Here is a 412,447-nt window from a genome sequence, read left to right on the forward strand (position 1 = left end):
AAGCTCTTGAAGTGATAAAACACCTCCAGGAATTAAGGATAAACAACTCCAGTGATTGCAGGAAAGACTATTGATCAAGGATCACTTAAAATGGCTTGTCTTGTTGGTCTGTGCTTCTCTAGCCCTCTGGCACTTTGCCTTCTTATTAGCTTGAGTCCGTTGTGGCCCTTTGCCAAGTGTAATGTGGACAGAGCATCGTAGGACAGGGGTTTCCAGATCTTCCACAACATCGATAACTAGGCAAATAACCATGGGCCAATTTCAAACTCACCAGGGACGTTGAAAAGGAGGAGGTTCTGATGCTTTTGTCAGTTCCCAGCTGGTTTCTGACACCAGTAAGACTATACAGCTGACTGGCTCGATGTCTGAAAATTTCACACACTCTGCTCTTCTTTAGATTTATACATTTATAGACTTTTTCTCCCCTTTCATCTCAACCCAGGTCTTTATCATGTTTTATTTATCCTTCTTTGAAGTCACCCTCTTCCCCCCTCCCTTCCCCCTCCCCAGGATGCACAGATATCAATATGCAAGTTGCTAATTTTATCTGGGAGAGAAATAAACAAGCGCCCATCAAAATTTACAAAATGATTAGATGCCATGCCAGTTGTTCAGGTGCTGGGTGAGCATTCCTTGAGCAAACAAACGAGAGCAGCCTCTCGAACGGCATCCATCCATCAACAGCAAGAAGACATGACGGTATTAAGCTACCCTGTGAATTGATCAGGATGCGGATAAGCGATACGGTCTAGAGAGATTACTGAAGTCTGTAGATACAACATTTCCAAGCAAAAAAAAAAATCCCCTTTTTGGATATTGATAGGGTTGCCGGCTCCGAAGCGCACAAGCCTAATGGAATGCCCTATGGTCCACCCTCCAAAGCAGCCATTTTCCCCAGGGGAGCAGATTTTTGCCGTCTGGAAATCAGTCATGAGAGCGAGAGATCTCCAGTCCCCTCCTAGAGACTGGCAGCCCAGGACATTGGTTTCTGGTGTGAAGATCTTGAGTTTCTTGCCTCCCACACTCATGGAAGCTCCAGATGCCACCTTAAATTTTCCTCCTAGAGGACAGGGAAGAAAGGGAGGAAACGGGAAGGCTCACAACAGTGACATATGGGGGGGAAAGACCTCAAGTGGCTGAATTGGTATCTTTTTTGACTTGGACCAGTACAACTGCGAACACCAATAAGAGAGTGCCTTATTTGGTCTCATTTCAGAATGCTTTATCTGTCCTCTTCATCAAAATTAATGGAAGAAGGAGAAGGAGAAGGAGAAGGAGAAGGAGAAGGAGAAGGAGGAGGAGGAGGAGGAGGAGAAGAAGAAGAAGAAGAAGAAGAAGAAGAAGAAGAAGAAGAAGAAGAAGAAGAAGAAGAAGAAGAAGAAGAAGAAGAAGAAGTGGGCTTTATAGCCTGATTTTCACTGCACCCTGTGAGGTAGGTGACACTGAGAGAGATCTGACAGGACTGCTCAGCAAGAACAGCACTATCAGGGCTGAAACGAGCCCAAGGTCACCCAGCTGAGTACATGTGGAGGGGGAGCAGGGAATCAAATCCGACTCACCAGATCAGAAGCCACTGCTCTTAACCACTACTACCACGCTGGCTGGAATTGGTGGGTTACCTGATTTTCACAGTGGAACCATTGCATTCTGAATGCTCCACTGTTGTGGACTTTCTATTTCTGGTTTTTGTACTTCCGGCTGTTTATGCACATTTCATAGCTGCTACTCCATGTCTGTTCATTGCCATCTCTCCCTCTCCTGCTTTGATATTGATGCACATCAAACACTGAGAAAAATGCAGTCATGGTCATTGTCTGCCCAATGATATCAAAATTGATTTTTTTTGGGGGGGGGGTGATTTCACAAAGCAAAGGAGGGCATGTAGACTTCACCCTACCAATTCTTTTTCTAAGTTTTCTTTTCTCCCCCACTATGTTTTCACAAGGTACATGTGCTTCGCCAATACCAAGATCCAGTGTGGTGTAGTGGTTAGGAGTGGTGACCTCTGATCTGGAGAACTGGGTTTAATTCCCCACTCCTCCTCCACAGGCAGCCTGCCTGCTGCTTGACCTTGGGCCAGTCACAGTTCTTTCATAACTCTCTCAGCCTCACCACCGTCACAGGAGGTATCTTGTGGGGAGAGGAAGGGAAAGAAATGGTAAGCCACTCTGCGGCTTCTTCAGGTAGAGAAAAGCCAGATATAAAAAAACAACCCTTCTTCTTCAGTGGAGGGATATGCTAATGAATTGACAAAGCTGTGGCAAATGGCACATATTTCAACCCCAGAAATAATTTCCAAAATCCTACAAGCTAATCTGGAAACAAAGGGCAGTGAAATGTAGTGGAATGTAACACAAAGAATGGCTTGTATCCAACTCTGAGAGGGTGCAGAGGAGAGCGACAAGGATGATCCAGGGTCTGGGGACCAAGCCCTATGGAGGAAAGACTGAGGGACCAGGGCCTATTATGCATGTATCAGGGCAATTCTGCACCCAACAAATGTAGAGAAATACTTACCTTTTGCAGACGCCATACATATTTTAAGCATTTTGCATGACATTACCTACATCCAGTATCCCAGCAGCAAACCGGCAGCTACATCCTCCATTTTAAAGTGCTAGCTGGGGGAATTACATAAAGTGGATTCCCACAGCCATGTAGCGTGAGGGGGAGGAGAGCACCCAGCAAGCAACACACCAAGGAACTGTGCAGAGCCAATGTAGCGCTATCTCCACCTCCAGTGCATGCCCACGCCTCCCTTTCCTTTCTCCCAAGGATGGGGTTTCTTTTTTCTTTAAGCAAAGTGCCTGGAACAACGAGCATGATTTTAATCGTCCAGGCAAAGCAAGAAAATAATTCTACTCCAGTTAACACATGAAGCATACCTCTCTAACCCCCCCCCCCCCCCGTTTCAGGAACAAGATCAATTTGTAAAGGCTATAAGGCTCATGAATACAATAGGGATGGATTACAAATAAGCACTATGCATATTTGATTATATGCATAGGTATCTAAACAGAGAAGTATGACTTTAAAAATTTTTTAGCTTGCCTTGTGGCCCCTTTAAAAAAAGGAGAAAGGTGATTGGCTGATTTGCAAGGCTGACAGGTGGTGGAGAAGTGTGTTTATAGCGTAGCTCTCTTCCACCATTACAGGCAGGCGTGCAGAGTGGCAAGTTGCGACAGAAGGCAGCAGAGGGAAGTGAGAGAGCCAGGAGGTGAGGAATGGCGGGAGGTGCATTATTTTTTAGCGTTACGCCATTGTGCTGGCGTAACGCTTATTTTTTCAATGTGCGGAATTGCCCTCAGTTTTCAATGCAGTCCGTTCACCAACCATTTTAAATCGTCTTTTTAAAAAATGTTTTTATAATATTCCCGTTTATGCATGAGCTGGGATACCATGTTGGGTTTTTTTCCCAGCGATGATGCACCTCAAAAAGTTCCCACGGCAACTCAAGGAGCGGGTTGAGAGTTTGAGGAGGGAATTCCGTTGCCAGGCAACATCATTCACATTCCAGCTACCGTTGTCCGCAATTAGCATTTTAATTGCAGCCCGTATCTTTAAGACAGGGAGCTATGAAGGACTGATTTCTGGGGGAAATCGCTCTAAACTGGCTGCCAGAGAGCCACCCAAAGTTAAGGCAAAGCCCCTTCCTTCCTAAGAAAAAGCCACATGGAACACTCAGACTGTCCTCGGCCTATTATGGGCAATGGGAGACTAAATCAAATTGCAAGTTCACCTGATCGCTGACACTGAGGAGGCAGCAATCAGCAGCAGGTGACTCAAGAGCCCCCCCCCCCCATAGTCTCAGGAGCCTTCGCAGAAGGTTGTGGAGGAAATGCATACCACAGGGTAATTTCTACTAAAAGTTGGCTGGGTGCTAGGGCAAAGGGCATGTTCACTTGAACACTGACAAAGGCAGAGTATCAGCAGCAGGCGCTCAAGCTCCCATTGGTAGATGCGGGACTGTGAGCAGAAAAGGGGAGGAGACTAAAAACGAATAGGTCCTGGTTTCATACAAAACTCTCTCCAATTGAGCTTGCTATTGCACCAATTCATTATCGCTTTGAAACAAAACACAGCAACCAAAAGGAGGCCCTGAATTATAAGTTTAGACTTCAATTATAATTTTTAGACTTAAAACTCTTCACCATGATGAGAAATAAAAAGGAAAGCGGGAACTACCTATTGAAAAACAGACAGCCAAGTCCAATTAAAATGAACAGAAGCTGGACAGAGAGATAAATTTAAGGAAGCAATTGTAAGTTATTTTAGTCCTGGCTGCCCCTGTACGAATTGGTGAAATTTCCTTCTTTTCATGCCTTTTTAACGTTTGTTTATCGTTTTTCCAACCTTTTCAACTCCCGGCATTTATTTAAAGAGCTAACAAGTCTCACATGTGTCATGTACACATGCAGTTCATTTTTTATGCACCGCACACACAGTATTTGTGTGTACAAAGAACGTCATTAGAACATAAACAATACCCATTGCGTATAAGGGATGATAACATATATTTTATGGGGAGGAAATTGGTCTGAACAAAAAAGGAAACGGCATGAAAATAAAGAATTGCAGGTTTGAGTCACACAAAGTAAAGTGAAATGTAAGCCACAGAGATGAGAAAGTTGTAATCTGTTCAATTGGAGACTGGAAAAAAACATCCGTGTTGGTTTTTGCCTTTTTATTAGGTACGACTAGAGTAGGTGACACAGATTGTTTTTATGGGAATACTAGCTTCAAAGCCCATTCCTAAGAACAGGCCCTGAAAGTGTCCCCTCCCCTGGCCCCTGGCCAGGCAGCTTAAGGTGGCTTTGGGCCGCAGCTCGCAGCCAGATCAAGTGGGGCGGGCAGGGGCTGGGCAGCTCATTAGCAGGGCCAGGACAGTACTCCTTAGCAGGCAGTCAGCAGGCCGGGAGGCCCTCATCAGCAGGCCCAGCCTTGCAGTCCAAGAGGCCCTCGTTAGCAAGCCCTCCACCAGGACCCTTTGCCCAGGGCCCTCTCCCCTTACCTGCTGCTGGCTCCAGGCACTGAGGTGCCTGAGAGCAAAGAGGCTAGAGTCCAGGGCTGGAGGGCGGGAGCCGCAGGGGCAGGGCCAATGAAGGCAAAGCTGGCTGCACCATGATTGGCCCTATTCCAACTTGGAGAGCCAGACATGTCCCACCCTCCAGGCTGTTTCAGAAATATATAGAGGAACAACAATGGATAAGGATGATTTGGAAAGGCAGGAGGAGATATGGAATTGCTCCCAGGGTATGTGCATTTCTGGCCATTCTGATTCTACATACAGGAAGACACAACAGGGTGAAATTCACAATCAGAGATACAGAAATTTCCAGTTGTCTTTAAACCAGCCAAGAGAGATGATCACATTGCATTGGGGCTCTGCCCTTTATGGCTCGGGGACTTTGCCCTTCTCTCATGCTGTCCCCCCATGATCAAAATCATACCCACTTCCATTGTGTTTTTCAACTGTGTGCTTTGTGGCTGGAACTACTTAGCAGCACTATTGAAGCCGTTTTTTCACTGCAGTTTTGCAACGCAGCAATACATGCTGCTTTCAGGCAGTAGCCGTTGCTACCGTCAATCTGAAAGAGGTCATGAGCAAAATCCAAAGATAAAATCAGGACATAAATGGGGGGGGGGGGAGTTCCTTTCATATTCTAGGGGTTTTCCTCTTGATCCATCATCAGCATTCTTATCACCTTCTTCTTCTTCTTCTTCTTCTTCTTCTTCTTCTTCTTCTTCTTCTTCTTCTTCTTCTTCTTCTTCTTCTTCTTCTCACAGTGTGCTGTCAAGTTACCATCCTATGGTGAGCCAGGGACCATTGGGTTTTCAAAGCCACAGATGAGTGGAAGCAGATTGCCGTTGCCATCTTGTGCATTGGCCTGGCCATCCTTGGTGGTCTCCCATCCAAGTTCCATCTGTGGCCAACCTTGCTAGCTTTCAGGTCAGGCTGGGCTATTAAGCTGTCCCATTTAATTTACCAAGGATGACTTGGATGGCCACCAGTAGCCAGGAAGAAGCAGAGTCAAACCCCAACCAGTCAAACTCCTTGACCTTTCAAAGACAATGTAGAAAGCTGAACATGCCCAAAGACTGCTGCCAATCTCCTATGCGAAGGTGTTGCTTCCTTCATGGTGCCAAGTGCTAAAAGAACTCACAACAAACTTCTGTAAAAAGAAAGCTTTAATGGAAGTTTACTTCAGTCACTATAACTAGCAAAGTCAAATCTGCCTTACAATACAAAAGCAAGCCCTTTTCAAGACAATTCTCCTGCCCAAAACTTGAAGGTTCCCAGGGCTCCAGGTGCCAGTCTGGGCAATTAGCCAGGGAGTGTTACTTCTGGAGTGTCCTTGGACCGCTTGGCGCCCATTGACAAGATAAGTATTTTTGTTACATTAAGCAGAGCTAGCTGGCCGGGTTCAAAAGACAAACAGTTCACAGTGGGCACTGCAAATCATGATCACAAGCAAACAGCAGACAGGTTTCGTTTTCAGGCAGACAGCTAATATAACGGGCCAGGGTTACATAGGGGCCCAGCAATAAACTAACAATTAAGAAAACATGGAAGAACTCTGGTTTGAATAAAACATGGCAAAGAACAGGCACTGATCCTGACACATGGGAGGCCATCTCAGTTGCTCCACGCACCCTTGTCTCCCCTGTGGGCTCTTTGGAAAGCTTCCAACTAGCTGTTTCAGTGGCAGGGTCCAGTTTCGGTGGCAGTTTGGTGGCTGAGAGCCAGCATGGTGTGGTGGTTAAAGAGTGGCAGGTTTGATTCCCCACTCCTCCATAGGCAGCCAGCTGAGAGACTTTGGGTTAGTGACAGTTCTCTTAGAGCTGTTCTCACAGGGAAGTTCTCTCAGAGCTCTCTCAGCCCCACCTATCTCACTAGTTGTCTGTTGTGGGGAGAGGAAGGGAAAGTTGTTTGTAGGCTACTTTGAAACACATGAGGCCTGCTGGCTAACCTTGGGCCAATCACTGTTCTCTCAGGGCTCTCTCAGAGCTCTCTCGGCCCCACCTACTTCATAGGGTGTGAAGGAAAAGCAGAAGAGAAAGGTGTTTGAAAGCTGCTTTGAAATGCCTTCAGATAGTGAAGAGAAAGGTATAAAGATCAGGTCTTGATCATCATCTCCTTCTTCATCTTCTTTTTTTCTTCTTCCTCTTCAGGTAGTGAAAAGTAAGGTATAAAAATCAGCTCTTGATCATCATCTTCATCTTCATCTCCTTCTCCTCCTCTTCCTCCTTCTCTTCCTCCTCCTTCTCTTCCTCCTCCTTCTCCTCCTCCTTCTCCTCCTCCTTCTCCTCCTCCTTCTCCTTCTCCTTCTCCTTCTCCTTCTCCTCCTTCTCCTCCTTCGAGAGCAGCTTTGTAGCAGTGGCCAAAACAGGTGGCCACCTCCCTTCCACCCCATGCAGTTCCTGGATAGGTCCAGAGCCACCCCCATCCTTAGACGGAGCATTCACAATCCGTAGACACGTGCAGAAATGTGCCAAACGGCCCTAACAGAAGTAATCAGGTTAAACATTTATACTGGTACGATACGAAATGCAACATGCCAGAGACAGAACATTAGAAGTCACAGCTGGAGTCCTCGAAACGACGTCAGTGAGATAATTTAATTCTCTCTCACTCATAATTTAATTATTAGCCAGCGTCAAAGAGTGACTGATGTCGCAATTGAAGCTGTTGCAAACTTAAATCGCTTTCAGACGTCACTTGAAAGAGCTTTCTGAATCTCAGCAGAAGTTTTTTTTTTCTTGTGGGGGGGGGGTAACTTATTGTTTTATTGAGAAGATTTATATCCCTCCTGCAGATTGAACAATCTCCATGCTGGCTTATGACGGAGTATGTACAAGCTTTGTACATTAAAATACCAGAAAGATAGTTTCCTACAGACTGTAATGGTAATGTGGCAGAGAGAGGCCATGGAAAACAAGGAGAGTTTATCCCCATGTCTTCTGCACACATTGGCTAATGCGGTTTCAATGCTGGAGTTTTCTGTGCAAAACCAGAAAATATAATTCTAAAATGCATTGGAAACGCATTATCCAACATGTGTAGAATGATAGCCATTATCCAGAGCAAAAACACTCACTCAGGAAAGTCCATCTAAGTGGGTAGCCAAGTTGGTCTGAAGCATCAGAACAAATTTGGAGTCCAGTAGCACCTTTTAAGAGGGTGTGACTGGACTCTAAAATTGTTCTGGGAAGTTCACTGTCTGTTGGCTCCCAGCTGGGCTGAATCTGCACTTACTTTTTTTTTTCGATTGTGGATCCTACTGAATTCAGACCGATTTGAACTCGGGTCTTCCTCTATTCCCTCCCCCCCCCCCCAGTTAAAACAGAAATATGTTCTGCACTCGATTGGGAAAGCTCAGAGCGGGGAGGGGAATCAAGCGTAGCAGGAGGATTTTTCTTTCTTTTCTTGAATGGGGGGGGGGGGGAGATGATTGGAGACAGCAGCTTCACAGGGGGAAATAAATCCAAGAGGCAAATCTCTGCTGAAAGAAGTTAGGGCTTCTGGAGCATAGTCACTTGCAACCAGGAAGTCTTTGAACTGACACCCTGGCCAATCAGGGAAGACTGCTTTGCTACAGCATTGGAGGCACGAGGCAGAAAGTTAATTTGTAAGATGCAGAGATCTGCACATTTACTGATGCCAGTTTTTGAAATATCAAGGCTTATATCCACTCCATGATATCGCAGCGGAAAGGTAGGGTCACTCCAGATCAATCATGCATGTTGCAGAGAGAAAATTTAAAGCATCCAAAATCAAAGTGGAAATTGAATTCAGTGTAGACGGCAGGGATTTATTCAAGCTAGCAGTGGGTAAAAAGCCCCATGCAGACTACACCCATGTCTTCCCTGTGCTGTCTTTTCTGTCCTTAAGGGGCCACTGTCATTCCTGGGGGGAAATAGTCACTCTTGGAAGTAGGCTGTCAGTGGTCATTCTCTTTTAATGGGCATGGTTCCTCACCCAAGCCTGATGGGACATGACCGCCAGTCTTAGCAATAAAAGGATGCTGGGGTATGCAAGACAGGCAGTGTGCATAACTGAGCAGAATACAGAGGGTGTCCTGCAGGGAGCATTAGAAGAGATGTATATTTAGCATAAATAGAAAAGGAATTTCTGGATGATTTTCAAATTATTTCCTCTAGTGTCCTGACTGGCTCAACAAGAGACTTCCTGCCTTTTTAGTGTACTTCCTCCCTGTTTGCCTCCAGAACAGCAGTTGAACAAAAGAAGAATGAATGCAGATAGCAGCCAGCTAGACAGTTAGCACTCTTGTCCTTGTTCTCTTCTTTCCTTACAAAGTTGTTTCTCTTCATATATAAAACTATGTTATTCTTTAAGCAGCCTGGTTGTCCACTCTCTACATATTCAAACTCTGCCAACAAGGGTGGCATTGAGGGCATGTCATTTAGAGGTTTTGCATAGCTCTCAATTGTCCCCAGTGCTGTCCTTAGGATTGCCAGTGTGTTTTCCCAATACATTTTATCACTGAGCCCAGAGAGTGCTTTGGTCAGATATAGCTAACTGACGTGATCCCAAGCCCTGAAGAAATGTGGCTGGCCTCAACCAGAGCTAGGTCCTTTTTGGCCCTGGCCTCTGCCTAGTGCAGGGGTAGTCAAACTGCGGCCCTCCAGATGTCCATGGACTACAATTCCCAGGAGCCCTTGCCAGCATTCGCCAGCGAATGCTGGCAAGGGCTCCTGGGAATTGTAGTCCATGGACATCTGGAGGGCCGCAGTTTGACTACCCCTGGCCTAGTGGAACGAGCTCCCAGAGAACATCAGGGCCTGATAGAACTAGTATAGTTCCCCAAGGCCTGAAAGATGGAGCTCTTCCACCAGCCTTATGGTTGAGGCCAGCACACCAGTGGGAAAAATATCCAACACCATATGGGCCTCACTTGCTGGTACACCATCTCCCTAAACTGAGAGACCTACCACATAATCAGCTCTGTATAAATGCTAATTAATGATGGTGAGCAGTCAGTATAACCGCTGAGGTGACTGGAATACAATGTTATGAAATTTTAATCTATTTATTGCATTTTTTTAAACTGTACCCTTATCGTCATATGACGTTACCCGCCCCGAGATGGCAGGACCAAGGGGGCAGGCTATAAATGTAATTATAAATTAATTAATTGTGGACATCACATTTGCAGTGCGGAACTGACTGAAATGGCAGCCTCACCCGCCACTATGTCCTCCATGTCACTTGCCTTCTCAGCAAGGCAAGATGGTTCTGAGGGAAGGCTAGAAATCCACAGCGAAGATTTCTCAGCATCCTTCCAAAACGACAATTATTCCTTGGGGAAAGATCTCACTCTCTTGAAGACGAGCGAGTTTAATCGCCGCAGCTTTCTCCAAGGAAGGTCTTTGAGGGGAAAAAGACGTTTTTTTTTCCCTGCTAGTTTCACATCTCTGTAGGAAACCCACCTAAAATCACTGGGCGTGTGTGTCCTCAAGAGAGAAGGAGGGGGAGACAGCACCTGAGGAACTCACCTCTGGGCTTTGCCTTGAAGCTAGACAAACTTGACTCCCACGCGAGCTCCCACATTGTACTTCCTGATGACAGGACTGCTCATACTTCCAGAATTCTCCATGTCTGCCTGTCTGCCTGGATTTTGGAATCCCAGGTTACCTGGTTTGGTTTTTAGGTGGAACCATCTCTGTCCCCCACAGTTTGGAAGAATGCCGGATGATTCCTCATGAACTTGCTTGTGGGATCTCTCACAGGCTGTGTGGAAAGCTGGGCATGCCCCAGGACTGCTGCTGACCTCCAATAACCAATTCAGTGTAGTGCTTAAGAACAGCAGAACCTCACTCGACTTCCACATGAGTCCAGCTGGGGCCAGTTACAGTTCTCTCAGGGCTCTCTTGGCCTCACCTATCTCACAGAGTGTCTGTTGTAGGGAGAGAAAGGGAAGCATTGTATGCATCTATGTTTTCAACGGGTTTTCCAAAGGAATTTGAGGGCAGTCCTGTGGGTGGCAATATACCAGACTAAATGGACTTTGGTCTGCTACAGCAGGCATTTTCTTGTTGTCTTCCACTCAGTCTTTGGTAAAGTGTCCAAATAGTTATCAGAATATGAGTTCTATGTTGTTTCTTTTCACAGGGAGCCGGAGGCCAACAGAACAGTCTTTGTGTATCTCTCAGTTCCAGATCTGGGGGGAGGAGGATCTGTTGCCCTTATTCTGTTCTTGTGGGCTACCTAGAAGAAGTTTGCTTGGCCCTGGATAGTGCTTGGAAGGGTGACCTCCAAGGAATACCAGAATCCTGTGATGCAAGGCCAGGCAATGGCAAACCAACTCCAAACATCTCTAGCTTGTCAGCCAGACAGTCTTAGGATCTCCTGGCTATATTACACCCAAGCCGTACGATAAATATCTAAACCCTAGAAGAATCAAGTTGCTGTTGGAAAATGCCAAGAAGAAAAGATGACCCAACAGGGGAACACCTTCCCTCCTTTTAAGTGTCATTCCTTGTCTGTCTCCAGATTGCTACTCTGGGAAATTTCCTCCTTCTTCTTGGAAGTTCCATACTTAGACCTTTTCCGCACCAGGAATTCAGCCTGACCCGGCACGCATCCAAGCACAGGGCTAATTCCCGCTTCTGGAGAACATTGGCACTGGTCTGGGGCAGTCTGAGGCCTGGCGCAACCCAGACCCCTAGTTGGCCCATGGCAAGGGAACACAGATAAATGCCATGGGCTGATCGAAGGCCTCGGACTGCCCTGGACCGGCATTGACGTCGTCTAGAAGCAGGAATTAGCCCTATGACTGGACAAACACCGGGCTGCAACAAATTCCTGGTGCAGAAAAGGTCCTCGTCTCTCTCCCCCCACCAATTGGAGATATAGTTAGGAACTTACCTCTCTCTCTCTTCTTTACTATCAAGTGTGTTAGTTTCTAAATAAACTTTTATCTACTCATTAATCAAGCTGTGCACCATTGCTGTGCTAATGACTCTGCCAATAGTTGGAGGGTGTGCTAAACAGGATGCCGGACTAGGCTGACCCTTAATCAGATCCAGCAGGGCTCTTGTAAATTCCTGGTTGTTAGTGCTGGGTCACCTCTCCTCTGCTTGATGGGATATTTTGTATATTTCACGCAAATGCTTTCTCCTAAATCAATCCACAGTCTTTAAGTGCATAGATTTCCAGACATTTTAGACAACAGTAATTAGACATCTGATCTCAATTCTGCATGGCCTTGTGCTCCAATCACTGACCTTTACGGTCTTTGCACAAAATGCATTCCTAAAAATATAATATCTCCCCCCCCCCCCAAAAAAAAAGAATGAATTTCTTAATGGAAAGAGTCGTTTGTTAATTCACATCCATCAATTGATCAGTTGATTAGGTACATTTGGCCTGAAAACAGGATAATATGAGTCCATATAAGGGAATGAATAAATGTTTTCTATTTTGTTCCTTTTTATGTTTTTGTCATGGGTTTCCATTCCTTTGTGGGTTTTTTCCTCTATTCATTTTGTAATTTCATTTGTACTGTCTGTATATCTTGCATGACTTTTTATGCAGTTTATGTGGCATTTATATATTCAATGTGCTTCATTTATACATATAATGCATGTATAATTCTGAGTTATTGATTCACAAACAAGACTAAAGAATGTTTGTACCTGGGAAAACATTTAGGGGAAGGAAACAGAAAATAATGTGAAAATAAAGAATCTCACATACAGTTTGAACAGGGGGGAAATACAATCAGAAGCGGGGTTGAAATAGCTAAAATGAGAAATCAAGAATCATCCTTTAACAAACCTGGAAGGCCCTTATTCCAGAATTTTTGGGGGAAATGGTCTATGTTGATTGGCATTGAGCTCCTGGCTACCATGTGGTTCAGACTAAAAATCAAACACTCAAAGTGCATTCCTAAAAAGAGCCACATCCTTCCAAGGCTATCGGAGTTTCCATGTATTTATTTAGTCATTTGTTTATGTTTCATCATTCTCCTAATGGGAAATCCAAAGCAGCTCACAAAACAAAAATAACAGTAACAATACAGAATAAACAAATGGAACCATTCCTCCTTCTAGAGGTCAAAATCATGTAATCACAAGTCTTTCCCATGTTTTTTGCACTCATAAATTTGTATTAATTCTCATGTAGTTAAATCGTTAGAATAGGCAATTGTAATCCCATATTTTTGACATGTCTGTTTTTTGTAACATAGCGTTTACGGAGTGCTCAGGCAGGCAAAATGAGCCAGAATAGTTTTCTCCCTGACCTTGGGACCAGAGGCAGTGCTGTGTCTAATTAACTTTTGTTTTCAGAGAAAGTGATGGGAGAATGAACTTCAGAGGTTTTCATGCCTAAATCTCAGTTGGGGGGGAGGGGAAATTGCTGGGCGAGAGGATAGATAAAGGGAACTATCCTGAGGTGCAATAGTCTTAGCAAGGATTCAGAGATGCCTGTTTCGTTTTTCTTTATCAATACAGAGGTTTGCTTTAACAAAGTCTGCATATTGGGAGGCTTTGACGACTTCCATGCTAGCTTGTCTTCAGAAGGTGAGATGCTAACATAAGTACTTCCAGGACTTCCCGTAATAGAAGCGCTGGCAAAGACAATGTCTGGTGTACAAAGTCCTGTAAGGTCCCTAAGACCAAGAAGGTTTTATTCAGACTTTGTTCTGCTGCTTCAGTCCAACATTGCTACAAACCTGAATCTATCAACAAGAATGATAGTGAGGTTAGCACCTTCTCTCTCCTGTTAAATATCATTCTTTTCCTGTCTCCAGTTTGCTGTTCTTAGGGCAGTTTCCGCCTTCTCATAAGTGCCATACTCAGGCTTACCCTCTCAGCTAGAGCTGTAGTTAGGAACCTATCTGTGTCTCTCCTCTTTCCTATCAATTATGTCAATTCCTAAATAAACCTTTATCAACTCTTTAATCAGGTTGTGCACTGTAGCTGTGTTAATTACTCTGCCAACAAGTAGGACTGGTATAAAATGCTCTCAACTGCTAACAGAAAGCCACCAAAATAACAACGAAATTACCTGGCTCTGTAGTCCTATTGACCATGTGGACACTTCTTTTGTCCTTCATAATCAAGTTCTCTTTCTCTACTTTCTCTACTGTGCATTGATAAAACTTTCCAAAAATTATCCTTGGTGATGCCCAAATGTATCAAGATTCTTTTTGCATAGTGCTTTAGCAAAGCAAGTTAATATGAGTACACGAGGGCTTGCAATGGATTTAAATCATCAGAAAGGCCAAAGCTGAGAGTGAGCTAAGATTGGCCAGGGAAGCCCATTGTAACAAGAAAAGATTTTTCACTTATGTGAGGAGCAAATGTAAAGTAAAGGAGGCAATAGGTCCACTGTTGGGTGCGGATGGACAAACTCTAACAGAAGATGCAGAGAAAGCAGAAAGACTTAGTGCCTATTTTACATCTGTTTTTTCCCACAGGTCAAAGAGTTTAGGCACATCTAGAGATGGCAGTAGCCAAAGGATAGTGTCTGGGTGGCAGGTTGACATGGATAGAGAGGTTGTCGAGAGGCCTTTAACTGCACTGGATGAGTTCAAATCCCCTGGGCCGGATGAAATGCATCCGAGAGTGCTCAAAGAACTTTCCGGAGAACTTGAAGAATCTTTGTCCATCATCTTCGGGACCTTTTTCAGGATTGGAGATGTCCCGGAGGACTGGAAGAGAGCAAATGTTATTCTGATTTTCAAAAAAGCGAGGAAGGATGACCCGGGAAACTATAGACCAGTGAGTCTGACCTCTGTTGTGGGGAAGATAATGGAGCAGATATTAAAGGGAGTGATCTGCAAACATCTGGAGGACAATTTGGTGATCCAAGGAAGTCAGCATGGATTTGTCTCCAACAGGTCCTGTCAGACCAACCTGGTTTCCCTTTTTGACCAAGTGACAGGTTTGCTGGATCGTGGAAATTCGGTTGATGTCGTTTACTTGGATTTTAGTAAAGCTTTTGATAAGGTTCCCCATGATGTTCTGATGGATAAGTTGAAGGACTGCAATCTGGATTTTCAGATAGTTAGGTGGATAGGGAATTGGTTAGAGAACCGCACTCAAAGAGTTGTTGTCAATGGTGTTTCATCAGACTGGAGAGAGGTGAGTAGCGGGGTAACCTCAGGGCTCGGCCCGGTACTTTTTAACATATTTATTAATGATCTTGTGATCTCCCATTGAAGGACAAACCAGGGCTGACCCTGCTTAACTTCTGAGAGCAGATGAGATCAGACAAGCCTGGCTCATCCAGGTCAGGGCTTTTGCTCCTCTGGTTCAACAAAGATCAACAATCCTCAAGACTCAAAAAGAAAGAAAGAAAGAAAGAAAGAAAGAAAGAAAGAAAGAAAGAAAGAAAGAAAGAAAGAAAGAAAGAAAGAAAGAAAGAAAGAAAGAAAGAAAGAAAGAAAGAAAGAAAGAAAGAAAGAAAGAAAGAAAGAAAGAAAGAAAGAAAGAAAGAAAATCCCTGGATCAAATCCCAACAAACAGATCCCTGATGCAAATTAATGGAAGAGGGTGACAGACCGCACATGATCCAGTTCGAGAATTAAACTGGAACATTGTCCTATTTAAGCTATAGCTACAGTGGAAGGGAGGGCACACAGAAATAACAAAATAACAAGGGAAAGAATGGAGGAAATTCACTTCCCCCTCTCCTCTAAAGCAGCCTGATATCTGTTCAAATATTAGTTTTCAATTTCAGAGATTTAAAAAAACATGATCAAAACAGGTGCTTCTTTCTGTAACAGACGTAAACGTCAGCACAGAGAACTTCATATTCTGTGAATGATATCCCTGGTTAAAAGTACTTCCCTAAAAAGAGAACATCCTGTTCAGAATTCTCGAAACTGCTTGTTCCTGCCTTGAGAGTCTGACCTAACCCCAATTTTGTGGGGAGGAGAAGAAAACCAATGTTCAATGTCCTTCACTGTTTACGACTCTCTGGCTATGGTGATAGACAGACTTTGATGGTAATTGCAGACCCAGAGCAGAATGGATTAAAAACAAACCAGCAACTAAGCCACATTAGAAGAGGAATAAATCCTTTTAAGTGCCCGGCTGGGTCCAAAAAATGAGACAAGCTAGACAGGTAATTGATACAAGAATTAAAGTGGACTATTGTTGACACAGAAGCAAAGAATGTGATGTGTGTGCATTTATATGGATGGTACAGGGGTGCAGGCCGGGGTCAGGGAGAATTTTTAAATTATCAGCATTCTCAGGAGTTTTGCAGTTAGAGCCAGTCTGTGTAGGGCCAACGGATATTTCACTGCGCTCAAAAGAGCTGTATGTTTCAGCCAGAATATTTTTACCATGGTGTAAGAAGTCGTTCTTTCCTAGCTACTTTTCTTGAGGCATCTACTGTTTGTGAAAAGGGCCACTGAGTGCTGGCCAATTTACGGCAGCCCTTTGTGAGGTTTTCTAGGAAAGAGATGACAAGAGGTGGCTTGCCTCTGCAAAGAGATTTTGGATTTTCTTGGTGGTCTCCGCCTCTCCACCTGTGCCCCCTAAAGAGTTAGCCACCAACAAACTGGCAATCCCAGGGAAGCTCATGCATCAATGAGTAGAGCCAGGGCATTCTCAGTCCTGACCTGGACCATTTATGCACTGGGAACTTTACTGCCCCAGCTCCCATGCAGGAGCACAAATAGGGGGCAAATGAAGTGCACCAGGCCAAATGCTCCCCCTTGTGGGTACAGGAAGAGGTGGGGCAACCTGCCATGACTAAAATTCCAGCCTGCAGCCCAGCATGAAACCTCCAGTTCATAAACAGTCCTGGTGGAACGAGCTCCCAGAGGACATCACGGCCCTGTCGGAACTAAAATAATTCTGCAGGGCCTGCAAGAAGGAGCTCTTCCACCAGGCATTTGGCTAAGATAGTTGAATAAGCCTCCAACCATCAGCCAGAAGCCCCATAAATTGCACAAAAACAGAGACACAGGGCAGTCAGACCAAAATGTTATTTACTGGGTACTGTTGTTGTTACTCTGTTGATGCAAATATTTCATTGTTAAATATGTTTCTTATATGTTTGTATTTGAATATTTTGCTGTACTGTTGATAAGAGCTATAGTGTAAACCGCCCTGAGCCGAAAGGGGTGGTATAGAGATAGAGAGATAGAGAGATAGATAGATAGAGAGAGAGAGAGAGAGAGAGAGAGAGAGAGAGAGAGAGAGAGAGAGAGATAAATAAATAAATAAATAAAATTCCAAATACTCACCAGGCTGACCCTGCTTAGCTTTTGAGATCTAATGATGTTGAACTAACCTGGGCCATCCAGGTCAGGGTGATATATTTAGTATAAGCTTCTAATTGAGCCTAGGATGGCCATTGGGCTAGAACCTATTCTTTTTAAAGAGACACAAGGTTTCATTGGCTGGCTGGGATGGTGCCCTGCTACTGCAAGTGCTAGATGGGACTGCTAACAAGCTGGTGTCACCCTTTTGGTGTAGTTATTTACTTCCATTGTTATGATCTGCCCATTTTTACTATGTGGAGGAGTAGCTGTACACTTTGGGGCCATGCAGGAATTTGGGGGGGAGGTCCCTTCAAATTGGTACATAGGGTTTATGTGCTGAATCAGTGCTGATTCCCAAGACATGGTATCATACAAACAGACCTGCTTTTGACTAGTTAGGCCATAGTAATAATGCAAGGAATAGGGCAGGTTACTGTACCATGGGAAGGGCTAAACACGGTGGACATCATAATCAAACATACAGAATACAAAAATATATCCAGAATAAAAATTATTCTCATTGAAACTCGCAATAATAATAAAACTAAAACTGCACTTAAGCAGCTGTCCGGTCAATTCCAGCTGATCACAGATGTTCCCCATGGGACATTCCTGAGAGATAGGCAAGTGCCATTCCAAAGGGAGGCTGGAGCGAAAGCCCCAAGGAGCAATGAAAATGAGACCTGGAGCACAACGGTTGAGGTGGGATCCCACAGTCCCTGAGCAAAGGGCGCACCACCGGCCAGTCTCACCCACCCTAACGGAGAGGTGGAGCATGAGCACTGTGCTAGGACCCGAAAGATGGTGAGCTATGCCTGGGCAGGGCAAAATCAGAGGAAACTTGAAGATACATTATATCTCCATGGTTTCATGACTGTTATATGAAAGTTTCTAGGGGTTGAAGAAAGGATCATTAGTGATTTATAGCCATAGTTTCATATTTTTGTAATGACTCATTCAGAAACACAAGCTTAGCTGGGGGCCAAAGACCTCTCCTCTCAAGCCAAAAGCTGACATCTCTAGCCAAAGGCCAGGTTTTAAGAATCCTATAAGGTTGTTGAGGGCAAATTCTCAACCAGGTCTTATTCATCTGACTCAGAAGTTCCCAGTTCCTTCATAGCAACGGACTTGGAGGGAGGAGTCAGTATGTGATTTATTATAGTCCAGTGTAAATCCTAGCCTTGTCACCCTTTTTTCTCTTCAATTCTCCATTTTTGTTTGGTTATTTTACACAAAATACAGAGGTATAACTTAATTTTGCCAGTGAATTTTGCAGCCTTTCAACAAACAAAAATTCCTGTTTTGCTATATCTTTTCTCTGTGCACGTCAAGCATTTTGGTCCCCATTTCCCATTTCCCCATCCTGGATTTTATCTCCCCCATTAGATTTACACAATTAGCAACATTATTTCTCCATCAGTTACATATATGCGGTGTAGAACTGACGTATAATGCATAAATGGTGTTAAAATGCCATTAAAATGCTATAAAAGCAGGCGCCAAATGGAGAACACCAGCATGGTAATAGGTGGAATGAAAACACAATTACATCATGTGAAAACAAAAAACAAAAATTTGGAAAGGTCATATTCATACATCTTTGCTCTAAATATACTTATTTTCTAGGGACAGCCCCACTTTTCTGATTTACCATAGAGGCTTGGGGAAATTTCTCAAGCACCCTGTGCAGAGGCCAATTTTTTTTGTCCTCAATTCCTTGGAGGTGGGAATTGATCATTCCTCACCCTGGGTGGATAAAAAGGAGGCCTTGCGGTAATGTAATGATTTTTCATGCGCATGCATGAAAACGTATATACATGAATATGTAGAACGGTCTACCATTACCAACGATCCAGCAGCTGAGAGATGGTTAGAAAAGGATTTTCTAATATATCTTTGATTACAAGGAAAATGACCTAGTATCATTCCTTCAAAATGAGTGCATGGCATGTTGTGACACTAAACAAAAACAGATGTGGATGTAAAACCTTCTACAAGATAAAGCCACTCGAAGAATCATGCAAAGATCCTTGATGAGGATAAGATTGTCATGTCCATCTCTCTCTTTTCTTCTGCTTAATGGTGGAGGACTCAATATAAATATTCTGGTGGCTGATATGGCTGGGAAATGGCGGTCATAGTGATGTTCTAAGAATTTTGCCCTGTCTCTGTGGTCTACCACAGAGATAGGGACAAATTCCTAGAGTGTTGTCCAGCAGCAAACATACATCCTCCCTACCCTTATCCCTCCATAGGCCAGCTTGGTGCTTTGGCTAGTCACAGTTCTCTTAGAGCTCTCTCTGTTCCACCAGCCTCACAGGGTATCTGCTGTGGGGAGTGGAAATGAAGGCAATTGGAAGCCATTTTGAGACTTCTACGAGCAGTGAAAATCAGAGTATAAACTCTTTCTTCAAATCTTTAAGCATTTGTCAAGACAACTCTAAACAGGTTCACTCTAACGCTCATCCACAGTTACACTGCTTGCATATCATCTGTCTTCTGGACCATTTAACATGGCTGCCTGTAATTTAAGTGTCCTTATTCAAAGAGCCTGGGAGGGAAGAAACACAATACAGCCAGATCTGATCACATCCCTGAAATTTAGCAAGGCTGCTACTTGAAAAGTCATGGACGTGTAAGGAAGATTCTGCAAAGGAATGTGATGGTAAGCTGTCACTGCTTCTCATCTTGAAAGCCCCTGGCTGGGATCACTATGACCGTTTATGCACTGGAGGTTTTATACTGGGCTGCAGGCTGCAGTTTCAGTCGTGGCAGGTTCCCCCACCTCTTCCTGCACCCACATGGGGGAGCATTTGGCCCAGAAAGCCTCATCTGCCCCCAATTTGTGCTCCTGCATGGGAGCTGGGGCAGTGAAGTTCCCAGTGCATAAATGGTCAATAAGTCTATGATAAGCAAGTTCCCTGATAGAATTACCTCCGTTCAAAGTACTCTGTTCAGGGATTGAAGGTCACGTATTCTGAAGAATTTGTTACCGACCAAGTAGCCATATTCAAGGGAATAATGCAGTTTCCTATAGCCGAAGGAAACTTCTTCCGACCCAAGTGGCTCTTCTGTTGGGGGAAAAAGATAATTAAGTTGGCAGAAAGCTCCTTTTGTTGTAAGAAGGCCTTAACCTTTGCTCAGTAGCATCTGAGCACCTGGAGAATTTTGGGGGAAAGTTTTAAGAAACGTTATGGCTTAGCCATCCTCACTAAATGGGGCTGCCCCACTTCTGAGTGAAGACTGCAAAGAACAAAACAGGAAGAAATGATTTCCCTATAATGATTTCCTTATATAGAAGAGGTACTTATTAAATTTGCAGACAGGGGGGGACTTCTGGGGGGACAAGGGACCACTAGGACCTGCATGGAAGAGAAGCTAGATCACATTAGGAAGGGTGAACGGGTGAAAATTATCCCCCTTCCATCTGTAGAAATCCTCCTATGGATCCAAGCTACGATAGACTGAATAAGACTCATTAATTTTAAGGGGAGAGGCTTTTGCCAATTTATATCGAACAGTTTCCCTCAATCAATGATTACTTCCTCCAATTACTCTACTCCTGATCATCCCTGGAAGTCATAACGAATTTTCATTTCATTGCTGGTTTCTTTGTGCAATTATATTGATGTTTTATTCTTTTTTTTTTAAAGAATTGTAACCTACTTTGAGTCCTCATTGGGAAGAGAAGTAGAACGGACATTTTTAATAGACATTTTTTTTAAGCCAAAACAAACAAAGAAGCTAACATTGGGCGTTGGCATCTAATCCCTTGTGAAATGTTCAAGAATATCTCACTGTAAGTGAATGCAGGCAAAGAAGCCGTTAAAAGCCTGGCAAGTAAAGAACATTGACGTGAATCTGATTGGAATCATCTCCCCTTCTCCAGCTGGAAGTGTTGATCGGCACTAGAATTTAGGACAGGGGTGGTCAAACTGTGGCCCTCCAGGTGTCCATGGTCTACAATTCCCATGAGCCCCCTGCCAGCATTCGCATGACCATCCCTGATTTAGGAGGTACACCACCCGGTTTCTCCAGGCCTACACGTCCATGAGCTGTGATCAACATCCATAGCAGTTCCGTTAAATGATGCTAAGACACCATGAGCGAGAAAAGAGGAAAGGAGACGTGATAAATATGCTAAGAGTAGCCACAAAGATTTTTATGGCAAAGAACTGGAATCTTAAAACCACCCTTTGAGTCGAGATCGGCTTCTGCCAGTTGGACGTGTTGCGCTCCTGTCTCTTTTCATATTTGACCATGTGTTTGCCTCCGTAACGATGGCGAATTCCTCTCTTGGTAATTGTGTTTGCAATCTGGTTTTAACTCGATTTTAATATTTTGCTTGGCAACGTCACCACTTTGTCAATGGCTCCCAGCCAAAACAAATAAAACCAAAAGGCATGTGTGTAAAATAACGGCAAGACCACATATGCGGTTTGGTGAGGCAGGCAGAAACTCAGCAGTGCCAGCTGATGATTTCTCCATCAGAACTAGAAATAGCAGAAGGAGCACGTCTGCAAACCCGTGTTAATTCTGCAAGTCGGGTTTTGATTTCTAACTCTGCTTAGTGCCGAGTTGTTGATTTATTTAAATTCTTCTGTGTATCGACAAAGGAGAATCCAAATGGCTAGTGAACTGATCCAACGCTACATAAAAGTCAGATACCACCTGCGGTTACATCCAAATTGTAAGAACACTAATCTAAACTGCAGCACACATCTCTAGGAGCATATAAGTGGAATGAATGATAAGAAGATCAGGAACACCAAGAAACAAAATGACACACATTTTAACTGTCCCTTACAGGGCAACTGCCCTTCTCCCTTGCGCATGGAGCCCCATGAGTCTTCGTACAAATGTCGACAGTCCCTGGAAAGAGATACGGTTGTATAAAGCCTTATGAAGTTGAAGCTGACTTATGGTGACTCCAGCAAGGGGCTTCCCAGACAAGTGAGAAGCAGGGGTGGTTTGTCATTGCCTTTTTTGCAGAGCCTTCCTTGGTGGTCTCCCATCCAAGAGTATGGGGACACCTGCAGGGGGCTTTCAAGGTTAATGAGAAGCAGGGGAGGTTTTGCCATTGTCTTCCTGCAGAGCCTTCTTTGGTGATCTTCCATCCAAGACTTATGGTGACCCCTGCAAGGGTGAGGTGGTTTGCCATTGTCTTCCTCTGCAGAGCCTTCCTTGGTGATCTTCCATCCAAGACTTATGGTGACCCCAGCAGCTTCATTTTGATTTGCATGTTTATGATCAATAACTTATCACTTTCCATGTCCCCAAAACTTTCCACAGCATAAGAAGACATGTCTCTGTGACTAAAGTTGCCAACACTGGGGAGCAGGAATCCTGTCCCACTGAAGAGGTTTAAGGTGTACAAATGAGAAGATGAAGATTTCCATGGCTAAGGGTGCTTGTAACACCTGCTGGTTCAACTCACCACCTGTTCACCAATCTCAAACAGGGACTCGGGTTTTACAGCAAGTCAGTTTGAAATTTTATTGGTCTTCAGTGTTCAACAGATTGCTTCACTATATTCTTTTACGGTATTCCTTCCTAATGTGGACAGGATGAGAGGGTACAGAGGACAGCGACAAGGATGATCTGGGGCCAGGGGACCAAGCCCTAGGAGGAAAGGCTGAGGGAGTTGGAAATGGTCAGACTGGAGAAGAGGAGGTGGAGAGGGGACATGATTGCTGTCCAGTAGGGTTGTGCACTTACCTGCTGATCTGGACTTCCTCGGCTTTGGCCAAAGTTACCTCAGGCAACCTCAGCTTCAGCAAAAGCTGCCTTGAGCTGCCTCAGAGATCTCCGAAGCCTTAGAGATCTCTGAGGTGGCATTTCAGAGTCCATTAAAGGGCCATGGAGACAAGGAGAGTGGTGGCAGCAGCGGCTCTTGCCTTGCTGTTGGGACCTGGGGTGGGCAGGGACAGGGCTTGCGCTGTGCAGGTGAATCACCACTCGCCCACCCCAGGACCTCCCAGCAGATCTGTGAGGCATGTCAGCTGCAGCAACCGCATGCTGGAGTGGAGCCCAGCTGTTAAGCAGGTGAACCATGTAGGGGGGGGTGTGAGGGAGTGGAGGGGGCTAGCAAGGCAGCAGCGTCCTAGGGGGGGCATCCCCCCTGCCTTTTCAGTTTCCTTTAATTTACCCCACTCGGAGTGACCGAAGTGCATCCGAGGCAGCCTGAGGCACCCCAGAAGGCGCACACCTCAGAAGGCGCACTTAGGATCTGTTTGGACAGGGACACTATGGGGCTTTTTGCACGCCTTCAAAATAGCACAATGGTTGCCAATTGAAAACGCTACTGATTTGCTGTTTTGCACAACGTCGTCGACAATCTGCCACACACCTGAAACCAATCTGCAAAAAGCGCTTCCTTGTAGCGCTTTCAGGGAAATCCCCAAAAGTGGATTCACCCTCCGGAAAGCGATACACTCCTGCAACCAATCTGCAACACTAGCGAAAAAGACCTGTGCGTTAACATTGTTGCGGTTTCTACAAAGTCCCTCCCCCTGGCTCTCCTCTCTGATCTTCCGGCGAAGCGATCGCCATTTTTTTTTCTCCGAGCGAGCGGGGATAAACGCACCAGCGAGCCTCTTTCTGTTTAGAGGCTTCCCTGGCTTCAGTCCTTCCCCTTTAGTCACTAAGCACAAACCACAGAAAAGCCCGTTTGCTGATGTATTTTCCCATTAATTTTTACACATTCATTCAGCCGAAAATCGGGCCCGTGAGGGGGGGGGGGATTTTTTTTTTCACTCGGAGGCAACGTGGCAACGATCAAACGATCAAACGACAGCTCAAACACATTAGGCAGCTGGATGGGTCTCTCCGTTGCAACGAATCTACACAGATTCGTTACAATGGGTCTGTTTTTTTTTTAAAAAAAACCTTTCTTAAAGGGAAAGGGGCTGTTTGGGAGCATGCTAACGGCTGCCCATTGGCTGCTTGACGGCCAGGGGTGGGACGAGCTTGGCAATAGCGCTTCCTTTCTAGCGATTTCTGCCGAGACCGGAAGCCTGTGGGAAACGCTACAAAACGCAACTGGATTCCACTACAAAGGCAGGTATGCATAACGACGAATTCCACTATTTTAAATGGCGATTTTTCATTCAGTGACCAATTTGCTACAAAGATCCCGGTGCATAAAGCCCCTATAAGTTGCATGATGCTGGCCCAGCCTAGGCTCCGATAATGACCATGGCACCACAGGGAAGACGGGAAAATCCGCATTCCTTTACTGCGGGCCATCCGAGGGCCTGAGTCGGGCCAGAGTTGGGAGGGGGCCAGGATGGCTTTGGCATCATATGCAATCGGGGAGTTGCCCCACTGCCCTGATGCCTCCAGACCGGTCTTCCCACCCAGTCATCATGGCCAATCATCACCTCTGGAGGGCAAACAAAAGGTGGAGAAAGGGCTGCAGCAGTTCACCCTCCATGTCTGAATGCCACTACATACCAGCAGAAAATTAGCACAGCAGGGAGAAAGGTTTAATACTTTGCCTGCTGGGCTGGTTTTCTGCTTTCAAGGAGTTTGAAACAGAGCGAGCATTGCAACAGGTGACCTCCTTACCTGCATTGGGTGAAAGTGACAACTATCTTATTAGTACTCTCTGGTCCCTGGAGGCTAGAAGTGGCCTCTTCTTTATCCACACTTCCTTCCAGCCCATACCAGCTCACTTTCACCCCTGACTGCACTGCAGAATGGTGCCATCTCTCACATCCCTGAGCTGGGAAATACCTGGAGATGGGGGGAGTGGGGACTGGAGAGGGTGGGATTGGGGGAGGGGAGGGAGTTCATTGGGGGTAATGTCAGAGTCCACCTTCCAAGTAGCCATTTTCTCCAGGGGAACTGATCCCTGTCACCTGGAGTGCAATTCTACTTCCAGGAGATCTCCACACTCCACCAGGAAGCTGGCAACTCTAACCACCTCTGCCACTTTGTTGCATGTGTGAACTAGCTGTTCATCTCCCTAGTGGTGTAGAAATAAGGGGTTGTATTGAGCAGGGACAGAAGGAAGGAAGGAAGGAAGGAAGGAAGGAAGGAAGGAAGGAAGGAAGGAAGGAAGGAAGGAAGGAAGGAAGGAAGGAAGGAAGGAAGGAAGGAAGGAAGGAAGGTGATTACTTGGTAGTGATTTTACTTCTTACCTGTGTGTGGCTGGCTATGTTCCCTTCTCCTCCTCGTTTCGGTTTTATTGCTGCTAAATGAATTTTAAATGAACCTGAGGTTTATCTATATCCTGCTATTTTATCTGCTGCCAAAGTGCTGTTTTAAATTTTAACGGCTGCAGTTTTCATTGTTTTTCGTGTTGTTACCGCTGGTGGTTTATTGGGTTTTTTTTTTATTGATCTCAGGGACTGATTGGTTTTCCTGGTTGTTTTGATTCCCTCTGTGGCAACCAGGTGACACACGCATCATGGAAATAACTTGAGCAAGCAAGGGCCTCCGTCTGCACACGGAGATTTGTTTCTGCAGATGCACAGCCCATCATTATAGCTTCACAACTAGATGTGTGCCATGATGTAGACACAATGATTCCCTTGATGTCCCTTTAATGGGCCTTCTGTAATTTGCCAGGTTAAAAATCTAACAACCCTATTAGCACCTGGGATCAAAGAGATACCGGTTGGGATTTCTCTGTTCAGAGGAATTCATGTTGCCCTGCTCAATGGGAGGGAAGAAAAATAGGTTTCTGATCAATGCAAAGACCTGCGGCCTCCCGGGCTGTTTCCACAGTACATCAACCCCCACCCCACCCCACCCCGCTACTGCTTTCTTAATATATTTGAACAATGTCAAAAGCTTCGCACAAAATTTCCCCTTTCTGGGAGTGAATTGGAATGCCACGGCTACTTACCCCGCGGTTTCCAAAATCCTCATTTCCACCAATTTTATTTTTGCTTTGGGAGGTAACTCACCATTTTCCAGAGAGGAAATCCCGCATCGCCAGCCTCCCATTCACTTCAGGTGGCACCACAGTTGCAGTGAGTATTCATCAGAAGCAGGGGGAAGTCAGGGGTAGTCAAACTGCGGCCCTCCAGATGTCCATGGACTACAATTCCCAGGAGCCCCTGCCAGCATTTGCTGGCAGGGGCTCCTGGGAATTGTAGTCCATGGACATCTGGAGGGCCGCAGTTTGACTACCCCTGTCTTAGACAGTCCTTTCCTCTCATTCTGACCCTCGCTCGCAAGCAATTCCAGAGGGACGGCTGACCATCAGGAACAAAATTTACGGATTATTTTTCATCGGATTTGCTCTTATTTCATTGGCCCCTTTCAGAGCTTCCTTGGAGGGGTGTGTGAAGGCAACCAAGCTCTCTACAGCTATCCATTTGGTGAAGATGGCAGGAAAACAAGACATTTTGACCTTTGGCCATTCACTATCTCTCAAAATTATCTGTCAACTGCAACTTGACAATATTACAAGAATCAAACAGGGGGAAATGTGGGATAAGTCCAAGTCAAGTTTTATTTACAGTCATTTAGACCAAAGTTCAAATACATAATTAAAATGCCAAATGAATACAAAAGGAGATATTTGAATACAAAAGGATAGCTTAAATAAAAAATCTAAAATATGTCAGGATTAAAACTCATCACTGAGACATCACTGGCTAAGTAACGTCAGAATTTTATTCAGTTAAAGCGGCAGCTTTCTGACTTACGTAAATACCATGCGATTTAATGACGCTGAGCAAAATTTCACAATGTGCGGTTATTTGATTATTTTTGTCAATGAGAAGTTTCTTCAATATATCCTTTGAATATGGTCTAAAGTTGGTTATTGGCTTTTAAACACTGCTTTTCACTGCCGAAAGGAGTCTCAAAGTGGCTTACGATCGCCTTCCCTTCCTTGCCCCAAAACAGACACCCTTGAGGGAGGTGAGGCTGAGAGAGCACTGATATTCCTGCTCGGTAATATCGGTAGCACTATCAGGGCTGTGATGAGTCCACAGTCACCCAGCTGCCTGCATGTGGAGGAGCCGGGAATCTAACCTGGCTTGCTAGATTAGAAGTCACCGCTCTTAACCACTATACTACGCTGGCTTAAAACCTGATTATCATCATGGTTCCATTCTACCATTGTATCAACATTCTTTTTGTACTGGCATTTTCCTGATGCACTGAAAGTCAAGAGAACATGTTGATGTGAACCAACATAGAAACACATCTGTTTGAATTACTTGATTCAGATTAGTTTAGACAACAGACAAATAGATTCTCTGCTGTATAACCACGCCCCACCACTTTGCATACTAATTAACCTATTTGCATAACCACGCCCCCTGACATCACCGGAAGTGGCATAGCAGTAGTAAAGGGGTACACATATTATAATGAGCATAACCACGCCCCACCACCTTGCATACTAATTAACCTATTTGCATAACCACACCCCCTGATGTGACCGGAAGTGGCATCATAATGCCCCACTGCGTGCCCCATGCCCGGGAAGTCTTTAACATCATCAAAACAAGACTAGACTCATGTTATCAGTTATTTTTTCCATATGTGATGGAGGACACTGCTCCTAGGCAATCACTACACTGATCTTTTCCTGAAGAAAGAGGAAGTGGGTGGGAGCCCACCTTAAACAAAAGAATCCCCAGGATATGTGCTCCAGGCTTTTCCTTTACAACTTCACTTGTGACCACTTGGTGCACTAGTGAGTACATGGGTACAGATCAGCTACTTAAATAGCTTAACAACAGCCTTTCAAGGCTGACTTCACTAAATTACTTGCTGATTGCAATTCCAACAGAGGACATCTTTCCTAGATGGAATCCTTTACTAGGAGATGCCAGGAAATGAACTCTGGTGAAATGATGTCCTATGTGCATAGCTTGGGATTTACCACTGATCTATAGTCCTCCATAGGTCACTCCTGTTGTGAAGCTGCTGCATTAACAGAGCCTTCCATTTAACTGCCCCAAACCCAATATCTCACCCCTAAGGAGAAAAAACAGCTGGCACACTGTGAATTTCACCCAGACGTAACATCACATCCCAGCCAGGGACCACATCTCCCAGCATTTGCCAAGGCAACGTTTGGAACCCTAACATAGAAAGCTCATTATTGTCTGCCTTGAGCAACATCTGCTCGTCAGAGTCTTGGGCCTGGTGGAATGAACTCCCTGAAGAGCTGCGGGCCCTATTGGAGCTCTCCAAGTTCTGCAGGGCCTGTAAAACGGAGCTCTTCCACCAGGCGTTTGTCTGAGACCAGGTAGCAGTCCCAGGGACTAAGATCGGGTTCTCCTCTCCCCTTAGGGTCTGGTCCAGTATTAGATTGGCCTAACTCGACAAGTCCCCAGTGACAACATCCCAAACTCCATCGGCCATCTTTGGTCCACCCACCGGGCTTGTCTGGGATATAAATTAAATTGTACTTTGCCATTGCTTGGGGTTGAGTTTTAGAATGTTTTTAACGGGTTTAATGGGTTTTTTTATTTTATTATATGGATTGTATCTTAAAAATTGTAAACCTCCGCAAGCCAGCTTTGGGAGCGGCGGTCGTACAAATCAAATTATAAATAAATGAATCAAATAAGAGGACATTTCCTGCATCTGCTGCTTAAGGTTCTTTCAAGTACCAATGCTCAAGGTTGATCCTGGGACTCTCCAGTCACTGAGCATAGCCTTAATCATTCCCCACTGCAGCTCTTGAGAACATTCCTCAGTGCTAAGGGGCCATAAGCCCCACTTACCACACAGGAAGGCTCTGAGAGAGGGAGGGAAGGAGGTTTTAAGGTGCCTTGAGACTCCTGAAGGTAGAGAAAACCAACTCTTCTTCTACCATGATTCAAATTCAAAAATGTACAAATTCAGGAGAAACTGGATCAAGGCAGTTAGTCACAGTTCCTTCCCTTTGTTTGTCTCTCTTTCCCCCTTTATATAATCAATGCCTTTAAGTGTATTTATAGCAACACAATTTTTTTTAAAAAAAGAAAAACTAACCTGGATGTGGTTCTTCGCTTTATTTCAGAAAAATCTATACAGCACAGAATAATTGAAGTTAAAATACAAGGAAACAGAAGATTATTTCTGAATTTAAAAGAGAAACAAAGTTGCATGTTTTTTAAAATAACATTGATTAAAATTCCATGAAAAAAAAATCAACAGGCTTGTTTCTTGAGAGGTTCCTAACACTGAATTAATGGCGAAGGTTCCAATTTTAAAAGCAGATGCTTTAATATATTTGGCAACAGCAAAGGTGGGGTGATTACATTTTGAGTTGGGAGACAAAGCATGTGTCCATTGGCCACAGGCAGGTGGATGTCTTAGAAAAATGACCATGTAGATCTAATATTGGTAGTGAGAAAGCAAGAATTTCTTTTTGTGCTTAATATGAACCTCTAACAGGAACACTGGAATCCTTCTATTATTGAGTCACACAGGTTTTCCCCTTGATTGTACGCAGCCTCCAGGTGGGACCGGGTGATTTCCGGAATTACAACCATTCTCCAGTCAACAGGGCTGCATTCCCCTATGCATTGGAGACTGTATTGAAGGGTGGACTCTGTCATTATAGACTACTGAGGTCCCTCTACTCCCCCAACCCTGTCCATCCCCAGGCCCCACCCCACCCCCCACCCCCTATTTCCCCACTCAGATTTGACAACAATAAGGAAGTCTCATATATCCTGGGAATATTTTTGGATTATTAAACAATGCCCCAAAGGCAATGGACATTCAGTGACCTAACCTACAATAAAACCCAGTTCTTTCCCTTGGGTGCAATGGATGAACAATCCCCCAGAGCAGGCAGAAGAAACAGTCAGATGGAGGCTGCTTGGCTCTTTCGCCTCCTTAGACAAACTAATGTTTTTTTTTTCCCCCTTCCCCTTTTGAAGGAGGCTGGAGATAGTTTGTCCGCAGCAATCTCCTCTCTCTTTTTCAACTGACATTTCATTGATGGGCAATTTTTTCTAAACAAGGGTAAAATTGCAGTGGCAACTCCTCTGTCAATAAATCCCATTATTTCACATGGAACATGGTAGCAGAGCCTCCAAATGCCAAAGAGATTACACAGATGAACTTGCGGTCTGAGAGCTCTATAGATCTAGAGATGGGTAAAAGTTTGATACAGCGAGATGATACTTCTCTGAAGAGGCATCCGGGGAGATTGACGGAGGTTCACCCCCATTCACCCCAGCTCGCCCCCTGGTCCTGGTTTAACTAATGCAGCTGCTGTTTTGGCACAGATCCTATCTATTTCGAGCCAATCAGGAGACTCGCAAAATACTGATCTTTTCACACCGACGTTTCCCCTTCATTTTATATATACCTATATAGGCTACACTCCTAGCTCAGGAATATTTTAGAAAAGGAAAGAGGCATTCAGAATTATCCAAGAAGTGGAGAGAACCTTTTTTTTTTTTTAACGAGCCTAGGACTTTATCAAGAAAACAAAGATCATGGCATCCAGCCCTCTCAATTCCTGGGAAATAGATGGGGAAGAAATGGAGATAGTGACAGATTTTATTTTCCTGGGCTCCAAGATCACTGCAGATGGGGACTGCAGCAAAGAAATTAAAAGACGCTTGCTCCTGGGGAGGAAAGCTATGGCAAATCTAGATAGCATCCTAAAAAGCAGAGACATCACCCTGCCAACAAAAGTGCGTTTAGTCAAGGCTATGGTCTTCCCAGTTGCAATGTATGGCTGCGAAAGTTGGACCATAAGGAAGGCCGAGCGTCAAAGAATTGAGGCTTTTGAACTCTGGTGCTGGAGAAGACTCTTGTGAGTCCCTTGGACTGCAAGGCGAACAAACCGGTCAGTCCTAGAGGAGATCAACCCTGACTGCTCTTTAGAAGGCCAGATCCTGAAGATGAAACTCAAATACTTTGGCCACCTCATGAGAAGGAAGGACTCCCTGGAGAAGAGCCTAATGCTGGGAGCGATCGAGGGCAAAAGAAGAAGGGGACGACAGAGAATGAGGTGGCTGGATGGAATCACTGAAGCAGTAGGTGCAAATTTAAATGGACTCCGGGGAATGGTAGAGGACAGGAAGGCCTGGAGGATCATTGTCCATGGGGTCGCGATGGGTCGGACACGACTTCGCACATAACAACAACAACAACAAAGGACTTTATCTGTTTAGACCAGGGATTCCCAACCAGGGATCCTTGGACCTCACAGGAGCTCCAGAGGGGGATCTGTGATCCTTCCTCTCCTGCCTTAATGGACTCAGACCCAAGCGATGGAAACAACTACTTCCATTGTTCCCCCTTCCAAGCATGAGTGAGTTCCCTTCCAAGCACGATTGAGTTCTCTTGTGATTTCTGTGCCTGGGAAGGTGTGGAGCCTGCCTGTCAAACCACCTTCTTCCCCTCCTCCTCTCAGTCCCCATCAAACCAGCCTGTTAACACAGGTGATGACATCACTTCCAGGAGTTCTTTGAAGACTGAACAATTATTTCAGGTGTCCTTCCACAGTCAAAGAGTTGAAAAAGGCTGGTTTAGATAAATATAACTATAATTGAGGTTCATAAGCAGTACTTGAATCCATTCCTGTATAGCAGTGCCAACTGTATGTTAAATTGCTACCAATCACCTCTAATTAATGGCCACCCCAGCAAGAGGCATTCCAAGCTATTGAGAAGAAGAGGTGGTTTATACTTAAATTTATTTTAATACAGCACTGCAGCCAGATAAAACAGAGAGAAGAGGTGGTTTGCCGTTGCCTTCCTCTACAGGCTGTTCCTTTGGGGGAACAGGCAAATACTTGAGAGCCAGCTTGGCCGATTCGGAATGGCCGATTCAGGCACCGCTGTGCACAACTCTAGATGGCTACTCTACAGAGGAAGGCAATGGCAAACAACCTCTGCTTCTCACTTTTGAAAGCCCCTTGTTGGGCGTTGCCTGAAGTCAACAGTGACTTGGCAATGCATTTTACGCACACACACTTTGCATACACACGAGTCAGCTAGCCTGGGAGTGGCAGGTAAGAAATCCAAAATAATAATAAGAAATAATAATAAGAACAACAACAATATGCTGTAAAATAATAGCTCATTGATAATAACTCGCATACTATGGGCCATTCCGCACTCGTCCAAAATAGCACAATGGTTACAAATTGAAATCGCTACAGTTTTGCCATTATGCACAACGTCGTTGACAATCTGCAACATTCCTGAAACCGATCCGCAAAAAGCGCTTCGTGGTAGCGCTTTCAGGGAAATCCCAAAAAGTGGATTCACCCTCCGGAAAGCGCTACACTCTTGCAACCAATCTGCAACACTAGCAGGAAAGTTCTGTGCATTACCATTGTTGCGGTTTCTGCAAAGTCCCGCCCCCTAGCTCTCTCCTCTGATCTTCTGGCGAAGCGATTGCTATTTTTTTTCTCCGAGCGAGCGGAGATAAACGCACCAGCGAGCCTTCGTTTATCCAGCAAGGCTTCCCTGGCTGCAGAGCTATTTTAAGTCACTAAGCACGAAACAACACACAGCCCCGTTTGCTGGTTTATTTTCCCTTTATTTTTTACTGTATTTTCGGCCGAAAATTGTGCCCGTGCCGGGGGGGTTATTTTTTTTTTTACTCAGGGGGAGCGTGGCAACAATGAAACGGCAGCTCAAACACCACCTGCTACCTAGATGGGTCTCTCCGTTGCAACGAATGAACGCAGATTCGTTGCAACGTGTGTTTTTTTTAACTTCCTTAAAGGGAAAGGGGCTTTTTGGGATCATGATAACTGCTGCCCATTGGCTGCTTGATGGCCAGGGCCGGGACGAGCTCGGCAATATTGCTTCCTGGCTAGCGATTTTTGCTGAGACCATAAACCTGTGGGAAACGATAGAAACGCAACTGGATGCCACTACAAAGCCAGGTATGCATAACAACGAATTCCACTATTTAAAATGGTGTTTTTTCGTCCCGCAACCAATTTGCCACATAGATCCTGGTGCGGAATGGCCCTGTGAGTGGGGTGGATCCAACCATCTTCCAAGGAGCCTTCCTCCAGTCTAAGTTATCTTCCTCCACCAGAAAATCCACTAATGCGGAGGGAAAGCTGCTTAGCTTGGAGCAGCCTTTCTCAACTTTTTAACCATTGAGAAACTCCTGAAACATCCTTCAGGCTTTGAGAAACCTTAGAAATGGTGTGCTGGTGAAGAATATGGTTGGGAAGCATAGCTATGGACATCCCCACCCGGGTCCCCTCCCGTTCCTGCCCCCCCCAGGCCCATCATTAGTCATTTTGGTAGGGGTGGGTAGGTTGACATGACCAGATATGTTCATATCACTTGATAAATGCTTAACAAATTTTCAGGGCTGTTAAGAAACCCTGGGGTTTCACAAAACCCTGATTGAGAAAGCCTGGTTTGGAGGTAGGTGTCAGCTGTTAGCCAAAACAAAAGGTAGTGTATACCTATTTTAATAAATAATAATAAATAATAAACTTACCCAGTGGAGTGCTAGGATAAGGGAGTGCTAGGATCCACCTCATTGTTTTTCTTTCATCCTGTTTCCTTTGCTCTTGTTCACAGCATGATAGGCCATTGGTAAGTTATTTAAGGACCCTTTATGGCAGTGGTTCTCAACCTTCCTAATGCTACGACCCTTTAATACAGTTCCTCATGTTCTGGTGACCCCAATCATGAAATTATGCAAGTGTTCTTTCACAGAAATTAAACCAAAGCTGACTAATGGCATGAAGATCCATTGTTCATAATTGTATATAAATTTTTCCCCAGGGTTTCTCAGTTCAGTTCTGCCTCTTGTCCCACCATGCCGATCTCACTCTTTTACGCTGTTCCAGGCAGACGAACGCTCTATCTTAATCTACCCCGCAAGGCTGTTGTGTGAATGGCATTCCCCTGGCCAAGCTGCTTGCCCTGCCACGATCCCTGTGAAAGGATTGTTTGACCCCCAAAGGGGTCCCAACCCCCAGGTTGAGAATCACTGCTTTATGGCATTGACAATAAATGTCATATATGCACTCTTTCTATGCAAAACCAGGCATCAATTTTTCAATTACTTTGACCATGCTATTTCATTCTTTGAATCAAGAATGAGATGACCACTATTTCCATCTGAGCACTAAGAAACTCTGCAAGTAACTGGGCCATCCCAACTGAACCACAGTCATTCCAGAATTCTGTAACACCTTATAGCAGCAAGTACATTGATGAGAAATTCAGTATTATCCCAAACTAGCTTCAAAGCCCGTTCCTAAGAACGGGCCTTGAAGGGGTCCCCTCCCCAGATCAAGTGGGGCAGGTGGGGGCTGGGCAGCTCGTTAGCAGGGCCAGAGCTCTTTAGCAGTCAGCTAGTCAGCTCCTTACCAGTCCTTAACGAGCAGTCAGCAGGTCGGGAGGGCCTTGTCAGCAGGCCCAGCCTAACAGGCCAAGTGGCCCTCATTAGCAAGCCCTTCACCATGATTCTTTGGCTAGGGCCTCTCCCCTTACCTGCTGCTGGCTCCAGGCACTGAAGCATCTGAGAGCAAAGAGGCTAGAGTCCAGGGACGGAGGGCGGGAGCTGCAGGGGCAGGGCCAATCAGGGCAAAGCTGGCTGCACCCTGATTGGCCCTATTCCAACTTGGACAGCCAGACGCGTCCCACCCCCTAGGCTGTTTCATAAATATATAGAGGAACAACAATGGATAAGGATTTCCTTTCAGATTAATGCCTACAATTAAGGGCACCGACTTTTACCAGGCTTTTCATCTTCCACTCTTCTCCCAGTCACAAAAGCTGATGGAAAAGAAATTGGGATCCCCTAAATTAAGAGAAGGCTCAGCCTCCAAAAGTTCCCATTGGTCGTAAGTCATACGACAATAAATTTCCCCTGACTGACAACAGTATTAACAAATGGAAAACATGATTGATGGGCACCTGGGGTCTACGAATGCAAAAATAAAGAGGCAAAAAGCTTGCTAGGAGGTGATAGGCAAAATATAAATATGTATCACTTGGCTCTAAAGTGAGTTATGATTACATTTTCCTACTTGTACCTGAAATCTGTAGAGGTTATTCATCTTGTCCCTGTATCATCCGAGACAGTTATAGCCAGGCAGTGCATACGCCACACATCCCTGAACAGCAGATAAATCAGGAAGCATGAAGGAACCCGTTTTATCAATTTGATCTCGTGAATAAATATCCAAATATATGTACAGTATTGTTGTCAACCCTGGACAATTACCTTCTCCGAGCTGGTACATTTTAAAAAGAGGCTGTTCTGAGAAATGCGTTGCAGGCATGAAAGAACAAGAGCTGGGGAAAGAAAGGTGATCAGTCACGATTTCTTGCTTTATGGGAAACAGATGAAGCTGCCAAGATTACAACTGGTCATTCCGGAAGAAGTTGGTTTGTTCCACTTACCCCTGCTCTGCCAAGTGCTTAGATGTCCCTGCTATGAATGAACATGTAACACAGGGGTCGTCAACCTGTGGTCCTCCAGATGTTCATGGACTACAATTCCCATGAGCCCTGCCAGAGTTTGCTGGCAGGGGCTCATGGGAATTGTAGTCCATGAACACCTGGAGGACCACAGGTTGACTAACCCTGATGTAACATATTTGTGAATTTATTTGCTATATTTATAGATCACCATTTATAGTGGGACTCAGGGCTAGGAGGATGGATAGGATTTATGCGGACAAAAACTTAGATGTCATCATTCCAGTGACCTCCAAACAACATCCTGGAATTTTTACAAAATCTCTATGGTAAAACCGGTTTCTAGAATAAACTTTTTGCCTAAATATCAGAGTGTCACTCAGATGTTGCTGGTATGACATCACTTCCGATGAGACGCGAGCAATGAAGCCTTCTACTTTTTCCTAGTAAGTCCTACCCATCAGCCAGCTGATTAGCAATGGGGGTATGCTCTGGTGGTAGGGGCCCCCCACCTCCACCAGGGGGTCTGACAACCCTACTCAAAGCTGGTACTGAATGATCTCATTGGTATTCTGCTCTGAATGACAGCAGCTTTTGGGGTCTTGGGAATAGAAGCTGGATAGTGGTTGGAAAGGCAGAAACATCATTCTCCTCTGTGGGTTGCTAGTACGTGGAAGAGGAAAGTCTGAGAAGAGGTCCAGAACATGGAATGCTGTGTTGACATGATTTTGGAAGGGTTTCTCAGTCTTGTTGTCTCCTGCTACACCATCAACGGGATCCATCGGTTCCAGGCCTCATCCTTGGAGGATGTTTGTGGTGAGCTTCAGTCTGGTTTTGACAACTCACTCGGCCGCTACACCGGTCCCTGGCTCTTGACCCCCAGATGGCACCTATCAACCTCAAGGCCAGGAGGGTTAATTTTGCATTAAAGCATCGATGCGAAGCTTGGCAAGATTCTGGCACAGGGCATCTTTGAGCCGGTGCCAAATGCACGTTGGGAGACCCCAATCATTAGCCCCATCAAGCCAAATGAACAAGGCACTGCAACAGCACTCTTACCCAGTGCCTGTTATCAGCAACCTTTTGGCATCTCTAGCAGAGGACAAGGTGTTTGCCAAACTTGACTTGGCCCAAGCTTGCCAGCAAATGCCTGGTGCTGGCTCAAGTCTTTGCAGATCCTGCCACAGCTATGGAGGTTCTGCTGCTTGACTAGTTCCCACAGCCACTGCTGCACTTTGTGGGCATTGCTGCCTACTCCACCAAGATCTCTACTGGATCTGTAGTCAGGATCCTTACACTTGGTGCTGGGGATGAGTAAAAACCCATCCAGCTACTCTGCCATGATGCCCCACCCTCATCTCTGATGGTGGGGCATCATGGCAGAGTAGCTGGATGGGTTTTTACTCATCCCCAGCACCAAGTGAAAGGATCCTGACTACAGATCCAGTAGAGAGGTGGGGGTGTGCAATTCCCCCCCCCCTGAATTTCCCCCCAGCAGCTTCCAGCACTGGAGGTTAAACATTGCGAACCAGCAGGACTTCATAATCCCTTTTAAACAGGGGTAGTCAAACTGCGGCCCTCCAGATGTCCATGGACTACAATTCCCAGGAGCCCCCTGCCAGCATTCGCTGGCAGGGGGCTCCTGGGAATTGTAGTCCATGGACATCTGGAGGGCCGCAGTTTGACTACCCCTGCTTTAAAACAACATGGTTACTTAAGCGCCAGGTTGAGACTCCAACCTCCTGCCCAAACCTTGCACCTCCTTTTATTTTCTTTGCCCTTATAAGAAAAGTCCTTGAGAACTGGCACTAAAAAACCTGTCTGGTAAGCTTGATGACCTACTGACTTGGTTTATAACTCAAGTCCCCCCTCTTTCCTTTGTGGTCTTTTTTTAAAAATTCCCTTTCCCCAACTCACTAATGACTTACTTGATGGAGAACTGGGAAAAGTGAAAAAGTTGAATTTGATGTGACAGGGAAGAAAAAATTTTCTCACACACACACACACCCTTTGGTTTTTTAACACTTGTTTATACACTTGACCCTAAGAGATTGGGAATTTGGCACAGAGCATAAAGGTGGGGGCTAAAGCAGCTTCTCCCAACAGGCCTAGAGGAGGTCAATAACACCAACAAGAGCATTGTCCCTAGACAAGCAGGAAGAACTGAGCCCACTATTGCAGACCTGTCGACCTGAGATCTTTGGGTTACAATTCTGTGAATTACATTCTTTTGAAGAGTTTGGCTGAGTCGGCACTTTTAAGCTAATGCAGGTGCCTGGAGAATGGCTCCAACCTAAAGGGAAAGAGGAAGTAGCAGACAGAAGCGGCCAGAAGAGAACAGAAGAGGAAGGACCAAGCAAGCCAATATAGATTGACAACAGTAAGGATACTCCAGAGTTAAAGTTTGGTTAATTGTAGTAACACAGCTAAATAAATAAAATTGATGCATGGTTGATAATTGATATTGATATATTTAAAAGATGTACTTGAATGAATTGCCTCTTTAATTAAGAAATATATGTTTTAAACTGAGACAAACATAAATATTAATGAATTGAAGACAGTGATATTTGTTGGAGTAGTTGAGTGATGAATGTATGTTGACAAATTTTTTAATTAATGTCTGTTAAATTAAAACACTTTGCTAAATCACCCAAAAAGAAATGCTTGGTTTGTTTAATAGCCTTCTGGAGAAAAAGAAAAGAGATGCCTCGCGGCAGGAAAGTATTGGGAGCCTCCGGCAAAACCAAAAAGTAGTAGAAGAACTGGAAGAGGAAGAAGAACAAACTGGTACAGCTCAGGTAATGAGAGGAATAGACAAACACACTAAAGAACTTAGAACACTGATTGAAGAAGTAATCAAACATATTGGAGAAGCCGAAACAGACCTGAGAGCCAAAATTGCTGTTTAAAACAAAAACAACTCTAAGCAGATAGTAGAAAACCAGACAAAAGTTTCAAGAGTCAAACAAGAAGTGGCTGACTTAAGGGATTGGAAGAAACTGGCTGAAGAAAAGTTTGAAACTCTGGAGCTGCGGCCCAAAGGTCAAGAAACCTGAGACTGAAAGGGGTCCCCGAAGAATTTGGTAAACAAGACCTATGGCTAGAAGTCACAGAATGAATAAAATACTACTAGACTGATGATGAAATCCAAATACAAAAGTCCTTCTGGATCTTCTCAAGAGCTGCACTCCAAAGTTAACAACCAAGAGACCTGATAATCAGTTTTGACAGTAATCAAGCAAGAGTCCTCCAGAAAAAAAACTGTACTGAACTGTTGAAAATAAAAGGTCAAGGTATTTCAAGATCTTCCAGCAGATACCCTTCACAAAAGAGCTGAATTTATTTTTTTATGGAAGAAATTGCTTCAGAGAGAAATACATTATTTTTGGAGGATTCCCTTTGCCCTAGAAGTGTAACTACCACAAGGACGACGAGTTATCAAGACAATTCAACAAGCACAAGAACTAGCAGACCAGCTTGACAGAATTCCACCTAGATGTTAAGATAGGAGAAAGGACTGTTCTCTGAGGGACTCCACATGTGAGCTGGTACTCTCACTCCTATTTCTACCCTCTGTCCACAACTCCAGAGGGCTGTCCCCCATATTCCGGTGTCAGCGAGATGGTAAGCTAGGAGCTCGTGATCAACTGTGTCAAACGCTGCTGATAGATCTAATGGTAAAAGCAGTGTTGACCCGCCTCAGTCCAGCTGGCAGTGAAGGTCATCAGGGAGACTAGAGCTGTCTCTACCCCATGGCCAGGTTGGAAACTGGACTGAAATGAGTCAAGAGTTGAAATTTCCTTCAGGAATGTTGATATCTGGTCCACAGCAGCCCTTTCGACCAACTTCCCCAGAAACTCTGAGACGGAGCAGTAGTTGTCAAACTCCTGCAGATCCAGAGATGGTTTTTGGAGCAACAGGCATACCATTGCCTCTTTTAATCCTTCCAGGAATACATTGTGAGGGAGAGGTTGACTGTTTCCTGGAAGGGGGGGGGCTATTCTTATGTCTGTTGTTTTTAGGAGCTACAATGGGCATGGATCTAGTGAACAAGTGGTTGGCCTCATTGCTTTTAGCATCCAGACCACTTCAGCTAGTGAGAGTCATCTGAAGTAACTCAGAGTTCTCTCCAAAAATGACTAAGGGACCTATAGTTCATTTTCTGTGTCTAAAATTGGAGGGAGGTTGTGATGGAGAGTCTAGATTTTACCTGTGAAGCAGCTCGCAAATGCCTCACAGCTAATGTCCAACTGGCTATTGTTTTGGTGCCCTTCATTGAGGGCAGTGAGGGATCAAACTATCCTGAATAATTGAGCTGGGCGTGAGTGTGCAGATGTGATGCAAGTCGAGTAAAAGTTGAGTTCCACTGACTTCATTGCCATCTCATAGGCTGTCATCTGCATTCTTAAAGATGTTCTCAATTCTTCATAATGAAACTTCCTCCAAACACGCTCTAATCATCTCAGTTCCTGTTTCTTCCTGCAGAGTTCCTTGGTATACCGGAGGGCTCACTTGAGACGGGAGTGAAGAGAACATCTGGGAGCTATCTCATTGATGGCAGCCAACCTTCTGTCATGCCAGTCACTGGCCAGTCCATCTAGAGAAGTGCCGGGAGGCATTGGGTTTCACAGAGCATTCAGAAATCCAATTGGATCCATAAGTCTCTGCGGGCGAGCTGAAATCCGTTCAACACCCAACTGAGGTGGAGTTGGTAACGTTAGCCGGGTCTTCAAGGCATAATAGTCTGACCATGGCATAGCAATAGCCATGACCAGATCCACGTCCAACCCTGTGCCAAAAATGAGGTCCAGGGTGTGGCCTGCCTGATGGGTAAGGCCAACAACAAATTGCAAGAGCCCTAGTGTTGCCATGACTGACACCAGATCCAGTCAACTGCCAGCAAATGGTAGTTCTGCATGGATATTAAAGTCCCCCAGAATTAAAAATCTAGGGAACTGAAATGTCCAGGAAGCTACCACCTCCAGTAGGGCTGGCAGGACATCTGGAGGTGCATTGGGTATGTGGTACACCAGCCAGATGGCCACGATCTCAGTTGAGCCCCACCCGAGGCCAACACATTCAATTCCAAGGATTGTCAGCACAGGGAGAGCCCTGAAGGAAATCTTATCATGGATCAGGATTGCCACTCCCCCATCCTGCCCCATGGTCCATGATTGATGGTGGACAGAGTACCCAGCATGGGCTAGTTCTATAAGGATGATTGTTTCACCAGCATTGTTCCAGGTTTCCATCATGCACGTGGATTATAAAGTAACTAGTAATATAGCCCGTTGTATAAGGAATACAGCGGGCGCTAGGAACTTACAGTTGTGAGTGTCCGCCGGCGGCGGTCCTCTGGTTCGGCTCTCTGGGTCGGCGGCTCTTTGAGGGGGCGGCCTGATGCGGTGAGAGGCGTTTCGCGCCTCTTGCCGCATCAGGCCGCCGGGCAGGGAGCCCCCGGCAGCCGCGCTCCGTGCGATTGGCGGGGGCTCCCTGGGGCGGCGGCCTGATGCTGTGAGAGGCACTTCGCGCCTCTTGCCGCGTCAGGCCAGGAGCAACTGTGAGCCGCGGCTGGGAATCAGAGGGACCAATCGGCAGGTGCTTTGCACCTGCCGATTAGTCCCTCCGATTGTCTGTCCAGAGGAAGGATCCAATCCAGACCCTTCCTCATCATGGACACATCCCGCCCCAGAACCTCTTAGCGATTTATTTAGTCCATGGAGCCCGCGGCGCGCGCGGGTGGTGTTTAGATATTTATAATTTATAATGTGAATTATAAAATTATTGCAAAAAGTCTTAGGTGAGAGACTCAAAAGATGCATAGGCAATGTTGTAGAGGAAGATCAGACTGGTTTTATCCCAAAAGGTCTCATGAAAAATAACATAAATGCAATGGGTTATATCTGGAAAAAGAATGTACAATCAGCATTTGTTTTTCTGGATGCTGAAAAAGCTTTCGACAATGTCCAGTGGGACTTCTTACAAGCAGTGCAGGTAATGGAATGTGGGGACACCTTTTTGAAATTTATTCAACAAATTTATTTCAAGCAATAAGCAAGAATCTTAGTAAACAGAATGGTTACAGAAGAGAAAGTTAAAATACAACAAGGAAAAAGGCAAGGATGTCCTCTCTCATCACTACTATTTATTCTAGTAATGGAAGCTCTCACAGCTAAGATACAGACTTGACCACAACTGACAGGAATCCAGATTCTGGGAAATCAAGAATTCAAGATAAGGAGTTATGATGTAGTCTTGATGCTAACTAACCCAGAAACTACCTTTCCCACTTTGGTAACCTGTGCAGAGACATTTGGGGGTATTTTCAGGTTACAAAATAAACAGGATTAAGAAAAAGGTATTTTTGATTGCAACTACTATAGAAGAAAGAGCCTCTTGTGGCGCAGAGTGGTAAGGCAGCAGTCATACAGCCTGAAAGCTTTGCCCATGAGGCTGGGAGTTCAATCCCAGCAGATGGCTCAAGGTTGACTCAGCCTTCCATCCTTCCGAGGTCGGTAAAATGAGTACCCAGCTTGCTGGGGGGTAAACGGTAATGACTGGGGAAGGCACTGGCAAACCACCCCATATTGAGTCTGCCATGAAAACGTTAGAGGGCGTCACCCCAAGGGTCAGACATGACTCGGTGCTTGCACAGGGGATAACTTTACCTTTTACTGAAGAAGAGACTGAAAAGTTAAAATCCAAAATACAATGTGATATAACCCCCCCCCCAAAAAAAAAAAAACACCTAAATGTCTTGGAATTATGATAGATAAAAACTTGCAAAATCTTTTTCAGGATAACTATAAGAGAGTTTGGAATGAAATACATGAAGATTTAAAGAGATGATCTAAAATTAACTTTTCTCGGACTACAAGAATGGCAACAATTAAGATGAATGTCTTTCCCAAATTAAACTTTTTGTTTCAAACAATAACAACTGGAGTTTAGCATTTGAATTTATTTATGAGTTTATTTTGGCCTGTGACAAGTAGTAAGAAACAGAAAACACCCCACTTCTGGAGAACTGTGCAAAATATAAAAGTAGAATCAAACCAAGTCCCTCACCATTAAAATCACCAGTTGAAGCACATTTGACTAGGCGACAATGAAAAAGACTACAGCAACTGAGATATAAGGATATGCTAACTAAAAAAGCTCAAATTAAAAGCCGGGATCAGTTACTGAATTAGGGAATAAATATTCTGTGGCTTGAATACCTCTAGCTGGAGCTAGAGATGGGTGATTCTAATACTTTGAGAACAAAAACCCAGCAGAGCTATTGATGGGCCAGAGACTCTGCACCCTCCTGGACCGGTTGTACCCAGGTCATGACACAACCTGGTCAGCATACCAAGATGTCTCCACTGAACCCCACACCTTCACCCTGGATGACCTGGTCTACATCTGGAACTACAGCAATGGCCCCAACTGCATCCAAGCCACAGTCACACAGGCAACTGGACTCATGTCCTACAGCATCCAAGCCTCTGATGGCTGCAACCTCTGCCAGAACATGGACCAGGTATGCCACCGCAAATCAGGACCACCCGTACCAGAGGCACATCCGAGCCAACACCTGCAGCTGCAGCCACCACTGACAGCCACTTCAGCCTGTCAGAGCACCAGGCCTGACTGTGCAGACACCTGCTGAGCCAGTGCCTAGGGTTACAGCAGCCCCTGTCATTCCACAGGACATTGCCCAGCTGGCTCTATCATCTGATCTACGCCGGTCTACAAGGGTTTGCACAACAGCCTGCAATTTACAGGACTTCATACATCATTTGATAAGTGACTATCTAAAGGGGGGGGGGGATCCGCCAAGGACTGAGCTTGAGGTTCAAGGCAGGATCCAAGCGGACATGTAACTGACCAATCAGTTTAAGCCAGTTATTAAAATTAAACTAATTTGGCCAATAGTACTCACTAGCAGGGAGACCTATTGTCTGTTTTGTGTATATAAATTGGGTTTTCTTGTCTCCTGGTACAGCATGTACTCACTGCTGAGCTCACCAATAAAGAGCTGATCGTTTGCTCAGTAGCCAGGCATTCTTCCTATGAACCCACATATTTTGCACACAGATCACCACCCGAAACACAACTATTGCACACTATGTCTTGGCCGTAGATTGAAGGGCTCTGGATTTATGCTGCCGGTGGACTGAAGCGACTTAGAGCTTGCTTCTCGATGGATAAATAAACCAAGCGCTTGGATTCAGAGTGGCATGAGCACATCTCCTTCATGAAATATTCAGACACAGACTATGTACTGTCAACGACACCGAGAAGGAATCAACAAGGTTATTGTGTCTGAGAAATGTGATACTTCTCGGGGAAAACAACTGCTGTCCGTCAACTTTAAGATCTATTTCTGAATTAGAATGTGAGGGAAAGGCAGTGAAGAAACCTTATTAAACAGCTGAACTAATTTCAGTCATAGTCTATTTTCGCGAACAAGGAAGATTTAACCATATCGTACATCTTCATTAAAATATGGATTTTGCCTCTCACAAAGTTATTCAGAGTGAGGGCCCTTAGCCTTCTTTATTAACCTGCGGAATGCCTTAATGAACTTGTGGGCCTTGTTGTCACTGGACGCAGAAGCAAGGGTTTTAAAAAAAAGAATCGGACAGATTCCAGGAGGATAGCTTCATCAACAGTTAGTTATGAATACCTGTGCTTCTGAATACCAGTTGCTGTGAGGAAGAGCAGCAATTATGGGGGAAGGATTTAGCCTCTGTGCTCCTTCTGGTGACAAACCCAGTTTTAAGGATTCACAGACCCTGAAACACCAGAGGCATGTTAAGGATTTGCAGCTTGCCTTCACATGGCATGACTATCTGCCTGCATTCAACAGAGCGGGCTCCTGTGCATGGAGAAGGGGCAGCAGAACACAAATCAGCCCCCAGCCACTGATTCACACACACCTTGTCCCAGATTTGCCTCCAGCACAGTCACTCAGGAACCTCCCAGTCGGCAGCTTACCCAGCTGGCAGCACAGCTCCTCACCTCAGTCAAAGCTGGTGAGGCAGAGCATGCTGCTGAGCATGTTGCTGCATTTGGGCCCTCCTTGGGTCTCCTTTTGGCACCATAAACATGTACATCCGCTCTCTGGCAGGCTGCCTGGCATGCAATTCAGGGGCTTTGAGAGGAAGGCACAGTGTGGGGCCCCTGGAACTGCAGGGCATGTAGCATGTTCTACAAGTGCTATGCAGATATACCACTATAGTCTGGCGATCCTTTTTTGCTTGCCACTGCAAACAACCTGATGCTGCATGCAGCTGAGGAGAAAATAATATTCCTGCTTGCATATGTAGACTGCTCTAGGACATACATGGCAGCCAGAAAATATGGGTGAGGGTATCTGAAACATAACATCTGTAGTTTTGTCACCTAATTTAACTGTGTGGCATTTTGTCTTGCTGATTGTTTTGATTTTTCCTATGGTTTATCTGTTTTATTCAGACCAACTTTGTAATGGCCTTTGGCCACAGAAGCATTTACTTTACTACATGGGGCTGGACTAAATGGCTGCCAGCTCTGGGTTGGGAAACACCTCGAGATTTTGGGGGTGGAGCATTAGGAGGGTGTGATTTGGGGAAAGGAGGGACTTCAGTGGGGTATAAAGCTACAGTAGCCACTTTAAAATGTGGCCATTTTCTCCAGACGAACTGGTATCTATCTCCTTTAGTTGCAATCCCAGGAGATCCCCACCCACCAACGGGAGGGTTGGTGCAATCCCAGGAGATCCCCACCCACGAACTGGAGGGTTGGTGCAATCCCAGGAGATGCCCACCCACCAACGGGAGGGTTGGTGCAATCCCAGGAGATCCCCATCCACGAATTGGAGGGTTGGTGCAATCCCAGGAGATCCCCACCCACCAACGGGAGGGTTGGTGCAATCCCAGGAGATCCCCACCCACGAACTGGAGGGTTGGTGCAATCCCAGGAGATCCCCACCCACCAACAATACATAGACTTTAGGGAATTTTGAATGGCTCCAGCATGACTCTTCTTATGAAATGAACTCTGAAAACTGCCTGGATTTTCCACGGAAATCTCAGCATGATGGAAATGTTTTAATTAATTAAAACCTCCGCTCAAAAATGTTGTTGTGTTTTATCAGAACAAAAAAACAATTGGTAATATTCAGAAATATTTCCATTGGTCTGTCGTTTTCATGCCTGGCTTAGAGTTCAGAGAGGCCAAAGGAAGGGTGACTGACAAGGGCATTTACCAATCAGCAGAGTGACTGTAACTGACCAAAACATTCTTAAATTCGTTCCAGAACTGTGGAATGTGTCCAGTTGGCCACAATTTTCAGTTCCTAAAGTTTATTGACATCTTTTCCCCCTCTGCACAATGCATACGTGAGCATTAAAACAATGCAAAAAAAAAAAGCAATCCTGATTTGTTTGAATATACTACTGTGATCAAAAAAAAATCCACTGTGTTTTACTGCCTTGCATGTGCATTTCTTAATCCTGATGCAACAACTGATTCAGTCCTATCAAGATTGCTCTTGCGTAGTACTCTTTCACAGAAGGGGGAAATTGCATATAAAGTCGAAGAGTAACCAGGTGCATAGGCACTGCTGCCAGGGCTGCGGTATTTTCCCAGGAGCTGGAAGTGCTGTCAGCATGTCTGAGACATCAGGAGGCAACTCACTGGCACTTGGGCAAAACTCTATGGCAGAATTTGCTTCAAACCTTAGTGTTTTGCCTCAAAACCAGAGTTTCAAGGCGGTGAGATGCGTTCAGAGAGTGGACCAGTAGACTTGACAACCCTAACAGTGTTCTGGGCAAATTGCAAGCAAAAATTAGATCTCCTTATGTAGCAATCCAACTTCAGCAACAAGGCCCATTTAGAAATCCGGGGAGGAATTGGATGAGAATTCTAGAGACCAAATTGTGGTCAAATGGTCCATCTTCCTAATTTCAAGCAGATGCCTGCGGTGAACAGCTCTAATTGGCCAGCACTTGTAGCATCTTCACCTCAGCTGGGCATCTGTGTAGATGTCTCATACCCTATCCAGTGAAGATCTAATCTATATTTAGCCAGTGCTGCTTGAATCCTTCTGTGATTGGACAACAGCTAAAGAGGCTATGGTGTGCGTGTGTGAAGGGGGGTGGGGGGATAAAACAGTGTCAGTAAAGGAGGCCTGCCGCTAAAGGCAGCTCGGTGAACATCATAATATTATTGCTTACAGCTCGGCAAATAATTCATAACAAATAATGTACTCAATCAGTCCTATCACACTTTCTGCTCAAACTGTCCGCAAGCAGATGGTTACTCATTCTTGTTTGGCTTACCGCATTCATATTTTTTTTTAGAAAATTAATCAAGATCATTTGAATCATGTCGGTGACTAATAGTATGCCTTGCGCCGCACATGTGAGTGATGGATCAAGTACAAAGCGTGTCAGCTTTCCAGGGCATGTCAATCTAGCTTCATCCAGGGCAGTTCTGTCTGATTCCTTGAAGTTATTCAGTATTATTACTGTATGACTTCTCATGTAAAGCTGGCTTGCCGACCAAAGAGACCCCTGTGGATACCACGGCACTGCCAGGAACAGGAAGACCACCAAAAGTTGGTCCTTGCGGCATTCAGCAGGAATCCCTGAAAACCAGATGCAGTCAACACATTCTTTATTTCAAATATATTCATATAGTTGATTTGGGGGGGAGGGGTGGAACAGGTGAGGTTCCACACTGGCTCCACACTGAAAAGGCCTGGGAAGGTCAAGAGACTTGCCCTCAACTATGATCCCTCTTGTTCACCCTTTTTTTCTTTTGACAGGTTACAGCATTACAGAGTTCTGAGAATTTTGCTACAGTTCTGCCACACTTGGGTTCAGTTATAAATATATCCCTTTCTGACAGTAGTTAGTTGCTGCATCATCATCTTAAGGACACAGGATGAAAGTCACACTACTTGTTTAGTTAGTTTGCACCAGTCTAAAATTCTGCCCTGAGGAAGGCTTATGAAGGTGGTATAGAAATCTTAACAATAACAATAACAATATTCCAGACAGTTGAGTGGCAAAGAGACAAACATGGGTATGTCTCAATTTTGTAATCTACATGTTATTAGATTTCCATTTTGATATTTAGTGCTTTAAATTTTCCCTCTACAACATCTATGACTGATCTGCAGTGACGCTACCTTTCCCATACGATATCCAGGAGCAGATATAACTTGCTACATTTGAGAAAACCACTTCCAAAGCCCCAGTATTAAGTGCAGATGTTCTGTGTTTTGCCTCCCTCTCCCCCAGGCCTCCAATGCTGACATAGTGAAGTAGTCTGTTGCTGATTGGTCAGGAAGTGAGTTCAAAGACTGCCTGGTTCCCGGTTGCCATTCCCTCCCAAGACTTATTTTTGCCTTAATTTCTAAAGTGACTGGGCTCCAAGCCTACACTTCTGTGCACTGAGATTTGCATTTTGAATTGTCTTCTCCCTCCTGTTCCTCCCCCCCCCCCCCCCCGCTTATTCAAGGAAAAAAAATAAACAAGCAGTCTCCTTCTCCATTCCCCCCCCCCCCCACGCCTGCTTTGGCTGTAGAACAGCAGGAAATAAACCCTTCTCCAGCCTTGTGCTCCGTCAGTGCCGGTTCGAACTTTGCAACCACTACTCTTTGCAGTCTGTTTCAATCTGGGAAAAAGGAAGGAGGAAGACCCAGGTTCAAATCGATCTGAATTCAGCGTGATCGACAAATGGGGGAGTGGGGGGAAGTAAGTGCAGAACCTGCTAAGGTGTCTGTTGTGGGGAGAGATTGTAAACCATTTTGAGACCCCTTTGGATAGTAGAAAGTACAAAAAGTTCCAGACTTCTACAATCCTAATGCATAGATTACTGAATGTCCCATTTTGTCAATTGAACTGACTCATTATGTGTAATATACCTTGAGTCCATGTCAGAAAGGTGGACTATAAATAAGTTAAATAAATGAACAAAATAAATCATCCCTTTTTGTCCAGATGTATAATCTCCTATAGGGGAAGGAACCTAAGAGAAATTGGTCCTCCTGGTTTTCAGGAACAGCCTGTTGTGTACAGCACTGACTGGCTAGTACTTGTGACAGCCCATCCTTCCACGGGACAGTTTGTGTTGCATAGGCAATCAGTTGGGTGTTTAAACTCTCTGGTGGTGTTCTTGCCTGTGGTCTAAATTATTAGTGTTTTTTAGAGTTACTATTAATATCGTGGTATTGTAATTCAAGCAAAACTGAAAGAAGGATGTAAATTTTTCAAAATTAATATGAACATACATTTTATGTGAATGTTTTATTCATTGTTTGCAATTTTATATACGGCAATGTATTTTATGGGAAATGGAATGGTATAGTGCAGCCTGATCTCATCAGATCTCAGTAGCTAAGCTGGGTAAGTACTTGAAAGGAGACCACCAAGGAAGACTTTGCAGAGAAAGGCAATGGCAAACCACCTCTGCTTCACACTTGCCTTGAAAGCCCTTTGCTGGGGTCACCAGATGCTAACTGCAACTTAGAATCATAGAATCATAGAATTGTAAGGGACCTCCAGGCCGGGCCATCTAGTCCATACCCTTGCAGAATACAGAAATCTCACAACTTAACAGTACCTTGTGAAGTAAGCTTCCAGAGGCACACTACACCAAAGTCAGCTGAGCATCAGAGCAATGGGAGAGAGGAAATGAGCCTGCTCAAGGTCCCAAGAGCATAAGAAATCATAGAGGAGTTTCCAGGAACACTAAAATCTTCCTTCCCTTGATACAAAAGGTATGCCATCAATATAAGTTTAACTACCATGATATGTTGAACCAAACAGGGCTGCTAAGTGACAGATGGGACCTGGAGATCTCTGGCTCTTACAACTGATCTTCAGACAATAGAGATCAGTTCCCCAGGAGGAAATGGCTGCTTTGGCAGGTGGACTCTATGATATTACATCTCACTGAGGTCCCTCTCCATAGGGTTGCCAGATCTCTCCTGGTTTCTGTCTGGGAGTGCAGGGATAGGGTTGTCAACTCCAGGTCGGAAAGCCTGGATATTTGTCAATGAAGCCTGGAGAAGTGGAGTGGACTACAGAGTCCATTCTCCAAAGCATTCATTTTCTCCAGGGAAACTCATTTTTGAGGGCTGGAAATAAGCTGTAATTCCATGGGATTCCTAGGCCCACCTGAAGACTGGCATCCTTACCTCCCCAGGTTCTACTCTCAAAATCTCCTGGTATTTTCCAGCCCAGAGCTGGCATCCCTAAGCCCATTCTTCTTTTCCAACATCCAGAGGTAATTTTACAGCATCTTCAGAGACATTTACAGCAGACATCCTTTCCTTTCAGAGGTAATAGCACCACTGACAAAGATGTTCACATTTGTTGCAATTCTAAGCAATGTCACAGGGGCTATTGTACGCATATAATGTCACTAGACTATTCATCGTCCAAAGTGAAAAGCCCATTTTTCACACGCACACAAAAACCCTTATGGCGAATCTAAGGATATTTTTGAAATTCTGCTGTTCCAACCCCAAAATCCTTGATTTGATTTTGCTTCTCTGGCAACCAAATCAGTCTTAATTTTCAATCCATTGTATGTTTCCTTTCACTGTTCCTCCTGCCCAGCAAAATGTACACAGTTTTCAGTGTGTACATTTTTGGCCTCAGTAAATCAGGATTCTAAATAACGCAGGTATGTAGGTTATGAGCCTCTTGTGGCGCAGAGTAGTAAGCAGTAGAAATGCTGTCTGAAGCCCATGAGGCTGGGAGTTCAATCCCAGCAGCCGGCTCAAGGTGGACTCAGCCTTCCATCCTTCCGAGGTCGGTAAAATGAGTACCCAACTTGCTGGGGGGTAAACAGTAATGACTGGGGAAGGCACTGGCAAACCACCCCGTATTGAGTCTGCCATGAAAACACTAGAGGGCGTCACCCCAAGGGTCAGACATGACCCGGTGCTTGCACTGGGGATACCTTTATCTTTACCTATGTATGTTATAGGCATAAATACAGTATGTCCAGTTGAGAAATATCTTTTATGCCGGAACTGTACAGCATGGATACACAATACAAGCAAATGTCCAAATTCACCGATAAGATACAGAAGGTAGAAACTATGGAAAAATATAAATTAATATAAAATACATTCACTCACCCACAGGTAAATTTAATCTTTCCAGTGGAGTATTGCACCCATGAATCCCACAGTGGCTATAAGCCCTATGCACAAGAGACAATGATAATGCATACAATCTGTGTACAATATATGCTTGATTTTTCTTTATCCGTGCATCAAGTAATCTTGTTACATTCAGCATGTGTACAGCTGAACATGTGAATGAAACTGCAAACTTCTCCAGGTTCTGGTCCCTGGTGTCATTTGCCAAGTCAATGCTGATTGGCTCCTTCTTATAGACTAGGGGCCAAGCCTGCTGCATTCAAAAACACAACAGGTGCTAGATTGGGGGATGAGGTGAAAGAACTCTGCGGATGGCCTCTGCCTCCCCTCAGGACCTGGAAAGTCTGCAGGAAGCTGTTAGGAAGCTGTTAGGAAACTCACCAGCAGGGGCAGCTCTCATGTGGCTGGGATGAGGAGGTGATCAGGGGTGGGGGACAGAAGGCAATTGGCTGGCCACTGGACAGACAGGCAAGCCGGTTGGAGGAGGAGGCACTCAGTGGTGGGACAGCCACCCTGAGTGGGTGTTAAGTGCTGAGTGGCACTTAAGCCATGAGACATGTTCCTCCTTCCAAGTCCTTACCAGAAACATATTATATGGAACAGATGAACACGTGTATGTGAAGGATGTGTTTGCATTTACTATGTTGTGAAAAAAAAATGCATTTGGGGGGGTAGAAGTCTGACCTGGGCAGAGAACAGTCCAGAAGGGAGAAGTCAGTTCAATCGCTTTCCAGCCTAATCTCAGCTACCTCAAGAAATGCTAATAAGACTAGCTCAAGACAAGAGGATGGTCAAGTCTCCCTCCCATTCACCAGGCAACAGAGATTTGGACATATTAAAGACTAGAAGAATTTCAAGAAGAAGCTTCTGGAGACATCATGAAAAGCTCTTTTGACCCATCCTGACCGAGTCAGTGAGTGGGGAAAGGAAAAAGATAAAATTCCTGGAAGCAAGGAGGAAGCTGTATTTTGTGCTGAGTCCGTCAGAGCAGACAGAACTCTTAACTGAGGTCTGGAGGAGGCAACCATTGCCATGTTCTGGCCGGGACAGCTGAAGGAAGCTACAAAGGAAGGAAGGAAGCTACAAGGGAATGGAAACTGTAGACATCTGTAACATTCTAAGCTGTCCTATATTTAACAAAAGCTAGGGGGAGGGAAAGAGAAATTACACTTTACACCTTTCTTTTGAATCCCTTGCTCAATCTGGTGCTATGATAAATGTATGTATGTGAACCTTTTCTGTTTAATAAATACTTTATAACTTTTTATTCTGGTAGTAGTTCTCTCTACCACACAGACCTCCACCATCGTGGATATGCTATTTTAAATGGAACACCAGAGGGAAGGCAGTCAACTGGGAAGTGGCTATTCCTCCAGGGGCACACAAGGCAGTAAACTGTCTCCCTGGTGACCAGATGCTGAGCAACAGGAGGCTTAAAGGCAAGGTCTCAACACTTGGATGCTGGGAGTCCTGATCATCCTAGTGGGCAATTCCTACAAAGGTAAGGTGGTGATGGCAGGTTACCAAAGAGACGGAAAAAGCCTCTCCAGGTGTTGGGGAAACCTTGGAGGGCAGGGTGGAACAGGACAATTCTGCCACACACATGAACAAGGCCATAGCCTGAGTATTGAAGCAGGAATTCTAAGAACATTGTGCATGTTAAACATTTTTAAAGGCATCTTCGGCATCTCCAGGGTCATCAGCTCAGGGATGGGAAAGTCCTGGTGATTTGAACAGGTGCCTGAGGAGGGTGGAGTTTGTGAGGAGAAGGGCCTCAGGGAGGATGTGATTCCATACAGTCCACCCTCCACAGCTGTCATTTTCTCCAATGGAACTGACCCATGAAGTCTAAATAACAGCTGTCTTTCCAGAAGAACTCCAGGCTCCACCTTGAGGTTGCAACCCGTCTCTCCTAAAAGAAGTTCAAGAGAATCATAGAATCATAGAATCATAGAGTTGGAAGGCGCCATACAGGCCATCTAGTCCAACCCCCTGCTCAACGTAGGATCAGGCCAAAGCATCCTAAAGCATCCAAGAAAAGTGTGTATCCAACCTTTGCTTGAAGACTGCCAGTGAGGGGGAGCTCACCACCTCCTTAGGCAGCCTATTCCACTGCTGAACTGATATCTAGCCTATATCGTTGTACGTGTAGTTTAAACCCATTATTGCATCTCCTTTCCTCTGCAGCCAATGGGAACAGCATCCTGCCCTCCTCCAAGTGGCAACCTTTCAAATACTTAAAGAGGGCTATCATGTCCCCTCTCAACCTCCTTTTCTCCAGGCTGAACATTCCCAAGTCACTCAACCTATCTTCATAGGGCTAGAATGTTTTACTATGGACAGTTATTTTTTTAAAAAAATGGGACAACCCTTATAAATAGGGGAAGATGAAGCATAAGATGGAGAGGATAAAAACCTTATTAGATTAACATTTTCCTATGCTCTAAAAGGGGGAAGCACTTAAATCCTTATGACAAATCACAGGTTAAATGGGCGAGGGAATTGGTGCTAATGGTTTTTGATTCTTTCCACGTTTTTATTACAGTATTCCTAGATAATAATACCCTTAATCTGAAACCTATCTTTCTTGTCTTGCAAAAGCAATTCCTCTACAGCAGTATCATACAGCTTCATAGAGTAGCTGTGTCTGATATTAGGAAGGACTTTACATTTCTACTTGCTGCTGTTTTAACCTGAAAATCCCGGGTTTACTTAGTAGTGGAAAGTGCTGTCAAGTCACTGTTGACTCATGGTGACCCCATAGGGTTTCCAAGCTAAGAACAGAAGTGATTTGACATTACCTGACTGCAGAGCAACCCTGGATTTCCTTGGTGGGTTTCCTTCTGAGTACTAGCTGTGACCAACCCCATTTAGCTTCCAGGGTCTAAAGAGATCAGGGTAGCCTAGGTCAGAAACTTCTATTTAGCTCAAAACAAAATACTGATTCTGTATCCGGTTTTGAATTTTTGTTACCTTACATCAAACATTTTTGTAAAATGTAAACATTTCTCACCATTTGTAGAGATATAAATGAACATCATATGCAATATGCATAGATGGTGTCCATTGTTAATTATAAATAGCATATAAATTGTACAATACAAACAAGCCTTAAAAAAAACAACAACCAAAGGCTATGAATCAAACCTGTTGACTACAATATAAACAAATACAAAAAGTAACAACCAAGCAACATTTTGTCATCCCTCGCTTATATCCTTTGAAAACTTTTCAATCATTTTCCATTTTTTCCTTAAATTATTTTATGGGAAAGAAAACTTCTGAAGTTGCATTTTAAAGCAACTCTATTGCTAACGATTTTGTTAATCCAAATATGTCCTGTATGCCCTTCCATGTATCTAACAGCAGCCTTAAAACTCACATTGCTAAACATTTTAGGTGAGAAAAAAATGTTTTAGCAAAATAACTTGAATTAGAAAAAAATTGAGAGTTTTTAACCTTGTTTCAAATCTAATAAAGATACCTGATATACTAGAACAGAGGTAGTCAAACTGCGGCCCTCCAGATGTCCATGGACTACAATTCTCATGGGAATTGTAGTCCATGGACATCTGGAGGGCCACAGTTTGACTACCCCTGTACTAGAACGTGGAATTTATAAACTAAAATGCCTGCTTCACAAAGCATCGTGGGACAGTTGCCAGGACAATATCATGTAGAATCATTGGTGCTTATTGTTTGAAGCCTAGGCTTCTAATTGGCTAGATAACAGAACATCTCAATTCATCCTGCATTCTGGACATCCTGGTTGTTTCTAGGGTTGCCTGGTTCACCCTGGCCAGCAGAGATTTAAAAATGGAACCTGGGCAGACAGGGGCCTCAGTGGGGTACAGTGCCATGGAGTCCCCTCTCCAAAGCATCCATTTTCTCCAGGGGAACTGATCTCTCTAGTCTGGAGATAAGATGTAAATCCAGAGGGTTCCCAGGTCCCACTTGAAGACTGACATCCCTACTTTGATCCTACCTGTTTGATTGCAGACCAACTCTAACTTAGGACTCAATGTGAGCTTGCTAGGAAAACAGCTATGAAGGATTTTTGTCAGTTTTGTATTCCTTTCTTTGTTCAATGTGAATACAGTTAGGAATACCATTCACTTAAATCTCTGCAATTTCCTGACTGGAGCATTGCACTAACCAAACCTTTCCTGGGACTCTTCATGTTGGGACCTTTGGACTCGGCTTGGTCCTGAGTCCCTCCAGAAAAGTGTTTTGAAAGTATGCCTCCACCTTTGTGGATGAGGTACAGATCCAGATTAATTGTACTTTGAGTTTCAAAAGAAAGATAATATTTCCTGAAAAGATTATACATGAAATTATATGATATTCATCAGCTTCAGTCTCCTTACTGAAGCAGAGTACAAAAGCTTAAAAGATTGGTACAAAGAGCACATTGCAAGTCTCTTGTGGCTAAGCTGCAGGCAGACAACATGTCAATACATTAGCAGAGAGCCTTAATGGCTGCTGCTCCTTGGTTGAACAAAGCACACTCTGATCTTCCTAAAGAAAGAGGAAGTCCACCGTGAAGGAATGCCTAGGACATTATTCCTTAAACAAAGGAATCCCCAGGACATTTTTCCATTGCAACCTCACCTGTGACCACTTGATCCACTAGGGAGCACAGAGGTACAGCTTAGCTTTTTAAACTGCTTAACAACAGCCCTTCAAGTCTGAATTCACAAAATCACTTGCTGATTGCAATTCCAACATTTTTTCCATCTGTGTTTGTGCTGCCAACTGTTCCTTTGGATTCTACCATCCTGATACCACAATTGGCCTTGCAGGTCTTCCTCAGATTCTACATTTTAATGCACTTCTGGGCATATTTCTTTTTCTCAGTAGCTACTATTGAAGAATACAGTTTCTCATGAGCAGATATATATTATCTTAGATTCGCAGTGAAAAAAGGTTGGTCCAGCATGATTCACATGGCCCATGGCCACAAGAAACCCCACCCTCAGTGGCCAGTGAACAACCCAAGGGCTTAGTCTAACTAATTTATAATAGTACCCTATTGCAGACAGAGGTGGAATGACCATTGAAACATATTCCATCAGCATTTACTTCTGCAAACAGTTCTCTGCTTACATACCCCTCTAGAACAATCTTAAAATCCTGCTCAGGGATGAACATTGCATCTCTTTGACAGTGTCTCAACCTTTGCCATGCTCCTTGGATTTTTCCCCTCCCTCCACAAAGTCTTTCCTTGCCCTTAAAATGCTTTGTAGTCCAACAGTTGTGCACACATTCTCCTGCTCCTCTCACCTTCCATGGTACTGACTTAAAACTATTCTTAGGTTTACTGCCAAGATGTGAAATTGTGTTATTCCCAAAACCTTCAGTGAAGCATCTGACTCATGTATTTGGCTTGTTGTTACACAATGGGTTGTTACACAAACGGGAGGTGGTCTGATTAGTTTGGGGAGTTTTGCTTAAAGAGATACAGTGACAAGGGGTAACTCAGGATCTCCACCAATATCTATGGGAACTGTTACTTGATAGAAACATAAAATAACCAGCCAGATGTTAAACTGGAAATACGTTTTATTAAGTGGGAATAAAAGGGGTACAGCAAACACATGAAAAACACATAAGGCTGGCTAATGGAGGAAAAGGGAGAGAGAGTTTGGGAAAGGTGTTATTTATCAATCATGATGTGAAGAAAGGTCCACAGATTCAGCAGTATTTCATGGAGAAATGCAAGTATGTTTATATGTATGATGACCAGAACACACATAGGAAAAATGTTCTCTGGGGCAATACTGACATGTGAGCCCCTAAAACAATGTGTTGGTGTGATCTTTGGAATTTGGCAAAAACGTTAGGAGACATATGATTGGTTTGCCTGGAGAAGGACAATGCGTTGGGAGAAAACCCAATGGAATCCCAGGAGATAGACAATGGTTGTAATTGCTGTACTTAGGATCACTGTAGGTGAAAAATGGTTCCTGATGACCTTTTAATTACTGGACAGGAAAGCTACCAAGATTGGGAAAGGTGTTAAGATTTGCTAATTCAGGTAGGCAGTTGCAAGGGAAACATGACTGAGAAATTGATAAGAATAGTTGTTAGTTCCTGGGAGACCTAATGTCCAGGGAAGCATGACTAGGAAATTGATGACATTAAAGGAAAGGTGTTAATGGGTATAAAAAACTGCCCCTCAGTGTGAGGAGAAATCTGCCTGCTAACACTGACTCATTCACTTGGTGCAAGTTGACCTATGTTATTTATTTATTTATTATTGGATTTCTATATTACCATAATCCTATAAGGACTCAGGTCAATTGCAGAAGAATGTCTAATAAGGGAGAACATGGTTCTGCAGAATTCTCACAATGAGCCAGTATAGTATAATAGGAGCCCCATGTTCAAATCCCCAATCTGCCACTAAAGGGTCATTGTGAGGATAACATGGATGGAGAAAAGAACAATGTAAGCTGTGTTGGGCTCCCAGTATTGGGAGAAGTAGGGTATAAATGATGTTAAGTAATAAATAGGCATGTTTCTGAAATTCTCCTGACCAAAATTGCTATTGGTATTATGATGCAGCTCAAATCCCCCAATCTGATTTCTAAAGTGGAAGTCAATGCTGTGGGAATATTCCATTTTTGTTTTGATATTTTATACTGTACACTGCCCCCTTCAAGGATCGCTGCCTTGTTGTGGCAAGGGGGCTTGCGTAGTTCAGTGAAGCTATGAGCTATGCCGTGCAGGGCCACCCAAGACAGACAGGTCATAGCTGAGAGCTCTGACAAAAGGTGATCCACTGGAGAAGGCAATGGCAAACCACTCCAGTATCTTTGCCATGAAAACTCTATGGACAGTTCCAATAGGTATAACGATATGACGCTGGAAGATGAGCCCCTCAGGTCGGAAGGTGTCCAATATGCTACTGGGGATGAGCAGACGGCTAGTACGAGTAGCGCCAGAATGAATGAAGTGGCTGGGCCAAAGCCGAAAGGACGCTCAGTTGTGGAAGTAACTGGTGGCGAAAAGACAGTCCGATGCTGTAAAGATTTTTATTCCATAGGAACCTGGAACGTCAGATCCATGAATCAAGGCAAGCTGGACGTGGTTAAACAAGAAATGAGAAGACTGAACATCGACATTTTAGGAATCAGTGAACTAAAATGGACAGGAATGGGTGAATTTAATTCAGATGACCATCAGGTATACTACTGTGGACAAGAATCTCGCAGAAGAAATGGAGTAGCATTCATAATCAATAAGAGAGTAGGAAAAGCAGTCTTGGGATACAATCCCCAAAATGACAGAATGATCTCAGTTCGAATCCAAGGCAAACCATTCAACATCACAGTGATCCAGGTCTACGCCCCAACCACTGCTGCTGAAGAGGATGAAGTTGATCAGTTCTATGAAGCCCTACAACACCTTCTAGAAGCAACGCCCAAAAATGATGTGCTTATCATCATGGGGGATTGGAATGCTAAAGTAGGAAGCCAAAAGATAACCGGGATAACAGGCAAGTTTGGCCTTGGAGTACAAAATGAAGCAGGGCACAGGCTGGTAGAATTTTGTCAAGAGAATACAATGGTCATAGCAAACACTCTTTTCCAGCAACCCAAGAGACGACTCTACACATGGACATCACCAGACGGTCAACACAGAAATCAGATTGACTATGTGCTCTGCAGCCAAAGATGGAAAAGTTCTATCCAGTCAATAAAAACAAGACCAGGAGCTGATTGTGGGTCAGATCATGAGCTTCTTGTTGCAAAATTTAGGCTTAAATTGAAGAAAGTAGGGAAAAGCACTAGGCCACTCAGGTATGAACTAAATCATATCCCTGACGAATACACAGTGGAGGTGACAAATAGATTTAAGGAATTAGATCTGATAGACAGAGTGCCTGAAGAACTATGGACGGAGGTTCGCAACATTGTACAAGAGGTAGCAACTAAAACCATCCCAAAGAAAAAGAAATGCAAGAAATCAAAATGGCTGTCTGAGGAAGCTTTACAAATAGCTAAGGAGAGAAGGGAAGTGAAAGGCAAGGGAGAAAGAGAAAGATACACCCAATTGAATGCAGAATTCCAGAGAAAAGCTAGAAGAGATAAGAATGCCTTCTTAAATGAACAGTGCAAACAAATAGAAGAAAACAATAGAATGGGGAGGACCAGAGATCTTTTCAAGAAAATTGGAGATATGAAGAGAACGTTTCATGCAAAGATGGGTATGATAAGGGACCAAAATGGTAGGGACCTCACAGAAGCAGAAGAGATCAAACAAAGGTGGCAAAATTATACAGAAGAACTATACAAGAGCGAGCTTAACATCCCTGATGACCACAATGGGGTAGTTACTGACCTGGAGCCAGACATCCTGGAATGTGAAGTCAAATGGGCCTTAGGAAGTCTGAGCAACAATAAAGCTAGTGGTAGTGACAGCATTCCAGTTGAACTATTCAAAATCTTAAAGGACGATGCAGTAAAAGTGCTACACTCAATATGCCAGCAAATTTGGAAAACTCAACAATGGCCACAGGATTGGAAAAGGTCAGTTTACATTCCAATCCCAAAGAAGGGCAATGCCAAAGAATGTTCAAACTACCGCACCATCGCACTAATTTCTCATGCTAGCAAAGTTATGCTCAAAATCCTACAAGCTAGGCTCCAGCAATATGTGGACCGAGAACTTCCAGAAGTACAGGCAGGATTTCGAAGAGGCAGAGGAACTAGAGATCAAATTGCCAACATACGCTGGATCATGGAGAAAGCTAGGGAGTACCAGAAGAACGTCTACTTCTGCTTCATTGACTATGCTAAAGCCTTTGATTGTGTGGAGCACAACAAATTGTGGCAAGTTCTTAAAGAGATGGGAATACCAGAGCATCTTATTTGTCTCTTGAGAAATTTATATGCAGGTCAAGAAGCAACAGTGAGAACTGAACATGGAATCACTGACTGGTTCAAAATTGAGAAAGGAGTTCGGCAAGGCTGTATACTGTCGCCTTGCCTATTTAACTTGTATGCAGAGCACATCATGAGAAATGCGGGATTAGAGGAGTCACAAATTGGGATCAAGATTGCAGGGAGAAATATCAACAACCTCAGATATGCAGATGATACCACTCTAATGGCAGAAAGTGAAGAGGAACTAAAGAGCCTGTTGATGCGGGTGAAGGAGGAGAGTGCCAAAGTTGGCTTGAAACTCAACATCAAGAAAACAAAGATCATGGCATCCGGCCCTCTCAATTCCTGGCAAATAGAAGGGGAAGAAATGGAGATAGTGACAGATTTTATTTTCCTGGGCTCCAAGATCACTGCAGATGGGGACTGCAGCAAAGAAATTAAAAGACGCTTGCTCCTGGGGAGGAAAGCTATGGCAAATCTAGACAGCATCCTAAAAAGCAGAGACATCACCCTGCCAACAAAAGTGCGTTTAGTCAAGGCTATGGTCTTCCCAGTTGCAATGTATGGCTGCGAAAGTTGGACCATAAGGAAGGCCGAGCGTCAAAGAATTGAGGCTTTTGAACTCTGGTGCTGGAGAAGACTCTTGCGAGTCCCTTGGACTGCAAGGCGAACAAACCAGTCAGTCCTAGAGGAGATCAGCCCTGACTGCTCTTTAGAAGGCCAGATCCTGAAGATGAAACTCAAATATTTTGGCCACCTCATGAGAAGGAAGGACTCCCTGGAGAAGAGCCTAATGCTGGGAGAGATCGAGGGCAAAAGAAGAAGGGGACGACAGAGAATGAGGTGGATGGATGGAGTTACTGAAGCAGTAGGTGCAAACTTAAATGGACTCCGGGGAATGGTAGAGGACAGGAAGGCCTGGAGGATCATTGTCCATGGGGTCGCGATGGGTCGGACACGACTTCGCACATAACAACAACAACTGTACACTGTGCATCTGCAATTTGCTGCCTTTCCCTTTTCTACACTCCGTGCGCACATGTGCCTTCCCTGAGCCTTCGGGGAGGGCGGTATATAAATCTAAAAAATTAAATAAATAAATAAATAAATAAATAAATAAATAAATAAATAAATAAATAAATAAATAAATAAATGTGCTATGACATAAAAGTGCCCCCCTCAAAGTGAACCACTTCTCGTTCTTTTAGACCATACAGTTTTTCAGCACCTTTTTTCATACTGAAAAAGCCTTCCTTGGTTTATATGGGTATATACAGTAACAGCCAATTGTTGCTCTGGCAACTTGTAGGACATGAACGGTTTGACTGAGGGACTCTGATCTTTTTTTTTCCTTTTGCCTTCACTTCTTCCTCTTCTTAATCACTTCTTCCAAACTATTCTTTTGGTTTCTGTGGGTGAAAAGCGGGGTACAAAAACCAGCCACTCTTCATCCTCTTTTCTGTATTTGTTGCGGGGGGGGGGGAGCCTGGATGGGAGAGCCTGTGATGATGGAGCATTTCCCACCCTCGGCTTATATGCGAATCAAAACGTTTGCCCAGATTTTGTGTTAAAATTGGGGGCTTCGGCTTATATGCAGGTCAGCTTATATACGAGTATATACGGTATGGTTGTGAGTTATGGATGAGTCTGATAGGGGGGTTGGCATATGAGGTCACTAGAGTGGGAGGCATGCTCATCAAGTAGAACAATACCTTGGCTAGGTGTAATGTGTACCTAATGGCCCTGTATTGTTTAATCAGGAGGGACTCTGGGGCGAGTACAAGGGAGACATTTAGGGGCAGGAAATGTAGCTAGGCAGAAATTGTACTGGACAAAAGACAGTTGGAGAGGAGAAGGCAGGACAAAAGAAGTACCAGTTAGTTCCTGAAGGGAAATACCTTTCCTATCGATAGTCTAATGGTCTTTGGCTGGAAGGGGTTAATTTCCATAATGTGCACATTTAGTTCAGTCAGTTGGGCAAGCAGGAGGTAGAAGGAAACATTCTTGTCCAGTTCAGACCAGATGGAAATCTGGCCTGGCTCTTCTAGGCATGAGTAAGAAAGTCAGTGAAGCCAAACAAGATGGAGACCTGGCCTAAATTCCTAGATTTGTTGAGGGGCCCTACTGACTCCATAGTCAGTCTCTGCCAGGCTGCTTTCTGCATGTACCAACCTGCTCAGAGTCCAATCATGGGATTCTGTGCATGAAAGTGTCTCTGTGTGAGACACCCTTACGGACACAAAGTGGGACTTGCCCTTGCTGATGCACAGTGCTGCAGAAATCCCTGCAAAGCCACCATCAAGCACATTGCTGGTAAACACCGCAAGGCACAATACATGGCACCAATTCTCCATTTTCATTCAATTGCATTCTCCATCTCCCTCGACCCACTGGGTGGAAAGTGATTTCTCTGGGCCGCGGGCCAACTTCCCTAGCCAAGTCTATAAAGGATATCAGATCAGCCATTCCTGGGCAGGTTTTCTGGGTAGGCTATGTTAATACCACCTATTTTTATTATCCCACCTAAAAAGATATTTCATTTTACCCATTTTTACTACACATTTTCAATAACTGGAACTTGTTTAAAGGCCCAGAGCTCCAGGAAAATGCATTCCGTCTTGCCTTTTAAATTTGCCAGCTCCCATTTATGGGTATTAATAATACATCAGCTACATTGGTCTTTTCCTTTTTATTTTTGGCCTCCTAAGTAGGAGGAGAAGTGGGATGACATCTTTGCTTTTTTCGTTGTAAAAAAAAAAAGAAGAAGAAGAACTGTCAACTTCGCTGTTATATAAAAGCAAATATGGTTTTAATTGCCTGCAAGGATCATTTGTTAAATAAAGAGGGGGCGGAGAGTCAACATAACTTTCTCTATTGCGCACAAGCTAACACTCTCTGTGAGGGGGAGGGCTTCCTTTAATTGTGAAGAAAATGCCCAAATTATTTTTCCATTTAAACATATTTCATCTCTAATTAATAAACGTCACCAGCGGAAGAGGAGTCTGGGTAAAAGGCTAATGTGATTATTTGCATAAGTGAAAATACGGCTGCTTCTTACTGCTGAATATTCTCTTAAAGGCCGACTAATTGCGGGGAACTTTAAAATAAAAACCTTCAGGAAGTCAGAGCTGTAAATTATACATATTGACTCAAGAGGCACGCTGCGGTAAGTTCAAATTGCAGGAGGCAGTCAATTGGACAGGTATGATGCCATTGATAAGTCTGCTGTAGGGTTGCCAGCTTTGGGTTGGGAAATACCTGCAGGCTTTGGGGGTGGAGGTGGGAGTGGGTGGGATTTGGTGTGGGGAAAGGACCTCAATGGAGTAAAATATGATAGGGTCCACCCTCCAAAGCAGCCAGTTTCTCTATGGGTACTGACCTCTGTAGTCTGGAGATGAGCTGTAATTCCAGAGGATTCCCGGGTCCCACCTAGAGACTGACGTCTCAAGTCTGCTGCATTCAGAACATGAGCTAAAAAAATCCCCCCAAAACAGTCTTTGGGGGAGGGGGATAGTTCAGTGCAGGCTGCCATGTGTGGATCCCTAAAAGAAGAAGAAGAAGAAGAAGAAGAAGAAGAAGAAGAAGAAGAAGAAGAAGAAGAAGAAGAAGAAGAAGAAGAGTTGGTTCTTATATGCCGCTTTTCCCTACCCGAAGGAGGCTCAAAGCGGCTTACAGTCGCCTTCCCATTCCTCTCCCCACAACAGACACCCTGCGAGGTAGGTGAGGCTGAGAGAGCCCTGATATCACTGCTCGGCCAGAACAGCTTTATCAGTGCTATGGTGAGCCCAAGGTCACCCAGCTGGCTGCATGTGGGGGAGCGCAGAATCGAACCCGGCATGCCAGATTAGAAGTCCACACTCCTAACCATTACACCAAACTGGCTCTCAGTATAAAAGGCCTTGATCAGGTTAAAATGAAAGGTCATGAGCACTATTACTCTTCGGACAGAGCAAAAAGGAAAGCTAGAGAGGAAAAATGAAGAAAGAACTAGCACTGTGACCAAAATTTGGAAGTTACATGTGCAGCACAAGGAACAGAGCCAGTTGTGTTCCGCTAAAGCCCCACGTGGCCTTAAATTGGCTCTGGTGGTATTGGTCCCACGAATCCTTACACCGAGCCTGCAGGTCTGATGGGCATCAATAGAGGTCCCTTCCCAGCCCCACAAGCTCCCCTGTTATCTTCTGCAGGCAAACAACAGGTTCTTCCACTAAGGCACGACCCCTCTGGAAATCAAATGCTGTGTCACTGATCCCCTCCCCTGGCAGGATCCTGTTAGCCACGCTGACATAATTGACAACGAAGCATTCATTTCCATTTGACTTTTGACCTTACTCTTCTTCTGTCCTTTAGAGGAAAAATAAATGGCACCTGGCTGATCCTTATTGCATCACAATGGCACAAAACGTACTGTAAAGCTACCATAAAGCACATGGCAGGGGGGGGGGAGGAATGCAATATAGCACAATAATTCAGTTTCAACAGGATCAAGGAAAGCTCTGAGGTCCTGAAGAGCTGCCATTAAATTGGAGTAGTCAGTAACGGTCTGGATCCCAGCTCAGTCATGAACCAATTGATGCTTTCAAGTCATCTTCAAGGGCAGTCCCTCACGGAACACTTTACAGCAGTCCAGCACATACGTTCAGTATTGTCCTTTCCTTTACTAATCCTCAGCATATGCTGGAGGGGGTGGATATATTTTCCAATGTTCCTTTTAATCAGAGGCGCAAAAGTGGTCATGATCCAATAGCTGTTACCTTTGCTCTTTTCCCGTTCCTTCTTGCCTGTCTTAAGAAGCAGCGTGACACAAAGAAATGAGGCTCCTTATAATGGTGATCAAAGGATGGGGGAAATGTCACTGCTTTAATTTGTTTTGGTACCAGCTGCTGTTTCAAGCATAAGAGCAGAGCGAGAAGTGAGATCTGGCAAGTCTACAGAGCCTGTAAAAAAGTATCTTGGTGAACATCAACTCCTCCCTTCCCCCCCCCCCCTTAGATAAAGGACCGGCTCCTTGTGTAAATCACACCAGCCATTGATTCTTCCCCTTCTACTGTTAGAATATGCAAGATCTGCAGCATGCATAACTAAGCAGAATATAAAGGGTGTCCTGCAGGGTGCATTGCAAGACATGTATATTTAGCATAGATATTATAGGAACTTTCTGATGATTTTCAAATTATCTCCTCCCATGTCCTGATTGGCTCATCAGGAGACTTCCTGCTTTTTGAATGCACTTCCTCCCTGATTCCTCCCTCCATAACAGCAGTTGAAGAAAAGAAGAATGATAGCAGACAACAGCTAGATTGTACATGAGAGAGAGAGAGACAGCATGGTAGAGTTTTGTACTCTGCTTTTTACTACCTGGAGGAGTCTCAAAACAGCTTACAATTGCTTATCCTTCCTCTCCCTGCAACAAAAGTAGGTGAGGCTGAGAGCTCTGAGAGAACTGTGACTGACCCAAGGTCACCCATCTGGCTGCATGTGGAGGAGTGTGAAATCCAGTTTAGAGGCTGCCATGCTTAGCCATTATACTAAGCTGGCTCTTGTTAGGTCTCTGTCTCCTTTCTATACACATAGTTGTTTCTCTTCCAAATAATAACTATTTTATTCTTTAAGCAGCCTAGCACTCCACCCAGTGTGCACATTCAAACTCTACCAACACCCCCTGCCTGCCCCATTCAAATTTCCCAGGATGATTTTCCACCACCTAATATCCAAGGAAGCAGGTCATGACTCAGGACTGTTTACGCACTGGAGGTTTCATGTCAGGCTGCATGCTGGAGTTTTAATTGTGGCAGGTTGCCCCACCTCTTCCTGCACCCACACGGGGGAGCATTTGGCCCAGTGCACCTCATCCGCCCCTGATTTGCTCCTGCATGGGAGCTGGGGCAGTGAAGTTCCCAGTGCATAAACAGTCATCCTGAAATCAATGTTATTTGTAAGTTGCCACTAGGTTTATGTTTTATTTAGAGAGGGAAAAGCTCAACCTAGCTTTTCCTTCCTATGCCTTTAGCAGCAATCTGATGCGCAGAAATCGGGGTGGTGGTGAAAGTTTTCATGGCCAGAGATCACCTGCCAGTTGCTGTCGACCACACATTCAGCAGAAGTACCTACTTGAAAAGTTGGCAACCTTAGCTTTGGCCATGATCTGGTGAAATTTTGGATTCTCGGCTGGCAGAGCACACCTCTTAGAGACAATGTTCCATAAATGTTCAGAGCTGCACTTCCAGAGGTGCCGTCCAATCGAAGAGCAAAGGCCCATTGGTTTTAATGGGAACGATTAGAGCAGGAGCTTAACTCTCCCATTGAAATCAATGAGTCCTGAAAGCACTGCAGATTAGTTGGATCAAACCCTGCGTGTTTAAGGTTGCAGCACTAGGCATGTTAACACGGAAATAAATCTGAGTAAACCTGGACAAAGTTGGGCTCAAGAGCTCCAGTCCTATCCACAGACAGATCGAGATGAGTAGCCACGTTAGTTTGTCTGTGAGCAAGAGTCCAGGAGCACCTTAAAGCCTAAAAGGAAGAAGAAGAAGAAGAAGAAGAAGAAGAAGAAGAAGAAGAAGAAGAAGAAGAAGAAGAAGAAGAAGAAGAGTTGGTTCTTATATGCCGCTTTTCTCTACCCAAAGAAGTTTCAAAACGGCTTACATTCGCCTTCTCTTTCCTCTACCCACAAAAGACACCCTGTGAGGGAGGTGAGGCTGAGAGAGCCCTGATATTACTGAAGAAGAAGAGTTAGTTCTTATATGCCGCTTTTTTCTACCCAAAGGAGTCTCAAAACGGCTTACATTCACCTTCCCTTTCCTCTCCCCACAACAGGCACCCTGTGAGGGAAGTGAGGCTGAGAGAGCCCTGACATTACTGCTCGGTCAGAACAGTATTATCAGTGCCATGGCAAGCCCAGGGTCACCCAGCTGGCTGCATGTGGGGGAGCGCAGATTCAAACCTGGCTTGTCAGATTAGTCCGCACTCCTAACCACTACACCAAACTGGCTCTCAAGACATAGTGAAGAGAAGGCTTGTTTACTGCAGGTTTAGAGAGAAAGACTAGGAGCAATGGGTTCAAATTGTGGGGAAGGGGGTTCCAATAAAATATTAGAAAGCGTTTTCTGCTGGTGAGAACTGTTTAAAAAATGAATACGCTGCCTCAGAGGGTGAATCATAGAGTCATGGAGTTGGAAATGGCCATACAGGCCATCGAAACCAACTACCGGTTTAATGCAGAATCAAGGCGGTGGAGTCCCCTTCGTTCGAAGTTTTTAGGAATAGTTTGGATGAGCACCTGTCAGGAGTGTGTTTTTTACGTCCCCAAGAAAGTGGGGGGCTGGACTGGATGGTCCTTTGTGGTCTCTTCCAGCTCTATAGGATTTTAAGTCTGACTAACAAAATCTGTGGCTGTGTTATGCATGTGGACTTAATAGTGCAAATACTGATCACTATGCAAATGAAGAATCATAAGTGAACCAATCACTGACTCTTGCTCAGAGGACTTATGAACCAATGAGTAGCCTGTGAGAAGGACCAATCAGACTCTTTGGTGGGCTTTTTAAACTGTATATAAGTTCATGTTGTTTCTGTGTTTTCCGTTCGGTGTTTCTGTCTGGAGTTTGGAGTTAATAAAGAGCTGATTGTTTTCAAAGAGCTGTGTCTGTATCTCCCTAACCCACAGAGTTGACAGGCAGGGTAGGAGCGTTTGTGAGTCACTGATCACTTCTTCAAATACAGTAGCTCGCAAAAGTCCCTACGTTGCCACAATTATTGCTTGTCTTCAAAGGGGCTCCTGAAATCTTGCTCTTTTCTAATGCTATCTACAGCTACTTGGGAACAAATTGAAATCAATGGGAATCAGTACTGACCCCTACATTTGCAGCCTCCATCTAAGGATGCTTCCACAATTCCCATCAGCTAAATTTCTCCCCAAATTTGGGGGGTCCAGATCGCCTGATCTTGTTCTGCATATGGAATCTCGATTTATGTCTCAATAACGTACAGAGCTCTGAAGCTCGCTAGATTTTTCAGTTTCTTCATGTCCTTCCTGTCCCTTTCCCTCCTCCAACTCTATGGGCATTTCCACACATCAGAAAAAATAGCATAACGCCAGCTGAATGGCATAATGCTAAATATTATCGCGCTTCCAAGCCCCTCCTCACCTTTTTGCTGGCTCAGTTTCGTCTACCGCCTTTTCACGCTTCTCACCCTCCACAAGTGCTGCTGGAAATGGTGGAAGAAAACGCCTGTCAATCAATCCAGGTAGCCAATCTCCTTTCTCCGTGTTTTAAAGGACCCGTGATGCCTGCTAATTTTTTAAAATTCATAGTTCTTCACTTAAACGCCGATGCATATAACTTTTAAATATTAATCTCATTCCTGATTTGGGGGGGGGGGGCTTTAGAGAGGCATGCTTTGTGTTACAACATTGGGGGGGATTTATTTATGCCATTGCCTGCATGCTTGTCCACCTATTTGTTGCTCCAGGATGTGAGCCATTTTTAAAAAGACATTCCCATCCCTGGGAACAAGGGGAGGTGGGTACAAGGGCAGGATGTGGGTACAAGGGCAGGATGAGGCAGGCACCTTTAGCGCGTGTGAGCCTCCATGCCTTCCCTCTGCTGGTTGCCTGCTGGTTGCTCTCCCTTAGCTAGCGCTAAATAGGTTGGGGATTCCACTTTATGTGATTCCCCAACTAGCGCTTTAAAATGGAGGATGTAGCCAGCCGGTTACTGCCCAGATGTTGGTGACGTCACATGGAGGGGCCGGAATATAACGACTACACGAGGTAAGCATTTCACTACACTTAATGGGTGTGGAAATACCCTATGATTCTTTGACTCCTCCTTTGAACTCACTGATAGCCGTTGGGAGGAGGGGAGCTCTCAGCTGAAGCTAAATCCAGACTTGACCAGAGGGTGCCAGCGGCCACCTTTTTACCCTCAAGCCCTGCTGATGGAAGTCGGGAGGAGAGGAGTTCTCAACTGGATCTCAATTTAAGCTTGCCAGCCTCCAGGTGGAACCTGGGACCCCAGGGAATTACAGCTCATCTCCAGACTTCAGAGATCAATTTCCCTGGAGAAAATGGATGATTTGGGAGGTAGACTAGCATCCAGTGAGTTTCCTGTCCTCTGCAGGCTCCATCCCAAAATATTCAGGAGTTTCCCAGCCTGGAGCTGGCAACCCTATGCTCCATCCCTCACTGGTGGCAGGGAGGCACCTCCCAACTCTAAATCCAAGCATGACGGAAGTATGCCTGCCTGCTACCTTTTCTCTCTAGGTGGGTTTAGTTTTGGGGGAGGGGGGGAGAGTGCAGTCCTTCACATTGTAGGAAAACCTCAGCCCTTTGTAAACACTTGCAGGATCCGGCTGTGAAACTCTTTGTTTCCAGCTCCCTACGGCGCTAATCAAAATGTATTCGTGCATGAGGCAAAGTGAGGAGGAAGAGAGGGGGAGAGATGGAAATTTTGTGGAGAGGCATATTTTTCCCCCTTCCCTTGCATGGTATATAAATGCAGCCTCTGCATTCTTGTTCTGGAGCTGGGGCCCTCTCTAAGCAATTACTTCAGAGCATATTAGCGTTCAAGCCCTAAATACTAAAGTGTTTATTCAGTGTATTGCAGGATCAGGTTATTGCTGAGTCTGTCCATCATGCCAAGAAATCATTGCTGTAAGTGCTTTAAAAGTGGAGTCATTGCAGTCTCAGATATACAGCCAAGGAGGGGCGGGCTGCGGGGTTGCGGCTTGGCTTCAGCAAAATAACCTCTTTCCTTGTTTTTTTCAGAAAGGGGAGGGGGGCTTCATACAAAGCAGAAAGCTGAATGTGATGTGCATCTGTCTGAGCGTTCTAATTTGAGTTATGGCCTGGCTGGGGCCAAAAGTCCTCAGATCTACCACAGAAAGTTCCAAAGACAGGCATTTTAAAGATTTGGGACCTTTCCCTTGAAACAATGAGGACTTCACATTTATTATTATTAATATTAATTGTATATTTCCCACCCTTCCTCTTCACATAGCAGGGCACATCATCATAAAAACATACAGAATAAGTATAAAATATATATAGATGCAATATACAATAAATAATTAAAGCGCTAAAACCTCTAAAAACAGTTCCATCCTTAATTGCCTATTATAAAATTCCGAGGCGAGGAAGGGAGGGGGCAGAGGAGTCTTGTCGGCCCCAGGTGACATGCAATTGGGGTTTGGATAGGGAGGCCAGCTCAATTCAGCGCTGTTTTAGGCCTCTCAAAGCAATTAGTTCAGAACATATTCAAGCCCTAAATGCTTGAACGTTAACCATAGGCCTGGTGGGAAAGCTCTGTTTTACAGGCCCTGAGGAACCATTCAAGGATCATTTTTGTTTAAAGAGATCAGGGTTCACTGGGACTCTCCAGGGGTGGGACTGGTTCAAAGCGCACTCAAGCTTCTCCCCCATTTTTCACGATTGCCTTTCCATAATTCCACATGCACCTCAGATCCCTGTCCCAGGGCAAAGGGTAGCCTCTCATAATCGTATTTTTATTATTTTTAGAAACAGATAACCGGACTGAAAATAGAAAGAGATAAAGATTATACATATTATTATTTTAAAAATATTATTATTAAAAAGATAGCCAACTGATGGAGAGGATAATTGTATGAAGGTTCAAGGGGGTGGTAGGTTACAGTGGATGAGCGATATGGTTGGGAGTATAATTGCATAGTGCAGGGTGTTGGACTAGATCAGTGGTCCCCAACCCGCGGGCTGCGGCCCGGTGCCGGGCCTCGAAGGCCTCGGCGCCGGGCCGCGGCTCCTTCTTCCCTCCCCCCCAAAGCGAGAAGCTCGCCAGGCCGCGAGCAAATCGGCCGCCAAAGCGGCCGATTAGCTCGGGGCCCGGCAAGCTTCTCGCTTCGGGAGGGGAGGGAAGAGAAGCTTGCCGAGCCGCAAGCTAATCGGCCGCTTTTAAAACTGCTTTAGTGGCTGATTTGCTCGCAGCCCAGAGGGGCCGGGAGGGGAAGCCGTGGCTGCCGGCATGGCGGCGGCGCAAACGCGCATGTGCTGACTGCCGCGCGCGCGCGTTTGCGCCCCTGCCGGGCGCAAACGCACATGCACGGCAGTCCGCACATGCGCGTTTGCGCTGGGGCTGCCGCGCGTGCGCAGGCCCCCGGGCCACCCTCTCCGCCCACTACGCCGCAGCGGTCCGCAGCAAGCAGAAGCTTGCGGACCGCTGGACTAGATGACCCAGGAGGTCCCTTCCAACTCAATTATTCTATGATTCTATGATTCTGTGATTCTATCTAAATTAATACGTATTTGAATTCCCCCCTTCTCCTCTTCATCAAATTCTTGACATAATTCTCATTGTCTCCTCATCATCACATCATAATTCCATTGTTTTACTGTTTAACTGAAACTTACTGGTGTGTTACTGCTGTACTGATAGCTTCATTATTGCTACTTATGCCATTATTTTATTGTATGTGCTGCCGAAGCAAGCACTTATTCCATTAGATAGCGAAGTATTTTCACAAGTCCAAAGTAGATATTAAAACAGTGAAATTATTATATCATTCAGAACAATGATTCAGCACGTATCAAATATCAAGGAAAGATGAAATAAAAACTATAAACTGTTATTATTTAATTTCTAAAACTAAATTATATTTTTAAAGTGTTTCTCGTCTATTTAGCTTCCGCATTTATGTAAACCCTCCATCTTTCCTCAAATTTTGAAGTTGATTTATTTTTCAAATTTGACGTTCGTTTTTTAATGGTTGTTAGATTTCTAGGCTGCCTCTTTCCAAAATGGTCCCAGGGCCGTTTACAATAAACATAGATAAAACCCCATGCAATAAAAAGTCCTAAAATTCTAAAAATTAATCCATTTAAAATTATACACTGATCACTTGCTCCATAAAATCATAATCCCCACAGAGCCTTTGATCAGAAGAGACAGAATTCCTATTTCCAGCCCAGCTCAGATGGGGGGGGGGGGCGGTTTACAGAACAGGCCAAAGCCTGTACTACATAGAAAGCCATTTTATCATTTTATCACAGTCTTCTAAACTTGGGCAAACAACATTTTTCTATTCCACTGAAGAAATAGTTCTAGCTGCAGTCACCATTCGAATATCTCTTCCCAGACTCTTGGTAGTTTATTGGGTTACATTCGAATAACATATTATTAAGGCCCATAAAAATGAATTTAATTTATTTTGAATTCTTTCATTTATTCCTTTGCAGAATTTATTCCCCTTTTTGCACATTTCAAGATTAAATAAAGCAATACACTCAGAAGGTAGAGCCTTAAGAAAAAAGGTTGAATTTCAACAGCATAGAGATAATTTGTTATGATGGATATGTAAGTTACTTCTTAATTTTGAATTAGAAAATAACAAGTGGAAAAAGTATGATTAAATAGGTACGAAATTTTAGAGACCAAATACCTGTGTCACAATGGGAATACTTATGAGATACACAAATTAAGTATACAGCCAGTCAGATGTCAAGTGAAAACTGGTATAAATTGTTTTTCAGATGGCACATCATTGCAAAGGAGATAATGGATGAAAATTACAATGGAAAAAGTGGGAAATATCAAGATGTTGGTGAAACTTTTTATCATATATGACAAACAGCAGCCCCACAATGTTCTTAATTAAAAGTATATGGTGGGAAAGGGGGTGGCAAAGGTAACTGAAGCTGAATTGAACTAACAACCAAAGAGGTTAAGAAGATCTCCGTGTATAGTAGGGGTGTACAAAAATACCAAGTCATTTTGAGGTTTATTGAACCAAAAGAATATCAGTATTTCCCAGTACTCCCAAATTTCAATACCAGTATGGTATTCTTCAGGAATACCAAAATATTTTGGTTTTATTAGCTTGAGTCACTTAAAAGGACCGAGACCACTTTAAATACTTTGAACTCACAGTTGACTCCAAGCTGCAATCCCTTTAAATGCCTTCACTACTCTAAGCTGTGAAGTCATGGCATGGAGTGAACTCTGAGTTAAAAGGCATTTAAAGGGATTTCTGTTCCTTTAAATGCCTTAAGTCTGGTGGTCCTGAAAAATCCAGAATATTTTTGGGATTTTTCAGGCTCATCCCTTTTGGTAGAAAAGAAGAAAAACAGAACCGATGATTGCTGTACAATAAAGTTTTAAGGGAAAATGTTGTTTTTTATTGAACTTTATCAACAGGTATAAACCCCAGGCTGAATAATTCTAAGAGTCAAAAACGTAAAATATTGACAGCTATAAAATATATACATGTATTGATTACAAAGTAATTTTTAAAAAAAAGATATAGGCCCCTTGGTCTGGCAAATAAAAAAAACAGTATATAAACCTTACTAAGGTCAAGACTGCTGTGCACAGAGAGTCTTCCTCTTAGGGTTGCCAGCTTCCCTGTGAGGCTCACTACCCCACCTCCCTCATGTGGAGTCTGCTATGGGGAGAGAAGGGAGAGATGATTGGAAAATGCTTTGAGACACCTGAGGCCTGCTGGGTCACTGCGGTCCATTCCCAGTTCTTTCAGATCTCTCACAACCCCACATACCTCACAGGTTGACTATTGTGGAGAGATGAATGGAAAAGGTGTTTGTAAACCGCTTTGAGACTCCTTTGGGTTGTAAGCAATAGGGTACAAAAATCCGTTCTTCTAAGGAGCAACCATGAAAGAAGCATGTGGGCACATAACATTTTACCAACAGTGAAAATATGGGAGACAGAAGGAACAGGGTGGACACCTGTGTACTGTGACTACCCCGTGTGTATTAGGGCAGAGAGGCATTTTGGTGAATGTGGCCTAATTCACACAAGAAGGGAAATGACTCAGAACTGGGGGGAATTGGTTGCCATGTAATCTTCCCCTAAGAAGAGTCTCCAGTCTGATTTTCCCTTCACATATCTGAGGACATGGCTCTGGAAAGCTCATCTGTAACCACTATGCCACGATTCCCAAAGGTCAGTCATCTCCCACACTCAACGAACATTCCACACCACAGGTTCTTGACACCCATCTTTCCACACCCATACCCTCATTTGCCATCATGCCACCACAACCTCCCACACAACACACACATTCAACCCCATGCCCTTACAGACTGGACAACCCCTCCCCCTTCCTCTTCCCACTGCCAAGTTCTAGCGCCCGTTGTATTCTTGGAGACAACAGGCTTTGCCCCTAGTTTCTTATAATAATGAAATATAAGATGAAATATTTTCTGGAGGAAAAAGGAAAAATAGAACAAATGATTAATTATTTTATCTTATCATTTCTATTGATTACTTAATAGTTTGTTCTGGTTTTCAATTCTTAATCTAAATGCATAGTGCCTTTTAACTAATCCTGGGAGATTTTGCCCTTCAAAGTCCTGATATCAGCTAGAGCTACAGCATGGCATAGGCATCACATTAGAATTTATTCATCCAGTTGGTATTAAGAATGTGCAAAAAAAATGTTGTTTTTTCCATTTTGGGACTATTGGACACACACACCCCCATAAGTATTTTTTTTTTGCTCTCCTCCCTCTCTGCCTACCTTTCACCTTCCCTCTCTCCCTTCATCTCTCCCCCCCTTTCTTCCCCTCTTTCTCCCCCTCTCTCTCCCTCCCTCTGTCCCCCTTTCTCCCTCCTTCTCCCCTCTCTCCTTCTTTCCCTCCATCTGTCTCTCATCTTCCCTCTCCCCCTCTCCTTCCCTCTCTTCTTCCCTCTCTCCCTCCTCTCCCCCACTTTTTCCCCACTCTCTCTCTCTCCCTCTCTCCTTCCCTCTCTCCCTCCTTCATTCCCCCTTTTTCTCCCTCTCTCTCTCTTTCTCCCTCTCTCCCCATGTTCACTCCCCCTCTCTCCCTCTGTCTTCCTTCTTCCTTCTCCGTCCCTCTCCCCCACTCTCTCATTCACTTACCTGCCTCACAGAGTTTTTCTCAAGAAGAAATGTAAAGTCAAGATGTCAACCTGCGCTCCTTGAATGAAGGGTGGGATAACAATGTAATATATATGTTTTTGACACTAACAGCTCAGAGAAGCTAAAATACAAGTAGACACCTGGGTTTATTGAGAGGGTTCTTCCGGGAAGAAACCTCTGTTTTCTCCATTCCTTTTCTTTAGAAACCTCACCTGGGAATATCACATACCTACCAAGAGAGGAAAGTTGGTGACAGCCTCACTTATAATGCAGAAAAATATCCTCGCAATTTGATAATGCTGTGAATATTTCTTTTTAAAGACAAACCAGTTTTTTTCCCCTCCCTCCTGTTTGGATTGAGTAGATATTGGGTTAAGGAAGGAGTAACGGAAATATTCTTTGTTTTCTTTTTTTCCCCTCAGTTCCAGCTGCTCACACAGTGAGATGTCTGGGATTAAAAGGTCACATATTACAGCCTTGAAGGATAAGAACGCAATAGGAAAAGCACAATATGTTTATTCAGTAAATGTTTGAATGCAGAGCAGAGATTCCTTCCCAAGTGTTGTTTATATGCTTTTTATTTACCTGGGATGATCACAGAAGAGCAATTATCCCCACACCCTTGCCATCTGCTTCAAGTATGACACAAAGATGTTAATTTAATACACTGCTTAAGGTTATATTAAGGCCTAATTCTTGCAAATGACAAATAATGGGAAAATTACATGGCTAGACAATAGTACTTGGAATTTTGGGGTGGGGGGCCTGGCCCCTGCCTGGTAGAATGGGCTCCCAGACGAGCTTAAGAACCTGTCGGAACTATCCCAATTCCACAGGGTCTGCAAGACGGAGGTCTTCCGCCAGGCATTTGATCAAGATCTATGGGCCATCGTCACTCAAGAAGAAGAAGAAGAAGAAGAAGAAGAAGAAGAAGAAGAAGAAGAAGAAGAGTTGGTTCTTATATGACACTTTTCTCTATCTGAAGGAGTCTCAAAGCAGCATACAATTGTCTTCCTCTCACAACCGACACCCTGTGAGGAAGGGGAGGCCGAGACAGCCCTGATATTACTGAAGAAGAAGAGTTGGTTCTTATATGCTGCTTTTCTCTACCCAAAGGAGCCTCAAAGCGACTTACAATCTCCTGCCCTTTCCTCTCCCTACAACAGACACCCTGTGAGGATTGTGAGGCCGAGAGAGCTCTGATATTGCTGCTTGGTCAGAACAACTTTCTCAGTGCTGTGGCGAGCCCAAGGTCACCCAGCTGGCATGAAGTAACTTGATCTTGGCCACCAGGGACATATCCTTATGTTAATTGGAGACATCAGGGATTGAACCTGGGACCTTCTGCATGCAAAGCCCATGCTCAGTTCCGAGCCATAGCCTTCCCAAATATAGTTGCATCATCTATGAGCTTTTGGTCCCAGTTCTGTTTGATCCCTCTTCCATCTTCCACTTAACAACAAAAGAAAGGAAAATGCTTTGACTGTTATATCTGACTATTCTTTACAGGGCATCATGGGACAGAAGGCATAATTCTCTCTACAAATACTGCTCTTGAGTGTCAGGGACTGCAAATGATGGCCACATCCCAACCCAAAGATGGCAGGGAGGGGGGGGGGAAGGGAAGAATTGTACAAGGCCTTTCTGGAATTACACTTTAGCTACACTCACGCAAATTGCATTGCGTAGCCAATAATAACAAATGAGTAATAAACACCCATTTATATCGGGAAACAGATATAGGATTTTAATTATGGGAGTTAATTTTCAGAGCAGAAAGTCGGCTTTTGCACACTTAAAGAAAGCTAACTTTTAATTAACTTTGAAGAACTTTCTCTTTTTTAAAAAAAATCCAATTAAAATACTTTGAGGCACCATTAGCATAAAATTTTTAAAAGTTAAGGCAGGACAAGAGAGAAATACGCAACAACATATACATTTACAAGGCATTCTCTTTGGAGAGAATGATCGAGCTCTTTTTTGAAAGCCAAGCCAAAAAGGAGGGGGGAGGTCAGGCAATCCTGTGCAGGAAAAGAGCAATGGGGCAAAAGAAACCCCTGAAAGATCAATCTAGAAGTCCATTTTGCCAAATCGCTGTTGCCAAGGTCAAGGTGAGGTATGAAATCTACTCAAAATTACAACTTCTCTCCAGACTAAATAAAGCAACCCTCCAGGACCAAAACCCTATTCTTGGATAAATATTGGGCAAGCCAGCAATTTATTGGCATCATCCCAAATCTGTTTACTGATATTCATTTTCAATGTACCCAATGAATGACCCTCTCTCCCATCAAAAACTCAGGCATGGTTCTGACCATGGACATCTGGAGAACCACACAGCTGGAGAACCACATTTTGGCCACCCCTCCCCAATGCAGTCAACCATAGATCAGCTGTGATTTGACAGCCAGCTCTGGGTTGGGAAATACCTGGAGACATTGGGAATGGAGCTAGAAGGGGGCAGGATTGGGGGTGGGGAAGGACCTCAGTGGAGTACAGTGCTATAGGGTCTCCTTCCAAAGCAGCCATCTTCTCTCTGTTGCCTGGAGATGAAATTTGGAATCATAGAGTTGGAAGAGGTCTTATAGACGATCTCATCCAACCCTCTGATCAATGCAAGATCAGCTGTAAAAACAGGGGAACCTCAGGTTCCAGCCAGAGATTGGCATCCCCAATCTGGGCAAAGAGTAGGGGTCATGAGGGAGTGGAGAGAAGATAATTGTGAATTTCCTGGGTTCTGCAGGGGGTGGACTAGATGACCCTTGAGGTTCCTTCCAGCTCTACATTTCTTCTGAAGAGTGATGGATCGAGACTGACCTTATCCCATCAATTCCACATGGCTTCATCTTCCACCCCAAACTCACTTTCAGATGGGCAGAGTTTTTCTGCCCCTCCAGGAAGAGAGGACAAGTCAGACAAATGACATTTTAAATTCCCAAGCGGAGGCACAGCAAGCCTCAGCCGAATAACACCTAAATATTTCTGGCTGTGACGAATATAACCACAAAGCAGAGCTCCAAAGCCCATATTTATTACCATCCAAATCTTGTTTTAAACCACAACACTAAATAGAGGGGGTTGGCATTAAACTGCTGCATGAGTGCAGAACGAACAAGGAAACAGCATTCTGAGCAGAAATAGTAATGCTACACTGGCCTCCAGTGGAAATAGAAGAAATAAATCCACAGGACAACCTTTTCCCGGCCTGATAGAGCACAGTCTTCATGCACACATGCACCCATGCACAGAAATTCCTTCCTGATTCTGCATTGTTTTATTTTTTTCATAACCCTTCTCCGGTCTTCCTTGCGGATCAGAGAGCTGGCGATGGATAAGACCTTTGCTTACCAGTCCCTCCCTAGCATTTGCTTTCTGCTGCAGATGGGTGACTTCGCAAGGTCACTTGGAGGAGATGTTTCAGGCCCTCTCAGTTCTCACTGCCAGGAAGAAAACTGGAATGGGAAGACGCCTGTGTGATTGCATTGCCAGCTGCCTGGAGAAAAAATGACCTGTCCCATTAACAGCATGTTATTTTCCAGACAATGTAATTATTTTTCTCTGTGTCATGAAAATCCTTCGCGCATTATTAAAGGCTCTGGATGGATATTTTTCTCCAGGCCAAAAGACTGACAGAGTTTGAATGTCCAGAGAGAGCGGGGCACCAGTCTGCTTAAAGACTAAAATAGTTTTTATTCAGAAACGAAACAGCTCTGTATGTATAACTGAGCCGATGAAATACCCCTTTTTGTCATATGCAATACCTTTAATTGCTTGAAAGTTCGACCTTCGTCAAGGGAAAGAAAAAGAAATAATCTCATCCGTCCCTTTTTGTGCAGTTGAATTAATGCATTCAAGAAAAAAAAATGAACACACGTGCTTCTCTCCATCCAATGTTCTAAACTTTAATTTCATACTGTCTTTTTAAAAGTTTTCCTGCTGTTTCTTCGTGTTCAGTAATAAGTGGTTTTCTGTCTATCTGTTCATGTCATCTTGTATTCTTGTTTCACAGGGATCCTTGGGACCTGAGAAGAGCTGCTAAAAGGGTATTGGTTAAAAAAAAAAAAGTTTTGGTCTGACTGGTCTAAATAACAGTTGTCTGCACTCATTCCTCAGCTGTTCAACAACTGGTCTGGAGGCAAGTAGGGAGGAAGTGTGCTCACACAAGCAGGAAGTCTTCTTCTGAGCCAATCCAGACACTAGAGAAGATAATTTGAAAATCATCAGGAAACTGCTATTCCAACTATGCTAAATATACATTTCCTACAATGCCCCCTGCAGGATATTCTGTATATTCTGCTCAATTATGCACACTGCAGATCTTGCAGTTTCCAACAAAGACTCCCCTAGTCAGTGTGTCCCATTGAGAAATGACAGCAGAAAAACTTCACGTCTGAACCTCAACATAACTCCCTAGTCTTGCATTCTTGAAGGTCACTTGAAGGCAGTGGAAGATTCAGCCCTGATGTGAGCATTCAAGCAAGGGTTCCATAACCCACATCAGAATTTGAAGTGCTGGGTTTCCGCCATCCGGGGCAGGTGGGGACGTAAAAGATGATGATGATGATGATGATGATGATGATGTTATCCATTCTGTCGTGTCTGACCCTCAGTGATTCGATAGGAAAGTCTTTGCCATGTGCCCCTGTCTCTGACTGCTTATTTTAGTTGGTTCAAGGTCATCCCTGTATGGGCTTTGATCATGTTGAGCCAGTGGATCTTTTGGTGACCACGTTTCCTTTTGCCGCTGACCATGCCGAGCATTAATGATTTTTCTAGCGAGTTTGAAAAGAAATTAAAAGACACTTGCTCTTGGGGCGGAAAGCTATGGCAAATCTAGACAGCATCCTAAAAAGCAGAGACATCACCCTGCCAACAAAAGTGTGTTTAGTCAAGGCTATGGTCTTCCCAGTTGCAATATATGGCTGTGAAAGTTGGACCATAAAGAAGGCCGAACGTCAAAGAATTGAGGCTTTTGAGCTCTGGTGCTGGAGAAGACTCTTGCGAGTCCCTTGGACTGCAAGGTGAACAAACCGGTCAGTCCTAGAGGAGATCAGCCCTGACTGCTCCTTAGAAGGCCAGATCCTGAAGATGAAACTCAAATACTTTGGCCACCTCATGAGAAGGAAGGTTTCCCTGGAGAAGAGCCTAATGCTGGGAGAGATTGAGGGCAAAAGAAGAAGGGGACGACAGAGAATGAGGTGGCTGGATGGAGTCACTGAAGCAGTAGGTGCAAACTTAAACGGACTCCAGGGAATGGTAGAGGACAGGAAGGCCTGGAGGATCATTGTCCATGGGTTCGTGATGGGTCGGACACGACTTCGCACCTAACAACAACAAGCGAGTTTGATCACATGATGTGTTCAAAGTCAGTGAGCTTGAGCAGAAATATCTTGCCTTCTAATGACATTGTTGGTTTGCTCCTCTCTTAAACTATCTTGTTGGTAACTTTGGCTGTCCATGGTATTCGCAGCGTTCGTCTCCAACACCCTAATTTGAAAGCATCTCTTCTCCTCCTGTCTTCCTTCTTCAGGGTCCAGCTTTCGCATCCATAGCTTGTTATGGGGAAGACAACGGCGTTGACTAGCCGGCACTTTGGAATAAGGCTGGTATCCTTACTCTTCCATATTTGGTTCATACATAAAGGATGACGTTGCCCAAAGTAACTTCAGATGCAAAAACGGAAGTGGCATCGCCATACCAACGTGATGCTCTGGAATTTGAGAGCAATCGTAACAACCTAACGGCTGATGGGCATATAGCGGTTTGCCCCAGATAAAATTGAAAGGGTACAGAGCAGAGCGACGAAGATGATCTGGGGCCAAGGGACCAAGCCCTATGAAGATAGGTTGAGGGACTTGGGAATGTTCAGCCTGGAGAAAAGGAGGTTGAGAGGGGACATGATAGCCCTCTTTAAGTATTTGAAAGGTTGTCACTTGGAGGAGGGCAGGATGCTGTTTCTGCTGGCTGCAGAGGAGAGGACACGCAGTAATGGGTTTAAACTTCAAGTACAACGATATAGGCTAGATATCAGGAAAAAGTTTTTCACAGTCAGAGTAGTTCAGCAGTGGAATAGGCTGCCTAGGGAGGTGGTGACCTCCCCCTCACTGGAAGTCTTCAAGCAAAGGTTGGATACACACTTTTCTTGGATGCTTTAGGATGCTTAGGGCTGATCCTGCGTTGAGCAGGGGGTTGGACTAGATGGCCTGTATGGCCCCTTCCAACTCTATGATTCTATGATTCTATGATTCTATGATCCTGCGTTGAGCAGGGGGTTGGGCTAGATGGCCTGTATGGCCCCTTCCAACTCTATGATTCTATGATTCTATGATTCTATGAAATTGCACATCTTGCAAAATATAAGGGAAGCCAAAGCTACTGGGGGAAATGAAGAACATTATTTTCATAGGCAGCTAACATGAAACCAGGCATCAATGTTAACAGTTGTATTTCAATCAAATTTCATTAGCATTGGGGAGCGGTGCAGTTCCATTCTGAATAGAAAGAGCCCGCGTCAAGCACTGAAATTGTGTCGCCATAAAATTCAGTACCATCTGTACTGCTCGCTACGCAAACATTTCACAAACATTCCCAGGAACGGAGCTTTAGTGCGTGCCTGGCGCATGAAGGGAAGGTGCATAAGTGATGTGCACGGGGAGCATAGTCCCTGTACATATGCACGGTGTGTGTACAGGATCTGTGATGTCACAAGCACACCGTACAAGTCTTGCACCCTTTGTTACGGATGAGGGTGTCATAAAGGTAACAGTTCTGACGGGGCTCCTTAATTTCAAATGGAAAACTGCACCCAGCTGGATTTTCCAAACACTGTAATGAGAAAAGCTACAGTGACAGTCTATCTCATGCGTAGTCAACCTGTGGTCCTCCAGAGGTCCATGGACTACAATTCCCATGAGCCCCTGCCAGCAAATGCTGGCAGGGGCTCATGGGAATTGTAGTCCATGGACCTCTGGAGGACCACAGGTTGACTACCCCTGGTCTATCTGATCAGAGGACCAGTCTTCACAAAGCATGGTCAAATTGCCCTGAGAAGTGAGAAAGCCAGGAAGGGAGAGGGGCAAGTGTAGGGATTCTTGGGGAGACAGTATGCATCAGTCTAGCCCATGGAGATCAACAAGAGATAGGTAGCTCCACGTTCTTTGAGACCCAGCTTGAGGTAGTGGCCAAGAGCAGCAGCCTCTTATCTGGAGAACCAGGTTTGATTCCCCACTCCTCCACATGCAGCCAGCTGGATGACTTTGGACCAGTCTCAGTTCTCTCAGAGCTCTCTCAGGCCACCTACCTTATAAGGTGCCTGTGGGGTGGAGAGGAAAGGAAAGTGATGGTAAGTCATTTTGAGGCACGTGAGGCCTGCTGGTTGACTGTAGCCTAGTCACAGTTCTCTAAGAGCTCTCTCAGCCTTACCCACCTTGCAGAATGCCTGTCATAGGGAGAGGAAGAGAAGGTGATTGTAAGCTGCCTCGAGACACATAAAGCCAGCTGGATGATCTTGGGACAGTTCCAGTTCTCTCAGAGCTCTCCACCTACCTCCCACGGTTTCAATTGAGAGGAGAGGCAAGACAATTAAACACTTCTTAAATTCTCTCTTTCGACATCAGAGACATAAAGGGGGGACATTTTATAAATCACTACACCTACTATGCTTTAAACTCACCTTTCCTGCCCAGAGTTTAGGATTCTTCCTGCTGTCACAACCCTGTGAGATATGCTAGGTTGGCAGAAACTACCCAGTATGCTTCTTGGCTGAGTCAGGATTTGAACCCAGGTTCCAGGATGGCAATGTAATCGCCACATTATTTCCCTCTCCACATTAACATTTGGATCCTTAATTAGACATTGAATAAAGGCCTGGCATATCTCTTAGTTGTTTTTATATTATTCTTATGAAAAGAGTCGGGCTGCTCACAGACAAAAACGTAGAAATACTGACATGTTCAGGATTCAATGAGTGTTTCTGAAAACAGCATCACCATTTCTCTCCCTTCTACCCAGAACTCTTCCTAAAATAGCAAGCAGCAGCTTTCTCAGTAGGCCTTGGGTCAAATGCTATCACTCGGCGTGAGGTAAAGATGACTGGAACTAACCAGCCCTGGAAGATGCTTTTAACAAAATTAATTCACAGCTCTGGCTTAACACTTCCAACCGTTACGATGTCATTTAGACTCCAGTAATAATCTCTTCTGCTATCTAATACTGCTAAAGTGGGGAAAAAGTCTTTCAGAACCCAAGATGAGCTGCCGTTGTCATCTCTGATGGCACTTGGCCAGTCACAACATGCAAAGTCTGAAGGGGCAGATGGCTTTCTGCTTCAGCCACTTTTGTGACAAGCCTCAACAGGATTCGGGGGGCAAGCTGGAAGAGTGCTTTTCTTATCACTGCACCTCATTCTGAAAGTGGCCAGTTCTGCAGATACTTGGGGCATTTCCGCACATGGGTAAAAATAGCGTTACGCCAGCTGAATGGCATAACGCTAAACATAGTTGCACCTCCTGGCCCCTACTCACTTTTTTGATGTCTTGCTCTTCTCTGTCGCTTTTTCACACTTCTCACCCTCCACAAGTGCTGCCGGAAAAGGCGGAAGAGAGCTACATGGTTTATATGCGACTCTTCTGCCTGTCAATCAAGCCAGGCAGCCAATTCCCTTTCTTCATGCTTTAAAGGTCCCACAATCCCCGATATTTTTTTTAATGCATACTTCTCCATTTAAACGCCTGTGCATCTAATCATAGATGCATCGCACTTTTTGAATGCTCAACCTTATGGAATCACGAGTCTTGATAATTTAAAAAATTAATCTCGTTCCCAATTATTTGGGCAGGGGGGCTTTAGAGAGACATGCTTTGTACTACAACGTTGGGGGAAAATTTTTTCTGGCACCACCTGCACGCTTGTCCGCCTATTCATTGCTCCAGGATGTTAGCCATTTTTAAAAAGACGTTCCTATCCCCAGGAACAAGGGAGAGTGAGGCGGGTACAAAGGCGGGATGAGGCAGGCGCCTTTAGCATATTTGAGCAACCATACCTTCCCTCCGCTGGTTGCTCTCCTGTATCTCGCGCTAAATTAGTTGGGGAAATCCACTTTATGTGATTCCCCAAATAGCACTTTATAATGGAGGATGTAGCGAGCAGTTTGCTGTCTAGATGCTGGATGTGGTTGACGTCATGCAGAGCATCCATAATATAACAAGTATGTAAGGTATGCATTTCACTACATTTAACAGGTGCAGAAATGCCCTTGCATCCAGAGACTGGAACTGTGAACAGACTAGGTAGATCTTCCTACAAACTTGAAAAAAGCTCCAGGTTTGCAGAAAAATCTGAAATCTTTCATTCAATTTCTGGAAGAGAGACCAGAAAGTTCAGTATTCCTAAATCCAGAGAGGAATTCAGAAAGGGAGAGTTTTCAAAGTGTTCATATACTGACATCGTGTATTTATGCTAACCAGACTTTCTCAAACAACCCATTGCTTATGCATATTCTAAGTTGCTTCCATTTGAGGAACATGATTCAGTAGTACTATACATGATTATAATGCAGGTTCAGTCTCTAATATCCCCAGTTAAAAGATCTCATGTAACAGACTTTGGGAAAGATCTTTGTCTGCCTAGAGATCCAGAAAAGCCACCACTGGTCTAAGCAAACCATTATGATACTCAATGGACTCATGGTCTAATTGGGCACCAACCAGCTTTATATAGAAACTAGAGGGAAGGAGGAAAGCAGGTAAGAGAGAGAGAGAGAGAGAGAGAGAGAGAGAGAGAGAGAGAGAGAGAGAGAGAGAGAGAGAGAGAGAGAGAGAGAACATGAATTGACCATGTCCTTCCAGTGTTGAGATGGAGATTATGGCGGTTCAGTTTCCCCCTAATCACTTCCTTCTCTTTGAGAGCCAACCCCACTCAAGGTTTTTATAGTGCTCTTAACCAAGTCTTATCAGTTAAGCTTGAAGTTTGTTGCTATCTTACCGTCTTAGACTAATCACTGTAATAAAGGCATTGAACGGAGGCCTTCGGAGGTGGCATTTACCACTGGTTGCCCGCCGATAACAAAAGCTTGCTGATTACAGTCAGCTTTTATCACTTCAGAGCAAATCTACTCCACGGCGGATGGGCTAATAAAACCCAGAGAAGCAACAAACTGGAAAGAAGCATCCCAGCAATAAAGGCGCACAAGAGGGAGATTGGACGGCTTTCGACACTGTTATCGCTTTCCATTTATTAACATCTAACTGATTTTTTTTTTAATATGGAGCTATTGCAGAGGGTTAATTTAATCTCTCCAAGTGCCAGATCTAGGTCACTTTCTAGTAATGATTTAGACCAGGGGTAGTCAAACTGCGGCCCTCCAGATGTCCGTGGACTACAATTCCCAGGAGCCCCTGCCAGCGATAGCTGGCAGGGGCTCGTGGGAATTGTAGTCCACGGACATCTGGAGGGCCACAGTTTGACTATCCCTGATTTAGACACAGCACATATTTCACTTAAACGCAGTGAAACATGCTGTTCCATAGCTATCCTGAGCAAGAGAGAGCAACCATGTGAAGACAGATACAGCAGGGATCAGTATAGGAAGAAATGTTCTTCTGGATTCTAGATCTGAGATCAAGGCAGCTGCTGCTGACCCACATCTAGAAGGTGGGGGGGGGGAAGGAATCTCAAAGCAGCTTACAATTGCTTTTCCTTCCTTTCCCCACCATAGACACCCTGTCAGGTAGGTGGGGCTGAGAGAGTCCTATGAGAACAGCTCTGTGAGAACAGTTCCATCAGGACTGTGACTAGCCCAAGCTGGTTGCATGGCGAGGAGCAGGGAATCAAACCCGGCTCTCCAGATCAAACCCGGCTCTCTAGTGACATTATGTGGGTCCTGCTCATTGATTGATTCCCCACTCATGTTGTGTCACCTTCTGACCACCAATGTGACGTAATGGTCAGGATTTAGGGGGTGGAGCCTGAGAAAAGCGAGATTTGGGGAGGGAAGGGACCTTAGCAGAGTATAATACCACATAGTTCATCTTCCAAAGGAACCATCTTCATCCAGGGAAATGGTCTCTGTTGGCTGGAGATGAGTTGGAATTCCAGGAGATTTCCAGCCACTACCTAGAGCAGGGGTGGCCAAACTGTGGCTCTCCAGATGTCCATGGACTACAGTTCCCATGAGCACCTGCCAGAGCATGCCTGCCTGCAGCATGGACACCTGGAGGGTGTGAACCCAAGTCCTTTACTGTGGAACCTCATTGGGTGACCTTGTGGTTGTTGTTGTTAGGTGCGAAGTCGTGTCCAACCCATCGTGACCCCATGGACAATGATCCTCCAGGCCTTCCTGGCCTCTACCATTCCCCGGAGTCCATTTAATTTTGCAGACTACCTTGTGGAAGTCTCTCTCAAAGGAAGGGGAGAGCAATGTTGAAAAATACTTTGGGTCCCCACTGGGGAGAAAAGTGGGATAGATTCCTTTATTTGCCTCTCCCCCATACTGTAGCTCCACCACCGGAAAACCAGTCACCCTTTTTAAGAATGGGAGAGCTCACGGACAAAGTGAACAATTTCTCTCTCTTGTATTATCTCTCTCATGGTCTCTGTTTCCGTCATTGCACCAAGCGCTTTTGTCCACAGAAAGTGGCCAAAGAGGCAGCGGAGGAGGCCCCACCAGGCCATGGGTCTCAGCGCATCCATGGCCAACCCTTGACACACTGGCCCCTATTATCAGGCCTCCCCTAAGACATATGCTTCTGCCGCAGCCGTGCTGTTCTTCACATTGGGGTCTGCTTTGTAGGTTTCAGCATTCCTGGCAAGGCGCGCCCTTTGCTAACGAGCACGTTTTGAAGAGGCGAGCATATTCGTAAGGCTCATCAGCTTCCATCTGCTATTTCTGATGACTTGTAATTTCAAGCAACCCCTTGAAAGCCATGCATGTTACAGCCCTCTCTCTCTCTCTCTCTCTCTCTCTTTCCCTCTCTCTCTCTTTCTCTCTGTCTCTCAACCAGGGAGTGGTACTTAGCCAGCAAAGTAAAGGACGGGAGCTAATGAGACTAATGCAGATGGCGACTCAGTTCCTTTGCATGCTGAGTCAGCCGACAATTAAAGCTAAAAAACAAAACCCAAATCCGACTTTGTGGTCTGTCCACAGAATCCGTTGGAAAGTGCCATTCTGCGGTTGCACACGTCCAGTCTCAAAAGAATTATTGCTTATTAATGGCTCTTGCGGTTCTTTCTCCACCGCAAACGGTCAGAATGCACTGGCTTCTCATTTCCAATGTCCACGAACTCTCAAGGACCCAAAACAAGACCATCACTGAAATGCAATGAAAGGCAGCAGGTTTTGAGAGCCGGTGTGGTATCGGACAGCTTACAGCAGGGGTAGTCAAACCGCGGCCCTCCAGATGTCCATGGACTACAATTCCCAGGAGCCCCCTGCCAGCATTCGCTGGCAGAGGGCTCCTGGGAATTGTAGTCCATGGACATCTGGAGGGCCGCAGTTTGACTACCCCTGGCTTACAGTGCTGGGAAGATCTTGCTGATGGATGGAGATGTGTAGCCATGCTAGTCGTCCAGGAGCACCTTCGACAAAATCTGGGGCAGGGGAGGAGCTTTTGGAAGCTGCAGCTCACTTCTTCAGATCTTGGTTCAAGCTCCTTGGATGATCAGAGCGAGTTACTCTATCGGCCTCAGCTACCTCACAGGGTTGCTGTGAAAATAAAATGGGGGAGGGGGTAACTTACATAACACTCTGAGGTCCATTGAGAAAGAAGGAGGAGCTCTGAAATCCCCACCAACTAGAGATCAGGCTAGCCTGGGTGTCCTGGGTCAGTCATAGAATCACAGAATCATAGAATCATAGAGTTGGAAGGGGCCATACAGGCCATCTAGTCCAACCCCCTGCTCAACTCAGAATCAGCCCTAAGCATCCTAAAGCAAAGTCAGGCTTCAGCAATAGCGAGGACTCCATGGAGGAGGAAGGGGTCGGCATAGTTAACTCAGAGGTGGCAGAAACTGACCAACGGACAGGGAGAGGAGATGCAGGCAAGCCAAGATTTACAACTGAGAGCTTGCACACAATCGTCTCCACCACCCAGCTCTGAGCTGCCTGTTGAAGACCAGATGGCCACTCCCAATGCCCTTTGTTCAATGGCGTTAACAGAGAAGCATAGGCATTGGTTGAGAGCGGAACTCCAGATCAAAAGGAAAAGTGCTTGGCTCATGGCCCGATGGCAGTTACTAGCAGAAAGCAGTGCCAAATTGTCATAGGACTGTCGCCACACAGGAGTCGGATTAATATATAACAGCATGAGAGACATTGGGGAAATGTGGAAGCAAAAGTAACCAAAGGCTGATACTCTCTTGTCTTGAAACTGTGACCTTCCGGACTGGACCTGTGTTTTGACTGATCTCTGGAAACTCCACTTGTTGGGCTGATAAGGATGCTGTAGCTCAACCCTGACACCTGGGCCAGGTCTTCTAAAGAAAATGGCCACTTCAGAAGGTGGACTCCATGGCAATCTAGCCAATTGAAGTCCCTCCCCTCCCCAACCCCTGCTCACTTCAGGCTCCACCCCCCAAATCTCCAGGTATTTCCCAATCTGGAGCTGACACCCCTAGCCTCCATTTAAAAAAAAAAACAGAATAGTTCTGCAAATCTGGATTTAGAACAGCTGTTCTTTCCATCCCTGTTCTTATTAAACACAGATTTTAAGTGCACATACATTAACATGTATAATTTTAATGTATATTCTGTAGCCAAGTTCTGAATTATATAAACAATATGCATTATAGAAAAGGCCTGAACCTGTCTGGGCATTTGCTGTTGTTAGGTTTTTAATGCATTACCGTTTTCTTTGTTAAATCTCCCCCTTTGGTTTCATTCTCGGTCTTTTTTATTTAAACGCAACTGATACAGAAACAAGCCGCTCGCATTAAGAACATGATCATTATCAAATGTTGTCAACTGGTTGAGATAAAAGGATGGTGACACTCCCCTCCTAATCATGGTTTTGGAAGTGTTCATTTTTATATCCACAACCTGCTCCTGCCCTGGCAAAATTGGCTGGCCCAGTTTCGGAGACTGTCCAGTTGAAGCCCTTATGGTGCCAATAACTTTGAATTTCCACATGGGTCACAAATGCCTCTTTTATGCCCGGTTAAATACCAGCAGTATCATTACTTATGTCAATATATAATGTTTATTTCCTTTCTAATAGATTTTTAAAATTTTTACTTGGAAGGGACGAAACCTCGGCGCACATAAAAATAATGGCAAATATTAAAGCGGCCAGGCAAATGGTCCCGGATCCCTCTCCTAATCCTAAATTTAAATGCATTACTGATCCCTGAAACATTAAAGGTCTGATAAGTTAAATTAGGTTCCTCGTAAGCATAATTAGTATCCTCTCTCAATGGAGATATTACCAGCCAGTTAATTTGAATCCCCAAAGGCCTTTCGAAAATTGAATTATAAGATAAAGCAAATATTTGACTTTTTACAGATAATTACCAAAGGGGGGGGAATCAATATGCAAATGAAAGCAGCCCTATTAACACAAATGATGTTTATTTATACACGTGAACACACAAAAAAAGCTGCTTTATATCGAGTCAGACCATTGGTCCATCCAGCTCAGGATGGACAACTTTGATTGACATTGGCTCTCCAGGGCCTCAGATCAGACAAAGGTGCCCACCAAAATTGGCAAATTGGAACTCTTGGACCAGACATGGCAATACGTCAGTTGTGAGTTGATGACACACAGAAGAAGAGGAGTTGGTTTTTATACCCCGCTTTTCATGACCTGAAGGAGGCTCCAATCAGCTTTCAATCGCCTTCCCTTCCTCTCCCCACAACCCACGAGGTAGGTGGAGCTGAGAGAGCTCTGACAGGACTGCTCTGTGATAACAGCTCTAACAGGACTGTGACTAGCTCAAGGTCACCCAGCTGCACACGGAGGAGTGGGGAATCAAATCTGGTTCTAAATTAGGGCCTGCCAGTCTTAACCACTGCATCAAATTGGCTCAGATTATGACAGGGGTCTGCCCCAATTTGCTCACCAAGGACAACTAGTGAATTTGTGGAAAAAGTGAAATTTGAACCAGGGACTCCTCATAACCGAGCTCTTTCCCTTAAGCTAGCTTATTGGTCAGGAATTCCAATAAGGAGGATGCAGACCTGACCAGTAAGGAGGTCGAGGGTATTCCAGAAACAATTTCAGTCCTGTAATGGGGTTTAAGGTAGTAAGTGAACCCACCTTGCCTCAAAGATGCTGCCAGTCAGAATAGAGTATATTGAGGATGGACCAATGGCTTGACTCAGTGTACAGCATTTTCGTATGTTCAAGTAGCTGGATGGGAATTCAGGCACATTATTGAGCAATGACTCTACTGCTTCCTACTGTGTCTCCAGCTATGGGTTACAGTGGCTGGGCAGAGTACTAATTAATGTTGCACATCATCATGTCAATGTCCTGTTGTATCTCTCATCTCCATGTTTGTTGAGTCCTCTAGGGCAGGGGTAGTCAACCTGTGGTCCTCCAGATGTCCATGGACTACAATTCCCATGAGCCCCTGCCAGCAAATGCTGGCAGGGGCTCATGGGAATTGTAGTCCATGGACATCTGGAGAACCACAGGTTGACTACCCCTGCTCTAGGGCAGCTGGTTGGCTGGTGCATGGGTCTCATGTCCATCCGTTACTTGAATCCTGCCCATAATTTCAAATCTTGTCAAACCAATTTCCCCAATTCCCCTCAACCATTACATTTAAAACACTAGCATGAGGTCCTTTTCTCTTCTTTCAAGGGCTTCTCTACTCCAACCATGAGGCCAAGGTCAACACTCACTTGCATCATAGCTGCCCTGGGTCAAGAGACGTTATCTTTCATGCAGTACAGAGTGAAACATTCTCCTTCCCTCTTTCTTTTTATAGAATTCATTTCTGCAGATTTCGGCCAATTTGTCACTCATTAATGGGGAATCCAGCAATATGTATTGGATGGGATCCAGTCCTGAAGTGTCTACTTTGAAAGGAGTTTTTCTGGTATAAATTACTGTGGGGACTTCAGCCCGTACTGTTCAGCCATTACTCCAAAAAGCTCCCAGAGATTAACCACCAAAAAGAGAGAGAAAAGATACGCTCATAAGCTGTCCCTGATGAAAGTATTCAGAGTCAATTAATTGGATAAGTTTTAATGAATGAGTGAATTAAATCTGCATACATTTGCATAGAGGCAAAAAAAAAGAGCATTCTTCCTTGGTTTCTAGATGATGTATGCATTCCCTAGCAGGTTCTTAGATGAGGCATTCCCTTCTATGTGAGATGGAAAGAGGAATGCCCCTTCTTCCAAGTACAATGAACTGTTCCATTTTGGGAAATTTCTGAGGGTGGTAACATGGGAGGGCAGAATTCAGGGGAGGGAGAGAATTTAGGGGGCTTTGACGTCATTCTGTGATTTCTGTTTCTGCCTCTGGTTTCTGCTTCCTTCAGGGTCTCTCTCACGTGGGCCTCAGTTGTAATTCTGGGAGGAATCCTGGTAACTGTCTTTCCAAGATGGCGCTCACCACTCCTAAGATATCTTTTTTTCCCATTTGTTGTAAGAATGTCATGTTCACCCCAGTTCATATCAGCTTGACCAGAGTCCAAAGATGCCCCTCAGGCTTCCGGTTGTATTCCTCCAATTTCCCCCCTCCCATTTTCCCAAGTCATCCTCTCAACTTTTTTACTATTGAGAAACCCCTGAAACATTCTTCAGGCTTTGAGAAATGCCAGAAGTGGAAGAATCATGCAGAATATAGTTGGGAAGCAGAGCTTTGTACATGCCCACATGGAGCCCCTCCCCACACCCATCATTGGCCATTTGGGGAGCGGAGGCAGGTTGACTTGGCCATATCACCCAATAAACACTTAACAAATTTGAAAAAAATATTAAAAAATTAATTCCCACCCATTTGCATAACACTTCCATGACTGTCAAGAAACACCAGCATTTCACAAAAACGCTGGTTGAGAAAGCCCATCCTAAGTGCTCTCCAGTCCCTGGGGCCACCTGGCTTCTTGTTGTGTTTTGAGTGTTATGACTGCTCTTCCTGCTCTAGGAGCTTGGGGGTACATTCTGTAAGATCACAGACTGTGTGAAACCAGCTGGCATGGGAGAGGGCAAGCTAAGTAAGCTCTATAATTGTCTCAAACTCTGTATGTGGTCAGTTTTGGCAACAGAGCATTCTATGTGGCCGTCAGTATGTCTCTCCAATAAACTTCTGAAAGTTATTTTCTAAGACTCAGAGTTTCCTTTGTGGGGAAAATTGCCACGGAACATGACAAAGAATAATTGGGTCAGCTTTTCATGAACTGTAATATGCATCGGAACACTGCAGTTCTTTAAATTATGCCTGTTGTCACCGATATTGAAGCCAAATGTGAATTTAGCCAGATTGGATGAGTGGGCCGGTCAAAAATCAACAAAAAGAGCACATAGGCTTCACAACAGAGCTATGCCAACTTCAGATAATAGTCCTGTTTTGTCCACACGGAGGATAGTCCACATACTCAATGCTCTTCTGAAGTCACCTGGCCCAGTCTTGGCACTAGAGATTACTTGGCAGTGTTATAATCACTCAGGGAACCTATTTATTCATCCCACTGGCAAGGACTGTATTCAGTTCTTTCCAGCAGAACATAATATGTTTTGTTCATTCATGAGGGCATAGACATAGTAACTAATTGCTGTGTGACTGTGCTGATTGCTTTATAAAAAACAGTGATGGTTGGTGTGAGAAGTGGGATCTTGTCTCCTTGACAGAAGCCATGACTCCATGCATATGCCATGCTGGGACAAAACATAGCGCTCTTGAACTGGAAGCATCTGAGCCAGCCTTTCTCAACATTTTTAACATTGAGAACCCCCTGAAATATTCTTCAGGCTTTGAGAAGCCCCAGATGTGGTGCAATCCCTTCCCACCCCCTCCAGGCCCATCATTGACCATTTGGGAAGGGCTGGGTGGGTTGGCATGACTAGATATGGTCACATCACCCGATAAATGTTTAACAAATTTTTTAAAAACCTCCTATTAAAAACCTCTTCCCAGGGTTGTCAAGAAACCCTAAGCACAGGGGTGGCCAAACTGTGGCTTTCCAGGTGTCCATGGACTACATGCTGCTAGCATGCTACTGGCAGGTGCTCATGGGAATTGAGAGCCACAGACAAGAGCGAGACAGCAGAAAGGTGAGGAAGGGCTTGAAAGCAGGATAATGTTTAGTGCTACACCATTCAGCTGAGGTAATGCTAGTTTTTCTGATGTGTGGAAATACCCCACTCTCTTCTTCTAATTCTTGACCTTCAGCCTCCATCTGGAGAAAGGTGACTCTAAACTAGAGGCTGTTACTACATCTCATGAATGCAGATCCCAGATTAATTTTGTGCTGAAGAATGAACCAAACCACAAACCTATATGAACTGGGATCCAAACCAGTTTAGATGGGTTCATGGCCTTGGCTTTCTAGTCCCTGCCACTTTTTGCAGGGAACAGAAAACAGTCATTTAATTGGCTCCCAGCCATTTAAACTAAACAGCAGAGCTGTTTTTCATGGTGAGCAGAAAGCATGAACAGCATTAAAATTTGTGAAAATTCGCAGTTGTTCTTCAGTTTGCAAACATCACTTCATGAACTACCAAAAGTCCCTATGAACTTCAGTTCATAGGACGGTTCGTGCCCATTTCTAGTAATGAAATACTTCTTTCTGCTTATCTTAAAGCTCCAGACGTGTGTGTTAAGTGCCATCAAGGGCAGTGAATTCATGACCTCCCAAATGCCCTATTGTTAAGAGCCTTGCTGAAGCCCTTCTTGGGGGGTTATGCTTGTCAGCAAAGCTGAGAGCAATACTTTAAGGGGGTCTCAACTCCTAGCAGAGTCACTCAAGGTGGAATGGGTACGGCTGAGAAACTGCACTAAAATGCATCCACTCACTTCAGGGACCAGCAGCCATTTCAACAGAAGAGAACGGATGGTCTTAATGACAATAGAGGGATCTTCAAAAGAGCAGCTGTAGTGGAAGGTGACACTGGTGGAAGATCTATCATTGACAATGGTAGTCCCACTTCCCCTAACCCCGGTTAATAATGCGAAGGAGAAGGAGGAGTCTCAAAGTGGCTTACAACCCAAAGGAGTCTCAAAGTGATTTACTTCCTCTCCCCACAATAAACACCATGTGAGGTAGGTGGGGCTGAGAGAGCTCTGAGAACTATGAATGGCCCAGGATCACCCAGCTGGCTGCATGTGGAAGAAGAGTGGAGAACCAAACCTGGCTCACCAGATTAAAGGCTGCTGCTCTTCACCACTACATCAAGCTGGTCCTTGACAGCAGTGGTCAGCTGCTCCTGACCAACTCTTACCTTGAAAACTCTATGAGGAGACAATCTTGAATCTGATGACAATGTTAAACATTCAGTCGTGTGATATCTTGGTTATCCGATGGCTCAGCTGTCTCCACATCTTTTGATCTTGCACCAGAGCTTTCAGTTGTATAATGTGTCCATTTTGATCGTGTCTAGCCATCATGGTTTCCTTTTACCACTAACCAACCCTAGCAGTTTACCACAATGAATTTCATTGTATGATCCTGAGATTTAGAGAACTTTCTGTAAGGGCAAGAGTAAATAAAGTTGGAGTCCCACCAATTAGCATTTTGGTAGGACAAGTCCAAGTCTGGATGACCACTTTCATTTCCCCCCTTCACCTCCATGTTATCTGATCAAGTTTTCATCTGTTTCATGAGTCCTTTTCTCATTAGGGGTCCTTACCTCTCTGAACTCCACCGACTCAGTTTTCCCCCCCAGCATGAAAGACATTTAAATCGTCTTGCTCACCATCCTTCTCTTTTGTCATTATTACATGGGAGTTTTCTTTCTTGAGATTGGATTAGAATTGAATCTGGTTGGGAGAAATTGAATTTGTACAGTTCCCTAATCAAACCATCTTCAAACACTGAACTTTCCTCGTAGCAATTACCCTGCCCTCTTGAGAGGGAAGTTTCTTGTCAATAGGGGTGAAGAAAGCCCACACCTGACCGGGATCACCAATTCATAAAACATGAAAGCAGTCTGCTGGAATTTATTTATTTCCTCATTCCAGTAAATAGAGCAAGTGGCCTTTTCTGTTGCTTGAAATGCCTTCTGTTTGGTTATAGCCATTTAAATTTGCATCAGAGACACCCGAGCCCACATCCCCTCTCCAGCCATGAAGGTCACTGGATGACCTTGGAGCAATTGCCATGTCTCAGTCTGACCTACCTCACTGGGTTCTTGTGAAGAGGAGGGAGGGAACTGCGTATGATGCTTTGAGCTGCCCGAGGGAAGTCATGTAGGCAAATGAGATGTTGCTGCAGAAAAAATCATACCTGGGAGCCCTACCAAATGTTTTCTTCTGCCCTTCATCCAAAGAGTTCAGGTCACCATGCACAGTTCGCCCTTCCTCTCACAACATGCCTGCAAAGAAGGTTGTGGAGAAGAAGTGTTTTGCCACAAGTATTAGGGCAGAAGGTTTTGTACCTGAGAAGAAGAAGAAGAAGAAGAAGAAGAAGAAGAAGAAGAAGAAGAAGAAGAAGAAGAAGAAGAAGAGTTGGTTCTTATACGCTGCTTTTCTCTACCCGAAGGAGGCTCAAAGTGGCTTACATTCACCTTCCCTTTCTCCTCCTCACAACAGACACCCTGTGAGCTAGGGGAGGCTGAGAGAGCCCTGATATTACTGCTCAGTCAGAACAGTTTTATCAGTGCCATGGCGAGCCCAAGGTCACCCAGCTGGCTGCATGTGGGGAAACACAGAATCTAACCCAGTTCGCCAGATTAGAAGTCTGCACTCCTAACCACTACACCAAGCTGGCTCTCCAGAAGAAGAAGAGTTGGTTTTATATCCCGTTTTCTCTTCCTGGAGTCTCAAAGCAGCTTCCAATCACCTTCCTTTCCTTTCCCCACAATAGACACACTGTGAGGTAAATGGTGCTATTAAAGCTCTGACAGGACTGCTCTGCAAGAGCAATTCTAACAGGACTGTGATGAGCCCAAGGTCACCTAGCTGGCAGCATGTGGAGGAGTGGGGAACAAAACCTGTCTCTCCAGATTAGAAGCCACCACTCTTAACCACGACACATTCAGGGTCCAGTTTGTTTCCTGTGTAAAAGTTGAGTTGTGAATAAGAAGGAGTTAATTTCTGAGGAACATCTATTATGAAAGACTTCTGAGGAAGACCAACTGTGCAATGTGCTTGCATCTATATCAACTTTTCTCAACTTTTTTACTGTTGAGAAACCCCGGTAGCATTCTTCAGGCTTTGAGAAACCTCAGAAGTGGCGCAATTGTGCAGAATCTGGTTGCAAAGCATAGCTGTGTACATGCCCACCTGGGGCCCCTCCCCTTCCCACTCTCTTCAGGCCTATCATTGGCCATTTTGGGAAGCGGGATGGGTCAATATGACTATATGTCAGGCTTTCTCAACCACAGTTCTGTGAAACACTTGGATTTATTGGTGACCCTGGAAGGGTTTCCTGATTGGGTGGCAGTTATTTTTGTTGTCAGCTGATATGATCATATATGGTCATGTCAACCCACCCATCCCAAAATAGCCAATGATGGGCCTGGGGGGGACAGGAAGGGGAGGAGCTCTGGGTGGGCGTGTCCATAGCTATGCTTCCCAACCATATTCTGCACCATCCTCCCACTTCTGCGGTTTCTCAAAGCCTGAACATTCCAGGAGTTACTTATTGGTAAAAAAGTTGAGAAAGTCTGCCATATATGATCATATGATCCAATAAGTGTTTCACAAATTTTAAAAATATGGTAAATAATTAATTCCCACCCATTTAGGAAACTCTTCCAGCGTTGTCCAGAAACCACAGGGTTGCACAAAACCCTCATTGAGAAAGCCTGATCTAGATGCTCATCAACTTCCTACAACTCATTTCAGAAGTTGGTCTACCATATCACAAGAATCAGGATTTTTTTAATGCTGTTATACATGATCAGATTATTTTCTTTTCAATATAATGCGGAAGGACCATTTGGATTCTTCTTAATTATAAAATCCAATAGCCATAAATTATATGGGGCCTGGGAATAGGGTTGGGTGCTTTGTCCACCAAAGCATGCCCAAAGCAGCCAGTGCCACGGCGTGGGGGGGGGGAGCGGCAGCGCAGGTGCTGGCACGGCAGTCTGCACCTGTGAGCACGCGCCGACTGGCACCCTGGTGCCCATGCAACCCCTCCCCCACGTGCCACGGCGCTGGCTGCTTTGGGCGTGAACGGTTGCTTTGGCAGCCAAAGCACCCAAACCTACCTGAGGATTCCCAGTTGAGTGCCTTTCCCCCCATTTCAGGGGTTTAAGAAACTCGGGGCAATCCCCTTTCCACAAAGAGAACAAGCAAGAAGTCTGAAAAAAATATGTCACCCAGAAGTGATGTAGGGACATCACCGATGTTAAGGGGTAATGCTCTGGTTTTTGGGGAAACCTCTATGGTCAGAAGCTAATTTTACCATAGAGTTTTGCCTTAAAACCAGAATATCAACCCCAATGTCATCCTGTGTCACATATGTATGATAGAGAAACACTGTAATTTTCCCAGGCTTCATACCTAACCACTCCCACTAAGTTCCCTCCATCCTTCATCCTCTGGTCCAACACACTTGGCAACCCTAAGAAGGAAGCATGGAAAAGGAGAGCAGGGGCTTCAGCCTTCTCCAGGCACCATATTTCTAAGTTGAAACAGCCTGAGAGGGGGCGTAATTCGTGCTATTTTGGAGCAGCGTGGCACATGTGGCTAAACCGTGGAACTTTAAGCATTTCTTTCCCCATAGCTGCTGTTTGACATCAGGGAAAGTGACTCAGACCTAGAAACCCCATCAACATTTGTAACGTGTAATTTGGCATCAAGTTAATACATTATGGGCATCAGTAACTCTTCTTAAAGAGCCTCTTGTGGCGCAGAGTGGTAAGGCAGCAGACATGCAGTCTGAAAGCTCTGCCCATGATGCTGGGAGTTCAATCCCAGCAGCCGGCTCAGGGTTGACTCAGCCTTCCATCCTTCCGAGGTTGGTAAAATGAGTACCCAGCTTGCTGGGGGGTAAACGGTAATGACTGGGGAAGGCACTGGCAAACCACCCCGTATTGTGTCTGCCATGAAAATGCTAGAGGGCGTCACCCCAAGGGTCAGACATGACCCAGTGCTTGCACAGGGGATACCTTTATCTTTACCTTTACCTCTTCTTAAGGAACTACGTTTCCTGTGTTTTGTGGTTGTGAATCACAGTGCAGAGAGTTGATGATGCAATCATCCAATGCTCATGCCCTGACTCCTAACTCCTAAGCTTATATTGTGAGCAAGCTATATTGCAGGGGCTCATGAGAATTGTAATCCATGGACTTCTGGAGATCCACCGTTTGAGATCCACCGTCCACTGCTCTATTGGCATCAAGGGGTGTACAAATAGAGAAAATCTATGAGGTTCTTTTGCAGGAGGTACTCCTTATAAATACACATTACATACAATATCTGTCAGCAATATTGGCAATTACGATGACGATTTTGTTTACCAAGGCTGTCAAAACTATCATTACCTCCAAATCGTGGTTATTTATTATATTATATTAAAAATCAAGAATGGGCTCACGGGTGATGAATGAACCAATTAATTATAAAAGCAATGATACCCATTCTGCAAGGAAATATTGTGAGCTGTGTGACATCAGAGATACACAAAGGAATGTCTTCACCATGGCATGCAGCACTATGCTTAACAGTAATATGTATTTTCTGGGTTTCACTTCCAAGCTTCTGGTTGTTGACAAGAATGAGGCATGAGGGGGATGCCCCTTTTTCAGTTGGTTGCTGCTACCCCCTGCCATTCTAGAAAGGAGAGAAGCTTTTGTAAATGAAGAAGAAGAAGAAGAAGAAGAAGAAGAAGAATTGGTTCTTATATGCTGCTTTTCTCTACCTGAAGGAGTCTCAAAGTGGCTTACAGTCGCCTTCCCTTTCCTCTCCCCACAACAGACACCCTGTGAGGTGGGTGAGGCTGAGAGAGCCCTGATATCACTGCTCGGTCAGAACAGCTTTATCAGTGCTGTGGAGAGCCCAAGGTCATCTAGGTGGCTGCATGTGGAGAACTACGGAATCAAACCCAGCTCGCTAGTTGGCGCTCCTAACCAGTACACCAAGCTGGCTCTCCTACTGCTACCCTACCCCTCCAATGAGCAAAATTCATTTAGCTCTAATGTTTATTTTCCACTTTCCCCTTTGTCTAAGGTTCGAAGTCTGGTCTGAGGAGATTCCCCACCAACTTAAAGAGGAAGATCCATTTCAGTAAGAGGAAGAGCTATTACGCTACCACAGTGCCTGCAAAATGGAGCTTTCCCGCCAGGTCTTTGGTTAAGGCTAATGCTAACAACAACGTGGCCCCTCCTCAGGCTTGGTGTGCTATTCCATCCACACACCCGCCTCTAGAGAGGTCTGCTCAGGGGACTAGGGAAGTTTGGTCGCCAATCTTGTGGCTTGTAGGGGGTCTTATAGACTTAAGGCTAAATGGGGTTTTATCTAGGGGGTTTAATGGGGGTTTTATGTTTGTAAGCTGCTGTGAATCTTTGGAAAGCGGTGGAATATAAGTTCAATTAACAATAACAACAACAGGGTGGTTCCTCTTGAAAACTTACCAACTCCTCCATGATATGCCTGTGGTGTCCATAATGCAGTGCAGAAGTCAGGCACACCGACTGTCCCAAGAACAGCCCGGTTCCTGTGTCATTGGACAGTTGCTGTCCTTATTTTGGTCCATTTACATAAAACGTTTAGTTTTACATAATTTTTAAAGACTTATTCTTGCCTTAGAGAATTTTGTCCATGAGAGTTTCTAGAGCTGCCTTTTGTCAGGGCTCAGCTCCTTCCTTTGGGCTCTAGAACAGCCTTCCTCAAGCTTTTTACCATTAAGAAACTCCTGAAATGTTTTCCAGGCTTCAAGAAACCCCAGAAGTGGCTTGACTATGCAGAATATGGTTGGGAAGCAGAGCTATGTACACACCTAGGGCCCCTCCCCTTCCCACCCCTCCAAGCCTATCATTGGCCAGTTTGGGAGGATCAATATATCCATATATGGTTATATCACCTAAGAAATGTTTAACAAATTGTAAAAATATCCAAAAAATAATTAACTTCGACCCATTTGACCCCTCATTGAGCCAATCAGAACACTAGAGGAGATAATCTGAAAAACATAAGGAAGTTCCTAGTCTATGCAAAATTCATATCTCCTCTGATGCCCCCTGCAGTACACTCTTCATATTCTGTTCAGTCATGCACATAGAATCATAGAATCAAAGAGTTGGAAGGGGCCATACAGGCCATCTAGTCCAACCCCCTGCTCAACGCAAGATCAGCCCAAAGCATCCTAAAGCATCCAAGAAAAGTGTGCATCCAACCTTTGCTTGAAGACTGCCAGTAAGAGGGAGCTCACCACCTCCTTAGGCAGCCTATTCCACTACTGAACTACTCTGACTGTAAATTTTTTTCCTGACATCTAGCCTATATCATTGTACTTGAAGTTTTAACCCATTACTGCGTGTCCTCTCCTCTGCAGCCACCAGAAACAGCATCCTGCCCTCCTCCAAGTGACAACCTTTCAAATACTTAAAGAGGGCTATCATGGCAGATATTGCATATTCCAAGAGTTATACCCGATTGAGGTGTAAAGGAAAGTATCTGAATGAGGAAACATCATTGTCTGATGAAGCATTAACAGTTCTGCATATGCACCGGGCACAAAGAAGGCTTTGTGTAGGGATGCCAGCCTCCACATGGCTCACAGGTAGAGCACTGTTTGTTTTGCAGAAGGTTCCAGGTTTAATGCTTGGCATTTTCATTTAAAAGAACCAGGTAAAACATGATGTTAAAGACCTCAAACTGAGAACCTGGAGACCCACTGTCAGTCTGAGCACAAGTATCTGACCTTCCACACACATTGGATAATACACTTTAGAAGCAGATTTTCCCATTCCGCACAGGAAAATCCAGCATTAAAGGCACATCAAAAGTGCATTATCCAATGTGTGTGGAATGATTCAGTGGTAGGTAGCTTCAAGAGCCAGCTTGGTATAGCGGTTAAGAGTGGCAACTTCTAATCTGGCAAGCCGGGTTTGATTTCCCACTCTTCCTCCACATGCAGCCAGCTGAAACACCTGATTGTCCTGATAGTGCTGTCCTGACCAAGCAGTAATATCAGGGCTCTCTTAGCCCCACCCACCTCACAGGGTGTCTGTTGTGGGGAAAAGGGAAGGGAAGGTGACTGTAAGCTGCTTTGAGATTTCTTTGGGTAGAGAAAAGCGGCATATAAGAACCAACTCTTCTTCTGAGAGCCAGTTTGGTGTAGTGGTTAGGAGTGCGGACTTGTAATCTGGCATGCCAGGTTCGATTCTGCACTCCCCCATATGCAGCCAGCTGGGTGACCTTGGGCTTGCCACGGCACTGATAAAGCTGTTCTGACCGAGCAGTGATATCAGGGCTCTCTCAGCCTCACCCACCCCACAGGGTGTCTGTTGTGGGGAGAGGAATGGGAAGGCGACTGTAAGCCGCTTTGAGCCTCCTAAGAACCAACTCTTCTTCTTCTTCTTCTTCCAGTGTTCATGGGGGCATTCTACCAGTTCCTCCAAGAGGCCGATGAAACCCATTCTATATTTATGCTACACTCCACGATATAAGCGAACTCTACCCCAGCCTGCCCTCAAATGGCTAGGGTCTCTCTCTTTGTCTTCTGTCTGTGCATCATCCCCACCTGCGCAGAACGTGGATCTTGGTTTTATATCTTTTATCTTTTCTTTGCAAATCCCCAGATGCTCAGCAGATGGGAAACTTGAAGGTGGGGGGAGGACCCAAACCTCCAAAGCCAGCAAAATCCTGTGCTCACGAGCCCTCCGATTCATTTCAATCTGCTGTTTTGCCTCGCGACTAGACTAATAAGCAATTACGCCAGCATCTTGAATGCTTATCTGGTGTAAGTGCATCTGTCAGCCAGATTCAACATCATCAATAAAGCTGCCAAATCTCTTTATAATGCCGTGATATATGAGCCGAACATCTTTTTGGAATATAATTTAAAGATAGCAGTTCTGTGATTCCGAGGTGATTGTGTTTGTGTTTTAATGACGGAAGCCGAGTCCCGACGCCCTGGCATTTCCTTGGCTGCAGGTTAGCAACCTCCAGCTTTGCTTAGCTCAAACCGCTGTGAATTCCTGTTTCTGGGCTGCTCAGCCTACCTTTGCAGAGATGACTGTCCCTGTGATCAGAAGCAGTTGTGGAGGCTCCCCCCTCCCCCGTAAAGGTTAGTTCAGAAAGCCTACCTTGCAGACAAGAGCAAGACCCTTCTCTAAGAAGCGATCTGAAATGGCAAAGGTTTATCCACCCTCCGAGCATAATCTTAAATTGAACACAGACACATAACACACCGGCAGTACTCTGAGATTTCTATGAGAATTGCTTTTGGGAATGTGGAAGATGAGATATCATCTTGTATACCCAGCTACCTTAAATCAGGTTCGGACATCAGTTGATCTAATCCAGTGTCCAGCTATTCCGACCGGCAATAGTTCCTTCAGTCTCGGGCAGAGAGGGGGTTTACCCCGATCTCTTACCTGAGATTCTTTTAACAGGTAAGGCTGAACCCAGGGCCGTCTATACAGACCACCTGCGCTTTGCGCTGACTGTCAGTGAATGTGGCTAAAGGTGGTCAGTCTCCAAGTGGGCCTACAGACCCCCCCAGAATAGAACTGATCTTGAATCTATGGGAATGGCAAAGAAGAAGAACTGAGTTTTTGTACCCAGTGGTTTACTACCCAAAGGAGTCTCAAAGTGGCTTACCATCACCTTCCCTTCATCTCCTCAAATTGAGAGAGCTTTGAGAGAAGTGCTCAAGGTCACAGTTTTATCTCAGGGAGAAACGATTGTGTAGAAATGAAGGCACTTTCCAATGTACTGATGTCACTCCAAAGTGATATCCGCACGATACTCTGGCTTTTGGGAGAAAGCTATGGTAGAATCTGCTTCAAACTATAAAGTTTTGCACAAAAAACAGAGATGCCACCCTACTTTGGTCAAGACAGCAGATATCCAGAACAACCTCCTGTGAACTGGTTGAACCCATTCACAAGTCTTATTTTTGTTTCGGTTTGAAAAGCTAAACCAGTAACTTTTGTTGACATCAAGGTATAGTCGCCTTACACACCATCTCCTAACCCACAATAATATGGGTGCAAACTATTCTTAAACTACCAGCCTTGCCGCTTTTGCATGGCGATAAAATCAACTCTTTTCATCTTTCTCATCTGCTGCACCAGCCTAGATGGTCACGATGACACAGAAAGCAGGTCTCTTGGTAGAAGAAAAGTACCTGGCAATTGCATCTGTTCTGAGCTGTAAACAAATCCGTAATACTGATTTCCCAAAGGACAATGCTTGTTTGGAACCAAAGGGAGAAGAGGATTTGCCAGCAATTAATTGGAGCTATTTCCCAGAGAAGGAGGCAAATGGGCTTCTTGGACTGGCCAAAGATAAGGGTTTCCAGCCAAAGGGATACGTTGCTGGTTATGGACAGGGAGTGAGCAGAATAGTGAGGGGTGACACATATACTCGATCATCAGAGATGACTGGACAGAACATTCCAGCTTTCTTCTGGGAATTATAAATGACCTGCCACACTAAGGAAATGCCCTGCTCATCACAGACAGGGAGTAAGTAGTAGGATACAAATAGATGGCAGAATATTGGAAAGGAGGCTTTTCTCTGAGTGGATATCATTTTCACACAATAATCTCAAGGAGGTGTATAAGGAGTTGGGCCACACATGCTGTTACTGTTTGTTTTTGTTTGTCAGTAGGAATGGGCATGCATCGGCTGACGAACTAGAATTTGTCATGAATTTTGTCCAGTTCATGGTATATGAAGCAATGTTCACAAACTGACGAACCACTATGAACTTACATAAATTTTGATGCAGTTTGTGCCAGTTGGTAAAGAGCATGCTCTTCCTGAAAAAGAGTTCAGCTGATATAAATGACCCCCCAGAAAGCCACAGGGACTAGAAAGCAGGGGGTTGAACTTTAAATGGATCACAAAGACCAATTATGCATGCAGCCAGCCACTGTGCACCAGCCCCAATTCCCAGTGGCAGGGCAGCATGCTCCTGGCACACACGGTCTACGCACACCTCTAGGGCTGGAAGGGTCCGCAGCACCTCACGGCGGCAGCAGGGGGGGTAGGGGCATGGGATCCCAATGCAGGATGGTGGGATAGTGCAAAGCTGAATGGGACATTTTGTGTCCTCACGGGGGACACCATATGCACAGGCCTGGCCCAGCCAGGGCTCTTATAGCCACTGAAGCAAGGAAGGGAATGCGGAAAAATCAGTGTTCCCTTGCCAAGGGCCATTAGAGGCCTTAAAGTGGTCCAGGTCCAGGAGGGGCCCAGACAGCACCAGCGTTGTACATAAGCTGTCATGCAGGTGCCGGCCCACCCTTCCTTGCCTGTGCATAATCAGTCAAACTGATACGAATTTGGTCAGTTCATAAACTAACCTTCCGGTTTTTATGGGTTTCTGGGTCAGCCACGAACTACAAAAATGCGGTTTGGGCTATCAGTATTTGTCAGTTCTGTTCTTATCTCATCCCTCCCTCTTTTGAGGAAAAAAAAAGCACATTGTGAGGACAACCCAAGCAGAATACTGGTATGAGCAGATAAGAACCGGACAACTTGTTTTGCATGCTTATTTAATTGGGGCCTTGGAGGCTGGTAAGATGGTTGAACATTTATGCAAGGTCACCATTTACAGCACTGGATTAAAGAGGAAATAAGGGGTTCAAAGACATCTCAGTACCAGAATCCTTCATTTACGCATATGATTGTTTTCATATACCTGGACTAGGTGTAGGTTTGCTAATTCCTGGTTGGGTAATACTTTAAGGAGATTTGAGGGGTGAAGCCTAGGGAAGGCAGAAGAGGGATCGCTGCAGGTATATAGACCATCCTCTAAAGTAGACCTTTTCTCTAGGTGAATAAATCACCTTTGTTTGAAGATCAGGTGTAGTTCTGGGTGCTCCCCAGGTCCCATGGCGCCTTGGCCCTTATAATCCCCCAAGAGCACAGTCTTTGGACCAACATCTTCTCAGAGAAGGGAAACTGGTCTTCTCAGCCCTGGGCCCAGCCTGGTAGAATGTGTTCCTGGTAGAGATCAGTGTTTTGTGGTATCTGAACCAATTCCACAGGGACTGTAAGATGGAGCTATTCCTTCAGGTCAAAAATATCATCTAAAACAACACTGAGGTCCAAAATAACATCAAAAACCCAAACAAAAACCTGTCGGGGAAATCTTGTTTGGGGGAATCAGGAAAAATTGTAACGTTTTAGAAATTTTTATCTTTGTAAATGTTTAAAATATTTTGAATGTTGTTACCTGCCCTGAGTGATGAGGAAGGATGGGATATAAATGTAAAAATATTATTATTATTATTATTATTATTATTATTATTATTATTATTATTATCATCATCATCATCATCATCATTATCATCATTATCATCATTATCATTCTTATTTATTAAAGAAAACCTCTTCTGTCTGATTTAATCAAGAGTACTGTTTTAAGCCAGTCAAAAGGCTTGTCAATCACTTATCATACCCTACCTTGGGCCAGTCACAGCTCTCTTAGAACAGTTCTCTCTGAGCTCTCTTAGACCCACCTACTTCACAGAGTGTCTGTTGTAGAGAGAGGAAGGGAAAGAGGTTTGTAAGCTCCTCTGGGTAGTGAAAATAAATAAATACTATTAAATAAATAATTTTTCCCAACCCTCCCCCCTTGAATATAGCTCAGTGCGGGTGACAACTTTATTAATAAGTGATGTTAAAATATAGACATCATTTCATTCTCCTCAATTAATACATTATAGAATCATAGAATCTTAGAGTTGGTAGGGGCCACATAGGCCATCTAATACAACCCCCTCCTCAATGCAGGATCAGCCTCAAGCATCCAGGATAGGAATCCTAGAATCCTAGAGTTGGAAGGGGCCATACAGGCCATCTGGTCCAACCCCCTGCTCAATGCAGAATCAGCCTCAAGCATCCATGATAAGTACTGCAGATGAGGGGGCTTCTAGTGGGGTATTAAAAAAACAGCTCTTCAGCCCCGCCATCTGTACCTGTTGGGTTTTCCTGACACCATGTTCGGCATCTCCTTCCTGCTGCTCGCTTACTGGCAGAAGGATGGTGCCTTTCCAGTTCTGGAGGACGATTGTTTTCACAATTAGGGCAGCACGTCGGATCCATTTGACACGGCTTGAACAAAAGTTCCATAGTATCGGAACGGAAGGCCATTAGGAGTTTCCGCGCAGTAAGCGGTAATGAGGCTTGGGAGAGCTGTCGATACGGAACACAAATGGTGCCGTTACTGAGCAATCCCACCTTGTACAAAATTATCTGCCCTGGGCCAGCCTACAACACCTAGGTGGAAAAGAATCTTCCTGTACTGCTTTGAAACGGTCAAGGAAAAAAAGTTGCTCCACAGCCTTGAACATTCAGCAGGTCATTTAATCGTGCTGGGAACAATTTGCCCCTGGCTGGCCATTTAAATTGGTCGCTCTCTCCTGTTCTCTCCGGCATCTAGGAATATTGCTCATTTTTGAGACAACCCTGGGGCCACTGCAAAGTTTCCTTTTCTTGTTTGATCTTTCACAATCTGCAGTCGTCTTTCCCCTCCAATCATATTGCTGAAAATCAATAGAGACTGCGGTTCAAAGCAATTTCTGGTTTTGCATCAATGGCATAAAAATGGCGTAAAAGGAACAAACAAAACATGCATGAAATGGGGAGGGGACACTCATAATTGTACTTCCCGATTTATGTGCTGTAACACCTCCAATATGAGCCTCTTGTGGCACAGGGTGGTAAGGCAGCAGACATGCAGTCTGAAAGCTCTGCCCATGAGGCTGGGAGTTCGATCCCAGCAGCCGGCTCGAGGTTGACTCAGCCTTCCATCCTTCTGAGGTCATAAAATGAGTACCCAGCTTGCTGGGGGATAAATGGTAATGACTGGGGAAGGGAATGGCAAACCACCCCATATTGAGTCCGCCTTGAAAACGCTAGAGGGCGTCACCCCAAGGGTCAGACATGACTCGGTGCTTGCACAGGGGATACCTTTACCTTTACCTTTAACAGCTCCAATTAGCCCAGCCCACCACAACTTCATCAGAGCTCAGAAGCTAAGCAGATCATTACTTGAATGGGAAGACTGGGGCTTTTCTGCCTTGAAAACCCTGTGAGGTAGAATTTCATGCAACTTTCTTTCTTTCTTTCTTTCTTTCTTTCTTTCTTTCTTTCTTTCTTTCTTTCTTTCTTTCTTTCTTTCTTTCTGTTTACACCTGCATTCCTCCCTTCCCTAGAGACACATGACAAACTCAAAATTCAATATCCAAGTACAATAAATTAAACTTACAATAGTAGGCATTTTCAAGTCCAAATGATAAAATTTAAGATTTAAAATCATCTAAAAGCGGCCTCCTACGGACTGAACTAAACTGACCTGGGCATTGGGATTTCGGCATCTAATCTGAGACAGCCCTGGCTCCAATTTGGATGGGAGACCACCAAGGAATATCAAGGCTGTGATGCAGAGGCAGGCAGTGGCAAGAAGAAGAACAAGAAGACGAGTCAGTTTTTATACTCTGCTTTTTACCGCCCAAAGGAGACCAGTGGCTTACTATCGCCCTCCCTTCCTGTCCCACAACAGAAACCCTGTGAGGTAGGTGAGGCTGAGAGAACCCAGACAGGACTGCTCAGTCAGAACACCACTATCAGGACTGGCTGCATGTGGAGGAGTGAGGAATCAAACACAGCTTTCCAGAGTAGAAGTCACTGCTCTTAACCACAACACCAAGCTGGCAAGCCACCCCTGAACATCTCTTGCCTGGAAGGGGACCCATGGGATCACCATGAGTCAGCAGTGACTTGATGGCATTTTCCACCATCCAATCACAACATTGTTTAACTTTTATATAGCATTCACTACAAACTCTGTATCATTTCATCATACTTCGTACAACCGCCTTAACCAGGGGTAGTCAAACTGCGGCCCTCCAGATGTCCATGGACTACAATTCCCACGAGCCCCTGCCAGCGAATGCTGGCAGGGGCTCGTGGGAATTGTAGTCCATGGACATCTGGAGGTCCGCAGTTGGACTACCCCTGGCCTTAACCTTACCTTAGCCAGAGTGGTGTAGTGGTTAAAGAGCACTGGATACTAATCTGGGGGACCAGGTTTGATACCCCCCACACCTCCACATGCAGCCATTTGAGTGACCTTGGCCTAGGCACAGTTCTCTTAGAGCTGTTCTCTTAGATCAGAGTTCCCTTAGTGACATCTATTTCACAGGGTGTCGGTGGGAGGGAGGGGGGAGAGAAAAGAGTTTATAAGACTTTTTGGGATTCCTTCACGTAGTGAAAGGCAGGGTATAAAAAAACTCAGCCCTTTTTCTTCTGTCACTGTTATTGTCCCCCATATTGCAGAAAAGTGTTGAACTGGGGACTTCATAGATTATTTCCACAAATGCTCTTTACCACAACACTGGCAACCTGTGGATATTTCTATATCCTCCATATAGAGGATGGAGCAGAGTTGTTCTCTCTTGCCCTGGAGGGACGAATCAGAACCAATGGGATGAAATTAATGCAAAAGAAATTCCATCTAAACACTCGGAAGAAGTTCCTGACAGAGCGGTTTCTCAGTGGAACAGGCTTCCTCGGGAGGTGGTGGGTTCTCCATCTTTGGAGATTTTTAAACAGAGGCTGGATAGCCATCTGATGGAGAGGCTGATTCTGTGAAGGTTCAAGGGGTGGCAGGTTACAGTGGATGAGTGATAGGGTTGTGAATGTCCTGCATAGTGCAGGGGGTTGGACTACATGACCCAGGAGGTCCCTTCCAACTCTATTATGCTATGACTCTATGATTCTAGGACAGTGTTTCACAGTCCTAGTGGCCAGCACAGTGAAGGCCCTGTGCTCAGATGCCACACCCTTCACCCCAAAACATGACACCCAGACAGAGAAAGGTCTGGGAACGCTCAGTATGAAAACTTGGAAGCTGTGGTCTCTTTTCTTATATGCAGATCGAAGAATGGATTTCTTCAGCTCTCCATAAAAAATTGTGGAGTGTTTTATTAATTTTAATCAACGCACTTTGGGGGAATTGAAGCTGGAAGCCCTTTCAGAGTATATAAGAGGTGAGGACAGGGCGTTCATTTTCAGGATATTAATTTCCCCCCATAGGCTAGCTTGCTTTCCAACGTTCTAAGTCTGCTGTTATTTGATTAATAAGAGGGATCCATATTTAATTTGACAAGTTGTGTAATATCTTTGGGGATTTTTAATACCTAAATAGATAATCTCTGCCATTTCAAGGCTGATGTTTAAAAGAGCACTTGTCAGGAATTTGTTCCAAGGGGGCATTGTTCCGACTTAGTCCAATTCACTATATATGTTCAGACAGATGTAATCGGCTTCCTTTTTATTAAAAAAAATTGCCTAATCTCAGAATCAGTAAGGTTGCACTTCATCTACCATCGCTCCTGCCAGCGGCTCATTCACATTTAGCAGCATTAACTATTTGGACGGAAAGGTTGGAGGTACATGAAGGATCTTAGGGTCAGTCAATAATCAATTAGGCAATCCCTCACTATGTCACAGAATAGAAGACGACCAAGAAGAACCGTTGGTTTTTATACCTAGCCTTTCTCTATGTTGTCCCCATCTTCAAGAAAGAGGAAAAGGAGCATCCGGGTAGCTACTGACCCATCAGCTTGACATCTGTAGCTGGCAACATTTTGTAACAAATCATCAAACACTCGGTCCTTGAGCAGCTGGAGCAGAGAGGTGTGATTTCTCAGACTTAGCACGCGTTTCGCAAGAACAAGTCATGTCAGACCAACCTTATCTCTTTTTTTGAGAAAGTGACTACCTTGCTGGATCAGGGGGATGCCATGGACATAGTTCATCTGGATTTCAGTAAAGCTTTTGGTAAGATTCCACATGATATTCTTGTTGGCAAGTTGGTAAAATGCGATATGGATTCTAATTCTGTCAGGTGGGTCGATAACTGGCTGACAGATCATACCCAAAGAGTACTTGAAATTGGTTCAGCATCCTCTTGGAGAAGAGTAACAAGTGGAGTGCCCCAGGGATCTGTCCTGGGGCCTGTGTTGTTCAACATATTTATAAGTGACTTGGACTTATTACATTTGCAGATGATACTAAACTGAGAGGGGTAGCAAACACAACAGAAGACAGAATCAGAATACAGAATGATCTTGATAGGCTCAAGAACTGGGCTAAACTAAATAAAATGAAATTCAATAGGGACAAATGTAAGGTTCCGCATTTAGGTAGTAAAAACTATATACACCAATATAGGATGGGGGAGACTTGTCTTGCAAAAAGGATCTAGGAGTCTTAGTAGACCACACATTGAACATGAGTCAGCAGTGTGACTTGTTGGCTAAAAAGGCAAATGGGATTTTGGGCTGTATCAAACGGAGTATCATGTCCAGATCATGGGAGGTGATGGTACCACTTTACTCTGCTCTGGTTCGGCCTCACTTGGAGTACTGTGTTCAGTTTTGGCCGCCCCAGTTGAAGAGGGATGTAGACAAACTAGAGCATGTCCAGAAGAGGGCAACAAAGATGGTGAGGTGTTTGGAGACCAAGACATATGAGGAAAGGTTGGGAGAGCTTGGTCTGTTTAGCCTGGAGAGGAGATGACTGAGAGAGGATCTGATAGCCATCTTCAAGTATTTAAAAGGGTGCCATATGGAGGATGAAGCAGAGTTGTTCTCTCTTGCTCTGAAGGGATGGAAGAAAATCAATGGGATGAAATTAATTCAAAAGAAATTCCATCTAAGCATCTAAAATAAGTTCCTGACAGTTAGAGTGGTTTTTCAGTGGAACAGGCTTCCTTGGGAGGTGGTGGGTTCTCCATCTTTGGAGCAAAATGGGGATAAAAACCATAATGCACCAAGCCTGGCCACTCTAAATGTGGGTCAAGTAGTAGAGACGGAAGAAAAGAAAAGCTGTCTTTTTATGCTCTACTTTTTACCAACTGATGGAGTCCTAAAGCAGCTTATAAACACCTTTCCCTTCCTCTCTCCACTACAGACATCCAGGTGGGGCTGAGAGAGCTCATAGAGAACTTTTCTATTATTATTATTATTATTATTATTAGATTTATAGCCCGCCACTCCCTTGCGGCTCTACTAGAACAACCCTAAGAGAATTGTGACTAGCCCAAGGTTACCCAGCTGGCTGCATGAGGAGGAGTGGGGAATCAAATCTGGTTCTCCAGATTAGAGTCTACCACTCTTAACCACCCGGAGGGGGGGGTGTCAAACTGTAGCTCTCCAGAGCCTCATGGGAATTGGAATCTATGGACATCTGCAGAGCCACAGTTTGGCCACCCCTGCATTACATCAAACCGGCATAGAAACCATGTTGGCTCAGGAATTAAATCTCAGAGACCACAAAAAGCGCTCTGTTCATTTAAGGTTCACAGCTATCTCATGTGTTTATGTTCCACCAAGCGATAGTACTACATGCAGGAGTTTCCTAAGGCCTTAGAACTTCCTGGTTTAAAGATCTCTGTTAGCAGGGGTGGAAATAATCCACAGCTGAGATCCCAAAATCCACTGCTAGACAGAGAAGACTGTGTTGGTCTAGATGATCCAATAGTCTGACTCGCTGTAAGAGCTTCATAGAGTCACAGCTGCACCCTATTACTGTTCTGACCAAGCAGTAATATCAGGGCTCTCTCAGCCTCACCTCCCTCACAGGGTGTCTTTTGTAGGGAGAGGGAAAGGAAGGCAATTGTAAGCCACTTTGAGACGTCTTCTTCTTCTTCTTCTTCTTCTTCTTCTTCTTCTTCTTCTTCTTCTTCTTCTTCTTCTTCTTCTTCTTCACGTCATTAAAATAAGTAGACAAGGAAAAACTGTGTGGCTCAGTAAATCCTGTATATATAGGTTCCTCCCAAATACTGTTTCTGTTACTCAAAAGATTTTGAGCTCTACCTGGATTTATCTTGGTCGCCTACAATTAATATACAACTGAGGAAGACCACAAAACTCATTTGTACCTAGGACAGTAGTTTTGGTTGTGTTTGATGGTTACTTTGAAATTTTTAAGATATTGAAACAAGATACTTGTTTTCTTGCTCAGCTTAATCTTGACCTATATATAGACTTCTGTTTCAACTGAAGGTCAATATTAAGCCAAGTTAGCACAGTAGTCTCCTAGGTATAAAATAGTTCTGTGGTCTTCCTCAGTTGTACATTAATTCCATGCAACCAAGATACATTCAGAAAGAGCTCAAAGTCCCTTGAATAACAGAAACAGTATTTGGAAGGAACCAGAAGCAAATCCAATTTCACTTTTAAAAAGGAATAATCTGTTCTTGCCAAGGTTGCCAACCACCAGGTGGGACCTGGACATCTCCCAGAATCACAACTGATCTTCAGATTACAGAAAGCAGATCACTTGGAGAAAGTGGCTTCTTTGGTGGATGGACCTTGTGGCATTGTGCTGAGCTCCCTCTCCTCCCTAAATCCTATGTTCCCCACTCCCACCCCCATCACCAGGCATTTCCCAACGGAGCCATTGTCAAACCAGAGCATTCAGGTCAGAGCAACTGGGGCAATGTTACAAGCTCAAAAGAACCAAAAGCCTCCAAGTACAAACACAACTAACAAAGCAAATATGAAACTAGAGAATCCCAGCTGAAATATATCCCAGTCTTGCAAGCACAGTAATTGCATTGCCAAACAAAATCATCCAAGCCAGCCAGCTTGAGCAGGAGCCAATGTGCAAAGCCCAACATAATCCATGACAAACTGGAGAATCGTCCTCATGATCAGGCATAACAGTTCTAGCACTCCCTTTAACATCTGATCCCGCTGGCTGGGAGACCTGCCTCCCTGCCACTGCCTGGAGATCCCATAAAAATGAAACAAAACTGGTTTGGAAGCCTTAAAATGCCAGCCTTAAATATTCCCAAATAATTTTGGAATGTTTCATGTCCTGATTACTTTTATTCTGAAATACCTGACTATTGCTCCAGCTACCTGATCAAATTTGGGGGGGGAAAGTCATACTGTAATCATAGTTCCTCGGGAGGTGGTGGGTTCTCCATCTTTGGAAATGTTTAAACAGAGGCTGGATAGCCATCTGACAGAGAGGCTGATTCTGTGAAGGTTTAAGGGGGTGGCAGGTTACAGGGGATGAGTGATTGGGATGTGAGTGTCCTGCGTAGTGCAGGGAGTTGGACTAGATGACCCAGGATGTACCTTCCAACTGATATTCTATGATTCTAAGGCAGTTTTTAAAACCTATATCAGACTGGAACTGCACAAATGCACATCCTTTGTAGCTGGGGTCCTGAATATGCCAAGCATGTACTCTGTCTATGCCAGGGGTAGTCAAACTGCGGCCCTCCAGATGTCCATTGACTACAATTCCCAGGAGCCCCTGCCAGCATTTGCTGGCAGGGGCTCCTGGGAATTGTAGTCCATGGACATCTGGAGGGCCGCAGTTTGACTACCCCTGGTCTACGCTATTCTTTTCCTTTACAAGATGCACTGGTTTCCTTGAAGACTCTTGTACAGGCAGAGCAAAAAGGCTGCTAGGAGCCCTGCCTGCATGCATGCAAGAAGAGATGAAAGGGGGGGGGGGAGGTTGAATGACCAGAGAGTACTTTTGTCCCATGAAACATCCTTCTTGCTTGGCTGCCTCATTCCATGATTGTTTGCATAAAGGTAAGGCAGTCAGTCACTGGCTCCGGAACACAAAGCAGAGGCTGTTTTGGGGGGCCAGATCCACTTGATGAGCACAGTCGAGGAAGCAGCAAACAAGTATAGCATTCTAATGCCATCTAGTGGGAAAACATTTGTTGTGGGACCAGGAATCTGCATAAGGTTTGACTCCTCAGTCTTCCTTGGAATCTTGTGGTGGGGACTAGGGATAGGCACAAACTGAACCATGAAGCAAAATGCGACATGAATTTTGTCCTGTTCGTAGCTTGCAAACTGAAGATCTTGATGGGTCACCTATTACAAACTTCCATAAACTTTTACAGCAGTTTGTGGTGGTTTGGGGACAGAGCAGAATGCAGGGATTTAAAGAGACTCGGAGTGGCTTTAAGCCCGTTCTTGCGCCCTGCTAAAGCTGTGAAAACAGCTGAGGGGCAGGGAGGACTTTGATCCCTGATGCTCAACTTTTCCAGGTTGCCGTTTGCAGTCCCTTTAAATTTTAAAGGAACTGTACAAGACAGCCTCAAAAAAGCTGAGCAGTGGGGAAAATATTGCCCTCCCTTGGGCGGGACACAACCAAGAGTGTGGCTGTCTGCCTGGTGTACCGCATGCCCAATGCACCTCCAGATGCCCTGCCAGCCATGCTGGAGGCAGTCGCCCACCAGACATTACTGTTCCCTAGACCAGTGGTCCCCAACCTGCGGGCCGCGGCCCGGCGCCGGGCCGCAAAGGCCATGGCGCCGGGCCGCGGCTCCCTCCCCCCGCCCCGCAGTAAAAAACTTCCCAGGCCGCAAGCTTGCGGCCCGGGAAGCTACTTACTGCGGGAGGGCGGGGAGAGGGAATCAGGGCCGGGCCGTGCCTGCGCGGCCCGATCCGCGGGCGCGGCTCGCGGGCGCGGCCCGATCCCCGGGCGCAGCTCGCGGGCACGGCCCGAAACGTGGTGAGCTGGTGGCAGAATGGCAGGGCAGCCCCCGAGGTAGCAGCCGGGGAGGAGGACGAGGAGGACCCGCTGCCCGGTACCGACTGATCTATGGATCGGTACTGGTTCCCAACCTGGGGGTTGGGGACTGCTAGACTATGAATTCTGGGGGACTTTAATGTCCATGCAGAACTACTGTTTCCTGGCAATGGGCTGGATCTGGTGTCAGCCATGGAGACACTAGGGCTCTTGTAATTTGTTGTTGGCCCTACCCATCAGGCAGGCCACGCCCTGGACATTTTCAGTGCCGTGGTTGAATGTGGAGCCATGCTCTGAAGACCCAGCTAACGTTACCAACTCCACCTCAGTTGGGTGTTGAGCAGATTTCAGCTCGCCCACAGAGATTTATGGATCCAATTGGATTACTGAATGGTCTGTGGGTCCCCATGCCTCCTGGCACTCCTCTACATGGACTGCTTAGTGACTGTCATAACAGGACGCTGGCCACCATTGATGAGATAGCTTCCAGATGTCCTCTCCACCCCCGTCTCAAGTGGGCCCCCTGGTATACTGAGGAGCTGCACTGGAAGAAACAGGAACTGAGATGACTAGAGGAAATTTGGAGGAAGACTCGCTACGAAGAATCAAAAGCATCTTATAGAATGCAGATGAAAGCCTATGAGATGGAGGTGAAGTCAGTGAAACACAACTTTTACTCAACATGCATCACGCCTGCAGAATCACAGCCAGGTCGCTTATTCAGGGTACTCTGATCCCTCACCGCCGTTGATGAATGGCACCAAAATAATAGCCAATTGGATATTAGCTGTGAGGCATTCACAAGTCACTTGGCAGACAAACTCTTGACTCTCCCCCCCCCCCCCCAACTTTGGAAACAGAAAGTGAAGTTGAACACCCTTGGCTGTCCTTGAAGAGAACACTGAGTTATTTCAGAAGACTCTCATTAGCTGAAGTGGACAGGATGCTAACAGCTACGAGGCCAACCACTTGCTCACTAGACCCATGTCCATCATGGCTCCTAAAAACAACAGACATAAGAATAGGGGCCCCCCTCCGGGAAATAACCAACCTCTCTGTCTCAATGGGAGAATTCCTGAAAGGACTAAAAGAAGCAATGGTACATCCGTTGCTCAAAAAAACATCCCTGGATCCACATAAGCCTAACAACTACCACCTTGCACCTAGCATTCCTGGGGAAGTTAGTTGAAAGAGCTGCAGTGGACCAAATATCAGCATTCCCGCAGGAAAATTCAGCCCTTGACCCATTTCAGTTGGGTTTCCAGTTTGTCCATGGGGTTGCATAGTTGCCCTGACAGATGATATCCATCGCCAGCTAGACGGAGTCGTGTCAGCACTGCATATGCTATTAGATCTGTCAGCATCTTATAGAATGCAGTTTGACACTGTAGATCACAAGCTCCTTGCTAATGCCAGGATAAGGGGGACAGCCCCCAAATGGCTTATCTCCTCCCTCTGGGGTTGTGGGCAAAGGGTTGAAATAGAGTATCCAACCATTAGTATCCAATCATCAGCTCACATGTGGAGTCCCACAAGGAGCAGTCCTCTCTTCTATTTTATTTAACATCTTCATGCGCCATCTTGCTCAGCTGGTGTGGAAGTTTGGGCCAGGTTGCCACCCATATGCAGATGACACCCAGCTCTTCCTCCTAATGGATGACTGCACCGATCCCCCCCCCCCCAGAAACCTTAGCCAGATGCCTGGAAGCAGTGACAAAATGGCTCAAGCAGAGTCGTCTGAAGCTCAACCGTTCAAAGACGGAGGGCCTGTAGCTGAGTAGGAAGGGACCAAGTGAGGAAGCGCGCTTCCCAGATCTAGACGGAGTGCGTCTAGCAGTAGCCCATTCCACCAGAAACCTGGGTGTGATCCTTGAGGCCTCCCTCTCCATGAAGTCACAGGTCATGAGAGGAGCTCAGCAGGCCTTCTACCATCTATGCCAAGCCAAGCTACTAGTGCCTAATTGGCACTAGAACACCTAGCCACAGTGGTACATGCGATGCTCACCTCTAGACCGGATTTCTGCAACTCGCTCTATGCAGGCCTACCCTTATCCTTGATCTGGAAACTACACTTGGTTCAGAACGCTGCTGCCAGGATTCTCACCAATACACCACGGAGATCCCACATCCAGACTGTACTTCAACAACTCAGTTGGCTCCCAATCAAATTCCGGATCAGGCGTAATATTTTGGTTCTTACCTTCAAGGCCATATGCGGTCTGGGCCCAGTGTACCTAAGAGACCATTTCTCTGCCTATACCCCCAAAGGAGCACTATACACCAACACTGCCGACTGACTGGTGATCCCTGGCCCCAAAGAAGCACATTGGTCCCCAAGAAGCACAAAGGACCAGAGCTTTTTCTTTCCTGGCCCCAACCTGGTGGAACAAGCTCCCTGAAGAGATCAGGGCCCTGCCCGAACTCCCACAATTCTGCAGGGCCTGCAAAAGGGATCTCCTCCAGCAGGCATTTGTCTGAGACCAACCAAACCCAATAACATCCACAGGCATCCCCTCCATGGCCTGAACCAGACTGATCTCTCAGGGGGCCTTATCTAAGTTGCCATTCCTGTTATATTGTTGCTGATCAAGACCATTGAAACTGTGTTTATTTAGAACCACAGTTGTATTATTCTTGATGTTACTTTTGACTATGTTATACGTTTAGGTCGTTCCATGTATCACCCTACAACGTTATATGTAAACTGCCCTGAGCCGTATAGGAGGGCAGTATAAAAATGTAATTAATAAATATAGACTGAGGTTTGGATGCGCGCAGGCATTAGGAAAGTACGGCTGTAGCATGTATCAATTATTTACATGGATGCACGAGCACCTCTAAAATAAACATGCAAAGAAATTTACAAAGGATCAGTCGAAGGATGCGGAATGGAACATTTGAATCTTTGCAAGAAAACAGACTAGTAAGCCAACAACTGATGTAGCAAAACTTTGGAACAAGTCCCTGTCTGTCAAAAGGAAATTGGAGAAATGTATAGAAGAAAAACAGCTGTTAGTCATGGCAGCTAAAGGAAATCTCCAGCTTCTGTAATACCTGTTGCTTGGAAACAAGGAGCAGAGAAGGGCTTTTAATTAAGCCCGGATTGTGGGTTTCCTGGGGGACATCTGGTTGGCCCCTGTAGAAAAAGCGTGCTGGATTAAATAGTCTGATCTGGCAAAAATCTCCTTTAGGCCACCTCTAAATGTTCTGCCAAGGGATGTTTGACTGGGACAGGCCCCATTCGGATATCGGATAAGGCCATATCTGTTTGATATTCTCTTCCCATGATTATTTTCTCAGCAGTCGACATTTTCCAGGGTTTGATGCCTGGTGCTCTTTTCCACCTTTCAATCATTGACTTAATTATGCATTATATTCATATTGTTTGCAAGTGTTCGAAAATGCCTGGGATCCCAGCGGGGAAAAGAAGGGATAGAAATGCTTTCAATAATTTTGAAACTGTTGACTTGGAAAGTCTTGTTGGCTGAGTTGTCCAGCCTAATAAGTGACATCCTAATAGCACCCCCTCAGTGGCTTGGTAGTCTGCTAACGCTTGGGATGAAAATGACCAATTGACCCCCAAGCATTAGCCAGAGGCGTTTGTGAACATCGTACCTTCTGTGGAGGCCAGATTCATAATGATGACATCTAAATATTGCTTACCTTGCACTTATTGAACGTCAACCATAAGGGAAGTTACTGAACTTCATAAGCGCTCTGGTTCCATCTGAAAGTTCAAGTATATTTTATGGTTTCTCCAAACCAGGGGTAGTCAAACTGCAGCCTTCCAGATGTCCATGGACTATAATTCCCATGAGCCCCTGCCAGCATTTGCTGGCAGGGGCTCATGGGAATTGTAGTCCATTGACATCTGGAGGGCCACAGTTTTATTATCCCTGCTCCAAACATTGGATGAAACAAAGTTTCCAAGTCCCACCCAGATTAGAAGAGTCTAGAAGAGTGCTGGTACTGAACGCTGTCAGAAGATACCAGAGATCCAGCAGAACTGAAGTCCTACTCTGTTGATTGGCATGGGCCAACCAGTGGGTTTCTGTACCATAAACACCGTAGTTGCCAGCTTGAAAGTGTTCATTCATTAATTCGTTCATTTCTTTATTTAGGATCAAGATCAAATGACATGGTAACAGCAGAGTCTGCGTCCCCTTGCTGGCAGGGGCTCATGGGAATTGTAGTCCATGGACATCTGGAGGGCCATAGTTTGACTACCCCCACTCCAAACATTGGATGAAACAAGGTTTCCAAGTCCCACCCAGACTGCCTGGTCTAGAAGAGTACTGGTACTGAACGCTGTCAGAAGATACCAGAGATCCAGCAGAACTGAAGTCCTACTCTGTTGATTGGCATGGGCCAACCAGTGGGTTTCTGTACCATAAACACCGTAGTAGCCAGCTTGAAAGTGTTCATTCATTAATTCATTCATTTCTTTATTCAGGATCAAGATCAAATGACATGGTAACAGCAGAGTCTGCGTCCCCTTGCTGGCAGGGGCTCATGGGAATTGTAGTCCATAGACATCTGGAGGACCACAGGTTGACAACTCCTGCTCTACTTGACAGTCCTAACTACAGCAAATAATAAAACAGGGCTGCTAGGGAAAGGGAAAGAGGGAACAAGGACTGTTTCCAACTGAACTTATCACTTTCTTCTATGACAGCGATCTTGCAGTGGTTGGCCTCAAACCGATTGGGAAAGTGGTTTCAGTGTTCTTCCACTGTCAATTTAAGGAACAAGGCTAAGGAGCGTCCAGGCTGAGTCCCTGTCGTCTCTAGTTTAAATGTTCTTAAGACCGCAACATCTGGAGAGATCTCAGTCTAAGACCCTGCCTACAACCACTACAGGGCTGATACTCTACATACCGAGCTGCATAAACATCACTAAATAATGGCAGAAACCCGCCCCTCACATACAAGACTTTGGAGATCTGCCATCAATTCAGCAGAAAGCAGCTTGAGGTATCTATAGTGCCGGGAGGGGGGAGGAGTATGGAGGGATGGAGAGGGGGAAGAATGGCTGTCACTGGGACCTTGTCTTAGCAGCTAATACCACTGGGACGCCTGATCTAACAAGATGCACAGAAGGCGTGAGAAAACGCTGCAGTCAGACATGAAAAATGGATCCCAGGTTGTAGTTAGAGGCTGTCCCCCAGTGCTCTAGAGGATGTGAGGTGGGGGCAAAGAACAAACGGCACAGTTGCCCGCCATCCAAGTCGTAAAAATTAACCCCCTTGGGGTGTGTTTGTTCAGCTCTATTTGAGCTCACAGTCTTGTGTCGAAGACTTGACTTGGGCTAAAAAGAGGCTCGTGTTTCAAGTGTACACAAAACGAATCGGATGCTAATGGGAAAGTCTTCACACAAAGATGAACAGCTGGTTCGCTTCGCTTGAGCGTGAAGTGGGGACGAAGGAGTGTCTTTCTGCTTTGCATCCCCTAATCAGGGAAACTTTGAAACTCTGAGACAGCCATTGGAAGACTCCGTAGCAGCCTTTCTCTTTAGCATTGAGAAACTCAGGCTTTGAGAAAGCCCAGAAGTGGTACAATTGTGCAGAATATGCTTGGGAAGCAGAGCTGTGGACACGCCCACCCGGGGCCCCTCCCCTTCCCACCCGCCTCCGGGCCCATCATTGGCCATTTTGGGAAGGGGTTTTTTTTTTCATGTGACCATATATGGTCATATCACCTGTTCAATGTTCAACAGTTTATTTTAATATATATATAATGAATTAACTCCCACCCATTCAGGAAACCCTTCCAGGGCCTTCAGGAAACCCCAGAATGCCTCCTGGATAGATTCACAGCAGGCAGGGCTGGCATTATGAGGCAGGGCTGGCATTATGGAATTATACAGCACCAGCAAAGCATCCTCCTTTTCAAACATCTGACTAACAGAAAAAGAAGTCCCAGTACAGCAGGCACTCGAAGAATACATATCCATGTATAACTTCTTCATTTCCCTTCCCAGATGTCCTTCAAAGCTTAGGGCCCCGGGCGAGTCAGTTTAGAAGACCATCTTGCAAGCAGACAGGAGACAGAGTCCATGTTTTCTAAAATCAGAGTCCAGGAGCACCTTTAAGACCAACAAAGATTTATTCAAGGTGTGAGCTTTTGAGTGCAAGCACTCTTTGTCAGACTGAGAACTGACCATCATAACAGTAGGAATATATAAAGGTAAAGGTATCCCCTGTGCAAGCACCGAGTCATGTCTGACCCTTGGGGTGACGCCCTCTAGCGTTTTCATGGCAGACTCAATACGGGGTGGTTTGCCAGTGCCTTCCCCAGTCATTACTGTTTACCCCCCAGCAAGCTGGGTCCTCATTTTACCAACCTCAGAAGGATGGAAGGCTGATTTGACCTTGAGCTGGCTGCTGGGATTGCTCCCCCAACCTCATGGGCAGAGGTTTCAGACAACATTTCTGCTGCCTTACCACTTTGCGCCACAAGAGGCTCTAGGAATATATAAGCAAAAGTTAATCCTGAGTTACATGTGGCTGTGTTTGGATGTTGTGACACAGTTTACTAATGTAACAGGAATAACTTTTGCTTATATGTTCCTGCTCTTATGATGGTCAGTTCATATTCTGACAAAGAGTGCTTGCACTCGAAAGCTCACGCCTTGAATAAATCTTTGTTGGTCTTAAAGGTGCTACTGGACTCTGATTTTATTGTGCTACTTCAGACCAACACGGCTACTCATTTGAATCTATCCTTGTTTTATGTTTTGCTTCAGAGTGGGTATCTACTGTTACTACACATCAATTTTATGGCAATGTAACCCCTAGGAACAGAAGTCTGAGTGCCTGGCGAGGTGCAGCAGGAGGAGAAAGCCCCCTTCTGCAACACTGTGGATTGTTGTATCTGTGTCATGCAGTACAGGTTCTCATATCTGAGCCCCTTGCCTTGTATCCCCTGTGGCTCCATTTCCTGCTCTGCTTTCAACCCTGGCAAGACATAGCAGATCCCGATCATTCTGCAAAGAGCTGACATTTATCTGACTGACAGCAAGCAAGCCGGAGAAATGGAAGGCAGGGGGGGCTGTGATGGGGAAGCCCCTGCTCATGCCAGTATTAAGGGACACCGATTAAGGCAGCTGGTGAGGGCTGTGGAATTAGAAGGTAAATCTTGATAACAAATTTCTGTTTCATCCTCTCCATGCAAGCCGCTTTCACACCCAGTTCTATGCACAACTCTTTGGATAATTGTACCATTGTGTTCTCCAAACATCCGATAACTCCAGGTTAGTGCTCATTAGACATATGCTACTCTTTTCACAACCTATGCTTTGTTTTTCCTGCCTAGTGCGCTAATTGGTTTTAAAGATCTATTTAAACTAATTGGATCAAAGTTTTGCCGGGGAAGAGGAAGTCTTTTTGTGCCAGTTTGTCCATCTGTAAGGGGCTTTTAGTGTTTACTGTGCATTCAAAATGGTTTGCTTCATTAAGAGTTTCCTCTTAAGAGTTTCCTTGGTTCTCTTTGCCTTCTTTTGCTTGAAAGAAGACAGCTCTCTTTGGCTGACCCAACTGCAGTGCAGGATTCCCCTACCCCAGGCTTTCTCAACCAGGGTTTTGTGACACCTTTGGGTTTCTTGATGGCTCTGGGTTTCCCAAATGGGTGGGAGTTAATTTTTATACACACAGAGACGTATATAAATTTGTTAAACATTTATTTGGTGAAATGACCGTATATGGCTATGTCAAACCTCCCCCCCCCCCATGGCCAATGATGGGCCTGGAGAGGATGGGAAAGGGAGGGGCCACAGGTGGGAGTGTCCACAGCTATGCTTCCCAACTGTATTCTGCATTATGGTGTCACTTCTTGGGTTCCTCAAAGCCTGGAGAATGTTTCAGTGGTTTCTCTATGGTAAGAAAGTTTAGAAAGGCTGACCTACCCTTAAAAATAAAAAGCAAGATGCTCAGACCAATGAGTCAGAGACATCTGCCGAGGACAACAGAAACAGTATTTTACAGGGCCGAGATGGAGAAGAGGTTTAGGAGAAACCATACTTCAGACTCTGACAAGTGTGGCGAATGTGAAATACAGATGGTGTGAATAAAGAATGCGGGAAAACAGCGTGAGATTGGTGCTCTCTCTCTCTCTGTAGAGATCCAGCCACTTCTTTCAGGCGCCGGGAACTCCGCAAAACATAGCGTGATTAATTCTGAAAGTAGGAATTTACATCATTTTTTGATTACCTCTGAGTGTCTATAATTTAGCTACTTAGTAAAACCAACTTGACGTTTCTTGTGAGATGAGAAGACAATGTGTGAAGAATGAGGAGTGCATGCACTGAGAACTTCATCCCTCTGAGAGGAAATCTAAAATTAAACTTTCATTCTTACAAGCCTCTTTTCAAATAGAAACAATGGCTCCAGCCAGATCTTTGTGCAGTGCCCAGAACGGGCCAATTGACTGTTGGGTTAAACAGGTCAAGGGACACGCAAGGCAGAAGACAATATGACAAAGGAGATGTTTTTGCTCGCTCCGCAAAAAGTAACTGATGTTTGTTGACTGGTCTTCCCCTCCATCCAGCTGGCCAAGGAAGCGTGGACTCGTTTGCTTTCCTGCTCAGACTGACCAAAGGAAGGCTAATGTCAGCATGTGCGTGAAGAACCAAAATGCCTGACAAAGTAATTATGGTGATAGGGAAGGTTCTCAGAGGCTAGGAGGGGAAGAAAACCAAAATATTAATTAGAATGTGGTAGAAAGTTACACCAAGTCACAGACGACTTATGGTGACCTTGTAGGATTTTCCCCAAGGGGATGCTCAGAGGTGGTTTGACACTGCCAGCCTGGGTGGTCTCCTGCCCAAGGACTAACCAGGGAGGACCCTGCTTAGCTTCCAAGATCAGATGACTCTGGACCATATAGGTCAGAGCAGGAGTGGACAAACCGTGGCCCTCTAGATGTCCATGGACTACAATTCCCATGAGCCCCTGCCAGCATTCACTGGCAGGGGCTTATGGGAATTGTAGTCCATGGACATCTGGAGGGCCACGGTTTGCCCATCCCTGGGTCAGAGCAATAATTATAATACCTAACATTTACTCCACAATGTTCAAAGCACTTCAAACATGCAGTCTCAACATGGGGAAGACAGTAAAGATTTATGACTGTTTCTTAAATAAGCAATTGTTTAATTTAGGTTGTTGCCTGCCCTGAGCTAGCAGGAAGGGCAGGATATTATCATTAGGACTGGATTTATAAGCCATCTCTCCCTATAAGGCTTAGGATGGTGTACAACGTATTAAAACTGACATAACAAATTCAATAAAAATCATCCTTAATAAAACATTTTAAACCATCATTCCAGTGTGCTGCAGTTTTCTCCGTGGTCAAGTGGTGGTTTCTAATCCAGTGAGCCGTCTTTTTATTCCCTGCTCCCCCCCCCCAGGCAGCCTTGGCTTGTCACAGTCCTGATAGTGCTGCTCTCACAGAGAAGTTCTGTCAGAGTTCTCTCAGCCTCACCTTCCTCACAGGGTGTCTGTTGTGAGGAGAGGAAGGGAAGGCAACTGTAAGCTGCTTTGAGACTCCTTTGGGCAGTGAAAAGTGAGCTAAAAACCCACTCCTATTCCTGACCTAAGGAGAGAAGAATAAAGATCATTAACCTGAAAGGTAGGGGAGTAAATGCAAACTTAAATGGACTCCGGGGAATGGTAGAGGACAGGAAGGCCTGGAGGATCATTGTCCATGGGGTCGCGATGGGTCGGACACGACTTCGCACATAACAACAATAACAAGGGGAGTAAAATTATCGCCACATAGCAGATGACTGGGTGTCATCTGCATAGCTGGGTGTCATCTACATATTGATAATAACCTAGCCCAAACCTCCGTACCAGTTGCGCAAGAGGGTGCATGAAGCTGTTGAATAAAATAGAGAGGACCGCTCCCTGAGGGACTCAACAAGTAAGCTGTCAGCAGTTTGATGTTCTCTCTCCTATTGTAACCCTCTGTCCACAATCCCAGAATAAGATCAGCCACTGAAGGGCTGTCCGTTGTATTCTGGTGTTTGCAAGGTGGCAAGCTAAGAGCTCATGATTGACTGTGTTGCTACTGAGTCGTCTAGTAATATCAGTAGCACCAATCCACCTTGGTCCAACTGGCAGCAGAGGTCGACCATCAGGGCAACTAGCGCTGTCTCTACCCCATGGGTAGGCCTGAAACCTGACTGAGATGTGTCTAGGGCCAAAGCTCCTTCCAGTAATGTTGTTAGTTGATTTGCTTCTACCATCTTTCCCAGAAATACTAGGTTTGAGATGGGTCAGTAGTTGTCCGGCTCTCATGGGTCTAATGATGTTTTTTTTTTGAGTAGCGGGTATACCACTGCCTCTTCTCCAGGAATTCTCCTGTTGTGAGAGATAGGCTGATTATCTCCTGGAGGGGGACCCTTATATCAGATGTTTTTAGGAGCCAAGATAGGCAGGGGTCTAGAGGGCATGTGCTTGGTCTCATTGCTGTTAGCATCCTACTTCAGTCAGCATGAGTCGTCTGAAGTAACTCAGTGTTTTCTCCAAAGATGGCCAAGGGGCCTGTAGTTCACTTTCTGTATCTAACTTAGGAGGGGGCGGTAGCCTTACACGAACCTTCAGGGCATAGTGCTCTGACCATGGCACGGCACTTGCCGTGACCAGATCCACACTGAAAATGAGATCCATGGTGTGTGGGGCCAACAAGCTGTGAGAACCCTAGTGGTTGACACCAGGTCCTGCCCAATAGTCTGGGGAACTGTAGAGTCCAGGATGCCACCACCTCCAGTAAGATTGGCAGGGCATCTGGAGGTACACTGGGCACACGATACACTAACCAGATGGCCACACTCTCGGCTGATCCCCATCCAAGGCCACCACATTGAATGCCTGGTATTGATGGTGCGGGAAGGGCCCTGAAGGAGAAAGCCTCTCGGGTTAGGATTGCTGCCCATCCTCCCCACCCTGCAGTCCGAGATAGGTGGAGGACAGAGAATTCAGCAGGAGCTAATTCTTTAAGGGCAGCTGTTTTGCCCTCCCTGGTCCAGGTCTCTGTCACACATGCCAGGTCCGCTCTTTGTTCTGCAAAATATTTCTGCAGGGTAGAGGCTTTGTTTATTTATCTGGCGTTGCACAGCACCAATGTCAGAGGCGGGTTGATCATCTTTGCTTCCAGCCGTGTCGGAAGGGGTGGGGTGGGGATTGGAGGGGGCCCGGCCGTGATTCAGTTTCAGGCCCCTTGATTCACGCCTTGAATAAATCTTTGTTGGTTTTAAAGGTGCTACTGGACTCTGATTTTATTATGTTGGTTTTGTTAGTCTTAGTTACTTTTGTTTTGGCTAGTGTTGTTCTTGATCTTGGTTCTGTACTTACTGGGGAATTGGTTTCTTATTGGCGTGTAGTGGGATGTGTGCTTATCGAAGGTTAACCCTGATCGTTATCTGTGGCCTGTCAGGGTTGCCCAGTTCCATGTTGAAGCAATCCACAAGTCAAAAGATGAGAGATGAAGACAGGTGTGGCCCAAAATGGGCAGTAGGAAAAGAACACACTGAAACAGTTGTTGCTTTTTTTGTTAAAGAGATCAGTTTATTAAATCAGTATTTAAATCACACCCATACTATCTCTTTTGATTCAGTTCAGCCCATTTTTTTACATACATATCATACTGCTATATACAACATATCAGAAACATCAGTTCCCACTTAATACCACCACCAATGGTGGTCTTTGATCACTGAAGCAACACTTGTAATTCAACTCAAAAGAAAACGCTGGAGAATCCAAAAAACATCTATGAACCGTTTTTGTTGGAACAGTCATTTCCAGAACCAGAATCCAAAAACAGGGACACCGGGGAGCTGGTCTGATTTATTCTGCCTAATGCTTGCAACTTTCATCTTCTGCTGGCTATTCATTTTTCCTAAGTCTAGATAACTCAAATGAGATAATGCAATACTCGGCAAAAGGCAAAACCTTGATGTCTGTTCTCTTTGTACATTCTGCTTTTTGTTGTTAATGGATATGAGGTCAGTTTGGATTGGTTGGGGGATCACTGGACTAATCTCCGGGAGCACCTGTCTGCAAACCTCTAAGTAACACAGGATTTTGGTGTGAAGGAGTCTCTTGCAATCTGGCCAACAGAAGACATCAGGTTGGTTCCCACCAGTTGTTCTTCTGGTGGAAAAGGGAGGAGGAGTCCCTTTTGATTTGTAGGATCCTGATGGACAGGGGCTGTAATGTTGGAAGGGATACAAATAAGGGAATGAAAAGTAAAGCTGAGCCAAACAAAATTGGCTGGATCCAACCTATGGTTGATTGGGCATCTCTGGTTTCTACAGTCTTCCAACTCTATCCCAAGCTACTCTCTAGGGTTTAGAAAGTTAGGAAATCCAGCCTAATAGACAGACCTTTCTCACAGGCAAGCCCTAATCTCTTCACAGTACTCGAGCATATTTTTACCCTGCCCCTTCCTCCAAGGAGTGCTAAGGGGCCAACATACCCTTAAATCATTCATTATTTCCAGCTTTGCAGTGTGACGGAAAGAAAGCTAGAAATGCTTAACTCGGTGCTTGGATTTAAGCAGTCCTTTTTCTAGATTAAACCTTCCAAGATCTAAAGTGAGTTTTCAGGCTTTATCAAGATCAGGTAATTCTTCCTCCTACAACATTATGTTATTGTTCACTGCTGTCGTTGTGGACGGTCCATGGGTTCGTTGCATAGGATGGTCTTTGGCAGGGCGTCTTACGTTTCATGGCTTCCCAAACCCCTACTTAGAATTTATTCTTTACTCTCGTGTAATATGGGCAAACATTTATGCTGCAAGAAATCTATTTTGCCTCTAAAATGCTGCAAGCTTCTCTTTCCTCAGGGCTACTTCATGGGTTACTTTTCTTCAAGCATGATCTGAGATACCAAAAATGAGATAGGGAGAAAGTGGACATTTCTGTAACGTCTGTTAGGAGCCTATGCATTTTTCCCAGGGTTCCTATCTTGCATTTTGAAGAAGAAGAAGAAGAAGAAGAAGAAGAAGAAGAAGAAGAAGAAGAAGAAGAAGAAGAAGAAGGATCTCCTTGGGGTGGTTTCAACAACAGCAAGAGTAACAAAAATTATTCATTCAGGTTACTTCAACAAAAAAACATCTATATTTGAGGTTTCGTACTGCAGAAATATACACCTGCAATAGGCGCCACATTCAGCAAAAATATTCCTCGTTCAGAGTGAAAACTATCATAAAAGCCAGTTTGCAGAATTTATAAACAGTCTCTAAATGGGACCTCTCAAAGCCCACAAGTACACAAAACCTCCCTGGGTGAATGAGTCTGACTGCTAAGGGGCTCACCACTAAAAAGTGATGGCCAAACATTTCTCTGGGCCTGGTACAAACTTGTAATGCAGACCTCAACCCTCCCCAGTGCCACCCCGTACCTATAATCTCCAGTCATGAAAGGAATAAAAACCTATTTTATTTCTGAAATGTCAGAAATAGATCATACCTTGGCCATGGGCCTGTCGCCCAAACTGTACCCCAAGAAAATGTACCTATGAAGGTCTTCCTCTCCTTCTGCACGTATATTTCCAGACAAGGGGAATTGAAGCAGCAACTACTGCAGAGCGCAGTCCTCTAAAACTTAATTTGTTCCCCCTGGGACATTTTTTCTCCAAAAAAATCTGCCATTACAAAATAAGCATCTGGTTCAGTGAACGTTTTTCTAACCCGGCATCAGATTATCGTGAAAGTCCGGATTAGAAACTTTTGCATCCGGCGCTTTCCCACTAAACCCTTCAAGCAAATAATCACAACACTTAAAAATATTATTCAAGGTTTCCCACATTTCAAAAAAAAAAAAAAGAAGAAAAGAAAAACCCATCCAGGCACAACAGACCAAAATTAAATTGCTGGAGCACAGCCTCTCTCGCTGTTTGCCCTGACAAGAGATCTGTATTTTGCACAGTGATTTTCAACATTAATAAATGTGGTACCTTGACTTAAAAAGAACCTTCTGCTCACAGCCACATCTCATTTTAAATTCTTCTTCTTATCGTTACCATCTGAATACATGTTTTGTAAACTCAAATGTAAAATAAGTTATTTTTTTCCCACACCCTTCCCCTCACAAGCAAGTATGGGAGGCACACGATAGGCTGGGAAAGTCAGTATCAGGGGCAACAAATAACAAGAAAGGAAACAGTCGGAAGAAGAGGGTCGGTATGGAATATTGGCCTTTATTGGGCAGCGCTGCCTTCACAAAACCCTCTTTGTGTTGAAACAGGCGGTCGCAATGTTGTTTTCGGCTGGCTGGACCTGGGGAAGAAAAAAAGCAACTGAAATGGACAGAAGTCACCGCGATGTCTCAAAGCTGCAGTTGATACTGGATGACTTCAAAACGACAGCCTCGCATGAGATGCACTTCAAAGCTACAGCCTCACACAAGAGAGAAAGGTCTTGTGATGTTTCAGGCAGTAGGAGAAGTATCCCTCCACATAGAAAACTAGCATGGCAGGTTTCAGGCCTAGCTTTCTCTTGACCTGATACCTTTCTAATGCAGTGTTTTTTGGGGGTGGGATAGGAGAGAATTTCATCATGAGATTCCTCACCCAGTTTGAAGTGGTACAGCCTAGATAGAGGTGTGTCACTTCAAGGAGAGCCCAATGAAAAAATACAAGGGGACTGGCCAGTGTAAGGAGAGAGAGCCCACATTGCCTACACCTGTTCATTAGGGCAGGAGGGAGCCATGCCCTGTTGCTGCTGCCTCTCCTGGAGCCCCTCCTCTCACAGTTTGGAAGTGGGAGCTGCATTTGTCACAAAGGCCTCAGAAGCGATTTCCTATTTCCAGCTTCTTGGGGGAAGGAGCTGACCATGGGTCTCTCACTCTCCTTGAAGCCCCACAGCCAGAGCCTGAAGAATCTGCACTTCACTGCACTCCTTCCCAGGGGATGCACTCCCACTGAGGGAAGACCTCAGGAGGCCAGTTTACCCTGGGACTGGATAAAGATGCCCCTGACTGAAAGACAACGACAGAGACAAACAAATGACTGTTCAGACTGGGACCGGCAAAGGAGAAGATGCCCTGGGACAGGCAACTAAGGACAAGAAGGGGGTCCTGAAGAGCAGTTGGAAGCAGGAAGGGGAAGCAGCTTGAGCAGTTCAGGGAGAGGATCCAACTTCATCTATGATTGAGGCTGTATCGCCCCCCCCCCCTTTCCGTCCTCTCAGCCTCCGAGAGACCCAGGGAAAAATAAAAGACCGAGCCAGCTTATCTGGACACAGCCATGCCAGATCTCATCAGCCTGCAACGCAAACATTAAATATTAAGGCCTGCTTGTGGAATCCAGTGGGGAGAAACTGAACTTATCTTCCCCTGGCGTACGGGCACGAGATGCATGCTGGGCCAACGGCCAGCCATTTTGCGAAGTCTGTAATTAACAAGGTAATCAATGTCGCTTGTACAAATGAACGGGCTGCAGCAGGAGGCAGGGAGAACGGCACACGCTAATTAACCAACACAAGAGGTTTTACTCACTTCCAGGTTTCCTCTCGCCTTCCTCAGAACATCGTGAGTTAAGGCCACTGCAAAGAGAAAATAAGGGGCAGGGAGTTTACAGGCTGGTTTTATTTCTCGCAGGGCTCTGTGAACAGGGAAGGGGCTAGAGGAGAAAAAAACACAGGCAGAGCATGCCAGTTGTAACCAGCCAGGACATGCGTTTTTAGATTCCAGGTCCTGACATGGTTCCTCTGGTCCCAATACCAAGATGGAATGTGTCCTGTATCCCCAATATCACATCCCACCCATAAGCAATGAGTGTCTGCAGTTTCTGCAGTGCAACATCTCCTCCCTTTATCTCTGTCACAAAAACAGGTTTGTTCAGCACCCCCATTTCCCACCCCCACCAAGCTTATTTTGCATAATGTGCAGCCCCCATCCCATGCATGCTTATTTAGAAGGAAGGGGACTTCCTGCTACATCAGAGTGTGTACAACTATCTTTCTATGCCTTTGTATCTATGGCTGCCAACCTCCAGGTGGCACCTGGGGGTCTCTTACAATTATACCTAATCTCCTGATGAACAAGATCAGTCACTTTGGCCACTTTGTGGTTGGACTCTAGGGCCTTATGTTTTAATGAGGTCCCACCCCAAATCCTGCCCATTCCCAGCTCCAACCTCAAAGTCTCCAGGTACTTCCCAACCCCGAGCTGGCCACTTCAAGCCCTGTCTCACGTCAAGTCCTGAACAGCCCTGGTTGGAGTTCGAAACCTTTACTGGCCACTGGATTTCGGCATGTTTGGGGGGCCCTGTTAATTTCCAGTTGTGTCCAGGCCTCAATTGTTCTGCGTGCCACACAATCATGCTTCATTGGGCCATGTTAAATTCCCACACGCTTTCTTTTTTAACCAGCCTTTATCAAATCCATTCCCTCCATATGTTCTAACATACTGCTCTGACTGATGAATGAACTGGCTCAGGGCGGAGGGAATGAAGGACTCTTGATAAAACCGCTTGGTCCAGGCTGAAGGGATCCGCTACCTGGGTCTATAAGAAGTTCCTGCTGAGCAAGCATCCAATAACCCACCTGTGCAAATGACCTGTCTAGGGAACAGAGAGCTGATACAGGGCAGAGGTGGCTGTGTATAGGAAGAAAGAAAGGGACAACAGACACAAGAGCCTGGGCTTTGATTTCTCGAGTGTGGGGCTCTTTTAAATAACAAATTATCATAATAAACAGTCTATAAACTCAACAGCGTCCCACCCCCCACCCCCATGCAAGAGTGGAGATGGTGCTGATAAAGCCCAATTTTTTTTTGTTTGTGCTGTTCGTTACTGGAGAAGTTCCTCTTTTTAAAAAAATGGGCTTGAAAGGACAAGCCGATGGGAAAGGATGCGTGTTAACCTTTAAAAATTGTATATTTGCGAGGTTTTGTGTCTAATAATTGACATCAAAAGCAAGGGCATGTTTCATTCCAGTGGCTTGAGTAACTCGCGACATTTATGCAGGTTCATTTCCTACACATTTCAGGGGAGGGCGTAAAGATGGCATTTTCAATTCCAGATTAATTACTCCTAGAAACGTAATTGCACGCTGGCCGAGTTCACTAAGCCAGTTAGTCCCTTCAAGCAGATGCCTTTGAAAAAGGTGAAAAATTCCTCCTCCGTTGCAAGGGCGGGGGAGGGGGGAGGTTTGGAATGGGACAGGATGAATTTACCTTTCTTTCTTTTTAAAATCAAAGGTGTGGGGAAAAGGAATTCCTTCCCATCCAGACAACTTGCTCAATGCCAAGAGGGGATTTTTAGCAGCAACTTCAGGGCTGCTAAAATTCCATGCCCCATGAAATCTGTCTCACTCTCACCTTCCCAAAATCTGCATAATGATATTGTACTCAGGATGGAAGGTATATTGTGATGAGGTTCCCTGACATGCTCATTTCTTTTGCATTTTCTCTTCTTCTTTTTGTACTGCTAATTTCCTTGCTGGATATCATTTTTTTAAAGTCTGTTCACTGTAGTCCTATCACTGATTTTGTGCTTGACTGTACTTGTACTATTTCTGGATAGTTTGAGATGGGAGCTGGGTAGGCTGTAGCATCAGGACAAAAAGAGTAGCAAGTGAAAGACCAACACAATTTTTTCAGGGTGTAAGTTTTTGTGAGTCAAGCTTATTTATTGTATGAGCAGTTTCTCAATGGAACAGGCTTCCTTGGGAGGCGGTAGATTCTCCTTCTTCAGATGTTTTTAAACAGAGACTAGATAGTCATGCAACAGAAATGTTGAATTTATGAACTTAAGCAGATTGTGAGTGGGTGGTCAGGAAGGGTTGTATAGTGGCCTTTTCCTTGCAGGGAAATGCCAATCACCATTTTGGGTTTGGGGGGCAAATTTCTCCCAGACTGGTCAGGGAGCCTGGTTTTCTTGAAGGAGGACATCAAACTGGGGTGACTGTAGGTAAGTTGATAGCCAAGATTTTCCTGCATTGTGCAGGGATTTGATGACCCTGGAGGTCCCATCCAACTCCATAATTCTATGATCCTATGTCTTGCTAGGAGATCTGAAGATTGTCTAGCGGCCGTTTTCCCCATTTGTCTCTTTCATTGTTTAGCATTGTTGTTCTGTTGTGCTGATGACTATTACTGTAAGCTAGATTGAATATTGTCATGCCTTCTCGGCCCCGAGCCCAGCTTAGCAGAACGCTCTGCCAGAGGTCATCAGAGTCCTGCAGGACCTTGGACAGTTCCGTTGGGCCTAGGGTTGAGGCCAGATGTAAGACCTAATTCTGCCGGCCTCTCTACCTGACCCTCACCAAGCCAAGACACTCTACTTTAGATCAAATCACTCCCACCCCAGAGACACTTAATGTTTAATATTGATTGCTAATTTATAATTTTAAGATATATGATTTGCAAGTAAATGTTTTAATTTGTTGTTTTAATTTGAACTAATTTTAATTTTATCCAGGGATTGTATTGACTCACAAAATGTAACTTGCCCTGAGTTCCCAAAAACTATAAATCCCAGCAACTCAAAGGGGAAAGGAAAGGGAAGCTCACTTACACTGATTGATGATGACTTTCTCCATGTTTTCTTTCAGCTGGTTGGTTGAGCGCAAGCGCATCATGGTGCTGTGCAATGTCTTCTCCTGCTCGGTCAGTTTCCTCCGGAGCTGATGCAGCTCTGCTTTCAAGCTTTCGTCCTTTGGAAGAAAATGGCAAATGTGAACTTTCGTCGCCAGGTTATCACTGGACATGCACAGAACTCAGGGCAAATGGGGCTGCCCCGCTCACTTCAGTACGGAGTCAGCAAAGCTGCTTAAATTAAGCCCCATATGTGCACTGGAGCACTAGCAGAGGCTTTAGACCAGGGGTAGTCTACCTGTCATCCTCCAGATGTCCATGTTGTGCTGGCAGGGGCTCATGGGAATTGTAGTCCATGGACATCTGGATGACCACAGGTTGACTACCCCTGCATTAGACTATGCAAGTATAATTCCTCTGAAATCAGCACAGCTAAAAATTAGCAGCACTCTTTGGCCGCCCTGATGCAGGCAGTATTTTACTGGTAAAATTTCGACACACTTGGTGTACTGAGAGCCAGCTTGGCATAGTGGTTATGAGTGGCAGCCTTTAATCTGGAGAGTCAAGTTTGATTCCCCATTCCTCCTCCACATGCAGCCAGCTGGGTGACCTTGGTCAGTTACAGTCCTGTAAGAGCTGTTCTCACACAGCAGTACTCTCAGAGCTCTCTCAGCCTCACCAACCTCACAGGATGTCTGCGGTCGGGAGGGGGAGGGAAGGCGGTTGTAAATCACTTTGAGACTCACTTTGAGACTCCTTGGAGTTGTGCTAAGTGGGGTATAGAAACCAACTCTTCTTTTTCTTCTTCTCTTATACTCCACAGTATTCTAACAGCTCAACTACACAAGGATGACTTCTGGGAACTCTACTCTATGGGCACTGGCCCTCAAAAACACCTTCCTGGATCAGACCAGAAGTCCATCTAGTCCAATATCCCTGGTTCAGATGCGGGCACACTTTAGAGATCCTGCTTTGTTCTATGACCCCCTCATGGTCTGAGACAGGGTATGCAAACATCAGGAAGAGGGACTTTTCTGTCATAAAGCCACCATTCTGGAATCCCCTTCCCATTGGAGCTATTGTGGCCCCAAATATTTAGAAGTGGTCATCTGAAAACATTTAATTCTCTTGAGTTTCCATTTAATTCTCTTGAGTTTCTCTCTTTTTTCTGTCATTTTATTCCCTTGTTTTATCTTTGTTGTTTCTATTTGAATCATGTTTTCTATTTTTAGTGTGTTTTTTGAAATCCATGCTATAGTCTCCCCATTAACTATGCGTGGGCATGAAAGTTGAACAATGAAGAAAGCGAACAGGATAAAGGTGATTCATTGCAAATTTGGTATTGGAGCATATTTTTAGAGATGCAGGATCTTCTGAAGGTCATCCATTCACAGGGTCACTGACGGCACTTAAAACATAGATGGCTTTGGTCGCTCTTTCAGATTTCATTACTGCATGCTGCCATCGTGGTGTGGCGGTTAAGAGTGACAGCTTCTAATCAGGCAAGCCGGGTTTGATACCCGGTTCCTCCACATGCAGCCAGTTGGGTGACCTTGGGCTAGTCACAGTCCTGTTAGAACTGTTCTCACAGAGCAGTTCTGTCAAAGTTCTCTCAGCCTCACCTACCTCACATGGTGTCTGTTATGGGAAGAGGAAGACAAGATGATTGTAAGCTGCTTTGAGACTCCTTTGGGCAGTGAAAAACGGGGTCTGAGAGCCAACTGGTGTAGGTAGGGTTTGTAATGAAAGAGTTTTTCAACAAATAAAGAAGGACAGCTCACATTCTCAACACTAGTAGCTTTTGTTTCCTGTACCTGAAAAGAGTAAGCAGCTTGATGGACAACTTTCATGGGTAGCGAGACTCTCCAGAGGAGCTTCAAGAGGCGAGCCGCTTCCTCCAAATTGTGCTGTGCAGCACAGACGGCTGCGGAATGTCTGTCCGGAGATGCCTGGCAAGCAACCTGCATTGCAGAATTGAAAAGGGGGAGGGGGAAAAAACTTTTCTATTTTATTCTTAAAAGATTATGAAAGCGCAGGCTTTAATTAATGGCATAAATCCAACTTGCTATGAATTTTGGATTCATTTTGATGAACAAGTGTATTGTGTGCCAGGCAAAACTAATTTATTAGGTTAAAAAGGCTGCGGAATGATACATTATTCAAGAATTTGGGGGGGGGGGGTGTGGAGCGAACGGCAACTTAGCCTAATCAATAACAGTAATTAATAAAAGGTTACATTTACTACATTTGCTGTGCCACTTCGAAAAGACTTTTCCTCACCCGATTTGCATTTCATGGCACGGTATTTGAAATTCAAATGACTCCCGACATTAATTTAGGCAATATAGATGTTTCTTCCTTTGCCAGCCCTTTAAACTGTCCCATTTAATGTTCTGCTAACTCTTGGGGCCAAGGCAAAATGTTTTCTTCTGCAGACAGATGAGAAAACAAATGGCAGAAGCTGCCAAGATGAGGAATGGGGAGGAACGCACAGAGAGGAAGTGTTGAGTGGGACCAGGGCAGACCGGGATAGATGGTGTAGGATTGCTTTTACAGTAATAAGAAAACCCTCTTCTTCCCATGAGCCACGGAGAAAGAAAGTGAGGTTGCATGCGGAAAACCGCAAGACGTTCGTTTTAATAACATTCCTACTTTTTTGTTTTGTTTGACAAAAAGCCTGATGTGAGATGCCAATGTGAGATCCTTTAAACCAGTGGTCCCCAACCTTTTTATCACCGGGGACCCGCCAACGCTTGACAATTTACTGAGGCCCAGGGGGGGAGGGTAGTCTTTTGCCAAGGGATGTCGCTGCCACCCGAGCCCCTGCTCTGTTTGCTTTCCCACTGACGCCCCTGACTTCCCACCACCCGCTAGGAACAGCTGTGCAGTGCCACGCCAAGGGGGAACCCCAGCCATGGCGGCCACCGGAGAGCACCAAATGTGTCCCGGCAGCAGAGTGGCAGGGCAGCCCCTGAGGCAGCAGCCGGGAAAGAGGACGAGGAGGAGCAGCAGCCTGGTACCAACTGATCCACGGACTGGGACCGGTCCACGGACCGGGGGTTGGGGACCACTGCTTTAAACTGGTAAGAGATTCAAGCTGCAAGTATTATTACTATTATTATTATTATTATTTTTTATTTATTTGATTTATTTCCTGACAGCTCGCGGCAGGTTACATAAGTCTGAATAAAACCCCATAAAAACCCATTAAAACCCCAGACATAAAATCACAAATCATAAACCAAGACCAAATGGAAAAGGGTCAAAAACTTGAAGGAAGAAGCTATGGTGGAAAAAGACAAAGCCCTCGCTATTCTCATCCCCCCCCCCAATATATCTCCAAGATGAGGGTCCAGATGTCACATGCGAACCATCACTACTCCCCCAGGCCTATGGTTGAAGCTAGGGACCATACCACCTTAGAATACCACATTGGCTGGCCTCCTTCCCACCCCCAGCAAAACACCTATGGGAAACATATACTGGAGCACCAAGGGTGATCTGTCAGCTTGAAGAAGAAAACCCTCTTAATGTTCAACCAGCTAGTATACATCTTAGTATCCATCCATCCATCCATCCATCCATCCATCCATGGAAAAGGGGTTCACCTAGGAATGCTGTTGAGATGATGATTAATCCTGGTTTCTAGCCTAATGGACATAATTTCTGGGGGGAAACCACTATTCGTCTTTCTCATCAATGGTGCCAATCACAAGCTGGGTTAGAGTCTGATGTTAACTCATTTTCTATTTATTTAGATTACATGTTGACCTGCTTTTCCACTCAAAGGGGCTCATGTTACAAATTAAAAAGTCAGTTATCATGCCTGAGAGATCCGTCACAAGTTGCCATACTGCATTAGAACTTGGGCTTTTTGATCCAGTATTTGGAGAGAACTTTGACTAGATGTAATGCTCCATAATTAAGCAAAGAAAGGTGTGTACCAATGCTTCCTAAGATCCTTTAAGTGGAGACACTGGGGGTTGCTTGAATTTATATCTGCTCTTGAACTCCTTCCCCCATCTCACTGTGCCTTTGCTGGACTACAACACTCCCTGTCCGAGAAAGGGGCCTTCCTAGACGAATTCTCACCCATCTGCAAAGACGGCTGATTGGGGCAGGCGCTGCAGATGCTCCATCGCTGGAGCACTTAATCGTCAAGGATGAGAATGTGCTTTTAAAAAAAGATCCATTTTATTTAAAAAGAAGGCTCTTCTTACTTACTTTGTAATCTAATCACTCAGAGATTGCATTAACAGCTTAAAATCTTGGCACCGTGAAGCCAATTCAATACGCCTACGTGATGACATCTCAAAGCAAATGGAGGGCAATGCCTGAATCTTGTTTATAAGAAGATTTTGTTTTTGATATATTAAATGATCTATTGATGACCTAAAGAGGAGCAGACATATATTCTCCTGCCTCTTGGTCTTAAACTCTCCAGCCTTGAATCTCTGCTTCTGGGGAGAAAATGCACTTTTTTTTCTGAAAACCAGTTTCCTCTATTAAGTGTTTTATTGAAAGTACAATTAAAAAATAGTCACACCCATTCATGCTCGCTACAGAGCTGTATACCTTCATTCCAAGCTCCTGCTGTTCCATGGCTTTCGGCGGAAGCTCCAGTGCAGACAACTGCTTTCGTGTTTCAGAGATCTGCTTCCGTAAAGAATTATAGTCCTCAACCAAGCCAAGGACATGTCTGCCATTTTTGTCTGCCCAGACGCAATGGCCAGGAATGATGCGAGGCTCGTGAGGCTGACTAGCTGAGGAGCTGAGCTGGGAAGATCTGTCCAAATCATCGAACGATAGCTCCGCATCTAATGCACAAGAGACCAAAGGACAGATAAGGTCTGTAGTCCTAGGCAAGATGGCTAGCTGCTCAAATCTATAGCTCTAGGTCAACTCATTCCCCATCCCACTCTGCTTTCCCTGGCTTGCCACCAATCCCTTCTGCTGGAGGAAGCTTCCAAGATTTGGCTAGCCTGGGCAACCTTGGCCAGCAATGTACCTTTAGGCATTATTCTTTTACTGAACTTTTGCCCTACTATTCAGCCATATCGATGGCTCTCAAAGAGAACAGAATTTAAAAAAAAACATTAACAGAAACATCAATTAAAATGATGTTTTGAAAGCAACTGGAGGAAGAGGTTCTTTGTTACATCTTGCTTCAGGCAAGATGATCATGTGCCCAGCTTCCACCTCATCCCTCACGCCGGACCTACAGGTGCCATGTAGGTGCTGGGCATTCACGACTGCAATTGGCATGATGGAGGGATCTATCTAAGAATCTCTGGCCTAGAGGCAGAAGCAGGAAGGTTCTCAGCTGTACCTGGATCCTGTCTGCTTTTGTCTTTTCCCTTTGATGGGCTCATCAGAATTTCTCCTTCCCCCTTATCTTTCCAGAGCACAGCTTGAAAACGACCAAATTCACCAAGTGCCTTCCAGGAGGCCCCTGCCACTGGTTCTTCCCATGAACGCTTCCCTTGCCGTCTTCACAAGTGACTGTAAGCAGTTATTGCATTCTTTCTTCTCATTGCAATCTATCAGTACCCAGAGTGTGGATTAGCCAGAGTGGAGCTACATAAATGAAATGATTTGTAGGTATCATCAGGCCACATGGAAGGTGTGTTAAAAACCCAGAACTTTGGGCGTCTGTTGTAGTACCTGCTTTGAATGGTGACGTGCAGCACCCGTATTTCTGCTGTAGGTCAAGGATGTTGCTCTCCGCAGTGGGGAATTTGAACTCTGGGTATCAAAAGAGAAGGCTGTTAGTAAAAGGGCAATGGCACAGCTGTGTATATTCTACACATCCATAATTGTGTCTTGGCATATCAGTGGAGGGCACGAGAACCTTGCAAAAAAGCTAAGAAGAGTTGACCTGGTCAACACCTGGAGGTCCATGTAATGCAGGACAGAAACGCAACCAAATAAATAAACAAATTTGTTTCCAATATGGAGAAGTCTGTAACAGATCTTGACATCATGAGTTCTAATCATGGGCTGGAGGGCAAAGTCTGCAAGGTTTAGATACTATCTTATGAAATATCCAATATCTGGATTAGTTAAGGTAGCATTTCCCCTGGTTAAAGGAGTAAAACCTGCAAATCTATTTGTGGCCCATCTTCAAAGCCTCTAAGCAAAAAAAAAAAAAAAAAAGAGAGAGAGAGAGAGAGAGAGAACCATGATCAGGCAAGTCAATACTCTGAATTCCCATTGATGTTGGTGGGGGGAGTTAAGAATAGGTTTAAACTCTTCCCACTGAAATTGTTGGACTTTTAAGGTACAACCCTAAGCAGGCTTACTCAGAAGCTACTTAGATCTATCCAAATGAGTTTTTTATAGGACTGCGCTGTAAAGGGCTCAACTTTGACTTGATATGTCCAATATCTTTAAAATATTCATAATCTTTAAGGATAGCTTGTCTAATTGAAATAGCAGCATGGCGGGGGCGGCGGCCTCGGTGACCCAAAGGGCGCCGTGCCATCAGGTAGGCTGAGAACCACTGCTCTAGGTTTTCTGGCAAGCCTACAAAACAGGGTTATTTTATCCTATTGTTTTCATATTGCTATTAAATATCTTGGGTCCTGACACGCTTGGGAGATATAGAAATATAAAGGCAGGTATAGAAATAACTGGAAGTAACCTGATGACAAGAGAGACCTACTTCATTGCTTTTTTCTTTGGGGGAGGGGGTAACAATTTGGTCCTCTCCACAGATTATACCCAGATGTTACAAACAAACTAAGTTTGTGATAAGAACAAACCTGGTTTGTCCTTAGGGCTTTCATGCTTCTTCTCTCATTCCTTTGTGCACAGTGCTGAGAGGGAAGACCTCAATCTAACTTCAGTCTGTTATGATGTTCAAATCCATCAGGAAAGACTAAGTTCTTGCCCATAAACTTGGAGGTTTTGAATTATGCATTGTGGACAAGAAACATCAATGTATCGGTGCCCAATTCAAATATTGGCTACTAATGCTCCTAAACAAGGGAGTATTTGAGCATGGTTCTGTGCTAAATGTAAGGAAGGCACCCAAGAGTGGAACAGACTAGGCCTCCTTTCATTACCAACAAATGGGTGACAACATTTGATTACTGTCCAATTCTACAGAATAATTCCAAAATAAAAGTGAGCAGAAATACCCCAACCTCCTCCACTTAGTGGCCCTTCAAATATAAACATTAGATCCTTGGATGCAGAGGAAAGGATGCACAGTAATGGGTTTAAACTACAAGTACAACGATATAGGCTAGATATCAGGAAAAAAAATGTCACAGTCAGAGTAGTTCAGCAGTGGAATAGGCTGCCTAAGGAGGTGGTGAGCTCCCCCTCACTGGCAGTCTTCAAGCAAAGGTTGGATACACACTTTTCTTGGATGCTTTAGGCTGAACCTGTGTTAAGCAGGGGGTTGGACTAGATGGCCTGTATGGCCCTTTCCAACTTTATGATTCTATGATTATGACCATTTGCTTGCACCACAAATATCTGTTTTCAGCACTGGACTTTCTGCAAAGGAAATTAAATTTTATTGCCAATTTGAATGGTATGAGAAAACTCAAATGACACTGGGCTGAAACAGGCTAAACCACTTCTGCACATGTTCCACCTGTCTATTTGTTTCACCTTGGCTCAACACAATCAGAGAAACAAAAAGAAAACAGTAGGGGTGCACATTCAGCTATATGTGAGAAAAATATTTCTATGTGTATTTTCTGGCTATTCTTTCAGCGTGATATAGATTTGGGCATTATTTCCGCTATTTGAAATAGCCACACCCCCAAAATCCCCCAAATACTTAAGATTGCAGTGCTTTTAAATGCCTTCCAGGTGCTCACTGCTCTTTAAAGTTCACTCACAACTTGGAAAAGGCATTTTAAAAACTGTGTTCATTTTACATTCCTTTCTTCCCCCTTCCACTGAAACCAATGTAGGATGGGGACACTTTCTTTGGGGCCCCATTGGAATGGATCCCCTAGTTCAAGTTTTGTTAAACTTGGGGAGTTTTTTGAGGAGAGGCATCCGCAGCTACACCAGAAATTTGGTGCCTCTACCTCCAAAAACACCCTCCCAGATCCCCATGTACCCTTGGATCGATTCTCCATTATACCCTATGGAGACCACTGACTATAATGGTCCCCAAAGGGTATAATGTGGCCCTAAAAAAATCAGATTTCCAAAAAGGCCTAAATCTGAATACCATACTGGTATTGGGATTTGGGAGTTCTGGAAAATACTGATAAGTTTTGGGTTTGATATATGCAAACCTGAAAAATACTGGGTTTTTTTGCACACTTCTAGAAACAATGATCTACAGAATTGGTTTCTGTAGCATTCTGAACCAAGAAGCATTCATTTATGTTGCATGGTGTTGGAAACCTCTGGATGTCACCTTATGAGGAAGATTTCCATGCAAATATTTTCTGTCTCCTCTTACATTTTAAATTGCTAGCGTCCTTCATTTAACAGCAATGCAAATGGGGGGGGGGAATATCCCCCTAGGGTACAAAATTTATTCTGCTGATTTATTCACAGACCATCCAAGGCACATATTGATCCTTGGTGAGTAATGTGCTGCCGCCTGGAGCAAATACTCTATGCTTGTGCATTAAATAAACCATTCAGGTAAGCAAAAAAATGCATGGAAATGTAACCCAACTTTTTTTTTTTAATAGTCTAAAAAATCTTTCCCCCCCCCCCCCCCACATACACCCACAGCTGTAAGCAACAGGAAGGGATGGATGGAAGTTTCTGAGATAAAGACCAGAGAGTCCTTCTCAAAAGATTGTCTCGACGGAGTTAAATTTGTCAAGAGAGAAAATCAGCACAGCCTACAGACATGCTTTTTGGTGGACGGGCTCTGACGAGACCCCTTTAAAGCAAAGTCAGGCATCTGAATGTGCACTGTACCGTACCATTTATCCCAGTGTAATGCTGCAGTTCTTGTTTCAAAAGGTAGTTGATATTCACAGTTGACCCTGAGCTGGCTTTCTCTCTCCTGCCTCGTGAAAGCTGCTCTTCCAGTTTCTCATGCAGTGCCCTGTTTGCCTGGATGCTCTTTTCAAGCTGTGTTCTCAGGTCCCGTATTTCAGTTAATAGTTCGTGCAAGTCAAGTGGGCTGTTTTGATCTTTCCAGCACTCATCTGATCCGTCGCGCCTGAGATCTGAGGACATTTAACAAAAATAAATCACCGTTGCAAACAATTAGAGTAGTCATTATTAAATGCTGAATGAGCGCATTTGAGCCAGATATTAAGAACTAACTACAAACAGTAGGCAGATAATGGCCTGCGGGGAGGGGATCCACCAATCTTAATTGCTTCTACCCTCCGAAGATTTAATAAGAGCCAAAATTATTTTTCAATTTGTCTATAAAAGCTAATGTTGCATACCCAAGGCGAAATTATGGATAATAAGGAACTGGAACCAAAAAGATTTGTAAATTCTGAAGGGCATTTGAAAGCATTGGTTGGGGGGGGGGCAGTGAGGAAAGAAAATAGAAAGAATCGAGAAAAAAGAAAAAAAAAGAAGAAAAGGAATAAACCGAAAAGAAACAAAGAATATTTCAGACAGGAAAATGAGAATCGTGAGGGGCTAGATTGCAGAAAGATCCCATTTGAAACTGAGGACAAAAAAAGAGAATGTTTTCATTATATGGTTACAATGTTGGATATTGTGACTACATGCAGGAGGATCTGGGAATTAAATGATTTAAGAGAATTCTCTCACTTAGCCTTTTGCTTCACCCCCTCATCAGTTAACTACTGAGTCTCTCTGACTGTTGCTATGTCTTATCTTATTTGGGATTTCTCTCTTACTTGAGCTTGGAGCTCCAGCAAATTAACTTTTTTGAAATTCACACTAAGTTCAATGCACCTACATTTAAAATATAAACACATAAACGTAGAAATTATCACTCCCTCCCCAAATTTACCTACTTAGCTGCTTTTTCTTTTCAAGAATGCTCAAGGCTGTTTACAACCACTTAAAATACAAAAAGCAATAATCTGTCTGTCTATCTGAAATCATCATGAGCCAAACAGAGCTGGGGTGGGAAATGTTCTTAACGTGGCAGAATATCATAGTTTATGACTGGCTTTCTCAACCAGGGTTTCTTGACAGTCCTGAAAGGGTTTCCCAAATTGATGGGAGTTAATTAATACTTAATTTTTAAAAAGTGTTTTTAGGCCAATCTTGGTACAAGAAAGGAGGACCGCGTCATCCGCGTACAAAAGGAGAGGCACCGGAGAACTTCCCAGTGTTGGGGAAGATGTATTAAAAACACAATTTGGCGGGGGGGGGGGGGGCTGCTGTCCCCAACAAATTCAGTGCCACTCCACCAAAAATGCTAGGACTACTTGACATCCGACAGAAGATAGGTATTATGGATGTGCTCTAAGATTATGTTGCAAGAGAATATTATGCTGTCCCTACGTTTTCATACAGTTTTTTCCTCTTTTTCTTCCAATGGAAAACTTATCCCACCTGGGGAACTGGGCAGCGAATCATTAGAATTGAGCTATATCATTGCCTGGAAAAAAGTCCACTAAAATAAGTAGCCTGCAATTTTTTTTACTAGCAGATGTCAGTCATTTTGCATCCTAAACCAGCAGATGTTTGTCATCTGGAAGAACCAACATTTAATAGCTTCCAGACGAGTGGCTATATTCTTAACAGCATGAAGAGATGCTAACTTGGAAAATGGTTTTTCTCAAGTGACACCAGCCATGTGTTGTAGGGTAGGATCAAATCTCAAATGCTGTTGTGGCTTTTCCCCGTGTATTTTGCCACTTTACAAGCACCATACAAAATGTCCAGGCCCTGTGATGAAGAACCTACCATCTAAAATTTAGGACAAGATCACAAAGGGAAAGAAGAGCGTTCAGTGGAGAAAAAACAAAAATGTACATACATTTCAATTAGGGATACTAAAGCAGCCTTTCTCAACTTCTTTACCATTGAGAAACTCCTAAAACATTCTTCATGCTTCGAGACACCCCAGAAATGGCATGATTGTGCAGAATATGATTGGAAAGCATAGCTATGTACACACCCACCTGGGACCCCTCCCCTTCCCACCCCCTCTAAGCCCATCATTATCCATTTTTGGAGGGGGGAAATTTCAACATGACCTTATAGGTCATGTCACCTGAAATGTATATTAAAAATCACCTGAAAAATATATTAAAAATTAATTAATTTCCACCCATTCAGGAAACCCTTCCAGGGCCATCAAGAATCCTTGGGCTTCATGAAATCCTGGCTGAGAAAGTCTGTACTAAAGTTTAGTTTTAAGTAGGGTAGGGAGACTAAGAGGTTGTGACACACATGGTAAAATGGGGTATGAGAAAGAATTTCAAATCAGTGAAAGGTTTTCTGGAAGTACTGAGGGATCAAGGGAGAAAGGGCAGAGGCAACTGAGATAGTACGGGAGCTTTGAGCAGCAGAGGAAGTGGAGGAGAAAAGGTCACAAGCTATTGGGAATTGTGAATGAAGACCATGGCAAGCAAGGGCATAGAAGACTCAGAAGGTTAAGATGAGCATCTTGCCGCATCTAGGAGTGTGCAAGAAGCAGATTAAGGATTTAAGGTATCAATTTGAAAGAATGGCAAGAGATATGTGACTTAATTTGGTGGCAGAAAACAATTTTCAAACCCCCACCCAACCATAAAGCTCCTAGGGTGATCCTGGTCCAGTTTGGTCCAGTTCCTCTCTCTTAGCACAGCCCATAACAGGGATGTTATGAGAATAGTGGGGAAAGTTAGAATCAGGAAGGCCACCCCGGGATCTGGAGAGGAAGGGCAGGATAGGTGACTGATAACGTAGGTGAGAAGACCAAGATGTCCTAATGGAAGCCAAAAAGTAGACAGTCTGAGTCAAGAAAAGCAGGCCTATGGCTGAGGCCAGGTTAGCTGAGACACAACTGCTGGCCTTCCCCTGCCTTCATCCGTTCGGATGCCTTCTCTCTATTTCATCTCCATACTGATCCCCCAAGCCTGTGGGAAGTCTATTAAGACCAAGAAGAGGGATTGAATGACACCGGGGCGGGGGGGGGGCACTGCGGAATGAAATGTTAATTTTTTTTAATGTTTTAAAGGTAAAGGTATCCCCTGTGCAAGCACCGAGTCATATCTGACCCTTGGGGTGACGCCCTCTAGCGTTTTCATGGCAGACTCAATATGGGGTGGTTTGCCAGTGCCTTCCCCAGTCATTACCATTTACCCCCCAGCAAGCTGGGTACTCATTTTACCGACCTCGGAAGGATGGAAGGCTGAGTCAACCTTGAGGCGGCTGCTGGGATTGAACTCCCAGCCTCATGGGCAAAGCTTTCAGACGGCTGCCTTACCACTCTGCGCCACAAAAGGCTCTATTTTAAATGTTTTATTATGTTTTAAATATGTTTTTATGTGTTGTCAGCCACCTTGAGGCCACTTGAGGGGAGGGGTGGCCTGGAAATTAAAATATAAATTAGTAGAGCATAACATGAACCATGCATTTTGCTGAGGGAGTGGAGAGAGATTAAGGAGGGTCCACCTCCAGGGGTCATTCAGGTCATATGTCCCCTGGAGGGTGCTCCGTTCTGCCACAGCAAATCGCCTGGTAGTCACAGGCCCAAAAGAGGTCCAACTGGCCTTGACCATGGCCATGGCTTTTTCGGACCCTGCCTGGTAGAATGATCTTCTTGAGAACATCAGGGCCCTAATGGAACTTCCATAGGGACTGCAAGATGGATCTCTTCTGCTGGGCTTATGGTTGAGGCCAATTTGGACAAACATTTGAACAATAGCAGCTCTTATTGCCTGCCCCAATGAGAACTAATGAGGAAATCCTCCCTAGAATCATAGAATAATAGAGTTGGAAGGGACCTCGTGGGCTAGCTAGTCCAATCCCCTGCATTATGCAGGACACTCACATCCCAATCACTATCTACTGTAACCTGCCACCCCTTTGCCTCCAGGAGGAACCTGGAAAAGTTGGCATGGCACATGACAGATGAGGCCTGCAGCAAGAAAAAGCTATGGGCAAGATCACACCGATTCATACCTTTTGGACTTCTGATGGTTTCATCTAATTTTTCATACACCTTGAGCTCCAGTTGCAAAGAGTGCAGCAATTTGTCGTTCTCCAACTGCTGGTGCTGTTTGGCGTTCAGCTCTGTCTGCAGCCTGTGACATTCCAATTGAAATGATTAGTCAGAGCTTAAGACCCCGGCAAATGCAGTAGAAGAGCAAGATTTCTGTGGAACCATCTCTTCTATTACACCCCTCCAAAGAGTGCTAAGATCTAGCAACTGGAAGATTTTAGTCCTGTGGCACCTTAAAGACCAACAAGATTCCCCGACTCTCCCAGTATTGTATAAAGGGAGCTTTGATTCTCAAAAGCTTAAACCCTGGTGCCACTGGACCATGATCTAAAGCAGTGGTTCTCAACCTTGGAGTCCCGATCCCAGTTGGGGTCGCCTGGCCCCCTCTACGGGGGCGCCAGGTTGGTGGCCATGGCGGCTGGTGGCTGGTAACAGGCAGTGGCAGCCGGAGGCAGAGTCATGGCACTGGCTGCCTCCAGATTGTTGTGTCCCTGGGCGTGCCCGTGCGCGCCGCCCCACACTTGTGCGCGTTGCCCCTGCTGCAGTTAGGGTTGTGGCATTGCATCGGTTGAGAACTGCTGGTCTAAAGGGAAAATACCTTCCTTACTGCTAAGCTTTCTATCCTGCAAAGGGTTCACCTGCAGAGAAAAGGGGCAACCGGTTAACTGTTATATGCAAACATGTCTTTCAAATCCCTGATGGGTAGATTGATTCTTCCCTCAAGTGATTTTACTCCAGTGGAGTTCCAAATCCTGTTTGTATGAGGAAACATACACCTAGTCCACCATGGGCAGTGGCTATTTGGAAGGCAAAAATGGTGAGCAAAGAAGAAGTTACACCAGCCTTTCTCAACTTTTTTACCATCGAGAAACCCTGAAACATTCTTCAGGTTTCAAGAAACCCCAGAAATGGCACGGTGGTGCAGAATGTGGTTGGGAAGCAGAGCTGTGGACATGCCCACCTGGGACCCCTCCCCTTATCACCTGCTCAAGGTCTAACATTGGCTATTTGTGGAGGGGGGTAGGAAGGTTGGCATGACAATATATGGTCATGTTATTCGAGAAATATTTAACAAATTTGAAATAGACATATAAAAATTAATTAACTATGACCCATTTGGGAAACGCTTCTAGGGCTGCCAAGAAACACCAGGGTTTCACAAAACTGTGGTTGAGAAAGCCTGTGTTACACATACACTGTGTCCATTTAGAGGCCAATGTAGCATAGTAGTGAGATGCTGCACTCTTTTCAACCTGGGGTCAAATCCATATTCCACTATGAAGCTAATGTATCTGCTTCTCTCTTTCTGTCAAACCTGCCTCAAAGGTTGTTTTAAGGACAAAATGGAGCAGAAGATGCAGTAAGTTACATACAATGCTGAGAATTTGTGTAAGGAAGGAGAGGTAAACAGATGCCCTACCCATTGTGAGAGACTCCACATTCTAAATAACTCTTTGAATTAAAGTTTCTTTATTAGAAATACAAGCATCTAATTTGAAGGCATAGTCAGAACTGTATAGGGTAGGCAATATAGGGGCTCCCTCTTCCCTGGGAATTCAAACCAGGCACAGTTCAAAGGGAGTCATAACATGGAGATAACAATCTAAGCTTCAAGGAATGGGAAGATGTGGGAAACAAGGAACCAAACAGGGAGGGGAACAGAGAGAAATAAGGGAGAGGAGGTGAGGAATGTTTCGGGAGGTTGGTATGCATAAAATACAGCAGCAGGAAATCAACCTTGGGGTGTCAAACAAAGCCATCTGGGTAACACACTAAGTACAGCAAAATATAATCATGGCAGAAATACATGGGGGTTTCTGACATCCATTCACCCCAAAAGGTTATTTTAGAGGGGGGAGTGGTTGCTGGGTTTTCAAAATGGGTTTACATATAATATCCAGTTTGGCCTACAGTGGGAAACAAAGCTTATCCAGGGAGTCACATAAAAGATAATAACACTGGAATAGAAATTCACTTTACTCATGCCTACAGTTCTGGCCACTCCAGCTTAAGAGGGACCATCATTTTCACAGTTACAGAAAATTGGCTGCCTCACTCTAATCGACAGAGAGTTAAGCAATGACAGGATTATTACCTATTTAACTCATTTCTGATGTTATAAACTTCACAGGTCAGCTGCCCGTTCTCTTCCTCCCTCTTGCCTGCTTGCTTTTGCAGCTTCTCATTTTCCTTCTTCATGCGCTCATAGTCCTTGTGAAGGCGCTCTATGATGGCATGCTTCGTGGAAAGGGACTCACGCAACTTTTCGTTCTCCTTTTGCTTGTCTGCAAGAAGAACCACAAGTTGTTCAAAGGAGCTTAAGAAGCAGATGGAACTCAAGATGTGCTTGCAGGGAGGAGGACCCCAAGAAAACAAAATCAAAACCAAGGAAGTCATGGCTGAAATTAGATACTTGTCCGATGCTTACAGTTTTAGCATTTTTTTTTGGACTTCTGGAATGAAAGTTATTTGATAGGAACAGAAAGGTTTAACCCATGAGATGCCTTGAATGGTTGTACTTCCGTAACCATTGTTCATTGACGTCTTGTTTGCAGATACACAATGGGACTGTGCAAGTGCCGGCCGGCTATAGAAAACTGTTCATCACTGCAAATGTGCCAGTCATCCCACCATGTGTTTTGAGGGTGGAGCACCCCCTTCCCTAACTTCTGACATGCCACTGCAAGCCCCTAAGTGGCAAAAACAGAGAACCAAACACAGTGCAGCTGAGACCGGCCCAACAAACCAATTGGGCTCACAGCGGGGATGGAGGGAAGGAATGTGTGCCTGCACACAAGACATCAATGAACAACAGTTACAGGCAAGTGCAACCCTGTTTTCATTATCCATCCTGTTCTGCAGCCCCACATTGGGACCTTCACAAACTCTTACCATGGAGGAGGGGTGAGCCCTTAACCGAATAAGGACTAAAGGACCTTTATTCTGCTTAGTTCTATTTAGTTCCGCTCCCAAGGGTATGAAGAAACGGGTACGTATATATATATCAGAAAGAAAGAAAGAAAGAAAGAAAGAAAGAGAGAGAGAGAGAGAGAGAGAGAGAGAGAGAGAGAGAGCCTGCCTGCCTGCCTGCCTGCCTGCCTGCCTAGTGGTAACAAAAAGCTTTTTCCCATCCTTATTCACATGATAGGCCCTCTCCAAACTTTGTCATGTTCCCTTAGCATTGAGTTGTCTTATCTCACCTCGAGATCCTTTCGCCAGCATTACATTCAGAAGTTGATTTTGCTTCCTCAGGAAATGAATTTCAGAAGTCAGGGAATTATGCTGCTCTGAGCCATGGATACAAACGTTTGCAGAACCTATAAATATATACATAAAAATGATTTATGAGTCATCTCGAGGTCAGTAAAGATTAAACTTTCCTAGACAAGAACAATTTAAACAATGCAGGGGCAGGGGCAGGAGGAGAACGCCACACACTATGAAAGCTATTTATCCCCTATATATTCTGAAGGTTATCATCACTACAGAGAGAAGGTAATTCAGGTAGACTCTGAGCAAGCCCTCCTAACGATGCTTCTCATGCTAGGCGAATATCAACAACATTGCAAATTATCCCTGGCAAATAATAGCGTGAGTACAGACACTGCCACACTTATCTTGGGCCTCCAGCCAGAGATTATGGAAAGACAGATTGCAGGCATTTTCAGTGCCTTGTAAATTACTGCATTTTCAAAGAAGGATGTGAGTTCTCTGCCTTGTAAGTCCTGGCTGATCTCCCTGCTGAAGGGAGTGGGGGAAAGGCATCTGAGGTTGTGCAGACTTTGTGTGGAGTGGCTTCCAGGGTTAGGGTTGGAGACAGAGACGGTCAGCCTGAGTAAACAAAGCTTGGCTAGATGGTTCACAGCTCAGTGGCAGCTCTCACGCTTTGTGGGAGTTGCATGTTCAAGGATGTTAGGTATTGAAGAGTGAAAAGACTTGCGTGAGATTTCAGGGAGCCACTGCCAAGCAGAACACCCTGGATCAGTACTTTTGGAGCAAAGCATCTTTTATAAGAAAGGGGACAGGGATCAGTTGTGAAGATCTGTGTGAGGAAGATCCCTGGTACCGATTCTACACGGGTGGAGAAAACTGGGCTCGTATGGCAGTGGGGCTAATCTCCGCAGCCATATAGTGCACTGTTGCCCCATGGCATGGATATGCAGAAAGATCTATGTTCCCTGGTCTGCCGTGGGGGCCAACAGGGCCTACCCTGATGCAGTCCCATGTAGATGGGGGAAGAGCTGAGCCTAGAAGAACCAGCTCTGCCCCCTCCTACAGCAGCCCAGAGGGGACAGAATAGGGTATTAAAAAAAATTGTACAAAGGTGAGATTGTGATTCCACCTTTTTGAAAATAACACACACACACACGGGCGGCAGAACTGTTTGGCCTTGGCTGCCTCAATGAGGAGGCAGTAATCCAGGGCGGACCTTGTCTGCTGGTAAAAAAATGTCCTCCATGGGGATGCAGGAAGACCACCTCCATGCGGAATCTGCACGGCTTCATCAACTGCATCTCCAATTAAAGGGTCTCAGGTTGGAGGCTAGAAAAAAAAATTCCTTTATAGCCCAAACAGAGGAAAGCCAGGTGCATTCCACTGAACTCAGCTGGAGTAGTGATTCTCCTTGAAGCTGCTCAAACTATTTTTTCATGACTCAGTTTGGGAGCCTTGGCTGATGATAAATAACTGAAGATGATTCCAAAGTGCTGAGACACCCCGCTTTTATTTGTAACCAGCAAGCCAGTGTCTAGGCTGCAGAAATGTTTGAAGATGTGATGGATCGAAGTGACAATAGATCAAATTGGGTCTAAGGAAAAGCGGCTCACGGGTTTGCTGTGTTTGTCAGCTGTCATTATTTCTGCTCTGCTATGAGTTTCAGCTGTATATACCAGCTTGTATATAAAACCATGTTCTAAGAGAGATTCTGTGTGTGTGTGTGCGTGTGCACATCTACACAGGCACGTTCATTTCTCCTTACATGTGGGAATTATACAATTTCAAAAAGCCTAAATTCCACATTCTGAGTATCTCTATATCTGGCAGAACACAAGAGCCCTGTTAGATCAGACCAAATCCATCCATTCCAGCTTGCAGCTTCCCACAGTGACCAGTAGAAACTTATAAACCAGATTCTTTGAGAGCAGATACTCAAATACCAAGGCAGTAGGCCAATTTTCTGTGTGGACTCCCTTGCCTGGTTAGAAAACGAAACCCATCTACTCAGATAAGACCTTCTAGTAGAGTGTCTAGGTGCTTTAAGAAGAACATTGGCTACTTGGTTGGCGAACCAAAACCAGGATCATTCAGCTACCAAACTGTCAACTTGAGCCTTTTCACTTGATGGGGGACAATAGGACCCCAGTGAAGTAAATATGCAGTTAAGGGAAGGTGTATGTTGGGGCCCTCAGACAATGATAGCAGGACCTGACACCAGGCTTGTGTGGGCCAAAAGGGAGTGATCGGGATATACCACGTATGCTCTTCATGAATTTTGGCCAACAGGAACAGTTGAAAGGCATAAAGCAGAGTACCAGTCCAGTGTATTTGAAAGGCTTCCCCTAGAGTTGGAACGTAGAATAAAATCATAGAATCATAGAATAATAGAGTTGGAAGGGATTTCGTGGGTCATCTAGTCCAACCCCCTGCACTATGCAGGACACTCACATCCCTATCGCTCATCTACTGTAACCTGCCACCCTTTGGCCTTCACAGAATCAGCCTCTCCGTCAGATGGCTATCCAGCCTCTGTTTTAAAATTTCGAAAGATGGAGAACCCACCCCCTCCCGAGGAAGCCTGTTCCACTGAGAAACCGCTCTAACTGCCAGGAACTTCTTCCTGATATTTAGATGGAATATCTTTTGAATTAATTTCATCCCATTCGTTCTGGTCTGTCCCTCTGGAGCAAGAGAGAACAATTCTGCTCCATCTTCCATATGGCACCCTTTTAAATATCTGAAGATGGTTATCAGATCCCCTCTCAGTCGTCTCCTCTTTAGGTTAAACAGACCAAGCTCCCCCAACCTTTCTTCATATGTCGTGTTTTAGAACAGAATATCAGGGCTTTTGCATTGGCACGGGTGGCAAAAAGATCCACTCCCAGAAAACCCTATTGCTGTAGTATTGTCTGTAATGACCTGAATGACTTTCTCTTTGGTGAGCTCTACAAATGAGATAAGGGCAGATGGTACTGCATGTAACTCTAAGAGGCTAATATGAAGACCCCCTTTCCTCTGGGGATCACATGACTGTTAGGCAGGAAAATGGCCTCTATCAAGCTCTGAAGGGGAGGGGCTGCTGCTTTCCCTCAGTTAAAGAAATACCAGAATCTGTAAGAAGATGAACGATCTGATTCTAGAAGCAGAGCATCCAAATATGTCTCCAGCCCTCCAGAGATTCCATGTCTCTGTGAGTCTAAACACTACGAAGCAACGGTCAATCTAGGATATAAGACTCACTCCACTCCTGAACTAGAACAAAATGGGCCAGCAAAGAAAACTACATTGAACACATGTTCCGCTGTAGGCATGGGAGTTAAGATATTATGGGAGAGCCCCATGGTTGTCATGGAGGCCATGAAATCTTATGTCACACCTATAGGAACCAGTATGCCTATTCTTTGGCTTTATGATCCACCTGAAAAATGTAGGAGCCATTGTTACAAAAAAGCCCTAATTCACAGCATGTTATTTTTTTTACAGCTTTAACAAAAGTGTCATAGCATATAATTAAATATGGGGTACAGCTCATTGTCACGACAACAAAAAGCTAACCTCTTCCCCTTACCCAAATAAAATTTGAACTTCTCTTAAGGATCGTCAAGAGGCTCTTCCAATAAATGACTGATGAAAATAATAGGCACTGCAATGGAATTTCTGTGTGCCTTGGTGACCTGGTGCCTGGGATTTGCTCAGCCCTGCCTTAAGGAAATAAATAAATGGATTTGGCCCATCTCAAGGGCTACCTGCACCGGTATAAACTCCTTAATAACATGCCATTTTTCAAGGTGATGCTCTACAATCCACCACTATTGCAAATATTTTTTAAATGATATTGTTGTTAGTTGTGAAGTCGTGTCCGACCCATTGGAACCCCATGCTTTGGGAGGAAAAGACACTGTCATAAATTCAGTTCTTTTGTCAAAAATGCGTGTTTTTTTTTTGGGGGGGGTGCTGATCAAGAAAAAAGATGAGAAAAAGAACAAATAAAACAAACAAAAAAAACGTGTTTGCAAAGCCGTGAGGGATCTAAGTTAAGGAGATTCCAAGATACTAGGCAGACAAGCTCAGGGACTACACCAGGGGTGGCTAAATCGTGGCTCTCCAGATGTCCATGGACTACAACTGTCCATGGACAACTGGAGAGCCACAGTTTGGCCACACCTGGATTACACAGCTTCTGTTCCTCCCAAAGCAACCTTGGACTTGTCTTCAGTTTGCACTCAGGCCTTTAAAATCCCCTTGGCGGGGTGTATGTAGTATTGTTTGAGCTTTTATTTCTGTCTACAAATGGGGGAAAGAATTATATTGAAAGGAGATTCTACAGATGTGCTGAAGGACATTTTACATTCTGAGCTGTAGAGGAACCTCCTAGGAAATCGGGGGTGATGTGTAATTCATCCCAAAATTATGAGCTACATAAATTCATATTACACATTTCAGTGACATCACTAACTTTCTCATGTGGCCGTTACTCCTACATATGCAAGAAGGTGAGCGGCCAAATTGAGGTCAAACACATTACAGTACCGGAATTTGCCATTTGATCTAGCCACATGCTCAGAGCCCGAAAAGCAAGAGGGTCATCTCTTACTTATCATTAGGAGCTCTGTTCCTTTCCCCCTCTGAATTTTTCCATCAAACAGTGATAAATCTGCTAAAGTAACAGAGAGATGGATGTAAGGCGTAAGATAATATACGCATGCTGCATTAACAGCCATCTCCCCCACCCCTGAATCTTTATGAAGCTATAAAGTAGCTGGAACCATTTCAGGTATTGCCATTTTGTGAGAACCGTGTGCCTTTCCAACAGCGGGTAAATACTTCAGGAACAAAATCAGGGGGTTTTAGATATATTTTTCCATCAGTGTAAATTACTCCCGTGAGGAACTGTCATTTGCAGGAGCAGCCATTTAAACAACAAAATAGATGGAGAGACAATGTTCAAGGGTTGCACTTTTTTTCAACCCCAGTAGGGGCATGAAAAATGAGAAGAGGAGGGGCTCATTTCTGTCTTCTCATGCAGGTAGGCTTGAAAAATCAGTCTGGTCTCAGGCATTCCCAGCGACGTGTTATTGTCCTGCTCCAATAAAGTGGTTATGTTTCTGCCCTGCACTATGTGGCTGAAACAGGTGTTAGTACTTTGGGATTAAAACACCCCATGCCCTAAACCGGTGGTCCCCAGTGCCGGGCCGCGAAGGCCCTGGCACCAGGCTGCAGCTCCCTGCCTCTGCAGGAGTGCTGCACATGCGCGTTTGCGGCCGTGCATGGCGCAAACGCGCATGTGCAAGAGTGCCACGCATGCACGGCATGTGCAGCCGGGTGGTCGCCGTCCCCGGTCCGCAGCCTGAAGAAGGTTGCGGACCACTGCCCTAAACCATGCTGTCTCAACCAGGGTTTCATAACAAACATGAAATGGTTTCCTAAATGGGTAGGAATTAAGTTTTAATATATGTTTAAAATTCTTTAAACGTTTAGCAGGTGATAAGACCATAGATGGTCATGTAAATTGCCCCCCCCCAAAAAAAATGATGGAGGGGATGGGGAGGGGAGGGGAGGGGAGGGCCCCTGGATGGGCATGTCTACAGCTCTGCTTCCGAAACATATTCTGGAAAATCGTGCCACTTCTGGGGTTTCTCAAAGCCTGAAGAATGTTTCATGGGGTTCTCAATGGTAAAAAAATTGAGAAAGGCTGCCCCAAACATTTATGTAACTCCATTTGCTTGCAAAACATTTATTTAACTCCATTTGCTTGCCTACCTTTCCATCACAAAGCCCAATGTGGAATGCCTAGAGTTGCCCGGTAGTTCCTCATGCAGGTCCTGACCAGATCTGAACCTGTTATTTTCATGTTTTCATAATTACATGCTTTCCAACCATACTCTGGGTGCCTCCTAATTTGGCACTCATACATCTATGATTCTGTGGATCCCACATTCTGCACCAGGTATTAGAAGAAGAGTTGGTTTTTATGCCTTACTTTTCACTACCCGAAGGAGTCTCAAAGCGGTTTACAATTGCCTTTTCCTTCCTCTCCCCACAACAGATACTCTGTGTGGTAAAGTGAGGCTTATAGAGCTCTGACAAAATTGCTCTGCGAGAACACCACTATCAGGACTGTGACTAGACCAAGGTCACCCAGCTGGCTGCTCGCGGAGGAGGAATGGGGACTCAAAACCGGCTCACCAAATTAGAGGCCGCAGACACAATTCAAGCTTAGTATATTTTACTATTTGCACTGAGATATATATTTAACCAAGTTTTAGAAGTAGTACACAATTAAAATCAAGACAGTTACCAAGCAACGGCTATATAAAATACCAAGTTTTCAAAAAGATCTAAAATTCCACAAGTCCCAGGAGATTAAGAAAATGTTCTTGCCAGCCTTCAAAAAGAAACCAGTGAAGAAGATGGATATGCCTCTAAAGGACAGCGAAATTTGCCATGTTAAGGCAACCACTAAAAAGGCCCTGTTTCAGCTGTAAATCACTTAAGCCCCAAACTGAAATGGAATTTGGAGGAGAACATCACTGGCAGACCGCAAAGAGAGGGAGAGCTGATTCAGGAGCAGACCGTCCAGAAGATACTCCGGGCCAATGATCCTGAGGGTGTCCCAAGTCAAATCCAGGACCCTGAAGCATACTTTGAAACCAGTAGCCAGCTCAACTGATGAAGTATCAACGTAAAATGCTCTCTTCTGCAGGCATTCCTCCCTCCCCAGTTGTAACCCCAGTCTGCCCATTCAGGTTATAACTTGATTAATCCAATAGGAGGGAGTGGGAGAAGCCATCAGTATTATTATGGCTGGATAGATGCTCACAATGAGGTTCAATCAGCATCTCTTCATGCTTGGGGATTTTATCTGTCCAGGAGCCCATTCTCTGCATAGCTCCACTTCCCTCTTACTTCATGCCCTAGTCGTGAAATACACATTACCTTGGTCCAGGGCAGAGTCTGCCACCTGCTGCTCGAGCTGCTTTCTCAAGCTTTCATTGGTTTTAATGGATTCTTCGAGCTGGTGCCTCAGCATTCGGATCTCTTGGAGATGCTCCATTAACAGCTCTAAATGGCACAAAGAGCAAACACGTCACTTAATGCCAGGCAACCATTTCCTGTCCTGAAAACTATATATAATGCCTCTTTAGCTGCTGTTTGTGAGTTCCAGTTTTACGTTTAGAGCTCCAAGCCTCTCTGTGTTTTGTTTTATTTTATTGCTTAAGAATGATCAAACGAGGTGAGGAAAACAAGGTACCCGTGAATGGATCTCCTGACTCCCCCAATCTTCAGGCTCCCTGACTTATTGTGGTGCCACATGTACATGTATTGAGGTGCTGGCTCTAACCCTTTCCTCCTGCAGTCTTGGCAATTTCAGCTGGCCCCTGGAATTGCAATTTTCCCAAGGGGGGGGGGACAGACAGCACCATGTGATGCACCTACCCCCACCCTACCCTCACTCCCGGAATGGATAGAAGCACAGAGACTTTACTGAGATTGTGAGATTTGGGGTTTCTTTGCCATCAAGTTGCAGCCCACCTAGGGCAATCCTGGAGCGGGTTCAAGGCCAGGGCTGAGTAGAGGTGGTTTGCCTGTGCTTGCCTCTGAGCAGTAACCCTGGACTTCCTTCCTATTCAAATACCAACCAGGGCTTAACTTCTATGCCTGGGGCACCTAGAGAATAAGAATCATTGAGGGGTTAAAATCCCACCCCCAGTGCTGAGCTTCCTTGACCCCTCCCAGATATTCACGGAAGTCCATCATTATGTGCATCGTGTTCATACACAGTCTCCCATTCCCACATTATCCTCACAAGAGCCCCTTTTCAGGTAGGTTAGGCTGAGAGAGTGTGACTGGTATAAATCAGGCCCTCGGTAAATGTATTGCATCGAGCCTAAGGCAATTGCAAATAAAAATAAACACAGATACATGTAAGAATACAGTGATTTCCCTTCACATACCATACTTGCAGTCTCAATTAAAGTACATGTTAAACTGATCCTTCAGAAAAATATCTACCCTGGTTTGAATTTACAATAATGAGCATATTAAAACAGGGGTGGCCTAACTGTGACTCTCTGGATGTCCAAGGACTACAATTCCCATAAGCCCCTGCCAGCACGGTAACTGTAGTCCATGGACATCTGGAGAATCACAATTTACCACCCCTGCATTATTAAACATTATAAAGCCAAAGATCCAAAAGGTATGCTCTGTAAAGAAATAAATTTTGCCCAAATTTTCATAGCAGCCAAGGTGAAGAGTGACACATTGGAAGTGGGACAACATCAGAAAGTTTTTTTTAAAAAAACAACACAAATCAGATGAGCTATGGCCCATTAAGAGCTTATCCACAAATTAGGACCTTGGATCTGAGTACAAATAAGATACAATGTATAGGGATTGAAACCGACAGCTCTAGAGTCAAAATCCAAAAACCTAGCTCTTATACCACATTGGCTCAGAAGGATGTACAAGCATTAAGCTAATTCCTGTTTTCATGAAACTTCTTGCATGTCTATACACCCCAAGGCCTATTTTTAATCTGTTTTAGACCCTCCCCCATTTAAAATTTGCATATGAAAATCCTTGTGTTTCTGATAAAATTATTTCCAGATTAAATGTACTGCTTCTGCACAATTCACCAGGTCTTCCAAAGAGTCACTGGGAGGCATTGGGTCATGAAGAGCATTCAGGAACCCAACTGGATCCATAAGCCCCTTCCCATACAAGGTGGGTGTGGTATACATAGCCAGGCCTTCAGGTCAGAGTGATCTGGCCGTGGCACTCCATTTATTGACATCTGATCAACCTCTACCCCTGTGCAAAAGATCGGATCAGATCCAGAGTGTAGCCTGCTTGGCAGGTGGGGCTGGAAATACAGTATGAGAACTGTAGTGCTGCCATAGAAGACACCAGGTCTGAGGTTTCCTTAGTTGCAGACTTGTCCATATAGCTGTTAAAGTCACCCAAAGAAAACAGTCATTGGTACTGTAACATCCAGGTGGCTGCTGTCTCTTGCAAGCTTGGCAGGGAATCTGCTAGTGCAGTTGGCGAGTGGTACACCAGCCAGATGGCCAAGCTCTCAACCAATGCCCATCTCAGGCCCACACATTCAATCCCATGTATTATTGGCACAGGGAGTGCCCTGCAGTAGGCAAACCATGAGGCATTAGATACACTAGCCACTAGGAAGGGCACTTTCAAGGTAAGTTTATCCAGGGAGCAGGTGGCTAAAGTGTCAAATGGGGTTTATATTTCAAGAGTTAGTACTGGGGACAGGGACCACTGAGGTACAATGGGTGTCCTCTCAGGATACAGATTGCTAAAGTCCTTGAATAACCTCTTTGAAACCTCATGTGAGAAGACATACTTCCCTTTTACTGGAGCCTGAAAGGCAGAGATTGCTATAAATGGACAGAAGATACTGAAATCTGAGCTCTTTAATAACAGTAAATATTCCAAAACAAGTGACAATGGACAATTAGCTGGGGAGAAATCTCAGTCTTCCAACCAAAGGGTGAAACACTTACATTTGTAAGAATAGGACAGCCGCGTTGAAGGGCTGTGAGCACTGACAAGAACTGACCTCACTGACTCAGAGTAGGGTTATTCTCTGGAGTTAGCAGTCAGGTTCTTCTACACCTTTGGGTGGGAAGTACCCTGTACACTCAATAGGTCTGGAACCTGAATAAATAAATATGCCCTTTGGCCCATGTAATCAGACCTGAAATCAGGAGTTGTGTCTGACTCATTTGGCCACTAGGGATAGGAGAGAAGGTGCAAAATAATTCCAATTAGTTGAAAGATATCCTCTAAAAAGAGGGGATCTTGACTCACTCTTGGTGTTGAGCCTCGTGGCTAATAGATCCAATGTTGGGGAGTCCTACTATGCAAAGATGGGGGGAGAGGTAATCCTAGTTCATGGACCATTCATGTGTTGGTTCTGTGAAGTGAGTCTGTTGTGATATTTTCTGAACCAGCCATTTGGATGGCTTGAAGGGATGTTTGGTTTGTAATTGCCTATTTCCAAGTAGCAGTGGCCTCCTGGCATAAAGGGAGGGAAGCTATAACCTGCTGCTTGTTTATATAAAACATGGTTTTAGCATTGTCCATCTGAATTTGGACCACCTTAGGAGTTGAGGGCATAAGGAACAGTCCTCAGTCCCAAGAGGTTAATATGGAGACCTCTTTCACTCTCAGACCATGTCTCTCTGACACACTTATTCCCCCCCCCCAAAAAAAAGAAATGAGCACCCCAACCTGAAAAGGAGGCATCTGTTATCAACTATGACTTGTGGGGGGAAAGAACCCAAATGGAGCACTGGGCAGAAGGGTAGAATCAACCTAAAGTGTTGAGCAAGCACTTTTAGACTCCTATCACCACCCTCAGAATGGAGAACTGCTGGTTCTGAGAATGAATAGCGTGGCTAAAACCCTGCAAAAACCAGTTTTGTAGAGGCCACATCCTGAGATGGCCAAAGAGAACCACAAAGGCAGTGTGGGGAGGCCATTAAGTCCAAAAGTCTCAGAACAGTAACAGTCCTTTGAAATCCAATTGAGATAAACCAGTTAGCCAGAGTCTTGATGGTTAAGGCCTTGTCACATGGCAAGAAAACTCCTGCTGCAGTGGAGTCTAGCCAAGCTCCAATAAAGGAAGCTTGCTGAGAGGGAACAAAGTTTGATTTCTTACAATTAATTTGTAAACCCAGCTTCTGGCATGTCTCCAGGCCTAACGACAACTGTGTCTGTAATTCAAGTTTAGAAGAGGCAGTAAAAAAACCCAATCGTTCAAATAAGGGAAGATGGAACTTCCCGGAGACCTTAAGTGAGCAACCACAGCTGCAGTACATTTCCTAAGAACTTGACATGCAGAGGCTGAGCCAAAGGGGAGGACCATTGACTCGTACAGAGCTCCTTAAGATTTAAAACATATTTCCTATGCTCACTTGAATGGAAACGTGAAAAAACACAGCTTAAAGGTCCAAAACAGTGAACTAATCCCCTGGGTTGAGCAACTGTGACACTGAGATCAAAAAGACCATTCTGAATCCATGAATTGGAGGAAGAATTTGAGACCACTTAGATCCAAAATAGGGTGTAAGCCACTGTCTTTGTTATTAATAAGGAAAAACCTTGAATAATAGCCAAACATAGGACTAATGGGAATTAAAATCTTGAACTGTGCCTTTTTCTAATAGAACCTTGAAAACAAGTCAGAAAAAACATTATCAATTCCCTGGCCAACTGCTGTTGGCGGTGGCAATTGGGCAAACTCATGGCAGTAGCCCCTCCCAATAATGTTTGTCATTCTGGCAAATGGTTGGCTGTGATGAAGCTTGGTGACCTGCAATGAGTCTTTGGAAGGGGGCTGAACAGGACCAGGCCTGGGTCTCAAGCCAGATCTATCTGTTGGAGGGACTCATCTGTCTTAGAGGAGAACAAAGATGTGCCTTGAAAAGATAAGTCTTCTGAGCAAGCACTTGTCTCTGGCGTAACCAGGCATGCCTCCTCAGAATTATGGAGAAGGCCATAGTGTGAACAGACGCATTGGCCACATGTCTGTTAGCGTGCAAGTGTTATTTAGCATGATGGCTTCTGTCTGGATAACTTTGGCCAAAGCTTTCTTGTCATCAGGAAATTCTCGCATAGAAAGAATTGGTAAACTGTCATAACAATCTGGTAATGTGCTATTCTGAGGTTTAAAGATGATGGAGAGTAAGTCTTGCTACTCAAGGCATCAATCTTTCTGCCCTCTTTATCAGCTAAAGGTTAAATGTACACCCACTCTCTGCCAAGCCTGCATCTCTGCTATCATCAAGGACGGATCAAGATGTGTAAAAAGGAAGTGACAGGATTATTGTTGAACTCGGATGACTTTACAAGATGTGGCAGATCCCAAATAGATCTTGCCATTTTTAGGATTCCTTCCAGGAGTGGGAAGGCTACATACCCTAATGTGTCAGGGTAGAGTCACCCCAGTATTTTGTCCTTGGGTCTACTATCAACTGAAATAACCTATATGCCCGAGACATTCCACCCAATGCATCAGCTCACAGCAGAGATGCAAGTCTTCACTTGAAGACACTGGGTTTGGAATGGTTCTGAATCTACGCTGGAATCCATAGTCCTCCTCCACAGAACCATAGACAGCTGGACCCAAATAGGGAGTCCAGTAAGTAGGTCTATCTGGTGTCTCCATAAACCTTATATTATGACTTTTCAGTTTCATTTCTGGTTACAGAGAGGCTGATAATATAGACCTATGCCCCCCCCCTGGGATTTGGGATTGGGACCTGAAGTAAACATCATCAGGACCTCCTCTCCACCCGCCAGTAGTGGGAAGGGGGGGAAGTTGAGTTGCCGATCTTGCCATGTTGGTAATGCTGGGAATGTTATTATTGTTTTAATGGGGTTTTAACAGGGATTTTAGGATGTTGTAACCCGCCATGAGTCGCAAGGGAGTGGTGGGGAATAAATCTAATAATAATAACAACAACAACCCTGAGTGGAGCAGCAGCATGAATAATGATGTTCTGGACCCAGAGTTGCCCTCAAAGATAGTGAGACTGGAGACATAGCAATGTGTTCTAAAGTGGAGTTATTCTGAGTAATTAGGTCACATACAAATGGAGGCCATGCTAGAAGAGTGGCCACTGGGAAAACAAATCCATGGGGTAGTGTGGCCACTGACCTCAAGAGCAGATTTTGGAACTGGTTCTTTTGAATCTTCCCCTTTTGATTCTGAGTGAGTCAGATCCATCAATACCAATTGTAGATTTTGTGTTTATTATCCAATTTATAGACCTGCCATCTCAGGGCAGTTTACAACATTTAATAAATACAATATGAATTAAAATAATTAAAACAGTTTTAAAAAATCAGCCAACCAATAGGTGACATCTCCATTGCTGTTCTCCTCATTAGGAAGCAGACGGGAAGAGCTATCTGGATTGCAGCGGAGGAGACCCTTAATGTTAATATACTATTACTCACTTGTCCAAACTGATCTCAACCGTAAGCCGGGCAAAAGAGTTCTGGCCCTGATGTTCTCAGAGAGCTCATTTCACCAGGTGGGGGCCAGGGCTGCAAAAAGTTCTGGCCCTGGTCAAGACCAATCAGACTTCTTTGGGGCCAGGGACTACCAGGTGGTTTGTGGCCACTGGATAAAGTGCTTGTGTTTCTTTGCTGGTGGTTCTGAAGAGTAGCGATCCCCAACCTGTGGGCCGCGGACCACATGTGGTCCTTCGACTAATTGGAGGTGGGCCCTGAGGGACGCCTTCTCCCCCCCCCCCGGCCCTTTACAACACACTTCATTGTTGTGGTGTGCCTGTATCTTATTTTGAAGGGATGTTTAAACATTACCATAGCGATCAGAGAGTGTTAGGGCAGTGGTTGAGAGTAGAGGAGTAAACTACCTCCCCCACCGGGCCTCAGTAAAAGGCGTTGAGTGGTCCCCGGTGAGTGGTCCCTGGTGATAAAAAGGTTGGGGACCACTGCTGAAGAGGACCTGACTGGGGACCATTCTGGTGTCCCAAAATGTTTATGGATTCAGCTCCAGCCTTGGAACTGATTGGCCCGAAATGACCTACGGAAGGCGGGAGATGTTATCAGAGAAAAGAAAGGTTGTTCAGTCAGGGCAGATGTTTTGGCTGCTGGATTAACCAAGGTGAATAACACCTCCCACAAAGCAGCCTTGAGTCAGGAGGCTCAGCCCACGTGGGATCTTCGGGGTGAATTTCTGGCAGATCTTAAATGCTGCAACTTTGTGGTTTTCCCTGAGGCAAAGAAGACAGATGGAAAGTTCATCCATAAGAAAAGGCAGAGCTAATTAAGAATGTTCTTCTCAAGGCAGCGGCAAAGAGAAAACTGAGGGAGGGAAAGGGGCCCCTCACCAGAGTCCATGACCATTAGGCAGGAAAATGGACGAAAAGGCTCCAGTTGGGAGGGGACCCACCTGCTCTCTTAACTAGGCTAGCTAAAAAATCTTCCAGTGGTTGGCCTTCACATGTGCACAGTGCACAGAACACCGATGACGAATGACACATTTAAAATAAAACAGTACACATTGGATTGGCTTAATATCCACGAATGAACTTTCCACAAAAAGGCCTGCTCTACCGGGTTTCTGGAACGTACCTTCAATCTTTCGTTTGGCAGGCCCACAGGTTTCCCCCCACCTGTTGTACATTTCTGTATCGCTCAGGAGCTCATCTGTTCTCAGACCATTCTTATTTGGCAGCAAAGCCGGCGGAGAGATGGCTGCTTTTACTTTTAATGGTGCTTTCAGAATGCTGCCTGCTTTCAGCTGAGCCTCTAGCAGAACAGACCAGCAAGCGTCAATTGCACTGAGAGTATATTTCCAGGTCAAACCTCACTCCCTCTATTAATTATGTAGCATGTGCTAATCCCAAGGAAACTCTACACCCGCCTTTCAGGTACTAGGAATCAAGTAATTTAATCATCACTTGCCGATTGTCTGTTCTTCAAGTCTTTGTTGGTTTTTGTTTTTAAATCACCCAGAAGACTAGTTTTAGAAAGAGAAAGAGAGCATAAAAGAACAAAGGTGTGGGGTGAAATAATGGCCTCTTCCTTCTGGTTGGAGGAAAGGGGCAACCAGAAGCTGTGTGTGGGGGGGGGGGTAGCCTCCTATTTACCTGAGCAGCAGAGCTTCTGGATAGCTTAGCAGGAAGGACAGCTCCCTTCTCCTTCCTGACCCCATGCCAACTTATTTTGCACCGGATGAAAGCAGCAAACTGTATAAACTTGTGCTTCAAAGAATAAAGAGAACAAAAGACATCGGGAAGTGGGGAAAGGCATCCTTGGGAGCAAGCTGACTTGCTGCCTCTTCTCATGGCTAATCCACCTTCGCAAAGCAAGGAAAACTAGGTGGGCTGAATGAGACTTCACAACCAGAAGGAAAATTCACATGTCCCAATGGCCAGACTCTGGTGTATTATGCATGGCAGGAAATCTCACAAAAAGGCTGCCCAAAAATACATTGTTTTTTATTTCTCCACATGGGATTATTTTCACTGTGCAAAACCCATCGTGTTATTTTTGATTATGCCTGGCAGCCCCTCCTCATAGCGTTATCGGCGTTTTTGCGGTGTAGAATCTAAAACTAGCTTTGCAAATACTTTTCTTGTATGACGATACTGAGGACGCTCTTTCTTTGATGCATAAATGTTAGCATGTTTTTGGTTACAGTCCCTCATCCACCAATCGGAACTCAAGGCACCTGCTGCTTATTTTCAGCCTCCTCAGTGTCAGCAATTAGACTCCCTGGCAACCCAGCAAACTTTATTGTTTTACTACACAATAGCCTGAGGAGTACCTCTGCTGGTATGCTACAACAGCCTTTCTTGAATGTTCCTGAGACCATAAAACTATGCTCTCTGTAGAACTATATCATACAAGTAATTATTTGCAGCAGCAGTCTACCTCTCATCAGTGACCATGGTGGAGGGGAGGGGACTGTTGTCTGACAGTTTATCAGGCTGGAAAAGCGGAAGGGTCTTCCCTGTGCCACCTTGCATTGGCTCAGCAGCTGTCTGAAATGCCAGTTCTGTCTTGCAGGAGAATGAGGAAGCAGAACTGCCTCAGGCTATGGGCAAAGGCTCCCATTTTAGGCTTACCATATATATAACAAGTATACAAAATAAAACTTAAGAAATTCCTTCGATTAAGATATATAAGATAAGAGTGATCAAGGCATCAGTCAATGTAACCGAATCTTTCTCTGGTAAACAGCAGCTAAAAATTTCACAACACGTTATTTCGGGGATCTTATAGGCTAATAAATACTATTTCACATCTACAGTTAGATCTTTTTGGGATTGCAAAATGAGCCCGAGGAGGTGTGACCACTGTTTGAAGAATAGTGGGCAGATTAATCATAGAATCATAGTTGGAAGGTATCTCCAGGGTTGGAAGGTATCTCCAACACCATGCACAATCCAGGAACTCACAACTACTTATCCACCAACAGTGACCCCAATTTCATGCTCCATGATCCCCCCACCAAAAATCTCCAGAATCCAGCCTGGCCTGGAGGAAATTCATCTACCATCCCACAGTGGCAATTAGCAATTCCCTGGGCATGCAAGGAAGGGCTACAAAAGACACCCACTCACAATCTGCCTAAGTTCATAAAATCAGCATTTCTGTCAGATGACTATCTAGCCTCTACTTAAAAACTTGCAAAGAACCTACCACCTCCCGAGGAAACCTGTTTCACTGAGGAACTGATCTGCAGACTCCTTAAATTGCTTATTTATTATATATTTAAAACATTTAATCAACTTATCCTGGAGAAAATGGCTGCTTTGAGACTACCTGGTATTCTACCATAAACCCTAGTCTCCCAAGCCTCCAAATTTCCAGGCATTTCTGAACCCAGAGTTGGCATCTAGGTGAAGATGTATTCAAGGACCAAAGCAGTTAAGATCCAATGTGGATGGGAGGTTGCATCTATGAAATTCTGAGGGCATCCTGGAGAACAAGAAGCGGTCGTTTAATGAAATCTGAATTGTGAGATGCATCATTAGTGTGCTGTCCAAAATGAGAGGAATTCTCAGTTAGCTCCTTCCTGACCTCCATGTATGCCGCTCGATCTTCCATGGAAACAGTAGTTACCTGGGGGAAACTTGGCCGGCACAACTGCCTGCTGCTCTGTTACCCACTCTACGCCTTCTTGTTTATGCTCTGGTGAGTTCAAAACAGGTGACTTTTCTGTCATCTCAAAGTGGGATGAGCTAAGTGGAGAAAAAGACACGAGACTTTGTTTTACTGTAAGTTTTCATACATTCTGTACCCTTTGGGAGGCATTCTGTACCCTTTGGGAACGAAACCTTGGCTCCAGAAACACGGCCCTGCTTTCAAGTACATGCACACTTCTTCAGATACCATCAGATACCTTGAATAAAACTTTTTTGGCCTTCAAGGTGCAGCTGGACTCATACTTCCTTCTGCTGTTTCAGACCAACTTGGTGGCCCACCGAGATCTATCCTACAAATAACTGTGCTGGTCCATTCATCCCCCTGGGCATGAAGTGAAGTCCTATGGGGCTTAGAGCTGACTGGCATCAGGAACACTGCAGCTATCCCAGTCCCTGAACAGATTTGCCTGTTGTAGACCAGAGCTACACCAGAGCCACATTTTTCATAGCCAGCATTTCTACACAAAACAGAACGAGGGCACGACCGAAATATTTGCTTCCAACATTTGTTTCTGCATAATGCTACTTTGGGCATTTACTTTTGGCATGGAAGGGTCCCTTCTCACAGCTATATGATTCAACCTATCAAGTATCATGGTATCATGGCGCAGCTGAAAGGAGACAAACAGGCCATTTAGTCCCAGCCCCTGCTCAATGCGGAATTAAACCTAAAGCATCCATAAGTATCTGTCCAGCTACTGCTTAAAGACTGCCAGTGAGGGGGAGCTCACCACATCCTTAGGCAGCCTATTCTACTGGTGAACTACTCTGTGAATGTGTCCCCCCTGATATCTAGATGGGACCATTCTACATGTAGTTTAAACCCATTCCTGTGGGTCCTTTAATGCCAAACAGGAACCTCTCCCTGCCTTCCTCCAACTGACAACATTTCAGATCCTTAAGGAAAGCCATCCTGTCCCCTCTCAACTCCCTCTTCTCCTGGCTGAACATTCCCAAGTCCCTCCGCCTGGCGTGAAGCCAAGTCAAAGCAAGGGCAATCCATCCTGGCTTCATTCTAAAGTGGAGACATGGCCTCCCATTTTGGCATATGTATGGCCTTCACTATATTTTCTTCTGGAACTGAACTAAAAAAAAAAGATAGCTTCATAAACTAAGCTTGTTATCCCTGTTAGGTTCTGGAACCTGTTAAATATTTTCATTATGCTGTTATGTTAACTTACTGCTCACACTTTACCTATAAGTACAGGCTGGTAACTCCCATTTGACTGTATCTGAAGAAATGTGGGTGCACACGAAACCTTATATACCTCAAAATAAAACTTTGTTGGTCTTAATGGTGCCAGTGGACTCAAACCTTTGTTCTGCTGTGTTGGACCTACGTAGCTACCCACTTGAAACCGTCTCTCATTGACAGGGATCTTTCAATCATTTTAATGATGTATTACACTTAAACCCTGAAACACATCCTGAAACTCAAAGCATTCTCTGGAGCCCTCCCGGGGGAGCACAAGCAATGCAAACCCACTCAGATCTGTCTTCTGGTCACACTCTGTGATCCTGGCTTCTTTGTCACCCAAGCCTATCAGTTTGAAAATCTGCCATCAGAAGACACAGAGACAATGATCTGTAGCATCCAGGAATGCGCTAAGAGTCCAGGATCAGCACGTCCTGTAGGATTCTTAAATGGCTGGAAAACAATGGCTAAGGAAGAGCTAGATGTGTGGTAAGCAGGTTGACTCTCCATCCCTCCCTCTCTCTCTCTCTCTCTCTCTTATTTTAAATACAAATGCTGCAATACTCCTTCAATTCTAAGTCCAGGAATGGGCTGCCTGCTGGCATAGCTATCAGCGAAAACAAACAATGCTCTTACCTTTGGGCCAATCCGCAAAGTTTAATCATTTCATCATCTAATGACTCTCCTGCAAAAGGGAAAAGATGGATGCCCTTCAAAACAATGTCAAGATGATAGATGGTTCATGAAAGTGACTTCAGTTAACAGAGCAAAGAGGAAAAGAAGGACGGGCGAGGGAATGCTGAAGCACAGCAGCTACAAAAGAGGGACTTGCCACCCTCGTTTGTAACAAGAATTTTGTTCCATCAGGTTATCTTTCTACATTAGAATTCCCCAAAAACTGCAGAACCTTCACTCTGGCCTGGTTTAATGCTCTCCCACCTGAGATAGGCACGCACCCCACACGTACAATGCCTCTGCCTGTGTCAGTCAGGAACAGGAGAAACAAGAGAACATGTCATTGTCAATTTTACCAGGACGTTCAGAATATGTACATTACTCCAATTCTGCCCAAATATCCAAGTAGATGAAATTATTTTTATACTTTTCTTATTGCCAACTGTTTCAATGAAACAACCCTTCAGGTGGGTTAGCTCAGGCAAGCCTGATCCCCATCAGATCTCAGAGCTAAGCAGGGTTGACCATAGCTACTATTTGGATGGGCGACATCCAGGGAATACTAGGGGCTTATATCTCCAAGGAAAACTTCAAAAGCTCCAGCATTTCACATCATGCTGGAGCTTTTGCAGGAGAAAAAAAGGACAGCAATTCATTCCAACTCCCCCTTCCCCAATTGCAGTGACAGAACCAGTGATTGCTTGACAGTCTATAGATCAGTCTGTGCTTAAGAATGGTGGCTTCTAATCTGGAGAGCCAGCTTCTACATATGCAGCCAGCTGGGTGACCTTGGGCTCATCACAGTCCTGATAGTGCCATTCTCCGAAGAGCAGTTCTGTCAGGGCTCTCTCACCCCCACCTGCCTCAAAGGTTGCCTGTTGTCAGGAGAGGAAGGGAAGGTGATGGTAAGCCAATCTGAGACTCCTTCAGGTAGTGAAAAGTGGGGTACTAAAACCAACCCTTCTTCTTCTTCTATTTTACTGTAGAGGAGTTCCTAAAATAATTTTTCAATCTTTGAAGAGCTGTAGAAGTGATGCCACCTGGCCACGCCTCCCTGTCATGACCACACGAGGTGGCATGTCACCAGAAATGACATCAACCATCCACTTTAACAGGCAGGCTCAAGAAGGACTGAGGGGGTGGGGAGAGGAGGCGGTTTAAAGCAGGGGTGCAAGCTCCACCCCCTTCCAGGCCCAGAAACCACAAGAGAACTCACTCATGCCCAGAGGGGAAGGGGAGCAATAAAAGCAGCCAGTTCCCTAGCTCAGGGGTAGTCAACCTGTGGTCCTCCAGATGTTCATGGACTACAATTCCCAGGAGCCCCTGCCAGCGTTTGCTAGCAGGGGCTCTTGGGAATTGCAGTCCATGAACATCTGGAGGACCACAGGTTGACTACCCCTGCCCTAGCTTGTGGTCAAGTCCATTAAGGCAGGACAGGAAATCTGCAGCCCCCTCTGGAGCTCCCACGGACCCTTGGGGGTCTCTGGCTCCCTGGTACGGAATCCCTGTGATAATGGCAAGTTATTCTTTCTAATCAAAAATTGAGGCTTGTTTTTTCAAATGTAATCTCCCTCATTAGGAGGGCAAAAGATTATTTAAAGGAGACGACAGAAATTACATTTGTATGGAGGTCACCCCAAGCCTAATCAGTACCTCCTACAAAACCCTCTTGTAAAGCGTTGGGCCGGCGATGCTCTTCCGTGACGACCTAATTCCTTCGAATTCTTCAACATTCTCCTCGAGCTCTCGTTTTATTTTTAACTTGTGATTCAATGCAACCCTGTTGTGCAAAGATATATTGAATTGTCTCAGTTGTCAACAACTTCATTAGTATATATGATACCATCTGCTGATCTGAATGGAAAGGCAATTTAATGTTTATTTGCCGGAGAAACTTATTTGTAATGCAAAGGATTTGATATATGATAATAGAATACACTCAGTCTTTTGAGGATATTGCTAGGACATGCTAGCTGTAATGTCGTTTTGCAAATTGAGCTCCCTTGGTATCAGCAACCCAAACTTCCTTAGACCTTGAATCATTTGCCCTTAACGTCATCCACTTTCTGTGGACCCTAAGGGGCATACTTGGGAGAGTGCATGCTCTCACATTGCAGTGTGATGCAATGACTCCACATCATCGGGGTCAGAGGGTTCTTGCCCACCACCATTGGTGCAACATGAACTGGGTTGTGCTACTATGCAGCAGTGGGCTTCTGGCACAAGCAAGAAGAAGAGTTGGTTTTAATACCCCACTTTTCACTGTCCTAAGGAGTCTCAGTTGCTTACAATCACCTTCCCTTCCTCTCCCCAAAAGAGACACCCTTTGAGGTAGGTGAGGCCCAGAGAGCCCTTCTGTGATTGGCCCAAAGTCACCCAGTGGGCTGCATGTGGAGGAGCGGGAAATCAAGCCTGGCCCCCCAGATTAGAAACCGCCACTCTTAACCACTCTACCAAGCTGGGCCACTAGAAAGAGACAGTTCAAGAACATCACAGCAAAGCCACTGGACTACGAACATGCAGCTTCAAGAAGTGCCTCCTCAACGCCATGAGGTGGGGCCATGGCTCAGCAGCAGAGCATCTGCTTGGCATGCATAGGGGTTCAATTCCCAGCATCTCCAGTTAAAAAGACTTTTTAGAGCTGTGGCTAGTGTGAGAAGACAATACGGACCTTGGTGAACTTACGGTCTGGTTCAGAATATTAAGAAGGGCAGGGCTTTTTACTGCCTGAAGGAGTCTCAAAGCAGCTTCCCTTCCTCTCCTTACAACAGACACTCTGTGAGGTAGGCAGGGCTGACAGAGCTCTGAGAGAACTGTGACTAGCCCAAGGTCACCAGGCAGGCTGCCTGTGGAGGAGGAGTGGGGAATCCAACCCAGTTCTCCAGAGTAGAGGCCACCACCACTCTTAACCACTGCACCAAACTGGCTCTCATCAATACGGCAACGTCATGTACCGCAGTACCAGAGGAAATTTTGCTCTAACTGAAATGCACATGCAAGAATGAGCTGGGACGCTCCTGCAACGCCTCGGAACAACCCTGATCTTGAGAGGAAAGCAGCCCCTTTAAAGGGAGATGGGGAAGAGGAAGCAACAAGATTCCATCACATATTTTAATGCTATTTTGCTACTTCACAGAGGCTCTTTCTAAGGTCTCAGCGAGACAGAGGGAAAAAAAGTAGAAGATGAATGCAAGGACCTGCTATTGAGCACCACCAGGGCAGTCTGGAAAGACGGGAGAGGAGAAGAAGAATCCCCCTTTCCACCTCATGGCTCACACAAAGCATGCAGAAGAGGCCATGCGCAGAAGAGCCGTGCATGAGTCCATTTGCTGTGAGATGTGCTGGCAGGCAATTAAGGAGAAGCCGCAGGTACCCACCGTACAAGCACTGCTTCTCCAGCCGCTCAAAGAGCTGGACACTTTGATTGAGCTGCTCGCGGAAGCCCTCAGCAACATAGTAATCCACTTCGCTGTCCTGCAGGAGATCCTCAAAGGCTTTGATCAATTTGGTGAGGTGTTGGCGGTAAGTCACACAGATGCTGTGGCTGGCTTGAAGTCTCTGGCTCTCGCTGGAATGCTCCTGCACCAGTGAGAGGATCGGAGAGTCACACCTGAAAGAGAGGGGTCAAACTGGAAAACAAGTGTTCAAGCTTCCCTTGAACTTTTGGAGGCTGGAATTAAGGGCCCGACCTTATAAGGTTGCCAGAAGCCATTTAATCTTGCCCTTGCTATCTAGGTTCCCTGGACTTACAGATGATCATCTAATTAACATCTTGCTTGCAGATAAAGATAATTCTGTCTCTTACATGGTGGCGAAATTTCGCTACGCTGCCAGCAGAGTGCGGAAATCTTTGGTTACTGTTGATGCTGAGTGACCTGACTGTCAAAATGCTGTATTAATGTTTTGTGCCTTTGTTAACTCCCTGACGCCGAGTGTCCTGTTAAAACGCTGTAACAATGTATGTGGTCTGTAGATACTTTGATGCTGGTCAATTACGGTAATAAATAATCTAATCTAAAAGGGCCAGACCTTTTTGGGACGGCTGTGGTGCCTTTGGATATCTGACCCCGCATGGTGAGCACAGGCAAACAGATGCCACAAAGCTGCCACAAGAGGCAAAGCCAGCTGTAAGATGTCTGCTGCAGCTGAGTTTCAGTCAGACAGTGAACGTTCTTAGGCTGTGGGGGCAGCTCCTGACAAAGCAGTCTTTTAGAAAACCTGACCAGCAATCAAATCTCCAAAGGCCAATTAATAGCCTTGTTGGGAAAATGTCCCGCTAGCCCCACCTATTTTCTCAAAACACTTGGCAGGCTCCAAGAATGATGCTCACAGACACCAAGAGCACCACATTGAGGACCCCAGATTTATACAGCAAGGTAGCCTTCCTCAACCTTTTTACCACTGAGAAACCCCTGAAACCTTCTTCAGGCTTTGAGAAACCCAGAGGTGACACGATCATGCAGAATATGGTTGGGAAGCAGAGCTGTGGACACGCCCACCTGGGGCTCCTCCCCTTTCCATGCCCTCCATGCCCATCATTGGCTACTGGGAGGCGGGTGGGTTATCAAGACCATTTATACTACCCAATACATGTTTAACAAATTTTTAAAAATATATTTAAAATAACTCCCACCCATTCGGAAAACCCTTCCAAAGCTGTCAAGAAACCCCAGGGTTTCACAAAACCCTGGCTTAGAAAGCCTGCTCTACGGGAACAACAGAACTGAGATCCCAAGATTGGCTTCCACTCAAACAAAGGAAACTTTGATTGACCCTTCTCTGGACAACTGAAAACCCTTGCATTTGAGAAGGGGGCATTAGCACTGCAGAAAGCAGCTCCCTTGAGTGACCACAAGGGCTGTCTGCTTGTGTAATGTGTAAGCCAGAGTGATGCCCTCTTTTTTTAAGTCATTGCCAAAGCATCTCTAATTTCCTTAAAAAACAAATGTTTGTTTTAAAAAGATATATCATCCAGAGTCCAGGATTTGCATATTTAGACTTCTTTGCTGCAGAATTAGGAGCTTTGTTTTGTTTAAACAGAACATAAGCAGCTTGGCAGCATTTTTTAAAATGTGATGAGAAGCCAAGCGCAAGAGACCGAACATCACGTGCGAAGTTCAGAAGAAATAAGTTCATTCAAGAAAGGGATGGGGTGTTTGAGAGAACTAGCAGAGTCTATCATGTTGGAAGGATCTGAAAGACCGCAATTCCCACCATACTGGGTGGGAGAGGAAAACAATACTTCCCCACATCCCATGGGTTATGTGCCCCTCATGAAACCAATGCATTTTCTCCGTGTAACCAAATCTGTGGATACTTATTTCAGGAGACTGGAGAAATGAACCAAGGACACAGCCCTCTCTAAAAATCTGAGAAAAGCCCCCAGTTTGCAGAGAGTTCTGAAATCTAAAATCAAATACATTGGGAAGCTATACCCTACTCTTTTAAGAAAGAAGATTCCAGTGGCTAGAGATTACCAGGCAACCACAGCAGTATAGCCAGTCTTCAAGCCTTATTTTCCTTCATTAAAAGAGACGGGACTGCTCACTCAATGTTATTCAGTAGAGATTCTACCAGCCACTTTCGCTGACCATTCCCCCATTGAAATAATCTTAATACAACGAAGAATGGACACAAGAAGATGGAGAATCAATGAAATTGTTTTAGAGAACCCTGAAATGCTGAAAAGATGTCAAGAAGACCTCAAAGAATCTTGTAGATTCAATAATACCCCTGAAGTCACTAAGATGGCTATCTTGGAAGCATGTTAAGTGTTTATGAGAGGCAAGTTGCTAGCTTATTGCACTACTCTGAAAAGGAAGGCCAGAGAAAAAATGTCCAATATTCTGATGAGGCTGCAGGATTTGGAATTACAACATCAACACCTGCAAAGAAACTTCTGAAGAAGATAAAAGAACTACGCCTGGAAAGAGATCTATTCCAGACAGAGGAAATGAGGAAGAAGCTTAACTTGTGGATTGTAAACTAAACATGAGCAGGCAGTGTGATGCAGCGGTAAAAAAGGCAAATGCCATTTTGGGCTGTATCAACAGGGGCATCACATCAAAATCACAAGATGTCATAATCCCATTGTATACGGCACTGGTCAGACCACACCTGGAGTACTGTGTACAGTTCTGGAGGCCTCACTTCAAGAAGGACATAGATAAGGGTACAGAGGAGAGCGACGAAGATGATCTGGGGCCAAGGGACCAAGCCCTATGAAGATAGGTTGAGGGACTTGGGAATGTTCAGCCTAGAGAAAAGGAGGTTGAGAGGGGACATGATAGCCCTCTTTAAGTATTTGAAAGGTTGTCACTTGGAGGAGGGCAGGATGCTGTTTCTGTTGGCTGCAGAGGAGAGGACACGCAGTAATGGGTTTAAACTTCAAGTACAACGATATAGGCTAGATATCAGGAAAAAAATTTTCACAGTCAGAGTAGTTCAGCAGTGGAACAGGCTGCCTAAGGAGGTGGTGAGCTCCCCCTCACTGGCAGTCTTCAAGCTAAGGTTGGATACACACTTTTCTTGGATGCTTTAGGATGCTTAGGGCCGATCCTGCATTGAGCAGGGGGTTGGACTAGATGGCCTGTATGGCCCCTTCCAACTCTATGATTCTATGATTCTAACTTTCTAAAACAAAAGAATTTTGAATTTGCAGATAAACCGGGTAGATGGTTAGTGCAAAGTGTAAGAAAAGAATCCGAAAGAAAGACTATAATGATGATAAAAAAGGGAGTGATGATTTGTTGCTCAGAACAAGAAATTCAGGATTGTTTTGGCGAATTCTACAGAGATTTATACAAATGCTCACAAACAAAAAAACAAACAATTCAAGAGTTTCTATCAGACATCCCAACTCTAAAGATTTCAGAGACGCATCAAAGAATCTTAAATCAGAGAATCACGATCCAAGAGGCCAACAAGGCAATGGTATCACTGAAGAGTAATAAAGCGCAAGGACCACATGGTCTATCACCGGACTATTATAAAAAATTGATTCATACAATAACTACTCTGTTATAGCAAATAATGAGTGAGCTGGTGGAACAGACAGGGACAAGCTGCCCTAGTTCTTGGTGTCAAGCTCATATATCATTAATACATAAAGAAGATTTAGACCTGGCTGTTCCACAATCATACAGAACAATTTATCTTTTGAATATGGATTATAAGGTATTTACAAAAATAATGGCAGAAAGACTGGAGAAGTGATACATGAAGATCAGACTGGATTTATGCCAAAAAGATATATGAAAGAGAATGTGAGATTGGTGCTTAATGCGATGGACTTTGCTAAAAGCTCTAAAGTAGTGACTACTCTGTGTTTTTTGGATGCAGAGAAAGCTTTTGATAATGTCTATTGGGATTTCCTCGAGATGCTGCTTCGCAAGATGGACTGTGGAAATAATTTTCTAAGATGGATACAGAAAATCTATACCAGCCAAGAAGCAACAGTTTTGGTAAATGGAATGATCTCTGAAGAAAAAATTCAAATAGCCAAGGGAACAAGACAGGGATGTCCATTATCACCACTGTTGTTTAATTTGGTGTTAGAGACTTTAGCCCAGGGGTAGTCAAACTGCGGCCCTCCAGATGTCCATGGACCACAATTCCCAGAAGCCCCTGCCAGCGAATGCTGGCAGGGGCTTCTGGGAATTGTAGTCCATGGACATCTGGAGGGCCACAGTTTGACTACCCCTGCTTTAGCCAATAAAATAAGAGCAGACCCCAATATTTATGGACTGCAATTTGAAGGAGAAGAATACAAAATTAGAAGCTATGCTGATGAAGTGGTTCTATTGATGGAAAAGCCTGAATTGTCTTTGCTAAGGCTTATGAACTGTCTGAGTGAGTTTGGTGCTATGTCTGGGTACAAAATAAATAAGAAAAAGACTAAAATTATACTATATGGCCAAGACCAAAAAATTAAATAGACTGAAAATCTCACAGGCTGTGAAGTGAATCTGAACAAGGTTAAATATCTGGGAGTATACCTAGATAAGAAGAAGAAGAAGAAGAAGAAGAAGAAGAAGAGTTGGTTCTTATATGCCGCTTTTCCCTACCCGAAGGAGGCTCAAAGCGGCTTACATTCGCCTTCCCATTCCTCTCCCCACAACAGACACCCTGTGAGGTGGGTGAGGCTGAGAGAGCCCTGATATCACTGCTCGGTCAGAACAGCTTTATCAGTGCTGTGGCGAGCCCAAGGTCACCCAGCTGGTTGCATGTGGGGGAGTGCAGAATCGAACCCGGCATGCCAGATTAGAAGTCCGCACTCCTAACCACTACACCAAACTGGCTCTCTTAAATAAGGATTTAAATAACCTAGTGTCAAATAACTATTAGGAAAACTGGCTTAAAATAGAAAAGGATTTGGATTATTGTCTAAAATTAACTCTTTCCTGGTCAGCAAGAATGGCCTCAGTCAAGATTAATATTCTTCCATGGTTGAATTTTTTATTTCAAACAAGACCAATAGAACCAAAAGATCAGAACTTAGAAAAATGGCAATGCCATATTAATAAATTCATATGGAACAACACTGGACCACGTCTCCCTCTCCCCGCAAAAGCGGCCGATTAGCTTGCGGTCCGGCAAGCTTCTTTTTGTGGGAGGGGGGGAGAGGGAAGCAGGTCCGCATGTGCAAATGCACATGTGCGGCAGGTCTGCGCATGGCGTAAATGCGCATGCATGGATCTGCCGCGCATGCGCGGCCGCCGGATCGCCCTCCCCACCACCACCGGTCCGCAGCCTTAGAAAGGTTGCGGACCACTGTCTTAGGAGCCAGGGACCACCAGCCAGTTAGAATTGGCGAAGTGCAGAGCTCAACAGTGTGGGCATAATGACTCATGATAATGAGGATTCTAGGGTAATGCTAGGGTAAGCATACATCTCAAGAGGCAAATGAGACGTTAATAATGTGACATGCAAGACTATGCCCAAAATCTTTTAGAAATCATGTTAATGAAACCTTTGCAGGCCATGTCCTTTCAAATCACTTTGCCCAATGTGAGCCCCATAAGCAATGTTCCACCCTGACCCTACTGACAGTTTTACAGACGGCAGGCCTCAGACATTATGCCACCTTATGAAACAGGAACTTATCAACACCTCTGTGAGAGATGGAAAAGCACAGCAGAAACTGTGTCTAGCCATCAAGACAAGTGAGCAAAGTGCCCATTACCTGGAAAAATTGTGCCAGAAGGACACCCCCCGAAAGACTGCTGATACCTGTGCAAACTATTACACTGAAGTCGCAACTGTGTTCATACCTCTTCTTACTATTACCTGGCAGTCCTGCCTGAGGTTTGCTGTTCCCTCTCTGTGGCCAGTTACAATGTAATTATGAAAAAGATTTTTGATCTCTACGTTTGGAAGGTCCTACCCAAACATGTCCTGAACTCTGTGTGGTGATTTCAGAACGGCTGCAAATTTCATCTTGTCCGACACACATTTGATTTATGTGGGTTCTTTCAGTGAGGTGTAGTTTTCTAACTTGTAGTCCTGCGACTGCAAACCGCTTTGAAGTATTCTAGAAAATGGATCACCTCCTCTAAGCTGACCCACTGGAGGAAGATTCCCCCCATCCCCTATCAGGGAAGCAGCCCTTCCTTCAGAAGAAGAAGACTGTTCACTCGGTAGAAAGATACTGTGTCATATCCCATCTCCTGGGTGGCCCAGGAAGGTTGGCTTAGGGCGTAGTTGGGTCAGTTCGACCTCTGCTTCAATCCCCCTCCCCATCTGTGCACTCTTGGTTCCTTTTAATCTGTGGTTTACAACAAGCTAACAAATATGCCCCCCCCCCACAACTCAGTCATTTTTATCAGTGTCCTTGGTTCACAGAGGCGAGTGAGCTCCCCCTCACTAGCAGTCTTCAAACAAAGGTTGGATACACACTTTTCTTGGGTGCTTTAGGATACTTAGGGCTGATCCTGCGTTGAGCAGGGGGTTGGACTAGATGGCCTGTATGGCCCCTTCCAACTCTATGATTCTATGATTCTAAAACAGCCAGCTGTGGGCCATCTGGATTCCGGGGAAGCAGACTAGATGTCTTGAGAGTTCATGCTTAAAAGATCAAAGGCCTCCCCCTGTGTGAACCCCTATTCCCGCCTAAACCTCCAGACCTATATAAGACCGGGGAGATTATGGTCCCTTGTCTCTGTCAGTGACTCCTGTACCTATCTCTGCATGTTCTGCTCTGCTCTTAATAAAGACTGCTTTCCTTGACACCCCATGGGGTCGTATTGGATTTTCATCTGAGAAAGGGTCTCTTCCATGCACCGGAATCCTCCGTGTGTGACATACTGTTGGCGCTAACCAACTTTAAGCCAATACATCCATGCACGCTTCCAAAGACAACTCACCTCAGGGATGAAATGCCTTTGAGCTTACTTTGCAGACAGTGCACTTCATCCAGGAGGTGCATATTTGCGATCTGCTCATTTTCAAGCTCAGCCTCGTTTTCCAGGAGCAGCTCTTTCAGCTTCTCAACGGTGACATCAGTCTCGCTTTCGGTGGCTCGAGAAATCGGATTCTCCGTGCAGATTTGAGCATCTGCCTGCTGGCGGCTGCCGGGCACCAACGTTGCCTCCTGACCATTAAAGTCCAGCCTCGGGAGAAAGAGGCTGTCCACAGCCAACTCACCGTCACTCCGGACGATACTGAGAATGTCGCTGGAGAGGAGCTGCCTCGGAGGCTGCAAGTGGAGCACCAGCATTCTGTACTTTGCCAGGTCAGCCTTGAGCTCTTTAACTTTTTGTCGCAGTTCCTCAATGTCGTCTACGGTGTCCCCATCGAAAGCATCTGTGCTGGTTGTGCTCAGCTTGAGGGAGAGAAAGCTCTTGGAACCGGAATACACAGTGGCTGAATCTACGTCTGCTTTCTCCAGGAAACAAACCTCTTGATTTTGCGCTTCCAAGGCAGGATGATAAGAGTCTTGTTCAGTTGATTCTGTTTCTGAGGGGTGGGGGGAAACGTGTACATTCCTTTATTTAATTGAATATTTATGTCCTGCCTTGCTTCCCAGTGGCTAACAACATCGCTCTCCCTTTCTGTATTTTATCCTCACAACAACCCTGTGAGGTAGGTAAGTTTGAGAAGTGTGTGACTGGCCCAAAATCACCCAGAAGAAGAAGAGTTGGAGTCTCAAAGTGGCTTACAGTCGCCTTCCCTTTCCTCTCCCCACAACAGACACCCTGTGAGTGAGGGAAGGCTGGGAGAGCCCTGATATTACTGAAGAAGAAGAAGAGTTGGTTCCTATATGCCATTTTCTCCACCCAAAGGAGTCTCAAAGCGGTCACCTTCTCTTTCCTCTCCCCTCAACCGACACCCTGTGAGGTGGGTGAGGCTGAGAGAGCCTTGATGCATGTGGGGAGTGCAGAATCAAACCCGGCTAGTCAGATTAGAAGTCCGCACTCCTAACTACTACACCAAGCTGGCTCTCTCCCAGCAAAGTTTCTACAGCAGAGTGTCGAGATCCTGTGTTATGATCTTGCCATGTAATGCCTTTTGAGTTTGATTCACAGGGCATGTTCTGCTTGACCTGTTCTATGCTTTGCCTGAAAGTTGTTACCTTTGACCTGTCTTAATCCTGTGTCTAATTCAGCAATGCTTGCTCACAACTCTCTTGCAAGTGTTTATGTTCTGACCTTGTGGGGCTGAACTGTGCCACGTGATGTCTGGGGAATTAATGCATGCTTCTGAGCTTGGGAAAAGTGGTCTGAGAAAATGAGGGCCTCGTATGCTTACAACGCCTCATGATTTGAATTAGGGGAACAGCCTACGAGGGGCATAAAAGTAAGAATGTTTCAGTTCTGGCAAGGAAAAGCCTTGTCATCTGTTCGTTTGCTTTATACAATGAAGAGATTCTTTCTCCATACGTTTGTTTACTGAGGCCTGGACATGGACTTGACACAGAGTAGGGATTAGAGCCTGGGTCTCCACATCCTAGTCCGACATTCTCACAAATACCGTATTTGACGGAGTATAAGACGACTGGGCATATAAGACAACCCCCCAAAATTTCCACTCAAAATATAGAGTTTGTTACATTACATTACAGTACTATGGGCCACTATGGGCAGCTATGTCTATCCCAACTGAAGTGCACCCGGCGTATAGGACGACCCCTCCACTTGGAGGCATGTTTTTCAGGGGAAAACAGTAGTCTTATATGCCAGCAAATACTGTACACATTAGTGTCAACAAGCAATGCTTTCATTTTATATCACAGAGAAACGTACACATTTCTTCAAGACCACATTAAATCTTTACTGAATAAAATTAATAAGTGTTAGCCAACTATGAAAAAAAACATTATGTTCCCCCTCCCCGTCTCTAATTTGCACACATTCACATTATTGCAATGCTCTAAACTTGGTTTCTTTGACAAAAAATAAAGTTGGAGAGCTGGAAAGCTATCAGAAGCTTTGCAGAAGTCATTAGCGTAGGAGTTAATTTATAAGGCTCTCTGCTTATATTAATCATAAACCACCACAATGTAAAGTTTTTTTTTTCAAAAGGAACCCCTCATTTCTCCTATCTACAACTAAACTACCCTGAGTTGTATGGGAGGGCGATATAAAAAACTAATAAATAAATAAATATATAAAACAACTTTACACAATCTCAGCAACAATCTACAGCTAAACCTAAAGCAGTTAAACCAACTTTCGTGAATACTGTCTACAACAGGGGTAGTCAAACTGCGGCCCTGCAGATGTCCATGGACTACAATTCCCAGGAGCCCCTGCCTGGCAGGGGCTCCTGGGAATTGTAGTCCATGGACATCTGCAGGGCCGCAGTTTGACTACCCCTGGTCTACAACCTTCAACTGCTGCATGGGGTAGTGGTTAAGAATGGTAATCTGAAGGTTAGATTCCCCACTTCTCCTCCACATGTGGCCAGCTGGGTGACTTTGGTCTCGTCACAGTTCTCTCAAAGTTCTTTCGATTCCACCTACCTCACAGGGTGTCTGTTGTGAGGAGAGGAAAGACACTTTGAGAAACCTTCAGGTCGTGAAAATCAAGGTATAAAAAACCCAACTCTTCTTATTCTTCACCCAGTTGCTTGACTCTAGAAAACCCAATCAATCAATTCATTCCTCACTGTCAGCTAAAATGGCTGAAATGAAAGGGAGGAAATCCGAACAATATATTTTGGATCATATTCCGTGCACCTATTCAGTTCTTTTGGCAATTGTGTTTTTTGGGCTTTTTTGCCAAGGAGAAGAGAAGAACAATCTAGCATTCTGCAGGCAAAGAAGCCAGCCAGATACTTGTATAAGATGTCAAGCAGAATGAGGGCTGTCATGAGACAAATTCAGAGTCCAGGGGCATCTAAGACCAACAAATTTCTATTCAAGGGATGAACTTTCATATTCACGCACACTTAAAACCTGTTAAAACTATTGAATCACCTATCAGCCCAAAAGATTGCTCTTCCAGAGCTGCTGTCATAGCACACTTCATGATTTCTTGGTTTGGGGAGGGGTGGGGAAGGAGCCCTGGAATAGTCATGCAGTTTGTTGATGTTCACTGGCCCCAACCAAATACCTGGTGGAAGAGCTCCATCCTGCAGGCCCTGAAAAACTGACTCAACTGGGTGCTTAGTTCCTCAGGATCTCCCTCTACAGGTGGGGGCCAGGACTGAAAATGCCCTGGCCCTGGTTGAGGCCATATGTACCCCTTGGACCAGGGATCACTAGCTTGTTTATGTTGGCAAAGTGCAATGATCTTGTGGGGGGGGGGGCAGTAGTCAGTTAAGCAATCCCTCATATACACTGGGCCCAGACGATGTATGGCCTTAAAACAGATTGAGAGCTGATGCACTTTCTTCAAGGCCAGCTGAATGTGAGTCCTCCAAGATATTCTCATGACGACTTGAGCTGCTGTTTCTAGATCAGTGTCAAGGGTAGGCTTGTGTAGAGTGAATTGCAGAATTCTAACCTGGAGGTGATCTTCATTGGATCACTGTGGTGAGATGCTCGGGGGCCAGGTAGAATGCTAGTAGCTTCGTCTGGTGGAAAAATGCCAGTTGAGCTACCTTTGTGACCTGTGCCTCCACTGAAAGGGATGCATCAAAGATCATGCTCAAATTCCCAGCAGATTGTGCAGTGGACAACTGTTCACAGACTAGGCTTTCTCAACCAGGGCTTTGTGAAACTCTGGGGTTCCTTGATGGCCATGGAAGGGTTTCCCAAATAAGAGGGAGTTAATTAAATTGTATAGGTTTTTAAAAATTATTAAACATTTACTGGATGATACAATCATTTCTGGTCATGTTGACTCTCTCCTCCTTCCCAAAATGGCCAGGTGGGCCAGGAGTGGGTGGGAAGGGGAGGGCCCCTGGGTGGGTTTGTACACAGCTATGCTTTGCGACTATATACTGCATGTGCGTGCTACTTCTGGGTTTCTTGAATGGGGGTTTCAATGGTAAGAAAGTTGAGAAAGGCTGGTCTAGGCAGTGCAGTTGCACTTCCTTGCCTGACCCCTTCATACCTATCCACAGGACCTCCTGAGCTGAGGTGTCACTGCTTCCAAACATCTGGTGAACATTTCTGAGAGAGAGTTCGGACAGCTGTCCATCGGGAGATAGACCTGGGTGTCATCAGCATACTGGTGACAGTCAAACCCAACCTCCTGAACCAGCTAGGCTAGAGGGCACATTGTAGTTAGGTGCGAAGTCGTGTCCGACCCATCACGACCCCATGGACAATGATCCTCCAGGCCTTCCTGTCCTCTACCATTCCCCGGAGTCCATTTAAGTTTGCACCTACTGCTTCAGTGACTCCATCCAGCCACCTCATTCTCTGTCGTCCCCTTCTTCTTTTGCCCTCGATCGCTCCCAGCATTAGGCTCTTCTCCAGGGAGTCCTTCCTTCTCATGAGATGGCCAAAGTATTTGAGTTTCATCTTCAGGATCTGGCCTTCTAAGGAGCAGTCAGGGCTGATCTCCTCTAGGACTGACCGGTTTGTTCGCCTTGCAGTCCAAGGGACTCACAAGAGTCTTCTCCAGCACCAGAGTTCAAAAGCCTCAATTCTTTGATGCTCGGCCTTCCTTATGGTCCAACTTTCACAGCCATACATTGCAACTGGGAATACCATAGCCTTGACTAAACGCAATTTTGTTGGCAGGGTGATGTCTCTGCTTTTTAGGATGCTGTCTAGATTTGCCATAGCTTTCCTCCCCAGGAGCAAGCGTCTTTTAATTTCTTTCTGCAGTCCCCATCTGCAGTGATCTTGGAGCCCAGGAAAATAAAATGTCACTATCTCCATTTCTTCCCCAGAGGGCACATAAAGATGTTAAATAAGGTGGGAGAGAGAACCACACCCTGCAGAACTCCACAAGAGAGCTGGCAGTACCTTGATTGATTCTCTCCCACTTGATTGTTTCTGGGTTTCTGTAAACTCAGCATGTCATTACATCTGATATGATATGCATCGCATTTTCTGGGCAAATCAGAATCAAACCCATGCTTGTGTAGGGAAAAGGTCAAGCCACAGCTTATACTGTCATTTTACAGTATCGAAACACATTCCTGACGTGATCACATCCCATGGTGCCTATGCAACGTCCCATTCAAGAGGGATCTTATTATGTCCAGCAGAATATGCAACTTTTTTCAGTGACTCCTGATAAAGAGAACACAGAAGCTTCCACATTAAAACTCACAGCATAGGCATTAAGCCCATTTATACCTGAATTAAGCGATGCGGTTTCATTTAAGAGACTTCAACAGTTTGAGATCATTTGGGAGGGAGGGAGGGAGGGAGGGAGGAAGATGGGGGTGGGGTGGGAAAGCTGGCGTTCCAAGGCTTCAGAAACGCAAGCATTTTTCGAATGTATTCATGAACATTTCTAATTCAGTGGCGGGATCAGAGAAATGCTGTCGCGCTGGGCGCAGAGGGAGTTGGGCGCACATCTCATTATTTTTATTATAAACCATGCTCATAAATCTTCGTGACCCTTCCAAAAGAAATACTCTGAAGAGACTACCGTGAGCTTCTCGAAGACGGCTCTTCCAAATTAATTAAGTAAACAATATTTAAAGGCTACGAACAATGGTAAAAAGGGGGCCATTAACACCAATAAGCTAACAGTTAAGATGCAATTATTTAGAAGAGCAACACAAAACAGTCGGCATGAAAAACTTTTGACTCTGCAAGCTCCCCCTGCCCCTGTTTGAAATGGCCGTAGGTTCATACTCCACCTTGGGTGTTGCTCTGGTCCTTGCTCGACTCCTCTTTGCTGTCATCACTGACCAAACTAACACCAGCTGCCGAGCAATCAAGCTGGATCAAAGATGCAGCTACAGAAAAGAAGAAAAGAACAGAAAGAAGGGAAGATGCATCTCAGCAGAATACATGTATACATTTCAACTGAAAGACAGAGAAGCAACTCAGCAATGTGTAACAGCAAAAATTGCCTGCAACAGGACAGCTCTTGAGGATCTGAGGCACTCCTTTACACAAAGCAATCCTTCTCAGCTACATGGTATGCATTTCCAACATGTGCTGTTCTCCATGCGCAGTTCTGCACACAGCAGAAGAGGGGGAACAACAGGCTAGCTGCGCAGATGGCAGAATCTACCCAGGATGTCTTTGTCAAAGGAAGCTTCACATATCATACCTTTATTTGGGGGGAGATTTCCCACGCTGGTGGCTTAGCACCAAGCTGTACAATATATTGCACTGGAAAATACCTGGGTGAGGAGGTATATACATTTAGGGCCACCAAACTGTCTTGCAGATTCACGATTGCTTCAATTAAACTGGATCCAACTAGAGGTTTATTGATCCAGGTTTCCATATGCCTGGGTTGATCAGATCATGAGTCATAACTTGCTGCCACCAGTTCCCTCTAGCTATGAGCATGAGTGGCCATTCATTAACACAGGAAGTCCTGTTCAGCAGCAATCTGGGGACATACTGGGTCTTGCACTCCCCATTTTTCAGAAGTTATATTCTGCTCAGGATGTATGCTGCTCTGCTCAGTGGAGGGGACGGGAGTCAGATTAGAAGGAAGACTGACTGCTTGTCCCTATTAATCCCAAACTAAACAAACCATGGTTTAGTTAAAGGTGAAAGATTTATGCAATCAAGTGTAAGTAAATGGCTAAGATCAAGTGCAGTAACCACGGTTTGCCATTAAGATAAGTCCTTGGATCTGCATACTTCCTCTTCCAATGGGAATTCACTGCTGAGCAGACCAGCTATGCAGCCTTATAGAGTTCTGCTTGTGATCCTTTCCTCCTTTCACCATTCCTCATTAAACTGTGGTTTGGAATCCTTGTTTATAGACAAGAGAGAAAGTACGGTCTAACGTTTTGTCCAGTTCTGAACATCACCATTTGTTCCCTGCCCTTCCTCCAAGGAACCTGCAGAGTTCTCCCCTTCTCCATTTTGTCCTTTCAACAGTCCCAAGAACATGGCTAGGCTGTGACACACTGACTGGGCCAAGGTATGGCTGCATACCATACAAGCTCACAATATACAAGCTCTCCGTTCAAGTTTCCCAACAAACTTGCTCCCTGCGATCTAGTCCATGTGGCATATAAGGGCAAGGGGATCCTCAGATTCATTTCATCTGGACAATACCATACATCCTACCCTTCAATTCCCCTTCCATTTCAGCCATTTTAGTTGACAATGAGGAAAGAATTGATTGATTGGGTTTTCTAGAGTCAAGCAACTGGGTGAAGAATAAGACAAGTTGGTTTTTTTATACCTTGATTTCCACGACCTAAAGGTTTCTCAAAGCACCTTGCTTTTCCTCTCCTCACAACAGACACCCTGTGAGGTAGGTGGAATCGAAAGAATTTTGAGAGAACTGGCCTACCAGGTATTCAAAAACACCTGTTCTGAAAAACCAGAGTCACAGTCAATACTGAGATCAATAGATCAATGATGTGACATAGCATAAACCAGCTTCTGCCTCTTTAATGTATGCACACTGAGCTTTAGGAATCTTGAGGTCATCCTATAATTTTCCAGGAGTCAACATATCAATTGGAAGCTGCAATAATGGTGGTGGTGGATCCTTCAGATGTTCCTTGTTGTTTCTTAGGGAAAATGGTATTGCTATTTGGTCTCATCTTAAGTCTCCTCCTGGTTTCAGGAAGGTGTGTTAGCCTGGCTTTCAGAGTAGCTTTAGAGTAGTTTCCCATTAAAATGGAAGATGGGTTGTTGTGTTTTTTCTGGGTTGCATGGCCATGGTCTGGTAGTTTTAATCTCTGATATTTCTCTAGTAACTACGGTTGGTGTCTTCAGCAGTAGGGCATGGAAAGATGGGAATCTCTCCATACGAAAGTCTACGGAGACTTCCCTCTTGCCGTGTCCTACCTCTGAAGATGCCAGCCACAATTACTGGGGAAATGTTAAGGACTAAAATTACCAAGCCACAGCCACACATCCTGGAAAACCCACAACTAGTTGGCTCTGGCCGTGAAAGCCTTTGACAATTCAATGGACTAATGATGGTTTATCTGAGTTGGTTGTGAGGCAACAATCTACAATGCTGAAGAGGGTGTCTTCTTTTTACTGCCCATTTTGTTGTGAAATCCTGCCTTTTGACATGATAGTGGACTCTTGGAAGACATGGTAGATGAATTGCCAGGGAGCAAATCCGGTTTGTCCAGAACACTTTTAAGCCACAAGACTCTTTCACTTCAAGTCTCAGAAGTCAATTCTTGGCAGTTCGTGCAGGTAGACACATTATGCCTTTCTCCAAGGCAGACAATATGTTTATGGTGCTTGCTTCATGGGGCTACTTTCACGCCATAGCGCACAAGGAAAGATCTCTTTATGCCATTCAACAGTGAAAACAAGCAACTGTTACTCCTTTGGGAACTCAAAGCCCTCTGGCTACGAACAGTATCTGGCTGTGAAGTAATTAGTTCTCAGCTGATAAGGAAAACACACAGGAGATAAGATTGGTCAGAAGACCAAATAAACAAGGAAGCAGGGGGAGAACTCATTAAGTTTCTTAAAAAAGATGTTTGTGACTGGAAAATCAAGGAGGATTAACTGAGGAGATGATCAGTCTGTGGCAGCAGAGAAAGACCTGGGTGCCTTGAGGGAAAAGTTGAAAAAACATATTTCTCTGAGATTGTTTCCACACTAGCAATATCGTTAAAGGGACAACTTTTCCATCTGTTTCTGCATTAAAATCCACCTTTCCATGGGGAAGCCCAAATTGCTGTCCGATTTACCAGCCATTATGGAAATACCCAGTTACAGCAATTTCATCCAGCAAGGCAGAATCTAATTCAGGGCTGTTCAATGCAGGTTCTCCCTCATGTTTGCCACATTGAGACCTTTGGGCACGCTCCTTTTCTTGTCACCATCTTCCCTCCTCCTCCCTCCTTCCATTCTGAAAAATCTGCCCTTTTGTTAAAAAGAAGAAGAGTAGGTTCTTATGTGCTGCTTTTCTCTACCCGAAGGAGGCTAAAAGCGGCTTACGTTCACCTTCCCTTTCCTCTCCCCACAACAGACACCCTCTGAGGGAGGTGAGGCTGAAAGAGCCCTGATATTACTGAAGAAGAAGAGTTGGTTCTTATATGTCGCTTTTCTCTACCCAAAGGAGGCTCAAAGCGGCTTACATTCACCTTCCCTTTCCTCTCCCCACAACAGACACCCTCTGAGGGAGGTGAGGCTGAGAGAGCCCTGATATTACTGAAGAAGAAGAAGAGTTGGTTCTTATATGTCGCTTTTCTCTACCCAAAGGAGGCTCAAAGCGGCTTACATTCACCTTCCCTTTCCTCTCCCTACAACAGACACCATGTGAGGCGGGTGAGGCTGAGAGAGCCCTGATATTACTGCTTGGTCAGAACAGCTTTATCAGCGCCGTGGGGAGCCCAAGGTCACCCAGCTGGCTGCATGTGGGGGAGTGCAGAATCGAACCCAGCATGCCAAATTAGAAGTCCACACTCCTAACCACTACACCAAACTGGGTGGATCACCACTACAGCAAAAAGGGGGTGATCACATTACAACGCTGTTTCTAAGTAAAAAAAAAAAAAAAGTGCAGTCTTACACAGCAGCACTGTACCATGATATCCCAGTGTTTTTTTTTTTAATTACATTCAGGACCCTTTGGGCAGAAGCGGGGGCAGGCGACCAAGGGTGCAGAATGGGGGCATTAAGAAGTACAATGAAAACAAAGGTGCAAGCAGGCATCATTTTGCAAAAAAAAAACAACAGTTTTTGAAAGGGGGAAGGAAGCAAATCATGATAGGATTTGCTCCATCGGACACAGTGCAGAAAGACTATTGCGAATTTCATCTTGGGAAATGAAGGAAAGCCCAAAAGCATAAAAGCTAGACTCGACTTGTAGCATCCAAAGAACATCCAAAGCGAGGCTGAAACAAGGTATGTTTTCTTATGCGGAAATGGTCTGAGGAGAGGCAGGAAGAGCCTTATACACTGGAGAAAAGTCCTGGAAGGTTTTGCAGCTGACCAGCAAATGTGAAGTTTGAAACATGGTCCTGAAGAAAAGCCAGTCAGGAATGTTGGAATGTTGTCAGGCAACAAATATGGGTCAAGGGAAAGACAGGCATGGTTTACCGAGTTCCAGGGGCATGTGACCCAGGCTCTAAACTTATTATAGTTATAGGATCTTTGCATTGTTATTTCAGAAATAAAATTGACATTTTTACTTCATCACCCATGTGACTGTATCTGTGGAACATAGCTGCGGGGATTCTATAGCATGGAAAAATCATGGTGAATAATGCCTACTGTATTTTATAATAAATAAACTATTACATTACATATGGTCCTTACGTTAATTGGAAGAATTAAAAGAATATCACAGTTGATGTCATCCTGTAATGTAAATCTAGGAATCTCTTAGCCTTGTGATATTGCAGAACAGCTTATGTAATAAACTTCAGACAAGCAGACAGAAGTCTAAGCTTTGTGATGCTGCAGAAAAGCGACTGTGATAAACTGTACAGAAACAGGCTAATAAACAGTAAGCAAGCGACAAGCATCTAGATGTAAGTCTGTTTTGTAGTTGATCTTCCTTAGAGGTTATTCTTACTATGTCTTCTTCAGGAATTACCTCCCTATTATTTATAACGAAATGGTTATATAGGAAGCAGTGTGCCGGCTACTGTTAGAACAGAAGGTTCAGTACCGGATTAAGAAAAGACTAAAAAACTGGCTCCTTTCCTGGGCTGGGGCTGCCTTCCTTGGCAGCCCAGTTTAAACTGATCTATAATGGGAGGCTACCTGGGATTGACTGGCAACCCAGAGGCCTCAACGTTTGTACCCAGGTTAATCCTGGCTTTTTAAAAAAATGTTTTTTTTTCTTGAGTTTACTGGACTCGGAAAAAAAATTGTAATTTCTGGAAAATGTGGGATTTTTTGGGAATACCAAAGTTTTGGGGGGATCTAACCAGGAAAGAAATGATTGTCTCTGTGTGTGTGTTTGCACACCCGCGTGTGTACACACCTAGTTAAGACCAAAGAATGGTCCGTATTAGCTCTGTCTCAGAATGAAAGAAAAACAAATCCTAACCCCGCCCGCGGCGCCGCAGACTAAATAAAGCCGTAAGGGCTTGGGGGGAGGAGTTAGGGCGGGCTCTGTACGGGATGAGGAAGGGTGCTGATAGGCCCCTTCCCCTGGACTGACAAGCGGAGGGCCCAATCGGGAGGCGCAAAGCGCCTCCCAATTGGCCCCTCCGCTTGTCAGTCCACCCCCAAGCTGCCAATCAGCAGCCGCGCACAGCGCGGCTGCTGATTGGCTGCTTGCCCACCCAACAACCAATTGGGAGGCACGAAGCGGGCCTTGGGGAGCGTTTTGAAACATCCCGCGCTGCCTTAAAACACTCCCCAAACCCCGGGGAAGGCAATCCGCTGCTCCCAGAGCCACAGATCGCCTTCCCCGGGGCTTGGGGAGTGTTTTAAAACATCCCGCGCTGCCTTAAAACGCTCCCCAAGCCCCGGGGAAGGCAATCCGCAGCTCCCAGAGTCGCGGAGCACCTTCCCCTGGGGCTTGCCGAGTATTTTAAAACATCCCACACCGCCTTAAAACGGCGTTCCCCGGGGCTAGGGCCCACTGTATTTTTGTTACAGCGGGCTCTACTACTAGTATGGACATAAAACCAAATGAGGGGAAATGTTGGAATTCTACCAGTGTGAGCTTGCATCTGCAAGGGCAGAGGAACTGTCTGCAGGAATTGTGAAGAGGCCAGTGTACAAAATAGCCAAGGCAAAGTTTAAACCAGTCTTTCTCAACCAGGGTTTCATGAAGCCCCAGGGTTTCTTGACAGCCCTGGAAGGGTTTCCCAAATGGACGGGAATTAATTTTTTTATTGGTAAACATTTATGGGGTGATATGACCACATATGGTCATGTCAACCCACCCACCCCTCCCAAAATGGCCAATGATGGGCCTGGAGGGGGTGGGAAGGAGAGGAGGCCTGGGAAGCCATGCTTCCCAACCATATTCTGCACTGTCATGCCACTTCTGGGGTTTCTCAAAGGCTGAAGTATGTTTCAGGGGTTTCTTGATGGTAAAAAAAGTTGAGAAAGGCTAGTTTAGACAATAAGCTACATGTTCTGGGCCTGACCACAGTCAGGTAACCACTTTAACTTAGAAGAATGATTAAAAATCACATTTTTTGTCTGTCCTGGAGTAGTACTGAACTGAATTATCTAATTAATGGGAGATAGGCAAGCTTCCCTCAAAGGAGACACTGGGGAAGATCTTGGGTCTGAACTCACAAAGTGACATAGATGCAAAATGAATTGTAGTAAACCTAGTGGACAAGCCAGCAGACCAAATAATGTTCTTGTTTATTTTTCCCTTGGAGAGTAGATCACCTATAACTTTTGCATTCTGGAGCATTTGTACATATGCACACGTGTACGTATACGTTCTCGCAGGGGGAAAAAAAGTTAATACCATCTTACTTATGTTGCACATTATCTCAGGTCTTCTAATGTGCTTTCGTCATAGATCAACTAAGGTACATAAGAAAATACATGTAATAAATAGGATGGCTGCAGAACACTAAACTGTTTTTACGGGGACATAGAAAGTAGATCATTTTAACTTTGCAGGGGTGGGGGAGGAAGATTTAACGTTTTCATTCTGAATGAAGGCATGAAACTGTTACATTCAAAAAGAAACTGGATCACTTGGGGAGCAGTTATACAAGCCTTTTTTACGGATGGCTGGCTGAAGGAATTTCTAACTGGACTGCAGGGCTGGCAGTGTTCCCCCAGTCTCTACTGGGCCTTTAATGCAATGTACAGCTCACTCCTAACAAAATTTACAGGAACATTTGCTAGCAGTGGGCAGCTATTTCGCACTGGCACTTGCCGCATATAGTTGTGCTCCAAGCCCTCTTCCTGCTCTCATTTTTTGGATTGTGCAGTTTGATTAAGCGGCCTTCAGTGGTGAGCCATTCTGCATTGCATACACAACTCTCCTAACTCTCATTTCTGTAGTCTGGGACAAAAATACTAGAGCATCTCCTCACACCCACAGAGCACAGAGTCCTGTGGCAACTTTAAGATCTACAAAGTTTTGGTATACTAAGTCAGGGGTAGTCAACCTGTGGTCCTCCAGACAACTACAATATTATATCTTGCTGCATTTTATGGTGGTTTCACAGCAACACTGAGATTTAGCAATGCCACTCTTCAGACAGTAGCCAATGGGTGTTACATCTCAAGGACTCAAGAGCGTGGCAAGCCCAAAGAAAGATAAGGAAATGTATATGGGGAGGGGCTTGTTATTTCACTGCACAATCTGTGCTTACAGTAGATCTTTCTAATGGGAACGATTTAATTCAGGAAGCCAGTATGGTCTAGTGCAGGGGTAGTCAAACTGCGGCCCTCCAGATGTCCATGGACTACAATTCCCATGAGCCCCTGCCAGCGAATGCTGGCAGTGGCTCATGGGAATTGTAGTCCATGGACATCTGGAGGACCACAGGTTGACTACCCCTGCATTAAGTTGTAGTCCTAAACGGGGCCCTGGACTCAAGTTTTGCTCTGCTGCTTCAGACCAACACAGCTACACTTCTGAATCCATCCTCACATCCAGTGCTCTTGGAAAGCGTTTTCCCTAAAATGGGGAGAAACCATATTGATAGAAACTGGAATGAAATATTAAACGGACCAACGCTGTGGCACACCCAGCACACTCCCTGTAACCACAGTTCATGGACTCCTGATGAGGAGGATCTAAATCTTGGGCTGCTGGTGCTGGGAACCAACGCTTCTCTGCCTGAGACCTTGGACAATAAGTACCACACAGAGCAAACAAAACTGAGCCTCATGGACAGATGGTCTATCTCAGTACATGTCAGTCTCCTAGGCTTGCATAACTACACTGGATATGATGGGTTTGCGCAACATCCAACTTGCAAGCTGCTTATGGAATGCTAGCCATGAACTGTGGCCCAAAAGGTACCCCAAATCACTACCAAATCCCTAGTTTTTGCGATCTCCCTCCAAAGTGTTTAATCCAGGACATGTCTACTATGTTGCACATAGCCTGAGGGGTCTGCACAACAGCAAACAAGAGGAACTAAAAGCGAGTGAGTGCATATCCAAGGAATGAATGGGAGTGTACCTGTATCTATTTGTAAAATTATTTAGTTAGTTACATGGCAGGTGTAGTGTAACCAGGAGATACGAGGACTGTCTGGCAGCCAGCAAGGGATGTTCAAGGTGGTTTGCCATTGTCTGTCTCCACGTTATGACCCCTCGTGTTCCTTGGAGGAACTCTATCCAAATCCTTGGAGGTCTCCCATCCAAATCCTCGCCAGGATTGGCCCTACTTAGTTTCTGAGATCTTACGGGATTGGGCTGGCCTGGGCTAGTCAGGTCAGGGCTATTTGAACAATTCATGCTCGCAATTCAAAGCCAGGGACAGAACTGAATGGTCTTTAAGATGCTTCTGAAGTCCTGCAACCTAGAAAGAAAACTTATCCTGGATGTTACCGTGGAACCAAAATGGGATGCAAACAAAACAAAAGCCAACAGATGCTTTCTGTATCACTCCCACCTACATTGGAGCTGCTTACCTCCTACCAATATCCCTTCTTGTTCGGGTCTCCCACTTGCAGTTGTCCTCTGCTGCAATTCATCTCGAAGTGACTCGGGTTGTTCGTTTTTATCTTTCAGCTCTTCATCCAGGGATAGGATGCGGTACTGAAAATGTACATCGTGCTTCTGTGTGCGGAGACTTGCAGGAATGTTCCCCAGGGACCGCGACGATTTCAGTAAAATGGGTAAACGGGATTTCTTGGCTGGATAATGGGAATCGCTCTGAATGAGAGAGAGTAAAATATGCATGTAAGTTGCAGGAAAAGGGATTCGTAGGAATATCAGGACACACATATCCTTTCTCTCAACACTAAGAATGCTCCATAGAAAGGGAATTCTGCAGGCTCTTCTAAAAACCACCACCACTGGCTTCTGGTAGAAGGCATAGCAAATTAGACTTCTCTCTATATATATTTTAGGAGTAATGCTTTCCTAACATTATCCTTCCAAAAACCTTGCAAGTTCATATAAGGATAATAGGGAAAGGAAGTATATTTCTTCATGCAATGCATCATTAACTTAGGTAATTCATTGCCACGTTGTGTTGTGATAGCCATGAGCATAGACGGTTATAAAAATGGGTTACGTATTCATGGAATATAGTTCTATCAATGGCTTATTAGCCATAATGGTGAAGAATGGAACCTCTGCATATGGAGGCAAAATGATTCTGATTGTCATAAGAATATAAGAAGTACCATGCTGGATCAGACCAAGGTTGATTTAGCATAGATTCCTACCAGTGGGCAGACAGATGTCCTATTCAGATTGAAAATATTATGGAATGGCAGTTGCCACCTGGCACCCGGCATCTAGCTAGATGTGCTGAGAACCAACAGTTGGACTCCATAGATCTTGTGACTGATCCAGGAAGGTAGCTCTTATGATCTTATGAGCTGGGTATAGCAGAGAGAGATTGACTTGCCTGAAGTCATCCCATGAATGAGCAGAGCCTTGAACCTAGGTCTTTCTTGTTCAAGCCCAACACTACATAGGATCGATTTTCAACTGGTAGCTTGGGCCCTATAAGCAGGTCATAGCTTGACACTAGATCGGTCACAGCAAGGGCCCTACTCAATGAAGCTTCCACATCTGGAGGAACTATTTGTCTTGTGGGGAAACATCAGAGATCACCTTCATGACCTGCTTGTGGCCTCCTGAGAAGCATATGGTTGTCCACTAGGATAAATGGAATCCTGGACTAGATGAATTTTTAAACTGATCTAAAGGGGCTCTTGTTATATTCTTATCAGGACCACAGTGCAGGGGAGGAAGAAAGGAGGTTCAACTCTTCCACCCCAATGGATTTGGCTAATCCTAATAGTGCTCTAAAGGAACATGCAAACATCATGTCTTTGCCCATCTTTTTTTTTCCTTTAAAGAGAGGGGAGACAGTTTTGATTAGCAAGCCTCTGTTGTTGGAAAAACACAACCCCTTCTCTGTCCCCACACTACAGCCCCAGTCCTAATCAGGAAACCCCCATGGCTGCAATTGATCTATTCTTTGGAAGAAAGAAAAACTCCCTGGGAAACCCAGTCCCAAGTCTCCCAGTGCCTCAGCTGTTCTGACCCTAACTGCTGGGTGCAGGAGTTGATTTGGGCAGTACAGCTTTCCTCAAGCCTCTGCAAACTCCCTCCTCATCCACTAGGGTTAGAAGCCGCAGTGGATGGTGTTCTAATATTATGAATTAATGTAATACCATTTCACGCTATGGGTACAGAACAGCATCTCCAGGGACCCCACGATCCAATCTAACCCACAAGAGCTGCTCTCCACTTATTTCACTGACATGCTGTCAATTGCCTGGCCTCTCCACCAAGACCATGCTGCTTCTCAGAAGCAGTTTGTGAGGCCATTTGGCCAGCAGACTAGCACGTTTCAATACTGCTGCACAGGGAAGCAGAACCACCGGGTCCCAATGAGGATATAGCAACACAGGGGCAGAGGCATGACAGTGAGAAGCTCATAGCGCTTCATTCTGACAACTGTTGTAGTGCTCCTCAACAGGCATAAAGCCAACAAGGGCAACCTGCTATCTAGAGACAGCCCTACCCCGCAAAGTTCTAGTACAACGGAATCGGAGTGGAGAAGCGGTGTGTTAAATTCAAAGGCCTTTCCATCGGCTTCCCATGACTTCAGCTACCTGGGTAGCCAGCGGAGAGCACAGAACCCACAAAGAGTGTTCCACGGCAGCACAAAAGCTGGCTGCTGCATGCACAATCACCTGCAACATCTTTGATCTCTGTTCTCTTCACCTAATTTTTGAAAAACCACACAACCCCATTAGAAATTAACCGCTCTTACATCTTCCAAGTGCCAGCTCGACGATCTTCAATAAACTTACTTTGTTTGCTCTGCTCGAGGTGGAGAGCTTCTCCCGTCGGCTGCCCTTCAGATCTGATGCTTCTTGCCACTGTTCCTGCTTTCGGTTTAATTGTGTAGACTTGCTTTTGTCTTCAGAGCTTGCGAGATTGCCTTCATGTTTCGGTCCCATGCCTTTCCCCTCAACAGCCGCCGTCTGCGTTGCTGAATCTTTCACTTCTGCTTTTGACGATTCAATATTTGCGATAATCCCCAGCTCCGGAGCGGGATCAAGCAGTGCTTTCCCTGCCAAAGTTGATTTCAGTTCCACCTGCTGCTTGAGGAATTTATTTGCCTCCGTGCAGTGCTGGAGTTCAACTCTCAGTTGAATAATCAGTTGCTTAAGATCTTTCTCGTCTTTATTCTCCAGATCCTCACTCAACTTGTCTTGCTCAGCTGTGCTCAGAAGATCTAAGAGCTGATTTGCAAATTTCGTTTGTTCTTGTCTGCTTTTACCCCTTGGGTGGAAAGAAAAGGGGGAAAACACCCATAAGATAACACAATTGTCTTCTACCTGAAATGCCTTTGTAGAGTCAACGTCAAGTGTAAACTATTAATGCATTCTTTTTATTTTCGTAATTCCAAACACGATTGTACAAAACAACTCCAGACACAAGGAAGTCACAAAAAACCAAACTGACGCATCAAAGTAAGAAAGATACTTGTTGTAGCATCGCTGCTTCTTAGAAGGAGGAAAGGAGAGGAGGATGGTGGCTTTGGAGCAAGCCTAAATTATGCTTCTAAGATACCAAAAAATGATAGTCAGGTACTACCTTTTTATTTACTTCCTTTTATTAGGACCAAGCAAAATATCTCAACATTGCAAGGTTTTGAGTTCCATCACACTGGTTAATCAGAATAACAGAAAGGCGGGTGGGGTCATGTGCACCAGTGAGATGCATCTAGTTTCCTCCTTCCTCCCACTTCCCTCCTCCACAATTTGGACATTCAGTCTGGCGAGAAATGCTGGGTTAGTCAGCAGTTCTATGCCAACAGCCAAGTTTGTAAGCTCCATGGAAGTGCTCTGTGCCTGAATCTCTTTACAGACCCACACAGTCACTTACAGAGTAGTTCTATGATTAGATTTCCAAGGGCCAGCCCACAAGATGCGCTCACTCTCCAGCTTCTGCAATCCACATGGTGCTTCTGCTTACCAGACACCAGTCCTCTATGTGGGCTGTGCAGCCCAGACACCAGAAAGCAATACGCTCATGCAAGAAGCCTCATGACACACGGCAATTTTATTTTAATAGGGCTTCTCCACTGGCACCTCCAACTAAAAGGGTCAGTGAAATACCTCTTAAACATTAATTGGGTAGTATGACCACATATGTTCATGTTGACCTGCCCGTCCCCTCCCCATGTGGCCAATAATGGGCCTAAAGGGGGTGAGAAGGGGAGGGGCCCTGGGTGGGCATGTGCATAGTTATGCTTCCCAAGCATATTCTTAACAAATGTTTGACAAATTCCAACCGGTTGGTTGTCCCAGACCCCAGGGAAGTATGTCTGGTCTCAACCAGGGCCAGGACATTTTCAATCCTGGTCCCTATTTGGTGGAATGAGCTCCCTGTGGAGATCAGGGCCATGTTGGAGCTGGCACAGTTCCATAAAGCTTATAAGATGGAGCTCTTCCACTGAGGTTTTGTCTGGGGCCAATGATCGGGTAACATCTATCCCACCCTCTGTCAAGAAACATCCCTTAGTAATATCTGGCCAGGGATAAATTTATTGGCAGGGATGAACCTCCTGGTTAACAATAATACATCGCTGCTTATTGTTGCTCTAATTTATTAACTGATTTAATGTTTTGATATTTAATGTTTTTATTGTTTTAACTATGGATTATTATGCATGTACACTGCTCTGAGCCAATTTTGGAAGGGCAGTCTAGAAATTTAAAATTATGATGATGAGGAGGAGGAGGAGGAGGAGGATGAAAGGAAATCCTAAGAGCAGAGCCTTCTTGGTAGCTGCCCCAAGCATGTGGAATGCTTCCCCCCCCCCCTAAAAGTACATTATCCCACCTTTTGCCTCTTTCGTGAAGCAGCTGAAGATGTATCTCTTTTGCCAGGCCTTTGGATAAGCCCTCCAATTTGATTCAAAATCCCTATTTAGTATGAACATCCACCCTTATGTTTATTTAGGCTAATGATGTTTATTAACAGATCATTCTTATCATTATCATATTCTGTATGTGTTTAAGCAGAGGCAAAGGGCCTTTTACGACTGCACGTCCAATGGGATGCAACCTCGGGAGCATCCATCAGAAGGCGACAGCCAACTTTGCTAACTTCCAGCCTTTGCTTTTGCTTCCAGCTAACGGCTCCCAGGCCACAGCTTGGAAAACAGTTTTACAACCTGACAGAAACTAAATAAGGGACGTTACACTCTAAACAAATCCTGTCATTAATTTCACGTGTGTCAATAAAGAAACGTTTCGTGCCATTTAAAATACAATCTGGTGCTGAAAACAGAAGCATTTAGAAGCCTGGCATTTGAGAGAGAAAATGCTAAGTGTGCTTTTAATGCTTTCGCGCTGGCATCTAATGCCATTTGCAAGAATTAAGTTACCCACCACTATAGCCTTGGCACCAATTGAGCTGGGAAAATTTACGCCAAAACATTAGCAAGGACTGCACAGCGGAATGCTAAAAGGAACTTTGGGATGGGGGATGGATTATTGTTTTCTGTAAAACTTTTAAGTAAGCTTGAGAAATACAAAAAAAAAATTCGAGACTGGGGCGGTTAGATGGTTAAATGATCCAGGGTCTGGAGCACCTTTCCTATGAGGAAAAGCAGACTAGTCTTGAGACTTTCCAGTTCAGAAAGAGCTAAAACAATTCCACAGGGCCTGCAAAATGGAGCACTTCCACCAGGATTTCGGTCGAGGCTCATGAAAAACTACAGCCCCCAGAAGCCCCTCCAACCAGCGCCAAAGGGCAACCAATCAGAAAACCACACAGTACTACTCCCAGTACGCACACCCTCGGAAAAATCATACTACAGTTATGCAGTTAACGGCTGTACAGTTAAAGTTATACGGTTTAAATTTTAGAAATGTTACACATTCCTAATGATAATGCTTCCTCCGTATTGTTCTACAAATTCACGGTAAACCGCCCTGAGCTGCAAGGGAGAGCCAGATAAAAATGTAATAAAATAAATAAATTAAATGCTACAGAGGGGATGTGATAGGGGTTCATCAAATTATGCATGGGATGAAAAGAGAGAGGTTTTTATCCCCAAATACTAAAAAAAAATGGGGGGGGGGGGAAATCACCAAATTTGAGGGCGTCCAATGAAGCGGATGGGCCCTAAATCTAGGACAGACCAAAAGGAAATACTTCTTTATACAATGAAGTGATTAAAACATGGAATATGGTCCATTGGTGGCTGCAGCCCATAGAAACTAAAGGGAATCTCCATATCCAGAGGCAATAAACCTCTGAACACCAGTGCCAGGAGGTAACATCAGGGGAGGGCCTGAGCCTCTGTGCCCTGTTGATGGCCTTCCAGGGCAACTGATTAGCCACTGAGACAGGATGCTACGCAAGGGGGATCGGTGATCCAGCAGAGCTTTTCTTATGTCTTTATGCTCTGCCATCCGACATTCATTCATTCTGTTCTGGTTGCCCTGAATATTGATGAAGACAGAATAGCAAGCATTTGACTATATTTGGGCTATGAACTGTCTCTCACACAAATTGATGGTTCCCTACACTCTGACATCAGAGAATAGCTTGTGAGCTCTGAAGAGGGGATATAATCCAAAAGGACTAACTCATTGGCTGCAGCAACCTCACAGGAACCTCCGGGGGGGGGGGGGGGGATGGGGACAGTGATGACACAAATCAGTTATGCTTGCCTGAGTGGAAACTACCCAGAGCAAGCAATGAGGAGGATTTCAGAGGGACAGCGTAAAGCAAGGTTTTTCAAACTCCCTCCTGCCCCCAAGCTACCTTTTGAAGCTCTGTTCCACCAGTGATGGTTCAAAGATTCTCACACATCGTTGTGGCACATGCTACACTGTCTGTATGCAAAGATGCTAAACCCAGCACTGATGCCAGACAGAAATGGAACCTTCTGACATTTAGTGACGCTCAGTTTGAAGAAAGATTCCAGAGCCTTCTTCTTGTCCAATCACACTGGGGATACAGAGCATGGAGGGTCCCATCCCAAAGCCAAGGTGGCTCAGAGGGGATCCTCTGCTAGAGGGGGCATTATGTCCACCAGGTCCTAGGTTATGAAGCTGTAGGGATGCCAAGCCACCACCATTTGGGGCAGTGGCCAGGGGGAAATCCCCCTCCAAAATATATATATAGCTCTGCTGGATTTCGTGCTTGTAGTCACGAAATTATGACCTTCCTATAGAATCTAAGCCTGCTGGAAAAGTGGGCAAATGAGAACAAGATGCAACTCAATAAGTGCAGAGTTCAACATCTGGGTCACAAAAATGAGATGCATGCATCCTGGATGGGAGATACCCTTTTGGGTAGCAGTGTATGCGGACCAGATCTTGGGGAATTTGTGGACTGGAAGCTAAATATGAACACATAGTGTGATGTGGTGGTAAAGAAGGCAATTACAGTCTTGGGTTTTATCAACAGAGACACCACACTGAAATTGCAAGATGTCATAGTCCCACAGGATACCACATTGGTCAGGCCCGACCTGGAGTCCTCTGGAGGACTCACTTTGACCCATTATGCACGGGGGTTTTAGCGCACATTTGGGGTGGAATGGCGGCGACTAAAATCACGGATAACGCACGGAGCCGGCTGCAACTGGCTGCAGCTTCGGTGCATGCCGCCGAAAAAGCCGCGTCAGTGAAACGCGGAAGAAAGCACAGCTTCCGGGTGAGCGGGGCGCAACCAGAAGCGGCGCCCGGATCGGCGCGTGCATAATCGGTTACTCTGGGTTTTGCCGCCGTCGCGCCCCGCCCCGTGCATAACCGGTATGCGTCGCGTCTTCCCCCTCCGCGTTTTCCACGTGACCCGAAATCGCCGTTTCGGCGGCCGTGCATAATGGGCCTTTAAAAAGAATGTGGATAAAATTGAGAGGTTGAAGAGGAGAGCGACAAAGATGATCCAGAGCCTACGGAGCAAATCTTATGAGGAAAGGTTGTGAGCTCCCTCCTCATTGGCAGTCTTTAAGCAGCGGCTGGACAGATACTTATCCTGGATGCTTTGGGCTGATCCTGCACTGAGCAGTGGATTGGACTAGCTGGCCTGTATGGCCCCTTCCAACTCTAGAATTCTAGAATACAGAATATTTGTGCCATCTTCCCCTTAATCTAGGAGCTTCCTCCAGCAGTGACCTGAACAAGACACCCTCAAGAATAATCCCATTCTGCAAATTTGAACAGTATTCATGCTCTTCCATCTGCTACAGTCCCTCCTCCAAGAACACTTTGCATTTTAAAGCACAAATCCTGGGCTTCCCTGTATAGTAGAAAAGGCTGAAAGAGAGAATACAAGTAGGCCACCTAATGAACTTTATGGGTAAGGGTTTGAACCCAGACCTTCCCTGTCATAGCTCACCACATCCCTGCTCTGCTGTGCCCAGATACAGCTAACTTAGCACGGGATGTGGGAGGAAACATGGGCTGGCAAAAACAGGACTAAGAGCGCCATCCTAGGCAAATCTTTTCAGAACCTCACTCCCAGGAAAGTCTTTTTAGGATTGCATGCTAAGACTCCTTTCGAGGCTCCTTCCCCACACGGTTGACATAATCCTTGAACCTAGCAAATGATCTGTTCGGCACCAGCTGAAGAGCTTCATGGGCTGCCACAATCTAAAGTCCATATGGATTTTAAGGAACTTGAGGCTATTGCTTGTAAAAAGGCCTTTTCTAGCTACACAAAGATGCATAGAATTGTGATGGCAAAGGGTGCTCAGGAGCCATGTAGCAAGAGAGAGAGTCACCAAAAAGTACATTGCTCTTCCTTGGCTCCCCAACTGATTGCGTTAGCATAACCTTGCAATCCAAACCAATCTAAGGCGACCTTTTTATTTGCTTAGCAAGCATTTAGAGAGCTTTACTGCGCCACTTTGCACATCTGCCTTAGCCCTTTTACCCTCCCAATAGCTACTTGGCGGAGGAGGCTCGCTCCCCATGCCAACGGCTGCCAAGGAGGCTTCACTCGAAGCCGACTTCTCCTACCGAGCGTTGCATCTTCTAATTGCCTAATTGCAGGATAGACAGAGTTGCGAAGGAGGCTTGCCAGTCTCCCAGGTAAACCAGAGAGCTCCATTATTCAAATTCACTTTCAAACTCAATTGTCACCTTTTCTTTTCCAGCAGAGCTACCGTCAGAAGGGCCGTGTCTAAGCCAGCTGCTTACCGGGAGTCGAGTGCTGTGGCACTGTTTGCATTGAAAAGAGGCCCAAACAAACTCCTTCCTTGAGCTTCACGTTTGCCCGCCTCATTTCCCCCTAAGCAGTCTCCGAAGGCTGGATCACGTTCAGGCCCAAGCTTAGTGGAATTCCAACTCTGTTGGTCCGAAGCATCTGAAGGGATTACCTGCTGGATTGAAAAAGTCATGTTGTTGAAGGTTTAAAAAAAAAAATTTCAACAGGTACCCATGTTCTGTTTCCTTTGAGGCCACTATCTTTGGGAAATCAAGGCTGATCATATTGAGGAGTCTCAATCAACGTTACAAAGGTACCACCTGCAGTTGTTTCACAACACTCTTTGTTAGCACAGAGAAGGATGAACATGAGTTGGATAAGGTTAATTTTTTAAAAGAGGAATTGTGCAATAGTAGCTGGGTTTCCCAGAAAATATCTGCATAAAAAGTGCACACAAAACACCTTGTGACAGCTCCAATCCTTACATGACATTTCTTCTATCTCTAACAAAACCTCGACAGGTCAGGAAGGCAGGTGTGTCATGAACCCGTAGTTCTTGCCCCATCGTTCTCTTTCATGTGTAGTGACACTCCTGGAACTCCTGCCCTGCTCTGGGATCTAGCTGGAGCCCAGGAGCACCCCCCTCCCCTTGCTCTAGTTAAGCATTTCAAAGGCTCATCCCACTTTCCCCAGCTAGGCAAAATAACAGATGTGAGAAGCGCTTTTCACATAGCAAAGGTTTCTGTGATCCTGTTTTCCTGTGTGAATGCCCAGTTCTCGCCCCAAGTAGTTTATTGCCCTTTCCTAATGGCCCAGGTGTATATGCTAAGCCAGCCCTTTCCCTGGAGTCTCTGTCAAAGATCCTGTCTGTGAACATATGCAAAGTGCAGACTCTGGATGCTGACTTTCACCATAAAGACTTTTGGTTAAAGCTTCGCCCTGAAGCCCGATAGTGATGTCTTGGATGTGAGTTTGCTGGGTCTCAACTGCTTGGTTCCTGACAAGGTGAGGGAGGGTGCACATTTTAAGCTTGGTTTAAAACAGGCTTATCCAGCACAGCCTACTATACTGCGTGGAAACTCATCTGAACTACAAGGAAGTGACTTCCCCAAAACAGCTCCAGCATTTGGAATGTAGGCAGGCAGCAAAATGCTGTGCATGCCTTTGAGCTAAGAAGAAGAGCTGGTTTGTATAACCCACTTTTCACTGCCCGAAAGAGTCTCAAAGCGGCTTACAATCGCCCTCCCTTCCTCTCCCCACAACAGACGCCCTGTGAGGTAGGTGGGGCTGACAGAGCCCAGACAGGATTGCTCAGTCAAAACAGCCCTATCAGGGCTGCGACTAGCCTTAGATCACAAAGCTGGCTGCACGTGGAGGAGCAGGGAATCAACCCTAGCTCGCCATTTTAGAAGCCACCATTCTAACCACTACACCACACTGGCAGTGAAAAGACAACCTGCAGATACCAGGACTGGGGAAAAAATGAAATCCAAGAAGGAAACCTTTCAACCTGCCATCTTGGATTTTTCTGGATACACATGTTGTGCAAGAACTGACCAAAGGAGCAGACAACTGACTCCTGAGCTGGACAAAACAAGGAATCCAGGACTATGTCTACAGCATCATGGTTGCTGATACAACCGTAGAGGTTGCAGCGGCCCTAGCTCAGCAGCACAACTAATCCAGTGGGAAGTCAACATAAACCAATGAGTGAGTATCCCTAGGCAAACCATGAAGTGCTGCAAAAGGTGACCCAGGGCAGAGCAGGCGCAACAAGAGAAGGCTGATGGTAGAAGAACCAAGGCAGTGGCAAGAAAAGAACAAGTATACCTTCTCCTATTTGCCACTGGAGTCAGAAGCCTAAGGAAGCCGCCAGTGAAGAGCTGCATCCTTAGCAATGTCCTGAAGCAGGAAGAAAGGAGAGACTTGGGTGTCTGTAGAGGAGGATCGGACAGGGTCCTGTATCTGCCCCAGTGATCTTGCAAACTTTTGAACTTACTGCACCCAAAAGAGGGGGTTGGGAGGGGTGGGAAAGTAATTCAAGTAACTGAGGCCTGACCCTCTCGCCTTATCTGTGCCGCTTGCTGATTAACACACATCATCAAAGCGATGGTGTGCCGCAACCTAGGTCTAATTTATCCAGGCTGCAAAAGCAGAAAGGGGCTGTGGCTCAGCGGCAGAGTATTTGCTTGGTGGACAGGAGGTGGCAGGTTCAATCCCAGGAATCTCCAGTTCAAAGGACCAGGCAGGAGGTGATGAGAAAGAGCTCTGCCTGATGGACCAAGGGTCTGTTTCAGTATAACGCAGCTTCCTGTGTTCATGGGAACAGTTTTACTGGGCTGCACAACTTCAAGCTGCTGATGGGATTTGGTATTTACGTACTTATTTTAATTTCAATTTGGAGCTTCTATGCCACCCTTCATGACAAAGTCATTTCGGTGCGGTGTACAACACAAACTTGATATAAAATATATGAATATAAAAAACCAAGATACATAATTAATCAATAGAAGCATGGTTTAAAACTTCAGCAGTACAAAGTAGTTTAAAAACGCTGGCCTCATATAAGTAGGAGGGAGCGGGAGATCCATATCAGTTCCAACTATGTTTCTGTGGGACTCAACCATAGGTTTGCAGGAGAAGCTCTGCCTTGCAGGCCCTGCAGAACTCTGATCTCCCCGGGGAACTCATTTCCCCAAAGATGAGGGGAGCTGCGGACCTCCAGCAATGGCTGATCGAAGAGCCCTCCAAGGGATGTATTCAGATAGGCGGTCCCTCAGATATGCTTCAATGCTCCTCCACAAAAAAATCTCTCCATGAAAAACACCAGTGCAACAGGGAAAAGGGTAGGGGAGACACCTTCTCCCTGAAGTGCTAGTTTTCCACATGTAAACAAGCACTGGGAAATGACAAGGGAATATTCAAATAAGTCTGTCTCCAGTTGCAGTCTGAAGAGATAGAGCCCAGGAAATCTTGTTGCCTGCATAAAACTAGGGCTTAGTAATAGCAAATATCAGCTGTAGAACACGCTCACCAATTTATTTACACCTTACGTTTCCAAGCATATAAATGCATTACTAAAAGTTTTTTAAAAACATTTATTTATTAAATTCCAAACTAACAAAACTCCAGATTGTTAATTATCATGAACTCGTGGATCAAAACCATGTAATCAGTGAAAAACAAAGCCCCCCAAGCAAGCAAAGGCTAACAGGATCCATTCTATGGATCTGTTTCAGCCATCAAAAAGTGTCTGAAACAAATCTGCTTTCGCCACTTCAAACGTCAGCCAGGATGCAGCCCTGAACAGGCCAGTTCCCAAGTAGTGAAACGGCCACCAAAGAAAGCCCTCACACACGCTTCAAATGCAGGCGAATCTTCCCCCTAAAAAAGAGGGCAGCTTTTCACAGAGCCTCTCCTACTGATCACCGACTTCAGGGCAGTTCTTATGGAGAACAGGCACAGCACCCTTTTCAGAGGACTGAAAGAAATGTCACAAAAGCTTCCTAGGAATAAGCCCTGGGTGTCCTGAGGTTTGCAGACTGTGTTCCCCACCGCAACTTGCCCAGCTGAGAGACTGAACCAGGCTGGGGTTTAAAACCAATTTATCTACAACCATGAACAATGGATCTTTGGGGGTCACCACAACATGAGGAACTGCATTAAAGGGTCGCGGTAATAGGAAGGTTGAGAACCACTGATTTAGACATTCTAATTTATGCCCCCAACTAAAATCTCGATGGGGGAGGTTGTGGCTGGAGCACATCTTCAGAATTTCCTTCTCTCACCCTCTCCTTGCGGTCAGGCTAGCCATATATAGTAGATGTGGTGGGAGAAGGAGCATGTCAGTTCAAGGGCTTCCTAGGTTTGTCCCCTAATAAATGACGAATATGGCTTTGTCTAAATGCAGCCCTGTAAACCACGCCATGGGCTGTATTAACAAATAAAGCCACTCCCAACTAACTCGGTCTGCACAAGAATTTAAATGCACCCCTTGAGATTTAGGCACCCTCCCCGATACATATCGTATGGAATATCGCAGGAATAAAAGTCACTGTACCGCACAAGTATTGACGATATCCTCCTCGGGATGCTGGGAACTCAGAGTGGCCATCTCTTCGTCATACGCTTCCGTCTGAGACTTGCTCTCTTCTGTTCTCCCAAGAAACTACACAAAAGTATGGAATGATATGAAAATGTGGGGCTCTCAAAATAAAATCAGGTGGCATGAAACGTGTAGGAAACAGTGTGTCTTTTTAAACAAAAACAAAATTCCAGAAGCCTGCAACAGAGTAACAAATGTTCATTTTAGCTAGAGCCCGTGGGATCCCAAAAGACATGGGTAGTCAAACTGCGGCCCTCCAGATGTCCATGGACTACAATTCCCAGAAGCCCCTGCCAGCGTTTGCTGGCAGGGGCTCCTGGGAATTGTAGTCCATGGACATCTGGAGGGCCGCAGTTTGATTACCCCTGCCAAAAGATGTAAACACAGAAACAACTGTGAACGTTTCTACTGCATTATGAATGTTTCTAGCGCCTTGTTGGGCAGCGAGATCCCCTGACATTATGCGATATGTGGGAAGGCAAACTTCCTGTGGCCAGGAGGGAGAACCAGCGATTGGTCCTGCTCTCATTCATTTTCGGCAAGATGTACAAATATCCTAGCTGGGCAGAGGTCAGGAGCCACTGTGTGGAGTGACAACTAGCCAGTCTCCATGATAAAACCCAGGTGGAGCACTTGTGGGCCATTTTTTTTTGTAATCCAGCAGTCATTCTTCCCATACCCACAGAAAATACTAAAAAAAAAATGCATTTCGATCAATAAACATGCTGGGCACCTGGAAGGGAAAAAAATTAAAGAAAAATGCCTGCAAGCAACACAGAAGGAATAAAAATCCACACTAGGGCAAGAGATACTAGGGCACATACCAGCAGGAGAGTGGGGGTGGAGAGAAGCAGAGCATTGCCTACAGGAGGGGGGGAATCCCCCAAACCTGCAGCTGCCAGTCTGTCATTCCATCTTGCTTTTGCCTCACCTACCCTATTCACCAAAGAGACCTAAGCCGAGAGCTTCCTTGGCTCACCTCTCATCTCTGCCATGAAGTCATTAGGTGGACCTCAAAGAGCCACCCTTATAGAATCATAGAATCATAGAGTTGGAAGGGGCCATACAGTCCATCTAGTTGCTTGAAGACTGCCAGTGAGGGGGAGCTCACCACCTCCTTAGGCAGCCTATTCCACTGCTGAACTACTCTGTGAAATTTCCCCCCCCCTGATATCTAGCCTATATCGTTGTACTTGTAGTTTAAACCTATTACTGCACGTCCTTTCCTCTGCAGCCAATGGGAACAGCATCCTGCCCTCCTCCAAATGACAACCTTTCAAATACTTAAAGAGGGATATCATGTCCCCTCTCAACCTATGCTATCTCTTTCTGTATTCTGTTGGTCTTTCCAGTGCTTTCCTCTATTACAGGCCTACCGTAACATAAGGATTATGAGAGAATTTAGGTGAAGGACCTGAAGTGACCATATAAATGGCCAGTCATGATGTGGCTGCCATACCAGTTCAGCTGAAAGTGAAAGGCCAGGGCCCCCCACACCCCAGGGTCTCCCTGGTTGAAGCCCAACATCTTTACTACTATACCACCCTTTCAGATGAACATGGGGAGTCTGGGTTTCATCTCTCGCCTAACAAGGCTATTGAATAATTTCTATATCCTACAGTGTTTATGGATTCAGAAATTTGAAGTAAGTGCTGCCTAAATGGTAAATGATTCTCCAACAGGCAAATCTTTCCCCAACATTCTGAATGAAAGCATCAGGTTGTTTTTTTTAAAGCAATAATAACCCCCCTGGAAATTCCTTTGCAGAAGTAACAGCTGCAGTGCAGTGACATCCGACAACACTGCCATGTTTCATCTTCCCAAGTCATGTTCAAAAGACTTTGGTTCTTCCATTTCCTTGTGCAGCCATGATAATAGCATGACAAAAGCAGACAAGGTTCAAAGACCATTTCCATGTCCTAATGAATCTCAAGGAACTATCCACATAAAGCCATGTTTCAGCACGAGAGGGGGAGGCCATGTACAATTGGGTCCCTTCTCTGAACAAGGAGTGGTCACAGGGAGCCCTTTCAAATACACCCAAGATCTACTGACCAGTTTTTGACAGGGACAATGATTAAGATTTGATTCATCTAGTTACCTGCTCCTCCTCCGCCCAAACAGCTGGGTTCACTAGAAGAAGAAGAGCTGGGGGTTTTAATACCCCACTTTTCACTACCCAGGGATCTGTCCTGCGGCCTGTGTTGTTCAACATATTTATAAATGATTTGGATGAGGGATTAGATGGGGTACTTATTACATTTGCAGTTGATACTAAACTGGGAGGGGTAGCAAACACAACTGAAGACAGCAACAGAATACAGGATGAACTTGGTAGGCTTGAGAACTGGGCTAAACTAAATAAAATGAAATTCAATAGGGACAAATGTAAAGTTCTGCATTTAGGTAGGAAAACCCAAATACACCAATATAGGATGGGGGAGACTTGTCTTGGCAGTAGTATGTGCGAAAAGGATCTAGGAGTCTTAGTAGACCATTCACTGAACATGACTCAGCAGTGTGACTCTGTGGCTAAAAAGGCAAATGGGATTTTGGACTGTATCAAAAGGAGTATTGTGCCCAGATCACGGGAGGTGATGGTACTGCTTTACTCTGCTCTGGTTTGGCCTCACTTGAAGTACTACGTTCAGTTTTGGGCACCACAGTTGAAGAGGGACATAGACAAACTGGAGTGTGTCCAGAGGAGGGCAACAAAGATGGTGAGGGGTTTGGAGACCAAGATGTATGAGGAAAGGTTGGGGGAGCTTGGTCTGTTTAACCTGGAGAGGAGATGACTGAGAGGGGATCTGATAATCATGTTCAAATATTTAAAAAGCTGGCATGTAGAGGATGGAGCAGAGTTGTTCTCTCTTGGCCCCAGAAGGATGGACCAGAACCAATGGGATTAAATTAATGCAAAAGAAATTCCATCTAAACATCCAGAAGAAGTTCCTGACACAGTGGTTTCTCAGTGGAACAGGCTTCCTTGGGAGGTGGTGGGTTCTCCATCTTCGGAGATTTTTAAACAGAGGATGCATAGCCATCTGACTGGGAGGCTGATTCCGTGAAGGTTCAAGGAGGTGGCTGGTTACAGTGGATGAGTGATAAAGCTGTGAGTGCCCTGAATACTGCAGGGAGTTGGACTAGAAGACCCAGGAGGTCCCTTCCATGATTCTATGATACCAGAAAGAGACCCAAAGCACCTTACAAACTGCTTTCAATTCCACTCCCCACAACAGACATTCTGTGAGGTAAGTGGGGCTGAGAGAAAGGCTCTGTAAGAACATTCCAAGAGAACTGTTCTGCAAGAACAGCCCTAAGAGAACTGTGACTAGCCCAGGGTCACCCAGCTAGCGGCATATGAAGGAGGAGTGGGGAATCAAACCCGATACTCCAGATTAGAAGAAAAGTTGGTTCTTATAGGGTGCTTTTCTCTACCAGAAGGCGTCTCAAAGTGGCTTACAATTGCCTTCCCTTTCCTCTCCCCACAACAGACACCCTGTGAGGTACGTAAGGGTGAGAGAACCCTGATATTACTGCTCAGTCAGGACAATATCAGTGCTGTGGCCAGCCCAAGGTCACGCAGCAGGCTGCATGTCAAGGGGGAGCACAGAATCTGGTGAACCAGGTTTGATTCTGCACTCCCCCATATGCAATCAGCTGGGTGACCTTGGACTTGCCACAGCACTGATAAAGCTGTTCTTCCTGAACAGTAATATGAGGTCTCTCTCAGCCTTACCTACCTCGCAGGGTGTCTGTTGTGGGGAAAGGAAAGGGAAGGCAAGTGTAAGCTGCTTTGAGACGCCTTCTGATAGCAAAAAGTGGTATATAAGAACCAACTCTTCTTCAAATCCAGCTCGCCAGATTAGAAGTCTGCACTCCTAACCACTACCCCGCTCCACAAACAGTCTCCCCAGGGAAAAGAGGGCTGTTCTCCTTTCCTTGGCCAAGCCCCCACGTTTCCAACCCACCTGGGAGAGGGCTTGTCCCACCTGGGAGAGGGCTCTGCAAGGGGGTGCTTGGGGGGACATCCTGACATAACCACTCTCAGCTGTCCAATGGTCCTCTGCTCCCACTAACAACTCCAGCTCTTTATGCCTTGGACCCCATTTCAAGAATTGTGCTAAGCCCTTTGCTTCCTTCAAATCTCTCCCCCTACCTTGCACTGGGGTGAAACTCTTGGTACCACCACTCAGTCATCCATCCCTACTGAAAATGAGCCTTGGAGCTTGGGGCAGAACAAGTGCATCTTCTTTCCTTCCTATTCTGCCCCACGCATACCTCTCCTCCTTTGTTCTGTTAATTTTTTTAGATTCTAAGTGCCTTTAAGATAGGATGCTTTCTTCTTGTACTCCAAGAATACATATTGAGGGGAGTATATAAAAATAAATGCAATCATTTGGAAAGTCTTCAATCAAAGGTTGGATACACACTTTTCTTGGATGCTTTAGGATGCTTAGGGCTGATCCTGCGTTGAGCAGGGGGTTGGACTAGATGGCCTGCATGGCCCCTTCCAACTCTATGATTCTATGAAAGAGTTCCTTTGGAGAGTTGGCCTTCAGTCTTAGCAACATTTCCATGATATCTAGTTTAAATAGATGTTCTTTCAATAACAAGCTTTCTTTTTCATAAATGAAGCCTGTTCATTGGGAGTAATCGAAAATCTTCACACACAAGTTGGTGTTTTCCCAGTTTGAAGCAGTGACCCCATCCAATGCTAGCATCACTTTGGAAGGGCAGCCTGCTTAAAATCATTCAGTGGGATGAGAGGGCCAAGCAAGTACTTTGGTCTCTTTTGGGAGAAAGTTCGACAGCCAGACTACCAGATGCAGATGTTTGCCTGAAAGGTGACTTTGCCTTTCAAGTTAAGGAGGGCATCATCAATAATCTTCACCAGGTTCTGCAGCATTCTGACACACTACAATCCAGAGAAATGTATTTCTCTAAGTCAGAGTTTCCACAAAGTGATCACCATAATCTAAAGCAAGTTCTGGATGAAGTCTGGTGAGAATCTTGTTCACATGGAGATTTTTTAAAGTCAGTTTTGCCTTGAGTTCTTCAAACGCCTTCCAGTTGACACCGTGAGTCAGTCAGTCAATTTAGATCAATGATACTGCTACTCCCAGCCAGGCGCTTTATGGCCATTCTGTGCTGAAGATACTCTGTAGATTTCACACTTCTGTTGGCAGCTGCATATAAGACATCATGGAGAAAGTAAATCCCTTTCCCTTCTGGCGGCCTCATTCTTCCTTCTCTTGGATCAGGCTCCACAAGAAAGTGGGTTAACAACAGAGCTGTGCCATTTCTTCTGCTGCTTGGATTTTTAGGTTAAGCAGGGAGGGTGATGATGCTTTCTGGGAAATTCAGTTGCCAACAGGTAGTTTCCTGTGACAGTGACAGTAATGGGAAATGACAGTGCTAGTTGACAAGAATCAGGGGAGCAAGAGCCAATGTAGACTACTGGTTTGAGTGCTGGAGTAGAACCCAGGTTCCACGTCACACTCAGCCATGGAACTGATTGGGTGTCCACATGCTGAACATAATCTCCTTGAATGACCATCATAGCGTGGCTTTGAGGATAAAATGGGGAAGGATTTGAACAAAATGCCCTGCAAGCTAAACTCCATGATGAAAAGGCGGGTTCTAAATGTAGACAGTGGGTGGCAGAGGGTCAACAGGGATGAATTGGGTTGTTGTTAAAGAGACAGGTATTGGGGCCATGCCCAAATGGCATGATAATGTAACTCCCACTGTACCATGTTTGTCTAGGATACAAATGTATCCTGTCTCTTACAACGGGGGTAGTCAACTCGTGGTCCTCCAGATGTCCATGCACTACCATTCCCATGAGCCGCTGGCAGGGGCTCATGGGAATTGTAGTCCATGAACATCTGGAGGACCACAGGTTGACTACCTCTGTCTTACAAGATACCTTGTAACATGCTAGGATTGGTCAGTGGTAAAAGGAAACCTGGCTGACACAGAATGTGATGGTTAGATAAGGTCAAAATGGACACCATCCAGAACATTACAAAACTAAAGGAAGTGGTGCAAGATCGAAAATCGTGGCGACCGCTGAACCATAGGATGGCAAGAGTCAGACTCAACTGGATGGCTAATAACATCACAAGATACCTGAGAAACTGAAGACTTCTACATTCTACAGGTTGGGTCAGCTGCATTTGAAGAATAACTCTTAAGATGGACGGATGGATCATTGTATAGAGTATGGTTCGTACTCTTCCTACAAACCAAGATTCTAAACTACAGTTTCGTCCTACTTTGGAATCCTGTTCTGAAAGCAAGCAAGCAATCCACAATTTGTGGCTTAGAAGTAACAATGCAACTACCTTTGTCATCACATCTGAATGCTGTCTTCTTCAATGAAGCTTTGAGAGAGATTTAACTGTGTCATTTAATATGCCCTTGCTTTTCTGCTGCCTTTTACCCTTGCCTTGTTTCCATTCGCTATAAGTTGCCTTGGAGATCATTTGATCGAAAGGCAGGATATAAATCATTAAAACAAAAAATAAAATACACCAGTATTAATACCTACAAACATGCCTTCTGGAGGACAGAACACAAAGTTCAATTTAAAAAGCAATTCTGTTTTTCAAAAAAGCATTGCTGCAACTTTTAAACAGCAACCAACTCGTACTTCCAGAGCAAAACGGGCTGAGCAGTGTGAAGAGATGGCATTGCCACCATGCAAAATTTAACGAAAGCAGCTAATCTCTTTCTTTTTACTCCCTTTGAATAGTGCACATCGGCTGGAAGGTAAGCACCACCTGCCGACTGGACAGAAATGGAAGTGCAAAAGCAAGAAAGGACTGCAGGATGAGCCAGAGGAAGGACAGGAGAGATCAGCTGCTGCTGCAGGAAGTAAGAGGATGGATCAGGCAGGAAAACACTGCCTTCAACAAGTTGCAGAATGTTCAGAGAGGCAGCTACTGACTGCTGCTGAGACTTTGTGGTGTCGGGAAGAGTTGGCAGGTGTTCATGCTCCACATGTGAAGGGAAGAAACCGGGATCACCGTGTAAGGAACCACAGTGAATAATGGGTATGTTTTATAATATGTGCAATTACATTAGATATGGGACTTAACATACTAATTAGAAGAAGAATAAGGATATCACAACACTTAATGTGATCCCGTAATGTAAATTTAGGACAGTCCTAGCCTTGTGATATTGCGGAACAAGCTTCTTAATAAACTGCAGACAAGGAGACTAATAAGGACTAATAAGGACTCTCGTTCAATAATGAAACCTCCTACTTTTTTTCTAATGGAATGAGTGGACATCAGCCTAAGGAAAAATGATGATGAGCAGTTTTATCATCAAGTTAAGGGAGTCACACTTGCTCCCAGTGCGGCCAATTTGTTTATGGCCTCTTTGGGAGAGACAATAATTTATCATCAGGTGAGAAATCCTTTAAGAAAAAATTGTTTTACAAACGTTACGTTGATGACATCTTTACTATTTTAACAGATGGTAATAAACCAGAAGGATTTTTTTCCTGGATCAATACAATTCATGATAACATTAAATTTTCTTTTCATCATGGTAGGACACTTCCATTTTTAGATACAGACATTCACAGGAATAATATGAATGAACTGTCTGCTACACTGGACTCCTACAACTCACTCTATGCAGGCCTGACTTTAACTACAGCTGGGCTGACAACTCATCCCCCACAGCAACCCTCTGTGTTCTGTTCCAGAGAAAGGAGACCAGACATTGCAGTGCAGTCCCCCTGATCCTGGTCCTGGCAAGGCAGTGGACCAATACCTTGTAGTCAACCATGTCAAACACGGCCAACAGATCTAAAAGCACGAAAACCACCGCAGTCCGGCTGCCACAGGATCCATCAAGGCGACCAGCACAGTCTCACCCTGTGGCCAGGACGGAAGCCAGACTGGTATGGATCAAAGCCGAAGTTTCTTCCAGGAAAGCAATCTTGTCAATAGCAGCCAATAGGTGGGACTGCCAGTCTTCCACCAAGGCCGCCAACGAGATGCTGGAAGACATGAGGTCCCACAGAGCATTCAGGTATCTCTCAGAATCCATAAGTCTCCGTGGGCAGACTAAAATACGTCCGTCACCCAAATGGGGAGGGGATGGTATACTTAGCCGAGCCTTCAGGGTATGGTGGTCTGACCATGGAACGATGTTATTCGCCACCAGATCTACCGTTATGGGTATGGCCAGCCTGATCGGTGGGACCGGCAATAAATTGCGAGAACCCTAGTGTCTCCATGGCAGACACTAGATCCAGGCCAAGTCCTGAAGACATGGATGCGCATTCCCTTAAACATGTTTGGAATAGGCTACTTATTATTGATGCTGCAAATTTTGGAAAACATTCATGGTTTGAGTTTCTCCTTTTTATTCAGCAACGTGGGATTATGGCTGTCCTTGCGATGGAGCTCAAAGGCGAAACAGTTCCCAATAAGAAGACAACATAGCTAATACAGTTCTCTATTCACGGTCAGGAGTTTTAATTATCTTTGCCTCCTCCCTACTTCCTGTTCCCAAAGTTAGGTTGAAATTCCACCATTTGATCTCCCAAGTTCCATAGCTTTGGTGATGACTTTCCTATCATTTGTTCTTTCCTGACTAGGTTGCCTGTAGGTCTCTGGACTGGATGACTGTGGTGGCAGGAAACAAGTCATACCCACCCTGCTTTTTCCCTCATGGACACTGGAGCCTGTAAAAGGTACTTTAGCCCTTGCTGACTCACTATGAATTTAGGCAGATCATGACAGGGAGAGCAGAGAGAAGCTAGTGCTCATCTTTTGTGGTCATAGAATCAGAGTTTGAAGGGGCCATACAGGCCATGTAGTCCAACCCCCTGCTCAACGCAGGATCAGCCCTAAGCATCCTAAAGCATCCAAGAAAAGTGTGTATCCAACCTTTGCTTGAAGACTGCCAGTGAGGGAGAGCTCACCACCTCCTTAGGCAGCCTCTTCCACTGCTGAACTGCTCTGACTGTGAAATTTTTCCCCCTGATATCTTGCCTATATCGTTGTACTTTAAACCCATTACTGTGTGTCCTTTCCTCTGCAGCCAATGGGAACAGCATCCTGCCCTCCTCCAAATGTCAACCTTTCAAATACTTAAAGAGGGCTATCATGTCCCCTCTCAACCTCCTTTTCTCCAGGCTGAACATTCCCTGGTCCTTATATACACAAAACAAACGAAACTAATAAGCAAAAGGTTGTTTCTTCTTGAGAATTATTAAATCCTGAATAATTTTGCAACCAGAACGGGGTCCCAGGTATTCAATCCCACTTTCTATTGCTTCTTCAGTGGTTGCAATTTGTAGTCTTAATATAACATCATATAACATCACCAGTATTACAGGTACAGGGTATCACATAGGCAATAGCTTTTCAGTAAAGGGGGTCACTTCTTCAACCTTTTGCCTATTGGTTTCATTTGCTTTGGGTGTATTTCTACAAGAAACCAATGGTGTTTCTTCATTTGTCCTTCTTATATGCCCAGGGAATTGTCAATTGTCACTTTGGAGCAGACTTCTTTTGTCAGATTGATCCAGGAATCCTGGAGGGTTTATTGCCTTTCCCTGGGCATAGAGTAACGATGCCTGGGGGGGGGGGGTGGCAGCGGAGCTAGCTGTGAATTTCCTGCCCTTGTGCAAATGACCCTTGGGACTTGACTAAATGACCTTTGGGACCCCTTCCAGCTCTATGCTATTATGTTTTCTTTATACAGAATGTAGACCCTATTGTTATAATTTTGACACAAATTCCGGGGTGCAAAGCATTGTACCACACTTGGTAATGAAATCATTTTGCCAGGCTGGTTTGAATGTTTACAACAATATATAAATCAATGCTCACCCTTTCATCCGTTTCCTCCCAGGCTAACTCTTATTAAGCAGCAGTCATACCAGCGGACGCTCTGTATTCCTGCTCACCTTCATGTCAAATTTCCACTTGCAAATTTCCCAGGGTATGTAAAGCTGTCTTTCCAAGCCAAATCCAATTTATCTCAGCCACTGTTGATTCAAACACCAGCTCCAAAAAAAATAAATAAAAGCCCACCCCCAAAAGAGGAAAATGTATGCTGCTTCACTTGAAACTTTGGGCGCTAGCCTTCTGACTGATGGAGAAACTGTCTTGCCCCCCGAGGAACAGACTTTAATGTTTGAATAAAAATATTAAATGCAAAGTAAGTGGCTCAAGGCCAGGAGAAGGTCTACTGAGGATAAGCTTGCCTCTTGCAAATCTTCCCGTGGTGGCTCAAAACCTTGAGAATGTGTTTTTCCTAAATGAACCGCTGATATGCTTGGTTTGCAAAGGTCCCCGGAGCCCGAGAGGCAGGACTCAGCACTGCGGCTTCACTGGCTGAAAGCAGATGTTCAAAGGACAGTTCAAAAACAATCCTCTTTATCTCTCTTTTGGAACCCAAAGCTGCCCCTGAATACTTGGAGCCGCTACACCCGAGAGAGATGGCTTGGGAAGGATAGAGCTTAGCTGGATTATGTTCCTGTTCTATCGACGGGAAGGAGAAAGAGGAATGTTTTAACAGTAGTGAGAAAAACCCTGGGCTTTGCTGGACTACCCTGAAGTCCTGGTTGTCCTAAGCTGCCTAAAACAAACGCATTCCAAGTCAGACAGTGTGCAAAACGCTAAAATAAGCCCCAAGATCTTCTTAACTGAGCCTCCACAAATCCAGTATTATATTCTTAGTAAGTTTTTCGCTTGCTTTTTCCGACAGAAGAGGGAGGCTTTCAAAGTAATTTACAACAATTAAAATTCAATAGACTCTGCTGGTGGCAAGAGCTGTCCTTAAGTGGAAATAGGACACAGTTCCTGGCTGTACAATAGAAAGAGACAAAGCACACCAAGGATGTGGACGGTAGGAGATCAGATCCCAAATGACCAAATGGAGCGGCAACTTGGTAACTGATGTTTACCTTTGAATTCCCATATTCACAGAGTGACTGATGTACCGGAGATCTGACTCTTTATTGCTAAATTCAGAAAAGAAACAAAAAGTGGCCTAGATCTTAATTTTGGAAAAGCAGAATCATAGAACCATAGAGTTGGAAGGGGCCATACAGGCCATCTCACCCAACCCCCTGCTCACTGCAGGATCAGCCTCAGGCAACCAGGATAAGAATCTGAGAACCATAGAGTCGGAAGGGGCCATACAGGCCATCTAGCCCAACCCCCTGCTCAATGCAGGATCAACTTAAAGCAACCCGGATAAGTAGCTGTCCAGCCACTGCTTGAAGACTTCCAGTGAGGGGGAAGCTCACCACCTCCTTTGGCAGCCAATTCCACTACTGAACTATTCTATGAAATAATTTTTTCCTGATATCTAGCTGCTACTATACTACACGTAGTTTAAATCCATTACTGCAGGTCCTAACCTTCGCTGCCAACAGGAACTATCCTCTGCCCTCCTCCACATGACAACCTTTCAGATATTTCAAGAGAGCAATCCTGTCCACTCTCAACCTCTTCTTCTCCAGGCTGAATATTCCCAAGTCTCTCAATCCTTCCTCATAGGGCTTGGTCCCAGGCCCTGGATCGTCCTTGTTGCTCTACTCAGCACCCTCTCAACTTGGTTCATGTCCTTTTTGAAGACAAGCCTCCAGGATAGCACACAGTACTAATGTCATACAGTAGTATGCTATCTTGCAATTCTGATGTGATGCTTCTATTGATATAGCCCAAGTCTGCATTCGCGGTTTTTACCACCCCATCGCCCTGTCTGCTCATATTTATATTACAATCCACAAGTACCTCAAGAAACCTGGGTTGATGACACCATTTCCAAATATCTTTATTGCTAGAGCTGTAGCTGCTCAGCCTCCAGGTTCTAATAGCCAAGGTTGGGGATATAGTACCATCACGGGAAAAGGTAGTATGAGTACTTGAGAGGCCTATCTGAGAAGGTCTGGAAATGGTCATCTTCTTGGCCAGTACAGTGCTATTAGAATAAACTTTTTTGACTAGCATTGTTTGGATGGTCCTGCAGATGGGAGGCAGGTGTACATACGGGCCAATCACCTGCTATTCATACTTTCCTAGGAACACCTGCAGTAGATAAAAATAACTGGGCAACCAGTAGTTGTCCAGCAACATAAACTTCATCATTCCAAATTGACTGTAGATCTGGTTGAGTAGCTGGACATGCAACTGCCAGTTCAATCTGGCCCAATGTTTTTTTTTTCCCCCGGCTGAACTTGTCTGCTGTATTTCCTACTATATTTTATAGAAGGAAGGGCATCAATAATTGTAACAAATCATATGTATAACACAACAGCGTCTCTTGGATTTCAATGTATCCTACTCCTTGCCAGTATAGCTCTATTCAGGGCGACACACTCCTTATCTGGAATCCCGATAAGTGATTCTTTCAAATATCCCTTGGGCTTTTCAGGTAAAAAGGAGATCAGACTGTATTCTCCTTTCCTTAAAGGTCTGAATAGCGAATATCCTGATGCAGCATTTAATGTATTTCCTGCGCTACCGGCACTTTCGCAGCATGTGAGCTTACATGTGGGTGGCTGCAGCCTAATGACGGGAAGTTAAATGCACAGAAGGGATTCTTTACCAAACCTAATGAGGTTCCATTTCACAAAGAAACACAAGTCTGGGTAAATCTGGTTTTGCGCACGGCTTCTGAATGGTCTGCGTTAGCATAAAACTGTGTGTGTGTGTGTGTGTGGGGGGGGGGGTAGGGTAGAACAGCAAGCTCCAGGACTGTCTCCTTCTTCCAAATGTCAATTGAATACCCAGTTCTCAAAGGGAAAAGCGTGTCTGGTGCTAGGTGGATAAGAACAGACGGAGCTGTCAGCAGGCCGCTCATGCTGTTGGTTGGCTGAAGGTTACGCTGATAACTGATCTCAGCTTCAGGTCTATAACATGGAGTTCAGAACCTCGGGTCATTATAAGACCAATATTTGAGGATACCACTATTAAGGCAGAGCCCATAGCTCTTGAGGGCATCTGCTCTGCTGGAGTACAGATTAACTGACAGTTAAATAGATCACTACATTGTAGCAAATAAAACAAGGAGTCCTGTAGTATCTTAAGCTACCAGATCAGAGGAGATCAGGGTCTTCCAGGATATTAATTCCGGAGGGCCTGCAAAGCAGCAGAGGTCTTCTACCAGGCCCACAGTTGAGGTCAGGAAAGGCCATCGTAGACACTGACCTCCCTGCCTGCCAGCCCATCCTCCAAAATAAATAAATAATTTTTAAAAAATCCCTCCTAGTCTCTGACCAATGCTTACAAATGTTCTAATTATCAGGGGGAAGAAGAAGAAGAGTTGGTTTTTATACCCCGCCTTTCACTGCCCGAAGGAGTCTCAAAGCAGCTTACAATCATCTTCCCTTCCTCTCCCCACAGCAGACACAGCAAATGAAATCATCATCATCATCATTATTAAACATTCATAGGCAGTGGCTGCAATTCTCAGGCCAATTTCCTGGGCAGGAGTCTCACTGACTAACGTGGGTCTTACTTCTGAGCAGAACTGCTTAGGATTGCTTTCCAGGGAAAGGTTGCTCTGGCATCAGGATGACATTTGACTGCCAGTGGTCCTATAGGCATTTGCTGGCAGGGGCTCATGGGAATTGTAGTCCATGGACATCTGGAGGACCACAGGTTGACTACCCCTGCGAAAGACCCTGACAGGCTCCATCCTATTCAGAGTAACCAAGCAAAAGGAGAATTATCTGGGTCACAACAAGATATAAAAGCTTATCCTGTTTGACTGATCTCTGTTTCCCCCTCTCCGCCTCCCTCCCTTTGTGTGTCTTGTCTTTTTAGTTTGCAGTCCTGAGTACAAGGCCCTGTGCTTTGGGACCCACGAGTTTGTCGGGAAAGTGGGATGAAAACATAATACATTTGTCAGATACATGACATTCGCCAACTGAGGATAAACACTGCATGCGTGTTTACGGACATTAGGCTATGATAGGCCATGATAAATCTGTTAGCCTCTCCTGTGCTACAAGTCCCTGTTGTTTTTAGAGCGGTGAAAAGAAGCGACTCTCAACCAGGAGAAAAATAGCTATTGATCTCACTCATGAGCCTGAGAATCAAGACAGGTGGTTTTCCTTGCCAGGGTGGCAAGGACTCTGGCAGCTGGGAAGGCGGGGGTGGGGGGGTGGGTTCATAATGGTTATGAAACTGAGCTATGAACCAGGGCAGGCTTTCTCAACCAGGATTTTATGAAACCATAGAGATTCTTGATTGCCCTGGAATAGGCTTCCTGAATGGGTGGAAGTTAATTAATGTACATATTTTTTTTAAAAAAAAAACTGTTAAACATTTATCAGGTTATACATGACAATATATGGTCATGTCAACCCACCCACTCCTTCCCATAATGGCCAATGATAGGCCTGGAGGGGGGTGAGGAGGGGAGGGGCCTCGGGTGGGCATGGATACCACGATGCTTCCCAACCATGTTCTGCATGAACGCACCACTTCAAAGCCTGAAGAATGTTTCAGGGGTTTCTCAATAGTAAAAAAGTTAAGAAAGGCTGAACCAGGGACTCACTGGTTCAGATCTCCCCTAGGCCAAGACCGGGGTAGGCAGCCTTAGAAAGCCATTCTTTCACAGCCCCAAATCTTCCCATAGGGGGAGACTGACTTGACTTTACAGGACTGTTGTAAAAATTACAAAACAATACACTCAAAGCACCTTTACGATTACTGTTATTATTACTGCAGCAACAGTGGGGAAACATCCCCCTCTAAAGAAAAGCCATGCAAATTGCAGCAAGAATATTCTCCCGACAAGCGTTTCTTTTCAGGAACTGTTAGCCAGAGCTATTATTATGCAATAAATGAAATGGTTCAAGAGCAGTTCCCAGAACGTCATGGCAGAAACCATTCATGATCACAAAATAATATCCAGAACCAGAGGTGATCTCTCCGTGGGCACAGCTGGAGTAGACATTGGCAAAGGGCAAAGTGCCTAGATTTCAATTAGGGTTGGGCGCTCCGGCACGCCTTGGCTGCTTTGGCGATCGCGGAAACTCGAAGTTCCCAGTGCTGTGGATGGGCGCCATTGGTGCTGGCACACGCAGGCCGCCAACACCGCCCCACCCCTCCACGGGATGCCTCGGGCTTCCGCGATTGTCGAAGCGGCCGAGGAGCGCCAAAACGCCCAACCCTAATGTCAATATAGTGGAGGTTTTATTCTTTCCTAGATAGTAGCCATGTTGGTCTGTCATAGAAGAACTCTGTGAGACCTGGAAAATGGAGCTCTTCTGCCAGGCTTTGGGATAAGACCAGCGACGAGGACCCACATAATTGACCCAATCACAAGGAAACTTTAACACCGATTCTCAATACTGTTATAGGTTGTTCGTTTGTTATGTGCTATTCATTGATAATCTATGACTGTTTAAAATGGTTGCAAATGTTTAATGTGTTCTCTCTGTTCTATGTACACCGTCCCAAGATGTCACAGTGAATAACTCACTGTGAGCCAGCATTTTGGGAGTGGCGAGGAATAAATACGTCACATAAATCAGTGGTCCGCAACCTTCCGGTTGCCGCGGACCGCTGCTCCGGAGTTGCGGGAGAGGGTGGCCCGGAGCCCCGCGCACACACAGCAGCCCCAGAGCAAACGCAAATGCGCGTGCACGGCAGTCCGCACATGCACGTTTACGCCGCTGCCATGCTGGCGGCCGTGGCTCCCTCTCCCGGCCCCTCCAAGCCGCCAGCAAATCGGCCACCAAAGCGGCCGATTAGCTTGCGGCTCGGCAAGCTTCTCGGCAAGCTTCTCTTCCCTCCCCCTCCCGAAGCAAGAAGCTTGCCAGGCCGCGAGCTAATCGGCTGCTTCGGCGGCCAATTTGCTCGCGGCGTGGCGAGCTTCTCGCTTCGGGGGGGGGGGGCGGGAAGAGGGAGCTGTGGCCCGGCACCGGGTCGCGGCCCGCCGGTTGGGGACCACTGACATAAATGACATAAGTGAGCCTTCCCTTGTCCCTGACCCGGAAATTGCAACTGGTACAGAACACGGCTGTGAGGATCCTCACTAGGACATCTTGGAGGGCTCATATTCAGCTTGTGCTAAAACAATTGCACTGGTTACCAGTTTGCTTCCGGATCAAGTTCACGGTTTTGGTATTGACCTTTAAGGCCTGGGTCCTCCTTACCTGAGGGACTGCTTATCTGCTTATGCCCCCCCGCAGGGCTCTTCAAGAAGAGCCTTGTGGGTATGAATTCGCTGGTGGTCCTGGGCCCCTGGAATATTCACCTGGCCTTGACCTGAAGTTCATGGGGAAGAGGGGTGCATAGGAGCGGCACTGGGAAGGCAGAAACGGTCTGCAAGCTTGCACCATTTGCACTTAATTGTGTCCCAAGCCAAAAGAATATAAAAAGGCTGTTCCTCAACTGAGCGCAACCCTGTAAAGCCTGGGCCAAAGACGCATGGTTGCACCACATTCATTCGAAATGAACAGCAACAAGCAGCAACAACATCTCTAAAAACATTCCATTTTCCAGCTCTTTGGGGCAGAAGTCCAATTTGAGAACTCCAGATAGAAACTGTCAATCAGCAACAACATTGTTTGCTTTGATTTCAGTCGTGTTCTGACTGCACGGACACTCTGGGAGGACAAGGAAACTAAAAGGATAGGAAAAGAACCAGGAACAAAGTTGCTGGACTTTTTAAAAAAGAAAAGCACAGTTAAGTTCAAGGTTGGAAGGTGACCTGAGAAGGTAAACAAGTCTGCTGATTAATGGCAAGATGGCAAAAGGAAGCTTAGGAAAAAGTGGGGGAAACAGTTATGTCACTATGCCATGTCTGTGTCATTCGTCACTCTCAAAAGAATATCAATATAGAACAGGGGTTACTCCATATTCCCATCCATTGAGCACTCCTAAAAGACTAGGGTGGAAGGGGAGGAAGGACTGCGCTCTGCTTTCTTTTACACTGTTTACTATCATTCTTTTGATTGCAGACAATTTTTTTTAAAGCATGGTATAGGGAAAACCTGTAATTAAAATAGTCAAGGTTGGTATTAGGGGGGAAATGACAGTATCACATGGTGACTTTGAGAACCAGCATGGTTTAGTGGTTAAAGAGTCTGGACTCCAGTCTGGAGAACCAGGTTTGATTCCACACTCTAACATGCGGTCAGCTGGGTGACTATGAGCCACAGTTCTCTTAAAGTTGTTCTTGCAGAGCAGTTCTCTCAGAGCTCTCTCAGCCCCACTTCCCTCACAGGGCATCTGTGGTGGGGAGAGGAAGAGAAAGGTATCTACAAGCCGCTTCGGGATTCCTTCAAGGAGTGAGAGTCAGGGTATAAAAAAACAGAACAGTTTTTCTTCTCTTCCTTCAGAAAAAAATTTGGTGCTTTATATGTTATTTTTTTTTCATACACACGTCTAGGGGGGAAGGTCCAGGTTTACAGCAAAGTGAAGTGAATTCTCTCAGTAGACATTTTCTCATGTTTGGTCAATTCTGTAAAGCAGCGTTATTCCTGGTAATGGCTAAATTCTTCTATATTGATCTGCTGATTTTGTGGCCTTTGAAGAACCCACATGCTGTCCTCTCACTCTTCCATGCTAGGCAAGTAAAAAAAAATTGAGCAGAAGAAAAGCTCAACTCCCTTCTGGATGCTTAATTCACAAGGCAGGTTTGTCTCCTGTGCCGTGGACTTCCTTGCCCAGGTGGGTGGCCAGGGAAGCACAGCTAATCATTAAATGAATGGAAGGGCTGGAAGCTCTTGAAGAAATGTGTTCCAGAAGGAGGAAGACTAACATCTATAGATTTCTGTCTCTCTTGCTGGCAGCGTAGGTTAAGACTGCTTATTTCTGTTGAGGCTGACAGAAGAGTACTGGAGGGGTAAAATCTCATTCTGGCCTGGTAATGTAGACAGATGAATTCCCGCATTCCCCTGGTAAAACAGGAGTATTGACATTACTCATCTCTCTGACTGAACTTGGGGAGAAATGGACTCCCAATTATTGTTTTTTTATTAAATGTGCATTCTAACCATATTATAACAGAAAGGAATGATTTGAGATGTATGTCTGTATATAAATATACTGAATTCTGTGAAGGTTCAAGGGGGTGGCAGGTTACAATGGATGAGTGATAGGGCTGTGAGTGTTCTGCACAGTTGGACTAAATGATCCAGGAGGTCCCTTCCAACTCTATGATTCTATGGTTCTTATTCTATGATTCAATATATTTAACAAAAATAAAAGGAATGATGTATGGTGAATAACTCAAACACTGTGCTTCCCGGGCAAGCTAAAACAGCACAAACAAATGAAGCAGCCATATGAAGCAGTCACATGTGCTTGAACATGACTGCTTCACAAATGAAGCAGTCACATGAAGGTCAGTACTGTCAATTCAGACTGGCAGCAAGTCTTCAGTGTCTGAGGCACAGATCTTTCACACCATCTATGATCTGATCCCTAACTGGAGATGCTGAGGACTGAACATGAGACTTTCCACATACCATGCTCTGTCCGTGAGTCACCCCCCCCCCCTGCTGAAAGGAGGTCTCCCCAGAGGAGGTAAACCTTGTCTAGACTATGATGGAGTGATGTTTAAGGAAATTATTACAACGTTCTCATTGACCAATCCGTTATTGGAAATTGGCTTCAGTCCGATCTTTCTTTCTGTATTAAGAAATGCTGCTTTATTATGTGTAAACTTTCGCGCACAGAAGAGCAGAGAAAACAGGTGGTGCAAGGCTGCATTTCATGCAAGGTTTTGAGATAAGTTGAAGAATAAGGTTGGAAATGAATTATAGATAACTTGGAATGTTTGTTCAAATGAGGGTCATCGTAACTCAACCTTCCAGATGCCTGCTGGTGTCACAGGTAGGAGGGGGTTGATGAATGTACTCTGTGTAATGCAAACCAGGGAACTGTTGCCATGTCAGAAACTCCAGGGCTGGCCTCAAGGCTTTGGGGGTGGTTTTGGAGATGGAATGAGGGGTGGGGAGCCATGGCATTGGTCCAGGTCATACAACCAGCCCATAAGGTGGAGTCATAGAACCTTACTTTATATAACCTTACATTACGCAGGGGGTGGGACTAGATGACTCAGGAGGTCCTTCCAACTCTATTATTCTGTGATTCTATGCATACTTCTATTGTTCTTTGCACAGGCGCTCTGGACACTTAGTCCCCCTGTGACTTTTTCTGTTCACTGAAACTAAAATAAAAACTCATAAAAGAGTATTCCAGTCTGGAGTGTCATTGGGTGATGTCAAGCTAGGCAAATCAGTCCCTGTTAGGCCACAGGGCCATCAGTTATCTGGCTTTCAACTGCACGTGAGGGTTCACAGGATAAAATATACAAAGATGCATATTTTTTCCAGCAATGATAGTAAATAAGTCCACAGAAGTCTAAGGACTGTCTAGGTCAGCCTTTCTCAACTTTTTATCATTGAGAAATCCCTGAAACATTCTTCAGGCTTCGAGAGACCCCAGAAATGTTGCAATCATGCAGAATATGGTTGGGAAGCACAGCTGTGTACATATCCAACTAGGGCCCCTCCCTTTCCCACCGCCTCTAGGTCCATCATTGGCTGGTGGGGGGAGGTAGACATGACCATATATTGTCATAAAGGTAAAGGTATCCCCTGTGCAAGCAGCGGGTCATGCCTGACCCTTGGGGTGATGCCCTCTAGCATTTTCTTGGCAGACTCAATACGGAGTGGTTTGCCGGTGCCTTCACCAGTCATTACCATTTACCCCCCAGCAGCAAGCTGGGTACTCATTTTACCGACCTCGGAAGGATGGAAGGCTGAGTCGAGCCGGCTGCTGGGATTGGACTCCCAGCCTCATGGGCAGAACTTTCAGACTGCATGTCTGCTGCCTTACCACTCTGCGCCACAAGAGGCACTTTATATTATCATATCACCATATAAATGTTTAATAAATTAAAAAAATTAAAATTAACTAACTCCTACCCCGAGCTGTCAAGAAACCCCCGGCTTTCATGAAACCCTGGTTGAGAAAGCCTAGTCTAGATGAATCACACAATCCATTGAAATAAAAAAACTTCTGCAACAATTAACCGGAAAACTTTGCTTTCTATAGATCTGAGACCCGGCTAAGCTGTTCATTCTTCCTGACTGAGGTCTAATTGTCACTGATATGTGTTGAAAGAGGGCTAGTGATTGAATGTTTCTGCATACAAAACAAATTCCTGCTCCCAGGAAACTTCCCAGGAAAAGAAATCTGGGAAATGACTTTTAGCTTTTAACGGGTGGGAAATGCTTTTTCTACGAAGGGCTATTTTATCACAAGGCCCCCTGCTTACAGTCTGGAATGGTACAACCCAAACACAGACTGACCTCAGTAAGAAATAGGCTAAAGCACTGACTATTAAACTGAAAGGCAAAGTATGCCCAGAGTAGGAGAAGCCAGTCGAATGAAGGATGCATTTGAGTACTGCTCAGTGTCCCCATCCTATGCACTTGCCATTACTCAACAATGCCAGCCCCTTATCTATGAACAGCACTTAAAAACGAAAGCACATGGTCACCCACAACTACGGCTAGTGGCGACAGGAAGCCAAGCCCATGGTTCTCCTCACCTCATTCTCATCAAACGTCTGCGATTTTTCCTCTGCCACCAAATCCTTGGAACCTTCCAGCTGCTTCCGTCTGAGGCTTTGATTTACACAATGCAGCTCCTTCACCACCAAGAGGAGCTCCATAATCTAAGGAAGGAAAAAGGAAAAGAGCTGCTTCAAGAACTTGGGACGGGGGAGAGATCTGTGATGCTCCTTGTACTTTTTCGCAAGTTACAGTTTTAAAAGTCTAGATTCCCAGCTGGCATCATTTGACTGTTAAAGCTGATCAGGTCTGAAATATACACATGCTTTCGAGTTGGAAGTGTGTGTATTCTTACATTTTATCCCACCCTTCTCCCAAGGAGATCATCAGGATGGCAACCCTGGTTTCTCCTCTCCCCATGTGATCCTTACCACATTCCCATGGGATAGCTGAAGAAGACGGCGTCAAAGACAAAGAGATGGTTTTTATGCCACCCACTTTTCAGTGCCCAAAGGTGTCTCAAAGCAGCTTACAGTTGCCTTCCCTTCCTCTCCCCACAACAGACACCCTGTGAGGCAGGAGGAGCTGAGCAAGCCCTGACAGGACTGTTCTGCACAAGCAGAACTATCAGGGCTGTGACTAGCCCAAGATCACCCAGCTGGCTGCACGCAGAGGAGCGAGGAATCACACCTGGCTTGCCAGATGAGAAGCCGCCATTCTTAACCACTACAGCCATGCTGGATAAAAGAGAACTCTTGTTTTATTTGTTTATTGATGATTTAATCAGGCTCACTCACTTAGTTTGATGACTGAGCACGGTTCTGAGCCTGTGTGGCCCTGCTTCCAGTCTGGCACTAAGCAGTATGGCCTGGCTTGTGTATGCACAGAGTTGCCGGCTATAGAAAAAGGCCTAGCTCTAAACATAGTAGAACGAGGCAGGCAACTCGTCACCTATATGCTATTTGTTCTTCTCGGGCGTCCCAGGTATGCATGAAGGAAACCAGAAGAATATACCTGACAGGGAGCACGGGAAGTGGCTCTAACAGCAGCAGCCACTAGTTCCGGCCACTTTGCCTGACAAGCTGGCTCTCTCTAATGCATGCGGTCAGTTGGCAGGTTTCCTCGCTGTCAACCTTTTGGTTTACTGCTGAGCTCTGGGTAGTTTTATTTATCAGGCCCTCCTTCTCCTCGTGTGTTCCCAGGCAACCCTGCCCACTTCCATGGGGCAATTCCATTGCCAGCATGCCCGAGGGAAAAGTCATGGGCACTTTCAATCCACTTGGCAACTGGCTTTTACTGTGTGAACTGGCAAAATCTACTTGCAAGCAGTTGCTGGAGTGGACCGCATTATTTAGCATGTGTGGACATGCCCGATGGTGAAGAGTTTTACCTTAATCCCCAGCAAACAACAAGCAAAAGGAATGGCAACTGAATGTGAAAACAAGAGGCAGCCACTTAATCCCTCCTGTGCCCATCAAGCTGGTGAGAAGAAAGCTCAGCAAGGGCACCCCAACACCCTCCATTCCAATGACAAATAAATAAATGGGTCACACTATGGTTGGCTCCACTTGCCGAGAGAACTAAAATGGACAGGCAGACTGGTGCATGAAGGGATTCCTTAGCCTGCTCTCATACATTATTCTTTCCTGCAAATTTACTGTCTTGGCCATTGTCACCCCTCTACATTGACTTCCAGTTTCAGATAGACTTCAGAAACTAATCGGAGGGAATCTGTGAGCATGTAGGGAAGAGGACTGACCATTCATCTCCTGCAACCTCTCCCTCCGCCCCACACCCCTGCAAGCTCCCCACCCCATTAACAAAAAAATGCAGACACCTGATTCTGTACAGAACACCCATATCTCTGTTCCTTCCAACAAAACATGAACAACAGTCACTGAACAAGAGAGCAATACCTTTTTCTTAAGTTCTTCCAGAGACAGCTGGTCTACCCGCAAGTTTAAGGGATCTTGTTCACCTAAGCAAATGCTCATGTAGGAGGTCTGGTCACCCCAAGAAAACAAAGTTTCCTCTAAAAAATAGAGAGAACATTATACATTTTGGAATCTGTGCTTGCATTGGAAAACCTTCTCTTCTTCCTTCAAGACTACATCACCTACATTAATTGGTACCTGTAATCTGCCTCCACTCATGTCAATGTGCCTGTTAGCCAGCCACCGGTTCCTGTCGTGACTTCCTTGACCAGAGTCCCAGAACTCTCCATGGTTCCTTGTTCCACTCATTCCTGCCCCCGCTGCCTTTCCACTCCCATGCTCTAAAGCCAGATGGCCATCTTATTATGCCTTCAGGTATTTGGGGTATTTCTTTCCTGCCTAAAGGTATATAGCCAAACGTACACCCCCAGTCTTCAATTAGTGGGTCAGGACATGGAACTGTGTCATGGCCTGACCTTCAGGATCTTGCAGGTACCAGCACTATTTGCTTTTTTTTAAAGGAAGAAATGCAAAGATAGGACAGATGTGAAAAAGAAGAGGGTTGCAGCTATAGTAGAGCCAGTGTGGTGTAGTGGTTAAAAGGTTGTGGACTCTAATCTGGAGAATTGGGTTTGACCACATGCAACCAATATGGGTGACCTTGGGACAGTCACAGTTCTCTCAGAGCTCTCTCAGCCCCACCTATCTCACAGGGTGTCTTTTGTGGGGAGAGGAAAGGAAGGTGATTGTAAGCCACTTTGAGACGCCTTTGGGAAGTGAAAAGTGGTATAAAAACCAACTTTTCTTCCATATATCACCTATACCCATTCTTGATTAGAATGTCACAGCTCTCTATAGCCACCCCCTCTCCCCCCAAAAATTTAAAGAACTGTACTTTAGAGTAGGTGCTATACTGTTAGGAGCCTCTACCCTCATTAAAATCTCATGGTTGCCCAAAGAGAATCAAAATTATTAAGCCAGTATATCTGCACTTTAGTTATGCTGCAAGAAAGATACTAGCTTATTTTAGACATAGCAGCAATTCATAGCTTATCACTATATGGACAAGCCTGGATAATTCTGAGCCTCTTGTGTTTCCCATATCCTCTGTTCTTTGGGCACAGCCAGCCAACAGACTGTCAATAAATCATAGATTGCTACTATCAGAAGTAGTGAACTATGGTTGCACTTCCCTGGCCAATAAGGATTCCAAACTACAGTTCAATCCTGGTTTGTTAGAAAAGTGCAAACTACAGTTTAGTGTTTTGAATGTAATGACAAACTATGGCTTGTTACTAACATGGAGGTCTCTAATAGGTGGGTTGCAAGAAAGGAGAGAAGGAGGGAGTGTAAAATCCTGACGATCCGCAAAATTCATTCGCTTGAGGGTAAGCCAGATGTACAGTATATTTATAAACATTTTAAAACACCGGCAGTTGGGGATAAAGGTCTGAAGAGACTGTGTTTCAAATTATAAACCACATTGACTAAGGATCAGTTTTGTTCTAATCTTTTGTGTACTTTGGGGCGATGTATAATAATCATGTGAAATATGTTTTTTATAATAAGTACCCGATGAGTAAGTCTAGAAGAAATTATAGCTGCCTGTTTCATCCCACACAAAGCATTCTCTTTAATTGAAAGAACTTTTGCCCTTGTATTCCTTTGTACCTTTCTGACATCTTAGACATCCTCCCTAGTCATCAGCATGCATTGTGAATCTAATACAGAAATTATAATTTGCATATTTAGCATTGCATTTTGAAGTAATTTCAGTCGGTTGCATAGCAAAAAAAAAGAATTATTGGAAGGCATAAAGCATTCTGCTGTGGTTGGCTTCCATGAAAATGAACTCTGGATCTCAAGGGGAAAAGCCAGGTTAAATAACGCTGCCAAATTTTTAGTTTGCTGTTGGTGCAACAGACTGCAGGAACTGAACAGAAAATTGCAATTTATGTTGCTGTAATTGTGGACAGGGAGACATTGCAGTCAGCCTGCTTCTGGGAATAGAGGGGAGGGGTCTTTCAGGATACCAAGGAGCATTTGGGTCTGTTTTCCACTTTGGCAGCATGACAGGAGGCGGTAAGAACCCATGGAGGTAACTATGTTCCACCCCAGAGGAAAAATTTGAGAAGGAGCTTGTGAATAAGTCTAATCCAAACAGTCAGTGTAGGAAGAGAGGGGCACCAGAGTCCCACCCCTGCTGCAATTCCTTGTGGGTCCCCAGTTGGTTCCCTTTAATAGCAACTGAGTGGCTGAATTCCTAATCCATAGTTGAAAGAGTGATGTGGAAGTGGACAGGCTGCGTAACTTTTTCCCCATTGCTGTATTTCTGCTCAACACCCACACACACAAATATTTTCCCGCAGGAAATATTTTCACCTCTAGAATGAAATGCATTTTGGGCAGGGCGATTCTGAGCAAACAGGTGGGGGAGCTGTTAAGCAGCTTCTGCTGGTTGTGTCTCTGCTGGACCTAGAAGCCCCCACACACCCACTCACCTACCCACACACCTGACCCATCAGAAGGCCAAAAATTAAAGGGACAGTCAGTGTATCTCTTGCACAGCATTCTGTTCAGCCCCTTGGCTCAGCTTTTTCACTCTAAATTGTGCCTGTTATGTGGTTTCTGCTACCCAAGAGGGGTTCTATGGACATGCTTATCTAATCTACTGGCCTCCCTGTCAGACTCCACCGGCCAACTGCAATAAACCATCTTTATAAGTCCCCTCCCCCTTCCATAAGATAGCAGGCAACTAATATTTGTTTTAATGTTATATTTTATACTAATTTTAGATCTTTTATTCTACTATAAACCAGCCTGAGTCTCACAACAGGGCAGTTAATAAACAAAACAATAACAATGACAACAATAATAATTTCTGTCCTTAAAAGCAAACAAAAAGAAAGACCCAACAGTGAAGATGCCACTTTTCCATAGTTGCTCTTGCCTTCTCCTTTGCTAGCCTTGATTTGCTCTTCCAGTTCTTTCCGCAAATTCCAGTTTGCCAAGATGCCATCTTCCAATTGCTTGCGTAACAGAGACATGTTATTCAGTTCAGCTTGCAGGTTATTTATCCTAGATTTTTTTTTTAAAGAAGAAGAAAAAGAAAACCAGACGGCTGAAGCTCTAAGACAATGCGTCTTGGGCTTCATCAAAACGTTGGAAAACATTTTGTCGCGCACCTCCGGCATCTTTTATACATCAAAGCTTCTACAAAAGAACTCATTCCAAAATAGCAAGCGCTAAACTCCATTTAAAACCTACATTCCTCTCATCTTGAAATATGGTGTAAACAAATCTCTACATGAGATGATAATAAAACTTGCATGTCCCCATTCTGGCAGTTCACAGGAATCTTCAAAATGCACTTAACTTCAGGTTTATCCCCCCCCCCCCACACTCCCTGCCACCCCAAGGAAATCAAATTGATGGGCTTTTAACATTCAACACAAAGGTATCCAAGTGCGTTCTGCTGTTGGCCTGGGACAATGAAAGGCATCAACCCTAACTTCTCATAAACAGCAGATCAGGTGGTAAATCTGGGTTTGGACTGGGGCACTTTAGGGTACAGGTGAGGGATCGCATGACTGAACATTTCTCCATGCCAAAAAAAACCCACACACAAACATACAAAGCTAGGATATCAACGAAAAGGACGTTTCCCTAGCTTATTACGCTTATTAAAGAATGCATGTGAATTTTAAAATGTAATTTTGTTGATTCTTACAGTTGGAATGTCTTAAATTTGATACTATTTTAATTACCAATTAATACTTTTATGTACATTGTAATTTGATTACTGGTCTCGCTCCGTAATAAAGATTTTGATGATGGTGACATTAGCTTATCCTAGCTGCCAGCAGGCAAGGATTTCCTTGGTATGGAAGAGTCCTTCACCTGCAATGTGAAGCCCAGCCGCGGATCATCTCGGTGTGAATGAGGTCCCAAAGGCTGAGGTTATTTTGAAGAGTGCAATGGGGGGGGGGGGGTGGATGGGCCATGGCTAGAGCTTTGCATGCAGATCCCGGGGCTCTCGTGAGGACCAAACAGAAGGCAAACCCATTTTGTTTAAATAAGACATAATTAAAATAACTCTCTAAACGTCCCTTACTATGTCTATGTCTGAAGCACTTGCCTATGAATATCCAGGGATGCCCCAGGGGTCCTTGCCACAGGAGGGGGGTAACGTGGAAGATGGTGTTGATTTGTGGCCCCAACCGAATGCCTGGCAGCAGAGCTCCTTCTTGCAGGCCCTTTGAAACTGCACCAGTTCTCAAAGGGCCCACAGCTCTTCCGAGAGCTCATTTCACCAGGCGAGGGCCATGACCTATTCGGCCCTGCTTGAGGCCAAATGTATCTCTCGGGGGCCAGGGATCACCAGCCTGTTCAAATTGCAGAGTGCAATGCCCTTTGGGGAGAATTGTCCATGGATTTTGATTGAAGATTTAAAAATATAGCATAAGAGACAGATAATGAGAGAGAGAGAAGGGAAAGAAGAAATATGTAATATATTTATCTTTTCTCAGACCAGTGTACAATTTGGGTCAAGACTGCAGCACAGGCGGGAGAAGATTTGCAGTTGCAGTATGGCAACCAGTCCCAATGTCTCACTCAGGTCAACTGTCACGTTTTGTCTGGCCCTTGGACTGATCATTTTGGAAACAACCCTTTCCTGAGGTCTCAGGCAGCCCTTGCTAGTCAACATGAACAACACTGAGCTCAACAAACAAAGGTTCTGCTTTGGTGCAAAGCTTCCTACATGCCAGTTCTGGAGCATGGAAAGCCACATGTTGAAATCACAAGCCGTTACAGAAGATTAGCTGCTGCAAACACCTTTGAGTTTATCTCTGGCTTGCTATTGTATTCCCAACCTCTAAGGGCTAAATTGCTCTCTAAGCTATGAAAACTGTCACATCTACCTGAGGCAGCAGCGTTTAAAGATTAGTTATGAGTAGGTACTTAAAGTACATACAATTTAAAAAATGAAAAATGGGGCAGGAGTCAATTAACTCCAATATTAAACATTAATAATCGAGGGGCTGCCGCCGCACTGCCTCACGCCACCTACTTTCATACCCCCCCAAATCCTCCTCCTTGTTTAATATAAATGGAACTTATTTTAATATAAATTAAAGGTGATATATGTGAAGCTCTGAAGACAAGACACATAGCGCAAAAAAACTGAATAAAAGGCGGGTTGAAGGCGACAGGGCAAACAAGAACGCAGATGATATTTGCATGGCTGAAATAGAACTTTGCGGGAAGTTATTGGCAAAGTCGTGGCTTTCAAAGCCTGTGTGTACACAGACTTCCAAGTCCTTTGTGGACAGAACAAAGAGAAAGTAGTAACTAGTGCTGGGACTGTTACCTTTGAGGACCTTTCATCCTCAAAAAGCCACAAAAGAAGAAAGGCCCCAGTTATTATCATGTTTACCAGTCAAGTAGGTTGGGCAATGATGAAAGCAGCAACTTATGACTAAGTACGGGTTTCTACAGACTCAGGGGGAAGCTCCCCAAGTATGCAGAAAATGTCAGTTAATCAAAAGGGAGGGGAACTGAGCATGTTTGAGGACTGAGAATGCTCCAGGAGGCACGGAACAGAGAGGATCAAGTTAAAGGGAGAACAAATATTACACACTGTCCTGAGACATCACAGTGAGAGGCAGCATATAAATTGAATGAATAAAAAATACAGAGGGAGAAGGAGAAATTAGCCCAGGCGCTTGAAAGCTTGTAAATCCTGGGAGGAGAAGGTCTGGGGGGGTCGGGGGGGCATTTCCCAAATGTTTCTACCCACGTTTCTCATTGGCCCCCAACTTGAAACACTTAAAACTCAGCTTCTCCAACAAGTAAAAAAGGAAAGATTATCTACATATAAAAGATTATAATATATCTTTATACCGCTCCGCGATTGGTGGTATATTCCAATTGGCCCCTCTGCTTGTCAGTCGGGGGCTAAGGGGCCAATTGGGAGGTGCGCTCTCCCAATTGGCCCCTTGGCCCTGGACTGATGACAGGGGGGCCAATCGGAAGGCGCAAAGCGCCTTCCGATTGGCCCCTCTGCCATTCCCCCCCGGTCGGGAGACGCACAGTGCCTCCCAACCCGCACAGACCCTACCGGACACCCCAGGTAAGCCGGGCGACGGGGCGAAGTCTGGGACTCATGGGGGAGGCGGCAGGTGGGGGAGGCTTCAACAGGGACGGGGGGTGGGATGGGGGCTGCCCCGGACCCTTCAAAGCCCATCCTTATGGATGGGCTTTGAAGCCTAGTATAAAAATAAATCACTGCCTCGTGAACTCTCACTACCCTACAAAGATAATATTTTTATGGGTAAGGTGCACCCCCTGCAGCCTGGAGACAAGCACTTGTTCTGACATCCTCGTGAAGAATTATCTCAGTGTCAACATGGAAGAAGTGTAGGGAGATTGGTGGCAAAATGACAACTCGAAATTAAGATCATCCAAAACAAACAGACAACCGGCTTTTTTGCCGACGGTCCATTTCTTTAATAAAGGTTATTACTGAATGAAAGGAAGCACATCCAGTACTTGGCTGGTGTGCCACGCACAAGGGCCTGGCAGAAATTTATGAGCTGAACTCAGGAATGAATCAAACCATGGGTTTTTCCAAAATAAGAGTGATGACGTAACACGTGTGGCTCGTCCAGTTCTGTTTAACACCAATTTTTCTTTCACAATCGAGGTCCTGCTAGGATTGCAAAAGTCAAATTCTGCTTTATTTATGCGGAGAATTTTCCCTTCCCCATGTTGATTTGCAAATCTGGCTGTGGTGAACGGACAGGAGGCAGGGAAGTTTAACAACAACAAAAAATTAAGTAGCCTGCCTTAGTCTGCAACTACCCTGCTCTCTCCTCCCAGGCAAGATAGATCTGGAAGAGAACAGGTACTGGATGTTTTACCCTGCCTCTGGATCTAGATGGGAGGAAGGAATCACCCTCTAAGCAGGAAGCCCTCCTCCTTTGAAGTCACACAGCTGTTGAAATACCATAGCTGCCATTTCCGACAGTGTTCAGAAGCTGTGAGAGTAGCAGCTGCATCAAAAAAGTATCTTTCCTCCGTGCCATGTTTCAAACACAAATGCATTTCAAGGAAGAAGACCTTTGTGGGTTAAGGAAGGCAGAGAAATCTGCTCATGTTCTTCAAACCAAGTTTCTATCTTTTCTATCTCAGACTCTTCCTAAGTTCAAGCAGCATAATGACTCAGGACCAATGGCCAGGGCATGAAGACCTTGTATCCTACAGAGGTCCACCTTGCTCCTTTCTATTAGACAGATGCTAGGAGTTCCATACTCAAACCTTAGTTCTGCTCACGTGCAGGCTCAATTCAGATTGGGACGTCAGCCTTGCTGGGGACTACATGTGTATTGATGGGCTGCACGTATGTTTCCCCAAGAAGGGGGTAATAGTAGTTCCCTGGTGTCTTTTCTGACAAAAAAGCGGTGGAGAGGGGAGGACAAACCCCCTACTCTCAATTCCTGCAATCTATATCAGGCTCCATTTGCATGGGAATTATAGTCATAGGATGCTCAGCACACATCTGTTTGTAAAGGGCCAGAACAAACACAAGGCCCTAATACAGGGGTAGTCAAACTGCGGCCCTCCAGATGTCCATGGACTACAATTCCCAGGAGCCCCTGCCAGCGTTCGCTGGCAGGGGCTCCCGGGAATTGTAGTCCATGGACATCTGGAGGGCCGCAGTTTGACTACCCCTGCCCTAATATCATGTACATCATGCCTTACACTGCCCATGCCTGTTGTGGAAGTTAAAAAATTACTTGCTGGTCTGCTCAAGAAGTTGCATAGCTGTAACTGACCTGGGAAAAGTTTGAGACACAAAAGGTAGATAAGTCCCAACTGTATCCCAGTTTCTTGAGATGGTTCGAGAGGTTTGTATTCTAAAGGCCTCAGGAATTAAGGGTATTACGGGTTTAGCACATTTTGCCACTCTTGTGGTTTTTATCTTTATTTTCCCTTGGCAGACAAATCGTCTTTGTTGCCTTCAGAATGCAGATCCCCTTTCCTGGGGATTTGAGTCTTTTCTTGTCAAAGAGAGGGTTGACTTCACCTGCAATAAGACTATTATTACAGTTCTCCAGAGCCTTGTCCGTAGGGACCTATCTCCCAGCCTCGCTACCTGAAATGCTTTGAGTGGGGATGCCAGAGACTGAGACCTTGTCTTTTGCATGCAAACCAGATATTTTACAACTGATCTACAATTTCTCCAGCGAGAGAGGTTTCCCTGCTGTTCCAGGGTCAGCATGGCAAACGAAAGGCCAATATTTCCTGGTTAGAAGAGCTCTTATGCCATCCTAAAATCTTGGTGCAGTGGTTAAGAATGGCAGCTTCTAATCTGGCAAGCCACACTGTTCTATATACAGCCAGCTGAGTGACCTTGGGGTAGTCACAGCTCTCATAGTGCTGTTCTCACAGAGCAGTCCTGTCAGAGCTCTCTCAGCCTTGCCTCCCTCACAGGGTGTCTGTTGTAGGGAGAGGAAAGGAAGGAATTTCTGAAACAGGAGATTGCTAAATTACAACACTCAGGACAATGGAACTCCTTGGTCTTAACAGGGATATCAGCTTCTTATCACACTACATGTGCTAAATCACTCAGTTCTCACTTATACCTAGAAATTGAACTTTTTTTTTGGGGGGGGGGGGGGAGGCACTGAAGACTAAACTTCCTCCTTTTATTGCCCCCTTCTCTTGGCACCATGAGAGTAGGACACAATTCCTGCATCTCCTTCCATCCTAGTTAGATAGACTAGATTAGGGCTCTCTCCTATCCTATCTAGAAATGTACTTTCTATAATAAAATATTAATTTAAAAGGATAAAGATGTCTTAACTTGTTGATTGTTTTCTCTCTTGCATTCACATAGGCCACATGGCTTTCTGCTAGAGCTCTAAGTAGCCATTGGGCACTATGATCACTAAGCCACTTTGGGACTCCTGCAGGTAGTGAAAAGCAAGGCATAAAACCCAACTCTTCTTATTTTCTCAATCACCATAAAACCAGATGTACTAGGAATCTAGCAGGCAATAACAGGACTGTGACAGGAAGACAGCATGGCAAGATGGAATGCAGGAGCGGGCATTTAGCTTCGGAGACTGGTTTGTACCCACAGGGCCAGAAATTCCTCCTTTTTATTAAAACTTTTGGTGTCTCCATGTATATACAGTTCTGCTGCCACACGATTTTTGTCATTTACATTCCAAACCTGGCCTAGAATGAAAATTGGACACTCACCCTTCAGCATCTTTCAGAGACTTTATCAGATTCGAAAAAATGTCACGTTCTTTTCTGAGGGCTTCAGCCGCTTCTGCATATTCAGATTCCTTTGCATGCTAAATTAAAACACATACAGATTTACTTAACAGATGCCTTGACAAATTAGTTTGCCTGCAAATATGTCACACACGGAGCGCTAGCTTTAAAAGGGGTTCGACCAACGGTGTTCACGCTGCACTTCACAGAGAGCCACATACACAATTTGCATTGTGGGCTGTGCACACCACCCCAGAGCATGCACTACATATATTTTACACACACACACACACAGAACCTCTGAGCATCTAGAGTTGTCTTTCCCCATTACTGGCAGTTTGGTGTCCTACCATCACACAGTGGAATGCCCCATTCCACCCCCTTATTCAGCGGCAAAGGTTGAACCAGCCTCCATCTATCTATACAACATTGGTATCATGAACACAGGCAAGCCGCATTGCATTTTAAAAATAAAAGTTTTACATTGGGACCATCGTATCCACGGTTCCTCTTAATATTTGTGAAAATGCCTGGGGGGCGGGGGGAGAGCAAGTCCGGGGTGTCCAAGCTAGAATAGCAAAACTGGCCACACCCTGATTGGTCTGGCCCCAACGGCTCCCACCCTCCGTCGCCGGCCGCTCACTGCCACCCCACCCTGCGCACGCACGTGCACATGCCCGCCTGCCTCACAGGGCCAGCACTTCGCTGCCACTCCACCCGCCAGCATGCTGCCGCAGAGCAGACCTGTAACCCACGCCACCAAATGCAAGCTGCCTGCCCAGCCGCCACCACATACGCGGCTGTGCCGCCGTCGAAGACCCGCTCCCACCGCCCAAGCCGGTGGCGTTGGCGGTTGCCAGCCTGCAGGACACCCAAATGCGCCCACAGAATTTGTCCATGTGAATTGAATTGTATTGAATCTGTCTTGCAAGTTTTAGTGTATTCTCCATTTTATGAAGGGATTCGAGTCAAATTTTTGATGTGGAACATCTAGTGCGCTCCCTCAAACAGAACTATAGATGGATGTCATGTCTGTGAGGCACTCTCCGCAGAGCCGGATCAGCCTCGTGAGATGGGCGGGGCAGCCCAGTAAGCCATGCCAGCAGGAAAGGAGAAGGAATGGGAAGTGGACGGGAGGAGGGAAGAGGCAAGGGACATGGATTCAGTTGAAAGGAATGCATAAGATCACCCCCAAATTCCTGGCAAGTGGTGCAGCTGTTAATTGTACCCCATCCAGGCAGAGGAGATGTGCTTCCTGATCCTGACCCCTTCTACCCAGCCACAAGACCTCCATCTTGGAGGGGTTGAGTTTTAGACAGCTCTACCTGAGCCATCCAGCCACTGCTTCCAAACAAGTGGCAAATGTATCCAGCGGTAAGTCCATAGATATATCAATGGCCATTTTGAGAGGGAGGTTGACATGACCATATATGATCATATCATCTGCTAAATGTTTAACATATTTTTAAAACATATAAATAAATAATTAACTTGCCGACATTTGGGAAACCCTCCCAGGGCCATCAAGAAACCCCACAGTTTCACAAAGCCCTGCTTGAGAAAGCCTGGTTCACTTGAACATCCTGAAGTGTTGCGATTAGACCCAGTATCATGAGAGCCATTTTATGACAGCTGTACTATCCTCCATGGCAGTCTTTTTGTTGTGGTGTTCAGTAAAGGTAAAGGTAAAGGTATCCCCTGCGCAAGCACCAAGTCATGTCTGACCCTTAGGGCAATGCCCTCCAGCGTTTTCATGGCAGACTCAATATGGGGTGGTTTGCCAGTGCCTTCCCCAGTCATTACCGTTTTACCCCCCAGCAAGCTGGGTACTCATTTTACCGACCTCAGAAGGATGGAAGGCTGAGTCAACCTTGAGCCGGCTGCTGGGATCGAACTCCCAACCTCATGGGCAGAACTTTCAGACTGCATGTCTGCTGCCTTACCACTCTGCGCCACAAGAGGCTCATTGGTGCTCAGTACCTTCCTGAAAATTCCAAAAGATTTGAGGGACTCCTTGCCTTCACCCCTAATACGGCCTCCTGCTACACTAACATTCATGTTCGCTTCAATCAATCCCACCTAAAGTGACCAAGGAAATGCTGTCGAAACTAACTCTACCTGTGCAGAAAACTGCACACAAATTTATGGGAATTTGCTATTTCTCACTACGGCAGAACAGCCTGTCGTTCCTGCTACAACGGCGCCTTTTCAGACTCTGCTTGCCAAATTAGAAATGCTGCTGCTCAGTCACCGCTTTCGCAAAGGTGTGCGTCAGACATCTCCATTAAGGCAGAAATTGCCTGAGACCACAGCCATCCTCCTCTGTCTGAGATAGCATTGTGTGCTCCCCCTCCCTGGCGTGCCCAGACGAGGGGAAAGAATCCTGAGGTTTGTTGACACGCTTGGAATTATTAATAGCAAATATTGCACATATTCAAAACAAACTTGTTGGTGGGAATTATTTCAGCCGAGCGACATGTGCAGCTCCGGCTTGCCAAAGGGCACAAGACGGGAAACTGACTGTGCTCTCGTCTGAGCACAAGTGGATGGCTGGACTCGTCATCGGCTTATGGCTTCCGAAGCTGCAGACCGTGTGCCCTTTCCAGCGGCATCATGCTGTGGGATTCTCTCATCTAGGCTGCCGCTCGTCTCTCCCTTGTTGGATCCCCCCCCCCCACACACACACACACACACATTCCCTTCACTGATAGAAGCTTAACAGAATTATGCACCGTGTGGAAAAATCAGATAGGGAGAAGGAAAAGAAAATTATTTGCATGGTATGATGAAAGGTCCCTAGCACTCTCCAGATACAATCTGGTTGCAATCCCTGTAATGGTAGCCAGTATTATTTATCTCCCTCTTGCGGGCGCAGGGAGAAGCTCAGAGTCAAATGCTGATTTTGTGCATTCTTTTTCACCCTCCTCAATAACGCTAAGAACCACCCTGTGTCACTGTCTGGCAGCATTTTAATGAACACATAAAAACGGGTCTTTTCCAGACATGTCTGCTTTGTGGAACTGATTGCCACCAAATGCAGTGGGGGCAACTACTGTCTTAGTTAACTTTAAAAGGGGGTCAGACAGTGTCACCAGAGAGAGGCTAGTAGCCACAACAAGTAAATGGAAACTCCATGATTTGACATGTTTTACATACTGCCATAAGCGGCCCCAAGACCGTTTTTTGAGAGAGGCGGTCTAAAAATACCATAAATAAAGAAATGAATATGTTCCCTAGATCGGGGGTCGTCAGTTCCTGGGCCGCGGCCCAGCACTGGGCCGCCAGTGGGCACAAATGCGCATGCGCAGCAGCTCTGCGCAAGCACAGCACCGCCACGCATGCATGGAGTCCAGGCCGCCCTCTCCCTCCACCCCCGCAAGCGGTCCTGAGCCTTAAAAAGGCTGGGGGCCGCTACCCTAGATAGCTCTTCAATCAATCAATGCTAATCAGATAGGATCCCTGGTCCAAAGGAAATTCATCCAGCCTCAACCAGAGCCAAGTGTCTTTTCAGTTGAAATGTTGATTGAACATTCTCCTGCCTGGTAGAACGAGCTCCTAGGAGAGATCAGGGCCCTGTTGGAGCTCACTGAGCTCCACAGGGCCTCCAAGATGGAGCTCTTCCACAAGGCCTATGGTTGACGCCAGCCCGTTAACAACAACAATCCAATTAAATCTCGGTTGAATGTCAAGCTATCCAACACCTTGAGGCAGCCTGGCATGGAGCCTCCCATGTAGTAAAATTCAGACAGAGAAAAGTCCCTTCAGGTCTTGGGAGAACCTTGCAGGACTTGACGCTATACTCCTCTTGAAATCAACCCTACATAGTTTTGATTCACCATCCTTACCAATGAACTGCTTCCCATTTTCAGTTTGTTTGGGTAGATTCCTCTGCATTTATGCACACAGGGAAGCAATGAGGTTTGTCTCCCAACCTCCTTGAAGGTAATTTCAGAGGGCAGCCATCCTAGACTGTGGCAGAACAGATTGTTCTGAGTCCAGTAGCACCTTAGTGACCAACAAGATGTCAAGAGCTCCATTCAGGAGCTTTGAGTCTCAAAAGCTCATACCTGCTACTGGACTCAAATCTGTACCATTTCCTGGAGATTGTCAAACCATGTTATGCTTTTGCCAAGTAATGCCTGCATTGCTTGAACTGATGTCAAAACCGTGTTTTCTACTTTTCCCCTGTATTGCCTGTGCCGCTTGCCTTGCCTTATCACAGGGTGTTTCCTGACTTATCTGCTTGTCACTGTGGTCTTTGATCCTGTATGAGCATTTGATCCATTGCTGTATTAGCATAGGTGTGAATGTAATTAGCCAGCCCGGAGGGGCCCCATGTTTGGAGCTGTGGGAATGACCACCTTTCCCACTGTTTTGGGGACTTTGCCAATATCTGTATCTGTCCCAGCCATTCGGTCTGGAAAAATTAATTAGATAATTACATTTATGCCTTCACGCCATAACCATCAGGTGGGAGTAAAAGAGGGGGCTGTAGAGGCAGGATCTTTAGCAAGAGCCCTGTGATGAACAATTCACTATCCTTACCATTTTCTGATTAATATTTATGAAAAGCCCCTGTGGGTGGAGCATTCTCCAGGGTGTCCGAGCGGCGCTTCCGCCCACACACAGGCCAATCCGACCGGATTGGGCCATCCCTTGGAGCGCCCGCCTCCATGAGCCACCCAATCCGGCCCTCATCCCGGACTGGCCCTGCCCACTCTCCCCCCTCTGGGCCCCCAGGCTGGCGGATAACATTCGCCTCGCTGCCACGCACTCCTCATGCCGCCCTGCCTCGCTCGCCAGTCTCTCACGCCAGCTGTGGCTGCGGACTTGCCACGCGACGGCAACACTGCCCAGCCTGAGCCCTCCCCACCACCCCACCTTCAGGACTCCAGGTAAGCCCAACAACGGGAGGCCCATCCAAGCCTCCAGAAGCAACCCTCCCCGCCTGCTCGCCAGCCACCTCCACCCCCCCAAGCCCACACCCCCGCTAGCGCCCGCTGTATTTGCACATACAGCGGGCTTTTCAACTAGTTCTTTCAATAAAGAGATTTTCATTCAATGAAGTCTGCTTATTGGGGGCAATTGACAGAACCGCACAGAGATCCTGTGAAATGGAGGATTAGCCAGAAAGTGATGGGTTTGAAGGTCATCACTTTCCTACGACCTCACAGTATTCATCTCAGTGAGCATTTATTTGCCTGAAACCATTTATTATAATACAAAAAACAATAGAGTCTTGAAGCCAGATGAAAAAACACTCCTAACATATTTATTGTGTCGTAAACGTTCGTGAGGCAGAGCCCACTCCATCAAAGACGAGAAAAGTTACTCTCCGTTGCTACATTTCATACGAGCACAGGCACACGGCTACAAATGGAAGAAGGGGACTTATTGCAAAAGGAGGCTGAGCAATCGGAGGCACGGGTTCGTTACATTACAAGCACAGCACAAACAAAGCAAGATCCTGTCCAGAGAGTCAACAATCCAATCAGAGTGGATGTGGACCACTTCAAACCACTGGTGAATTGCAAACTAAGATGAATAGTGTATATAAACTTGGCAGGGAGGACAATTACATTCTGCCGTGAGCCAGCCCCAAATCGCTATTGAGCTAAAGTTTCATTTCAAATCTACGTATGAATTCCAAGCCAGCAATTTTGACGGATGACTCACTTTGAAATGGTGCTGCTAAGAGCAATCTCCAACATGGCACCAGAGGCCATGCATGGAACTTGCCACTGCCTTGATACGCAGCTTACTGCTTCTTGCCCAAAGAATCTCAAGCCCAAAGCAAAGTGCTTCCCTCCACCTCCTTGGAGCAGGAAGTGAGTCAGAAGAGCCCAGGAGACATCACCTTTGCAGGGGCCACCTAATTTGAAACAACTGCCTCTACCTGCTGCTTGTCTTGGAATCTTTTCAACAGTTGGTGGAATTGCCTCACATTTTGTGATTGGCCCCAGTCCCCTTGGTAGCTTTCTATGATTGGCTCCACTTCCCATTTTGTGGTGGCACCCACTGATTTCCCCCCTCAAAATTCCTGAAGCACCCACAAGTTTAACTTCAGCTATTATTGTGGGGGGTTTCTATAGACCACTAGCAACTTTGGAATAGAGAAGTAATCTCCTAACGGAGAGTAAAGATAGTTTCAACAATAGTTTTTCAAAATATGAAAACTGAAAGTCCCTTGATAAAGCCAAAGAGCGAAACGCATTGGGTATTATATGAAAGAATAAAGAAGAATGGAAGTTTGAAGACCCAATAAAAGTCATTTTGTATATTTGATGTGCCATATTGGTATCCCAGTGCCTCTGTACTTGCCCTGACATCTGTAGCTGGCAACATTTTGGAACAAATCATCAAACAGAGAACAGAGAGCTGTGATTTCTAAGACTCAGCACGGGTTTCGCAAGGACAAGTCATGTTAAACCAACCTTGTCTCTTTTTGAGAAAGTGACTACCTTGCTGGATCAGGAGAATGCTGAGATTTCAGTAAAGCTTTTGATGACGTTCCATATGATATTTTTGTTGACAAGTTGGTAAAATGCGGTATGGATCCTAATTCTGTCAGGTAGATCGATAACTGGTTGACAGATCATACCCAAAGAGTACTTGAAATTGGTTCAGCATCCTCTTGGAGAAGAGGGACAAGTGGAGTGCCCCAATGGATCTGTTCTGGGGCCTATGTTGTTCAACATATTTATAAATGATTTGGATGAGAGATTAGAGGGGGTACTTATTAAATTTGCAGATGATACTAAACTGGCAGGGGTAGCAAGCACAACAGGATGATCTTGATAGGCTCGAGAACTGGTCTAAACTGAATAAAGTGAGATTCAATAGGAACAAATGTAAAGTTCTGCATTAGGCAGAAAAACCATCTACACCAATATAGGATGGGGGAGACTTGTCTTGGCCAAAATATGTGCAGAAAGGATCTAGGAGTCTTTGTAGACCATACATTGAACATGAGTCAACACTGTGACTCGATGGCTAAAAAGGCAAATGGGATTTTGACTGTATCAAACGGAGTCCAGATCACGGAGGTGATGGTACCCGCTTTACTCTGCTCTGGTTCAGCCTATGTTAGATTACTGTGTTCAGTTTTGGGCACCCCAGTTGAAGAGGGATGTAGACAAACGGGAGTGCGCTGCGAAGTGGGGGAAGTGCCAGCACCGGTGCCTCCGCCCCACAGCTCAGCACGTCGCTGCGCCAGAAGGCAACCACTGGACTAGATAACACAGGAGATCCCTTCCAACTCTAATATTCTATTATTCTATGATTCTAAGATGTCCTTATAGTCTAGAATCATAGAATCATAGAGTTGGAAGGGGCCATAACAGGCCATGTAGTCCAAACTCCTGCTCAACGCAGGATCAGCCCAAAGCATCCTAAAGCATCCAAGAAAAGTGTGCATCAACCTTTGCTTGAAGACTGCCAGTGAGGGGGAGCTCACCACCTCCTTAGGCAGCCTATTCTCCTGCATGAGATGGAGCCACTGGCCAGCCTGGTGGGAAGAGTTAGTCCCTAGCCCATAAATTTGCTGATATAGAACCCCAGTGCCTCACTGTAGGAGAAGCAATGCTCAGACCCATGTGATTCTAGCCCCAGCAGTTCCTGAGAGCTGGCAGAAGAGCCTGGATCAACTGTAAAGACGACAGTTTGTGGATCAGCAACCACACCTGACCACATCTGTTCACAGAAACAGAACATCTGCCATTCAACTGAGAAGTGACACTGTCTTACACTGTGTCATATCATTAGACAATCTAGCTTAATATTGCCTATTTATGATAGCGTTATTCACTCACATTTGCTCATCAACCAAACCAGCAACATTTACTTCCATCTCTGGCATGAGCCTCAGGGGAGCTCACAACCTACCTCTTCCTCTGGTTGCTATTTTAAGGTGGAAACAACTTTCCAAGCACCCCACTAGGCAAGGACCTTTCCCACAGGTATCCCATTGAAGAACAGTGTTCAGGAGAGCTACAAATGGCATGAAAAGGAGCCAAGTGTGGTTCTTGAGGTGCTGAATTAATACTGACCTCCAGTGACTTTCCAGGTCCTTGGGTAAAGAAGTCTTTCCCATCACTACCTCCTTGAGATCTTTTAACTGGAGGTACCAAAGATTGAACCTAGGCTGTTCTGCATGCTAAGCACACTTTCTATTACTGAATCGCTTCTTTCATCCCAGGACTGTCTCCTCAGGCCCAGGCAGAAAAGGATCTTCCCCAAGCACCTGCTACTTGAAATTCTTTAAGCAGAGTTGCCGGGCATCAAACCTGAGGCCCGGTGCGTGCAAAGCATAAGCTCCGCCACCAAGCTGCTGCGGCTCATCCATAATCACCCATCAAAAAGATATCCTGGGTTAGAAACCCCATTAAGTATTCTTAACCAAAATAAAGCTTACATACAAGGCAATCAGTGACCAATGCGGACGGAGGGAAAAGCAATCACAGAAACACAACCGCCCTCGCCTGAAGAAGTAAACCCTGACAAGTGTGTTCCCAACATCAATCAGCTTTGATAGGCTCGCTGCAATCTGCTGATGGCAGTTTTAAAAGACAGGGCGTGCTTAGAAGAAGAAAAAATATGTCACCCCCATAAGTCTGAACCGTTGAGATGACTCAGCAACAACTGGGACACTACATCAATTTCAATCGCTCCGGCACGTCAGCAACACGGCAACGGCAAACGACGGCATCCATTTCCAGCCGCGAGACGGATCAGCTGCAAAGCTCTGACCACATCAATAACTTTGGCGCACCGCCTATAATTCTTGGACTGCAGCAAATTAAACACCCTGGCGTTATGCGCGGAGCACACCTCCTCCCAGTAGCCCGGAATTACCTTCCTAAGTCATTTAAATGAAACACATACAGGGCGCCAACGACAACAGACTGGCAAAAGGATTTTTGTGCCGGTGTCCGATATCAAAATCTATTTGGCTTTGTGTTTAGAGAGCCTGACTGCTTTCCTCTGATATGCTAGCCTTCTCCAGAGAAGGAATTGTTTTGCATGGAGGAACATTTGGATGGGTGAGCCCCTCCTACCCACTCAGCATTTCAATCCTTCGTACCGAAATCTGAAAGTTGCCCTACTTGAAATAAAAATGGGAGGCCCTGATGTGAAGTTTACCAACTTGGCATTCATGCACACATCTCATGCTACCAAATCTAGGCTTGACTGATGTGGCTGGCTCAGCACAATCTGCAGTCTGAGCCCAGCATATCTGAGGGGCTGTTTAATTCCCTAGGCCCCTTGCAGAGCTCTTCGCTCTGTGAATTCTAATGGGTGGAATGACCTCCCAGAAGAGGGCAATGGAGGTGGGAGTCTTGAAGGATAACCGACTTAGAATCTTGTACTTGGGTTTAGCATCTTGTACTTGGGTTTTGCCTTTTGAACTTGTCCATTGGGTTTTCATGGCAAAGATGCTGGAGTGGTTTGCCATTTCCTTCTCCAGTGGATCACCTTTTGTCAGAACTCTCAGCTATGACCTATCCGTCTTGGGTGGCCCTGCACGGCATAGCTCATAGTTTCACTACGCAAGCCCCCTTGCCACGGCAAGGCAGCGATCCTTGAAGGGGATAGTGGAGATAGTGTCAGATTTTATTTTCCTGGGCTCCAAGATCACTGCAGATGGGGACTGCAGCAAAGAAATTAAACGACGCTTGCTCCTGGGGAGGAAAGCTATGGCAAATCTAGACAGCATCCTAAAAAGCAGAGACATCACCCTGCCAACAAAAGTGCGTTTAGTCAAGGCTATGGTCTTCCCGGTTGCAATGTATGGCTGCGAAAGTTGGACCATAAGGAAGGCCGAGCGTCAAAGAATTGAGGCTTTTGAACTCTGGTGCTGGAGAAGACTCTTGTGAGTCCCTTGGACTGCAAGGCGAACAAACCGGTCAGTCCTAGAGGAGATCAGCCCTGCCTGCTCCTTAGAAGGCCAGATCCTGAAGATGAAACTCAAATACTTTGGCCACCTCATGAGAAGGAAGGACTCCCTGAGAAGAGCCTAATGCTGGGAGGATTTAAATGGTTTCCGGGGAATGGTAGAGGACAGGAAGGCCTGGAGGATCATTGTCCATGGGGTTGCGATGGGTTGGACATGACTTCGCACCTAACAACAACAACTTGGGTTTAGGATCTCACTTGGAGACAGTGGGGAGTGTTGTCATCTGCGGAAGATTCCAATGCCATAATCGGCGTATTCTGATTGAGACCCCTCTCCCCTGTTTCAGCCTCCGCATACTTCAGGGGGGACATGGGTAAGGCCGGAGGTTCATCCTCAAAATTAATAGGGCGATATTGGATTTCATCCCCAAAAGGTCTGTCCTATTCGCCCAGGTACATTGGCGAGGGATCATAGGACAGCTGCCGACGCAGTCTGCCAGACATGAGGCTCAGAACGGGGTCTCCGTTGGGTCTCTACCTAGCTCAGATCGGCTCACATCCAGCAACATCTCAGAATATCTGACAGGGGCCGGGGTAGGGGATTGGAGGCGTGGAGGAGGAGTTTGTTGGGGCTGTGCCAGTGGAACACTAGACAGTTCAGAGCCTATTAGATGGAACTGCCACCGACTCCCAACTGGAAGATCTAGTCTTATCCTTATGCTTCTTCTTAGAGCATTTAGCTGAAGGCTCACCCATAGGAGACAGTGGGGAGATTTCGTGGCTGTCCCCAAATCAGACTGAGGCACTGGAACAATGGAAGGATCTGGATCCGCGCTTTTCATAGACTTGGGGCTTGAGATACAGATCGGACCTGGTGACCAAACCAACGGAGGACCCAATCTGGGTGTTTGTTGAGGACGGGGAGGGGGGGGGTGGATTTGGAAGCAGGTTTGGGCGGGCCAGTGGACAAGACCTTTTCCCAGAAAGCAGCCTTTAAGAAGGAAGATCGGTCTTAATGCGCCTTAGGCGTAAATTTCTGGCAGATAGTACATGAGCCTAAATTGTGCGCCTTGCCCAGACAAAGGAGGCAGCACTCATGCTCATCCGCATGGGGCATCTTGACACTACACTTACAGCAATTTTTGAAAATTGCCTTGGAGGTCATAATACAGAAAAGAAGAAGGAAAAACCTGGAGAGTGCAAATGGAGCACTCGGAAGGACGTCTTCCTCTTGCAGTTGCGAAAAAGGAACTGAGGGAAGGGGGGCGCTCTGCCCTTGGAACACGTGAGGTGCTGGGCAGGAAGACTGGCCCATGCATGGCTCTGAGGGTTTGGGTGCGCCCCCATAGGACCTTTAGTGAAAGGTCTTCCACAGCCGGCTGCAGCACAAGGCAGATGATGAAGTCATGTCATCTGTTCTTTTGTGTGTGCCTGAATTAATGCGTTCAAGGGGGGAAAAAATAATACAATTGCTTCTCTTGGTCAAATCTTCTAAATTTTTAATTGCATACAGTCTTTTAAGAAGTTTTTTCTACTATGTCAGAATGTTCATATTTTCGGAGTTCAACAATGAATGATTTGTGCGTACTCGTTTGTGTTATGGAATCTAGAGTTGGAAGGGGTCATACAGGCCATCTCATCCAGGCCCCTGCTCAATACAGGATCAGCCTAAAGCATCCAGGATAAGTACCTGCCCAGCAGCTGCTGAAAGATCACCAATGTGTTGAATCCCTGTGTCCCAGCCCCCCCTCTCCCCCATGACCTGAGACGAGCTCTCAAAAGGACTGTGGCCCAAAAAGGGTTTGGAATAGAATGGGTTTGGAACAGCCACCTCTTTTTTTGCTAGTCCTACAGCAACCATCATTTCAATCTTTGCATCAGTTCTCACTGTGGATCTGAGTTTTATCATTTCCACTATAAAACAAAATCAGAGTCCAGTGGCACCTTTAAGACCCACAAAGATTTATTCAAGGCGTGAGATTTCGAGGCACTCTTCCTCAAACCTTTGTTGGTCTTATAGGTGCTACTGGACTCTGATTTTATTTTGTTGTGCTGCTTCAGACCAACACAGCTACCCACTTGAATCTATCATTTTCACTGTACAGGTGGAAACTCAACAGACAGAATGCGCCTCACTACAGAATAAATAAACATTTCAGCATGTCCAGGGGCAGGGCTCTACCCTCGCCTTCTTGCCGACACGCAAGTTTTCTATGTGCAGAGAACAGGGAGGGATGGGGGGGGACATTCTGCCACAAGGGAACCCACCTGCCATCTGAAATGGTACGGTCCAAGAAAGGTTGACCAGCTCAGTAAAAAAGGAGGGCATAAAAATGATATTCTTGATTTTTCCTTGCAGGCAACAAAGGCATTGGTGGCACTTCTGCCTACGCTTGCCTAGATCAGAACCAGGAGGACGATGTTCTCATTGGGGTAAAGGGAAGGAAAGCAAAAGAGTTCTTCAGGGAACAACAGCAACTAAAGAGGAAGTTTTCAAAGAGCCTTTCCAGGAAAGCTCTCCTAGAAAAATACCTGCTGGCCCCTTCACTACCAGCTTTACATCTTTGCGCATGTGGGAGTAAGCAAGTGGTCACAGGTTTCCTGGCCTGTGTTTCTAATGCTGCTAATGACCCATTCTACCTAAGGCTTTAATGCTGCTCTGAATTTTAATGTGGCCACTACTGTTTGCTAGCTTTAATTGTCTGTTTTTTAACAGTTCGTTTTAAATTACTGGTTTTATGGATGGAGAACTTTGTATGCTGTGTCTTTGGCAGAGAGATGGTTCACACTCTTAACTAATGGGCTTGCATGCTGGTTTTGGCCTTTTAACATCTCTTATCGCTCTGTTGGCCTTTGGACCATTTATAGGCTACTGCTCTTATTCTTGGCTGCTTGACTGTTCATCAAGGCTCCGGTTTTATTCTTTCCATTGCAGCTTTATTGCCACCATTATTTCTAGTATTTCAAGGCTTTATAGCTGGTTGTCTGATTTGTTTATTGATGATGCTTTATTGTTTCAACACAGATGGTGGAAGGCCCCTTGGAAGCTAATTTAGCCGAAAGCGGTTTCAAAAGAAATAAGAAACCGCCTTGGGTGCTAATTGATTTTTGGAAGAAATGTGGGGTGTTCTGTTGTCTAAATAGAAACAAATAGGCATCTAGTTGTTTTCCATTCCTGGCGGCGGGGGCGTCTACAAGATAACGGAGCTTCTATTATGATTTATTTATTTTGTACTCGTTCATTATTGTATTAGATTATTTATCTCCTACCCTTCCACCCATAAAATGGACAGCCAGGGTGGTAAACAAAAATTGCCATTACTGTAAATTTACAAAAGGCAGCATTACAAAACGTTTTTGACCTTCTCTTCTTTCATGGGGAATCATTCATGGTATTTTCCACCAACTAAAAAAAAAACTACCAAAAGTCGGGGAGGTCAGACAAACTAAATAGAAATACCATGAACACAGACAGAATGACTTGCTCAACATTACTCAATAAGAGGAGAGGAGTCTTCCCACTTTTGATCCTGACTCTCTTACCACAACACAACAGTGATGTCCAGGATGAAGCTAGCTTGGAAATACACAAAAGAACAGACCCATGCATAGGGACCACATCTGGGATAACAAGTGTGACTTACATGCTCGCAAAGCAAAGGAGAATAGCTTTAGCAGAATCAGGGGAAACGTTCCCAAGCAACCCTTTCCATTGTGTGCCTTGCAGGGACCAGGAGGTAGCATGCAAAACCATTCCCATAGATCAGGCTTTCTGAACCAGAGTCTCATGAAACCCTAGGGTGTCTTCACAAACCTGTAAGGGTTTCCTGAATGGGTGGGAGTTAATTAATGTTTTTTTTTAATTTGTTAAGCGTTTATTGGGTGATATGACCATATATGGTCACATCGACCCACCACCTCCCTCCCAAAATGGCCAGTGAAGGGCCTTGAGGGACTGGGAAGGGGAGGGGAGTTTACACATCTAGGCTTCCCAACCATATCTGCATGATCCCACCACTTCTGGGGTTTCTCAAAGCCTGATCAATGTTTCAGGGGTTTCCCAACAATAAAAAAGTTGAGAAAAGCTGCCGCAGATAGGTCAAGTTGGGTGGCTTTGTTTGTCCGTCTGTAGCACGAGTTCAGTCGCATGTTAAAGACTAACAAAATTTTTGGATGGGAGGAGCTTTTGTGAGCTGCTGCTCGTGTCTTCAGATACTTCAGGTGTCTGAAGAAGTGAGCAGTAACTCACAAAAGCTTCCCTGCTGACACAAATTGTGTTAGTCTTTGAGGGGCTCCTGGACTCATGCTCATTTCTACAACCCATCCTTCTATGATTAAGCTAACAGAGAAGCAGGAAGCCACAGGACTGGGACTAGAATGAAGCAAAATGAAGCTAGCCTGTGTTCATTCCCTCTGTCTGCTTTGCAGAGGGGCTGGAGACAATTGCACGCCTTGCAGCAATAAGCCTGCACCGACCCCAGAACAATGTCCCTGGCCTGATTGACTTGCAGAATTCTGTGTCTTAAGCTTAGAACTTCAAAGAGATTTAAGCTGCAAAAGGTTATACCATTTTTAAGAGCTTCTGGGTGAGACAACTGGATGTAGTTTAAATGTAGGCAAGCCGCTTTAAAGAGAAACCTCATGAAAAGAGAAGACCGGATCCTGGCTGTGCAACTGCTGTGAGGTTCAGTGCTGTGACCAGGGCTCCATAACAGGCCAAGGAAGCCTATCAGAAGGCATTGTGACTGGAGAGGTATTGTTTAATGTGCCAATGGGGGTCTTTAAAAAGTGGTGTGGCTCACCTAGGAACTGAAACATGAGACAATGGGGTGTGATCAGCAGATGAGGGCGTGGAAGCACCGTGTGTCAACATTCTGCGTTGTGGCCAAACACAAATGACTCCTGCTTGGTTTTCATCCTCATCCTCTCCATCCCTGATGCACAAATCTAGCACTGAAAGCTTTGTTTGGATACAAAACCTGCCACATGCCCTCCTTTCCAAATCACAGCTGTTCCCATCATTCACCTTAAGGGCAGGACCAGACATGCACCTTTTTCTTTTGCCATCAATCAAGTTATAGCGACCCGGTAGGGCTCAGAGATGGTTTGCCACTGCCTGCTTCCATGTCATGACCCTGGTATTCTTTGGTGGTCTCCCAACCAAATAGATACCAAGACTGACCCCCACTTAGCTTCTGATAAGATAGGGCTTGCCAGGACTAGCCACATCAGGGCGCATACAGTAAACTCAACTGTGGAACAAAGGAAGGGAGTGTCTAGGATTCAGAGGAAGTATACGGCTGACTATACTCACTGGCAGTCTTCAAGCAAAGGTTGGATACACACTTTTCTTGGATGCTTTAGGATGCTTAGGGCTGATCCTGCGCTGAGCATGCGGTTGGACTAGATGGCCTGTATGGCCCCTTCCAACTCTATGATTCTATGATTCTATGACTACATATTTGCCTAACCCTGAAAACCTTCACCCAAAGCAAGCACCCATCCACTAAGAAAGCCTCCCCCAATTGGCTGGTAGGTAACATTCATTCACTGCCAGCATTGGAACCGTGGCAGAATTCCTTTCCCATCACAGTCAACACCCCATTGTTGCTTTTCAGTTCATATATATGGGCAATATGAGAGTATACACATTAATCACGCACCTGCAGAAACACAGGGGAGACAAGGTCCAAGGACCACATTCAGAGTGGTGCTTTTGCTGAACACACCAGGTGGACAGGCTGGCTCTGGAGCTGGCAGCCATCATTGTAATGCAAAACGTGTGATCCCAACCCCTGTGATCAGCTGTGATCATGAAGGACATTCTGAGCTACTGTCAGATAAATCTCTCCAAACTTCTAATTGCTCCTTGCCCCTCAGCTCTTGGCCATCTGCCCTCCTTAGTTATCTAGCTGCCGCCACTGCTCTCATCTAGAATCCAACTACAGCTCATCCATCCTCCAGCATCACCACTCTTCAGTCCAATCCACCCAAAATCATCCCAAAATGTATTTCAGTGCCTCATTCCCACCAATCGAACAAAAGCAACGTTGAATTGTCAAAGGCTTCCATGGCCAGAGTCAACTGACTGTTGTGAGTATTCCAGGACATGGCAAGATGGGAATCTCTCTGTGCCAAAAGCGTGGGACACTTTGGCAAAGGGAGATTCCCATCTTGCCACGTCCTATCTCTGAAGATGCCAGCCATAGTGAAACGTCAGGGACTAAAATTACCAGACCACAGCCACACAGCCTGGAACACCCACAGCAGCCCAAAGTAACTTTGTTTCCTTCATTGGCATGAATGTCTGCATAACCTGTGCCTTTGAGCACACACTGTTTAGATGGAATCTCGAGTGGGAACCTCCTAAGAATCAACCTTGTTTACAACTAAAAGCCAGTTTACCTTCCTCATGGCTATTGGAGAGGCTGAAAAAGGACCAGAAACCAAGTCACAACACCTGATTTAGTGCTAGTCCCATCCATGGAAAAGACAGCTTCACCTCCTCTCAGGACATTTCCTTACCATGAAGCCAGGCGTGTTCAGCTGCGCCCAGCTGCAAAGTACCTTGTAGTCCCATGAAGAAGAAGAAGAAGAAGAAGAAGAAGAAGAAGAAGAAGAAGAAGAAGAAGAAGAGTTGGTTCTTATATGCCGCTTTTCCCTACCCGAAGGAGGCTCAAAGCGGCTTACAGTCGCCTTCCCATTCCTCTCCCAACAACAGACACCCTGTGGGGTGGGTGAGGCTGAGAGAGCCCTGATATCACTGCTCGGTCAGAACAGTTTTATCAGTGCCATGACGAGCCCAAGGTCACCCAGCTGGCAGCATGTGGGGGAGCGCAGAATCAAACCCGGCATGCCAGATTAGAAGTCCACACTCCTAACCACTACACCAAACTGGCTCTAATCATCCCAGTCGGCCATGAGCATGGATGAGCAACCAGTATAGGCTCAAGCCTATCACAAGGATGGGATGCTCGAAAACTAACTATGCCACCCCATCAAAAAAGGAGAAGCTTCCATTTGGCTCCGAGCTCCTGGCTACCCCATCTCCAGCACACAAATACCAGCAGGAAGGCAAGATTGATAGCTGCCACGCCGGATCTAGGAGTGGTGGGGTAGAAGCTGAATTATAAATCAAATAAATAAAATAAACATTTCCAATAGCCGCCTTCATTTGGAAAGGTAAAAAAAGAAAACAAGGGAGGAAAAACTACCTCAAATCCTTGGAAGGTTTTGCTCGTGGGCTGTTGAGATTCAGCAGAACCCTTTTCCTCCGCCAAGCCTTCGTTCTGCCTCTGAAGAATCGCTTTATGATTTAAAAGACTTGGAGATTTCGCAAACAATTCCTGAAGCTCCCTGTCCTTTTCTTGAACGATCCCGTCTAGTTTCTAAGAAACACGAAAAAGACACATTACTATGACGTGTGCAAAGTTAATTTCATTTATTCTTTGATTTCTAGCCTGCCACTCCTGCAAGCAGCTCATGGTGGGTAACAGAACTATGCCCAATAAATTCCCATTAAAACCCCAAATACCCTTAAATACCAACAAACTCCGGCAGCGATGAAAAACAAACAAACCCTCTTCTCAGCCTTGGGGATGTGAGAAGTAGCTTAATTTCCCAGCTTGGCCAAGGGGAGGAGGGCATGATCTTAATCACTCTGGCTTCAGCTGAAGATCAGACAGAAGAGCTCTGTATTACTGGCCGTGCAGAACTGTGACAGTTCCATCAGGGCCCTCAGCTCTCCTGGGAGCTCACTCCACCAGGTCGGGGCCAAGACCAAAAAAGCCCTAGCCTTGGTTGAAGCCAAGAGAACTTCCCTCGAGCTGTGAATTAACTTAAACCAACAATGTTTCTTGATCACTGGTCAATAACCTGGCAATAGGTAAGTCTTTACCTTCTTCTCTGTATCTTATCTTGATTTCATTGCAATACTCTTAAATCTCACTTGTTAACATAGGCTTTCTCAACTAGGGTTTCGTGAAACCCCGGGGTTTCTGGACAACCCTGGAAGGATTTCCTGAATGGGTGGGAGTTAATTTTAATATATTGTTAAATGTTTATCAGGTGATATGACCATATGGTCATGTAGACTCATTTCCCCCCCCCTTCCAAAATTGCCAATGGTGGGCTAAGCAGGGGAGGGGCTCCAGGTGGGCTATGTGTCCAAACCATATTCTGCATGATCGCAACACATTTGGGGTTTCTCAAAGCCTGAAAAATATTTCAAGAATTTCTTAACAGTAAAAAAGTTCAGAAGTGCTAGTATAGAGTCACAATTTAATCACCTTTAAGGAAAATACCCAGGTAACTGTGAACCAGGATTGTTAATAAGGAAAGACCAAACAAAAGAAATACATCCCATGGGTGAAGACAGGGGGCTGGAACTGAATGAGCCTGTTTCACGAACAGAAGGACTCATTTGGAAGAGAAAAACCCACTCTAGCAGTCAACAGGCTCATTTAGATTCCAGCCACAATTAAGAATCTTGAACTACCCTTTTAAATATTCGTTGCTGGGGCACAAAGAAAGACAGCAAATGTCTGAGAATTTTCTTTATTAGTGAAATCTTGATATGACTATCAATAGCTTTTCTGCAGATTATGGAGAGAGAGAAAAAACCCTAAACCTCTTAGTTTCCAGTAAGGTAAATTATGAAGAGTGCCAGAAGTCTACAATGTAATCAAAAGTGATGGGCTGCCATGGGAAAAAGAAATCAGAAGAGCAAACCCAAAATGGAACATTTTGTTAAAATTCCTACTCGGTTCTTTCCTGTCTTGCTCTGAAGCTCGAGCTTGCCTACCTGGAGCATCTGATCCTTCTGACTGGCACCGTCCATCAAGCGCGCCATGACCAGTTCTTGGCTTTGCAATTTCTGATTGCTTTCACTCAAAAGAGCGTCATGTTGTTCCATTGCCTTGTCTTTCTCAACCATTTCGGCATGAGATTTCTCAAGCTGATTTCGGAGGTCCTAATCGAGAAAAGCCAGGAGGGAGAATATCAGCAAGTGGACAAAAACAGAACAACTTTTACCCAAACACAAAAAAAAGTTTCAAAAAGCTGTTAGAAGTTAAGTTTCACTCTTCATTGCTTTATGTTACTTATATGCTCCATGGGATTCTAAAGAGACCTTTCAAGCCACTGTAATCTGAAAGCAACTCAAAACCCCAAAACAAAACATCACTCTCTCTTAAAATTTATTTTCTGGAAACAGAATTCTTACTTACAACTTCTAGAGCATGTTTTCCCATACAAAACATTTCACAGTTCTGATCTACTAAGTAGATCACATGGACCGGAGATTTAAAACCGTTTGAGAAAATTCAAGATCATTAAATATGGTTTCTTTACTTTTATTGCTCCTCTCCGATCAAGAGAGTGGTAGCGGATCTCCTAACCTGGGCTTGCTTACTTAGAAGTAATTTGCTCTGATTTATGCAAAGGTTGGAAGTAAGCACCACAAAAATCAACAGAATTCAAAATGGCAGCCAGAGAGAAATTTGGGGCAACGGGTGTTGTTTTATTGCCGTTTAGGTAATAATTCAGAGTTGTCAAGTTGCAGCCAACTCATGGCAACCCTTCATGGAATGTTCATGCTAAGAGATCAGCTAAGCCAGGGGTAGTCAAACTGCGGCCCTCCAGATGTCCATGGACTACAATTCCCATGAGCCCCTGCCAGCATTTGCTGGCAGGGGCTCATGGGACATCTGGAGGGCAGCAGTTTGATTACCCCTTCCTTTGCACAGCAAGACCCTCTTGTGGCGCAGAGTGGTAAGGCAGCAGACATGCAGTCTGAAAGCTCTGCCCATGAGGCTGGGGAGTTCGATCCCAGCAGCAGGCTCAAGGTTGACTCAGCCTTCCATCCTTCCGAGGTCGGTAAAATGAGTACCCAGCTTGCTGGGGGGTAAACGGTAATGACTGGGGAAGGCACTGGCAAACCACCCCGTATTGAGTCTGCCATGAAAACGCTAGAGGGCGTCACCCCAAGGGTCAGACATGACGCAGTGCTTGCACAGGGGATACCTTTACCTTGCACAGCAGCTATAATTTACCATGGAGAGCTCCCATCTAAGTGCTAACCAAGAAAAGTGGCATGCCATTGCCTTCCTCTGCATAGCATCCCTAGTCTGCATTGGTGGTCTTCCACCTAAGTACAGACCATGGCAGACCCTGTTTCTGAGTGCTAATGAGCTAGTCTGGGCTATTCAGGCTGCAGTTTAGACACTGAAACTCCTGGAGTCTCTGGAAGCTGTTCCATTCTCACTTTTCTAAAAGTTTATTCCACTGAGCATGCTTATCTGCTCCCTTTATTAGAATTAACAAACATCCACATTCTCCAAGGAACTCAAGGCAGCACCCATTGTCACTTCCCTTAGGCTGAGAGTGACTAGTCTAGTCTTACTGTAGAGGAGTCCCTGAAATCGTTTTTCAGGTGAAGAACCTGGAAGTGATGTCAGCTGGCCATGCCTCCCCGCCATGCCCCTCGTAAGTGACATGTCACTGGAAGTGACATCACCATCCACATTAACAGGCAAGCTCAAGGAGGACTGAGGGAGAGAAACAGGGGGCAGATTATTTTAATTTTTAGTTTAAGGCAGGAGAAGGCTCTGCATCCTCCCAGGCACAGAAACCATGAAAGAGCTTACTCAGACACGGGGGGGGGGGGGGGGGGGGAGGATGAGACCAATAGTTCCTTAGCCTGTGGTTGAATCTCTTAAAGCAAGAGGGGAAAGGTCATGGACACTCTCCAGAACTTCCACAGACTCCAGGGAGTCTGCAGACCCTGGCTGAGAATCCCTAGATTAGTCCAAGGTGACCTAGAAACCTTCATGACAGACTGGATCTTCTGAGTAGGGATTAAATACAGGTCTCTTCCATCCTAGTCTAGTCTTCTAACAACTATGCCACACCAGATCTCCAGACACTACAACAATGAGCAAGTTTTAAGCGACCACTGCTAGCTCCAACAGCCTGTCAGACAGGGGTGCTATTGCTACTGCAATCCGAACATCAAATCACAGCTTCACCAACCAAGCCCGTCCCCTAAAGGCAAGTGTCTTGATCTGATTTGTCTTCATTGCTTGTTTGTTTTTTCCGCTCCACAAGTGAGCAAACAGAAGAAAGTCCATTGTTTTCTATGCCTCAGCTAATAGAACACCCTTGTTGCCGTTCCTCCTCCAAGATGCTTCCTGCCAATGTCTGCCTCAAAGGACCCCTCTGCGGTTAACAGCAGCTGAGCTTGGACAACAGATGGGAAATACTTTTAATGAACGTGGGCTGAGGGTCAAAGCAGGTCCTGCCCCCCCCCCCTTTTGTTGAATGGGTTGAAAATGTTAAGCATAAAGCTCTCATTCAAAATTCCGGGGGAGAGAGGGGGGGTTGCAAGTCCAGCCCAATTAAATCTCATCCATTCCCAACCAAATAATCAAAGAGGGCTGTTCCAGGTACACACACCTAATTAAATCATCTGCATTAAGGATGAAAGCTCTAGATAAGGCGGCTAGACTCAGTAGCTTGGAAGAATTCTTGGATCTGGGTCTTTGCCTCGGAAATTCTATGACTTTGCTGCACAAGCCAAAAGGTCAACTTGTACTCCTGCTACATTCTTTAATGCATTGTCAGAAGAGCTTCATCTCAGATGTGAGGCTGCATTTAGTTCCGCGGTCCCTGGAGCTTTCAAAATCCATCCAAAGCCCCCAAAACGCTAATGCTCCGCAGGAGACAAAGAACACCTTTAATCTGCCGTACAGATGTAGCAACGGAGACGCTCAGTTCCCAGTTGGTCTGCAGAGCTGTCTGGAAAGCTTGGCGGGCAAAACTAAACTTGTTGACTTTGGGGAAGGTTACAGCGGTGCCCGAGTCCAGTGTTCAGTTGTTCCTGGCTTCTGCATGCTGTGCCTTTCTCTAACTTGGGGCCATGATCCCTTTGGAGAGGTTGCTTAAAGCCAGCACTCAAAAGTCAGGGCCTTGTGTGCGTCCGACCAGTCCTGGTGACAGAATCAAAGGCTGGGATTCTAAAGCAGGTAACTGGGTCGAGGAATCGCACGGAGACATGGAAGTAAGCGGCGATGGTTTCTTTCCCGAAAAAAAACATGTGGCTTACCGTTCTGTATGGCTTGTTTGGCAAATTTTGAATACTAAGGACAAGTGTCTCTCTTTGGGCGGAGGGGGGTCCTCCCCACAGCAGGAACAAGTTTTACCCTCAAACCAAAAAGTTTAACACTGAAACCTCCATGATTTTGGTATAAAGGTAGGTCATTGTGATGTACAAGGACAGAGAGGGGAGGGGAGGGACGTCTACTAAATCAGTGGTCCCCAATCTGAGGTCCGCGGCCCGGTGCCGGGCCATGAAGGCCTTGGTGCCGGGCCGCGGCTTCTTCCCTCCCCCGCCCGAAGCCAGAAGCTCGCCAGGCCGCGAGCAAATCGGCCATCGAAGCGGCCAATTAGCTTGCGGCCCGGCAAGCTTCTTGTTTCGGGCGGGGGAGGGAAGAGAAGCTTGCCGGGCCGATTTGCTGGCGGCCCGGAGGGGCCGGGAGGCGAAGCCGCGGCCGCCGGCATGGCGTGCACGCGCGTTTGCGCTGGGGCTGCCGCGCATGCGCGGGCCCCCGGGCCGCCCTCTCCCCACTCACCGGAGCAGCGGTCCGTGACAGCCGAAAGGTTGTGGACTGCTGTACTAAATGACACTGTGGGTTTTTTAACCTTTGCTTAAAAGAAAAAAACCCTAGATAGAAAAGCAGCAAAAAGTGCGAAAGGTTAGCCACAATGAGAAAAAAACAAGGAAACACAGAGCTGCTAACGGCATGGAAGGGGGTGCCAAACTGAGCCGCTCACTCCTCCCTTTGGGCATGCAGAGTGGCAAAGCTCTCCCTGAGAGAAGGTGATTTGAGCACCGGTGTCTGGGATGGAAGGCCAGAACTTTTCACAGTTGCTTTTGCAGCAATGCAGAAGCCCTAGCAGGGGTGGCCAAGCTGTGGCTCTCCAGATGCCCATGGACTACAATTCCCACGAGCCCCTGCCAGAACTGGCAGGGGCTCGTGGGAATTGTAGTCCATGGACATCTGGATAGTCATAGTTTGGCCACCCCTGTGGTACTGCAGCCCACCCCTGACCTATGGCTTCTCCTATCTATCCCTGGTGATTTGCTCTGCGTGCAGTTTTAACTAAGCTTTCTACAATAGGTATATTTTTAAAGGATCCTGTTAAATTTTAATCCCTGACAATTTGTGATTGGTTTCACCTCCTGAGGCAGCCATTTTGGGAATGACACCAACCCCTGAGGCAGTCATTTTGTGGTTGCGTCAATGACCCTGGGTCAGAATATCCATGGTGCCACAGGCTCAAAAAGGTTGGGGATGCCTGTTGCAGACAGTACCCTCAGTTTCATTAACTTCTGTATTAAACAAAACAAAAAACAGTCAGAGAACAAGAAGGCCAAGTGGAAGAAGACTCAAACCCTCCTTCTCCCTGCTGCTTTTCAACCTTAATTGGAAAAGATACAGAATGGACAAGCAACCCGGCTTGATGGTTTTTGAGTGGAGAAAACCCACTGGAGAAAAACATTAGCTTCTCTTTCCACTACATTTCTGCCTGGGTTCACAATTTTTAAAAATGCATAGGAGAAAGTAGCATACAGCTATAAGGGAATGGCCAATTTGGCCCTATAAGCAGGGAGGCAGTGTGTGCATCTCACAGCCTGCTCCCAATTGCTTCACCTTGGTGAAGCAAATGCCAGCATTACCACCTGCTAACGCCCTATGAGGCTTCCTCAAACCCAGCTCCATACAAAGGCTGCCATCCTTAGAATGATTTTATTTTAGAGATCATTTAATTTCCCAACCAGGAGCTCAGATTACATCTCATTCTGAATAGAGTGGGAAAGAAAAAGGAAATGGGGATGGTTCATTTTGTTAGCTTTATGGACTGGCAAGACAGCAGAGCAGCCATCTCGGCTAACATTAATAGAACAGGCTGCAGTTAAGCTCATTCACGGAGATTTTGCACCGGAGCCCTCAAACGGTTTCCTATTTGTCAAATAACAAAAATATTGCAGTCTGCTCCTGGCTCCCACCTGCCTACTTAATGGGCAACAGAGCGCATTCACGGGGGTTCTGGGGAAATGTATTTAACTGTATGAAATGGAAGTGGCTCTCACGCGGAGACACCGGCAGAGGGAAAGATGGCAAGGATGGCAGCTCTGAGAAGAGGAACAGAAAGAGCCCTGCTGGGACAAAGGAAAAAGGTCTGTCCAGCTTCTCATTCTCACAGGAGCCAACCCCATGCCCTCCCACCATTGTTATAGTTCAGCAGATGGTGTTCAGAGGTGTATTGTCTATAATAGTGGTCCCCAACCTGTGGGCCGCAGACCACATGTGGTCCCTCGACTAACTGGAGGTGGGCCCTTTACTTCATCCCCCCTGGCCCTTTACAACACACTTCGGGTGTCATTGTCTCCCATCACTCCCAGATGGGACTATTTCATTGTAGAGAAACAAGCTCACGGTTCCCATTGATTTGTCATTGTCATGAGTTAAAATTTCCATGAAAATAAAATGTTCCTTATGTTCATTGTTGTGGCGTGTCTGTATCTTATTTTGAAGGGATGTTTAAACATCACCATAGCGATCAGAGAGCGTTAGGGCAGTGGTTGAGAGTAGAGGAGTAAACTACCCCCCCCCCCACCGGGCCTCAGTAAAATTGTCAAGCGTTGAGTGGTCCCCGGTGATAAAAAGGTTGGGGAATACAGAGGTGTCAAATGGTCACCACAGATTAAAAAAAAACACATAGTTACTGGGTAGAAAAACAAAATCAGAGTCCAATAGCACCTTTAAGACCAACAAAGATTTATTCAAGGCGTGAGCTTTTGAGTGCATGCACTCATCCTCAGGCTAATGAACTACCATCATAAGAGTGGAAATATAAAGCAAAAGCTAATTCTGTTAAATTAGTAAACTGTCACAACATCCAAACTCAGCCATGTGATAATTCTTTGCTAAAACAGCCAATTAGTCCCCTTGAGTTCAGTTGTAAAATATTTTGATTGACTAAAAATGTCTCCTCCCCCTCCTAAATTACTCAAGCCCTAACTGGGATAGTGTAGGCTAACCCAGCCTCCTTAGATCTCGGAAGCTAAGCAAGGTTGACCCTGGCTAATACTTGGATGGGAGAACACCAAGGGACACCAGAGTCATGATTGGGAGGCAGGCAATGGGAAACCATCTCTGAATGTCTCCTGCCTTGAAAACCCAATGGGATCACCATAAGTCAGCTCTGACTTGACGGCCCTCTCCACCACCACCCATTAATCACTCTCAGAGGACCTTTAACTTGGTGGTTTTAATTAGATTAGTGGATCCTCTCCTCTGTGGAAGATAAAGAGAGAATTACTCTTAAAATACACACCTCACAGCAGGCGTGATCATCTAAAAATAAGGATGCTTTCCTTTTAAAGCTTTGCCTTTATGTTGGCATTTAATGTCTGAAACAAGGTCTACAAACGGCCACACTAGATACTCCATTTTATGATGACCAGGGTCCAAGTTCTTCCACTCCAATTTACTTTCCCTGCAGCCAAAGGGCAGCAGCAAGAATCTCTCCCATACCCATTTCCTGGCCCAAAACTAGCTAATGGGGGTGTTATATCAGCGACGCATTGGTCCAGCTCCTGCCCCAGCCACGAAGCCGAGAAGCTGGCCGGGACGGGGGGGGAGGGCTTCGTGGCTGGGGCAGGGCTACGAGGTCGCGGGAGAGGATTTCAAGGGCTCCTAGCGCCCGCTGTATTTCAGGTACAGCGGGCTTAAGGACTAGTATTGTTATAAATGTTTTAAATGTACTTTGTTCTAATGTCCCGTATACACTACCCTGAAGTGTCACTGTGAGGGGCAGTGTATAAATTAAATGAATAAAATAAAATAAAAATCCTTAATGTGGTATAAATTAGCATCTGCATCCATTCTGATGAACTTCTGAGTCTGCTTTTTGGAAAAAAAAAGCATCCCTTTTACTGCACCATATTATCACAAGCAAGACTTGCGCATGAACTCAAGTACTCCCCTGCACATTTTAAAACCATCGCAGGCAATCCCCACAGTAGTTAAAACTATGCAGAGAGTACGGTCTCCAACCCCTCCTCAAGCCGTTTGAACTGGAATGCTTTGTCAAAAACACATAGGTCATAACAAAATATTATCGCAATAAAAAAAAAACGAAAGCCCAAAAGACACAACCATCTAACTCGACTGAAGTCCTTGGTCATAAAAACTGTCAGCGGCGTGCATGGCTACAAATTTTTGGTGCTCTCCTGCCATTGCAAAGGCAACCTTTATAAGAGCGTTTCCATCACCGTCAATGAGTAAATGTTAAAATCTGTTGCTAAATTGACCGATGGGCTTTTCTATAAAGAGATGCTCTGAACATCTCACTCATAAAACCTTGTAAACAGGGCAATGGAACATTTAGAAGAGCCCCTGCTGTACTATCATGGGCTGAAAGGATTGCCCCCCCCCCCATCCAATCCCAATCCTCCTGCATAGCAGCGGATAGCCACTGAAATGGAAGGAAAGAGCCCGGGCTCTTCTGATAGGCTACACGGTTACACAAGCTAGCTTTCATACTCGTGTGTATGCTTACACTCATAATACCACAGCACAACGTCCACATCAGGAGGCTAAGGCTCAAACAGACTGGGCAAATACATTGTTAACCTATGTTTAAACTGGATTTTAGCCACCAAGGGTTTAACGCAATAGAAATAGGCATACCAAAATCCATGGAGTGTTCTGCTCTGCAAATACAAGCTGGTTGGTAATCGCTGACCCCAAGGAAGTATGTCTGTCCTCAAATAGGGCCAGGACTTGGCGGAATGAGCTCCCAAAGGAGAGCTGGGCTGGCGGAACAGGCTCAGTCATTCAGGCCCTGTAAAACGGAGTTCTTCCGCTAAGCCTTTGAGTTGGAGCCAGTGATCCCATAACATACACCCCCATAGAAACATTCTACTCTAACGTTAAAAGATCAGGCAAGGAACAATGATGACAACTGAGGCTGCTATTAAATACAGATATTATAACAATATATTATATTATATCACTGGCAGTCTTCAAGCAAAGGTTGGATACACACTTTTCTTGGATGCTTTGGTCTGATCCTGCGTTGAGCAGGGGGTTGGACTAGATGGCCTGCATGGCCCCTTCCAACTCTAGGGTTCTATGATAACAACAACAACAATAATAGGATGTGGTCCCAGGTAACACTATTAGAAATGTTCTTCAAGGTTTGTTTTTTGAGGGATCACATTCTGGCAATCTGCCACCACCACCAATTCTAGACTGACCGCTAAAAACAAAGGCATGAACACCCATCTAAGTGAATACTATGCTAGCTTCAGTTACATCAAGAATAGAGGTTGTCCTTGGCCCGACTGATCTGAGGATTTGCCAGTGTTACTGAGCTCTGATGCTCTGCAAAGCATCTCAGGATACAACTCCCCCAACCCTAATGTTTTAAGCACAGGAAAAAAACTTGTTTGAGAGCCACTTAAACTGGAGGAAGGCTCTTCAGGGGATGGCTGGATCGACCCCGGGACCAGCAAAGCCTTTTAGTGTGCAGCAGAGCACCCTCATACCTTGAACGTAAATGCCACTGAGAATGCTATGTGCAATGACTAAAGAGCAAATTTCTTTGTTCTGCTGTTTAAATCCTAATTGTAACTTCTTGTGCAGAATGCGGAAAACTCTCACTTCTTTTCCATTCCAGAGGGAATGAATTTCCACAAAGCGCTCAGATTTTAACCACCTTGATTTGAATCTTGCCTTCCCGCAAACTCATGAGATGGCCCAAGGCAAGCTGCTCTCTCTCGGCCACTCACCTGCAATACAGGAGTAATAATATCGACCTACCTTGCAAGGTTGTCGTGAGGGTAAGAAAATGCATCTTTAAGATCATCAGACCTGATTATTCTTATATACCAGGAGGGGCCAAAACTGTGGCTCTCCAGATGTCCAAGGACTACAATTCCCATGAGCCCCTGGCAATATGCTGGCAGGGGCTCATGGGAATTGTGGCCCATGGATATCTGGAGAGCCTCAGTTTGGCTACCCCTGGTATATACCTAGAAACTTCGCTCTCAGCAATGTTTCTCTTCTCCTTTCTTGCAACAGCAAAGCAAGCCCTCAGATAAGCAGAAAGTACAGTTTCCACTCTCCTCAGGAGAAAGGGCCTGTCAGTGATACGAGTACCTGCTTGGCATGCAAACAATCCCAAGTTTTTCTCAGAGGCTCACTCTGAAGAGAGAGGAGAAAAATTCAGAGAACCAGCAGAGATACAAAATGGCATCTGCGGTTCAGCCATATAAAACTGGAAGGGGGAAGGGGAGGAAATGCTGTAGGAATTGATCTGTGGATGCAGACCGCCCTCTGCTGGGCATCAGTAATATTGCAAGACCACAAGAGGAAACAGATCAGAGGGAGGCTGCCCTTGCTTGCTGTTCTTCCCCCAAGCAGAGAGCTGGGCAAGAGAGGTTTGTTTAAGAAAAGAAAGACGGATTTGGCCCATGGAAAGTTCTCAGCGTACCTTTCCCTTTCACACCTGGGCAATCCCCCAAAGTGTGCAGAAACACCTACCTCTGCGAGGGGTCTCATTTTCACTGCCTTAATGATAGTCAGGGTTTGATTCTCAAAAGAACAGACTGGGAGGCTAGGAGAAATGACACACCTTATACACCCCCCCCCCTGAGATTCTATAATCTCTCAGGCAAGTCCCAAAATCTATTTTTCTCCCTTTTAACCCGACTCTCTTCAGTCTACAACGCTTCGAAGTCACTGAGCATGCTCAGTTCCCATCAGGGGTGTGGTGATGTCCATGGGTTAATCTTCCTATAAACCCAAGCATTACCAAATCCATACTGTATGTGGATAGCCTGAGTCTGCCACTTTCATGCTTGGCACACGCCAGTCCGTTCGCTATTGGACGCAGTAATGTTGCCTTAACTAGAGCCATTCCAAGCCCAGGAGAGGGAGGAAATTGCTCAAGGTGATCAACATGAAAACTTCTGACTCCGAGACAGAAAAGGAAATCTTTCACTTGTGTGTGATGCTGGGGTGGGGGGTGACTTTATGATGACCTGGCATGGTTTTATAAAGTGTCTGATAGAATTGCCGGAATACATTTCATTTAAGAACGTTCTTTAATGGGATTCGGCCTTATTTTTTTGTCGTTTGACGTTGAACTAGGGCAATGTAGATAATATTGTTTAGAACAGTGGTTCTCAACCTGGGGGTCAGGACCCCTTTGGGGATCAAACGAACATTTCACAGGGGTCGCAGGGCAAGCAGTTTAGCCGGGGGGAGCGCCATCCACACAACAGCCTTGTGGGGTAGAACGAGATAGAGCGTTCGTCTGTCTGGAGCAGCTAAAAAGAGTGAGATCGGCATGGTGGGACAAGAGGCAGGACTGAACTGAGAAACCACAGAAAAAAACAATTTATATACAGTCATGAACAATGGATCTTCACACCATTGGTCAGTTTCGGTTTAATTTCTGTGAAATAACCCTTGCATAATTTTATGGTTGGGGGTCTCCACAACATGAGGAACTGTACTAAAGGGTCACAGCATTAGGAAGGTTGAGAACCGGAATTGAAGCTCTGCCCCGCCCCCTTTTATTTTTAGTTTGATTTCTGGTTTTGTCTTGTATATTTTTACATCTTTTGTGTCCTCCTTTATGGGTCAGACAAATACTGTTTTATAAAGCTTTACTGCTGTATCCGTTATTGGACAGTTTTGCACTGTTGTGCTTTTCTGGTGTGCTTTTTGTTTATATGTGTATAATAAAACTTAAATATATATATATTTTAAAAAGAACTGGGGGGAGGAATTCCATTCATTCTTGACTCACGTCCACGAGTAGAAAATCCAGACGTCACATGCACATTTTCTACCTGTGATCTTAAATATGGAAGAAAAGGGACTATTCACATGAATGGTCTTGTCGCTTTTGCTCTTCTGCAGCTGGGCTTCCTCGAGCTCCTTCATGAGCCTCTCCCTCTCCAGCTGCAGATCGGCCAGCTCTTGATCGGTCCTCTTCATTCTCCGCTGGAGTTTGCGGTTCTCCGTGTCTTTGGTCAAATTCTCAGAACGCAGCTCTGCCAGGAGGTTCTCTTTTTCAGTCAGGAGGGCCTGGTAGTCATCAGTGCCCTGGAAACAAAACGGAATTAATTTAGAAGGCATGAGCACAAGTCAGTCAGCTTGCCCAGCTCCCTCTTGGTTTCTTTCGTGGGCGTCAACTATAGAAACAGGACGGTGTAAACGACAGGGCAAGGCCATCCCGGCCCTGGAGCCGGCCTGGTGGAAGGCTCTCCCGAGTGAGATCAGGGCTCTGCGGGACTTAAAACATTTCTGCAGGGCCTGCAAGACAGAGCTGTTCCAGTGGGCTGACGCCCATAAATCCCACTGATGACCAGGCCTCCCTACATAAACCTAAATGATACCATCTGCACGTCCACTCAAACAGTTAACATCTCCCTATCGGAGAAACGGCATTAAGTCCTGATTGTTTTTAATGCAAGCCAATTTTAAAAGGCTTCTATTGTTTTAACTGTTAGATTATGATATGTCGTAAGCTGCCCTGAACCACTGGGGAAGAGCAGCAAAGAAATCTGAAAATAAATAAATAAATGTTGGCATAGGCAAGATCTATAGTACGCTGGATTCAACAACACATAAAGAATATCCTACTGGAGGCATTGGAGGAGATGAATAGTTCTCATAATCCGATTAGGAACTTCTGGATATTTTTCAAATACAATTCGATTGGCTCGATCGCAGACTTCCTGCTCCTTTGCGTACACTTCCTCTTTGCTTGCCTCCAGAACACAGAATGAAATCGCTCACTCCACTTTCTATGTTAAGTTGTTTCTCTTCTTAATATTTTTTTTCTTTTTCGAGAAACCCCAGAAGCAAACCCCAGAAGTGGCACAATCGTGCAGAATATGGTTGGGAAGCATAGCTGAGTACGTACCCACCCTGGGCTCCTCCCCTCCCCACCCCCTCTAGGCATTTTTGGAGAGGGTGTTTGACATGAACATGTATGGTCATATCACCTGATAAATGTTTAAGAAATGTTACAAATATATAAAAAATGCATTAAGTCCCACCCACTCAGGAAACCCTTCCAGGTCCATCAAGAAACCCTGGTTGAGAAAGCCTGCCCTTGCCAAGGGGGAATACAGCCGACATGAGTCAAGCTCCTATTGTAGATAACTTCCAGCCTTGGAGCAGTAAGCCCCTGCCTAGGTTATGAGCAAGAAAGAGCTGGGCAAGCTGCTTCCAAGTGAAGGGAGCTGGCTAAACATTCTTCCAGAGCAGCTGCCCCTCCAAGCACCCTCAGGCCTTGGCTCTCTGGAATACACGGTGGAAGACAGATTTTCAAGACACACTGTGCAGGTGGGCAGGGAACCATTAAGCTGGTAAACCTGTTCCTGGCCAAAGTTTGCAGGTGGGAGTTTCAACACTGATGCTTCCTCCATAGGGGAGAAACATCCCACCCATATGAAAAAGGATCCCCCCCCCATTTTTTATATGCAGGAACACATACATTAGATTTACCACACCCCGAAATGTACAATGGAGATAACAGCAGGATAAAACAAGCTCTAATATAAACTTAGTTCTCAGATGACCTGGGTCTTGACTGTACTGCTTTAAATTTCCAGTGGCTAAATTACTTCTACTACTTGGTATTGTGGTTAAGAGCAGTGGCCTCTAATCTAGAAAACCAGGTCTGATTCCCCACTGGGTGACCTTGGGCCAGTCACCATTCTCTCAGAGCTCTCTCAGCCCTGCCTACCTCACAGGGTGTCTGTGTTAGAGCCGGTCTCTAGGTTGTCTCAAAGATGCATGGTAGGGAAGGAATGATAATCTGCTGCCCAGGAGATTTACATGACCACAAGGATACAGGCCCACCCTGGTCTGTCAAAGAACGTCAGCACTGTATCTTCCTTGCTGTCAGATAAAAAGCCAGGCTAAAGTTCAAAGTAATATAATTTAAGAAAAGCTGCTTTTTTAAAATCCCCCTTTTCACTACCTGAAGGAGTCCCAAAATGGCTTACCTTTCCCCTCCTCTCCCCACAACAGGCAACCTGTAAGGTAGGGTGAGGCTGAGAGAGCTCAGAGAACTGCTCTGCAAGAATAGCTCTAAGAAAACTGTGACAAGCCCAAGATCACCCAGCTGGCGGCATGTAGGGGAGGAGTGGGGAATCAAACTGGGATCTTCCAGATCTTCCGCCGCACTGGCTCTTAACAGCTTTCTCTGCAACACTTATTCCACAGTCCAGAAGATAATGAACATACTTCCGAAACAGCTGCCATAATGTCTTAATGTCTCACCTGGAACATCTGCAGCTGAACTTTATGGGTGGCCTCTCTGGCCTTGATCAATGAGGCATTCAAACTTTCCAGTTCAGAACTCAGATCTTCATTCTAAAAAGAGAAGGGGGGAAATCCCACTGAAGTGCTAAGAAAGGTACAATGCTGAAAAAGATGGCGAGAAAAGGAACTTTGGATCTTAGTGTGAACATATGAAGATGCTCTCCGGGAAGTTCTGACTCTGACTTACTGTTGCCACTTGCCAAGGTAGGGTTTTTACCAATAACCCCGATGGGAAGAGACCCACCCTGGTCTCTAGCCAAACAGCAGCCCAAGAACCCCCAATATTGAGAACAAATAGAAAATGACTTCAAACACTGAAGCAACCAAGTGGATCCTCGAGAGAAATGCCTATAGCAGCTTTTTCTTTTCTTTTTTAACCATTTGACCATGGGGGCCTCAGCCCCCTTCCCTTCCCACCCCTCCAGGCCTATCACTGGCCACTTTGGGAGGGGTTGGGTCAACCTGTCAAAATAAGGGTATATTTTTAAAAAATTCAAAGCCTTATTCTTTTTGATCAGAGCTGGAAACAGGAGGCACAGGGTGGGAAGGCTTTGAAGACGCAGCAGAAGAGGGAGAGGCAGGGGAAAAAAAAGAAGAAGAGTTGGTTTTTATATCTCGCTTTTCACTGCCCAGGAGTCTCAAAGCAGCTTACAATCACCTTCCCTTCCTCTCCCCACAACAGACACCCTGTGCGGGAGGTGAGGCTGAGCGAGCTCTGACAGGACTGCTTGGTCAGAACAGCACTATCAGGACTATCAGGTCACCCTGATGGCTGCATGTGGAGGAGTGGGGAATTAAACCCAGCTCGCCAGATTAGAAGCCACCACTCTTAAAAGCTGCATCATGCTGGCCCTTTGTGAGTCAGCTTGCTGTAGTGGTTAGGAGCATGGACTTTTAATCTGCTGAGCCGGGTTTGATTCCCAGCTCCTCCTCCACGTGCAGCTGGCTGGGTGACCTTGGGCTCCCTACAGCACTGATAGTTCTGACCAAGCAGTAATATCATGTCTCTCTCAGCCTCACCTCCCTCACAGGGTGTCTGTTGTGGGGAGAGGAAGAGAAGACGACTGTAAGCCACTTTCAGACTCCTTTGGGTAGAGAAAGGTGGCATAGAAGAACCAACTCTTCTTCTTTGTAGCACCATGCAGTACTATGGCTGGGAAACTATGGTCTCCAGTCTAATACAACAGCTGAGTTTACACACCATATACTTACACTCAAGAGGGAACTGATCCCTCATCCACCTGCTAGAGGAAAACTTGAATACTTCCCTAGACACTGATCCATCTGTGTGTCCGCACAGAATCTGAATGCCTGGTTCAGTTCTGCAGCAGCTTTGCTTCCTAAGCTCCAAGTGCACCGCTTTACCCCCTCCCCAAGTGGGAAACTGTGGCTAGGAAGGCTTGGGAAGAAGAAGGTTGGTGTTTAACAGGTAAACAGTCATCCAACAGCTTCAGGAACTGATTTTTCCACTCATTCCATCATATGAGCAGACCAGACTCGCCTTAAATTAAATCAGACCAGTCTACGCTGCCACTACAAGAAACATGGGGTACCTAAAGACAGATGGTGAGTAGATGGAAGTTTGTGAAATTCCCACAGTGAGGAGACTGGTAAACAGTCTGAGTGAGGCTTTATCCAGATTAGATCAGAACATTGAGGGAAGCCAGCAGCTGCTTGATGTCTCAAGGACCAAAACCTCAGTCCCTGCCTCAACTGATTCCTACAGGAGTAAATCTCCACCCCAAACCCTTCATATTGCCCTTCCTTTAAACCATTTTCCACATGCTTTGCTCAACATTATTTTCCGGGGGTAGCATTCCGCCTACCTCATTTGTCTTGGTGTTCAAAGCCAGCGTTAACCCCTGGATAGTTTTGTCTCGTTTCAAAGCGTTTCTTCTTTCCACAGAAAGCTCCCTCTCCCGTTCGTGCACCTCCTCCCGGAGGGACTAAATAAGACAATGAAAAAAGGCAATGTGATTTTAAACACGCAGCAACCATTCTGCATGCTAGAACACTTGCAGGGGGTCAAGAAAAATCCATTGTTGCTGGCCTAGTGCCGTGCACCACTGTGGTCAGGATAGCTAGGGCAGTGCTGTGTGGATCTGTGCAACAGATGGGCCACTCACCATAAGAGGGTGTACCAGAGGCCTCCTCGGGAGGTGCTGAGTTCGCCTTCTTTGGAAGTTTTTAAGCAGAGGCTAGGTAGTCATCTCATAAAAATGCTGATTTTATGAACTTTAAAATTATTTTATATAAAATGTGTATATATGTGTATATATGTGTATATATATATCTGTTTTCATCTATAGGTTGCTTGCTGAAGACTGATTTTGTTAGTATCCGTGTAGAAATCAACTTTCTATATAATATGGTCTGCATGAGGACAAGATATATTCTTACTTTGTTACAGTTCACTGATGAAGTTAAAAAATGAGGCTGTTGTATCCAGGATCTCGTTCTGCTTATATTTGCTTATATTGTTTGAATAAAATTTTTGTCATCGCCAGCTTGAAAACTACTACTTTCTTCTGTCTACATACAACCGGGTGCCAGAATGGGGGGGGGGGGGGACTTTGCAGATTGCCTCTCCCTTCTCCCAGGATCTGGAAAGGATGGAGGCCCCCAGCAGGGAACTCACCAGCTGGGGCAGCTCTCATACAGCAGGGATCTGCAGCCTCTGAAGGAAGTGGAAGGAGGAGGGGGTGGTCAGGGGTGGGGGACAGAAGGCAGTTGGCTGGCCGCTGGACGGACAGGCAAGGAGGAGGCACTCAGGAGCGGGACAGCCACCCTGACCGGCCTTACCAGAAATATTAAGTGGAACAGATGAACACCTGATTATGTTTAAAATGTTTAAATTATTGTTTTATTATATAGTATGCTGTAAAATGGCCTGAGCTCTCGGGGAAGTGTGGCACAGAAATTTGAAAATAAATAAATATTTCATACAGAGATCAATCATGTGGACTTGAATCTACCCATCCATAGTGTCTATTACTCCCATATTAGAAGGGAGTAAGCCAAAAAGATCACTAGAATCCTTTAGCTATTTGTTTCCAGTATAGGAACATGCCACAACCTTATGGGGCTGTGGCAATGATTAAACTGCAAAAACAACAATATTTGGGTCCCCCACTGAGAACAATGGAGGATAAATGAGTTAAAATAAAATATATAAATAACATTTTAAATTCAGACGTCACATAAGAGGAAGAGTCGTTTTTAATACCCTGCTTTTCACTGCTCGAGGGAACCTCAAAGTGGCTTGCAACGGGCTCCCCTTCTCCCTGCGTCATCCTGTGAGGTGGGTGGAGCTGAGTGAGCTCTAATAGAACTGTGACTGGCCCAAGGTCACCCAGCCGGCTGCAACCGGAAGAGGAGGGCATCAACACGGCTTCTACAGATTAGAAGCCGCCACTGTTAACCACAACACCAAGCTGGCTCTTTGTTTCTCCATTAGCATGTTGCAGTTAACAAGACAGCTGTCTTAGGCTGAAAGCTCATCCTGCCTTGTTGGGTGACTTGCACTGAAACATCTCATTTAACTGATCAAATTAGGGTGTCAACTATGGTTTATTGTACTGTTTGGATTCAGCCTACTCTGCATTTTGCGTGATGTGTTATTTGTGCAGTTCTCTACACAGATCCAGAAGAAAACACTGGAAACCTGATTGTTACCGGGTGAAAGAAACGTCAGACGGCATCAGTGTAGGTCTTCTTTAATGGGCGCTTGGAGGATGTGTATGAGCAACAGGGCAAGATCATTAGGAATGAATAAAAGGGGCTAAAAAATAAAATGCTGCAAATGGCTTTGAGGGCATGAGAATGAGAAACAAAGTCACTCAGGACGTAAAGCTGTTCTAAAGTTAAGCCAGAAGGAGACAAAAGGAAGCAACATCTAAGTCAGCAACAGATCTGAGCAAAGGCAAGCAACAGCTGCCAAGGATTAAGAAAATATTTGCAAAAAAATATTTTAAAGCTCTCCTTGGAGGAAAACCGAGCCTCTTGTGGCGCAGAGTGGTAAGGCAGCCGCCTGAAAGCTTTGCCCATGAGGTTGGGAGTTCAATCCCAGCAGCCGGCTCAAGGTTGACTCAGCCTTCCATCCTTCCGAGGTCGGTAAAATGAGTACCCAGCTTGCTGGGGGGTAAACGGTAATGACTGGGGAAGGCACTGGCAAACCACCCCGTATTGAGTCTGCCATGAAAACGCTAGAGGGCGTCACCCCAAGGGTCAGACATGACTCGGTGCTTGCACAGGGGATACCTTTACCTTTACCTGGAGGAAAACCATTTGCAAGCAGGATAGTCAGCTCCTGCAAGCATTCATACCCTGCCCAGTATTCATCAGATAAAAAAAAAAATTACCTGAATTTGTTTTTCTAATTCATTTTTCTCATTTTGGAGCTCTGTTCTAAGAGCCTGTAAAAACAGAAACATCACATTTTTATTCGAGGGAAAGAGCCAGACAGATTAATAATCTGAATTTCATCATTCCAATAAATTAAGATGGCAAAAAAAGAGAAAAGATCTATGGAACCCTGAGGACAAAACTCTTTGAAGTACCCCCAAGATTCAAGGTTCTGCCTTAGAACATAAATATCTGGCTTTTGTGTATATAATAAATTCACTACGGGAGGAATATGGTAACAAACTCAAAGCAGGGTTTCTCTATGGTCAATCCTCATGTAAAAATGGATTCATTATAGGAGAGAGGGAAGGGATAAGAAACTATTATGGCCCACAATTCCGTGCAACTTTCCACAATCACTCCTCCAAATAGGTGCTCATCACTGGGGTAGTAAAAAGAGGCAGTAAAAAAGGCTGCCATCACTGGGGTAGTAAAAAGAGGCAGACAAGGAAAAGTTGAGGGCTGTCTTTCCAGCAATGCAGAAATCTACACATTGTAAATTTAAATTTACAACATTTTATTTGCGTGCAGACAAGGGTGGAAAACCAGGAGTCTGCAAAGGATCACAAAACCCCACTACCTCTGCTCAAATATGGTGAAGGGGAGGGAACTTAAAAAGCCCCCGCAGACAATAATTGCCCAAGGATGCTTTCTTAGCCTTTTTGCACAAACAGACGGGAGATTTCTCTAAATCAACCTTTTTCAACCTTTTGACCATGGAGGAGCCCCTGAAATATTCTTTCAGGCTTTGAGGAGCCCTGGAAGTGATGTCATCTGGTCACACACCCCTGCCATGCCCCCCCCAAGCCCCTGGGAGTGACATGTTGCCAGAAGTGACATCACCACCCACATTAACTGGGGGAGAGGAGAAATAGAAGATGGTTTAAGGTGGGAATAGGCATGCAACCTCCGCCCCTCCAAGGCACATGAACCATGAGAGACCTCACGCTGGGAGGGGGGGAGGCAATGGAAACAGCTGGTTCCCTAGCTTGTGGCAGAGTCCATTAAGGCAGGAGGGGAAAGACTGCGGACCCCTTCTGGAGCTCCCGCAGCCTCTCCCCCCCCCCCCCACCATGGTCGATAGATCCCTGGTTGGGAATCCCTCCTCTAAATGCTGAGCAACATGCATGAGGTAAGGCTGCATATGTCCGAACAGTGGCAGTAAGATACGCCAAAGATTTTTAAATCATTCAGTCTTTTATCTCATTTTTTTTTAAGTCTGAGAAACTAAAACTTGTGACTAGATGGGTGAAAAAAGGCAGACATGGTGTGTGGATGATCTGCAGAAATCAAGACAGAGGCATGGCCAAGGGAAGAAGTATATACAAAGCTGCTTCATACCAAGTCATTGCAAAGGGGCAGCTGTGCTAATCTGTGGTAGCAAAACGAAACAAGAGACAGTGGCAACTTAAAGAGTAGCAATATTTACTTCTATCAGAGCTTTCCTGAATCGTAACTCAGTCCCTTCAGATATGCAAGATAGGCTTAAGGCGAAGATTACAACGGGGAGGGAGTACTTAAGGCAGAGATTGAATGCCATTGTGAACTTTTCAAGTGTAAATCTGTCCAGGAGGAAATAGGTGGAGAGGAGCGAATCTAGTCACAGAACTGCAAATTGTGACCTCTCAGGGTGTCTGAAATAATAGCAGTTACAAATAATGGGGGATGAGAGAGGTCAGAGGTTCAAACTGATAAGCAGGGTGATTTGTTGAAGTGAAAAATCACATGCTGGTGGGCAGCCCTGTTGATCTGAAGCAGGGGAACAAAATGTGAGTCCAGTGACACCTGTGAGGCCAATGGAGTTTTCTTTCCAGGTATAAGCTTTTGTGTGCATGGACATTTCTCCAGAGACACTGGAAGGGAAGCCCCCAGTTCATACATATACATAGAAGGTGAGCAGCAAGTTAGCATAAGCATAATAAAGGGGTTCATTGATTCCTTTATTCTTTAGGTTTCTACCCCCATCCCACCCCACCTCCCTGGGGACAGGGATCACCAGTTCATTGGTGCCTGCAGAGTGTAGTGCTCTTAGGGGGGCATAGGTGGAGAGGAGAAAAGGAGGTTGAGAGGGGACATGATAGCCCTCTTTAAGTATTTGAAAGGTTGTCACTTGGAGGAGGGCAGGATGCTGTTTCTGTTGGCTGCAGAGGAGAGGACATGCAGTAATGGGTTTAAACTACAAGTACAACGATATAGGCTAGATATCAGGGAAAAAATTTCACAGTCAGAGTAGTTCAGCAGTGGAACAGGCTGCCTAAGGAGGTGGTGAGCTCCCCCTCACTGGCAGTCTTCAAGCAAAGGTTGGATACACACTTTTCTTGGATGTTTTGGGCTGATCCTGCGTTGAGCAGGGGGCTGGACTAGATGGCCTGTGTGGCCCTTTCCAACTCTATGATTCTATGATTCTAGGTGTCCCACAATTACTCGGGGCCCAGGCCGGATATGGCCTTGGAGGTGATTACCTTAAGCCTGATCTGGTATTTCCTCCCCCCCCCCCGGAATTCCATCCGAACTACTAATGGTGACCATATAAACTAAGCTTGTTATTCCTGTTTGGTCCTTGCATCTATTGAACACCTTCATGATGCCATATGCTAGTCTGTTGCTCACCTTCTACTGTCTACTGTGTATTATGGTAAGGATTTTAATGGGGAATTTTTAACATTTTATTGATTTGTATATAATGTTGTAAACCGCCGTAAGCCGGTTCGCTGAGAGAGGCGGTTATACAAGTCTAATGATGATGATGATGAAGAAGATGATAAATAATAATAAAGGTCTAGACTGGCATCTTCCACTTCAATGTATCTGAAGAAGTGTGCATGCTAATGCCAATCTGCTGCTCACCTTGTATCAGTAGGCGATGCTGATAGAAGCTGTACCAGGATCAAACCGCCAGACCATCTACCTCAGCACAGTCTACTCTGGCTGCAGGCTCACCAAGGCCCCCAGCAGAAACAGACATTTGCTGACAAAGGGAGATGAATACAGGGCATTCCCCATGGGCTCACCTACTGAGCCCCCCCCCCTCTCTCTGGCGGCATCAGGTCACAGCAGGATTCCTGTTTCTGCACAAGAGACCACAAAATCTTGTACTAAACAAATGCAAAAGGCTTCTGTTCCTCAGAGACTTTCCTCACCTGCAGCTCCCTCTCTTTTTCATCCAACAAAGCTTGGGTTTTCTCTGTTGACAGATTCTCCTCAGAAAATCCACCTTGGGACTTGGCCTCTTCCAGGCGCTGAATGAGAGCATCTTTGTCTTTCAGTGATAGTCTCAGCTGCTCTAAACACCTAAAATTACAAAATCGGAATATTACAACATTGTTCAGGAAACCTGGGGACAGAACATGTTGCCCAAACGTAACATGCTAATTGAGGGGCCTTTTTTGGTATTTCAGCTGCTTCTCCACAATAAGCAGTGGCTAACATTAATTGTATTGGGGGGGGGGGCTGATCATTGTTCTGTTCTCCTAGTGCAAGCCATAAAAATTAAGCAAGATTCGTATCAGGACATTTAATGGGGATGCTTGTTTTGATACCACTACTCCCTGTCACCCTAAACAGGCTTTCTCAAACAGGCCGTAGAAGGGTGTCCCAAATGGGCGGGAGTTAATTTTATAAAAATTTATATATACTAGTAGTAGAGCCCGCTGAAACCAAAATTCAGTGGGCGCTAGGGGCCTGGGGAGCTTTTTTCTCCCCCCCCCCCCCCGTTCCGGAAAAAAGCTGCCCAGGCTCCAGGGAAGGCGATCCGCGGCTCTGCGAGATTGGTCCCTCCGATTGTCTGTCCGGAGGAAGGGTCCAATCCGGACCCTTCCTCATCCCGGACACAACCCGCCTCGGAACGCCTTACAGCTTTATTTAGTCCATGGCGCCCGCGGCGCCACGGGAGGTGTTAAGATTTTTATATATATTTTTAATTGTTAAATATTTATTGGGTGACACAACCGTATATGGTCATGTTGACCCACCCACCCCCCTTCCAAAATGGTCAATGTAAGGCCTGGAGGGTGTGGGAAGGGACCCTGGGGTGGGCGTATATGCAGCTATGCTTCTCAACCATATTCTGCATGATTGCGCCTCTTCTGAGGTTTCTCAAAGGTAAAGAAAATTGAGAAAGGCTGCCCTAAAAGCTTGCCCTCTTCCTCTTTCTCTCTTTAATCTCATACACAGATACAAGACTTCCTGTGACCTTCTCTCTTCCAAATACACCACCTTCCGTAGTCCAAGGTCTTGTGCTCTCTCAAACTTCGCCCTTTCCCTCTTGCTGCCTTTCTCCTTGGAGCTGCCCCCCAGAACAGATAAGTGACACCGCCCCTCTTCCCCCTCCGAATCCATCAAAAACCACCTTTTCAACAAAGCATTTCAACAAAGCGTTTGATCCAACCTCTTCATCCATCAACAGAAATGAATCCTAAGTCTGTACAAATGGAACAGAAGCATCTTCTTCCCTTGTTTATCCCCTTCTCTACCTCCCTCCCCTCTTTCACCAGATGCATCAAGTGAACCAGAGTAAGGAAGGGGGTTTTATACCCCAGTTTTCTCTACCTTAAGGAGTTTCAAAGCAGCTTACAATCACAGGAATCTTGTAGGCTTCACATGGAGGAGTGGAGGATCAACCTTATTGCTCCAGACCTGAACCCTCTGCTCTTAATCACTACAATACCAATACACATCAGCACAGCAATAATACCTAATACCAGTCAAGTGGGCGGTTCCTAAAGCAGTAGTACAGAACACCCACAAACCAGGTAGGTATTTCTAAATGCGTGGGGGGGGGGGCGGGGGGAGACATACAGACTCACTCCTTGGGCAGATAGAAGAGTACAATTTTGTAAATCAACCATAGGGAAAAGTTCCAAGACAACTAGATAAAGAATTATTTTGCTCAAGGAGGCACAGAACATTGGGAACTGTAGATAACCTATTCAAGGAAGGTGGGAATCTGCTCAAGACCCTAAAAGCTTAGAGGATGCTGGAGGATCAGATTGGGTGGGGAGATTTCCAAGACACCCCCCACAACACGCACAATTTCATGCAGGACCCCAGCTTGCTCAGAAAATAACCAACCAGAACAAGGCGCCAGCTAAAAGACTGCTAATCAGTTATGAAGATTTGACCTGTCTTTTCCTTCGAGTGCAGCCACCATATCCAGGTCCTTGGGTGGGATATTTTGGAGCAAAGAGAGCTGATGATCAGCAGCCATTCTTAGAACTTTCTCCCGCTCAGTCAGCGCAAGTGCTTTTTGTAGTTCTTCATGTGCAGTTTTAAGATCCTGTATTCAAAAGCAAAGACTAACGATGAACCGAGTGTTGATACTGGCAATGCAACAGCACATATACCCCGAATACTTTCAAGGACTATTCTTTGGAGGAGTAGAGGAGGAAACTGGCATGCTTCAATGTATTGACAGTGTACATTGGGGCGCATGGGGGCCTAATATACATAATCCTACAACCTCAATAAAACCAACAGGCTGGGAGAGGTTGTGAGAATCGAATCTGCATTTATCTAGGCCTACATGTGGGATGCCCAGCTCACACAGTTCTTAACACGCACATAATAGGGAGGAGTATATGCTTGCGACTGAATAAAATGGCAGTCCTTGATTATGTACATTTATCAACCAGGTCCATGCTAAGCCTATCTTTGATAAGCTTCACTGGCTCCCAAATTTGCTATCAGGCTGAAGTCAAGGGCTGGTTCTCACCTATATATGGCATCTCCCCTTCTGAAAATCTGCATCTCCAGTCCATTCATTGGTTCTGCTGATCATGCCCTCTGTTTCAACAGACTAGACATCTATGGCAGGGGTAGTCAAACTGCGGCCCTCCAGATGTCCATGGACTACAATTCCCATGAGCCCCTGCCAGCAAATGCTGGCAAGGGCTCATGGGAATTGTAGTCTATGGACATTTGGAGGGCCGCAGTTTGACTACCCCTGATCTATGGCATAGACTTTGTACAATAAGTCCCAGCTTTACAGAATGGTACACCAGAAGGCACGCAGAGAGCATTTTCATTGTTAACATTTCATAGGCATTCCTTGCTGGGCCATTTTCCACCTGGTGTTCATTGACAGATTGCACTGGTGTTAGACTTGTTTATGTCTTTATGTGCCATTATTTTAAGCAATTTTGAATTTCAGATGGGAAAGGACATAAGCATCTAAATAAATAGCCATGATGAGTTCCATCCTTCCCTTGGCACTACAGTATTTCACCGGGCCCAGTTTGTCCATAAAAGCACCTACAAAAGCTGTAAGAGGTCTCAGAGCACTTGGAATCACCTGCATTTTCACACATGATGCTTTCATCAGTGGCTCTTTCACAGGGACATGCATAAGCTAAATTTCACCAGAACAGAAAGGGAGAGCCTCTTTTCACACTGATCAAAGTAACTACTGGTCTACTATGCTTTCCCCTATCTTGCATTTATATGTACTATCCTCCCTTGATTTGAACAAAGCCTGGGATTTTTGTAAAATTCAAGATTGGGTTAGTGGGAAAGTTGCCTTAAGAGACAGGGATCTGGTGCAAAACTCTAAATTTTCCAGGTAGTATCTTTCTCTGGCTATTTAAATGATCTAACTAATGTCCATCTAAGTAAAGCCTTCACTTGTGTAAGGTTTCAGACCCTCCCTTCAGCATATTTGCACAGCAGATTTAATTGGGTCACACCAGATTGCCGGTTGTGCCCTTGTGGGCTTAACCAAGTAGAAGATCTAATTCATTATGTCCTGTATTGCCCTCTATATGATGATGTTTGAGTTAAGTTGAACACACTACTGTCTACTGTCTCTGATGAAGATAAAATAATATTTCTTTTGGCAGACGTTCTCCCTCCTGTCACTTTAATAGTTCCTAATTTCATTTCCTCGTCCATAATTATTAGGATGAGGTTTGTTTCTAGTACGGCTGAGGAATCCTCATAGTAGTCGATGCTTAATTCTTTTGACTCTATTTCATTTACTTCACTCTGTGCTTGCAATTTTTAGCCATGTTTAATAACTTCTTACCAATTTTATTTTCATATCGTCTTGTGGACATAGTAAGATTGTCATTGCCATTGTTTTGGGTGTGATGTTATTTTTTATGCTTTGTTTGTATAGTGGTTATAGCTATGGCTTCAACCATAAACTTCTTAATTCATTGCTCAAAGACAGAAGGCCTTCTCTCTCCAAGATATGCCAACGTCAGAAAACAGAGAAGTGTACCAAGAGACAGTTATTGATAGATTGGCATCACACTCAGAGGTCTTTAAGGACTTGCCTCTTCTAGAAGGTTTATTCTGCTCATCAGACGTTCTTCTACTTGCTGGACCTTCTTACGAGCCTCCTCTTGAACACGCTGGACTTCAGCATCCCCACCCTGAGCCAAGCTTTCCACTGCTTTTCTGCAAAGACAAAAGGACTCATCAGGCAGGAATGAACATAAGAGGAGGAGGGTTCATCTTGAGACTATTCACTAGCCCCGCCTTTCTCAACTTTTTTAGCACTGAGAAACCCCTGAAACATTCTTCAGGCTTCGAGAAAACCCAGAAGTGGTGCAACCATACAGTTGGGAAGCACAGCTGTGGACATGCCCACCCGGGACCCCTCCCCACCCCTATAGGCTCATCGTGGGCCATTTTGGGAGGAAGGGCAGATCAACATGACCATATATAGCCTGAAAAACACATAACAAATTTAAAAAATGTTTTAATTAACTACCACCCATTTGGGAAACCATTCCAGGGCCCTCAAGAAACCCCAGGGTTTCACGAAACCTTGGATGAGGAAGCCTGCACTAGCCTATAATTATACTAACATTGCCAATTATTTTGCACATAATCCCTCAGCCCTTCTTAAAACAACCCCAATGTGATAGATAAGACAGTTCTTACAGGACTGTGCTCCTGCTGTCAAAGACAACATTGCAAGGAAGTCTGTTGTTCCATTGCCAATTAATTTTCATGTTTGGAAGACCCTGTTCTGGCAGACCATCTAGGACGGGACATGGACAGGTTTCTGGGGGACAGCAGAGCAGTTCAGACTTAAAGGAGGACAGTGGGCAAAAGCAATACACGGGCGTGACTCACGAAGCCTTGATGAGCAACCGTTCCCGCTCCTGCAGTTCTCGTTTCAGGCTTTCCAGTTCAACTTTGAGTTCAATATTCTGTAGCAGAACAAGAAGGAGATAACAACAAGCCAGGAAGGCCTTGGATTATTCCTCCTTACCTGCCCACAAGGAGCCTCTTGTGGCGCAGAGTGGTAAGGCAGCCGTCTGAAAGCTTTGCCCATGAGGCTGGGAGTTCGATCCCAGCAGCCGGCTCAAGGTTGACTCAGCCTTCCATCCTTCCGAGGTCAGTAAAATGAGCACCTAGCTTGCTGGGGGGTAAACGGTAATGACTGGGGAAGGCACTGGCAAACCACCCCGTATTGAGTCTGCCATGAAAATGCTAGAGGGCGTCACCCCAAGGGTCAGACATGACTCGGTGCTTGCACAGGGCATACCTTTACCTTTTAGAGCCTCTTGTGGCATAGAGTGGTAAGGCAGCAGACATGCAGTCTGAAGCTCTGCCCATGAGGTTGGGAGTTTGATCCCAGCAGCCGGCTCAAGGTTAACTCAGCCTTCCATCCTTCTGAGGTCGGTAAAATGAGTACCCAGCTTGCTGGGGGGTAAACGGTCATGACTGGGGAGGGCACTGGCAAACCACCCCGTATTGAGTCTGCCATGAAAACGCTAGAGGGCATCACCCCAAGGGTCAGACATGACTCGGTGCTTGCACAGGGGATACCTTTACCTTTACCTGCCCACAGCCCGAATTGATGGCTGGTAACTTCGACATCTAATTCCATTCAGTGAGCGGGATTTAAAAGGCTGAAGGGCAAAAATATGAAGACTCTCCAGCTTTGCTCAAGGCATGCTCATGCAATTGCCCCACATAGTGGCATAGGTTGTTCTTACCCCCGCAGGGCCAGTCGGTTGGCAAATACAAAACAGTTTTCAGGCATTTTAATTTAGTATATTATAATCTTGCCTTGGCTCCGAGGAGGCTGGAGAGGCAGTGGTTGCCCTTGCAAGAGCTCAGGCTTAAAAAAAAAACAGCCCAGGTGTCTCTCGACAGTTTCCGTACCAGTGCGGACTGGATCATAATTTTCATCAAGTGTAAAAAAGCATTTTAACCACTATATTACATTGATGCAGTTCAACTCCCACAGTTTATAATTCATTTAATCACATCGGCACATTTGTCCAAACGGGCACCTGAGAAAAACACTTCAAACAATCCACCCTGTGGTGGAATTTCCATGCAAGTACTATTAGCGAATGGGCCTAAAGGATGCAACCAATTTACCTGGAACATTCATACCCTATCGCAGGGGTAGTCAAGCTGCGGCCCTCCAGATGTCCATGGACTACAATTCCCACAAGCCCCTGCCAGCATTCGCTGGCAGGGGCTCGTGGGAATTGTAGTCCATGGACATCTGGAGGGCCGCAGTTTGACTACCCCTGCCCTGTCGTCACTGACCAGTCCCCCTCACAACAGGATTTTAAATTATAAGATCATGGAGAATATGGATGGGAGGCATAGCTGTGTACAGACTCACTTGGGGCCCTTCCCATCCCCTCCAGGCCCATCATTGGCCATTCTGGGGGGGGGGGGTCAACATGGCCACATATGGCTATATCACCCGAGAAATTTTTAACAAATTAAAAATATATATTTAAATTAATAAACTCCCACCCATTCAAGAAACCTTTCCAAGGTTATCAAGGAATCCCGGGGTATCATGAAACCCTGGTTGAGAAAGCCTGCTGTAACCCATATATTTTTTTAATCTAAGGGCAGGCTTAGTCTGGTACTGAGAAACATAGAGCTGGAAGTGTCTCAAGGGCCATCTAGTCCAATCCCTACCTGCACAATGGAGGAAAGTCACAACTGCCGCTCTCCCCCGGAGACCCCTGCTCTATGCCCACAGGAAGGCAAAAGCTCTCAAAAAGCCCCTGGGCCAATCTGAGTTACTGCTTGTCTCTTGTGGGCCTTCCTGACCCCAAAGCAGCAATCACCATTACCCTGGGCATGTCAGAAAGCCCCACAAGAGACAAGCAGTAACTCATCCCTTATTGCCAACCCGCACATGATTTGCCTACTTTCACAGAATCAAAATTGCTGTCAGATGGCCATCTAGCCTCTTCTTAAAAACCACTAAAGGAAGAGAGCCTACTGCTGTAATATCAGGCACAAGCTAATAAGACTTAATTCATACATTAGTGCGCCATGGTTACTAACAAAAAAGGCTTCTTCTGGTTGGACACTCTATTCCACCAATAATGCTACTTGTGTTGAGATGTGAAATAAGCAAGTGAATAAGATGTCTCATGCAACTGAGATATCCAAATGTACTGATATGAGATGGATGCTGATTGTGGAGAAATGTCTGCTGCCTGGTAACACATGAAGTAAGGCTAATCTTAATGATTATCACCCCATCTTTGCCAATAAATGTAATGTATTATACATTGTGTGAGGAAGCATTACCTTTTTCTTTTATGAGTTCCTATGTTTTGTTTCTCCCTTCAAGGATCGCTGCCTTGTTGTGGCAAGGGGGCTTGCGTAGTTCAGTGAAGCTATGAGCTATACCGTGTAGGGCCACCCAAGATGGACAGGTCATAGCTGAGAGCTCTGACAAAAGGTGATCCACTGGAGAAGGAAATGGCAAACCACTCCAGTATCTTTGCCATGAAAACTCTATGGACAGTTCCAATAGGCATAATGATATGACGCCGGAAGATGAGCCCCTCAGGTCGGAAGGTGTCCAATATGCTACTGGGGATGAGCAGACGGCTAGTATGAGTAGCGCCAGAATGAATGAAGCGACTGGGCCAAAGCCGAAAGGACGCTCAGTTGTGGAAGTAACTGGTGGCAAAAAGACAGTCCGATGCTGTAAAGATTTTTATTCCATAGGAACCTGGAACGTCAGATCCATGAATCAAGGCAAGCTGGACGTGGTCAAACAAGAAATGACAAGACTGAACATCGACATTTTAGGAATCAGTGAACTAAAATGGACAGGAATGGGTGAATTTAATTCAGATGACCATCAGGTATACTACTGTGGACAAGAATCTCGCAGAAGAAATGGAGTAGCCTTCATAATCAATAAGAGAGTAGGAAAAGCAGTCTTGGGATACAATCCCCAAAATGACAGAATGATCTCAGTTCGAATCCAAGGAAAACCATTCAACATCACAGTGATCCAGGTCTATGCCCCAACCACTGCTGCTGAAGAGGATGAAGTTGATCAGTTCTATGAAGCCCTACAACACCTTCTAGAAGCAACGCCAAAAAATGATGTGCTTATCATCATGGGGGATTGGAATGCTAAAGTAGGAAGCCAAAAGATAACCGGGATAACAGGCAAGTTTGGCCTTGGAGTACAAAATGAAGCAGGGCACAGGCTGGTAGAATTTTGTCAAGAGAATACAATGGTCATAGCAAACACTCTTTTCCAACAACCCAAGAGACGACTCTACACATGGACATCACCAGACGGTCAACACAGAAATCAGATTGACTATGTGCTCTGCAACCAAAGATGGAAAAGTTCTATCCAGTCAATAAAAACAAGACCAGGAGCTGATTGTGGTTCAGATCATGAGCTTCTTGTTGCAAAATTTAGGCTTAAATTGAAGAAAGTAGGGAAAAGCACTAGGCCACTAAGGTATGAACTAAATCATATTCCCGACGAATACACAGTAGAAGTGACAAATAGATTTAAGGAATTAGATCTGATAGACAGAGTGCCTGAAGAACTATGGACGGGGTTCGCAACATTGTACAAGAGGTAGCAACTAAAACCATCCCAAAGAAAAAGAAATGCAAGAAATCAAAATGGCTGTCTGAGGAAGCTTTACAAATAGCTAAGGAGAGAAGGGAAGTGAAAGGCAAGGGAGAAAGAGAAAGATACACCCAATTGAATGCAGAATTCCAGAGAAAAGCTAGAAGAGATAAGAATGCCTTCTTAAATGAACAGTGCAAACAAATAGAAGAAAACAATAGAATGGGAAGGACCAGAGATATTTTCAAGAAAATTGGAGATATGAAGAGAACGTTTCATGCAAAGTTGGGTATGATAAGGGACCAAAATGGTAGGGACCTCACAGAAGCAGAAGAGATTAAACAAAGGTGGCAAAATTATACAGAACAACTATACAAGAGCGACCTTAACATCCCTGATGACCACAGTGGGGTAGTTACTGACCTGGAGCCAGACATCCTGGAATGTGAAGTCAAATGGGCCTTAGGAAGTCTGAGCAACATTAAAGCTAGTTTTGGTGACAGCATTCCAGTTGAACTATTCAAAATCTTAAAGGACGATGCAGTAAAAGTGCTACACTCAATATGCCAGCAAATTTGGAAAACTCAACAATGGCCACAGGATTGGAAAAGGTCAGTTTACGTTCCAATCCCAAAGAAGGGCAATGCCAAAGAATGTTCAAACTACCGCACCATTGCACTAATTTCTCATGCTAGCAAAGTTATGCTCAAAATCCTACAAGCTAGGCTCCAGCAATATGTGGACCGAGAACTTCCAGAAGTACAGGCAGGATTTCGAAGAGGCAGAGGAACTAGAGATCAAATTGCCAACATACGCTGGATCATGGAGAAAGCTAGGGAGTATCAGAAGAATGTCTACTTCTGCTTCATTGACTATGCTAAAGCCTTTGATTGTGTGGAGCACAACAAATTGTGGCAAGTTCTTAAAGAGATGGGAATACCAGAGAATCTTATTTGTCTCTTGAGAAATTTATATGCAGGTCAAGAAGCAACAGTGAGAACTGAACATGGAATCACTGACTGGTTCAAAATTGAGAAAGGAGTTCGGCAAGGCTGTATACTGTCGCCTTGCCTATTTAACTTGTATGCAGAGCACATCATGAGAAATGCGGGATTAGAGGAGTCACAAATTGGGATCAAGATTGCAGGGAGAAATATCAACAACCTCAGATCTGCAGATGATACCACTCTAATGGCAGAAAGTGAAGAGGAACTAAAGAGCCTGTTGATGCGGGTGAAGGAGGAGAGTGCAAAAGTTGGCTTGAAACTCAACATCAAGAAAACAAAGATCATGGCATCCGGCCCGCTCAATTCCTGGCAAATAGATGGGGAAGAAATGGAGATAGTGACAGATTTTATTTTCCTGGGCTCCAAGATTACTGCAGATGGGGACTGCAGCAAAGAAATTAAAAGACGCTTGCTCCTGGGGAGGAAAGCTATGGCAAATCTAGACAGCATCCTAAAAAGCAGAGACATCACCCTGCCAACAAAAGTGCGTTTAGTCAAGGCTATGGTCTTCCCAGTTGCAATCTATGGCTGCGAAATTTGGACCATAAGGAAGGCTGAGCGTCAAAGAATTGAGGCTTTTGAACTCTGGTGCTGGAGAAGACTCTTGCGAGTCCCTTGGACTGCAAGACGAACAAACCGGTCAGTCCTAGAGGAGATCAACCCTGACTGCTCTTTAGAAGGCCAGATTCTGAAGATGAAACTCAAATACTTTGGCCACCTCATGAGAAGGAAGGACTCCCTGGAGAAGAGCCTAATGCTGGGAGCGATCGAGGGCAAAAGAAGAAGGGGACGACAGAGAATGAGGTGGCTGGATGGAGTCACTGAAGCAGTAGGTGCAAACTTAAATGGACTCCGGGGAATGGTAGAGAACAGGAAGGCCTGGAGGATCATTGTCCACAGGGTCGCGATGGGTCGGACACGACTTCACACATAACAACAAATGTTTTGTTTATTTTACTGGCTGATTATATCTTTTGCATTTTATTATATCTTTTGCATCTATGTCAAAAATTAGACAAGAAGAGTTGAAATACGTCAGGTTTAAACCCTAAGATTGTATGGTGCATTTGCTAATTTTCACCTATGGGCTTTGTTTTTAACCTAAATTTTTAAAAGAAAGCTGCATACAATAATGTTTATATCCTTATCCATGATTCCTATATATATTTGGGAAACTGTATGGGGAGTGGAGCATGTCTGGCCCCCGGACACTGTCCGGACTTGAATCTGGCCCAATTAGGGTGCAACCAGCTAAGCAGACTTCCCTAGCAGGAGCCACTAGCCACAATGAAGGAGGCGGTGGGGGGAAAGAGGCGGCACAGAGAAAGCAGTGGCATGAAGGCGCTGGTGGTGCAAAGGAGGCTGTAGTGGAAGTGAGGAGGTCGCAGCAGCCAGAAGGAGGAGGTGGCAAGAATGAAGCCACAGTGGTGGCAAGGCCCCCACACCAGAGAACACCGCGAGAGTGCGGTTGCACCGCTGAAAGGTAGGTTCTGGTGGTTTAGGGCCCCGAGAGGAGTCCGCACTGCCAGTGGAGTGCAGGAGGAGGCAGAGGTGGAGGCCCAGTTGGCAGGAGCCAGCGCAGGGCCCACCATGCCTGACTCAACCTGCCACCTGGGGAGAGGGTGATGGCCAAGTGGCCGGGAGCCCTCTCCACGCCTCCCCAGGCCTCCCCCTCAACTTCCTCCACTAGCCCCCGCTGCATTTCAGCATGCTTTACAAATAGTTACTTGAATGGGGATTTTAATAGGGACTTTAATGGGATTGAGCCTATTGTTTCCCATCTCGACCCTAAAGGGAGAGGTGTTAAATAAATATAATAATAATAATAATAATAATAATAATAATAATAATAATAATAATAATAATAATAATAATAATAATAAACTTTGTAGGTCTTAACGGTACTGCTAGATTTGACTTTCCTCCTTTACATGTTTGCCTTACGTCAAGCATGTCTGTCAGCAAGAATATAGGAAGCCTGCTGCTTATTAACCTTCCTAAAATCTCATCATTCTTCATTGTCAGCACGACTTGTCAGATTCATCAGTCCTCCAGCAGGCTGAGTTGTTCTACACCACTACATCTATCATCTACAAATGTTTGTGTGGGAAAGTGACCCCAAAATACAATGTTGATGCAGTCTCAGCCACTTCTATCCAAATCAAAGGCAGCCAAGTATCACAACTGCTCGGTCTATCAATGTACCACTGATTGGAGCTTCAAGATAGCACATGGTTCAACCGGTGCTTAGAGGCCTCCTGCCACCTGAATCCCTCCCTGAATTCATTTGGAACAATTGCAAGGCCGTCTTCTGAAGGAGAGTTTTTTGCTCTTGCTGCAAAACGCAACCTGGAGCACCCGTCTACCAGTGGTGAATGTCACTATTCTACTTAGCAGTGACCTAGCTCTGCATCATGAGACACTGAAGAAAAGCATGCATTGTTAAAGCAGCAGAGATGATCCTCCTGTTATATGGCATGGATCTGTGTGTGCATCTTCAATGATATTTTATTTCATTTTATATTTTCTTGCAAATGCCATGCTTTAACTGTATTAGAAACTTGATGATGAAAATACATTCCATTTATGCTGATAGATCTTTCTGTTGTCAGCAGTGAATGTACAGCTCTAATGAGGGGAGCGGGTGAAACTATGATGGGGTTGCTTCTACAGCACTTTTTCATATGTCTTGCTAGCACAAACTGCTGAAAACAGCATAACAGGTACAGGTGTAATCAGTAAGTGATTGAAGACCTTAATTTTGACGCAAATGTATACCATGAGTCAGCATGGTGTAGCAGTCAGAGAGTCAGACTAGTGCAGGGGTAGTTAAACTGTGACCCTCCAGATGTCCATGGATTACAATTCCCATGAGCCCCTGCCAGCGAACTCCCACAATTCCGCAGGGTCTGTAAAAAGGAGCTCCTCCACCAGGCATTTGTTAGAGGCAGATCAACCTAACAGCTTCATAGAATCATAGAATCATAGAGTTGAAAGGGGCCATACAGGCCATCTAGTCCAACCCCCTGCTCAACGCAGGATCAGCCCCAAGCATACTAAAGCATCCAAGAAAAGTGTGTATCCAACCTTTGCTTGAAGACTGCCAGTGAGAGGGAGCTCACCACCTCCTTAGGCAGCCTATTCCACTGCTGAACTACTCTGACTGTGAAAAATTTTTTCCTGATATCTAGCCTATATCGTTCCACTGGCCCTACAGACATCACCCCCCCATATATGATCCGAACCCAAGCTGACCTCCCTATGAGTTTATATTAGACATTATGAAAGTTATTGTTGTATTATACATTGTTGTAATTCCTGCTGTTCAGCTTGAAACTCACTGTTGTGACTGTTATTGTTATTACTGTTGTTGTTGTTAGTTGCAAAGTCATGTCCGACCCATCGCAACCCCATGGACAATGACCCTCCAGGCCTTCCTGTCCTCTACCATTACCCAGAGTTATTACCGTTATTATGATTCAATGTATATCCTCCACATTTTGTGTAAACTGCCCTGGGCCTCTTGGGAGGGTGATATAGAAATATAATGGATGGATGGATGGATGGATGGAACTCACAATCGGCTGTTTGGGATAGGATGGAAAATTACTGCGAGGTGCCAAAGGGATTAGTGCATAGGAGGGCAAGAAAGAGTATGTATGTATGCCAAGTGCACTCAAGGTTACACCAGTTAGCAGTCAGAGGTTACACCAGTTAGCAGTCAGAGGTTATATGTGAACCAAACCAAAGTGTCAGTCAGGAAATATTACCAGTTCTTGGCATACATACACGCCAATAAAGGTTTACTGACAGACTAATACCAGTTCGTTTACCCTAAGCACAGACGGATAAATAAATCACACACTACTGGGTCATAAACTGCTGAAGGGCTGTGATTTTTTAAATCCTGTGTGCACATAATGGCAACTGCAGTTTCTTCATCATGTGCATGCAGAGACATAACACTTATGACGCACTGTCAAATATTCACTGGATCATTTGTTTGTTTGTTTGTTTGTTATTCCATTCATGACCTTACAGAGCAAAGCAGCAAAACAAACTCATGTAAAGGAAACAGAAGGCTTAGATTAGTATGCATCATCTTTCTGCCACAGTTCAGTTTGATGTGAGAGGATTAGAATGTAATTTCTGAAAGCCTTTGTTTTAGTGATAAAAGAATAAGGCTGAACAAGTAATTTAGATTAAGAAAGGGGGAAAGTGCTCCAATGGGGGGAAAATCCTACTGAGGCAATTGTTTTATTTTAAGTACTGAACCAGAACCATTTAAAAATAATCCCACGCTTCACCTAAAGGTCATGCAAACCCCTCATTACTGCACATTTATTTATCCAAAACAGAATGAATCAGATTCACTGAAAGCATCAACATCCAGCAATACTGGTTTGCACAGATGTCACGCAAGCAAAGTGGTCAAAAGGAGGACATATTTAGAAAAGAAATAATGGTAGCACAACTCAGATGACACCAGCAAGTCTGTGGCCACTGGGAACATGCCCCGCTCCCACGTCCCTCTGTGCATTTAAATTTTCTCTCTACTTCCTTGAGAGGCGGATTCTGTGAAGGTTCAAGGAGGTGGCAGGTTACAGCGGATGAGCGATGGGGTTGTGAGTGTCCTGCACAGTGCAGGGGGTTGGACTGGAGGACCCAGGAGGTCCCTTCCAACTATATGATTCTTTGATTCTGTGATTCCTGCCAACCACTATTTACTGACACACCCAAACCAGGCATCTTATAGTCAGTTCTAAAGGGTAGCCATGTCAGTCTGCGGTAGAACAGAGAGATCCAAGTCCAGCAGCACCTTAGAGACCAACAATATATTTGGGGTATAAGTTTTGAAAGTTGAAACTCCCTTATCAAGTATCTGACAAATGGAGCTTTGATTGAAAAAAGCTTAAGCTCTGATAATTTTGTTGGTCTCTAAGGCACCATGATGACTATTAGTTCGCCTCCAGAATCAGAAACAAATTACATGAGTCAGGAAGAGGGAACACATGTGCCCGCCATGCTTTCCCAACAGCCAACCCACAGCCAGGCCAAGATGTCTGCCCTGGGGCAGTGAATCGAGGTTTCAAATACTTACAATTCGGTAGATCTCTTCGCTTGGCCCGTCAAATTTCTGCTGCATCCTTTCTTCCAGAAAATAAATGCGGAGTTTCAGGTTGAAATTTTCTTTTCGCAGCTCAATGATTTGCTGGAGCAAAAGGGAAAAGACCATGTGAGAGGTATGTGACATAAATAAGCAAAATAGGGATGGATCCTGTCTAAATTCTGGGGACAAAAATGCAGTTTCCCTGCCTCCCAAAACTCCAGACACCACAATATGTGAACAAGTAGATAGTTTACCTAGAATTCCAGAAAGATTTTGATGGTAGCATGGTTATCATGATCCTTACCTATCAAGCAGGCCACACCCTGGATCTCATTTTCGGTGCAGGGTTGAACGTGGATCTGGTCTTGGCTAAGGCCGTGTCATGGTCAGACCACTACACCCTGAATGCTCAGCTATAGCTGCCACCTTCTCCTCAGTTGGCCACCGAGCAGATTTCAGCTTGCCCGCAGAGACTTACGGATCCAATTGGATTCCTGAATGCTCTGCGGGACCCAGTGCCTCCTGGCAGTTCTCTAAATGGCCTGGTCAGCGACTGGCATGACAGAATGTTGGCCGCCATCGACAAGATAGCTCCCCAACATCCTCTCCACCCCCGTCCCAAGTGGGCCCTTGGTATACCAAGGAGCTTCATGAAAAGAAACAGGAACTGAGACAACTAGAGCAAGTTTGATTGAAGACTCACAACAAAACCTCAAGAACATCTTATAGAATGCAGTTAAGAGCCTAGGAGATGGCGGTAAAACACAAATTTAACTCAACTGAAATTGCATCTGCTAACTCACACCCAGCGCAATTATTTAGGATAGTTCGATCTCTTACTGCTCTGGAGGAAGGGTACCAAAATAATAACCAATTGGACATCAGCTGTGAGGCATTTGCGAGTCATTTTGCGGACAAAATCTCAACACTCCGCCACAACCTGCCCCCAACTTTAGACACAGAAAGCAAACTAGTGGCCCCTTGGCTGCCTTTGGAGAGAACACTGAATTACTTCAGACAACTCACACAAGTGGACAATATGCTAAAAGCAGTGAAGCCAGCCACATGCCCCTTAGATCCATGTCCTTCATGGTTACTAGAAACATCTGATACAAGTATAGTGGCCTCCCTCCAGGAAATAATCAACCTCTCCCTCTCAACAGGAGAATTCCCGGAAGGGCTAAAAGAGGCAGTGGTTCACTCGCTACTCAAAAAAACATCTCTGGACCCGCAACAGCCTTTCAACTATCACCTAGCGTTTCTGGGGAAGATGCTTGAGAGGGCTGTTACGGTCCAACTATCAGCATTGTTGGAAGAAGCTTCAGTCTTAGACCCATCCCAGTCAGGTTTCCGGCCTGGCCATGGGGTATGGACAGCACTAGTCACACTGACGGACAACCTCCATCGCCAGCTAGTCCGGGGCGGGTCGGCACTGCTCATACTATTAGACCTCTCAGCAGCATTTGACAAGGTCGACCATGAGCTTTTAGCTCAACGCCTCGCCAATGCCAGGATCAGAGGGACTGCCCTTCAGTAGCCAATCTCCTTTTTCTGGGATCGCAGACAGAGGGTAGCAATAGGAGAGAGCTCCTCAAGCCATCCCAGCTTGCACGTGGAGTCCCTCAGGGAGCAGTTCTCTATCCAATCCTGTTCAATATCTTTATGAGCCCTCTTGCTCAACTGGTGCGACGGTTCGGGTTGGGTTGCCACCCAGCTCTTCCTCCTGATGCATAACTACCCCGATTTCCCCCTAGAAACCTTAGCCAGATGCCTGGAAGCAGTGACGAAATGGCTCAAGCAGAATCATCTGAAGCTCTTCTGCCAGGCATTTGGTTGAGGTCGACCTGAATTCCATCACCTTCCATTGGTCCTTGAACCCCATCCCATGAAAACCACTACCAATATGTCCATCCCACAGGGATGTTTCAGTTAAATGGATGTTCTCACCATGTTTTGTTCCATTATTATATAGTTCTACTGTTATGACTGTATTTCTGTGGTTCAATTTATCATGTTATTTGTACTGTTTTTCTCCAGTTCCATGTAAACCATGAAAAAACCTTCAGGGTTATATCTTGAAAAGACCTTCCCCCCTTGTAAAATTCTGGTGCCAGATGAAGTCTTGGTTTTGGTCTACCTCTCTTTGTCTTTTTTCCCTTCCATGGATAAAAATAACGAAGCATTCAAGGCAAAACCACAGGGGCCAGGGTTGAACTTAATTCCTTCTCTAGAAACTATACTCGACACAAATCAGGGCCCTGCACAGTTCCATCTTTATAAGAACACCCTGGGCTGATCCTTCCATTGCTTCTTTAGGACTTCATCTAGTTCTGTCTTCCTCCTTTGATGACTTCCGATGTCATCAAATCTGATGATGTCAACAGCAGCAGTCAACAGCATTTTGAAGACAAGGTGTATCCAATTGTTCTTCAGCATGAGGTATTTTATCTCCACTAACTGGGTGACTTTAGGCTAGTTGAAGTTCTCTTAGAGATGTTCTCATTGAGCAGTTCTCTCAGAGTTCTCTCAGCCCCACCTATCTCACAGGGTATATGTTGTGGGGACAGGAAGGGAAAGATATTTGTAAGTTGCTTTAGGGTTCCTTCAAGTAGTGAAAAGCGGGATATTAAAACCAGCTCTTCCTCCCGCAGGACTAGAGTGAACTATTTTGAGGATTTCACAAGAAGAGGAGAAAGGCCTTTTAAATTTTAAAGTGAGCAAGTATGAAATATGCATTCGAATAAAGCCACCACTCCCCATCTTCCCTCAGAACTTGCCAGATGCTCTCCGAGTGGAGGAACTGAATACACCAATGAAATATTGATGTCCATTCATTTGTGGAAGGCAAGGGACGGAACAGGTGTAGCGGATACAGACGAATCAGCTTTTATTAGAATGCACGACAGAAGTTAACAATGTTGCATAGGGAGCCTGAGCATTGCAGCATTCAGCTCCCTTCTGGAGTAAACTCAGCTATGAAACATTAAAAACAGGGAGGTTCTTCTCTCACTTTTGAAAGCCTGGCGCATGCAGACCTGCAACTAATGCTGCAACCCTGTCACTGACTAGGAGATGGCACAGCATAGCAGCAAAGAGAATGGGGCTGGGGACAAAGAGGTGCCCAGTTCAGCTTTCACCTCTGCTACAAACTCAGCTCGTGGCTTAAGCACCCTGCTTCCCTCTGCCCCATTCCCAATACAGGGACTAAAGAAGAAGAAGAAGAAGAAGAAGAAGAAGAAGAAGAAGAAGAGGAAGAGGAAGAGGAAGAGGAAGAGGAAGAGGAAGAGGAAGAAGAAGATTTGGTCTATATGGAACAATAAAATTTTTCATAGAATGCAAAAATAGTATTGTAATTTTTTTAAAATTTCAACATGGGTACAATTTGCCAGGTGCCCCCAGATGTCCCTGCAAAAATGGGACAATCTGGTCACCTTATTATACGCCACTGTTCTCTACCTGATGGAGTCTCAAAACAGCTTCCAAGTGGCTTCCCTTTCCTCTCCCCACAGCAGACACCCTGTGAGGTAGGTGAGGCTGAGAGAGCCCTGCTATTACTGCTTGGCCAGAACAGCTTTATCAGTGCTATGGTGAGCCCAAGGTCACCCAGCTGGCTGCATATGGAGGAGCAGGGAATCAAACCCAGCTTGCCAGATTAGAGGTCCGCACTCCTAACCATTACCACCAAGCTTGCCTTCCAGCTTATCACATATACCGGCTTATCTTAAAGGAACAGCAAGAATATAACCCACCTGAAGTTCTAGGATCAATGGGAACACTATATAAATGCAAACTATGACTACTCCACAGTAAATCTTAATTTATAAGTAGCTGACTATGAGAAGTCTCTAAGCACAAGGCATGGTTTCAGAACTCTGTGACTCTAAAAAACAGCAACAGATAATTTTGTTTTATAGGAACAATTTAATACTGGATCAAATTTAAGGTGCTGGTGCTCACCTTCAAGGCTATATGCGATCAGGGTCCTGCATACCTCAAGGACCATCTGTTTGTCTATACTCCCCAAAAAGTGACTTACTCTATATATTCCAACAATCTAGTAATCCCTGGCCCCAAAGAAATCCGCATGGCCGTGACTAGAGCCAGAGCCTTCTCCTCTATGGCCCCCAACCTGGTGGAATGAGCTCCCCAAAGAGATCAAGGCCTATCAGAACTCAAAACTCATAGGGTCTGCAAAACAGAGCTCTTCTGCCAGGCTTTTGGATAAGGCTAATGATGAGGATCCATACCCAACCCAACCACCAAGAGACTGCAACACCAACGACCAAATGTCCCCTTCTGTTAGACTGTTTTCTGTGATCAGTTATATCTCCTCTTGCAATCATTTACAAATGTTATTACTATTTAGAGTGTATATTTTTCAAGTTCTATGTTCCGTGTACATTGTCCCAAGATGCCAAGTGAGGGGGCGGTACAAAAATCAAGCAAACAAATAAATAAATAAATAAACACACACACAAGGGAAGCTGTATATGCGATCTCAGGGAGGAGTGGAGGAGATATAGATTAATTATGTAACTGTACATTCACAGCTACCTTCTCCAGCCTGCTGCAAATCATCTAATTAAAACCAAAACAGACTATGCAAATTAGAGACTGTGGTTCACTTACATTTTCAAAATCCTTCATGGTCCGTGCTCTGGTGGTTGAAACTGTGTCTTCCGCCACATTTGGTAATGCTACAAATTTAAGAAAAGCATTCTGATACCAGAAACAGCAGATATAGTCAAACTCTGTAGAATATGACTAACAAATTAAACAGTCATGTCTATAACTAAGCAGAGGTTTGCTTTTTTTCTTTATTCCAAATCACAGGCTATGGTTTGTTCCCTTCCTTTTCTAGTACAAAATGTAGTTTGGAAGCCTGGAAGGCAAAGAAAAACATCTATAGATGGCAATTCAGATCAAACAACAAAGCTATGGTTCACCGCGGAAGTGTTTAACTTTCAAGCAACGAGAGGCAGTGATAGATATGTGATATTTATTGTCATGTGGCTCCAAGCCAGCTACAAAACCCACACAACTAGCAAAACCATAATCTAGCAAATCCGGGCAAAAGAGAGGAAGTGTGTGAAGACTCCCAAGGCTTGTTCATGTAATGCTAATCTTGCTATTGTTGGGTTGGTTGTAAGTAGGGTTGGGTGCTTTGGCATCCAAAGCGGCCGTTCGTGCCCGAAGCGCCATGGTGTGGGGGGGAGGGGAGGTATGTGTACTGGTGCCTCCCCCCCCCCCCCGGCTGGCTGCTTCAAAGACCGAAGCGCCCAACCCTAGTTGTAACCCACTTTGGATCCCTCTTGGAGAGAAAAGTAGAGTATAAATAAATGAAATAAATAAATAAATCCTCTACTACAGGGGTAGTCAACCTGTGGTCCTCCAGTTGTTCATAGACTACAATTCCCATGTGCCCCTGCCAGCAAATAAAACCCCACGATGAAAACACTATAATATCCCTTTTAAAACCGTATATGCTGGTGGCAAAATATCTCCCACCCCCATTACCACTGTAGGCTGTGTCTCGGTGCGGCCATAGGGAATGCAATACCAGCAGTCCAATCAATGTGTTATTGTAATTTCATTTCCCTATTCCTTTTAGATCAGGATTCTGCCATAGTGAAAGCAGAATTGACACCAAATAAAGCAACACTAAGAATAAATCCCACTCAAGGCGGATCATCTAAGGCAGGGATGGCCAAACTGCCTCTCCAGCATGCTGGCAGGCACTCATTGTAATTGCAGCTCATGGTAATTATAGTCCATGGACATCTGGAGAGCCACAGTTTGGCCACCCCAGATCCTAAGGCATCCCAAAATTCTCATGCTATCATAGACACTCATATACTGTATTTCTGCTACACCATATTTCCTCTTCCATTGAGCACAGCAACAGAGTTAAACCACATTGAAGAGCTTCCCAAATTGCAGTAGTGGCACAAATGCAGCTGCAAATTGCTATTTATGTTGGACTAGGTTAGAGGGGACCAAAATTTAAGCCCCACCTGAGCATGAAGCTCACCTGGCGGCCTTGAGCAATCCTCAACCTCACAGAATAATCTGCTTCCGCCAGAAAAATGAATAATAGCTTTGCATGTCAAAAGCCTACATAATTGAGGACAATAAGAATACGTCTCCTAATAACCAAAGACTACAAATCTAAGCCATATAGATGGTTAATTCTTTCACCTAGAAATCTGAAATATTTTAACATTAGTACTAGTGCATTGGCTCCATTTGGGATAGTCTCTCTTTCGCTCTTGTTCTGAATTTCCTATAACATAGTGGTAACAATCAAATCCTAAACTGAAAATTCAGAGCTTGACATTAACCATAGCCTGCCGCATTCAGATATCATGGTAAATGATAGAACAATCTGGACATCGCATAAGGAATCACTGAACGAGAACACAAACCTGTGGCATATGAAGCACCATCCAAATTGAACAATTCCCCTCTACTGTTTTTCAGCCTTGAGGGATGCATGGTATCTATAGTTGCGCTCTTGCTTAGTGCCTGAATGAGAGACCTAACGCTTGCAGTTATTAGATACCAGACTGCATCTCAGTGCATACTGAGAGGTTCATAAATAAATTACTCTGGAAGGAGTCCAAAAGGCAGCATTCAAGAGTCAAGGGCTTTGGCAACATCGAGAAATGTCTTTTATTAGAGGGTGGAAGAGGCTTTCAAGCTAGAACAATGAACCATAAAATTGTACATGCCTGGAAGCTACCACGAAATCATCTAGTTCAACTAGTAAGCAGGGCTGCACTTACTTGTGATTGATGTTCATCTAGTTGTCCCCATGCAAGCACAAAAAAGGTCCTGTGCAGGCATGCAGGCCAGCCGTACACCTGTGCGGTAGCCCATGCCCACTTGCACAGGATAACGATGATGAACACACCACACAAAGTCAGTGAGATTTTAGTTGCGGGCCGGTGGTTGTCAGAGGTCCATTTGCAAGCTGCCCGCATAACTATGATTCCTTTCCACTCCATAGCAGACTGTTGTCAGACACAAAAGGCAATTTTGTCGCCCAACTGCAGCTAGCTAGTTTGAGCAGCAGTATCTTAACTGACAAGCGCTAGTCACTCCACCACAGTTATAGTTTTGCAAATGGACTCACATCATAGATGAATGTTTGTAAATGCAGCAGCTGGTATAAAGAACATAAAATTCAGAACAGTGGCTTTGTAATATTATGAGGTTTAAGATTCAGTATATCGCATCACTTTACTTTAAATGTCCCTTCGCACTTTAAATGTCCCTTATTGTAGTGATGGGCACAACTTTTAGAAAATGGTTACAGCAGGTCCCCTCACACATGGGGAGCTAACCAATTATTGTCTCTAGCTGCTGCTAGAGGCCCATATCCTGCTCAGACAGTTAAAAGCTCTCCAGCTGTCCTTTCTACGGAAAGGCTTCGGGCATCCTTACTTACAGCAACTGTTATGGAACTAACATTCCAATTACTTCTTCAAAAACTTCACACAGAGACATAGTTCGCCACTTTCCTGTTTAAGCAGAAGCCTCTACCATGTTCTTACCTCCACCACCTCCCAAAGGGATACGGATTTCATCTCCTGAGACATCTGGCAGTCGGGAAATGTTGACACTAGGGAAGGAGAAAGACAGTTTGTGCTCTGAAGGCATTTAGAAGTCATGTGCTTCTGTGTAGTCCCTTTCTGTGCCTTCTCACAGGTATGTTTCCCAAGTCATCTTGGGAGCCTTCTAGATCAGGCTTTCTCAACCAGGGTTTTGTGAAACTCTGGAGACTCTTTACAGCAGGGGTAGCCAACCTGTGGTCCTGCAGATGTTCATGGACTACAATTCCCATGAGCCCCTGCCAGCATTTGCTGGCAGGGGCTCATGGGAATTGTAGTCCATGAACATCTGCAGGACCACAGGTTCACTACCCCTGTTTTACAGGACTGGAAGGGTTTCCCAAATGGGTGGGAGTTAACTTTTAATATATATTTTTAAAATGTGTTAAATATTTACCAGGTGATAGGACCATATATGGTCATGTCGACCTGCCCCCTCCTCCCAAAATGGCAATTGATGGGCCTTGAGGAGGTTGGTACTGTCTAGTGCTGCAAGAAGGAAATGGTTGAATGTTCAAAGATTCCTACCACATTTCCTACAAATCTCTCTCTCCATATCTGTAATTTATGAGTCAGGGTGTGCTCTAACAAGCTTGCAATAAGTCTATGGTAAGAATCAGCAGAGGAAGAACACAAAAGGGAAAAAAAAGTTCCTTTTTCTTTTAACATGGTATATAGCTAAATTACCATGCATGGTCAGGAGGGTTAGAAGTTTTTTGAAGATTTATTTGTGGAAGGCAATAGCAGCCAGTTCCTTGTCCAGAGGTGTCTTTGTATAGGAAAGCAACCTCATGTCAAGGAGCCTGAGTGGAAAGGGAGTTCAACAAAAAATTTTCCTCAATGCTCCACCATGGCACATCACTGGGCAATCTGCCAGAAGCAAAGTTTGTAGGCAAGGCCAGTTTCAAAGACTGACCCCCACACACACTTATAAGAATCAGCATATGAGAGACTAAGGTACAATGCTTCTGAACATGGAGGTTCTGTTTAGCACCTAAGGCTAATAGATGTTGAAAAATCTCTCCTTCTCCAAGGATTTTCCTATTTGTCCTGCAGAGCTTTAAGCTTTTCAGTATAGTTTTCTGTTTGAAGGTAAATGTATTATTCTGTCTTTGTCACTTTGGCATGTCTTCTGAGCAGAAAGGAGAAATATACATAAATAAGCAAATCATCTCCTCTGAAAGCTTTCTATGCAAGTGGCCATCGCTACATAACAAACTGCTGGAATCAACTAAAAGCCCATTTACAGTGCAATCCTAAACAGAGTTGTACTCTTCTAAATCCTTTTAAGTTGATACAAGGGTTTAACACTGCTTAGAAACACGCTGTTAGGTCAAACCTCTGTCTCACAACAGTGGCCAAGCAAGATCATAAGAATGATACCACTTTCTCCTGCCGTCCCTAATCCGTTTATATTCAGGGCATTTCCGCATATCTAAAAAAATATTGTTACGCCAATCTAATGGCGTAATGCTAAAAATAATTGCACCTCCGTCCATTCCTCACCTTCTGCCTGTCTTGCTTCTGTCTGTCACCTTTTCATGCTCCTTACACTCTGCATGCCTGCTTGAAATGGCCGAAGAAAGCAACGCGCTTTACACGCAACTCTCTTCCACCTGTCAATCAAGCCAGGCAACCAATCCACTTTCTCAACCTTTTAAAGGGCCCATGATGCCTGCTAATTTTTTTTTTAATTAAATCCTTTTATGTTGAAACGTCTATGCATCTAATCATAGATGCATCTAACCACAGATGCATAGTGCTTTTTGAATGCCACCCATTATGGACTCACGGATCTTGAAACTGAAAAAAAATATATAATTCCCGATTTTTTGGGGGACTTTAGAGAGGCATGATTTGTGTGACAACTTGGGAAAAATATTTTTTGCTTTGCCTGCATGCTTGTACGCCTATCTGTTGCTCCAGGCATTAAGCCTTTTTAAAAAAAAAACTAAAACATTCCCAGGAAAAGGGAAAGGGAGGCAGGTACGAAGGTGTGACATTGGAGGCGAAGACAGCATTTCTTTGCCTCCATACATTTCTTTAGCATGTGGCCTGCTGGTTGCTCTCCTGTAGCTTGCACTATTTAGGCTAGAGAATCCAACTTATGTGATTTCCCAGCTAGTGCTTTAAAATGGAGGATATAGCTAGCAGTTTGCTGCTTGGTCGCTGGATGTTGGCAGCGTCATGCAAAACACCAAAAATGTAGCGTCTTCATGAAGTAAGCATTTCACTATATTTAAGGCATGTGGTAAGGCCCTCAGAGTTGCACTGTCCCCAAACACAAAATATTTATTTAAGCTATCTTTGCTAAAAGCCATTGACAGACAAGGTATCCTCAGGGTTCTGGTGGATGGGATCCTACGTAGCCAGGACCCCAATGACAAGCCCACTCTGTAGCTTGCAGTACCATCTGAAACTCACGAGCAAGCTGATTATCCAAGTGAGTAGCTCCGAGATACCTATCTGGAGCCCATATGCAGACAGGAACATTCTGATACAGCCCGTGGTCAGGCGTTTTCCGGTGTGAGTCTAAGCCGGTGGAACAACTTACCAGAGGAATAAAGTTCCCATGCTCCTGTCTTTTATTATTTTTTTAAATTTTTTGAGGACTTATAAAAAACAGAATTTTTTAGGCCCTTTTTTTGTAAATCAGGATGTTCCATTTCTAACATATACAATTGTGCTACTCTATGAGTTGTTTTGTTTTAAACACTTTATCATAATCCCTTTCAAATCTTCTTGGGAACTCTGGACTATAAACACTGTAAAACAAAATAAAACCTTGGGACACCAACAGCAAAAAACCTGTCCTTCGGGGATTGGCTTCATCCCTTTGGAGAAGTCATCTATATCTGTGACAATTCTCACAATCTGTGGCAGTGAGTTCAGAATCAGAATCACACACAGAACTGGAAGAGACCACAAAGGACCATCCAGTCCAGTCCCCCACCTTCTTGGGGACTTAAAAAAATCACCTGACAGATGTTCATCCAGCCTCCTCCTAAAAACCTCCAATGGAGACTCCACCACCCTCCAAGACAGAATATCCCATCAACTAACAGCCTTCACTGTCAGAAAATGCTTCCTAATATTTGTGGAACCTCTTTTCCCATAATTTGAACCCCGCTGCTTTTAGTCCTTGTCTTTAAAGCAGTAGCAAACCAAGTGGCCCTCTCTTCATAAGTTCACCCTGCCTTTCCTTCTGTTTGTTGGGGTGGGACTCTATTATAGTGTATTAGGAGAGTGCAAAAGAGAGTTGTCTGGAGCTCTCCACGCCTTATATAGAAACCTTATAGGTTGGACACATGCATGGGTCAGGTAGACTCAAAGGTTGGATGCCAGAACAGCCCTTCACATTTTGTCCTGAAGCATCTGCTTGCTCGCAGATCTATAATTTAGATCACAATTAAAAATCAAAATTGTCAAGAACCACCAATCTGTCCAAGGCCAAGGTTCAATCCTGAGTGTGCATCCTCATGTGTCAACCAAAACAAAGTCATCACTTGACCAAAGACCCTCTGGGTGCAGTTGGTCTGTGTCCATGCCATGTGCAAAAAAGACAGAAAGATGGCAAGCAAACTGCACATCCAATACTGCACACTCTCCGATTCTTCCCTTTCAGAGTTGTTTTTCATCTTCTTAATGCGCACTTTAGAATAAATATTTGTATTTTTAATGTCAATCTGGTTTGTTACTCAGCCTTCGGTTTCCTGACTCATTTCCTCAGGTTTGGTTTTCGGTCCCTTTCTGTTTTGCGTCTTTTAAAAGAAACTTTGCAACAACCCGTCTTGCCAGGAGCTGTCAAGACACTGCTTTCTGCCCATTGGTCCTGGGCACATCCTTACACTCCCTCCCTCCTCAGCAGTGCTGCCAGGTCTCCGCCACCTCAATTGGGGATGGCAGGGGTTGGGTTGCCAAATCCGGTCTGGAAACTCCTGGAGATCTGGGGATGGAGCCTGGGGAGGGCAGGGATGATGCATGCCCCAAAGTCCCGAGCATCCCTTTTCTCCAGGGGGGCTGATCTGTGCAGTCTGGAGAGCAGCCGGAATTCCAGGAGATCCCCAGGTCCCCCCTGGAGGCTGGCATCCCTGCATCCTCAGTCAGACCGCCGGGCAACCCCAAAGCAAGGCTACCCCGGAGAAGGGCAGCGCAACTTCTCTCTCCCCCGCCTCCTTGGACCCTTTCCCGCTGCCCCCTAAGTGGCAGATGTCAACCCGCTTTTTTTGTTCTCCCTCGCGCGGGCACGAAACAGTTAACGCCTCTCCCGGGACCCGCTCAACGGTCCTAACGGCCCCCGCCTCACCTGCCGTTAAGCTCCACAGGCAAGGTGGGATCTTCCCCCGGGAAGGAGTCCATCGTCGGCGGGCGGGCGGGCGAGGACGGGCGGCCAGCTGCGACTTCTCCGCCGGTGACACTGGCTGTTATTGTCCGCGTTTGGCGGCGGGGATGGAATTCAAACGACCGCAAGAGCCTCTCGCCGCCGCCATCTTTGTGAAGCCGAAGAAGCCGGACAGAGAGAAAGGGGCATGCGGGGACCCATTCTAGTTATAAGGTCAGCCGCCATTTTTCGTCAGGGCCTGGCCTCCTGAAGGTGTTTCGGCCGCCATTTTGGTTAAGGGAGAGATGTGGCAAGCGAGGCGAGAGAGCCGGGAGAGTCGTGGAAGAGGCCATGTTTACTCTGGGCAAGCGCTTTGCGAGAGGACAGGTCGTGGGTGGGGCGCCGTGTTGCATGCTCGGAAGGGGATGGTCTTTGGAGGGAGCCATGTTTACTGTGGGCAAGTGGAGAGGCGGGGATGGAAGCGAATAAGGCGGGCGAAGACGAGATGCTGAAGCAAAAGGAAGGCGGCTCCCCCCCCGGCGGAAAACATTATTGCATTCAATGTGCATTCCCTTATGGCAGCGATAGTCAACCTGTGGTCCTCCAGATGTCCATGGACTACAATTCCCATGAGCCCCTGCCAGCAAACGCTGGCAGGGGCTCATGGGAATTGTAGTCCATGGACATCTGGAGGACCACAGGTTGACTACCCCTGCCTTATGGAACCCAAAGGGCTGGTAACCCTATAAACGCAGTTTGTTATTCTAGCAAGGCTCTAGAATTGGCCAAACGTCTTCATTACACTTTGGCTCTTTCCATGATGTTGTTTGCTAATTTACTGCCCCCTATGTATGCAGACTGGTGAGTTACACTTCATTGACTGAAGGCCTATGCATGCACCTGGAATACAACTTTGTTGAAATTCACGGTGCCAGTAGACTCAAACTTTGTTCGGCTGCTGCAGATCAACACAGCTACTCACCTAAATTCCCTTAGTAGCTTACATGCCATTTTCATTATGTTAATACTTCTGGGAACTTGGGGGGTGGGGGATTGCGTCTAGCCAGTTTATATTAATCCCACAAAAAGACAGCTTCCTATAAAATGGACAAATGTGGACTTTGTCAGAGAGATTTTATTATGCTAACCATTACTGTTGTCCAGCTCCAGGTGGGGTGTGGTGTTCTCTGGCTATTACAACTGGTTTCCAGACTGCAGAGATCAATTCCCCATGAGAAAATGACAGCTTTGGCAGGAATGGCATTACATCCCTGATGAGCTCTCTCCCTTCCCCGAATTCTGCCCATCCCAGGCTTCACCTTAACCGTTTATGCACTGGAGGTTTCATGCTGTGCTGCAGGCTGGAGTTTTAGTCGTACCAGGTTGCCCCACCTCTTCCTGCATGCATGTGGGGGAACATTTGGCCTGGTGCACCTCATCCACCCCCTATTTGTTCTCCTGCACGGGTGCTGGGGCAGTGAACTTCCCAGTGCATAAACGGTCCTTGAAGTGGCAGATGTGGGCTTTGTGGGCTTCTTTCTGGGGGCTTTGAAGACTTGAGTTGGGCCTGTAGCCACAAACTCCTCCCTGCATCCATGACATTCACCGAACCTCCTTCTCTACCAAAAATAAGAGGAGAGGCATCACTGGATCTGCCAGAGTACAGAGGGCCACAAAAGAGAGAGAATTCTGGAAACAACTCTATATTTTAAGGTTTCCAACTAGATAATGGCACCATGAAAGGGTAAAGTCTAGTAGCCAAGTAGAGATCCTGGCCTCAAGTTGGGAGAAAGGAAAGCCCTTTTAGAACAGCATTGGCTTTAAGGCTGCTAAGTTACTACTAATTTACACTGTCCTCATATTTGTAGTCGAGTAATTTCCATTTCATTGTCTGAAGAAGTGTGCATGCGCATGAAAGCTCATACCTGGAATAAAATTTTGTGGTTCTTCAAGGTTCCCACTGGATTCACTTTGTTTGCAGGTGGCAGCAGTGGCTCATTGGGATTTTGATGCTTTCTTCAAAGAATGTCCCCTCTGCCTCAAATGCAGTCCTATGCAGGCTATGCGGATTGCCTCTCAGCCAAAGGAAAGGGATGCTGATGAGACTATTTTTGGTGCTTCTCCCCACTTGGAACTGAGCAGTTTGTTCACAACAGCAACACAGAATTCTTGGATCATTCCAGAGTCAACTTCATCCTAGTTTTGGGCATTACCCAGATAGCATTTGCTTGTACATTCACACTTCTGTCTAGTCCAATAGGGAACAGAGCAAATCCTAAAAGCATGCTTCTATCACTCAGATGTATAAATCTTCAAAGTTGGCATTTGGTCCTTCTAACAGATGCTGGTCTAATGGCTAGGTGGGGATTTCAGAAACCCAGAAACACTGCCCTGATATTTCAGACGGTAGCTGTGTTGGTCTAACATTGATGCTCTGCAAATGTTGGAACACCGCCAATAATAATTTGCTGGTAGAAGGATTTAGAATGATTTAATCTTGTGCAATGGACAACTAATTAAGATAAGGCTAAAGGGTGCTAATCTGATTAGTAGGAAAGCAGGTCTTTTAACTGCCTCAAAATGATACCAGTCTCTCCACCTTTCCCTCCCAGCCCTCTCATGCCACCTGCTCTGGGAGACTCAGGACTCTGGAAGAGAAGAACCTTTTTCTGTAAAGCAGTGATATATAGCATCTTCCATGCCCATGGCTTTGGCAGGGCTTAGGTTATACAATCTTCACTGTTGGGCACAAACAGAAATCAGTGGGGAGCTCTGATTAAACCAATATGTAAACTGATCAGTAAAACAGAGCAAATAACTTTAGATGACTGAAATAAATGCTCTATATGTTACAGTGAAAGATCACTTCCACATCCTGCACCATTCAACAGAAGAAAATAGAGCGTAATTTTGGTTTTATATTTTCAGGTGGAGGCTGCTGCTTCTTGCCAGGCAAGGGATTGCCAACTGTCTGGAGGGTGTGTGTGTGTGGGGGGGGCTGTAATTTAAACAGGATATTATTTAACAGAAGATATTAACTTCTGGGCTTCCTCACATTAAATCCCTATTTAAAGGACGATGCTTTCCCAACACTACAGAAGGCTAAATACTAGCTGCAATCCAACTCAGTTTAAATATTGATTGGATTTTTAGACCGCCCTTCCGGCAATCCAGCTTAGGGTGGTGTACAAAATTCTATAAAATACAAAGTTAAAACAAATAAAGGTAAAAGGTAAAGGTATCCCCTGTGCAAGCATGAGATCATGTCTGACCCTTGGGGTGACGCCCTCTAGCGTTTTCATGGCAGACTCAATATGGGGTGGTTTGCCAGTGCCTTCCCGAGTCATTACTATTTTACCACCCAGCAAGAGCAAGCTGGGTACTCATTTTACCGACCTCGGAAGGATGGAAGGCTGCACATTTTTTACATGTACCCTGAAGAAAAGTTCAGAAGAACTCAAAAGCTTGGACCCTATCTAGTGGTAAGCCTTGTTGGTCTGAAGCAGCCGAACAATGTTAAGAGTCCAGTGGCACCTTTAAGACCAACAAAGTTTTATTCAAGGTATGAGCTTTCGTGTGCACGCACGCTTCCTCAGATGCATAAACCTTTATTGGTCTTAAAGGTGTCACTGGACTCTAAATTTGTCACACTGCCCTGATATTGGGCTTTGTTTAAGGATTTCCCATGTAGCCACGGTAACAGAAACACTGTTTTGGATATGCTGAATTTAGCCATCAAAGGAGGGGTCTCTTCAGGTGGACAAAGGTTACCTGGGATGAAACTGTTTATGGGGTTTGCCTCCTGCCACTAGGTAACATTACTCAGTGTAGCTTTTACTGGTTCTTTACCTAATATGTCATCTAATTTAATTTCCAGTTTCGCAAACAAAACAGTGACCACGTTTCCCCTCTGCCATCAGTCTTTTAAGACACCTTTGTATGTCCCAATTTGTACTGAAGAGACATTTGACCAACAACTGGCTTTTATGTTTCAAGTGGAGGCTGCCACTTCTCCTTCCTTGTAGAAGGCAAAAAAGGCAAAGATCACAGCCCAGCACAACAACGCCCATTCAATGGAATGTAGATGAAACACCTGACACACCCCTCCCCCTGCCACCCTTGTAAAACCCTCAATGAAGAAGTCTAGTGGCTGAAAGCTTGTATACAAGTGCCATGTAATTCTGTTTGAAATTTGGGTTGTTTTACAGAGGATGCTTGTCTGAACTTCTTGCTTACCGTTAGAATGTTCTTGACCTGCTGCCAACTCCAGGTTAGTAAATTCCTGGAGATTTGGGGGTGGAGCCCAGAGAGGATGGGTTTTGGGCAGGAGAAGGAACAACAGCACATAATTGCATACCACGCTCTAAAGCAGCCATTTTCTTCTTTGTTTTTAATGAGAAAACTTTGTTGATCATCTTCAAAGACATCTTCAGAATTTTATGATCTTGGTCTCTCCTTCAGACTTGTGTATAAGGCTAACAGAGAAACATTTGCTACTTTGACCACCTTGAACTCCAAAATGTCACCACCAACATGACCCTTTCAGCCAAAGTGAGGTTCCAGAACCTCATTCTTATTTATTTACTAGCTTCAAAGGCCATTCCTAAGAACGGACTTTAAAAGGGTCCCCTCACCTGGCCCCTGGCCAGGCAGCCTAAGGTGGCTTTGGGCCACAGCTGGCAGCCAAATCAAGTGGGGCCGACGGAGCTGGGCAGCTTGTTAGCAGGGCCGGCAGAGCTCTTTACCAGACAGCCAGCAGGCCCTCGTTAGCTAGCCGTCCACCACGACCCTTTGCCCTCTCACGTGCTGCTGGCTCCAGACACTGACGTGTCTGAGAACAAAGAGGCTAAAGTTCAGGGCCGGAGGGCGGGAGCCACAGAGGCAGGGCCAATCAGGACAAAGCTGGCTGCACCCTGATTGGCCCTATTCCAACTTGGACAGCCGGACACATCCCAACCCCTAGGCTGTTTCAGAAATATATAGATAAACAACAATGGATAAGGATTTGGATTTTTATACCACCCATTCTTTGCGGCTCTGGGCTCCTCAATTAAGTGCAAATAACCTTTATACTAATAAAGGTTCTCTGAATCTGAATGCAAATAACCATTATTAGGAACACAGGCTGTTATTTTGTTGCCGTTCTTGATGAGCTAGACTCTGACTCTGATGGCAGAATCTGGCTGCTTAGGTTCTATACCAACTTCTTTCCAGGCCAGTTCCTTTGGCATGGGAAGCTCCCTTCAGAGCAGCTTTCAGATGAGCTTTCTTGTACTGCTTGTCATGCCATTTCTGGTCTCGGTGATGACTATGCAGCTTCCTGAAGCCCACAGCAGTTTATCCATCCTGCTGACTGCTGATCCCAAGGATGAAAGAGAAAGACCCACAATTCAGCACACCAGATTAAGCTGCCATTGTCTTCAGAAGAACTGATAACTACAGTTGAGATCATTTGTAATTCTGGGAGATCTGGAGGCTGACAATTCTGTCTTTCTGGATAGCCAGTAGTGCAACTGGGAAAGGAAGACTAGTATTTTATATATATGATTTACATGACCACATACTGGGTTCAAAGTGTACCAGAATCACCAGAGAATTAACGTTTAGATTTTAAAGGGATGATGCTGCAGCTAGAAGAACTCATCTTGTTTTTGCACCCCAAATGCCCTGTCCCAAATAAAGAAAACAGGGATGTTGGTTATTTGTGGCCAGAAAACAGAGATGGCAGACCGAAGCAGTTGGGCCACTTCTTCCCTGCTTGCCCATCTCTTACAGAGCTGAGCTATCATTGGTTAGTGGTGTCATGCATCTGTTTTCTGGTGTAAAATGAGGAGGCAGACAAGGCCCTACCTAATTGGGGAGGGGGCTTTGTCCTTATGGGGCCCCAGAGGCTGCCCAATAATGCTGACCACCTACACCGTCCTGTATGAACAAAAAAGTGGCAAACTATTAAGCATTAATTCTGCAACCAATTTTTTGCCCCCCAAATCCAAGCCACCATTGACTTGCCCCCCCCCTCCAATTTATATTATCAGATCCACTCTCCCAGTTTAAATCTCTGTGGGAGGTAGGCATGGCCCATCCATCTAATTTATAAAGACCAAAAGCCAAAGCCAGACTTGCATAGATACAAATTATATACATTTATTTTTATTTGTTTTTAAATAACATTCTTCTGTATAAATTCTAGCATATATTCTGATCATACGCCTTTTTATTTTTCAAACAAATGCATTTCGAAAGTTTAACGTATGCCTGGGACTTTGGGTGTAAAAGATAACTGATAAACTGTATCTGGAAGAATGCAAATTATCTTCAGGTTGTAAGCTCCTGTTGATGTTTACATGAATCAAAGATGTCAGTACTTCAGATTTAGAAAATTAGATTTAAACAGATTTATTTCCCCAAGCTTCTTTCTCAGATTTATTTTGTGTGAGAGAAAGAGATAATCTTTGCTACATGTTGTAGCCCTTAGGCATGTCATGTGGGATAAGGATATGGGGTAAGAAGGCCTCATTCGGACCATTCTGCTGGGAGGTTAACATCATCATACCTGCAGCTAAAGAGCAGCATACTGGATGGTTTACTGCTGTACCTTTTTCACTATACAATTAATGCTGTCTCTCTCAGAAGTTCACAGTTATTTCTAGTGATAATATTTTGAGAAATTTAAGAACCTGAACTACAAGCTGTCTTGCTGTTTCTCTTTGGGCATGATTGCTATTGAATAATATCACTGACTCATAACTAAGACAGTCCACCTCTCAGGTTTACAGAATGCATATTCAGGGAAGGGACTTTTGTGGATGCAAAACTCACCACTTGCATGGATCATTTTGTTTCTGGACTGTGATTCATTTACTGTCATCCTGATTTACTGAGAACACGGCTTGAAAGAGCTCAAAAATTCTCCACAGATATGTTTTAAGATCATAGCCAGAGCATGATGTAAGGCCATAGATTAATCATCTGTTGCAATTTTCTCCATATAAACATGGCAACTGTACTGTTTCCTTACATATTTCTCAAATGGCATCCCTTAAAGTACACATCTGTACCACAAACCCAAATGTTTTAACATGAGGAAACTCCAGGAATTTGGAGAGGATGCAGAGAACAGAAATAATGACATAGCAGCGCTAAAAGGTGTTGTGGACGTTCTGTACCTCCATCTTCTGCTTGTGCTAAATGAGGCATCCGTTATTCAGTGATTCCAATGGCCACATGGAGACACAGCAAACCTCCGTTGGTTCATGATGGACATGAACGTGTTTTTTTGCTACACTCGGGTGCTTACATGGAAGCCTCAAATCAAAATCCAATGATGTCTAAAGGTTATTGGCCTGGGCAAACCGAAGTTTGTTTCCTTTCTAGATCCAGGCTTTTAAACTGGGAACAGTTTAGAATGCTGGCTTATACAGGGAAGCAAACCCCCATTTGTCAAGGCACCTGCATTGACAGGTCACAGAAAACTGAAGCCTGAGTGAAGGCTTTCCAGCGCAAGAGAGCTTCAGGTACACTCCATCCATCAGCAAGGCACACAAGCCAGGTCCCTGCCTGTCTGAACTGAGAATTGTCATGTTGTCTGAATGTCGATGATAACTCCTATGGAGTCAAACGTCTCTATGTGAACTCTCCATGTGACTTCTTCCTGATCTTGAGCTTTTAATGCTCTTCTGGTAGACGTTTCCCAGGTGCTGTAGCATCCCTCCAGTATTTGACAGGTAAGAACAATTAACGTGCTTGGAACATCTCAATTCTTAAATCAAATAACAGCCCAAGCCCCAGCTTCTCTAACAATTGCATATGGTTTAAAATTCTTCACTATCAGTTGGATACTGTACTTGTTTATTCATTATGAGCCAATCCCCCCACTGATTTAAAAGCCAAGAGGCTGTTAGTTTTGTATCTATGAAGAAGGAACATAATTGTCCTACACAGTATGTTGCTGACAGTTCAAAATATACCTTGACAAGTGCTGTGTGCAAAAGGGCAAGCTGCGCACAGCACAGTGCATTAGTGTTCATGTGCATGCATTTGTCCACACGTGCTCCAAAGGCAAAACGTATCACCCAATATGCAGAGGTTAAACAACTAGAAACTCTCTAGGGGAGAGAGCTGAAGAATGACAACTCAGGCAATTCACACCCACAATTTTTTAACCATGCATCCCCAAAAGGCAGAGATTGGGACAAACTGTGATTTAGGAGGAAAATGACATAAATTGGATGTTAGGGGAGTAGATTCCAAACGGGCTACCTAAGAACCTGCTGCTTCCTAATGTCTTCTGTAATTCCTTCACCTTCACATCTTTGCAACTATGGACAAATGATCTAATTTGCCAGTTGTTTGCGATTGCCCTCTAAAAAGGATCGCCTCAGAGACGTCTATGCAGCATGTTCTTTAGGCAAATGTTCAAGTAGCTGGCAGCAACAGGTAGGCCCAACAAGCCAGTTGGTGCCCATGCTTAATTTGGGAGGTGGGGGCATAGCTGCTTGGGTTTGCTTTATCTGGAATCATTCTGTAATCTAGAGGTTCTTTTCCCCAAATATGATTTCTTCATTCTGAAGATACGTTCTCTGGACATTTTCACTTATTCCTTATTTGTGTTCCAACAATATGACAAAAGGCATGCAAATACTGTATTCTGGCATGACTGATTGCTACTCTGCACAGTAAGACCAAATTCTTACATGCTTTTGGAGACCCAGGACCGGTCTTCTTTGGTCTATCTGTCCCTTCTCCTTTACCTTTAAAAAATGAGATTGACATTTATTCATTGGGGATGTGTGGAATTTCCGAAGAGAATCCTGTGGGCACATTTGTTTTACAACCCAGAGATTTTGGAGGGAAAATTTGCCCACAAACTCTCCCAGTTAGAGTTCAAAATGGTAGGAACTGCCAGAGATCTTATGCTGTACAATCAGTTCTGTCCAGGGTAACAGGAAGAAGAGTTGGTTTTTACACCTCATTTTTCACTATCAGAAGTCTCAAAGCAGCATACAATTGCCTTCCCTTCCTCCCCCCACAACAGACACTGTGTGAGAGCTCTGACAGGACTACACTGTGAGAGCAACTCTTACAGGACTGTGAGGAACCCATGGTCACCCAGCTGGCTGCATGTGGAGGCATGGGGAATCAAACTCTGCTTGCCAGATCAGAAGCCGTCGCTCCTAACCACTTCAACAAGCTGGCTCTGGATCTATGTTCTAAGAGCAAGCGTCATGTAATTTATCAGATGTGTAACTTTACTTTTTAAATATGAAAAGCAGCCTCAGGCTGTTCACTTCAGCAAAAGAATGGTAGAGGGGCAGGGTTTCTTTCCCTTGGATCTTTTCCCATGCAGATGAGAAAGCATCTTGTAGGGAGTGTGATGGGGAGCTGGACACAAAATGAAACTCTCAAGTGTCCTCTCTCCTGCCATTTTTCTGTTCAAACATGAGTATTTTTCAGCTTTTTTAAAAAATGGAGAGGAAAAATGCATCTGTTTTCCAGACTATTAAAAACAGGTACCTAAATTTGGACCCTGAAACTGCTAGGTAACTCAAACAGCTACTCTCAGTTTTGCTGCTAACAACTGAGCTGCAGCACTCTGCTCTAACAAAAGCTTCTGAATTCCTTTCAAACTGTGAAAGCTGAGGGCACATAACAGCAATCCAGCCTAAATGTTACACGTGGAAGAATGCAGAATCAAAGTGATTCCTTCCCCACTCTACCAAAAAAGCCAACCATTTTATACAAATGCCATAAGCATTATTGGAGAGGGATGCTATTATTGTCTGTTTTCCCAGAATGCCTTGCAGAGAGGCCATAATAAAACTTTTCTTACTCTAGCTACACAACTGTCTTCTATTGGAGATAGTTCTCAGCTTTGGCAATTTCGTTTTCCAAGCCCTGCAATATGGGGCCGGTGGAGGTTAGGAGGAGGAGGAGGAGAGTGCAACTGGTCATTCCTTCAAAAGGAGCTTAGGGCATCAGTGCATTGTTCTTTTTTCTGCTACTCTCTCAAGCTCAAACTACTCTTTTAACAACCTACCTTACAGGGCTATTAAAGATGATCTGTGAAGTGCTATGAATATCTGAAAGTGCTATACAAATGCCAAGTACTATTGGGGAAATTTAAACATGAAAAACAAGTAAGATTGCAGAGTGCTCATTTAAAAAAAAATATGAGGAAAAAAGTGCTAGAAATGCCAAAGTTCACTGACATGCAAGACTACAACACTGACTTTACTAACAAATGAGCTTCTGCCTTGTGGCTTATATATAGCAGTGGTCCCCAACCTTTTTATCACCGGGGACCGGTCAACGCTTGACAATTTTACTGATGCCCGGGGCGGGGGGTAGTCTTTTGCCGAGGGACGTCACCACCGCCACCTGAACTCCTGCTCCACTTGCTTTCCCTTCAGTGCCCCTGACTTCCCGCTGCCCATTGGGGGGCGCTGCCAGCAGCAGCTGCACAGTGCCACTCCAAGGGGGAGCCCCAGCCATGGTGGCCGCTGGAGAGCACCAAAGGTGAGCCGGCAGCAGAGTGGCAGGGCAGCCCCTGAGGCAACAACCAGGGAGGAGGACAAGAAGGAGCCGCGGCCCAGTAGACTGATCCACGGTCCGGTAACGGTTCCTGGACCGGGGGTTGGGGACCACTGCTCTATAGCTCTTCTTGTCTTCCTCTTCATCCCTGCCAATCTCTGTTGATGAACCAGAGACATTTGTCAAGTCTGGTAGCACCATAGAGACGGACAACATTTTCCAGGTAGCTTCAGGTGGGTAGGCCTTATTGGCCTGAAGTGTGGCAAAACAAAGTTTGAGCCCAGTGGCACCTTAAAAACTAACCTTTTATTCAAGATATATACGCTTTTGTGTGCACGCACACTTCCTCAGGTACATTGAAGTACTGTACATGTACACAAAAGCTCAGATCTTGAGTAAAACTTGGTTGGTTTTTAAGATGCTGCTAGACTCAACATTTTCCAGGGCATAAGCTTTATCAGATACTATGGAGACATACTTCTTATGACTTCAGGGGTCTGATCTGCCAACTCCCATTTTGGGAGTCAGAATCATTTGTATTAGTTTGTTCTACAAGGATACATAAGTTTCATTTTCTTGCGTCTAATCTACAGGGACACAAATGTTTCAGTTTATTGTGTCTAAAAGGCTGCCATAGGGGATGGAGCAGAGTTGTTCTCTCTTGCCCCAGAGGGATGGACCAGAACCAGTGGGATGAACTTAATCCAAAGGATATTCCGTCTAAACATCCGGAAGAAGTTCCTGACAGTTGGAGCAGTTTCTCTGTGGAACAGGCTTCTTCAGGAGGTCGTGGGTTCTCCGTCTCTGAGAATGTTTTAACACAGGCTGGATAGCCATCTAACTGACAGGCTGATTCTGCGAAAGCTCAAGGGGGTGACAGGCTACAATAGATGAGCAGTAGGATTGGGAGTGTCCTGCATAGTGCAGGGGGTTGGACTAGAGGAGGTTACACATGTGCTATGTGTCCCTTCAGGGATGTCCCACTTTTAGTTGACCTGTGGCTCTGGATTTCTTATTCGGTTACAAGTAGCAGCAGCTTTTGAGGTTCTTGAACGGAGAATGGTCATTCCCTAATGCTTGACGTTCTGTTAACTGGATATGCCAGGCATTGAATCTGGGGTTTTCTGTGTGCAAAGCAGGGGCTCCACCAAAGAATACACATCCTCTCTTCATTCTTCCTTTCTTTTTTAATGTTGTCAAGTCACAGCTGAGTTACAATGACCCTGTAGAGTTTTCAAGGCAAGAGATGTTCAGAGATGGTTTGTCATTGCCTCTTTCCTCATTACCACCACGGTATTCCTTTTAAGTCGATCATCCAAATATTAGCCAGAGTCAATCTTGCTTAGCTTCTGAGATCTGATGAGATCGGGCTAGCCTGGGCTTCAAAGGCAGGGGCGATCACTATCATACTGGATGCTTTGGATACTGCAAGCAAAGTGCTTTCAAAGTACATAAATTACTAAAACCATGGAAGGAGCCATACCAGCTATCTAGTCCAACCCCCTGCTCAATGCAAGATCAGCCTAAAGTATCCAGGATAAGAATCATATAATCCTAGAGTTGGAAGGGGCCATACAGGTCATCTAGTCCAACCTTCTGCTCAATGCAGGATCAGCCTAAAGCATCCAGGAGCCTTAAAAGTAGTTCTCCTCATCAACAGTAATATACACAAGGAGGCTTTGCAAGGGGCCTTAACCAGCTGTCCCCAACCATTTCCTGGTTGAGGACTGCTTCCAGGGGTGGGGGAGAGCTGGCGGCCCGGGCACCTCGCACGCGTGGCAGTGCCACACAACTGCGGATGCATGGCACTGCTGCGCATGTGTCTTTGCGCCCGCTGGCAGGGCGCACATGCACATGGGAGGCAGTGCCACGCAAATGTGCATGCGTGAAATTGCCACGCACACACGTTTGCGTCCCACCAGAGGGCACAAACGCACACGCTTGGCAGCTCCACACAAACATGCATGCGCAGAGCTGCCGGGCATTCATGTTTGCGTCTGCTGGGACCGCAAACGTGCATGTGCTGCAGCTCCATGCTTGTGCATTTGCATCTGGCGGCTGCGCCTGCCTCTTCCCCCCTCTGGCAGCGAAAAGCTCGCCGGGCTGCGAGCGGGGCGGCCACTTTGCTTGCGGCCTGGCAAGCTTCTCACTGCAGATGGGGGTGGCCTGGGCCCGAGGCCTTCGCTCCCCAGTACCGAGGCATTCGTGGGCTGGTACTGGGCCGCAGACTGGGGGTTGATGACCCCTGGCCTTAACAACACTTAGTGGAAGGAAGTTGGGTAATAATCCTTACTGCTATATGAAGCCAATGGATGGGCTTCAACCTTTACTCCCATAACAATTCACCCGAGGACCATAAAGGAGTAGAGAGGAGAGCACCAAATTTTGAAAAGATATCCCCCATAGGGACCTTACCAATCTCAAGGACCTTACCAATCATGCGACCATGAAAACAAGAACATCCTAGTCCAGGTGGAACAGAGCTAATTGATCGCGGGTGGATGTGAAAGGGCTGTCATGTAGGACAGTCACTATGTGCAGCTGGAAATAGATGTTAAATGCTAAGAATAAAGAGTGTTTCATGTTCCAACCAAGAGACTTCATAAACAAAGACCCAAGGTAACATAGTGCTCCTTGCCGTCCCTCAGCTTGTAGCTATGAATTTGGAATTCCAGAGCAGATTATTCAAGTCTAATTTAGATTCAAGTCCAATAGTGCCTTATAAACCAACAAGATATGGGGGATTTGAGCTTTCAAGAATCAAAGGTCCTTTTGTCAGACACAACCTTGTATCTGATGAAGGGAGTTTGACTCTCAAAAGCTTACACCCTTGGTCTCTGAGGTACTACTGGACTCTAATCTTTTTTGTTGCAGATCAACATGGTTTACCCCCTGAAAAAGGCCAATTTAGAGTCCCATCCTAAGCCTCTTTACACCTTTAGTATTTCTAACGTCTCATTTCAAGGCTATGTAGTGGCAAATCCCTTCATAGGCTCTCTCGGTGCTAAGAATTTCAGCTCATTATGAAGTCAACATCAGCTTAATAGAAATGTCCAGAGGGGAATAACTGGAAATCCCTGACCAGCAGAAGATGGAAGCACCCTAGACTGCTGACTTTGCTCGAATTGTGTGCAACCTAAAATGTGGGACCCAACTGAACACAGAAACAGAGGGACCAATGCACTTCCTCAACCCAACCCTGTTACCAGGCAGTTTTACTACCGAGTGCATGCCTTTGTTACATATCCTGAAGATAGTGAATAACCCAAATTACCCCCCTCCATCACCCACCCATGCATGCAAATTTAAAAGCTAGCTTGGGACACATGGAGGAGGAAATGGTGGGGGCTGAGATGATTTCAGAACTTCCAGGGAAAGATTTACATTGGGACATCAGCAGGGTGGAAAAGATGTGCACACACCCAACAGTGTCAGATTCCTGACTCTTGATTGACTTTTGTCCTTCATCTCCTCTTGATATAAGTTTTTAAAGACATACAGTCAGGCTACAGATCTCCAAGGACTTGACTAGTGGAAAGTCAATGGGAGAAAACACTCGGATCCTATCCTGGCAGGGCCACTGTATGCTCTTGAGACAATTTCTCAGAACTTAAGTGAAAAATTCCCATATTTGGGGTAAGCCTCCATGTTCCAATAGTCACATCTGGTTGCCAAAAATGTACCAGCATCTCAACAATAACCTTGTTCATAGAGAAGGGAAGAGGGGCAAAGAGGGAAAACATGATTCAAACCAGCAAGGGAAATGATCAATTTAAAGACAAAAATGTAATTCGTATCATCAGAAGAAGAACAATTAGCAACGAACCATTGCCGGAGACCCAGCTCCAGCCATATTGCTATCTAAATTTACAACTCTTTTAAACAATACTTGCTTTTCCGTTGGTTTGGTTTTGCTTTTTTTGTTTTGTTTTTTTTTACAATGTCACGAGCCTCTGTACAGATAAAATCTTAAGGAATAAAATATGACTTGTGATCTTTTTGTACAAATAGTTACAAATACGATGCCGAGGAATCTCTCGTTACATTCCGTATACATACTTCTTCTGCTTAGGACAGGGAAGCTGCCACTGCAACGTTTCGCTTTCTTGAACTCGATCCAAGGTCATTAAAGCTAACCAAAAATAAGGGGGGATCCTTCCATTTTAAATAGAATCATCACCTCAGGAGGAAGGTTGAAGAAAAGGAAGAGAGATTGATCCACCACATCCACTTCTTAATAAACAATGACTCTCTTTTCTGCACTGGGTATCAGAAGAGAACTAAAATCCTTGATTGGTGTGAGTAAGCATCGGGAAGTCTTTAGCCATTCCAAGAAACAGCTGTGACTTCTTTTTTTTTCTTCATGTGTTTTAAATAGTTAAATTATCAGACCATGAAAGTACTTCCCCCCCCCCACAAAAAATATCAATGATCCATCTCCAAGTTCACTGTCACCATCTACTTCTCAAAACAGGAGCTTAAAAATTAGGTTCCAGAGCGAACATCGCTTTTGATCAAGAATGAGATAGCATCTTGGTATGCCTCCTTTGTCCTTCTATACAAAAATATATTTCAAAGCGCATACACCACCCCCCTTTAAATACAAGTTAATGTCCATAATGCCATTTTGATGGGAAATTATGAACCCAATACAATCTTTACCTGAAACTCCTCTAGTATCTCTGCTGCCTAACCCTCATTGGTGGTCAACAAAGCTTTGCCATGCCAACGCAGGGAAAGTGCCTCCATTTTCTTTGCCCAGATCAGTGGCACCACTGTGTGGCACTTTCCTGCTGAACATTGTATTAGTTTGATCCACACAGAGGCTTCAAAATAGATCTTTCAGTTTTTGTTATGCTTTGTAGTTATGCATGGGCGTGGTTAACGTCAGCTGGCCATTGGGCGCCACCTCATTCCCATCATCCTCCAACAAGCCGGAGACGTCCGCGTTGGGAATGCTGTCATGGTAGCTGCTAAAGCTGATATTGTCTTCCTTGAGCTCGATGGTCCAAAAGGGGGCATTCAGTTTCCGGTTCTGATATTCACGGTACATGTAGACCGCGCCCACAAAGCCCATCAGCAAAACCACCAAAATAATGATGACCGTAAGGATGATGATGTTGAACTGCGTCCACGAGACATCGGCTAAAGTGGAAGTGCTGTTGTCGGAGGAGCTGATGGGGAAAACAGATGGCACCGTCGTCTGAACGAACGTGCTGTTGAGAGCCCTCGTTGGAAAAGATGTAGGGATGCTGATGCTTGGAGATGGAGGGAGGAGGTTTCTGCCTTCTGGATCAGAAATGGGTTCTACAAGTTTAAAAAAAAAAGACAAGTGGGTTTGATACCACAGATATAAGAGATCAGCTTCTTCCCAGGTTTTTGTCACAATCTCAACAACAGAAAGCATGGAAAAGCAAACCCCAAACAGAAATGCAATAGTGACATTTGTTGTCTTGGGTTCCTATAGCAAATACTTCTAAGCTTTTAACATTAGCATTTAACCAAGCTTTGACATTAGTCTGGTACTGCAGCTAGTTAATAAAAGCTCTCGTTAATGACAGGCCCTTAAGTATAAAGCAGTGGTCCCCAACCCCCGGGCCGTGGCCCGGTGCCAGGCCGCGAAGGCCTCGGCGCTGGGCCGCAGCTCCCTCTTCCCACCCTCCCCCACAGCGAGAAGCTCGCCAGGCTGCAAGCAAATCGGCCGCCGAAGCGGCCAATCAGCTTGCGGCCCAGCAAGCTTCTTGCTTTGGGAGGGGGCGGGAAGAGAAGCTTGCCGGGCCGCAAGCTAATCAGCTGCTTCAGCGGCCGATTTCCTAGCGGCCTGGAGGGGCGGGGAGAGGGAGCCACGGCCGCCGGCATGCCGGCGGCGCAAATGCACACGCGCAGACTTGCCGCACGTGCGCATTTGCGTCCGGGGGCGCAAACACGCACGCATGGCAAGTCCGCGCATGCACGTTTGCGCCGGGGCTGCCGCGCACGCGCGAGGCCCCGAGTCGCCCTCTCCCCGCACCCCGGCGCAACGGTCCGCAGCCTAAGAAAGGTTGCGGATCACTGGTATAAAGGACACTCTTTACTCGCTTGACCTGCATCATAAATTTTGGGGTCTTAAGGTGGCCATTTTTGTGCAAGCAGATTTCATCTGCAATTGCCATTCATTATAGTTTGGGGAACAATTGCTCTTGTTCCTGCCAGCTTTAGATACAGATTTTCTTCTTGAATCATAATTTGTGGCATTTGTGTGGCCTGCAGAGTGTTTGCTCGTTGTCATCGCACAAATTGATTTGTCAGAGGCACAAATCATGCTGAATGATTAAAGGTTTAGTTGGCCAAACTGATCTATCAAGGCATACAGCCCTGCCTATGCAAACCACTAGGGTGTGCGGAGGCCACAGTCAACACCCCATGATAAATTTCACAACATATGCACCATTCTAAACAGCAGTTCACAAATATTATTGCTCATATGATTTGGATTCTAAAGTGGATTCCTCTAAATCCCAACCTTTTCCCTAAAGCATGCATCATGATGGTTTTAAGTCAGCAGTGCAGGAACTAGCATCCATAATCAGAAATCCCAAGGGGCTAAACCACATTTTTCATATTTATAAAAGTAACCACCAGAACTGTATGGAGGAATATATCACAAAGGCAGAGTATAACCCAACCTTTCTCAACTTTTTTTACCATTGAGAAACCCCTGAAATAGTCTTCAGGCTTTGAGAAACCCCAGAAGTGGCACAACTATGCAGAATACAGATGGGAAATATAGCTGGGTATACACCCACCTGGCGCCCTCTCCTTCCTAATCCCTCCCCTCTAAGCCCATCACTGACCATTTTGGGAAAGGGGGATGGTTATCTTACCTGACAGATGTTTAACAAATTAAAAAATATATATAATCAATCAATTAAATCCCATCCATTCAGGAAACCCTTCCAGGGCCATCAAGAAACCTCCAGGGTTTCACAAATCTCTGGTTGAGAAAGCCTGGTAGAACCTTTGGTCTCACACTGTTTTCCCAATCTGATGGTCCTCCAAGCTTTGATTCATCATTGTAGGGTGGGAAATCTGCCTTTTCTCTTCTATGAGGCTGATAGTAGCGTTGCAAAGGTTCCGATCTAACTATAAAAACACCATAGAGAAAAGGTAACCCCCCCCAGCACAGCTGCTTTGCCCCCTTACCCTACGTTTTTTTAACAGAAACATCAGTCAATCCAGGCACCGATCTCTCTTATTCCACATCACTTTTGCTTGTTGTCATGGCGGGAGACATGAGTGGCGGGAGACGACGTTACCTTTCTTGGTGCAGTTTCCTCCTTCCGGATTTCTGGTGTAGCCTTCCTGACACATTTCGCAATGAAATCCTGCCGTATGGTAAAGGCAACTGATGCATTCTCCCGTGTCCGGCTTGCAGACCCGTGGTGATCGGGCTGGGTCCACGTTCCCATTGCACTGACATTTTATGCAGATGCTGTCCGAGTTGTAGTAGCCGTTGTCACACTGAGTGCAGAGGGCACCCGTGTAGCCAGGTTTACATTTGTCACAGCTTGGAGTGTGGTGACCAGACTCTGGGGGGAGGAAAAACAAAGCCATTGGCGACATTGGGAACCTTGCCACCATTTTTCTGTCTGCAAACTGAGCATAGGAAGCTGCTGTATAAGTCAAAGCACTGGTCTATTTATTTATCTAAAATGTTTTTAATATACATCTTGCACTATCAAATGTTTCTGAGGCAGCACATGGTGTGATAGAAAGCACTCTCAAGTTGCAGCTGACATGGCGACCCTGTAGAGTAGGTAAGGCCAAACTGTGGCTCTCCAAATGTCCATGGACTACAATTCCCATGAGCCCCTGCCAGCATTTAGTTTTGAGGAGGAAACTGGACAAGCACTTATCAGGAGTTTGTGATTTTAAGTCCCCGTGAGAGTGAGGGGCTGGACTGGTTGGCCCTTTGCAGTCTCTTCCAGTTCTATGCGATTCCGATTCAGATGGGGGCTTACATGACTACTCCACCTCAAACAAGTAAAAAGTAGTATGTCGAGGAAAGCGGTGAGGATACAACCCTTTTCCCCCCACTCTTGATATCTAGGTTCCTATGTGGAGGGAAGGAGAACAGTGCGAAAGAGCATTCTGTCATAAGAGCTCCCCCTTGTGGTCCGAAGTGGTACAGCCCAGACAGTCTGATCAGCACAATGAGAACTAAGCAGTGAACAACACGGTGGAAGGAGAATAAGACAGACACCTCCAATGAAAGAAATGTAGAGGAGGTGGATGTGGGAGAGCTGCCAAATGGAAAACCGAGACATGGGGTGTGTGGAGAGAATCGGAAGCTAACATGAAAGCAAGAGCACAAATATATTTGGAAGTCAACAGAAGAACTGTAAACAGAAGACTAGAAGAAAGAAGGAGCACCTAGACAGAAGAAAAAGTAGAGGAACAGGCACATATCCGGGAGCTGAACAGATTCTGCCAGTCAGAGATGGACTCTCCGATCGCAGCAACTGCATTTTATTCATCTCGTGCTGAGATGGCCAAAGTGTTGCTCTCTAAATATACATGGAATACAATATCCATGCCATTTCTTGGTCAAATGTAAATTTTAAGAGAACAGGCTTACTTATATGACAGCTACCAGTGGAAAACACTGTAGAGCAGGGGCACCGGAGACACTCGTGGTGATGTGAGATATTTCGGTAGGTCTGGTCTTTACATTTTTCACAATAAGGACCTTCGGTGTTTCCCTGACAGTCCAGACAAATGCCTACAAAACAAAACAAACAAACAAAAACAGAAATGCAGAGGTTTATAATAGCTGAAGAGAATGAAGATGCTTAAGGATTAGATTTCAGGTGTAATGGGGTCTCCCACTCGTCATATCCTGAGACTGGACTTTATACTTCCAGAACAGATCACCAAATGCATGTTTGGTCTCTCTCTTTATTTGGCAGGTGCGACCAAACTGTGGCTCTCCAGATGTCCATGGATTACAATTCCCATGAGCCCCTGCCAGTATGATAGCAGGGGATCATGGGAATTGTAGTCCATGGACATTTGGAAAGCCACAGTTTGATTACCCCTGCCATACAGTATATATCTCCAATTAAAAAAAAATACCATTGATGCTCCAGGCAGCCATTAGAGGGCACCCAAAACACATCTATAAATTTTCCAAATACCCAGTATATGAAGCCCTGACCTGGATAGTAAAGGCTAGCTCAATCATGCCAGATCTTAGAATCATAGAATTGGAAGGGATCTCCAGGGTCATCTAGTCCAACCCCCTGTACAATGCTGGACACTCACAACTACTTGCCCATCCACAGTGACCCCAATTTCATGCTCAAGTGATCCCCACCCCCACTCAAAATCTCCAGAAGCTAGCCTGGCCTGGAGGAAATTCATATACAATCCCACAATGGCGATCAGCAATTCCCTGGGTATGCAAGGAAGGGTCCCAAGAGACAAACACTGGCCCATCCCTTCCTGCCCACCCACTCACAATCTGCCCAAGTTCATAAAATCTTGGAAGCCAAGCAGCAGTGGCCCTGGTCAACATTTGGATGGGAGACCACCAAAGAATACCAGGGTTGTGATATCAAGGCTGGCAACGGCAAGCCACTTCTGAATATCTCGTGCCTTAAAAACCCTACAGGATTCACCGAGACCTGAGGGCAACAACAGCAAAGCATATGCAAATGAATATATACATCTCCTTATTGACTTTACAGTGTGTAACATGAAATGACACATGCAGGCTTTCTGTGGACGTATTTCTCTCCCTGCAGAAGTTGTTAACAAAGTTGTTAGCAAAATGTGATGGGCTCAACTGTTTTGGGAGCAAGTCACCAGAGGTGGCTCTGGGGTACGCTAGCTAGCAAGTCCTGCCTGAGCCAAGCATATATAGATTTCTAGAAATGGCACAGAGTGTTTTTTAAGTGTTGATGTGTTTAGTAAGGGGACATCACCATGTTTTCTTGTGTTTTTTTGTGTGTGATTTTTATGTCCTAGTTTTGATATTTTAATGGGTTTTTAAAACTATGGACCATTGTAACCTGCCACGAGTCGGTTCCGGGAATGGCGGGAATAAAAATCCAAAAATAAATAAATAAAATCTTGTCACTGTGAGGTTTGGAGAGCATCCCCTGGGAGTTTAGGCCATCAGCTATAGTGGGGGGGAGAAGAAGACTGACTCAGGTCAACATTTTAGCACCCCCTTGGGGAAGTGAACTGTCTATTTGGGACTTTTGCAGAGGGAAGGGAGAGGTCTCGCCAGTCACCCTGTCCTTAGGAGGCCAAACACTGCCCCTGACACAAATGCCAGTTGTTGAACTCTGGTTCTGGATTCTGCGCTCTGAGCCGGCTGGCTCCTCCTCAGCATTCCTGGCTCCAGAGGCTTCTCCCAATGTCTGTTCATCTCTCCCACTCTCCTTCCTTTGTTTGCTTGCTATCAATATCTTTCTCTCTCGCCTCTTTCATCTTCCTTTCACCGACCACCAGTGCTCCTTTTATCCCTTACTCCTAATCTACTTCCTCCCTACAAGGTTACTTCAACCCCGTTCATCTGCTCAGTGTCCCAGCCACTCCACCATGACCCGGCTCCCAGCCAAGCGTCTGACCATGCATGGCATGGCTCAACCAGGGGTGCCTTTCTGAGCTCCTGTCACCCCAGGGAACCTGGCATCTGGGCCCCCATTCAGTCACCGGCTTCATGAGATGGACGGGGAACCAACTGTTCAGCAGCACAGCGGCTCCCCACACCAGGAACTCCTGTTGGGTCACGCTGGCTGAGCTTGCAATGGGGTTCTCAGGCTGTTGCCGGATTGCTTCGGGGCTCCCCCTTGCAGTTAGTAGGTTGGGGGGGTTGTCCTTCGGGGTGTGGAGGTGGAGAAGTCCAAGATCCCACTCAGGAGACCCAGGAGGGCTGTGGGAGGCCCGAACAGTCACAGTTGGTTTACGGCAACCCCATGACCCTGTTATTCCTTGGAAGTCTCCCAGCCAAATACTGATTAGGGTTGATCCTGCTTAGCTTCAAAAATCTGATGAGAGTAGCCTGGGCAATCCAGATCAGTGTGGTCGATTTATGCATACATTTTTACCACGCGTTCATAAAATAATGATCCACAAAATCTCACAGAAGAAGAGAACCCCGTTCTCTACCCTTCCATTGCCTTATTCCTCCCACCCTGCCAGCCCTTGCTTTACCAGTTTCACGATTGCAGTTCTTGGAATGGTTATTGCACGAACACGGTTCACAAGTGCTTTTGTTGAACTTGGAATACCCTTCTTGACATTCGGTACATTTCAGACCCGTCACTCCAGCTTTACATAGACATCCTCCGGAGCTGTATAAGGAAAGAGGAGAAGAGGTAGAAAGATGAATTGTGGACACATTACCTTCTCTGGAGCAGTCTTACTGGAAAGAAGGAACCACTGCAGAAAGGGATCTGGAGCCAAAGTGGAATTTTGCCTTCTGAAGGCCACACAAAGCTGCCTTATATTAAGTCAGAGTGTTGTCCTGTCAAACCATGACTGTTTACTCCAGCCTTTTTGAACCCTTTGACCATGGAGGAGCTCCTGAAATATTTTTCAGGCTTCGAGGAGATGGAAGTGATGTCAGTTGGCCACGCCTCCTTGCCATGACTGAGGAGGACTGAGGGGGAGACAGAAAGGAGTTGGTCTGAGGCAGGAGCATGTTTCAGTCTTTGCCCCCCTTTCTCAGGCATCAACCACCAGGAATTTGGGGGTGACCTTTGATGCCTCACTTACCATGGAGACTCAGATCATGAAGGTAGCCCAAACAGCATTTTTCCACCTGCACCAACCTCGGCTTCTAGCACCCTACCTGTCCTTGGACCATCTGGCCACAGTAATCCATGCAATGGTCACTTCCAGACTGACCTTCTGTAATACGCTCTACGCGGGCCTACCCTTGTCTTTGACCCAGAAACTTCAGATGGTATAAAATGTGGCCGCCAGGTTCCTTACTAGGACTCCTTGGAGGGCTCACATTCAGGCAGTACTGAAACAACTGCACTGGCTACCAGCCTGCTTCCAGATCAAGTTCAAGGTTTTGGTTTTAATCTTCAAGGCTATACACAGCCTGAGTTCTACCTATCTGAGGGACCGCTTGTCTGCCTATGGCTCCCGCAGGGCTCTCTGTTCTGCCGGTAGGAATCTGTGGGTTGTCCCGGGGCCCCAGGAAATCTGCCTGGCCTTGGCCCCAGCCTGATATAACAAGCTAAGGGCCCTGACAAAACTGTCTAGGTTCCGCAGGGCCTGAAAGACAGAGCTCTTACACCAGGCATTTGGTTGAGGCTGGAAGGAGGGGGGGATTGACTGGAGTTTCAATCAAGGGTCCCACCCTAGCCGAGCATCCTGGGACTATAATTATAGCTTAAGAGTCGAATTACATTCTGGCTGGATTCAGTAGAGTTGGGTTGGGGTAGATTGTTTTCCGCCATCTTATGGGACACTATGTGTACTGTTCTGCTGTTTTAATGGGGTTTAAGGGATATAGTTTATGGTTTTAATTGTTAGCCACCTCGAGGTGACAAAAGTCGTGAGAGGCGGGATATAAATCCAAACATAAATAAATGAATATAAAAAGAATAATAATAAATGCAAGAGCACCACCCCAAGATCAATGCTGGAATGAGCTTGTGGCAGAGTCCATTAAGGCAGGATATAGGGCAAGCGTGGCCAAACTGTGACTCTCTAGATGTCCATGGACTACAGCTCCCATGAGCCCCTGCCAGCATGTTGGCAGGGGCTCATAGGAACTGTAGTCCATGGACATCTGGAGAGTCACAGTTTGGCCATCCTTGATATAGGGGAAAGGCTGGGGACCCCCTGGGGAGCTCTAGTGAACTCTGACCAGTACTGGCTGTCCCAAATTCTCCAGGCAGCAGTCTTTGCCACTATGGAAATTTTTAACTGGGGATTAGATCCTGGGATTTTCCAAACAGTATGCCTCTGCTTCACTATTCAGCTATAGGCTGTTCCCTAATGCAAGAGATAATTGGCTCAGCCCAGGATTCTTCATGATACCGTAGGAGAACCAGCGATGGAGATTCCAGCCTATATGTACCCTATGCTTTATGTACTCTATGCCGGTGGTCCCCGGGACCAGGCCGCAGCTCCCTCTCCCCGCCTCCCCAGGCCGCAAGCTTCTTTTTGCGGGAGGAGGGGGAGAGGGAAGTGCGGCTGCATGCGCGTTTGCGAAACCGCCGCGCATGCGGCCCACATGGCACAAACACGCATGCGCAGTCACCGGATCGCCCTCCCACACCCACCGGTCTGCAGCCTAAAAAAGGTTGCAGACCACTGCTCTATGCGGTCTATGAATACAGGATGCAGCCTTATATTTCATCAGGCCCTTGTTTGATCAAGGTCAGTACTGTCTGCTCTGACTGCCAGCAGAGCTCTAGTCTTTCACATCACCACTAGCCTTTTATCTTGGGATGCCTTGGACTGAACGTGGGACCCTCAGTATACCAAGCAAAGCTTACTGCTTAAGCCAGGGATCATACAAAAGCACCCCAGGGAGTAACGCAGCCTTTCTCGGAAATTCAGATAGCCACTGACATCACTAGAGGTCACTGGAGCTCATTTCCCCTGTTGCTCGACAAGCCTGGTCTCTTTCTCCACAATGGAAATAGTAAATGATCAATTAATTGATTGGCCGGCTCCCGTAGATTATTTCAGTGTCCACTTCTCTGAAGGGCCATGTCACCACTTCTGGGATTCCCTAAAGCCTGAAAAATATTTTAGGGGTTCCTCCACAATCAAAAGGTTGAAAAAGGCTGGCTTAAGCAGATGTATTTTTACCAGGTACTAGACCAGATCTAGCATAAATTCAACAAAGGTAGCATCAAGATTTTGATCACTATAAACATCACATATTTGCTAGGACTATGACATTTTGTCAATTTCTTTTGAACTATCAAGTCAAAACCACAGGTTTATTTTACTGACCTTGAGAGCATACCTACATGACAGCATCAACTGTCTAACTGATACCTGTTGAACTTTTGCTTTACCCACATAACACTCTTCCAGTACCATGCGAGAAGAGGCAGTTTCCTTTCCCATAAACAGCAGAGACTGCCTCTTAAAGACTAATGGGTTTATTGTGATCTAAATCAACTTCAGATGCATGTCATACACCAGGCTTTCTCAACCAGGGTTTCATGAAACCCTGGGGTTTCTTGATGGACTTATAAGGTGGGTGTTCATTAAAAAAGCTGTTAAACATTTATTGGGTGATATGGCCATATATGGTCGTGTCAGCCTGACCCCACCTCCTAAAACGGCCAATGATGGGCCTGGAGGGGGTAGGAAGGAGAGGGACCTAGGGTGGGTCTGTACACAGCTCTGCTTCCCAACCATATTCTGCTCCATCGTGCCAATTCTGGGGTTTCTCAATGCCTGAAGAATGTTTCAGCGGTTTCTCAAAAGGAAAAAAGGTGAGAAAGGTTGCCATACAAAAAGTGTGTGCTTTGGCGCTACAAGACTCTGTTGAATTTACTGGAACAAACTAACAAACTAACACAGAGGCCCCTCTAGAGTTCTCCTATGATTGCCTGTTGGAACATCTGTGTGCCTCAGCTAAATACAAAGAATGCTTTTTTAATTAAGACTATTGTTTAATATTCTTATGTAGGCAGAGGCTGGCCCTGAAGACAACCATTCGGTAGCTTCAGCTGGTACGAAAGCACAGCTGCTCATTTGTTAAGAGGAGTGCAAGCTGGTGAAAACGCACAACACTAGTGCTGGAGCAACTTGGCTGGCATAAATCCCTGCACCTCCTTAGGTCCTGCCAAGGCCCCTGCTGACAGTTCCTTATGATAATACCAGAGCAACAGAACTGGATCCAGGCAGGCATCACCCGAAAACCCATATTTACATAAGCAATATGGGCGCAGGGCGGTAAGGCAGCAGACATGCAGTCTGAAAGCTCCGCCCATGAGGCTGGGAGTTCAATCCCAGCAGCAGGCTCAAGGTTGACTCAGCCTTCCATCCTTCCGAGGTTGGTAAAATGAGTACCCAGCTTGCTGGGGGGTAAAATGGTAATGACTGGGGAAAGGAATGGCAAACCACCCTGTATTGAGTCTGCCAAGAAAACGCTAGATGGCGTCACCCAATGGGTCAGACATGACCCGGTGCTTGCACAGGGGATACCTTTACGCTACTGGAAAAAAAAAAAGAAAAATTAGAATTAGAATCATAGAACCGTAGAGTTGGAAGGAACCATACAGGCCAACCGGTCCAACCCCAGCCCAAAGCATCCAGAATAAATTCATGTCCAGCAGCTGGCAGTGAGAGGGAGCTCATCACCTCCTTAGGTAGCTGATTCCACTGCTGAATTACTTGGACTGTGAAATTTCCCTCCCTGTGACCTAGCCAGTGCAGTTCTACATATAATTTAAAGCCATGCCAGTGGGTCCTATCCTCTGCTTCCAGCCAGAACTACTCCCTGCCTCCTCCACATGACAACCTTTCAGATGTTTAAAGAAAGCCATCATGTCCCCTCTCAGCCTTCTCCAAGCTGAACATTCCCAAATCCCTCAGCCGTTCCTCATAGGGGCTTGGATCATCCTCGTCACTCTCCTTGGTACCCTCTCAGTTTTGTCCACATTCTTTTTGAAGTGAGGCCTCCAGAACAGCACACAGGACTCCAGGTGCAATCTGACCAATGCAGTATACAGACCATGCAAACATTCAATTACATTCAATTAAATCATCGAATCAATAAAGTGTTTCTGTACCCATCTTTAGACAAAGATGCAATTTTGCAGATTAAACATTTTTCCATCCATAAGGGACCCTCAAAGAATCCATTGAACTCAAGAAGACTTAAATAATCAACTTTGTTCCCAGAAAGTCAGCATTAAATTCACACTAGATTGCACCTCTTGCTTTTAAACTTCCCAGCCAAGAGATGGCAGGAAAGGAAGCAATTTAACTTTTTAAAAGGGGAATTGGTTGCTGGAAAGCTCAAACTTAATGCTTCTCTGGCAGGATGTCCCACTGGATATGACACAAAGCCTGTATGTATGCAAGAATTAAATCTTTCAGCAAGAGATTCCCCCCCCCCTCTTTTTGCCTCTGGTCAATGCATGTATAAAGCTCTTTACAACATCCTCTTTCATAGCTCCCATATAGCCCAGACTACTGAGCACTTTGCCAGGAAAAGGTCAACAATCTAAATGTGCATAACCCACACATGCACACTCACGGTACTGTTATAAGAGTGATTATGTCTTTTTTTATATTAATGTCCCCAAAGACAAAGGCTGACAGTTTCATGTCTGCAGACTGAACTGCTCTTTCATGGCAAGCATGAGCCAGCAACTTCCTTTACTTTTTAAAAGATTCCCCTCCTTCCCCAATTGTATATATTTGCTATTATTAAAGGCTCCCTATCTCTGCTTCTTCCTGAAAACTCAAAGTCCACTTTGGACACCACCAGTCCACATCCATGCCTTGGGCCACCAACAAGTTGCTTGTTCTGACAAGCTGTGGGATCGGCTTCTGTGAGTGACAAGTTTTGGCCGGCTGGTCATGTCCATAGGCTTTAAAAGAGCATGCAACGGTTTAGATGCATGGTAGTTTTACAGGGCCATGAAATCAACAGAATTGCACCCTTGCATCACAGTTAATGGGTTTTGAAAGGTGCAATTGTGTTCAGGACCACTTTCTACCTCTCCCAGGTGAGAAGCAGAGATGCAGCGGGAACATCCGTGGCACAGCAGCCACAGCCACTATCATGAGACAAAAGCTAAAAGACGAAACCTATTCAGCTTGAAGGAGCAAGTGATGGAAAAGACTATTTTCTGGCCAAGTCCCTGGAGCTGGTATGATATTAAGGCAACCTCCAGCAACCTCTGATAGGAAGCTACTTCCACATAGCAATGTGCAATTCAGCTCAGACAAGCTTGAAAAAACTTGAATCAATGCTGATTCAGGTTATTTAAAGACTTATCTGAACCAAATCACAATCCCCGTTAGTTTAAATGGGCTGAATCAGAGAAGCTCAAATTGATTCAGTCTTGATTTGGCTGAGGATCAGCTATTTGGCGGGGTCCTTTAAACATATTTAAACAGATACAATCTAATGCTGTGGGAGAGCCATATTTTCCAGGAATTTCCCAACCAAGAGTTGGTAAACCTGGTTAGGCACTTCCACTAAGGCAACACCAAATGTCTTCCAATGAACTGGACCTTGTGGCTCTAACCCCCTATGCGGTTTTGCACAGAATCAAATATGGCTGTTTAAGAAAATGAAATATTTAAGTTAAAAGAGTGGTTGGAATGTTAGGATATCTAGCATGTGAAAAATAAAGAGACAAAAAAATGTTATTGGAACTAAAAGGCTTTAGAGCAGGGGTCCCCAATGTGGTAGCCTGATGCCCACCAAGTGCTTTTAGAAAATAGGTGGGAGTCATTGGGCCTTCTGCCCAGCAAGGCTTCTAATTGGCTTTTTATGACTCGGACCACAAGATAATAAATTCTGATTCTGATTGGCTGCACAGATTACATGATATCTTGTTAAACAGAGCTTTTACCTGCAATGTTGAAGAGTTATTATTAGTTGGCTCCACCTCTACTGGCAACCATTTTGTGATTGACTCCACTTCCTACAGCAGCTATTTTGTGATTGTGCCCACCAACCTTTATCAGAATTCCAAAGGGGCCCACAGGAACCAAAAGTCTGGGAATCCCCTATTTACAGATAAGGAATGATAGAGGTGAACAGCTGCTAGTCATCTAACTGTAAACCATCAAAACTAAAGCAACAGTCCTGACGGATCCTGTCCATATTTATGACTTATCATGAGGCCTTATGTGTGCCACGTCCTGATAAATGACTTGCGACAACAGTGATTGGGCTGCAGAAATTTTGTGGAACATTAATCAGCATGTCAGTGACCAGTTCAGCTGTATACTCTGAGCTCTGCAATTCGGCTTTTTTAAGCTGTAACTTTGTTGAACTCTACCTTAGAATTTTGATATTTGGTTCTTCAACTGCAGACCCCTGTGCAGGCTATGATACTGAGCCACCTCTACAATAGGGGGAACAGAATAGGGTCTAAACTAGGGTTTCTTGAGAGCCTTGAGGTTTCTTGACAGCCCTGGAAGGGTTTCCTGAATAGGCAAGAGTTAATTTTTAAAAAATTAGTTAAACATTTGTCAGGTTATATAACCATATATGGTCATGCCAACCAGTCCTCACCTCCTAAAATGGCCAATGATGGGCCTGGAGGGGGTGGGAAGAGGAGGGACCTCAGATGAGTGTGTACACAGCTATGCTTCCCAACCATCTTCTGCACCATTTCTGGGGTTTCTGAAAGCCTGGAGAATGTTTCAGGGGTTTCTCAATAGTAAAAAAGCTGAGAAAGGCTGGTCTAAGCAGAAAAACAGCTCAAGATCCAAATCATAGACTCCGGAGCAAGATTGAAGGGTACATAGTGCCAGGAGTCTTGGTGACGGTATGCAATTCGGTTTCTGGGCAGTGCATAGATACCACCTGAAATTCTTGCATAATGGAAGAAAACAAGAGTTATCAACAATCAAACTAAACTATTTGAGCTGTAGTGTCACCCTGCTAGCTCTTCTAGTAACTGCCACTGCTTCATCTGTTACGTAAACAGGAATAACTATTGCGAGACATTTCATATTGAATAATTCTGAGCCAATCTTTTCACTATATTAAACTGGAACTTGGCAGAAATGAACTGTAGCAGTATACGGCAGCCCACTAAAAAAAAACTATTTTTTTCAGTTCTACAATCTTAGCCCCTGGAGGATGGGAAGTTGTGACTCTCTAATCTTAAGTTATTATTAGAGAGTGGGAAGTTATAACTCTAAATATTGAAAGATTTCATAATATAGTTTAAAATATATGTTATTGCCTGGCTATACAGAGAAAGAAAAAGCCTCCCCCCCCCCCCAAAAAGCACTTTCAGAATCACAGTAAGACTTAATGTCTGAAGCCGAATTCATTTTTGCCTCTGCGTGGCCTCGCAGAACGGTTGAACAAGCCTACAGAGAACTTACTGTACAAGACGATTCCATAGGGAAATATCAACGTCCATATTCACCAAGCTTCAATTGAGCTTTAATGGAAACATCATAACCTATATGTTGATTTTCAGGGCAATTAATCCGGACATTAGGAGACGGGGAAACCAAGAGGCAGAAATGCCTATTAACAAAATGGTTCAATTTCATCACTTTGCTCCCTGGGCCCATCTTGGCTATTTGAAACCATCTGAATTTAATAACACCCAACGTGTTCTGAGGAAGCCGCCCCCCCCCTTCCCGCCAAGCCCCAACATTATGCAATCCCAGCAAAGCTCCTTTTGTGGTGGTGGGGGCGGGCAAGGGGGAGGGAAGAAGGGCAGCTTTATTCCGAGAAAACAGTGGGGCATTGTGCATAAAACATTCCTTGCTTTATGCCCGCGAGTGGAATCCAGCTGCATGAAATCAGCCGAAGGAACTGAAAATACTCGAGAACTTTGAAGAGGCGTTTTGTAAAATGTCAAAAGGCAAGAGCCGTCTGGACAGCCTTACTGCCTCTGCTATATCAACCTACCAGCTGGGACTATTCCAGGCTAGCCTGAAATTACTATATGGATTACAGGGAGTTTGCTTTATATCAAAAACTTAGTTTGAAAATAGGCAGCTTACAAAGGATAAACATGAAAATGAATAACAGAACTAGCAGAAGGAAATGTTTCATCATCCTTCATTTTAGCACTGTCCTTCAATGCAGCTTTACTACGTTTTTTCTGCACTGTGATACAGCAAGAGAGTTGTCCAGCTTCCTGCTTCATCTAAAAGACTCCCGAGGAGCCAGGTTTGAAAGGGGGAATGGCTGGAAATCGATAATTTCTTGCACAATAAGATTCTAACTGCTACATCTCAATTGTAAAGTAGGACAGAAACATCTTGTTTTTATTGTGCTGCTCTCTCACCACTATGAACACAGTGTTAAAAAGCAAAATAAAAAAGCAACAGGGGGCCTTAAAGACCATTTATGCACTGGGAATTTCACTGCCCCAGCTCCCATGCAGGAGCACAAATTGGGGGCGGATGAGGTGCTTCAGGCCAAATGCCCCCCCTGTGGGTGCAGGAAGAGGTAGGGTAACCTGCCACGACTAAAACTCCAGCCTGCAACCCGGCATGAAACCTCCTGTGCTTAAACAGTCAAAGAGAGAAATAAGCAGGATTCAACATAATAAGTCAAATACTTGAGACAATTAAAAAGTCTTAACTTGATGCCTGAGAAAAACTTGGAAGTACGCAACATCTAGGAACATTTCAGAGGTGGAGTTCCACCAGCAAGAAGGCCCTGCCAACAGCTGCAGTCTGCTAACCTCCAAAGGCGGGAGCATTCAGAGTGAAGGTCAAGGGTATGGGAAAAATGGAGGGCGGCGTTAGAATCATAGAATAATAGAGTTGGAAAGGACCTCATGGGTCATCTAGTCCAACCCCCTACACTATGCAAGACACTCACTTCCCAATCGCTCATCTACTGTAACCTGCCACTCCTTTGCCTTCATAGAATCAGCCTCTTAGTCAGATCTAGCCTCTGTTTAAAAATTTTCAAAGATGGAGAACCCACCACCTCTTGAGGAAGCCTGTTCCACTGAGAAACTGCTCTAACTGTCATGAACTTCTTCCGGATGTTGAGACGGAATTTCTTCTGAAATAATTTCATCCCATTCGTTCTGGTCTGTCGCTCTGGGGCAAGAGAGAACAATTCTGCTCCATCCTCCATATGGTACCATTTTAAATACTTGAAGATGGTTATCAGATCCCCTCTCAGTCGTCTCTTCTCTAGGCTAGACAGACCAAGCTCCCCCAACCTTTTTTCATACGTCTTGGACTCCAAACCCTTCACCATCTTTGTTGCCCTCCGCTGGATACGCTCCAGTTTGTCAACATCCCTCTTCAACTGGGGTGCCCAAAACTGAACACAGTACTCCAAGTGAGGCCGAACCAGAGCAGAGTAAAGCGGTACCATCACCTCCCATGATCTGGACATGGTATTCTGCTTGATACAGCCCAAAATCCCATTTGCCTTTTTAGCCACTGAGTCACACTGCTGATTCATGTTCAATGTATGGCCTATTAAAACTCCTAGATCCTTTTTGCACATGCTACTGCCAAGACAAGTCTCCCCCATCTTATATTGGTGTATTTGGTTTTTCCTACCTAAATGCAGGACTTTACATTTGTCCCTATTGAACTTCATTTCATTCAGTTTAGTCCACTTCTCGTGCCTATCAAGATCATCCTGTATTCTGTTGCTGTCTTCAGCTGTGTTTGCTACCCCTCCCAGTTTAGTATCGTCCGCGAATTTAAGAAGTATCCCCTCTAATCCCTCATCCAAACCATTTATAAATATGTTGAACAACATAGGCCCCAGGACAGATCCTTGGGGTACTCCACTTGTCACTCTTTTCCAAGAAGATGCTGAACCATTAACAAGTACCCTCTGGGTACGATTTGTCAACCAGTTATTGATCCACCTGACAGAATTAGGATCCATACTACATTTTACCAACTTGTGAACAAGAATATCATGTGGAACCTTATCAAAAGTTTTACTGAAATCCAGATAAACTATGTCCACGGCATTCCCCTGATCCAGCAAGGTAGTCACTTTCTCGAAAAAAGAGATAAGGTTGGTCTGACTTGTTCTTGCGAAACCCGTGTTGAGTCTTAGAAATCACAGCTCTCAGTTCCAGCTGCTCAAGGACCATTTGATTATTTGTTCCAAAATTATGCCAGCTACAGATGTCAAGCTGACGGGTCGATAATTACCCGGATCCTCCTTTTTCCCTTTCTTGAAGATGGGGACAACATTTGTCCACCTCCAATCATCTAGCACCTCACCTGTTCTCCAAGTATCAAAAATAATGGACAGAGGTTCAGAGATGACATCTGCAAGTTCTTTTAGTATCCTTCAATGCAGTTCATCTGGCATTTTTTGAGAACAATTTTTCCAATGGATAATATGGGGGAGAACTAAAGAAATCCTTGATTTCTCTTTTTAAATAGTTCTGAAGAAAAGGGTTTCACATTCAAAATTTATAGTATGATGCACAAGCTGGAAAATTTGGGTGAAAAAATACTCATTCTGAGGACATATATAACATTTTCTGGATGTCTTTTGTTAACATCGAAATAATTTTGGCAACCATTAATAGGCTATGCTGTGTGGATGATAATACATTATTAAAGAATTCAATGTTTTTAGCATTATAAAAGTTGAACTTAATAACCAAACATGCTGTTAGGACTACCTGCTGTGACTTATGTTCACTACAGATTTCTTTTGAGCTCCAACTTTTATTTTTTGCTACATCAAAAATTTAAAAAAATACATGTGCTAGAGTAGCACAGGGGGTGCAGCAATTTGTAAGACTTTAAAATTCCATAAGCCAAAGAGTACAATTAAGTTATAAGTCATGCATTTAATGCTGGGCAGTCAGTAGAATTAATTTACCTTTGACACATATTGTAAATAGAGTATAGCACCCCTTTTCAAGGACCAATTCACCTGCGCTGGCTACATCCCCAGATCAATGGCTCTGGGTAAGGTGGCAGATTTCATTGTATAACACCGCTATTCATGGATCCTACTGTATTACATATGGGTCTTGGTAAACCACTTTGATTATGAAGCAGGACAGAAATAATTTAAAAAAATTAAAACCCATATTTAGAGCAACAGTCATGCACCCTGAGCCTTCAAAGAATGACAGGTTTTCTGGGCGGAAATACAAGGACTTTTTAAGTTCAGTGACCCATCTGCGTTTGTCAGTGCTTATCTGAGACAGGAAGCATTGATCTTGCCTCTGGGGGAAAGAGACTGAACAACAAAAATCAATTATTTAAAACAGAGTAAAATCAGTTACGTGAATATCTCTTTTCAAAAAACAGCCCAGACTTTAACCATTTTTCCCTTGAGGATGCTGCTGTGCATGGGGGGTGATGGCAGGAGGCAGTAAGGGGGCCACCCTCCCTCCTGTCTGGCCACTGATCTGATGGAGACTTGCATGGTTTCATTGTGGCGAAGCCCCTGCAATGGTATAGGACAGGGATGGCCAAACAGTGGCTCTCCAGATGCCAATGGACTACAATTACCATGACCCCCTGCCAACTGCCAATTGGCCATGATGGCAGGGACACATGGGAATTGTAGTCCATGAACTTCTGGAGAGTCACAGCTTGGCCACCCCTGGTATAATGCAAAACACGAGTGGTCCATATGATTAAGAAGGTACTGTGCTATTCTCCTACACAGGCTAAAAGGTGATCTGTAAGTTGCACAAAAACACATTTATTAGCTTAAAGCCCTTTACAATATTATATCTTGCTGCATTTTATGGTGGTTTCACAGCAACACTGAGATTTAGCAATACCACTTTTCAGACAGTAGCCAATGGATGTTACATCTCAAGGACTCAAAGAGTGTGGCAAGCCCAAAGAAAGGTAAGGAAATGTATATGGGGAGGGGATTGTTATTTCACTGCACAATCTGTGCTTACAGTAGATCTTTCTAATGGGAACAATTTAATTCAGGAAGCCAGTATGGTCTAGTGCAGGGGTAGTCAAACTGCGGCCCTCCAGATGTCCATAGACTACAATTCCCAGAAGCCCCTGCCAGAAATGCTGGCAGGGGCTCATGGGAATTGTAGTCCATGGACATCTGGAGGGCCGCAGTTTGACTACCACTGGTCTAGTGGTTATACTGTCAGACTAGGATTTGCAGAACCTAGGTTCTAATCCTCACTCTGCCATGGGGGACTTTGGCCAGTTTCATAAATATAGGAAACAAATAAAATACATTACAGTCAACAACAAAAGCATTAAGCAAACATAGGAGTGTCAGTGCTGTTCTCGCAACACAGTGGGAAAATACCGGATACAAAATAGGAATCTTGATTTAAATAATCTCCATATCATTATTTCCTGGGAGACTTAAATCCTCTTGACTTGGTCCTCATGGGGACAACATACAGCATCTCATAAGATGTACTAATGACATTTAAAAATGTGCCACAAAGACTGTTTATGCACTGGAGGTTTCATGCCAGGCTGCAGGCTGGAGTTTTAGTTGTGGCAGGTTGCCCCACCTCTTCCTGCACCCACACAGGGGAGCATTTGGCCCGGTGTGCCTCATCTGCCCCCGATTTGTGTTTCTGTACAGGAGCTGGGACAGTGAAGTTCTAGTGCATAAACAATCAAAGGCTGATAAATACTGGCAATTATCAAAAGAATGCAGATAAAGATCTACAATTCACTTTTTGGCAATAGCAGCCAACAGTAAAATAAGAGACTGAAAATCTGCAAATGCCTTCAGTCAAGCAAAATAAAAGACTTAAAGACTCACAACAATCTTTGGCTGTGACTCACAAAAGTCTTTACGGTGCCACTGGATTTTTATATCATTCTACTACAATAGGCTAACAGAGCTTTTCCTTTTTGATCAATCAATCAATATTTAAATTCAAAGACAGTATTTACTGCTGTGGTCCAGAGCCAGAGTGGGATAGGACCCTCAGAGGACATCCCGGCTACGCCCAAGGATCAAACTAAGTCAGGACCTCCAAGAGAGAATCCCTCAAGCCATGAGGAGGCTGTACTCAGACTGCTGACGGAGGTGGCAAACCCAGAGCCCCCTAACCAAATCCATCCACCTCCACAACCTAAAGAACAAAGAAAGTTACAAACTTGAGCTCAAGCCCAGATCAGAAGACAGAGTGTATCTGGACAGTCCGGAGCATCCAAATACCAAGGTTCTGCTCGGGAGAAGGGATCCGAGCTCAGAGTTTCCCCCAAGTCAACAGGAAGGGTGGAGCAACCAGCCTCTCTCTCTAAAGATTCCTCAGTTGCACTCAGAGGTTGGCAAGTGTATTTCTCAGTGTCCAGCTTGGTTTCGGCATGGACAGCTCCACAGCTGATCAGGTGGTAAACTCTTCTCTGACTCCCATATCCCTTGGACAGCTCCCTATGCAACCACCAGCCACAAATCCATTCCCATTCCCCCAGCATATCTTTAACTTAAATTGCAAACACAAAAACTAGAGCTTTTTACAACTACAAGATACTGCAGAAGAAATAAAATGCAGACAAACACCAGTCGGAACAAGAATTTTGAGCAAAGCAGAAGGGGGTAGAGGAGTAGCACTCAAACAGTGATCACCCAATGAGACAGGGTAAAAGTAAAAATAGAATCCTAGAGTGGAAAAGGGCCTTACAAGCCATCTAGTCCAACCCCCTGCTCAATGCAGGATCAGCTTAAAGGATCCAGGATAAGTATCTGTCCAGCTGCTACTTAAAGACCACCAGTGCCTATTTCAATTCGTGAAATATTAGAGAGTCAAACCTGTTGGCACTCTGGGCTTTCAGGAAAATAAATGGAAGCGGAGGATTTGGCCTAAGCTGTATAAACCAGGGGAAGGGAGAACATCTCTGCGAAACGAAAAGGAGATCTGGGAACAAGGAAGGTAACCTTTGAAAAATGAAAGGGGATTCTGACCCACACTTGTAATGCTAATCCGGCTGTCAGCATTCAAAGAAAACAGGCTGTTTCATGGTGACTTTAAAAGAAAAGGCACAAATTAGCCTTTGAAGAGCACTGTGTGGGTGTCTTATTACACAGGCTGGAACCAAGAAGGCAAAAATAGCCAACATGAGAAAAGGCAGTGAACTGAATAACTGCTTAAGACGCAACACAAAAATGATGTCCCGTTCAGAAGAGATACACACCCACCCCACTCTCCTTTGACAATCCTGTGTTTGTTTCTTTAATGGCCTTTGATTATGTCGGCAACAGAGCCCATCCACAGCGACAGCTTGTCAGGTCAATGTTCATTTCAGAGATCAGGCTGACGCTACAGGAAGGGACTTCTATTTCTCCCCTCCACATCCCCCACTAGAGACTTCATTAATAATTAGCCCACGGGGCAGTGTGTGTGTATGACAGACTATTTGGTCCAGGGCAGGCGTGCGGCAGAATTTTATACAAACACACACACATCTTTTCAAAGGCAATACACAACAAACCTTCTGCAGTGCCTGGGGTAAAGCTCCAATGCTCAACATAGGCCACAGCTGCGTCAACACGAGGGATGTGAGACGCCAGCGTTTCGCTTGGAAAATCCCAGCTTCTGGCATGAAGAACCAGCTTGGTGTAGAGCAGGGGTGGGCAAATTGTGGCATTCGCTGGCAGGGGATCATGGGAATTGTAGTCCATGGACATCTGGAGGGCCACAGTTTGCCCACCCCTGGTGTAGAGGTTAAGAGGGGCAGCTTCTAATCGGGAGAGCTGGGTTTGATCCCCCAGTCCTCCACATGGAGCCAGCTGGGTGACTTTGGACTAGTCGCAGTCCTGTATACCAGGGGTAGTCAACCTGTGGTCTTCCAGATGTCCATGGACTACAATTCCCATGAGCAAAGTTTTTAGCAATTTTTTTTGCTCATGGGAATTGTAGTCCATGGACATCTGGAAGACCACAGGTTGACTACCCCTGCTTTGCAGGATCAGAACCAGCCATCACAGATTAAATAAGTATTTATCCCCTGTTGAAAACTGAAAAAAGTATTCTTATATACAACTGTGTGTATCTCTATGCTGACCCCTGAGGAAGATCAGTATGATCGAAATGCATTAGGTCTGAACTTGTTGGCATTTGTGGTGAACACACTGATGTTTTATGTTTGCCTAATACAGATAGGGAAGAAATGGAGGTAGTGACAGATTTTATTTTCCTGGGCTCCAAGGTCACTATTATAAAGGTAGCAAAGTTTTTACTAGCAATTTTAAATGAAAATCTTTTACGATAGATTTTACATCTGAAACTGTTTGAAATTTTCATTTTATGCTTTGCAATTTTATGCCAATAAAGGTACTCTGATTCTGATTCCCATGAGCCCCTGCCAGCATTTGCTGGCAGGGACTCATGGGAATTGTAGTCCACAAACATCTGGAGGACCACAGGTTGACTACCCCTGTGGTATACAGCTGTTCTCACTCAGCCCCACCTACTTCACAGGGTGTCTGTTGCGGAGAGAGGAAGGAAAGGAGACTGTATGCTGCTTTGAGACTCCTTTGCGTGGCGAAGAATGGGGTATAAAACCAACTCTTCTTCATGAGTCCTCCCAATAGGGAGGAAACTAATTACCTTTTTGCCCAAAGGTAACAAAAATTGCATAGCATTGTTCTAATTGAAAAGGATGCCTTTTTAGCATCCACTGCATGAAAACATGTAAATACTGATGTGGTAGACTGGACTGTATGGTTCAGTCTGCTGTGTTACCCCATTTCAAAATGCTCCGCCCGTTTACGGCAACACCCCGTAAAACAACCAAACACACACATCTGAACTAGCAAACTGGGGCTTTGTACCCAAGAAGTGCCCCCAATTACTTGACACACATAAGGACACATTCTTCAGATGCTGCAGGACAGAGAAGGAGGAATCTAAGATCCTAGGGGACAAATTACACAGCACCTTTTTTAAGCAAGCTGAATCCAGGTTTCCCAGAGCTGACTTGCTTTCCCCACAATTGTACGACAGCTGTGCAGAGCATGGTTTCTAAAGCCTGGAGTGGCCCAATTCAGCTTGGGACCTTGACACAGAGGGAGGATTTGCTCTCTGCCCCAACCATGGCATTTTTCCACCGCACATGGAGTATTCCATGAAGCTCCAGCCTTTCCCAGCAGGGCTACTGCATCGGAAAAATGTCATGGAAGAAAAGGCAGAAGAGCAAGGGTCCCTCAGACTTTTATACTACATCCCCCGTGGCTGCTTTATGGCTCTGTGGAAACTGAGCTGCATCTAACTAATCCAGCCTTTCTCAACTTTTTTTACCACCGAGAAACCCCAGAAATATTCTTCAGGCTTCGAGAAACCCCAGAAGTGGCACAATCCCACAAAATATGGTTGGGAAGCATAGCTGTGGACATGCCCAACTGGGGCCCCTTCCCCTTCCCATCCCTTCCGGGCCCATCACTGGCCATCTTGGGAGGAGGGGGAAAGTCGACATGACCATATATGATCATATTGCCTAACAAATGTTTAACAAAGTTTAAACAGATATATAAAATTAACTCCCATCCATTCGGGAACCCCCAGGGCTGTCACAAAACGCTGGATGAGAAAGCTTGAACTAGTCGAAAGAAGCATCACGTGGTTTGGCCCAGAGTCTCAATACGCAGGGGGAGTGGCTCAACAGACAGCTAATGAGACAGAAATCACAAAGGTTCTTAAGTGAACAGTAGGATGCATGCTTTAGGATGCTTTGGGCTGAACCTGCGTTGAGCAGGGGGTTGGACTAGATGGCCTGTATGGCCCCTTCCAACTCTATGATTCTAATAACGTACACTTTGTAGGCAGAAAGTCCCAAGTGCAGTCCCAAGCACCTCTTACTTAAAAAAAACCTCTTACTCTGCTTGAGATTCTGTAGAACTGCTGTCATTAACTACAACCCTAACAACCTGGATCTACTTGACTTCTCAAAAGTCCCCTGGTTCACTTTAATCTCACTTTAATCTGAGATTAAAGGATCTCAGACAACAGGTTCTGGGAAAGGCCCTTTCCTGCCTGAGGCTTCAAAGAGGTGCTATCAGTCAGAGATACTTACAGATTGTCCATAGGTTGGAGAGAGTGGGTCAAAAGGGCTTTCTCTCTCTTTTCTTGAATAGTAGAACTGGGGAGGGGGGCACCCTATGAATTGGCAAAGGCCTTTGGAATTGGAAAGATCAGGCTTTCTCAACCAGGGTTTCATGATACCCAGGGGTTTCCTGACAGCCCCAGGAGGGTTTTCTGAATGGGTGGGAGTTACTGTTCTATATATTTATTTATTTAAAAAAATATATATTTGTTAAACATTTATCAAGTGGTATGAACACATTGACCCGTTTACCCCCCCAATGGCCAATGATGGCACTAGAAGTGGTGGGAAGGGGAGGGCCCCCAGGGATGCATGTTCACTGCTATGTTTCCCAACCATATTCTGCACAATTGCACCACTTCTGGAGTTTCTCAAAGCCTGAGGAATGTTTCAGGGGATTTTCAATAGTAAAAAGGTTGAGAAAGGCTGCAATAGTTGAGGAAGGCTGGAAGTACTTGGTCTATTTAGCCAGGAGAGAAGACAACTAAGTGGTGATATGATAGCCATCTTCAAGTACTTGAAGGGCCATCACAAAGCATGGAGTGGAGCTGTTTTCTGTTGCCCCAGAGGGTCAGAGGAGAACCAATAGGATGAAATTAATTCAAAAGAATTTTTGACTAAATCCCCAGAAGAAGTTCCTGACACTTAGAGCGGTTCTTCAGTGGAACAGGCTTCCTTGGGAGGTGGTGGGTTCTCCTTCCTTGAAAGTTTTTAAGCAGAGGCTAGATAGCCACCTCAGAGACATGTTGATTCTGTGAATTTAAGCAGATTGTAAGTGGCTGGGCAGAAGAGATTCTGTCAGTGCTTGGCTCTTGTGGCCCTTTCTTGCAAACCCAGGGAAATGCCGATAGCCACTTTGAGTCAGGAGGTGAATTTCCTCCAGATCAGAATGGCTAGGGATTCTGGGTTTCTTTTTTTTTTGGGGGGGGGGGGGAGCATCATCTGGGCATGGAATTGGGGTCACTATGGGTAAGCAGGTAGTTGTGAATTTCCTGCATTTGCAGGGGGTTGGACAAGATGATCCAGGAGGTACCTTCCAAATCTATGATTCTATGATAATAGATTCAGGGAGGCATAAGAAGATACTACTTAGCTCAACAAATTGTTAAAACTGCTGAATTTGCTACCAGAGGACATAGAGATGGCCACAAGCACAGGCAGATTATCAAGGGTCTTAGAATGAATCACAGAGGAGAGGTCCATGCAGCAGCTACTAGCTGTTGTGGTTAATAATAACAAAAACAACAACAAATGCATATGTATTTGTATCCTGTCCTTCCAAATGCTCAGGGTGGGTAACAGCATTAAAAATATAAAAAGATTTAAAAATTTAAACTTCATGCCTCAACTAAAATCTCAGGGGGGTTAGGTTGGTAAGAACCTACTTTCCATCCCTTTTCCCCTAGTGGTGAGGCCAGCTTCCACGGTGAATGGTGTTTTTGGCCTCAACCATAAGCCCCACTGGAATAGCTCCATTGTACAGGCCCTGCAGAACAGATTTAGGTTACCAAAGGGAGCCTCCATGTTTAGAGGCCATAAACATCTGAATACCAGTCCTAGGAAGCCCTGAACTCTCTGCCCTGTTTGCAGCATCCTCAACAGGTGAAACACTGTGTGAGACAGGATGCTGGACTCACCACTGTTCTGATCCAGCAGGGATCTTCTTATGAGGACACAGAACAAAAAGGAACAACATTCTGAATCAGCGTAAGGCAGCTTTATAAATTGAAGTGTACATGTGGACCTGCCTCAAGACATGGGCATGAGCATTTCTTCTGTCACTCATTGATTCATTTTACTTTCATATCCACGACAGAGGCCTGACTGTAAAAAAAAAAAAAAAAAAGATCTGCCTAATGTCCTAATGCAGCCTTTCTCAATGTTTTTACCATTGAAGAACCCCATAAGTGGTGCAGAATATGGTTGGGAAGGATAGCTACATACATGCCTACCCAGGGGTCCCTCTCCCTCCAGGCCAATCACTGGCCGTGGTGGGGAGGTCTGACATGACCGATGACAATTTAATGTCATTGTTAAACATGACATGTTTAACAAATTTTATATATACAAAACCTTGGTTGAGAAAACGTGTCCTATTGGTACATATTATTTGTTGTTGTTGTTATGTGCGAAGTCGTGTCCGACCCATCGCGACCCCATGGACAATGATCCTCCAGGCCTTCCTGTCCTCTACCATTCCCTGGAGTCCACTTAAGTTTGCACCTACTGCTTCAGTGACTCCATCCAGCCACCTCATTCTCTGTCGTCCCCTTCTTCTTTTGCCCTCGATCGCTCCCAGCATTAGGCTCTTCTCCAGGGAGTCCTTCCTTCTCATGCGGTTGCCAAAGTATTTGAGTTTCATCTTCAGGATCTGGCCTTCTAAGGAGCAGGCAGGGCTGATCTCCTCTAGGACTGATTGGTTTGTTCGCCTTGCAGTCCAAGGGACTCGCAAGAGTCTTCTCAAGCACCAGAGTTCAAAAGCCTCAATTCTTTGACACTCAGCCTTCCTTATGGTCTAACTTTCGCAACCATACATTGCAACTGGAAAGACCATAGCCTTGACTAGATGCACTTTTGTAAGTAGGGTGATGTCTCTGCTTTTTAGGATGCTGGTACATATTATACAGCTTCCTAATGTATTCTTTAATGTTCCAATCCAGGTCATTCTTTATCGGATGTATTATACTGTTTCTATTGCACTGTTTTTAAACAAAAGCAAACTACATACAAAGTAAATAAATAAGATTACCAAGGAGCCTATCAAATCCAGAAAACAGGAGAAGCATGTTCAAATTCGATAGATGTTACTGGGGTTTTTGTGTGTGCGTAAAATCTGAATTACCTGACGCTGGAAGGACAAATAGAAAACACCCTTCTGAATTTCACCATACCAGGCTCCCTGTACTGCTATTTTGTTAAAATGCAAATCTAACAGCAGCAGCTCTTTCTGGGCAAACAAGCCTTGTCCTGATATAAAACTAAACACATAGGACAATCCACCATGCAAAAGGGGCAGGGGGAGGATGGAAGAAACCTTCTCCTTACTTGTTGCAGGAAAGGGAAACAGCACCGAAGGGGTGACAGCCACACACAAGACAGCGCCCAGTGCTCAGCTGGGGATAGTAGCCGGCTTCACATCGGTCACACTGCTGGCCATGGTACCCCCTGTGGCACCTGCACTGACCGGTCGTCGTGTTGCATTCGTTCAGGCCCGCACTCCCAACTAAGCTGCAATTGCAGAAGACATCTGAAAAGAGGAACAAAAGAGGAACTGGATGTTAACATGGGACACTGTCAGATAGCATAGTCTCATTATTACGATTACTCTCAGGAATTTTCAGAAGATGAAATGGGAATTGCTCTTTTCAGTGGGATAGTAACTTCCCTGGTTCCTGAGTCTGGATCTCATTCTACCGCTCCATTTACCATCCATTATATTTCAATCCCATATTTCCTCCAAGAGGCCCAGAGCTTCCCTCCACACGCCTGCTTGCTCTCACCATTCTTCTCGCCTAAGGAGAAAAATGAAGAGCTGCCCGATCCCAAAACAGAGCAACCGTAGAAAAGGAACAGCCAGCAGTTGTATAAGAAGCTTCTTCAAAACCAAAGTCTCAGAAAGGTTCTTCTAAATATACTGTAAATTAAATTCAAAGTCTCAAATGGGCTGAAAGCTTCTACAGTAGGAGTGTGTAGGGACTTCCAGTGCTTGTTCACATAATGCTCATCTTGTTATTGTTGGGCTTGTTGTAAGCCACCTTGGATCCTGCTTGGGGAGAAAAGTAAGGGTGGGACTGAGGGAGAAAGAGGAAGGGTGAGACAGCAGGATGGGCTGCATGACCTCAGGCCACTGGAGAGGGAATCACAGCATTAAATGTTTCTTTGCACACAAAACGCCACACAGAGAAAACATCTCCAGCCACTGCCACCTCATTCCCCAGAGGCTGCAGACTAGGCCTGGCTTTGACCCTTTTGTTGTTGTTGTTGTTGTTGTTAGGTGCAAAGTTGTATCCAACCCATCATGATCCCATGGACAATGATCCTCCAGGCCTTCCTGTCCTCTACCATTCCCCGGAGTCCATTTAAGTTTGCACCTACTGCTTCAAATGACCCTCTAATCTCTAGCAATTAATGCAGATCAGCAAAGGCCCTGATGCTTCCTCAGCAGCAGACAACTGCGACCCGAGGCCATTCTTCCGACAACTCGTTACTCCACTTAAAACAATTGCATGCAACTAGCACTGATAAGGGGGATGCTGTGTATTTACTGCTGCCACCCAAGCCCATCCTGCAATGGAAACCCACTGGGGGGAAAGAGAATTGTGTTTCTGCTCTACCTGACTCCAGACGGGTTTCAAATTAAACTGGTCATAGTCCTAGCAGTGGCTCAGGAAAGTTCCAGACGGCCACAAATGTTGTCAGTCTTTAAGGTGCTCCCGGTCTCTTACTCTTCTCTGCCCATCTTGACCTTGCAGTACAAGTTGTCCTCCTTAAGAAGGGACAGCTTACAATAAGCCAGCAGCAAGGACAAGTGGCTCTGAAAGGATACCATTGTGCCCTAAAGCTGTTGGCTATGCAGAGGGCCCAGCTTACTGCAGAAGGCCAAGTTATTTTGCAGGAATCCCGACACCCCTGCTGGAAAAGCCACTGCTATTCAAAGTCAGTTTTTTTTCCCTCTTAGTGGCGTCAATTTAATCAGACCACTGGAGATGCTCCATACGGGTAGCTGCTTCAATCGCTGTAGATTACGTCTGGTCTCAGTCAAATGCCTGGCGGAAGAGCTCGTTTTTGCAGGCCCTGCGGAACTGTTTAAGCCCCGTCAGGGTCCTGATCTCCTCCGGGAGCTCGTTCCACCAGGTGGGGGCCAGAACAGAGAATGCTCTGGCCCTGGTCGAGACCAGGCGGACTTCTTTAGGGCCAGGGATCCTTAGCTGGTTGGTGGCAGTAGAGCGCAGAGCTCTTATGTATTGTTCTTCCTGTGTAAACTACCCTGAGCCTTCGGGGAGGGCGGTATATAAATATAATAAATAAATAAATAAATAAATAAAAGAAAGATACAGTGCAGTATCAACACCAATACTGACACCACTAACTTCAAAGCTACAGACAATCTCACATACAAAAAAAGAGAAAGATTAAAAGCATGGGTGATAACCCTAGGCTCTGTGGAATTCGACAGGGTAACTTTCACACTGCAAATTCATCCTTCTCTACAATACCATATGAGACAAGAAGGACTTGCATACCAGACAGAATGGAAAACCTGGCCAAACTTCCATTTATACTTATTTATTTATATTTATAAGCCACCCCTCTCCTCGCGGTCTCAGAGTGGCTTATACCAAGAGCTCAAGACCTCCTTTCACAGGCCAACCTAAAATATTACAACTGTCCCTAATTCACCTCCAGTCAAGCAACCTAGCTGAGTGAGAAGTTGAACCCAGAACTCCCCATTTCTGGTCTGACACTGAAACCACTGCACCTCTCCTGATCTCAAAAGAAGGCACGGTTAGCTATCAAGGCAATTTCTTTAAAACAATCCATAGTTCCGAGCAGCTCCAATACTCTGTAGATCTATCATTTCAATTTAGAAACACATGTAATAGCCTGAAAAAAGCAATTTTGCATTTCTTATTCCAAACAAGCTCCCAGCTGGTGGACAAGTACTTGCTTTAAGGAAGGAAAGGAATCGTAGCCTCATGCCTGCAATTGTGCCCTAGCTGGGAGGCAGAGGCCCCAGCCACTGGTCACTTTTGATCGATCGCCCTGTTGCTGCCAGTGGTAGCTCTGGAACCAGCCAGGCGCAATAAGAGCTAAGGGGTGGGGAAGGAAAGGAGGACATCGACAAAGTGACAGGGCAAGAGGAGGAGATCACTCCATGCACCGTGACAACCAGAACCAGTTTTGTCTCCCAGGGGTGAAATCAAAAGCAGCCTGTGGCTGGAGGAGGAATACAATATGGGACCCGCAGCTTCTCATCATCAGCCAAGAGGGGCATGGGTCCAGGGAGTAAGCGGCTAGATGAACAGCTGTCAGAGCTCTGTCCACATTGGTCAAGGAGAGCATACTGGTGGTCCAAAGTAGGACCTTGAGATGGCCAAGGGGCCTCCAGTTTACCAAGTGCATCAAGCTCCGTGGGAAAGTCCTAGACGAGCGCCAAGATTTTCTCCGCAAGAAAGCTCGCAAATGCCTCCCAGCTAATAGCCAATTTGGAAATTCCTGACAGCCCACTTGCTAGGGGTGTCAAAGACTGAATTGTTTTGAATAATTGTGCTGGGCAGGAGCTAGCAGAGGCCACAGAGACCACAAAGTACTAATTCTTTGCAGCCTTCACTGCCACCCCATAAGCATTCATAAGCATCTTATAAGATGTTCTTATAGCTTTCCAAGGAGTTTTCCCCCAAACTCACTCTAGCTGTCTCAGTCGAACAGAGACTGAGCACAGCTCCTGGGAATACCAAAGAGCCAGCTTGGGTCAGGAGCAGAGAAGACATTTTTGGAGGGGGGGGGTTCCTTAAAGGTTTCAGAGTGTCAACAATGCCAACCCTCTACCAGATCATCCACTGAGTCTCCGGGGGGCACTGGATCCCATAAAGCATTCTGGAATCCTATAGGATCCCTTTGGGCAAGAGTCATTCTGCTCTCTGCCTACACTGGGCAGCAGTGGGGTACTGATTTGAGCCTCCATCACAATCTTGTAACCTGCACCAGACCCACTTGTATCTCCACCCCAAAGATTAAGTCCAGGGTGTGGCTGCTTGCTGTGCGGGACCAGTTACAAACTGAGACACTCACCATGGTTGACAGCAGGTCCACACTTTGCAAGGAGCTAGATTTCTATGCATGGACAATTATATCACCCAGGATTAGTAGCGTTGGGAATGGCAATGTCCAGTCAGCCACCAGCTCCAAAAAACTTGGAAGGGCATCTGTGCTGTGTTAGGCAGACGGTTCACCAAACAGGTGGCCAAACTCTCCAATGCGACCCACACCAGGCCTACGCATTCAATTAATGGAATAGTTGGGATGGGAAGTGACCTGAAGGAGAAAGCCTCTTGAACCAGCATCACCACACCCCTCCTTGACCTTTTGTCCAGGATTGGTGGAGAATCGAGAAACAGGATGGAGCAAGTTCTTTCACGACAACTGTCTCCCCTTCATGCACCCAGGTCTCGGTCGAGCATGCCATGTCCACTGTGGGCTCTGAGAAAAAAATCCGTAGAATAGATGTCTTATTTATATACCTGGCACTGCACAACACCAATGTCAGAGAAAGGTTAGCCTTCCTTTCCCCCTTAACCTTTGTACTGTGGGGTGGGACGAATAGTAGAAAGGGTCCAAGCATCTCCCATGCTTTCATTTCATATTCTAATATCACTTAAAAGGTGCCATTGGACTCCAACCTTGGCTGGCTCCTAAAGGAAGCAAGCTTAACTTCTCAAATGACGTCACCTTTATTACCTGCTATTACTGAAAACTATTACAGTGCCTAATTATGTAGGGATTAATTATGAACAGCTTTGCTTTCACTTCTAAGAGGCTTTTATTTCTAAGAAGTGAGTTCTTGTTCTGATCATTAGGGGACTTGGCAGCTCACACACTTGCAGGGGGGGGGAGAGCATATCCCTGACCTTAAGAAGATTACTATTTAAATGACATGTGACTGAGAAGGAGTCATAAAAGTAAGAATGAGGAGTTTTGAACCATGAAATATCTAAAATTAGTTCCATCAACACATGAATTGGCATCCTGTCAACTTTTGCAGATTAGAAGTTTGAGGTAAAAGTTTGTTTTCCATCCCTTTTTTTCCTACCTGTGATTTTAGTTTAGCTTCTGAGCATTCACAGGGTGCAAATTCAATATTCATCGTAGCAAGGTTGTAAACTTTTTGACAGATATCTGGGGTGACATATCATTTCAACCTATGTGATTCCCCCGGCGCATGTGCAGGCACTAAAAAGGTATACCCTGTGCAAGCACTGGGTCATGTCTGACCCTTGGGGTGACGCCCTCCAGCGTTTTCATGGCAGACTCAGTACGGGGTGGTTTGCCAGTGCCTTCCCCAGTCATTACTGTTTACCCCCCAGCAAGCTGGGTACTCATTTTACCGACCTCGGAAGGATGGAAGGCTGAGTCGACCTTGAGCCGGCTGCTGGGATCGAACTCCCAGCCTCATGGGCAAAGCTTTCAGACTGCTGCCTTACCACTCTGCGCCACAAGAGGCTCTATATGCAGGCACTATATTCACTAAATTGGGGGGGGGGGCGGTATTGATTTGCAACAATTTTTAAATGGACAGGCACAATTTACATTCCTGGGTTACGGCTACACCTACACAGTCTTTCCAGGCGCCCTCAATATTGCCATCAACCTCTCCAACTCCTGTGCAGACAAGCCAGTGCCTCATAAAAGCAACTTTCCCCCCATTGATGCATTACACGACAGCAACCTGTCTTGGTACTAGTGAACACGCTGCTCTGTAAATGCTAATCAAAGGGAAGCTTTCAAACTGCATAAAGAATCATCTTGGTGACTAACATGCACGCACACACACGCACACACACACTAAGTTTTCTAACTTCACAAAGGCAATGAGAATATTAGCGTTTTTTCCAGATCTTACATTTCTGCCACGGGAACATTCCAGTCTTTTTCCTGTCTGTACCGTGCCTGCCTTAGCAACCTCCCTACTGGACTACTGCAATTCACTCTATATGGGGCCACCTCTTGAAGGGTGTCCAGAACTGCGGCAGCCAAAATGCTTGTAAGCCACAGGAGAGTTCGTCCCATTCGATAAAGTGAAGCATCTTTGCAGAGATAGGGCAGGACCACATTAGCAGGACAACATGTATCCCAAAGCACATGTGTTACTACTGAGCTGTGGCCCTTTTCCATGCCATGCTTTGTCTTCACTGGTCCATGTAGTTCGGGGATGTCCAGAAACCCAAACAGAGAAAGACCCTTTTACAGCTCTTTGCTATGTAAGGCCCTTTCACTGCAAAGGCCTGGGTCCGATCTTGGCACCCCTGGCATGCAAACCATGCGCTGCCCCCTCCTGCTTCACTTGACAGTTCTGAGGTTCACCCCCACCATGTCACCCCAGTTACCACTTATTTTATACCCACCCTTCTCCCCAGTGAGAACTTCCTCCTCTCTATTCCATATTCTTCCTGCTTGTCCCCCCCCCCCAAAAAAACCCTCCCCTTTTCTCCTTGAAGAATCTGCCGTCTGGCTTTGACAAGGAATAAAAGAGAGAAGCACACTTGAGTTGGCAACTGGAGAGCCATGCAATGTTCCTTGGGAGAGATTGGGGGGGGGCTGTTAATTACTGCCAATTTAGATTCAAGTGGATAGCTGTGTTGGTCTGAAGCAGCACAACAAAGCAAAATCAAAGTCCAGTGGTACCTTAAGACAGCGGTCCCCAACCTTTTTATCACCGGGGACTGATCAACGCTTGACAATTTTTCTGAGGCCCGGGGGGGGGGTAGTCTTTTCCCGAGGGACATCGCCGCCACCACCTGAGCCCCTGCTCCACTTGCTTTCCTGCCAGCGCCCCTGACTTCCCGCGGCCTACTGGGGGTTGCTGCCAGCAGCAGCTGCGCAGTGCCACACCGAGGGGGAGCCCCAGCCATGGTGGCCGCTGGAAAGCACCAGCAAAGGTGAGCTGGCAGCAGAGCAGCAGGGTAGCCCCTGAGGCAACAGCCGGGGAGGAGGATGAGGAGGAGCCGCAGCCTGGTACCGACTGATCCATGAACCGGGACCGGTCCCTGGACCGGGGGTTGGGGACCACTGCCTTAAGACCAACAAAGATTTATTCAAGGGGTGAGCTTTCGAGTTCAAAAGTTCGAATTCAAATCTTTGTTGGTCTTAAGGTACCACTGGACTATGATGTTGTTTTGTTGCACTGCCAATTTAGTCATCCATCCCCCCCCCATAAAGACACATTTAACATATTTAACTGGCTGCTCCCCCACCCCCAAGAGTCAGATGGAACTGGACACAAATGCACATTATCTAGTGTCAGTTCCAACAATAGAGCTTGGTTGCAATGGGGAAAGCTTTTGTTGACAGATAAAACAATACACCCAACCCAAACTGGTGAAGGGCACAGCACAGGACACTGACAGCCAGCATAGTGTAGGTGCCCGTGGGCACCACGTTGCCCAGCAATGTGTTTCCTGGTAGCCACTTCCTCCTTATACAAAGCGAAGGTGTCCTCTCCCTTTAGAGGTGTCCTCTCCCTTTAGAGCAGGAGGCAACCCAGATGTGCCTGAGAGGAATCATTTTTGTGTCTGCTTGGAATAACCACTTTGAAGTAACTGCCACCAAAATAGGCAGATACTTGCCTTGCCTTTGTTGGTAAAGAGAACACAGGAGAGACAGAACCACTCCAAACCAGTGTCATGGCGTTTATTTGACCATAGAGCCTTGGGAAATTCCTAGAGGGTCATATGATATTGTTATGTCACTTCCAGGCACACAACTGGAAATGACATCACAACATTGACAGGTTTCCCCCTGATTTTCTGCTCCACCAAGCAGTGGAGGAGCTTGAAATGTGGGAGTGGAAGTGGCAAACTGACACCCTTGGCTTGAAACCTCCCAATACTTCAATGACAGAATCTTTCCTCTGTCAGACTAGGGAAAGGAGAGCCAGGCACAACTGTTTTGAGTTGCGTGGAGACAACAGGGCACAATAAAAATGCATGAGGTAGATCAGGACAAGTATGCTGTTATCCATCTAACTCCCAAATACACTCTGCTCCAACCGCTGGGGCCTAGTTTACCCTCTGGTGGCCTTAAATGAACTGGGTGGGGAACTCCCCTGCATTGTTTGCTCTTGTGAAATCTCCCTCTGACTTTTGCTGGCACCTGTGTGGGAAGCCACTTGGAGCCAGATGCTAACCTTTTACACAAGGACAAACACCTGAAGGACCCAGCAGGCCTTAAGGCCTGCATCATGCCTCTTAAGAGGATTATCTGAGCCACCCACAATGGATGTGCATTGGTAAACCACCTCCCATCACTCTGCCAAACAGGGATTTGCCCAGCAACTGAAATGCATCCAGCACCACCTGCCACGGATACCAGTTTGGCCCGGGCATGGAGTAAGTTAACTGTATTGGAATATTTGGGCAGTATTTCCTAAAGTTAAGAGAGTGCACAAGGCTTACAGCAGCAGCAGAAGCTGACCATGCAGTTTGCACGTGCACAAGAGAGAAAATGACAAAACAAGCTGAGACTTCTTTAGTCTTTTTATGTCATGTGAGTAGTAGTTTATAATTTATTAAGGAATTACATCTAGATGGTGCAGGAAAGAGACAGAATCCTAATCTATCCTATCTATCTAGGATGGATGCAGATGCCGGAACCGTGCTTGCATCCATGTTGCCACAGAACTGTGGGCTGTGTGAATGAAAGAGGGTGTTTTAAAAGGAGCAGGAAGGAAGCAAGTTCCCTGAGAGTTACCAGTCTACATCTCAAAGGGAACAGCAAGGAAAGCCAGAAACAAGGAGGATGCTCGGGCAGTCTCTCATAGTCCCTCTGAAGGCTGGGACTAAGAGACATTGCAGGGCCTTGTCTTCCAACAAACCGAAGGTCTGTTGCCTTCTCCAACATTGTGTGCACAGAACGGGCACAGCCAATCTGGCAAGGAACTTACTTGGCAGACCTCTTGGCTGCCCCATCTGCTTCCAGGACACACATTTCAAAAGGAAAGCCTGGAAAGCGATAATGCCAAATGCCTTTGAAATGAATTGACCGTGGGCTTTAAAGCATGAAATGAGCCCAGGGAATCCAGCCCTGTCTACACTGAAGCAAGATAAGCCATCAGTGCCTACAATGCGACTCAATACGCAACTGTTGTTGAGCAAAACTATTACAATAAGTGATCCTTAGTCAATAGCATCAGGCAGAAAGCTAGAAAGCTGCTTTGGATGTGACCACATAGCAAACCATTGCAGAAAAGAGTCCATGTGGCATATATTGATCATTGGGGGGGTGTATTATTAGCCAGGAGACTCAAGGATTGTCTGGCAGTCCAGAAAGGGACGTTTAGACGTGGTTTGACATTCATCATGATCCCTTGGAGCAGGGGTAGTCAAACTGCGGCCCTCCAGATGTCCATGGACTATAATTCCCATGAGCCCCTGCCAGCATTTGCTGGCAGGGGCTCATGGGAATTGTAGTCCATGGACATCTGGAGGGCCGCAGTTTGACTACCCCAGCCTTGGAGGAACTACCACCCAAATTCTGGGAGGTCTCTCATAGAAACGCTAGTTAGGGTCAGTCCACTTAGCTTCCAATATCTGACAGGATCAGGCTATCCAGGTCAATGTTAGTCCAATGTTAGTGGTGAAGCGGTTAAAGAGTTAGGCGTGGATTTAAGATTTATGTTGTGAAGTCACTGGCAGTGTCATCCTAAACAGAGTTACATTCTACTGAGCCCATGGATGCCAATGGATTCGGATGGTCCCAGAAGGGGTGTGACTGCGTTTAGGATGGCACTGCGTAAGACCTTAGGCGAGTCACTGTCTCTCTCAAGCCTAACTTACCAGACAGGTTTGATGTATGGTTAAAATGGGGCATGATCAGTGCTCTGAGCCAGCCTTAGCCTGGTAGGCCCAGTTTTGAATCTCTAGTCTGTTATGGCATTTTTGCTGGGTGATCTTGGACCAGCAGCACACTCAAATCCTAACCTACCTCAAAGGGTCGTTGTGAGGTAAAATGACAGAGGGCAGCCATCTCATGGAGGTGTACAACAATTCAAAACAGCAAAGTTAAAACCGAAACCTATTAACCCATTTAAAGCAGCATAAACATCCCTAGCTTCCAGGACTCTTCACATCATCCCCTCATATTACTCTCCCATGTTATTTGCCAGGGCAGGACATCACAAGGGAGAGTATTTCGAAGGGGGGAGGTTCTCAGATGTTTCTGGTGGCCCGGCCTCAACAAAATGCCTGGAGGAAGAGTTTTGCAGACCCTGCGGAACTAGGTGAGTTCTGACAGGACCCACATCTCCTCTGGGAGGTATTGGGAAGAAAGGCATACATAGGAATAACATCATTCTCCCCCCCACCTCCCAAAAAAGCTTGTGTTTTCTGCCATGATACAAAAAGGAAACATCTCCAGTATGAGAGTTCCTTATTTGGACACTGCAGCTCTGATGAACAAGAACACAGAAGTTCATCCACAGAAGTTCATCCACATACATACTGTTGCATATGTTGCCACATTAGTTTCTGGACACAACTCTAGGCGCAGGATATGACCTTAGAAGCCCTAAACAGCTGAAGAATAGAATATACAGAAGACTGCCAGCTTTCATATGATCCCAATGGAAAATAGATATTTGAAGGCCCTGCATAGAATCTTCCCACCACCACCACCACCATCAAAGATGAGACAAGAGGCTACCCAGGAAAGAGTCTTTTCTGTGGTGGCACCCCAATTGTAGAACATCCTCCCTCACAGCAGGGGACCATGCCACGTTTATCCACGGGTAAACTAGCCAGCCGTCGGTGCTACATGACGCCAAATTCCCCATCCATTAAATCAGGGGTAGTCAAACTGCGGCCCTCCAGATGTCCATGGACTTCAATTCCCAGGAGCCCCCTGCCAGCAAATGCTGGCAGGGGGCTCCTGGGAATTGTAGTCCATGGACATCTGGAGGGCCGCAGTTTGACTACCACTGCATTAAATGAAGCCTATGACAATCAACTTGCACACGTGGGGAGATTTATCAGGCATCTGCTGACCCACTATGTGCTCCGCCTGCCCTGTGAACATCAGCTGTTGGCCTGGTGACAAGATGCCGCTCTGGTTGTTTTGTGTTTTTGCCGCACTGCACTCTTTTGTGCAGTGTCACTACTGTAGCAAGAGGCTGGTGCCAAAAAGTGGCATCACCTTTGTGTGCAATGATGCTGATCGCTCGGCTCCCCTCGTCTCATCCCGCTCACAACTTTCGGGAGGAAATGCAAGCAGAAACCTTGGAAAGCTCGCCAGCTGCCTCTCCTGAAAGCACTGTTTCTTTTCTTTTCCTTTTCCCCAAAGAATTAAACTCTAACTGAGCCGGGATCCTGCACAGCCAGCACGGTGTGTATTCTGAGCTTTAGAAACAGGCAAAATTCTGCACCGGCAACTCGAATTCCATGCCAAGAACCACCATATTCTGCAGTGTGAATAAATGATGCAGCTTGGCTCGATTCAGCCCGGCTTTTTAAAAATGGGGTTCTCAAGTTCCTAAATACCGTCCAGAGTGAAATCTGCACTTCATAGGCACAGCAGTTGTGTGTGTGTGTGGGGGGGGGTAGGAACACAGAGCTAGACTAATTTTCTCTTTCTCACATGTGACAGTCTATCAGTTTGGGGTAGGGATTGATTGAAGTACTCAGCGCGCCAGCTGGCTGCATTTTCTACCTGCCACTAGTAAAACAATATCTCTGGATTTTAAGGGATTTGGACAGTCTGGTTTTTGCTTTCGAGGATGCCTTGACACAATTTTGTTAGTATGACATCTGTTCCACTGTTTCACATCATGGTCAACCGGATGCTCCTGGAAAGCTTGCAAGCACAGCCTGGAGACCAACTTCTCCCTATCGTTTCTCCTCATTAACTGGTGATCAGAGGAACACTGCCTCTGAGCAGCAGCTAAAAACTCTGTGGCTAGCAGCCACTAATGGACCTCTCTTCCACCACCCTGTGATTAATCATCTTTTAAAAACTCTGCTGAGCTAATGGACCTTATGTGATCTGAGGGACTGTCTCTCCCAATTTGTCCCCCGGAGAGTACTCTGTTCCCCAAGTACCAACCTGTTCATAATCTCTGGCCCCAAATATATCCATGAGGCCTCGACCAGGACCAGGGCCTTTACAGTGCTGAACCCAGCCTGGTGGAATGAGTTGCCATCTGAGATCAGGGCCCTGATGGAGCTATCACAGTTTTGCAGGGTCTATAAGGCAGCACTCTTCTGCCAGGCCTACGGCTGAGGCAAAAGCAATTTAACACCATATGGGCCCGTCTCCTTCCCTCTCGCTTTTCCTCTTCTCATTCCTCTGCAGGCTTATATTACCAACCCTGCAGGTCAGACGGAGGATGGCTGGGGGAAGAGGGGACTTTGTCAGTTGCTGATAATTTCATTATTTATTATTACACTAGCTTCAAAGCCCGTTCCTAAGAACGGGCCCTGAAAGGGTCCCCTCCTCTGGCCCCTGGCCAGGCAGCTTAAGGTGGCTTTGGGCCGCAGCTGCAGCCAAATCAAGTGGGGCGGGCGGGGGCTGGGCAGCTCGTTAGCAGGGCTGAGACAGAGTTCCTTAGCAGGCAGTCAGCAGGCCAGGAGGCCCTCATTAGCAGGCCCAGCCTAGCAGGTCAGGAGGCCCTCATTAGCAGGACCTCCACCAGACCCTTTGCCCAGGGCCTTCTCACCTGCTGCTGGCTCCAGGCACTGAGGCGTCTGAGAGCAAAGAGGCTAGTGTTCAGGGCGGGAGCCACAGGGGCAGGCCCAATCAGGGCAAAGCTGGCTGCACCCTGATTGGCCCTATTCCAACTTGGACAGCTAGACACATCCCACCCCCTAGGCTGTTTCTGAAATATATAGAGGAACAACAATGGATAAGGATTTATATTCCATCATTCCTAGTACAGCTGGCTCATGGTGAATTATAAGATACATAAAAAAACCAATACAACAATTTAAAAAACCTTCCCACCCCCCATCTTACCCCCCCCTTTAACCCTCTCTCCACACCAACCCTCAACTCATCCTATCCCCTACCCCCAACTGTATACATGGGAAGATGGCATTACAGCATTTTAGAGGACAGGCTAGACTGTCCTTCACTCCACCCTGCCCAGTCTCAACCAAAGGCTTGGCAGATGAGCTCCATCTTCCAGGCCCTGCGGAATTTAGTTCCTGCAGGGCCCTCAGCTGTTCCAGGAGTTCATTCCACCAAACTAGGGCCAAGGCCAAAAAAAACCCTGGCCCTGGTTGAGGCCAGGTGGACTCCATGTGGCCCAGGGATCTCCAGTCTATTAGTCACTGCAGAGTACAGAGACCTATGCAGGGGATAAGGAGTTAGATAGTCCCTCAGGTACAGTGGGCTCAGGCTATGTATGGCCTTAAAGGTAGAAAACATACCTTGAACCTGATCCAGTAGTCAACTGGCAACCAATGCAGCTGCCTCAGCACAGGCTGGATGTGTCCCAGTAAGGTCCCTCATAGCTGCATTTTGTACCAGCTGTAATTTCCAAAGCAGGGACAAGGTCAGGTCCGCAGAGTGAGTTACATAAATCTAACCTGGAGATGACCTTCATATAGATCACTGTGGCTAGGTGATCCTGGGGCAGATAGAGTGCTAGGAGTCTCACTTGGTGAAGATGGAAGAACGCCAGCTGGGCTACTTTAGTGACCTGGGCCTTCATAGAAAGGGAGGACTCCAAGGTCACAGCCAAGTTCCTGGTGGCGTGCAAGATCTTCAATTGCACACCATCCAGGATGGGTAAACGTTCTTACTGATCTGGCCCTTCCCTACTCAACCTAGTCTTGTCAGGGTTGAGTTTCAACCAACTTTGCTTGAACCAGACTATCACTTCTTCCAGACATCTGAAGAATGACTCTGGTGGGGAGCCAGGGGAGCCATCCATCAAGAGATAGAGCTGGGTATCATCAGTGTACTGATGACAACCCAGCCCAAAACTCTACACCAGCTGGGCCAAAAGGTGGATAAAAATGTTAAACAGCATAGGGGAGGAGAGGACCACGTTCTGCGGAACCCCACATTGATAACTACACTATTGCTCTCCTCCCACGCTACCTTCTGTGTACGGCTAATTTTAGTATTTTTTTGTATTCTTATGCTGCTTAAACTGTTTCATCGATTGTTTTAGCCTGCTCTTCTGAACTGCTCCAAGCCCATTCATTGAGAGGGGTGGTATACAAGTTGAATGTTATAACAACAGTATTGAATTTTGGAACCAGGAAGGGCACAGCCATATAATGTAAGACACTGAGAAGCCATTGTTTTCAAGGACAAAGGTGACTCAACAACTTCAAGACTGCATTGCACAGCACGACCCAGACTGAGGCTTACATATCTCTACCAGGAAGAAAGGTTCATTTTGCGAGTCCTCTGGTATGCTGACTCCAAAGTCCTGATTCAGCTGTGCATATGGCATCATCAACTGGACAGCCTTGCCCTGAAGTCCTTTCTCCCTCTCCTCCATTTGTCAACGCTTTTTTTTTTTCCTGGCATCTGCAATTGTGCTGGTGGCTCCACTGAACCAGAAGGGCAAGGATAATTGCTATTTTGCTACCCTGTCTCACTTTATCCCTGAGGCTCAAAGCAGGTAGTCACTTGACCTTATTTGTTATCTAAGCAACGAACTGGGACGTCAAACAGCACACAGCACAGTGTTTCCATTCTGTCATTGCCAGATCAGATGGCCAACTGCTCCAACCCGACTCTTCCCTCAAACCCTGCTCTCTTCCTATCTGTTGAATCTACATATTCAGGATTTGGACATCATGATGGTCACAAACCTTTAGACACAGGGACAGCCTTAAAGGGGGATAATTGCATGGAGGAGAGGCTGATCAACAGCTACCAGCCACAGTGATTAGTTAAAAGCAGAATGCCTCTGAATTCAATCTGAATTGATTGTTGAAGCTGAAACCATAACAATTATAAAAAGCATTAAAACAGTAAAATGAAAATCTCTCTCTATATATACATATACATGTCACAGTATAAACAAGTTATCAGAAAAAGATAATTGCAAGAAAAGTGGAAGTGCAAGTGGAATAAAAGAATTATACATCAAATAAAATAAGGATTCCTCGGCTATACTTGGAACAAACATTTTTCTAAAAATAATGGATGAGGGAATGAAATTAGCAACTATTAAAGTGAAAGGAGAGAAAACGTCAGCCAAAAGAAATATTATTTTATCACCCTCTGAGCCAGAGACAGTAGACAGTATTGTGTTCAACCTGATCTGGACATCATTGTACAGAGGGCAATACAGGACATAGTGGACAAGGTTAAGCCCACAAGGACACATCCGGCAATCTGGTGGAACCTGATTAAATCTGCCGTGCAAGTATGCAGAAGGGAAGATCTGACGCTTGACACGAGTAAAGGCTTCTATAAGATGGGTGTTTGTTAGCGCAGTGGTCCCCAACCTTTTTATCTCTGGGGACCGGTCAATGCTTGACAATTTTACTGAGGCCCCGGGGTGGGATAGTCTTTTGCTGAGGGACGGCGCCACCACTGCCTGAGCCCCTGCTCCACTTGCTTTCCCGCTGGTGCCCCTGACTTCCCGCCACCCGCTGGGGGACGCTGCCAGCAGCAGCTGTGCAGTGCCATGCTGAGGGGGAGCCTCACCAAAGGTGACCCGGCGGCAGAGTGGCAGGGCAGTCCCCGAGGCAGCAGCCAGGGAGGAGAACGAGGAGGAGGTACCGACTGATCCACGGACCGGTCCTGGTCCCCGGACCGGGGGTTGGGGACCACTGTGTTAGAGCATTTGGATCATTATAGTCAATGGATGATCCATGTATATCTGGGGCTCGGTGGGGGTGGGGGGGTCTCTGCTCCAACCCGACTCTTCCCGCAAACCCTGCTCTCTTCCTATCTGTTGAATCTACATATTCAGGATTTGGACATCATGATGGTCACAAACCTTTAGACACAGGGACAGCCTTAAAGGGGGATAATTGCATGGAGGAGAGGCTGATCAACAGCTACCAGCCACAGTGATTAGTTAAAAGCAGAATGCCTCTGAATTCAATCTGAATTGATTGTTGAAGCTGAAACCATAACAATTATAAAAAGCATTAAAACAGTAAAATGAAAATCTCTCTCTATATATACATATACATGTCACAGTATAAACAAGTTATCAGAAAAAGATAATTGCAAGAAAAGTGGAAGTGCAAGTGGAATAAAAGAATTATACATCAAATAAAATAAGGATTCCTCGGCTATACTTGGAACAAACATTTTTCTAAAAATAATGGATGAGGGAATGAAATTAGCAACTATTAAAGTGAAAGGAGAGAAAACGTCAGCCAAAAGAAATATTATTTTATCACCCTCTGAGCCAGAGACAGTAGACAGTATTGTGTTCAACCTGATCTGGACATCATTGTACAGAGGGCAATACAGGACATAGTGGACAAGGTTAAGCCCACAAGGACACATCCGGCAATCTGGTGGAACCTGATTAAATCTGCCGTGCAAGTATGCAGAAGGGAAGATCTGACGCTTGACACGAGTAAAGGCTTCTATAAGATGGGTGTTTGTTAGCGCAGTGGTCCCCAACCTTTTTATCTCTGGGGACCGGTCAATGCTTGACAATTTTACTGAGGCCCCGGGGTGGGATAGTCTTTTGCTGAGGGACGGCGCCACCACTGCCTGAGCCCCTGCTCCACTTGCTTTCCCGCTGGTGCCCCTGACTTCCCGCCACCCGCTGGGGGACGCTGCCAGCAGCAGCTGTGCAGTGCCATGCTGAGGGGGAGCCTCACCAAAGGTGACCCGGCGGCAGAGTGGCAGGGCAGTCCCCGAGGCAGCAGCCAGGGAGGAGAACGAGGAGGAGGTACCGACTGATCCACGGACCGGTCCTGGTCCCCGGACCGGGGGTTGGGGACCACTGTGTTAGAGCATTTGGATCATTATAGTCAATGGATGATCCATGTATATCTGGGGCTCGGTGGGGGTGGGGGGGTCTCTGAAGTAGAGGCACCAGATTTGCAGCATTCCAATGGAAGGAGGAAAAGGCATTAAAACTTTAAAGAAGATGCAGTGTCTTTAAAAATTTTAAGCCTTTTTCAGGACCAAGAGCAGCAGGAGGGAGGGATGGATGTGAGGACACGTGAACTTGCAGTTCTTTTAAAAGCCTTCTTGGAACTGGAGGGTTCACCCCAAAGGCATTTAAACAGACTGAGAACCTTTTAAATGCTCTTCAACTACAGTTATCTGGCAGTCCTAAAAAACAAAACAAAAAAAAAACAACTGTCTGAGCCATTTTGGATAACCAAAAATTAGCAGAAAGATCAATCTCCCTGAATCCATATTATGAAAAATTCCTATAAAGTATATTTTCATGTCAATATTTTATGTTTGTTGTTTGTTTCATGTTGTTTTACTGTATTAGTTTTAATGCTGTAAGTCACCATAAGACTCTTTGGGTGAGCAGTGACAAAAGAAATCTAGTAAATAAATTACTGCACCCTCCAAAAAAAACAATTAGCATCTAAGACCATGGCAGTCTGAAACTGGCTCTCCACGTTAAACTGCAATGCAAAATAGGTTCAATTTTCACCAGCAATGCCAACCCCTATAGTCATGCCCCCATGAGTCCATCTGTTACGAGAGACCTGTTCAAGGTAACTGTGACTCAAAAGATGAAACCAAGATTTTCCAAGGAAGTTCAGGCTGTGTGTCACATTAGTCTCCCCCTCCCAAACTCTATGCATGGAGTTAGCTCACTTAATAGCCAGTTTCACTATAATGCACTATAATTCGCAGAGTGGTTTGTCCAAACAGGCCACCCACAGAATTTCATGACTGGCCTGCCTCAGTGGCAGTCCTCTTCCCTCACTCCCTTTTGAAAGCCAATAATCTAAAATTAGATCTTTAATTTAACCACAGATCTCTGCGTGAGGCATCCTCTCTCAACAGCCCCCCAGACATCTCCCCTAGAGTAGCTCTTTATTGTGGAACGTTCTACTGGTTCACATGGGCCCCTTGAAAGGGGACAGTGGAGATGAGAAAGAGGCAAATAATTCACAAATGTCAAAATGCACTTTCCTTTTTAAACAAGTAGTAAATTTCCAGGAAGTCAGACCTGGGAAAAGGGAAGTGACTGGAGCAAGGGAGAGAAACTCCAGGGGGAAAGCCTGCCATTCATTCATCTGGGGCCAGTCTCAGATTACATAATTGTGTGCCAAAGAGCCTCAATAATGATGCTATTACAGTAAGTGCTACTGCCTCAGGTGTCCAGCCTGTTCTTGAAGGCAAGCAGCTGGTGGCAGGCACAAGCGAAGTTTGTTCTGAATGGCTGGTCTTTGCCTTTGGGGGCCAGGTTAAATACTCTTTTTTTCCCCTCTGGGAAGCTATTGTGGTGTCAGGGGGGAACATTTACATGCACTCTCCAGATTAAAAAATGCTCAAAGTGGCTTAAACCTATGCAAAAATAATTATCATAACAATCATGGATGGATGGATGGGATTCCCCCCTGGATCCATTCGCCAGATGTTTGGAAGCCATAGCTGGATGGTTAGAGCAGAGTTGCGTGAAACCCAACCCCCCCCCCTCCCCAGATGGAGGTCCTGTGGTTGGGTAGAAAGGAAGCAGGATGGGAAGCATGTTTGCCCACCCTGACTGGAATGCAACTGACCACCGCACCCCAGACCAGGAACTTGGGAGTGACTCAGGACATCTCACTATCCACGGAGGCGAAAGTCACTAAGGTAGCCCACCAGGCATTCTACTACCTTTGTTAGGCAAGGCTACTAGAGTCCTACTGACTACAGTGATCCATGTGATGGTCACCTCCAGAACTGACTTCTGTAACCTGCTCTATGTGGCCTGCCCTTGTCTCTGACTGGGAAATGGCAACTGGTGTGAGGGTCCTCACTGGAACACCTTGGAGGACTCATATCCAGCCAGTGCTGAGACAGCTGCATTAGGTGCCAGTTGCAGCCCGGATCCAGTTCAAGGTTAACTTCCAAGGCCCACCGCGGTCTGGGACCCATATATCTGAGGGACCGCCTACTGCCTTATGCCCCTCACAGGGCTTTGTGCTCTGCAGGTTGGTGAATCTGGGAAACCAGGTAAGTTCAGTTGGCCTCGACCAGAGTCAGTGCTTTTTTGGTCCTGGCCCCGACCTGGTGGAATGAGCTTCCAGACAAGCTGAGGGCCCTGCAGGAGCTTCCAGCATTCCACAGGGCCTGCAAGATGGAGCTCTTCTGCCAGGTCTATGGTTGAAGCGAGACCAGGAAGATCTGATACCTCCCTGGCAGATGAGGAAGAGAAGATCTAGAATTTGGAGAGCCCCCACTAGCCGACCATCACTGTCAGGGATGGGCTGACACTCAGGGTCTCCCTGATACCGGATGATAGCTAGTGCTATGGGATTTTGAACTGACGCCACTATAGGGAATTTTTTAATGAGTGTTTTAATGGGATTATGTTGTATGCTTTAACTGGGGTTTTGTTTGTGACTCGCTGCGAGCCGGTTCACTGGGAGTGGCAGGATATAAATTGAAAAATAAATAAATTCAGAAGTATTACATTTGAATCAGCAAAATTAAAATAGGAAAATGGGGAGGTAGGTTTTTGTTGTTGTTGATGGCTGACAGAAGTTATAAGGCTGAAACACATATTCCCTCAGTGATCCCTCCTTCTTTCCTCAATGCTTTAAACTATCATTCTTATATTTTGTATTTATTTCAAGTTTTGATTTTAATGATCCATTTGTGTGTTCGTTTTAATGGCCAGCCTATGTTGGCAGAATGGAGGCCCAAATCACAAAGGTGACTCGCCTGGCGCTTTTTTACCTGCACTAGACACAGCAGCTCACACCCTATCTCTCAGCATCAGACCTAGCCAGGGTGATCCATGCGACAAAAACTTCTTGACTAGAATTCTGCAACGTGTTCTACACAGGGCTTCTCTTGAGACTGCTCTGCAAACTCCAGCTGGTCCAAAATGCAGCAGGAGTCCTTACAGATGATGCCTTTCCCTTAAGAAAACCAGAATCCCTGGCCAGGCTGGACTCGGAGATTCACTTCCCCACCCCAAGTGGTGGTCAACATTTCCCTGCGCATGCAAGAAAGGTCCACAAGAATCAAGCCCTGACACAACCCTTCCTGTCCACCCACTCACAATCTACCTGGGATCTTTTTTTAAATTGGTGCACTCAAAGTTTGTTGTAATTTTCACTTCATATCCTAGGTTATTCCCTGGATACTAGCAATGTGCAGAAGCCCATGTGAGCATTACATAACACACAATGCATTACATAATACACCACTTACTGGTTTAAACAGTAAGGCTTTCGCACTACTGTTGCTGCTAATAGCAAAACATTTAAATGTGTCTCTAAACTCTTGTACCGTGTGGATAAAGAATAAATCCATCTAGGATTTATAGCACTGTCCTCAGCACAGTCTTCTCCTGAGGACTCAGAAAACAGAACTGTCACCTATAAGTGGTGATACTTCCATCAGTGGTGGGCCCAGTGGGAGTACAGCCTTATGGCCCCTCTTGGGGGCAGGGGGCAGTCCGGAGAACACGGGATAATTAGTGGAGCCAGCAAGAAAAGTTCTCATCGAAACACGCAAAAACTAAAGGAACTGTAATCCTCACAAATGGCATGCTCCATAGGCCAAACTACATTATCTTGCTGAGGTTGATGGGAATTATATGGTAATTCAGTTCCCATTCCACATGCTACAAAGTTCCCTTTTTTGCTGGGGGACAAAATGAGGACCCTACCAGACAAATGGAGCTTTGTGCCTCCTGCATACACGCCAGCCTTTCTGACTGCAGCCCCCGCCCCCATTACAAACAGACTTCATGTTCTCAAACTACACGCTCCGCTGCAAAAATGACTTAACAGTAATGTACATAATGTAATTTCATAATGGAACATACGATGGTTCTATCGGGTGGCTCAAGAACATTAAAAGTCAGGGGGGCGAGGCGGGAGGCATTAGCAAACCCTCCAGATGAACTCTGGTCACAAGCAGAAGAGGCGTGCCAAGGAGGAATAGAACTTCCACTTCGAATCTATTAGAAAGTCCTGGTCCTTCAACAAACATAGCTTCAGGTGCCAGGATCTGTCTCATAAGAGATATCTGCAGCCCTTGTTCACAGGGTGTAGCTTTCAGGCAAATTCCTTCCCTTTTATAAACTAAGCACGCTATGCAGATACAGACAAAATCTTATCTTCTCCACTGAAGTTTGAAAAAGACTGGCACCCTTTGGGACGGGCGTTTCCCCCCCCCCAAGAGGTTCATTGCTGCAGGCATGATTCATCATCTCACGGAATTCGGCTTTCCGCCGCCACCTCTGTTTTCCCTTAAACACGTGGATCTTTTTTGCATGCCACTTTTGGAAAGAGACCAAAATGTGTTGCAAAACATACAGTCAAATGCAAACGAGACACGAGCCTACCTAACCTTTTTGATTTCCCCCTCACACTCTCTTTTGCCTCCAGATTTCTTTCCAAGATGCTAGGTTTAAAGAAAACAAGATGCCTTGTTTCAATTAATCTTATGACAGAGGACAAAGAAATAATGATTCACGTTCCATTGCTTTTGTAAACAAACTTCTCCAAATTAATCAAAGAGAACAGACCTGTTGGCTCTTGTCAGTTCTGGTTTCTTTCTCTCTTTGTTCTAATATCTTCTGTTTCATCCCTGGAGTCTCCTATTTATAGCTACTGCCTTCCCTGGTATTTGGTCATACACGTGGGTCAGGTTTTTTTCCAAGGTGGTAGGAATGCATAAAGAACTCTGCCTTCAGATCATGGTAGCTTTGGGGATCCACCTTCATACCCAGGTATGCCTTTTCCCCAGCACCTATGTTTAGAGCTGTCAGATCTTGAGATCTGCCCGAGACGAAGGCTTGGGGACTCACTATCAGAATAGCATGTTGAACTCCCTGGCCCATGATGGCTTCCCTGAACACTTGCCTATGGTAACTAGAGAAAGGGGGCAATAACAGATCAATCACAACATGCACAGCAAAAAGGGGTTCTTATAAAACCTACGTACTGTCGAAGGCCTTCAAGGCCAGAGTCAACTGGCAGTTGTGGGTTTTCCGGGCTGTGTGGCCATGGTCTGATAATTTCAGACCCTGGAGTTTTGCTGGTAATTGGCTGGCATCTTCAGAGGCAGGACACAGCAAGAGGGGAATCTCTCCGTGCCATCTTGCCGTCTTTCCTCTGAAGATGCTAGCCACAGTTATTGGCAAAATGTCAAGGACAATTTGGGGACATATGCTTATAAAGTATTCTCTGTTTGTTTTATCTAGGCTGTAAGCTGCCACGAGCTCTGTCATGGAAGGAATAAACAAAAATAAGGAGTCCACCTCTTCAAACCCATATGACCATGACTTGCAGACATTCACCAGAGGTATGATGCCTCTGGTCTATGGAAGCCTATGGAAGTGTTATAGGCAGTACAGCTGTTCCATGTGACATCCTTACCTTCCCAGGTTCTACATCACATATTGGAAATGCTGAGAGGACCTTGTTGCTGTTGTTGTTAGTTGCAAAGTCGTGTCCGACCCATCACAACCCCATAGACAATTATCCTCCAGGCCTTCCTGTCCTCTACCATTCCCCGGAGTCCATTTAAGCTCGCACCTGCTGCTTCAGTGACTCCATCCAGCCACCTCATTCTCTGCCATCCCCTTCTTCTTTTGCCCTCAATTGCTCCCAGCATTAGGCTCTTCTCCAGGGAGTCCTTCCTTCTCATGAGGTGGCCAAAGTATTTGAGTTTCATCTTCAGGATCTGGCCTTCTAAGGAGCAGTCAGGGCTGCTCTCCTCTAGGACTGACCGGTTTGTTTGCTTTGCAGTCCAAGGGACTCGCAAGAGTCTTCTCCAGCAATCCTTTTTCAGGGACCGACAGAACAAATGAAGCAGTAGCTCATTGGTATACGCCAGGCCTTCTCAACCAGGGTTTTGTGAATGGGTGGGAGTATCTCTCTATCTATCTATCTATCTATCTATCTATCTATCTATCTATCTATCTATCTATCTATCTATCTATCTATCTATCTCTATAATTTAAATCTGTTACAACATTTACCAGGCAAATCCACCCTCCCCCTCTCTCAAAATGGCCAATTATTGGCCTGGAGGGGGTAAGAAGGAAGGCCTGACCCCAGGTGGGCACGTACACAGCTATGTTTCCCAACCCCACTTCTGGGGTTTCTCAAAGCCTGAAGAATGTTTCAGGGGTTTCTGAATGGTAAAAAAAGTGGAGAAAGGCTGGTATACACAGTGGAGATTTGGACCTATTCTGCACTGGTGGTGCCGCAGGTGTTTGCAGCAGGGCACTCCACCCCACTGCTTCCTGCACCCCACAGGGGAAGGTTTTCCCCACCAGACCCAGTCCACCCTGGATTAGTGCCTCCACACTAGGCAGATGGGGCAGAAAGGTTCCACTGCAGGAGGGGGGGCAGCAGGAGACATGTTTTTCTCTGTTTATGAACATGTTATCAACACCATTCTCCTAAACAGAATATGACCTCAGCGGCAGAGCGCAGTACCATGGAGTCAGTCCCTTCCAGAACACCGTAGTCTGGCCAGGGCAGGGGGAGGAACTGGGCCTGGACAGACTGACTCTTCTCTGCTCCTATGGCTCTCACGGCACGGGAGGGAACGCGGGAATAATCCGCATTCCCTTGCTGCGGGGCAACCTAGGGCCTGAACCAGGCCAGGCCTGTGCTGGCACCGACATCATCCGCTAGTGGGAATTAACCCCACAACCAGACCAGCCTGGCCTTTAATCGTTGTGCAGAAATGATCTTGGAGATATAGCATTAACACTGCAAACAAGGTTGTGCTCTTCAGCGGCCAAAGTGGCTGTTCGAGCTTGAAGTGCACAACCCTATCGCAAACCATGCAACTCTGTTTATTTTTAGAAGCCAAGAACATCGTATAACATGGTAGAGCCCGGGGTTTGCAAACGGACAGCCTGAAGTCCAGTTCCTGGCACTTCCAGTTAAAAAAGGATTCTTTAAGTTGTTGTTGTTATGTGCGAAGTCGTGTCCGACCCATCGCGACCCCATGGACAATGATCCTCCAGGCCTTCCTGTCCTCTACCATTCCCCGGAGTCCATTTAAGTTTGCACCTACTGCTTCAGTGACTCCGTCCATCCACCTCATTCTCTGTCGTCCCCTTCTTCTTTTGCCCTCGATCTCTCCCAGCATTAGGCTCTTCTCCAGGGAGTCCTTCCTTCTCATGAGGTGGCCAAAATATTTGAGTTTCATCTTCAGGATCTGGCCTTCTAAAGAGCAGTCAGGGCTGATCTCCTCTAGGACTGACTGGTTTGTTCGCCTTGCAGTCCAAGGGACTCGCAAGAGTCTTCTCCAGCACCAGAGTTCAAAAGCCTCAATTCTTTGACGCTCGGCCTTCCTTATGGTCCAACTTTCGCAGCCATACATTGCAACGGGGAAGACCATAGCCTTGACTAAACGCACTTTTGTTGGCAGGGTGATGTCTCTGCTTTTTAGGATGCTGTCTAGATTTGCCATAGCTTTCCTCCCCAGGAGCAAGCGTCTTTTAATTTCTTTGCTGCAGTCCCCATCTGCAGTGATCTTGGAGCCCAGGAAAATAAAATCTCTCACTATCTCCATTTCTTCCCCTTCTATTTGCCAGGAATTGAGAGGGCCGGATGCCATGATCTTTGTTTTCTTGATGTTGAGTTTCAAGCCAACTTTGGCACTCTCCTCCTTCACCCGCATCAACAGGCTCTTTAGTTCCTCTTCACTTTCTGCCATTAGAGTGGTATCATCTGCATATCTGAGGTTGTTGATATTTCTCCCTGCAATCTTGATCCCAATTTGTGACTCCTCTAATCCCGCATTTCTCATGATGTGCTCTGCATACAAGTTAAATAGGCAAGGCGACAGTATACAGCCTTGCCGAACTCCTTTCTCAATTTTGAACCAGTCAGTGATTCCATGTTCAGTTCTCACTGTTGCTTCTTGACCTGCATATAAATTTCTCAAGAGACAAATAAGATGCTCTGGTATTCCCATCTCTTTAAGAACTTGCCACAATTTGTTGTGCTCCACATAATCAAAGGCTTTAGCATAGTCAATGAAGCAGAAGTAGACGTTCTTCTGGTACTCCCTAGCTTTCTCCATGATCCAGCGTATGTTGGCAATTTGATCTCTAGTTCCTCTGCCTCTTCGAAATCCTGCCTGTACTTCTGGAAGTTCTCGGTCCACATATTGCTGGAGCCTAGCTTGTAGGATTTTGAGCATAACTTTGCTAGCATGAGAAATTAGTGCGATGGTGCGGTAGTTTGAACATTCTTTGGCATTGCCCTTCTTTGGGATTGGAATGTAAACTGACCTTTTCCAATCCTGTGGCCATTGTTGAGTTTTCCAAATTTGCTGGCATATTGAGTGTAGCACTTTTACTGCATCGTCCTTTAAGATTTTGAATAGTTCAACTGGAATGCTGTCACTACCACTAGCTTTATTGTTGCTCAGACTTCCTAAGGCCCATTTGACTTCACATTCCAGGATGTCTGGCTCCAGGTCAGTAACTACCCCATTGTGGTCATCAGGGATGTTAAGCTCGCTCTTGTATAGTTCTTCTGTATAATTTTGCCACCTTTGTTTGATCTCTTCTGCTTCTGTGAGGTCCCTACCATTTTGGTCCCTTATCATACCCATCTTTGCATGAAACGTTCTCTTCATATCTCCAATTTTCTTGAAAAGATCTCTGGTCCTCCCCATTCTATTGTTTTCTTCTATTTGTTTGCACTGTTCATTTAAGAAGGCATTCTTATCTCTTCTAGCTTTTCTCTGGAATTCTGCATTCAATTGGGTGTATCTTTCTCTTTCTCCCTTGCCTTTCACTTCCCTTCTCTCCTTAGCTATTTGTAAAGCTTCCTCAGACAGCCATTTTGATTTCTTGCATTTCTTTTTCTTTGGGATGGTTTTAGTTGCTACCTCTTGTACAATGTTGCGAACCTCCGTCCATAGTTCTTCAGGCACTCTGTCTATCAGATCTAATTCCTTAAATCTATTTGTCACCTCCACTGTGTATTCGTCAGGGATATGATTTAGTTCATACCTGAATGGCCTAGTGCTTTTCCCTACTTTCTTCAATTTAAGCCTAAATTTTGCAACAAGAAGTTCATGATCTGAACCACAATCAGCTCCTGGTCTTGTTTTTATTGACTGGATAGAACTTTTCCATCTTTGGCTGCAGAGCACATAGTCAATCTGATTTCTGTGTTGACCGTCTGGTGATGTCCATGTGTAGAGTCGTCTCTTGGGTTGCTGGAAAAGAGTGTTTGCTATGACCATTGTATTCTCTTGACAAAATTCTACCAGCCTGTGCCCTGCTTCATTTTGTACTCCAAGGCCAAACTTGCCTGTTATCCCGGTTATCTTTTGGCTTCCTACTTTAGCATTCCAATCCCCCATGATGATAAGCACATCATTTTTGGGCGTTGCTTCTAGAAGGTGTTGTAGGGCTTCATAGAACTGATCAACTTCATCCTCTTCAGCAGCAGTGGTTGGGGCGTAGACCTGGATCACTGTGATGTTGAATGGTAGCAAGTAGCAAGTGCTAAGAAAAACCTATTCCTGGCTGAAGCCCACTCAAAACAGGCAATAGGGACCACTGGGCCAATTCAGAGGAAAGCAGGAGTTCATGTCCAGCTGAGTCTTTTGTATCTAGCGAGCCAAGTGCTCAAAAATATGTTTTGTATGACAAGTGTCCCAGTTTTAATCCCCGGGGGGGTTGAGAGGGGCTAAAACATCCAAAGCCCCCACCTTTGAGGCAAGGTCTGTGTTTTCTATATAGTTAGATTGAATGCAATACGTGCTTTTTGCCATCATTTGCAAAATAATTTTCAAAATGCAGAATATTGTGATGCAAGGTTGGACATGAGCACTTGGGGAAACCCGGCTCAGCAGCCTGCTGACATGAATTCCCAAGAGACAGATGAAACCAACTCAGGCAGAAAAAGGCATCACTGCAAAGAAAAGCAAAATCCTGTTCTGCAAGAGGATGAGCGTGAACTTCTTGGCTAATTCACTGTCTGTTTGGTGAGCTAAAGCCTGCTTCGGGTAAACGGTTAGCATGCTTATTACAGCCCTGAGAAAGCAAGGAGGCATCAAAGAACAGAACAGAGATTTTGGGGGGGGGGGGGGGGAGCTAGCAGAAAACCAAACCAGCACTGGATGACAACAAAAGAGAACACAGGCTCCTGTCCTTGACACCTCCTTAACTACTGGCTCCAAGAGTCCTGCAGAGTTAAATAAAACCTGTCTACAGACTGAACAAGATGTAGTGCAGCCATTCTGCAGGTGGGGCCTGGGGATCCCGTGGAATTACAGCTCATCTCCAGACTAGAGAGACCAGTCCCCCTGGAGAAAACAGCTTCTTTGGATGGAAGGTAGACACTGTGGCACTGTGTGTCCCTGTCATGCCTAGTCTCCATCTCCATAGGTTTTCCAACTTGGATCTCGCAGCCTTACCCCCCATCCCCCAATAGTGTCTGGGGAAGGGGAATCTGGCCACCATACTATGTCAAAAATATTCTACAAACTAAATGGTTAAAAATGCATGTAAATATCAAGGAGTGAAACCTACTTCCCTTAGTGCACATGTGTGCATGCAGGTATGCATATGTGTGCATGATAGAACTCCTCCTCTTTCTGCTTTGAGACACACAGGGAAGAAAGTAAACACTTACTGCAAATAGGAAGACAGGAGGGTAGCAACCAGTCAGTCAACCAACCAACTGGGGACAAAACCATTTTAGGGCTACCCAGTCCTCTACCAAGGTGATAAGACAATTCAGGGCGGGAACCCTGAAGCCTACAAAACTGGTTGACAGCCTGCAGGTAGGCTAATTGGCGGCCTAGAACTTCCTGCTGCAAGGGCTGAGATGGCCAATCTGGCCACTTGTAGGAGCAGGGATTGGAAGGGAGCCTGTGCAGCCTGTAAATCTACCTCCTTTAGCTGGGATGACACAGGCCGATATGGTAGCACTGCTGTCAAATTCGATTTCAGAGAAGGAGCACAGAAGGGTGTCTCCAACCCGCTATCCATCTGAAACCTAAGTCCTGAGGAAGGCAGAGTATATTATGAGGAAGCCTGTGGGTCCTAGGGAAGAATAACAGGTCCCTACGCACACCCCAAATATAGCAAACGTTAAAGTCATCCCCCAAAACAGGTTACAATGGAATCTTCTGCAGTAGCCATGTCTGTTTACAAGCCCAATGAATTCAGCTTTCAGTGTTCGCCATTATCTTAAATAGCCACTTTAACCTGTCACAGTTGAGTAGCTAGCTCTGGGTGACAAGATTTGTGAAGATTAGGGAATAGAGCCCAGAAAGGATGAATATTCCCACACATATTCCCACAGCTCAGTTCCCTATTATTCCGTCTTAATCCACAGCCCTCCCCGCCCCCCATCATCTGTTCTGGCTTAGCAAGTCAAATTCTTGGAAGGCCGAAGCAAATTTCTGTGTACGCAATACCAGCACACACTGACCTAGCCTAGCCCCAAGGAATGGAAGCACAAATACTTGTTAAATGATAGACCAAGGCAAGATTTGCTTCCTGTTTTGCCCTCCCAATCCACAAGAGTGTGTCTAACCTCCTTCCCACAAAATAGCCGGCCAAAGTAGCAGGAGTGCCCTTGTAAAATGACACACTTGGAAGACTTTGTACTCAATCTACGCAAGGAAATCTGTGAGGCTACCTACAGTGGAAGGCTAGCCGTTAAAGATGTTGGAACGTGCAGAAATGGCCAAACTTGCATCTTTGATTAGGAAAAAGACAACAACTTCTTTCATAAATAACTGGAAACCCTTCATTGACCTCTTGCATGAAAGGGCAGAAAGTATGATCTGATGATCTGCCATTTTAAGGATTGAAGAAAATAACTTAATTTTTAATTCTATTTTTGGTATAAGAAAATAAACCTGTAAGAACTGGATGAATTTGAATTGTTTGGCAATTGTCCTAGCCGACGACAAACTCAAAAATTAATTGTGGCGATTTTACCTTGTCTACTCTTTGTCTTTCATTCTTCTTGTCTTCTCCCCCTGTACCTTTATACCTCAGTATTAAATGTTTAATAAAAAGGGTTTTAAAAAAATGTTATGTGAGGAAATTCTCTGTATGTCAATGAGTTGGCTTTAACGGTGACACGGGAATTCCAGGTGGCTCAAAGCACATCAAGACCACCACTAGTGGGCACTGATTATAGGGAACACATCTTGCCACTAGCACCTAAAATGCTTGGTTTTATCTTTGAAGCCCTAAAGTGGATCTCAGGCCAAGAAATCTGAAGTGCCCATTGTTTCTACAGGAGGTTGACAAGCAATTTTGGAATCAGGTCCCTGCTTCAGATTCTACTGCTTTTGAAGATGAGATGGGTAAGGTAAGAGTCTCCTTCCCACTGTCATTGTGGCCCATTATGCACGGCCGCCGAAACGGCGATTTCGGGTCACATGGAAAACGCGGAGGGGGAAGACGCGACGCATACCGGTTATACACGGGGCGGGGCGCGACGGCGGCAAAACCCAGAGTAACTGATTATGCATGCGCCGATCCGGGCGCCGCTTCTGGTTGCGCCCCGCTCACCCGGAAGCTGCGCTTTCTTCCGCGTTTCACTGACGCGGCTTTTTCGGCGGCATGCACCGAAGCTGCAGCCGGTTGCAGCCAGCTCCGTGCGTTATCCGTGATTTTAGTCGCCGCCATTCCACCCCGAATGTGCGCTAAAACCCCCGTGCATAATGGGTCTGTGGGAAGATGACGCAGATAGCCCAGGAAAGCCTGATCTTGTTAGATCTCAGAGGCTAAGCAGGGCCAACCCTGGCTAGTATCTGGATGGGAGACCTCCAAGGAACAACAGGGTCATGACACAGAGGCAGACAATGCAAACCACCTCCAAATGTCTCTAGCCTGGCTGCCAGAGAATCCCTGGCTCTCCGGGCTATGCGATATACATCCAGCAGACTTGGAGCATGCCAGAAAATGATCTTTATAGCTAGCTCTGGATGGATGTCAGTGTTGAAAGATCTTTAACACCGGAAGATCAAATAAAGGGCAGTGCCTATTCTACAAAGACGTTTGTGTCTGAAGAATTATCAAAACAAGCTGAACCAGCTGCTTTTCACTACACTACCATTGGAGACTATAGTGAAGTTAAAAATATTAAAACTGAATCCACTAGAATAGCCTTAGCTGTATGAAGAATTTTTCTTCAATTCACCTTTATATTATTGTGTATAGCCAGTAATACACAGATAGTGTCTTTTTCTATTATACATGCCATACAATAAATAACAAAATAATGTGGGGCAACCTCTCCCTAACCATCCACTTGCCAGTGGAACCTGATTTGCTCCTGCACTAAATTAGGAGCTTCCTCTTTACCCAGATCTGTGACTTTGGAATGCTTTGATCGGTCTGTTTCAGATACAGGCTTTTATATTTCATTGCTTAAATGCTCTTGTAATACACCTCATTGATGGTTTGAATCTTTTATCTACAGTGTCAAGTTTCTTGCTTTATGATGCTTTACCTTTTTGTTTCTAAAGGCTGCAGGGTGTTCACCGCCTCATAAAATTGTCAAGATGCGGAACATCAAAGAAATAAGGAAATGGGAGGGAGGGGTATCTACTTGTTACTTTTGCAAATTAGAGACTCGAAGGCCTGGAAAGATTCAGAGGGGGATAATTTTCCCTTCCCCAGGACTTTTTTCAGTTGGAAGAACTGAGAAGTGCTGAGAAGCATTGAGACAAACTCCTAGGATCTTCCTTTTAAGAACATTAAGAGTACCCATGCTGGAGCAGTCCAGTCCATAGTTTCTCAGCAGTATTTTCCCATTGGTTGTGACAAAAAGGCAACAGAGCCTTGTTTTGTTTCCTGTCTGCTCCCTTGTTTAACCACAACACTACTTTATTACTCTCCACTGCTTCAGAGATGGAAACAGGAGCAGTTGGAAAAATCCCATTCGCATGCGTTATCGCTGCAAGCATCTTTGCTGCTCCCTTGTCTGCTGTAATTTTTTTCAGCTTTATCGATCTGTATTACAGAACTAATTTGTATACTGCTTCATATACTGCAGAGGAGAGGACACGCAGTAATGGGTTTAAACTTCAAGTACAACGATATAGGCTAGTGATCAGGAAAAAAAATCACAGTCAGAGTAGTTCAGCAGTGGAATAGGCTGCCTAAGGAGGTGGTGAGCTCCCCCTCACTGGCAGTCTTCAAGCAAAGGTTGGATACACATTTTTCTTGGATGCTTTAGGATGCTTAGGGCTGATCCTGCGTTGAGCAGGGGGTTGGACTAGATGGCCTGTATGGCCCCTTCCAACTCTTTGATTCTATGATTCTATATTTTGGATGCCAAGGTTTTTGTATTGTATTGTACAAGTTGTTCAAGGTTCCTCAAAGCTTCGGTGGTTCAGTTCTCTTCCCTAGAGAAGACGGACTGACGCAGAAATACAAACTCAAAAGCGTTTGTTCCTTCGGGCTGAAAATATACCGGTGGAGCATCTTGGAAAGCTGCAGTTCAGTTATCGCAAGCCTGCAGAGTTTTCAAGGTGAGAGATGTTCAGAGGTGGTTGGCCATCGCCTGCCTCTGCAGAGCGACCCTGGTATTCCTTTGTAGTCTTCCCATCCAAATACCACCCAAGGCCAATCCTGCCGAGCTTCCGAGATCTGATGAGGCCTGGCTGGCTTGGGCAATCCAGGTCAGGGTGAAGATAGGCTAGAGAAATTATATCATTTTTCCCAGACTAAAATATGGCTGTTGCACAACAACAAAAACAAAGAAGCGTAGGTAAAATAGTGTGTTCTGAATTTGCAGTACACCCAACACCAGTATAGAGGTGTGTCTTCATATGTGTGGGCGGGGACACTAGGGGTGGGGCCTGTGAGCCAAGGGGGGCAGCAGCTCAAAACAATTCGAGAACCACTGCTCTAAATGCCTTCTGGAGCAGGGGTAGTCAACCTGTGGTCCTCCAGATGTTTGTGAACTGCAATTCCCATGAGCCCCTGCCAGCATTTGCTGGCAAGGGCTCATGGGAATTGTAGTCCATGAACATCTGGAGGACCACAGGTTGACTACCCCTGTTCTAGAGTGTATTCAAGAGAAGACAGGTGGGTTTTTGCATCCTCTTTTTATTACCTGAAGGAGTCTCAAAGCAGCTTACCTTCCCTTCCCCTCTCCACAACAGACACCTTGTGAGGGAGGTGGGGCTGAGATAGCTCTGAGAGAACTGTGAGTGGCCAAAGATCACCCAGCTGACTGCATGTGGAAGAGCGGGGAATCAAACCTCGTTCTCCAGATTAGAGGCTGCTGCTCAGACGAAACCCCACATATGTCTCTCAGCTGTTGGGGTCAGTTTGTTGCCATGTGACACACTTGGTAGAGGTCAAATAGCTACAGACTTGGGTTACCAATTTGTTCTTCACCCTGATGTTTTCAAAAGGACTTGCGTGTGATTGCCGGGGTTCACGGCTCAGCTCATGTGGGATCAGAATGTAAAGCAACTTCTAAGGATATGTTGAATATAATCAAATAAATTGGTGCAAGTGGGTTGTCATGGGGCTCTGAAGTAGAACAAAGTTTGAATCAAAGAGAACTTTACCAAGTACGGGTTTTTTTTCATGGTATAACCCTGAATAAAACTAGATGCTAAAGGTACCATTGGATTCAAACTTTGTCCAAATAAATTGGTGGTATCCTTTCTTAAGGACTCCTTTGAAACAAGGCTCTTTGTAAATCTTGGGGACCAGCTATAATTCAGGACACGTTTTTTTAATGGATGGCTTCAGTTTTTAGATTGATGGATTTAGATCAGCCTTTCTCAACTTTTTTACCATTGAGAACTCCATGAAACATTCTTCAGGCTTCGAGAAACCCTAGAAGTGGTGTGACTGTGCAGAATATGGTTGGGAATCATAGCTGTGGACACGCACACCTGGGGCCCCTCCCTTCCCAGGCCCATCATTGGTCATTTTGGGAGTGGGGAAATGGGCCGACATGACCATATATGGTCTCATTTCCAAATTAAAGTTTAACAAATTCCCACCCATTTGGGAAATCCTTCCAGGCCTGTCAAGAAACCCCAGGGTTTTATGCTACCCTGGTTGGAAAAGCCTGGTTTAGATGAGCATCATATGAAATCTTTTATTGGAGTTTGGCTTGGAGGCATTTACTGGAGTTTGACTCTGAGTTGTCCTCGGTGCCTCGATGAGTCTCATGGTGCAAAGACATCCAACGACTGACTATTTTGCATCTGTTGGGTGTTGACCATTAGCTTAATAATTTTCAGTTTTATTAGTCAGATCAAATCTCCTTCAATTTTCCTTTGCATAAAAACTTTAAAAATATTATGTTTAGTGAATAATAGCTCTGAGTTAATTATTAGTTTCTTAATTATTGGTTTGGTTTTATTCACATTGGGTAATTTTCCATTTATAACCTGTCTTGTGTCCTTGCTTTAATGCTGCTGACTAAGACTATTATTGTATTTCAGATATGCCTGTCCTGCTTCTCCACGAAGAATCATCAAGGTGGCTTTTGTAATTAGTTCAGGCAATAAAAATGCAATAAAACAACATATGCACATACTACAGGTTACACAACAAAATCAGAGTTGCTGCATTTTGCAGCCTCCCATTAAGCACAACGATGCCTGCTTTGGTTCTGCTTCTACTGGGTGCCAGTCCAACCATGAATAGTATAAAAATGGCATACCATCCAAGAAGCAAATGAATTGGTAGTTCAAGGAACAATAACCCATGAAAACAAGAGTAAATTAAAAAGGACACATTTCTACGTTCCTAATGTGCATGCGTAGTTAGGAGCATCGAAGCAACTAGGTAATCGATATTAGATTTAGCATCACCAAAGAAACTCTACTTTAAAAACAACCCAAGCAGTTAAAAACAGTTATGATAAAAGCAAAATAGATATCCATTCATTTATAGTATTTTAAATCAACCTTTTCCCAAAATTGTGTCAGTAAAACCAGCTAAAAAGGTTTAGTGGATTAATGCTTTGGAAAATAGAAAAGACTATGGGTAGGTTTGGGGTAAAACAGGAATATATTTATTTATTTAAAACTGTGGCTCCCAAATATTTTCAGGCTGCCACCCCGGGCTCCCAAGCCACATCCTTAGTGCCCCCCCCCACACACACACACACTCTACTGCTCTTTCCTGGTGTTAGATCTACTGCAAATTCAAATTTCTTGCTAGGAAAATGTGGCTGCAGCGGGAAGACTCAGACTGTTGCTCCACTACTGCCCCCAAATTCCCCTTGGATCTTTGCACCATTCGCATACCGCCCACTTTGGGAACATCTGTGTAGGGGGGGGGGAACTGCGCATTCGCCATCTTCCATGAAATCTTTTCATACAGCAACTCCTTTTGCCGTTGAGAATCTAAATGTTCTTCCTTTACCTCCGAGACTAAACATGTACCAAATCCAGAACGCTGGATGTCCCATACACTGGAAGCCACTGTTTTTCATCTGGGGAATCAAACTAGTCTGTCCTCTGATCTAAGGTGCATATCCTAGCTCCACTTTTGGGGGAGGTGCCATTTTGCCATGCAGAAACAGTACTGGGGGAGGAATTTTGGGTGTGCCTCGTTAGCAGCTCCAATGGGGAATGTAGCATGCAAACTAACACATCCATCTAAAACATAATAACTGTGTTAAATGCTGTCAAATCCACTGTGATGCGGAATGCCTAAAAGTATAGCTTGAAAGCAATGAGAGATTTGCTGTTGGGAGTTGATGCAGTCCACCACATGACATGAATGCCACAATGTCATGATTGGCTCAACATTGGTACTATCCACAAACTTTGGTCAAAAATACCCTGGTTGGCTTACTATGGGACCAGAGCTTAGAAGTTCTTGGGTTCACATGCTCCCTCTTCTCTTCATGCACAGATCAAACACTGACAATCTCCAAGTTCATAAGAAAACCAAGTTGAATTAAAAAAATGTACTCTTTCTTGAAATACCAAACAAAAGCTTACACTCTGAATTAAACTTTGCTGGTCTTAAGGGTGGCACTGGACTCAAACTTTGTTCTGCTGAATCAGACCAACACTGTGACCCACCTGCTGGACTGAACACTGATGGCATTAGGCACAAAATCCTTGATAGCAACCAATGCAAAAGCAGCCATCAAAGAAATTTGATGGCAAATGGATACACTGAATGGAATGGTCAGCAAGACCTCCATAAATCTCCTTTATAAGAAGCATATAAGAACCAACTCTTCTTTTTCACAAAACCGTGGCCCCATAACATGATCATCCAAGTGGGTAGCCATGTTGGTCTAAAGAAGCACAAAAACAAACAAAGATTCCAATAGCACCTTTAAGACCAACAAAGATTTATTCAAGGCATGAGCTTTCGAGTGCAAGCACTCTTTCTCAGAGTAAATGGAACACGGATCATAAGTGTACAGATGAACTTTTAAGACCAACAAAGATTTATTCAAGGCGTGAGCTTTTGAGTGCAAGCACTCTTTCTCAGAGTAAATGGAACACGGATCATAAGTGTACAGATGAACCTTTAAGACCAACAAAGATTTATTCAAGGCGTGAGCTTTCGAGTGCAAGCACTCTTTCTCAGAGTAAATGGAACACGGATCATTAGTGTACAGATGAACCTTTAAGACCAACAAAGATTTATTTAAGGCATGAGCTTTCGAGTGCATGCACTCTTCCTGAGACTAATAAACAACCATCATATCTACACAGTTATGATGGTTGTTCATTAGTCTGAGGAAGAATGCTTACACTCAAAAGCTCACACCTTGAATAAATCTTTGTTGGTCTTAAAGGTGCTATTAGAATCTTTATCTATCTATTTACCTATCTATTTATTTATTATTATCATCCAAGTCTTCATCACTGCAAGAAACGTCGAAATAGCAGCCTGTTCCAATACTACAAGAAGTCAAAACAAAAAGGTATGCTGGAATCGAGAAGGAAGAAGGGAAAATGGCTTACAGATGGCAAGGAGGAGAGAACAAAGAAGTACATTAAAATGAAGCTCATAAAACAAAGCAGAAAACATCAATGTCGACAAAAGACATGGCGTCTTTATTTAACTGTGATCACAGAAGTCGAAAAAGGGTCTATTAAAAATGCATGTGGCATTAATCAGCAATGCAGCAAGACATGCCTTGTTTCCATAAATAATATAGGATCAACACACACACAGTCTCAGCAGTGTTATCAATTAATATTAGGCATGCGCCAGTCAAAGCACAGGCGCCCAGGGAAAATTCGCCTGAACTTGAGGTGGTGGAGTGGAGGGGGGGGAGAGAAGCCAGCCAAACCATTCAAGCAAGTAGTAGTTAGCCACAATTGATTGATAAAACAATTTTTTTTCTTCATAAAGAAGATGCTGACCTCTGAGTCTCCTGCATCAAATGGGAGGATTTTTCAGATAAAAACATCACATTTTCAAATCTATATTTGAGTTCTGGAAATGAGAACATAGTAGATGCTTGATTCAAAACTGTTTTGATCCACTTTTCTTTTCCAAACAGTAATTTCTCTTCACAGGCATAGTATTGATATAGTATGCCTATAATAAATTGGTGGAAAAAAACTAGGGTATTCATGATGAGAAGGAAGGACTCCCTGGAGAAGAGCCTAATGCTGGGAGCGATTGAGGGCAAAAGAAGAAGGGGAAGACAGAGAATGAGGTGGCTGGATGGAGTCACTGAAGCAGTCGGTGCAAATTTAAATGGATTCCGGGGAACGGTAGAGGACAGGAAAGCCTGGAGGATCATTGTCCATGGGGTCGCAATGGGTCAGACACGACTTTGCACCTAAAAACAATAACAATTCATGGGGGATGCACAAAAACTTTGCCTCACAGGAAATGACATCAGAAAGGGGTCTACTGTTCCGAACATTTATACCGCAATTCTTCCACGCTATTCAACTGACAAGCATGTTGCTAAAATGCTGCAAAAAAAAAAAAAATCACAATCTTGACATCACTGCACATACCACAAATCTCCACACCCAACAGTCATCTTCTACAGCATTAGGGACAGCTGCTAGAAGCAGTACGTTTAGTAACATGGAAGAGTTACACCCAGACCTGTTTAAGCATGAGTCAGAGGAGAGGTTTTGTTGCCACAACTTTAAAAAAAAAAAAGTTAACAACCACCTGTCTCTGGTTCAAGCCTCACCTTAGCCATCAACTTTAGGACCAAATCGGACAGAAGGAATATTTGCTTAATGTTTGCTTAATCATGTGACCTCTCCACATCTGAGAGCCCTCCCCTTGTCCATCTTTCACCAATCAGAGGTACCTCAAGGTCCTTTGCTGCCCAAAATGAGTATCCTGCACAATCAGAACTAATTTGAGCCCCAGTAGTCCCATGTTTATTATTATTATTATTATTATTATTATTACTATTATGCATTAAAATTCTATAGCACCCTCCTGGAACCAGCTCAGCACAGTGTACATAAAACAGTTATAAATATATACATAAAGATAAAAATATGTTACTTTATTTTAATATGTTTATCATAAAACAATAAAACAATTTAAGATTTGGTTCTTATATGCCACTTTTCTCTACCTGAAGGAGTCTCATAGCGGCTTTCAATTGCCTTCCCTTTCCTCTCCCCACAACTGACACCCCGTGAGGGAGGTGAGGCTGAGAGAGTCCTGATATTACTGCTCGGTCAGAGCACCTTTATCAGTGCTGTGGCAAACCCAAGGTCATCCAGCTGGCTGCATGTGGAGGAGCAGGGAATCAAACCCGGCTCACCAGATTAGAAGTCAGCGCTCTCAACCACTGCACCAAGTATTAGCACCATCTACAACCAGTAGCAGCATCAATTATTGTCATTCAACCCAAGGACTGGTCACTATCAAAAGACCTTACAGATTAAGATGTATCCATGGGGTGTATTTGTCAGGGAGAGCCTGTAGAGGTTATCAAATCTTGTCTAGCACCCCCCTCTCCCCAAAAAGGCCATTTACCCATAATTTAAAATCTCTACATGGAAGTATGACTTCGGACTAATTGCTTTCTCTTTCCCTAATTTTCCTCACAGGGCTGTTTGTTGTGAGGGTAACGTGAAGAGGGGGTGAAATTGCTTTGGATCCCCATTGGGATCCTAAATGGGATATTTATATATCTGAGGAAAGAAATCAGTACAAACACCTAAATAGGGTGGGTGGGTGTGCACAGACCTGTCCTGTTTCTAGTTCCTTGACGTCTCCAATAAAATACCAGGATGTCTAGCGTAGCTGTGGCCAATCAGACCAGACAATACCGAAGGCCAGATGAACCAGAGGTCTGACTACATAGGAGACTTCATGCACCTATTACTCAATGGGATGAATTTTAGAGGGAGACACGCAGTGGCCCTCCTATGATGTGCATTCACAGAGGAAAGCCGTAACTGGCCATGACTGTCCCGTGCACACCATGTGGAAAAACAAACAAATGGATAGGCTTATTTTATTGACATAAAACATCACTAAAAGTACACAGGAAACGTGCTTGAAGGCCTAGGATCCGCAAGACAACACTCGAATCTCCACCCTGTCATGGAAGCTTGCTGAGGGGCCTCGAGGCAGTTACTTTCTCTCAGCTCAAACCTGCCTCACAAGGCTGTGATGAGGGTAAGATAGTGCCTGGGAGTCCAGTGGATGCCACTCCTTGGAAGGGAGAATGAAAATGCTCTAAATATATCAGCCAACATGGGCATTCCACGTAATTGCGATACTAATATTCATTTTTATTTCACCAGCAAAAGCCTTTTTTCTTTTACAGCCATCTTTGTTGTTGGCATTCCCTGACCAGGACAGGTAGCCACCGGGGTGGGGGGGGGGGTAGGTTTAGCAGATACAGATTGGGAAACTCCTAGGAATTTGGAGATGGAGTCTAGGGAGGACCAGGACCTCAGAAGGGTCGAATGCCAGAGTTCACCCTCTAAAGCCGGGATGGCCAAACTGCAAAAGGAAGCTCCTCCACCAGGCATTTGCTTGAGACCGGCCGACTCAAAACATCTGCTAGTCGTCCTCCCCCCCCTCAGACGCCCCTTCCATGACTGAACAATCTGATCTCCCCGGGGATATCTCAGTGTTGTTGTTCATGCTGTTATGTTATCATTGTTACCTGACAGATTGTTATAATGTTCTATGTAATTTTGTACAGCGTTCTATGTAAACCACCCAGAGCTGTAGGGAAGGGTGATATAAAAATCCAAATTAATAAACATTAAGTTGTTTTCATGTGGGAAATTCAGTCTGAGGAAACAGACATGGCTACACAAATGATCAGTAGGTCCTATGTGCACAAGGGAAGATTAAATAATAATAATAATAATAATAATAATAATAATAATAAACGTCGTTTCTAGCAAAGCAACAACGTTCAGTAACATTCCCAATCACCAGCCCAACCAATGCTGTCAAAATAAGTAGCTGTAAACCAGAAGTAAATTCAAGACAGTGAGAAATGACTCTCCTGACTTCCTGTTTACAACATACATGGCATCAGTAAAGAGCAGACGTTGCTATTGGCACATAAATGCTTCCAGGCCTAGTTTGATGCAACTCAAGTGGCTCAAATGGCTTTATGGCTACATCCCTTTTCTGCTGGATGACCTCACAGAGTTTTCCCAGGCCTGACAAAGCCTTCATGAGAATCAAAGGCTAATTACTTTGAGAAGCATCAAGACCCTGCTTTTCTCCCCAGCCACAGTTGTTGGTACTGCTGGATGCTCACCAAGTCTCTCTCTAAGACATGGGGCTGCTTGCCAGGTATCATACTTTGGGGTGCGGGGTCCTCAAAAAATGTGCACTGTATACAGGGAGCTTCCAAAGAACTTCCTGCACACTGTTGAGGATCTCAATCCGAGTGAAGATAAAAGATTACAAACCAAAAATACAGCGGATAGAGGACAAAGGAGGACATCAGTCTTAAAATGGAGAATCCCAGTACAGAAAAAAGTAATGTCTGAGTGTCAGGGTTCCTGAAGGACTACCAACACTCATATATCCCTGCCCAGTACCGAGATCCTCAACCATGGCCCTGCCTCTGGTGCTTGGCTGGGGTGGAGGAGGCCACGAGGGACAGGGCCTTCTCCGCTGTGACACCAACTGGATACAGAATGCCACCCTTATTGGAGTGATGCGGATCTTAGCCTAATCAATGCTCAGATAGACCTCCTGAGAAACATACAATGTCTACAATGGCAGTATATAAACATGGAATGCTTTGTGCCTTCTCTTGTAGCTTCATCTTTCTCCTGTACTGAGACTTCCCACAGGCACCCTGGCCTCTTTGAGTTACTAGCTCGATTAAAAACCCCCAACCTTAATGAACTTGTAGGCACTTTGGGAACTCTGACCCAGTAGGGTGGGAACAGCCAAAAATGGCTGCCAGAGCTTACCTCAGCCGCACAGAAAAGGCCCTTGTGCTGTGGTGGGGACCCCTGACTTAAGAGACTTTAAGAATATCAACTAGCTGCAGTAGGCCAGCTACTAATTCACCCTTTGACTGTATTCTCTGTGTGAGAGGAGGATTGCATCTTCTCCTTTCCTCCCCTGTGGAACAGCGAACCAAAAAGAGCCAGCGCATGAGGGGAACAGATATAGAAGGGCTCTCAGAGGTAAAAAATAAATGGGTAAAAGGTTTTAGATTAGACACACACAGACGTAAACTAACACAAAGTGAAACTATAAAACAAAAAAAAACAAAATATGATTCTAGCTGTAGCACAGAATCATATTCAGAAATCCTCCTCCTTGGAAAAAGATTTGTTTTCCGCAAAGCAAGCATCAGCCTTTCTCTTTTCTGCCCCATATTTGAAGGTGTTTTCCTCAGAAGTAGGAAATTCTTTTTTTGGTCCAGTCAGCAAGTAGTGGGTTTGCTGGAGCTTCTGCTGAATAATGGCTTTGTCAAGATCCCAGGGTGGGTTGCAGAGAGGAAGTAATGGGTGTCAGACCAGAAAAAATTCTCCTCAGATCCCTGCTGGGTTGACAGTTGTCAAGTCATTGTGACAGATGCCAAAGTGAGACAGCTGTATGCTATCCCCCCTCCCTGCTGCCAAAATCTGGGGCATTTTCATGTTTTGCTCATTTCCATGTAACAGAGTGGGCCATGCAACCCAAACATGACAAGGCCTGTTTACTACCCATAATGTCAGGCTCTTCCATGCAGTTCTGGAGGCCTCACTTCAAGAAGGAAGTAGATAAAATTGAAAGGGTACAGAGGAGAGCGACGAGGATGATCTGGGGCCAAGGGACCAAGCCCTATGAAGATAGGTTGAGGGACATGGGAATGTTCAGCCTGGAGAAAAGGAGGTTGAGAGGGGACACGATAGCCCTATTTGAAAGGTTGTCACTTGGAGGAAGGCAGGATGCTGTTTCCGTTAGCTGCAGAGGAAAGGACATGCAGTAATGGGTTTAAACTACAAGTACAATGATATAGGCTAGATATCAGGGGAAAATGTTCACAGTCAGAGTAGTTCAGCAGTGGAATAGGCTGCCTAAGGAGGTGGTGAGCTCCCCCTCACTGGCAGTCTTCAAGCAAAGGTTGGATACACACTTTTCTTGGATGCTTTAGGATGCTTGGGCTGATCCTGCGCTGAGCAGGGGGTTGGACTAGATGGCCTGTATGGCCCCTTCCAACTCTATGATTCTATGGTATCTTTTCACCAGCTATTAATGCAGACACTACAATTACTGCAGCTTTTTACTCGGGTTGCTCTCTTGTTCTAATTAAATTTTCTATACCAGTTATCTTGGAAGCTACTGGTGACAAGGCAGGGACATAAATCATTCAGATCCGATTGAATAATGATGCGCTTTTATTTCAGAGGGCTTGTGGCGAAATCTGCTTCTCACTTTCTTGCAGATGTCTGTCTACACAACAGTTTAAATTTCCAGTTGCTCTTTTTCGGTCATCCGTATTGCTAATTTTAAAATGTTTTGTCAGTCATTTTGGAGAATTTTTAAAATCAAAAGCCAAGATACAGTTCATTTCAAACATTCATACCTCACTAATATGCTTGCCTCTTTAATAGCAGAACACACTTGAGGTGGCTTCTATGTGCAATAAAAATGTAAAATCATGCTACGAAAACTGCCCATATGGAGATCTGTTACAGCTATTTTCATCTGGAGGCAGAAGAAATGCATTGATTTCCTGACATGGGGGTGAATGGCCTTTTCTTCTGCCAATTGTATTTGCTTCTATTAATGTATCAGTATTTACTGTGATTTTCAGTGCCAATTTTTAATACAGACGACGCTGCGCTTCTGTTTCACATTTCAGCATTTTGAATTGTATTTGCTTTAAAAGATTTCTTTTATACAACATTTTGAAGGCTATTTTAGCAGAAAAGCTGGGCACAATCAACCAACTAAATAGAAGTGCACTGCCAAGACTAAATCAGCCTACTCATTTTCCATCACCCAGATGAGCTTTGGGGGGTTTTCCTTTGAAGTCCAACCACAAAACTGTACTCTTTTTTTTAAGCATCTGGGGGTTTTTTTTGGGGGGGGGGAGGATACAAGACTGAAAAAAAGCCTTAGCACATGTCAAATGCAACAAAAATCAAACAATGTAAGTGGTTTATGATGCAGAGATTTCCAAATGGCATTTGAGAATTGCATTATACTGGGTTGAGCCTCAGTCCAAGATGTACAGTCACTCCAAAAGAGATTCTTCAGGTACTGCATCAACTGTGTCCCCCAGCTAACCCGCATCAGTTAGTCCCTTATCCATTGGTCAGCAGCCTAAACTAGTTTTGTTGACTCATAGGTCTGGGATGAGCTTTCCTAGCAAGTTGCAATCAGTGCTGTAGCAGCTGCCAAGGTGCCTAGATTAAGGTCCTTGTGCAGATACTTTGGGGGAGTTCCCAAAAGCCTTGACCCTGGAAATCTGGGGACTGTCCCTTGTTGATTTCTATCAAGAGCTTGTCAATCCTGCAGAGACTAGCCTCGACACAATGCACGCTAAGATCTGTACAGAAGGTTCTGGGGAAGATCCAAACCAGGGTGGGGTAGAGTGGGGGGGAGGGAGGGGGAGGCAGGCAGGCAGGCCAGTGAGTACCTCTTATAAAAACAACCCAGATATCTCCCACCTCCCCTTTGCAGAACTATTCTATACAATAAAATCAGGACTTAGGACCACAGCTAAAAGAATGAGCCATTATCCAAGAGATCCCTGGTTCTAATGTGACTCCTGCCCAAAATTTCACTAGGCAGCTTAAGCACACGGTTCCACTTGTGTACACCCTCTGCAACACGAGAGTAACAAAACCAGCCTTCTTGACAGGATGGTTTCGTGCATGTGTTATTTGACAAACGCACTGCCCTGTAATTTTAGCTCCAACGGCTTCCCAAGGCAGCTTCTAACACAGAGCTGGAAACAGTATAAAGCAGTATTAGTCCGCCAGTCTGATTTTCACTCGAAGGAGCTTACAGTTAAGTCCACAGGAACAGCGATAAAACAAACAGCATCATTTCAGAGGGTGGCCATGACTGTCTGCAATAGAACGGTTAGATCCGAGTACAGTGGTAGCTCAGAGACCAACAAAACTTCCAGCGTATAAGATCTCAAGAATCAAAGGTCCCTTTATGACCGTTTATGCACTGGAGGTTTCATGCTGTGCTGCAGGCTGGAGCTTTAGTCGTGGCAGATTTGCCCCACCTCTTCCTGCAACTACATGGGGGAGCATCTGGCCTGAAGCACCTCATCCACCCCCTATTTGTGCTCCTGCACGGGAGCTGGGGCAGTGAAATTCCCAGTGCATAAACGGTCTATGGGTCACTAGTGGGAATGGAGATCAGTCTTTTCATTATAGGTGGGAGGGGATGTTGTAAAGAAGGCTCGTAAAGGATTCAAAAATACAATGCACATCACAATGAGCTTGATGAAAGCAGAGGGGAAATTCCTCTGTAGGAATCCTGTGTCCCTGTTCAGCTCTGGAAGCTGGGGGGGGGGGGGAATCCGCCACTCTGAACTTGTAAATGAGTTCAAGTTCAGCAATATCAAGTTGTAATTTCCCTTTGAAGCTTTTTGTCGCAGGACTGTCATTCTTAAATCTGCGACAGAACAAAAAGGGAAATTAAAACAGAAGGAAACGAATCACACCCCATGTTTTCCTAGGGGGGCAAAAAATTACAATCAGATCAGCAGATCTTCAGAAGTCCAAGACACAGGCTGAAGTTTTCTGCCATAGGACTTCTTCGTACTGTAGTGAAATTTAGTTGGTGAAATAAAATCAGAGTCCAGGAGCACCTTTAAGACCATCAAAGATATATTCAAGGCGTGAGCTTTCGAGTGCAAGCACTCTTCGTCAGACTAAGAACTGACCATCATAACAGTAGGAATATATAAGCAAAAGTTAATCCTGTTACATTAGTAAACTGTGTCACAGCATCCACACACAGCCACATAACTCCCTGCCAAACCAGCCAATCAGACCCCTGAAACCCATTTGTAGTTCACAAAGACATATATTTAACAGCGGGACGCTGTTAAATAAAAGGCTAAGGCCTAAGTGGGCGGAGAATGGGTGGCGAAGCGCCTTCCGATTGGGCCCTCACCAGGACAGTCCCGAAAACGACGTGGAAGCGGCACCATGTTGTGAGTACAAAAGGAGGCCTTGCCCCCGGCCCCAGAATCACACCCGGGGCCTCAAAGAGGCCGTCGGTGTGCTTCTAGGCCCGGGGGGGGGGGGGAAGGCCGGACTGCCACTGGGGGGAAGGGGCGGGGAACAGGCCTTCCACCCGGGCCCAAAAGGCCTCCTCCCCCCCCCTTTCTAGCGCCCGTTGTATTTAAAAGTACAACGGGCTTTAAATCTAGTCAGAAATAAAACTGGCAAAGCCAGTGATCAAAGCCAGTAGTTGGTGAAGATGTTCTTACAAGATCATGCACACAAAGTGCTCCGAATCCTTACAGCTCTAGAGAAAGCATCAGTATGTGTAGAAAAATTGGGCCACAGTTCCCCCCTTCCGAGCTAAGAAACACCTCCGGATTGTAACCCAGCGACCCTGAGAACAGGCCTATGTTCCTGAACTGCCCAATACCAGGACAGAGACAACGTCTGTTACATAAGCCAAGCTGGCTGCATTCCACAACTTCCACAAACCAAACAGGACTTTCAGCGTCCACTGAGGCAGAAGACTCTGTTATCCAGACTCGACCAGAAAGTCACAGAGAAGGTCTGGACATGTCCCAGACTGAATGCACCCACCCTGTTTCAGCTGATGGCCCAGAAGAATACGTAATAAACATGCTCTTATAACCAGGACAGAAATCAGAACTGAGAATCCAGCCTGCGGATGCAACTGGGACATTTGGAGCAGCTCAAAACAGAGCAATTTGGTGGAGACAGTAGAAGGGCCAGTGTTGAAAATGCCAATGCCCCAAACAAATTGAGCCAAACTTGCAGAGCCCAAAGTCTGGCTCTCCTAGGATTGCAAGACACAACCAAGAAGAATGTTTACACCCCACTTTGCACTACATGAAGGAGTCTCAAAGTGGCTTACGATCACCTTCCCCGTGAGGTAAGTGGGGATGAGAGAGTTCTAAGAGAACTGCTATGTGAGAAAAGTTCTAACAGGACTGTGACTATCTCAAAATCACCCAGCTGGCTGCGTGTGGAGGAAGAATGAGGAATCAAACCTGGCTCTCCAGATTAAAAGCTGCTACTCTTAACCAAACCGAAAAAAAGAACCTATCCTAGGCTATAATAAACAATTTCACAATGAATGTAACTAAACGTGTCTAACCTCTTCTTTTAATAGAACAACCAAAATGGCCTCCAGATTAAAACCGTTTTCAAGTGAGTTTTCATCAGTGGCTGTTTTTCAACTTAATGTATGCCAATGAAGTCCTTCAATAGGATCAATTCTTCTTGGCAGGATTTACATAATATATATGTGGCCTTTGGCTCACAGGTACGAGGAAAGCTTGCACTGCTGGCCACCTCGGGCTTCCGTGATCGCCGAAGCGGCCGCGCACAACCCTATGACCCCCTTTGGGTCTCCAAGGCAGCCGCCACGGTGGCACGGCCACGGCCTTGGCAACCCAAAGGGGGTTGCGCCATCAGGTAAGTTGAGAACCACTGATCTAGCAAGTGTGTCCTCTTTCTAGGAAACACTATAGCAGGGGTAGTCAAACTGCGGCCCTCCAGATGTCCATGGACTACAATTCCCAGGAGCCCCTGCCAGCATTCGCTGGCAGGGGCTCCTGGGAATTGTAGTCCATGGACATCTGGAGGGCCGCAGTTTGACTACCCCTGCACTATAGGATGTTATAAGCTAACCATCCAAACAGTGTAGCATTCACATCCCATCCCTCAATGCTAGAAAAGCAGCACGGTACAGTTTGGAAAAATTACCCTGCTAAGAGCATTAATCGTTATAATTAGCAGTTTCCAAACTTCAAAGAACGTCAGGAGTTTTGACAAGGAAAGCATCCAAAACTTTAAAAAAAAAGGAGGCAAACAGATATGGAAAACTGGGATAAAGGGATGCAGAAACAGAGGCAGGAAGAGGGTGAAGCAACACCCTTGAGGCCATCAAGACAATCAGAGGCGTAGGCACCGCTGGAAAAAAACGTCCAAGGTTTCCTAGATATACAATCCCTCCTATAAATAGCACTTGGCTTCAGAGATGGTTAGATGCTTCTGGCAGCGGGGATATTTCTTTTCTTACATGCTATAACAGCAGTCTGCAACCTTCTGAACCCTGGGGCCACCCTTGGAATTGTGAGAAGGGGTGACGAATGCCATCCCAGAATGGCTGGCGCAAGAGGAGCCAAGCATGTTAGCCCCCTCCTCACTTTGCAAGCCTCACTCAGGGGAAAGAACAAGAAATTAATGGAGGAGGGAGGACAATTCAAGCAGAGAAAAAAATTAGATGATTGAGTTTTCACTGAAGCAGTTATGGTGGCTTCAACGAGCCTTCCACAACCTAGAGTAGATCTTCCTCCAACAGAAGAGCTGTTGAAATTGGATGGTTTTCAATTTTTTGCAAGGGAGTGGTAGCACAGAGGTAGGATCCACTCCAACATTTACAAAAATGTTAAACCTGGTGGCAGGGGCAGGGAGGACAGATAGCAGGTTTGGAAATTTGAGATGGGTCCTCAGGGGAACACCGTGGAGGGCCCATATCCAGCCGGTGGTGAGGTGGCTGCCCTGGTTGCCAGATGCTGTCCAGATCCATTTCAAGGTTTTAATTTTAAGGCCCTCCACGGTTTGGGACTCACATACCCAAAGGACCGCCTGTCACCTTATGCCTCCCATAGAGCCCTACACTCTGTGGGTGCCAATTTACTGGTCAATCCCAGCCCCAGGGAAGCATGCCTGGCCTCAACCTGGGCCAGGGCCTTCTCGGGCCTGGCCCTGACCTGGTGGAATGAGCTCCCGGGTGAGCTGTGGGCCCTGCAGGAGCTTTCAGCATTGGCATCACTTCTGGGGTTTCTCAAAACCTGAAGAATGTTTCAGGGGTTTCTCAATAGTAAGAAGGTCGATAAAGCTGGCCTAAAGCATCCATGGTAAGTATCTGTCCAGCTGTTGCTTAAAGATCGCCAGTGGTCCTTGCTGGTCTCCCATCAAAATACTGGCCAGGCTTGGACCTGTTTAGTTACCAAGATCTAAATAACCCGGAGAGCCAGCGTGGTGTCATGGTTAAGAGTGGCAGCTTCTAATCTAGCAAGCCAAGTTTGATTACTTGCTCGTCCACAGGCAGCTGGCTGGGCGACCTTGGGCCAGTCACAGCCCTGATAGTGCTTTTCCCCCCAGAGCAGTCCTATCAGAGCTATCTCAGCCCCACCTAACTTGCAGGGTGTCTGTTGTGGGGAAAGGAAGCGAAGAATATTGTAAGCCACATCAGAGATTCCTTCAGACAGTGAAAAGTGGGATATAAAAACCAACTCTTCTTCTTCTGGGTAACATCTCATATTAACCAGAAGGCAAAAATAGGCATGGAGAAGGACCAGAATACAGGGTCTGGCTCACGAAAACAGAGAAACAGTTGGAGCTTACATGCTGGCATGTAAAACAGCACTGTTTTGATATATTTATGAAATTTAAAACTACAAGCCTCTTTCTTGGCTTTATTTGACCAATAATTACAAACGCATCCCCTATTAGAAACAGGCAAGCATCTTGCTCCACGCAGAGATGCATGAGCATTTCTTAGCTTCTGCCAAAGGGGGGGGGGGGCAAAAAAAAAAGGAGTTGAAAAGAGAATCCATCAATGCTGTTGTTAACGAAAAGAAACTCTCATTAGACATGCTTCCTCATACCGTCAGCATGAGCCAGAAACCATACAAAAAGCCTGCGAAACCTGTTTAGCTGAGGCAGCAGCAGAGACTGGAGCTCCTGTCACTAGGAACAATTCCTTCTTCAACTGAGAAAGTCACCCCCGTCTACCTCCCCACTCACAGGGCGTATCAGTGAATCCCGATCCAGGGTTCAGCTTCAGATAACACTGATCCATACAGTCATTGTTGCCACACGCAGTTAACTGTGGACACAGTCAGTGATGTGAAACCCCCAGCCACGCCACTTAATTAATTACACCCTTAAAAGTACCTTCCCCCCACCCAGTTTGTCTCTAGTTGGAACCATTCTGAAAGTTCAGTAGTATCTAGTTTTAAATTTTAATTTCTACAGACCTCAGAGCACTGATAGTTCACACAGATAGAAATTAAGCATCTCTCCTGATTAAGGGAGGCTTTCTCTATCAGGGTTTTGTGAAACCCTGGGGTTTCTTGAGGGCTCTGGAAGGGTTTCCCAAATGGGTGGGAGTTAATTATATTTATATATATTTTTATATTTGTTAAACATTTATCGGGGATATGACATACAAGTCAACCCACCCACCTCCTCCCAAAATGGCCACTAATGGGCCTCAAGGGGGGGGGGAGGGGAAAGGGCCCTGGGTGGGCGTGTCCACAGCTATGCTTCCCAACCATGTTCTACATGATTGTGTCACTTCTGGGGCTACTGAAAGCCTGAAGAATATTTCAGGGGTTTGTCAATGGTAAAAAGTTGAGAAAGGCTGGATTAAGAGTCTTCTTCACGCACATTTCTCAACATGACTGAGTTAATCATTTCTGCAAAGTGGGACAGCATTTGAAGCAGGCAAAAGGAGCTTTCTGTACCTACAACATCCAATGGCTGTAATTGCCCAACACAATAAAATGGCATGTATTTATTAGAAAGAATTCTGAGCACATCGAGAGCAGCTAAAGGTTCTGGTAATTACCTTTAAGGCCACACGTGGTCAGGGCCCGCCTCCCTTCCTATGCTCCTCAAAGAGCTTTACACTCCGCCGCCACTAACCTCGCCCTAAAGAAGCCCGCCTAGCCTCCACCATGGCCTGAGCCTTCTCGGTCCTGGCCCCCACCTGGTGGAATGAGCTCCCGGAGGAGACCAAGGCCCTGACAGAGCTAAAACAGTTCTGCAGGGCCTGCAAAAGGGAGCTCTTCCTCCAGGCATTTGGTTGAGACTGAGAGACCAGCAACATCTACAGGGCCCCTGCTCCCTCCCTCCCAGAGATCCACCCATGAATTCTGCTCTGGACTTGTTTGCATCGTTATATATAACCTATGTTATAGTTTAATGTTAATGTTATTTATGTTGTATGAAAATTGTTATGAAAACTAAGTTTTATGTACCGTTTCTACGTTTTATGTAAACCACCCTGAGCCAATACTGACCACCCCCAATACTGTGCTCAAAAGCAACCCAAACACGCGCACCACACAGACAATTGTCTGAAACCACCATGAATTGTTGTTGTTGTCATGTCAACATGGCAATCTTTTTCTCTTCCCCTGGCTTTTCAGGTGTGTTCACTACATAAAAAGTGCTCAGGAAGGACTGTACTTTCCTCAGCTTCCTGCTGACCACACCTCACCCTCCAAAGCCCTTCTTTTTAACTGCAAACCAAAGAATTGTTCTCCCTGACCCATCCCCAATTGCCTGTTTTCTGAACAAGGGACACTGCTAGAGGTTATAAAGAAGACAGGGATGGAGGCAGACAGGATGACGGCAGACAGGATGACAAGGAGGAGCTGTTTTTCTGTACCCCCACTTTTTACTACCCAAAGGATAGATTCAAATGGGTAGCTGTGTTGGTCTGAATTAGCACAATAAAATCAGTCCAGGAACACCTTTAAGACCAACAAGGATTTATTCAAGGCGTGAGCTTTCGAGTGCAAAGCCAGATGAAGGGTGCTTGCACTTGAAAGCTCACGCCTTGAATAAATCTTTGATGGTCTTAAAGGTGCTACTGGACTCTGATTTTATTTTACTACCCAAAGCAGCTTGAAATTGTCTGACCTCCTCTCCCTTTGGTGGTCAGGAGCAGACTGGCAGCCAGACTGGGCTGGGTGAATGGAATTTTGGTCTGTCCTGGTGAGGGGCCAAGAGGAAGGCACTTTGCGCGCCTCCCCATTGGCTGCTTGGCCCTGGATGGACACTCGGAGGAGTTCGGATGGACACTTTGCGGTTCCTGATTGGGCCCTCTGAGTTTTTATCCTGGACAGGGCCCGCCCTAACTCCTCCCCAGGTGGCCTTACTCTTTTATTTAATAGGACCCTGTCCTATTTAAAGATGATGATGAAATCAATTGGAATAAACAGGCCCAGCATGACAAGACATAGAACTACTGGAGCCAAAGAAACAGCACCTTCTTCATACATCCACACATACCTTTGGGGAGGAGCACTGCAGAGCTTACATTCCTATTCAGTTGGACATATTGTAAAATTTCAAGGTCAAAGTCTTCCCTGTCATCAGCCCCACCAACTGACTCAGGGCCAGTCAGCTAGTTACCTGGCTTGGGGAAAAGGTGGAGAAGCATTCAGGGAGCCCTGTGACTAGGCTCACTTTCTTGAGTCACCTACAGTAAGAATCATTTTGCCAAACATTCTCGGTCTAGCCTACCTCAGTTTTTGTCTGCGTGCATAAAATGTCGGAAAGGAGAACTATGTAAGCAACTGGGAGTGGGGGGTGGGATACAAATAAATACACATAACTTATGGAGTAGTTTTCCTTTTACAAAACTTGTATCCTGTCTTTCTGTCCTTACAAGGGCCACCTTACTATGAAACATGGGAGCCACTTTTAGATTTTCATTGTATTCATAGCCTCCCCTGGAAACCAAGAAGGCACTGGGTCCAAATCTCACCGCTGACACAAACTTTGGGTTAGGCCCAGCTTGGTGGAATGAGCTCTCAAGTGAGATCAGGGCCCTGTCGGAACTACAACAGTTCCACAGGGCCTGTAAAATGGAGCTCTTCCGCCAAGACTTTGGTTGAGACCAGCGCACACCTATACTGAGTACAGCAGTCATTAGTGGGCCTTTCCCTACATACATACCTATAAAGTAAAGGTAAAGGTTTCCCCTGTGCAAGCACCGAGTCATGTCTGACCCTTGGGGTGACGCCCTCTAGCGTTTTCATGGCAGACTCAATACGGGGTGGTTTGCCAGTGCCTTCCCCAGTCATGACCGTTTACCCCCCAGCAAGCAAGCTGGGTATTCATTTTACTGACCTCGTAAGGATGGAAGGCTGAGTCAACCTTGAGCCGGCTGCTGGGATTGAACTCCCAGTCTCATGGGCAAAGCTTTCAGACGGCTGCCTTACCACTCTGCGCCACAAGAGGCTCTTTACATACCTATATATGGATGCAAATGTATTTGCCCCCTCTGGGGTAAAAATTTCACCATCCCTGCCCAGGTTGCCCAATTATACCCACACTGAGGGTATAATGAGGTGGGGTTCCGGTTGCTGAATTTAGGATAAGGTGACCAGATTTCAACATCGGTAAAGCGGGACACCACTGACTGGGGGGGGGAGGTTCTTGATTAAAAATCTGGTCTATATGGAACAACAAAAATTTTCATAGAACACAAAAATAGTATTGTAAGATATACTTTTTAATTTCAACGTAAGTACAATATGCCAGGTGCCCCCAGATGTCCCTCCAAAAGTAGGACAATCTGGTCACCTTATTTTAGGAGGGAGCCGTGATGTCAATATGGTATTTCAATGAGTATTTTTAATTCTTTAATTTACAGGTTTTTCTTGTAAATCCTACTCTTTTTAGAAACTGCGCTAGGCAAGATACAAATGATACAATAAATTATAAAAAATAAACTCTCTGGGTGCATGTAGCTGAGCCCCTCTCTCTTAGCCACCCCCCCCACACACACACAATGCAGAAGTAATAAATTGCACCTATTTTACAGGGCTATTGCATGTTCATCACCAAATAAGTTAGAGGAAACACCTAAAAGCACTATGTGTGGAGGGCCACGGCCTTCCTGCGATGCTCCTTTTCCTCCTCCTGGTATGAAGAGGCAGACCACCTCTGCATATGGAAGTTCCCTCTGGTCGCCAAAGCTGGTAGCTCCTGACAGACCTCTCCTCCGTGAATCTGCCCAATCCCCTTCCAAAGCCTCTTCCCACCCTTCCCGCATGCCTCCTTTCTGTGGTGGCACAGGAACCCCGTGGCAGATGAATTTTCTTGGGTGCATGGGCAGGCAGGCTTAAGCCGTGCAGAGGGAAAGGAGAAGACAGGTACAATGTCCACATACTGTCTCAAGTACAGACTTCAAACTGGGTTGGAATCTTCCTTCTTTTGTCCCCTGGAGACACCCACTGCAATCTGGCTGAAGCCCTAAATATAACCTGCCGTTTCCTTGGCTTCTGATTAAACATGGGATGCTCCCCCACCCATCTGGCCTCTTGCAAGTGGTCCACAACCTCTGGAGAGGCTTATGGCAGGTGGAACCTTTCCCCCCCATATCTATTTGCTGCATCCATTTCCATATCCCTTCTCAAGCTCCCCCAAATTAAGAACGAAGAAGAACCAAGGAGGAATAGAGTGACACAATTTAAATTAGGATTGTCTATGCAGCACAACTTCCATCCTTCCGAGGTTGGTAAAATGAGTACCCAGCTTGCTGGGGGGTAAACGGTAATGACTGGGGAAGGCACTGGCAAACCACCCCGTATTGAGTCTGCCATGAAAACGCTAGAGGGCGTCACCCCAAGGGTCAGACATGACCCAGTGCTTGCACAGGGGATACCTTTACCTTTATTCAGCACAAAGGGTTTTGGACAAAGAAATAAAATAAATCCAGGTTTCCAAAGCAAAATCAACCAATTAACCAGAAATGCTGAAACACCATTAAAAGAGGAAAGGTTTCCACAGTTAGATTTTGGGTGGTATGTGCCCCTTCCCCAAGGAGGTCACAGTACTGTCCATTCTTCTTCACCCCTTCCATGTTCTTGACATGGAAGGTAGGTTAGGCAAGCCCAGGTATGATTCTGAGCAGAACGTAGAAGAGGCATTCCATCTTCTAAGGAATGTGGAGGTCTCTGCCACCACTGAAAAGCTTCATGACCATGTGTGGATTTGAACCCAGGTCCAACCCTCTTCCTAGTTTGACACTGGAACTGGATGTTTGAAATACAATTATTTGAACAAAAATGCCTTCATCAGCAGAAATCTTCATGGCCGCCACAGGCTTGTAACAGGGCGTGTGAGTGGAAGTGAGAATAAAGGGCCAGTCACTTCTGCTAGCATTCATACTCATTATGCTCTAAGCTTCAGAAGATCAAAGAACCATCGCTTCCCATATTTCCAATGCATTTTTAGGGCTAATGCTTTATAGCTTTGATGATGGTTAGTACTGATGAGCATAGAAAGAGCCCTGTAATTCCAAGGAGACCTACAAATCACCACAATAGAGAAGGGTTTTTGTTTTGTTTTGTATAAATAGCTGTAAAATCGATTTTCAGGTGAACATATTTTAAAAACTGAGATAGTTTAAGTCACTATAGCCTAAAATACATACATATTTATCAGGCAGGGAATCCGCCTGAAGAACGGCTGATAGTAGCATCTGTAACTTGCTTTAAGCCCTGGTTGGTTTTTCAGTTAAAGAAAATCTTACTTGCCTCACATCTTTTAAACTATTCAGCTTGTATGAATTCATACACAAATGGGGGGGGGGGAGAATGCACATTGACATACATTGCAATCCTATGAACACTGAATACTTTCCGGGAAGGAAGGACCGTTCAATAGACCCAACTATGATTCTGAGCAGACCTGAGAAGAGGCATCCCCTCCTGCACATAAGGAGGAATGCTTCTTCTAGCCAAATAGATAGATGCAGCAGAACCAGAAATTCCTGCCCTGGGACTGATAAAAGAAAAGGCACCTTCAAAGAAGGACGTGCCATTTGTTTGAATTGGTTTGGTAATAAGATTGATATTGCTACATTTCAAAAACTGTTTGGGGTCTTCTCAACCTCCTAGAATACATTGAACAGTACACGTCTCATGAAAAGGCTTTACTTCCGTAAGTATTGCCATCCTGAAGGTTCATGGAGAGTAACAGGCAATTAAGAAACGACCTTTTTCTATTAAAGGTAAAGGTATCCCTTGTGCAAGCAGGGAGTCATGTCTGACCCAGCGTTTTCATGGCTGACTCAATATAGGGTGGCCTTGCCAGTGCCTTCCCCAGATTACCGTTTTACCCCCGGCCACAGTAATTTAGCAAAACAGCCAAGAAACGCAAAAAAGTATTCTAGAAGTATCTAGAACAGGGGTAGTCAACCTGTGGTCCTCCAGATGTCCATGGACTACAAACGCTGGCAGGGGCTCATGGGAATTGTAGTCCATGGACATCTGGAGGACCACAGGTTGACTACCGCTGATCTAGAACACTGGGGTAGGGGGAGTTAGGAGCACAAGTACCAAATGCAAATAAAAATGTGTGGATAATAACCATCAGAGATAACACACCGAAACAGGGTTAACACCAAAACCCAATTTTGTTAATCACTTTTAGAGTTAGTACTGCCTCAGCCATTTGGGAATCTTGCCCTCACTCCACCAAAAGATTGGCCATTTGTGGGAATTTGTTTCAAAGACAAGGAGACCATTTAGTATTATAGTAGCCTATAAGTAGAGAGTTGGTGGGTGTAACACATCTACAGCACCCACAACCATGACTTTAACAAATGGCGTTAAGGGGCACCATCAAATATACAACATCTCACTCCATTAGTAAGACTCCACTCTCCATAAAAACCTCCACACAGAAAAATCTGCCAATAAACTGTGTAGCAAACTAGATTTGGAACGCCAGGTTCAACTCCTCACTGGGCGACCTTGACCCTCTCACTGTTGCCTGGGTGTAACCCACCTCACAAGACTGTTGTGAGGATAAAAGGACAAGATCGCAAGCACTGTTTGGGGGGCCCTCACTGGGCAGAAAAGCAAGGTATACAACAGAGGTGACCCAACCGTGGCTTTCCAGAGGTCCATGGCCTACAACTGGCTCATAGCCAGCTTGATGTACAGGTTGATGGTCACTAATCTGGTGAGCTGGGTTTGATTCCCCGCTCCTCCACAGGCAGCCAGCTGGGTGACCTTGGGCTAATCCCAGTGCTGGTAGAGCTGTTCTCCAGAACGGTTCTCTTAGGGCTCTCTCAGCCCCAGGGTGTGTGTTGTGGGGAGAGGAAAGCGATTGTAAACCACTTTGAAACAGAGGAGACCTGCTGGGTGACCTTGGCCTGTCTCAGTTCTCTCAGTGCTCTCTTGGCCCCACATGCCTCACTGGGTCACCGCTGCCAGGAGTGGAAGGGAAGGCGATTGTAAGCGGGGTCTTCCCTCTTGCCCAAGGACATCTGGAGAGCCCGTTTGCCCCCCCCCCCGGCGCTCTGAGCCAAACCAACGCCTATTACGGCCCCTTGCTGCAGCCAGCCTGGGCTCCGGGACCACCGTCACCTTAGCCCGCCCGGCCGCGCCTCGACAGGTCGGGGGGATCCGTGTCCGCAGAGCCCGCCGCCCCTTGGCCTTTGTGCCGCTATACCTGCCGGCGTGGCGCCCTGCCTCCCTCACCTGCGCCGCTGTGGCCCGCCAGCTCCTCCTCGTCCGCGTCCTCCTCCAGCTCCCGGGCGGGCGGCGTGGGCGTCGGGCTGCGGCTGTCGCCGGGGATGCTCGCGGCCGGCGCGGAGGGGGAGGCGGCGGCGGGGGCGGCCTGCGGGGGGGTGGGGCTGCCCGGAGGCCTGCCGCCGGAGGTGGGGCCGGCTCCGGAGGGCGCGGTGGGCTGGCCGCCGGTGGCGTTGGCCGTGGCCGCCGCCGCCGCCGCCCAGGAGCTGAGCTCGTTCAGGTCCGCCGCCTCTTCTTCTCCTTGTCCTTCTCGCCCCGGCGGGGACGGGGAGGGCGGCGGTGGCGGCGGCGGTGGGGACCCCTCTGGCCGCGAGAGCCCCGCTCCGCCCGGCGCGTCGTCGGCGCCGGAGCCTCCCGTGCCGGGGCCGCCCGGCGGCTGGGCGTCAAAGGCCAGCGCGGCGGCGAGGGAGAGCAGCAGGGCGAGGCTGCGCAGCGCGATCCTCATGGTGCGACGCCCCGCTCCGCCAGCCGCCCATCGAGTCATTCGGCGCGGGGGGCTGCGCCTGCCATGGCTCGCCTCGCCCCCCGACCCTGTCGCCCTTTACGCGCCCGCGTGCGCATCGGCGCCGGCCGGCACCAGCGCCTCATCCTGCCCCCATCGCCCAGGGCTGCCGGGCGGCCACGACGACGACGAAGAGGAGAAGGAAAGCCAAGCCAGCCCCGCTCGCCGACGCCGCCGCTTCCCCGGTCTTCGCCTCTGGCCAGCATCGGCCCCGCAAGTGCAGAACGGGGCGGGTGGGGGGGGGGGAGGAAAATACGAATAGGCGTGCGTCGCAGCCAATGGGAAGGCGGGGGGGGCCTGGGCTCGAGCCAAATTTGCTCCCCTTTGTGCACCGCACAGCCAATCAGGAGGAGAGCGGCGAGCCCGAGCTCGGCCCTCCTCCTGCGGGGGGGGGGGCGGAGAAAGAGCGAGCGAGCTGCCTGCATTGTGTTGCCAAAGAGACGGGGGCGATGCGTGACTCCGCTGCCGGCTCTAGCGCGGCAAGGGCGGCAGCGAACAAAGGAAGATGCCGGAAAGGCGTTTCGCCGCCCTCTCGTCCCGCCCTGCGCCTTAAACGTGGTAGACATCAAAGGGAACCTGGGAGTGGCGAGTGGTAAAACTGAGCTTCCTTGACGACGGACTCCAGGCGGGCTTCCTTTGTCCGAAGCAACTCTGCACATGCTCAGAGGCGCTGGGACTTGGGGCGCCAGTCCGTAGGCGAGATCTGGAGATCCCCTGGAATAATAGCTCGTCTCCAGGAGATAGGGGTCAGTTCCCATGGAGGAAATAGCTGCTTTAGACTGAGGACCCTCCCCGCCCCAAAGCCGGGCCATTCTGCGCTCCATTCCCAAAGTCTCGGGGACAGGTAACCCCGGCGACAGGTATTTGCCAACCTCGAGGTCACTGACAATCCTGGCTTTGATGCTAGTTGCACCTACCTGTTTCTCCTGCCCAGCAGACATCTGATAACCCAGCACAGAAACATAAGCAGTATGATAGCTTTACATTTGATAGTGGTGCATCTCTGGGGTGGGCGTGTTACTTTTAGTCCTGCGCTTCTGGACATCTTGGGACTTTTTGTAATTTTGGTTTTAGGGGATTTTATTGGGGGTTTTATATATGTTCTAATCTAACCTGCCATGAGCTATTGGAAGTGGTGGGCTAGAAATCTAATAATAATAACAACAACAACAATAATAAAAATAAAAATATTCTGATGGGCTTGTTGCAAAAGCAAGCTCTGTCACCTGCAAGCCCACGTGTTTTAAAACACACAACATATACAACAAAGGCTGGTCCATTATAACATAGGTTAGGAAAAAGACTTTCCCCTATCAGGAAATCAGCACATGCTCAGTACTGCTTTTCATAGTACACAATAGAACCTCTAGTTGCCAACTCCAGGCGAGGGCATTCATGGAGATGGAAGATGCAGCTGGTGGGATGGGAGGCCACAGAGCCCAACCTCAGAAAAGGACAATTTCTCCAGGGGACTGATCTTTTTCACCTGGAGATCGGTGATCATTTGGGGAGAGCTTCAGGCCCCACCTGGAGGTTGGCATCTCTAAGCATTCAAACAAGTCTCAGAACTTATGAATAATGGTGGATTGGCTAAACAGCACAGGCCTCTAGCCTTGAAAACTAGGTTTGATTCTCCACTCCTTCATGTCCACCAACTGGGTGACCTTTAGCCGGCCACAGTTCTTTTAGATCTGTTCTCACAGAGCAGTTCTCTTGGGACTCTCTCAGCCGCACCTATTTTATTTATTTACTAGGGGCAAAGCCCATTGTATTTTAAAATACAATGGGTGCTAGCATTGGTGCGGGGGGGGGCTCGCAGGGCTCCTTGCGGAGCCCCCATGCCGCAGCATCCCTGCTGGCCCTTCTCCCCCCGACTTTGTGGCCGCAGCGCAGCGACAGGAGCTGTTTGCGCCGCAGCAAAGCCTTTCCAGCCCCCCTCCGCCCTGGGCTCGGCGCGGCAAAAGGAGCAGGGCCGGCGCATCTCCGACACGCCAGGCCTGATCTTCTCGCCGTGGCGATGCGTCTTCCCCCCTCCCCCCTGATGTCCCGGCTTCGGCGCAGCCAGAAGTGCAGGCCCGTCACATCGTGGCCTCTCCAGCAGGAAAGAAACGGGGCCGGCCTACTCACCGCAGAGTGCAGGACGGGCCAAGTGGCCTGTCCTGCATGCCCCATTGGCCCCATTGGCCACTTGCGTGCAGCTCCCCATTGGCCACTTGCCCCGGAGTGACACTCGGAGGGGCCAATCGGGAGCCGCTTTGCGGCTCCCGATTGGCCCCTCCGAGTTTTTATCATGGACTCGCCCCGCCCCTTTCCCCTCCCACCTAGCCCTTACAATTTTATTTTTACCACTCCGCCAGAGCGGTTTACCGATTATATACCACCCTCCCTTAAGGCTCAGGGTGGTCTGTCTATCTCACAGGTTGTCTGTTTGGCAGAGAAGGGAAAGGTGTTTGTAAGGTACTTTCAGCATATCACCAAGGAGTGCCTTGAATAAATCTTTGTTGGTCTTAAGGGTGCCACCGGACTTTGATTTTGTTTTGTTGAGTGGGGAATGAAATGTACACAGTCCCTAAACCATAATGTATTTTAACTTATGCATATATTAGATGCTCAGGTAAAACGGGGGGTTATGTTTTTTTTAACATTTTGGCCCTGCTATGTTAGACTTTGAAAAATTCTGTGTGGAAAAAATATTCTTTAGAAATAAAAAATGGCTCTGTTTATAAATAGGGGAAATCCACTGGCTTCTCATGCGTTGATAAGTCTGCCTCTGGCCTTATTTGATCCCTACTTCATGTTCTTCTTCATGGAAAGATGGGATGTTAGCCCAAGGAGCAATGATGTATAGGTTCCAGAGGGGCAGCCACGTTAAACCCCACAACAGTCTTGTGGTACCTTAAAGCAGGGGTAGTCAGCCTGTGGTCCCCCAGATGTCCATGGACTACAATTCCCATGAGCCCCTGCCAGCATTTGCTGGCAGGGGCTCATGGGAATTGTAGTCCATGCACATCTGAAGGGCCACATTGACTACCCCTGCCTTAAAGAATAACAGATTTACCATGAGATCCACAGGGGGAAATCTATCTGAGGCAAGCGGTGTTATCACGAACACAAACACCAAGAAAAATAATTGGAAATAAAAGGGCTAAAAAGCCCTGCCCATATAAGAAGCATCTTAGACCCCCCCCAAATGCATCAAAAATAAGAATGCTGATTTTTTTTTCCCCTTCAAAACACTGCTTTCCTAGCTGTGCTACTTCAGCACTTGAGGTGCAAATCGAAAACCCGCTGGCCTGACTATTCCCCAAATGAGTCAGATCAAAATCTGCTGATCAATTCTAGCTCAGCAATTTCATGCTCGAGCTCAGCGTGTCCCCCCCCCCCCCATTCTTCTTTTGTCGGTGGTGCCTTTACGAGGTCAGCAGCCAGGCTTTAAGCGGATGCCCTTTCCTTTGTCATGAGGAAAACATTGGCATGATAAGCATGAAGGCGTGTTGCAGGGCCAGGGGTGTGCCCAATGGACTTTGTGCTGAACCAAATTTAAATGAGACAAGAGGGAGAGGGAGAGAAGGAGAGAGAGAGAGAGAGAGAGAAGCCCTTGATCGCTTGCATGAGCATGAGGCTAGAGGGAGGTGTGGTGAGGTGCCCTTATGTAAAGCCGGTGCCAGTCTCAGGAGGCCAAAGGTAACACAGTGAACTCCCAGGCTAGACGGGAAGACGTGGGTGTTTGCAATGAAAACAAGCCGCTGTTATCCGTGCCATGCTAGGTAGCTCCAGCCCGAGGGTGGAGGCCTAAGCCAGGACACCCAGGGGAAGGGCCACTCAAGGGCACAGGACTTGGCACCCCTCCCCACGGAAGAGAAGTCTGCCTAGCTACTAGCGACAGAAGAAGCATGACCAGTCTTAAGCTACCTTAAGGCGGCCAACTCTGCATTATGACATCCCTGAAGATTTAGAGGTGAAGCCTGGGGCAATCGGGTTTTAGGAGGGGAGGGTATAAAGCCATGCTCCAAAACAGCCATTTCCTCCAGGGGAACTGATGTGTGGAGTAGTATGGAGATCAGGTGTAAGCCTGGAGCAGGGGTAGTCGAACTGCGGCCCTCCAGATGTCCATGGACTACAATTCCCAGGAGCCTCTGCCAGCAAATGCTGGCAGGGGCTCCTGGGAATTGTAGTCCATGGACATCTGGAGGGCCGCAGTTCGACTACCCCTGGCCTGGAGGATTGCTGCCTTACGTGGGAGGAGGATTGCTAGGTTCCCCCTGGCTAGCAGCAGAGAATGAAGGGTAGGGGTGGCAGATCTAGGTGGGGAAACTCCTGGAGATTTGGGGATTGAGCCTGGGGAGGACAGGATCTCAGTGAAGTACAATCCCACAGAGTCCTCCCTCCAAAGCATCTCTTTCCTCCAGGGGAACTGATCTTTGAAATCTGGAGAGGATCTGTAATTCTGAAGGATCCCCAGGTCCTACCTGGAGGCTGTCATCCCTAGAAGCTAGCTGAGAGGACTGCAGCGGGAGCCTGACTAATATGACAGTCAAGAGATCAACTGAGGCCATGTATATACTAGGGGTAGTCAACCTGTGGTCCTCCAGATGTCCATGGACTACAATTCCCACGAGCCCCTGCCAGCAAACGCTGGCAGGGGCTCATGGGAATTGTAGTCCATGGACATCTGGAGGACCACAGGTTGACTACCCCTGTACTAGAGTTTGCCATTCCACCCTGACCTGGATAGCCCAGACAAGCCCAAGCCCATCCGATTTTAGAAGCTAAGTGGGGCTGACCCTGGCTGCTATTTGGATGGGAGACCTCCAGGGATTTGGGTGGTCGTTCCTCTGAAAGAAATATTAAGACCCCAGCTAGGGGTGGGTGGGATTTTTTAATACATTCTTTACAGTGTGGTTTCTTCGTTGCAGCTGAAGGTCACAACCATCTCTTGTTTTTTTATCCTACTGTTCCTCCAGGTTCCCAGGGCCAGTTAATTCCCTCGCATAATCTTGACCATCCATGTGGGTTAGGTTGCGACTGATGGGTCCAAGGTCATCAGGTGAGTTTCAGGGCTCACCAGGGATTGGACTCATGTCTCCCCAGTCCTTGGCTGAGGTGCCACCCAGCCAACGCCAGCTTTCTAATAAGCCAGTCTTTCTCAACAAGAGTTTTGTGAAACCCTGAGATTTCTTGACCGCCCTGTATGGGTGGGAGTTCATTATTTTTTAAAATTTGTTAAACATTTCTTGGGTGATATGATCATACATGATCTCTTCCTTACCACTGCAAGAAAAATTCCACCAGTACGAGTTGCCATCTCAAGGTTAGGAAATTCCTGGAGACCGGGGGTAGGGCAAACAGGATTTGGAAAGTGGAGGGTCTCCCAGCAGGACATAATGTCCCAGTGTCTGCCAAAACTGCCAATTTCTCCTGCAGAACCAGTCTCTGAGGTCTGAAGATGAGTTGCAATTCTGGGAGATCTCCAGGCCCCACCTGGAAGTTAGCAGTCCCAACTGTTACGGCGGTGCCCTATGAACAATGCAGATAGCCAGTTTGCACACACACACACACACACAAATCTGTAATACATTGTTGGGAACATTCTGAGCTTCTCCTTTGCAGCTCTACAGATTGTTGGAGAGGCGCTGGAGGCAGCTAACCAGGCAGGCCTAAATATAGAGTTTTGTGGCAACCAGCTGCCCTCAGAATGAGAAGAGAAACCCAAGCAGGAGAGGAGCCAGCAAGAGCTGGGTCTGCCAACTCCCCATTATTGACAAATGAAAATACCGTTTAGGAGTCCAGGGCAACATCTGAGATCTATTTCCCCAGCAACGTGGTTCCAGCAAGGACCAGGACTTGAATTAAGGGAGCAAACCAAACGGAACATCATTTGTCAGTGTTGCTGGCCTGGGAAGGCGCTCATTACATATGATTCAGACAAATCATTCTCTCCCCCCAGCAGGGCTAGGGAAAAACCTGCACATTTCCATCAAGAGAAGGTGGTGAATGGCTGATGCCTGTGGCGTTAGGAAGAAAATGAAAAGCTGGGTTGAATGAAAAGAAAATGAAAAGGAGTCCCAAAGCAGCTTATGGTTGCCTTCCCTTCCCCTTCCCACAACAGACACCCTGTGAGGTAGGTGAGGCTGAGAGAGCTCTGAGAGAACTGTGATTGGCCCAAGGTCACCCAGCCGGCCTCATGGGTCTCAGTGAAGCCTAATTGCCTAACTGTTCTCTTCCCACAACAGATACCCTGTGAGGTAGGTGGGGCTGAGTGAGCTCTGAGAGAACTGGGCTGGCCCAAGATCACCCAGCTGGCTGCATGTGGAGGGTGTATGGGGAATCAAACCCAGTTCTCCTGATCAGGCCACCTCTCTTAACCACTATTCTTAACCTTCCTCATCTCCAGAGGTCTCTATTTATCAGATATTATATATAGTTTGCATGTTTGCATCTTTGTAATGTTTTATATAGCAGTTCATAAACGTTTCCAAGATGCAAACAGAAGATACAAAGTTAACTGTTACAAAGATATTATCATCCAAAAAAAATTAAGCATTGTATTAAACAACAGCATCAAGAATCTCCCCCCCCCAAAAAAAACCCCAAACTCCTGGGTGAACAAAAAAACAAATAAACAGATCCAGTAACATGAATATCACATTGAAACAAGTGTGTTTTTAAATCCTCTTCGCTGTCCAACCCTTCCCTTAGGATCCTTTCCCCAAGCCCTGTTCTCTGTGTCTCTGCCTTCATAGGGATAACCAGTAAGGTTACCAGCTTCTGGGTGGGGTCTGCAGATCTCCAGGAATTACAGTGGATCAGTTTTCCTGGAGGAACTGACAACTTGGGAGCATGGACTACCTTGCTATATCCCCACTGACCTCCCTCCCCCCACAACCTCCACCTTTCCCAGGCATCAGCCCCAAAGCCGCCTGCAACCATTTCCCAAACTGGAGATAGCAGCCCTAGATTTCAGTGGGGATGCCTTGCCCTGCCTGGGAGAGCCCAGCCACTGAGTCTGTCCAGTTTTGCTGTTCTGTAGGCCGCAGGGTTTTCACTGAGGGGTGCCATCTTTTAAAGGTTTTTATGAGCATCCTGTAGGCTATTGAATGTTGTTCATATTTTTGTCCTCACTTTTGCTGGTGGCTTGGCAGATCTGTTTGTCTTGTGCACATATCATTGTTTTTCTTCTATGCAATTCATATAGTATTTATGTACCTGCATCAAGTACACAGCTATAAACTAATAGCAAAGTCAGACAGATCTTTAGATATTGAAATCTGGTGACTGGAGCTATGAACGGGAAAGATTGGTATTTCTACAAACCTGAAAAGGGCCCTGGGTTTCAAGGGAAAAGTCATTAAAAATTGAGGGATTAAAAACAAAAAGAGGACCTGTAGCTTTAGGCAACAGATTCCCCAGTGACTGTTGCTAGGCAACCACTGTATTCCAAGCTGGGTTCTGTCAAAAAAAAAAGGGGGGGGGGCGAATCAGGGTCCCTTCCAGGCTTATTTTGACATAGGAGGGAGGACTTCTTAGGACCAGGCCTGACTAGAAGAAAAGCTAGTTTTTATACTATGCTTTTCACTAAGCAAAGTGGCTTACAAACACCTTTCCTTTACTCTCCCCACAACAAACACCCTATGAGGGAGGTGGGGCTGAGAGAGCTCAAGGAGAACTGCTCTGCAAGAACTGTGTCTAGTCTAAGATCGCCCAGCTGGCTGCATGTGGAGGAGCTGAGAATAAAACCCAGCTCTTCAGATTAGAGGCCATCACTTTTAACCACTGCACCAATCTGAGAGTTACTCCAGGTTGGGAAATATCAGATTTTGTGGTAGAGACTGAGAAGGGTGGGGTATGTCCGCATTCATATAATGCCATAGATTCCCCCCTTCACGGTAGGCATTTTTCTCCAGGGGAGGCAAATCTCTGTTGCCTGGAGTACAATTGAAATTCTGGGAGATATCCAGGGCCCACCTCAACTATAGGCCTGGCAGCAACCTCTGAGGGTCTTGATACCAACTGACTTTAAGATTGCCAGATGGGTGGAGAAGATAGGATTTGGGGAAGGGAAGGACCTCAGAAACATATTATGGTTAAGAGGGGCAGCCTCTAATATGGAGAACTGGGTTTGATTCCTCACTCCTCTTCCACATGCAGCCAGATGGATGACCTTGAGCCAGTCCAAGTTCTTTCAGAGCTCTCTCGGCCCCACCTACCTCACAGGTTGTCTGTTGTGGGAAGAGGAAGGGAAGGCGATTGTAAGCCACTTTGAGGCTTTTTCAGGTAATGAAAAGCAGGGTATAAAAACTAACTGTTCTAATTTACCTCACAGAGGAAGAAGAAGAGTTGGTTCTTATATGCCGCTTTTCCCTACCCGAAGGAGGCTCAAAGCGGCTTACAGTCGCCTTCCCATTCCTCTCCCCACAACAGACACCCTGTGAGGTGGGTGAGGCTGAGAGAGCCCTGATATCACTGCCCGGTCAGAACAGTTTTTTATCAGTACCGTGGCGAGCCCAAGGTCACCCAGCTGGTTGCAAGTGGGCAGAATCGAACCTGGCATGCCAGATTAGAAGTCCACACTCCTAACCACTACACCAAACTGGCTCTCCAAACCACTACACCAAACAGAGCCCTTGTGCATTTAAAAAGGAGGAGACAGAATAGTATAAGCTCCTTTGGTCCCCTCTGTGGAAAAATGGGAGGCAAATACAGGTAAGTTGGTGACGAGCTGAGAAGGAGAGAGTGAAGCAGGAAAAGGGGAGATGATGTGGGAGTTGTCAGGGGAAGGGAAATAGGAAATAATATGGGGGAAAGTGAGCCCCCCCCGCCCAATTGTGATTCCAAGAGATCTCCAGGTTGGCCACCCTGCATGGAGAGGTGGAAGCAGGAAGAGGGAGTGGGCTTGGGGGCTTTCCTGAAAGGGACAGAGGAAATAGCGGGAGAAGGGGAAATGAAAGGCCTCCCGTGAGTCCTTGTGGGTTTCCACTTGTAAATGCAAAATATTGACATTGATGGAAAAAATAACACCAAAAAATGCAAACCTGACTGGAAAAACATTTTGGTGCCATAAAGCGGAAAAGGGTACAAAAAATGCAGAACCACAGAGTCGATCTGCAGCAGGGAGAAGCAAAATTGAAACATGGATTCCCGGAACAAAAGAACAGGGATGAGAAAAATCACTCTGGTCATTTTCCGCTAGTACATATCCATGTAAATGCATGCACTCGACTGCCAGCCACTTGACACGCTGCAGCTGCCAAAGCATGTCCTGAGGCGTATTGTGGGCTGCTTCTTCTGTTACATCCCCTTGCTTAGGATCCCAGGTCCCAAGAAAGTCATACTGGTCTCAACCAGGGCCAGAGTCTTTTCACTCCTGGCCCTGACCTGGTGGAATTTTTTCTTCTTCTTTCCTCAATAGACACTCTGTGAGGTAGGTGGGGCTGAGAGAGCTCTGAGAGAACTGTGACTGGCCCAGGGTCACCCAGCTGATTTCATGTGTCTCAAAGCAGCTCAGAATCACCTTCCCTCCCCACAACAGAGATGGGTAGGGCTGAGAGTGCTCTGTCACAAGTCCAGGGACACCCAGCTGGGTTCATGCATCTCAAAACGGTTCACACTCACCTTCCCTTCCTATCCCCACAACAGACACCCTGTGAGGTAGGTATGGCTGAGAGAGCTCTAAGAACTGCTCTGTGAGAACAGCTCTGATAGGGCTGTGACTAGCCCTAGCTGTCACTAGCTGTAACTCGCAGAGTAAAACACACTGACAGCAGGCAATCCTCTGGCTCTGCTAACAAAGACATGACATAATCAGAAAGCAAAACCTCTTTAAAGACATAGGAACCCTTTTGTTCACTTTTAAAAATTCATACAACTCCAACACTTCTAATTTGCCCCCATCACACATGTTTTGAAAGTTTTCTCCCAAAATCTGTCACAAAACCTAAGCCTTTGGGTTGATTCATAAAGCTGAAACATTAAGTAGGGAGAAGGCAGCCTGTATTCCTATCCTGGCTAC

At 45.5% G+C, this 412,447-nt stretch overlaps 2 protein-coding genes and 1 long non-coding RNA gene across 4 annotated transcripts; 1 reads left to right on the forward strand and 2 right to left on the reverse strand.

Annotated features, from left to right (window-relative positions):
* Window positions 1-127,300: 127,300 nt before the first annotated feature.
* CDK5RAP2 (CDK5 regulatory subunit associated protein 2) lies at window positions 127,301-304,143 on the reverse strand. 2 transcript variants are annotated; one of them, XM_077305310.1, is made up of 38 exons: window positions 303,955-304,143; window positions 299,592-299,659; window positions 296,665-296,732; window positions 292,027-292,137; window positions 282,174-282,250; window positions 281,366-281,489; window positions 279,215-279,369; window positions 277,235-277,385; window positions 274,052-274,105; window positions 271,517-271,636; window positions 269,649-269,741; window positions 267,240-267,458; window positions 256,076-256,243; window positions 254,487-254,660; window positions 237,361-237,458; window positions 231,041-231,168; window positions 228,073-228,188; window positions 226,195-226,320; window positions 205,582-205,689; window positions 201,515-201,693; window positions 195,155-195,629; window positions 192,788-193,031; window positions 183,953-184,051; window positions 178,108-178,699; window positions 171,121-171,353; window positions 167,705-167,753; window positions 165,791-165,909; window positions 156,095-156,220; window positions 149,143-149,259; window positions 148,038-148,227; window positions 145,903-146,024; window positions 141,774-142,022; window positions 138,526-138,606; window positions 137,437-137,678; window positions 134,676-134,822; window positions 132,842-132,980; window positions 129,820-129,866; window positions 127,301-128,600 (listed from the first exon to the last, which is right to left on the reverse strand). In XM_077305310.1, the coding sequence occupies exons 1-38, from the start codon at window positions 304,005-304,007 to the stop codon at window positions 128,541-128,543; spliced, it is 5,721 nt and encodes a 1,906-aa protein (XP_077161425.1). In that variant the 5' UTR covers window positions 304,008-304,143; the 3' UTR covers window positions 127,301-128,540. The 2 variants fall into 2 exon arrangements, with proteins under 2 accessions (XP_077161425.1, XP_077161424.1); XM_077305309.1 differs by having other exon boundaries at window positions 201,515-201,696.
* LOC143821404 (uncharacterized) lies at window positions 303,970-368,436 on the forward strand. The gene is made up of 3 exons (XR_013225792.1): window positions 303,970-304,203; window positions 308,178-308,239; window positions 368,234-368,436. It is a non-coding gene; the product is annotated as an uncharacterized LOC143821404 (long non-coding RNA).
* On the reverse strand, window positions 318,267-402,676 carry MEGF9 (multiple EGF like domains 9). The gene is made up of 6 exons (XM_077305316.1): window positions 401,886-402,676; window positions 346,240-346,441; window positions 325,702-325,841; window positions 323,117-323,260; window positions 321,795-322,067; window positions 318,267-319,806 (listed from the first exon to the last, which is right to left on the reverse strand). Exons 1-6 carry the CDS (start codon window positions 402,418-402,420, stop codon window positions 319,352-319,354), a joined length of 1,749 nt encoding a protein of 582 aa, XP_077161431.1. The 5' UTR covers window positions 402,421-402,676; the 3' UTR covers window positions 318,267-319,351.
* Window positions 402,677-412,447: the final 9,771 nt, after the last annotated feature.

Source organism: Paroedura picta, chromosome 12 (assembly GCF_049243985.1).
Source record: "Paroedura picta isolate Pp20150507F chromosome 12, Ppicta_v3.0, whole genome shotgun sequence".
NCBI lineage: Eukaryota > Metazoa > Chordata > Lepidosauria > Squamata > Gekkonidae > Paroedura > Paroedura picta.

Bases quoted from the DNA above. Each gene is read 5' to 3' on its own strand.
- MEGF9 (XM_077305316.1), bottom strand. From the start codon at position 402,420: ATGACTCGATGGGCGGCTGGCGGAGCGGGGCGTCGCACCATGAGGATC. The intron at 323,261-325,701 runs GTAAAGCAAGGG...TTTGTTTTGTAG, and splicing joins GAACTGCAATCGTGAAACTG to GCATTTGTCTGGACTGTCAG. The intron at 322,068-323,116 runs GTAAGCCTGTTC...TCCTCCCCCCAG, and splicing joins CACTGGTAGCTGTCATATAA to AGTCTGGTCACCACACTCCA.
- CDK5RAP2 (XM_077305309.1), bottom strand. From the start codon at position 304,007: ATGGACTCCTTCCCGGGGGAAGATCCCACCTTGCCTGTGGAGCTTAAC. The intron at 282,251-292,026 runs GTAAGTATTTGA...GTTCTGCTACAG, and splicing joins GCGAAGAGATCTACCGAATT to AATATTGAACTCAAAGTTGA. The intron at 184,052-192,787 runs GTAAGCAGCTCC...TCTTTTCTGTAG, and splicing joins AGAAGGGATATTGGTAGGAG to CTGCATCTTTGATCCAGCTT.